This window comes from Lissotriton vulgaris, chromosome 7 (assembly GCF_964263255.1).
Source record: "Lissotriton vulgaris chromosome 7, aLisVul1.2, whole genome shotgun sequence".
Classification (NCBI taxonomy): Eukaryota; Metazoa; Chordata; class Amphibia; order Caudata; family Salamandridae; genus Lissotriton; species Lissotriton vulgaris.
The window spans coordinates 1,624,672,155-1,625,232,878 of NC_141695.1; the positions used below are offsets into that span (position 1 = coordinate 1,624,672,155).

The following is a 560,724-nucleotide window of genomic DNA, read 5'->3' on the forward strand; positions in this document are numbered from 1 at the left end:
GCCAACCACTTCAGGGGCCCTGGTGGTTTCCCGGTGGGGCGGCTCGTTGTGGAAGAGCAGCAGTGCTGTGGTTTGAGGCGCCTTACATGTCTCTAAACCAGTCGGCTCGCGCTGATGGGAGCTGTAGCAGGGTGGGCCAGCCCAGCCACAAGGGCAGTAACAGTGGTCGGGCCGGTCGTCAAGTGCAGTCAGTGGGGCGGGGGTAGATTACCAGGCCCCCGCCATGTCACAAACGCCGCCACCGCTGTCCACAGCGGTGTAGGTCATGGGCGTAGTAGCTCTGCGAGCTGTAGTGGTGCGGTCAACTCTGGTCCCGATGGGCCTCCTCTGATGCATGCTGGGGCTGCCGGTGAGGAAGGGGCGCCTGCTGTGGGGATCTGAACCCTCCAGTAGTGGGACAGACTCTTGGGGCAGCATGCGCTATCTCATCAAGAAGGGTGACTCGTGCAGCCAAGACTGCAGTGCTGTTGGCTGAGGCTTCTCTCCCACCTCTAGCCCCAGCGGCCCTACGCTGGAGGGAGCAGGGCAGGCCAGCTCGGCTGTGGGTGCGGTGATAGCTACCCGATGGCTGGGACTGGTTGTCAGGTGCTGCAAGTGTGGTGAGATGACAGGCTATCAAGTCCCCGCCATGCCACAAGTGCTGCTGCCGCCTTCCAGGGCCCGTCTCTTAGCGAAGCTCAAGAATCAAGTGGCCATCTCTGCACGTGGCCAGACCACACCCCTGCTTTGACACCTTTTCTGTTATGGTCTCTTGGCCCACCCACACAAATGGTGCACCGTTCTCATTGGTGGGCATATTCCAAAGTAGGGTGATAGAAAATGTGCGGCTTCCCCAGATTCCAGGACTTTTCAACACAAAAATGTGAGGAAAACATGTTTTAGTCAAAGTTTCAGGTTTTCAAGGGCTTCTGGGTAAAAAAAAACCTGGTGAGAGCCATGCAAGTCACCCCACCCTGGATTCCCCTAGGTGTTTAGTTTTCAAAACTGTGCAAGGTTGTTAGTGTTCCCTGAGTGCCAGCTGAGCTAGGGCCCAAAAACCACAGCTACCCACTTTGTAAAAAAAAGGGTCAGTTTTGAGTGGACAAATATAATGCATCCATGTTGCGTTTTGAGGGGATGGTAAAAACAATTGTTTCCTATTGCTTAAGTTCTATCTTCATATAGGTAGTTTGGAGAGACAAGATGTGCAAAGAAAAAGGCACCGATAATCAGTGCAATATGCAGTCCGTTGTTTTTAATGGCTCAGACCTCCATAGTGGTGTAGGACAGTTCTTCCTATAGTCAGGGCAACTCCTAGTCAGCTACCAGCTACCGATTCTCTATTGCTCGAAGTTAGACGATAAAGAGTGTCTACGCGGTGAGGGGGCTTAGTCTAATCCTTAATAACGTGTAACTTTTATCAATACTGCAGTATATTCCTGTGGAAAGTAAATTGAGAAAATTTAGATACCATACAACCATCAGGGCTTCTCGTATGGCCGTGTAAACTCCCCTCACTTCTTAAGAGTGTCCGCGGACACTCTTTATCGTCTAACTTCGAGCAATAGAGAATCGGTAGCTGGTAGCTAGTAGGTGGTAGCTGGTAACAATTGTTTTTACCATCCCCTGATATCTGGCAAATAAACTGTGAGAAAAAGGTCCTGAGGAAGGTGGCCTACAGCCGCCGAAACGCGCGTCGACCTGGTGCAGGGGCCTCAAATTGTTCTTTGAGACCCTAGAATTGGCATTTAGATCTTGCCAACTGTAACTCAGCTTTCTCCTTTTTCCTTGATAGTGTGGTTTGAATGAAGTATGAGTGTGAGAATGGTATGATTTTGAGTTTGCGTGTGTGGTATCAGGTGGTGTCTTTTTAAATAACTTGTGTCACATGTTTTTGTACATATTTATAGCTATTTTTGTGATATTTGTTTACATGTATTATAAAAAAAGATAAAATATTCTTCAAAAAAATGCATTCATGATGAAATAATTTTCTACAAATCTAATAATAAGAAATTATATAAACTGAGAATAAAAGAAATGTTGAAATAAATATTGTCTAGAATAACTTTGTCACCAAATTCTAACAAGTAGGATGTATACCAATGTTTGAAGTGTATGGCCATTGATGGAACAACCCTCCCATAGTGATGTTTTTCTTCTCCCCTCTGTTCCTTGGCCACAATTAAACTTGTTGAGGGGGTCCCATTGTACATGCTGCCCCTCCTGCGGAATCCACAAACCTCCAGCACCTTTATAATCCCCTTGAAAGGACCCAAATTTGGTGTGGAAACCTTTTGTGAAACAAAAAGATATGCAACCCGAAGCTCAAACTACCACAAATAGCAAACAAAGGGCTAAACAGTGGGGGGAAGCCCCCCCCCCCCCAGTTAAGGGTTAAAGGAACACGATCATACTGCTCTGCAGAATCATGCAAAACTGAACATGATTTGGTACACATTCACACCACAACATTAAAGATGGTGTGAGTTTGAGCCCATAGGCCCAAAAAACGGTATCAAAGTAATCAGTCTCCTTGCTATGTCACAGATGCCGGTGTGGAAAACACCACCAGCTGTGCTTCATAGGTAAAGGAACAGCCACAGTTGCAGGAATAATGTTCAGTGGAACTATACAGTACTAAACACTTCATCAGGATGGTGACATAATTCCATTTTTTGTTTACTAAAGAGATGCCCTTGACCGCCCTTTATATGAGTATTTAGGGGGTCATTAGGATCGCGGACGGACTTGAGTCCGTCCGCGACCCCAGAGCATGAGGGAACGTCCGCATGGGTTGCGGCGTTCCCTCTATGCAGATTAGGATGTGACCGCCAGGGTGGCGGTCACATCCTCTATTTTTAACATTGCTGCGGGTGGAGCTTCAAGCTGCACCCGCAGCAATGTTAAAAATGCATGCACAGCATTTGCGTGCACAAAGCGGCAGGCACCGCGCGGTGCCTGCTGCATTGTGCACGCAAATGCAGGGGGGTACCATAGGTACCCCCCATGTGCACCTCCACCCCCCACTACACCTAGGGGGCCCGCAACGGGCCCCTGCAGTGCAGTTACACATGCTTTTCCACGGCGGAAAAGCCGCCGCGGAAAAGCATGTTCCCAAGCACATCCTAATCTGGATGACGGTGTCTAAGAGACACCTTCACCATTTTAGTGCTTTTCCGCCGCGGTTGTAAGCCAGCCGCGGCGGAAAAGCTGCGGACCTAAACCATGACCCACCAGCCATCCTAATGTGGCGGTGGGTCCTGGTGGGTCCGCAGAGGATTTTCCGCATCCTCCGGGCCGGCGGTGGCTTCCGCCGGCCCGGAGGATGTGGAAAATCCTCCATCCTAATGACCCCCTTTGTGTCCATCAAGATGCCACGCATATGTGCCCTGGCATCTTTTGAACCTTGTTAACGGATTCACAAAATTACTGATGAGGTAGTAATTTGTGTATGTGGACGTCAATTAAAAAAATACAGGAGAAGATTTACAAGGACTGCCGGAAGCGCCAGGTAAGATGCCTCACACAAGTTTACCCTTGCGCCACCACAGATGCGCCGCATTTACAATGCGGCGCATCATAGCGCAAAGTTGAACAGATGCGTGACGCATCTGATGGCGTAAGGGCGGCGCATTGCTGGAGTCGTGCTGCAAGGGCGACGCAACTCCAGCAATGCTCAGGGGTTGCCCATACCTAACATGCTGCGTCACACCTTAAGCCTGCTTCAAGCAGGCGCAGGGTTTTGACGCAGTGGCATAAGAAAAGTGACTCAGTGAAATTTTGTAGATTTCACTGCATCACTTTTCCGAGGCTTTTTCCGACGGAACGCCCACCTTGCATACATTAAACCTGACGCAGGTTTAATGTGGCGCAAGGCTTTACAACGTGACACATCTCCCTAGATGAGTCACGTTGTAAGTAAGGCGCAACATGGCGCATGGTTTACACCGCCTCTGCGTCACAGAAGTGATGCAGCGGCAGCGTAAATGTGTCGCAAGGGGCTTGTAAATCTGCCCCACAGTTTTTGCTTTTGCATATAATATTTAACAATGCATAACAGTTTACACACCTAAAATGTTGTCTGCTGTGCATGTAGCTATACATGGATGAAACATGACCTGTAAAATCTGTGTCTGTGACCAATCCATCTTCAAATAAAGTAAATGGGTGTTTTCCTGAGATTCAGACCGATTGACAATCTTACCAGTGAAAACATATGGGCTTTATACTCTACAGTACCCACGTATGCTGAACCTTTGTCCTAATATAATGTCTCCTAGCACAGACAATGCCTGCCTATGTTATGACATCAGTAAGTTATCCAATGATCCCTTCACCTATTAGAACACAGTTTGCGACATATTCAAGAGGGGCACCCTGTGGGAAGGCTGATGACTTTTGCTCGGTTACACTGGTCCAGCTCCTGCTACTGTGGACTCAACCACACATAATCTTTGATGTTCTTGTGTGTGTGTGTAATAAATCCTTGTGTGCTATTCTGCATTTCTTTACAATTTTCCAGTGGCAATATGATTTGCCATTACAGTTTGACTTTTGTGAGAAAGATCAGTGACATCCAAAGTGATGTGAGGATTGTTCTTGGTCACTTGTTGCGACTAAGACTTGTGAAAATCCTAAAACAAAATGTAACTTTTGTGGTATAGCAAAGGAAAATGTTTCAATGTGTCATTAAGGGATGACTAGAGATATGTAGTACTTTTGTGGGGGTCAATATCATCATTGTATGATTTAGCACCCAGGACATATCCAGTTATCACCACCACTGTTTCTTTTTTGCTCATGAAGGCGCCCACACCTGGTTTAATGCTTTTGCTGGTACAATTTTGACAATTACTGATACATTAAAAACATTTGTAGCACAGCTGTCTGATGTCTCGGCCTGTAAAACTAGTATAACCAGTATGCATCGCTGCGTGCACTTACCTCCTTGAGTTATACACCCATTTGTCCTGTCATCCTTGCCCCCAGCCATCATGTAACAATGTGCACATGCACTCACTCACTCATTAATTAGTTGTGAATTCTGTCACTCACCCATTCACTCATCCATGCACTCATGCAGCTATCCAACCATTAACTCATTGTCAGGTTCATTCACTCACCCAGCTACACAACCACACACACAAGCACATCAGTCAATGAAGAAAGTCTTCGACTTCTAAAATAGCCAGACCTATTTACTTTGCTAATACTTGTGTGTGTGAGTAGCAAGGCCTAGTAGTCATGTACATTGAAAGTATTTTCCAGATACTGACCACACTGTTCATAAGTGCAGGCCTGTTCCCTTAGAGTTACCTCTTCTTTACCCACATTCCATAATATTTCACATAATAATTAAGACTGATATTAGGTGATCTTGCTATCCAACAAAAATCAAATATCAACACAAACACTGTTGGCCTTTCATTGTTTGTGTCTGCAGCCTTCAGATTGTTTTGTGAACTCGTTGATCTACCAGCAACCAGTGCAGCTCTCCTAAATATGTTTATATCTGGTCTCATACCCTTATCTTCAAGTACATGCTGCCCCCCCTGATGTTGCATGCTATCATTGATTTTTGTAGATGACATTTGTAAATTATTTTATAGTGGTCTAGAGGCACCCTCTAAATGCCTCTCATCAACTCCACTGGATAATACTTTTGGAGAAGTGAGAATATTTCCCTTAATTTTTCTTCAAATAGTAGAAGCACACTATGATCCAGTGGAAAACGTGGAGTAGAAGTTGGAAGCGGATTTGAAAACTTGAGTTTTTGCACGTTTATCTGATACTTTTCTAACACTGTAGCAAATTGGTTATTGCAAGAGACCGCGTGAACGGCTATTCATTAAATACTGAAGACTTATTGAACTAAAATAAAAGTCAAAAGACAATTTAGGGATAGAATACAAAAGTGATAATAAACAGAAACGTTTATGTGTTGGTGCTCAGAAATGGGGGGTGTGGTGACTGCCAGAGAAATTACTCCCCAGCAGTGGCATTGACGCAAATGTGGAGGCAGCTATTGGCCAAGTGAAATGGCTCTCCTTGCAAATCTTCAGAATTAGGGTGTTCATATTAGTAATGGAAATCCGTCATGAAAAGAGCTTTGTGTGTGAGAAAAAATTGGGAGTTTGAGCTGTCAGTGACTGCTACACTGGTGAAGATCTTACATTGCAATGCTATTGTTTTCCATCTGTAAATCACAAATGTTGGCTCCACCGGGGTCATGCAGGTGACTCCTTTCTCACTTTATTTTGGACAGTTTCTCTCCCCCATAAATGGGATAGAGTTCAGGGTTTACTCTCCCAAGCTCTACTGAAGGAGAAGACCTTGAAGAAAGCCATCCCACTGTGTGTCACCCTCAATCCTCTGAGTTGACGTCCTAGGGATTGGCTACTAAGTGTAAACCAAGACTTGGGGATCAAGATTAGCTTGTAACAAAAAAGTAACCTAGGAAGAAATGTTCTGGGAAATCTTATTTTTGGCTGCATGATTATCAGAGGCATAGGAGAGACACTGCGAATTATCAGTTTTAGTGTATTAAATTAGCATTGCAGTTAACACTAATTCACCAGATTTATTCTGGTGTGAAGTAGAGTGGGAAGAGGGGTGTTTCTTGCACATTGTATGGGCCCCTCATCCAGTGCCCATACGTGGAATAACCAACCTCCTCCAGTACATTTTACACAAAGACACTTCGGCTGTTAGCTGAGCAGAGGCAGATCTTTCATTTTGCCAGACCAGCAGAGATCATGTCAGTGAATGGGTAATGTCCTACTATTCACCTGTCTGGAACAGTTACTACTTAGACATAGATAACAGCCCCATAGAGCCATCCTGCCAACGTGCTTTTTGCCACCAGACATTGAAAGCCAATTCCTAGAAGCAGAGACTTGAAACTCGTTTTCCTAACACTGTGTGTAAGCAAGGTATCTTGCTTCCTGGTTTTCCCACATCTTGGAAGTTTCTTTAGCTTTCATCAGACTTCAGTATCCGATACCATTGGCTTGCAGGCTGGCTGAGCATGGCGATTCCTTAAAATGTGTTAATAGGGCTTCTTCCTAAGGTTAAATGGACGTCTCCATTGTGTCATCAGCAGCTAACACATCCTCCCCTGCCAAATGTGAGGGTAGCTCTCAAACTGTCTGATTTTCTGCAAGTTCACCAACTCTCTTGCACAAAATATAGAAGAGTGCATCTATAGTGTGTGAAAAATCAAGACACGAGATGGAGTTGTATACATTTATGGAGGAATCTTACCATATTACTAACACTGATGTGTCCATTGCAGTAAATTATTATCTTCAATTACAGGATAAATCAAATTAACAAGAAAGGTGTAATTCCATTCGTCTGAACCAGTGTTGCACCGTACTAACATGGCACTGTACATGTTGCTGAATACACACACACATGCACCGCTGGAGCATTGGTATTTTAGGCATCTTGAATCACCACACCACTTTTTGGTCAATTACTGTGATATTCATAGATATCGTTTTTTGATTTTCTCAATCACAGTTGCTTTTTGTGTGAATTATCTATTTTGATACTAGCAATATACTGAGATCTACCTCATACTGAAAACATTTGCCTGCCCAATATATCCCATACATTGGGCGAATTTGTTTTAATGCATTTGTGTGATTCAAACAGCATCGATGTCCCAACTCAGACACTTTCGTTGCAAGGGTGCCTGCATTGCAAGGATGCATGCCTGCTTTACAGGGATGATTGTTTTTGTGCAGGAAGGGACACCTTACTGCACAAAGACAATCACTGATGGCATTTTCTCCGTCCAGAATGCAGCATGCATAGAAAGAGGAAAAAAATTAAGAAATAAAATGATTTCTCCTCATTGTGCCACTCCTATGCCTCCCCTGGGGAGGCGTAGGATTCTCATGCATTCCCAGCTTTACAAAACATTGTACATCTGGGAATGTGTATGGGCCCATAGAAACAGCCATGGAACATCCCTTTCTTACAAAGTAATGCGTGAAAGGGGCCTATATTTACAATGCCATGAAAAGTCAGTCAGGGTGCCTTTACGTGGCATTGTAAATATGGGCAAGCATGTGACGCTGGCACTGCGTCAAAAAAAGTGATGCACCGGTGGCGCAATGGGCTTGTATATGAGGCCCTAAATGTGTATGATGCTTTTTTGGGATATGATTGAATGTGACACCAAGAAAAGGCATCAGTGATTGCTGTCTCAGATACTTTAGACATTGCTATGCAGCAAATTATACAGATTTAATGTGAAATGTCGTACCTGTGAAAAGTCCGCCACCAAATACCATACTTGTAAGTTTATGAAAAACAGAAAACAAGCCTGAAACAGATTTAGAAGCTTAATGTGTTTATCCCACCAGGTGATTTATTTCGTATCTCTTTAACTTTCCATTTATGGCAAAAGTGGAAATCAATGTCTTTGCACATGCAAAAGGCACAAGAAAGTGTTAAATTAAGTGAATAAATATGAAAACATTAAGACATCATGGTAAAGGATCTGTGAATTCGTGTCCTGATATTGTCACATAAAGACGCATGCTTAAAAGTAAGCCTCCTTTCTGAGCGACAGAAGAACAATTCTGTGAAATGCATATACATAGAAACGGCATACAAATAAATGAATAAGTTAACTCCTTAAAATGAAGTCTGTTCTCAATTGAATAGGCCTAATTTCCCTTATTAAAAAAGACGAAACCAAACAGAAGGCTAATACATTATAAAAACAGCTCATTATAAAATATTCAATTTAATGAAAATAATAGAAAAAGTGATTGTTGATGTGATAACACTATGCAAATTCAAATCTATTTTCAGCGACAATTAAGCCATTGTTGGTGTTCTCCACATGTCCACGAAATGTCCCGTTATTGTGCTCTCACTCTTTTTCTTTTAACAATATATAGTTTATTGGGACAGTCCAATAATAGAAGACCTTCAACCTGCCTTGCTGAAATACAGAATTTGAATACATCGGGCAGGAAGAATCATTACACTTACCTTGAAAATTATACTTATTGTGATCTTTTAAAGAAATACACTGATTTGCTATCTTGACAATATTTCAATTCAGATCAACTATTTCCCTCAATTTTTGTTGAATAGGATATTCATAATCAGAAAATAAAGCAGATCATTCACCAGTCAACTTTTTCTTTTACCTAAAAAAAAGGCGCTTACAATTTGATTATTTCTCCAGTTTAAGTCCTACTGCTATGTTGTGGAATGTTTACATTAACAATATAATTATTTGTATAATTTTAACTTTTGTTCAAATTTCATTACTGTCACTTGGCTTCATGATTTCACAGTACAGACACCAAACTAACATCAAACATCCGGCATTAGATGTATTTTTTCTTTAAATACCAATAGGCAAAGTATCCCATGCCTCCCAGCGATCCCATGAGGAAGGACGCTCCGAAGAAGGAGGGAGGTTTCCTCTTCACCATTCGGAAGGCATTAGGTAACACAGCTGAAAGAAGTGTGGTGTGTATGTCTCCCAACACTTTTCTGAATGCGTATCTTTTTTGTACTCTGTCGAAGAAGGACTGCAGGTTAGGTCTGCTTCCATCTTCCCAATACTTTTTAGAAAGTCCAAGGAATTTGAGTCGATGTAAAGTGGCTCCCAGTAGAATATCAGCTAGAGTAAAAACATGTCCACATAGCCATAGTTCACATTTTTGTCCTGCGGAATTAAAAGAGTAAAAGTTAAAAAGAAGCTCAAGCTGATATCAACATACAATCTCATTCATGAAATATGAAATTGTACTAACATAAAATGAAGTATGGTTGCTATAGGCACAGAATATCAACAGCACATCATCCAGAATGTCATGGCAAGACACCTCCTACATTTAAAGCCTCATCTCCTTTGTACTGAAGACCTTTCACCAGTTCCCTGTTGCCAAATAGTCCAGTTTCAAAGTTGTGTGCATTAGACATAAGGAAATAAATGAAACCGCTGAAGCTTAAGAGATACTCACAGAAAAGGATGTTGTGTCCCATACTGGCAAACAAAATAATCATTACGCCCTACAAGATAGAAATGCTGGTGGCACATCTTTCAATCTAACCTGCTAAATTATGGAAGCCTCTTTCAGCAAGATTACAAGCCACTGATAACCAGAAGCTGATAGAATCCTATTTCTAAAACGAATATTACTCAACACCTACAACTGAGCCAAAATGACAACCCTGCAAAATCAAACAGACAAGACACCAGCCAGAGCAGAAACAATTGAAATAACCATAATCATACAACAGTAGGCATAAGTAAATAACTAAAGGCTAGTCGCCAATGTCCTGAAGAGTACTGTTTGAGTCCAATAACATTTCTTGTGGTCCTTTGAGAAAATGTAAGATCCTAATTGTTATACATTTACACCCTGCGTTACCTGCACCATTAGTTGTAAATGAGGTTCTGCTAGAATATACTTGAGCTACATGGTGTACATAAATATTTTCTCCCTAAATCACAGTGTTAATTTTTTACTAAGCACAATTCCATGCTGAAGCATTAAACATCCATGTTCACTACACTATAACACTGCATCTTCAATTCTAAATAACAAATCCTTTCCCAAAAGTCCTAGTGCTAAAAAAACATCAACGACACAAAAATGTACTGTCCATACACAATGTAGTATACGTATGAATGACTGTTGGACCTGGACCTCTTGCCAGGGTCACGCCTTACCTCCTTCCTTTGCCGAACCCGAACCCGTTTTTGTTGACTTTTATGACTCTGTGCACTTTACTACTGCTAACCAGTGCTAATGTGCTTGCTAATGTGCTTTTGCTCTCTTGTTCAAACATGGTAAAATTGGCCTACACCTAATTGGCACATTTAATTTACTTATAGGTCCCTAGTAAATGGTACTACATGTACCCAGGGCCTGTAAATTAAATGCTATTAGTGGGCCTACAACACTCATTGTCCCACACACTAAAGTCGTCTTTTAAAGCACATCTCAGACCTGCCACTGCAGCCTGTAGTGCAGTTTTAAACTGCTATTTAAAAGTGTCAAAAAGCCTTTGCTATGCCTAACCTCTCTTTTTAATTCATCTAAGCAACCTCTAGGGTTTTCCCTAAAGGCTCATAGGGCAGTGTGTGTTGTATTTAAAAAGTAGGACATGTGTGTTTAAGTTTTTCATTTACTAACAGTGAAAAACACCTAAAGCAATTTGTCACTGTTGCACGGCCTGTCTTTCCAATTGATTAACACTGGGTTACCTTATTACATTTAATCAGTGATCATTTTGGATTGGAAGCAGATATAGATATGCTGTTTACACTCAAATGCATTGTTACACTCAAATGCATTGTAATTTAAACAATCCTCTTTAATGGAAACAATAGATTTTAAGTCACAGTTTTGAAAATGCCAGCTTTAGAAAGTTTGGTCCATAATGTAAATGATTGTCAGGTTAGGCAAACCAATCCCTGGTGGATGAATAAATGAATGATGAAAACAAGAAACATTTGTTATTAACGCATCATTTTGGAACATTTCTTAGTTTTTGAGGAGAAACTATATAGTTTCAAAGAATAAGTGAACCCATCCACCAGAGATTGGTTCGCCTAACCTGACAATCATTTACATTATGGTCCATGGCATCGCTAGTCACAGTGCTTAAGATGGAGTAGCACACAGTTGCCTCCTTCCAACTGCCCAGCTGACCTTCTTCAACTGGATCTGCCTGGACCTGCAATTGGACCTGTCTAAGCAGCACTGCTTGCCCCTGCCGGAGTGAGCTCCTGATGCCTAAGAGGTGCCTCCCTGGTCCTGGACCCTTGGCTGGCATCAGTGTGACCTCCTCCTAAAAAGGAAACATGACATCTTGATGTTTGGGCTCCTTGTGGCAGTAAACAAGCCACTTCACCCCAACACTCTGCCACCATTGATGACCGCCAATGCGAAGCCTGGTCTTCATGCTACATGAACTACACGCTGTGCGAGATCTGCACTACTCGCTACACCAATGACAGCCCAGGGTAACCTCCAAAGGGAGACTCTAGCAAAGACCATCTTTAACATCCGACAGGCTCCTCATGCTACAGTGACACTAGCCTGTGCTGCCCGACCTGCTCTTCGGGCTGTAGCAAAAAACATCCATGACACTCTCCCTGTTCATCTCACCCTCTTTTACTGCGAATGGATTTCTTCAAGCCAGACTTTGAGATCATAACTTTTTTAGCAGGACTAACCAGGTCCCTGTATCCGACATGTGCTCCATCACAGTCGTCCTGAACTTATAACTTTACTTGAGTCTAGCTTGAATAGATGAACGCAAGTGACATTATGTGCTTTTAAGCACTATTTTCCAAAAATCCTTTAACATTGCATGCTTCCAGTTCTACTGATTGGATCATCGTTGTTCTAGTATCATTTTAAATATTGAAATGTACTCTATTTTTCTAAATTGGTTTGTGTAAGGAAAGTATGTTTTTTTCATGAACATTCCCAATGTTTTGGATTGATGCTGCTGGTTTTTGCAACTCCGAGAGTGCAATGAGGCCTGTTAAACAGTCCTCAGTGCCAGTGCTCTGACCTTTTAAAGTACATGTGTGATTGGCTTACAATCAATTGCCATAAAGTAACTTACTTATAATTCCCTAGTATATGGTACCATGGGGGTACCCTCGCTCTGTAAGTTAAAGTATACAAAAGGGCCTGCAGCACTTATTGTGCCACCCTGAGTGTGACAAAGTAATGCGTGTCTCCCAGCCTGCCACTGCAGCATGGAAGAGCAATTTAAACCAATGGCAAAGCTCCAAACTCTCCCTTTAATATATATTTAGGAGTCACCCCTAAGGTTGGCCTGTTAAGTCCTAAGGCAGGGTTCTGAATATTAAAAAGTAGGACATGTATTTTATATGTCCTAGCAGTAAAACCCCTAAATAGTAATCTTTACTATGGAAAGACTAGTATCCCCATTTGCGAGAACAGGGTTAAAGGCTGACAAAACAGCTGGGCTGACGTCTGAGTGGGACAAATAAAGTTGGTACTTCAAGGTATCAATCATTGAATTAAACTCAACCTGATGCCCAAGTTGAATTTAGTGTAAATTTTGAGTATATTCAACTTTTAGAAAGTTGCCACTCTGTTGCCCAAATTTTCCAGTGGCCATTTGCAGATGCTGGCCACAGGATAGCTTTTCTACCCTCCTGGGAGAGATGTTAATGTCTCCTGAGAAAGGACACAATAGTGGTTTGCCATTAGAAGAGGTGTTACCTATCCCTGGCAGAAAGTTACACAGGGTGTTAGCCCAAAAGGCGAGCTTCCAAGGGGGAGCTACCTTTGAGGGACAAAAGGTGACCAAAATCGAGAGGTGCTTGTCTTTTCTTCTGGTGAACTGGCATCGAGGACAGAGGAAAAACCAGTTGCCGAACCAGTTTTCCCATGGGCGGGTGGCCTTCAGATAGCCACACCTCTAAGGTGGGCTACCCAGCTCCCCACACTAAGAGAAAGGTTCAGCCATGTTGGGAGTGGGCAGAACAATGCACTCTGGAATAGGTAGTTGCCACACACTGCATGACGTCATCAATATGCGGGAAGGGATCTGGTAGACCATTGGCTAGTGACCACTTGATCCCTCAAGGGCACTTTCTGGTATAAATATGGCATCCCTGGCACCCAGACCTCAGATCATGTCTGGACTGGGAAAGGACCGACAAAAGAGAGCCCTGCTGTTCCCAGTACCTGGCAGCAGATGCTACACCAGAATGCTAGACTACACTTGCTGCTTATTGAGATAGCAAAGAGAGGACTGTGCTGTGGTGCCTGGTTCATGGAAATATCACGCCTGAGCCCCGTACAAAAGAGGTGAACTCCAAGAGTCAGTTGGCTGACTTCCTGTTACAGCACCAGGGTAACAAAAGCTGAAGTAGCCTCTCTGAAAAGTCAGTAGCCACAATCGATTGATGGCAATGTGCAGCCTGGGAGACTGAGTCCAGATGCTGAAAAGTTGTACCCAAGTCTGCTGGACCTGGAATAAGTCATCCAAGTGCAACGTGGTCGCCCAACACAGACTCTAACCTTCACCAAAATGAACCACTAGTTTTACTGTGACCGGAGACCAGCAGTCCAGTGGCAACAGGACTTTTGCTGGACCAAAGAGGACTTCGAGGGACATCGACCCCTGTTGGCCAAAGTCACCACACCTGCACCGTGGACTGAGGAATATCCCCAGGAAGACCCCTGTTTACTGCTTAGCATCCTAAGCATCCTACAGCATCTTCAGCATCCTGTAACCCTTGCATCTGGAACACTACATGGAAGTCTATGGTGGTCCGGCCATAGATTTGGAACTGGGCTGGAGACTGCTTTGGTGGCAAGGTAACTGTCCTATACCTCATTATTGGCCTCTTTGACCTCCTCCTTGTTGAAGTTAGTCACCCAAAGCTGAGTAGCCAAACCCAACCTTACAATAGTTTTACAAAGTTTTCAAACTTTGTGTTTACCAATGGTTTTGGAATTTTTTCAGTGATTCACCATTTACATAAAATTCTATATCTTTGCAACCTGGTAGGTTTTATTTGTTTTGGTGTCAAACAATTCATAAAAATAAGATCTATTTTTATAATTTGTTGTCAAATTTCTTTTGTGTTGTGTGACTTTCTTATTTCATTGTTGTGGTGCTTCTAAATGCTTTACACATGTTTCTTTGTTTAAGCCACAGCTACCCAGGGTTGAGCTAATGGTTTCACAAGAGAGCCTGACTGGACCCAAGAGAGTTTTGTGAGTGTATTACAAATAAGACTAAGGGGCATATTTACAAAAAAAAGGGCAGAGGGCGTTTTAGCTCCAAAATTGCTATCACCGCACTCCGTCAATTTAGAAACGTAGGGATGCGTCCTATTTGCAATGATACAGCACACCACTGAGTTTATCTCTGTGCTGGGCCTAAATCCAGCTGCCTTGTGCTGACTCAAGCACCCTTGTACCATAGTGCAAGGGTGCCTACGTTGAGGGAATGATTGCTTATGTGCCGGAAGATGTCCTTCCTGCACATAACCAATCCAGAATGGCAATTTGCAACTCCTATCTGTGCTGCATTGTTCAGTGCACATAGAAGTTGCAAATCGTCATTTTTAAATGATTGTTTATGTGCAGGAAGGGACACCTTTCTGCACATAAACATCATTCATGGTAATTTGCTGTTTCTATGTGTGCTGCACACAAAGAAACAGAAAAAAACGAGGAGAAATAAAGCATTTATCCTCGTTTTGCCATTTTAAAACCAGGTTTTCGCTGGTCTTAATTTTGACGCTGCCTCCTATTTATGCCATTCTTGTAAATAGGGGGCAGCGTCAAAATCAATGGGTGCTGTGGCGGAACGACCACTGCAACACCCATTTCCCACGCCTTATTTACAAGGCGGCGTTAAGCCACGTTCAGTGGCTTAATCCTGCCTGATAAATAAGGCGAGCCCTAACGCCACAGGTACGTCGTAAAAAAAAAGATGTTCCTGTGACAATAGGCGCTTGTAAATATGCCCCTACATACTTTTTTTTACATATGTTTAATGATCTGTATTTTAAGGGGTTCTACTTCAAAACTGTGATGTTTGGGATGTAGTTCAGCCGACACAAACGTGATATTTATAGAATAAAAGAGCTAAGACAAAAGTTATTTTCCTTAAGAATGAGATAATGGACTAAGCACTTGCGTTCAACACATCTCTTAGAGCGTATTACCGAAGAGTTGAAAAACAGCCAACAAACATTAAGGCACCTTTGTTTAAAAACACTGTCTCCCGATAAAAAGAGGAGGGAGAGAAGGGAGGTGAAAACGGTGAGGACTTATGGGAGGACGTTGCAGAGAAGAATATAATGCTAGGTAAAGTGTGAGATATTTGTATTTTAAATTAAGCAAAAAATACAAGAATGTAATCTAATAATTTAAACAAGAAGAGGAAAAGTCAATATGAGTAGGCTTTAAAATGTGACTGTTGAGGTATTTGCTTTGCCAGTGCTGATATGTTTTGCTTTGCCAAAAAAAGAAAGCAATCCTAAATATTCACTTGTGTGTCACGTGGTTTGTGCATGCATTGCATGGGCGACCATCTTTGAATGTTTTTTCTTTCTTTTGCTTTATTAAATAACACTGTTCCAAGATGACACTGGAGCATCCTCATGTATGCACATGCATGAGCAGCCGTCCTGAAATGTTTTTCTTGTAAATAAAACGCATTGCAAAATGGCTATCCGTGTATGCACTGTTGTGATAAAGCAACAGTGGTGATTTTGCCAAGTTTAATTTAACATTCCAAAATGGCAAATGCCTATTTTAAACAGCAAATTTAAAAAAACTTTCCAGAGGAGTGCAAAATGAACGAAACAAGTGGTGCAGTCGCAGTGTGCGGTTGCCAGACCCTTGCAAAAATAATAAAAATTAGAAAAAAATAAAGCTGGGGTGGAAGGGGAGGGGTGAAGGAGCAACAGAGGAGCGGGGAAGGGATTGGCCAGATAATGTTGTACAGCGCCTGTGCAAAAACCATTTTTAAATTATAAAAATCTTTTTTTTAACAAATATTGCTGGGACTGGAAGAAGAAAGGCAAGGTAGAAGCAGATAAGTAGGTTGTGGGGCTGTTGATGAGGAGGCGGCCACAAGAGAGTGAGTGAGGAAGGCCATCGACTCCCATGATGTTCTAAAAACAAATTAAATCAATAGTTCCTTCAGGTTAGTCTGGAAGGATACAACTCGTTGATTCAAAATTATGATAAACAAGCTATTCTCACAGGCAGATCTTCAGCCAAAAATAGGGAAGAAAGCCATCGAATGAGGAGCATCAAACTGAGAAAGACAAGAAAGGTATCCAATTATAAGCAAGGAGCAGACAGAAAGGGGGATATTTACAAGGACTGTGCACCACTGGAGCGCTACTTTGCGTGGCTTAATGCGGCCTTGTAACTATTTGTTCCTTTTGATGCAGTTTTCTGCATTGAAGGGGCATTCAATGGGTGTTGCTGTGGGCGTTCCCAGCACCACCCATGGCTTTTTAACACTGCCCCAGATTAACAAGGAATTGTAAATTTAAGGCAGCACCAAAAACGTACACCATCCCAGGGAAGGCATAAGGGTGGCGCAATGAGGAGAAATACTTTTATTTCTCCTTGTTGTATGTGTGCTGCATCCACATAGAAGGAGCAGCACACCATTAATTATTATTTTTGTACAGGAAGGTATCCCTTCCTGCACAATAACAATCACCCTTACAATGCAGGTATCTTTGCACCATGGCGCAAGGGTGCTTATGTTGGCGCATGGCAGTCCATTGTGCACCAAGCCAGGGGAAAAGGACAGGAACGCGCCGTATCTCATAGATGCACACATTCCTTGTGGCGCTGCCCTTTGCCAAAACCTCGTAAATGAGGCCCAAAGTCCGCAGCTAATGCTGTATGTAAGAGAGACCTTAAAGTAGTTCCTGGAGTTCATCCATGGAAGTATTCAGCTCATCCAATCAAAACGATGCCAAAGAAGCTATGCTCCAGTAGCGGGACAAAAACATGAACAGACATTTATCAACATGCAAAAAAATAGAAATTCATTACATTTTTTTAAACCTGCTAGATGTATACTTAAATAATGACAATGAGACAGGAGCTGTTTGCCTCATGGGCTGGTCTAACAGTTGTTGCTGCTTCTTTTTGTCGTGATGTCACATGTGGCACACCAATCTCTTAGAGTACCTTGGTCCTGCACTATTCGAAGTGCCAACGATTAAAAAATTAAAAAACCACTGGAAAACCACTAGAGAACAGAGAGCATTTTGATATTATAGTTCTTAAACTCGCTTGAAATGAACCAAACAGAACATTATGATAAGGTCCTGGTGCTCAATTACATAATATACACAAGGGGGCGCTATTGTCATTTTTTTTACAGAAAATGCTTGCCTTTTTCCACCATTCTAAGAATTGTGCACAGGTTATGTTTGTGGGTTAGAGCAAGCCTGCACATCAGGAATGGGATTTTTTGCAACAGATTTTTAACAACCACTTTTGGTTTTTTTTGTAAGTAATAGTTGGCATACAAGCGCGTCTGAGAAAAATAGAGGTACAATGAATTTTCCAATGTTTAATTCTGAAAATCAGTAGTACGCGAACATCACATTTTTAATCAATTTCACGTTTAAATAGATTCAAACACTCTTTTGAACAGTATTAGGGGAGTAAAGTATACCTGCCCAAATTAGCACCGATACATTTTATCATCATCGATCGATACATTTTAGCATCGATACATTTTGAACACTTCGTAAATCAGTCAAACATTTCATCCTGTGGTGCATTTACATATGATGGTCTAAGGATAATGTCCACAAGGCGCCTAGCCTAGCAGCGGATGTCCTATTTTACTGCTTAAGACCATCTTCCTCCTTCCCTGCCCTCACAGTATGGGGTGTAGTGCCTTGCTATGGACACCTTCATTCCAAGCACAGAAAGAGACATACCTCTACTTCTAATTTAGGCACCACGAACTGCCCGCACCGAAACACTCCTGCTCGTCGTTTTCTGCTGCCCCTTTGCACAGACACCAATAACCCAGTTGATGCCAAGCTCTACATCAACCTTATGTTTGGTTTTCAGCCGCGGCGGCTGGCAACTAGTTAGGGGCATTCAATGGGTGTTGCTGTGGGCGTTCCCAGCACCTCCCATGGCTTTTTCACACTGCCCCAGATTTACAAGGAGTTGTAAATTTAAGGCAGCACCAAAAACGTACACCATCCCAGGGACGGCATAAGGGTGGCCCAATGAGGAGAAATACTTTTATTTCTCCTTGTTTTTTACTCTTTCTATGTGTGCTGCATCCACATAGAGGGAGCAACACGCCATTAATTATTATTTTTGTACAGGAAGGTATCCCTTCCTGCACAATAACAATCACCCTTACAATGCAGGTATCCTTGCACCATGGCGCAAGGGTGCTTATGTTGGCGCATGGCAGTCCATTGTGCACCAAGCCAGGGGAAAAGGACAGGAATGCGCCGTATCTCATAGATGCACACATTCCTTGTGGCGCTGCCCTTTGCCAAAACCTCGTAAATGAGGCCCAAAGTCCGCAGCTAATGCTGTATGTAAGAGAGACCTTAAAGTAGTTCCTGGAGTTCGTCCGTGGAAGTATCCAGCTCATCCAATCAAAACGATGCCAAAGAAGCTATGCTCCAGTAGCAGGACAAAAACATGAACAGACATTTATCAACATGCAAAAAAATAGAAATTCATTACATTTTTTTAAACCTGCTAGATGTATACTTAAATAATGACAATGAGACAGGAGCTGTTTGCCTCATGGGCTGGTCTAACAGTTGTTGCTGCTTCTTTTTGTCGTGATGTCACCTGTGGCACACCAATCTCTTAGAGTACCTTGGTCCTGCACTATTCGAAGTGCCAACAATTAAAAACAATTTAAAAACACTGGAAAACCACTAGAGAACAGAGAGCATTTTGATAATATATTTCTTAAACTCGCTTGAAATTAACCAAACAGAGCATTATGATAAGGTCCTGGTGCTCAATTACATGATATACACAAGGGGGCGCGAATGTCATTTTTTACAGAAAATGCTTGTCTTTTTCCACCATTTTATGAATTGTGCAAAGGTTATGTTTGTGGGTTAGAGCAAGGTGCACATCAGGAAGGAGCTTTTTTGCAACAGATTTTTAACAACCACTTTGCTTTTTTTTGTAAGTAATAGTTCGGCATACAAGGGCGTCTGAGAAAAAAAGAGGTACTGTGAATTTTCCAATGTTTAATTCCTAAAATCAGTAGTACGCGAACTTCACATTTTTAATCAATTTCACGTTTAAATAGTTTCAAACACTCTTTTGAACAGCATTAGGGGAGTAAAGTATACCATTTTATACATTTTATCATCATCGATCGATACATTTTGAACACTTTGTAAATCAGTCATACATTTCATCCTGTGGTGTATTTACATATGATGGTCTAAGGATAATGTCCACAAGGCGCCTAGCCTAGCAGCGGATGTCCTATTTTACTGCTTAAGACCATCTTCCTCCTTCCCTGCCCTCACTGTATGGGGTGTAGTGCCTTGCTACGGACACTTTCATTCCAAGCACAGAAAGAGACATACCTCTACTTCTAATTTAGGCACCACGAACTGCCCGCACCAAAACACTCCTGCTCGTCTTTTTCTGCTGGCCCTTTGCACAGACACCAATAACCCAGTTGATGCCAAGATCTACATCAACCTTATGTTTAGTTTTCAGCAGCGGCGGCTGGCAAGTAGTCAGAGTGACGTGAGGGGCGGGCAAATGTGTAATTGGTGAGTACATGCATGGAAGGTGAGTGGTAAGTGAAAATAAAAAGAAATAACAACTTACATTCTCACTCCATCTGTGTTCTGCTCTGTCACCAACGAATTGTTATGTTATGTTATGTTAATTCTGTTTATATAGCGCATGGCTACCCCAGAGGCGGGGCGTTCCAGCGCTTGGACATGCCAGAAGGTACAATAACGCAGCCAGTGAGAGTATGTTAAATGGAAGAAAACAACCAGGTTTTAATCTGTTTTCGGAAGAGCATGTGGTTAGTGGTGGCCCGAGCCCTTAGGGGGATCGAGTTCCAGAGCTTCGGGGCCAGATACCTGAAGGAGCGGCCACCGGCTCTACTCCTCCGGATCTTAATTGTGCGGGCAAGAGATAGATCCGCCGAGCGGAGGGCACGCGTGGGGGCATACAGGGAACAAAGTCCCTAACCAATCCTGATGGTGCTCTCACCAGCTTGAGAGCAGCGCCAGAGTCTTGCGCTTGATCTAGTCCAGCTGTCTTAAGCTAGCTAGGTTAGAGAAGTTTAGAATGTGCATGTCTGGCTGGCCGTCACAAGACTCCCGAATAAAAAAACATGCACACTTTAAATTGAAGTGCACAGCTCAATGTTGCCACTCAGCAGAAGTGGCCCCGCCCAGTCCTGACACTTGGTTCAGGACCTGAGGATAAATAATAAATAGGTAATAAATGTACTTTATTACCATTGTATTTTTTCATCTCTGGGGATTTTCAGAGAGGCATTTTTGGCAGTGGGGTGACGCTCCTCCACTCTCACGGAGGAGCTGCCCCTGGTTCTCAGTGACCCTCATGACATGACTTGTGGTGAAGGAGACCCAAGTGTGTTTTCCACCAGTTGGCGGTGAAGTGATGAAGCTTAAAGCCAGGCGAGTGCTGTAATCATCTCTTTCAAAAATGTGCCAGAAGCATGCATTATTTTATCTTGCAAGATGGCGTTGACCTGGCGAGTCTGGCGCTCAAGTTCTTCATCTGTAGACCAGTCATTAATACATTAGCACCAGCGTGGTTCTGGCTGTTGTACTATATTTTAAACAAGGTGGATAAGGACCTTGGGTGTCAGTTTTTTACAAAAACAATGGTCCTTAAAAGACACAGTAATGAGGTGATTAATATAGACTTGAGTCAGTGCTATATTGAAGATGTCCAGCCGGACAATCAATTTAATGAATTAATAAATGCAAAAGCAAATAGGAGCACAACAGTACAGTGGGACACAATCCTGCATCCTACACAAAACAATTACATTTAGACAGAAACATTTCAGGCAAAACAAGGGTAGCTTGTGGAAAATATGAATAATTAGGGCAAGCTTGGAAAAAACAGCTAGTGCACTTGTTTTATCACATTGGATTAGTGTGAATGCTGTTTAAAGAAGTCGACGACGTTTCGATCCTTTTAAAACAATACTAGGATCATCATCAGGATGAGTATAATACAAGCCTGAATTATATAATGCCTGTGGAGATATGGGAAATAAGGAAGGAAGGTAGAAGGGGAGAAACAATTAGAAGGTACATAGTAGGAGGGATAAAAGTGACAACCTGGTGCAAAGTACTGTGCATGCTAAGATTACCAACGCTGTTGTCAGACAAGTGCACGGAGAGCGAATATGGAACTTAAATGAGCGAGGGCAGTAGATCAAAGAACTCATGCATGGTGGTGCAAGGTCCTCCGTGAAAGAACCGGTGAAAAATGTATGCACTGATATTACAGTTGCCTCTGTGAAAACCAATACGTGAATTTATAATCGCTTGAAAAAAGCAAACATACAATTATGAGGCGAACTACAAATCCAACGTGCAAATAGGTATCCTGTCGCTGTGCCTGTGGAATTCCATGGATGGCTAAGTGAAAACCGAGCTGCGAATGCTAGGGTGAGCTGGCCGGAATGAAGTGTGGAGCATAGCAGGGCAGAGAGTGAGCGACGTGATGGCGGCAGTGAATATAAGGATAATTACGCTAACCTTGTAGACGTTGTTACGGGCGGAGTAACGGAGAGCGTGGAGGCTTGGATGGAGCCTAAAGGTGGCTGTGCATAGGCGACCTGGTGAGAGAAAATTGTGTGGGTGAGAGGGATAAAGGTTAAGGCGGTAGACGCCGGTAGCAAAAAGGTTGAGCCACTTACCTTGAGTGATTAGGTTGCAGCTTTTACAATGAGTCTATACTTTAAGGATACTTAGTATACGGTAAACGTCAAAGGCTGCGGCGAAGACTGGGTGGATAATGCACTTTCAGCCATGGGGAAGAAAGGAGTAAGGATCAAGACTTGCACAGCGATTATGCTCGGAGGTGTATGTGTGGAATGCATGCACGCTTACCGATCAAGGAAGATTCCGATCCATAGCTCGATGGCTGGGATACGGTGGGCTGATTACACGCTCGAGTTTATAGCGCTTACAGCCACACGTGATCCGAAGTGGTGTCACAGCGGCCATGTTGGGTGAGGGGTGTATTAAAAAGACACGGAAGAGAGACTATAGTTCAGTGATGCATGCTACGGCAATAGAGAAATGAAAATGGAAGAGAAGATAGATGATAGTTACAAAATGAAAAGGTGATACATTAAGCAATACATGCATCCGTTAATTAAAAGTGCATTAAAAACAGAAATACATGTTGTATACTTGTAATGGCATTTTTGTGTTTAAGAGAACATGATAGGTTATAAGAACTACAACAAATAAGGTATAACCATGAGGAACCATGAGTAGGGTGGTCCAATCTTCATATCTGTTCAATCCGTTCTTGATGCTATCAGTGTGGATAATCCGTTTCAGATCCTCTTTGTTTAAAAGTTGTGCAATGTCTGCACCTCTGGGTAGTGGTTTCACAACGCTGATAACTGTTCATTTAATGTCATCCTTGTGTGGCCGGCAAGATTGAAATGTTCTACCAGAGGAGCATTCTGGGTTTTACAGCGGACCCTGCTACAGTGTTGTCCGATGGGGGTCTTCACTTTCTGCATTGTTTGGCCAATGTAAACTTTAAGGCAAGGGCATTGAATCAGATAAATTACATTGCAAGTATTGCAGTTTGAAAATGACCGTGATTTAATTACTAAATGAACCAAATGGGATGTGGCTCTGCACTCATGTGTTTTCTGCTATACTGTTTAAATTTGTAATCTTTTTCAGCAGTGTGGTTGGTGCTTTATGTGAATCTCCCACTGAGCATTGGGGGTATGATACTGATTCTGATGCGTGTTTCTTGGGTCCCAAGATTCACAATCACATAAGCACTCAAAAAGGCTCCATTCATTCAATTTTCAAAAAAAGTGTTCATGTATTTTTTATGTGCTGTTTTCATTTATTTTTCATCAATGCGTCGTTATTAAATCATCATAACTTTCAAAATTTATTTTTTCAATCATTATGCCCAATGCATTTCGAGCTAACTGCTCTTCCTCAGGGGACTTTTTATCTGGGCGGTTCTTACAATGTCTCGTGCCCGAAACGTGTGCGCGTGAAACCCGCGACGCCTCAGTCTCTCTACGTTTGTTTTGGCATCAAAACATTGAATGAATGGAGCCTTTTCGAGTGCTTATGTGATTGTGAATCTTGGGACCCAAGAAACACGCATCAGAATCGTGATTTAATTACAACATTGTTAAAAGTAAGTTCCTTGCCTTCTATTGTGAAATCGCACACATTACTATTACCACATTTTGCATGTCCAATCAGTGGTTCAAGGCCCCAGTGTGCATCAAGAGTTGAGCCGGCTTGGGGTTAGGTAATGCTGCTCGTACTGGATGGTCTTTCAAGTTACGACTTTTGCGAAATGCAAAGAGAGGGCGTTCAATATTCAAGTCGCCAGCGTTAAGGGTAGCACAGTGTCTTAAAACGGACTTTGAATAGGATTTGATACTGGTAAGAATGTGGTCACGCAAACTATGCGGTTTGTGTTGGACTTGATTTTGGGAGATAGCAGAATTTCCATTGGGCAATACCATGCTTGCTTTTGGGCATTGTGTATGAGACGTTTAGGGTAACCTTGTGCCTTAAGCTTGTCGGATAAGGTAGAGGCCTCTTAAAAGTAATCTTTTGTAAAGCAATTACGCCTGATACGTAAAAATTGAGAGTATGGTAAAGAGTCACGTAGTGCTCGTGGGGGAGTGCTTTCGTAGTGAAGTAGCGTGTTTCTCTCTGTGGTTTTTCTGTATAACCTCGTGAGTAGTTCACCGTACGAATGGTAAATAGTGAGATCCAGGAAAGCGAATGAGGATTTGTCAAGGGACAAGGTGAATTTGAGTCCTAGGCAATTGTTATTTAACCAGTGTAGAAATTGGTTGTGTGTCCTCATTGTTGTGCCAGATCAAAAAGATATCATCTATGTACCGGCGCCATAATGTGACACTGGAAAAAAATGGGTTTGTGGGGGAGAGGATTACTGTCATCTCAAGGTAATCCATGAAAAGTATGGCTAAATTGGGGGCAAAAACGGCAATCATTGATGTTCCTTTGACCTGCAGGTAGTATTCGTTATCGAAGAAGAAAAATTTTCTTGTGAGGCAAAGTTCAAGTAGTTGGAGTATGAAGAGAGTAGGAACGGTATGAGGGTGAGGCCTGGAGTCAGGCACCCAATGGATAACGGTCATAGCCAAGACCTGCAGAATGTTGGTGTACAAAGATTCAACCTTCATTGTACACAACATGTCAGACATTGGGTCGAACGGGTGGTGTTCAACTAAGTTTATCATAGCCATGCTATCCCTTACATAGCATTCAGTTTTAGGTACAAAGTCCTTTATAGAATAGTTCACATATTGGCCTAAAGGTTCAAGTATAGAGCTGCACCCAGATACTATAGGGCGTCCCAGTGGACTTGTGAGATTTTTGTGTACTTTTGGGAGTGTAGATATCACCGGCATAAGTGGTGACTTTGTGTTTAAAAAGAGAAAATCTTTAGAAAGAAAACAATTTTTATTTATTTGTATGGCGGTTACCCGGTCTTGCATTACGTGAGAATGGATCAGTACTGCCCCTCCCCGCCTTTGAGACCTGGCGAGCGGGTTTACTAGCTAAATTTAACCTTGAGCTGGCGATATATAGGACTAAGGGGAGGAAGAAAAAGAGTATGGGGCTGAAAATATGAACACTGTTGATGGACTGGTATAAAGAGTGAAAAAACTTAGGAATCTGACTATGGTTCTGGATTATATCTAATTATGAATTCTATATGTTGTTTTATCTGCCAATGCCCGTATGCTTCAATTTTTTTGCTGTGTAGTATAACACAATGTATTGCTTTGTCTCTTGTACTTGCTTGTATAAAAACATAAAAGGTTCAATAAAAAAAAAAACGAGAAAATCCTTTTGGCTTTGAAAACCTTCTGATTTTCCTTCAGTAGTGATCTGTAGAACAAGGCTGTGCAGTTCCCTCGTTGGATTGGTGGGCAGTCTGCAGTAATGGTCAGTATTGGTGAGTTGGCATAGGATTTCTGCTTTTTTCTTGAAGGACAATCCCACCCCCATTGTCTGCAGATTTTATAATTAAGGAATCATTTCTTACTTTCTCGGAACTAATATCTAGATATAATCTCTCAAATCAGGACTATTTTAAATACTTACAGATTCATAGTTTTTTTAACTCCTTGTCATCTTTGGAAGTTTCTGGCATTGTTAGGATCCCCCTTATTGATGACCTCTTTACTAAAAAAAGGATTGGTCATTATTATAGAGCTCTTTTGACCACATGTCCTGATGACTTGGAGTTATATACAGCAAGATGGGCCGAGAAGCTAGGTACCGAAACTATCTGTCTGGAAGAATCAATTGCTTTGGCTAATACTATTTTGGTCACTGGTAGAGCCCGTACCCAGCACTACATGGCCCTATATGACCTATACTATACGCCCCTAAAAATCTCAAAATGGGCCGCGACGGTTGGTACAACATGTAATAGATGTGGTTGTCAAGCTGCAGACACGATACATATGTTTTTTGCATGTCCACTGTTAGCTCCTTTTTTAGAGGCAATTCAGACATTTCTTATTATAGTGCGTGGGTATTCATTCATTCTAACGGGGGAACATGTTTTAATTGGGGTAACCTCGGCTGTGTTACCAGAGGGAAAAAAAGCTCTTATATTTATATCCATGGCCATAACGAGGGCCTGTATCACTCAAGAGTGGATCAGTCCCTCTTCTCCCTCATTTGAAACATGGAGAGCACGCCTCCTAGCCACATATAATATGGAGGAAGCCATATATAGAACAAAAGGTAAAAGGAAAAGATGCCTTGGTATGAAAATCTGGGACCCTGTTCGGCAATGGATTCAGGGGGAGTTGATTTGATTTTTATAATCTGCCATTGTATATATTATATGATGCATTTTTTCTTTTCTTTTCCTTAATCCTGGAATATGCTCTTTTATTTTCTCAGTATCCCCTTTTTACTTCTCTTTTAGACTGTTTAAGCTTATTTATTTCTGTTTTTGATGTATTTGCTTTGCTGAATAAATCCTGTATGGCTTGCAAAAAAAGTGCAAAACAATAAAAAGATTTTTTTTAAAAAAAAGGAATCATTTCTTTTGAGGGTCTCAATGGCTTTCTTCTCTTCGAGGGATATATTATAGGGAATAAAACGTTTTTTGCTCTCAAGTAAAGTTAAATCCTTCAGTACCATTTTTTTCAAATGTAGCTATTTCTCCTGGGATCATATTGGCTGAGGGGGAGAAGGTGGATTGGGGACGGAAGGGAGTGTTAGAGATGGTGACAGGTGAAGGGTTCAACAAAAAATAAGTTGCAGACGTAAGCGTCTGAAGAATCTCAACAACTCAGTATGGAGTGCAAGACAATTGGGGTGAATGGTCTGAACAAAAGAAAAGCCTTTACTAAGGAGAGACAATTACGAATCTGCGAGGGTGTATTTAAACAGTATAACAAAGGGTATGATTTGTGTGTGCACAGAGTCATTACTGTCAATGTTTACCATTGGTAAAACTTCTGGTCTGTCTGCCGTTCACCTGGGGGATTGTACCATCGTTGAGCTTGTTTCAAGCGACCACGTTTTGGTGGCTCGCTTTGGCCCCTGCCTAAAAAATTGGGGCCGGGGTTGCGGTTGGAAGTGCTAGGTCCTTCACCTGAATCTGAGTTATCCGATTAGTCAACAGAGGTGTCAGAGAATCCTACTAAGTTGTTCTGTCTGTTGAAACGCCCCCAAGGTCTGGTGTTCTGCGGATTGGTGTATGTCCTATTTGTGTAAAAATCTTTTTGCAAGTATAGATATGTGCGTTCTACACTATAGGCTTTGATAGATTTCTTAACCTTAAGTGATTCCTTGTTCTGTTTAGTCTGTGAAAATCCTCCACTGTTTTTCGATTTTTTCAAGCAATTTCTTACCTTCAGTGACTAGATTCTTTAATCTGCTTTTCGATATCACTGATCTCTTAGGTAAGTATTTTAAGGGTTTTGGTTGCAGTGTCGATGCCTAGCACTACCCAGTGTCTGGAACAGGTGGTACCAATATAGCTAAAGTTGTTAATATATTTAGGATTGTCTGTAAAAATGCCTGGTATATTTCTTACTTGCAAGCCAACAGGGACTACATCCGCTTTTAAATATTCTGTTAGCATGCGAATCATTAGTTGGAGATGAACCTGTTTCTTCTTACATTTCTCTAGTTGGTCTGAGAGAGATATATTTGTATTAATGGGGGTGTCAGTTGAATCAGAAAATAGGGACGGACCCTCGAGTATTTTCTTAATATATTTGGCAGAATAAAATGGTGTGTGGTCTGACATAGCAGTTGCAAGGACAGGAGTTTTGAACAGTAACATCAAGAGCGTAGGTAAAGAGAAAGGGAGGCAGGAATGGCCGACTCACAAGGAGGGGGATAGGGAGCTGTTTTTTCCAAGCTTGCCCTAAATATTCATATTTTCCACAAGCTACCCTTGTCTCGCCTGAAATGTTTCTGTCTAAATGTAATTGTTTTGTGTTTGTGAAGGATGCAGGATTGTGTCCCACTGTATTTTTGTGCTCCTATTTGCTTTTGCATTTATTAATTCATTAAATTGATTGTCCGGCTGGACATCTTCATTATAGCACTGACTCAAGTCTATATCAATCACATCATGACTGGCGGTTGTGCTGACAGGTCTTCTTGGTTTTTCTTTAAGTTCTTTAGTGGAAGATCTTCTTTTAGGTACCATAATGTCAGCCAAAAGTGTTGGCACTATATCCAAAACTTCCTTAATTGACAATGTTTTTGGAATAAGTGATACTTGACTCAGGCTTCCTCCCTAACATTGTTTTTGCCTTTCACACACTACCTCTTCCCTTTCCCTGCATCTCCAAAGGAGGAATCGTGACACTTGCCATATGCTGCTAAGGTGCAGATCCACCTCTTTTCACCCGCTGCTGCCCTTTCGGTCATTTTTGGAGAAATTTTCTGCATTTTGAGGCACACATAGAAAAAGGAAAATGCCCAAGGGTATTGTTTTTGTGCAGTAAGGGGCCCCTTCCTGCACAAAAACAATTATGCTTACAAAGCAGGCACCCTTGCATCATGGTGCAAAAGTGCCTGTGTTGTAAATTTGTCCTGCACCTTGGACTCTTTCTGACCAGGGTCACCAACCTCTTAACTCTTGATTTTTTATACCTCGCGTTACTCACCCCACACCCACCAACGTGCACATTGCCACCTTCTAATCGATTTCATGCCTTTCCTTATGCAAGCTTCTGAGTGAACCAATCCCCCAACCTTATTATTTCTACCACAGAACACCCAGTAGTCCCTCTTTGTGAACTGGCAGCCTAAGTCTCAACTTAAACGCGCCTTGACACTCCCTTTTCAATACACACAAGACCACTACCCACATCCTTCACCCCACTTTGGCTTTAGCCTAGAACCAAGCTCATGGTCTCATAGGCCACCAAACATTTACCCATTCAGCTATTCTCTAATCTAAATAACTACTTCACTTTCTTCCCTGACTATAAAAGTCTGAATATCTACATGCAACATCTAATCTGAGCACATCTCAAGATACCTTGAGTATATCAACTAAATCATGCCTCCCCTCGTTGACAAAACCTCCTTTCAAACCTTCTAGAGCCTCATTGCTGAGGCCAAGTACCTGTGGTGAGAGCTGGGTTGATAGACCCAGTATTTTTGTTTCTATACCATACCATACCAAGCAGCATTGTTAAACTGGGTTATGGAGTTAAAGGCGGGAAGGGCGCGGCTTGGTGTGCACGACAATCTCAATGGATCTGGTTGAGGTGAAGTGATTAGGCTGTGGCTCTATTCTGATTTTGCTCAGTCAAGTATAGTGTTGAAGGTGCCCAGAGTGTGCTCATAGGTTTTGAGATGCTTGTCCGTGCAGGACTTCCTCAACTGATAAAATTCACATGTACCACAGACCTAAGTAAAAGGTTGGTGTATGTCTTCTGTGTCCCAATTTCCCACCAAAGGCTTGCTTATTAGATTGTATTATGTTTGTATTTATGCACTGCTTCTAATCCCATATTCTGCAGACGAATCCAGTGACTCAAACCACCTGCTCTGAGCAGGTTGTCAAGGTCCCCGTAGGCAGTCTGTGGCCATACTCAAAGTGAGGGCATTTTTGCTCTCTTCTAACATCTATTATTACTTCAATCATACATAAGCCATCCCAACCAGAACCCCTGCAAATCTGGTTTCTAAGCCCACCATCTCTGGTGGCTTTTGAGACACCCACAGGCAAAACACCATCAAAATGGAGACAAAGCAGTACAAAAAAAGCAAAGCAGCAGGCCTTTTCCATCTATTCACTCAGGAACGGGAACAGCATTCCTGTTTCAATCGGGACTACCCCAAATATTTTCCCTCCAATTTAGGAAGGGGTTTTTATCTGGTGACTCCCACACCCCTAGGTATCAACAGCAATGGAGCATGTCTTCTGCTTATCAGAGATTTCTCATTTTCTATATATTGGTGCTGCTCAGACTCATTAGTCATCTCACACCACGACCTCTGGGCATCCTTCAAGGTTCAGTCTGAGACCACTTCTCTCACCACCAGTTTGCACGGCAGCAACCCTTCATTGCCATCTTTCACCTGAATGCTGATGACAAATATAGCTTCTTTTTCCCATCCATCTCACATGAATCAGAGTATCCAACTAATTTATAGCCAAAAGGAACTTGGTATCCCTGTTCTTACTGATGTTACTCATTAAAACACTACTGTTGCCACACTACTCTTTCTAGACTTCCAAACCCTCTGATTGACACCCACGCCATGACCGACCAGAATACTACAGCTATTTCCTAGTTTGCCTGGCACAATATTCTTTTGCCCCACTGGACAAAAATAATACATGTTTCCACACAATCACTGCTTAACCTCCTCCTCTGACTATTCCACCAACAGGTAAACCTTGCTAGGTGCCAAATGCAATCAATGTTCAGATTCCTCACCACGCTTTTAAAGCCTTACAAGGACAACCTAGCATTTCTCCTTTCTGCCTCACTCAAACCCTTTCCTGATATTTCTCCTGACGTCATTGCCTTTCTGTCAGCCCTAGGTCAGCTGTTGCTAAACCGCACTTAGGGCTAGATGTAGGTAAATAGGTTTTACCGATTCTTAAATACCGAATTTTACCGATTCGGTATTTAAGAATCGGTAAAACCTATGTAGGTAAAAAATCGGTAAAAAATACCGATTCGGTAAGATTCGATATTTACCGAATCGGTAATTACCGAATCGGTATTTGCCATTGATTCCTATGGGCCTTGAAGCCCATAGGAATCAATAGCAAATACCGATTCGGTAATTACCGAATCGGTAAATTTACCAAATTGACAGGGGGAACAGGGTGTCAATTGGACACCCTGTTGCACCCCTGTTTCAGGCTTGTGTGCCATGTGACACACATGCATGCCCTTAGGGCATGTCTGTGTGCTACATGGCACAGGTGTACATGCACAGATGTGCATGTACACAGGAATTCGTTATTTACCATGTAATAGTATTACATGGTAAATACCGAATCCTGAATGGCCTGTAGCACTGTTTAAAGTGCTACCTACATAGCAAATTACAGATTTGGTATTTTTACCGATCGGTAATTTTACTGAATCGGTAAAATTTACAGAATCAGTAAATTTACAGATTCTGTAATTTTACCGATTCGGTAAAATTACCGATTCGGTACAATTACCGAATCTGTAAGTATTTCAAACCCCTACATACCAATGTCCAAATACCGGTCGGAAACGGCCGAAAATCGGTATTTTCGGCCGTTTGCGACCGGTATTTGGACACCTACATCTGGCCTATTATTCTCTATCCAGGTTTGGGTCCTTTGAACTACTGAGTCCCCTGCATTAGGGCAGCCTTCCCTTCGAACTCTGACTCAATCCCTCCCTTCTACACGCTCACAAAATAGGCCTGATTCCCCCATGATGACCCCACCCATTCTTGACTTCTAGCCCTTAGCACCATAGCATTAATATGTATATTGTAATGTCTACTCCATTGTTTGTGCTCTCACAGTATCCTCCATCAGCTTCTCAATTCCATTACATACTTTGCAGCATATGTCCTAACATACTGCTCGGACTAATTCCTAATACACAAATTAGTGGGCATTCGTAAAGCCAATAGGCAGGGCTACTGGGGTGATGTAATTCTGCGGCTGCTATGTTTTTCACATAATTATGGATTTTGCCGCATTTGCAACATAACACATCATGTACTGCATAATCTGCAGATTTTATCAAAAGAAAAATTAGTTTCTAGCTCAAACGGATCAAAAGTTACTAAAATCATGCTGACATATGTTGCCACCACTGGAAGACCCTACACAAAGGTTGACGAATCATCTTTCAGATGTTTATTACAGTATTTGTATATTAAACTGGTACTAAGAGGTGAAAACTTTGCCCAGACATTTTTCACTTGTTATAAAATTATAAAATTATGCAGTCATAACACCACAAAATGTGGCGCTATATGCCTCATATTTTGGCTTTTCTTGCCACATAATTTTCTAAGCCCTAACACATAGTTTGGCCCTTCCCTGCCACATAATTCCAGAGACATGAAAGGGGGATGCTGTTCCTTCCGGAGAAAGAAAGGATGTAATGCTGTCGGTCAGGACTAGGGACAAGATCAAAGGGATCGGGGTGGGGGGTAGATGTCCTCACAAACCCAGATGGGTCTCATGCTTCATCATTGGGCTGCTCCTCATTGGGCCGACACACTGCTCAATGGTCCCCTCAACGGGACTGTTCATTGGAGATCTCCTGATATTAGACGTAATGATCAGTGCTAGTAAAGATGTAAGTGTAGGGTGGTGTACTAGGTGATTTAAAATAGCCCAAGGGGTAACAAGGACTGTTTAAATAAAGTGATCCCCTTGACAGGGATAAAAACACAGGTGCTTACACAGGAGTCAATGTGCCTAGACAGTTTCAATATGAATGATTTGGGGTCAACATGTTTCATGCCCTATGTCCAAGTAGGATCTTTAGGCATTTCATCAAGACCTGGTTTTGACATCTACCCTACAACTGATTGGGAGCCAAGAGTGTGTTGGGAGGTCCCTTAGTGCACCCGCATTGGTTATCCCTTATTTTCAGCACTGTAGAAATTAGGAAGTCTCTGCTTTGCACTGTAATCCATTGTACATTTTCTTTCGTGCCATTATTACGGAAACACACTGCAATGTTGATGGTTATTCTTTGCTATCCAGGATTCTGTCTGTACATTCTCCAAGGCTGAAAACCCAACATCACATATTATTTTTATTTGGTCAGCATTGTCTCCCAGCCTTTCTTAGACTTAACACGTTAGCACCTCTTTGTAGCTTTCCACTGCACACAGTTTATTTTATAATCCAGAGCCTGTAGTGTTTAGCTCAGGGAGGGGAACAATCTTCAGACCCCTTAGGCTATTTTAAATCACCTAGTACACCACCCTACACTTACATCCTCACTTGCACTTATCAATCAATGTGGCTAATATCAGAAGATCTTCGATAAAGAGTCCCCTCGATGGGCCCGTTGGGCATTGCAGTGCCGGCCCAATGAGGAGCAGCCAAATGATGAAGCATGACACCCATCTGGGTGTCTGAGGGCATTCAGTTTCAATCACTCGGAGTTCCCCCATATACCTCTGATCAGGTCCCTAGTCCCGACTGTAGGAGAGTAGGGTCAGCTTCCTATGGTTACCCCCACTTTTTGCTGTGATTAACTGGTTTTTCGACTTTAGTATGGCTGTGGTCCTGCTAATCAGGCCAACAGCCTAGCTGTACTCTTTTTAAATTGATACCAGGTACTTTAGGTACATACCAGATTGGTTACTGGGTCACCCTTGTGAGCCCCTGTATATGGTTGTGAGCCCCTGTATATGGTACTCTAGGTACCATGGGGATAGGTGCACCCTAGGCCTACCAGGGGCTGCAGCATGTATTGTGCCACCCCTGGTTAGCCTTCCAAACTGACGCCACAGGTCTGTACTTACAGCCTGGGTAAGGTGGTGTAATCACCCCTTACTTAGATATAGTATACATATATCTACCTTATATATAGACACATAGTAACCTATAAGTCACTCCTATGGCAGGCCTTAACAATCCTGGAGGCAGAGTGCTTGGTTTTATGTGAGAGGGTGCCCTAGCATGAGCTGAGCCCCTTTGCAGCTTTCAGAACGCTCTCCTTATAGCAGTTCTATGATATAGCCATACCATATACTCTTAAGTGCATTATAATCCTCGTGGTTAATGCTAACTTTGGTTTGGCTTTATCAAAACATGTTGTGTAAGGTGTCAAACACTTTGGAATACTACCCCCCCCCCCCGCCAATTCTGGCGGCAGGGGTAGCATTCCAACCTTCTAGAGGGAGAAGACATGTAGTTACAGTTAAAGTTAAACAGAGCCCCATCATCACAAAATGGATGCTGCTGCCACAGACACGAGTCTGCCCTCCTGCTGCTGGATGAAACTCCAGCAGGGGAGGTCTGGTCAATAGTTTTCCTGGCACCTCCCCAGACAGGCTTTTAGTGTATTGGGGCAGGGAGGGCTGCATTCAGTGAATGCTTTCCAGACACTGCCTGGGGCACACAAGGTGCTCCATGCATTTCCCAATTCAAACCAGTTGCTGGGACACTCAGCCCCAGCTCTGGCGCGAAACTGGACAAAGGGGAAGGGGTGTAACCATCCCCTCCCCAGGTCCACCCATAGGAGGGACCTTAGAGTTAGCCCAACCCCTAAACTTACTATAAGTATAGAACCCCAGTCCCTAGGACTTTAGATTACCCTGGACGAAACTCTGCAACATATATCTTGGACCTTCGACATTCCAAATTGACTGGAAGACGGAGGAAATCTCCCTTGTGGTCAAGGAGTGACCACCCCGTTCAAACAGGCACCAACAACATCTTTACCAGTCTGCATTTTCAAGGCTCCCGCCGGATTCCGAAGAATCTGCGACACAGGACATGGACTTCCAGACATCTCTGATGCTGACCTGCGCTCCCAGCAAAGCTGAGACCTGTGGCAGACACGAGAGACATGGGACCAGAACTCCTGGACTTCATTTTCAAAAGGCAGCATAGGCGAGCTCATAGAGAACACCCAGAAGGCAGACCCCCTCTGAGGCTTCAGTGGTGCGCGTCTCGTGCTGCTCTGGCAAAGGAGTCGGGCTGAGGGGGTCGGCCTAGCCCCCCTCCCCCATCCCATGCTGCTGAGTATTCCGCTTCCTACCCCGATCTCACCTGGAGTCAGATGCCTGATAAGGAAAGCACTTGGCTGAGACGGCTCGTCGCCCAGGAACCGGTCTTCTAAATGGAAAGTGCGCACAAACTGAATTATTTTTTAAGAAATGCATGTCGCCTGCCTCTGAGGCGACCTACAGAGAAGTAAACAAGATCCTCTCCAGCGCCATCAGTCCTCATATTCTGACTTTATTAGCCTTCATTATATACATTATAAATTACAATAAATGAAAAAGGCTGCATGTCTCTCTCAAAGGCAGGCTGTCCTGGGGAGCGACTCAAGCGGTCGCTCATGCTGTCCCGTGCAGAGCGCACTCTACTGCTGTCCCCTGCAGTGGGCTGCCTGTGTGAATGCCCCCCATGAGGTGCTATTTATGCCACTGCTTGCCCCTCTCAATGGCTGGGTCTCCAGGAGCACTCCTCAGGCTGTCTTGGTGGTCTCTGTCTTTGCTCCAGTGGGCAGTCTCTGCTGAATTCCCTCATAGAGTTCGGATCAGCCTCTATTCCATACATAGGGCTGTCTCTGCAGTTATCCCATGCAGAGGGCTGTCTCTGCTGTTGTCCCATGCAGAGGGCGGTCTCTGCCGTTGTCCCATGCAGCGGGCTGTCTCTGCCGTTGTCTCATGCAGAGGGCTGCCTCAGCCCTTGCCCCATGCTGAGGGCTGTCTCACTCTCTGCCATTGTCCCGTACAAATGACGGTCTCTGCCATTCTCCCGTACATAGAGCTGTCTCTGTTGCCTATCTTTGACAAAGGCCATCCCTCCTGGGTAGCTTCTCAAGCTGTCTCTGCACTGCCCTGTGTGAGGAGTCTCCGCACTGGGCTCTTTGGGATGTCTCTCTAACTGTGCATTCTTTGGCGCTGTCTCTGCTGCTGCACGCGCCCCTCAGAGGCCTGGTCCCTGGGGGCTGCATGGGATTTGTATAAGTCTCTTCTTCCGTGCGTCTCCCATCCTCCAGCTCTCCTCCTGCCTCTTCCGCTTCTTCTCTAGTCATGGTTGGGACTGCTTGGAATGCCACTCACCAGGGTCGAATTGGGATCACAATTCGGCCCGGGTACTGACGAAAAAAGTGGCCCACATTCAAGAGGCGTGGCCCATATTTAAGGGGCGTGGCCCACATTCAAGGGGCGTGCCCTTTCATGAAACACCATTTGCACAGACAAGGAATGAAAGTGGGAGGATACTGTTCTTGCACACGAAACAGGGCCAAGGTGACAATGGCCTACATGCTGAGCAACTACAAAAAATAGCAAGGCCCCTTTTTGTCACAAAATGATTCCAGCCCTCCAGCACAGGAGCACCTGAAAAGAAGCAAAGCCCCTGCTATTACTAACCTACTCAGCCCTCCCCAGACATTCAGCTCAGGAGCACATGAACAGAGGTAAGGCCCCTGCAATTAGTAAATTAATCAACCCTCCAGGCCTTGGGGAAATGTCCTGGCAGGGGAGCACAAAACACAGCTTTCTGGGTCATCCAAGGTAGCCAGGTAGTCAGGGGGAGGCTGAGGTGAAGCTGGTGCATGGGAAGTGCCTTCCCAGTGTGTTCTGGCAGTTTGAGTGTTTACCATTTACTGCAGTATTACCCTTGTACCTGTGTATGGTACCCTTTTGTAACTTGCACAAGTCACTTTTCTCTTGTAACACACTGTTTGCTCCTCTCACTTTTGTTTGCTTTAGATACTTGCACAAGTGCCACCATTGCCTACGTAACGTTTGTTCTTGTGCTGGAGTGTCTGCCATTAATTGCAGTATTATACCTCTACTTGTATTTTGTACGCTTTTGTAACCTGCACACATGTCACTTTTTCCTCCTGTAATGTATCGTTTGCTCCTCTTGTATTTTGGTTGCTCACTATTGTCACTTTTGATTCATGTAACTTAACGTTTGCTTTTGTAATTTGTCCACTTATAATTTTCTCCTCATGTATTATTGCTGTTCCTAGTGTGAATCGCTCTGACACCTTCGGTAAAGTCCACGCTACATAAAATCGCATAAATAAATAAATAAAACAAAAAAATTCCAAACATCACCAGGCCCCCACAGCAAGACCCATTCTTCCTCGCCCACTATGCCCTGAATGTGAAGGGCTGTGGGCGAGGTGTTAAGACTAACACCGTTTTTGGGCTGCATGGGCCCCAGGGGGGCCGATGTGAAAATGGCTCAAGGGCCTGAGAAACACCTGGCCCCCAGGGAGGCCGATTATTGCAAACAATCACCCCTGCCCAGCCTCAGCTTGATTGCTTGGCAGGGTAGGGGTGAAGGAGAGCCCACAGCTGACAATCGCTGTCTGGCTGCACAGCGAGGCTGCTTTCATTTTCTCAGTCTCTGTCTCCGTGCACTCTGTGGGCCGGTTTTTTTCTCCCCTTTCCTAGTCCACTCTCTGTGGACTGGGACAGGGGAGAAAAAAATGGCCCACAGAGGGCACTGAGGCACCGGCCCTTCGGCCCATTCCCGAATGCCCGCCTTGCCAATCCGCCCCTGCCGCTCACAACTACGAGGCATCCTCCGAGCTCCTGTGGAGGAAAGATACACGAAGACGGTGTGGCAACGGGTGGGGGGGATAGGGGGAGGGAGGTTTGGCTGCAATCAACATTTAAGAGGCACATCTTCAAAGTGAAATATCTGCACAATTGCTAGATGAGTTCCGATGTGGTTTGCACAGTTTGACAGTGTAGGCTTCCTCCTTTATGGTCAGAGGCAAGCAGCCTTTCTAGTAGCGCTCAGAGCCCTCAAATTGTGTCCCTGACTTGGTAAAGAAGCTGGCAGTCAGACATTCCAGCCTGGTATTCAATAGATAATTCAGACGCACTGCAGTGGGCCTTCTTCCTTGGTCAAGAGCATCATGGCACACTGTCATGGGTTACTACCTAGTGTTTGATCCAGCCTGGCACACACAAATGTGAATTCCAGAAGCTTTATCTGGTTTGCGGTGTTGGTGCACTTCACTCAAGCTGCTCCAGCCACAGTCTTTTCATCTGTAGAACCAGCAGCAAGATGGTGAAGTTGGATGCGCCCTGACAGGGGATGTGAAACAAAGGCATACATTTGTGATTTTTAATTTACTCAGTAGGTGCTTTGGGCTATGACTGCCCTTCACACAAGGTGATTACATACAATTGCAAAATAAAAGGACAAACATCAGAATGAAAGAAGAAAGAAATGGTCGAAAATTAAGACCCCCTACAAAACAGAACATATCTGATGGAGTCCCTTTTATCTCTTAGTCCAATGGGTCAAGAATGAAAAAAATGGAACATTCTAGCTTTCTTTGGGGGACACTACAGGTCCTGTATTTCTTCGCACCTCCAATTTTCTATAGTTCTCAACTGTTTCACAATCAACTTCTGCAACGTCCTTCCTTTCTGTCAGCTTATTTTTCCTACTGTAACAAATTTTTTAATAAGCTTTTCTCTTTCATCCTGGCTTTGAACCACCAGACACTTTCCCAAACAAGCATTTGCAATGCAATAGGTCTTGTATTCACGCAAATTTAAGCTATTGTAAATGACAATGCCGTTTAGCTATATTTTAAAAACAAAAATAAAAACAAAAAAAAATAGCTCAAACTCTCGTAAATGCGAGACCTATTGCATTGCAATTGCTTGTTTACATTACAGCTGGCAATGGTACCTAATGCACAGAGGTGATCACAGCTGGCAATCTTGCATATGGGGGCAACTAATGTAATCTTGTCTGATGTGGTCACTTTTACAACACTAATAATATCAGTATCTCGCGATGTTTTCAACTGAACATAAGTAGCTCTTATTACACAGAAGGTTGGAGACTCCTGCACTATACAGACCCATGAGTAAAGAGCGTCGTCCAAAAGAAACTATACGCCAGCGCCATCTTTTCTATGCCACTGTGAAATGAACCGAAACTTTCAGCTTCCATAGTCGAGTAAGATGGGAATTGAAAGTTCAGTACGGCAAACGTTTCTCCCCTGCCAGAGACCCATGTGGTAAAGTCTGATTTAATATCATTGTTATGGTTGTAATATGTGGTTGACCAGAAACTGTGATAGGATTAAAATGCTGTAAAACGCGCATTAAAAGCCACCAGGGGGCGCACATGACTAGGACTGCAAACAACCACGGCTATAAAAGAGAACAGTCCCTCTTCAGATGTCGAAGTGAAACCGCCAAATATTGAAAACAAATTAAATCTTGCATTTAAATATCATGTCCGCGAAGTGATTTGGTGTGACCAGAAGCTCGTTCGAGAAACACCGGTGGAAAGGGTGAAATAACAGGGCAAACGAGTTGAAGATCTTGTGGCCTCCTCGGCGCTCATAAAAACAGGATAAGTGGAAATGTTATAAATTCTTAATGTTTTTTCAGGTCCAGTGATCAATGTGGTTAACTGAGTGTTGAAGTCAAATAAATTATTAGTATTGGGCGTGCCTCGGGCATGACAGAACTTTCAACATATCACGTCATGGCATTCTAAAGGCTTATGACAGCGGAGGTGGGCTTTCCGCAATTTTGGGAGGTGACACTGAATTAACTCCAGGGCTGGCTTTAGCAGTGGCGCCCCCGAGGGACATTCTTCTCAATGGATTCAATGGATTCCCTCACTCCCACCGTTCAACAGTGTCCCCCTATCGGTGTCCCCCTATCACTCACAGCCCCTCTCACGCATGTAGTTAATTTGTTTTATAGCGCTACTCATACCATTGGAGGGTGTCATAGCACATTATATGTAAATGTAAATTGATACTTATATAGCGCACTACTCACCCGCAAGGGTCTCAAGGCACTTGTACAAATACCGCTGTGGAACCCATCCTGGCTTTCCCTGTGAGGTGTCCACTCCTGGGCACCCCCAAGGTGGAGGCCAGGCATCCTTAGCGTTGTGGGAGCCGTTGTGGAGATTAAGCAAGCTATTGCCCAGAGTTGCAGAGTGGGGCTCCATGATTGGAATAGGCACTGGGGCGAGAATTATCTGGTCTGTGGAATTTTGAGCCCAAGACCCGCCGAGGCAGGGAATTGAACCCTGGTCCAGGGCCAGACCTTTGCATCAGGGTCTGCTGCTCTAACCATTGAGCCACACTTCTACACACACACACACACGAGTTATACAGAGATAATTAATCTTTCATGTGTGTACATCAACGTATAGGAAATGTTACATAAGACAACGAGGGCCACAATGTGTAGCAGTCACGCGCCGCCCATATTGGTAGGCAGTACACTTTAAGAGTGCTTGGTATCTAGAAGCACAAACTCAGGATTTAAATGTCACACGGTGATTGAGGTTGCATTTACTCATAAAGATGTATTTCTATCCCAGTAAACCCTTTTTTTTAGCAATGGAAGACTGGATTAATAGAACAAGGTTCTATAGCTTTGCTTTGCAGTTTTCTTGCAGCTCTTTGATGGCAGGTGTTGGCTCACTGAGTTATATAGCAGAAGGAATATAACTTATCAACAGCAAGTTACTAAAGCATCTTTGTGACAAAAGCAGTAATCCGCTGCCCCATCAAAATGAAATACAATTCCATGAGCTGCATGTTACACTTACTTTTAAACCTTGTAATATAAACCCACATGCTATTTTATGAAGAGTCAAAACCGCAACTAGATAAAACTAAGATTTCTCGAGCAGGTAAATTAATCACCCAAATCTCGACATTTTTATTGCTGCCTGAAAACGGCATCCAAAGAACTCAGCAACATGTACTTATATTCCCATAAAAGATTAAAAAATGCGGCGCCCCTTGAGCTCAGCGCATGGTGCAGTGGCACCGGTTACATTGCCCTAAGCCGGGCCCTGATAAACTATGCCATGAAAACTTCAATGGTAAATTCATACACGGCATTCAAGTGTAATACAAACAGGGTGGAACGTTTTAAAATCCCAGGGAAGAGGGCACAAACATTCCAATCTCACCGCCAAGGCAGAGTGCAAAATGGAACGATTACCCAGACCTTGGGCCCTACTGTTAAGCTGTGTGGGCCCGTTTTTGCTGTCGAACCGGTTGTAGATCCTCTTGTGAGGGGGGGGGGGGGGTTTGGAGCCTCCGGTAAGCTACAGCGGCCTACAGGGTTTTTGGGGCTGCCCTTCTTGTCAACTCGTCTTAGGTCCCTTGCATCCAAGTTTCCGATGAGTGGCGTCGTCAGGGTTTGGCAGGTGGTGGGTATAGATGAATTAATAGTACCGTTCCCTATGCTTGGGTTTCCTTCATATCCTAAGGACCTTTTGTTACCCACTAACTCTTGAAGCAGGTGGTTATTATCTATGGTGGTTTGCTGAAGCTTCTCTAGATTAGTACTGACCACTCTAAGTCTCTCTATGAGGGAAGGGTTAGCGACTTTACTAGCTGTTCCACTTGTCCGATCAAGCTGCCTTCTCCCTGAGGGTCTCAAGGCGCGGGGGGGAGGGCCGCTACTGATCGAACAGGAAGGTCTTTAGTATCCTACTGAAGGTCAACAGGTCTTGGGGGCGAGATGGGAGAAGGATCTCCCACCCGTGGTTGTTGTTCGGATGCGCGGGACGGTGTCGAGGTCGGCGGAGCGTAGCTGGCGGTTGGGGGTAGAAGGAGAGCCATCTGTTGAGGTAGGCTGGGCCGGTCTTGTGGACTGCCTTGTGTGCGTGGATGAGGAGCTTGAAGGATATCCTCATGTTGACCGGGAGTCAGTGTAGGTTTCTCAGGTGGGGGGTGATGTGGCTGTGCCGTGGTACATCGAGGATCAAATCAAATCAAGTCGTTGGCTAACAATGTCAGATTCCCCTTTTAAAACTCAAAACTCGTTCACAAAACAAAACTGTTCTCTCAGTTTTCCAAAATGAATGGGTTCTACTCGTTTACCATTACCTCTACGTCCCTCGTCCTCGACCCTGTCATCACTCATGAGGTATCCCACAAGACAGGAAACAAAACAGGAAACGCTTTTAGGCTCCACCCCCCCCTCCTGCCAGGTGCTATATTACTCCCAACCACTAGAAGCACATCCTGTTTTGTTTCCTGTCGGTGGTTTACTTGATGGGAGACGCTTGGGTGAGTGCCAGGCACTTACCTGCTTCCCTTGTCCTGTGGCTTCCTTCTCTGCTGGGCTCTGGGGGCTCCTGTGGACCGTTGTGGGATGCAGTAGAGTTGGGCTGCTGGGCTTCCCTGTCTCTTCCTGGTCTCAGGAGACCTGTTTTGCATGGCTCCACGGGTCTCCCTGTTGTTGCTTCCTGGTTTCATGCTACGAGGAGGTCCTCCGTTTCATCTGGAGGCCGGTGCTTCTGGGACTCGCGGGTGAATATGCCGGTCCTGCTGCAGGGAGGCGGTTGCTGTCATAGCCCTTGGCCGTGTCTTGGGCGCGCTTTGGATCGGTTTCCTCCTTCTGCGGCGTTCCTTGCATGCCTTTCCGACGGGCGCCTGGGTGGGCTCCGGCGCGCCTGTCGATGCAATGGGCACTCTTACTGCAGCGGGATGCCTTGGCGGCCCGCGCTTGCTTTTTCCGAGGCCGCTAGTTTCCTTGGGGTGACGCTCCTTCCTCTCCCGTCAGTTTCCTGCTATTCGCTACTTGCCTCCATTGTGATTGGCCGGCGGCTTGGTTTGTCTCCGCACGTTACCGGGTTCGTTTTTCCGGTTGCGGTTTTCGGACCTGGCCTTCCCTGGGAGTTTTCCAGTGTTTGGGATTGGTCGTTTTGAATTTGATTCGGCCTATTCGGATTGCCTTCCTCCATGGCGGCTGATTGGTTTGTTTGTTCCCTCTGTATATATTGGGCGGGGGTTTTTTGTAGTATTTCCTGCTCTGCTGCTGTTTTTTTGTGCATTATGGGCAAGCATCATCGCAAGAGGAAGCATTCTTCTCCTGTGCCTTCCTCTTCTCCTGAGGCAAGTGGGGACTCAGCTACACCTGGGAAGCATGCCAGGGTGGATGATGATCGGATTAAACGCCTTATCCTGGATACATTGTCTGATATAAAGGCGAGCAAGAGGGCTGTTGGAGGTCATTCTGGTGCTGCTGACCTTTACTCGGACATTTCCTCCTCTGATGATTCTGATGGATCTTCTCTCGCTGCTGCTGAGCTTCAGGGCAAATACATTTCCAGGGATCTCTGGCCTGATATCCTTTCCCATGTTCGGGTGAATATGGGGTTTTCTGATGCTTCTGCTCCCAGCACCTCTCAGGATACGGTCTTGCCGCAGTTTAGGAAGCCTGTTGCCTCTTCTCTGCCTGTGCACCCTTTTGTGATGGATGTCCTGCTGAAGGAATGGAAGGACCCGGATCACATCACCATGCCCAGGTTTATGTCCAAGCTTTATCCTTTGCAGGATATGGCGGACTCCTTGCCTGACTCTGTCCCAGTGGATTCCGTTGTGGCTAGTCTTGTGGGGCGTCCTTCCATGGCGGATGATAACATCCTGCGGGACGGTGTGGATAAAAAGATCGATTCCGCTTTGAAGAAGTCATATGCTGGCTCTCACCTTGCTATTTGATCCAGGATTTATGGGGCCTATGTTGCCCAGTCTTTGTTGTCTAATTTCAAGACCATATTTTCCACAATGCAGGAGGGGGGCAGCTGTCCAGACTTACTGGAGTCCATGGAGCGTCAAACTGAATTCCTATCGGACATCGCCTTTGATTCAGTGAGGGCTTCTGCTATGTCCTGTGGTTCTTCTATTGCTGCTTGTTGGACCCTGTTGCTCAGGGATTGGAAGACGGACGCGGCTCAATGTTCCATGGCTTTACGGTTGCCTTTTACTGGTACTCGTCTGTTTGGTGACTCTCTTGAGGATAAGCTGCATAAGGTCTTTAAGGAGCGCAAGCATTCCTTGTCCTTTCGTCAACTTCTGTCCCGTGGGGGTTCCTCTTTCTCCAGTGCCAGATCATTCCGCCAGCCTTCCAGGTTTCAGCAGTCTTCCTTCAGGAGTCAGCGTGGCGCTGGCCGGTCCTTTCCACGGAAGTTCCATAAGAAATCCCCGTGTGGTGCTGGGTCTGGCCTGCAAGGTTCCTGACTATGCCATCCGGGAGATTGGTCTCGCTGGTGGTCCACCTGTGGTTGGTGGGAGGCTTCGCCTGTTTCTTCCTACTTGACGTTTGACGACCTTGGACAAATGGGTGCTGGTTGTTTGGTCTCAGGGTTACCGGATCGAGTTCCTGTCCCCTACCCCCCCCCCCCTCCGGGGTGGTGGTGACTCCGACTCCTCGGGATGCCTCCCGCCGTCTGGCCTTGCTGGAGGGTGTTCGAATGTTGGTCAGCAAGCATGCGATTGTCCCTGTTCCACGGAGGGAACTGGGGATGGAAGTCTACTCAATCATCTTTGTGGTTCAGAAAATCACGGGGGGTTTCCGGGTGGTCATCAACCTTCGGGGTCTGAACTGGTTTGTGAAGAAGATCCCATTCAAGATGGAGACTCTCCAGAAGATGATTCCGCTGATCCAGTCAGGGTGGGTGTTCTCCACTCTCGACCTCCAGGATGCTTATCTTCACGTTCCCATGGCTGTGGGGGATCAGGGATTCCTGCGCTTCTGCCTGGAGGGTAAGCACAGGCAATTCTCCGTCCTTCCTTTTGGTCTCCGGTCTGCCCCCGGGGTGTTCACCAAGGTGGTGGCTCCCTTGGTGGCGCATCTCCATCTCCTGGGGGTATCAGTGTTCCCCTATCTGGACGACTGGATGGTCCAGGCCCGTTTCTGGAGATCATGTCTCGCCACCTTCTCTTGACCATGTCTACGCTCCGGGATCATGGGTTCTTGATAAACTTGCTGAAGTGTCAACTTGTGCCTGCCACCCGGAGATCCTTCATCGGGCCCGTGTTCGACTCGGTGCTGGACAAGGTGTTTCTGCCGGACTCCTGGATTCTACATCTCCAGTCGTTGTTGAGGAAGTTGTTGTCCCAAGCTGCGGCTCCCCTCCTACAGTGGCTGGAGGTTCAGAGTCACATGGCTGCGTCTGTCTTCATTGTCCCCTGGTCCAGGATTTATCTGCGTCCTCTGCTGTGGCATGTTCAGCGGTGGGTCCCCTTTCTTGTCTTGGACTATGCTGTTCCTGTGCCTGTATCTCTGGACATTGTAGCTGCTCTCCAATGGTGGCTGGATTCTTCCCACCTTCCCAAGGGGATGTGTACCCATCTGCCTCCCCCTCTGGTTTTGACCACGGATGCCAGCCAGCTGGGGTGCGACTTTGGATCATTGGACGGTGCAGGCCAGTTGGCTCCCGTCAAAGTCAAGCAGGTCGTCCAATTGGCGGGAGCAGTCTGCCGTGGAGAGGGCACTTCGCTTCTTCCGTCTTCATTTGAGGGGTTGCCATGTCTTGGTGAGATCGGACAACACAGTGATGGTGGCCTACATAAATCACCAGGGCGGGACCCACAGTTTTTCCCTGAATCTGGTGGCCTGCTCCATTTCGGATTGGGCGGAGCAGCATCTTCTGGCCCTCTCTGCTCAGCACATTCGGGGTGTGAACAACATGGTGGCGGATTCCTTGAGTCTGAGGTTTCCTTCGTCTCTGTCCCTGTGTCTGGCTCCCCGGACTTTTCGGTTGATTTGCCGGAGGTTCAGGACTCCGGATCTGGACCTATTTGCCTCCGGGTCCAATGCCCTGGTTCCCCTGTTCTGCTCCAGGTCTCTGGAGCAGGGCGCTTGGGGGGTGGATGCCATGTCTCTCCTGTGGCCTCCTTGGCTTATTTATGCCTTTCCTCCCTTTCCTCTGATTCCTGCCTTCTTGCTGAAGGTTCAGCGGGTGGGGGTTCAGGTGGTGGCTGTTCTCCCACACTGGCCGCGGAGATCTTGGTTTCCTCTGTTGCTGGGTCTGGCTGTGGGTCCTCCTTGGATTCTGCCCCGCTACCCCTCTCCTCTGAGATCCCGGTCTCCCTCCCTTCTGGTTCCTCTCACCTTGGCGGTCTGGAGGTTGAACGGTTGTCTCTTGGGGTCCGTGGTCTGCCCGACCACATTATATCTGTGATGCAGGCCTTTCGTAGGAAGTCTACTTTGGCTTCTTATTCCAAACACTGGACTTCTTTTTCTGGGTGGTGTTCCTCCCTTGCTCTGTCTCCTACCTCTTGCCCTGTGACTTCTGTTTTTCAGTTTGTTCTGGATGGCTTTCAGAAGCGCTTTGCTTTGTCTACCTTGCGGGGTCAATGGTCTGCTATCCGTGACTTCCGGGATCTGGATTCTTTTCAACCTTCGGATCGCTTATTGGTTTCTCGCCTCTTTCGGAGTTTCTCTCTCTCTTCTCCTTCTGTCCGGTCTCTGGTGCCCCCTTGGGATCTCTCCTTGGTGTTGGGTGTTTTGCAGTCCTCTTCATTTGAGCCTTTGGAGTCTGTGGACCTTAAGTTCCTGTCTTACAGGGTGGAGTTTCTGGTTGCTATTACTGCTGCGAGAAGGCTGGGGGAACTTACGGCCTTGCGTTGTTCTCCCCCATTTTTGCGGTTTCTGGATGACGCTGTGGTCCTCTCTTTGGATCCCGGTTTTCTCCCCAAGATCCGTTCTCGTTTTCATTTCTCTCAGGAACTGATTCTTCCTTCTTTGTGTCCTTCTCCTTCTTCTCCTTCTGAGGTCTTGCTTCATTGTTTGGATCTGAAAAGTGCCTTGTCTGGTTATGTTGCTAGGTCTGCAGAGTTTCGCTCCACTGACTCCCTCTTTGTGACCTTTGGTTTGGCTGGTCGAGGTAAGGCTGCCTCCCATCTTACTTAAGGTCGCTGGATTAAGGCGGTCATCTCTCTGGCTTATCTCTGTGCTGGTTTGCCTTGTCCTGCTGGGGTTCAGGCACGTTCCACTCGGGGCGTGTCTGCCTCTTGGGCTGCTTTTCATGGTGTTTCTCTTGATGAAATCTGTCTGGCTGGGAATCCACTTTTGTGAGGCACTACCGGTTGAATTGTGCCCTTTCTGACCGGACCATTTTTGGTTGTGGGGTGTTGCAAGCTGTGGGGGTTGCCCCCTCGCTCTGAGTCTGTGTGTTTATTAAACTTTCACTTGCTGCACTCCTTTGTGTCTGGTCTGTGTTTGCTGTATTGGGTATGCCAAAGGCTTTATTGGGCGTTGCTTTGGAATGCCTCATGAGTGATGACTGGCTCGAGGGACGTAGAGGTAATGCTATGATTACTTTCGGCAATCCCCATTACTCTTAGTCCTACTCGTCCTCGACCCAGTCATATTTCCCACCCTCCCTCCCTGTCCAGGCCTTTGTTGCTTGGTGTGTCAGGATCTGCTTCTAGTGGTTGGGAGTAATATAGCACCTGGCAGGCGGGGGGTGGAGCCTAAAAGCGTTTCCTGTTTTGTTTCCTGTCCTGTGGGATACCTCATGAGTGATGACTGGGTCGAGGACGAGTAGGACTAAGAGTAATGGGGATCACCGAAAGTAATCATAGCAACACCACCAGTTCTCTCAGATGGATAATTTCTTCCAGAGAACTAAGTGAAGATTCAAAGCGAGTACGAAATTGTCTTGGTCCAAAGTCCCCATATATGGAATGTAGAACTCAAACTCCTCGTAAAATATCACACCTACTCCCAACTTCCAAGAAATCATAACAGGAGCATGCTTGAATCCCATTTGTGCTATCTGAGCTTGTCTAGTGTGCCAGAATATAATTGTTTCTGGCTCAGGGAACTTTCCCAGACTGGATGAAAAAACACAGTCAAATTAGTTTGTTCTGAAAAACACAAATATCATCCTCAAGCTTCTCTCTAAACTCCACCCTTTTTCAAACTTTCCTCAATTGATATTTTCTGTGTATCCAACCAGCGAAATGGTTTTATTGATAAATAACAACTATTAACCAGCTATCAAACTGGATGTGATCCTAGGTGCAGCATTGAGAACGGCACGCTGAAGGTACTGGTTGACCTTCAGTGCATTTGTGTTGAGTGTCACTCCTATCTCCTCCTAGCCCTTGAACTTTGCACTACCTTTGAACTCCTAAGTCTAATGGAGGCTCTGTGGCCCAGGTTTGAATTAGTTCTCCTCCTTTCTGACCAATTGGCATTTCTAAATGATCTACAATGACATGTGGGAGAACCACAGAGATCAATTATAGGCCCAGAATGTTCAACATGTATCTTGGGACACCGATGGCGCTGCAGGCAGGATGTTGACTTGTCATCATTAATATGCTCAACTCTCCCTCCAGGACATTGTCAGTCCCCATGCCTGGCACTACAAGCCCAATCCTGGATGTCTCCTAACCTCCTGACGATTAATATGCAAGAGAGAGTGTCACTATTCATCACAACTAAAAACAGAAATATGTGATACCCGTCACTGATCAACAACAATGATGACTTTTCTTTTTTTTTCTCTAAGTGAAATCACTTTGTTGCATCCTTGACAGGACAATCGCTTTCATTAGTTATTTTGATTCCTTGAGTAAATCTGCAAAATTCGATCTGTGTTCTCTGAAGAGGATTAAACACCTCTTCTGACAGCCCTAATCAAGAACTATGAATCAAGCCCTTGGCATTGCACTCCTGGGGCCTCATTTATGAGGCTGTGCGTCACTTTTACGCCGCCGGTGCGTCACTTTTTGTGACGCACCAGCAGCGTGAAAAATGCACCTTGTTGCGCCATATTTACAAAGTGATGCATCTGGGTAGATTCGTCACTTTGTATACCCCTGCGCCACATTATACCTGCGCCAGGTATAATGTATGCAAGGGGGGCGTATTGACGCAAGGAAGGGTCGTAGAAGTGACGCAGTGAAATCTATGAGATTTCACTGCGTCACTTTTAGGACGCCGTTGCGTCAAAATCTTGCGCCTGCCTCACAGCAGGCATAAGACTGACGCAGGCCCTTTCACATGGGGCTTGTCCCATGTGAAAGGACGCGTTGCTGGAGTTGCGTCACTTTTGTAACACACTCCAGCAATGCGTCACTTTTGCGTTTACAGATACGTCAGAAATACTGACGTATCTGTAACTCTTTGCGACATGATGCGTCATACATTAAATATGACGCATCAGGAATGTCGCAAGGAGTGCGCACTGAGAAGTGACGCATCGCTGCTTTCACGCAGCGATGCGTCATTTCTCATAAATGATTCCCCTGGACTTTCTTTGTGCTTTTTCTGTTGGCTACCCCACAAACTGCCCACGACGGGTTCTTGCGCACCGCAGCCAGACTCACTTTCTCAAAAGGGAAATATGATCACATCTCACTAGTCTTGAAGCGTTTTTATTGGTTCCCCAGAATACAGTTTATATTATGCAGCTAAACAAACAAAGCTGTATATAAAAGCAATCTTCTGTAGGTAGTCACACCTTGAAACCTCAAGCAGTCCCGTTAGTGGTGTGAAGCCCACTTACCGTAGCTGCCTTTCCGTGTAACTTCAGACTCAAGGACACTACTTCCTTCTGAATCTTTTAAAAAATTCACTTAATCTATTATTTTATGCCTTTCCACTGCCACCCTCAGTCCTATTGTTATTTCATTGGTATAGGCTGAACTTTTGGTAGATATTTAATATCCTTTCTATTTTCTAAAGGTTATTCTGTAAAAGTAATGCAATCTGATATCTCACATTGTGTAGTACTATATTAACCAGTAAAATAATTAGAAAATTACTGATATTAAGTAGTAAAAGTGACAAGTGTATAGAAGGTCTAAATAGGATCAAAAATGTCAGTCTATTGTTAGAACTCCTTTTCAGTATTTATATGGGTGGGGACTCAATCACCTTCGGCTCTTTTCCATGATTTTTTCCTATTGTTTTTTTGGATATATTTTGCCTTGGATTGGAACCTACCCACCTAGGTGTGAGAATAATGAGTTTCCACAGTTTGCTGATGGGATGACCTTGGGCATATCAGTCATTTAGGAATAAGGACTTCTCCTTCCTCTTTTGAAATTCCTTAGATACACTATGACGACTAGAGACCTGTTGATCAAAAGGGATAGTTAAAGATGCCATGTGTCATGTTTTCTGGGCCCTCTACTTAAAAAAAAACCCTGCTTCTGAGGAAGAGATCATAAGAGATCAAAACTATAGAGCCATATGGTTTCAGTATTTCATCCTCTTCCACTGGAAGGTCACAGGTCATGTCACTGCTAGTGCTTCCTGTAATTAGTAGGTCCAGGGATGACGACGGCATCGGCATCCACTGCTCAGCTTGATGTTATCCTGCCTGGTACAAAAGGGGGTGGTGATGAACAGAGTGTCTGAATTGAGCAGACCACTCTTACCCAGTCCAAAGATCAGGGCTTGATCCATCACCGTTATTTATCTCACTGCCCCATCCCAGCTCAGAACCTGGCTATATGCAAATCAGTCTGTCCCTGGCCCAGTGCATCATGGGAACAGGGCAGACTAAACTACCAAGCCAATTCTTTACCAGAAAGGAGACAAGCTACCGGGGACCGGTTTCTGGCATTTCAGCCTCTTCGGCCCGGCTTGCTTGAATCCTGATGGAGCAGTGAGAAAGGGACTCATGTCTGAGTATACCCTGCCACACCTATAGTGGCCAAAATCGATTTACAAAAGGGGGTGGTGATGAACAGAGTGTCTGAATTGAGCAGACCACTCTTACCCAGTCCAAAGATCAGGGCTTGATCCATCACCGTTATTTATCTCACTGCCCCATCCCAGCTCAGAACCTGGCTATATGCAAATCAGTCTGTCCCTGGCCCAGTGCATCATGGGAACAGGGCAGACTAAACTACCAAGCCAATTCTTTACCAGAAAGGAGACAAGCTACCGGGGACCGGTTTCTGGCATTTCAGCCTCTTCGGCCCGGCTTGCTTGAATCCTGATGGAGCAGTGAGAAAGGGACTCATGTCTGAGTATACCCTGCCACACCTATAGTGGCCAAAATCGATTTACAAAAGGGGGTGGTGATGAACAGAGTGTCTGAATTGAGCAGACCACTCTTACCCAGTCTGGTTTGCCCTGTTCCCATCATGCACTGGGACAGGAACAGACTAATTTGCATACAGCCAGGTTCTGAAACTGGGATGGTGCAGTGAGCTAAAAAACGGTGTTGGATCTAGCCCTGATCTCTTGACTGGGTGAGAGCTTTCTGCTTAATTCAGAGACTCTGTCCCTCACCACCCCTTGTTGTAAATATTTTTGTCCACCCTAAGCGTGGAAGGGTATTCTCAGATGTGAGACCCTTGCTCATTGCACCATCAGGATTCAAGCAAACCGGGCCGAAGACGGCTGTAATGCCAGAAACCGGTCCCCGGGAGCTTGTTTCCTTCCCAGTGTAAGAATTGGCTTTTGTAGTTTGGTTTGCCCTGTTCCCATCATGCACTGGGACAGGAACAGACTAATTTGCATACAGCCAGGTTCTGAAACTGGGATGGTGCAGTGAGCTAAAAAACGGTGTTGGATCTAGCCCTGATCTCTTGACTGGGTGAGAGCTTTCTGCTTAATTCAGAGACTCTGTCCCTCACCACCCCTTGTTGTAAATATTTTTGTCCACCCTAAGCGTGGAAGGGTATTCTCAGATGTGAGACCCTTGCTCATTGCACCATCAGGATTCAAGCAAACCGGGCCGAAGACGGCTGTAATGCCAGAAACCGGTCCCCGGGAGCTTGTTTCCTTCCCAGTGTAAGAATTGGCTTTTGTAGTTTGGTTTGCCCTGTTCCCATCATGCACTGGGACAGGAACAGACTAATTTGCATACAGCCAGGTTCTGAAACTGGGATGGTGCAGTGAGCTAAAAAACGGTGTTGGATCTAGCCCTGATCTCTTGACTGGGTGAGAGCTTTCTGCTTAATTCAGAGACTCTGTCCCTCACCACCCCTTGTTGTAAATATATCCTGCCTGGTACAGCATAGGCATTGTCCCCAGCAGTAATACTGCCAATGTCAGTAAGTATGGCTGTGGTGCCTACTGTACTCACTCACACTCACCAATTACCATTCTGGGGTGCAGCGCACAGATTCTACTGGTGACGCCATGGGGCAAAACGTTGTGTTGGGCCACAGCCGCATCGAACATATTGAGGATAGCAGCAATGCAGGGCTGCCAGATATGCTACTCTGGCTACGCAACAAGTGGGAAGTCCACACTTACATTCATTTATTCTTCCTCAAGAGCCCTCCCTCCCAAGTTCCAAATGTGCTCTTGCAGCTTCCTTGCCTCAACTCCGTCATGAGCCAGCCCCCAGCTACAATTATCCAATGGGAGGTTTAGGCTCAGACAGTGGCAGTGGCAGGGTGCAGCAGACTAGGGAAATAGAATGCAAGCCATAGTTTGTCGATGACTTCTTCGATTTGTGATCAGCATGATGACATCATCACTAACATGGTGATACCCAATCATGCCTGCCTGGACAGGCATATGCAGCCTGCCTATGGACACTTACCAGCCAGTCACCATGCAATGTATGTTATTCTTTTTATTTTTAATTGAACAAATAATATTGAGACCACCACCTGAAGGTTCAGAAATTGTAGCCCCGGCCCTGTGAAAGAAGTGCAGGTGCTGAGCACCTGCTCAAATTAAGCACTAGGGCCTTCCATAGGGGTGTCTAATCTGTACAGAAATAGAAGGGTTAGGCCTGACCTGTGTAAACACTGGTCATGTCAGCATGGCAGTTAGCAACTGCACGCACGCACTGCGGTGGCAGGCCTAAGACACCATTTTAGGGCTACTCCTGTGGGTGGCACAATCAGTGCTGCAGACCCACTAGTAGCTTTTGAATCACCAGCCCTGGCACACTCAGTGCACTTTAATAGGGACTTCCTGGTAACACAAATAATTCCAATCATGGATAACCAGTCACAATAACAATTTATACAGAGAGCATGTGCACTTTAGCACTGATCAGCAGTGGTAAAGTGCCCAAAGTCCTATTGCCAAAAACCACAGGTCAGGAAAAACAAGGGAGGGAGAAGCAAAAAGTTTGGGGATAACCCTGCAAAAAGAGCCATTTCCAACAGCTGCCCGCCCTAGAAATGTGCCCAGTTTTCCTGGAGGTGTGCACTTCCTGCATATCTAATTTCCTGGCTAGTCTGGGTGCAAGGGCACCTGGGGCAAGGGGAGGGCTGTGTCCTCCTATTACCAGATGGGCTACACTGGGGAAGATTAGGAGAATGTAATGGGGTCCATCAAGTACAAGCCTCCTAAATGTTTGCCTTAACTCCATACTTCATTCACTGGTATTTACCCTTATTTAGAAGAAAGCTAATTTCAGAATATTCACTTTTAGCAGCATAAGATTTTTAGCATCTGCCTATTTCCATTCACCTATGAAGGTACTCGATTGAGGAAGGACTAACTATTAATGCTCAGCAAGGCATTCTGGATCTAATTCAACTCTGTACATTCCTGGCTAGGCTTCAACTAGAGGCACTGCAGAAATGAGAGGTATACCAGCAGCAATCCTTAATGAAACACTTGGGACCACAAGAAACCTCTTTCTGTACCTGGACTACTCAGTCTCTGTCACTTACATATTCCTCTGATGGCCCAACAGAGTAAGGGCAATCACTGGTTTGGCCATTTGGCCCCCGCCCGATTTAGAGTGGTAGGTCGAATGGGCAGTTTTTACTCTTCTTTACCAACATGAAAAAGGGTAAGGGACAGAAAAAACATTTAAATAGCCCCACACCATGGTAGAAAACTCCCATGGAGTGGGAGTCACTATTTTTTTGTTTTATCAAAAACAAAATCCCTCTGGGGATCATTTTCAAACTTTTAATACATTGACTGGTGCTGCCCTGATGGCGGCTACTGCTCATGTTTAGAGTGACTGCAGTGCTCCGGGACAACTCTAAATTTGCCCTCTTGAGGACCCTCCATAAGGTGGTATTAAAGTACTCCACCATACCATCCGACTTACGTCCACCCACCAAACTATAAATCAGCCCTGATTAAAGATCTCCAAATGCACTTGGCCCCACTAACCACAATAATCCATCTGCTGCCAGGCTAGTAGCATCTTCAAGGACATTTTATCACATTTCCACTTCCTAAGTACACTACATTGACTACACATGACAGCTAGAGTTATCTTCAAGGTCTGCTGCTTGACACACACAGCCCTACGTTGCAAAAATCCCTCATACTTTGCCACCCTTATACCCATGTCTGAAAGACAAAGAACCTTACGTAGCCACAGCAAACTCAAGTGGAATCTCTGAAATTCAGAAACCTCTTTGTACAAAAGCAGGTCATTTTCTTAAGTGGAAATTTCTGCCTAGAACTGTCTACCATCAAATGACAGAATGCAACCTTTTCTTAGTCACAAAACATCTGAAACCCCATTTATTCTGCCTCTTTCTTGGCGGATTCCCATCCCCTCATATGAATCCCATCTTCAAGTACACTCCTTTAAACCCTTACCCCATCACCCTCTATAAGAAGTGAACAAACCACTCTAAGAATTGAGCAAACCCTTCCTTTCACTGCATATCTTCTTCCCTTTAATTCTCCCTACATTAGCCAACCTCCCTCTCTGCTCTTATTTATATTTATATTGTTATTCTTTTAACCTTTGATTATTATTCTTTGTAATTTTCTGTTTAAATGTAAGGTGCCTAAATGAGAATTAGAGAGCTATATAAGAAAGCGTCTAAATAAACCAAAATAAATATTCAGCATACTTAACTTTCATTTAAAGATAGTCATTTGTTGCAGTAAGTGGCATAAAAGTTAAATGTCACATTTGGGCTGCAGTGTAGGTTTACACCACCCACATAATTGATCTTAAAAACATGACAACAAGCCTCCTGGTGCAGTCCTAAACTGCAATGATCAAAGTTTGAGTAAACTTATCAAAGGAAACTGATTCTGGCATATTCAAACTCCAACTTCTGACTATAGCTAGTTTATCTATATATAGTGTTGAGAAACCAGGAAGGTCTGGGTGTTTCATATACAAAAGTGAGACATGTCTAATATTTATATTTGTATGTCCCTGCAGGGATAAGCTATTCAAACACTTTTTTATCCCCAATGCTTTTTGTGTATCAAAGCTTATCTGGGAATAAATATTATATTCTTCAGAAGCCGATTTAAGAACCATTCTCGACATCATCTGCACACCAAACTATTATTTTTTTATAAAAATGTAATTCAGTGGAGACCAAAGATTTTTGTTAGATATGCTGCGAGGATGATTTTATTAGAGCTTGCTTTTTTACAATATTAATTGATTATATTCTGCTAGGCATTCATTTCTTTCTGGGAGATATCAATATGCCTGGCCTGCCAGCAGTCTTCTGGCACGAAACAATGAAAGAGACCCGGATAGCTGACAGTTTGACATGCGATAGGAAGAATGCCTCTGGTATGACGAAGTACATTGATATTAGGGCGTTCCCAATGAAACTTTGGTGGGGATTCGGAGGCTTCACAATGGCACATGAAACTGCTATCTTAGAATTCTGCCAGACTAGGGTATTCTTGGATAATTTAAAGTGAGGCAATAGCAAATAATTGCTAGAAGTTATCACCAATCAATGGTTGTGACAGAGGGTTTTCAACACCAGGTCCTCACTCCGCAACTTGCGTGGGAAGAACAGAAGAGGAATATCCATTCAAGAATCTGCCTGGAAGAAGATAGAGGTCTGGGCCTGCTCCCCATGCACCTACACACTAGAATTGCTTTTTAAGTAGTGTCAGACCTGCTGGCATCATGTGGTGCCAAGATATCAAAAATATTTGTGTGTGTTGTACATCTGATAATTGTGACAGGGATCATATACTTCTAACTGCCTTTTATTACAGGGATTCTGGACAAGTGTCTATCAAGCCCTCTACTGAAGCTTGGGATTAGATGTACCCATATCTCTTTAGCTAGCATGGCCACAATTAGAGTACAAAAAGGTTATCCATATAACCATCATTTTTTTCTAATTCGCTTTTTTGTGACGCTCTATACATGACATTAGGTGTAAATTTACAAAGTAACCTTGGATAAGGTTTCTTCACCCACAGTGATTCAAGGGTAGGATGCTATTCTCAGGATGTGGAGTCATATTTCACTATGACACACTAAAGCAGATATCAGGCACTCTGCGCTCCTGATCTTCATGAATAAATTCCAGGCTTTATTTTTATTTTGAACATATATTACGCTATATTTAATTTAATGTTTTCAAATGGTCTTCTGAATCTAAACATGTGAGTTTGTTTGGAGATTTTAAATATGGAATACTTTAATAGACTTGCATGCAATGATAGACTCACTAAGTTTGTGAAAAATAATTAGTTACAGTCGGGTACAAAAAACACAATTCAGCATAATGTTATGGTTTGACATGGGCCTGTTGTAGCCTGACTATAACATAACTGAAAATGCTCATCTTTGAAAGATAGAAAGAATGAAAATGCTGTCAACTTGGCATGAAAAGTGGAGCTAAATGACACACCCATTGCTAATTGAAGACATCAGAGGGATGACCTGCATCCTGCCTTCATCCCCTGCACAACCATTTATTTGCTGCTGATGATCTACAGGAAAGGCAAGCAGCACAAACTTCAGAAGATTAACAGAGCGCATGGGGCCATGTATACTTTCTGTATCTGGTGCTACCTTCATAATCTCTAGGACAACTGGTAGAAGAGGCATTGACAAGGGAAGCACAGTTCAACCACTGGAATCATCTGATGCCCCTGGGAACTTAAAATAAAGAGTGGTTGACTGCTGCATTTTAGCCTGATAGAGACCAGAGACACAATGAAGATGGCCTGCAGGAATCAGAGTTGATGGCTGGAGGTCGGTACAATTCTGTAAAACATTCTAAATTAAAAAAACGAAATGAAAACTATTCTTAACTCGTTAATTGCCGGTTTGGGTAGAGCAGCAGTTGGTGCAAAAGCTATCCCAGGGCCGTCCCTGATTTCACTGGTTTGGCAAATGGCACAAAAATGTTTGTACACACCATGCTGTCTAAACAAATACCCAATGTAGCCAAGGGGTACATTCATAGCTCTGGCTGAAGGTATTTGATGGTTTACCTCCCAAAAATGTAATGGTCATCACAAAAAATGCATTATTTCTCCCTACATCAACTAGAAAATTACTAGGCACAATAAGGACCATAAGAATATATTTCAACAAACACATCCACTGAATTTGTTGCCCATTAGACATTAGCCGGTGAAGGCTTTATCCCCATCACTCGAACATTTCAGTCTATCATAACAGTGGGTTTGAAGAAGACCTTCATTAACCCTTTCCATGCGTCCGCGATTCCCCTGGTGTGCTGTAAACAACACGAACAGGGGCGGGCCGTGACGAACCCCAGCCGTCATCAGCACACGAGCACCGTAGTGCATGACGGCTGGGGTTCGTCATCTGCATGGAAGGGGTTAAAAAGAGAAACGGAATCAATTTGTTACCTTCATACTTGACTCAGCATTGGGGTAATACCCAATTAAAACACAACAAACACACCTTTTTTACTACCAGTTAGGTTAGGAAGTATTAGGTTGACATTCACCACCCATTTATACATTGCTAAACTTGTGGGCTTATATTGTGATTAATTGTTTTAAAAAAAGGCAGTTTTACAACTTTTAACTACTGTATAAATTAATGGTTAGATATTTGTTACATTATGCGTTTGAACTCAACACTTGTTGAGGCAGGAAATATTAAACAACTAGAACAAGATACTAGGAGCAATATTCAACTAGATAGTCCACACCTGTGCTACATAGTTTTGAGCCATAATGTATTGTTTTTTTGTCACACATAGGCCCAATTCTAGATGCACCAGATAGATTTGGGGCTGGTCCTCAGAAATACCAACACCATGGGGGGATATATTTCCGATTCCAAGTAAATACCTATGATTCCAAGCTTCCCCTCAGATTTCTGTGCCTGCTAGTAATGACTAAAGATGTTTTTCCTGGTAAATTTGTGGAAGTGTGGTCTACTAAAATGGATCTGGAAAAATGTGCATGGGGCACACTTATTGCATCTAATTATTACCCCATTCAGGACTTGGAATTCCAGTCCTTCACATACATGATTTTGTGAAGGAGCAGAAATACTGTTCAATACATTGTAGCAGTTTATATTTTGAGACACTATATAAGAGTCAAAGGTGGTGTGCTATTGAGGTGGGGGTCAATAGGTAGATGTGGAAAAACTCACAGTTTCTTTATAGAGTAAGGCATGGCCCTCAGGATTTCATGTCTAACTTTTCAGGCTGTTGTTTACTGAGTATGAAGTTTGCCAGGGACACGATTGAGTTTTCCTATGTTCACCAAAATTCATGGTATTGTGATCAGTGTGTCTCTATTTAACGTATGTTGTGCATGCCAGCATATCTCTGCCGCTGTGTTCTTCTCAGGGAGTGTGTCCAAGTCTCTCTGTTCTAGAGTCTGTATTCATATCTTTATGTTCTGAGATTAAAATCCAGTGAGGTATAATTTATATATTGGTCAATTACATTTCTAAACTATTGACATTTGTTTTCCATATTACAAAACCAGTGAAAACAAATCATTCTTCAAATGAACATTGAGAGATCTAAAGTACTATGATGGATCTTAGAACAGGATTCAAAGATCTAGTCCTGAAAGGCTTCACTTCATTCCTATCCTATCCCAGAGAGATAAGTTACTGAAAATTAGAATACCCACACCAGGAGCCTCTCATATGTATTGTGGGGTCGCCAAAGGATCAATTATTTCCCCAACTATGTTAAACCAACCTTAAGCCACTCATCATTCTTTTACGGGAGTCAAAATTTAACATCCATCAGTATGTAGATGATACTCCGTTTTATCTAAAAACATCATTCATAAAGACTATCATCTGTATGGACCCCACGTTAAAACTGTTTGTTCTTGATTATCAGACAATCTCCTAATATTTGATCCATTGAAAGTAGAATCTTACTCATTACACCTAAGTTTGAACGTAGATTCAACCCAATCTTACTGAATTAACTGAGTGTGAGGACTTCTTCCAAACTCTGGGGTCAATTACGATCCCATTCGGAAGAGCTCCGAATTGAATTTTGGTTTGCCGAATCTGAATAAGAACCCTTGTTGCCGACTGAATCGTACACAGTTTCCAATGACCGATTATGATGCCCGGAAAGTAGTAGGGCTGTGCGAATCGGTTCTGAAAGGCATTCGGATAGGTTGAGTCTTTCTGAGCCGAATCATACAGCTCTATTGACTTGTTTTCTGAGCAAGCGAGTAAAGATGACTGATTTGGACAGCTGTTCCGAATCGGTTTCTTCTGAACTAAACGGCTGCCAGAATCTGTCTTCGGGGGCCTATACATGGACCCCTTCACCCGGGGCCTTCCAAATGGGGCCGGTGGGGGTACCCAAGGAAACCCCCCTTTCCAACCATGCACAGTGTGCCTGCCACAGAGTGCACAATTTTCACGATTTTCCCCAGCCACCCCTTTCTTCAATGGGAGCCTGTGTTCTCGTTAGGAACACAGGCTCTCCTTGAAGTCAATAGGAGTCTGACCGAATAGTCACATCCAAATCGCTCGGACTCCCCAGATCCAAGTCATCCGGAATGCATTCCGGGACCCATTCAATAAGAATGCTTTCGGAATGAGATTGTAATGTGCACATCTGTCTCCTAGAGTAAACTCACTAGGCTTCACCTTGGACAGCTCCGGATAGCCATCATCTAACATGATAAAAAAACTCATCAAGTCTGCAAATGTCTACCTCAATGCCCTGAAAAGAATCAGACACATCCTAATGGCCACGCAATTGAACACCATGGCTCATACTTTTTATCATCCACTGGACTTTGGCAATGTGGTTTTGGCAAGGCCTCTACCGATTGTCCCTAGCCCCCGGAAAGCCTTACTGGACTCAACAGTCAGACTTGTCACTGCCAAGAAGTAGTTCAGTCACAACAATCCAGTCTTGGACGATCTGCACTGGCTCCACTTCAAAGTGACGATTAAATTCTAAATCTGCGTCTCAACCTACAAATGTATCCTTGTAAAAAGGCCACTCTGCTTGGCCAACCTACTGACCGTTTCAAGATGTTAACTTCTTCTCGACACCCGAGTCCAGAACATCTCAAGTAATAAGTAAGTCTTCTCAGGGATCACCATTAATGTATGAAACCCTCTCTGAGGCCACCTTAGAACGAAGACCCCCCCACCAATACAAAAAGAGAGATCACAGCTCACTGTCCTCTCCTTCTGAAATCTCCTGAAGACACACCTTTTTTAGTGGCAGCCAGCCTCTCTCTGCCTTCAAAGTGATCAGCACACCATTTTACTAATGTATCCCTGTCTTGTTTCTCCTTACCTTTTCCAGAATCACTTTTTCTACCTCCCTTCACGGAATGTTGGGGCATATTATCAAGGGGGTTTATCTCTGCTTTTTTGGCTTTAAAAGCCAAGAAAGCGGAGGTAAAATTATCTCTCTATTACCTAGCTGTCGCTAACACCAGTTAGCGTAAGCTAGTAGGAGATAGCGACCATCTTGGGCCACACTTTGCATGTCAGTGATATTTATCACTAATGACATGCAAAGTGGGTGTGCCAAGATGTTAGCGACTGAAAACAGTCGCTAACATCGCTATCTCCTATTACCAACTTTTGGAGATATTTGCGCTAAGCGCGAATATCTCCAAAAGCTAACACCTGCCCTGAGCAGTTCTTAGCCATGTTATCCAATGGGAGGTGGATAACATGGCTAAGAGCATGAGCTCGGTAATGCATGAATATCGCTGACTTTTCAGCGATATTCATGCATTGCGGCGATTTTTATCGCATTTGCGATAAACCTTGGTAATACCAAGGTTTATTTGCGGTAAAAATCACCGCAGCTCAGCGATACATTTTTGTCTCTAACCAAGCAATAGCGATAAATATCGCTATTGATTGGTAATATGCCCCGTTGTCTTTTGTTTTACATACCTACTGTCGCTACTCCTACCTTGTACAATGTAAAGGTAATTTATGTTATGTTGCTGTAAAGCGCATTAACACCACTCAGTGCATTTGAACTATTGACACATTAAAATAAATAAATGTCATCCCACTCTATTTTTTTTTAAAAACAAGTATTAGAAATAAAACATAGTAAACGCTCAGCATCACATGAAGCACAATTTAGTTCAAAATACAGGATAATAAGCATCAACGTTAAAGTATTCATTTATAAATTCAAGAATGACTGAAAAGGAAAGAAATAAATAGGAAGAAAATGAAAAAAGTGTCTAGATAAAAGTAGATCTGAACAGTGGGTACCCTTTTGAATAAATAAAATCATTGCCTATACTATGGAGTCAGCCACAGCACCTCTATGTATTATTTTGAATCTAATTCAGGGAAATGAGAAATAACCTTATGTAGGAAGCAAAGAGAGTTTTGCTTTGCAAAAAGCAATAGTAATGAACTGGGCAGCTGAATGCAGTATTGAGCTGACGGCAGTGCGCTCCTTTCAGTAAACACAAGAGAAAATCTTTGCCAAGAGCATAATGAGGACTGCAGAGGTCAGATGAATTATTGATTATTCTCTTATGCTTAAATATTCACAAGGAGGAGAAGAGCTCTGATGGGAGAATGGCAGTAACCAAAAATGTTTGTTCGTGTGTGTAATTAAGTGTAATTGCAAATGTTGACCTGTAAAATAATACTAGATGTACATTTTGGGTCTCAAGGGTGACTCTGTGTTTGTAAGATACATAGTGGGTGACTCCGCTATCAACTGCGGGACCAGGTTGCTTCTGGTATCTGGTCTTCAGTTCCAGTGCATGGCTACACTTTCAGCAACGACCAGCACAGGGAGGATTTGTCTTCCGAAAAACTGTAAAAGGTCTATTCTGCTTTTGAACTTAAAAGAAATGTTATTGCTTTTCTTCAAGATAGTGACACAGGGTCAGATGTATCAAGATACCCTTTAGCGATTCTCAAATAGCGATTTTTTGCGAATCGCTATTTGAGAATTGCTAAATGGTATGTATCTAGAAAATCGCTATTTTTTAGCGATTTCTTAAAATTCCATAATTGTGATTAGCAAATTGCTAATCGCAATTAAGGAATAAGTTCCTATTCATTTCAATGGGCCAGGAGGCCCATAGGAATGAGTGGAAAGTTATTCTCAATGTTCGTTTCGCAATTTGCGAATCGCAAATTGAGAATAATTTCAAGGGTGCAAGGGTGTCTTAAGGACACCCTGCTGCACCCCTGAAATTTACATGTGTGCGCATATGGCGCACATACATGCCCTAAGGGCATGTATGAGCGTCACATGGCACCTTTACAAATGTCAAAAAGTGAATTTTGTAAAGAATTCGCAAATTACCACCAACTACAAGTTGGTGATAATTTGCGATTTCCTAGAGTGAAATCGCAAAACTTTCTTCTTTCTTACATGCCATTTAAGGAATCGCTTTTTGCGATTCCTTAAATGGTAGCGCAAAATTAAGGAATCGCAAATTTTGCGATTCCGTAATTTTGCGATGCGATTTTTTTTAATACATCGCATTTCCCGTTTTTTTAGTCGCAAACGCTGCTATTTTGCAATTCCCAGCATTTGCGACAAAAAAAAACGCTTGATACATCTGCCCCACAGTTTCGTTCTGATGCGGGACTCGGAAACATTTATGAACTTTTGGACTTCCAAGCTTTCACCAGTGGCGTAACGAACGTTGAGTGGGGCCCCCCTGCACTGTACACGGAGGGCCCCCCTCTCCGCATTTATTTGGGAGCTCTCAGGTCTGAGTACTGTGCTGAGGGGGCCTCCTGCAGCTCAGGGGTCTCCCCGCACCACGGGGGCTGCGGGGGCCTATGTTACACCCCTGGCTTTCACAGGACCAGTCCACTTGGTGTGTGCGACCTGAATTCCATTGGGGCCAGCCTCACATTGCAGCTAGGCCTCTGTCTGCAGAGACCATTGGTGCTTTGTGTGTATTGGTGCTAATTTCACTTAAAACTTTAACAACTCATGTCTTGGGTTCTCTGTATTTTACTTTTGTTGTTTTGGTGCAATTTTGTTATGAAATGTTAATGCATTTTGTTTTGACCTTATTAAGGTTTTGATACTGCATAAATACTTTAAACATTACCCTGATTTAAGCCCACCTGCTCTGTGCCATATCTATGAGGAGGTTAAGCTCAGGTAATTTAATGACTTTGAGAGTTCACCCTGACAAGAAATATTATTATTCTATCAGGTGGTTAGTCACCCGCCCTAAACAATTATCCCCATTCCTGCAATTACAATCCACCAGATATTTTAAAGATGCTTATCCTCCAGCAAATCATATAAAGGCTTCTGACATCAGCTCTACACAAGTCCACTAGCATCCAAATTGGACATGTCTGGAGATCAGGAGACACATGAGGGATACTTGGTTTACTTAACTGTTCCCAAGGCCACCACAAAGGGATGTATAGGAATCAGAGGTGCAGAAAGATGCACAGCACAAGTGTGGCAAGGAAGAGGGATGTTAGGTGTATCTCTGTACCATCAGGTGGCAGTGGGGAAATCTGAATAGCTGTTGAAGCTGCGTGTACAATGTAGGTCCTGCATGCATGTTTTGCTTTAGAGATGATGACTAGAATGAAAATCAAGCATGTCTTATTTGTTTAACAAGCATGTAGCTTGCTCTGAGGATGGGCAGTTGCTTCATAGTTAATGCCGATTCAAGAGTCTGTACTCTGTTCTTGACTACAATTGTGAAACAAATCATGGGTGTAATTGCATCTGGTTTTAAGCATATACAAGGCTAGAGCCTTCTACCAGTCACTTCCCTGCGCCATGAATTCACCTCATATACTTTGCTGTTTGGCTGTGTTACAGGTGATCTATTATGGCATATTTTATTGCCATTCACATTGACTCTTGAGTTGAATATAGGTAATTACAGATAACTTTCCAGAGAGTTAAGTCATGAACCTTGCCGAGGGAGTGATTCATTGGAGGCTAAATAAGCCAATTCGACTGCTGTCAGCCTTCACTGTGATGATCCTTACCTACATTGATGGCTACAATAGCTTCCTATCAAACCACCTCCAAAGGGTAGGTCATCTGCCGTCAATTATTTATTAGAAAGAGTTATCCAATATTGGATTCAGACCACATCTCTCTTGACAGTAGGCCTGCTAGTGATCTATTTCTAGAGAGAAGCCTCTGTGCAGTTTGGTCGTAGAATGTGTGATCTGGTGTGTCAGAGACATCACTGTGAGTCTCTAAAGTTCTTTCTTCCAGAGCCAGCTGGGGCTCTGCTGTTGGGATCACTATGGTTCCCATAACTCTAAATAAGGCAGTAGATTTACAGTTCGGTAGGAAAGGAGCACCGCCAATTATGGCAGTGTTCCAGTCACCCCAAACTGTAAAAAATACATTGCTAAAAGAATGCTACAGAAATGCAAAACCATGGCACATTCTTCTTTCATATCAGTAAATGTGGTTGACAAACCCACTTGCAACCCATCAACTCCCACTTAATTTAGAAATGTGCTGCTATTTGTTAACCAACAATGTGCAACGTTTCTATTATGCAAGTGCAGTCATGCAGAGGTCCCAATTATTGGCCGACCTGTAGTTTGCAGAATTCCCATTTTCCCATACCTACACACTGACATAGTGTTTTTCTCATGAACTGTTAGAAGGTTCAATAACTAATGAACCTGTTGTATGCAAATCCTTGCTTAGCTTTTTCCAGAGAGTGCCCTGGAACCATGCTCTGCAAGTACCTCGCTTGCATTTTGTATGTGTGATTTACTTGCTTAACTTTTTTTACAAGTACTATGAAACTCACAGACATTTAATATGTGAAGGGTGCCTTACTGAACCTTTTCTCACAAGTGACTAACACAAATTACACTTACATACAAAATACTTGTGAAAGTTCCACACAAGCCCAATTCACATGGAAGTCTGTGACCTTGGTGTAGTTTTCTTAGTTTTTCCAAGAAATACCTGACATTCACAAGAAAAAAATCTTATTGCCAGTCTCAAACCCCAAACTGAAACTGCCTAACTCACTAGTCTGAGGGTACTCTTTCCTGCATACGTGTCAAGCGCAGTGAATAATATTATGCCCATTTACAGATATGAAAGGTCAAGAGCAGGACTCTCAAGCCTTTTCATTGATAAGAGCTACTTATATTGAATGAGAATCATCCCAAGCTACTAATACTATTAGTGTTGCACACATCAGACAAGATTACATTAGCGGCCACTCCTGCAAGATTACCAGCCATGATCACTTCATTGCAGGATTGCCAGAAGTAAAGTAAAAACGAGCTTAGTCAACAATGGGAATCCAACACCCACAGCTGCAGTGTCTCTTGGCACCAATTAATAGTAATAAGTCTCCCAAGGTTGCATGGTTTATCATTCAAATATCAGCATTAAAAAAGATTTTTGAAATTGTGTTCTGAAAATGCACAAATTTTCATATCAAACACAAATCTTTAAATCTTGGTATAACAATATTAATTCAACCAAACAAAAGCTAATTTAGTAGGCTGTGCTGCTCACAAGAGAGCTAATCACAAGTAGCTGAAGAGCTACCAGTTTCTCACGAGCTATTCATTAGAGAAGTCAGCTCAAGAATGGTATTTATAGTACCAAAGTAATAATTTCCTGGAATCTGAAGAAATAAAACTTAATTAGTAGGACAGCACTTTTCAAAAAGGAGTGCAAAAAAAGAACCTGTACAATGTAATCTTTAATAAAATGTGATGTATTGAGCCATACAAAATAGTGTTTTTTGAGTTAAAAAATAATTATTCTCAAAATTGGTTGACCGTAATTTATGACCCAAATGCCAATTGTTGTAGATGTTCAGTTTGTCCAAATGCATGAATGTGGATGATCATCTTCAGGACAGAAATAAATTGCTGTTGAGCATCCACTTCAACTGAAAAGGCACATAGAGGACTCTGTTACCTTCACAGCCAACATAGCTCAACAAATCTAACTGCAAAGATGTGGAGTCTCTGATCGTGGCATGCCTTGTGATACTACTATCTAAATATCAGAGAATCAAAGTCACACTATGCTGTTGGATGATATTCAAGTCAAAGTATGTTAGCACCTAATGTATCCTGGAAGTTTCCAACCACAGCTGAATGAACATAATTAAGATGCACATGCACATCTAGTTTTTGCTAGAAAAATCATGTTACCTACCAAGTCATGGCTGGAAGTGTAAAGAATGGCCTTTCACCAAAGCAAACACTCCATATATAGTGCATTGTCTATTTTTATTGGATTACTGACTCCTGCAATATGCCTTGTTAATGTATAAACCTGGAACCACATCATAAATTCCTGCTTCTGATTTTTGCCTCCAGCTATTGTGAGAACTCCTAGACTTCAAGATTACATAACGTTAGCATTTGGCACACAGAATCATTAGGAAACTGGGAAGGGAGTTTGAAGCTGACCTTGAATTCAGTATTTAGAGAGTAAACATACCGAAGTTAGACCACTACTCAAAAAACCTTCCACGACCCCAGTGAACTCATTCCCAGAGAAGGTACTGGAAAAGATCACCAACAATCAACTCATGACTCACCTGGAACATAACTACTTACTTGACGCCTCCCAATCCAGCTTCTGCAGCAATCACAGCACCAAAGCTGCTCTGATCGCAGCCACCGATGACACCCAAACCCTATTTGACCAAGGAGAAACAGACCTCTTGGCAGCCTTTGACAACTTATCCCACCACACACTGATCACACTGATCAAAAGAATCCACCATATTGGCATTCAGGGGATGCGCTCAGATGGATCACCTCCTTCCTCACCGGAAGAACCCAGAGGATATACCTCTCACTTTTCACCTCTGAACCCAAGAGATCACGTGCAGTGTCCCCCAGGGCTCATCCCTCAGCCTCACGCTCTTAAACGCATGTATGACCAAGCTGGCCAACATTGTCAGATCCCATGATCTCAACATAAGTTGCTATGCAGATGACACCCAATTCATCCTCTCAATCACCAACGACCCCACAATCACCAGAACCAACTTCCACAGATGCATGACAAATGTCTCCAACTGGATGAAGAACAACTGCCTGCAACTGAACACAAACAAGATGGAAGCACTGATCTTTGGAAAAAGCAGCAACACATGGAACGACTCCTGGTGGACATCAGACCTAGGACCCACAGCCACTCCCTCCGACTACACCAGAAACCACTGAATCACCATTGACAACAAGCTCACCATGAAAACACAGATCAATGTCGTCTCCTCCACCTTTTTCCTCACTCTGCGCATGCTACATAAAATCTTCAAGTGGCTAACCCTACACACGAGATGCACCATGACACAGGCCCTCATCACCAGGTGATTACAGCTACACACTATGTAGGATTCACAGCAAGCAGAGACTTCAGTCCATACAGAATGCTGCAGCCAAACTCATCAATGGTCTTCCCCAATGAACCCACATCACACCCCAACTCAGGCAACTACACTGGCTCCCGTAAAGTGGAGATGCCAATTCAAGCTGCTAACCCACGCACACAAGGAGCTACACAACCAAGGACCCGCATACATTGACCACCTCCTGAACTTCGACAAACTGTTGAGAAGAGTAGACTACACCTCCCTTGCACTTGCCAATACTCCCTGCATCCAGGAGTGGAGGTCGCTCCTTCTCCCACATCACAGCAAAGATATGGAACAGCCTCTACACGCACCTTCGGACCATCACCTCACTTCCAGAATTCCGGTTGACCTTCAAGGCCTGGCTGTTCAAATAAGCCTCCCGGACCTGTAAGAACCTGGATACCCTATTGGTTGATTGCCCTGCTTTATAAATCACAATTGATTGATTGAGAGAGGATTCTTCTAAGTTATGTAGTAGGGTTTCAGGAATTTGCTCTGAATGTACGTTTTTCGTCCATGCCACCAGTGCTCTACATTCCAAACAATAGTCATTTTTACAATACACACTCTATGGCATGTGATCTGATCTTTAATTTAAAATTTTAGGTGTTATTTAATTGTTAAGCACAAACACCAAAATAAATTCTTGGTGCAATGGACCACACCCCAAAGAGAGAATCCTACTTGGAAAAAAGGATTCAATGCAGAAAAATTGCTGACCAGTTACTGATCCAACAAGGAGTTCAACAAGTCTGTATTCACTCTTTCAAACCTTTTCAATCCCAGGATCTTTATCAGTAGCTCTAACATCTGATATCACATTACACAGATGGTAGCCAGCACTATCTAAATATGTCCCGACCTAATGATAATAAATTCATGGCCACAGCTCTTGTTGACATTCATTTCCAGATGTCACTCCACCACCTAAAGTTCAGGTCACTCAAAATAAGGTTGCTCCTTTTATCTCTATCTACCTCCCTAGTCCAAATACATCCTTCCTAAACTAATTTATGTTGTTAAACTGTCACTATTATGTAGTCTCCCTAATCATTTGTTTTCGATTCATACAAAAAATATAACATAGAAACACACATCAATGCAATGGATGGCAGAGGAGGGAAACCTTTAACTCAGGCTCCTTCATAGAAGAAACCCTTTCTTCTCTGATCCAAATAAGCTAGTTATCCATTCACTTATTTTGTCTAGATTGGATCAAAACAGACAACGCTTTCCGGGAACTCACAAATAGAATCTACCTTCCCTTTAATTAGCCCTCCATGGAGTGGCAAGCTTGGTCAAAAAAGCAAGATGTTTCCAACACATTTTATTAAAAACATTAGGATCTAAGAAGACAAACCTCTAAAGCAATCCTTCTAGGTAAGCCACCACTGGTCATTGGGACACTTGTGCCCCATGATGTCTTTAAAAGGGAACTGAAAGACCTGTTACTTCATTGTCACTTTAAATGTAAAGGCTGTTCTCTCTTTGGTGCAACCTTCACAATTGATACTCTTCTATCTGAAAATGTTCTTATCACGCTGCAAGTGTTCACCTGCTATACAATATTAACCATTAATATGAACATATACATATGTTTGTGTGTATATATATATATATTTATATGATGTGCTACCATATTGGACATTGTATTATATTCTGCAGTACAAATTGGGGACACGTTCATTGCACAACGGCAGAGGGTGTTATTTCTGTGAAATATGAGTTTGATCCAATTAGTGGCTCAAATTTATTCTGATTTGATTCCCTCGAGGTGAATAGTTCCCATGCATGATTTTGCATTTAGGTAATGCTATCCCATGCGACTCTACAAATCTACACCAAAAGCACTGTTTTCATGATAACTGAACCAACATAATCAAGTAATATAAAAAATATATATATCTGGTAATGTGTAATATTAACTGCTAATAGCCTTCAAAAAGCTTTGATTGCTTTCACCGATTTTATGATGGCATTGGATCTTAAAGTAAATTTTAGCAAGTCTTTTACCATGGTGTGTGGCCCAAAACAAACAAAAACGAAAACATTTGTGGTAAAAGAAAAGATTGTAGGTAAGGTACATAACTTCACGTATTTGGGGAATGTTTTCAACAATAAATTGAATTGGGACTACCTGATTGCAGCGAGGGCCCTACATACTAGTAGAATTATAGAGGGTTTGTTCCGCTTTGCATGTAAGCTGGGACATGAGCCAGTTGCAGAAATACTTATTTTATATAAATCTTAATGCCGGTCAGTTACAACCTATGATGCAGGAGTATGGGGCAATCAAAAAGCAGCCAGCTACAAATCCTGGAAAATAAATTTCTAAAAAGATTACTGATGGTCCCTATCAGTTCGCTTACAAAATTATGCCACTCTGAATTGGGAGTGGATTATGTTGAAGATAGAATAACAATTGCCCCATTGATCTTATGGGGTAAAGTGTGGTCCTCAAAGGAATTGTAATTTACTAGAGCGATTATTAAGGATTGTATGAGTTTGGATAAGGCATTGTCTATCCCTTGGCTCTGTTAGGCTAAAAACGTATTTAATAACATTGGTCTGCGAAACTATTACGATAATCCAGAAAGTATACCATCTAATATGAAATTACCTATAAAAAATGAAATGCTTATTACAACAAAATAAGAATGTCCAAATTGGCAGACGAGTCCTTAATTTATCGGCAGCCAAGAGGTCTGGAATTCTACTTATACTTTACCACTCATACACAATCACGCTTCCTCCTGACTAGGTTTTGTTTCGGTAATCTGCACTTTCTTGTGGCTTTTCCTAAACAGGCAAGTTGGTGTGAGAGACTGACTCCCTGTGTATGTAATAACTCGGCCCGAAAAAAGCACAATGCACTTTATGCTCTTTTGTACATTATATAAAGACATAAGAGCTCGCTTTATTAGGCCAATCCTGAAGGAAATTTGTCCTTGTTCTCATCAAGAGGGCTTTAATTATTTATGATCTTTGCCATCTGCTGTAGTTTGCAGTGCTGTGCTTAATTTTATCAGAACTTCTCTATCAATTATGAAATGAACTGAATGAAATGAAATGAATGAAATGAAAAGACCATTTATATAGCGCAGTAGCTACCCTCAGGCGTCCTAGCACTGCAGACATCACGCTTATTGCAAAACAGTTGAGAGCTTTTCTGGTTTATTAAAAAGCAGGGTTTTAGGAGTTAATGGAAGGTGAATAGTTTGGGCTCCGATCTGAGTTGGAAAGGGAGGGAGTTCCAGAGCCTGGCCGAGTTCTAGGAGAACGAGCGGCCTCCACACCTGGCTCTCTTAGAAAATGTTATGAATTGTGTTAGTGAAACATGGCAGTGTGACTATAGGCTTTAAATCCATCCTGTATTTTTTGGAGGGACAGGGAATATGCTGAGTGTTTACAATCCTGTTCTAACTTTTTTAAATTGTGAATTTATATATTATCTACCCTACATTTGTCTAGAAAGTTTTAAAGATGTTTTATTTGCGATGTATACTTTTATGATTCAATGAATCAAATAAAGTTATTTTGATGATGATGGTGTAATATTTTCCCACAGCCACATCCCTGGGTTCATGACATTTTAGCCTCATTGCTATGATACAACCAGAACTCCTTGAATGCAAGATAGAACGATAACACAAGGCTGCCTGTTTTCTATCCTCTGCATATATATCTTATATTCAATACTGTACTACATTTTCTGTTTATTACACAAAACTGGTTTATGTAAAGTTCTCCGACACACTTTGGTACACTTAGCACAGAGCAGTTGCATGGCATATATTTAAGCTATACCAGATAAAATAAATATTGCCCATTTAAGCATATTATTTGGAACAGCTGTAGCAATGAAGGCAAAAGTCAGACATTTATGCATTGTGCATAAGCCACTTGCCATTTTATCATAATATTAAAGCTCCATGTTTTGGACCTTCTGTATTATCCTCATCTTGGATCAACACTGTTGATACTATGGACTTTTCCAATGAAATTGTGCTCTAGGTCTGTAAAACAGCATGGTATAAATGAGATATGCAGATGCTCAGAGTGTAATATGCTAATAAATATTATATTGGCGCATCAATATTAATGTGGGTGTAATTGTGTGTTTCAGCTACCCAGGTTTCTTGCCTTTAAATATGACTGTTGTTTCGTATGGAATGATAACAAATCAGAAATAATGAAACATGAAGGAGAAAAATATTCCAATCACAAAATGTACAGTTAACAATCATCAAAACTAGGTTTAAATTAACTTTGCAGATAACAACAACAACAATAAAACATACTATCTTTCAAATTAGCTTACCTTCGTACTCCAGTTTTCTCTTCTCCAGCTCAGCTTCAATTTGGTCTAATATCATGCCCAGTTCACCTAGGATTTTGGTTAAGTAGTTTACATTGTCATGCTCCAGGATCTTGTCCTAGGGAAAATGAGAAACAAAATGTCGACAAAGACATTATGTTTGGGGTAGATGTTGGAACAAAATCTTCTAGATAGAATTACAAACAATTTCTACAGATAAGTAAAAAGGGAGTAATCATGTCCGTAGCACTAGATGGGTTGCAGTTTAATGTATGGTAAAGAATTATGCAAAAGTGTACTACACAGAAAATTAAAGGTGGGCAAAGTTGCGAAGAATTTTCTCTTGCGACCTATGGTGAATGTTGTTAAAGTATAGACATTTCAGCATTCTTGTTAAAATCAATACAATGGTTTCGAAATCACAGAGTCTGAACAGCCACATTATTTCTTTGAATTCAGACTTAGAATCTTCAAATTTCATGTTTAATCAATGTCCAAAAGAAGTTACTAAATATAAAAAGTATAAAACTATATAGACAAGTCAAGAAAAACTAGTAGTATATATTTGTACAAATTACACTTATTCTTTACTTTTAGATAGTTACAGTGTGTGCCCATGTATGTCGGCTATCCTGGAATTGTTTAGAGATCTTTCAAAGATGACCACTTACTTATATAGCTGTGGATGGAGTGTTTGATTTGATTAGATTTGTGGTTTTGTATAGCGCTCGTATGCCCATGGGCGTCTTGCCGCTGTAGAGAAGACGTGTGTCCTAAACTGGTGACATTGGTTTATCGGGCCTTGAATAGCCATGTTTTAACCGCTTTTCTAAATGACATTAGGGAGGTACTGTTTTTGATTGCGAGAGGAAGTTGATTCCAGTCTTTGGCGGCATGTGGCAGGAAGCTTCTTCCTCCCCACCATGTTTGTTTGAACCTAGGGACTTGTAGCAGTTTTGCCTGGCTGGACCGTAGGTCTCTCATGGGGACGTATGGCTTGAGGTGTGTTCTAAGGAACTGAGGTCCCGATCCTTGTAGTGCTTTATATGTTAGACACAGTGATTTGAATCTAATTCGTTTTGCCAAGGGGAGCCAATGTAGCGTGTCTAGATGGTACAAGATGTGCTCTGATGTTTAGTAACAGTTGTGCTGCTGAGTTTTGCAGGCGTTGTAGTTAGGTCAGGTATTGGGCTTGCATCCCAGCATATAATGCATTGCCGTAATCAAGTCTTGATAAGGCTAATGTGGTCACCACTGTTTTTCGGGAGTCTATGGGGATGTATGGCAGCAGTTTTCTGATCATTTTTAGGATGAACCACATCGTAGATACTAGTTTGTTGGTTTGGGCTTCAAAGGTGAGTTTGTGATCTAGCAAGATGCCCAGATTTTTAACTTTGGCCACTGGTGAAGGGCAGTTGCCAAGATCTGCCGGCCACCATTCTGGGGACCAGATTTTTGTATTTGTTCCTAGTAGCATAACCTCACTCTTATCCCCATTTAATTTCAGGCAGTTTTGCTCCATCCACCGGCTTACTAATTTCATGCAATTGTTGAAGTTATTTGCCGTGGCTGAGGTGTCATTTTTTATAGAGACTACGATTTGCGTGTCGTCGGCGTACGACACTGGCAGAAAGCCACAAGCTCTGATGATTTCGGCTAGCGGTGTTACATATAGGTTAAAGAGCGTTGGGCTTAGCGAGGACCCCTGCGGGACTCCACATGGGGATTTGAAGGGTTTTGACTTTTTCTCGCCCAGTTCCACTGTGAAAGTTCTATTGTCCAGGAACGATGCTAACAGCTTTCTTGCCTCTTGGTGGACTCCTACTGCTGTTAGTCGGTCCAGGAGCGTGTCATGGTTCACCGTATCGAAGGCCGCTGATAGGTCTAATAATATCAAAGCAGCCTTCCCCCCGGCATCCAGCACGCTCCTGAGCTCTTCCACTGCCATTAGCAAAGCTGTTTCGGTGCCGTGACCTTCACGGAAGCCGTACTGTGAGGGGTCCAGTATGTTCGCCTCGGTAATAAATTGGGCAAGTTGTTTGTTTAACAGTTTCTCCGCTACCTTAGCACCAAAAGGAATTCTTGCTATTGGCCTGTAATTTCCAGGTTCTTCTTGATCTAGATTGGGCTTTTTCAGAAGGGGCAGGACTGGCGTAGATTTCCAAATAGCTGGATATGTGCCGGAGTTCAGTATGAGATCCATAAGGCTGATCATTTGCTCACTGTAGAGCTCTGGGAACAAGTGAAATATTTTCAGAGGGCATGGGTGTGGTGGTGTTAAGCTGTCTTTGAGTTTATATTTAAATAAGGAGAGGGGGTAGAAAAGTATGTAGAGCAGGGTACACAAACTAAGAGGGAGATAAAATAGTCCCTTGTGCACAGTAATGCAAGGTCCTAAAATCAGCAGTGGAAGGATAGAAACTCATTCAATTACAACATGATGTGACTAAAATATGCCATGGACATGACAAACAAGAATACAGAGGAAAATCATTGAATGAGTAGCAATGGACTGTGGTAGGCACCAAAGCCAGTGAATCATGAGCAAGCGGTAGACCCATAAGTAACTCTAACTACATTACAGATAAAATTGATCTGTTAACTACAGCCAGTTAAAGCAAGGTGACAGTATTCAGGTAAGGAACCTAAAAATGTCCTTTTGTTTAGAAACACAGATCAAGAAACAGGACCAGAGTGGATAGTTCTTCTTGAAAAAAAACATATTTAGTAGTGCTTAACCTCACTCTTAGTAACTAAAAATTAGTTGATAAAAAAATATCTAAAGAAGAAAGGAAAGGTCTATTCCACAACTTGGGAGTCGGTACCTTTTCAATGTTTGATTCCGGATTACGATTGCAAAACATTGATACATTGCACTACGAATCACAAGTTTAAAGAGACATGATTTGATAAGCATTTCTAAAACCCTTCAGATTCTTTAACTATTTATTGAATTGCAACATGGGTTTAATAGATAACAAAAAGGGATTTTATGGTTACAAACCCTGTGATTTTGTGAATTACAGACTTTGCCACCAAGATTGGCTTTGTACATCTGGCCCCATAATCGCAAACTATCCTTCTGACACACAAAAAAGGGTACACACAAACAAAGATCTGATTTTAAAGTAAAGATAAAATGTTTGAAGCAAAAATATCATTTACTGACTTAACCATATCGCATATTGGCGGTACTAGCAACCTCAATGCTATGCGCTAAAGGGAGGATTTCCTGTTCACCCTCATACTTCCATTGCAGTAGCGTAGTCGGATTAAAAAAAATAATGTTTACAAGGCATGTGTTCATAACAACCCATGATGTAAGGAAAGAGTAACTTTTAAAGTTACTAACGGTTCATGTTACATGTTTTACAAAAACGTACAAGTGGCAGATTCTGTTTAAACAAAATAAGGTTGAAGTTCACCGTTTCTTTGTGTGTGCACCCCTACTCAGGGATCCACTGCCCTCACAGTTGGGAGTAGTCCTTCACATGGTTTCTGGCTACTGAGTTGAAGCATGTCATGAATTATGGTGAAGCCAGCTTTTTTTATTAGGACGTCTGCTTTTGTTTGTAGCATCTTCAAATTGTTCTGATGGACTGATTAAAAAATAACTGAGTTTCAAATGCCCTCAATTATGATAAATGTGAAACCTGCAATGCAGGGGTTCAAGTGCTCTTCATCTTATATGTCTCCGGATTGCCAACTCACATGGTGCCATTGTGTGTCACACAATATTGACTCTCTTCCAGTGCCTAATTTGAACCGGTGGTTCCTGGTGCTGGCACCTGCACTTAATTGTCAGCACCTGCACTTATCGCAGTCTTCCACATGGTGCGGCTTTCTACCTGTTTTAGTTATGAGCTTAACAGCAGCTGTTTAATATTTCAATATACACGAACATTTTCTAATACATACAACCCAAGCCATTCTTATAGCTTGGTGGCTCGGAATAGTATGACTTGTTTCACTTGGTGGTGGTTAATAGTTGTGTTGGTACTGTCATTGGCAGTGTTGGTGGGGCCAATAAATGGTGAAAGTTACAGTGGCCTCCTGACGAGGGTTTAATACACTTATTTTTCACAAATTAAGCACTGTTCTTTTCACACAATCACCTCGCAGTGAGGAACCAAAATCAGACAGAGGTAAGGAAATGAGCTGGAAACTAGAGCCTGGGCGGAGTGCAACTTTGTAATCATTATCGATCCTTAAGTAATACATAAAGTGAGGACATTGCATCTCTTTAGAATATCGGATTAAACGCTTTAATCTACAGTTCTAAAAAACTATATATTAATAATTTATTAGAGATCTATAAACTACACTTAAATAATCCATATAAAAATCAACTACAAAAAGGTGTGCATATCTTCAGTATTATTCAATTCATTCGGTGTCTTACTGTCGAGTTCTAAAATAAATCTTGTTTCTAGCTGTCTCAACAGTCGCTCCCTATTTCCCCCTCTACGTAGGACTGGGATTGCGTCAATGACATAATATGCTAGGCATTTGACATCCTTATTGTGGGTTTCTTTAAAGTGTCGAGCGACAGGGTAGGACGTGTCACTATTTACGATTGCCATTAGGTGCTGTAGTATTCTGACATGCACCTGCAGCTTAGTACATCCCACATATCTAAGCCCACAGGTGCACGTCAGAACATAAACTGCATGGTCAGCAGTCCTGCAGTTATTGATACCTCTAATGGCGATCTCATTCTGCCTAAATTGAGTCATATAGCTAGTATTGTTGACTCCAAGCCTGCAGGCTCGACATGATGAACATTTATAGAAGCCCTGCCTAGGTTTTAACCAGGTGCCACTAGTGCCTAGCTCTGGACTGTTTGTGGCTAGTCTTGACCCCATGGAATGTGCTTTTCTGAATGTGACAACCAGGTTACTTGTGAGTTTAGTGCCAAGGACATTGTCTGTAATGACAATAGGCCATTTTTTCTTAATTATACCCCTTAGTTTCCTTTCTTGTAGACTGTATGTTGTTATCAGTCTTGGTGTCTTTTATTCTTCCTCAGCAGGATTTTCACCCTTCTCCTCTGTTTGTGAAAGCAGTGATATTCTTGTTTGCTTCTCAGCTTTATCTACTGCCTCAGTTAGTATCCTATCACTATAGCCTCTTCTTTTTAATCTTGTAGGGGCCTCTTGTTTGCTGCTCTCGAAATCCTTCGCTGAGCTGCAAATACAGTGCAATCTTAAATTGCCACTGTATGGGATTCTGCTGATAAGGGGCTTTGGGTGCACACTAGTTGCATGTTGTTAGAACTGGGGGTCTCTAGTTGGCAGAGGTAAGTGCCTTTGACCAAGTAGGGACCCTTGCTTCTAGTCAGGTTGAAGGAATAACCCTCTGAGATAACCCCTGCTCACCCTCTAGGTAGCATGGCGCGAGCAGTCTAGGCTAAACAGAGGCAATGTGGATAACATTTGCACTTAACACAACAATAATCTCCAATCCACCACAAACTGAGACCAAACAGGTAAGTATATTTTATAAAAATATATAACTTTATCTAGTTTCAGCAAGGTAAATCAAGCAGTTGCACGATAATCACTTCATTATAAAAATGTTGCACTTAATTCTTAATGGTTGCACTTATTAGGAAGTTCTTATGAAAAGAAAATAGTCTCTACTCTCTTTAACCAGTAGCTAAAAATAATGCCACTGATTTATCTTCACTCGGCTCAAAACGAGCAAATTGCGCAATGCCAGAATTATTCTCAGCCCGCAAAGCAATGGGCCTCAGGCGCTGTAAAACAATGTCAGCTTCCAAACTGCCAAAAGAATCAGCCCCTAGCGTCAGGGGCCCTATGCGCTACACGCGCGCCTCACCGGAATGCTGGGGGGACTCCCTTCCCCTCGTCCGGTACTTTGTCAGGCCTCAGACGCTCCCCGCCCTCCAGCGCTCACTCGCGCTCTGGCCCGGCCGGTCTCAGGCAGCTCTCCGCCCGCTCTCCGTCCTTCAGTGAGCAGCGGGGAGCAGAGACGGCAGGCCCGGGCTGGAAGCACTCGCTGGATTCCCTCGGCGAGGTCGGGTCAGTCTTCCCTGGTCCCAGCGGTGATCAGGCGGCACTCAAAGGGGTCCCGTTGGCAGAGACCAATCCTGTCGCGGCAAATGGGGCGAGCCTCCAGCAGCACCCGGGAGTCAGCCAATGGCAGTGCGGCTCCCGGGCAGGCAAACAATGACGCTCCGCTCCTTTGGCCAATCACGGCCCACAACGCTGATGACGCTGCGCCGCACGGGCCTATCCGTTGCGGCGTTGGTGAGGGGGCTCGTCTCCTCCACCCAATGGGAGCGCGGCTGCTTCGTTCTTCGGCTCCGCAGCTCCGATCAGGACGGCACTTCAGGGAGAGGTTTTCTGGCCCCGGGCAGAGGCGGTGATCAGGCGGCAGATGATTTTAGAGGGCGCGGGTCACGGACAGACCGCCCTCGTAGCCTCACAACCGCTCTTGAGTGGATTCTGCGAGGGGAGGCACCACAGACCTCCGACCCTCGCCGGGAATGGGCCGATGAGCACCACGATCCCTTCTTACACTCAGCAATCGAGCACCACACGCTCCAGGTCCACAACAGCACGATCTTGCAGTAATTCTGGGCAAAGCTTTAGGAACCTTTAACCCTGGGTTCCCATCAGGAGCTCTTCTCAGGCCCTTGGAGATTCAGTGGAGACACAGCACACAGCAAAGTCTCTGTAGTTTCAAGCAGGCAGGGTCCCAGCACACAGCGAAGTCCCTTTCTCCTCCTCAGATTCCAGTTAGACAGCAGAACAGGTCAGCCCTTAGAGCACACAGCAAGGCAACCTTCCTTCAGTTCTCCAGCAGTCCTTCTTCCAGCCGAGGTTCCTTCTTGCTTGTAGGATCTTAGAATCTCATCTTCTGTAGTCAGGGGTCCTTCCCTTATACCCCAAAAAGTCTTTGAAGTCCTTTGAAGTCTTTGTGCAAGGGGGCCCTGAGCACTGGAATCTTTCTGGTGTTCTTCTTCCTGTCAGCTTCAGGGCCAGAGGTGACAGTGGGCCGGCAGGGGAGTTAGCCAGCACGGTGGTCAGGCAGACACAGCCCGGCACTATCAGGCGCTTCTTCCCCCCCCTTCCCTGGCAACAGATGTTGCCTTTCACCCCTGGGCTGACTCCAACCCCCTCCGGGGCCCTGCAGTCCCTGTCACACAGGCAATCCACACACAGGCCCAGGCACACAGAAAGGTTTAGACAAAAGAACAGCCACTTTCTAAAAGTACTATTCTCAAACACAGAATTCAAAAATAACCCTTCCTAAAAGATGTGTTATTAAATTCTGAGTTCAGGGATATCTTTCACTTATGCTCCTTCTTGTTCCTATGGGAAGATAGGCTGGCATCCAATGGGACCAGCCTCCCCCATGTTACTCTATGGAGCAAGACAGCCCTACAGCAGTGAGCACACCAAATGGCTGCTGCTCTCTACCAGAGCATGTTACCTGCACTAGTACATGCTCTACCTTATCCATACACTGCACCCTGCCCAGGGGGGTACCTTGAGCCTTCCATAGGGGTGACTGATGTGCACAGACAGGGGAGGGTTAGGCCCAGCCAGTGGGGACACTGGCCAGGCGGACATGGCAGTCCGCTGACTGCACACAGGCCCTGCGCTGGCAGGCCTGAGACACCATTTTAGAGCTACTCATGTGGGTGGCGCAATCTGCGCTGCAGGCCCACTAGTAGCATCTGTCATCACCAGCCCTGGCACACACAGTGCACTTTACTAGGAACTTCATGGTGATACAAATATGCCAATCAGGTATATCCAATCAATATGACAATTTACAGAGGGAGCACTTACCCTCTGACACTGATCAGCAGTGGCAGAGGGTCCAAAGCATCTAAACCAGCAAAAACGAAATCCAGCACAGCATCAAAAATACATGAGTCAGAGGCAAAAAGATGGGGAAAAAACCACGCCAAGGATGTCAGGTCTAACACGTGTCCCCTCCAGCTGAAAGTGGGGAGAACTACCCAACCTCTTGGGAGTCCTCATCACTAAGGCGGAAGAATCTGGACAGACCATCAGCATTGGCGTGTTCTGTACCAGGGCGGTGCTCCACCGTGAAGTCCATCCCCTGTAGGGAAATGGACCACCTCAACAGTTTTGGATTCTCGCCCCTCATATGCATTAACCATCTGAGGGGCCTGTGGTCGGTCTGAACACGGAAGTGAATCCCAAACAGGTAGGGCCTCAGCTTCTTCAGAGCCCAGACCACAGCGAAAGCTTCCCTTTCGATTGCACTCCATCTCTGTTCCCTGAGCAGTAGCCTCCTACTAATGAAAGCCACTGGTTGGTCTCCACCCTCATCTTTGATCTGTGAGAGTACTGCTCCCACGCCTTGCTCTGAAGCGTCAGTTTGCACAATGAACTCACTTGAGAAGTCAGGTGCCTTAAGCACCGGTGCTGTGCACATGGCAGTTTTGAGGGTGTCAAAAGCAGTTTGACAGGCATCAGTCCAATTCACTTTTCTGGGCTGATTTCTAGATGTCAGCTCTGTCAAAGGGGCTACAATGGTGCCATAACCTTTGACAAACCGTCTGTAATACCCGGTGAGACCTAAAAAGGCTCTCACCTCAGTCTGGGTCTTGGGGGGTTCCCAAGCCAGAATGGTATCAATCTTCGCCTGTAGGGGCGCCACCTGGCCGCTCCCCACCTGGTGTCCCAAGTACACCACAGATCCCTGCCCTATCTGGCTCTTACTGGCCTTGATAGTGAGGCCTGCCTTCTGCAGAGCCTTCAACACTGCGCAGAGGTGTTGCAAGTGCTCCTCCGAAGTGGAGCTGAACACAGCAATGTCATCCAGGTATGCTGCGCTGAATTCCTCCAGCCCTGCTAATACCTGGTTGACCAGTCTCTGGAATGTGGCCGGGGAATTTTTCAACCCAAAGGGCATGACACAAAACTGGAAGTGCCCCTCTGGTGTTGAAAATGCTGATCTTTCCTTGGCCCCCTCAGTTAAGGCAATCTGCCAGTAACCTGAAGTCAGATCAAAGGTGCTCAGGTACCGGGCAGCTCCCAACTGATCCACCAGCTCATCAGCTCTGGGGATGAGGTGCGCGTCAGTCTTGGTGACCGCATTGAGCCCACGGTAGTCCACGCAGAAACAGAGTTCTGGGGGGCCACCAGGTGTAGCAACTTTCTTAGGCACTAAGACCACTGGGCTAGCCCAGGGGCTGCTGGAGGGCTCATTTACCCCTAGCGCTAACATCTTAGAAACCTCTTCTTTGATGCTAGCCCTGACCTTGTCAGCCACTCTGTAAAACTTCTGTTTCACAGGCAGGTTGTCTCCAGTGTCCACATCGTGGACGCACCAGTTGGTGACTCCTGGGGTCAGGGAGAATAGGGGGGCGAACTGACCCAAGACTTGGCGACAGTCCTTCTGCTGCTCTGGGGTCAGGGTGGGGGAGAGGACCACACCATCCACTGACCCATCTTGCTCCTTGACTGCCAGGAGGTCAGGGAGAGGATCACTATCCTCCTCCACTCCAGCATCTGTAGCCATGAGCATAGTCACTTCAGTCCTCTCAAAGTGGGGTTTGAGGCGGTTCACATGTAGCACTCTCAGGGGTTGCCTGGGAGTCTTCAGGGTAACCAAATAGGTAACCTCGCTCTTGCGCTCCACCACCTCATATGGCCCAGACCATTTGTCACGGAGCGCACAAGGCTCCACCGGCGCCATCACCCACACTTTCTGCCCAGGTTGGAACTCCACAAGAGAGGTGTTCTGGTCATACCACCTCTTCATTTCCTCCTGGCTAGCCTCCAGGTTCTCTTGAGCGAGCTTCCTGAAGCGCTTGGTCTGGTTGCGAATGGCCAGCACATAGCTGAACACATCCTGAGGGGTTTTCCCACGGGATTTCTCCCACCCCTCCTTCACCAGAGTAAGAGGCCCTCTGACAGGGTGGCCATATAGCAACTCAAAGGGACTGAACCCTAATGATTTCTGAGGCACCTCCCTGTAGGCAAACAACAGACATGGCAACAAGACATCCCATTTCCGCCTCATGGGCTCCTCTAGGCCCATAATCATGCCCTTCAAGGTGCGGTTGAATCTCTCAACCAACCCATTTCCTTGAGGGTGGTAAGGAGTGGTGAATTTGTATGTCACCCCACACTCCGCCCACAGGGACTTCATATACCTAGAAATGAAGTTTGTCCCCCTGTCCGAGACCACCTCCCTGGGAAATCCCACACGGGAAAAGATCCCCATCAGGGCACGGCCCACCACTGGGGCTGTGACTGTCCTGAGCGGGATGGCTTCCGGGTACCGAGTGGCATGGTCCACCAAGACCAGGATAAACCTGTTGCCTAGGGCTGTCTTGGGATCCAGGGGCCCCACGATGTCAATGCCCACCCGCTCGAAAGGGGTGCTCACCACGGGAAAGGGTTGGAGGGGTGCCACGCACCTCACTCCGCTCTTGCCACTGGCCTGACAAGTCTGACAAGACTTACAAAAGGCAGCAACGTGCTTCTTCATCTGGGGCCAGTAGAAATGGGTGACAAGCCTGTGATAGGTCTTGTCTTGCCCCAGATGTCCTGCGAGAGGCACGTCATGAGCCAGACCCAGTAGGAAGTTCCTGAAGCGCTCGGGCACTACCAGCACTCGGGCTGCACCGGGCTGAGCGAACTTAGGCTCACTATAAAGTAAGTCATCCTCCCGGTAGATCAAATGCTCCTTGGACCCCAGGCCTGCGGCCTGGTCGGCAGCCTGCTGCCGCATACCAACGAGAGAAGGGCACTCCTTCTGAGCCTGGCAGAATTCCTCCCTGGAGGGACCACCTTCTTGCTGCCACTGGGACAGCTCAGGCAATTCCTCTAGTTCGGCCACCTGCTCCCCTGTAGGTTCCAGGGCATCCCCCTCTGGGTCTGACTCCTCCTGGACCGTGGGAACAATGGGGGCCGGTTTCCCGCCCTCTACCCCTTCTTCTCTTGGCAGGTTCCTGGGCCATTGTTCCAGGCTCCAGCTCTGCTAGACCGCCCTCTCTGGCTGTCATTGCACGGGTGGACACACAGATCCACGCAGGCAAACCCAACATCTCCAAGTGAGTCCTGTGCTCCACCTCTTTCCATGGGGAGCTCTCTAGGTCATTACCTAATAGACAATCTACAGGCAAGGCATCACTTACAACAATTTCCAAAATACCGGAGACTCCTCCCCATTCAAATGGAACTTTTGCCAACTTGCAGTAGCGCACTGAACTGTCAGCTGCCACCACAGGCCGGAATACCTTGGGAACAATTTGCTCTTCAGACACCCACCGACACCTGACAGATGTCACGCTGGCCCCTGTGTCTCTCAGAGCCTCTACCTCCCGTCCATTGATGGTCACCTTCTGCCCGTATTTCTTAGTGTTTTGGGGCAGCAAAGTTTCCTGGGCCATCTCTTGGTCTCCTAGAGAGACATGGGTCATCAATGCTAACCCCTTCTCCCCGCTAGAAATCAAATCCCCTCCCAAAGCTACACTGGCTAACGCCGGTGCTGGAGCACCAGAGGGTGCTGGAGGTTTCTTTGGACATTTGGGGGCAATGTGCCCCACCTCCCTACACGAATAGCAAGTAGGCGGGGTCTTTTTGTCCTGTGTGCCTTTATGGGGCCAGGACTTCTTAGACTTGGGGTGTGTAGACACCTTCTCCTGGGAACCAGTTTGGGGCCCTTTAGAAGACTGCTTTTGATTACCCGTGTCCCCCCCACTCTTCTGCTGGGGACCCTGTCCACCCTTGGCTGGGGTACTTACCACCCCCTTGTGGACCCTGGTGCTAGTCCAGCGGTCCGACTCCTTAGCAAGCTCACTGGGATCAGTTAACTTGCTATCTAAAAGATGCTGGCGCAGCTCTGGAACACATAAACTACTTAAGTGCTCCCTACTAATCAAGTGACACAACCCCACATAATTAGTAACTTTGCTGCCCTTTATCCAACCTTCCAGTGCACGCTTGTACATACTCACACACTCCACCCAAGTACTTGAATCAAGCTTCTTGAAGTTCCTAAACTTCTGGCGGTACTGTTCTGCAGTGAGCCCATACCTGAGGCATAAAGCCTCCTTCATAGCGGGGTAGGATAAAGTACCTGCTACCTCTAAGGGTGCCAAGACATCCCTCCCAGAGGCCTCTAAAATGCTTCCATAATCCTGCCCCCCAATTCCTCTCAGGCACTTCATTCATCTTTAGGGCAAGTTCATACGATCTAAACCACGCATAAATATCCTCCCCCCTCTGATAATTCTGTACCAGATCTTTTGGTATGTATACCTTACCCGCCTGTACTGGTTGTGCGCTGCCACCATTAGGGCTGGACCCCCCTTGTCGGTTTTTAAAGTCCAGCTTCCTCATGTTCCTCTCATGAGCCCATTGGAGTTTCTTCTCCTCCAACGCCTTCTCAGCTTCAAGGCGCAGTCTCATCTCCTCTGCTTGGGGTTTGAGCTTAAAAAGCTCAATCTCATGGGTCCTAGCTCTCTGATTCTCCTCCACTTCCTCTGGAGAAATAATCCTACCGGAGTGGTTGCTGCCGGTCCTAGACCCTGGCCTCTTCACTGGCAAATCACTAGGCAGAAAAACATTCTCCTGTGCGCCACCCTCTCCAGTACCAGCTTCTGGATCACCATGCTTGCCTCCCACCAGGCCCTCAGAGCTTTCTGTAGCTCTTCCTTGTTTGCGCTGCCCTTCACTGGGCATCCAAGCTGTTTGCAGAATGCTTTCAGTTGCTCCTTGTTATAGATGAACAACTCCTGGATTTCAAATTCCCCTACCACTTCTATAGTCACGCTTGGCGCTTTCCGAGACATGATGCTTCCTGCCCTTTTCAACTAAAAAGGTTTCACTCCAAAAAGAAAAAATCTTGCGCAACCTGTGCTGCTAAACTAGACTAGTGATGTACAAGAAATCACTGCAGGTCAAGTGCAATTATTAGTTCAAAATCCCACCGCTGCCACCAATGTTAGAACTGGGGGTCTCTAGTTGGCAGAGGTAAGTGCCTTAGACCAAGTAGGGACCCTTGCTTCTAGTCAGGGTGAAGGAATAACCCTCTGAGATAACCCCTGCTCACCCTCTAGGTAGCATGGCGCGAGCAGTCTAGGCTAAACAGAGGCAATGTGGATAACATTTGCACTTAACACAACAATAATCCCCAATCCAGCACAAACTGAGACCACACAGGTAAGTATATTTTATAAAAATATATAACTTTATCTAGTTTCAGCAAGGTAAATCAAGCAATTGCACGATAATCACTTCATTATAAAAATGTTGCACTTAATTCTTAATGGTTGCACTTATTAGGAAGTTCTTATGAAAAGAAAATAGTCTCTACTCTCTTTAACCAGTAGCTAAAAATAATGCCACTGATTTATCTTCACTCGGCTCTCAAAACAAGCAAATTGCGCAATGCCAGAATTATTCTCAGCCCGCAAATCAATGGGCCTCAGGCGCTGTAAAACAATGTCAGCTTCCAAACTGCCAAAAGAATCAGCCCCTAGCGTCAGGGGCCCTATGCGCTACACCCGCGCCTCACCGGAATGCTGGGGGGACTCCCTTGCCCTCGTCCGGTACTTTGTCAGGCCTCAGACGCTCCCCGCCCTCCAGCGCTCACTCGCGCTCTGGCCCAGCCGGTCTCAGGCAGCTCTCCGCCCGCTCTCCGTCCTTCAGTGAGCAGCGGGGAGCAGAGACGGCAGGCCGGGGCTGGAAGCACTTGCTGGATTCCCTCGGCGAGGTCGGGTCAGTCTTCCCCGGTCCCGGCGGTGATCAGGCGGCACTCGAAGGGGTCCCGTTGGCAGAGACCAATCCTGTCGTGGCAAATGGGGCGAGCCTCCAGCAGCACCCGGGAGTCAGCCAATGGCAGTGCGGCTCCCGGGCAGGCAAACAATGACGCTCCGCTCCTTTGGCCAATCACGGCCCACAACGCTGATGACGCTGCACCGCATGGGCCTATCCCGTCGCGGCGTTGGTGAGGGGGCTCGGCTTCTCCACCCAATGGGAGAGCGCCGGCTTCGTTCTTCGGCCCCGCAGCTCCGATCAGGACGGCACTTCAGGGAGAGGTTTTCTGGCCCCGGGCAGCGGCGGTGATCAGGCGGCAGATGATTTTAGAGGGCGCGGGTCACGGACAGACCACCCTCGTAGCTTCACAACCGCTCTTGAGTGGATTCTGCGAGGGGAGGCACCACAGACCTCCGACCCTCGCTGGGAATGGGCCGATGAGCACCACGATCCCTTCTTACACTAAGCAATCGAGCACCACACGCTCCAGGTACACAACAGCACGATCTTGCAGTAATTCTGGGCAAAGCTTTAGGAACCTTTAACCCTGGGTTCCCATCAGGAGGCCAGCTCTTCTCAGGCCCTTGGAGAATCAGTGGAGACACAGCACACAGCAAAGTCTCTGTAGTTTCAAGCAGGCAGGGTCCCAGCACACAGCGAAGTCCCTTTCTCCTCCTCAGCTTCCAGTTAGACAGCAGAACAGGTCAGCCCTTAGAGCACACAACAAGGCAACCTTCCTTCAGTTCTCCAGCAGTCCTTCTTCCAGCCGAGGTTCCTTCTTGCTTGTAGGATCTTAGAATCTCATCTTCTGGAGTCAGGGGTCCTTCCCTTATACCCCAAAAAGTCTTTGAAGTCCTTTGAAGTCTTTGTGCAAGGAGGCCCTGAGCACTGGAATGTTTCTGGTGTTCTTCTTCCTGTCAGCTTCAGGGCCAGAGGTGACAGTGGGCCAGCAGGGGAGTTAGCCAGCACAGTGGTCAGCCCGGCACTATCAGGCGCTTCTTCCTCCCCCTTCCCTGGCAACAGATGTTGCCTTTCACCCCTGGGCTGACTCCGACCCCCTCCGGGGCCCTGCAGTCCCTGTCACACAGGCAATCCACACACAGGCCCAGGCACACAGAAAGGACAAAAGAACAGCCACTTTCTAAAAGTACTATTCTCAAACACAGAATTCAAAAATAACCCTTCCTAAAAGATGTGTTATTAAATTCTGAGTTCAGGGATATCTTTCACTTATGCTCCATCTTGTTCCTATGGGAAGATAGGCTGGGATCCAATGGGACCAGCCTCCCCTATGTTACTCTATGGAGCAAGACAGCCCTTCAGCAGTGAACACACCAAATGGCTGCTGCTCTCTACCAGAGCATGTTACCTGCACTGGTACATGCTCTACCTTATCCATACACTGCACCCTGCCCAGGGGGGTACATTGAGCCTTCCATAGGGGTGACTGATGTGCACAGACAGGGGAGGGTTAGGCCCAGCCAGTGGGGACACTGGCCAGGCGGACATGGCAGTCCGCTGACTGCACACAGGCCCTGCGCTGGCAGGCCTGAGACACCATTTTAGAGCTACTCATGTGGGTGGCGCAATCTGCGCTGCAGGCCCACTAGTAGCATCTGTCATCACCAGCCCTGGCACACACAGTGCACTTTACTAGGAACTTCATGGTGATACAAATATGCCAATCAGGTATATCCAATCAATATGACAATTTACAGAGGGAGCACTTACCCTCTGACACTGATCAGCAGTGGCAGAGGGTCCAAAGCATCTAAACCAGCAAAAACGAAATCCAGCACAGCATCAAAAATACATGAGTCAGAGGCAAAAAGATGGGGAAAAAACCACGCCAAGGATGTCAGGTCTAACACATGTAATGTTGCATTTCCTGCTGTCGGTTTCCTATATAAGGTGGTTGCCAATTTTCCTTCACTGATATATACACTTACATCTAAAAATTCAATTTTAGAATTACTTATTTGTGATGTGAAATTCTGATTCATTGAGGTGACATTAATTGTTTCAACAAAATGCCTCACAAAGTATATATGTCCATAGGGGAATCACTCAGCATCAATTATAAATCCAGATATTGTCACAATCGTGATCATTAATATATTTATACAGGGAAACACAAAGTTTGTAACTATGGTTATTTAATTCCAATAGTTCTTCTCAAATGTGAATTACGACATACATACATACTACTGGTATTTTACATTCATTTCAATGTAGTATCTTGAACACATCTTGCTTATAAATCATATGGAAAACAAAACACCATATGGCATGAAATCAAACAAAACATTGCATATAGTTCATGTTCTGCTTGGTGCTGCACCAGATTTACAAGGATCTGCAAATCTGAGGCAGTGTCAAAAATTAACGCCACTGAAAAACAGGCGTTAGATTTGCACAACAAGGAGAAATACTTTTCTCTTCATTTTCGCACTTTCTATGTGTGTGCACACGGAGAAGGAGCAAATCACCATCCTGCACATAAACAATCATCCCTGCAACACCATGGTGCCAAAGTGCCTGAGGTGCAGGGAATCATAATTGCCTTCTACCATGCCACAAGGGTGTCTGTGTTGGTACTAGACAGCTTTTTTTAGTACCAGTGCAAGCGAATACACTGGCGTGCGCCGTATTGTTGTGAATACGGCGCAACACCATGTTTTTTGAATGGTGCAGCGCAATGCTGCTAATTTGCTTGCAGCGCTGCACCATTTTTTTGTGAATATGCCCCCTAATGCTGGCTCTGAATTAAGTGCTATTGGAGCTCAGGCAACATGAGTGATGTGTTTTCTGGTTGAAGTGTGGCATCTGTATACAGCTTGAAGAATGGGTTTCAGGCTTTATTTAATTAGCTGAATTACTATAGTTCTTTATGATCAATCGCAACAAAATATTAATATGCATTTTTCAAATGCGATTGTTGCTTACATGTATACCTGTCACTAACTTTCATTAACTTTAATAATTGTGAAATATTACAAGCCCAATAGTATTCAGGTATTAACAAATCGTATGCTTGAATAGAAAGAGCTCCTGAATGCCTATTCCTCAACACCTAAGATCACAAACATCTGATACAATGTAGACAAGCATGTTTCTGAGGTTTTCTACAATGATTGCCATGGCTTTCGGCATTTCAGGAGATTCTTAAAAATCATAATTCAGAAATAAGCATAGCATTTTCGGTGCTTATTGCAAAAAAAACATTTTGATGCAGATTTACCACATTTCACACAACGCAGTGCAGCCGAAAATACTGTGCTGCCTGAACAGGTGTGAGGAGGAAAGGACAACATTTACTGAAATATGGCACTCTCCTCCCTTTCCCAGGTGCCAGAGCTGAAATCAGCTGCCGTGGGCCACGGAGACATCTTTGCACCACTGCGCGAGGGCGTCTCCGTGAGTCTAGCTGTTGTAACTTGTATTGTTACTTTGCATCCTTTCCCTTAGTTCCCTGTTCCCTGCTGCTCAGCCAGTATGAATGTGATATGTGTGGAATGCTTGATGAGGTAGTGGAAAGCTGGAGTGCTTGATATGGTTGACAGAGAGGTACAAAAGGGGGTGGTGATGGACGGAGCGTCTGAACCAATCAAACACTCACACCCAGTCAAAAGATCTGGGTTTAATCCATCACCGTTCTTTAGCCCACTCTGCCATCCCAGTTCAGACATGGCTATATGCAAATCAGTCTGACCCTGTGCCTCATGGGAACAGTCCAGCCCGAACTGCCAAGCCGTGTCTTCCCAGGACCGGAAACAAGCTTCCGAGGACCGGTTTCTGGCATTCCAGCCGTCTTCAGCCCGGTTTGCTTGAATCCAGTGGCAAAGTGAGCAAGGGACTCACGTCTGAGCATACCCTGCCACACTTATGGCGGCCAAAAGCGGTACAAAAGGGGGTGGTGATGGACGGAGCATCTGAATCAATCAAACACTCACACCCAGTCAAAAGATCTGGGTTTAATCCATCACCGTTCTTTAGCCCACTCTGCCACCCCAGTTCAGACATGGCTATATGCAAATTAGTCTGACCCTGTGCCTCATGGGAACAGTCCAGCCCGATCTGCCAAGCCATGTCTTCCCTGGACCAGAAACAAGCTTCTGAGGACCGGTTTCTGGCATTCCAGCCATCTTCAGCCCGGTTTGCTTGAATCCAGTAGCAAAGTGAGCAAGGGACTCACGTCTGAGCATACCCTGCCACACCTATGGCGGCCCCGTCATGAGCATGGAAAAGGTTAAGTAAATGACAGGAACTGTTGAACATCTTTTGTTTTAATGCCCAAATTACTCTAAGCAGCGTAAACGCTGGATTGTGCCCCTATGTCGTACTTTGGTGACATGCCAGTATTGGGTTGCTCTGAGAATATGCAGGTCAGCTACCAACCCTTTTATTGTATTTTCGATTGCCAAATGCTTACAGAGTATGTGACAGATTCGGCCTCAGATTATCTCCCAATCTGCTTTGATTGAATCAGAACAGACCTAATCGACTGTCCCACGGGTGGCGTCTGACAGGCTCTATCCAAGAGAAACCCAAGGCGAAAAAGAGTGAATGAAGCATCACCTGAAGATGGAATCGCCTTGTAGGACTGATTAATATTGTAGGCCGATGTATTGAAAGTACAGAATAAAAGGCAACTTCCCATTGAGAGATCCCTTTAACAGACAACATACACTTACCAAGCCCTTTATAATGTCATGCATATTCTGTTTCTATCGAAAATATATGGAATTTTATAGTTGAATTTTGGTCTGTGGTTTTATCAAATTTTAAAAACATTCAGGGCATATATACAAGGGGATTGCACCACCGTAGCATCAATTTTTCCGATGCTCTGGTGGCGCAATGCCCTGCACCATATTTACAAAGTGGCGTTAAGCTACATTGCATGGCGTAACTCTGCTTTGTAAATATTATACCCTTTCACGCAGGTATCTGCGTGACGGGGCGTGCAATGAGTGTTGCTTTGGGGTTCTACTGGTACACACTTAGGGGCCCATTATGATCGCGGACGGACTTGAGTCCGTCCGCGACCATAGAGGAGGAGGGAACTTCCGCATGGCCTGCGGAGTTCCCTCCTGTCCAATTAGGATGTGACCGCCAACCGCGGCGGAAAAGCAGCGGACTGAAACCAGGACCCACCAGCCATCCTAATGTGGCGGTGGGTCTTTGGTGGGTCCGCAGCAGATTTTCCGCATCCTCCGGGCCGACGGTGGCTTCCGCCGGCCCAGAGGATACGGAAAATCCGCAATCCTAATGAGCCCCATAGTTTTTTGATGCTGTCCTAGATTTATAACGATGTGTAAATCTAAGGCAGCGCCAAAGACAAATGCCACTGAAAAGCAGACATTAGAGTGGCGCAACGAGGAGGAATACATTTATTTATTCCTGTTTTGCTCTTTCTATGTGTGCTGCATTCTGCCACAGTGCAAGGCTGTCTGAGTTGCAGGGTATCATCCCTGCAATACCGGCACCCTGCACCACGGCGCAAGGGTGTCTGGGTTGGAGCTAGACAGCTTTTTTTTAACACCAACGCAAGGGTAAACACAGAGGTGTGCCGTATTCTTGTGAAAACGACGCCTCCCTGCGTTATTTAAATGAAGCTGCGTGGTGCTGCAAAATTGCTTGCAGCACTACGCCATTTCGTTGTGAATATGCCACACATTGTACTGTTTTTACGTGAAGGGCAGCACGATGGGACTTATTTACAAGCCCCCTGCGCCGCTGGTGCGTCACTTATTCCCCATTTTAAAAGTGACGCACCGGTGGCGCAAGAAGCTTTTAAATAAGCCTCCATGTATTTTATTTGTGCTGTTTTGTAAATACTTGCTGCTGTGTTTATGTGTATAGGTCTATGTACTGCATTTATGATCTTTGATTTTTAAGGCCTTTGACTGAAAAAAAGAGCTTGAAACTGGAGAGGGATTACAAAGCAAACTTTCCCAAATGAACAGAAATGACAGGCACATATGATGACAGTGCATTTTGGAGGTATTTACCCTTTGTGGAGATCTGGTGTTTCCTCCATTTTCCGCATATGTGTGCAATGTTGAAGTGTTACTTTAGAATGGATGGAAATTGTTATTTGTTGTAGGCCGTGTACAGTGTAGTCTACTGTTCTGTTCCAGTTTCCATTAGCAGCAACCTTGCATACCTAATGCTCAGGTTTCATATGGTTCATAGGGTTTACCTGCCTAATTTGATAATTGTTATATCTAAATTTATTGCAGGATTTTTGGACGAAAGATCCTCAACGTGTTTGTGGTCATTATCCAGGGCCGGCTTTAGGGCTGGGGTCGCCCCCGGTGTGAAAATCTTTTTTGCTGACCCCACCTATAACCTCCTTCTCAAATGACCATACTACCACCCATCAAAAGTGCCCCTATCTCTCCCTAGCCACTCTCTCACACAAGCACTGGCAAACCAATTGCTCTGGCCTTGGCTGCCAAACATTTGGCTTTCCACTGCTTATTTTGTTTGTTATGTTTTTTGCATGAAGGCACAATTGCATGAAAATAAACATTATCTATGAGACAAAATGTATATTATTATGTAAAAGGCCACATGCACCAGTAGTACCTGTCGTGTCTATGTCCAATGATGACAGACAAGTATATATATTTATAGGAGCTTTATTAAGTACCTCCTTCAGTGTCCCTGTCCCTACTCTAACTGACCCTATCCTGTCTACGCTCCTCCTCTTCCTCTCAACCCCAGCTAGCTCCACCCACCCAACTACTAGACTGCTGACTACATATCAGTACCTATCAATGATGGGAACTATTTAGGTTCACATTATGCTGTGACTGTTGCAGGAGGAATTTGTGAATGACAAAAGCAGATCAATTGATGAAGAGGGCTTACGAAATCCCCTGTAAGTATGTACAATCTTTTTTTTAAAACATTTTTTAAAAGGGTCTTGGCTAACTATCGCTACCCCTAAAAACGAATGAGTTAGGGGCAATATTTTCTAACAAGGAGTTCAGAACAGCACTGTAAAATCCGACTTCAAGTGTTTTATTTATTTTTAAATGATGTTATTACAAGTATTCCCAGCTCAATAGAATACACAATTCTCTTCAGAGACTTGAACAGACTTCTTAGGTTTGGCCATGTTGACATAAGTTTTACATCACTCGTGTAACTCCTGTATTGGGCTCCATTCTAACATCACCTTGGAACTCCACACATATTTATCAGTGTATCTTTTGTCATCTTAATTTCTATTTAGCGTTACACAAATATATGCTGACTAAAATTCCACAATAAGAGTGTGTATTCTTAATCTATATCAGACACTGAATTCTCTCGAGTTGCACTGCTGGTTTCCACGCGATACATATCTACTGATAATGCAAAATGTTAAACAATCACCAATATTTTTAAACAAGTTTTTTTAATCTTCAAGTTATTGCATCAATAACTTATTGTAAAATATGTGAAATGTGTTCTGACTGTAGCACAAAGAGATAGCAGTGATTCTCAGCCAGATTACAAAGTAGTGGTTCTCTACAGCATGTAGCAGATGGGTGTGGGCATGTGTTAGCACATGTTATTACTCATTGTTTACTCAAATGTTAAAATCAGATGCACCTAACACTGTCCGCTAACAGTGTTGTAGAGGGATGTTTTGTGCCTGTTATAACTTCCCATCTGTGGCATAGCTAGAGCTTTTGCTGCTCTTGGCAGTCCCTGAGGTAAGAGAGGGGTGGGGGGGGGGATGCAAAAGATGACGAGAAGAATTTTTTTTAAAAAAGAACATATACCTTGTGCTCGCCCCGCCCCCAAAAAAGAGCCGCCCGCTACACCACTGCTTCCCATCTCATAATGAGGACTTGTGTTCATTGAACTTATGAGTATATCGCTTTGGTGGAGCTCAGGAGCCGCAACAAACATAGCTAACAAACATGGCAAACATATTTGTATTTTAGACACAAGAAGTAGAAACTCTTACCATGAGCTTCTTCTGTTTTGAAAGATATGGCTCTTGAAGTTGGGGTTCTTCGTGGTCCAGCCTCAAAAGTTCTGTGGAAGCATTTTCTAAGTGCCCTGGGGAGAGAGTGAAAAAGGCTCTTAGCGTTCTGTAATTCAGTTTTGCATTCTGCAAGTAAACTATCTATAAATTATTTATTATTATATTTTTTAATATTTCTTTTTTTATTAAACAGTTAAATCAAAACACATCCATCAAGTACAAACAGGCTACTTCAGCGTCACAGCAATATTGTATAGTGTACAGAATACATTATAATTATTACATACATCAGATCAAAGGGTATCAACAGTGTCAGTGTCTACTCTGCACACTGACACTGTTAAGATAATGCAAGAGAGAAGTTGGTTCATCAAGGGCTCATCCGTGCTAAAATGTAAACCAGAGTTAGTATCTGAGCAGAGTCTATAAGAAGTACGAATCTCAGGGGAAGATATACGGGTGATATACGGGTGATATGGTTAAATGAGAAAATGGACAAATGGACAAATGGACAAATGGACAAAAGGGAATGAAATGGTTTTTTTTCCACGGGTAGAAATGGTTAAAGAGGCACTAAGGGCCAGATGTAGGTAGGCATTTACCGGTCGGTAACGGCCGAATTCGGCCGTTACCGACCGGTAAATGCAATTTGAGATGTAGGGCCCTGTATTTTACAGAATCGGTAAATTTACCGATCGGTAAATTTACCGATTCTGTAAAATACCGAATCTGTATTTTTTCCGATTCAGTAAAATTGATATGTAGGTGGGACTCTTCTGAGTCCCACAAGCATTACAGAATCGGTATTTTACCATCAAATACTATTTGATGGTAAAATACCGATTCTGGTGTGCATGCACATGTGTGCATGCACACCTGTGCCATATGACAGGCAGACCTGCCCCTAGGGCTTGTATGCCTGCCACATGGCACCCAATCCTGTTTAGGGGGTGCCAGGGGGTGTCAAAGTGACACCCCCTGCACCCTTGTGAAATTCGGTATTTACCGATTCGGTAAATACCGAATCGGTAAAGCCTATTGATTTCTATGGGCTTTGAAGCCCATAGGAATCAATAGGCTTTACCGATTCGGTATTTACCGAATCGGTAAATACCGAATTTTACCGATTCGGTAAAAGGGAACATCTGGATTCCCTACATACCAACCCCTCACATTTACCGAATCTTAATTACCGAATCGGTAAAATTCGGTAATTTTCGGTAATTAAGATTCGGTAAATGTTACTTACCTACATCTGGCCCTAAAAGAAGTAACTTAAGTAACTTAAGGGAAATAATTAATCCAAATGGCCTAATTTAATTTAAGTATACAGGTCGGCAAAGGGGAGTCGACAGCCAGACTCCATCACAGAGGTCAGCGGCCTGCTTGCTCTAACAGGTGGGCGGGGGGGTGGGGTGAGGGGGTGGGGGTGGGGGAAGGGGGGGGAGAAAAACGTAAAAAAACATCACATCAAGACAAGATAGAACAAGGGGATAATTATTTTTCAAAGGTCGTAAGAATTGTAGAAAAACTGTATGCTGAAATGAGGATAAAACAAAATCACCAATGCGGTTAGGCACATTGAATATATGTGGTTTAAATGATGGAAGGAAGCGAAGGGAGCTGAGGGAATATTTAAAAACAATCCGGGTTGATATGCTGTGTTTACAGGAGACCCATATAGAGGTGTCCCAGAAGGGCTTATTGGGTCAATTAGGTTTCCAATTGCTTGCATATACAACACAAGGGACGAGAACAAGGGGGGTGGCGGTATTGGCACGGCAAGGTATGGTTAATGTTAAAAGGCAAAAAGCTGATTCATATGGGCGATGGGTGTTGATGGAATGCCAGGTGAAGGGATTTAATTTTACTTTATGCACAGTGTATGCCCCGACAGTCGATGACCCTGAAATGCTTAACCTGATAAGTACACAATTGGCTAACTGGCCCCAACCTCTGGTGGTATGTGGAGATTTTAATATTAACGGTCTGAATGGCTTATGGAAACAAGACCCGAAAAAATTTGGGGGGAGGAAAAAGAGAAGCCATACGGCATTGATAAGGCTAATGGAAGACAATGGATTAATAGATATCTGGGAACAACAGCATAAGGTGGGGGGGGGGGGCAGCACGTATTTTTCCGCACCCCATAAAACATTAGCAAGACAGGATTATTTTTTGGTATCCACTATAATAGCAACCATGAGCAAAGTTAGTAAACTTCCCCGGGTCATTTCGGACCATAATCCATTGATTTTGGACATTGTAATTGCGTCACTGTGACGGGGTGCCCGAGGCGCCCCCTGGGGTTGATGTAACTTGTGCACCCCCCTTTCTGTTTCCGCAGCCCCGACTGGATTCGCCAGGCTGGCATCCCGTGGAGGAGCAGTACAGCGGTGAAGAAGAGGACCTGCTCGGCGGCCCCTTTAAGTGGTCTCCGTGTTCTGAGGGGGAGTGGCCCAACTCCGCTTCAAAAGAGGCAGGTGAGGCAGACCAGGTGTGTCTGTACACCGGCGGAGCTGTTTGCAAGAGGAGAGGCGCGGAGCGAAGGGAAGAAGAAGAAGAGGTCGAGTGGTGGGAGGACGACTCACCAGACTGGGGATTACAGCGACGGACCCAGCCAAGTGAGCCCACGGAGGAGGCAGTGACATACGAGGGATTCCCGCGGATGCAGGAGGATCCCCCGGACTACCGACAGAGAGCCAACGCGGAGGCAGAGCGAAGCTCGTCGGACATCAGCCGAGCAGAGGAGAGGCTCGAGGGCGAGCACGGAGAGGACGTCTCCCAGATCGAGGAACAACGAGCGGAGCTCCGCAGCGGCGACAGTCTTCCATCATCCACCGGAGGGGATCCAGAGGCCATAGCGGAGCCAGGAGGCCACCGACCCCGCCATCCGCCCAGCCACTCCCCCGGAGGGGCGTGGCTTCGCGAGGTACGTGAACGCATAGCGGGTTGGATCGGGAGACGGGTGAGGCGTTAGAACGCTTCACTCTTAGATAAGGGGAAGGGGACAGGGAGGAGTGTTCTCTTCTACCACTCGAGAATTCCACGAATACCCGGGAGACAAGTAGTTTAAACGTTGGGAGCACTACTTAGACTTCACCTCACGTCCCCCCCCCCTGGTGTGTGGGATTTGTACACTGAAAGGCCGTGACAGTAACGCGCTTTTCTTATTTCATTTGTATGTGTCCGGATTGAGTGGACGACACGACGGAGCCTGACGCGGTCGACCGAAGGCGGACATTAAAGAAGAGGAGGGCCGAGGGTGTCCTCTCCAAGAGCCGGACTGAAAGGAGCCGCTCCCCAAGGAAGCCACAGGGTAGACTCAGAAGTACCGACCAGCTATTGTCCACAATAAAACCTTTTCCTTTGATAACTAAGACCCGTCTCTTGCCTCTTCCTGCAGTCCCGCTTACAGTGGTGGAGAATGCGGGCAAAGTGACCATCTGCGACACCAAGATGGACGAAGTGGTGCAGTCTTTGGTAAAGGGGCAAGAGAGACTTGAGTGGGCCATTCAACAGCAGATTATTACGTCTGCAGCAGACAGAGAGGCCATGAAAAATGCTGTGGCCGCTAGAGCTATGGAGAACCCCGTTATCACGGGACCTGTCACTGCGTCCGCCACTAACCCCCATATCAGCGGGGTTTCCCTTCAAAAATACCAACCAGGCGAGGATCCGGACGCCTTCCTACTCAATTTTGAGAGGGCAGCCCGTGCCTATGGGTGGCCAGTGCCCAAGTGGCCTTTCTTCTTGGCACCCCTACTCGTGGGAGAAGCCCAGGCGGCCTATCAAGTGGCCAACCCCACGGGGGATACTTCCTATGATGACGTGAAAAGAATAATCTTAGATCACCTGGGTCTGGACCAGGAGGCCTACAGGATCCGGTTTCGTAAGGAGAGGGGAGCCCCCGGAGAGTCCCCTAAAACCTTGTTCGTGAGGCTCAAGATGGCAGCTGACAAGTGGCTGACCCCGACCGTAAGCACGAGAGAAGAGATCATGGACAGGATATACTTAGAGCAGTTCCTTGAGGCCCTGCCCTATGCCACCCAGAGGTGGCTGCGACAACACCACCACCTCACTACCGAGAAAGCGGTGGACATGGCGACGACCTTCTCTAGAGTCCAACCTAGGATCTCTCAAGGCTGGGAGACCGAGAAACATAAGTCTCTGCTGAAAACCGAAAGGAAACCAGTGAAACCTCCTGATATCCCAAGGACACGAACATGGAGAACAGAGGGGCCTCTGCCTACCGGGCCACAATGCTTCGAATGTGGCACCTGGGGACACATCGCCCGCCTTTGCCCCCGGAGGAAACCGCAAGATGAACCTATGGAGGTCGGGTATCTTCCCAAAGCGGTGATGTTCTCCAGCGAAATGGGTCAAGCTTTTAGGGTAAGTGTTGGGGTAAACGGCACCTCTCTCCAGGCCCTGTTAGACTCTGGCTGTCGTCAGTCAGTGGTACACGCCCGTCTGGTTCTACCCTCCCAGGTCCTCTTACAAACCCAGGTGAATATAAGATGTGTACACGGAGACGTCAAGTCCTATCCTGTGGCCATGCTGCCCCTAGAACCAGTAGGGAGGAGACCACATACGATAAGGGTGGGGGTATTGGACACTCTACCCGAGGACCTCATTATAGGGACCGATAACCCAGAGTTTCTAAAAATGTTTAAGCAGAGCCTAACTACAAGAGACCCCCCCCAGAATCAGAAAGAAAGGAGAGAAACGTCCCTGCCTTAATAACTGCCGAACCATGGGTACTCGACCGTAGTTTTCGGTTTTCTCAGTTAAATGACGCCACCCTCTCCAACGCGTGGGACTCGGCAGCGAGAGACCAGAACCAACTTCCCTTGCAATACCCCCGGTTTATTGTAAAAAACGACTTGTTATATAGGCAGGCCCAAAAGGATGACCCCGATCAGCTGCTAGTACCCCTATCCTTCCGAGAGCAGGTGTTGTTCTACTCACATGCCCATTTGGTAGCCGGACACATAGGGGCAGAGAAAACCACGCAAAACCTGCTACGCCACTTTTATTGGCCAGGGATTTACAAAGACACGGTGAAGTACTGTCAGGAGTGCGAGGTATGTCAGAAAAAGAATATGACCCGACCCCCGGCTGTTCCCCTACAACCCCTGCCAATAATAGGGACCCCTTTCGAGCGGATTGGCATGGACCTCATAGGACCTCTCCCCAAAACAAGGAAAGGGTATCAGTACGTATTAGTAATAGTGGACTATGCCACTCGATTCCCGGAAGCCTATCCATTGACGGTCACAACGACCAAACATATAGCCGACCGGATGATCGAAATGTTTTCAAGAGTAGGATTCCCAAAAGAGATCCTCACCGACCAGGGAACGCCCTTTGTATCAAGGCTCATGAGGGAGGTATGCCAGCTTCTAAGAATTCATCAGATCCGGACTGCGGTGTACCACCCCCAAACCGACGGCCTCGTCGAGCGCTACAACAGGACCCTGAAAACAACCCTAAGAAAGATGCTAGAAATCAACGGAGCAGAATGGGATCAAGTACTGCCTCTTGCTTTATATGTCCTAAGAGGTCAAAAACAGAGCAGTTTGGGGTTTTCATCGTTCGAGCTGTTATATGGACGACAACCCCGTTCCCTATTAGAAATGACCAAAGAAGCGTGGGAGAAAGAAACCCCCGACGAAACATTGAAAACCCTAGAATACGCCCGAAACCTCAGGTCCAAAATCGGAAAGTTAAGAGAACTTGCGTATGCCAATCTTGAGAAGAACCAACAGCGACAGAAAACGTTCTACGATAAAGGAAAAAAATGGAGAAGGATGTCAGTAGGTGATTGGGCTCTAGTACTCCTTCCATCCTCCTCACAAAAGTTTAAAGCAGAATGGGGAGGCCCTTTCAAAATCATAAGTACTATAGGTAACACCAGCTATAAACTACAACTCACCCAGAGAAAGACTCAAGTCTTCCATATCAACCTGTTAAAAAAATGGCTTGGTCCTCCTCCTACAGGGATACACTTAACAGAACACCTGCCCCTGCTGTCCTCCAGTACAATAGACCAACTCGTCATCAATGAAGACCTGATAGACAAAGACAGAACAGAACTGATGAACACCTTGAAAAAGAACGCAGGAGTCTTCTCAGATATTCCCGGAAGGACCACGCTAGCCACTCATCGGATATGTACCGAGCCTGGTAAAATCGTGAAAATCAGGCCATACAGAGTCCCTGAGGCCCGACGCCAAGGAATAAAACAGGAAATCCAGGAGATGTTAAAGTTGGGCGTAATCCGGCCCTCCAAGAGTAACGGGTCAAGCCCAATAGTGCTGATTCCAAAACCAGACGGATCAAGAAGATTCTGCATGGACTTTCGCTCTCTTAACGACATATCGAGCTTTGACGCTTATCCGATCCCCCGCATAGATGAGCTGATCGAGAAGTTAGGAGACGCCAAATACATCAGTACCATTGACCTGACCAAGGGTTACTGGCAGGTACCCCTCCATGAGGAAGACCGACACAAAACAGCCTTCTCGACCGAGGACGGTCACTATGAATTTACGGTCCTCCCCTTCGGTCTTCACGGTGCCCCTGCCACCTTTCAGAGATTGATGAATACAGTATTGAGAGAGTTGTCCAAGTTCACCTCAGCATACCTTGACGACATTGTTGTCTTTAGTCCCGACTGGGAAACCCACTTGGATCATCTCCAGAAGGTGTTGGATACACTGCAAGAAGCAGGGTTGAAAATAAATGCAAAGAAATCGCGAATGGCCTATCAAAAAGTAAAATATCTGGGCTATGTCTTAGGGCACGGGATGATTGAACCCCAGATAGAGAAAGTACGAGCCATAGCCGAGACCCCGTTTCCCAGAACTAGAAAAGATATGAGGGCGTTTTTGGGGTTGATTGGCTATTATCGGAGGTTCATTCCACGGTTCTCCCAGATATCGGCCCCCCTTTCTGACACCCTGAGAAACAGGATCCCAGAGAAAGCGCTACGCCTCCCCACAAGGGAGATGGAAGAGGCGTTCACCGCTCTGAAAAAGTGTATCACTTCCACCCCGGTTCTGACGTCCCCTGATTTCTCTAAACCTTTCTATTTGCACACAGATGCGTCGGAATATGGGATAGGGGCCGTGCTCTCCCAGAAATCCGAGGATGGGACGGACCATCCTATACTCTACGTTAGCCGTAAACTGTTTCCCCGTGAATTGAAGTATGCCACGGTGGAAAAGGAATGTTTGGCGGTTAGGTGGGCGGTGGACAAACTGTCATATTACCTGGAGGGTAGGCCGTTTACCCTGTACACTGACCATGCTCCCCTCCAGTGGATGGCCCGTAATAAAGCGAATAATGCCAGAGTAATGCGCTGGTTCCTGGCCCTGCAGCCTTACTCCTTTACTGTGGTCCATAAGCGTGGAACTGACAATGTCGGGGCTGACTTTCTTTCCCGCTATCCCCTTCCCGAACGGAAGTGTTCAAGGGGGGGGGAATGTGACGGGGTGCCCGAGGCGCCCCCTGGGGTTGATGTAACTTGTGCACCCCCCTTTCTGTTTCCGCAGCCCCGACTGGATTCGCCAGGCTGGCATCCCGTGGAGGAGCAGTACAGCGGTGAAGAAGAGGACCTGCTCGGCGGCCCCTTTAAGTGGTCTCCGTGTTCTGAGGGGGAGTGGCCCAACTCCGCTTCAAAAGAGGCAGGTGAGGCAGACCAGGTGTGTCTGTACACCGGCGGAGCTGTTTGCAAGAGGAGAGGCGCGGAGCGAAGGGAAGAAGAAGAAGAGGTCGAGTGGTGGGAGGACGACTCACCAGACTGGGGATTACAGCGACGGACCCAGCCAAGTGAGCCCACGGAGGAGGCAGTGACATACGAGGGATTCCCGCGGATGCAGGAGGATCCCCCGGACTACCGACAGAGAGCCAACGCGGAGGCAGAGCGAAGCTCGTCGGACATCAGCCGAGCAGAGGAGAGGCTCGAGGGCGAGCACGGAGAGGACGTCTCCCAGATCGAGGAACAACGAGCGGAGCTCCGCAGCGGCGACAGTCTTCCATCATCCACCGGAGGGGATCCAGAGGCCATAGCGGAGCCAGGAGGCCACCGACCCCGCCATCCGCCCAGCCACTCCCCCGGAGGGGCGTGGCTTCGCGAGGTACGTGAACGCATAGCGGGTTGGATCGGGAGACGGGTGAGGCGTTAGAACGCTTCACTCTTAGATAAGGGGAAGGGGACAGGGAGGAGTGTTCTCTTCTACCACTCGAGAATTCCACGAATACCCAGGAGACAAGTAGTTTAAACGTTGGGAGCACTACTTAGACTTCACCTCACGTCCCCCCCCCTGGTGTGTGGGATTTGTACACTGAAAGGCCGTGACAGTAACGTGCTTTTCTTATTTCATTTGTATGTGTCCGGATTGAGTGGACGACACGACGGAGCCTGACGCGGTCGACCGAAGGCGGACATTAAAGAAGAGGAGGGCCGAGGGTGTCCTCTCCAAGAGCCGGACTGAAAGGAGCCGCTCCCCAAGGAAGCCACAGGGTAGACTCAGAAGTACCGACCAGCTATTGTCCACAATAAAACCTTTTCCTTTGATAACTAAGACCCGTCTCTTGCCTCTTCCTGCAGTCCCGCTTACAGTCACAAAACAATCTAAGCTTTAACTGGACATTTGAGAGGGCACTATTACAAGATGTCAAATATATTGAATACATGAGAGGCTGGCTAAAAGAATTCTTTGAGGTCAATAGAGGAACAGCCTCCCCAGTTATAGTGTGGGACACTATGAAAGCAGGCATAAGGGGGGAGACACTCAGATATTCAATTAGACGAAACAAGGCTGAAAAGGAGGAGATGGCAGGAAGAATAGGAACTGTGGCTTACATTGAGGAAGAACTAGTTGGAGCTATAAGGTTTAAACAAGACACTGCTGTAATATCACAGAGATTAGCAATGGCTAAAGCAGCGGTGGGGGAGATACTTGCATCCAAGGCAGCAGGGAAGTATTTGGCCTGGAGAAAAGAACAGTACGAATACAGCGAACAGATCGGCCGCATATTGGCCGTGCGAACCAGACAGGAGACCACAAAGGGCGATATCGCAGAGGTAATGCTTCCGGATGGCAGCATGGTTACTGCACCAAGGGACATATGCGCCAGATTTCAAGAATTTTATCAATTACTATATAATCCTGATCAAGGTGTTGAGAAGTATGAGATTGAGGGATTTTTGGAAGGAGCTAATTTAGAACAACTAGGAGAGGCTGATAAAAGGGCTTTGGAAACGACAGTTAGTCGAGGGGAAATGCATAAAGCAATTATGGATCTTCCAGCAGGGAAAGCTGTTGGTCCCGACTCCATACCACTAGAATTCTATAAAATCTTTTTTCCTGAAATCGAAGAGGATTTTTATAATTTAGTAATTAATATACAAAAAGATATGCCTCCCCCAGAGTCATGGAGCAAAGCAACTATGATAGTGTTCATCAAAAAAAATAAACCACCAACTAATCCAGGGTCATATAGACCAATAAGTTTAATGAATAGTGATGCGAAAGTTTACTCGAAAATTATGGCAAATAGATTAGGGAAAGTAATAGGTAAGATAGTATCCCCTAGACAGCATGGGTTCATCCCTGGGAGAGGTACTACAGAACATATCAGGAGAGTTGTAACTCTGTTTGATGGAACGACAGCCTCACGAGATCCTATGTCATTAATATTATTAGATGCAGAAAAAGCATTTGATAGGGTCTCGTGGGGGTTCCTATGGGCAGCATTAGAGAAGGTAAATCTTGGGAGTGGTTTTATAAAGGCTATCAGGGCTCTATATGTCAATCCAAGAATTAAACTTAGGATTATGGGCGAATGGAGTAAAGAGATAATGATTGGACGGGGAACTAGACAGGGATGTCCCTGCTCTCCACTTCTCTTCGCCCTATATATAGATGCATTTATTAGGAAAATAGAACAGAACATAGATATACGGCCAATAGTCTTGAATGGACACGAAACAAAAATTCTGGGGTATGCGGACGATCTGGCGGTTACCTCTTGCGATCCCGAAACGGCATTACGGGCAATAGAAACAGAGGCAGCTATATATGGAAGATTATCAGGTTATAAGCTAAACGTAGATAAAACGCAAGTTGTAATAAATAATAAAGTAACATTGGCAGATCAAAGAGTCACGGAGACTGCAACATATTTAGGGGTCTCAATCTCCTCCGATATCACAACCATAGTAGAGAAGAATTTAGAACCTATAATACGCAAGGCTAAAATTGACTTTAACCGATTAAATAACTTGCATTTGACTACAATTGGCCGCTGCAACCTGATAAAAATGTCCTTTCTACCTAAAGTGCTGTATCTTTTTAGGTCCATTCCTCTACTATACGACAATAAATGGTTCAGAGAGCTAGAAGGGGTAACAAACAGGTTTATATGGGCAGGAGGAAGAACGCGACGTAGCCAGAAATTTTTGTCGTTGCCCCGAGAACGTGGTGGGTTGACACTCCCAGACTTCAAAACCTATTATTGGGCATCAGTTTTACAATTTATAAGAGGGATGCTGGGGGGACATATAACGGACAAATGGAGAGGGAGGGATATGATTCCGGATGCATATGAGCTTCTGGTCACGGATTCGGATAGCTGGCTGCTCAAATATGATGAGAAAAGTTATTACAAGAAGGTACGGTTTAAGACCCTGGGGGCTGCCATAACAATATGGTCTATCCTTAAAAAGAAGTTAAAAACTGGGCCGAATGAACTATTATACACCACTATATGGGAATCCATCGTTTCCAGGAATATTTCATGATTCCATAATGAAAGATTGGGACAGGCAAGGGGTAAAAATTTTAGGAGACCTTGTAGATCCGACAGGGGCAATTATCACGTATGAAAATGCGCAAAGGCTTTATAATTTAAGGCGAAGAGATTTTTATAAATATTTACAAATTAGGTCAGTCCTATCGAGAAAGAGGGGCGGAGAGGCAGACATGCAAAAAGTAGATTTGATGGAAGACTTGAGAAAAGAGTCAGGTTGCTCTATTTCGCAGCTGTATGTTGAAATATGTAAATTTAAGGAGGATGACTCTAAAAAAATGTTTGAGATATGGGGAACTAAATTAGGGCTGACTGGGAAGGAGGCCGAGAAGTCGTTAATAATGTCAAATAGGGTGCTGAGTACAACAAATTTGCAAACACAACAGTATAAAACATTGTATGAATTGTATTATACCCCCCATAGGGTGGCACAGTGGGGCGGAACAAGTGGGATTATTTGTCCAAGATGCCACTCTACCCAAGCTGATACGATTCACATGTTTGGTTCATGTCCCAGGTTAGATAGTTATAAACAAGATATGGAACAATTCTTTCAGAGAACACTGGGAATGAATATAACATTGTCAAACGAAGTTATGATTTTAGGAGTTGCTAAGGATGGCGTGGTTGTTCCCCATTATGAGTTTTTGTATATAGCCATGGTATTAAGCAGACTATGTATAGCATCGCTATGGAAAGATCCTAATCCACCGACTGTACATCAATGGGCTGCTAGGTTGTTGGCAATCTTTACCTTGGAACAGGCTCTATACGAAAAAAAGGGAAGGGTAAGAAGGGAGGCTGCGAGGCGAATGTGGGCTCCAATAATAACATGGAAGCAAAAGCTGGGGGAGTTATAAGCATACAGTAAAATAACTAATAATTTGTTTTGGGTACTAAATTGAATTTGTAAGATCTATTATGGATAGAATTTGTTAAATGCAAGTACGGATCTATAAACTTTTAAGTTAATAATGAATGTTATTTGATTTTCTTATCCCGGTGAAATACATAATGAAAATGTAATTGTAATCTTGATGATGATGAATAAAAAAAAAAAAAAAAGTGTCAGTGTCTAAGTGGCGACTTGGTGGGAGACAGATATCACCTCTATAGTGGTTCCAGGCACCCCATATTTTACTCAACTTCCTGGGGCATCCCCTTGCAATGAAGACTGACTTTTCTCTATACATACACCAGTCCAGATCTTTCTTCCATTTCTTCAATTGAGGCTGTTGATAGGCTCCCCACTTCTGTGCAATATTACGTTTTGCAATTATATATGCTAAAGTTGGCCATTGCCTGGTATACATATTAAGATTAGTAGGTTCCCAGATATTTAACAAACATCTAGGGGCTTCCGGTTGTAGATCTACTCCTAACACAGACCTCAAGATGCGGTGGATGTCAGTCCAGTATTGCTGTATCTGCTGACAATGCCATGGAATGTGAATGTACGTTCCAAGTTCTGCACACCCCCTCCTGCAAACACCACTTTCAGCTTGTCCCATACGTACAAGGCCAGGACCCATGACATATATCCTGTGTAATATTTTTATTTGTATTAGCTTCAACCTGGCTGGGATTGCTACTACTTATGGGGTGTATACCGCCTCCTGCCAGTCCTCATCATCAATTTCTAGGCCATCCCTGATCCACCGCTCTCTGAGGGCCAGTAACGGGTCTTCCATATTGTTGATTAATTTCCTATATATTAAGGAGATAGTTTTTTCTGGTAGGTGCCCATTGAGGACTCGGTCCTCCAGTGTGGGAGGTCTCCAGAAGCGCTATGCCACTTGGTACATGAGTAAGCAGGGCGTGACGGATCTGAAGGTAACGGAACTGCTCGGTGTCTACTAAATTGTATTGAGATTTTAGCGACGCAAATGATTGCACCGCTCGCTCCCCCCAGATGTCCTTAATTCAGGAGATCCCAATAAGATCCCACTTATCAAAACCCTTGGATTTCCAGAGGCTTCCTAATTTCTCCAAGTTGCACAATGGTGTGGCAAGCGTAAGTTTATTATCCCATTTTAAGTGTTTGGTGACGGTGTGCCATACTTGGACAACGTGCGCAGTCGGTCCAGTCAATGGGTACCTACGAGGCGTGGCGTATAACGCTCTGGTATAGTCACCTCCAGGAAGCTGCCATCTATCCATGGCATAGCCGGGATCACCCGGATGACCATATATCCTGTGGTTAATAGCTGCCAGGTGAGCCGCTCAGTAGTACTTGTTTTAGATCTGGAATTCCCACCATCATACCAATTAATCGTCAGATTAGAAAATGCTATTCGAGACCTGCCCTCCCATAAAAGCTGCCTCTGGATAGTTTAAATTTCTTTAAAGTAGGATGAGGGGACTGGATCCATTGTGTTCTGGAGTGTGTAGAGAAAGCGAGGCAGGGCCATCATTTTGAACAGGACCGCCCTTCCTAACATGGAAAGAGGGAGGGATCGCCAATGCGCCACATCAGTTCTAAGTTTCTGCATAGGTGGGTCCAAGTTATGTGTATAGCGTAGCTTCGTATCAAGTGTCACGTAGATTCCGAGATACCCGAATGCGTCAGACACAATCTGGAACTGACAACCATGCAGGATCACCGGCGGTTCACCCCTAAGGACATAAACCACTGATTTAAGCCAGTTCACAGTAAATCCGTAGTACCTGCCGAATATTTCCAGTACATCCAGGAGGCAGATCAGTGACCCTCTAGGATTAGTAAGATACAGCAGGACATCATCTGCATAGAGAGATATCTTGTCCTCCCAGTCCAGAGACCACCTCAATCCACGGATTGAGCTATCCTGCCGTATCCAGGCCACCAAGGGCTCTACTGCCAATGCAAAGAGGAGGGGAGACAAGGGGCAACCCTGCCTAGTTCCCCTACCAAGCTGAAAGTCTGAGGACCTGCGGTTGTTCACAACTACCCAAGCCATTGGGTCTGAATACAAGAGACAGACCCAACCTATGTATTCCTTTCCGAAGCCTAATTTGCCTAACACAGCAAACAGATATGGCCACTCCACCATATCAAACGCCATGGTGGCGTCCAATGATACAACGACTGCCGGCTCCAATATGGTGGGTACTCTACTCAGTACTCCATGCAGGCGACGTAAGTTAAGAGCTGTGTTCCGATGCGGCATGAAACCCGACTGGTCCGGGTGAACTAGAGTAGTGATTACTTTAATCAGGCGTGACACCAGCAATTTGGCCAGGACCTTAGGCTCCACATTCAAAAGTGATATCAGCCAATAGGAAGTGCAACTATTTCTGGGTTTGCCCTCCTTATGTAAACCCACTATATTAGCAACTCGCTGATTGTACGGAAGCAGACCCTTTTCCTTGCTCTCTGTCAACATTACTCGGAAATGAGGAGCGAGTTTATTAGAGTTTAATTTATACAATTCATGGGAATACCATTAGGCTCTGTTGCTTTATCTGAATTTAAACCTTGGACAGCCTGCGCCACTTCGTCATTGGTCAGAGTCTAGATAGCTCCTATTCTCTTCCGAAAGTGTAGAAAGTGTGATGTCTCCCAACATTTCTGCATTGTCCTCCTCCGTAAATCTACCGGTCGCACTATACACTGTACATATAGTGTTTGGCAAAGGTGTCAGCTATGACTTGTGGGTCCGTTACAGGACTGGAATCCTGCCCCAAAATATCAGGCACTATTCTTGATGCCCACTCACGTCTATCCAGCCACGCTATCAATTTCCCCGCCTTGTCCCCCAGCTCATAAATCTTGCTTTGGACCATTCAACTCTGCCCTGGCCCTATCTTCAGCTATGTTATGAAACTCAGCTTGTCACAATCTAAGAAGGTGAAGGCCCTCAGGGGAAACCGCCCGAGCCAGCTCTCCCTCCGACTTTATCACGTCCTCTTCCGCCCTTTCAAGATCTGCTTGTCTCTCTTTCTTTTTACTGGCTATTAGGGAGAGAGTGTCACCTTGGATAACCGTCTTATACGCTTCCCAGACTCAATCTTCAATGCTGCCCATTGAGAATACATGCCCCTGCAAATGGGCACCTATTGGTCCTGGGATGTAATTCTAATGGGACCCAAAATATCCAGGGCAATACCGACCGAAGGTCCTGTGACTGGTTTTTGTACCACCTGGGGGTGCACCCGATATTTCAACACGTTACCACTACTGGCACATTTCAAACAATTCCTCACCATCCTCTCAACTAACAAGTTCATCCCTGGCTACCTGTATCCTTCTCACACCCTTTCTTTGAAATACCCATATGACTTTCATGAGCATTACTTATCAATCTCTCTCTCAAGCTACACGGGGACACCAATTGGCTACCCCTCATAACCAATCCATTGACTAAAATGAGATCTTCTTTGACTTGCCAAAAGGCCCTAAGCTCTCCTCAACCCTTTTTAGGTCAACCTTCTAACATAATTTTCTGCAGAATTCAAACTCCCTCTAAGTATTTCCTCTATTCGTCCTCCTGAATAATGCCCTCCGTGATAGAGCATACATTGTCCTCCTCATTATACACCTCACCTCCCAAAAACTCCTCACAGCTTCTATCGTTATCAGATTGGGTCTGGCACAATCTAGAAAAGCAATCAGTTTCAGAGCTGCTCACACCTGGACCATATAACAACACAAATGCAAATTCCTGTAGTGCAACAACCCACTTGCATATCCTGCCAGATGCACAGTCAGTCTCTTTCTTCATGAAAACTTCCTTAAAGGTTTATTATTGGTTTTAATTTCACGTCCCCATAAAAACGTTATAAGCTTGCCTACTGCCCAGAATACAGCCAGGGCTTCCTTTTCTATGATGTAATAATTAAGTTACGTCCTTCTAAATCCCTGAGAGATAAACAGAATGGTTGTCATTTTATCTTTGATCCATTGTGCTTTACACTCATGAGTTCGGAGCTCATCCTTGTCGCCAGTGTAAGATGCTCAGTAATAACAAGTAGGTAGACAGGTGGAAACTTGAGAAGGTTCAGTCTGTTGTTCGACGCAATACAAAGGACACATCCATCAACCCTCAGCCAGAGCTTAGCCTCATAGAACCTCCCACTCCGTTCCACTGACCTCATCACATTCCTCTCCAGCTGACCCCTAAAATTCCAGAATACCACACATTGTTTGGTTGCAAGGAGGTTTATTGTATTAGTTTTGTGCAAACCTTGGTCAAATACATAACTGTTAGTGATTGAAAAATAGCACCAGAGGCCTTAGGAGGGTGGGGGGACTGAACGTTTGACTGAGATTCGGCACTGCCCAACCAAACTCTCCCCAGATGAAAAATAGTTTCGAAGACTGGAAGTTTGACTCGCCCTTGACAACTTCACCTGAGCAACAAGGAAAGCTTATGAGAAATGTGTACAGGTGCGGTATGTAATACCATTTTTAAACAATTGAGTCCAAAAAAAGTAAAAGAAATTAAGGACTACACCAATTTATATAAAAGATAATATTATAGTAAGACATTTGATATGAAAATGGAGATGGAAAAATGTGGTTCCATGTGTCAAAGGTTAAAGGCAAAAAGCAAAATACCCTTCATAGATACCAGACACCTAAGCAAGTATCCAATAATAGAGTCTTAAATCAAATGTGCTGTTGGAGAAAACCCACAACCCAAGATTGGCCTCTCAATGCAAGTAGCAGGTCCAGAAGTTTTTGAGCAGTTGTTTTCCGTTAGTGCTGGCTAAAATAGCAATCATGGCACATATATAAAGTAGTCAAGTAACTCTATTAAGAGACTTCACAATGATCACTATGACCCTGGAACAAGAGAACAATTTCAGTTTTAGAGGTAGGGCTGCATGACACACAAGTGTCCTCTGCCGGGCAAATTAAACCATTACCTAGCCGTTCAGTGCATTTATTCACAATGACATTGTTAGCACAATATGTAACTAGAATCTCAGTATGTATAAAAAGTGTAACCTAAAAGTAATCTCGTCTGTCTAAATTTGTAGGATCTCTCTAAATGGCACAGTAGCTCCCCTGTATGAGCGTATAAAGAGCTGTCTAACCTGAGGGATAGCTGTGCTGTCTGAGATTTGTGAGATCTGTTTTACTTTTTAGGTTTCGCCTGGTCGAAAGCTGCGCACCGCGCAGCTTTTCAGCGCAGGCGAAATCTAATGAGAACAGTATGTGGCTTGGTCACCGCCTCTCTGTTCCATTGGCTAGCTCCATAAATGGAGGCTAGCCATTGGAACAGAGATCTGTCCGTCATAGCCGGAGCAGATACGTGGGCGTTCCGGCGATTTTTAGGCTTTTCGCAACGCCATGAAGACGTGTCCACTGTGGGCGTGTTTTTTTGTTTTTTTTCTAAAAGGAAGTCCTCTAAAAGGACATGCTTTTTTCTGTAACTAGAAGCCCCTACTTCCCGTACTTACAATTCGAATCTATACTGGACTTCCCACAGAACTTTACTGAGATCCCTGTACTTATGACTTGCATGCTTTGCTGATGAATTTATTGACGGCATAATTCCTGTGTTATGCCTGTTAATCCTTTTATAACCCTTTGAAACTTTGATTTGTGTCGCTCATTTTTTTTACTAAGAATGTTACTGTTCTGATTATTGATTTCGAGCCCATAGAATAAACTGGAGATAGGGCCAATCGGAAAGCACCAAAATCCTTATTGGGACTCAACCGCTCCCGATCCCAGCCCTCCGCGTGCTCTTGGTATGATTATGAGAGACTTGTTTGCGCATTGACCCTACCACTTATTTATTTATTTTACAAATTAAAGCACTGTGGGTCAGATGCGAGTCGGTGGTTACTCCTAGGTTTCCCACTTACCTTTGATCATACGTATATACATTATTTACTGGAACCTCTGTAAATAACAAGAAGAGGAGATGAGTTGGAAGGACCGAAAGAGGCGCCTTTACCTTTAACTACAGATGAATCAACACACGCTGCTGGTAGAAAATGCAGACTTCTCTAGCGTTAACTACAGATGAAGCAAAACACACGCTGGTAGAAAATGCAGACGTCTTTAGCATTAACTACAGATGAATAAACACACACACTGGTAGAAAATGCGGGCGTCTTTAGCGGTAATTACACATGAAGTAGCAGCAGCATACACACTGAAAGAAAATGTAGTCTTTGGCGAAAACGAGGGTGAGCGACAACGCAAATGATTTTCTATTATCAAATAAGACAACGTCCTATACAACCCCTGCATAAAGGAAGGGAATCTTGTCACTTGACGCGCACGGAGTCTGTGGTAGCGCAATACTGCCCCCACGCGGAGAACGACGAGAGAGAACAATTACACCTTCCCTCTCGAGTGAAAGACAGTATAGTACATACATTTTTAGGTTTCGCCTGGCCGAAAGTGCTAGGGAGCGCTAGGGAGTGCAGAGTGACTAGGGAGTGCTAGGGAGTGCAGAGTGACTGCAGAGTGCTAGGGAGTGCAGAGTGACTAGGGAGTGCTAGGGAGTGCAGAGTGACTAGGGAGAGCTAGGGAGTGCAGAGTGACTGCAGAGTGCTAGGGACTGCAGAGTGACTGCAGAGTGCTCGGGAGTGCACAGTGACTGCAGAGTGCTAGGGAGTGCTAGGGAGTGCAGAGTGACTAGGGAGTGCTAGAGAGTGCAGAGTGACTGCAGAGTGCTAGGGAGTGCAGAGTGACTAGGGAGTGCTAGGGAGTGCAGAGTGACTAGGGAGTGCTAGGGATTGCAGAGTGACTAGGGAGTGCTAGGGAGTGCAGAGTGACTAGGGAGTGCTAGGGAGTGCAGAGTGACTGCAGAGTGCTAGGGAGTGCTAGGGAGTGCAGAGTGGCTAGGGAGTGCTAGAGAGTGCAGAGTGACTGCAGAGTGCTAGGGAGTGCATAGTGACTAGGGAGTGCTAGGGAGTGCAGAGTGACTAGGGAGTGCTAGGGAGGGCAGAGTGACTGCAGAGTGACTAGGGAGTGCAGAGTGACTGCAGAGTGACTGCAGAGTGCTAGGGAGTGCTAGGGAGTGCAGAGTGACTGCAGAGTGCTAGGGAGTGCAGAGTGACTGCAGAGTGCTAGGGAGTGCAGAGTGACTGCAGAGTGCTAGGGAGTGCAGAGTGACTAGGGAGCGCAGAGTGACTGCAGAGTGCTAGGGAGTGCTAGGGAGTGCAGAGTGACTAGGGAGTGCTAGGGAGTGCAGAGTGACTGCAGAGTGCTAGGGAGTGCTAGGGAGTGCAGAGTGACTAGGGAGTGCTAGGGAGTGCAGAGTGACTAGGGAGTGCTAGGGAGTGCAGAGTGATTAGGGAGCGCTAGGCAGTGCAGAGTGACTAGGGAGTGCTAGGGAGTGCTAGGGAGTGCAGAGTGACTGCAGGGTGTTAGGGAGTGCTAGGGAGTGTAGAGTGACTAGGGAGTGCAGAGTGACTAGGGAGTGCAGAGTGCTAGGGAGCGCAGAGTGCAAGGGAGTGCAGAGTGCAAGGGAGTGTTAGGGAGTGCTAGGGAGTGCTAGGGAGTGCAGAGTGCTAGGGAGTGCAGAGTGACTAGGGAGTGCAGACTGACTAGGGAGTCCTAGGGAGTGCAGAGTGACTAGGGAGTGCTAGGGAGTGGAGAGTGACTAGGGAGTGCTAGGGAGTGGAGAGTGACTGCAGAGTGCTAGGGAGTGCTAGGGACTGCAGAGTGACTGCTAGGGAGTGCAGAGTGACTGCAGAATCCTAGGGAGTGCTAGGGAGTGCAGAGTGACTAGGGAATGCAGAGTGACTAGGGAGTGCTAGGGAGTGCAGAGTGACTAGGGACTGCTAGGGAGTGCTAGGGAGTGCAGAGTGCAAGGGAGTGCAGAGTGCAAGGGAGTGCGAGGGAGTGCAGAGTGACTAGGGAGTGCAGAGTGACTAGGGAGTGCATAGTGACTAGGGAGTGCTAGGGAGTGCAGAGTGACTAGGGAGTGCTAGGGAGTGCAGAGTGATAGGGAGTGCAGAGTGCTAGGGAGTGCAGAGTGACTAGGGAGGGCTAGGGAGTGCTAGGGAGTGCAGAGTGACTAGGGAGTGCTAGGGAGTGCAATGGAGTGCTAGGGACTGCAGAGTGACTGCAGAGGCTAATGGCAATGTAAATGGCAATGCCATTTATTTATCTGTTTTCAAAACCAACACATAAATAAAAATTTTGTTATTTACAATGCCAATAGCTCTAACTTTTCCAAAGGCTAAACCATTGCATTGTAAATGCTTGTTATTTTCTGATACTGCGTTTCTCAAAATAGACTGCTAGTTGTAGTGTTGCAGGCCTGAATAGGATGGAAGATAGAACTCATGAAGCCATTGAAGGTTGAACTTGCAAGCGTCATCCTAATGATAACTTGTTATGGTTAGAATGAAAGCGAGTTGGATATTGGCTGTGGGGTGCCCTACAATTAAGGTACTTCAGAACCAACATTAAGGCGGTGTAACAATTTCTGAAGGTAAATTAAGAAAATATAAAATGGATACCATTGATTATAAATTGAACAAAGTGTATACCTGGGATAAGATTTATGCACGACGTAGGTTTGACCAGAAGACAACTACAACATCTTCTGAAGAATGCATGCCACGGATAAAGACGCAGCTTCCAATGGGGTACCAATACGAACAGGTACCACTGAATCATATCAATTTGGACCAACAACTGAATCTGGGGAATTGGTTCAATCTACAACATCAGTATCTTTTTTGTCACAGGTTCTGGATCAAGGACAACCACCAGTTTCAGAGCGGATAAAGACACAGCTTCCAATAGGGCACCAATACGAACAGGTACCACTGAATCGGAATAATTTGGACCAATAACTGAATCTGGGGTAATTGGTTCATCTATGACATCAGTATCTTTTTTGTCACAGGCTCTGCACAAGAAAACACGCACAGAGTTATTAAAAAAAACAACATTCTAAGGACAGCACAACAGTGTTTGTATCTACTTTCACCACATGTTCTCAAGCAATTAAAAAAATAATTAACACCAGATGGGAACTATTGGAGAATGAACCAGATTTTAATGGCCTATTTACAAATAAACCATTACATGCCTACACAAGAGGCAAGAATTTACATGAACTATTGGCAACAGCAGACATGAAACTAAATCAGGAAGAAAAGAAAGGGGCAAACACATGTTTTAATTGTATACATTGTAATATGTAATTACAGGCAATATCTTGACTCATCCTATTTCAGGAAGAAGTATACAACTTGGACACACAACTGACTGCAACTCACACAATGTCATTTACTGCATTAAATGCCCGTGTGGCAAGGCGTATGTGAGGAAAACAGAATGGAAAATGAAAGTAAGACTCACTGAGCATAAAAGTACCATTAGGACAAAAAACAAAACATCCAGCTTATCTGTCCACTGACAAGAAGCTAATCATTCCATATCTCAACTGAGATACCAAATTATTCAAATGATAGTGGCAGTACCTGGAATTGATAATAGCAGGAGATTGTTACAACGAGACGTCTACTGGTTTAAGATATTGGATACATTGTTACCAAAAGGCAATGATGTCAAATCATGACCAAAAAGTTTCAAAAAAATGAATTAAATAAAAAGTATTATTCAAATGTAGCAAAAAAGCAAAGATTTTTATAACATAAGCACAAAAACATGTTTCAATTTCAATTTTGATTGTGAACAGTGCGCATTGCAATCAAGTCTATGCACTTGTTATAACCAGTAACAATTTATGTACCATATGTCTTCACATGGAAGCCAGTATTTAGAACAAGCAACCTTAACACCAGTCATACTACATAACTGGTAATCCGCTGCATAAACTGCCTTTACGGAGCATGTTGAGTAAAATAAATTAAGTGGCAGGTAGGGACGAAGCAAGATGTATGTGTTTCAGTTCAGTTCATCAATTGTATCTGAAAGTTAGAGACAAAGTACACAAAAACAGTAATTCAATAAAAATAGTTAAACAGGCATATGCTTCTGATAGTAACAGCTCATTCAAGAAAGCATTCTACTCTATAGCAAACGTCCTCGTTAGGTAACAATTGCAAAAATCAAAGTGCTACTCTGCATCGGATACATTCATATTCATATTGTACTCTGAACAGCAGAAAATTTGACGAAAAATATAAAATGCAAGGTCGTTTGGGCGGAAATACCATGTATGTATTTATAATACATGGGGATCAGTAATACCATTATACAAGCTGTCTCTAACTTTAATATTACAGTGAAGTTGTGACGTCTTTAACCACCTGTAATAGAAAAACTGCATATTCTATTACATAACTTATTTCTGGTGAGTTGTGAAGTCATAATACCTGCAGCCAGAGCCAGCTTCAAAGGTGAAAAGGTAGGTCACAGAGAATCATAACTGCTGTGGTTTAACCATTTTGGATCTTATGATTTGTTGATATAAAATGAAGAATGATCAACAAAAAGGAAACATTTATGGCAACATGTTTCATTTTTGCTAGCTCTGGGTCATTAAGCGAAAGATCGAATCTCTCTGCATAAACTACTTATTCGGAGCTACAATATTTCTTAATGTGATGTAGTTTACACTGATTCTAATATTAGTTTTTAAAATATATCACTAATTGCTTTTTGGGATGTTAAGTTTCGCACTACAGGTTCAGGTTCTAATCTTCTATGTTTGCAACCATAACTTTATACGAAAGAGCATGATGTCAATTATTTAAGCAGTTTAGAGATATGAGTTGGTACGTCCATCTATTATACGGAATAAAATACCATCTGCCATGAATTAAAAGGATTTGTTTCAATCACCTTAAAGTTCCAAGAACCATTATAGGAACTCAGCCTTCAATCTTGTTCCTGTATATGATCAGAGAACTCATTGGTGACTTGCAAAATTCTTATAATATATGGCAGGGTCGACATTATCCCATACACATTTTATTGTCATTTATAGTAAAAACAGCTTGAAATAACAGAGAGCTGTGCAAGCGATGATGTTTTGTACTTTGAGCCTTGCACTTTTTGAAAAAAGGCCCTGTCAAATCACATTCCAAGATTATGTGGACTGCTTATAAAACGTTTGACTTTTTGGTTAATTTCTTTGTAAATCGGACTTTGGAAGTCTAGATTTGAAGTAATTTTTCCAAAATTTTATTTTCATTTACAAGCTCCCCATAAGAAAACCGGAAAATAGAGGATTTTTTTTCTGGCTGAAAATCTGTTTTGTTTTCTATACACATTATTAAGGTAATACTAAAAATTACATCATTTGGCAGAATGTTTTCAAAATGCTATGGTGTTTCAAAACCACATCAATGAGGGTGGGGTGGTTAGGGGTAAGCTAAGTAAGTTTGCTTCCCTTGGGTATTTACATACATTCTCTCCAGTGCTTAATTTGCAAAAACATAAGTGCCATGGCCGTCATCAGGAGGACACCACAGCTTGCACTTCCCATCGCCCATGCCAGCCCTACCAATGACAGTACCAGCACAAATACTGACCATCACACTACTACAAGTGTGACATTTCAAACTGTTAATTGTTTTTAATGTAGACTGAATTAATAAACAACAGTCTTTCTACTCATCTTTTAACTGCAAAAACAGCCCCACATTGTTGCAGCTGTCATAAGTGCTGGTGTTGGCAATTATTTGCCGGAGCCGAGCACGGAAAACAACTGGCTCAAATTAAGCACTGGTTCCTGGTTTAAAGTTTTCTGGCCACCTCTGGAATTATTTCATTAAGGAGGCAATTAGGAGCAGGACTTCAAGTCCCAGGGTTACTTCTTCCCGGCAGGAGTCAGGGGAACATGTTTGCCACCAACTGACTGTTCATAAGGAGACAGACCCAGGACGTGCATCCTGTGGCAAAAACCTGGCCCAGAGCCGGCCTCTCTTCGCCCAGAGGTTGTTGGGTTGGGCCACCTCTCTTGAACCAAGGTCTTGTGTGACGCTAAGGCTTTTGCTGCGCTCATCCTGATGGTCAAATCACGGTTAACTACATGTGATGCGTTCACTGCTTAGCATGTATGTTCCTGTGTACAATATTGAACTGAGAAGTCTGGTCTAATTAAGTCATAGAATGGTTTTACTCTTTCTGCGTAATCTAAAATGTATGTTCTGCCAGCATTTAGGAATCCTAAAATGGATTGTAAGTTTTCCAGAGTCTCAGAGGTTGGAGCAGCACACATTTTTCTAATAAATTAGCTGCAAGGCATTTTCCCTTACTTGAAAGCTCATATCCTAAAAAGAGGATGTTGAGATGGGCAATTTATGATTTTTTAAAGTTAAATCTGTAACCCTCAGATGTGAACCAGAGAATTATGTTGTTCATTCTGGTCAAATGATCCAATAATTCATTGTCCGTTAGGTAGATATCATCTACATAGGGCAATGCTCCTCATCAAAGTTTTGAAGCAACTATGTTACCCTTGATGAGAACAGCCCCGGGCTATTCTTATACCTTGGGGCAGTCAACAGAATTGACCCTGAGAGCCGAGGATTGAGAATGCTGTCAAATATCTGCTTTCAGCTGCCATATTTTGGCAGAAGAATCCATTTGAGATATCCAGTGTTGTTTTGTCCTTTTTCCGCACAATGTTATTCATTATTGTGGCACTGTGTGCATTCTGTACTGTAAATATTTTTGTGCATTTGTTTAAATGCCTGTAGTCTAAAACTAGACAATATGAATTGTCAGGTTTTGATACGGAAAACAAATAATTTTTCCTTGGGGAGGTGCATTCTCTATTACAACTTGGTATTCAAGTTGATCCAAGATCTCCCTGAATTGTTTTTTTGCCTCATATTTTATCGGGTATTGTCTTTGTGGAGTTGGAGTATTTTTTACTGGGATTTCATGGTGAGGTGACTCAGCATCCCACCCTACATGATTGCGGTATAATGCAGGCCCTAATGCTGCCACCCACTCCTGACTGTATGAGTATTTTAGTGATTCTGGAACGAGGTCGGAGAAGGCTAGTAAAATTACCATTTCTCCCTTCGGGCAGTCCATAGCAAATTCCGAAGGCCAATCTTTTTCTGCTAAAGAATAACGTATCCAAAGGACAGGTTCTCCCAAAAGAGACATTTAACTTTCCTGGGTTTGTCCCTCTCCATCTGGAATGTTATTTCATATAACTTGTGTGGGACACTTACCCTAGTATCAGGTGTTTCCACCATGATATATATTCATTCAACACCACTGTCACAAGAAATTCCATCAGGTTCTGGCAAGGTATTGTTACTTCCGCTGCACTGTCTAGCATCATCGGAGCCCACTCCCCGTTCAGAAGTTGAGCCTTCAGTAGCCTAGTCATTTCTTATTTGAAAGCTTGCTACCTCCTTCTCTATAAATTGAAGTTTTAATTTTGGTTTATCTTCTGTTTTGATATTAAGGTCTGAACTCCGATGCATGCCTCTTGACTTTGTTTGCTCTTCTGATCTATGTTCTGACTGTCCTTCCCTCTCTGAGTTTTTTTGATGTACCCTGAAAGGAACTAGAGGAACGTGCATCAGTATCCTGATGCCCATCAGGTTTTTTAATGTTATCATGATTCCTAAGGTTATACCTCCTTTCGGAGGGCTCCTGTTGCGGGGACCCACCCCGTGATTGTGATCTATCCTCTCTATTTGTTGTTTTTATTATCCCATTTCTTTTTTGATGAATCAGCTGCTTGCTTGATGTTATCCTTTTCAGGGCTACTGTAGGAAGGTGGCTACCTGACTATGGTTACCCCAGATTTTTTGCCTTGTGTTTAGCTGGTTTTCGACTTAGTTGGCCTGGTTCCCTGCTAATCAGGGCCCCAGGCTATCTGCTCTCTCTGTAAAATGGATTCCATGTACCCTAGGTGCATAACTAGATTGGCTTGGGTCACCTTATCAGCCCCTGTACAGAGCACTATAGGTGCCCAGGGCATAGGTGCATCCAAGGCCTACCAGGGGCTGCAGCATATCTTTTGCCACCCCTGGCTGGCTATCTAAAATTGACACAACTGGCTGATCACTCAGCTGGGGCAAGGTGGTGTAATCACCCCTTGCTTAGATATAGTATGCCTATATCTAAACCTATCTGGACACATATAAACCTGTGAGCCACTCCTATGGCAGGCCTTAACAATCCTGAAGGCAGAGTGCGTGGTTTAATGTGAGATGGTGCTTTAGCATGAGCTGAGCCTGTCTGCAGCTGTCGGGACCAATTCCCTTAGCTGTTCCGGGATAATGCCAAACCATATACTATTAAGTGCATTATAATCCTCGCGGTTATATGTCAACTTTGGTTTGGCTTTATCAAAACATGTCGTGTAAGGTGTCATACGAATTGGAATACTACCCCCTCGCCAGTCCTGGCGACGGGGGTAGCATTCCACCCCTCTAGAGGGGACAACATGTTACTTTTGCTAAAACGCGGTTGATTTTTAAAAGAGCCTCAGATCCACAAAATGGATGCTTCTGCCACAGACACATGTCTGACCTCCTGCTGCTGACCGAAACTCAGCAGAGGAGGCCTGGACAAAGGCTTTCCTGTCACAGGGAGGTGTCACACCACCCCAGACAGGAGATAGTGGATTGTAGCAGGGAGGTTTGAAAGAAACCAGACAGTGCCTGGGGAGCACAAGGCTTCCCCTTGCATAATCCGGTCAAACCGGTTCTGGGGCATCCCAGCCCCAGCTCCAGTGTGACCTGGACAAAGGAAAGGGGGTGTAACCGCCCCCCTTCCTGGTCCCACCCATAGGGAGGGACCTAGCAGGAGATCCACCCCTCAGATTGGAATAAGAGTGGGAGCAGTGCCAATGCAACTCAGATCATCCTGAAGAAACATAAGAAACGAATTCTGGACCCTTCGACATTCTACTCAACATAGAAGACTGAAGAATCTCCCTTGTGGTCAAGGAGTGACCACCCTGTGCATACAGGCACCATCCAGCCCTCGACCCTTGCTTTGTTGCAGTTCCCGCCGGAACTTAAGCGACAGAGATCAACGAGATCAAACTTGCCTGCCTTCTCCCAGCCCGATCCACAGTCCCTGCAGAGCTGAGACCCGTGGAGGCGACCGGAAGCGTGGGGCACGCCATCTTGAAAAGGCCACGAGACGCTGACCGTGCAGCCCATGAGTGACCCTCGAAGCTGTACACCGGGGTTTGAGAAGCCCCCACCCCGAGCTACACTTGCACCAAAGCTACCCCCTCCACACTCGACGAGTGCTGCGTGGGGCCCTTCTGCTTGTGTTGGCTCGACGCATTGGCCCGGTCACTTGCCAGCTGGCTTGTGGCCCCTGTGCTGCCGAAAACTTGAAAACGACTTGCTTTCCTGGTTGCTCCAGGTCTGCACCAGCTCCTGTGAAAAGGAGCCCCCACTCTGACCCTCCCGGTCTGAGTGAGAAGCAATCTCCCGGTTCCGCGTGGATTGCTTTTGCCAAGTGCTGTTTGCTGCAATCTTGAAGCCGACTGTGCTGACGGCGAGAGCCTACATGGGACAGATCGTGACCTGCTCCTGGATGTCGCAGATGCCCCAGAGCCCACGTGACAGCGGAGAGAAGCCTCTCGACAACCATCTGATTGCGCCCGACATTGCCTGGTTCCGTCCTGGTTCCACCTTGGTCACTGCTGAGTGACCCAGACTCTGTCCCCTCTGCTTTCAGATACATCTCGACTTCGATCCGCCCTTGGATCACACCGGACACTTCTGCTTCCCATCGCCTGCAGCTTCTTCAGCTCCAAGCACCAAGAGCCTGCGTGTCAAAACCCGACGCCACTTCGACCCTGTGCACCCACTTCCTGTGGGTGAGGTAACATTGCAACGCCGGTGTTCCTACACTGGTACACACCTCTAGGGTCTGTGTCTTAAGTTTTGTGCCTCTAGGTTCAGCGGAAGTATCCTTAAACTCACTTTGTGTAACTTTTACGCACCATTGACATTGCATTGGTGCAAGCCGCACTTTCCGTGCTGCACCCGAATTCCGTGGGCTACTCCCGACTTCAGCATTGCTAGTCCTGACTGCTCCCAGCGATTCTCTAGGCCCTAGGCCTAACCACTGTTCGATTGGTATCTCTTATACCACTTTTTTAGTATATGGTTTGAGTGGCCACCGGCCCTCATCCAAAATTGTGCAACTTTGTATGTTATACTGTGCTTTTGATTTAACGCTTGTGCCCCTTTCCTCATAAAGAGTACTGGGGATTAATTTAGAAATAAACACATATATTTTTATAATATATACTTGTGTGGTGTCCTTTCATTTGATTACAGGATTGTATGTGGTAAAACAGCTCGCTTAACACGACCTCTTAAGTTAAGCCTTTAAGGCTGCTTAGTCCATGCTACCACTAGGATAGCTTGTCTAACAAGGTTGACTTACAACCAGACATCTTTGGGGTTTGTTTGGACTGATACCAAGTGGTTCCAGAATTGGAAACACTACATATCAGGCCAACTTCTCACATTGGTGTGCAGCGGTGCGGATTTGAGCTTGCTGTTTGTTTTACCATTGCAATCTTTATATCAAATTGAAAGATCACATCAAGTACCTTAGGTACATATAAATCAAAAGCTTAGCATATTAAGTTCTACTGAACTTAGTAGTTGTAGATCAAAGGGATTAGCACACCCTGACTACAACTCACTAGCAAGGTACAGTAGGAAAACACTTAGTGTAGGTAAGTGCACCACTTGCACCTCACTAGCAGTCATGTCTGACACAGGAAGAGCTTCAGGCTCTGCCCCTGTGACAGTTGACCTTACCAAGGCAACTTCCAGCTATGACAACCTTAGCCACAAAGACTTGAGTGCCTTGTGCACTTCAAGGGGGCTAAAAAGGGGCAGAGCCCCCACCATCCCTTCCCTGATAGCCATCCTGAGAAAGGATGACTTAGATAAGGTGAGTCAGACTCCCTTAGAGTCAGGAGAAGGACAGAACTCCCCTGAGAATGAGGATCTTCCAGAAGATGAGGAGGAGGAAGAGGAAGAGGAAGGCTCAGATGTAGAGGAGCCTGAAGATCAGGATCAGAGGGTGACCCAGGTACAGGTTGGCAGGCTTAACCAGGCCAATCTAGACCTACATGGGGGTGGAGAGGGCCAGCACCTCCCCAGATCCCATAACCTAATTCTCCCAGGCAACAGAAGGGTGAGATCTCCATCAGGGGACTCTCATGTTTCTAGTGTCTCAAGAGAATCTCAAAGGGGAATGACTTCCCCCCAGAGGAAAGAGCATAGGGCCAGGATGAGGGCTGTCCAACTCCAAATAGAAAGGGAAGAGGTAGCCTTGGCTCAAGCTAAACTTGCTTTAGCAAGAGAAAGAAAATTGTGTGGCTTAGATGCCACTGGTGGCAGCAATATTCCTAAAGAGAAACCCAGGTCCTATGATAGTAGAAACCTGACAAAGATTGTACCCCCCTACAAGGAAGGGGATGACATCCACAAATGGAAGACTGCTCTGGAGAGAGCCTGCATGGTACAGCAGGTTCCTGAGGAACAGTGGGCAGCAATCTTATGGTACTCCTTTTCAGAGAAAGAGAGAGATAGGCTCCTCACTGTCAGACATGAGGATGCCAACAATTACAAAGTCCTGAAGAGTGTTCTAATAGATGGGTTTGGCTTAACCACTGAACAATACAGGTTAAAGTTCAGAGACACCCAGAAGACACAGACTCAGGACTGGACTGATTTTGTTGATTGTGCAACTAAGGCTCTGGAGGGTTGGCTAAATGGCAGCAAAGTACATGACTTCACAGGATTGTATAATTTGATTATGAGGGAGCAGATCCTAAGTAATTGTCAGAAACAGCTCTTACACCAGCACCTGGTGGACTCAGATTTGACCTCTCCCCAAGAATTGGGAAAGAGGGCAGATAAATGGGTCAGAACCAGGATTAGGCCTAAGAATCAGGACAGTAACCAGAAGAAGGAGTCTACCAAGCCTCAAGATAAGGGTGGGGATAAAAGTAAAGAAAAGACTTCCCCAGGGCCCCAAAACTCCAAGAATGGGGGTGGGTCCCAAGACACTTCATCAACTGAGAAAAAGCCTTATTGTCATGCCTGTAAACAGGTTGGGCATTACAAAACAGACAGCTGTTGTCCCAAGAATGGCAATAAAGAAAACATACCTCCAAAGCCAGCTCCAACACCTCCTGTTACTGTCAGCAGTAATCCCCCAGGAGATGGGAGCACACCCAGGAATCTGGGTGGGTTTACTTTTGGAGCCCAGGAGGACCCTGGCCTATCCAGGTCCCCATCCCCAAATGATCTTGTTTATGAGACTGGCATGGGGTTTCCCAACTTCTCTGATTGCCCAAATACCTTGAGCAAATATAGACAAGAACCCATCATCAATGGTTTGAAAGTTGAAGCCTTTAGAGACACAGGGGCTAGCATCACCATGGTGGCTGACTGTATAGTCCCCTCTAAGCAACTTTTACCTGGTGCCACATACCAGGTAACAAACATTGATGGCATCCAAACAAATCATCCCATGGCAGTAGTAAGTCTCAGCTGGGGAGGTGTCATTGGCCCAATGAGAGTGGCAGTGTCACCAAACTTGCCTGTAGACTGTCTACTGGGTAATGATTTAGAAATCTCAGCCTGGGCTGAGGTTGAACAGGAAATCCATTCTAGAATGGTAAACTCCAATGGAAAGGTTAGTGGGGCTGTAATAGCTACAGCCCCAACCCAAGATGCCCTTCCTGAAAAGGTTGGTAGGGCTGAGCAACTCTCTGCCCCATCTGTAACAGAAGCTCTTCCAAAACAGAATAGCAAAGCTGTTATGATAACAGCAGAAACCCAAACTGAGTCTCCTCCTGAAAAGGTTGGTGGGGCTGTGATGGCCACAGCCCAAACTCAAACAGATACGGTTGTTGTGAAGCCTGAAATGATGGATCACTCCACCCAAACTGAGAGCATGGAGGAGGAGGAGAAATCTTCCCCTCACCAGACATTTGGACAGGATCAGCCTCCTCAGGGAACTGATCTTACCCCTGATGAAGGAACTGCCCCAGAGGTTGTTAGGCCTGGCCTGACAGAGCCTCTGATGGCAGTGGACCCTTCTCAGGTGGGACCCAGTCTGGAGCAGGTAACCTGCCCCTCTCTACCTTGCCTTAGTCAGCCCAGGGCTGCAGAGGACAAGAAGGACAGTGAGACCGAGAGGGCCCCCTGTCAAATAAAGCACCCCCATCAACAGATTAGGGGCACCAAAACTAGTAGCCCTAGTAAGGTGAAAACTTTAAAAACTCCTGAGGGAGCCCCCTTAAAAACAGTTAGGGACCTCCCACAGATGGATTCTGTTGGGCACAGCCAAACCTGGGACCCCAAGGGCCCAAACCTGAACTGTCCCTCCAGCAAGCCAAACAGAGGGACCCAGCCTCCAGCTTTAGGTAGCCAGAGGTTGACCCTGAGAGCTCAGTGCAACTCAGTTGAAGAAAGAAAGGCACACATGGTGGAAGATAATTGGAGGACGTTGAGCCCAAAATTAGTGGAGCCTCACTTCAATACTCCATATCCAAACCAGCCTTTAACTTTGCATAAACACACCCAAGGTAGTGATTCCCTATGGTGGAGACCCTCTAATACCCCTAGGGTGAGGGACTGCTTAGTGGACCATGAGACAGGGGGTACCCATGCTAGTGCAGGTACTTCCTTATATGGCCACTCAGGCAATATAGGCTTACCTGGCCAAGGATAGCCTTATCTCCTTTCGTTTGGGGGGGGGGGGGGGGTTGTGTAGGAAGGTGGCTACCTGACTATGGTTACCCCAGATTTTTTGCCTTGTGTTTAGCTGGTTTTCGACTTAGTTGGCCTGGTTCCCTGCTAATCAGGGCCCCAGGCTATCTGCTCTCTCTGTAAAATGGATTCCAAGTACCCTAGGTGCATAACTAGATTGGCTTGGGTCACCTTATCAGCCCCTGTACAGAGCACTATAGGTGCCCAGGGCATAGGTGCATCCAAGGCCTACCAGGGGCTGCAGCATATCTTTTGCCACCCCTGGCTGGCTATCTAAAATTGACACAACTGGCTGATCACTCAGCTGGGGCAAGGTGGTGTAATCACCCCTTGCTTAGATATAGTATGCCTATATCTAAACCTATCTGGACACATATAAACCTGTGAGCCACTCCTATGGCAGGCCTTAACAATCCTGAAGGCAGAGTGCGTGGTTTAATGTGAGATGGTGCTTTAGCATGAGCTGAGCCTGTCTGCAGCTGTCGGGACCAATTCCCTTAGCTGTTCCGGGATAATGCCAAACCATATACTATTAAGTGCATTATAATCCTCGCGGTTATATGTCAACTTTGGTTTGGCTTTATCAAAACATGTCGTGTAAGGTGTCATACGAATTGGAATACTACCCCCTCGCCAGTCCTGGCGACGGGGGTAGCATTCCACCCCTCTAGAGGGGACAACATGTTACTTTTGCTAAAACGCGGTTGATTTTTAAAAGAGCCTCAGATCCACAAAATGGATGCTTCTGCCACAGACACATGTCTGACCTCCTGCTGCTGACCGACACTCAGCAGAGCAGGCCTGGACAAAGGCTTTCCTGTCACAGGGAGGTGTCACACCACCCCAGACAGGAGATAGTGGATTGTAGCAGGGAGGTTTGAAAGAAACCAGACAGTGCCTGGGGAGCACAAGGCTTCCCCTTGCATAATCCGGTCAAACCGGTTCTGGGGCATCCCAGCCCCAGCTCCAGTGTGACCTGGACAAAGGAAAGGGGGTGTAACCGCCCCCCTTCCTGGTCCCACCCATAGGGAGGGACCTAGCAGGAGATCCACCCCTCAGATTGGAATAAGAGTGGGAGCAGTGCCAATGCAACTCAGATCATCCTGAAGAAACATAAGAAACGAATTCTGGACCCTTCGACATTCTACTCAACATAGAAGACTGAAGAATCTCCCTTGTGGTCAAGGAGTGACCACCCTGTGCATACAGGCACCATCCAGCCCTCGACCCTTGCTTTGTTGCAGTTCCCGCCGGAACTCAAGCAACAGAGATCAACGAGATCAAGCTTGCCTGCCTTCTCCCAGCTCGATCCACAGTCCCTGCAGAGCTGAGACCTGTGGAGGCGACCGGAAGCGTGGGGCACGCCATCTTGAAAAGGCCACGAGACGCTGACCGTGCAGCCCACGAGTGACCCTCGAATCTGTACACCGGGGTTTGAGAAGCCCCCATCCCGAGCTACACTTGCACCAAAGCTACCCCCTCCACACTCGACGAGTGCTGCGTGGGGCCCTTCTGCTTGTGTTGGCTCGACGCGTTGGCCCGGTCACTTGCCAGCTGGCTTGTGGCCCCTGTGCCGACGAAAACTTGAAAACGACTTGCTTTCCTGGTTGATCCAGGTCTGCACCAGCTCCTGTGAAAAGGAGCCCCCACTCTGACCCTCCCGGTCTGAGTGAGAAGCAATCTCCCGGTTCCGCGTGGATTGCTTTTGCCAAGTGCTGTTTGCTGCAATCTTGAAGCCGACGGTGCTGACGGCGAGAGCCTACGTGGGACAGATCGTGACCTGCTCCTGTACGTCGCAGATGCCCCAGACCCCACGTGACAGCAGAGAGAAGCCTCTTGACAACCATCTGATTGCGCCCGACATTGCCTGGTTCCGTCCTGGTTCCACCCTGGTCACTGCTGAGTGACCCAGACTCTGTCCCCTCTGCTTTCAGATACATCTCGACTTCGATCCGCCCTTGGATCACACCGGACACTTCTGCTTCCCATCGCCTGCAGCTTCTTCAGCTCCAAGCACCAAGAGCCTGCGTGTCAAAACCCGACGCCACTTCGACCCTGTGCACCCACTTCCTGTGGGTGAGGTAACATTGCAACGCCGGTGTTCCTACACTGGTACACACCTCTAGGGTCTGTGTCTTAAGTTTTGTGCCTCTAGGTTCAGCGGAAGTATCCTTAAACTCACTTTGTGTAACTTTTACGCACCATTGACATTGCATTGGTGCAAGCCGCACTTTCCGTGCTGCACCCGAATTCCGTGGGCTACTCCCGACTTCAGCATTGCTAGTCCTGACTGCTCCCAGCGATTCTCTAGGCCCTAGGCCTAACCACTGTTCGATTGGTATCTCTTATACCACTTTTTTAGTATATGGTTTGAGTGGCCACCGGCCCTCATCCAAAATTGTGCAACTTTGTATGTTATACTGTGCTTTGAATTTAACGCTTGTGCCCCTTTCCTCATAAAGAGTACTGGGGATTAATTTAGAAATAAACACATATATTTTTATAATATATACTTGTGTGGTGTCCTTTCATTTGATTACAGGATTGTATGTGGTAAAACAGCTCGCTTAACACGACCTCTTAAGTTAAGCCTTTAAGGCTGCTTAGTCCATGCTACCACTAGGATAGCTTGTCTAACAAGGTTGACTTACAACCAGACATCTTTGGGGTTTGTTTGGACTGATACCAAGTGGTTCCAGAATTGGAAACACTACATATCAGGCCAACTTCTCACAGCTACCCAATACTCGTGGTTTTGTAGCACTGGCTCCCAAATTATCTCTACCTAATTTGACGTATGTGTCTTCGATGATTCTTGGTAATTCTTATTCCCATTGTACAGGACTGCCTTCCCTCAGGCTTTGGCGTATAGCCACTGCTGCTGCCTCCCCTTTTATGTTTGCTAACATAATTGTAGATACCTGGGACAAATTGCCTAATAATTTCATCCCCAAGTTAAGAGCAGGTTCTGCTCCATACTCATTCTGTATCTGTCTCAATAAGTCTGGTATCACTGCTTTTGAAGGGATACCCTGAGTTTTGATATAGATGGCAGCACAAACTGTACCCCAAGAGGTACAATCTTCTATCAGAGGAGTTTCCCCATTGGCAAGCATATTCTCAGTATTCTGTGTTTTTCTTGTGGGCCTGTGTGTGGAAACACTGCCTCTAAATGTGTTATTTTTTGTGCTATCCAGAAGGGCATTGCTCACGTTTAGTGGGCATTGATCCCATAACCGCGTTCAACATTTTGGGGGAGATTATAGTTACAGTTCCTGAAGTTGACCTGCTGGTGTAATTTTAGTCAGTTGAAGTGTGAGTGTTCTCATAACAAACCTTATCAAGTTTCTGTAAAGTCTTATTATTTCTTTGTGAAGTGGACATAAGTCTGCAATTGGCAATGGGTCAATTTCTGGATGCGGTGTGTAAGGTGCTAGGACTGGCCAAGTCGCTCCGTTTCTGCTCAGCGGACCGAGTCTTACTTTATCTGTGGTGTGTGGGAGGGTGCCTTTAAACCAGTTTATGTGCTCCTGGTAACTGAGCAGACCTTCAATGTCCTTATTTGACAATATTTCTCTGGTGTTTCATCCAGAGTGTAACAATCAAATGCGTTTGTTCATGCATCTGCAGGTGGGAATTTAATCCATGAATAGAATACCTCCGTTCTGAATGACTCTTGTGCCTTAATTACAAATGTTACAGTCCCACCTAATGACTCCAAACTCTGCTAGTTTTCAATTAAGTGCATTTCTGACATTTTCCGAAATGTTTATTGCACCTTCCTGCTCCCCCTCCCCTGCTGCATTCGCATGTAGTGCTGTGTTTTCTTCATCTGATATTGTTGAAAGAGTTTCACGGAAACTGAGATAAGGTTTTATGCACAATAGGGAGTTTATAATCCTTCAAGATTGAATAAACCTACAGCCAATACATAGGGTATGCCTACTTAGCTGCAGCAGATTTTACCTTCCCACCCCAGAAGTCTCTGGGCATATGTAACTAGGGGTCTCGGAGACAGCACAACTGAACTATTCAGATTTGACTGTTAAATAAGAACCAAACCAATGTTGGTGGCACAATGTTGTGTAGTTCCTACAAATCTATAAAGGATCTGCATGTTTAGACAACATAAATAAAGGGATTGGTGTCCAGACTGATTCCAGGCACCCCCAAAGAATATGTTAGCCGGTTAGTTCAGCTAGCTCACAGTGGCACTATGAGCCCCTCTTACCAAGGAGCGAATACCTTCTGGCAAATATCGACCATGACAACCCTGACCCCTCAGGGATCTTGGAAACAGTGCAGTACTTTTGTCTCACAGAGATACAAAAAATAAACGGTGGGTACGTTTTTCAAAAAGCATTTTTTGAACCAGCTTTATTCTATTGTAAAATATGAATGCTGCAACAACCATAAGACAGAAACAGATAGATATGGTTATAAGCATAAATGGAGTAAAGAAAAGGTAGAATTCTATCATAGTGCTAAAACAATGAACATATTCAGCATTAGGGCCAGATGTAGGAACCCTAATACCGGTCGGTAACGGCCGAAATTACCGAATTTCGGCCATTATTGACCGGTATTAAACATTTGAGATGTCGGTGGCTACATTTCAGATTCGGTAATTTACGGAGTCGGTATTTAAGAATTCGGTAAATTACTGAATTCTTAAATACCGATTCAGTAAATTACTGAATCTGAAATGTAGGAAGCACTCAAGTGAGTGCTTTTCACCTGTAAGGATTCGTTATTTACCACCACTATAAGTTGGTGGTAAATAACGAAAACCGTTAAAAAAGCAATTTTGTGCTTTTTTAACAGTGTCATGTGGCAGACATACATGCCCATAGGGCATGTATGTGTGCCACATATGCACCCATGCACTATTCAGGGCTGCCACCCTTGTAGCACTTTCTCCCTTACCGATTCGGTATTTACAGAATCGGTATCCCGCATTCATTCCTATGGGCCTGGAGGCCCATAGGAATGAATGTGGAAAACCGATTAGGTAAATACCGAATTGGTATTTACCGAATTTTACAGATTCGGAAAAAATTACCGAAATAATACCTACATGCCATTTACCCATTCTAAAATACAGAATCAGTAAAATTCAGTATTTTAGAATCGGTAAATGGTATTTACCTACATCTGGCCCTTAGATACAGGACAGGAATAATGCATACTCCTACTATGCAAACCCTAACTAGATGTACTTAGATGTACCTAGCATGCATTTAGGTGTAGAGCCCAGAATCCCCTTAGGATAAAGACAACCCCATTACCTGATGTGAGAGAATGAAGGACCCTGTCTTGGTCGCAAGATGGACACCCCGCAAGGGATGTCAGACCACTGCATGCTGGCGTGTCTGCATGCAGGAAACTCAGCGAGTCGTGACAGCGTGTCAGCATGGAAGTCTTTTTCTCCTTTGGTTTGCCTAGCGAAGATGTAGTGCTTATATACCCAAAAGGTACCATTAGGGGTTCTACCTAGAAGTGCACTGGGGGCATGTTGGGCATGGATACCAATATAGGTGGCCCTTATACAGAGTTTTTTTGCAGAAGATCTTAATTATGCTGTGATACGGAGAATCTTCATGCATAATATACGAGGCTAGATTTAGGAGAAAACCACACAACAGTCATGTAGCACCTAACTAGGGTAAAAGGTCAATGTCAGACCTGTTATGTAGAACAATGGTAGGACAGATGTAGTTAAAAGGTTGTGTAACTACCTAGGCCGATATTGGGGTACATTGGGGTTCATAACAGTGGTGCACTGTCCCTCTAGCTGCTCTGTGATTTGGGAAGGACTTTGGACTGCATTGTCATTCTCAGCTAACTGAGGTACTGTCACCTTTACATTTTCTTATGGAAATTAAGTTGTCACCCACTAGGTAATCTCTATTCCTGCAATTTTAAGCATTATTGCCCAAAAGTTATTTTACATAAAGGATCTTTAGTGTTGTATTGTTTTTGGTGGATGACATGAAAGACATTCAAGGACATAACTATGGCCAGGACTCCCCTTACTCCTATTCTAAGCTGCCTGATGTAAGTATCATGACCTAATGATTTTACTTTGACTAGGGAGGTGTCTCCTAAAACTGCAAGTGATTAATTTCTGCTGGTTTCTTTTACTTTTCCAATGTTTTTTTAACTTGCTATCTTGTGAGGGGTATACTTTTGTACCATAGGTTGTGGGGGGTGCAGAGATTAGCTGGGGTCTATAGGAGATTATTGTACCCTATGGGTTCTCTTTAGGCATTGGCAGGATTGTTATTGCACTTATTTTTATTTAACTGTCAGCTATGGACGAGCAGAAGGCTGCTGATGTTGTCCCCATCCTCGACAAATCCAAAGAGTGTACCAGGAAAGCAAGAGATTCAAGTACCCTTAACCAAATTAATGGATTGTGGAGGTTGAGGAGAAATTGAATCCACCCACACCAATCCTGACCCAGGGTCCTGGGACGAGCGCAAAAAACAACATTACCTGATGTTGTTGGAGAGAAGCCTGACAAGATATGGTCAAGCAAAAGCAAACCTCCTGCAAGATCGGCGTCTGCCCAAATCGCAGCCACAGAAAGGGGCAATCTTTTTTATTTGTTTTTTATTTTTGGAAGACCTTTATTGATGATGCACCATACACATAGCCAATACAAAACGCCCGAAGGCTCACAGAAGATTAACATAACAATAAGGCAGTGCACGAAGGATCTATTACAGGAGTAATGAGGTCTAATTTTCAAAGATAAGTTCTGAAGGATAAACGGCGGCAGGATGTCAGAAAGCAGCACAATGGTTGTGGCGGAAAAGGATCAGGAGAGATATACATACATTGCACTAAAAATGCCGGAACCATAACTGTCCAAATTAAGGAAAAACGTTTAAACCCAGAAGAAAAAGGAAAAAGAATAGAAGGCCCATAGAACAAAAGAAAAAGAAACAAAAGCCCCACCTCCCACCCCCCACCCTGCACCCCTGCAGCTGGCTATGGCCTACCCCCCCATAGCAGTGTGCCTGTCGCCCCACTTAAAAGGAGTCCCGAAATATAGAAGTAAGAAAAGGGTTCTAACCTATAACTATAATGAATAAAGAGAGGTGGAGGAGGAGCCCGCTACCAGTCCCCCGGCGCCATCTTTCCACAGGTCAAGCAGTTCAATAATAGCCCAGGATATATTGTCCAGTGAAAGAACAGCAGTACAAGCATACAATGTTGAAAAGCGCGAAGTCGGCACATTGCGTTACCCAAAAAAAAAAAAAAAAAACAACATGTTCCACATCCAATTCGGTCTGCAGCAAGGAAACCATCAGTCAACAATAAAAAGCGATCATCCCTGTCCCGTCTTCACCCTCCCCTCCCTGCCAACAAAGGTAACCCAGAAAGGTGCGAGCAGTAATCCAAAGGGGGCACATTGTTTCCCACACTCAACCAGAGCAAGAACACTGAAGTCCAACGATCCCGCAAAAGAGTACACAACCCCCCTAGGAAACTGCAAGGCCAAGCAAGGGAGGAGAGTCTCGATGTCCAGCTCCTTTTGGAGCGATCTCTGGGTATCAAGGGGCGAGACGCGGGGAGAAGACTCCCGTCGTAATCGCAAGCCACGGGTCGCGCTTCGGTCCAGGCAGACGTCGTTCATTACAAAGGCAGCCTCGGAACCTGGAGTCCCAAGGCAATCACTGTTGGGCGAGGCCGCCATTTTGTAATAGTCAGACTCGGGGTGAAAAGCAGCACTGTGGTCCGGCAAGTCCGCCATGTTCGAGCACCCCGGTGCAATCATTATACCTTCAACCTTGCTGATCAGGGTTTGCCCAGAGAATGTCATTTCTTGACGGAAGGAGACAATGGCCGCCAATAGATCACCGTAGCCTTGATTACATCCACGCATCCCCCTGCTCGCCACATCCGTGGCCGCTCCACGGCCCGACTCCCCAAGATTGTGCGCCATTACTCACTGCACGTGGAAGCCCTCCAAGCCAGGGGCAGGCTGCTCGCAGTACGCAGTAGGTCTATGCCCAGATAAGAGTGGTAAACAGACCCAGGAAGCAGCTGTAGACATTATCCCGCAAGCCAGTCGTTCTGCTTGAAGTCGGTGGGGTAGATAGATCGGAGACCTCCCGCTAGCAGCGGGGCAGCATTGGGGCAAACAGTCGGCAATTAACGATAAGGGTTCCCGCAGTCATAAAATTGCTCCAGACACAGGCGCCGGGCACAATCAACCCTGTACCTGTAGTCCGATGAAGCGGGCGGTCCAGAAACGGCCTTGATTCCCTCAATTGGCCCGACCGGTGAAGCACAGCTGCCGACGCCCGGTGTTATTCACTCCACAGCCGGCTCCGGCATCCACTCGAGGCCCCAGTCTCAGGGCCGCCGCGGGTCTCGAACTTCAATCGAGCATTTCTCCCGGTTGCAGAGGAGCGCGGTCTTCAGGATTTCCCCACAAGCCGTCGGGACATTACGGCTACTGCATCGTGCCGACTGAGCGCAGGATCATCGGCAGGATAGGCGCGAAGAAAGAGATGGTCCGCGGAGCCGAGGGACTACACGTCCGACCCGGTCGCCATCTTGGCTCCTCCTCCGAAAGGGGCATTCTTGAAGGCGCTCCCTTGGTGTATTACCCCTCTCCACTTAAACCTGAAGTGGGTTGCTCCACTAGGTTTACCCCATAGATGAAAATTGGTATGGGAGGATCACTACCGCATGTTGTGGGGGCAAGGAGGTTAATTTCACCACCCAATCCCATGATGCAACAACCATTTCGTATGAAATTGTACTAGCTCTGCTTGGTCAAATCCTTGGAATGGAAATTGAACACTTCTACGCAAATGATAGCACAGGCTATCAAGTCACAGGGTAGCCTAGCCAGATCTTTTCAATCCTTGTTCCTTGCCCCCCATTCCATGAAATTCCTCGGCAGCCTAGTTCAAAGGAACCTCTGGGCATTGGTAGGTCATTGCCAGTTCATCCCATTTATTTATCTCATACTACTAGGTACCAGGGCAGACAATGGGGTTTAGGCACTGGGCAGGATTACACATGTGAACCCAATTTTTCTGATTCCTACAGTGCAGTGTGTCCTAGCAGAACTATTGCTCATGGATTCTGTGAAAGTCTTTCAGTGGGTATGGCTTGGCCCACTGACAAGGGATATTTGTGGTTTTACCTATAACCAAAGCCACATTTAAACCAGTCCCAGCAAGGGCTATTATAGCTTCAAATTGATTAGCTTTCCAAAACTGAAAAAGGAATGTTTTGAGAGCAGGGAGTCCTTACATAACAATGAAGTACATTGCTTAAGGGGCAACTACAAATGTAAGTCGATCATTCGGCAAGCTATCTTGAGGGTCTGCAGAAACTCTCCTGAGCTTGAGCCATGCAACATCATTGAAGTTTCAGTGGCTTCCAGGGAAATCCTAGATTGTCTACTGGCAAAAGAAGCATGCGATATTCATACCACAGGTACAGAGCTTCAACTTGCCTTTTTCGAATAGCAAAGGGCGCAGTGGTTACCCAAGACTGGGGGGTGAATCTATGAGGGAGCGGTCTTTGAGCGGCGTTGATTGACTGTGATCTACACTTATGATACCTCTGTGCCTGTGTCTAATAAAGTTGACTTTGAAGCTCAGATACCGCAGATAGAAGTAGAGGTAGATGCTGCTCTAGGGTTTTAGGATCACCTGTTGGGTGATGTGTTGGAGCATCCCAAAACTGTAGATCCTTTCCTGGAATCTTGCTGCGTTACTCAGCAAGTTGGCTGGCCCATTATGGGGTGATTATGTTGACTCCTTTCATCTTTGCCTCTTTCAGGAAACCTGGGACTTAAAGCCACGAAATAAATCAGGTTTTGTTACTTTTTCAGTGGATGCGCTCCCATCCCTGTCTGGTTGTCCCTCTGGGGGCCTCCTGATATAGACCAAAATCTCTCTCAATCACGTAACTGAGCAATAGACCGTTGAGTCGCCGTATGTCTTAGGGCTAACTGAAAGAGTCAACAATGGGTTCATTATCAACATGTATAACATATGCACCCATAATGTGGCCTACAATAGTGCTTTGTGAACACTAAGCCCCTTAGATAATCATTTGGACTCCCTGCTTTATAATCCCAAGCTCATTCTTGGGGGCGACTTCAATACCACCTATGAGCCATTGGACAATATTATGCCATTCAAGTATTAAATGCCCCTCCCTAAAATCCTATTCTGCTGTGGCCACGCAACTAGCTCTGTTTACTTTTGCTCATAGGGTACAGGCATGTAATGGTAGATCAGACTCTGATGTGGGTAGGGCTTGTACGTATTGTAGATATTCATCATAGAGCAGAATTGTTTACATATTGTTATCCCTCAGCCTATGGAACTGGCTGGTTGATTTATGTGATACCTATAAAATACAGTTACTATAACCCACTGCATCTAACCCTTACACAGGGGCTGTTGATTTTTCTGACCAGATTAGACTGCCTGAGGATGTAAATGTTGGGAACTCTAGGAGGGTCCTCAAGTGGTTAAAAATGTCTTCTTGCCCTATGCAGCTTGCCTCAATTTACAATCTCTTAGGCACAGTTCTTTAACCATATGAGGATGCTGACTTGTATGCAATTTCTATTCTTACTATCCATTAATATCTCTTTGGCTCCCTAAGTCATCTCCTTGAGGTTGAGGTGAGCACTTACAAGCCAAAAGGAGTCGCCACTGAGTCAGCTTCTTGGTTTACTAAGAGTTTTAGATGGACTAAAGCTCGTCTGTTAACAGCTATTAGATCCTTAAGCCCTCTGAAAATTTGTGAGGCCACACATCATTATAAAGAGGTGCTAGAGGCTAATAAAAATAGCTGGGATGAGCAAAATTGGCAGGATTTGTTAGAGGCTTTCAAAAGGAAAGATGCTTCTTCCTTTTGGCATAGATTTGCCCACGGTTCTTGATGATAGTAATTCAACTGTCCATCATATCCAACAGCAGGTATGTGTCCAACATTTTGCCAATCTTTACACTATCCCCCACCCAGGCCAGTTGACTTCTAGCACAGATCTATGTTTCCACGTTAATAGAGATCTTATGGTGCCTGGGCCTGATTTTTTCTCTTTAGAAGGTGCCAAAGAAGTGATTCTGTCTCTAAAGTCCGGGAAAGCTCTCGGACTTGATCTTATTCCACTCCAAAATTGAGATATGGTCCCTGTATATAAATATTCGTTCTAATTCCATCATATCAGGTGCTCCTTGCCTTGATTCTTGGAGAGGAGCTTGGAATTTACCAATTCTTTAAGAAGGGGACTCTGATTCGATTCTTGTAATTATAGGCCCATTAGTCTTATCGACATACTTCAGAAGGTGCTTTGTCGTCAGGTCTTAGCTAATCTTCAGGGGTGGGTTATTGACAAAGATGTTCCTTTTCCCTTGTAGGACAGGTTTAGATCTACGGTGGGAACAGTAGATCCAATTTTTAGATTAATGTTGATACTCTGGAATCCAGATGGATCCAAGCGGATCCTCTATATGTAGCCTTCATTGACCAGAGACCTGCATTCGACGAGGTTCAAAGAGTTTGTGTCTTGGATTCTCTCAGGTCAATGGGGGCTCCTTCCCTGGGAGAGATTCTAACAAGCCTTCATTAGAGTAATTATGCCTGAGTACAGTGGGGGGATGGCACGCTAACAGAGAGAATTAGTGTTATACTTGGGATATACCAAGGTTGGTCCATGCACCAATGCTGTTCTCCCTGTATTTTTTTCTGTAATGTATTTCTTATTTTGTAAAACGTAACAGTCACTGACATGGCAGCATTTAAGACATTATATCACAATTAAAACATTGCAGTACTTGTACAACAAACGTTTCATTTCTATTCAGCCATCTATAATTACTCATTCCATCGTCTCTTGTTCATCTCCATCTCACTAGTAGGTGAGGTACACAGTTCACCACAATATATGTTCCACTTGCCCCACTTTTTATCCTATTTCTTGGGAGATCCTATGGATTTAAATACCTCTTTTTCCGCAATCATGCATTTATCTAGTTCCCTTGTCCAGCTTCCCGAGGAAGGCACCCCAGCCGCACCCTAGTGCATTGCTATTGTGCATTTCAACAAAATATAGTCCAATGTGACCCATTGCTGTTCTACCCCCATAAGGTCTGTCGCCTCCCATATGTTAAGGAGCCCCAATTGTTGTGTCAATTTGATCTCGCTATCCATGGCTCTTTGCATATATTGTGTGGCTCTTTTCCATTAGGCCCGTATACTGGAGCACTCCCATATAATATGATAGAAGGTTGGTTCATCGTGACAATGGCGGAGGCACAGAGCATCTTCTCTGCGCCTTATCTTTGCTAGAGTGACCCCTATAAAATAGCTTCTGTGTGGCATTTTATGTTGGATGAGGCAAAGTTTAAGCGGGATGGCCGCCTCCCTTGGGCACATCAATGCTGTTTGCCAATTATCATCCTCTATTGGTCCGACATAATTTTGCCACTTTTCTCAAAGGGTTTAGAATGGATCGGACAGGTTATTGCATAATTTCTGATATATTATTGATATGGCCTTTTTCATCAAGGGTTCAGAAAGTATATTGTCCTCCAGGAAGGATGAATCCAGTATATCCTTATTGGCCGGGAGTGCTGCTTTAAGGGCATGATGGATCTGTTAATATCAGAATACCGCTCCCTGAACCAGATCATATTATTTTCTTAATTCTGCAAATGTTAGTATTTCCCCCTTTTTTCCATAAATGGACAACTTTAGAGATACCTTTGTTGTCCCATCTATCAAATCCAGGTTGGTTACACAGTGTTCCCAGTTTTCCAGTTGACCACAACGGAGTGACTCAAATCAGGACATCTAGCCAGTCGAGTCTCCTATGTGCCTGACGCCAGATGTCCAGAGTGTGAGCCGATCTTGATCCAGAAGATAAGCAGGGTCTAACGGGGAGTGGTATATCCATTGGTTCAACACTACCAGCTGTGAAGCCCAGTAATATAGACGCATATCTGGGAGTGCAATACCTCCATCAAACGACCCTCTGGTTAACTTATGCAGAGCGATAAGGGGCGTTTTTCCATCCCATAGGAAGGTCCTGACTTCACTCTGAATATTCCTAAAGTAAGACTCTGGGACTTTGTTCGGACAGCTTTGAAGGATATATAAAAATCGGGGGTGTGCCAGCATCTTAAAAAGGGCTGCTCTGCCCAGTAGGGAGAGGGGCAGAGTCCTCCAATATTTGACATCATTTCGTAGCCTACCCAGAGGCACCGCTAAATTTGGAGTATAGAGGACATTAGAGTCAGGAGTTATAAAAATCCCAAGATATCTGAATCCATCCACAGCCATCTCCACTTCACATCCCAGTGGGAATCTTGGGGTCAGTCCCTGGAAGCAAAGATCCTTAACTTAGACAAGTTGATCGAATATCTCCAGTATTTGCCAAAATTAGTAAAAATATTTAAAATTCTATGCACCGAATTGTGCAGCGACGCAAGATACAGCTGAATATCATCAGCATAAAGGGCTATCCTGTCTTCCTGGTTCTACGCCTATTTTCAGCACTCTCAGTAGCGCATCCTATCTGACCCACATCGCCAATAGCTCTAGCATCAGCGAGAAAATCAATAGGGACAGGGGGCATCCCTGTCTAGTGCCTCTTCTTAAAGAAAACACCCTGTACAAACAATTGTTAACTTTGACCTGGCCTTTAAGATCTGTATAAAGAAGCTTGACCCATCCCCAAAATTTTGAGCCAAACCCTAAGCACTACAGCATCTTCTTCTATAAATTGTTTACGACCTAAAACATTATGGAGCCTAATCTCACTGACGACACCTGCTTACGCTGCCACTTAGCCCCTGCTCACACAGTGACCTGTGGGCACCGCACTCCGCATCGCCTCACTTCACGATGCCGCCTTGGTATCGACCGCGATGCTCCACACCGAAATTGACACCGCTGCTTGCACCTTGGTTCCAGGGCACCCCTCGTAAGGTTACACAACGCACCGCCCTCATCCCGCACCGCAGCCATGGCCCGACGCCGATGCTATTGACTCCAGTTTGTGAGCCGTCGACAGCGCTTTAGCAACGGCGACGCCGCTGCTTGCACCGTGACCTGCCAGCACTGTGACAAGCAATGCATTCACTTCGCAACGCGAACCTGGTCTCACCTACGCCGCCACTGAGCCGCTGCTCGCACTGTGACCTGAGGGCACCACACGCAGCACCGCACGCCGCACCGCTACACTTCGCATCGCAGCACCCGATGCTAGCGCTCTTGACTTCAACCGCAAGGAGTTCGATCTGCAATGAGTGTGACTTCAAGGGCCCGATGACTCCTGCACCTACCTCTGGAAGCAACGCCTGAGGACACCGTGCCTTTGGGAGCTCAACAAGAGGTTGCCGACACCCTGCATCTCTAAAGGTACTGTTTAGCGGGTCTTCCCAACACCATAGCTGGACCGCGACGCTGCAGTTAGCCAGAACTGTTTGGACTTGTTTGCTCATGACGCCGTGATAGCCCCGGACGGAGCTATCGACATCAAGGAACTGTTTTTCAAGGTTATTTTGACAACTGAAGATTTGTGAATACTGTATTGTGTATTTTTATCATTTTTTGTCTTGTCTTAAGTATATAAAAAAAAAAAAAATCTAAACTGGTGTGGTGTCCTTTTGTAGTGCTTACACTGTATTTCTGTTATTTATGTGCAAATGCTTTACACACTGTCTCTAAGATAAGCCTGACTACTTGTGCCAAGATACCAAGGGGGTGAGCACGGGTTATTTTAGGAGTGTAACACCCTTATCCTGACTAGGAAGAAGGGTCCCTTCTTCAACAAAGGTGCAAGCCCTTGCCAACTAGAGACCCTCATTTCTAACACCCCTCAATGACTAGCATACCCATTGGAAGGTCCAGCTGAATCTTACCTAAATTAGCCAGCGCCTCTTTACCCAGTGCTGGTGGGATATATAGTGAGATAATGTTAAGTGGCTTTCCTTCTCAGCTTGCCTCTAAAACTGTGAATCTACCCTGGGGGCCCGCCCATGTATGTAGTGGAGTCAAGGTTCCTTCTCACTAAGATACCTGTGCCTCTGGATCCCGAGGTGAATCCAGCATGGACAAGAAGTTTATACCCCCATTGGGTCAAAGCTTTGCATTTGTTCCCCACCAGGTGTGTTTCCTGCAACAGGACTAAATCAGGAGCCTGTTGTTTGGAGTATTACAGCACTATCCCCCTTTTTATTTTATCCCCCATCCCATTAACATTCCATGTAAGAACAGACAGTGATGTCTTTACAAGGTTCTTTGCCATGTTATCTGTGCAGGGGATATGTATGAGTTCCAGAGCAGACAGTCCAGTATAAGTTCTATTTGTGGAATCGGGTGACAGGTGACTGCGCCAGTAACCAGAGGGCACTACACACCTCGGTGGTTCGAAATGGACATGGAAAAACATTGTCAATAACTGGTGCATGATGATGAAAGAGGATTGGAGAGAACACGTACAAGAATACCCCGAGTTTGAGACTGCTTACTAAGAGATTGCGATTTGAGTAAGAAAAGGAGCCGGAAACTGTGATGCGGAGGTGCTCTAGAATCACCTGATTACTGGAAGAGATGATGCCAAGATTCTGAAAAGAAAAAGGGCCACGAGGAGTCATTTGAAGTGTTGTTGAAGAGATAAACTCCCACAAGAGCAAATGTTGCCCTGAAGAAGTCCCATCAGAAAATAAAAAGGGACGAAATGTGTAGGCTGTTGCACATTTGGCTGTTACACATTTTTGGAATTGTTCATCTATAATGCTATGAAATAAAAAAATTAAAAGAAGTTGAAAAAGAAGATGTTTTAGAGATTAACTTTTGTGATGTATGGTGTCTTCTACTGTTGTTTTAGAAGTTGTAAACTATGAAAGGAATTCTTAAATGAATGTAGAGATCCTATTGTGCTCCTCAAACATTTGTTATTGTATGTCCAGGGCAAGCGTTACTGGGGCCGTCCCTTTTCTTACTATACAAGACAGTAGGTGGTGCTTATAGACACATAGCATAAAGGAAGATGGGGACCTTCATGGTTTGTGAGTGAAGATAGAGTGTGCAGCTGATTCCTTGGAGTCATATAGAGTGACATGAATACAAAAAACATAACAAGACCCCCATCCCTTCAACCGCCTGCCCCCATGTCAGTTGATTTTAAACTACCTACTCCCCAACAAGGCAGAGTGCCTGTTGCCCCCCATCTATTTTGGAAGGTGCCTGGCCAGCAGCCTCCCATTCCCCCTGCCTAAATCTGAGTATTTTGATAGGTATGATCTGATAAGACCCAGCCAGAGATGAACCCTGAAACATTAATATTGCACTTATGAAGCCCCCCCATTCTCTGGACCCAGTCATGTGAGTCTATTTAGTGAGGCCCTCCAGGTGGAGACCCCCTGTTCATTCCACCATAGTCACTACTCATTGCAACCAGACCCACTTATCTGTAGTTTGTGCTCTTCGTCTTCAGGCAGAGTCCTGTGTCTCTTTGTTTTAGCTCCTTGAAACTTGGTCTACTCCTCCACCAGCTGAATCACCACGTGTCCCATTGGATGGCTCTGTTCTACTACCTCTTAGCCCAGCATTACTCTCTCTGTTGGGTTCTCCCACTCAATGCCATCCCTCCAGCCAGTCCCATACTTCCTCTGGGGAAGAACCATGTTTTACCATCCGCTTTGATGCGTAGTTTAGCTGGAAAAATCATTGTGTATTTTATGTATTACATGTCTTTTTCTCTCAGAGCTCTTTTGATCTCAAGGGAACTGCACCTCTGATTTTGGACTTTCGTGGTGACATCTGGAAAGAAGGTTATCTCACTGTTCTCCATTTTGACTGGTGGGTTGTTATGTGCAGCTTGAAGTATTGCATCCCGGTCTCGAAAGTTAAAGACTCTGGCAAATATAGTGGGGGGGAGGGCTCCTGGCTTTCGCCGCCCCCCAGGGACTCGATGAGCCAGTTCAATGGAAAACTAGTTGGAGAGTCTCTTTGGTTGCAAATATTTCGTAACTAGATACTCAACAAAGAGGTCGGTAGCCGTACCCTCCGCACGTTCTAGGACCCCCAAGAAGCGCACGTTGCTTTGCTGTGCCCTGCCTTAGTAGTCATCCAACTGCGCTTCCATTTTGACCTTGATTTCCCATAGTTGTTGGACTCGTTTTTTAAGTTGGGAGGTATCCTTGGTGAGCTTTGTAGTAACATCTTCCACTTCCTTAACTCGGGTGTCCATCTTCCGGAGATCCGCTCGGATAAGTGAGACTTCAATATTCACAGATTCCAACCGGGACTCCAGGGAAGTGCGCACTCCAGTGATAGCAGCCATAATATCTTGGAGCATTCAGTCCTGTTGAGCTGGGGGGGACTGTGTCTTGTCCTGGACCATCGATTGGGAGACTTCCTGGTCATCTTCATTTTTATTCCATGCGTATTTTTCCAATTTGGTTTTGCAACGTTGTCTTGGCACCTTTCCCACCTGCCATTCTCCAAACATTGCCTGCTAGATGATATATGGGGTAGTGAAGATCTGACACGGTAGTCCCCGCTGCCTGCCTAGGTGACGTTCACTGGCTTCCCGTCAACAAGAGAATAACATTCCGTCTCCTCACCCACGCACACAAGGCCCTCTACAAACTAGGACCCGAATGCCTCAACACTCGACTATCCTTCTACACACCCACCCGCCAACTAAGATCCTCCAATCAAGGCCTCGCCGCAGTTCCGCGTATCCAAAGATCCACCATGGGAGGCAGATCCTTCTCCTACTTGGCGGCCAAACCTGGAACTCACTCCCCACTCACCTCCGCCTTACACAGAACCACATCTCCTTCAGAAAAGAACTTAAAACCTGGTTATTCGATAAATAATGAACCCCCTCCCCAAGCGCCTTGAGACCCTCTGGGTGAGTAGTGCGCTATATAAATCCTTGAACTTGAACTTGAACTTGAACTCCAGTGGCCTGTCGGGTTTCCCGCTGTGAGTACAACCAGGTGACTCAATATAGTAGGAGATAGATTACAGGTGGGGATTAACCGCAATAGTTATCCATACTGGCCTTAAATCAGTTCCACATTGGCTCCCCCCAACGCCTCTTTCCTCCATGTACAGGCGGAGCACTGTTCTCTGGCTGGTGCAGCGCAACAGAGGTCTCTTCACCACTGTTTTGTGGGCACTCTCACTCCCTGAGTTTTGTGTGGACTCACAGGGTGCAGTTTCCAGTGCCTTGATCTGTCTTCACTATGTGAGTGGTGCTACACAGCCGGGTGGGGGTCATATATCTCCCCTCGTATGCCAAATCTCAGCCTCAGATGTGGGTATCAGGCCGGTGAGTAAGCTACTCTCCACACAGAATGCAGAGTCCACCCCTCGCCACTCACGGGAGCAACCGGCCCGTTGGTTCCCTCCGATGGTAATTGCCGTAATTCACAGGGCTGAGACAGCCGCTCCTCTCCGGCCTTACATATGTGCTCTGGCAGCCTGCATGTAATTTTTGTGCCAGTGGCTCCGCCCGGGGTCCCCAAGCATCGCTTGTTACTCACCGCAACAATGATCCGCTGGAGTTTCCGCTGGGTCTTCTTCCCCATGCAGTAATCAATACTTTCAGCCGCTGTTGTGCTCCGGGCCACCCGGCATCCCCGCTCTCTCTCGTGGGAGGAAGGAGTCAGTGCGCGATACTCCTGTCTCCCGGCGCAATTTTCCATGGATCACCACAGCTTCATCCCCGCCATCTTGTTTCTTCTTGCGGCGGCCCGTGCCCTTGGCTCTTTCATCGCCTCACCGCACCTCCAGGTGACTAATTAAATGATTTATCGATGCCCAGTGCTACCGAGGCTGGGGTCTAACAATAGACAGGTTGCCATGATGGATATGTAGCAGGATTAATGTCGGATCACCGGCGAGGGCTCTGGAGCCGCGCTAGTGTGTGGCCATCTTCATCGGCCGCTAGCCATGCCCCCTCTCCCTGTATTATAAAGGCACATTCTACCACCTACACAATTGTATTTACTATGCCCCCAACCTTCGTGGTGCCTCTATATCCAGGCTGTTGTTTGCTAACAACACACTGCTTATCTCAAGAACCCCTGTTGGAATCCAGAATCTATTGAATAAATTCCAGAATTCCTGCAATCTTAGGGGGTTAGAGATTAATGTCAAGTAAACTAAATTTATGACTTTAAGGCTGCATAGATAATTTCACAGAAATCTGACACTTGTAGCTACAGTACTTGAGGAAGTCAACCATTTTGATTATGTGGGTATCATAATTAGCAGTTCCCTGTCATGGTCCGCCCACATTAACCGCATCGCTGCGGCGGCTTTTCCCGCTGTGTGCGGCAATTTTCAAAAAGCTGCGTTAGATGACGAGCTCAGCACACGACCACCGTGGCTGATGACGAGCTGAGCTCGTCATCAGCAGCAAAGGGGTTAAGGAATGCAAGGCTACTATATTGCACAAATTATCTGCCATTGGAAGGATGCACAAGGCCACTACCAAGAGAGCAGTTTCTCTCGCACTTGAAGTATACAAGGCCGCTGCCCGGTCAGCTGCACTATATGGAGGCGAGGTTTGGGGTATGGCTTCTTTAGATTCTCTTATAGCTAAATAAAAATATTTTATAAGATCATTATTTTCTCTTCCTAAATCTACACCACTCATACCAGTATATTTTGATTTATCTTTATATCACATTGGTGACCTGGCAAATTTGAGATCCTTAGTCTTTTGGGTTAGGTTTTGGTCTACCCAATAACTGGAATTATATAGACAATGCCTTTGCAAACTTGTCCTGCTGGATAGGTTTCTGACTATTCCTTGGCCATATCATATTAAAAAATTGAATTCATAATTTGGACCTGGAAGCCTTGTGGATTAAATCCTTTGTTATTAACTCTTCATCGAAGGTGCTTTTGAAGAAATCATGTTTGGGCACATAAAAACAGAATACATGCGGAACTGTGATAGAGACATCCTCACTAGCAGGTTTTTGACTTTAAACCTGCTCTACATTTTGAACTTTATCTAGATGAGGTCGCTCCAAGGAGGGCCAAAACACTTGTTATCAAATTTAGGGTTGGCACTTTATCATGGAACAGTTACACCTCCAAATGGAACAATGGAAGCTCGATAAAAAACTGTGTACTATATTCTTGAATTCAGTGGAAACCATAGAACATGCTTTGTTCAGTTGTCCGCTATACTCTTGTGCTAGAGATTAAATGACTGAAACCTTATTCCTGGAATATGAATTTCCAGCATTATATATTGGATCTGAATTCTCAGTTCGGATACGAGCAGGGCAACTGTCTTCTGCTAGAGCAGATTTCTACTCGCAGCGGGAGTGACCAGGAAATTATTAGACCTCCTGCTATTGTACAAATCTGTTCTAGTATGCAGTAGTATTAAGTTAATTTGCAGCTAGTAATTTTGGGTGTTGCAATACCTCATGCAATACTACCATATTTACCATTATAGAAGGGCCTCATTTTTAGTTGACTAGCAATTGGATGTTGACTTACTGGTGCCTGAGATACTGATTGTAGACAGCATCTCTACTCCAATTACCCTTCATTCTTGGTTACTGGCCTTGGAATAGGGAATAACATTCTGTTCCTAGAAATAGTTCACTCAGTCTTGCTTGCAGAACCAGATTCTGGGTTTGTTGCTGAGCACATTTGTTTTTACTGTGTCTTCCAAGCCTGGTATAATGGCCGGGCTGTACCTGCATAGGGGGTGCCTCATCTGGAACAAAGGCCTAACCTTCTGCAGGCCCCCTTAAATCTATGCCTAGGTTCAGAAACTAGTGCAAATTAGATGCCCCAGCTCTGAACACATTACTTCGTAGTTCCAAACCAGATTTAATACAGAAGGTTGAAGTTGATCAGCCTCTAATAGACAGCTGTATTGGAAAGGCCCTGGAGTCAACTCTCCCTTTAACAGCTAAGGCCACTATGAAGCTGTATCTGCTGGCCCCTTGGTTTAATAATTTGCTGCACCTAGAAAGAAAACGTTGTAAGTTCCTCAAAAGACATTGGAGGAAAACGTATGAGCCGGGGGCCAAAACCAAATACAAAACTACTATTAATACATGTCATGCTCTTTGTAGAGCAGCACATGCATCCTACTACTCAGATACAATTTCTAAGGCTCAGAACTGTCCTAAGACACTTTTCAAGGTGGTCAAGGAGGTGTCTGATCCTAGTAAGTTGTTCCCTACACCCCTTTTGTCTCAGTTGCAATGTACAGAACTTGCTCTGTTCTTTGTGACCAAGGTAGCCACTATCCAATCCCAATTATCAGCTAATACTAGGACAGGTTTACAAGGGTAGGACTCTGATAGCTCAATACAGCTGTCTCCTCCATCAAACTTGCATCCCTTCCACCACATTCAAGGCTTGGTTCAAAAAATGGAAACATGGCCTCAGCTCGGCTCTTCTGTTTTTTTTTCTCCATTCTATGGTCTATTAAATCAGGGTCTTCTCTATACCCAATTCACCTAGCTAAGCTAGGGCTTCTCGATCCTGATTTGTTAGAAGTAGTTCCAGATTTGCTCAACTGCTCACTTCATGAAGGCTACGTTTCACAGCCTAGGAAACATGCCATGGTCCACCCTCTTTTAAAGAAACCCAATCTTGACCCTACTAACTGGGATAACTTTAGACCCATCTCCTTATTGCGCCTCTTTAACAACATTTTAGAGAAGCATATAAATGTATGCTTCACCACTTTTGTGGAAGCCCAGCAACTTCTCCACCCCACTTAATCTGGGTTTAGATCGGGACACAGTACGAAGGCCGTCCTCCCGGGAGCCACAGAACACCTAAAATGTCTCTTGGATGAGGGCAGTGCTGCCACTCTGATTCTGTTGGATCTCAGCATGGCCTTAAATACTGTGGGGCAGATTTACAAGCTCCTTGCGCCGTTTTTACGCTGCTGTTGCGTCACTTTTATGATGCTTGGTAGTTTGGTTTGCCCTGTTCCCATCATGCACTGGGACAGGAACAGACTAATTTGCATGTAGCCAGGTTCTGAGCTGGGATGGTGCAGTGAGCTAAAAAAACGGTGATGGATCAAGCCCTGATCTTTGGACTGGGTAAGAGTGGTCTGCTTAATTCAGACACTCTGTTCATCACCACCCCATTTTCTGAATCATTTTGTCCACCATAAGCGTGGAAGGGTATACTCAGATGTGAGTCCCTTGCTCATTGCACCATCAGGATTCAAGCAAGCCGGGCCGACGACGGCTGAAATGCCAGAAACCGGTCCCCGGTAGCTTGTTTCCTTCCCAGTATAAGAATTGGCTTGGTAGTTTGGTTTGCCCTGTTCCCATCATGCACTGGGACAGGAACAGACTAATTTGCATGTAGCCAGGTTCTGAGCTGGGATGGTGCAGTGAGCTAAAAAAACGGTGATGGATCAAGCCCTGATCTTTGGACTGGGTAAGAGTGGTCTGCTTAATTCAGACACTCTGTTCATCACCACCCCATTTTCTGAATCATTTTGTCCACCATAAGCGTGGAAGGGTATACTCAGATGTGAGTCCCTTGCTCATTGCACCATCAGGATTCAAGCAAGCCGGGCCGACGACGGCTGAAATGCCAGAAACCGGTCCCCGGTAGCTTGTTTCCTTCCCAGTATAAGAATTGGCTTGGTAGTTTGGTTTGCCCTGTTCCCATCATGCACTGGGACAGGAACAGACTAATTTGCATGTAGCCAGGTTCTGAGCTGGGATGGTGCAGTGAGCTAAAAAACGGTGATGGATCAAGCCCTGATCTTTGGACTGGGTAAGAGTGGTCTGCTTAATTCAGACACTCTGTTCATCACCACCCCCTTTTCTGAATCATTTTGTCCACCATAAGCGTGGAAGGGTATACTCAGATGTGAGTCCCTTGCTCATTGCACCATCAGGATTCAAGCAAGCCGGGCCGACGACGGCTGAAATGCCAGAAACCGGTCCCCGGTAGCTTGTTTCCTTCCCAGTATAAGAATTGGCTTGGTAGTTTGGTTTGCCCTGTTCCCATCATGCACTGGGACAGGAACAGACTAATTTGCATGTAGCCAGGTTCTGAGCTGGGATGGTGAAGTGAGCTAAAAAACGGTGATGGATCAAGCCCTGATCTTTGGACTGGGTAAGAGTGGTCTGCTTAATTCAGACACTCTGTTCATCACCACCCCCTTTTCTGAATCATTTTGTCCACCATAAGCGTGGAAGGGTATACTCAGATGTGAGTCCCTTGCTCATTGCACCATCAGGATTCAAGCAAGCCGGGCCGACGACGGCTGAAATGCCAGAAACCGGTCCCCGGTAGCTTGTTTCCTTCCCAGTATAAGAATTGGCTTGGTAGTTTGGTTTGCCCTGTTCCCATCATGCACTGGGACAGGAACAGACTAATTTGCATGTAGCCATGTTCTGAGCTGGGATGGTGCAGTGAGCTAAAAAACGGTGATGGATCAAGCCCTGATCTTTGGACTGGGTAAGAGTGGTCTGCTTAATTCAGACACTCTGTTCATCACCACCCCCTTTTCTGAATCATTTTGTCCACCATAAGCGTGGAAGGGTATACTCAGATGTGAGTCCCTTGCTCATTGCACCATCAGGATTCAAGCAAGCCGGGCCGACGACGGCTGAAATGCCAGAAACCGGTCCCCGGTAGCTTGTTTCCTTCCCAGTATAAGAATTGGCTTGGTAGTTTGGTTTGCCCTGTTCCCATCATGCACTGGGACAGGAACAGACTAATTTGCATGTAGCCAGGTTCTGAGCTGGGATGGTGCAGTGAGCTAAAAAACGGTGATGAATCAAGCCCTGATCTTTGGACTGGGTAAGAGTGGTCTGCTTAATTCAGACACTCTGTTCATCACCACCCCCTTTTCTGAATCATTTTGTCCACCATAAGCGTGGAAGGGTATACTCAGATGTGAGTCCGTTGCTCATTGCACCATCAGGATTCAAGCAAGCCGGGCCGACGACGGCTGAAATGCCAGAAACCGGTCCCCGGTAGCTCGTTTCCTTCCCAGTATAAGAATTGGCTTGGTAGTTTGGTTTGCCCTGTTCCCATCATGCACTGGGACAGGAACAGACTAATTTGCATGTAGCCAGGTTCTGAGCTGGGATGGTGCAGTGAGCTAAAAAACGGTGATGGATCAAGCCCTGATCTTTGGACTGGGTAAGAGTGGTCTGCTTAATTCAGACACTCTGTTCATCACCACCCCCTTTTCTGAATCATTTTGTCCACCACAAGCGTGGAAGGGTATACTCAGATGTGAGTCCCTTGCTCATTGCACCATCAGGATTCAAGCAAGCCGGGCCGACGACGGCTGAAATGCCAGAAACTGGTCCCCGGTAGCTTGTTTCCTTCCCAGTATAAGAATTGGCTTGGTAGTTTGGTTTGCCCTGTTCCCATCATGCACTGGGACAGGAACAGACTAATTTGCATGTAGCCAGGTTCTGAGCTGGGATGGTGCAGTGAGCTAAAAAACGGTGATGGATCAAGCCCTGATCTTTGGACTGGGTAAGAGTGGTCTGCTTAATTCAGACACTCTGTTCATCACCACCCCCTTTTCTGAATCATTTTGTCCACCATAAGCGTGGAAGGGTATACTCAGATGTGAGTCCCTTGCTCATTGCACCATCAGGATTCAAGCAAGCCGGGCCGACGACGGCTGAAATGCCAGAAACCGGTCCCCGGTAGCTTGTTTCCTTCCCAGTATAAGAATTGGCTTGGTAGTTTGGTTTGCCCTGTTCCCATCATGCACTGGGACAGGAACAGACTAATTTGCATGTAGCCAGGTTCTGAGCTGGGATGGTGCAGTGAGCTAAAAAACGGTGATGGATCAAGCCCTGATCTTTGGACTGGGTAAGAGTGGTCTGCTTAATTCAGACACTCTGTTCATCACAACCCCCTTATCACCACCCCCTTTTCTGAATCATTTTGTCCACCATAAGCGTGGAAGGGTATACTCAGATGTGAGTCCCTTGCTCATTGCACAATCAGGATTCAAGCAAGCCGGGCCGACGACGGCTGAAATGCCAGAAACCGGTCCCCGGTAGCTTGTTTCCTTCCCAGTATAAGAATTGGCTTGGTAGTTTGGTTTGCCCTGTTCCCATCATGCACTGGGACAGGAACAGACTAATTTGCATGTAGCCAGGTTCTGAGCTGGGATGGTGCAGTGAGCTAAAAAACGGTGATGGATCAAGCCCTGATCTTTGGACTGGGTAAGAGTGGTCTGCTTAATTCAGACACTCTGTTCATCACCACCCCCTTTTCTGAATCATTTTGTCCACCATAAGCGCGGAAGGGTATACTCAGATTTGAGTCCCTTGCTCATTGCACCATCAGGATTCAAGCAAGCCGGGCCGACGACGGCTGAAATGCCAGAAACCGGTCCCCGGTAGCTTGTTTCCTTCCCAGTATAAGAATTGGCTTGGTAGTTTGGTTTGCCCTGTTCCCATCATGCACTGGGACAGGAACAGACTAATTTGCATGTAGCCAGGTTCTGAGCTGGGATGGTGCAGTGAGCTAAAAAACGGTGATGGATCAAGCCCTGATCTTTGGACTGGGTAAGAGTGGTCTGCTTAATTCAGACACTCTGTTCATCACCACCCCCTTTTCTGAATCACTTTTATGATGCAGCTGCGGCGCAAAAGATGCGCCATGGTGCGGGGTATTTACAACGTGACGTATCTCCCAGATGCATCACGTTTTAAAGCCCTGCGCCAGAAGAGGCGTACCATCGCAGGGGGAGGCGTTCCGGCGCAGGAACGCCTCCCAAAAGTGGCTGAGTGAAGCACTTTTGGGCCCATGCTGCATCAAAACCCTGCGCCTGCTTGAAGCAGGCGTAGATTGATGCAGCATTGTGCACATAGGGCCCCCCTGATCATTGCTGGAGCTGCGTCGTGCTTGCGACGTAACTCCAGCAATGCGCCGCTTTTACGGCACAGATGCGTGACGCATCTGTGCCGTTTTTGCCCCATGGTGCGCCGCATTGTAAATGCGGTGCATCAAGGGTGGCGGAGCTGAGGCGCACAATTACTGGTGCATCCCTGCCGATATGCAGGGATGCGCCAGTAATTGTAAATCTGCCCCTGTGTTCATTCAATCCTTGTGGACAGACTGAGGTGAGCTGGCCTTGAGGGAACAGCCCTAGCTTGGATGACTTGTTTCTTGAAAGACAGATCATTTCAGGTCTTTTCCCCTGATACCAGGTCTGAAACTCAGAGAAGAAGGAGAGATGTGGCGAATCTACCAGGGCAGCTGACTCCGGAGCGTGGGGCTCACAGTTCAGTTCTCAGTGCCAGAGGCAGTGCAGGTCAGCATGTGTAAGTCAAGGCAATAGCTCACTTAATCTCCCTGAGAGCGCCTTGAGATTAGTTTGCGCTTTACAAACACTGGGTTATTTACTTAAACTCATGCCCTGAACTCAGGTGTACCCCAAGGCTCTGCACTGAGACCTTTGTTGTTTAATCTTAACGTGAGCCCTCTTGCAGCCTTGGTGAAGAGCTGAGGTCTGACACTATTTTCCTATGCTGACGACACTCAAAATATTTCTCTCTGTTGCATCCTTAGGGGCATAACCCAGAGTCTCTCAACCTCAGTCTAAGATGGATTTCCTCCTGGATGGAAGGCAACTTGCTCAAACTTAAGGGAGATGATAAAATCGAGGTTATGTATGTATATATGTATTTATTTCTTATATAGCGCACACCTTTCACCCTACGGGTATCTTGGCGCTCAGCATTCTACACATGGCCTTCATTGCAGCGGCATGGTCAAAGACAGAAAAATAGAATTAACAGCCTTTAGGAAACAGCCAAGTTTTTAGGCTTTTCCTGAAGATAGTCAGGGTGTTGGATTGCCTGATACAAAGAGGCAGCTCGTTCCAAAGACGAGCCGCTGCCACACTAAAAGCCCGGCCGCCCATCCTAGACCGTTTAAATCTGGATGTTGCCCCTAAATTTAGAGAGGAGGAATGGAGTATCCTCTTAGGCTTATACCAATTAAACTTGTTTGATAATGGTATTGGGCCTAGATCGTGTAGTCCATTGAACACTGTGCAAAAAGATTTAAAATGGACTCTTTCGCGAATTGGCAACTAGTGTAGCTCTTTCAGTGCCAAGGAAGTAGAGGTTGGACGCTCCCTATTCAAGGCCATTTTGGCTGCTGTAGACTGGACTATTTGTAGGCTTTGAATAATGTATTGCGGAGCTCCCAAATACAGGGCATTACAATAGTCCAGTCTACTATGTATCAAGCTTCTAACCACCAAGGGACGAGTCTCATTTGGAAGGAATGGTAGCACGTGCCGAAGCATTCGGAGGAGAATCATACAGACGCTAATTGTCTTATTGGCTTGGGCCTTCATCTGGAGATTATCTTCAACCATAACCCCCAAATTTCGCACCACCCTGACCGGGGTGAGTTATGGTTCTGGGCAGGAACCCACAGCTGTGGGACCCTGAGCACACTGGCCTGACTCATTGGGGACCCTTCCAAAGTTAAAAGTTTAGGTTTCTGGTTAAATGAAACTCTGTCTATGCATCCACAAGCTGCTAAAGTTGCTTCCACCTGTTTTGCCATAATGAAGTGGGTTAGGAATATCTTCTGGATTATTCTCCATTCAGCACAGAGAGCCCTGATTCTTTCAAGAATGGACTATCTTCAGGTCGTGCAGAATTCCTCTGCTGGACTTTTTTCCTGGCTCCCGAAACATGCCTCGGCCCCTGCTATCCTGCTTGAGCTCCGTTGACTGCCAATTGAAAAAAAGAGTGCAATTCAAAGCCCTTTGTTTCACGTTTGAAGCCAGGGCTGGATGTAGTTGGAGATATGTACAGGAGCTGGTTTCCTACTATCAACCCTTCCTGAAGCTGAGATCAGTGAGGCAGGGCTTTTATTCTGTGCCTAGAATCCACCTAACTCATTCCAGAGGCCGTTCATTTGCATACCTGGGTCCTGAGCTTTGGAACGCCCTACCACAATTCCTAAGACACTGCACCTTTCTACTGCTGTTCCGTAAACATTCTAATTCTGATGACTCAGCAGCACCTGTGCCTATGCTGATGGGTAGCTGTGCACTTTATAAATGAAATTAACATAACATTACAGGATGGCACATCCGACTCACATGTTCGTACAGGGATCGATACTTTGATTATTAATGGTCTCAAAACCACTGCTAGCGCCTGTTAGCTATAATGAAATACTATTTAGACTGACTGATGGCATTGGTTTGGCAGGATAATATATTAAAATAAAAAGGCTGCAGATAAAAAAGAAATCATTACAGCCATTTCCAGGCAATGATCCCAAGCACATCACACATATCTCTTCAACAAAATCTTCGGGTGATGGACGGGGTCAAGAACAAGGGAATATATCCACTGGTGCGTTTTCTGCCATTTGCAGAATGTATTGTGAACGTTGCTAAGCAACACCATCAATTGTCCATGGGTTTTGTGCCGTGAATTAACTTCTGAGATGCAACATGATTTTCTTTCTCTATTGATGGTATTCCAATAGCCCCTTTCACGATGTTATCTAAATCCCACCCCATAAAACAAAAAACATAAGAAATAGAAAAACATTCCTCCTAATCCAAACTGACAAACCTTCCTTGCAGAATAACTTTGATAGGAAAGCTGAGTTTCTAATGACTTGTTACTAAAATAAGATACACACGTCTGTTAGCTAAAGAACTAAAAATATCCATTAATTTGTAAATTAGATAAGTATTCAGAAAACATCACAAAAACAGTAAACATTAGTCAATAGCAGCTGCAATCATAGGTTTATCTATTTCAGGTAGCGTATAACATAAAATAAGGCAGCAAATTGACTGTTGCCCATAAAAAGGCATAATGATTAGGGCTCCCGGTTTCATGGTATTTATTTTTTCAACATTTCTGTCTGTATTTATCCATATTTATTTTTTGCTAATTTTATTTGTATTTATCCATATTTATTTTGGGTTTTGTGAAAAAAATCAATCTGAAATGAGTATATTTCTACATTTATTTGACCGATAACTATGCACTCATGCATATAAAGGGATATAATCACACTCAGATTATAAAATATGCTCTTATTAAAAAAATGCACATTTTAATATCAAGGTTGTGCATATCTATTGCTGTTTAAGGCTCTTTACTAAAATGCCTATATTTTTTTAACCCCCTTACCTTTCGATCAACAGAGCTATTGCCTGGTAGTCATGATTGACAGCATTTAGAATTGCTAAAAAAAACTGTCAATTTCCGTTTTATCCAAATTTAAAAATAAATACAGACAGGAAAATTAAAAAAATTCTGTCTGTATTTATCTGTAAAAATGGAAAACAGGGAGCCCTAATAATAATTAAAGAAATAGCCCATCATTATATGTAGTGTATAGAACCCCTATATTTGTGACTGCTTGTTTCCTCTGAGCAGAAGAATTCGTTTCAAAAGAGGTTCAGATGTCAGAAAAGTGATGGCTAATCAATTGCCCTTGAGTATCCTCTCGAGAATCCTCCAAAGGGCCGCTGCTCCACCAGCAGGGAAAGAAAGCTGAATCCAGTGATTGGTACAGTGCGTCACGTGCCTGTGAGACCCACAAGTGACCTTTTAGATCCGATGAAGCAGAGGTCACAGAAAAGCAATGATTACTACGGTTAGCGCAGAGGTCTAGAATCAATAGCGCACATTTTCAGTTGCGATCAGGTGATGTTATTAAATGTAATAACCACTGTAGATAGATTAATTTGTGATTTATTAAGCTCCATATACCAATTTCAAGCCGATTCAAAATGGAATGTATATGCTTTTGACGTTATTGTCACTAACTTCTCATACAAATCGGCAGTCGGTTCTCTGAATGAAAATACAATCCTGAAGAGAAAATAGATTTTTAAAAATTTGTAATTAAAGGAGGTCGGATGTATAAACACAAACACTGCCCATCAAAGCCAATGAAAACTACAGACCCAATTCACAAAAAAACAATAGGAAAAGTATGTGCAGAGATCACCTCCGGACGATATGTTTTTCATGATTGTTGAAATTCACACACATTCCCAAGAATACATCTGGAAAGCAGCATCAGGCACAGGCTGCCGGGGTAAACCTGGGAAGGTCATGTGACCATTCCAGAGGGATCCTACATCCACTGTGCACTGTTCTCCATAGCTCAAAAGTCTGCACAGACTGGAAATAGGGTTTCCTGTGCAAATGCATTTTTTTTTGGCCAGCAGGTAACATATTTTTCCACCTCCTCTAGCAAATCTGGGTGTGACCCTTTTCCTGGAATTCATTTTTAACCATTTCCATAGTTTGGAAATGCTCTCAAATGTACTAGTTTATGGGCATTCCCAAGCTTCCAAGGCAAACCATTCCTTGGAATGCTCACTTCACACCAATTGAATGGGATTTTTGGCTGCAGAGATCACCACAATATTCCAGGGAGAGGCACTAGATGGGATGGCTATTGGAAGTGATTTCCATGTAAAAGGTCAAAGAATGCAGCCAGGTATAACTCTGGATGTCATGTGGATTGTTTTGGGCAGAGATAGGAAGTACTGAATGATGGATTTTACATTGTGGGTGGTGATATATTGTGTTAGTAGAGCAGGGAGGTAGTCTGTGGGTTTGACCATTAACCACTATATAGACCAGTGCTAAGAACTTTTTTAGAGCCCTATTACACACTAGAATGCGAGCCAGCCAGCCATTTGATGATAATGAAAAGTAGACTAACAAATTGATCAGCTATTAGCTGTGTGAAACGGGGTGCAAGAGCAGACCTTTTGGTACTGTGCACCATTGGCAGCGGTAGTGATGAACCATTACAACTGCACGGAGAGAGAAAAGAGACCACAAAAGAGCGCCATTCCTAGGTTACTCTGCTTGCGATGGGTGCAGACAAGGATGTTGAAGAGCAATAGTTTATGACTTCAGGGTTAATAGAAACAGAGACCACACTGAAGTGAGTGCAAGACCATAACACCAGAACATCTTAACTTGACCTCCTGCCATTGTAATACATTTTTGAATAAATAGACCAGACCTTTGATATCTGACGTTTACCTGCACACCAACCAAGTTTACAGCAGTTATCATTAACATGTCACCAAAACCAGATCAAGCCTACAGGGCTGAGTGTAAGCTTCCCCCCAAGGCAACCATCCGTCACACAGTCATAACATTGCAAATGTAAACAAAGTTATAAATGGCATAGCAAAATAAAAGTACTTCTAACAGGGCTTAAGAAGGAGTCTCACAATGCAAATCTTCCATACCCAGTTTGTCAGAGTTGGTAACCAATACCAGAATCTTACTTACTAAAATAATCTGTGAGATTTTATGTCACAAAAACCTATATGTAGGCTTTAATTTGGAGTAATACCAATTCTCCCTTAACCCGTTAACCGCAGCGGTAATTCCGCTGTGGTGCGGGCGTTTTCGTGCGTGGGTGGAATGCCGTCGGCCATTGGCCGACGGCAGCAGGGAAAGGGTTAAATGGCTATAGGCTTTTAACATATGTTATTCACAATCAATATGCCAGGACTACTGCCTTTATCATAAATGTTCATAGTAAATAATCAGGATTATAGCCTTTACCATTGGCTTGTCACCATAACCAACTCAAGACCACGCTACTGAGCATAAGCCTTTCACACTGAAAACATAAGGCATCCAATCATAACACCTCAAATATTTACAAAGTTGCAGTTGTCAAAGTGAAATACTACCTCACTACAATTCTCCTAAAAAAGGCTTACAGGGATAATTGCAGTGAATATCTTCCATTCTCACAATTTTATTGGGTGGGTCACCAACACCAAAACCTGTGTCCACTACTGTAATCTGTTAGATTCCATGTACCACAGTAACTGCTTACAGCTTTTGCACAGTGTAATAACAACACATCCTTAAAAGCCTATTGTCTTTAACTCCGGCTTTTCCTAATAAATTGGCTTTGTCTTAATATGTCCTAAAAAACAAATCAAGCATATGAAATCTTGCATGACTTTACCCAATGACACCTATACTATGTACCACTGGCTGTACACCTTACTCAATACTAAATATACTGTCAATCAACATGCATACAGTAATATAATAAAAAATGTGTAGAAAAATATAGCTTGCAAAATAAACACACAACTCCTCTCAACAGAGCCTACCAAGAATCATCACAGTGAAACCATCAGGGCTTGTCCGAGTGGGTGGCCAACGCCCAAACCCTTACCTACTACAGCAATCTGTGAGATTTCAAGTAACAAAATACCTGTTTGTAGCATACTATGTGGTAACACTCAACTCTTGAACGCTTACAGGCTTTAACAAATGCTTTTCACAGTTAGTAAGCTAGACCAGTGGCATTGTCATAATGTTTCATTATAAGCAGACCTGATATATGGTGTCGGATATAATGTTTCCGAGTGACGTGATCTCTGGTGGACAGCAAGAACAGTCTGTAATCTGACCAAAAAATGATATTCCATTTTTGCACAGGTCAGTGAATGCCAATGTATATGCAAAATAGCACTGGCATTAGTGCAGTCTATGCAATCTGAAAATGTTAGTGCAAAAATTGCACTCACCTTGCTCAATTGATATAAATCCTCACACCTTTTTTAAAGGCTGTCTTCTCCAAATCCTAACTATGCTCATTACTTATGAAGGTGAGAACTAATTAACCCTGGCATTCAGGAACATTGTATCAATCACAGCCGAGAGAAGACAGCGAGGGACTGGAATAGCGCAATTTAGTATTTTTTTTAAAGGCATTTCCTGCCTTTACTTTTTAATGTTCCATCTCAGCTGTTTCCAGAACTGCAGACTACACGGAAATGCTGAGCAAGACTCACAACCAGTAACTGAAACCTCGGCCGGGGTCAACTTTACCACCTACGTTTATCAAACCACAGGAACACGTGTATCTAATATTCAGAAGAAGGAAAAAAGGAACCTAAATGAGATAGATTGTGTACCCAGTGGTAGCGGGATCTCTAATTTCGTTTTTGTTTTTTCTTTGATAGACACAAAACTGGCTCAACTTGCGAGCAAAAAAAATATGGCACAAAAAACATTCCGTAGAAATTAAAATCTAAGATTTCTACCACAATTGCCATCCTTTATGCATCTTCTGTAAAATGTATTTACGCTGAATCAGGGTACAAAGAACTAGGGGCCAGATATACAACCCTTCCAATATGGGGGTCGCAAATTGCAATTTTTGGCGGCTCGCGATTTGCAACTCGCAAAACAGAATGCATTAATGTGCCTCAGACACATTTAACAATTCCAATGGGGTCGCAAATGACGTGCCTCATCAATTTTCAAGAGGCAGAATGCAATTTGCGACCCTTTGGGAATAGCTTACAATTACTGAGATGGTGGCCCGCTGAGGACAGCAGACCACCATGTCTGTGTTTGGCTTTTAACCCCTTCGCCGCGGGGCTAATTCCCCCGTGGTGCGGGGGGAGGGGGGGCCGGGCACGGCGCCGCGGTGCTGATGACGAGCCCAGGCTCGTCATGCAGCACGGTGCTCGTGTGCTCATGACGAGCCTGGACTCGTCATGAACCCGCCCGCGCAATGGAACGCTCAGCACAGCGGGGGAATTAGCCCCGCGTGTGAGCGTTCCACGGCTCATGACGAGCCCAGGCTCGTCATGAGCACACGAGCACCGTGCTGCATGACGAGCCTGGGCTCGTCATCAGCCCTGAAGGGGTTAAAATAAAGAAACGTTTATTTTTTTCAAATGCAGCCAGTTTCCCTTAAAGAAAAACGGATGCATTTGAAAGAAACATATTAAACGTTTTATTTTTATTTTTTAAGGACATGCATTGGTCCATGCTCTCAAAATGTTTCCGCATGCATTCACAAACGGGGAAGAGGTCCCCTGGGGACCCCTTCCTGTTTGCGACTGGCTTACCACCTACTTCAAGCAGGTGGTGACTGCCATTGTTTTGGGACCGCATTTGCAGTTGCAATACTATGGTACATACCAATACGACTCACTATTAGGAAGGGATGGCCTTGGCACACCCCTTCCTAATACCAACTCGCAAAACCTATTTTGCAAGTCGTTAATAGTTTACCGACTTGCAAAATAGGGTTTGTACATGCTAGAATCCTTTTTAGCGGTCACAAAAGGCCAGATTTTCCATTTGCAACTCGTAAAAACAGTGATATGGTTAACCAAACTCCAACAAGCACACCCAATGTATGTTTCAACAGTTCATAGCAAAATCTTGAAACAACACCTTGCATGCTACCATTTTATTATCAGTAGACAGTAACAGAAGACAAGGTTAAAGCTGCTAGAAGCCTTACCTTCCATTGCTGTGCTGTGCTGGAGTGGGTAAATTTGGTTTCCATTCTCCCTTCACCCTAACAAACTGCATCCTATGCTAGAAACCCTGCATATACATCAACATATATATGCTTTAGCTCTGTACTCGTTATGGTGATCTGACATGCACATAACCCTAAGAAATAATATGTACCACAATAACTAATCTCATGGATGTTTATGAAGTCATCAGTTTAGCTTGGCTTTGGATAGCTTCTTGGCTCATCTCATTTTTGCATGATGAATCAGAAGACGATTTTGAGCCAGAGCACCACTGGTTTTTAACGTTATTGATGCTACATGTGTTTGCAAGCTACTCACATTCGATCTATGCTCCTCTCCCCGATCTCATGCTACCAAAAAGTACATACTCTGTTTTTTAGCACTCTGATAAGAAGTTTCCTATGTCAAAGAATAAAGTTTTAAAGTTTGCTGTCAGCTCAATTTCTGTCTTTACTCACACTCCCCACACATCCATTCTAAGTGATTTTTTCGTTCACACCATTTACTGAATCTTCAGTTTTCTATGCTAGGCCAGATGTACACAGCCCTTTTGCGGTTGCAAGCCCTGCAGTTCCCAAAATCCAATGGTTTGCCACCAGTGGCAGCTCCTCTGCTAGCGTCGCCCCACAGGAAAAATAAAATGATAAAACAATGTTATCAACATTTTCTTTTTTATTATTGGCTCTTTAAAGGTGCGGTTGGGGCTGTGCTGCCCGCAGAGCAGGGAAGGAGTGGTAGGCACTTTCCAAGTATGCATGACGGTTTGGCAGGCCGTCTCGGTCCAGCCAAACAGTCATGCCCATTTGGCATATTCTCCACCGGCTGTAATACACAGCCTGGGTAGAGAACATGCTCAGCCTCTCGGTCCCATCTGAGCGTCGAACCACGGAGCTCAGACCAATCACAATGCTGCAGTAAGGCAGCGTCGTGATTCGTCAGGGGAGTCTGGGAGCCTGGGTGCTTCCTATTTCATTCTTTTTTTAACACCCCCCTGCCTCACCACTACTCTCCGATAGCAGCCGCTACTGTTTGTCACTACAAAAGGTTTTCTTACAGTACAAAAGCCATTTTATAAGTCCGAAAACACTTCCCACTTATAAAACTGATTTTGTGATCCTTTTTTAATTGCAAATAGGTGGAGACTGAAAGTGGTGCCCTCCTCCTACATCTGATTCAGAAGAGAAGTTACCAATGTTTGTGACCACAATTGCTTTTGCAAACCATTGATGAGCTACTGACCCCATAGTTGGGGTGGTGATCTACAGACCTCCTAGTTGGGGTAACTGATTTGCAGATCATGTCGACGGGCATTGTGAATCATGTCAACAACAGAGAATTACTGCCTGCTCCTCCCCTAATTTGTCCCCGAACACTTTTTAAAGAAGCACTTATGCTTTTAATTCACACAAGCTGGTTGCTCTAAAGAATTGTTACTCACTTTGGAAAGGAAATGCAGTGGATCGCAAATTTTCACCTGTCTAATTTTTCTTAAGCAGGTTGTTTTGCAGCACCCGAGAATGTAACATTTGCATTGCAACATAACTGTCAATAGGTTGCAGTGCAAATTACAGTCTCATTTTCGATCAGTTGTACAAATTGCACATCACATGAATGATGCATCTGGTCCTATGGTCTTTGTAGTCTGATGAATATTTGCCTATTTTTTATCATTTTTATTTTTCTAGTCATACTATTGACCATCCTAAAATTTGAACTAATTTACACCCCTGCTCAATATGTACCTCAACTTGATTGGTTGTCTTCACCTCCAAAGGTTTACACTTTTGATCAGTTTCATGAAAATCCCACATTTCTTTCTATATTTCCCCACCCTGGGCTCTTTCTTTGATGATCCTACATTTAGACCTAATGTCTATATTATGGTTTCTTAATTTTTCTCCTTAATTTCTGTATTTATGATTTACAAATCTATTGTTTTGTTTCTTGTTAATCTATTAGGCTCAAATAACACTTGTCTTTATGAAGTAGAAATCTAGTGTGGGTTCCCAAATATTTTTATAAAAGAGACACTTGTTTAGTTCACTTATTACGACAACCTTCTTCCATCACAGTCACTTGCCCATCAACTCAACAGGTAAATAATATATTCTGTTTTTACTTTCTTTTCACTATCATTTTGATTATTGTTCTGCTACAGCATCCTTCACAAACGTCATATATTACTTTGCCTTCTGTTACATTCAACACGTTTGGAAAGCATTTCGCTCACTAGCCCAATTTTTAAATTCCCATGTTTTCATGTCCGCTTAAGATCCCTTTTTTATCTTTGCTTAGTTAATTTTATTTAATTCCTCATTCTCTCGCTCATACAATTGAAGTGGGTTGTACTTTGTTATCAGAAACTCCAAATCATTTTGTGTTAAAGAAGTAAATAAATCCACATACAAAAGGAAAGTACATTCCAGTTAAACACTTTTTTCTGTTTTTAAGTGCATGATACAATGAGTACCAAAGTGAAAAAACACAACTGTAATGTGAAAGCAGAGTAAATTTCACTAAGCCAAAAACACAATACTCTTAAGCCTTTAGTTAAACATTAGGTTCAGCTATCAATAATTGTTTCACCCTCCTGTATGAACAAACAAGAGCCCTTCACTACTGGTAAAAGTGCATTTCACCCCATCTCACTAATGAAATGGCTTTCTATAAATAAAAATATTTGTGATGCAGTCCTTGCTCCCTGATGTCTGAACATTTAAAGTTCAATTTCTCACAACTAGATTTACACAATATAAATACTCACACTGCATATAATGATATAATGGTTGCAGTTTTGCAGAGGAATTTGCAACTTGCAGAAAACAAAAACATTTATGTGAACTACATATACTGTCAAATCTTAAAGACTATATACTAAATAAACAAGTACCTGATTCACCCTTACGAAAGACTGCGCTGCATAAACTGACAAGCTTTACAAAAGCAACAAACCAAACCACAATGTATTAAAATAATATTGTGACTCAAAAATATTGCTGTGACTTAGAAAGTACATGTTGTTATTTTTGCTAATCGTAAGGAAAAGGGGGCAACGTGCAGATTTTCATTCTTCGGCAGATATAAGGGCTGCAGACATTCAACACCATATAATATAGTTTCACTAGTACACGTCTATGTTGCCTGCACAGAAAGGCTTCTTTTCTTTATATGATACTCGAATGTGATAACTTATAATTGTCAATTACTCCTATTTTGTACTATTGCTCTTTGTTCTATTTTATAACTAAATTGTATACATTTTCCTACTTATCCTCATTAAAAATATAAATTCTGCTGTGCTTTTGAAGGAGACTTTAATGACTCTCCTTGCTAGTTCTTTCACATATACTTCATCAGTGTTCTGAATTGTTTCCAGGGATGTGTCTGTTCTTCACAAGTGATGGACACAAGTATTGAAAAGTGATTAAAATATGTGCATATTTGTTAGCTGCCTTTAGACTTCCTTCATTTGTTATTAGCATTATCCATATTGCCTTAATTAATCAAGGCAGAAATAGGAATGGCATTGAAGGCCCTTCAGCAAGCTAAGAGTGCCAAATAACACATTGATTCATACCTAAGAATGCCTTAGGCCATAAAGCATCTGTAGTACAGAGGACGGGACATCCGCCATGTTTGTGATTGAGTATCATATCCACCAAACCTATCATAGTCAATAAAAACATCAGAATTTAACACTCCATTTTGATAATTTCATCACTGCCATATTGGTGACCAGCAAAAATATATTTGACAAAATTATACTTTATGGTAATACTATCACACTGCATATTGTGATGGCTATGTGCACTGCTGTTCTTAATAAATAATTTAGAAATAGATAAAGCAACTTTCTCCTTTAAAAGTTGGCAGATATATTTACGGAAAAATTAGCAACAAAATTACTCCAGTGTCACTGGTGTATGATATCCAACTCGTAGCCCTTCTCCTGCACCTCCACCAGTGTCCATTTCCGGAATTAATTAGTCTCTACAGGGAGGAGAAGGTCTATTGTAGTGAAAGCTACCTATATGGTGAAAAGAAGCAATCCTTTTTCCTCTGATATCCTCCTGACTGCACTTTTCCTTCAATAATACTGGTGGGGAGTGTCTGAGGAGTGAATGAGATGAAAATAACAATGTGGTACAGTTTTGTATGATTGCTATTGGATACTTTAGGTATCAGCAGCGAATATTTATTTCTTTGCTGCTCTAACTATATAAATGGGAAATCAAGTATGTTACTTTCCATGATACTTCTGTTTCATGGGAGGAGACTGAAAAGGCTGAAGTACCAGAGGTAATTTTACCTGAGTTTTAAAAGTTTTCTCCTCCTCTTTCTTCTCTCTCTGAATCAGCCCCTGTAAGGGCCATCCAAGAAGTTGAAGACATCACATTTATTGTCCATGAATGTGATCTTGTAGGCTTTAGCTGATTAAATAATTTTGCTCATTAGCAACTTTCACCACTCAGTCATACAACCTCTGCATGAACACGACCTGTACATTTCTGTCTCAAGATTAAACTTAGTAAAAAAAAAAAAGCATGTGTCCTGTTGATAATATTTGCTATGCTTATGGCACCATCTTGCTGACTACAATTTCAAATGGAACTGAACTTACATATTTTACTTTGGTAGCCTAGTTTCAAGATTCAGCACCTCCTGCTACACTGTAATCCAGATAAGAGATTTTTGGTAACATCAAAGTGTCATTACTATTCCCTTCAAACGTTCCTACTAGGAAAGGTTGGACACTTTTAAGATGAAAATCACACCTCATAGACCATGCCCATGTTCCTTCTCCCTTAACCCCTTCATTCTTCAGTTATTAAAACCTTTTAGTAGATGTGTTTTATGCAGCACCCCAAAGGAACAAACACCACCATGGGTCAAGCTGGAGGTCTTTTTACTGATCCACTGCAACTCACAATATACTCTACCGCATAAAACCAGATACCTGATTTCAATCTCACTATCTCTCTAAGCACTATCAAAAAGGAGTTAAATATTAAATCAACATAGCTTAGCAATAAACTCAAAACACCCATGTCCCCACGTTTTCTGGTAGACTTAAAAAAAGACAAGCATATCTTCCACTTATCAACTTAGTAAGGTGACATGATTATTACAAAGTCGTGAATACCAAAAATGTTTTGCATAAAGCAACAAGGAAAACTATATTTTGTAACTGTATCAAAAACCTTCATATGTTAATGGACTCACTCACATTCAGGAATAATTAACTACACAATCTTGCCCAAATCAACCAACCTCCTCCCAAGCTGCACCCAGATCTACAGCCAACTACAAATGCATCAGAAGCAAAGTAGCACAGCACGTATCCCTGTCCGGGAGAGAGCTAGCAGATGCTCTCCAGCAGAATTGATCAAACCATTGATTTATATCACACAGGACTTTATAGCCCCCAAATTATCTTCACAAAGATGACCACTCATGTTGACACAGCCAAGTGGGCAACTCCACTATTGAACAAATTTTGCCTCTCGGTCGAAAAATTCAGTAACACAGGAACAAGGTCTTAAGAGTTGGTACCAATTTTGTCTCACCTGTACACACCCTCTTTCTGAAGTAACTTGTTTTCTTTCATCTCTTAAGCCAGTTCCATGACTGGATAAAATATGTAATTGAATTACTCAATTTGTTACCACTAATTGCTCTTTGCTCTACAAACAAATCCCTGTGAACTGGAGAGTCACCAACACACCAGCTCCCTCTCATAAGTGCATCTGCAGCATGCACAGAAGTATAGGTAAGCTTGCAAATAAGAACACATCACAAACTCCTTTAAAGCTAATATGATCACCAACATTGGGCTTCCTGAACAAAGTGCCCCCTTTATTTAACCGCATCATTGCTACAGCTATTTCCCGTGCTGCGCTGCAATTTAAAAAATCCCTTGTTATGTGACAAGGTCAACTCGTCAAACGCACAGCGCATGTAACACCCATGACGAGTTGACCTAGTCACAAGCATCAAAGGGGTTAAATAAGAAGGAACTCTATAGAAATCCAGGAGCCACTCTGAGGCTGATGACAACTACCCTCCAGCATGTGGCTCCTAGGTCATCTTCTGTAGCAATGTTAATTTCTAGATTTATCGTTTATTTAACATAAGCCTAACATGATTCTCCGTTTATCTCTAAACTGTATACACAATGTAAGACTTCACTTTTGCTCCCCCTCTTTCGACCACCCTTTTTTAGCTATCTATTTTAGTGCTTCATCCGACACTATTTGATAACCACCCACAACTGAACAGCTGCACTCAATGTTACTACATGTAATGTTCCACTGCTTTTAAAGCCCCTTCTCTTCCCTCCATTTTGTCCAATGCATCCTCTGGTACGCCTACTTACTTTAAAATGTATGTTATGTAAAAAATCAATACATGTGATTTAAATCACAGTGTTCCAGTACCACAAATCCATTCAGTCTTATTTACTTTTGAGGATGATCATCAGCAACACGATACTGAGGTATGTAGATGTAGTATCCTGGCTTTAATGTTATTCATGTCACCTCATGCTCTGCCAGTGGAATGTTCCAAGGATGATGTATTACAGAATGTTGGGAGTCAGAAGTCACAGTTGAGAAGGGCTGAGCAGCTTGCTGGCTGCTCCTGGTGGAATCTATATTGGACTTAACTACATGTCCTGTAACTAACAACAAATAAACATCTGAACATCCTCTACACGTCTGGACTTCGTTACTACAGTAGACTTATCAATTGTCCCTTAGATTTCTGTTTATAACTATTTTGGACAGTCTTCCAACCTTTTTAGATTAAAAAATCTAATTACTAAACTTAAGAATACATTTAGTTTATATCAGTTATCAATCACTGTTCATTAACATGCTGAGGACTTCAATGATGCAATGAGGTTAAGGCAGGCAAAAGTAATTTTTTTGTCACTGTCTATGATTCAGTGAGGATACAATATACGGTTTTTAGTTAAAAGCTCTAGTGAAAATCTCACTCATATTATCTAAGACATTATTCGATTTGGGCCATACTCCTGCCTTCGCATTAACTGGGAAATTTCTGAGGTGTTCCCTCTTACAAAGAGCATTCAAAGGGCTGATCTTGTATTCACTCTGAAATGGAGTGAGGACTTGGTTTACTATGTAGGTATTCGTGGCAGCCGAGATCATGAATCCATCCTAAAAGATAATTGTGAATCAGAAATAGACAGGCTGATGGAACACCGAGCTTTGGATTCTACTTCCACAATCCCTGGCAGGGAGTATACTCCTAATAAAGATGATCCTCCTCCCTAAACTTCTATGTTAGACCTGTCAGCCTTATGGTGGTCTTCCCCCAAACTTTCTGCCTTACTCCTCCTTATTTTCCTGATCTCGTTTTTCTTGGCCTCAGGACTTTGTGCCCTTTAACAATGCTAACAAGTGCTAAAGTGCCGGTGCTCACTCCTTAAAACATTATAACGTTGGCTTATTCACAATTGCCATATTGAATTTGCTTGTAACACCCTATTAAAGTGGTACTACATGTACCCAGGGCCTGTAAATTAAAAGCTACAAGTGGGCTTGCAGGACTTGTTGTGTCAACCGTTAAGTAGCCTTGCAAACCTGTGTCAGGCCTCCAATTGCAGCCTATTGTGTTAAACTGCCTGACATAATCATTTTTTTACCAGGCCTAGACCCTTACTTTTTAATACATATACCTCAACCCTAGGATACGCCCTATGTAGCCACAGGGCAGGGTGCACTGGTTTTAAAAAGTAGGACATGTTCTTTTGAGTTTTACATGTCCTGATAGTGAAAAACTCTTACATTTGTTGTTCTCTATTGTAAAGCCTACCATTCCCTCGCAGCTTCTCGGAACCGACAGTCTGTGATGCATCTCCAACCAGGACCTCAGCTGCACGACACATCCTCGATGTGGGTCCTTGCATCGCTCTGCAACTATGATTTAAGGAACTCTTGTTCAGTGGGCCTAACTTGGTCCCTGTATCTGGCCTGTGCTCCATTACAGTTAGCCTAAACTTGTAACTTTGTCCCGCTGCTGTGTGACCAGTTAACTACAGTTGTCACTTTTCTTCTATTTGGCGCTATTTTCACTGAAATCTTAAAAATCGTATATCTCTATTTCTCAGTTTCAGTTTTTAACGTCTTTATTTCGAATTTTCTTCATAAAAGACAAAATATTTACATGTAATCAATGTAACATAGTCATAAACATTTATAAATAAACCAAAAAAGAAAAAAGAACAAGGAAAAATGAAAAATTAGTTAAGAAACCACAATTAAATATGCATATAAAGACGACTGAAGAAGTAATTAAAACATTTGATTATAAAACACAACGACAATACTGGTCAAGGTATGATAAATTAACATACTCATTGGATTTTTCAGGTTAAAGTACTGCGCACTGACTTAATCCTTATTAACCAAGCCCACCCAAGGAATTTGGCTAATCCGATGGATAGCCATTCAGAGGTGTTAGTTCTTAAAATAAACAAAGCTTCATTGCTCACCCTGGTCTTTAATCTATTGCAAATAGGCTTTAACCACTTGTGACGTGGTTCATGGTAAGCAGTACATACAAACAAAAAGTGACCTATTGTTTCTTTATGTTCAGTACAACAGGGACAGGAGGATGACTCCGACTTCTGCCAGCCACTAGTAAAGGCCCTTAGTGGCAGTGTACCTAGACGAAACTGGTGGTAAAGTTTCCTGTCTAAAGTTTTAAGGATTACATCCCAATAGGTCTCAGTGTGAGGAACTGCTTTGTGAAGCAGAAACATGCCAGTCAGGTTCGGTTTTTCCGAAAGAGCAACGTGTTCTTCTTTTACCATGGACCAAAAGAGAAGTTTAAAATCTTTCTTTGAAGGAAAAATATGGGAGCCCGGATCGGACCATAACAGGGGAAGGCCCATTCCGATGAGAGTATTTCTGATTAACTTAAACCATGGTATTTCACCTGCCCCCAGTTGCTTTCTAACATCCTGTAGTTCTTGGGCAAACATGGCAAGTTCCGGGGTAGACCATATGCGTCTCCATAACGCCACCATCCTGTACTGAGCTTGGTTTTTTATAGAATAAAGGCCCATATCCATCAAGAGTGGTAAAGCTGGTGTTGAGGGAGGTAGACTGACTAAATTACGAAGGAATTTGTTCTGGATCCTGTCAAGGACAGCCAGGTCCACACAACCCCATATGTCAGCCCCATATAATATTGCTGATCTAATTTTTGCACTATAGATTTTAAGTGCGGGCAATACTGTTTTGGTCAAAGAACACCGCTGCTCCTTCACTAAACAACCGGACAGGCGAGCAAATTTCAGACTGAGCGCCGCTATTTGCTCTTTCCAGCGTAGCCTGTAATCCATTGTCACACCAAGGTATGTCATTACTTCAACCTATTCCAGACTAGACCCATTCATCGTAACATGGCCCCTCAATGGTTTTTTCTTTGTCAGGACCATGAACTTGGTCTTGTTAATATTGATTTCTAAATCATTCTCATTACAGAAGTCTACGAATTTATTTATAGCTGCCTGTAGTCCCTTCTGTGTTTTAGCCAGTATGAGTGTGTCATCTGCGAAAATTAAAAGGGGAAATTTGGTCCCACCCAGTGTTGGAGCGTCGGTAGGGATAGCTGAGAGGAACTTAACCACCTGATTAATAAAGAGTATGAAAAGAGTGGGGACCAGGACACAGCCCTGTCTCACTCCGCGAGTCACGGGGAAGGATTCTGTAACCTGGCCCTGGCGACCCCATCTGACTCTAGCAAAGTTTCCTTCGTGCAATCTGATGGTAAGTTCAAGTAGCGCAGGTGGAACACCCATCCTTCTCAGAGCAGCCCACATCTTTCCTCTGGGGACCAAATCAAATGCTGATTTGAGATCTACAAATGCAGCGAATATTGTGCCACCCCCCAGGAGCACAGTTTTCCAGTAAATCATCACAAATCTTAATATCTGGTCTACTGTACTAATGTTTGCCCTAAAGCCAGCCTGCAATGGAGACAAAATATCAGCTTCTGTCATCCATGTATCGATTTTCCCTAGTAGCATTCTAGCCACTACCTTTTGTAAGGCATCGATAAGACTGATGGGACGATAGTTTCCTGCATCAGTTTTATCCCCTTTTTTATACACGGGCAAGATCTCTGCCCCTTTCCACGAATTTGGGATACTGGACCCTCTTGCTATCGCATTCGCTAGGGTAGTTATGTATGGGACCCAGTGCACTTGGTCATGCTTAAAAAGGTCCGCTGGGACACAGTCCATGCCGGGGGCTTTGCCGTTCTGTACTTGTTTTAGAGCAGTAACAGCTTCTATTTCAGTAAAGACAATGCGATCAAGCAAAGGCACCGCAGTCTGCACACTGGCATCTTCCCTGATAAGGGAGATCCGTTCCGTGTTACTAAACTGCGCCGCATAGTGCTTGACCCATTGTTCGGCAGGGACGTGGTTAACAGGAACTTTCTGATCCCCAGAACCTCCCCATCTCACAACCTCCCAGAATTTTTGTTGGTTAGATGAGGTACTTGCTTGGTATAAATCTAACCAACGCTGTTCGTCCCAGTTATTTTTAGCTTCTTTAAGTACTTTCTTATAGTTAACCCTAGCTAACCTTATGTCCATGGCTGACTTGGATTTAATTGCAGCTATCAAGGAACTATGGGCAAGGCGACAGGTTTCATTATACCATTTATTCCTTTGTGCTGGGCCATTTTTTCTTCCCTTTACAGGTTTGTTAAAAAAAGATTTAATTTTATTAAAAAGGGAGTCATGGATCGTCCCTATTTGTTCTAGTGATGTGCCATCATTAAATATAGGTGCCATCAGGTTAGTGGCAGCTAGGACCTCCGCTGCAACCCTTTCTATAGTGGTAGGGTTGTCTAAAAACCTAGCCCAGCGTACCCTTCTGCAATCATTTGTAAGAACGGCCTCAGCTGTAGCGATAGAAGTTGCTGAGTCCGTACTGAGACCCTCATTCATTAATAATTTTATTGCCAGGGGATTGTGATCACTTTCTGGTCTTGTGACTACTTCCATATCCTCCAAGATTTTCCAGAACTCTATCCTGATTAAGAAATAGTCAATACGGCTTGAATGCAGTGAGTTGTCAAAAGTGACCTTACCCATCAAGTCTGATTTAGTTCTACCGTTGGCAGCTCGCAGATCCCATTCAAGACAAAGGCCTAACCACTGCATAGCGGCCTCTGTAACTTTTTTAACTGGGGGGATGGATAAGTGTGGGATGTTCCAAATTAAATCAATTTCCCCATATCCATCATTATCAAGACTGGGAAATGGTTCGAAAGAGCAATTAAAATCTCCTGCCACCATAACACACTTGTCTCTGCTGATTTTGTTCAACAAGGAATCTAAGTCACTCGCCGCTCTCGCGGGCTTCCCACCAGGTTGCCCTCTTGCGTATATATTTATCAGGAAAAGATCCGGGTTGTTTTTACCAGAAAGTTTCAAGGCTAATATGTCGTTACTAGAGGTGGGAACGTCTGTAATTTTAAATGCCAAGGATTGTCTAATCCAGATGACAAGACCTCCCGAAGGACGTCCTTTAGGACCTTTACAGGCTGGTTTATAATAATTAAGTTAACCAGCCCGATAAATAGCATCAGTGGACCAGCTTTCGTGCAAAATAATTACATCACAGGTATCCACATAGGAGCCCCAATCATCCTCAGACATTTTCCCTTTTAGTCCCGCTATGTTCCATGACAAAACAGCAAGGGTATGGGTAGATTCCATTGGCAGATTAATAGGAGATTTCACAGTCTTCTCAGTGATCGGGGGTCTAGGAGTTTGATTTAGGAATATTTCCCTTCCTACCTCCCCCTGAAAGTTTCCGCTGGTCCCTGGAGCTATCTCTACCCTGGGAGATGAAGAATAATCAATAGAGCAATTCCCTGCAGCTTCAGTCAGCCCCGAAGCCGATGGTTGTTTATCAAGTCAATCCACGCCTTCCAGACCGGACAGGGGAGCAAACCGGTTCGTGAGGCGTGGATGAAACAATGGGTAAATTGGGGTATCAAAAGGAAATCTCCCTCTTTGCCTGTCTCTTCTGGGATATTGAAACGGAGTTTGGGGTCTATTTGCATATAAAGCTGGGTAAAAATAATTCAACAATAATGTTTGCACATCCCCAACTCTTCCGAATCTTGGTTCCCTGCTGATGAATTCTGCCACCCATGGCTCTCTAAAACTTATTACCACACAATCCCCCTCAAGATCTTTCTTGCCATAGCCAACCCAGTCCACCCTCCTTACATTAAGGATTTCTGGATTTACGTTGGGTGGGAGCGGGCGATTTTTAATAAGCCAGAAAGTTACCTTATTATATAGGTCCATGTGTGTTTCTCTCTTACCATCATCAAGAGGAGCCACGCCGGTTAAGATGATAGTATAAGGCTGTGACTCTGGTGGGAGATTCACACATTGTTTCCTCGGGATAGGTTTGGGATTGGGCCGGGTGCTTTGGTTATGACTGCTTGGGGGAATGGGGTTTTTTTTGGCCTGGGGTTGCTTTACAGCCTTATGCTTGGGAACGTCCTCAGTGGTAGCTGTTTTCTTAGAAGCAGATACAGTTGTTTTCTGCTGAACGTTAGTCACAGAGGGCCCCGCTTTTGTGCTAGTACCCCCTGCTTTATTATTCACCAAAGTGGTCTTCGGAAGGGACGGGGCAGGGGGGGTCAATCCTTTAGTAGTTAAGCTGGCAAGGATTCTATTTGAAGTTGCTATATTATCTTTCACCATCGTATCTAGAGAGTCCATTTTAGTATTTAGAAGTCTTGTTCTTTCGAATAGCGGTAAAAGTAAGGATTTAAGTAACAGCTCTATCTTAGCCAGAAATAATCCTTCTGCTATGCTAATTGTGGTATTGTGTTCTTCTGGTTGGATAACCGCATTAGCATTAAGCAACTGTATAGGGGAATCAATAGTATTTCCTAAACCCTCAGTGTGTTCCTCTGAGTCAGGTGAATCTATCCTTTTACGTTTCCCAGGATTCTGCATGGGTGAAAATTGTAAAAGAGAAGGGAAATTCACTTGCTCATTACTTATGTTGAGATTTGGAGAATCCGAGAGACCTGATTTCTCTCCAGACCGGTCTAGGGAAATAGTCCCACCATTTAGCAAATTATCATGTGCAGTATTATATCGATTTTCTTGACCAGACTCCACTAACTCCACAGTTTGGGTCTCAGAAATAGTTACTAGCCCTAGATCAGCATTAGCATCATCGCTATCTATATTTAACACGGAGAGTGGGACAGGGGAGACAGCCTCATTAATTCTCCCAAGAGAGGATCGCTTGCCTGTGATTATATCTAGCGAGAGCCGTTTTTCGGCTAGAGCGATCTCCTTCTCCAATATGGCTGTAGAACGTTTAAAAAACTGATCGATTGTCCCAGTGAAAGTACCATTGGAGGTGGAGACCTGAACTTGTCTTTCTTTACCTGACCTTAAAGTCATCTTTAAATATACAAATAAGACGATTAGCACCAACCTCAATCGTACAGTACAGTCAATAAAGTGCGAATATGCCAAATGTATTCTAACAACTACAAAGGCACAGCCCAGACCATGGTCAAGCACAATGGTTAAAATGCAATCAAATAAAACATCAATTAAATGATACCATGAGGTAAAGTAGTAATGGGAAGAAAATGTTAGGGGGATGGCCCAGCCCGGCCCCAATCGGCCCCGGACGGCCACAGACGGTCCCGCCCTTGTCCCGGGCTTCTCCCGGGAACGCTCCCGCACGCTCCCGCTAGCGGGTACTGGCCTTCCTTCATTTAGATAGACCGTTGATTTGCAGGCTGGGCGTGGTGGACAGGGAGAGCGGCCAGGTGTTGGTGGGCGGGCGCGGTGTGCAGAGGCTTCTGGTCCTAGAAGTCCTGCTCCGCGCGCTCGCAGCCCTGGTCCAGTTCACGCTACACAGTCCTGCTCCCTGCTATCACAGAAGCGCAGCGGGACCCGCGAAGCGGGTTCCGCAAGTTGTTAGCTAGAAATAAGGGTCCAGAAATGCCCTCGAACCTCGGCAGCAACAGTCTCCGGATTTAGGCGTCCCACGGCGGTTTCTCCACTCTGCCCTTTAGAAGAGTTGCAGGCGGGGCGTGGTGGACAGGGAGAGCGGCCAGGTGTTGGTGGGCGGGCAAGGTTACAGCAAGCCGTGGTGTCATGCTAGGGAGTGTGGGGTCCGTTCTGCACTATGGGCTATTCCTCTCTATGTATAATGTAAATGAATGTAGACCACAGATGGACCAGAGACCACTGTAGGATGACAATGCTGTACTGTCTGTGAAAGAGTAATGTGTCCACAACCGATATGACTTATGGTGTGTGTCATACTAGACGATTAGAAGCTTAAAGGTTTGGAACACCTCTGGGTGCAGGCTTGTCACAGTGTTCCTCAGACTGAACTGACTTGCGGGCACTACAGTTATGTTAAAGAAGGGTTGGGGTGGTGTTAACTGAGCTACAGGACTTGGCTTTAAGGGGCAGATGTTTCTTGTAGAAGGCAAAACTAAGTGATATAACTGTGTTTACATTTTTTTTAATGTAATATAGTGCTACACCAACTACTTTTGTCCTTTTGTTTCCTACTCTCCAGCCCTGGCTGGCAGTGGGAGTACCTGCAGAGTGGTGACGTGGGGAGAAGGAGGGGCAGGGTGGGGGGTAGTAATGTATGTATTACGGAGCTTCCCAGGTAAGTAAATATTTAAATAAATAAAACAAATATCGTTGAGTGCACTGCATCCCCAAATGCGATGCAGTGCGCGCAACGAAATTTGTTTTATTTATTTAAATGTTTACTTTCCTGTAAAACTCCATAATCCATACATTACTACCCCCCACTCTGCCCCTCCTCCTCCCCACGTCACCGCCGTGCATGTACTCCCCCAGCCGGCCGTGGCTGCTACTCTCTACTCATGTAAAGCGCTCTGATACCCGCAAGGGTCATGTTCGCGCTATATAAAACCTTCAAAATAAAATAAATAAAATAAAGAGTTTGATCTTGTCTCTCGTGTTGTTGTTAACTCGTTTTTGTTAATATGCTAAACCTTAATGAAAAGATTCTAAAATTAATATGATTCGAGGACAGGGCAGTGGAAAGTTTTGAGATGTCACGTAATGCAAAGTAATTGGAGGGTGCAGTCAAGGGCACGGCGGTCACTGATGGAGGCTGTGCCAATGTATGCCAATGCATTTATTTATTTATTTATTTATTTATTTATATTCTTATATAGCTCCTGAATCAATCCCGGCAGGGATATCTCTGCGCTAGCGCTCCTAGTGGAAAGGCTCAAGCATGATCATGTACTGTTAGCAAGTGTTTCTTAAGACTGAGTAAATAAATAAGTTTTAAGATTTTTCCTGAAGGATTCTAGATTGGTGATTTGCCTCAGTGTGGGGGGAAGTGAGTTCCATAAAACTGGGCCTTTGTAGGAAAGGGCACGGCCACCTTGTCTAGTTCTTCTAAATCTTGGGACCTGAAGTCATTGGTGACTGCTGGAACGTAAGAGGCGTCCTGGAGTGTATGGTACAAACTTTTCCTTCAAGTATCTGGGTCCCAAGCCAAACAGACATTTATGTATTGTACAACACGTCTTAAATTCTATACGTTGCCTTATTGGCAACCAGTGAAGCTGGTGTAGAAGAGGACGAGAGGGGGTTCTGGGTTGAGCATTGAGGACCAGCCTCGCCGCAGTATTCTGGATCATTTGCAATTTTTTTAGTTGTTCCTCATTGGCTGCAATCAGCAGTAGTCCATCCTACTAATTACTAATCTCTGGACTAATGTTTTCCTATAGTTATCGGGCAAGAATGGAAAAACACGCCGTAACATCCCGATAACGCGGAAACATGCTCCTGTAACTTGATTGATTTGTTCTTTAGGCAGGAGTGTTTGATCCAGACGTACTCCAAGATTTTTGACAACTTGTTTCGGGCTAGGGACAGGTCCCAACTCCAAGGGCCACCAATCTGGGGACCATAGGAGGCAAGGGGCTTCATTTACATAAGGAGCATTCATCAGACTTTACATCAACGCAAAGCCTGCAGTATAATCATTTCAATGTGGCAACCCCTCTGCCCACTAGGTAAGGCTGCTGAACTGAATGAAACCCCCTTCAGGTATCTGGGTAAGGTCAGGCATGTCCAGTGACGGAATGGTCAGGCATGTCAAGGGCAGGCATGTCCAGTAGAGACAAAAGAGGGCAGGAGAAGGGGCTTCACAACAGACCATGCAGTGCATTGCGGTACATTCTGCTGACAAGCTGCAACTTCTGATAGGAAATTAAGGCAGAAGTCTCACCCCTTAACAGTGAAGGACTGATTAAGTACACGCGGGTTATCAATTTATAAATACCCATTAGTTGTACTGTTTTGTGCATGCATTTATTTGAAGTGCAGTCAGTTTAATTAAACCCAGTATACACCGTTGCTTTTAGATTACATTTATTCCACAATAAATCTTCTGACATTTTTTGTGCTACACGTTTCACTGATTTCTCTCTCTGGTCCATTAATGCTAATAACTTTCTGATTCCCAGAAATGCAGTATGTCATTTTTATGGGACATTAACTTCAGTCCAGCCCTCAAAACATGTGCACCCCAGTGACCCCTGTGAAATTAAATAGGTATTTGCAGCGCAATGTAGGACAACACATTTTAAATGTAGCCTCTCTCGGACAATGGCTTAATACAGAAACCTATAGGGCCAGATTCCAAAATCTGACAAAGCTTTTTGTGTCAACACTAACTTTGTTATCTTCTGCAAGGAGTGAGCAGTGTTTACATGCACGTGTGATTGAAAGGACCAGTTTTTCTTCACAGAAACGGACCATTCGTCTTTCCCGTGACACAGATCCCTGTGGGGTTGCATTTTAACTTCCTTGATAGGTAATCGATACAGCACACAGCTGTTTCGAGAATACAATGAAATAGAAATGGGCGTCCAGCCAACTGAAATGAAACAGGTGGACAGCGAGTTTTCAGGGCGGGGACAGGAGAGAGAAAATACACCATCCCCAGCTTTACATCTCGGGAGGGAAGGGTGCAGGAGTTTGTGAAAAAGACATACTGCCTAATTCATCAAAGACCCGTTTTGCGAGTCTTTAATAGCGATTCATAAGGAATCGCTATTACAGACTCCCAAAACGGGATTCATGTAGGAATCGCAAAATAAAATGCGATTCCTACACATTCCTTATTTGCGATTAGCAATTTGCTAATCGCAAATAAGGATGCGATTTCAAGGGTGCTAGGGGTGTCCAAAGGACACCCTGTAGCACCCCTGAAATGTAATCTGCATTGGTGTTGCGCACACACATGTCCAAAGGACATGTGTGTGTGCAACATGCAACTTAGAGAAATGCATTTAAAAGCATTTTTCGAAGTTTTCGCTATTTACCACGAGGTTTGACCTCGCGGTAAATAGCGGCTCGAAATTGCGAATTCACAATTTATAAATGGTTAATGAATTGCATTTAAGGAATCTCAAATAGAGATTCCTTAAATGTAATTCCTTGCAATTTAGCGAAATCGCATTACCGATTTTTGCATTTGGGATGATGAATCCCAAATGCAAAAATTGCGCTCGCAAAGGGCCAGATTCTGAGAATCTGCAGCCTGATTCATCAACGGGCCGTTTTGCGAGCCCCTAATAGCGAATCATAGCGATTCGCTATTAAGGACTCGCAAAACGGTAATCATGTAGGAATCGCATAATAAAATGTGATTCCTACTGATTCCTTATTTGCGATTAGCAAATTGCTAATCGCAAATAAGGAATAACTCGCCATTCATTCCTATGGGCCAAAAGGCCCATAGGAATGAATGGGGAGTATTCCTTATTTGCGATTAGCAATTAGCTAATCGCAAATAAGATTGCGATTTGAAGGGTGCCAGGGGTGTCCACAGGACACCCTGTAGCACCCCTCAAATGAAATTTCACACAGGTGTTGCACACACACATGTCCAAAGGACATGTGTGTGTGTAACATGCAACTCAGAAAAATGCATTTAAATGCATTTTTCTGAGTTTTCGCAATTTACCGCGAGGTCTGACCTCGCGGTAAATTGCGGCAAGAAATTGCGAATTCGCAAATTTAAATTGGATGTTGAATTGCATTTAAGGAATCTCTAATAGAGATTCCTTAAATGTAATTCCTCGCACATTTGCGACATCGCAATTAGCGATTTTTGCATTTGGGATGCTGAATCCCAAATGCAAAAATCGCTCTCGCAAAGGGCCGGATTCTCAGAATCTGGCCCCTTGCGAGCGCAATTTATGTTCATGAATCGGGCGGCTGGCCCTTTGCGAGCGCAATTAAGCTTCATGAATCTGACTGATAGAAAGAGGGAGTGAGAGAGAACCCAGTAGAGTGCAAGAGATATGGAGGATAGAATGAGGTAGACCGAGAAAGATCGAGAGAGAGACGGGGAAAGAGAATTGGACATAAACAGAGAAAAAGAAAGAGACATAAACCGAAATAGCGACCGAGGAAAAGCCTTAAACTTGGGGCCATATGCACAACATTTTGTCGATTCGGTAATCCGTCGCAAAGTGGTTACCAGTTGCAAAAACATTATTTTGCTAAGTAAGCAGTGCATTTGCAACCGTACATTTTGTGATGCAATTGAATACGATTCGGTATTTTATCGATTCTAAAAAGCAATTTGCTATTATGCAGCTAGCGAATCATTATTCTTTTATTTTTTTTATATCTTTCTTTTTTGCATTTTTGCCATTACAACCTAATTCATATAAACAACAAGAGTTGCATGGAGGACAAGTACATGATATATAGTCAGACAGCAGAAGTCCACGTGTAGAGGGCTATACATAGGAGCTGAAACACTTGATTACACAAAATACACAAAAGCACTTTGTCATCACCACTTCTAAAATGTAGTCAATTCCTATGTGTTGACCACTAGGCCCTGATACATGTCATGGTTCAGGTCGAGTGTAAATGTTATTGAGAGATCTGTAGCATTGTCCACCAAGTGCAAACCATAGTAGCTTATCCCGCTACCCCACACCTTTCGTAATTTTCGGGGGCAGCCCCTGTTAATGTATGTGACCTTTTCCACCACTATATTGAGGTCCATCCCTCTCCTCTATTCTTGAAGAGTTGGGACTTCCACTGCCCCCCATCGCCTTGCCAAATCCTGCTTAGCAACAATGAGGCCCAAAGCACTAAAGAGAAGCCAGGGCACCAGAGCATCTCCATTGGTTGGATGCCCAAAATTGCATAATTGGCCCTACCAGGAGCAGGACCTCCAGGATGACACTACATTCTTCTAAGTTCTCAGTCCACTACACCCCATAGTGTATGCATGAAGTCACCCTAGCGTACGGACATCTAAGGCACATTGTAGTCGCTGCTCTGCCCATTGTGTGGAGTTTATCCCTGTCATAGTATACCCAATGTAGGATTTTATTCTGAATGAGGCACAGTCGGGACCTAATGGCCACCTCCCTAGGGTGCATAAACACCGCCTCCTAGTCAATGTCTTCCAGATCTCCTACGTTTTGTTCCCAACGCTCCCTGAGTTTGTCCAGATTATCAAGCATATTATTGTTCAGAGTATTGTAGGTGAGTGACACCACGCCCCTTGGGAGTTCTTCCTGTAGCAGTCTTCCTTCTAGAGGTGCAAAGTCTGGTATCTTAGCACCTGCCAGCCCCTCCGCGTGCCACGCATGTCACAATTGTGCATACTTGAAGAACTGGGACTTGTGCAGATTATATTTGTGACAAAGAGTTGCCATGGGTTTAAGCTCCCCCCTCTCCAGGACATCTCCAATAGTGGAGAGGCCAATCAAGTCCCAGACCCCAAAACCCTTAAAGTTCCCTATCTTGCACAACCAGATCCCATTCCACAGTGGTGTTGCCTTGTGGATTTTACCGGCTCATCCAAGAGTTCTCGTCGCCCACAGAAGGATGTAATAACAGCAGATTTCTAGTGATAAATATTTGCACCACATGCAAAGGAGGCAGTGGCCACTGATTGACAGACCTGAACATTTACCAGCATTTCCTTTTTTATTTCTTTGCTTTATTCTTTCCTTTTTTCTCTCCATCTTTCTTTCCTTTATTTCTTCTTGAATTCCTTTAATTTGCTAATTCTTTCTTTTTCCTTCCACCGACCTTCCACCCATCTCTCAATTCTTCTTTCCAATATTTAATTCTATTTTCAGTTTTCCTTTCTTTCCCTCCTCCCGTTTCTATTTCTTTGTTTGTTCCTGCCATCCCCTTTTCCATGTTTCATTCTTTTCTTCCCCTCCCATTCTTTTTCTCTTTCTGTCCTTCTCTCTTTTTTCCATTCTTCGTGTGTGCCCATATTCCATTCAACTTCCTTTTAACTTTTCTTCTTTCTGTTATATGCATTTTCTTATATTCCTTCAGGTTATTTTATTGTGTTTACCTCTAACCTGTTTTTTCTTTTCTATTCAAATCGTTACTCGTCCATTCTGTCCCTATTTTAAGCTTTTTTTAGCTCTTCCGCCCCTTCCCCATGCCACAGTTGAACCACTGTATTATACAGGACTTTCCTTCTGCCTTGCAATGGCCTGCAAGCCAGAGAGGAAAGTTAAGACTGGCCATATAACAATATAATCTGTCCCAGGCACTCCCCGCCTAAACTGGCATAGCGGGGGTGGGGATGGGGGGGGGGGGGGGTGAAGGGGGCTGCTTATGCAACGACGGGCCTTGCAGTGAAATGTATCTACTGGGAGAGAATATTTCCACTATTTTTGATTCAAAGTCACGACTGGCAGTTGTGAAATGTGCATGACAATCAAAATTATAAGCGCTCATTTGCAAACGCAAAATAAAGGGCAAGTTTAAAGTGCATCCGTGGGCCCCAACACACTCTTAAAAAGATTTGTTGTACTTTCTTTAGTTCCAAATGCTGGAGTCTACAGTGAATATTGTGATTTGTTTGCAAAACACAGTCAGAATTTATCAGTTCATTTAATCATGACGGCGGTTTTTTACAATGACCTTATAATCCTCGTTAGGAATGGCTCCATCAAGTGTAGTTTAATTTGGGGGGACAATAGAATCTGTTTGAGAAGAAAAAATCCAGTGAAGTCTAAACGCCAAAATTACTTCAATTGATTTCCTTTTCTCACTGAAAAGTACAAAACTTCAGATCAAAATGGAGCATAATGGGCAACAGATTTAAGTCTCAGTTGAGGACTGTGCAGGAGAATTCTGAACAAGTGTTTATCATTAAAAATAAAAAAAATTGCTCTCCCTTCATAGGCTGACTGCTGCAATATGTCAGTAAAGACAAGAGTGACAGTGCAATCAGCCAATGACTGAAGAATGTGGATTCATGACACAATGGCTGATGGAGTGACCTTTTGCTCCTCTTTGTATTGAGCAAGTTAACTGCTAAAACTGTCTCTAGGCAGACATAAAAAATATGTAATGCTGTCTTGAGTATTATCAATGGGTTGAAAGTAAACGGTGAAGAATTTACAATACGTTTTCGTAATTGGTCTCTTGACTGTGTATGTGAGCTAGGGGCATTAAAACTGCCCATTCATTAATGGCCTGGAACCCCCCCTAAGTTTTATGTCTTTGCTTTATAGAAGGTACAGCCTATGACGCCTGCTGCGGCTGTTAATTATTTTAATGATGATGAAGCCTTGTGCTATCTGACTGGCAGTTTAGTTAAGTATAAACAAGGTTAAACATTTTTAGAAGCTATCTTTACAATTGTTTCCAAAAAGAAAATGACACTAGTTCAAAAAAGTGTGCTACATTATTTCTGCATGTTATGACAAGTGTTGGGACAGGGTTAATCTTCTGTTCCAAACCAGTAATCACGATTTCCTCAGATAGTGGTGGCCCACATTAATCTAAATAAGTGTACAAGTAAAGTGCTACTGAATTTGGGAAACTATAATGTGAAAAGTACTTATGCCTTGCTCAGGTTCAAAAAGGTCTTTTACAAAAAAGCATCATGCTTCGTTTAGCACCAATGCTCAACATCCGGACCAGATGCAATTGGGACATTTTGTACTGACTGGGTCATTTTTCCCCCGCATTTGCATCAATTGACTGGTGCAAAAATGTTTTAGCCATTGTAAGTGTAGCTCTGCCAGTCCTGCAAATCATCCTGCAGCCATCAGGAACAGCCTCAACCATCAGATACCTATTCTCAAATCATAAGGAAATATCTAATTTTTGTGAAGTCATGAGGTACTCAGTTTCAAGTCATCCCCAGGTCATCAGACACAAGTTGCTAAGCTTTGCTGATGATTTCAAGAGCTTGATGATGCCAGATGATGAGAAAATGACTTCTAAGGTAGTTGGGTGATGATCAGATGACTCTGGGATGACTTCTAAAGTAATTATGTTTGTCCTGGGTAACTAGTACAATGAATATAATCTGGTTCCTGCTTCAGAGCATCTGCCTGCAACTTGAGAATTATGGGACCAAATGCTTGCCTGGGCAATAACAACTGAGTTTGAGTATTGAGTCAACTGCTTACTTGCAAGGGGGTGTGTTGTGCAAGAACCGATGAATACATTTAAGCACAAGTCTGATTTATCACTCTGATGCCTTCGTATAATGGACAAACTATCCCTCTTTGTAAGGAAGATCCTTCAGCAATGAACTCTTCTCTCTTTGTCTTCTGTTTGGTGGCATGTACTTTGAGTGTTTTTGTTATCTTTTACTTTTCGAGAAAATACGGAAGGTGCACTCGTTGCGAAGTCAAAACGCACAAATCAAAGTCTGTTCCAAAATTGCTTCTTTTTATTTGAATTAATCTTTAAAACTGGCACACAGACGGCAGGTGTGGGAAGTGATTGCACCACTTTCAAATTCATTGTACATGTGGACTGGATGTGCAGGACCTTGGTCTGCCGTTTGCTTTACCCTTTACTTTTGTTAACCTTTAGCTGAACTGGTCGTGTTTTGAGTTCTCTCAAAGGTGTGGTAGGTGGAGAAGTGTGGCTCAGGGGTTAGAGGCGGCAAACCCGGAAGCTGAGATCGGTCCTGGACCAGGGTTCAATTCCCCGCCTCGGCGGGTCTTGGGCTCAAAAATTCCACGGACTCGATAATTCTCGTTCCGGTGCCTACTCGACTCACGGGTTCACACTCTGCGACTCTGGGCAATAGCTTGCTTAATCTCCACTACGGCCCCTCGCGGCGGGATGCCTGGCTTTCACCTTGTGGATACCCTGCTGGGGTTATCTCACAGGGGAATACCAGGACAGGTTCCCAAGGCAAGCGCCTTGATGCCTTCGGGTGATACGTGCGCTATATAAATCGCAATACATTTACATTTACATTTACAAATAGGTTTGCTTGTTGATTACTTGATATGTTATGTTATGAGTTTTTCTATAGCGCACAGCTGCCCCAGCAAAGGGGTGTCCGGCGCTGCAAGATCGAAGTAGCACACACAGCCGCAAGGTCGTCACAAACCCAATAGACTACACTGAGGGGAAAAGGAAGGTTTAATGGCTTTCCTGAAAGTGAGCAGGCCGTCCATACCATGAATATGAACAGGCAGAGAGTTCCATAATTTGGCGGCTAGATAGCGAAACGAGTGCCCTCCTGCCCGGCAGAGTTTGACCTGTGGGACAGTCACCAGGTGCAGCCCCAGCGAGCGCAGCTGTCGGGGGGGGAACATACGGGGTCAAAAGATCACCCTGAAAGGCCGGACTGGCAGTTTTTAAGATCTTAAAAGATAAACATAGAGCTTTGAACTGGATCCGCTTCTCAATCGGAAGCCAGTGCAGCCCTTGAATAGTGGCCCCCACATGGCAGGAGCGGGAAAGACCTACCAGAATTCTAGCTGCGGAGTTTTGTACTCGTTGTAGCTGACAATTCTCTGCTTTATTTGCCCCTAGGAGCAGGGAGCTGGCATAGTCCAAGCGAGATAGTATGGTAGTCTGCACAATTAACTGTCGTACCGCTGGGTCAAAAAATTTCAGGAGAGGTTTAAGACCCCTTAGCAGGCCTACACAGGTAGCAGCATCCCTCGTTGTGTGGGTCTGGAAACTAAGGGTAGAATCCATCCAGACCCCGAGATTCTTTACCACTGTCTTAGGCATGTGCATAGTGTTGCAATCAAGAAGAGCCAAGTAGATACTTGCATGAAGTTTATTCAAGGAGACAGCTTGTACAACCACCACAAACAGGTACCAGGTATAACTGAAGTACAGTAGAACATTACTCACCTAAGAATGTCAGAGTAGAAAGAACCAAAACAATTCTAAATGGAACATGGGAGGTAGAGCAGGAGATACATGGGAGAAAGAACAGGAGATGGGATACTACACACCTTCCCCCCTAAAAAAAACAAAAAAAACAGTGGAAAAGAAAAAAAAACTAATGAAAGTAATCACGCAACTTTACAGGAGTGTGTTTAACTCGTACACTTTTCCTTTGAAGGGAATCACCATTAGGAACATCAGGAGACTGTATGGGAACATTTTCATTAACAGAATTACTAACATGCTTAGTACTAGGCTGTTCATTATTCTGATTACAATTGTCAGACACTGGAGAATTACAATTGTCAGACACGGGAATGGAACAATCAACGCTCTGACTTTCACAATCAAAAGTGTTAAACAAAGGAGAATAAGATGCATCACTATGTTCAACAGAAACATTGAGCTTATCAGTGGAATGGTCATTGATAGAAGGTTAAGCAGGGCAGAGTTTAGTGTGAGGAAGGAGATTTAAACTCTTACATAGAGAAATCCTTCTAAAGTTCCATATTTTGCCATCCTGAACCATCACGGCCTTTGAAAATACTTCAATAACCTTGCAAGGGTCTGACCACTTGTTCCACTTATGGTCAAAAACTCTGCCAAACTTGACACGTACAAAATCGCCCACCTTGACCTTCTGGCCAGAACTTTTAGCAGACAGGAAATTAGCTTTAATTTTCTCTTGATATTTCAGAACCCTGTACTTAACACTGTCAGAATCCACTGAAGATTCGCAGGGAAACTTAACTTTCATCCACCAAGGAAGGAGTTTGGATCCAGGTTTCCTGCCTCTAAGCAATTCAAAAGGTGAAAAACCTGTAACAGAGTTGGGTGAAGTGCGATAAGACAGTAAGGTGGAACGTAAAGCTTTCCTCCAATCTAAGTTGCTCTTAACAGCAAGCTGGATGGACTCTTTGAAGACTCTGTTGAAGCGTTCTGTTTGACCATTGGCTTGGGGATTGTAGTTGGACACCCTTTTGTGCACAATGCCACACCTCTGGACAAAAGACAAGAATTCTTTGCTAATAAATTGCGGACCATTGTCCGACACAATTTCAGCAGGGATGCCTTCTCTACAAAAAACCTCATCTAAAAACTGAACAATTTGAGTAGACCCAACCTTGTCAACAATTTTTAATTCTGGCCATTTAGAAAAATAATCAATGAGGACCAAACCAAACACATTTTGGTGGGAAGATAAATTAAGAGGTCCAATTATGTCAATACCCAACTTCTTCCAGGGACAAGAAACAAATTCAATAGGTGAAATGTCAACAGCCAATGGTTTGACAGTCTTATCACTTTTACCACAAGGAGAACATGAACTAACCCATTTGTCAACCATTTTAAATTTCGCGAATGCGCCGCTTAGTACTAGACATGCCCATATGTCCTTCATGAGCCATGGAAATAATTCTTTCTCTCAAAGAAATAGGAGGAATGATTTTATCACCTCGGAGGATGAAACCTTGGTCAAACATAAGTTCATCCTGTACCTTGAAAAAGGAAAGGATGTCCCCAGACAAATATCGTTCTTGAGGCCAACTATACTGCAAGTACCTAGTTAACAAAGGCAAATTAGGGTCACTCGCCATCGCTTCTCTCCACTCAGTTTCAGAAATACTACCAGAAGATCACTATTCCAGGAAAACTTAGCATCTTTCTTTAATAACAACCTGAGAGGATGTACTTTTGAGGCATAATCCTGAACAAATTTACTATAAAACTCAGTGAGGCCTAAAAAAGAGACTAGCTGATCTTTGTTCAAGGGTGAAGGAGCTTTAGATATACTTTTAAAATGGTTAAGTTTAGGTTTAATACCCAGAGCCGAAATTTCGTGACCAAGGTACTCGACTTTACTTTGTCTGAATTTGCATTTGGATAGTTTAAGTGTCAACCCATATTCTTGAACACTTTTTAAAACTTTTACCAGATTTCTATCATGTTCCTCAAAATTTTTCCCATGTATTAAGATGTCATCCTGAAAGGCAATTGCACCCTCACACCCTTCTAGCACTGTTTTCATAAGGCGTTGGAATACAGATGCCGCACTGGCTAGACCGAAGGGCATTCGACAATACTGAAACAAGCCCTCAGGTGTAATGAAAGTGGTCAGAAATTTCGAATCTTCATGCAAAATTACTTGATGGTAAGCGCTGGTCAAATCTAGGGTGGAAAAAACGCAGGCACCCGAAAGGGTAGAAATGAGCTCATGTATGTGGGGTAGGGGATGTCTGTCAATCCAGATCTCCTTGTTCAGACTGCGGAGGTCTACACACAGACGAAGTTCGCCATTACTCTTAAGGGACAAAACAACTGGCGAAACCCATGGGGATGACTCAACTGGTTCAATGATTTTTTTGGAAACTAGATCTGATAAAATTACCTTCAGTTTGTCACGGTACGCTAAGGGTACATTTCTGACTCTATGTCGGACAGGGATTGCTGACTCTTTAAGTATGATACGGTGTTTGAAATTGGCAAAAAAAAACAAATTATCATTAAAAAGGCAGGGGAAATCCTTTTTTAATTGAAGAACAAAATCATTTTCTGGTGGCACCACATATACAGGAGGAGAAGCATTAGGGTCAAGTTTGATTCCTAAATCATATTGATGAGGCCAGCATAAAATAGATGCCCCTTTAGTGGAAACGTAAACCTTCCCTCTAGTAGTTCTATCTTTAAACCTAATGTCCGCCCACATGTAACCTTCAAGGTCTATTTTCTTCCCAGTGTACCCTCCAGGATGTATATCAGGTGGTAAAAGTTTTGTTGAGCTCCAAAATGTATCAAAAATATTTTTGCCAATTATGGTGTACCAGGCACAGGAGTCAATGAGCATAGATATTTCTACATCATTAATAAAGATAATATCACTGGGAAAACTTTTGCATTCAGTATCACCAACACACAACATGGTGTTAATTTCAGACGGTTGTTCACAGTCATCATAATCATCATACGACAGAAAATTGACTTTCTGTGAAGACTTACACATTTTGCTAAAATGGCCTGGCTTTTTACATTTGATACAGATCTTGTTCCAGGCTGGACAGCCTCTATAGTTTCCCACATGATCATTAGCACCACATCTATAGCATATTATTTGAGATTTCTTAGGAAGAGGTTTATTGTCTCTACCAAAATTATCTTTTCTAGTAGGGGTGAATACAGGTTTCCTGTAATTGGAAGAATTCCTTACTAAGGAAACTTCAGGAATAATTACTTTAGACTTAGCTTCATGCCCTCTTATTTCATTTACAAACAATTCAGATTGCTCAATGCCCTTAGCAATGTTTAATACAGCACTAAGGGAAGACTCAGTGCCCATCCACAAACGTTCTTGTATCTTTTTGCTCTTGGTACGCATCATGATTTGATCCCTCAAAACCTGGTCAAAATTTATGGTTTCGAAAGAACAAGAACCAGCTAAAGTACGTAGAGCAGCAACGTAAGTTTCAATGGATTCATCTTCTTTTTGTACCCTAGAATACAACTTAAATCTTTCCATAACAGTGTTGATTTTTCTTCCAAATCTGGTACTTAGTTGCTTAATAACGACCTCAAAAACATTTAAATCACCTCCACCTACATTTTCAATAGGCGGTAAACTTTCTAATTCTTTGAGACCAGCGCCACCTAGACAATTTTTTAACAAGGCAAGTTTCCTTTTAGGAGAACACCCATCCTCCTCTACCACATCTACATAAGCTAGAAAAGTTGGGTACCAAAGGTCCCATTCCACTTTAGGATCACCAGCAGAAGGTAAAAAATGAGCTGGTGAAGTAATGTTATTAGACATTTTGAAGTAAATACAAATAAAATAAGGAGGAGGGAAAAAAAATAAAAGTAGTCACCGTTGTCTAGTTGGTTTTGTTGTCAGCAGCACAGTTGTTCAGTCGATTTCATTGTAGAAAGTTGATAAGTAGAGAATGTAGAATGTTTTCTCTGTATTTGTAATATACACGGGAAAAAGTTAATAAACATAAAAACGAGGTAAGTATATAAATAATGAAAATAGAAGATAAATGAATACGGAGGAAAAATTATCGAGTAAACGAAGTTTAAAACGGAGTTCCGATTATGTTCGTTGCTATGGGAACCCAAGATGGCTGCTGGAACGCAACGCTGTGCGTGAAGACGTGTTGACAAACACGTGGTGACGTAGGAGTGCGCTGAAGCAAAGTGCGCGATGAAATGATGACGCGCAGAATCTAGGCGCGTAATGAAGAGCTTCTAACAACAAACAACGCTCACGCGAGCTGGAAGATACAGTAAGTTAATCTTTTTTTTAAAAGATGCTTCTTTACGACAAATGCCAAACAACGAAGATACATATATTGAAAGGCAAAGGTAAAACGGATTTCACACGGAGAGGTCTACGAAGAACATGTAGAGTAGATACTAGGAGATTTCCAGGAGTTAAAGAAGGGTCGAAAAAGAAAAACGGCCGCAGGTGCAATCAAAGCACGTAAAATGGTAGGAACTGCCGCTGGTGTTACAACATAACACATATAAAGAAATAAAAATACCTTAAATAGGTCCTTACTGGAAACGGTGAACGCTGTATCCAAACTTCATTTTTTTTTTTTTTTTTAAATTGTAGAAGAAGAAATGGGTCCTTTTCTAGCTTCAGGCTTTAGTATCCCGATCGTCGCCAAATTATGTTGCAATCAAGAAGAGCCAAGTAGATACTTGCATGAAGTTTATTCAAGGAGACAGCTTGTACAACCACCACAAACAGGTACCAGGTATAACTGAAGTACAGTAGAACCTTACTCACCTAAGAATGTCAGAGTAGAAAGAACCAAAACAATTCTAAATGGAACATGGGAGGTAGAGCAGGAGATACATGGGAGAAAGAACAGGAGAAGGGATACTACACATAGCTCCAAGGAGCGATGGCCACCAGTGTTCGTTCCAATGAGCAGCATTCTTTCCCACCAGTAGAACCTCGGTTTTGCTTGCATTTAGTTGCAAACAGTTATTAGCCATCCACTGAGCCACCGCCGTCATCCCGTCTCTGAATCTAGTGGCCGTTGTAGATGGCCCCTCAGCTAAGGTGACAACAAGATGTGTGATGTCAGCATAGGACACCATCGTAAGGTCCCACTTTTTGGCGACAGCAGCCAGAGGCTGTACATAAAGATTAAACTGCGACGGGCTCAATGCTGACCCCTTTGGAAACCCCTGTCCGATGGAATGGGATTGGGAGAGGAACGTTACCAATGTTACCAGCCTTGGCAGAACATTTTGCTGGGCACAGTTCAAAAACGACATGTGGGGCCCACGAATGCAAGATGGCGGCAGCATATAGTTCAAGGTATACAAAAATGTCGTCCAGAAAATATGGACGCTACACGTTCTGGTGCCATCACTGTATCATTAATAAATAAAAAAATATATCAAGCTTGTTTGAGACATAATGCCTTTGTGCCTCTCCCACTCCCTTTGTGAGGAACCTGCATAAATATTATACACAACCCCAGTGAAATGAGCAGATTAAGTAAGGTTTCAGCCGGTACTCCGCAGTTTTCAGCCAACATTCACACCAAGTAACGAGTGAAAACGCTTTTTGTTAGATAGACCCCAGTTGGAGCAAATGTGATGTTTTCACTAATTGGTCGAAACTAAAGCAGGTTCAAAATTGGGGCTTAGCAGCACACAGTGACACATATTCTCACCGTTTTCATGAAAATATCACAACAGGGTTTAATCCATTTTATACTACATATGTGTTGTAACTCACTCTCTTAAAAATGAAAAAAATCTTTCGCCTTTTATACTACCTATGTGTCACCTGTCCAGCTTCCCTCCATGGCCCAGATTACAGTCTAACCGGAAAAGGTGCAATATTTATCGAGTAAGATAAATTGCATCAAGTTACGATTACTGCCCTGGAAATGGGGCATATAATGTGGATTTTCTTGCTTACTGCAGCAAAATCTGAATGTCCCGTTATTTATCAGCTATTTTTCCACCAGTAAATTTCGGCTGGTGTTACTTGGTGAAATGTATTTGGGGTGCACCGGGATTGTGGTAATAGGGGTTACTCACGGGCCGCAATTAATAGGGGCAACCGCAGCCGTGGCCTAAGTCTTTCCTATTGCCATGTTCATTTTAACGTGGACCATAAAAAGTGAAAAAGACTGCATGGATGGCTTGCCCTATTTACCCTATTTTAAGTTATTTTTAATGGACATAAACAGTATTTTTTAATTATTCTATTTTACAAACGAGTGTTTTCTGTGTTTTCCTTTCAGAATAGGGATACACTATGAACACTTCAATATAAAAAAATTAAAAGAATGATACGGTGAAAGAGCACATAAGAAACATTTTATCCAAAAGCAGTAATAGCCGAATTCTATGGTTCGATTCAGTCGAGTTTTGTTCCATTCATAGTCATATCGGTGGCTGTCATCAGTAAGGTGGTGGCTGCTGCTATTGATCAGAGCAGTCGTTAGCTAATTATTCCCAACTATGCTAATCAATAACTAATTACTGTTTGTGAACAATTGTTCCATCTCTGCTGACATATTGTGCAGTAGTTTGAAGTAACATCTGCAAATGTTTGATAAGGTGTCAAATTACTTCATACGCATGGTGCTCGAATCACAATGTTGGGAAATGAAGGAAGTGACTATATAGTATATGTTTGAACTATATTACTGCTTGTTTCTCTCGACGGTCACTGTTCTTAATGTATAAGAGGAGTCCATCTAACAAGACTACTTGAATATCTACATACGATTGACAGAGAAATAGAAAATATACAGATAGCTCTGTTTTTCGATAGTCCTCTCCTTTTGTTAGATTATCTAAATCTCTAAAACATTCTTGACTTTCTAATCTTAGACAGAGGAAGTCATCTGAGTATGGATTAAGGTAGGTGTTTTGGGGCCTCTGTATCAATTTTATGTAGACTGCGACGTCTTGCTTGTGCAAGCTTCAGTTTCACACAGCACTGATGCCATGGACAGATGCTGCAGCTCAATGGATGCTGTACTTCACTCAGCATAGAGAGTCCAACAGGCAAGAGGGTAACATAGGCCCCTCCCTGTTTTGCCACCACCTCCAGCCCCTGTGGCACATGGGAGCCCCAACCCTCCATAGAGCACCCAACCACCCATTGGGAGCCCCATTCAGCCCAAGACCAATTATTATCTGTGACATATGGAGACTCTGGCCTCTCATCACATTCTGCAGGGAAGCCCCATCATTTTGTGTTACGTCACTGTCAACAGGCAGCAGTACTGTGGTTAAGGAAGAAGTAGGTACAGCTTCAATAGGATGCGTTCGTCCTTGCTTGTTATTAGGCGTATCATGAAGTGGGGACAAGCACAGCTTAGACTACATGCACATGAAGCCACCACTCAGGATGCCATATGTACCGGACAATTGCTAATGCACATTAGTCACTGCTAAGCTAATGCAACAACTCAAGTGGTTGGTGTGTGGCGGGACTTTCAAGGCTCATCATTTTACAGCCTTTTATGTAGTGATCGCAGCGTGTACAGGAAAGAAGACGAGCCATAACTCACCAACTTTTGACCCAGAGGCACCACAACATGTAGATGTAGCTCTGCAACTAGTGGTCCAGTCACTGTAGAAGCTGTAGGGAAATATTGTGAGATCAGTTGCTTCTGAGCTGAATCTCAATGAAGTGCAGGAAAAATTGCTCAGTGGGAAGTAGGATGTTAAGGAGCTAAATGCAGACAGTAAACCAGCCAGCAAAAAAAAAAAAAAAAATAGGAGTGACCGTCCAAAACTAGGGATTTTCTCCCAAGTTGCAAAATTGATTTTTTAATTTTCTACCACAGAAGGCTGCTTCTCTTTAAACATGTTTGACCTCATGATGGTCCCATCCAAGAAATCTTTAGGGATCAAAACATCAACAAAAAACTCTCCATGGACTGTCTCTTTCATCTCTCATTGGGATTGTGAACATATAATTCTGATATTTCTCTGGCGCTTGGAGATTTGCTATGACCGCTCATTGCAGGAATTGAGGTTTTTAACAGATGCCACTGGCTCATACGGTTTTCATGATTTCCAGTTTCAGTACTGCGCCGTTACACTTGTGTTCACATTTTGTATCATCCTGTACTGAAGAACTGTATGGAGTAGCAAAAATAGATTTTTGACATTTTCTACTACAATCAGTTTCCTGCTTGAAAAGGAGCTGAATTGGAGACCGCCCAATTTCCTAAAGAGGAATACACTCTAAACTCATGTTTGTGTAGCTCTGCCATAAAAGGCCTGATTGCCTACTAGCCTTCTCTCGAAAAAAGACACTACATTTACACTTCCTACAACCTAAATAAAAGTATACATATGGAAAAATGATGCTAATTCAATACATACAAAGATTATATATGGATATTGTTTGAAATGGGCAACCATTTGGGAATTGTTTTAAATGCAAGCCCAGTCTATGCTTGGCTCCAGTATATTCTGGTTCAAATAATCTGTCACATGAGCCAATGTTACATTTTCAAGTTGTTTACCTGTATAAACGAATGTATGAGTATTTGCATGCTCTTTTAATCCTACTTATACTATATGTGAAACTGGTTCTTAATTGGTGTGCTCCATAGTGGATCATCATTTTCAGAAAGTAAGAGCTGCATTTTTCCTAATGGTGCCCCTTTCCACTATTGAAGGTAGGGTGAATGTACATAACATTGGAAAAAGATTGGAAGAACTGCAAAGAGTTTGTGGTTCCTTCTCATCTCTGGAGCAGCAGCATCTTGAACACTTGTTGTGTTATTGGGGTGGCTGTCACTGTTTAGTTTGCTGTATGAGTATTACATTTGAACTGCCACCTCTATACCATTGCCAATACTTGGCACATCTATAAATATATTAATCTGTACTGATGCTTTCATGTCCTTCCTCTTTTGGTGGTATTCACATTTTCTACTTTTAGGACGGTTCTGTTGTTTTTCTGTTAGTTTGTTACATGATACACATTAAGTTTCATGTTTTAAATATGAACCTGAAGCAGCAGATGAGCAACTACAGAAACTTGCTGGGGCCATTATTATCTCAAATGTGGACATTTTGAAAAACAAGCTGTTCCAGCAGGAGATGGTGCTTATCCAAGGCCAATTTATTTTCCCAGTCTCTTACATTGACAGTTTTCGAAACAGAGAAAGTGATTGCTTGTATGCCACTCTGGTCCTTTCGCTGGAGAACAGCCCCTCTTTCTATTGAAATGCAGCTGTTAACATTAGGTCTAATTATGGCATCCACGTTTTTTCTTCCTTTAAAGAATTTGTTTTTTCTGGCCAGATCAACACTCTTTGTACTTTACTCAGGTTATTTTGATCATTCTTTTTAAATTGTAACACCCATTGTAACCTTCAGTGACCTGTGTGGAGTGCATGGTCTCTGTAAATGTCTTTTTCTTTTCCCTTATCTGTTTGAGTTGCTAAATTTCTTGTGGGTTGTTTTGATCTCCATTACCCCCTTTGATCTGCAAGATGCAATGGGAATATGTCACACTTACTGCAAATACCCGTAAATGAGACAAGAAAAGTGTGATAACATAATGACACCTTTAGCGCTCCCAAGTCTGGCAAGTCCTTTCTTGAGTACCTAACCTATTTCCAGGTGTTTTCTTTGCATTCTGGGACTTGTAGTTAGTCTTATTGTATTATACTATTCGGACGACAAGTCCCACACTGCAAGAAAAAAATGATGACTTACACTTGGCTTGATCTGGGAAACTTGAGAGGGATATATGACGGTACAACGCGTACCGTCACAACGCATACCTTTACCACGCGGCCGTGACAACGCAAGTCGTTACCACGACTTGCGTTGGGGGCGCGGATTTCGAATAGTATAATTTACTATTCTAACACCAGTCCCCGTGGACCCTAGGGAAGGTGTTAGGATAGTAAATTAACTATTTTTAAACCTTGAGCGCCCTCCAGCGCAAGTCGTGGTAACGACTTGCGTTGTCACGGCCGCGTGGTAAAGGTACCGCGTTGTAAAAACATCGTTGTAAACGATGTTTACCCCTGAGAGGTCTGCAAGCTTGTGTTTTGCTTTAAGGTCAAGGTTTATGCTGCTGCTTCCCTTCTACCTTCCTCACTCATCCATACTGACTTGCAAAGTTAGAAGCAATTTCAATGACAAGCTAACTACAGTTATCTTCAGAGGGATGGTTATAAAAGTTTGTTGATAGAAACACTGATAACTTTGAATTAAACTTTCCTAACAGAGCTCTGTCCAGATGCAAACTCCAAGGAATACTGCAGACTTAGCAGAGGAACACTGTACGTCGGCATATCGCCTTACTGTTAGACTGGGGAAATCAATAGTTCTCTTTTCTTGTAGTATGGAACTTTTTTGATAAACATATTCTTTGTCTTGATTTTGAATGTGTATTTCCCTTTCCCTTTATTCTCGACTCAACTGAAATAGACATTTACTGACTCTATGGTTTATCCAAGATTGCATTTTAATCAAACACCCAAAAATTAAAACGAAAACATATTCATATTTAATCCTCACAAAGGGGTGTGCAAAAACATGTGTATCCCTCAATGAGACCTCCATCTTATGCATCTTCCACTCAGAACCTCTTTGCAACTCGCACAGAGTAGCATCCCCTCTTTGGGAGAAGGGGAATTGGATATCGCTTAGCTATTCTAACATTGCTGGTGTCTCTAGTGCCAGAATGACTGGGTACCACACCATTAGGTATCACCACGTATACAGGTTATGAGAGGGGAGGTTATATACTCAAGAATCCAATGGGATAAATGTTAGTACAATCTGATTAGCTATGTTGTTACGAGTGGCACTCATCATGGCGTATGTGGAAGCAGTATGCAGCTGGAGGGGCATTTGTTGAGTGGGTATAGATGTATTTCTCCACTGATATGGCAGAAGAGCGTCACACCACTGCTTTTAAGTAGTGCACTACAAAGGAAACATGAAATGATAATACTTTTGAGTTACTATAATTGTATGTTATCTTATCTTTTCCTGTTGGGCTGCTCTGCTCTCGGAGCAGGGCAGGGGAGGAGTGGATTGTCCACTCCTAAGTGCGCAATGACTGTTTGGTTGGCCACCCAAAACAGTCATGTGCACTCTCCCCGTTCTCCATACAGCTGCATTATGGCCTGCATGAAGAACAAGCCTAGTCCCCCATTCCCTGGTTGAGCGTTGAATCAGGATGCTCAAAACGAATCACAATGCTGCATTGCAGCGTTGTGATTGGTCAGGGGAGCCTTTTCTGTGCTTCCTGTGCCTCAGAGAGCAGGAGCAGAGATGTGGGACCGGCATGGCAAGGAAAGAGTTTCTTCTATTATTATTTTTTTTTTTTACCGTCCCCGCAAGACCTGACCCACTCCACCACCAGCGAACTATGCCGGCCGCCACTGATAGCTCCATAACCCAGTAAATCCAGGGTCAAATTAGCCAGAATAAAGAAAATATTATTTCTTGTGCTACCCAGAGTTTCGTAGAAAACAGCAAAAATTGCTTAATGGAGCCTTAGTATGGAAAACTGTAAATATGTACCAGGAAATAATGGAAACTTTCAAAGTGCCAGATATCTATTATTCAATGCAAAACTGGGCTAACTATGAATCGTGATTTTGGCAGATAATGTACACTGTAGGCACTAGGGAAACTTGCCAAATTTAATTGGAGAATTAAGAAAAAATCAAGATGATCACTGTGCCATTCTGGATAATAGTCAAGTGTTCTAACTGACTGTTACAGAAAACTCTAAAGTGCTAGATGGAGGAATACAGAAACTTACAACATATGCTTATTTAGAAACATTCAAAAATCTCAAAATATTTACTGCGCCAGTGCGGAGGTCCATGTGTGAAGTGTTTTCCCCCGTTTATTTCCCATTTTGGAGCTTGGGGATGTTACCTCTGTTTTGGAAGAAGGCTGCAACCATAAGCTTTCTTTTATAAAGTTATGTGCCTTGATTCTCCCAGGGCATATCCTGGAACTATGGGCCTTACTTTATGTCATAGTCTGAGGTTGACACTGTTGAATAGTGACATAAAAAATTGCCAGTCCACAATACCAGTTAGTCAAGGTAAGTGTTGAACTATCAAGTATAGTATTTTTCTGCATAATTCAATGCATAATATGGAAACTTCCAATGTGTGATATAACAAAGGTATTCAGGAAAAAGCAAAGTGTAGTAAGACCTTAGTCTAAAGTTGTCATGTATCCTACTAAGATTTTGTAGAGCTAAATTCCTAGTGTGCCTTGAAATACACAATCTTCTTTGGAACCTCCCTAAATATTCTTGGATACAATCTCAACCCATGTAATGTTGTCTATATAACCTAACGCATTTTGATCAGTTACTAGCCTAAGGGCCAGATGTAGGTCGCCCAATACCGGTCAGTAACGTCCGAAATCACCGTATTTCGGCCGTTACCGACCGGTATTGGGAATTTCTAATGTAGGAGCCCAAAAAATACTGATTCGGTAAATACGAATCGGTAAATACCGAATCGGATATTACCGATTCGGTATTTACCGAATCGGTAGATGATATGTGTGAGAAGTTGGCCTGATATATGATGCTCAATAGTTCTAGTGATCACCTTGTATCAGTCCAAACAACCCTTATGGTGATTGGTTGTAAGTCAACCTTATAGACCAGCTATCCTAATGGTAGCATGGACAAAGCAGTCTTAGGGTAAACTCTTTTGGCATGTGAAGCCAGCTGTTTTACCACATATAACCCCTTGAATACCAAGTGAAAGGACACCACACAGGTTGTTATAAAAATAAACAATATATTTATTAACTAACATACACCTCTGAACTCTTTATGAGGTCAGAGGGCTAAGCACATGACAATCTCTTAGTAAAAATACGTTTAAGTTGCACAAATTACAATGGTGCTCTAGGGGCACGACAAACCATATACTAAGTAAGTGGAATGTGAAAGTCGATAAAGGAATGGAGCTGTCCAGAGGCTGTAGGATCATTGGGAGCACGCTATACTTACTCTAGGTAGGTAATCGGAGGCCCACGGAACCCTTGTGCAGAGTGTGAACTCCCACGCGAGATGCGTAACAGTGTCTATGGACAGTACAGTTCAAGAAAAAGGTGAGTACGGACAATCCTGACTAGGTAGAACTAAAACGACTGTGGAACTGGACACTAGGAGAGTCAAGCAACCCTTGAGCACCGAAATGCTCGTGTTACCTCACCCAAAGGCTGCGGGTGCATAGGTGCCAAGTTGTGTCGGGTTCCGGCGTTGAAGTCTATGGAGCCTGGAAGAAAAGATGCTGCAGGCGATCAGGAGGAAGATGTCCGGTGTGATCCAAGGGTGGATCAGTGAAGAGAAGAACCTGAAAGCAGAGGGGACAATGTTCAAACTCACTAGCCAGTGACTGGAGTGGAACCAGGAGTGGAACCAGATGTCGTTGTCGCGATCAGGTGAGGGTGGACACTTGTCTCTGCAGCCACGTGGACCAGGTGGTGTCTTCGACGACCAGGATGGAGGCACGAGCTTTCCCACGCAGGCTCTCGCTATCGGCGGTGCCGGCTTTGGATTCGGAGTCAACAGGCCTTGGCAAAGGCAACCCACGCGGTGAGTGGAACCTGAGTCTGGAGTGGACCAGGAGGGTCCGGGGTGCTCCTCTTTTGGAAGGGAGCAAGGACCAGTCTGGAGCAACCAGACCAGCAATGAAGATTTCAAGGTTCGTCGTCTAGGAGGTCACTAGCCAGCCGGCAAGTGACCATACAACGCGTCGAGCAGAAAACAGGCAGAAGGGCCCCACACAGATCTCGTGGATGCTGGAGGGCTGGTCTTCGGTGCAGGAGCTGCTCAGGGTCGGGGCTTCTCAATCCCCAAAGCACTTGGACAAGGTGACCTCAGAAGTCATGCTGGAGCGAAGTGCCGCTTCTTTCAAGATGGCCGGTCCCACGTGTCTCGTCGCACCCACGGATCTCAGCTGTGCTGCAGATGTAGGTAGAGGTCGGAGAGGTCTGGGAATCTGGGTCTCGTTGGGCTCTGAAGTCTGGATCCTGGAGGGAAGACGACAAAGGGAAGCGGTTGGACGCTGATGGTGCCTGCTTGTGCAGGGTGGACACTCCTTGCCCACAAGTGAGATTTCTTCAGTCTTCTGTGGAGCAGAACGTCGAAGTCCAGAGTTTCTTCTTGTAAAGTTGTTCAGGATAATCTAATCTGGAATGGGACCAGCTCCTACCTTTATCCGGCTAAAGGGGGCTGCACTACGACTAGGTCCCTCCTCTGGGTGGGACCAGGAAGGGGGGTGGTTACACCCCCTATCCTTTGTCCGGTCTTGCGCCAGAGCTGGGGCTGGAGAGCCCCAGGAAATGGTTTAGACCGGTGTATGCACAGGGACACCTTGTGTGCCCCAGGCATGTCTCATTCCTTTCAGCCCTGTCCTACCTAATATACAAAATCCTGTCTGGGGTGGTGCTAGCACCTCCCACGGCAGGAAACCCTTTGTCCAAGCCTCCCTCGCTGTAAGGACTCCCAGCAGCAGGAGGTTAGACTTGTGTCTGTGGTGGCAGCATCCATTTTGTGATGCTGAGGCTCGAGTTAACTTTACCCGGGGTTCACAGTTACATACATGTCGTGTTCTTCTAGAAGGGTGGAATGCTACCCCGTCGCCAGAATTGGTGAGGGGGTAGTATTCCAATTTGTATGACACCTTACTCGACATGTTTTGATAATGCTACACCAACGTTGGCAATAACCGCAAGGATTATAATGCACTTAAGAGTATATGGTATAGCGTTATCATGGAAACAGCTAAAGGACTTGGTTCCGAAAACTGCAGACAGGCTCAGCTCATGCTAGAGCACCATCTCACATAATTCCAGGCACTCTGCCTTCTGTATTGATAAGGCCTGCCATAGGAGTGACTGATAGGAGGATATGTGCCATTTTAGGGTTAGATATAGGGATACTATATCTACAGAAAAGGGTGATTACACCACCTTGCCCCAGCTGATTGATCATCCAGTTGTGTCAGATTTGGATGGCCAGCCAGGGGTGGCATAATACATGCTGCAGCCCCTGGTAGGCCCTGGGTGCACCTATGCCCTGGGTACCTAAGGTACTCTGTACAGGGGCTGATAAGGTGACTCAGTATCCAATTAAATATGTACCTAGAGTACATGGAATCCATTTTATAGAGAGAGCAGTGAGCCTGGGGACCTGAAGAGCAGGGCCCCAGGTCAACTAAGTCGAAAAACCAGAAAAACACCGGGCAAAAAGTTGGGGGCAACCATAGTCAGATATCCACCTTCCAACAATATGTAGCAAGCACATCTAAGAGTGCTCATGTGTATTAAGGATTCGGTATTAACCACCAACTAATAGTTGGTGGTAAATGTCGAAAACCTTAAAAAAAGCAATTTTGTGCTTTTTTCAACTGTGCCATGTGGCAGACATACATGCCCTTAGGGACTATAGGGACTATACAGGGGTGCAACAGGGTGTCAATGTGACACCCAGCCACCCTTGTAAGTCTACCTCCTATAACCGATTCGGTATTTACCGAATCGGTAATTATCATTCATTCCTATGGGCCTCCAGGCCCATCGGAATGAATGGGGAATACCGAATCGGTAAATACCGAATCGGTATTTACCGAATGTTACCGATTCGGGAAAATTTACCGAATCATTAGCTACATATCATTTACCGATTCTAAAATACAGTATCGGTAAAATTCTGTATTTTAGAATCGGTAAATGATATTTACCTACATCCAGCCCTAAGTGTCTTATTACGACTTTGGCATTCTTCCAATGGGACCGGCACCAAAGCAGTCCCAGGAAGACCTCCAAGGCCATGGAGAGCACACATCCTGGATTATAAGTGCAATCCAGGGTCAACGGGCAGTGCTGCGGCTGTCTCATGGTGGCGGCTGTGTTAGGCTCATAGGAGAGTCTAACCAGCATAACGCCGCCGTGAGAGTGGCTGCAACACGTTCCTGCACGGTGTAGAATGTACCATGTCATGCATGCTACACCATTCAGGAACAAGGGTGCAATTTCATGGGGGCATAACATGCGTCCCCCCACATGCATATCCCCACAGGCCCAGAATCGGCTGTGGTCCCTGCTAGTGCCCCCTTACCTGCATGCCCCCCACACTTTTCATGTCGGGGTTCCTGCCATTAAAAGGGTTGTGGATATGCAGATCAGAATATGCTCGGTGATTTTAATTGGCACCACTAGCATATTCAGGCTGTTGTCAGACCGCTGCTGCAGCAGGATCCTTTATCCCGGTGGGGGCGGCGTTCTCGTGGTGATTCCATTGTCACACTTCTTATACAGCGGTCGGACCACCAGGGTGGTCGGGTTCGGACTGCCACTGCAAGCGTACTCGTAATAAGTGGCTAAATATTTCAAATGTTATGGAATGTTATGGTATGTCAATTTCTTTAGCTCACTAATCACCCATGAGTGTATGCAGGCACTTCACACCATTTCCTCTATACAGGAGTTCCCAAGAAAAATAAACTACCACCATGTAAAGTGATCTTTCAGTTCTATCAAGGCATGGCCAATGCTGATGCATAATATATATGGAACATAAATTGTCACTAAAGATACATACAGTTCCCTGCTGTTGAACCACAAAAACTCTATTGCAATTTAGAAAAGTTTATATCTATAGCACGTCCTTAATGCTGTTAAACATGCGCTGTTTGTCACCAATTTCCCAATTAGTAGGGGAGAAAGCCACCTAATCCCTTGCAGATAGCTTTTTAAATCTTTCAAATATTTTCAAAACTATATGCAAAACAAGCTCCAACAAATCACATACATAAAAGCGAATAAACAAACATGTCTTGCAATTGTACGTCAGTCCAATTTCTATGAATAATAAAGATCAAGTAGAGTTAAAGCTTTGGTTAATCCTGCTGTTTTCATATAAAGTGGTACATGCAGCTCTATCTTTAGAAAATTCATTCTCAGCATACAATTAAAAGTTCTACCAATTTTGACCAGTTTTTGTGGCTAAATATATTGTAAAATTCGAATTTTTCTTTATTTGTAAAAATAGTTTCTTTATTCTAGTCCTCACCCACAGTACCCAAGTATTTAAATTTGATGACATTTTGGTTAATAGTCTGTGGCTTACACTGGGCTCTGTAATGCACAATTTGTCTGAACTCTAAATGTCCCCCCAAATTATTTTAATACACCTAATCCATATGTATTAATTTTCAATAGTATGTTAACTTTGATACTGGTTTCAATTGTTTTGCAAACATTTCTATGCTGACATGGTCCATAATGATTCTGATGATGCTCAGTATTCTGATTGGCCCACGAACATTGTTCAATGGTTACAAACGTTTTGGGACCCACAGAATTAGGTTTATAACAGTTCCATGATTTGAAGACAGTTTCACTATACCATATAGCTGGTAACTGAGAATTATTTTGTGCTGGGCGCTGTACCTCAAGCCTGATCCTGTTTTCATAATAGCCTGGTACCTTCCAACACAGTCCATGGTGTGCAAAAATTTGGCATAACTGTTTTGAGTTTTTTAAGGTTGGACTTGGTGAGTGCCCATTTCTTCCAATTGTGGGTAAGACTTAAAATTGTTTTTTTATAGTTTTTGTGTCTTGTCATTGGTTTCTTTTTTAGGCGTATCTTGCCCACATTGCAACTGTCAATCTGGGATTTTACCAGTGTTCTGTTAAGTTCTGTTCAGTGGTCTCTTTGAAAGAGAGGTAGGATTTTGCAAACAAGTGTTGCTTTTCTACAGTGTTTATTTAAAGGATGAATGTCAATCTTGAATCAAAACTCATTTTGAAATTATTGATGTCTCGGATAGGGGTTGGGATGACCCCAGAGCAGGAGGCCATGTAGCTTGTAGATTGTAATAATGTTATATGTACCTCTGGAGCTTAGTGACCTCAAGCTTTATTTTGCCCAACACTCATCAGTGACTAGAACCTCTCTAAAAATTGAAATCTGAAGTTCATAATTCTGTAAGTATTTAAAAATGCAAGCAATTTACCATATAGGATGTTTTATGCAGGGGATTTTTGCAAGCTTGGGGACCTTGAGACAAGTTGACGGAGGCCTAACCGACAGACAATGGGGGCCCAGATGTAGCTGCCTCCCTGGTTGCTATTAGGAGATGCCTGTGGGATATGCGGCACAGACTGGACAAATTCACGCTACAGGAGTACAGAAAGGGGTTACACCAGGAGGGGGAAAGGCCTGTTAGATGGCTGGCCTGGCTATTTAGAAGGGAGATGGATAGGCCCCCTATTATCACATTCTGCCGTCGCGATGGGACCATGGCCAACATGCAGTGATTTGTCAATAAGGTATTGTGGGTCTAGCTGCAGATGATGTAACTGTGGCTGACTACCAGGTGGGTGTGGACCTTCCTTTGTTGTCACCCCTATTACGGGATCGACTAGAGTCAGACATCTCCCTAAAGGAAGTGAGACAGGATGAGACAGGAGGTTGCTACGAATGAATAGCCGGAAGTCACCCAGATAGGAAGGCTTTCCAGTTGAATTTTACCACCCATATACAGTGCGCTTACCTTGTCTGCTGCTGGAATCACCATGTTGAATGTGGACATTAAAGTGGTATGTAAAATACTGGCAGAAGGACTGACAGGCGCAATGGGAGCACTGGTCAATGAGGACCAGTGTAGCTTCATACCGGGACGTAGTATGTTCCTTAAATTGAGTAGGCTTGCCCACTTCCTGCACCTTACCCGCGGTAGGTGTCTGTTGATATAACCAAGGCATTTGACACAGTGGAGTGGGGATACTTACAGCACATACTCGAAAAGATGGGCTTTGGACCCCACTTCCGTCAATGGGTTTACACCGAACCCAGAGCAGGGGTGCAGGGAAGGTCTGATGTCTGATACGTGGGCTGTGCGGAGGGGCACACAGCAGGGATGCCCACTCTTGCCACTACTCTTTGTCTTGGTGAAGGAGCTGCTAGCGGCTTTGCTCCTCCGAACTGATATAAGTATAAGAGTGAGGGATGTGATGCACCTCATCTTGTTATATGCGGACAGTGTTCTGTTCTACTTGCAGAATCCACAGGAGGAGGTACCATGGCATCTGGCACATTTGGAGACGTTTGGGATTGTAGTGCGACTCCATAGTAATAGGAGTAAATCTCTGTTGTTTCCACTGGGGACATTGGGAGGGGTCCTGAACACAGATTTGGCAGCAAAGTTGGAGCTGCACTAGGAGACAGCTACCTTCTAATAACTTGGCGTCATGGTGGTCCAGAATGAGGCTGTCCAGCAGCAGTGTTGCAGTGAACCTTTAGTGAATGTACTGTCTAAATCCGTCCATTTCGGGAACACTTTGCCGCTCTCCATGGTGGAGAGAGTTGCTGTGGTGAAAATGGTGCTTGTCCCCAAGAACTACTTTGTCATACAGAACGTCTTCTATATGTTCCCATGTACTCTGTTTAAGACAGTTGACAGCTTGCTGATATCCCTTGGGTGGGCTGGAGGGAAGAATTGTATGGTACTCCCCCAACTCAAGCCCGACAGGTCAGGGTTTGGAATGGGTCTACCAGATTTGGAGCTTTATTAATACGCATCCAAACTACAACATGCAGCTCAGTGGGCATCTGAAGATGATTACTGGGAGAAGAGACTATTTTGTAGCACCTATGATGAGTAATCCCTGTGGGAACAGCTTATGCGCAGGTCTCGTGTGCCGCCTGGCACACCATACCTGGTCTGACAAGTGGCAGAGATCTGGGAATACATAGTCACAAGAGTATTTAAGTAACCACTTATGTCTAGTTAAGAGAACTATATGGACATAACTCCTGTTTAAACTCATCGCAGATGATTTGTCCATGATGAGGTGGAGAGAAGGGGGCTGCAAAACAATGGGGGACTTATACCCCGGGGAGATGTTTCTTATACTTGCAGACGTGCGGGAGGTGTTTGCCTTGGGGAGCAATTTGTGCTCTACGCTAAGTTGGCACACACAGCACAACAGATTTGGGCCAAATTCCCAACCACCCCTCAGGTGATGGGCACACTGCAGTTAATACTGACTGTCTGGTTGGCTAGACATTTAGTAACACATCTCTGCAAAACACTCAAAGCAAACAGAGCTCAGATGGAACCGGTGGCATGGTGGGCGGGGGGGGGGAACCGTCAGAGCCGTTGATTGACTCGGACTGGAACACAACATGTGAACTGGTAAAGACGGTTTCTTGCAATGGCAGATTTAAACTGACTCACTTAAACTTACTGTACAATACGTATCTTACGCCGATTAAAATTAGCAAGATGTACACTTGGGGAAGGGGGAGGACTTGCTCTTGGTGTGGGAGTGAGGCTGCCAATTTCATGCATATGGCATGGGACTCCCCAAGGGTCCAGGAGTACTACCAGTGGGTGGTGGCAAAGCTATTGGGATTGTCGACTATTGTGTTAGAGGAGACGCCCCAAGTTTGCCTGCTTGGCATTATCAGAAGACCCAGGTGAGGAAAGATACACTGGAAATTCCTACAAAAGACCTTGGTGCTGGCCAAGAGGAGAATACCCATCATGTGGATGGGTACTAGAACCTCCGCGTCACACTGTGGCATAGAGATTTATTTATAAAGTTTTATATAGCGCAAACTTGATCACGAAGGATATCAGAGCGCTTTACAATTTGAGGGAAACGAAGGTAACAGATCAAAACATGAGTCAAATGGGGAATCTAATAGGCATTGAATCAAATAGTGCACATATAACAGATCATTTATAAACCTGGGTGAACGAAAAAATGGGCTTGACGATGGAGCATAATGACATAAGGGGAGCAAAAACAATAGTCATATACAGGAATAATAACCAATACTATAGTATGTCCGATGCGATTAGAGCTAACAATTGCCTCTCATGTTAAGGTAAGAACTTATTCAGGAGGAATCTTTTTGCTTCCAGTTTGAATGCAACCTTGTAGAGGAATGGGCTGTTGCATAGGAGGTCCATATGAAACTTAACTGCAGGGATGACAAATTACAGGAGGACTTGGATACCTGTGCCACACTACTGGAGATTGTGCATGGTAAACAGGGTGGGATCAAAACACAGACCACACAGTCGCAGTGAGCTGATACACAGAGACACGATGTATGGAGTCCGAGATTGTTATCATGTGCTTTTGAGTCATGGTGATCAGGACAGCCGTAGAGAAAAGCTTGTTGTCAACTACACAGATTGGGCGAGTGGTTAGATAGGGCAGGGTTACACAAGGGCTAATCTTTCCGAGCAGAAATACAGCACTACGGAACTCTTCTGGGCTGGTGATGAGCCTGGTGGGGGGTATGGGACTGCTTTTCTCGTCATGTATAATTGATAACATTACATTGCTATATAGCCTTTACCAAGTTATGTTTGATGGTGTTCATTTTACAGCTACTACTGTTTACTTACAGGTAACCAATGCATGTTTGTACACGTCATTAATGTGCTATTTTGTATTGCCCTTGTTCCAGGCAAGTGCCTAATAAACAGAATTTCAACAAAAACAAATACCAACACGGAATTAAGATAGAATTAGACTTATTAAATTGCTTTTGGGTTTCAAGCTGGTAATTATTAAATTGGCATATATTCTCAAAAATGTATTTTATGACCGAAAATGATAAATAATAATGCATCTCATATGTAGTTCTTCGACAGTCAGCTTTTTTTCTTTTAATGACCTAAAGGATGAATTATTTCTCTGATCTGGAGTTATTGCTTCATCTTTCAATTATTCGTTTAAAAAATGCTTTCAAAACTTAATCCTTGCACCCCTTTCTCCGTTGTGCAAAATTTGCTCATTTTGGTACTGCATTTTAATTTTCTTTGAATTTTTACACCAAAGATCTCTCTTTGTGGAACATATTTGATGTGAATAGTTTTCATCCTGAGTGTTGTATCTTACTGTGTGACTTTGATACAAATGTATCTCACCAGATTTTAGGATAGTTTAGTCTCTTGGGTGTATTTATGCTATATTCAATGACAAAACATATTGCATTTAATGCCTGTAACATTTATATTAAGACATAAAAATGCATCCTCCACATTCTCCCTCCTGTTTACCCTTTGAGTTTAGGAACATTGTAAATTCCTCTAACCACATTGACCTGAAGTCCCTGATTATTTTTTTGGTACTGTCATCAACCCCTTTTAAACAAGTGCTATTATGATTTCCTAACATAATAATCTGTTAACAAATCCATCCAGAGACTATGTCTAAGTAACCTTACCTGAATTAACAACCACAAATCTGTGCAGTCAAATATTAAGCTATGTTCTGATCAGAGGACCCAATTAAAAATGTGTTAATATCCCCCAAAAAGAGATTGCAACATCTATATTGACAAAAGCAAGTTTAATATTAACATTATTAAACCCTCAGGATATATTTCAAACTATACTGTACAAGACATTTTGAAGAAGCAACTGTAACCTTTGCACATTTAATCACTTTGCAGCACAGAAGTTAACAAATACCATAAGCAATAAAGCCAAGTTTGCACTCTTGATGATTAGTGTGCTTCAATACCTTAATACATGCTTCTTTGGTTACAGCATAATCTTTTTAATGCAGAAATATTCAAGACATCATGTTTAAAGAACACTTGAAAAAAAAGTTAAAATACAGGGCAAGATCTCCTCCTTTATTTCGGCAGCTAAAGGGATCAGGTTGTCCCGGAAGAAACTAAGGCGGAAATTGTCACACGGGGGTATGGAACTACCAGATCTTCAGTTGTACTGCTGGGCATATCAATTAAAGAATTGTAGGATTCTACTTCCGAGGCCAGATAGTTCCTTGATCGGTAACAGGTTTAAAGCTATGCTGTTGGCCCTGGACGAGGTAGGCTTCATGCACAAATCTGGCGCTTCTAAATTCTAGTTCAACCTTTAGAAGAGGCGGGTGTTACACACTGGAGGGACATTTTGGACAGTAAAAAATGCTTTTCCTGGGATTTCTGGAGGATACTTACTAGCGGACCTCTATGTAGATTTATGTACTACCAAATTTCATCTTGGTGTAAGAGCCAACATTGTTTTTTTTCTAAGGATAATTACATGGAAAATGAATGATAAGATCCGACTGTGAAAAAGAAGGAAGTAGGACAGTGGTATCACTATCATCTTGCTGCAGCGGACAGGAAGATGGAACGTCCATACCTGGTCTGGGAGAGGTGCTTGCCGAGCGGGGAGCTGAAAAATCTTTGGCAAGTACCCTTAGACTTATTATACCCAGTGATAAAATCTGCCTCACTTAGGAGAAATCACGTCTTTACACTTCACATGATATATTTGTCCCCACTCAAACTCTCCAACATGAAGGGCAATGGAGATTCAAGGTGTGTGAGATGTGGCACCTGAAGGCGGATGACATACACGTATTCGTGGCCTGCCCCGTGATTCAAGAATTTTGGGGAAACGTTGGTAAGACCATGTCCGAAGTCCTGGGTACGGAGATTCAGGTAAGCCCCTCTCTGATCCTTTTTTGGTATTGTATAGAAGCCAAAGGGATGTTGAGTATTTTGGGGTTACAGAATAAATTGTTTTTTTTACTTGGTCCTTTTGGCAAGGAGGGAGATTTGTAAGTTATGGCGCCAGGCGGTATCTCCAACATGGAGATCTTGGTGGAATGCAGTAAGATACTTTAGAGATTTGGACCAAAAGGGAAATGTATATAGAGACAGAACAGATATTGGGTTATTTTGGAATTTGTTAAATCTTTTAGATTCTGATAAAATTATTTTATGGTGTCCAATGATTATACCTCTTGGTCAGCTCATGATGTGTGGTGCGGCTGGGCTTCGCAAGAACATCAGCTGAGACTGGATCCCTATGGTATGAGCAACAGGTGAGGACTAAACTGAGAGGTTGCTTCATCTACGGAGGTCATATGAGGATGAAAAAAAAAAATAATAGAATACAATACAACCTCCAACCAAATAACTTATGATCAATAGTCAATTTCATTTACAATAATGAGTGGTCTTCAAACTTTTTTTAAGGCCGGCATTCCTCATGCAAAATGATTTGGTCAGGGCACCGCAAAATGAATCAAACCTACTGTTATTTTCCATATGGGTCCCCTAATATAGGCCTGTGTAATATCATACACCTTCACCTACATTACCTCCCCTACACTAAACAGTAACAAGCCTTTTAGGATTGAACCTTTAACTTGTTCTAGTCCTGGGTGCAGAAGGAGGGTTTTCCCTGAACAATAGCGTTCTATAACTTCATCAATATACTCACATAGTATGAATGAATATTCATAAGGGTTCTTGGAAACCAGGCAGGGGCTCCACCACCTACATAATATCTACGTTCAAGGTTCATCCCATAAGTCATCCTCAAATCCAACAATAGCTAATACAAGAAACAAGGGACAAAGGAGCCCTAGACAATTTATATATGAATACAGTACATCTTGCTAGTGTGAGCTAGAGGGAACAGAGACTTCCAGGCTGACACACTGAGCAGAGACGCTGAGGCTCCTGCATGCAGGCGCTCCAGCTGACAGTGGTCTGACACATCCCTCGCGGGGTGTCCAACTCGAGACCAGGACGGGGACCACACTCTCTCACTTCAGGTAATGGGGTTTGACTAAAACCTAGAAGGATTCTTGGCTTCAATCCTACTCATATGCTAGGTACACTTAGGTACATCTAGACAGCATCGTAGGAGTATGCGCTTTCTTTTATCATGCAATTAATATTCATGGGTGTATTCATTATTATTGAAAGATGGTAGAGCTGTACTATCCATTTATATTCACTGAACTGCTGATCATATATATCTGCTACTGTCTATTGGTTGTTGCAGCACATCTATTTTACACTAGAAGAACAACTGTGCAATAAATTCTTATTGTAACACACCCAAATGTTTCTTCTGTGTGAGCTCTCTGAGCACGAGTGACTGAGTGAAAAGTAGTACATTGTTTCCACAATTCTGAGGGATCAGGGTTGTCATGTTCTGAGGTTGCCAGAAACTATTCTCTCCCCGATAAGATGAGTTTCTAGGGGCACTGTGAGGTAGCTAATGAAAACAGGCTAACATTCTCGGTGGGGGTGCTCGGAACCAGTCTGCCACCAAACCCACAGTTTATGTTATCTGAACACGCACATTCTGTATAGGAATATATAGAAACTACACGACATGACGTGGGGGGTGCTAGTGAGAAGCACTGCTCCTGCTTTTGTTACAAGGAGCTGATATTGCAGCACTGTTGCAAAACTGGCCCCCAGTGACAAAACTGGCCCGCATGGGTATAAAACCAGCCCCACCCCTTCGGCCCACCAGGTAAATACCCGGTGCCCGCTACGGCCAGTCTGGCCTTGATTGCAAGTAGCATTTAATTATCATAAGCTTGCCCATTATAGTGCCTCTTCTGCTACTACTCCATTTTTGCCTACTACAGGAATACCATAAATGGCATGACATGGTCTGTATGATCTGTGATGAATTTAAGGGCTTCATTTAGAGTTTGGCTCATGAGATACTCTGTCGTAAACATCGTGGATCTCCCATTCGCTGTACTACAGCAAACAGCCTGTAGCATTTATAATATTGTGGACAGGATATATGTCACTTTTTGACAAAGTACCCCCTCCGCTAAATTCTAAATAAGACCCTAAGTCTTTTCATGTCTCTGGATAGTTACCCCTTAGTGCTACTAGGTATGGTAGCTTTCAGGAAATTACCTATATGTTAGGAAATAGCTGAATCCATCAACTAGGATTACATTGTTACCTGAGTACTTCTACTGTAAAGGAAGTATGGTGAAGTATCTTTTAGGTGCAGCGTTGACAAAGTCCACCTTATATACGATTGCTGGCTTGTTATTTTTAACAAACCAACGACAAAAAGCTGTTCCCTGTTAGTCTTTCTTTGCATACAAGGACTATATGGAGTGTCTATGATGAATAAAGAATGCTGCCTCATGGCTCTCAGCAGCCCCCCATTTCATTTTCTGCTCCTTTTGAACCATGTTTCTTAGCTGTGTCTGTGTACATTTCCATCTCTGCCCCTTTAAATGCCGGTCTCTTCTTTGGCACACCACACCTGAGTCTGTGCTCCTTTCTGCACCCTCACCTCCATGGTCTATCCTCCACACCGTTCTCGCCAGTGCCCTGTTACTCTTCCCCCTCTCCCTAGGTATTCCTGTGTTTATTTTCACTGCCTACATCAGAACAAAATGAGACACAAAGCAACAAAGGTCTGAAGCTTGCAGCTACATTTCGGAATTGCCTTGTGCCTGCTAAAGAGTGCGTGGAAGAATGATGTTTACAGGCTTAGTTCTGGCAGCTCCTCTGCTCCCTCTCCTTTCACCCCTGACTATATCTGATTAGGTTTTCTCACGACATAATGTCCTCTGTCTCCTTATACATATAAGTCTTTATTCTATAGCTTGTTTAGTCACCTGAGACGTACCATCTACTTCCCACATTTATAAGGATGTAGGGTTTTTCTAGAAAGTTATTGGGAACTGGCATCAGGAAACATATTTTAAATCCCTACACCTTTGCAGCAGTGTGTTCACCTGGACAAATCGCTATGATCTCTATGCCTTTGTTATGTTTTTTGCCAAAGTTGGTAATCCATAGATAAAGACTTAAAACTTGCACCGGGCTATGCTTTGTGAACAAACCATTCTGGTTCAGAGGTAAATTGTTCATATGAAGATTTCAAAATAACATTGTAGTTGTAAAATGACTCTTATACGCCACACAGACTTTTGCCCTGCTGTCAAAGGAAGGATTTGCTGCTGCTCAAGGGAAGGGTTTGCCTGCAACTCGCGGAACCCGCTTCGCGGGTCCCGCTTCGCCGACGCTGCCCATTCAAGTGTTGGCCCCTGCTGGGTGAGTGGGTGAGTGACAGGGCTGCGAGCGCTGGGACCGGGACTCGCTCTCCCAGGAGTCCCGGTAATCCCGAGGCCAAGTCACCTGGGCCGCTCTCCCTGACCGCCCCGCCCCGCATAATTGCTGAAAAGGACTCCGCCGAGCTTCCAAACGGGACGCCACACAGACTTTTGCCCTGCTGTCAAAGGAAGGATTTGCTGCTGCTCAAGGGAAGGATTTGCCTGCAACTCGCGGAACCCGCTTCGCGGGTCCCGCTTCGCCGACACTGCCCATTCAAGTGTTGGCCCCTGCTGGGTGAGTGGGTGAGTGACAGGGCTGCGAGCGCTGGGACCGGGACTCGCTCTCCCAGGAGTCCCGGTAATCCCGAGGCCAAGTCACCTGGCCCGCTCTCCCTGACCGCCCCGCCCCGCATAATTACATCTACAGACGCCTATAAGAAGCGGCGAACCACGCTGCGCGGGAGCGCGCGGGAGCACCCGGGGCTAAGCCCGGGCAAAGGGCGGGCCCTCTGTGGCCCTCAGAGGCCCGAGGAGGCCGGGCTGGGCCACAAATCTTGGCTGGGTACATATAGCTGTCAAACCTCATTCTATTTAGAACATACGGGTTATGTCCTGCTGTGAAACCAGAAGCATGGCCGCTGCAGGAGTAAAAAAACTTACAGGGACCCTGGATGATTTCATCACCCGTACACACGCATTAATTGACGAAGGGATAATACTTATGGACAGGAGAGTCTCCCAAGACCTGGCCATGGCCAAGCGTTTCTCCCTTGGCCTTATTGCTCAGGCTCAGACACCAAAAAATGACCCCCGGACAGATATTCAGGTCCTAGTACATAATCCAGGAGGTGACGGGGACTTGGATGCCTCAAATTTTGTTCAGGATTTGGAGGCCTCACCTAACCTTAACATCTTGACTGAGAGTGGAACGCAACTCAGCGAGTCAAATATCGGTAACTCTATAGTCACCACAAAAGAAAGGGGACGGTTAGAAGAGGCAATCCCCAAGCAAAAACGTAAAGCCATCAAATCATCTATCTCGAAAGGAAAGAAGGCCATTACTCTGCCTAACCTCCCCAATACGGAAAAACCGCTAGTCGCTCCACCTAGCCCCACAGAGGGTTCACTTCCCAATAAGCCTGGGTTACTACTGAGCCTCCCAGATGATACCATATAATCGATCAAAGTCTGGAAGAAATTTTGGAAGTTAGTGGAGCCATAGGTAATTCATTAATAACACCACCTCAGGAGGAGTCTGGTACAAGCATAAATAACATCGCAATCTTTAATATGCTAAATACATTGCTAGAACCCATAGAGGTAAGATTACGCTGCCTGGAAACGGTCTTAAAAAATATACATAAGGACAGTGCCCCCAGCTTCACTTTAAATAATAAACCCACCCAGGTCACTAATCTAACCAAATCCGTAAAGACCCCGGCGGTTGCCAACAAAGTGTTGGAGACCAATAAAATGACGGCTAAGAATCTCAGCAATACTCCAAATCAGGCTGGCCCTAAATCTAAACCCCCTGTAGCAGACCAAACTAAGAAAACAGACTCAGCACAGATTCCATCCAAAAACAATTCAACCCCCCAGGCTACATCCAGTGATGGTTTATCTCAGGCCCCAAAACTTGACACACACGATAAAGCCAAGGGCATGGCTCGCAGAAATATTCACCTCCCCCCGGATGCCGGGCCCTTCGTGGTCATCCTCACTGGAGTCACTGAAATTTCCTCATTAGAAGAAGAATCATACCAGGCTCTCAAAAATAAAGTATGTCACTGGCTAGCTAATAATTATCCCCTTCCGCCAAACATACCATGCAACATCCTAATGATAGAGAGGGCTCCTTGGGTAGGTGGCAACAGAAAAAATCTGCCAGGGGATTGTGTGGTGGTCACTTTCGAGAACCCGGAGGTTGTAGACTTTATCTGCAGTAGTGGGGCCCCCAGGTATCAGGCGAGTACGGTGACTGCTAGACCTCTCTCGTATTTTTATCTCCCCCACAACCAAGCGGACAAACGCTGGAGCTGGCTTAAAGGTCCATATGACCGCATACCCAGACAGAGATCTAACTTTCCCTGGGATACACAACCCCCTGTCAGGGAGGAGGGTTGGGACGGGGGTTGGAACTTGGTGAGGAGTAGAGGAGGTAGACAACGGCAAGGTGGCCCCTCTTACGGTCCCCATCTCATCCAACCCTATCCATACTACCAGCCGTTAAATGGTCCACCTAACCCCTTGCACTTCCCTATAGCGAATCGCTTTGATTGTCTGTCAACCACAGATTGGGTGGATTGACGAGTACAGGGCTCCCCAGGGGGACGGAGCACCCGGACTAGTTCAATCTCTTCGCGTAAGGATGTTGCAACGGTGGACTCGACCATAGACAATTCATCTTTTACACCCGGAAACAGCTTGGTGGAGAGTGAGAGGCGGGGCGTGGTTATGCCCATTGCCCCTAACATAGACTTAGTACTATGTAAATTCCTTACCTGGAATGTGGCGGGTTTAAATGCAAAGGCTTCAGACCCTATTTGGCAAGGATTTATTAAACAATATCATATCCTTGGAATCCAAGAAACATGGGATACCACATCTAGTTTCTCTTTGAATGGTTTCTGTAGCTTTTCCATAACTGCAGCACCAGGAGCTAGAGGGAGAGCAAAGGGCGGTCTACTCACACTGTGCTCCCTGGAACTGGCAGGGGTTTTAAAAAAATTAGATACAGCGCCAACTAACACGCTAGCGGTGGAGTGGACCCTACCTGATTCAAAGACTTTTTTACTGATTAATTTCTATAATTCTAAGGAGTCCTCCACCGTGAACGAACATTTGATTTCTTTGCTAAATTTTCTGTCAGTCTATAGACTTGATTGCGCTACCGCCCCAGAGCTGGTAATCCTGGGGGATTTTAGCATTCACCCCTGTGAGGGTGGTTGCTATAACGATAAATTTGGGGGCATACCGACTAAAGCCATTCCCCACTTTGAGCACACAAACGAGGGCGAGTATCTTGAGACCCTTTTAGCCAACTTAAACCTCTATGAACTTGACCAAAATATCAATGAGCCTAGAGCCCCAACCTTCGTAGGGAGAGACGCTAACACCGTCATAGACTACATTTTTGTCTCAAACGGGGCACTGGCAAGGGCACGTGAGTACAGGGTGGTCACTGTTATTTCCAGTGATCATTATCCTGTCCTCCTGACTTTGGACATAGACTGTTTTCGGTCTGGGAGACCGATAGGCGTGGCAGCTCCAAAGGACCTGAAGTCTAAAGATCAGGGAAGGCGCCTAAAATGGGAGACGATTGTCCCTGATCAATTCTTTCATTCCCTTGCCCAAGAGTCTGAGGCTAATATGGCAGTGTGTTTAGACTCAACCGCCCGGGGCCCCGATGTCCTGGCTGCATATGAGGAGATCTGTGCAAGAATCGCCAAGAACCTGGTGCGAGGGTCAGTCGGGCAAAGGAACACGAAGACCCACAAATGGTTTAACAATGAATGCTCGCAAAAACATAGTGCCCTGATGAAAGCCATAAAACAAAAACCCAGAGATAGACTATTAGTGGCCAATTCAAGGAAGGAATATAAATCTGCAGTTCTTAATCGTAAAACCCGAATTAAGGCGGAAGCTTGGGAGAGCCTCTTATCCACGGATGTGTTGAGAGACAGCAAAAAGTTTTGGGCCATTGTAAATCAGCCCTTTTTTTCTGACAACGAGAAATCGGATTTAGACTGTGTCATAGAGGACAATAGATGGTTAGCACATTTTGAAAAAATCTATGAATCTACAGCTCCTGCTTCACCTGCCAATGTCCATGATTCATCCAACTTGGTTATGGAGTTTAACACCATGGAGGTTGAAAGGGCGATAAGAGACACAAGCAAGCACAAAGCCCCGGGACCTGATGGGGTCCCTGCAGATCTCTACATCCAGTACCCACAATTCTGGTCAAAGGTTTTAACCAACGTTTTTAATGCAATACCCGTAGCTGGCTTCCCATCTTCCTGGTCCACCTCTATAATTGTGCCTATATTTAAGAAAGGGAACAGGGGTGACCCGGCATGCTACAGACCAATCTCCCTGTTGGACTCTGCCGTTAAGATCCTAGGCAGAGTCATCCTGCAAAGACTGAGGGATTGGTTGGAGGAGAGCAGGACCCTTTCAGACTTGCAGTATGGCTTTAGAGCACATAGAGGAACGATGGACCAATGTTTAAACCTTCATCTTATTATTAGCAAATACACCGTGGTGAAGGGGGGGCTTCTTTATTTGGGGTTTATGGATTTATCTTCCGCTTTTGATTTGGGCAATCGCTCCAAACTGTGGATTATTTTGCGTAACCTGGGCTTGGACACTACTTTGGTTAATTTTTTGCACGACCTCCATTTAAATTTGTTTGCGTCTGTTAGGGTAACGAGGGAAGGAAGGTGCACAGCAAAGTTCAGATCAGGAAGAGGGGTCAGACAAGGCTGCATCCTGGTCCCCCTCCTTTTTACACTGTATATCAATTCCTTGGGGAAATCTCTGAACTCAGCCACCATGGACATGCCGCGTATTGGGGGGGGGTACCTATTCTGGTCCTCCTATACGCGGACGACGCTGTCCTTATAGCTCGGACTGGCACAGGCCTGCAAAGACTCTTGGACCATTTTGGCCTTTTCATGGAAGCCCTCGACCTAAAAATTAATATTGCTAAATCCCATGTCATGGTCGTAGGCTCACGAAAGAAGCACACGAAGATTAGATCCTTTAGCTGTAATAACTCGCTAATACAGAGGGTCCCTTCCTTTTGTTATTTGGGCGTCACCTTTGACGAGAGAGGAACCTGGAAGGCCCAAATGAAACTTAAGGAGAATGGAGTCATCAGATCCACTACAGCACTTCTGAGTTTTTCCAAAAGACTGGGCTCGAGACCCATGGAAGCCATGACCAGGATCTACAGAGCTAAATGCGTGGCAATCGCATCCTATGGGGCAGATATATGGGGCTACGTTCCAACCCCAGGCATACAAATTGCTGAAAACAATTTTATACGAGCTTTGTTGTCACTCCCGAAATCTTCCCCCACACATTCAATTCACAATGAAATAGGCATGGGATATGTCTCTGATCTCTTAAAAATGTCCCCAGTGTTATGCTGGATTAAAACCTGGACCAATGAGGAAATCAGTTTGAATCATTGCATCCTTAAAGATTGTATGTCTCTGGACAAAGCTCACAATATACCGTGGCTGGCGTATGTTAGAGCGGCATGCGCAAGGCTAGGGCGCCCGGAGATGTACTCTCTTCCACAAAATCTTAAAAAAGAGGATGTAAAGTGGGTGAAGAAGCACTTTCAAATTTTGATGGAAACAGAAAGGGAAACGGTTGAACTTTGTAAGCCTACGGTGAGATTACTTTTTCAACTTTCCACATCTACAGCTATGGAACCTTATTTAAAATATGTCACTAAGCCTTATCATCGCTTCCTGCTCGGATGTACCATGTTACAACGCATACTATTACAACTACCTACCGTTACAACGCGACCATTACAACACATACAATTACAACACATAGCGCTTTGAGGTGCTGGATAGTGGTAAGTATAATTTACTATCCTAACTCCAGTCCCCGTGGACCCTAGGGAAGGTGTTGGATAGTAAATTATACTTATTCCCTATCCTAGAGCGCCCCCCAGCGCAATGCGTTGTAATGGTATGCGTTGTAAAAGTCGCGTTGTAATGGTAGTGCGGAGTAAAAGATGCGTTGTAACGGGTGTATACCTTCCTGCTCATAAGGTTCAGGTTCAACCTGATCCATCTTGTCCTTGACTCGTATACAGAATGGGGCACCCCTGAAAATTTCCCCCCCTGTACCTGTGATTGTTTTTCCACACAGGACACTTTGCACCTAGTCATGTTCTGCGAGCACTACCTGGTGCCTCAGAAAAAATTTCTTGTTCCTATTCTGAAACACTTGAATTTTGTCCAGGTACGGCCAGCTTTATTACATCTTCAGATGTTGAACTCGGTGCGGGTTACATACGGCGTAGCTTGTTTTTTGGTTGCAGCCGCCAGAAGTAACAAACTAAGAGCCGCCGCATTAACTAATCTCCAAACTTAACTAATCTCCAAATCTGACTTTTGTATAAACTTTGGTGAGAATGTTTCATACATGCTGATATAGGTGTTCCCCACATTTATCGACTCTTCTTAGAAAAAGAACGCCTTTTTTCTGTGCTTTATGAAGGAGTAGCAATCAATTTTCTATACCTGTTTAATTGTACTTTTTAACTTGATTTTATGTAACATGTACTGCTTTTATGGTTTTAATTAACCGAATAAAGTTTCTTGACTGACTGACTGACTGACTGACTGACTGACTCTTATAATTAGATATCATATTTTTTTGGTTTGCTATATCACCTATCTGCACTCCCTCATCTTCCATTTTGAAAGGGAGCCCCGCAGCACTAGTTGATTTGCGACCCAACCAAAACCCATTGGTTAATTGGTAGCTGCTAAAATGGCAGTGCCAAACTGAAACACCTGAGCATACGGGTACGCCCACTGCCTGGCCAATGAGCTCTTAAGTAGCCTCATCACCGGCTGCTTTCCATAACACTTGTCTATGTATATAGACATATCTGTAATCACTAGTATATGCAGTAGACCTTTGTACTCTCTACCATTCCTATGTGACTCTTAGAATATATCCCTCCGTATCCCTTCCCTATGTGTATAGAGATAACTCTAATCACTAGTATATGCAGTAGACCGCTGTGCTCTCTACCATTCCTATCTGACTCCTACAGTACATCCAGTCGTAGCCCTTCCCTATGTATATAGAAAACTCTAATCACCAGTCTCTTCTTTCTGTGGCTTTACATCTTGTACATTTGCAATTTTTTTCTTTTTTTATCTTTTATGTAACACATGTAATCCTTAGTCCTTATGTTTTGAAACTGGTTCTTATGTAAAGCGCTCTGACACCTTCGGGTAAAGTTTGCGCTATATAAAATCGCATTAAATAAAAATATATATATATTTTTTTAATCTGCAGCATGCAGAGATACTTTCATAGAGAACATGAAGATTTTGCCTCAAACCCACAGAGAGGACACTGACAATACTTGCCAGATGCTAAAGAAGGATCAGCAATCGCTGTATACACTGGAAGAATTCCCTCCTTATGGTCTGGCTTGACAGCTGCAGCTGTCGCCAGGTAATTATGAGAGAATCGCCAATAGAAGGACTTTGGCTCTACCCACATGTTGGGAGTCATGTTTGTGATTGTGGAAACGTTGTGTACTTCCTCAGAAATTGTGCTTGTCTATATTACTCTCACCCCTCTGCCTGACTCTTCTTATAACAGTCAAACACACCACTGATAAGAATGGAATTGTTTACTAGCCTCACACGCTGCATCCACTTCCAGTGAGCAGCAAAGGCACTAAAACTGAAACCGTTGCCGTTCATACATTAGAAAGAGCTCAGTTTAGGGCATAGTGAGGAAGGTGATAGGTGTGTTTGTGAGTTCTGCTCCTTGACTTTTTATCGCTTTAATCCACTACAGTCACTCCCTGCCCTTTTATCTCACTGGTCCAGGTTCTGGCTTTCTCTTTTTGTGACGGTTTTGTGTTCTTTCTCTTTCCCTGTCTTTTCCGAAATGTGTGTTTTTCCCTCTCTTGAACTCTGTAAACCTCTGATACAGAAAAAAAACACCATCTCAAATTAAGGACTGCCTTCCTTTTTGTAAGTACTGAAATACATTGCAATATGTCAAATGTCCTGGCTTTGAAATGAAAGATCAATTTCTACACACTATAAAACAAATATATGCTGTGTTTGTTTTGGCCCACTGGGGCTTGGATGTGCCAAGTGGCGGCTCCTCCACGAAGGCAGAGGAGCAATGCCCCACTGCTCTCAGAGCAGGAAAAATACAATTATAATAACGTTGCTATTATCATTTTATTTTTCGTGGGTTCGGGGCTGGCTTAGGGCGGGGCAGGACTGGTGGCACAGGGGGAGGAGTGGTCTGCACACTCCAAGAACGCATGACGGTTTGGCCGGCCGTCTTGGGCTGGCCAAACAGTCATGCGCCCTTTGCATGTTCCTCACTAGGCTGTAACACAGAGCCTGGTGAGGAACATGCCCAGGCTCCCACTGCCTGTCTGAGCGCCGAACCACAGCGCTCAGACCAATTACAACGCTGCAACGGAGTTCCTTTCATATAAGAGGTCAACCCTCCTTGAATAAGCACTTGTAAAGTCTTCTTTTTGTCTGTGCATGCTGCATGGTTAGATGTTATTTGGGTTTCCTTAACTTTATTGACATGAGAGTCAAATGCACATATGATGTGCATACATTATATAAATCAACATGGTCGTAAGGCTGATCTATTAATTCTTCCTACATTTTCTGAATTGCATCCACATGGCCTAAATCTTATTTAAAAAACTCAGTACTTAGACCATAATGGGACTGAATGATCGACCAATTCCTAATAATGAGATTCTTAGAGTCGCAAACTTCATGAAGCTTGCTCATTTATTAACCGCATCGATGCGGTGCAGATTTCCGCTGTGCGCTAACGCTAAACGGAAACCTATGCGCTCCTGACGAGCTCAGCTCGTCATGAGCGTACGAGAGGTGTACCTCATGACGAGCTGAGCTCGTCATGAGCGTCGAAGGGGTTAACATTGCCCATTGTAAGTAATGACACTCACCATCTATGCAAAAACAGTAATGCTGCGGAGTTGGAGCTATCCGTTAATTATTGTGATACCTCTTTCACTGCATTCCCACCACCTAGTGAGTGAGCTTTGGTTGCTACCGGCGCTATCGCTACCGCTGTGAAGTCTAGGAAACATAGACTCTAAAAAGAGTGCTTGTATTGCACTTTTTGACCTGAGGCAAAACTTGTACTCTATTCAGCGAGACTAACTTGGTTATGGTGGCAAGTCAATGATCATGGCTATAAGCCTATTCTGTTTATTACAAAATGGTACGAAAAAGGCAGTAGGACTGACCCGTTTGTGTGAAAAGCACAAATTAACATCAATCAATGTAAGAGTGGGTTGTTATTACTCTGTATGAAAGCCTGCATGGAATCTCACAGATTACTGTAGCGGGCAGGGCTTTTGATTGCCACCTATTACAAACGGTGGCTATACAAGGTTTGCTGCGTGTGAATCCTTGCTTGGCCGTTTTAGGAGAGATAGTATTTTACTTAGCCAACTGTAATTTTGTATACCTTTGTAATTTCATGAGATTATGCCTGATGGTTTCCTGGTGGGAGAGTTTAAGTTCAAAACAGTAGGCCTCAGTTTGGTTAGAGAGACAAGCTATAGGCCTGATTGGTGCACTGTGAACAGTTATGCCCTCTATCATAGGTCTGATCGGCTTAATATGAAAAGTTCCACACCTTTTCTTAGGTTTGCTAAATATTCGATATAAGAATGTATTATAAGTTATTCTATCATTCATTTAATCATAGTCACAGATGGCTGAGCAACTGAATAGTAATTCAGATATATTGCTAATGGCAGCTAAGCTCACGCTCCTACACATTAACCCCATTTAAATATCTCAGTGGTGGAATACCAAGATAAAACACCCCCATTAAGAATTTTTTGAAAGAAGTGACACACAAGCAAATGTTTCAAGGATGAAGCAAATTGAACCTTCTCACGAGAAGCATATTTTCCCAGTGGCGTGCAAGAAGTAGACCAGATGACTCGAAACAGTGTTTTTTTTAATTATTTATATATTAAGTGCCATCAGGGTTTGATGAATATATTAAGCCTGCGCCCAGGAGCATATTGGTTCTGAAGTGCAACTTTGCTTTTAGCCAAATCTTTGTAAACCAATAACACCACTTATACACAGCAAGAAAGACCACTACATGGGTGATGGCAATCATTGCATATTTATTATCAAATGCCTTTGTAATATTCAACATTATTTCCAATAGGTTAGCAATATACAAGTATATGGAGATGCCACTGCCATTAGCACTCACTCAACAATTTCATCACAAGTTCTACTGTTTTGAACTTAAACTCGCACACCATTGTGCTAGACACATCTACACATGGACAACCTCAGACAACATATTTGACAGAACTCTTCATTATCATTCATGCAAAAAATCACAAAAGCCATGTAGGAGAAACAAACAATATTGACATGCACATTACATCCCTGAACCACTGGAAAAAACAGCATTATTATAGTACATCCTTGCAAGAAAACATTGCGTCATCGTAATTACTAATCAGTTCATGATGCACAGATATGTGACAAATCAATGGACAATTGATTATCCAATTCAAAGAAAAAAATGGAAAAGTAACGCTCATCAATACAAATTAAACATTATGAAGATCTTCCAAGGTCAAACTAATTTTACGTTCAAAATAACATAGAGAAACAAATGATAAAGGACTACTGCACTAAACAACCTCCACTAACCTTGCACAACCAAACACTAAAAAACAGACACAATAATGTGTAGGCATTTTTCAGATCTGCACAAAAGGGTGCCTATAGCAGATGTCCTGCATGGTCACTCCGTGTTTTTGCTGCTAATAGGGCTCTCTGCACAGTGACACAGCTATTGAGAGGTTCAGTAAGCCTGCTCTGGCCATAAAATGGTATTGGACAGTATTGGTAGAAATGATTCCACCCAATTAGTCTGTTTAACTGTCCTGTATGACCATCAGTGCTTAATTTGTGCCGGTGCTTTCCGGTGCTTAGCACCGGCACTTATTTATCAGGGCCGGGTCTACGGCTGGACAACGTGTGGAGTGTCAGCCAATATAAACAACTGTTGAAACTCTTGTCTTTTTGGTGAAGAGCTGAACAGAAAATGAATCAATGCCTTCCGTCTGTTTTGCCGGTGGGCGGACCAGTATTTGGGCTGGATTTGGTCCCGTGCAGCTGCCGGAGCATGTGTAACCTTAGTGACACAGATCCTTATCACAGTGTTAACACTGCTCCGACCTCTTCTAAGATGCATTGAACCTGCTTCAGTGCACTCGTGTGATTTTTCAAAGGTGCAGCCTTTGCAGAAAGTCAGTGCAGGATATTGCTTTCATTTTATAAATGTTGTCAGGGGCAAGCAGAGCCGGCGTTTTCACACACTTCCCTTACTTTACGGGAGGGTTGATGCCCGGACAATACTATTTCAGCAGAGGCACCTCTTCCTAACAAAACGCATCAATTACCCGGACTGTTTTTGTGGCATTGAAGGCTTTCTTAATTAGACGAAGAAGTTATTTCAACTTGCGCCGCCAAACCTGCTTTCTGTTACAGCTCCCCGGGCCACGGCAGGTCCCACATGGACACACTGTTGCGGAAGAGCCATGGAGGAGCCTTCCGGTCGGCGCGCATTCTGAGGCATGGTGTTGAATTTCCTGCCTGCCAGTGGGGCCCCAAAGCACACAGGAAATCAATCCTTGGCCTGCTGCAAGGCCTTGAGTTAAAGCAGGAAGCCGGTGTTTTAAGGATTGACCACTTGCTCACCACTTTCTGACCTGGACCTGTGCTGTTGCTGTGCGTGCCCTGCCAAGGCAGAGCCCAATTTATGCCCTGGACTCACCACGCTAGCGTGAGACTCCTGTTGGGAGAAGGTGGCACAGGCTGAGGCTGAACTGCAGCATGGTTCGCTGTCTGACTGTGAACAAGAGACAGGCTAGTGATCCACGCAGAGCCACACCTGCATCTCCTCTGGTAGATCATTCTGACAGCTATAAAGAGATTCAGGTAAGTCAGATATTCATTTATTAATCTGTTACTGCTCACTTTTAAAACGTTTGTGTTACCAGAATGGAGTGGGGACTCCAGCACGGAATAAGCCTTGAAAATGGGCGCACTAACTTGTCAGTCTGTGCTGTAAATAAAGGGCCTTCTAAGGTGGAAGTTTTGCCTTAACTAGCAGATTTGCTGATTTATTAGTGAAAAGTGTTTAATATCCGTGCTTGACAGTTGCACTATGAAGCAGCAGCCTTTATTTTCCCAGTGCAGTGAAACTTGCTAAGTTAGAGGTAAGTCAGGTGATTAATGTTGCCCCTCGATAGAGGTCAGACTTTTGTCTGCTGGCAGTTTTCACTCTGACCATAAAGCAGCGCAGAGGGTTAATATGCCTACTGCAAAGAAAGTCAACCGCCATATTGTATTGTATTGAACTGCAGTATTGTATGTGGATAACTCAGTGAGTTGCTGCATTTATCACAGAGAACTTTGTTACATATGTTTCAGCCGCTAACTGGAGTGGAGGTTGGGGTGGAGGGAGCTGATTATTTAAAAATTAAATAATAACTATTTAAAAATTAAATAATAGCTTTAAATGCACCTGCTGCAGAGTTCTATTTTCTTCTTGCTCAAATGAGTGTGATTTCTGCCTATTTCCATAGACTTCATTGTATGATTTTGGTTGCAAGAAAATGCCACACAGTTAGTCGTTGAATGACTCTCATAAATCCACTGAATCTATGACAATCTCACACATAGGCAATCTGTACATTAGCAGCTATACTCAAATGAGTGCGATTTTTATATATATATATATGATTCCCTCGTCTTTTTTGCTCACAAGAAAGTGCCACTCATATTTGTTGGAATGGCAGCTATGCATGTCGTCTTGAGGCACGCATGCACGCGCTACACACTAGCCAGCAGTCCGGCACAATTATCTGAAGTAGCAGCATGCCGTGCAGCGTGCAGCAGCAAGCCTGTTGAAAAAGGCAGTAATCAAGTAATAACTAACCCTGCTTTTACCTGAGCGTGCCACGTAGGTCATTGAACGGTGGAATCTGCTTGTTCTTAAATGTTTTCTGACCGTAGTTTTTTCACTCACGGGCACCTGAAATGCGGCATCTGTTTGTTTTGCAATGTTCAGTGTCTGCCATGTCTGTACAAGTCAATGAAAGGTTTGATTGGTTTGTCCTGAAAGTTTTGGTGTGCAACTGGCGCTCGGTGATGCAAGTTCGTTTTGCACAGTGTGACTGTCATAAGGCCAATTAGTAGCAAAGACAAAGTATTTAAGTGGTCTAATGCTGGAGCGAGATATTGCATTTATGTGCAAATTAATGGTTTCCGGCAGTCAGGCCACAAGCCTGATAAAGAGAGATATAAAAAGAGCGATGGGAAGTGTAGGGTGGGGACAGGTCCTCGCACTTCCCTGGTGCAAGCTCCTCGTGGTACCCTCAGGTGCCAGCTTGTCACACTGCTTATCAATGCCAGACAAGGGATTATCTAGAAAATTAAAACACCTCCCTCTTTGACCATCCCTGTAAAGCGCCGATGAGCAAAGAGGGACCCCACCATCCTTGAGGTTTTCAGGGGAGTTTGTGCTTAAGAAACCTTTTGTCATAGTTAATGATAAAATCGGGTTTTAAAGAAATTCTCCAAACAAAAAATGGCTTCTGAATGCTTTCTCATAAAAAAATACAAAACTTACTTCCAGTTTGCTGAGACTGACAGTTGGGGTTTTCTTCCTTTTGTCACCCTTTCTACACTTTTCCTTTCGTTAAGGTTTTTATCCTTTTCTCACCTCTATACTTTTTGTTTCCTTTTTGAAAATGCCAGCCTTTGTGACCGCAAAACTCTTTCAAAATCAGCCTTATGTGTGTAAATCTAAAGTCTGTAGTGCTAATAAAATCGAATGCTGACAGTATAACACCTGATGTTGCTTGCATTTGTTTGAAAGAGATATGCAATTACGTCATCCAGGTGTTGGATATGTCAGCACAGACAAGCTTGAGGTAACATAGAATGTTGTGACAACTAACTTTCTCAACTAGGATGGCACTGAAGCCTTACTGGACAATCTATGCCACAATGCATCACTGTTTTCTGCGAGTTGGTACCAACCGAAACAAGAACCACGAAATTTGGCATTAAATCCACAAAAAATGGTTCCATGTGGTGCCTGTGGACGTAAAACAAACCAGTCTCAACCTGTAATGCAAGTTGTACAAGACTATTTTGACTGAAGTTAGTCCCTCTCTAAAAGATACCTGTAGGGCCTCCATAGTGCCATAAGGAGAGCCAAAAAGTCTTAATTTACTAAATTCATATAGCTGGTCTGACTGAATAAGAGAGATCTTCAGCATCTTTCAAGAACTGTCTAACCCAGATACCCAGAAGAACAACCCCTGCGCATTACAACAATATTGTGACAAAACTCCTGGATTCCTTTTGTTAAAAATTAGCACCATCAGTGACTTCAGCATTACTGCCCTCTACCATCTGCCTGGCACTCTTTCTCCTTCACAGTTTTCATCCTTTCTCTGCCTCTGTCTATCTGTGCTATATTGCTATTGCTTCACTTGTAGCACTTAACCTTCCCTGTTAGCTCTGGCATGGCATTTTAATGGCATTTTATTTAGGACCGTAGGCATAAACAATAGGAAGATGGGAGCCCAAAAGGTAGTAATCATACCTAGGTGTCCCCTTTAAGTGCATTAGTCATTTCAGCCAATTTATTCCAAAATTGTGCTTTAAGTGCACTTTTTGATTTAATTTTTCTCAAAAAGTTCTCGGGCTGGGGGAACATACTATCAAACCCTTACTTAAGGAAGGCTCAGTTGCTGAAAATTCAGATGTGGTATTACATCTGGCTTTCAGCAGTGGCAGTTGAGGATGTGGGTGGAGACATGTGGGTGGAGCCAGTGAAGGAAGTGGGTGGAGCCGGGGGAAAGGGGTGTGGTCTCCTAAAAAATTTGAGCACCTGCACTTAATATTTTACAAATTAAGCACTGATGACCATTGTAGATTGTGCAGAAAATGCACCTCTGATGAGGAAGTTAAACGTCATATCTGGTCTGCAGTGTGTACCTATAACAGCAACTTCTGCCAGGAGCATCAGTGTGCTCTGGAAGAGCTTCAGTTTAAATACACTATTGTGACACATGGTGGGAAAGTGCAATTGCAATGTTGGAAAGGCCTAATTAATATATGCATACGCGTTCCATAAAGCATGCCTTCTAAACCCACACTGCAGTGAGCTAATGCAAGAAAACACACAATGCATATTGGGGTTAGTATGTTCTCATAGTGAAATAACGCTGTTTTCACTGTATAGGGTTTGTTAGGCGTTTCCCTGAATAGGCCTATTTCATATCTCTGTTTCAGAAAATGGTAAATAAATGTGTCTCAGTTATTTCCTACTGAATTATCAAAATTGGATTTAATGGAGCAATCAAAGTTTTGATAACAAGTTGAAAGCAATTTTATGAATGTTTCTTTAGGCTACCAGAGCCAGAACTTGTTTATAACAAGTTCTGCCACTTACCAAACCTTCAGAGCTAGAATACTCAACCTTGGCTTGGGAAAATAACAATCCTGGGTCAACTGCCTCTGAGCTCAGGAAGAGGAGTGTAGTGTTAATTGCAGACAGGACTATACATGTTGGTAGAATAAAAGGCAGCTTTAGAGCTACATCTTTTGATTTGGGGATGCCACAAAAAGGCTTCTTCTATTATTCGGGCCCTCCTCGAAAGCCTGACTCCAGTTATGGTAAAGGAGAGAACTTATTTGACTCTGTTACATGGGAGGAGAGGACATCTAAATAAGGAGAGATGACAAGGAGCTAAAAATACTTCTGGCTGGTGGCTGAAGGGTTCTGCCAATTTGACACACATTATTCTGGGTAATTTTACAGTAAGACAAAGATAAAGTGAAGCGAAAGGAGGTGGGAAAACAGTTAAGATTTCGTAGCAGAATTTCTCCAATCACTGGGTAGTGCTGATGATAAATCTGACACCTCCACCAGTATCTCATTCCTGTGCCTGGGAAGATTCCAGCTGAAAAAAGGCCCAGCTAAAAGAAAGATGACTCCTGACTCCTGCTGTAAGAAAATGATTCTCTCAAGGACTGCTGACGCCTGCTGTCACTATCGGACTTGAACAGGTCTCCAAGTATCATGTGGTTGGCCGCCTATTTACCTCTTCAGGAGCACAAAAAGCAGACAGCCTCTTAACTCCAAGTGGTACCAGCTGACCACAGAGGACAGGTCACTGCGGGAGACCTGCTGTAGAGTGAGTCATGGTGCCCAGAATCCCGCTCTGAGCAAAACTGCAAACAGTTGGAAACTAAGGACATCCTTATGATGCCGGTCAGACGAGCTTTCGACCGGCATCATGACCCCCAGGCACATAGAGGAGGCCCAGGGGGGACGGGGGCCCTGCTAAGGGCCCCCAAAGTCCCTTTCTGTCTGCTTTTTTATGGCAGTCGTACCATCATAGACAGGCAGACAGACAGGGATATTGTAATCCCTACGGCTGTGCCTGAGCAGACATCACCCCTATTGTAGGGATTACTGTCCGTCCGAAGGTTCGACGGGCTGTTTAAGCCCGTTGGAAAGTGTCGGACGGTTCCTCCGCCTGCTGCCTCCAACCGCACACGCTGTAATGCGGTGCTAGAACCGCAGCAGCAGATGTCGGGCAGACTGCCACAGACAAGTTGTCGGATGGCCATCCACCCGACATCCGAATAAGGCCCTAAGTCTAAAGCTAACATCTTTGGCGAGGTTACCCTGCTTGGTGGATCCAACATGTGTTACATCAGTCAGTCTGAAATCAGGTCCCAGTCATCCTCGAAATGTTATGTTGAATGGTATTTTTCCTATGGCATTTTTTCCTTAAACCTTTAAAATATCATGTCCCCAGTTCCACATCACCAATTTTAATGATCTTGGTGTCTTATTACTCATTAAAATGTTCTCTAGTCTTCTAAATGTGTTTGGGTGTTTTAATTTGCTGTGTCGTTTACTATGAAACTGTTGTTACTGCCTGAATTTAACATAAATTACTCTATGAATTTGCTCCTGGTTGTTCCATAGCGCCAGGGATTGAGACACGATTCACTCAGAACTGTGTTTTAACCTATTCAGATTGTGTATATTAAGTGCTTAATTTGAGGAAGTGGTTTTAGGTGCTCGGCACCTGCACATAATTGTGGACACCGGCGCTTGAAATAGTCTGCCACAATGTGGCGCTGTGTGGCTAATTTCGACATACCATAAAAACACGTAATTATTAATTCAATATACATTAATTTTTTATTTAAATTTGTTTTTATTGTTGCAGAAAAAAAGGTACACCAGTACAGAGTAAACAATCCGCCGACGTGGCCTCAACATTCAGCCACGAACAGCCATGTGTGCAACATTTTCTCGTTTTATAGAACTGGTACACATAAGCATGACATCGGGTAATCAGTGCATTATACGCGTGTGAGGGCGCCTGCAGGCTGGGAAGCGATGGGACGGTACCGCCGTGGGGGCTGTGAATAAGGAGAGGCGGGCGCTCGCTTGCCACAGAGGCGCAGGATCTGGGTCTGTACTGTGCATATAATAGTGTCACCAGTAAACAGAGGGGTAACGGAACTGTGGGAGGGAAGCATGTAGGCGCTAGCAGGGTCCAAACAGGGAGATATCGGCAGCAGGGTGTAGGGGGGGAGGTAAAGGGGGGGGGAATCGGCAGGGGGGGTCTGCTGTATCTCGGCCAGCGGGGTGGGGGTCAAGTGGCCGGACGTACGAGAGGCCGCTCAAGATGCGGGGGTTATCGGGGTTCGACCCTGGGGTGGCTCACATCAGATAAAGGCTACCAGTCTTCCCGGGTGGGGGGAGGGGAAGGGTCAGGCTGGTCTCCCGCCTGCGTGGACTGCCGGAAGTTGTGAAGGAGCATGGCCCATTCCATGGAGATGGGAATTTTACGCGCACCCTTGGCTTCTTCTTCTCTTAAGGCGTCTTCCTCCGCTGCCGCCCATTTGCTAACCGCCCCTTTCCACTGTGCTATGGGGGGGCCCTCTGGGGATCGCCAGCGCATGGTTATACATCTATTGGCTAATAGGAGCGCCAAGGGCACGAAGCGTCTATGGACAGGTTCCTGCTTTGAGATGTGGAGGATGCCTAGTGCACTGGACTCCCAGGTGGCTAGTGTAGTAAGGCCCGTGAGTTCCAGTAGTGTGTTGTGTACTGCCCGCCAGAAGGGTTGGAGGTCGGGACAGTCCCAAAACATATGACGGAAATTTGCAGCAGGGGAGCAGCATCTGGGACATAGGAATGGTGTGGAGGGGTAGAACTTCTGTAATCGCGCTGGGGTGAGATATGCCCTGTGCAGTATGTAATACTGAATATTTTTGAAGCGGGCGTTCCTAGAGACGCGTTTAGGGGCCTCGAGCGCTTTGGTCCATTCTGAGTCGTGTAGAGCGCGGCCTATGTCCTCCTCCCAGGCGGCTCGCAGGGTTGTCAGGGGAGCGTATGAGAGTTCTCGGATGGATTTGTATAACCATGTGACCAGGTGGCGACCCACCCCCATATGTAGGATAGTATGTATTACTGGATGCGTGTCTGGCTCGCCAGTTTGGAGATTGAAGTGGGGCCGGTATCCATGGAGCAGTTGTCTGTACCTTAGGAACTGACCCGGGGGGAGCCCATATTCCGCGATCAAGCGGTCAAGCGGCTTCAGCTGTCCCTCCTCGAAGAGTGATTCCAGGTCTGTGATGCCACAGTTGGACCAATCGGCGAGCAGTGGAGCCGTGAAGTAGGAATCCTGCCTGGGGCTGCCTATTAATGGTAGCAGCGGGGAGTATGGGGGCCTATCAGGGGACAGCCGGTGAACCCGCATCATGCATCGGCGCGCTATCGCCACATGGAGGGGATATGTTCGCCGTGGTCTGGTGCCCGGGAGGAGTAGACGAGTGAGCTCCGGAGTTGCGATTCTGCTAGTAGGGGTAACCGTCTCCTGAGGGTAGCGGTCCGCCGTCCAGTAGGACAGCCACTGGAGCTGTGCCGCGAGAAAATATGCCTCGAAGGATGGTGCTCCGAGTCCCCCCTGTGTCGTGGGGAGTTGAAGAGTTTTCAGAGCGACCCTGTGGCGGCCTGCTCCCCAAATAAGAGTTCCTAAGAGGGAATCAACATCGCGAAAGAAGGATCTGGGCGGTATCACCGGCAGGTTTGTAAAGTGATAAAGGAGCCGGGGAAGCATCACCATTTTAGCGAGGGCTATCCGTCCTATCGGGGCTAGCGGTAGTTTATTCCAGAAGGCGACCGTCGGGCGTAGGCTAGCTAGCACCTTGCGGTGATTGCCTTCGAAGATGTCTGCTGGAGAATGGTACAAGCGCACGCCGAGGTATCGGGGAGCTTCCGCTGACCATGAGAGCTTATGTAGACCGAGTTCGACGTCTCGGGGGGGTAGGTCAGGGTGTAGAGGGTAGACTGTGGACTTGTCCCAATTTACTTGTAGGCCGGAGGCCGCTGCAAATTCCGCTAATGCGGCTCCTATGGGGGTCAGGTCCGATTCTATGTCTCGGACATATATAAGAAGATCATCCGCGTACATGGACACACAATGGGTTCCGTCTGCGAGTGGTACGCCCCAGTCCACACCTTCCTGACGCAGTCGAACCGCCAGCGGCTCGACTGCCAGTGCGAATAGGAGGGGCGACAAGGGGCATCCTTGTCTTGTGCCCCGTCGAACTTCAAACGCCGGTGAGATGCGTTTCCCGATACGAACTCGAGTGGTGAGGTCGGTGTATAGGAGGCGGGTATATGCCATGAGGGTCGGGCCGATATTAAGGCGGTGCAGGACTGAGAACAGGTAGGGCCAGGTGAGAGTGTCGAACGCCTTCTCTAGGTCCATAATGAGGCAGGCGGCGCGGGGAAATCTGTCACGTACTTGATCTTGGATATGGAAGACCCGGCGGAGGTTCTGGGAGGTATTTCTCCCTGGGACGAAGCCGCATTGGTCGGGGTGGACCAGTGGGCGTATGATTTGTGCATATCGATCGGCCAGGATCTTCCCTAGGATCTTACAATCTGCTGACAGGAGTGTGATGGGCCGGTATGACCCCATGTGGAGCGGATCCCTGTGATGCTTAAGAAAGGTGACAATCACGGACTCCCGTAGCGACTGGGGCAACCTCCCCAAATGAAGTGATGCCCCGAACATCCGTGACAGGCGGGGGACCACCAGGGAAGAGAATGTTGAGTAGTATTCTAGTGGGAAGCCGTCCAGTCCCGGTGCTTTATTCCGGGACATGGCGGGCATCGCTCGGGTGATGTCAGAGGGAATTATTTTGGCGTCCAGTGTGCGCTTGTCATCATCCGATATCGTGGGCAGTGTCAGAGGGTCCAAAAAGTGGTCCGCGGGAAATGGGGAGCAGTAAGCCGGGGCCTCGTACACTCGCGTATAATGGCGTTGGAATGCCAGGAGAATCTCGGCTTGTGATTGCACTAACACACCCTCCGGGTTGATGATGTCTGTGATCGGCTTGATTTCAGTTTCCTGCCTCGCCATCCAGGCCAGAAGCGCCCCGGTTTTGTCTCTGTCTTTGTGTACCCTAGAGGCGTATGCCCTAAAATTGTACTTCCGGAGGTCAGCGCAGGCAGTCTGATATTCCGTTTTAGCCTCCGCCGTGAGCACGGCGTGTTCCTCCGAGTCGTCAGGTCGTTTGGTGAGGGCAGCTAAAGCTCGTTCCGTCGTTAAGAGCGTCCGTTCCAAGGCGCGGCGGACCCCCACTATCTGTTTGATGCATTCTCCCCTCGCCACCACCTTATACGCGTCCCATTCCACCAGTACCGATGACGCAGTGTTCTCGTTGTGTGTAAAGTAATCGCGTATGCTGGATGCGTGTGTATCCCTGAAAACCGGGTCCGTTAGACAGTCTCTAGGGAGGCGCCAGGTGGGGACCGGTGGATGCGGGGGGCGCCAGGTAAGACGTATAATGTGGGCGTCATGATCTGAGAGGATCCGGCCCAGATAATCCGTAGATGTAATCTTAGGAAGGATCTGAGCAGAGCAAAGGAAACGGTCCAGGCGGACCCGGAGGTTGTGTGGAATCGAGTGGAAGGAGTAGATGCGATCTAGTGGGTGGAGGTGTCGCCATGCGTCTGTGAGCGCCCAGTGTGCGGTCCATGTTCTAAAGAGGGCCGCCTGCCGGGGGGGCCGGGGAGTGTGTGGGGGGAGGGTGTGAGCGGTCCAGTGAGGGGTCTAGTGTGCAGTTAAAGTCGCCTCCCAATACCCACGGGACTGTGGTGAACTGGGCTAGTACGCTCGTAAGGTGATCCCAGAATTGGTCCTGATCCGTATTGGGGGCGTAAATGCTGCCTAGGAGTACCCCCTGCCCATCAAGAATGCCCTCCAGAAGTGCGTATCTGCCCATCCTGTCCACTATGCGCCGGAGCGCTCGGAAGGGGGTACCTGGCCTCACCCAGATTAATGCGCCGCGCGCGAATGCCGAATATTGTGTGGCACAAATGGTCCCTCGCCATTTGGCTTGTAGGCGATTGAGTTCAGTGGCGTTAATGTGCGTCTCTTGTAGAAACGCTATATTGGCTGCCATGCGCCGTATGTAGGAGTATACAGAGTAGCGTTTGCTGGGTGTGTGTAGGCCCCGCACGTTTAGTGTAAGAATATTAATGTCTGAGTGGGGGACTACCATTATTAGGGTGGTGTGGTTGGGGGAGGGGCTCCTCTACCATTCCTGTGGGCCGCCCGTGTATGTGCATCGTATGTGGTCCTGCGCGCCAAGCTTCCTCAAACGTGGGGGGGGGACTGGGGGAGTTAACAACAACTAGAACTTTGGGTGGGCAACTGTCCCAATTCTGAGGATACGTCACTGGGGGTGGCATATCCAAACTAGTGTCCCACTAGGGGAGAAAACCAACAGAAATTCGCGGGGGTGGCAGCATGTGTCGCTGCTGGGCCTGTACGCGGGTCGGGCTCTAGCAGGAGAAGTGTGTATCGCTCGCTGGAGCTCGCAGTTATCCGGTAGAGCAGTCTAGGCTTCTAGACGTCGCGCATTACAACAGGCAATCATGAAAAGGATATGTCAGTTGACAGTTCAGTTGTTCACGAAGAGGTGGTAGGCTGGCTGGCTAGGGCAGCGTCCAATGTGTGTGTCACAACAAGGGGGGAAGAGATTGGGCCAAATCCTGACATAGTTCCATCACTGTCCCGGTCTTTCTCTGGGGTGAACAGGTGCGGTTGACCTTCCAGGTCCGAAGCTGGGGGTGACAAATGTAGTCCGGTGGCCGCCCGTATAGCGTCTCGTCGTTCCTGCATGATTTGTGTGAGATCGGGTGAGCCCGCCTGGGAGGACGCCCGACTCTTGGAGTGGCTAGCTCGCGAGCGGCTTGCACCCCGTCTCCTTGATCGTCCGGAGTCATTGTTGCGTTTCTTCTGGGGTCCTGGTTTAGGGATCAGTGGGCAATGAAATTCGGTCCAGTCCTGCGCGTCCGCTGCCGTGTCGAAGAAGAGAGCTTTCCCTTTGTGGATCACTTTAAGGCGGGCAGGGAACAGCAGGGAATATTGAAGATCATTCGCGCGGAGGCGCCTTTTGACTTCCAGAAACGTGGAACGTCGCTGTTGGATCTCTCGGGCATAGTCTGGGAACACCATAACATGTTGGTCTTCAACCTGCAGGGGACCCGCCGTCCGGGCCGCGCGGAGGACCGCATCCCGGTCTCGGAAGTGCAGGAACTTGGCTAGCATGGTGTATTGGGCCGTGGGGGGAGACCAGGCTTGGGAGCCCGGGCTGGGACCCTGTGAGCCCTTTCGATGGAGAAGTACGGCGACCGGTCGCAGTCTGGGGTAAACGATTTAGTCCAGGATTCCATGTAGGCCAGGGGGTCCGAGTTTTCAATCCCCTCCGGCAGGCCCAGTACGCGAATGTTACAGCGCCTCGAGCGTCCCTCCAAATCCACTGTGCGTTCTTCCAGGGTCGTCACGCGGCGCAGGATCTCCTGCATATCTGCATATCTGCTTCCTGTGATTTCACCGCTGGTTGCATTTCAGTCACGATCCGTTCACCCTCCTTCACTCTGTCCGCCAGTTTACGGTGTTCATCTCGAATCAGGCTAATGTCTGTCGTCAAGGTGCCCAATCTCTCTTCCATCGAGAGGCGGGACATTTCTATTGCCGCCAGCACTTGATCCAGCTTTGCTGATAGCGTAGGGTCGGTTTGCGACGCATTAGTCTGCGTCCATGCCCTCGTCTGCGGCATCTTCTCGACAGCTGTTTCCGGGACTGCTTGGGTGGCCCTCGGTTTCCCCATGGGTGCTGCTAGATGGGAGAGGGGGTCCCCCCTGTGGTCGTCGTGTGTCTCGAGGGCGGTAGGTCGTCGCCACACAGTAACACCGGATGAGTGGTAGTTGAGTGCCGGTCAGGTCCTCCGGCCCCCGCCGGGTGTAATGCGAGGCTCGTTCCACCTCGAGGGGCCTCTGCCAGGGGTGCCAGGGGCGGTGCGCGGTTGCCGGGGTCGGCGATTCCGTTCGTGTGGGGGGCCTCTCCTCTCTGCGTGGAGGGGCCCGCGTTGACTGGCAGGGCAGGGTCAGGAGGCGTGGGCTGGTGTCGACTGTAGTGTAGGTAGGGCGCTCCTATCCACAGAGCGATCGTCCTCGGCGTCAGGTCCCTATGGGCGCCATGTTAGGGTCAGGCACAGTTAGTGGAGGTGGCCGCGTTCCGGACACCCTGGTCGGGTGGCGGTGTGTCCAGTGGCTCCCCACAATGGTGGACGTGAGATGGAGGTCACCGGGACGCCGGCAGGAGGTCCTCGGGGGGGGGGGGAAGCCAGGACGGCACTCACCGTCCTCGATCGTGACGGCGGGTTTCTGTAGTGTCCAGCTCCGTGTAAGCGGCGCGCTTCTTGTATTCCGCAATGGCAAGCTGTCCGGTCTCGCGGGGCTCGATCAGGCTCCTGGTAGTGAGCCGGCGTCAAGGTGCCGGGGTCCCGGGGTGGCTGCCGCCATCTTGCGAGCCGGGGCTCCGGGATGGAGGAGGGCGCCGTGTGGCAGCGCAGCTTCTGTGGGATGACGGCCCAAGGGGCCGAGGTCGGGGTGTCACAGTCAAGACCCCCGGGGGGGGGGGGATGGGGAGATCTCCACTCACCGCTCACAACGATGGTGCCAGGTGTCTGGGGTGGTCGACTCCGTGACAATGGTGTGCTCGCTGGCTCCCTGCGATCCGTGGTGGCAGGTAGACCGAGTCCGGGGAGCCGATCAGGCTTCTGGTGGAGATGCAGCCTCGGTGGATCGGAGCCCCGGGGCGGCGGCCGCCATCTTGTGCGTCGGGGCTCCGGAGCGCAGAGAGACGCTGTGCACCGTGTATCCCGGTGGGCTAACGTCGGCTCTCTCGCAGGCTCACTGCAGGCGTCGCTGGTTATGGCTTCTGGGGTCGCCCTCTAGGAAGCTGGATTTCGGCGATTCACGGGTCCGCATGGCTTAGTAGCGCCCGCCATTTCCCAGGGTAGGCGTCCCTCGGTCTTGGCAGGAAGCAGTCTGGCTCGCGCCGTTCGCCCACAGTAGCTGCTGGTCACTCAAGGGGTGCCCCAGTGTGCAGGGGTATCCCGGGTGTGAATTCGGGTATGTTGAGGCTCCTTGCGATCCAGGAACTGGGCAAGATGCTAGCCCGATCGCGGAGCCTCAGCAGGACACAGCCGCCATCGTGGCTTGCTAAGCCACGCCCCCCAATTCAATATACATTAATAATGGCAATTACCTGCAGCCCAAGCCATTCTTATGGCTTTGGAAACCTGAAACACTCCGAACTGTCACACTTGTAGGTGTGTGAAGGTCAGTAATTGTGTTGTTACTATCATTGGCAGCCTAGCAGGGCAATGTGTGGTGCAAGCTGCAGTGGCCTCCTGACGACAGCCTAGGCACTTATTTTTTTTACAAAGTAAGGACTGTGTATTTTAAATTGGTACATATCACCCCTCTTCCCAATTAATAATCCCATTTCTGACAGAGCCAGTTCAGAATACGCTACAATATCACAATGATGGTGGAAAGTACTATACCAAGGCTGGTAACACAAAATGTGGCAATTAATGTAACACAATTGCTTACAGAAATGTGTTTCCCAATTTTTGTCAATACTTCACTCTCCTTTTTTTGTAGGTTGGCATATGAAGAAGAGATGACTTACTACTTAGAAATTAAGGAATAGGCTGACCACTCTGACTCTAACCTACTGAAATACTTGTGCATTTCTGAAATGCCAGCATTCACCATGACATTTCACACCTCTTCCTGTTTATTAAATTGGATTATGCAGGCCTGCTTCCTGCAAACATGGGAAATGAGATCTGAAACGATGTGCTCCTGGATGACCTTTCAAACCAGAGTCTCCAGGGAAGAATAATGCAGGCGGTGCAGGCAGAAAAGTGTGCCATTGCATTAACTGAATATGAAAGGAATGACAGCAGCTAGACGCAGAACAGCAAAATGTGTGCTTGAGCCTGTCAGGGAAAGTGTTCATTTGATATTAAGTTTGGAAATCTCGCCATGTCTAGTCAATAATATAGAAAATAAGAGGTGTTTTGTCATTTACATCAGTGTACATGTTTATATATTTAGTTTAAATGAGTATGAATGTGGAAACACTATACATTTTCAATTTTTTTAAGTCAAATCAATCTCCATACTCGGTACTTGATTTTTATGTTCCTGAAATGTATGTGGAGAGGGACAAATCCACTGAATAGTCTCCATATGTGTGTTCTAGTTTGGCTGCCAACATTATAAATGTATTCTCTAAATATACTGGTAAAGAAAACTAATATTCATACAATATTTTGTCCTGAGTAAGTACCTGCGTTGGAGTGACAGCAGTGCTACATAAACCACCCTAAACAAGTAAACAGAAAAGAAGTTGTGTTGATTGAATATTTTAGAGAGATTAGACAAAGCTTTGATCCTTCTCTTTAGGTGAGATCTAATATTACATGTTACTCCTTAGCTCTTTTTCTTACCGACAGTGACCTCGGTTATGGGGTGAGTAGTACCCATGTGTGTTTAGTCTGCACTTGTGGATACCATTTATTAGCGGTAAATCCTGGCTGGGTCCCACCATGATTACAGTTTTTTTCTGGGTCCCACCATGGGAAACATCCTTTACAACGCAACTTTTACCACGCAGTGCCTTTACCACGAAACTTTTACAACGCAAACCATTACAACGCATTGTGCTGGGGGGCGCTCTAGGATAGGGAATAAGTTTAATTTACTATCCAACACCTTCCCTAGTGTCCACGGGGACTGGAGTTGGAATAGTAAATTAAACTATTTACTATCCAGCACCCCAAAGTGCTATGCGTTGTAAAGGTTTTCGTTGTAAAACCGCGTTGTAAAGGCATGCGTGGTAAAAGCATGCGTTGTAATGTCATACATCCTCCCACCATATCAGATTTACTGATCGTAAATTCCTCATACAATGTTTACACATGCTTTTTTTTCAATTAGATAATACTGGCCAGTATTGACACACATGGAAACTGCGCATGCAGAGAAAATGCCAATGCCAGGATATGATATTTAAATATGGAATTATGCAGTTTTTGGTTGCTTTCTTTGTGCTCCCTTTGCAGCATTGAAGTGCAGCTATTGCCTTTCATTGAAGAGAAGCACCATTTTGCAAAGTCTACTTCCTGCTGCTCCACTAAGGCGGCCATATTTGGCATCCAACATGCAGATCATTACTTGGAAAACAACAGCCGTTTAGGCAAGAACATCTCTAAACTATTGACCATGACCTCAGAGCTTCTGAGAAAGGTAAAATGTAGTGAGGCAAAAATGCAAGTACTTACAGAAGAAGTGTTTAAGGAGACCCAAGGCAAATCAAGCATTTAATTCAGAAAACCAATGCCAATGTGAGTACTAGAACATGGCAGAACATTACTCAAAAATGTAACTCTGTGTCTTGCGACCTCAGGACTGTGAAGGACTATAAAAAATGTTTCAGACATTAAGCGGCATCCAACCGCGGTCCGTGCAGGTAACAGCGGTGGGGCCGCGTTGGGGGGATTTCTAGGGACAATTCAGAGGGAACATTATTTAGCTATTTAATTTTGCCTCAGCATCGTCCCTCAAAATCCACCCCCAACGCCGCCCCACCGATGTTCCCTGCATGGACCGTGGCTGGCGATATCTGAGAGATTTACTGTCATAACACAGATGTTAATGGTTGGCCACAGAAGGAGTAAGTACCAGCAGCACAACTTTAGCCAACCCCATGGGAACAACAAACCAGGAGCATCATTAATTTAGCAAGAAAACAGTAAATACACGAAGCAGCAGAAGCTAGTGCAGTTGAGGAACATGGTGGGTGTCTCACATATGCTTCTCGTACTTATGCGCACGTACTTTATACATATTACTGTTTGCAATGTGCTTAAAGTCAAGAGGAATTACATTGATACATGCCCACTTATCAGAAATATTTGTCATTCAAAATTGACATGTTGTTATATATAAGGTTTGTAACATAACATAGGAGTTTAGCTGGTTGTTAATTCACATTTTTTACAATCTCTGTCCTTAATGTCACACAATAAGGAAGTGTATATTCATATAGAAGGGCCATCATGATAAAAATAATTTAATACAAATATCATTCTATGCTTATTTTTATGAAATGTAATTAAGGCTTCATCATGTTGATGGAGCAGTCATTCAAACTTTCACATCATTTACAGGAGTCATCGTGACGGTGGTTCCTGTACATGAGGACATCTCTAAATTTGGCTGGCGGGTACTCCCTAAGGGTAACAAATTACTTTACACGATCCTCATGATGAATTCCTATCCGCCGACGTCAAAATCAGGCCCTCAATGAATGATATAACTTGTTGAGGTAAATCCACAATTATGTGTTATTGTATGTTCTATGTGCAGTGCACTTTTTAACACCTTGGCTGCTAGGCGTTTTCCCCCCCTGTGCTGAAAATTGCACTTCTGCTGCTTTCATGACGAGCTCAGCTCGTCATCAGCACAGCTCAACTGTGCATCATGACGAGCTGAGCTCGTCATCAGCATCGAAAGGGTTAAAAATAATGTTTTACATTTGCATACAAAAGTAATTTTTTATACTTGTAGGTGGCACAGTGCAAACATCAAGTAAGAGCCCTCTACTGGCCAGTTGGAGACAAAAGTGGATGGCAATTGTAAAAACCGATGCTACTGGTCAGTCCACCACCATAACAGTGACAACCACGCTGATTGGTGGAATCACTACCACTGTAATAACAAAGATTATAACCAAACCAACGGCACTTTGGTGCTCAAATAAGCATCGAGAATTAAAACAAAGTTGCCGTAGGCAGGAGAGAAGTTGGAGAAATAGTTACAATCTAATGGAAAAGAGAAAATATAAAAAACTCTTGCAAGAGTATGAACCCACACTTATCGAAGAGGAAACTAGGTATTTTACTGATAAGATTAACTCAGCCGAAAAGTCTACCAAAGAGCTCTTTAAAACTGTCAAAAAGCTCTCAAGCCCTACTTCCCTTGCTTCGGCTTTACCTAGCCAAGTACTATATGACAGTTTGGCCAGTTTCTCTGGAAACAAGGTAGAGGCAGTTTATAATGATTTTAAATTGAACATTAGTAGTCACCCATCCTTTACCAGCAAGGACACTTTCAAGTTTAATAAACAGGAGTTCAGTGAGTTTTCTTTTCTTACTGAAGAAAGGGGGATCAAACTTATTGCTCTTACTAAATCAGGCTCACCCTCAGATCCTGACTTATGCCAGATGAGAGACGGTACTTCGGCCCGTCTCTCCCTTCCTTTTTAGCAGTTTGAAGCAGTTTTCGCGCAAATACAGTGGCTACCAAATGATTTTCGTTGCCTACTAGGCCAAGACCTTCTTGACCCTCCAAGGTGGTGACTCAGACTTCCACCTCCCCGAGGCAAGCATACTTTGGGCCGCTCTAGTGCTGTCAACTAGAGGCAACCCCCCATCCGTCTCCCATCCTAAGGAAGACCCGTTGTGACCACCTACTGGGGCACCGCTAGGGTCGAAACGTAGACGTACTTCAAAACTTCAGAGATTACAGGACTCCTTCAGACTAAGGATAGGACTCACTGTATTATCAAACCTCTGACTCTCCAATCTGTATATATGCCAATACTGTACATATGCCTACACTGTATATATTGTTCACAATATGAGCACTCCGATCACTTGTGTCACTTCATTTGTCACTCATGTGTATATTTTGTGTTGACAGCTTTCACTTGTTTTTGTTAACTTTGGATATCATTGAATGATGCAATTCAGATAAAAAGTAACAATTTAAGAAGAGGTTGTGTTTGACTTTCTTGCTACTCATTTTGAGCATCTATGATTAACGCTTCTTACCCAACAGAACCATTTTGTTTATATATACACCCTCAGATCCCTGCCCGCCAAAACGTTTAAAAGATCTAGGAGAGACATTTGCTCCGGTTTTGACAAAACGAATGAACAACGTTATTACTACTGTGCAGGACTCCAATGAATGGGAAAAGTCTTCAATACTCTCCTTTTTAAAAAGGTGGCCAAAATGCTTGAATGGCACTTTAGCAATGTCCTTTCTGAACTCCTCAATATGCATGAACTCTTGGATGAAGCACAACATGACTTTAAATCTGACCATAGTACAGAAACGGCTTTGGTGGTCACTTCAAAAGAGATCAGGACCATTTTAGACAAAGACAGGAAGGTAGCTGTGCGTCTTCCCGATTTGACTGTGGGATTCTATACAGTGAGTCATGAGGGCCTCATCGATTAGCCCACATTGGGATTTGTGGCACAGCTCTTGATCTTCTGGCTTCCTTCCTTTCAAATAGGGAACGGACAATTTGTCTGGGTGACTTTAAATCTAAACATTTTCTGTTTCTCTGCAGCATGCCACAGGGCTTTTCCTTGAGCCCTACGCTGTTTAATATGTATGTTACCCTGTTAGTTAAGCTTATTAAATCCTTTGGATTCTCTGTATTTGCTTATGCTGATGATACTCAAATTATTGCCCCCATTTTGAACAACGGTGCAGAGGTTGCCAGGCGGTTTAACAATTGTATGTGTGAGGTGGCCAAATGGATGAGGCTTGACTGTCTTAATCTAAATTCAGACAAAAATGGAGGTTTCACTTTTTGGCACAGACACTCTGTTTTGGAATTCCTCCTGGTAGATGTCTTGTCTTGGAACTCTCCTGAGACCAGCGCCTATTGCTAAGAACTTATAGTTATTGTTTGAAGTTAATCTGTCCTGCTTCCTCATCATAAAAATGCTAGGGGACATTTTCCTCTTTATCCCGTTTGAGCTGCAAACACTAGTAGTCATTGCTCTGGTTTTGGCTAAACTTGACTACGGCAATACTCTGTATCAGGGTCTTCACTCAGGCACTTTGGACAGACTAATGGCTGTGCAGAATGCGGCTGTTTGGCTTTTAAAGAACATTCCTGTATTTCAATCAGTGTCACATGTGCTGAAGGAACTTCATTGGCTCCCGATCAAGAAATGGGTGACCTTTAAAGCACTGTGTTAGGCCCATATATCTCTCTGAATGGTCGGTCCAAAAGCTTTGAAAAGGAGTTTTAAGTGGTATGTAACCAGAAGACATCTGCCCTCCTCTGCTTCCAGAGCCTTGGTGGTACCCACTGGGGCAAAAACGTCTCATGGAGAGGCAGAGAGTTTGTTTTCAACTTGTAAACACACTCCCCCTGGAACTTACACTCTGGCTGAATTTATCACCTTTAGAACGCAACTTAAACTGTGGGTTTTTTCAGCACCTCTTTAATGTTGGTTCTGTTTGTGGTACTTCTGCATGCTCCGCTGTCAGCGCCAAGACACCTTTTGCGATTTGTCATACTGAATAAAACCCTATCAATCAATACCAACACCATTGCCACTGTAACAAACTCAGTTTCTGTGTATTCCCAAGGCTGCTCAGAGAGTGGAGTACCTACCAATGTAATCACCCGCCCAATTGTATTAAAAACCATTCCACAATCAAAAGCAGAAATAGCCTAGCAAGAGCAGAATGAGAAGGAAGAGGATGATATACCAATGCCTGGAATACTGCATGATGTTTTTTCTGGTAGTCCAAGTGCACAGGATGACACTCAACCACTGACCACAGTTCCATATGCGACTGATGGTAGCAGCAGCAACACCTATAGCACAAACTTTAGAACTATTACCCTGATAAATTTCCGCAAAGGGGCTGATCATGGTCAGCTGCAGAACAATTAGAGAGAATCCACAAGGGCTATAGCAGGGATTGCAAATCAATTCCAAAATCTGATCAGATCCAGGCATAGTGTATTTCGATCAACCATGTTTCATCGCAACCAGCTGTACTGTGATTTGGATGCATCACAATGGGAATGCTCGGGGACGTAGGAGAAAAATAGCTAACAAATGTGCAAAATGCCACATACCCATGCAATTTGAGAATTTTCCACAATGCTAGCAGATGGTCATGTGGCTATTTTAGTTGTACTAAAGGCAGATACCTGTGCCCTACAACAGGGACAATTATGCCATCTGCTGCTGCCCAGCTCTCTAGTGCATCCATCAATAACCAGTAGCAGCAGCCATTCTCCACCTCTATCGCTTCAATCTCACTGTTCCCAAAATGTATCCCCAGTGAAAGAGATGTAATAGTACTGCCCAGATCCACTATCCTGTATCAACTTAAGCCAAAAAGTGTGCATCTTAGTTAATCAAAAATGATGAAATAATATTACTTTGTTTATGATGAAAAATATATTTCAGTAAGGATTCTAGTTTATGTTTGAGCAAGATAGCGGATGTTTGGGAGAATAGAGGTTCGTTGGTGAGGATATTTGAGCATTATAATCTTTGTTACATTGAAAGGGTAGTGGTAGAGAGGAGGAATTAATTACTTTAGTATTGCGTGTTCATAACTGTAATAGCAAAACAAACTTGAATATTTTTTAATAGGTTCTGAGACTCTTGTGTTTTGCCATGTTTTGAATTGTTGTTGTGGCTGTTTCTGTAAGAAAGTAGATTTTTTTCTAAATTAATGTTTTGTACAGGATATTTTAAGTACGTTTTGATAACTTAAATATGTAATATCCCTAAAAATCTATTGGGATTTTCAACAAATACCATGTACTCTGGACATGAGACCTTATTTTGTGCTAATACCTTATGTGTAATTTGTTACCATGCAAATCCTAAATTGACTTTGCAATTTGTTTCTGCATGTGAATTTACAGAATGGAACATTTTCAGTTTTACACATCTGATTTTTCCACATACAAATGTACCACAAGGTAAATCCACAAGTGCTAAAAAACTGCAAGCAGAAATATTGAAATTGCCTGGTTAAAATTAACACATGAAACCATGTAAAATGTTTGCTCCTCGAAACTCACAATCAGAGTCTAAGTAAATGAAGTTCAGTGTCTTTTTTGTCAACTGAACATTCTTGTGGTTTCCTTAAACTTTTCTTTCCATTATTCCAATATACACTAAATCTTCCAAATAGCAATCACTGAGAAAGCCTATATGTCTGTCTAGCAAATCCGAACACAGGCATGAACAAAAGGGCAGACTATTTGCACCTTGTCTCTGTGCAAACTGCCTCTTTTTGTGCCTCCTATGTCTGTCTCTTATTCCCAGCGCCTGTAGTGCTGCATGCCACTTCACTACTTAGGAATAAAAAAATATCAGTACTGCTAGATTAAGATATAGAAATCTGTGGGCTATCAACCAACAATCTAAAAAACATTCTTTCAAAGTAAACCTTTTCAAACACAACTATCTTGTGATAGAGTCATGGATAGGAAAATATTCTGTAGTATATTGAAGTAGCATTAGTGACCTTGAGAATTTATGGTGACTACATCTTTCGAGGCACTTGATCTAGTCTAAGTGGCTGCAAACAATTTTAGGGTGAAACTTATGTTACTTTTTCAAATGTCATCACCCCCTAATAGGCTGCTTGACAGACAAAACAAAAGGAAAGAGTTTCTATAATGTGTGTGAACTTTAAATTGTTCCTGGCTAGAAATGTGATTGTCCCTATGCTTCTAGTACTCTTGTACAAATTGCAGAAAATTACAAAAGACTGTAACAAACTGTCTCTTGCAAAGATAAAGCATCTGGATATCAAAATACATTTTCAATAGTGTTTTAGTACAAAACTAAGATGAGACCATAAATGACAAAGATACAACTATATTGCACACTCTTTCATTGTGGAAAATTACTTCCCTTGCATATGTCTCGCAGGCATTCGTAGCAACACTGAATTGGAAAACTCAGTCATAGAAAAAAAATGCCAGCACTGTTGTAACACAAAACTACTACAATAATGCCAAACTTTGTTGAGTGGTCAATGAAGTTCCAGGATCAGATACACAACAGGGTAAGTCTCAAGCTTGTTGGATGAGGGTCATCCATCAAAGAGGTTTGAGTCCATCGTGTTAAAGTGCATTGATGTCAGTGTCCTGCTAAATATGGTGGACTGGTCATCCACTGCTGTTTGACCAAAAGCTAAATAATCCTGGGCCCATAAAGACCTGCTGGGACCTTTTCAATCCAACAGGAACAAACCAGTGTGTGCATTTATGTCATATTCTCTACTACTTCTGTCTGTCAGTTTTATGGGTGACATCCTATTGACTCAATCTTATATACTCTCACCTTGATAGCTTTCCAATACAAGCATACATTTTGATCATTTACATGTAACATAAACTTTAAATGGCACAAAACATGAATTCCAAAATATTTTTCTACTTAAAGAATTCCTCTCAACTGCCTGTGATGAATGGAGCTCACTCTCTAGTCATGGCATGCCTGCATCGTGAAACAAAGCTTGCTTGCACATCACACTTACGGCGGATCTCAGCAGTGGCATACTTTGGAATCATAGAGTCTAAGGTGAGTTCCGGATGTAGAATGCAGCCGTGAGTGTAAGCATCCATTGGGAGGGTGTCCAGCAACTCCCTGTACTGTAACACCCTGGGGTGCATGATGCTTCCTTCTTCTGGTATCAACTGTGGAATTAGTTCTGAAAAGGAAAGAGACAGATTGTTTAAAACTGGCTAAATTTGCAGTATGCTTGCCAATGAAAACAAATGTACCTCAATAAAACATGTAATTGGAAGCACATGTTCTAATAAACCTGCATTCACTCAGTTATAACTGCAATCAAAAAAGCCTATCTAGAAAAATCACTTGTTAATGACTCACCTATTTCTCAATAATAAATAAGTCAAAAGGTCTTTATTTCGATATATATCATAAAAAACAATATACAGCAAGCATAAAATACATTTCATAAAAAGATTAAGACAATAAATACAATACACGTTAAAACCTGGGTAAAACAGCATTAAATTGGACAGAAAAAGACCATGACTACGACATACGACAATACACAATTACAAAACAGATGACGTAAAAGCTATGACTCCGTGACTAAGGTTACGGGAACGTATAGACCAGGCCCAGCTAATAAACTTTGCCACACGGATGACAATAAAGGCAGTAGTGTCCATTTTCAAAATCCTACTGGCAGCCATAGCAGATCTAGTGCCCAACGAACAACATACTGGTCTTAACCAGACTCTTCTGGGTAATGAATACATTGGACAGCAGAATAGTAGATGTTCAATATTTTCTATTACCGTTACACAAAAAGGACATTTGTCACTACTTTCTGGGTTCCAAGAGTGTGTTAGCCCACGCACAGGTAGTGAGCCCACTCTCAGTTGATGATACAATTACCTATTTCATATTATGATCACTTTACAAGAGGTGAAATTGGTGCCATACTTACAAAGCAAATGTGATCATATTTTTTTTATTTCACAGATTTATCCTCTTGTGTTCTATCCACCAGTGTCTGCATCTTAAGAGAAGTTTCACTGCTGGGCAGCTCATGTAAGAGGCTCTTGGCTGGTTGGACATGAATGTGTGCATAAGTGTGGGAACTTGTGAGCTGGCTGAGCCAGTGAGACTACCATCTAACTCAGACCAGTATCTGCGCACAGGTACCCTTTTGCAGAGGGGACTGCTCATTGATCGGTGCTGACCTGTACATGCATTACACTATGAGTGGCATCCATAGTGAATGTATAAATCTCTAGTGGTTTACCGAAAAGTGTGTGTGCTTCACTGTGTTGTACACTATGGGCAAAAAACTACAGTTTTGCTATAGTTAGGCCTAGAGACTATTTTGATGCACCAATCATATGGTAGATCAGGTTCCCAAATTCAGATTTGACAATAATTTCCACGTATCTGCCCCATTCTGACCATTCAGGATTTATAATTGTCATCTGATTCAGCTTATAATTAAATTCTTGCCTTTAAATCACCCTGCTCGACCAGGGTAATTACTCTGCTGAGGGTAGCTTGTCCTCTGAAGCCAGTCACAGAAAGCGGTCCCCTTTAATGTTTTGAAGGTAAGGGACAAGAAATATATGACAGTTAGGGGTACATCAATCCATCAATCAGGAGTTTGTATGGGGCGGCTACCCACCTGTGAGGGTCTCAAGGAGGTGGGAGTGGTGAAGGCGAATTGCACGTAGTGGTGGTCGGTCCAGAGGAGTTTGGTGGTGTGGCTGTAGGTGAATGAATGGATGAATGATGAATGAAAATCTTATAAAGCGCATGAATACCCAAAGGCGTCTTGGCGATGAGTGAATCAGAAGAGAGCATAGGAGGGCCAAGCCCTGAGGGATCATTGGTTAAACAACCACGTTTTAAGATTATTCCTGAATGCTAAAAGTCTGGGTGCAGCTTTAAGTTCTGGAGGCAGATGATTCCACAATAAGGCTGTGGTTCTTAAGAAACTTCGGCCGTGACCTGCCTGAAGGTACTGACCATCAGCAGATTCGCTGTACTTGACCAAAGAGTTCTGCTGGGGGTATACCATATCAGATTTGCCCTCAAATAAGCAGGTGCATTTCCCTTGATTGATTTGTATGCTAGGCAAAGAGGCTCAAAGGAAATGCGGTGGTAGACTGGAAGCCAGTGCAATTGTCTGATAGCATCCCTTGCGGATTGAAATTTGGGAATTTTGAGTAGAAACAGAGGAGCAACATTTTCGATGGTCCGAAGTTTTCAAATTGGATAACCTCAGTTTTCGTAGAATTCAACAATTGCTGGCCATGCAGCTATTCACTGAACTCATATATTCATTAAAAGTATCACCAGCCCCACTCTTGCCCTTTGCCATTGATACAATAATTTGAGTATTGTCTGCATATGATGCCAGGGACAGCCCAAAAGATCTAATCAGGGTGGCCAGTGGGGTAACATAGAGATTAAATGAGGTTGAAGAAAGGGAAGATCCCTGAGGTACCCCACATGGCAGATAGAAGGTTTCTGAAATGAAAATCCTATTTGACACCACTTTATTGCGTTCTGGCAGGTAAGTTTTGATAAACATCAATGCTGAATCGTGAAAGCCCACATTCTGCAGACGTCAATAAGTACCTCATGGTTGACCGTATCGAAGGCCGCAGATAGATCAAGCAGAATCATTACTGAGTTGCCTCCAATATCCAAGGATGATCTAATTTCCTCCGTAGTTGTAAGCTGCGCAGATTCGTTGCTGCGTGTCTTCTAGAAGATGGATAACCGCCAGATGGGAGGAAAGTTGGGTGTTCATCATTTTTTCTGCTAACTTAGCCGGAAAGGGAAGCAGAGCAATTGGGTGATAACTAATAGGTTCAAAGGGATCCAGAGTGGGTTTTTCTCGGATGGGGAAGTACAGATGCAGCTTTCTAAACAGTCGGAAAAAACGCCTGTTTTAAGCATAGTAGAAAAGATGGCTGAAAGATGACGAGATATAACTTCAGGAATCAGGTGGATCACCCTGGGAGGACATTGATCGTTAGGGATCCCGACTTAGTCGAAGGTATGAATGCAGCAACGTACACTGGAGAGGGCACAGCAAATTGTCCAAAGCTCATGGGCTTAGGGCTTGAATGAGTGAAAGACAGTAAAATGTCATTATTGTTTAAATTATTAAAAATCTCAAGGACTTTCACCTGAAAAGTCCTAACTAAAGATTACAAAACGCCTCATTCGTGGTAGCTGTATTGGCTCCTTTCAAGACGGTCATTTATTTATTACATGAAAAAGGGATTTAGATGTATTAGTGGCTGACTTTATATGTGCTGTGCAGTATTCAGTTTTAGCTTTTAGGATAGATTCTTTGTATCCACTAAGACAGGTTTTGTATTTTATATTTAGCTCTCTCCTCACTGCAGTAATAAGTTCGCTATTTGCGTTCCTGTCAGTGAACCATGGCTAAGAAGGCTTTCTGTGATTAGTCTTCGAACATCTGGCCGGAGCAACCTCATTTAAGGTTGAGAGAAGCCAATTGTCATAGCCCTCTGCCATCCGATCTGCACTAGTTTCCTGAATGTCAAGAAAATGAGTCAGTAGGGAGTCAAGATTAGAGGCTTGGATTTTGTTCCAGGTCCGGGATTTAAGGTAGGGTTTCAGTGTCCTGGGGGGGAGTTAACAGAGCATCTGAGATCCCATACTACAGCAAGATGATCTGTCCAGGTAAGTGGTAGGGTACATGAAAAACTGATGTTGGGATTATTAGTGAATATTCCGTCCAATAAGTGGTCATTCTACTATTTGGACCAGGCCTAGTCCTGACATTGTGTCTGTCAGGAGTTCTGTATCAGTGTCAAATTGTTTTTCCAGATGGTAGTTAAAATCTCTGAGAACGGTGAAATCCTTTTTTAGTAAGTAGGATTCCAGAACTAAGCTGATAGCACCAACAAATTGTGCTTTTGTCCCTGGTGGCCGATAGCAGGCCATTAGAGGTTTGAGTAGTAGATACTTTGATGTTGAATATGATCGCTTCTGTGCCTTCAAAACAAACTGATGTGAAAGCAGTTTGCAGCTGCTCCCGGTGAAAAATGGCAAGCCCTACTCCCCTCCTGACAGGTCTGTCGAGGTGAAACACCTTATATCCTGATGGTGTAGCCGCGATAAATTCAGGGCCTGAACACTCATCTACCCAAGTTTCTGTTACATAGAGCAGGTCAAGGCACTGATTAATAATCTGTTCTGCGACCTCAAAATGATGCTTAACTAGTGATCTCGTATTGATGAGGGCACAGCGCAATGTTAAGCCCTCAGTGCATGGGGAAGTATCAATGGCAGAGGCCTTGCCGGTGATGCTTGTCCTGATAATTGCCCCCTACAAAAAATGTTGTTACAGACGGGATATACCCTCACTGCTGACTGTAGCAGGTCCATGGGACTGATCAGGTGACAGGCGAGGCTATCGGTAATAGAGTTAAGGTTTAACAAGCCTTCACGAGAATACCTCATCTGCTGTATGATCATGATCCACCGGGATCAAGGGAATGGGTCCTGGGCCGGGTCCAGGCGCAGACGGAAGCAGACAGGCTTGCATCTGGTGCGCCAGTGGCGTACCCCCTGTGCGCGTCTGCTGCATGTCAGGGCTATCGTGCCTTTAAATCCCCGGCGGAGGCGGTGCCAAGTAACAACTGCACCGTTAACCTCCCACAATGGAACTGTAACAGTGAGGGCTGAAGGAATCGGCCTTCAGCCCTCCCTCCACCCAAACGACGCGACTAGTGCTGCGTTGGACCAGAGAGGTAATGTACCATCGATATTACATGCACCGCAGCAGCAGTAAGAACAAGCTCAATTAAGTGTATAAACAACTCAAGTCACCGAATTGACATCAGTGTGAGAAAGTAAATGTAACAATTAATAAGTTAAATAGCAGCTAGCATTAGAATGCACAACAAATTAAAAGTTTTAAAGAGTTCTGGCTGAAGAGGGAAAGGAAACTTCGTAAACAGCTTGACTCAACTGCTCGTCGGCGCCATTGTGCATTTAAATCCCCAGCTGAGGCGGTGCCAAGCAACAACTGCACTGTTAACCTCCAAAATGGTGACTGTAACTGTGAGGCCTAAAGGAATTGGCCGTCTGCCCTTCCTCCACTCAAATGGCATGGCTAGCGCTGTGGTAGGCTGTGGTGGACAAGGGAGGTAACAGACCGGCTGATATAACACTCGCACCGCAGCAGCGGTAAGTATGAGCACTATTAAGTGTGCAAACAACTCAAGTCACTGAATTGACACCACTGTGAGAAAGTAAATATAATAATGAATAAGTTAAAAAGTAGCTAGCATTAGAACGCACAACAATTTAAAAGTTTAAAAGACTGCTGGCAGAAGAGGGAAAGGACACCTCGTTAGCAGCTTGATGTTTCCGCAGGTGATGTTTCCGCTGGCGCAGAAGATGAGGTTGAGTGTGTGTCCGGGTGTGTGGGTAGGAGTGGTAACTAGCTGCTTGAGCCCAATATTGGCGAGGTTCTCCAGAAGGGACGCGGTGTTCTGATCACTGGGGTTATCCAGGTGGCAGTTGAGGTTGCCTAGTAGGATGCAATCAGTGGATGCAAGAGACAGGTGTGCGATTAGGTCTACGATGGCATCGGTGAAGGGCGGGTAGGGGCTGCGGGCCTGTAGACGAGAGTGCAATGAAGGGTGTTGTTGGAGTTGTCTGTATCTGGAAGTGGACATGTTCCATGGTTGTCATTGGGTCGTTCAAGTTAGCGGTCAGGCAGAGGGGTGTTCCTATGGATGATGGGGATGCCTTCTCCTGGTCGGACGACGCAGTAGCCATAGGGGATGGCGGTGGCGATGTCATGGTCAATAATTCCATGAGGAAGGCAATGTCAGGAGAGATGGCAATGAGGAGGTCCCAGAATTCCGAGACATGTTGATGGAGGGAGCGCGTGTTGAGGAGGATGCAGCTGAGCCAGTAAGATGCGCTGTTGTTTGTCTGGGAAGCGAGAGGAGCTGGTGTGTTGAGGTGGGTGAGGGTGGAGCTGCAATTCCGGGAGGAGAGGGGTCCTTGGGTGTCCTTCGGCCATGCAAGGTGGCAGGCAACGTGGTGTCCTGTGTTGAGGGTGAGGAGGGTGCTGGATTCGTATTGGTGAGGGGTCTGAGAACCAGGGTCTGTGGTGCTGGGCACAGTTCAGGCGTGGACAGGTGCAGACGGCCTGCTTTTGGTGCGCCTTTGGCGTACCAGCAGCTCGGCTCCTGTGTACGCCTGCTGCTTGACTGCCATTAAGTAGTTTGCAGGGGCTGGATAGCTAGGAGGCAGGAAACGCGGAAAGGGGTCACTGGAGGGGGGCAGGTCCACGGGGAATCACAAGGGCGGGGAAAAGAGTGAAGAAAAAGAAAAAGGGACAGAAAAAATACGAAAGGAAAGGGTAGAAAAATTAAAGAAGCAGAAAAAGCAGAAAAAAGAGAGACAGAAGGGCAGCCCAACTGCAGGGCAGTGATGCCCGACAACTGGACCCCCAGGGTCTCAAACTCATGACCAGAGGGTCAGCAGCAGCAACGGGGGCAACAGCAACTACCAGGTGAAGCTGTGCAGTGAAGGAAGCAGTCCACCAGTAAGGTCAGCATCAGAAGTCCACTAGTAAGGTCAGCTGTGTGCCTTAGGCTACCAGAGAAGGTCTTTCAATTGATCGATTGAATGCACCATCCTGAAAATTCCCACAATGCTGCTTAGGAGAGTTGGGGTGAAGAGATGATATGTCACCTTAGGATTTGTCAGAATGACCTACTTTTTCAAACTTTCAACCCCTGCTGCTGACCAAGCGAGAGTTTGAGAACAGATTGACCTGGGAGAAATAATGCCAGAGGAATGCCCAACTGGAGGAGAGAAAGCACCTAAGCCCTACTGCAGATTTGGACTCAGTTGGCACCCATGGACTAGGATTTGTTTCTTGAGGACCAAAGAAACTTCCCTGCTACACCCTCCGGTGAACAGTAGAGCATGGGCATGCTAGGGAGGCCCATGGTGGGTTCTCTTGGCTCTCTTGTGGACTTGTCCTACAGGAGTGGGAATTCTAAAAGGAGAGGGCCCCTGATTTCTGCTGACACCTCCCTGCAATTGGCCAAAGGAGGCAGTGGGACATGCCTTGGGTTGCTGGGGTGTTGCTGATGAAGACCCCAGGACTAGGAGAAGTGCCAGGTGCTCAGGCAGGAGACAGGTTCTGTGTGAAGAGGGAGAGCAGTAAAAAATCATGTTCACACAAAATTGCAAAATTTAAAGGCAAGGAGGCCTATAGAAACCACTCCTCATGGCTAGAGTGCATCACCAGAAGCAACACATAACTTCTCAGATGAAAAATGACCCACAAAGTCTGAGAAACCCAAAGAAGTGTGAACCGTATTCAACTGGAACACAAATACAGCCTCCCTCCCAAAACTCCAAAAGCTCCATAGGCATGACCAAGGCCAAAGAATGAGAAGCATTCTTTGGAGTTGCATGTATGCAACTCTACCCCCAACCCCCATCATTATTTGATTATTCCCAGTGGCTCTATCTCCCCAGAGACAGATGCAGAGAAGCAATGGAAAAAACACAACAAAGAAAAAGGCATTTTCCCTTACATGGGCCAGCCCGCTCCTTAGCCATGCACAGTCTCAGGCAAAAGCTTAGATGTTCTGTTTCTGTGGTGCTGTTGAGTAGACAAGTGTCAAAACAACAGGTGATGGACAGAATGCTCACTCTTCTACTGGATTCAACATAGCCTGGCTGATGAGGATTATGAATCCGAAACCGGTCCCAGGATGCTTGTTTCTGGTCCAGGGAAGACATGGCTTGGCAGTTCGGGCTGTTCCCATGAGGCCCAGGGTCAGACTGATTTGCATATGGCCATGTCTGAACTGGGGTGGTGGAGTGAGCTAAAGAATGGTGGTGGATTAATCCCAGATCAGTTGACTGGGGGTGAGTGTTTGATTTGCTCACATGCTCCGTCCATCATCCCCTTTGGTATCGCTTTGTTCGCCCTAAGCTGGCAGGGTATGCCCAGGCGTGGGACCCTTGCTCACTCTACCACTGGATTCAAGATAGCCTGGCTGGTGAGGATTATGAATCCGAAACCAGTCCCAGTTGACTGGGGGTGAGTGTTTGATTTGCTCAAATGCTCCATCCATCATCCCCTTTGGTATTGCGTTGAGTAGACAAGGGCACAACCAATGTTTTACCAAGTGTTGTGAAGGCAGCCAGAAGTGCAGTTTTTCTCAAAGAAGTGTGCCCAAAAGTTCCCAAAATGATGGCCTAAGATTTCCGGGAGTTTGAAGTAGTGACGTCAGGAGTTAACAGGTCAGTTAACAGTAAATCATTAGATGTAATAATTAATGTCCCGTAATGAAATTGAATTGAAAGGATTCTTGTATAGCACATGGCTACCCGGAGGCATCCCAGCGCTTGCAGCTACGAAAAGAGGAGGTGAAGAAGGACAGGTCAGGTATCATTATTTTGTAGGGAAGAACCAAGTTTTTAATTTCTTACGGAAGGAAAGATGGTAACACAGTTTCATCCTTAGTGGTTTTAATGCAGTTAGATTATTATAGCATGTTTCAATGGACGTCATTTAAGGGTCACCAGAGGTCACTGCTGCAACCTCTGGCCTGCCCCCAACGACTCATGGCACTGGCCTCAGAGGGGAAAAATCAGTGCCAATAAGAAAAGAAAAGGTCCTCCATGTTTTCAGATTATTTTTAATTACGCTAACAGTGAATAATTGTATATTATTCACTATTAGTATAATAAAAACTGGAGAATCAGGTGAGTAAAACATTATTTTATATGTATATTGTTTGTGAGCTTGTAGGTGAAAGTGTGCTTGTGTGAGGGAGGAAACATTTATGTGCAAGCGTGTGTTTATGTGAGCATGTGTGTTTGAGTGAAAGTGGCAATCAATCAAGGAATGACAATAAATTAAATTAAATGTCAGTAAGTATGAGTGAGTCATGGTGAGTGAGAATGATGGTGTGAGGGTGAGTAATTCGGCAGGAGGGTGAGTCGCTGTGAGTAATTCGCTATAGGAATGAGTGACAATGTGTTGGTGTAAGATTGAATGCAAGAGAGTGAGAATGGTTGAGTAACAGTGAGTAGGTGAGAATGAGTGTGAATTAGCGTGAGTGAGAATGTGGTATGCTTGTGAGTCTGCTTTTCACCTATGCAAATTTCTAGTGTTGGAATACTGGTGGCGATTCGTAACAGACAAGGACCTGGCATACTGGAGATAATATATGATATATAATACATCAATGTCAAAAGGTTGCATGGGCATACTGGAGGTATTTCTTGGTATGGGACACCCGTGGCAAAATGCCATAGAATAAAGGATGACAGCTGTGGAATATAGGAGGGGGCCAAAATTACAAAATACTGGCCCTTTTCTGAAAGATGTGAATGTTACCATGAGAGTCACCATGGTACATGGATAAGATTAATAGCAAAATTCCAGAACTGGTATATTATATGTCATTGTTGGCATAAGGTGGCAACACTGGCTTAAAGGGGGCACTAATGGCAAAATGTTGGCCCTGGCACAATGAAGGTTATACTTGGCATATGGGAGCACCCATAGCAAATTTTATTTAAAAAGGGTATGAACTCATGTGTTACGTCACGTTTAAATGACTTGGCACGCCATGTAAGGACTTATATATTTAATGGGTGCCCTTTCATAGTCCAGTGTTTTCTAGCAGAATCATGTGAAGCATTTGCTTTGAAATGCAATATTTGACTCTTTTTTACATTTTCTTGTAGGGGGGAACCCCTTGCCTATGAACCCATTCAAAAGAGCTCTGGTTAATTCGCTTTGCTGAGTACAATTTAGGGAAAGTATTGTATTACATACACCCAATCACTTTCAAAGGTTATATCAGCACTCTTATATAGGTGGATCCAAAAGATACATTTGTGTTGTATTTTAATATTAATGAAAGTTATAGTGTAACTTCAGTGATGCCATTTATTATGATGTCACCTGGTTTAAGGTCATGTCACATCACTTCCTGGGAGGATTCAGGGTCAAAGGTCAGTTGATGTCACTTCCTTGAAGTGAATAAGGTCAAAGGGCGTGTGATGTCACTTTCTCTCCCCCTGGATTTGGTGAATCGATGTCCACGTCTCAGACACTATCTTGTGAGACTGGATGGGCTGTATTGGTACAAAGGATTGGGTCTTGAGTTATTTTTCCTCCTTTTTGGAGGAAATTGTGCAAGTTGTTCCTTTAGCTCCATTACTAAATCTGATAATAAGTGACCTGCATTTACTATGGTATCTAATTAGACAGAAGATTGAATTAGCAGATTTTATCATAAGATTAATTCACTGAATACTCAAAATGCCTATAATACATTTTAAATCTTCCATAATCAGCCAAACTCTAAAGCACACAGGGTATTTCCCCTTTCTTGTGCACTTGCAAACTCATTGAACATGTGTGCCGTGAGAACTCTATAATCTACTCACAAAGGATCCCTCTTTTTTGGAATATGCTTGTGACTGTCTCGGCATCAACAAAAAAACCTGCGTCTTTCAGCAACCTAAGGATAGCAGCAGAAATACTTGGCCAAATTTACTAATACATATTTCCTGGAAGGTTGAAAATCAGACTCAATAAATCATACGTGTGCATTCGATTTTTTTTCTCCATATACAAAATAGGATCAATTCAGTTTTACACAATTGGGAGTCACTTATTTCTTTTTTTATGGACCTTGTTGTATGAATGTTTCCAGGTTGAATTTATTGTACCAATTTGTTCATAGGAACAGGCTTGCAACCTGTCCAAGTAGGGACCCTTCTTTCTAATCCAGGTTAGGGGATTACACAGCTAAAATAACCCCTGCTCACTCCCTTGGTAGCTTGGCACAAGCAGTCAGGCTTATCTGAGAGGTAAAGGGTAAAGAGCTTGTACATACCCACATAGTAACACAGTGAAAACAGTACAAATCGACAACACACCAGTTTAGAAAAATAACTAATCTTTATTTGAATAAAACAAGAAAAAAACGACAAAAATCCATCATACAGAACAAAAGATATCACTTGTAAAAGGTTCAACAGGTCGCTCCATAGAAAACAAAGGATGTGTCACTTTTTAGCGCAAAGTACCTGGGATGTGTCAAAATCAAAGACGAAAACAGGCACAAGGGAGATGAGGCGCCGGAAAACAAAGTGATGCGTCGATTCCTTACTCCCAGGGGAGGTGAATCGTTAAATCCTTACTGCCAGAGGAGATGATGCTTTGATTCCTTGGTGTGGTGCAGTGGAGTTGATGCACAGAGTCCTTGCTGTCAGGGGAGGTGATGCGTCCATTCCTTACTGTGAGGGGAGGTGATGTGCCGAAATCCTGGCACGCAGCCTCGGTTTCTCACTACTGGGTAACATCGATGAAGAACTTGGTGCACAGATGCAATGTGTGGAAAATCGGTATGCGCTAGGGTCGATGCGGCGGCAGCAAAACAGGCACAGCACCGATTTTCCAAGCCGCGAGCAGATGATGTGTCAATTTTTTCAGCTGCACAGCAAGCCTTGCGTAGGAGAGTCAGAGTGCGTATCTCAGACGTCGGAGATATGGTGCCCAAGACTTAGGATGTAGCAATCTTTCAGCCACACAGCAGGCACTGCACCAATTTTTCAGCCGCACCACGACAATGTGTTGGTTTTTTAACCGCATGGCGGTGCTGTATCAGAAAAACGGGACTCTGCTGGAACACACCGCGAACGAAAGGTACGATCCATCAGGGAAGCAAAAAATACCGCTACTGATGTCTGTATCCACAAAAAGCAAACCCTGAAATGCTCTCTCTCCCTTGGTTCCTCCAGGCGCGCTGTGAACCTTCAAATCAATCAAACAGAATTCAAACCACAGTGGTTGAGATCAACTAAACCGGTAAGATCCGCAATTCCCCAAACAACAAAAGCGCGGTCTACCACAATACAAAATAGGTCACTGACACAATTTCTCATCCTGTTTTGTTTTAGAACTAAAGAGAAAGATTAACACCTTCAAGTGAGTATGTCTCCAAGCATGTTTGACAGTGAGCGTTGTCATTTTGACTTATTTCAATAGCGTGCACATTTGTTATATAGGTGGTCCCGCTCCGCGGACGGTGACGAACTTATGAGGCACATCCTACTGACATTTAGAGAGGTAAGAAGCAGAGAAGTGAGTGTTGAGCCCAAAGCAGCTAATAGAGGTTCCCCCTGTTTCTCATTTACAGTCTATGGTCCTGACAAGAACCCCATACTTAAGGAGTTCGAAACGCGTAGACCTTCTCAGATAACGTTCTCACGTTGAAACCATAAGAAAATTGAACAACTCTTTGACTACAGGGATTTATATTTACAAATGAGATTCTATGGTTTCTGATTCATGAAGTGTATATAAATTGCAAAAAAGGATATGTTGTTTTAGACTGTTAGGTGAATGAATGTTTTGAGTATGAATGAAATGTCCTTTTGTATGAATGAGTATGAATGAGATTTAATGAGAAAAGTACTTTCATGTTCGTTTTTGTAATGTGCTTCACTAAAATGTTTTGTTGAAATACAGAAATGGTACAAAAAGTATAAGAAAAGAAGAAAAAGTGTAAATAAAATGCAAATTGGAAGTGATTAACTCTATGATTAGAATCTTCTTTGCATATTGTTTGATTCATATGTATATAAGAGAATAAGTCCTCAGAATTGTTTGGCAGTACTGGCATTTATTTTTGTGATACTATTAAGGCAGGGTTTGGCCTTACTGCTTGGGAACCCATACCCAGTGGAGATCAGTAATTGTATTGGCAGGCAGTTGCCTGTGTGGTAGCCCCTTCTTCACGGAAGTGTGGTGACTTGGTCATTGTTGAATTGTATATTCTCGCTGGAGAATTAGGAACTTGGTCCTGCGTCGGTTTTCCTTCGTTGAGTCATTGTTTTTGTTGAGTGTTTGTGAGTGAGCGTGTACAGAGTGCCAGGAAAGTATGTCAGAGAATGAAACTTTTGCCTATAGTGAGGATCATATAAAAAAGCTGCTAGCGGATCCACCGCTCTTTGCATCAGCCTCTTTAAGTGTGCCAGCACAAAACCAAAACGAAACGGAAAAACTCCTGAGACTAAGGAAAAAACAGATACAAACAGACATACATGGCCATTTCCTACTCCAACATTTGAGAGCAGGAACCATCCCAGGAGGCCTACAGATAAAAAATATACCTGTAATTTTTACGGAAGACCCCATTTACAAAAAGGGATATAGTTTCATAGAAACAAAATGCAGTCGGGACCTAATGGTCCTGACAATTGAAACAACTCAAAGGTTATCTAAGGTCCAATTGGAGGAAATAGAAAAGTTACAAACAAGTATTACCACCAATGAACTGATATCTGATGCTAAAGGATTATTGGACAAAGTTGAAAAAGAAATCAGTGAATTTAACGATTACACCATCAACCAAAAAACAAATCAATTTGAAAAAGATCAAAAAAGTTTTAATATAGAGAAGGTGTATCCGTATCTCCAACAAGATTTCTATTCACGACCGGACTCTCGCAGATATCTGCAAGAGAATCAAGGAAGATCATTCCAAAAATACATCACCTTTTCCGATACCTCATCGTCAGGTAGTAACTGTGAAGGAGAGAATGCAGAGCCTAGAAGAACAACCAACAGAAGAGGCTCCTTCCAACAAAATCAACAGGGCCCTAATAATTTTTTAGGGAGAGGTCAGACAAAACCAAGAGGAAAACCAAGATATACACAGCCATGGGAGATGTCGACCCGACGTCAGAACTACAAGAACTGACACCTTCACTAATTTTCAACATTTCAAATAAAGTTTTGACAAAGGACGAAGAAAACATACTTCAAAAGGGCCTTACTTTTGTTCCTTCCAAAAGGACTGATTTTGTGAAACTTAAAAGGGAAACTATAGAATTTTTTCGCAAAATAAGGTTGAAAACCTATTTTTCAGAAAACCCCACCAATACCAACATGGAAACGACTGGACTACACAACAAATCCACTTTTTGCCCTCCAAACCACAAAGTACCAAAGGAATTACTAACATTTGAGAGAACCATCCTTTCAGCAATTGGTGAAATGGAGAAAAAGACCAAGTGGTCAAATATAACACTACGAAACCTGAGTCTGCAGCATTAACACACTTATCGAAAGACACTTCTGTAATAATCAAACAAGCAGACAAAGGGGGATCAATTGTGATATGGGACCGTCAATTATACGTCAACGAAGTCAAGAAACAACTGAGCGACACCAATTGCTATCGCAAGCTGAATAAAGACCCGACAATGGAATTAAAACATCAATTGCATTCCATCATCGATGAAGCTTTCCAAAACGGATTCCTTGGAAAAAAGGAATTTGAATATCTGAAAATAAAACACCCGAGAATTCCACTCTTTTACGTACTACCGAAAGTGCATAAAAATGCCAACTCTCCACCCGGACGACACATAGTGTCCGGATGTGAGTCCCTTATGTAACCAATTTCCAAATTTGTGGACTTCTTTTTGAAGCCATTCATCCCTGAAGTAAAATCTTACATTAGAGACACAACCGACTTCATCAACAAATTACAGGATGTGAAATTTGATAAAAGGTGTGATTGGTTGGTTACAATGGATATAACATCCCTATATACCCAAATACCGCAAGATGAAGGAATACAGGTTCTTAAATATTTTTTGGAAACCAGAGAAAAACCAGAACAGGTCCCGACAGAATTCATCATACAGCTGGCCCAGTTTGCACTCAAATATAACTACTTTTTCTTTGACGGTGATTTTTATTTTCAGATAGGAGGAGTGGCTATGGGCTGTCCATTCGCCCCGGAATTAGCCATCCTCTTCATGTCAATCTATGAGGACAAATTCATTTACCAAGACAACCCCTTTGGGCATTCAATCAATCATTGGTGTCGTTTCATTGACGACGTGTTCTTTGTGTGGTCTGGCTCCGAAGAGGAACTAAAGCTTTTCAATCAGTGGCTTAACAATAGAACACAAGAGATCAAGTTTAGTCTCATATACTCAAAAGACAAAATTCCATTCTTGGATGTTGAAGTATACCCTTCGGATGAAGGAGATTTGATTACAACCTTACACAAAAAAGAAACCGACCGGAATAAATTGTTACACTTTACCAGTAACCATCCCCGAAGTTTAAAGGAAAATTTGCCATATGGGCAATACCTTAGGATCCGGAGAAATTGCCAAGACCGGCAAGAGTATGATAAACATGCTGAAAAATTAACCAACAATCTCATCGATCGCGGATACCCCAAAAAACTTCTACACCGTTCTAAGAAACGGGCATGGTGGACTCCACGGGAACATCTGTTGGAGAAAAAAGCGAAAAAGAAAGTGGACCGAATAGTTTTGGTCACCACATACTGCCCAAATTCCAACATGCTAAAAAAAGTGGTGAACAACAACTGGCACTTGGTCAAAAATCTAAGTGAGGAACTGAACAAACCCCCACTTTTCGCTTTCAAAAAAGAATCGAGCCTAGCCAATAAATTGGTGAGAGCTGCACTCCCAACTAAACCACCCACTAATTTGAGGAGCATGATGGGCTTACCCCCAGTTATGGGACACCATAAATGTGGAGGATGCAATTGTTGTGAGTCCACCGAAGAAGGATCAACATTCAAGTACAATGGAATAACATGGAAACATGAGATGTTTACAAATTGTAAAACACGATCTGTTATCTATGGAATTAGGTGTCCATGCAACCTCCTATATATTGGGAAAACCAACCAGGAGGTCCGTTTAAGAATCCAGCAACATAAATCAAGGATAAAACGTAAGGTACCTAATGCCCCATTAGTCAACCATTGGCAAATGAAGAATCATGGAGACAATGAACTACGATGGACTGTAATAACAAAAGTGGAAAAAGATCCGAGAGGAGGGGACTTGGATGCCAAATTATCAAAAAAAGAAGCATCAATGATTGTAAGGTTTAATACAGCCACAAACGGACTAAATGAACTCTCTGAGATGTTTAAGTTATAACTATCACAAAGACAGAATCCAGCATATGACTCATGTACCGGTTCCATATCCAAGATGGCCCCCGATGAAGGAACGATATAATATCTCATCAGAAATAGCATGTCGAACAATTCACAAACCAACTGCATGACCACCTTGCATCATAAGGAATCATAAGTTGAGACCACAAGCGTCAAGTGCACACATGTTAATCACATTATCAAGAGAAAATGACTAGACAAAGATGGCGACCGCAGTACACAACGAAGTCATGTGACTTCAGAAACAGGAACTAATAGCGCTACAGAGCAATGCATCCCCGAGCGTGAGACGGGACTCTGCCAGAACACACCGCGAACAAAAGGTACGATCCATCAGGGAAGCAAAAAAGTACCGCTACTGATGTCTGTATCCACAAAAAGCAAACCCTGAAATGCTCTCTCCCTTGGTTCCTCCAGGCGCGCTGTGAACCTTCAATTCAATTGAACAGAATTCAAACCACAGTGGTTGCGATCAACTAAACCGGTAAGATCCGCAATTCCCCAAACAACAAAAGCACGGTCTACCACAATACAAAATAGGTCACTGACACAATTTCTCATCCTGTTTTGTTTTAGAACTAAAGAGAAAGATTAACACCTTCAAGTGAGTATGTCTCCAAGCATGTTTGACAGTGAGTGTTGTCATTTTGACTTATTTCAATAGCGTGCACATTTGTTATATAGGTGGTCCCGCTCCGCGGACGGTGACGAACTTATGAGGCACATCCTACTGACATTTAGAGAGGTAAGAAGCAGAGAAGTGGGTGTTGAGCCCAAAGCAGCTTATATATTTTAAGACCACGCACTAATAGAGGTTCCCCCTGTTTCTCATTTACAGTCTATGGTCCTGACGAGAACCCCATACTTAAGGAGTTCGAAACGCGTAGACCTTCTCAGATAACGTTCTCACGTTGAAACCATAAGAAAATTGAACAACTCTTTGACTACAGGGATTTATATTTACAAATGAGATTCTATCGTTTCTGATTCATGAAGTGTATATAAATTGTAAAAAAGTATATGTTGTTTTAGACTGTTAGGTGAATGAATGTTTTGAGTATGAATGAAATGCCCTTTTTTATGAATGAGTATGAATGAGATTTAATGAGAAAAGTACTTTCATGTTCGTTTTTGTAATGTGCTTCACTAAAATGTTTTGTTGAAATACAGAAATGGTACAAAAAGTATAAGAAAAGAAGAAAAAGTGTAAATAAAATGCAAATTGGAAGTGATTAACTCTATGATTAGAATCTTCTTTGCATATTGTTTGGTTCATATGTATATAAGAGAATAAGTCCTCAGAATTGTTTGGCAGTACTGGCATTTATTTTTGTGATAGTATCAGAAAAACAGGCACTGGAAGTTGATGCATGGATTTTCATTTTTCTTTGCAGCAAAACTACCTCTAAGAGCCCAGAACTAGATTTGGCAACACTTAGAAGGTCCGAACTTCCACACAGGAGTTCAGGGGCTGCAGGTAAAGTCTTTGATGGGGCTGAGACATTTTAACAGGAGGGAAGCCCTTGGAGAACCTTGGTAAGCAGAATACAAGAAAGCAAAGGCTGGTCCTTTCACTGCCGAAGACAGAAGCAGCAAGCGACAGGCCAAAATAACACAGCAACAAGCAGATTGGCAGTTCCCCTCCTACAGCTTCTCCAGCTGTTCTTCTTTGCAGAACCTCCTCTTAGTCCAGACATGTTTTAAAAATGTGGGGTCACAGCTCCAGTACTTATACCAGTTTCTGCCTTTGAAGTAGGCAAACTTCAAAGAAGAGTCTTTGTAGTGCACAGGTGCCTGCCTTGCCCTGTCCTGGCTCCAGACACACTACAGAGTGGTGTATACATCTTTGTGTGAGGACAGGCACAGCCCTACTCAGGTGTCAGTTACAACTCCTCCCACAACTCTAGCTCAGGGAGGCCCATCAGCCTGGTGATGGACAATCAGGATATGCTGGGCACACCTCAGCACCCTTTGTGTGACTGTCTAGAGTGAATGCAAAAACAGCCCACTGTCAGTCTAAACCAAACATGGATTCCATAGACAGGCAAAGACACCGGATGGTAAAGCAAGAAAATGCCCACTTTCTAACAGGGGCATTTTCAAACACACAATTTAAAAACCAACTGCACAGAAACATGTATTTTTCAATTGGGAATTCCGGGAGCCCAAACTCAAAATCTTTATCTCTTCCGAATAGGAAGTTAAACTTGTAGGATATTACAAGCCAGCTTCAATGATAACCTATGGGAGAGATAGACCTTGCAATAGTGAAAAACTAAATTTGCAGTATTTCACTATCAGGACATGTAAAACACACTAGTACTTGTCCCACCTTTTAAACACACTGCACCCTGCCCATGGGGTTACCTTGGGCCTAACGTAGGGCTGCCTTACATGGAGAATAAAGGGAAGGGTTGGGCCTGGAAAGCGGGTAAGCTTGCCAGGTCGACATGGTAAATTAAAGCTAAACTCACAGACACTGCAGTGGCAGGCCTGACACATGTTTGCACAGTCCCTGTGCACACACGGTGCACTTTACTAGGGATTTACCAGTAAATCAAATATGCAAGATATGAATAAGCAATCACAATCATAGTTTACACAGGGAGCACTTGCACTTTAGCACTGATCAGTAGTGGTAAACTGCCCAGAGTTCTAATCCCAGCAAAAACGAAATGCAGCACACAGTCAAAAACAGGAGGTCAGACACAAAAAAGACAGGGGAAAAACACTCTAAACTTGCCAGATCTAACAGGAACTAAAGTTATATTTAATGGAAGAATCATAGTGCCAGTTTTGTATGTTACCCTTGAAAGAGGTTCATCATTTCGCAGTATAGTCAATAGTTCCACATTGGTTTCCAGTACACCAGGAAAGGCTGCCAATTGAGGGAGGGATTATATGGCTCGAATACATCATCTTGTGAGGGTAAAGAAATTAATGAACACTCGTCTTTTGTTTTATATCTAAAAAAGATGAGTGATCTGGTGCATCGACCTCTGATTGCAAACCAACATTGAGTATTGATGCATTAAGAATGGTGATATTTCATCTTACTATCTGGGGCACATCATGATTAGGTACATATCAGGAGCACAATTTCTTTTTACAATGAAGCACACCCTTATCTCTAGGCACCTGGTGCAGACAAGGGCAGTGTCCATGATTACAGAAAAATGTGCTGTCCCCAGCACAGGTGCAACCTCTGAGAGTTTACACCTGTGCAGTATAGTGAAATACAGAGATGTGGTTTAAAACTGCAGCTGCTTCCCTCAATAGAAGAAGGACAGCCTCATTTGTGGTTGGGGGCATGAATTCACCAGCAGCATGTGCAGTGTGCAGACTCACAAGCCTGTGGGGGAATGACTGGGGTGGGATTCCGGGAGTCTTGTGCCATCTCCCAAAGGAGATACACCATTTTCCTGTGTGGTACATAATCAGTGCATATCTGATGGGGAGTTTGTCTTTGCACCCACATCTGTAAATGCAATAGACCAAATGAGGAAATGCCCTCCCGGTATCTCAATGGCGCCTCTAATGCATGGAGGTGAAGCATATTACATAAGGAGAAGGGAGCATGCAAGAAACTACAGGCTTGGGGCAGAATGAGTAGGCACAACATGTGCTGGACCCCTGGTGCATTGGTATCCATGTTTAGTCTTCATGATACTAGATAATCACATCCTCTGGTTATAAACTCATGGGACGCATCATCTTCCTATGTGCTTGTTTCAGGCTGAGATTCGAATTTTGTGCTTGGAAAAAGCTTAACACTTAAAACGTGTCTTTAGTAGTAAGAGCCCCCATTCTAGAATATGTTTTAGGTTTAGCTGTTAACTGCTCATGAAAGTTCCGGAGTTCGATGACCAGACACTGGTAATCGAAGAATAGCTGAACCAGCGAATAGCCCTCAACTGCACTTCACAAATCACTGACTCTGCAAAATCACTGGGCATAACTCTTGACAAGAAGCTCACCATGCAGAAGCAAATCACCAAATGAGTATTTTAGGAACATTTAAACCTTTCCTCCCTCTCAATGACTTCAAGCATGCAGTGCAAGTCCTAGTGATTCCCAGGTTGGATTAAGGCATTACAACACTATCTGGACTACACAGGTCCAAACATGCTCTTCTAAGGGCCTCGCTCAATACTGCTGCTAGTCTCATCACTGGCTCAAATACATACAACCACGTCACCCCGGATCTCAAATCCCTTAACTGGCTCCTTTACGAAGCAAGAATCCAGCTAAAAGTTGCATCATGACTCCATCACAATACCCCAGACTATCTCGCTCAGAAGCTTGAGTTCTCTGGCGGTTCCAGAACATTCAGAAGCTCCAACACCTTTCTTCTGAAACCGAAAAGATTGCACAAGAAGAAAGCCTGCAACCGCGCCTTCTCTGGGATTGCCCCAAGAATCTGGAACTCCCTTCCTCCCGAAATCAAAGCGAATTCCTCATTCATATCATTCAAGAAAGAAGTAAAGAAACTCCTCATGAACAAACTTCTTCCCTATATCCCATGATTCTAGTCTCTTCAGGCGCTCACATGATTACTTATCTCAGGCTACTTATTTGTGCTTTTCCATGCAGTAACGTCTTTACTCTCCTGCTCTTCCATACTGCCTGGTACATGCAGTGGTCTGAACTATGACAATATGTTATTTTTAATGACGGAACTATGACACTCGCTTGTTGGTGAATTTTGAATTTTTACTGAATGCGATATTACTGTTTTTTACTACTCTGCTCGCAGTAACTCTGTAAAGCGCTATGATACCCGCATGGGTCATGTTTGCGCTGTATAAACCTATTAAAATAATAAATAGATTAGGTGTGTCATGAAAAAATAAATGTGATTCAGAAACATATTTCTCTTGAGTAAAAATGCATGTCATTTTTAACCCCTTCGCTGCTGGCCCGTTTCCGCCGCTGTGCGGTAAACAAATGAACAGGGGCGGGCCATGACGAACCCCAGCCGTCATCAGCACACGAGCACCGTAGTGCATGACGGCTGGGGTTCGTCATCAGCATACAAGGGGTTAAATAAATGAGTAAGTGAAACGTTAACCTAGAGTAAGATATGACAACTTACAGAAAATATTTAGTGCTCCAGGTCTGCAAATGTAGGTTTAATATAAGCCAAAGAAAGGAGTAAAAGCCAGTTGTTCATAGAAATCATTTTGAATCACAGCTTTAGTGGCCATGAATTCAGTATGCCTTCTCAATAGTGCTTAAATTCTCCAAGGGCGCATGCCATTGAAAGTTATTTTCACATCCTGAGAAGACAGGACAGAGTTCTTGGGGTTCTCAGTCATCTCCATGCATATAAGTTTTACTTTAATTGAAGCTGGCGTAGTAGTCTTAATGATGGATGCATTGAGTGCTTAAGATACTCAGACAATGAGAGTGTGGATAGATGCTTATCCAACCACTTTATTCATCACCAGCTGTACATGTGTCTGTTCTGAGCGTTGTGTCTGTTATGGCCAAGGTGCTAGAAGCTGTCTATTCACTGCTCTCATCAATCATCGGCTAAATGTCTTCATGCGCAATCCTGTCAAACCTGCAGGAGCATCTGTGTTTAATAGTAACATTGATCAATGTCTATCTCTTGGACAGTCATGTCTGCAATAAAGTGGTTTAGAAATGCGTTGGTTCTTCTGTATTGTTCGAGTCTAGCCCAGAGCTAAAGCACAATTTTAATAAAACTCACATATAATATAGCGCCTATTCACAAAGGCATTTTGGAGTACTCTAAGGGGTACTCCAGCATTACGTTTTTATGTCCTCTTACATGCCTTTGTGAAGTAAACCTATCTCAATGGTAGTAAAATGGAAGTATTCAGGGAATATTCATTTGTAAAAATACAAAGCACTGTGCGCTCTTTGAACTTTTACTAATAGGGATTTGGACGTTTTGAGGCCAATCCAAAAATGGATGTAGGAGTATATAAGAGCACTCCTGTAGTAGTACTTCCTTTACTCATAAATGCCTTTGTGAAGTATTTTGCATTTAGTTAGGGGCAGAAGCATGTAGAACCTTGTGTAACTAAGAATTTAACAAGGCATCTTTGCTGAATGGGTAATCAGCTGAGAGATTCAAGATATCATTAAATGTCGATTTAAGCCAAGAATTAGCTGTACACCTGCATTCTGAATGCCCTGAAGTTTTTCCTGATGGCTTGCTCCATCTGCACTCTGGTATTCATGCATTTTAGCCAAAGGAAAGCTCGGCTGTAAACAGCTTGAGTGTAAATGGCGTTTGGCCTACAAATCAGAGGACCTGACCACCACCAGGCTGTTCCAGAAATCTTATCATAATTTGATTAGGGAGGCCAAGAAAGCCTACTTCCCCAGTCAAGTAGGGGAGAGGAGTTGGCCTAACGGCTAGGGCGGTCGACCTCCAATCTGGGGAGCTAGGTTCGAGTCTCGGCAATGACGCTGAACATCCATTGATTCTGGGCAATTCACTTATTCTCCCCATGCCTAACAAAAAGTAAACGAATGTGTGTTCTCATGTAATGTAACCGGTGCTATGTAAAGCGCTCTGATACCCGATTCGGGTCAAGTTTGCATTATATAATACTATGCAAAAAAAAAAAGTGGAGCAGGCTAACTTCGACCCAAAAAAGATCTTTCAAATCTCCAAATCATTTTTGCAGCCCAGAGCTCTGAGAGATTCCCCCTTACTGGCATTTTGTGATAAGGTCTCCATCTTCTTTGAGTAAAAGATATTAATACTGCAATGTAGTTTCAAAGTACCCTGCCTACACCTAGCCACTTACATTGAGAAGCATCTCATCCCATGTTAGCCTCTTTTCAGGCGATTTCGTGATCACAATCACGTCAAGCCATTCTTTCATGCAAGTCTGTGTCTCACAGAGACCCCTGCCTGTCAGATCTGCTACATAAGGCCATTGACACGTGAATCCAGTGATCAAACAGCAATTAAACCCATCTCTTTCCATGGCCGAAGTCCCAAATTCTTGGACAGTGGTAGTGGTTAAACCACTGCTAAAAATCCCTTGGCTGACCCTTCAATTCTGGCCATCTTCAGACCTATTTAGTGCTTCCAGCATTGGACAAAACCTTGAAGAAAATCATGAACGGCCAACTAATTTCCTATCTTAAAAGCTCCAAAATACTACACACCTTCCAATCTGGCTACAGACCTAAGCATTCCACAGAGCCCTCCATATTGGAAGTCTCTGAAACCATCAAGATGATGCAGGACTCTGGTAAAAACACAGTTTTGATCCTACTGGATCTTTTAGTAGCATTTGATACCATCGCCCATTCGATTCTTCTTCAGCATCTTCTTCAGACTGGCATACCGCACAACACCCTGGCCTAGTTCATTTTTTCTGGCTGATAGGAAACAACTGGTAGCTTTTGGACAGAATTCCTCAGACGAGAGATTAGTGGCTTTTGGTGTCCCACAAGGCTCATCACGTAGACCTGCCTTCTTTAATATCTATATGTCCCCTCTGATACCTTGATAGCTTCCTATGGAATACAGCCACTTCTTATGCGGATGACAGACTATTGATCCTATCCCTCAATAAGGATTCTTTTGGGTCCAAGCTCAACTTTAAGGACTGCTTTGCTAATATTTTCTGTTGGATGGATTAAATCCGTTTAAAATTCAACACTGATAAAACTGAAATTCCCCTGTTTGGAAAAGCAAATCTGTTTTCCCCTTCGTAGTGGTAGCTGAACTCTGTGCCCCCACCCTGTGCAACAGTTTAAGTGACAAAAAACATGGGAGTCAAATTTGACAATGCTCTTTCCTTCCACCCTCAAGTTCTATCAGTGGTCGGAATGGAGTTTTTGATGATTAAATCTCTAAAAATATTCTTTGACCTCCTCCACTAGCAGTAAGGAATACTTTCGCCTTTGCCTTAATAACATCTAGGTTTGATCACTGCAATAGTCCTTACACAGGGAGGTAAAAGCAGTTGCTCCACAAACTCCAGATGGTCCAACACTTGGTGCATAAACTCCCCAGAGTTTCACCTCCCAAGCACTCAGAAGGCTCTACTCGCCACCGGCTAATAAGGGGGTCTTATTTAAAATCCCTGTCCTGGTCTTCAGAGCATTTCATGCTACACACCCCAAATATCTTACTGCCTGGTTCTGTCACCATAGAATTCAGAGGATGCTGAGATCATCTAATGTCAATCTCCTAAAACCACCACCTTTCAGACCTAAATCCCAGGTTGGCAAGACCTTTATGGTTTAGGTGCTAAATCGCAAAATCAACTTCCAGGTTCGCTTTTGTTTATGGAAAATAAAGCCAGTTTCAAGAAGAGTCAGAAGCCTTGGCTTGTTCTTGCAGTGAAAGTTCTTTGCTTTCCGTTAATATAGTTGGGAGGGACGTCCTCTCTGTTCTCTTTTCTGCCGTCTAGCTCATGGTTTTATTTTTTTGGGTTGTTTCCTTGTTGTACAGATGTATAGTTGCAGTTGGTGTTCTGAGCTAGTGCCAGGATGCTCTTGTCTGAGTGAACTAGCGCTCTATAAATGCCATATTTTTTATTCATTCATATACAATGAACTATGAAAGTCCAGGTGTGAAAGAATTAGTGCCTCTGACACATGTTCATCAAATGTGTGAGAAGGAACTGAATTATTTTCTTGGGTTACTTAAGCAAAAAAGATCATGTTCCTGGAACTTGGCACTTTGTCCCTTGAATTATAGTAATGAGCTAAAAAAAACAACTAAGACACGGCCCTCCAAAAAGAAATAAAAATAGCTCAAGGCCCAGTCTTCATACCAATGCAAACCATACACTCTAAAAAGATAGTGTCTGAGACATGGACGTCGATTCACCAAATCCAGGGGTAGTGAAAGTGACATTGCACAACCATTGACCTTATTTGCTTGAAAGTAGTGACAATATATGACCTTTGACCCTGAATCTTCCCAGGAAGTGATGTGAGGACTTTAACCCAGATGACATCACAATAAATGACAACATTGAAATAACATTATAACATTACAACTGTCATTAATGTAACATACAACACAAATGCCCCTTTTGGATCCACCTACATAACCTTTGAAAGTGGTGGGGTGTATGTAAAACAAAATTTGACACAAATTGTACTGAGCAAAGTGAATTAATCAGAGCTCTTTTGAATCGTAGGTAAGGGGTTCTCCCATCCGGAATAATTTTTATAAATGCGTTAAATAGTGCATTTTAAATCATGCATTTCACATAAATCTGCTAAAAAGCCACGGGCTACGAAAGGACACTCGTTAAGTTCTTTCATGGTATGCCAAACCAATGAAACCTGACATACCGCAGGAGTTGACCCCCATTTTTCATCATCATCGTTAATGCATCTGATTATTCATACTTGCAGCTTCTTCAAAGGTAGCTGTTAAAACCATTAAAAAATTTTTTTTTTTACAAATAACAGCCAATACTTGCTGTCTCTTTCTCTCTCATATAATGGAGTGCTAATGATACATAAATCGAATTATTTAAATTTGATTCGTAATCCTTCCTGTGCTCAAATGATAACGTGCTTGTGAATGCATGGCTTTGAAGTCTGATATACATTTTTAATCTTTCAAATGTAATTAATTGAAAGGATTAGGTTAATATATGAAAATACAATTTTGTAGCAGTACTTCATTATCTAACAAAAGCAAATGCAAATCCCCCAAACCTTTGCATTTCAAGCAAGCAGATTCCAGGCTTCATTTAAAATGTTATGTTATGTTATGTTATAATATGTTATGGTACATAGATTTATTGTGCGCCAACTCCCCAAGGAACATTTGGAGGCAACACCAACCACTGACCATACTAGTAGAATGAACAGGACTGTTAGAGGAGCAGATTAAACACCAGGGGCTAGACTAAAACAGCCATGTTTTAAGTAACTTTTTTAAAGCAGATATATTTGGAGTTCTATGGATATCAGCAGGAAGATTGTTCCAGTGTTGGCCAGCTAGATGAGAAGACAAACTGCTTTGGCTCCTAGGTACCTAGGGGTTGAGCAAGAGGTTCAGATCTGAGAGCCTTAGCTGATTTTAGTATTGGGGCCACCAGTATTGAGAGGTTTGTGAACATGGTACAAGTTGGAATAGACGTGGATCTAAGCATTAAGTGGCATACCAGTCAAGCGCAGTATTTTGGATGGTTTGTTAAATAGATAGTCATTAATGTTTACATACAGAGCATTGCCATAATCCAGGCAGCCTGTGATAAGGGACTTAGTGATCGTTTTACTACATTGTAGAGGTGCACAGGTAACATTTTATGTAACATTCACTGGCTACCATAGCAGGACCCACAAACTGTGAAAATCTGTTCTTTTATGGTTAGGGTGTTATCACTCAAAATGCCCAGATTTTTAACAACCTCTTGCTCAGCCTCCAAATTGCCAGGTGGAATTTGCTTTCCCGAACAATATGATCTTGCCATTATTACCATTCAATTTTGAAACAATTTTCTCTCATCCATGTGGCCACTGAGCTGAGACACTCACAGAACACTCCTAGGGATCTCCAAGCTGTCCATAATAGAGATACCAAGCTGAGTGTCATCAGCATAGGAAAGGATTTCAAATCCGAAAGCTACGACAATGGAGGCTGAAGGGGCCATGTAGATTCAAAAAGGGGGTGGTGATGAACAGAGTGTCTGAATTAAGCAGACCACTCTTACCCAGTCAAGAGATCAGGGCTTGATCCATCACCGTTATTTAGCTCACTGCATCACCCCAGTTCAGAACCTGGCTATATGCAAATTAGTCTGACCCAGTGCCTCATGGGAACAGGGCAGACCAAACTACCAAGCCAATTCTTCACCGGAAAGGAGACAAGCTTCCGGGGACCGGTTTCTGGCATTTCAGCCGTCGTCGGCCCGGCTTGCTTGAATCCTGGTGGTGCAGTGAGCAAGGGACTCATGTCGGAGTATACCCTGCCACACTTGTGGTGGCCAAAAACGATTCAAAAAGGGGGTGGTGATAAACAGAGTGTCTGAATTAAGCAGACCACTCTTACCCAGTCAAGAGATCGGGGCTTGATCCATCACCGTTATTTAGCTCACTGCATCACCCCAGTTCAGCACCTGGCTATATGCAAATTAGTCTGACCCAGTGCCTCATGGGAACAGGGCAGACCAAACTACCAAGCCAATTCTTCACCGGAAAGGAGACAAGCTTCCGGGGATCGGTTTCTGGCATTTCAGCCGTCGTCGGCCCGGTTTGCTTGAATCCTGGTGGTGCAGTGAGCAAGGGACTCATGTCTGAGTATACCCTGCCACACTTGTGGTGGCCAAAAACGATTCAAAAAGGGGGTGGTGATGAACAGAGTGTCTGAATTAAGCAGACCACTCTTACCCAGTCAAGAGATCAGGGCTTGATCCATCACCGTTATTTAGCTCACTGCATCACCCCAGTTCAGAACCTGGCTATATGCAAATTAGTCTGACCCAGTGCCTCATGGGAACAGGGCAGACCAAACTACCAAGCCAATTCTTCACCGGAAAGGAGACAAGCTTCCGGGGACCGGTTTCTGGCATTTCAGCCGTCGTCGGCCCGGCTTGCTTGAATCCTGGTGGTGCAGAGAGTATACCCTAAGCGTGGAAGGGTATACTCAGATTTATTTATTTTATTTATTATTTTTTTGCATTTATAATGCGCACAGATACCCACAAAGGGTTTCCCGGCGCCAGATGTGAGTCCCTTGCTCATTGCACCATCAGGATTCAAGCAAGCCGGGCCGACGACGGCTGAAATGCCAGAAACCGGTCCCCGGAAGCTTTTTTTCATTCCCAGTGTAAGAATTGGCTTGGTAGTTTGGTTTGCTCTGTTCCCATCATGCACTGGGACAGGAACAGGCTAATTTGCATATAGCCAGGTTCTGAACTGGGATGGTGCAGTGAGCTAAAAAACGGTGTTGGATCTAGCCCTGATCTCTTGACTGGGTGAGAGTATTCTGCTTAATTCAGAAACTCTGTCCATCACCACCCCTTGTTGTTAAAATTTTGTCCGCCCTAAGCGTGGAAGGGTATACTCAGATGTGAGTCCCTTGCTCATTGCACCATCAGGATTCAAGCAAACCGGGCCGACGACGGCTGAAATGCCAGAAACTGGTCCCCGGAAGCTTGTTTCCTTCCCAGTGTAAGAATTGGCTTGGTAGTTTGGTTTGCCCTGTTCCCATCATGCACTGGGACAGGAACAGACTAATTTGCATATAGCCTGGTTCTGAACTGGGATGGTGCAGTGAGATAAAAAAACGGTGTTGGATCTAGCCCTGATCTCTTGACTGGGTGAGAGTATTCTGCTTAATTCATAAACTCTGTCCATCACCACCCCTTGTTGTTAAAAAAATTTTGTCCACCCTAAGCGTGGAAGGGTATATTCAGATGTGAGTCCATTGCTCATTGCACCATCAGGATTCAAGCAAGCCGGGCCGACGACGGCTGAAATGCCAGAAACCGGTCCCCGGAAGCTTGTTTCCTTCCCAGTGTAAGAATTGGCTTGGTAGTTTGGTTTGCCCTGTTCCCATCATGCACTGGGACAGGAACAGACTAATTTGCATATAGCCAGGTTCTGAACCGGGATGGTGCAGTGAGCTAAAAAACGGTGTTGGATCTAGCCCTGATCTCTTGACTGGGTGAGAGTATTCTGCTTAATTCAGAAACTCTGTCCATCACCACCCCTTGTTGTTAAAATAAAAAAAAAAAGAAGGGGCCATGTAGACATTGAAAAATGTAAGTTTGACAGATGAGCTCTGAATGAGCTCGTTTATAGCAAGATTCAATCCAACTATAATTATATAGTATATTGTAGAATATGTGTACATTTTATTCCTTCAAATGCATACTGACTTCAGGTCTGCTCTTTTGCATTTTGCACCTTAGCTAATCAATGTATTGTAAGGATGAATTCACTTTTTAGCAACACAAAATAGTTTACTTTTTAGCAACACAAATTCTTAAAAATTGTCATTTTGTAATTCCTGGATATCCAATCATCATATATCAGGTAAACATCCAAATGCTTCACCTACCCTGGAGCTATTTCCAGGCAGCCACTTTAAGTGTTGAATACATAAATATGCTGTAAGAGGAAACACATCTATAGTCCTAATATCATTATTAGTTACATTAAAAAGCCTTAACTGTTCATAGGAGATATTATCATTGAAGTACGAGAAAGACAATCAGCGTTTCATAAAGGAGTGTACTTAGTGAGCTACAAATACAGCATAAAGCTAAAGAATAATGATGCAGAGATGTGTAGCATGTCATGTGTGGAATTCACTAAAACATCTGTGGAATAAAATTATCTTCAGTGTTACCCTGAATATAATTTAAGTGCAAGAACATTGTTTGGGCACACTCTATCACTCAAGTTTTTTCAAGTGCAGTTTTCATCAGACCTTAGCCTGCTCAGTAGAAGATTCACATCAGGAGGCTTATTATGGGTTATCTAATTGCAATATATTATGAATCGTCATTGAGCTTGGAAGAGAGATGGTTCTACAACTGATTGCCTAAAGATGAGCGTCTCCACCTCCTAATGGTGGGCATACAAAAGGGAGGGTGACTTTATCATTTTCCTTAAGTGGTCCTCTGGCCTGCCCTTCAATTGCAGGTACATTTCTTGTCAGCACTTACAGATAATGTCAGAGTATTTTTGTTCCAAATGGGCATCTACAGTGTGGCAATAAAGATGATAATAAACGTCTAACATATAATAATTCCTTCTCAAGCCATAAATCAGCTAAATCCATGTAGTCTACTCTATTTGCACCAGGCACATATAGTCTTTGACAGTGTTCAAATAGAGGGCATGACTAGGGCTCCTTTAATATTAGATCAGAGTTCCAGCTGATATTGGTTAGTCAAAGACCTTTAACCTAATGCACTTGACTATCACAATTAACGGGAAAATATGTCTCTAATCTTGTGTTTAGGTACGAATGTTTGAATGAAAAGTTCATAGAGCTATTTTATCTATTTTTTAAAAAAAAATCTTTATTGATATTTTTGTCAGCAGATAATCAAAGAAAATAAAAAAAAGACAATCCATCTCAAAAATAAAACTATACCCATGATCCCCGCTCTCTTATATAAACATTATTTAATTACACACATTAAATCATAAATTCATATATTGAATCCAATTTGTCAAGGGAGACCACAGTTTTTGTCCCATTAGTTTTTTCTCCTTCCTTTTGATTTGTATACCACAATCTCCAAATGATATGTAGAGAGTAATCTAGTTTGCCAATTGCTAAAGACTGGTGGATCTATATCAAGCCACTGAGATGTTATACAGAGTCGAAAAAAAGACAGAAATAAATAAAAATCCTTCCTCTGCTACAGTCCTAGAATTAGTTGATCTTTCCTGTAAGCCTAAAATAACAAGTTCTGCCGAAAGTTGAATCTGAATCCTTAAACTAACATTCATCAAATGTTCGACATCCTTAATAAATTTGCTTAGTTTGGGAAAATGGAAAAACATATGAACAGCGTCCGCCGCAATTAGCCCACATCGATTACACATGTTCCCTCTTGTGGAATTCCACTTTGCTAATTTTGCGGGGGAACAATATAGATCAAATATGGACATACAATGTTGACTCTTTAACGAGCCACTGATTAAGACTTTAGTAGATAATTCAGTTATTCTGTCCATATCTACTTTGTCCACTCCCAATTTATTTTGCCATTTGTCCTCCCAAATCATCAGGTCATCTGCAAGATTTACAACCAATAATTGATAAATGGGACCAATTCTAGATCTTGCGCGAATTGCTTCAAGACCTTAACTTTGGTAAGTGAGATTTGATCCTGAGTTATTTTCTGCTCTAAAAAACTATGCAACTGGAGACATTTGAAGAATTCTATCCGAGCTAAACCGAATTTCTGCTGCAGAAAAGAGAAAGAAGCAATCTGATTCCCTTGGAATAAATCTCCCAATTGGTGTATGCCTATGCAGTGCCATCTAACAGCGACCTGATCTCTAAACACATCTGGTAGTATGAGGCAATTTAATAATGGAGTATAATAGTTTAGATTTGAGTACAGGCCAATTCTCTTTTGTATTTTCCTCCAGATTTCAAAAGCCTTCGAAAAGATTTCAAATTTAGTTTTTTATAATAACTCGGCTCGATTATATGCACAAAACATTGTCGGGCCTCCTCGCCCAATACTATCTCATATATTCAGGGACTAACCGACTCATCCATTCTTACATCCTGCAAAAGCAAAACACCCATATGTTGCTGAAGAGCTGTCCAATAGTATAAACGAAAATTAGGTACCCCCACCCTCCTCTAGCCCTAGGTAAAGTACACCATTTAATGGCTCTCCTAGACAAACCATAGCTCCAAAGGAACCTAGAACAAATTCTATCAATTCAAACAAAGAAAGATGTAGGAAAGAGCAAGGGGATCGTGCGAAATAAATACAAAAATTTGGGAAAGATTTGCATTTTTAAGACATTACTGCGCCCATAGAGAGACAGATGTAAATTATTCAGCCGTTCTAACGTCTTATTTACTGAGGCTGTAATTTGGTCAAGATTCAGCCGGACAATATCATCTATTTTTGCGGTAATTTTGATGCCCAAATATGTAGCTTCTGATTCAAAATTCATATCATTTGGGCGCCCCGCTTCTGAATGAAGTAACTGAGTCTTAGTAATGTTTAATTTATACCCAGAGTGCTCCTCAAATTTATCAGCTGCTTCCACCATCTTTGGTAAAGCAGTTTTAATATCCGAAGTTGAAATTGCAATATCATCTGCATATGCAAATACCTTATATATACGCTATATCATGTATCCAGACTGGTTCAATTCCAACATTGTTTTCTAAATTTTTTAAAAAGGGCTCGATATACCGAGCGAATAACAAGGGGGAACAGGGACACCCTTGTCTCGTCCCCCTTGTTATTGCTATGTTTCCAGAGAGCTTACCCGAGATGCGAATTGAGGCCTTAGGCTGAATATACAGAGCTTGAATTGCCTTGAGAAATTCCATCGGGAATCCCTTCCAAGCCAGGACTGACCATAAAAACCTCGAGGAAACCCTGTCAAATGCTTTTTCTGCATCTAACAGGGCTACCGCGACAGGGGAGTTAGTAGCTTGTGACCAGTCCAGCAAGGAGATGATTCTTTTAATATGGTCATCTGTATCTCGCTTTATAATAAACCTGTGTAGTCTTTTAAATACTAAGCTAGGCATAAGATCATTAGCCTATTAGCTAATATCTTTGAATAGATCTTACTATCAGCTTTTAAAAGAGAAATCGGTCTTTACGACCCCATATCAATATCCTTCTTACTTTTTAAAAAAAAATTACTATAATTGCTTCAGACCATGAGTCTGGAGGGTTGACCGAAAAAGATTGTTAACAAATTTCTATCAGCTCTTTTTTTAGTAGTTTTCTAAAGGTGTGATAAAACTCAAGTGGTATACTATCAGGACCCATAGCCTTACCAGTAGCTAAGTTTAATAAAGCTATTTCCAGTTCTTCCCAAGTTATAAGAGCAGACAGCAGCGGTTTTTGCATATCCGTAAATACACCAGTCTCCAAATCTCGCAAATATCTATCTTCTCCATAGCTTAGTGCTGCTTCCGCTGGTTCACTATATAAATCTTGAAAAAAACCTTTGAAAGACGCTTAAAACACCTTCTTTAGTTTCTTGCATCACACCGTTTATGTCCAGAATCTTGGAAATATCATTAAAGGCTGCTTTCTGCCTAAGCCTTTTGGCCAGGATTCTCCCGTTTTTTTCACTAAATTCATAAGATTCCTCCTTATGTTGGATATATTTTAACGCGATTTGATCAGCGATATTAGCATATACCGTAGCTCTTTTTATAGTAAGATCTCTTTGGGCCACAACAACATCCTGACCAAGTCTAATAATCTCAGCTAAATTTTGTTCAGCTAACAAGACCATTTTAGAGTCCATCCTATGTTTAACCAATCATTTTTTATGACGTGCATTCGAAAAACGAAGGGTTTCTCCCTTAATTTTCGCTTTAAACGTATCCCAAACTATCTTATTAGGGGCAGGTCCTTTATTAAATTCACCTTAGCCATAAATTTACAATAATCTTCATCCAATAGCAGAGTTCTTTCAAAAGACCAGTCCAGGTTTCCCTCTCCTATCTGTGAACCTAAAGTAAGATCAAGTATTAAAGGATTGTGATTAAGCATGGGCGAATTTTGCGAATCTGGCATTCGCGAATTTTGCGAATTTGCGAACTCGCAATCCGCAAAATCCGCGAATTCTCGTGATTTTTTTTTGTGTGTTCGCAAGGATTTCTGCCAGTTCGCAAGGATTTCTGCCAGTTCGCGAGGGTTTTGTACCAGTTCGCAATTGCGAACTTACATGTCGGCTCGCAACGGTCACGATTATGTTGTTTCTACGTCTGGTTCATCATCACAGGTTCCCAGAACCCTCTGTTTCACCCCTGCCCCCCTCTGTTTTACCCATGCCATCCTCTGGTGCATCAATGCCACCCTCTGGTTCATCATCACTGTAGATTATGGGGGGAAAAGCAAGCACACCTGCCTGCTTCAACTGACATGAATTAATTTGGGGTTGATTTATTAATGTGTCACTGTTTTAAAATTCCAGTCTGGCACCTGCTTCCTTATCTGTAATTTGCTTTCTGTTGCAGTGCAATTTTTTTTTCCAGGACCTTTGTGGCCTACTTGTAGCTATTCTATGAGCCTGCTGTGAGGGTCAGAGCAGGGTTATATAATTGTTGCAACTAGCAACTGAACTCTGGAGGGGCCCTTGTCAGGAAGCACTACAGGGAATGGTTACTAATGATGAGTTTGAACTTTTGAACCTGCTGAATGCTTTTTTTGTGTTCGCAAGGATTTCTGACAGTTCGCAAGGATTTCTGCCAGTTCGTGAGGATTTTGTGTAAGTTCGCAATTGCGAACTTACACCGCACGCAGCAAAAAGTCCACTGCGTGCGAATTTGCGGATTTTGCGGGAAATTCGCGGATCTCGCGGATTGCGAATTTGCCGAAAATCCGCAAAATCCGCGAGCGTAATGGATTTTCCGCCCATGCTTAATTGTGATCAGATATGAGTTTGGGCAAGATCTCTAAATTGACTTTTCCTATAAGTTGAGACGAAATAAAAAAGTAGTCTAGATGGACAAATTTGCTGTGCGGTGAAGAAAAAAGGTATAACCTGGCTTATCTCCATATAATACATTCCAAACATCATAAAGCCCATGACACCCTGAGGAGGAACGCTGACACAGGGACCATAAGGCCCTCGTGCTCCTGGAATTGTCGGCCGTGTTCGACACGGTTGACCACAACATCCTCCTTCACCGTGTCGAGCGGGCAGGCATCCAGGGTCCTGCCCTCAAATGGACTCAGTCCTTTCTGACCGGCAGAATAAAAGCTGTCCGCTTGGGCCCCTATACAGCGCCCAAAACCCCCACGACCTGTGGAGTCCCTCAGGGCTCTTCCCTGTCACCCCTATTATTCAACCTCTACCTCCGGCCCCTGATTCACTCGCTCTAGAGCTGGGACATCACAGTGTATAACTACGCTGACGACCTGCAGATCATCTTCCCACTCAACTCTTCGGACGCCCTGAACAACTTACAATCCGCCATGATACACATCCAGGAGTGGATGAACCACAACCAACTAAAATTAAATCCTGGAAAAACTGAGCTCCTCCTCCCAGGTTCCAGCCCCTCCCACTGGGGTCCACAGTTCTGGCCTAACAAACTAGGCCCCCCTCCGGTCCCTGTAAAATCAGTAAAAAGTCTTGGTGTGACCATTGACGCCGAACTCTCCCTCAGATCTCACGTGGGCGTTGTGATATCCTCGTGTACGTTCCAGCTTCGTAAAATCTGCAAAGTCAGTCACCTACTACCACCAGCTGCTCTGGTCCAGGTCATCATCTCCCTGGTACTATCCCGCCTGGACTTCTCCAAATCCCTGTACTACGGACTACCAAACTCATTGCTAAATCGCCTTCAGGTCGTGCAGAACCAAGCTGCCCGTCTCATCTACAAAATTCCCAAATGGCAGTCGGCCAAACCTCTGCTACACAAACTGCACTGGCTACCCATAGAACAAAGGGCGGCCTTTCAGCTGGGCTGCCTTACGTTCAAATCCCTTCACTGTTCCAGGCCCGCCTTCCTGACAACACTGATCATACCACACCGTCCAACGCGCAATCATCGTTCAGCTCACCTCAACCTGCTTACTATTCCCAAAACCAAAACCAACAAATTCGGTGCCCGTCGGTTTGCCCACCTTGCCCCCAAATTGTGGAATCCCCTTCCCCTGACCATTAAATCCAGTAGCTTCATTTCATTTCCGAAAACTGGTCAAAACCTCCCTTTTTCCCCCACCCGGCTAAACTCTGCTTCCTCTGATCCCAATCTCACCTCTGCCTTACAGCGCCAGGAAACCCACGGTGTCAGTGCGCTCTACAAATTCCACTTAACATAACATAACATAACATAACATGATCTAAAGTTAGTTCTAGTAGAGCAGTAAATATCTGCTGCTTTCTACCAGTGTACAACATGTTCTTTCTGATGTCCAAGTTGGCCTCCAAATAAATATTGAAATCACCACACATAACCACTAGTTGGGGCCATTGGGCTAGTTCTATATTTAAAAATTTCAAGAGCTCAGAGTCGTCCAAATTCGGACCATATATGGTACACAATGTCACTCTTTGCTGACCAATCCTAAATTCACTCTTTGCTTATGATCATCTCTTAAGAGCCATAGGAAGAAAGTGAACTCAGGGACATACAACAATGTAACAAATGGGGAAACAAGGAAGAAATACATAATGTAGTGCACAAATGCCACAGCCTTTCAGGGGGAATCATTACATTGTTATGTCATTTTCAAAATGAACAGTTTGGACAGATCTTTGGTTAGAGAATAAAAGTGTTGGGGAAAGTGGATACTACTAACGGTGAGGTATGAGCAAAGCATGCATTGATTTGGCAACGGAATTAAAATAACTGAATGAAAGTTCATTGTCTGTGGCTGTATATGATATTTTTTGTAATATCGGGTCCAGTGATATTTGGCCTCAGTGTTTTGCACTGGGCAGAATGGCATGGGCAAGAAAATAACTCAGGACGCGCTGCAACTACAGCTATTCTAAAGGAAAAAACAGAGCTAGAAGTGACACCATGCAAGGGGGAAGTGCATCACGGTGTATGGAAATTTTCAAGTTACACATGGGAAAAAATAGACATGCACTCAGTGTCACGATAGGGCTGGAAAGAAACAGTGGCAAATAATCTAGAACATCATAAAATGAAGACCAGGAAGTCGCTTCTCAGCGGTCAGACTTGGGTGGGGAATACACAGCATCCGTTTTGAGACACATCTTTGGACAGATGCTCCGGAGTAAATTACAGCACATCTTGTGTTACATTGTTAAGCCATCCTTTAGCTAGTTTTGTTTAATGGGCAAGAAGACTACTGCAGTTGGAGCATTGGTCTTAAGAGCCTATATTGCTGGAGGGCCTTTTGATCTTTGTTCTGTCAGATGTATGCAACCAGTATCCAACCCATGCTACCACCACAGCCTCTCCAGAAGGCCTCTTTAGTAACAAGATTTGCAACTAGACCAGTAGTAAAGGGAATCATAATGATCATTGTAGTAACTGGGACCTGGAAGGGGTGTACTATGGTGAGAACCCAGACTGGGGCCATTACACAGAACTCTTTATCTCAGTCACTTGCCTCAGGGCCCCAGAGTTTGCCACCCTGAAGTTACCTCACACAGCTCTCTTCTTTCTCCCCAGAAGCTCATTGTTGCTGGTCAAAGATAGTCAAATGCACAGTTCACCCACAGGCATTCAAACAGACAAAGCAAGAGACATTATAATAGGGTAATCAGTGGCTAAGCATGTGTGTACTTGGGGGACAAAGCTCAATGACCACAGAAAGAGATATGTGATAAGGAAAGGATACAAATGAAAATGAGCAAGAACAATGGGCTTCAATGTGTCATAATGTTGACACAGATGAACAGCTTTCAAGATATCAGTGTGATGCCATATGATGTTAAGCGACCAATGAGTTTACCTTGCACGGTTCTGATCTCAAGTGAAGCACTTTCTCCATCCAGAGCTCAGTTTCTCTGGGGTTGCACCATCCAGTGCCTGCCTGCATGACAAGGCAGGCTCCAGCCAGAATCCAAGGTGAGCTAGAAGTAAGCCCTGCCCTGAGAAGACACTCTACCACCAGTCCCTACCTCATGACCTTACCTCCTCTTTTTGCCTTTGGGGTTGAGCTGAGATCAGTTGCCTAGAAACTCCAAAACCTCATATGTTGGAAAAGGGAGCAGCCAACACAAGCAGACAACACTCCTGTAGTAACTTCTGCATCAACTATGGAACTGATAGTTCAACCAACTCATCAGGAACTGTTTTTTGCAGACTCAATTGTTACAGCAGATGCAGGTATACTACACTCCTATTGCCAATCACCCTCCCCGGTTGAACCATGAGATATTTTGGAGTGAAGACATTCCTAAAAATTGGGAATTGTCATGGGATTTGGATGTGGCCAAGCTCATTCCATCAGTAATTCCCCATTTTGCAGGGCGCATTCAGGGTACCACTTGTAACTGCCAGATAATTCAGTATCTTAAAATTATGAGATCAGTATAATGCAAGATTGCTGCAGTCCTTGGTTTGTAGGCCTAAATTTATTTTATGCTTCAGTATCCTGTAAATTTGCAGGTTTTGTCTGCTCAGAAGTGGCACACCAAATTGACACTATATTGCGAGTGCAATACATATTTACCATCATTGATCCACTGAAATGTGAATGGGAGCATGATCTTTTCACATTAACCATAAGGGAAGAACAATTCATCGATAGGAATCTTAATCACCTCAGTTATTTTGAAAATTATGAATAAGTGTACCAGAATGTATAGCCTTCCAATGAAAAAAAAGGTAAAAGACAAAGACAAAAAAGGGAATACGTATGTATTCGGATAATCATTTGTATAGGGAAAATGAGTACAATTTGGTAACAAAAATATTCTGGAATGTAGCTTCAAGGAAATTGTGAGATGGTCCTCCCCAAAAACAGTGTGGGACAACCATCACTGCAACCTGGGGCCCTTCAGCAGTTGGGCCTCCAGATCAGACAGAGGTTTACACTTGCGAAGGCAAAAGATACTCCACTGATATAAGCCTGGCTCATTCGCAAAATTAAACAGGGAGCAGTTTGTTCACAGCAGTCCTCTTCCTCGTCTTAACTCTAAACCAAGCTCTAAGTCTCAAGTTTTAAGCTTATATTTAGTATTGCTGCTCAACTTGAGCAACATGACGATTTTCCAATCATTGGCATGTCAGATGCATTCATCAAACTTATATCCAGAAGTACTGAAGAAATGGACGGTGCACCACAGAGCGAAATTCAAAAAACTTACAACATCTCCAACAATTGAATCCTTTATTTTTTCAATCTTTAAAAAGCCTCAGATTGAAAAAATTAAGGATTCAATTGTTGGAGATGTTGGAAGTTTTTTGAATTTCGCTCTATGGTGCACCGTCCATTTCTTCAAAACTTCGGGTATCTGTTGATCAGTGGAGTGGACGTGTGGCAAGCTTCGGACGTGTTTTTGCACACAACAAGGACAAATATATTAACTGTGAAACTGAGGGGCCTAACCAGGGTCAGCCACACTGTTTGCTTCTAAGAATATATCCAGAAGTACTCCTTTTGGTAATTCACTGGGATATTCATACTCCACAGCCTTCTTTCGTTGAAAAGGTTCATTTTGATCTCCAGGATCACAAAAGCAACATACAATATACAAGGACAAATATAGATACATTCACTTACAATATACATTGACAATGCAATCAGTTTTTCTCCTGTACAACCCCATATTAGGACCAAACATGCCTGCCAATTGTGGATCAGTTTCAAGTTTAGACAATTATTATGAAGTGTCAGCGCAAGTGCAATCAATTTCAAGTTCAGTTACTGTAGAGTGGAAGTGCAAGCACAAGCTATGACATCCTACAATCAAATGCAGATACACACATTATAAAACATGCATAAAAAACATATTACTGTTAAAATAATAAAAAAAGCTTCTTAATAATAAAACAGATGTGGGGCAAGGTATGTCGTTTATTAAATATAGAAAGTTAAAAAGAAAGTGCGGGGAAATAGTATACAGGAGTCCTAAGTACAGTATGTATATCAATATACAAATAGGTTTTCTTCTGAGATTATAGATAAAAGGGTGAAAGAAATATTACACCTCTTACATGTAGAAGGAACACTTAGCCAGTAACTTGTAGACACTTTGGGCCTGATTACGATGTGTGTCGGAAAGCGTCTGACCACAGGTCGGAGGCTTTCCGACTCACATCGTCGGTTTCACTTTAGACCACCACATTACAATGCCATCAATTGAAAGAGAAACTGGCCGGTCACTCAGGCTGAATTCCAATGGCCTCAAGGTGCCCATCGGCCAGTCGGAACGGCCACGTAATCCCTTAATGATGGCTTTCTAACATGGAAAGCCTGTCGGAAAGTGACTTTTGGGGCCCCTAGCCCCCTTCTCCCTGCGGCTTCAGGTTGTGGGCAGAGGGGGCACCTATGGTGCCCCCCTGTCAATCCCTGCCCCATGTGGCAGGCATCTAGCAGGGCCCCATATCCCTGTGGCCTCCGGTTGGGGCTGGTTGAGCACCTATGGTGCCCCCTGTTAATCCCTGCTTGTGCTACAGTTGATTTAGGGCCACAGCACAAGCTCCCATAGAGAAATGGGAGTGCGCAACCGCATCATGTGCGGTCGCATTGTAATAGTGGTGTGATGTTGGAACCGGTGACCGGAGGTTGGTCGGTCCCGAGACCCCAACGGTGTCGGGTGGACGTAAGTCCACCAAACATCATAATCAGCTCTTTAGTGCGCCAAATCCAAGCAGACATTAGAAATTATTTGGCAATAGCAAACATTATAACTAGCTTTATGTTTGTGACAAGTATTCTGAAGGCCTCCAAGTACTTTCTAGTTCCTAGGGACCTACAGATGGGCAATATCCATTTGTTTCATTGGGAGGTGTACGGTAAACAAAAGAAGAGTACGTATGTGAGTGGGCATCTCCAGGGCTCCCGTACACTCTGGACATAGATCATCTTTGTCTGCTACATTCGCCCACTTGCTACAAAAAACCTTTGATGGTAGCGACTTATGTCTAAACTGTATATACAGTTTGTGTGTCATCATTGGCACTATTTCATCTATATGAGCTCATAGCAAGGGAGGGGTTTGTAATACGTGTTCTACCTGTGTTTCTAGTGACCCTTTGGAGTGCCATGAATTCCCTGTGCTTTTTAGGCTGGCTTTGGAGACAGCGATCAGGTTGTCTGCGTTTAGCCAAAAACTGTCCAAACCCAGTCTACTCAAAAGGTTTTTCACAAATGTCAGCCATGGGATTTTGGTGGCCTACCCTGGCACCAGAAGCTTCCTTAGACACTCCTGGTAGGGTTCAAGGGCTGGAGAAAACCAGAACCTATGTCAATACATCAAGATTCTACATTCAGCCTTTTTTCTTAATTTCTTTTGTGCCAGATCAAGGTAGACTGGAACCAATGGGATACTCTTTGGGAGGCCCAGTAAAGATTTTAAGAGCTTGTGCTCAGCTATTTCTAATAATATGGTGTTTGTACAGCCCCAAATTTCTGAACCATATATAACCACTCCTAGAACCTTCACATCATAAATCTCTAGGGCCAGGGCAAAACCGCTTTGTGAAGGTATTCTTTTGGATTTTCACAGCCAGCGTAATTTCTCATTTGAATTGCAATTCTAAAATGTAGAAGAGTTCCCTGGAAAAGGATGAGGAAGCAAGAGGTACAGTAGCTAGAGACATCATGAATTTGAGCTTTATAATTTTTGGCCACTAATGAACTGCCTCTCAAATTATCTGGGATCATAATTTATTTTCATTCTTGTCTGAAGCTGAGGGGGTTAAAATCAACTGACATGGTGTTTTTAGAACATATCTGGTTGGCTTCTCAATTGCAGCGCTCATTACCTAAGTCAGTTCTGTAACTAGTAGAAAAGCTGCAATGGTTTATGAATATATGCTCAGTGTGATAAAGGGCATTTTGAAACCTGCATGGTAGGTCTGCCTATGGTATATGAAGAGGTGCCGTCATTTACTGATCAGATTAAGTGGTGAGGGAGAATGCAGACACATACAACAGTCTAATAGGTTGATTTAGTCCCCAATGATCAAGGTGTTAGTGAGAGGCAAACAGATAATTAAATATTTGGAAGACAAATGACTAGTGATTTAAGATGATTTAGAACAAGACAATGATGAACAGACATACAACTCTAGATTTTTGCTTCCTTGATTGCTCTTTCTTCATCTAGAGACTTGACTCTCCAGCAATCCATTTAAATGATTTCCCTGATGCAACTTTACTGAATTCATTTTTGGCCCTTTTTTGAAAAATATATTATTTTTCTTCATCTGAAACTGGAGAATGGAATCAACACTATGAATGAATTTATATTAGTGTATTTGACTATGCGTGGATCACTTTAAATGTGATTATATTTTCCAAGAAGAGTCACATAATTTAATTGTGATTAGCCCATGTTTTTCTCCTAATCTTGGAGTAAAACTGTCAAACTCTAAGTTTTTGTGGAGGACCAAAATGCTAATTGATAATAACCCAGTTTTAAATGCCACCATGTGCATTTAGCGGTAGGTATGTCTACACAGGGCTGTTCCTAATAATTATAATTTATGTGAGTTACTTATGCAGCATGTGAGTAAGTTATGCTGAATGTGAGTAATTTATTCATTATTAGAATGTGAAATGGAAGTGAGTCAAGACCTGGAACGTGGGCTTCATGAGGCAAATCCCACTACGTAATTTTGCTGATTCACTAACCAGAAGACAGTGGTTTGCCCTGTTTATCCCAGATACATGCAGCACCCTTTCCAACCTTGCAGTTTTCAGTAATTGCCTAGGGCAAAGTGGAAATAAAGAAACCTGTTCATTTGTATTACTGAAGAACATTTCCTCTACTGATGCTTAGTACCTTTTTGAAAGGCAGGAGTATTTCCACGTTTTTTCCTGCTAGCAAGTGGCCCTGAGGAAGTTCCCAATTCAGGACTTGCTACAGTGCCTTCAGGAATTTCTAAATTTCTTTAACCCAGTTCACATTAATTTTCCTGCAAAATGTACGCAATGCGCAAATTACTGATGATGCAGATGGAAGTGTTTTTGAACCCTACTCCCCGGTTCCACAACTGAACTTTTTATAACTTGTTGCAAACTCATTTGCTCTTGTAGAAACTTACACTTAAATATTGGTTTTGTTTTGTGTATCTGGCCCATCCTATTTGTGTCCTTTGGGGTTCCTTTGACATATCTTTATACCTTGCTATCTTTAATTGGTTTGATTGTACAATCCGTGATATTCAAAGTCAGAGATACTTTTCAAGATGGATGATTTAATTGAAAACTTATATACGCGTATTTTCAGTCTCAACCATTTTCTATGTTTTTCCATTGCTTGCCATTACTCATCAGCATCAATCAAACCTGGGTGCTATGCTCAAAATGCTTCAGACATTCCAACAATTGCTGAAGCATCAAATTTTTAAATCGTGTACATTGTGTTTCTGTTCTTGGTACAGCAGCATTTGAATACATGTATACATTAATAAGATCTTCTACGGATACAACGAAATCTGAGAGAGACAGAATATAGCCCTCCTGGAATCTGATTGATGAATGAAAAGTGATGGGTTTATTTGTTATAAAACGTGACTTTAAATATTATTAGAAGGTTACGCATATGCAGAAAGATAATTTTCTAAAGGGGCAGTAGACTCATCCATTACCATGGAGTAAACAATAAAATAATTGTCTTTTTATATATTTAGCTCATATGGTGCTAAGTTAAAAATGGAAAAAACCAAAGAGATAACATGAAGTGGTCTTCAAGCATGTTCTATCTACGTGGTGTAAATTAAATTATACAATATTTGTTGTCATATGTATAAAATAGTGATCTGGGCTCTAATAAAGCATGTTATGTACTAAAATGATCGAACAGTAACATTTTATGATTTTTTTCTAAATAGTTAGAACTGGAGAATATCACCATGGTCATTTTCTAATTTTCCCCCTCTGACAAAGAAATTTTGCAGTCAAATTTAAGAATTTTTCCAATCCTGTAAAGAAAAAGTCACAGTACCATACCTACGTCATCCACACTCATAAAGAGCTTTGAACCTTAGCTAGAATATGGTCATTCACAATAACACACCTGCTTCTTTCTATATCAAACAATAATAAATATGAACAGTTTGCCTGTTTGTTCAACATCCTGCGATTGCAGGGGGCCTGAAAAGGGGCAATAAGGACAAAGCTGTTAAAGTTTTGATGTTATGATTAGCAGTAACAATTACTCCTTATATCAATTGTTCAAAATATGTCTTGAAACAAAACTTCATTTTTTTCCTTTAGCTTGAGTCAAAAGTGATCATACAGAAAGAGTGAACCAAAAAAATCTGCAAAAATCTGAAGGCAATATTTCTATTAAGAAAGCCGACATATAGAATTACAGCCAACTACAGAGGGCTATACATGCTGTAAAAGACCTTTACCATATTTATATATGGCTATAATGAAGGAGTCATTAACAAATGTCATAGCTGAGCCTGAAGGTCTGTAATGCTATTGGAAAATTCCATCTACTGAGGGACGAATGTTCTAAACTAGGCAGATAGAAACAAAAAGGCCAACATTGGAATGTAGGAGTAGAAGGCATGTTCTGGCCTTTATCAGCCCTCTGCCAATCTATTGTCTTCAATGGAGTTGACAACATTCCAATGGTCTAACATTGCATTATAGGACCCTGCCAAGGGCTTTACCAGTCATTAAAAAGCCTCTACCTAAGTAATAGGTCAGATGACCCTGACCTGTACCAGCCATTATTATCCCTCTACCATTCCATTGTCTTCAAAGAAACTGTCAACCATACAGTGTTCTGATATTACATAAGCCCATGTAAAATATGAGAGGCATGGGTAAGACGGTAAACAGGGTGTTCTACCATTGCCATTAGTGGTAGATTAAGCCAGTTAGAGGCATGGAAGGAAGGGTTTGCTGTGGTCATGGAAATGAGCAAACCTTTTACCATGGTCACTTTAAACCAGTTCTGGAAGCAGCTCCTTTCACCATGTGTTGATGACTGCCTGCCTAGGTGGGCACACGTTTTCCCAGGGAGCAGCTAAGATTTGCCTGTGGCAAAGTAGGCCTCTTTGAAGTTACATTCCTGGGTACAGCCCAGATGATAATCCTGCCAGAGTAACAGAACACCTCCCCACACCCAAAGACTTTGTTTCCGTTCTGGGAGCCATTTCACACCTTATCAAAAGGCTTAGGGGCCGATTAGGATGGCGGTTAATCCGCATCCCCTGGGCCGGCGGAAGCCACCGCCGGCCTGGAGGATGCGGATTAACCGCCGCAGCCACATACAACACCCACCGCCAGATTAGGATGGCGGTGGGATTGCGGTTGGACCAGCGGCGGACGGCAGGTCCGTCTGCCGCTGATCCGCGAGGTGGGGAGGGCTATTTGGTGACGGTGTCTGCAAGACACCGTCAGCCAAATTAGGATATTCAGGGAGACATGCTTTTCCGCGGCGGCTTTTCCGCCGTGGAAAAGCATGTGAACTTTGGCTTTTGGGGGCCCGTTGCAGGCCCCAGGGTGTCGGGGTGGGGGGTGCACATGGAGGGTACCTATGGTACCCCCCAACATTTACATGCACAAAGCAGCAGGCACTGCGCGGTGCCTTCCACTTTGTGCATGCAAATGTAATACATGGATTTTTAACATTGCGGCGGGTGCTGCTCGAAGCAGCACCCGTCGCAATGTTATAAATACAGGATGTGACCGCCAGGGTGGCGGTCACATCGTAATTTGCACGGAGGGACCGCCGCTGCCCCTGCGGACGGTCCCTCCACCTCTGGGGTGGCGGACGGACGCAGGTCCGTCAGCCATCCTAATCTGCCCCTTATTCAGGTCCTGGTGACATTTGGAAACTCATGTAAATTGGCTTCTAACAGCTTTAAGCAGGGAAAAGGTAACTTTCCGAAAGTACCATTGTCAAAATATGTATTACAAATCTGACTTTACCAATGAATTGGGCTTTTAATAAATATTTGAAAAGGTCCAATAATTAACTTGTAGCTGTTTACAAGGTGGAGATACCATTTTTAAGTTTAATATTGTATCCAAATGCTTTCCTGTAGAACCGCTAAGCCTGCTATAGTGAAACCAGCTTTGGGGCCTTGTCACTGTAGGGACATGGTTAAATGTAGACTTTTGCCTGTCTTTTTATGAAATATCATGCACCCTCCCTTATGGGCATTATATCTACTTAGGGGTGACATTAAAATTTAAAAGAGGGTATTTAGGCCTGTCAAAAGAGGTTGGTTTCATAGGTTTAATTTGAAGTTATGAAACTGCACAGGCAGGGCACAGTGGTAGGCCTCCAGTCATGTTTGAACTCTTAATGTAGTGGGTGGCATAATGGGTGCTGTAGTCCACTTGTGACATTTACCGCACATGCCCTGGGTACACTTTGTACCACATACTAGGGATGTATAGGGAAGTTAATTGTTCCAACTAAGAGTATAGTTTGTTTCAACATGTTGTAGGCACCAGAGCACATACACTGGGGCCTAGTTAGCAGAGTGCTACTGCAAAGAGTTAAAAAAAAGGCAACAGCATCAGACAAAATCTAGGGGTGATCTTTCAAAAAGAGTCATTTTCCTATAGTATTTAACCAAAACTAGGATAAAAAGATTTATATTTGGCATCAAGGTAAAATCACACTTAAGCAATATTGTGACTATTAGGGAAGTTATATCACTATTTAAAGCAGTTGTTACATTTAATTCATGAGGCAGTAAAAAATGATTTTCTCATGTCATGTTTGCAGTATTGTTGCAAGAACCATCTTTGCACTGTAGTAATAAATTGGCAAAGGCATATTTATTAGTACAGTTGATCTATATAACATATTTTTACTGCGGTGGCATAAATATATTTTTTACTACTATTAAGCATTTAATTTTTATAATTTTTGTAATTAATTTTATTTCTAGGTTTCATGTACCCTAAAGAACAGGTTGACCTTTGTTAGCCTTTTTACATCTCCAAAGGGTTCACACACAAAGACCTGATTCTGCAAAACTGAAAGAGATGACCAAAGAGCCCTTTCCTAGGGTCCACTGACCCAGGAGGAGGGTTTGTGAACCTCACACTCTCACTGGAAGGTTCATGGACCCTGGTCCAGTGTCTCCAAAGCCTATGGCAACATTTCATTTTTTATGTATATATTTTATAAGTAGAGGTTCCTTTGAGACCCTCAAGATCAATGAAGAAATGTACGGTTCATGGGGTCGAAATTTGAAAAAAGATTAGCAAATGGCGCATTTTAAATCACATTTTAATAACATTTAGTGAGAAGGCAAATATGTACATGTAGTCTTGAAATATTTTAACACAATGAAATTATACAGTGCAAATTGCAAATTATACAGTGTGACTTCTGTCCCTTTAAAGCGTGTGCTTGTCCAGTGTCTTTGCCTGTGTGCTGCAATGACTTCGGGAGAAAATGCTCTAACCAGGCACGAGGAAGCACCCACAGTAGCTGGCTGCAATCAGCCATATAGAAATATGTTCAGACAGGGCTTTAAATTGAATGAAAAAGTGGGTGTTTCTAAAAGAGGTGTGGATTAAATATGTAAACAAAATTTCTGTGATTCCCATATTGTGCCACCTGACTGGTATTTTGGTTTCTCTCTGAGATTTCTGTTATTGCATCCAGATATACAACACAGCAACTGACTGACATACCTCAAAACACTGCCAGGACTATTGGCTTTGTCAATGGTTGGTAGCTGTTTAAGATAATGTGTCACAACAATGACTTTGTTGTAAATAATTATTATAAAAAATTGTTCAATTCTGAAATTCGGAGACTGTGAATTAAATATTATTAAGGCCTGTGGATCGAATATTGGTCTTCAGTTTTGTGCACTTTGCGTAAAACAGCTGTGCCATTTTTTTCTACAGCTCATCCATCTTCATATTTTAAATCTCATCTCTTACCACTTCAGCAACCTCATTTTTCTCTCTCCTAAATGCACTTCCTTGGATCCCCTTCACTTAACCTCCCCCAAACATACACTGCACTCCCTCACATGGAAGCACTATATTTTCTCTTACTTTCAACTAGTCAATATTTTGACAACTGTCTATCCCCTTCACGCACATTAACACAGAAGTTCAATTGCAACTGGAATGCATGACCATTCCTCTGTGTGCTCTGCAGAGAGGCCAACCCACTGCCAGGTACTATGAGAAACTCACACTGCCTTCAGCTCAGCGCAGGAGCACAGTGAGAATCTCACACTGCCTTCAGCCTAAATGTAGGAACTCTCTTTTACTGCCAGTCATAAACACCCGGGCTGACGCAGTTTAAAGTTTGCACTATACAAGAGTAATAAGATGCACACAAAAATAGATACAGAAACGAAATTGCTGGCATGCATTACCTTAACATTTTTTACCTTCATTGTTAAGGAATCAAACTGTATTTTGGGCATTAATGTTAGGGGCATGAATATAGGGCCCTACAGGGACCCATTTTGAAATCTGTTTTAATGCCATATCACAGAGCGAGAGCCCCAGGATTACACAAACACAAACATCTAGCATGCTACAGCATCTGTCTTTAAAATCAAACATGTCCAGACTGGGAATAAAACATTCTACAACCATTGCGCCAATCAATCTAAATTAATCAGGACCTTAATAACCACCAACTAAAGTCATATTCTAAGCCTTCATACTCATAGAAGTTAATGGTTTATTATATTTTTTTTTATTCCAGGAATCAGGACACTCTATGCACATATTTCTCCCTTTGTGTTTGACTTCCTCTAAAGCTGAGGATATTTGGATCAACTTTGTCATAGAGCAAAAGCCCTCCATGAGTTTAGGATCAGCTTCGCTGGGGAACAAATACAGCAGCTCCACTTTTAAAGATGCTAGTGCCCTACATCCACAGTCTGGGGTGTCACAGTGGGAAAGGTCAGCATGACCAGGCATCTCAGACCAATATACCTAATACAAGTTTAGCATTAACACCATTACGGAGGACAAGACGCCAAATATCACTTACCGCACTTGGATCCAGTACTACTTTGTAATGAATGGGAAAGAGTGAGATATATGCCTGTGATTGACGGCTGGATTCATTCAGGGATGCAGCCCGCAATGCCCCAAACTGTGATGTTGGCAGTGTCACTGGTCTACAGTTGATATCACCTTAGACTCCTATGGTACTGAAGTGCTTTAGAAACATAAGCCCTGTGTTGTGTATCACACTGCAGAAAGTTGATTTACTGCCTGGCTCCCTGCTCCTTGTTCAGAGCGAGGTGGGGCACGCAGCCTGGGTTAAGTAGTATAGACTCTATACTACTTCTGGGATCCGATCTCTAAATACATCGATGTATTTATTAATTTAGCAGAAAAGATGTAGGAATTTCAGAGGGGCACAGTCCCAGCCCAAGATAAAGCTTCATATAGTGAGTGTCTGCAAAGTATTGTGAAAATCTGTAAAACAGCATCAAAGTTATTGGCTGATCACTGATGTGTTGGCCCTCCCTTTAACTTCCTTTCAGCCTGTCAAATTACATGCAGATTCATAAAAAAGCACCAAAGATGTTAGCACTGGAAAACCTTTCTTTGACCTCCCCTTTTTAAAAATCTTTTCCCCCTTAATGAGTTTGCACAAAATGTGCTGTGTCGACAGGAGACTAAACATAAAATATATCTTCCTAATTCCATATGGATTCATCAAATGATGCAGTAGTTATTAGCAAATTAACACTTTTTTAAACCCTCTTTTTAATTGTACCCCACTGACAAATGTGTGCCACATTTCTCGCAAATTAATTTAATGGTGCTAACTTTATAGGCAAATCAAAAACACTTTTCAACTATTAAGATTTCAGTAACTTCTTAAGCTTTTCAACTCATCCAGACACTTTTTTGTAATGCTAATTTCATGAAAAATACTACATACTTTTGCATTAAACGAAGCGAAGACATTTCCCTAAGTAAAGTTCTAGTTTCACGCCAAGTTTATATTATTTCTGTTCCGCTTCTTTCTATATCAGAGAGCAAATATTCCTATTGGAATTTTATTGGAGTTTAAAAGGAAAAATGCTGCTTTTTTTACTACTGTTTTATATTGTTCCCTTTCACAAATCTGCATGAAACTTGGCATGCTAAAATCAAGCGATATAAACTTTTAATTGGAATTTTACACCTGAAACTACTGGTTCTGCAACTTAAATATCGTTTTATTGCATCACTCACACCTCTAATGTTACTGTATTGATTTATTTGCTTGAGTATAATATATAGTATGGATATTACATACAATTAGGTGGTTTGAATGCGTGTTTGCAGCTCTATCTCCAAGGTAACCACAGTTTTTGGATTATTTGGGTTGCTCATGTTTTCTATCACAAGGAAGTAAAACATGCTTTTCCCAATGGCAATGCCGAACTAGCTGCTATGTAAATGTAAATGTATGTATACTTGTAAAGCGCACTATCACCTTTCAGGCATCCTGGCGCTGTATACCGCTGTGGAACCCTTCCTGGCTTTCCCTGTGAGATGCCCCCTACTGGGCACCCCCAAGGTGAAGCCAGGCTTCCCAGCGCTTTCGGGGCCGTTGTGGAGATTAAGTAAGCTATTGCCCAGAGTTGCAAAGTGGGACCCATGATTAGAGTAGGCACTGAGGCGAAAATTATCGAGTCCGTGGACATTGAGCCCAAGACACTGCCGCGCCGGGAATTGAACCCTGGTCCCGGGTCAGACCTCTGCATCAGGGTCTGCCGCTTCTAACCAGTGAGCCACACTTCTCCCCCTATGTTATAACCATAGCATGTATTAATATGCAAACCTTGACAGTCATTTTATAAAAGTGCAAATGAGCACCTTCATTATATGGGCCATTTAATAACTCCAAAAACGGGTAAAGTGCATTATCTCATGCGTCTGTAAACATAATTGGAGTAAGGTCCACAGAACTCATGGCGTCTCAGAAATATAATATGCATTGTATATTATAATATATCAGGAGGAGTTAACAGATCCAGAAACTCAACCCACTCATTTAGTGAGGGGTCTAGAGTGAACTCACTTTAATAAATACCAAAAGGGCCATGTAAATCACCTGTCACTCAGAAAGATCTACGCAAATCAATCTTCAGACTCCTAATTATAAAGTACATAAGGATGATGGGCTTCTATTAAAGCTTTATAAAAAGAAAACCAACACCGAAAATTATAAATTATCAAGATTTGTGTTCTAAAAATTAAAATACAGAATATCTGGGGACACTCTTACACCACTACTTCCTAAAAACAAATAAAGATTATAAACTCTAATTCTCTTATTGATCAATTTCCTTGAAGAAGCGTTGATGGAAATACAACCAATAATTTAACTTTATTTTTACTGCCGGTAGTGTCTTCATACCAACATTTGGGTTCTATACCAAATCATTTCATCTTGAAAAAAATACATTAGGAAGGTCACACCAATTTCTCACTGCTAACACTTCATCACAAAATCTAATAACATACACTGATGGCATCCATCTTTTTTAAATTGCCCCTGTCAAATCTAGTACCACTATTAAGAAGGCAGCAGAACAACTGCACAAACTCTACGAGTACCAGTTAAACAGCACCGCAACTCAATTTCTAGCATGTTGCATGAATTTGTACCTGAATACAAGCAGCACACAGTAGAATATCTGAGACGGAATATGCACTCTAATCTGTTGAGTATGAGCAATCTGCATTGACCCCCGCGTTTTACAAAAAAAATGAACAAACTGATAATCTGCATCTTTCTTCGATTATACATAAAACACTATTAAAAATTAATTTATTCGTATTTGTCTTTATTTTTGAGTGCCACCGTGTGCTATAATTCACTGCATTTAAACACTCAAAACTAATATAACATTGTTTTCTCCTCGAGCAGGAAGAATTCAGTGAGCAAACAAATGGATCAGAACGGCGCTACAAGAATCAGGGCTCTGGACAACATAGATTCCATATGTATTTCAAGTCAGTTACTTCTCTTCATGGGGAAATAAATGCCCAATCCATGAGCAAGGGTTGTAGTGGCTTCATTTTTCATTCTTTCACACGCTTTTTTTAAAGATAACTTAATTAGGAAAATCTTTATTTTTAATTGTAATCGCTCCACATTCATTAAGCAAGTACAAGTCAAGGTGAAATTAATCACCTTGCATATCATATGTCCATAATAAACCTAAGCAATATTTGGAATACCTTTCTTCTCTCTGATGTTTTTCCTCAAATAGTACTTAAATGCCATTGAAACCCATTTGATCCTGAGGTTGGACAACAACCCCATAGTGACCCAAGATCTTGGAAACATGTCATAGTAAATTGGATACATTCAAATATCACTACAGCAAGATGAAATGGTATTGAAGTACACCTGAAACCAGTATGTATCTATGTGTATGTATTTGGTATTCCTTTAGAGGTAATCAAAATGCGACCACGTGTCGCACAGGTTTAAAGACAAACATAAAGTCAGCAAGTGATAGGAGAGGTGGCTGGGTGGTGTACGAGTCATTTTGTGCTGATGATGGAGCTGGTGCTTTCTATACTTGGCTCAACAGAAGAACCCTTTGCAGGGAATATACTATTTTTCTTTTCCATGCAAGTATTGGAAAATTTGCCATCAGAGTGCTCGAAAATCATTACCTCCTATAAAGTTCTTCTCCACATAGTCAATGATCTGGTTGTAGTCGCTGATGATATTATCCTCATGGATGAGCACGGGCACCTCTTCACCGAGGTTAAGCCGCATAAACCAAGGCTCCTTGTGCTCTGATAGTGGCATGCTGACATCACGCTCATTGCAGGGGAGCCCCTTCTCTGAAATAACCAGACGGATCTGGAAAAAATCGTAGAAAGATCAGGTTTTTGTGAGCAGAATGAGAAAATGCTTAAAGAGCATACATTGGCACAGGCTTTTAAATGTACAGAAGTAGTTAGCCAAGGGAGAGAAGTGGAGAGGAGAGGAGAGGAGGAGGAGGTGGAGGTGGAGGAGGAGGAGGAGGCGGAGGCAGAATAGAGAGGAGAGGAGAGGAGAGGAGAGAGGAGAAGAGAAGAGAGGAGGAGGAGGAGAGAGAGAGAGAGAGAGAGAGAGAGAGAGAGAGAGAGAGAGACCACACGTTCCAAATGTGTCGATTTTAATTGAAGTTTCAAATAAACTGCACTTTCCCTTCACTTGCTAAAGGGGATGTTCATTTAATAGTTCTTCGCTATCAATTATCCCATTAAAAACGTTATGTCAAAATTAAGGTACCTGTACTATCCAATTTTCCTACTATGACACATTCCTTCAAATTCTCTAGAATTTAATAAAACTGATCTCACGATAAAACACATTACGCCTTAAAGAGATGTAAATGATTAGAAATACAATTACATCATAATTATTCTTTGATGACAGGTCCCAAACAGTACAGCGGAGTCAGAATGCCTGACGGTGCTTGCAGGGACATGTCCAACAATCAATGATAACTTGACAGTGGAATGCGCTCCGTTGCTGACAAATAGAACAGGAGCATTTCAGAACAGTAAGTAACTTAAATATTAACTGGGTGTCGATAAGATGACTGGTACAGAAATCTGCTGTTAATTCCTTTAAAAAATCTGAATGTAAGCCACAATGACGAAGTGATAAGCTACATTGAATTCTTATCAGTGTATTACAGTACAACAATGTGTAAAAGAATGAAATTAAATTAAACCTACATTTTTGTTGTAAATTGTTCGAATTAAAGGAAATGACGGGCGGGTAGTATGGATCGGCAAGTGGCAAGTGCTGATCCCCAAATGCAAATTCGACAAATTTTGCTCTAAATGCGCATTTGTCTTGAAAATTTTCCACAAAAGAGAAATCCAATGATTCTTGGGAAAAGCAAAGACCACTCATGACAAAAGAAACTGATCCGTAAGAAATCAATTTATTAGAAAAGCAATACATTATTAACAAAACCGAATCTACTTGTGAAAAATCATTTCTGGATAAAAAAGAAGTAATTTGCAAATTTAAAAGTGGAATAAACAACGCTCCACTTGGCAGTAGCAGATCAATATTCATTAACTTGTTTTTGAATCCCATTCACTGTACTAGGGGTATGACCATGTCTTGGGTCGTCAGCCCTTTACAGGAACACATCTCTGTCTCATTTTTGAAGAACATTATCTCTGATGAAAACTTGATGAAGACTGGAAATTTAAAACAATGGTTGGATGAAAATGGCTGACCGTCTCAACACTTTTTTCCTCAATTCCTTTTGCACTTCGTGCATTTTTCTTATCTATTTAATGGTTGCACTTTGCCTTTAATATCTGATTATATAATCTAATGTGATTGGTTGGCGCATAATAGAGTGTGGTACATCCACTGGGCTGAGCTGCACTTGACTCTCACGGAAAACTGACTTCAATCTCCTCAAAGACTGGATTTACCAATTGCACATCTTCTTTGGTCTAACGTGCTGACACTCGGTGACAGCGTCCTGCAGCAGCACATGGAAAAATATAGTTCTCCTTAAGTTGGCGGGAACGTTTTAATTTAGTATGGCATCTTTTGCAGCACGTGATTTGTGATGCCAGCACCATGAACCCAGTTCTGTAGGATGGTCAGTTGTGAACCAAATAAAAGACATCAAACAAATGTAATAATTCATTATGTACGAAGTGAGCATGACTAATACATCACTATTCAGTTATCTAGTAAGGTCAAGCAAGTTTTCTTTGTAGGTGTGACATCAGACAAAGCAATGCACACTGAGCAATCAAAAACAAGACGCATTATTCAAATCACTTACAACTATCAGGTGTTTATGCGATGGAGTTTTGAATCCATAAGGAATCTGTGTTGTGCCTCACACATTTGCCAGTGGCTCCATATCCTTAAAAGCTGTGACTGCACTTCCTTGATTTAACTATTAACTTTAGCACTTACTGCAGAGAATGGGAACAAGTCATGTTCTTTGTAATTGAACACTTTGGATCTAGTGATATTTAAACTGGATGGCGAGAGGGCCAGGAATCTGCTGACCTAGACTTACCTTTATCTTGGCCTCATTGCCTGACCTTGATTTCTAGCTACACAATAAAATTTAGGAGCAGATTTAAAGTTCCTGAATTCCTCCACCTTGACACTGCCCACAATAACTGCTGAAATTAATGGACTGTTAAAATATTAACTGCAAAGCCCTTTGATTTGCACTGATGTGTAATGCACAAACATGTACAAACATGTGAAGCACAGATCTGCGTAGATGTTTACAAAGTACTCCCGCGGAGTCCAAATCCATACCAAGTAGAATTTGCTATAATAAATGTATTTGCTTGATTCTTATACTTTTTCTCAGATACATTCAAGATAGATAAATCAGAAGGGATTTCTAGTAGATGTTTTTATCTCTTAGCAACCTGGGTTCTGTCAGCCTTCCAGCAAAGATTCTCTTGAGAGGATAGGAGTGAATTTTCAAGACGCCATCACCACGTTAGAGGTAAGTCAGCATTTCCAGGGCTCTCTTAGCATCATACCTTGGATATCAAATGAAGAATTCATATAGCAGGCACTCACAAATAAAAGCACTTTGATATACAAAAGATTTATTATTGCTGGTAGCAAAGCAGTACCCGATTAGAGCCAGCACATGCAGAAAACATTTTTTAATACTCAATATATTATAAATTAAGTGTATGTAGACAAATATCTGGAAGTTTTTGCCCAAGAATCTTAGCAAAGCACGTGATCATCACACATTTAAGTTGAAAAGTCAACATATTAAAATAGTGACAATTATGAAAAAATAAGAAAGCGCTCAAGAATGTTTTTGGCCCTGAAAATTTGAAGCTGGAAAAGTATTTAATCCAAAAGAACAGGCAAAATAAGGATTTCAGAGCAAGTCACGCCGACTATGTTGGCAGACCTCCAAAAAAAGAAGTTAACATGCACTGATACTATGAACCGCATTAGGAGGGATGTTTGAGGTTTGACAACCCCCCAATAGATACATTGTTGACGTGGTAGTTGGGTCTGGGGGCCGTGAGTCAAGTCTGCTATGTCTGTGTCTGTTTTTCTTGCCATCCTGATTTCACTACGATGTAAGATATTTTAACTTGTGATTTGTTTTGGTTCATATACCTAGGCCCAGATTTACACAGAATTAGCATTTTGGTTGCATCACTTTTTTGATGCAGTCCCAACACAAAATTCTTTATTGGTATTAACAAAGCCAAAATTCCAATTTGCCTGGCTTTTTAACACAAAGCAATGCAATGCAGCACACTGTGCTTCCTTGTGTTACTTCGCATCAGGTTCCATGAGTGGCTAGGGGTGAATCCAGTGCATCCACTTATGGATTCTGACTTGGAACCATATTTACATAGGACTGGACTTACAAAGATTTTGGGTCTGTGTTGCATCACTTTTTTGACATTTACAAAGTCATGCAAATGTCAATTTACATGGCTTTGTAAGAAAAAGTAACACAATGCAGAGCATTGTGCTGACATGCATTATTTTACGTCAGGTAGGTGTTACATGGGTGGTGCGTGGGCCTTCCTATGTATCCACCCAAGGATCCTGATGCAAACCCATAGCTACATAAAATTGTTGACAAGGGTTGGTGCCAAAATGGTGTACCATCCTGAGGCAGGCATAACAAGGTGAAATACTTTTATTTCTTCTCTTATTTCCTCCTTGCCCATGTGCTGTATTTTGCAGCATACATACAAAGAGAATAAGCCTCCAAGGATAGTTTTTGTGCAGTAAGTTGCTGATTCCTGCACAAAAACTATCCTGACCATAATGCAAACACCCTTGCACTATAACACTAGGGTGTTTGCGTTTGCACTAGGCAGCCCAAAGAGTGCAAGTGCTGGGGAAAGCAGAATTGTATAATTTATTTGAAGAGATGGGGCAGTCTGCTCTCCTCAGGTGACAAAACGCAGTGCCACAACTTTACTTCTCTGTAAATAATGCATTAATAGCTGGTTTTAAAAAAGTAACAAATCGACACCCTTAGAAGTACTCCTTGAATGGATGCAAATGTAATACATGTTAGAATTCACAAATATTCTCAGTAGTAGGCTTGAAAATGAACACCAGTCCAAGGTTTCCGGGTACAATACTGGCAATTAAACACCCAAAAGGTGATGGGATGAATGCTTGCATATAGTTTAACCACTGGTAATCCCTTGGGGTAGAAATCCAAACTACTAAAAAAAAACCTAATGGCCCCACACCAATTTTCTCCCATGGTGTGGAGGTTATTATTCTATTTTCACTGTTCCTCATCGCCAGGATATACCTGGTGGTGATGGTCAGTTAAAAAAGCCATCTGACCTTATACTCTAATGAAGGCGGTCAGTTGAATGGTTTATTCTTGATGGCACTGACTCCGACGAGTCACCAATGGAAGTTTGACCCTGACAGAGTAAAGCTTACTCTTTCAGGGTAAAAGGTGCAGTCCACCCAGCTCAAAATTGGCCAGGCGAACCTTTAGTTTGGGAGACAGGACACTCAATCACAGTTGCAATATAGTATCTGACTGCCAACCTCTAAATCGGCCCCAAAAGCCTACTGAATGTAAATCAGTACTGACCCCACTCCTCATGGCAACACTCCAAACTGTATCTTTGTCACCTCACACATTCATCCTGTGGCCCACTGCTTTTTTTTAGATGGGACAGTTGAGATTCACAACCCCTGAAACTCACTGACCAAGCTACACCCCTGCACCTCTAAAACGCTAAGTGATGAAGCACCCCCATCTATGTTACACTGTTGCACTTACCTCTGTGCTCTGCTCAGTTTACCAACTTCTGCTTTCCTTCTGCACATCATCATGTGCTTATTTACTGCACAGCTTCTGTACTCTCAAACTGGACATCATCCTGTGCCCTGAATGAAATGGGCTTTGTGTGTCTGGCTGCCTGTGTGCATGCCTGCCTGTGTATCTGCTCTGCTGTGTCCATAGATGCCTGAATGTTAGTTGCCCTGGGTATTTGGTTGGCTGCATTTCTATATATCAGCTTGGATGTGAATGGGTTCTCGTAAGCATGTTGGGCTGGGCACTTGTATGTGTGTTCCATGTATGCAAGTGTGCTCAAATATTATGTGCCTTACTACATGTACTATAAAGATGACAACTCTATTAGTTTTGTCAGTGCTTGATGCCCATTCTTCCCACTCTTGGATTTTTTAAGAGGTCCTGTCCTCCACATATTAAAGATGATTTTATTTGATTTTTGTATGCTATCTTTGTCTCCTGCACCCGGTAGTTATATTCGAAAGTCTGTTCCAATTTTAGTAGCTATGAATCATGTACAGTTAAATGCATTAAGTGAATCCAAAAGTTCGCAGCAGTTGGGTGGATGTGTAGAATTCCATAATCAACTAGGTCTTGCTACTTATACACTGTACATAGATCTTCAACATTTTTCCAAGAAAACGAGCAAGCTGCACTTCATGACACTATTGTCTCTTGGGTACATTGATTAAGACTGAAAGTAAGAGCACAAAAACATTCAATGATGTATTTAGCCGTATCTCAGGGTCACACAAATAGCACTGACACAATCAGAAAAAGCCTCATGGTATTGAATTACAATTTCTTTTTAAATAGTGGGACCATTTTTTCAGTTCTGAATGATCTCGGCTAGCATAAGGAACCTACTTCTAATCCAGTTACTGAAGCAATGGCAAACTATCTTTAAAATGTATGCCTAGAACAAATGGTATTAGCCCGAGGTATTGAGTGGTTCACAATCTGAATGTTGTTTTTAAGAATCTCAACTTACTATAGTCTATATCCCCTCTCTCCCTTCTATGGTCTGATCTTTTCAAAGTCCCTTTTCCTATATCAGGGATGCAGCAGGGTAGGACCAAAAACCTACCTCTTAAAACAGTGGCACTCTTTAGCTAAAATTAGGCAGGATTTGATTAAGTCCTTGCACATCTCTCCCCACGATTTACCACCAACCTAGAGGAGGCAGTAGTAATTGTCCATTCTCAGCTCTCAACCAAATTGCACCATTGAAGATGACCAGTCCTTGAAAGAGGACACACACAGCCCCATGAAGAGCGTTCTACTCTCAAGAAATTAGATTAGGTCTGGAGATCTTCCTACTGCCCATCGACCAAGGAAAACTATAGGATCAGTAAATTGTTTGGTCAACTAGAGCCTCCTATTTTACAAATACAATTGAATCAGAGAAAAATTCCACTATAGAGGTCTTTTCTATAGTCAATAGTCCTGTAAATCCAGGCATTGGTAAAAGTCATATAATCCTCAGGATCTAAATGATAGTATGGCCATTTTATTCCCCAAAAAAGTTTCACAAAATCCTGCCAAATTTCTCTCTATCTAATACCACAGAATATTTTGACACTTCTTACTTGAGCAAAGAGATATGGAACCCAATGTATCTAATTTCAAACAAACATCCACTAATGAGACAAAAGACCTCTGTACATCCATCAAGTCGGGCTCTCCCTTCAACCTCTACTCTCCATCTCTCATAATGTTCATAGGGAACTATTTTGCAGATCCACTGACAAAACTGTTCAATTTATCCTTAACCCTGAGCACAGGATCTTTAATTTGGAAACATGCCTCAATTGTATTATTCCTAAAAAACACCGCAGACGAAAACGTCCTGGCCAATCACACATCAATCTCAATTCTACCTTTTCTAGCAAAGCAAAACTCATAGAGGAACATGTTAACACTCACCTTACTAGTTATTTGGAGAACAATAATTTGCTGCACAGTACTTAATCAGGTTTTAGGCCACACTTCAGTACGGAGACTGTACTCCAGGCCTTGGGAGATGATCTGGGATTTATATTAGATCAAGGAGGAGCAGAAGCGCTGACCCTCCTTCATCTCTCTACAGCTTTTGAAAAGTCTCACACAGCATAAGGCTTCAATAGTTGGCCGACACGGGAAAAAGCAATTCAGGATTCAATTAGCTTCTTAGGAGGCTGGGCACAGTGTATACAAACATATAAATCATCTATTTTCACGTCTATATGTGTAGTGCCAAAGGCCTTTTCCTTGAGCCCTACTTTATTTAATATCTAAGTCGCTCAGCTCTCACAGGAAAGCATCTCTTGCTACATGTTGGCATGGCCAAATGGTTGCAAAATAATTCCCTCAAACTAATCTCAGAAAAAACAGAGATACTAATATTTGGTGCACTGCCTTCCATCTAGTCCTCAGCCTGGTCGCTGACTGATCTTGGAGAGACCCTGAATCCCACTACATGTACTTTAAACCTTAGAATTCTCTTCGGTGACCATCTATCCTTTACAATGCAAATCCTTAAAATAGCTTTCTTATACTTTGTAACAAGACACACTCTTTTCAAAATTCTCCCTTACATCCCACTCTCATCCAACTGTAATTCAGGCTCTCATTATGTCTGCCACGATTATAGTAATTCACTCTATTTAGGACTACCTGAATACCTCACGAATACATTAAGGGTAGTAAATGATGCTCTGACAGATTGTACTGAATATTCGAAGGCAAGAATAAGTGTGTAAACTTCTTAAATCCCTATACTGGCTCCCTATCTGGTAATGCTGCACATTGAAAGCTGTATGTGTAGTTCATAGACTATCCCATAATCAAGGTTCTTCTTACCTCAGGAACAGGCTAACTTCTTACCTTCCAAATTGTCCTCTAAGTTCAGATTCCTCGCAACTCTTCCAGGTCCAACACACAGTATCAAACGGGCCCGAATGGGTGGCTGACTATTTTTATTTTTCATTGCCAAGCATTGGAATGCCATGTCAAGTTCAAAAAGTATTGTAGCTTCCCTTTGCAGGTTTAAAAACTCCCCAAAACTTGGTTGTTTAATGCTAAATTACATCCACAACAGCTTTCCTCTCTCTGAATGTTACAGATACTTAGAACCAGGATGCTTAGTTTTTGGGTAACAGGGCAGTCAAGAAATACCCTCCATTAATTAATTCACATACAAACAAGAAGCCCAACCTAACTTGATGTACACATCATAATTTAACAACATTTCTGTTTTAAGAATATTGCTAATGTAATGTCCAAATTTATACATGAACTTTGATGTAATTTATCAAATTTAAAATAAAGCAACAGATAATTCATAAAGATATGTACAAAATGAGAAAATCAAATGAATTGCCCAAAAAACTCAGAAATGCACAATATCTTTAAAAATGATGCAACTTTGGAAATAGTCTAAAAATGTTGCACCAATATTAGCTGAATTACATTAGCATCTTCATAGGCATAAATGTGGAAATCAGCGAGGACCCCTCCAAAGCCTAAATCAGCTTTTGAAGCGGCAACACCGATGCAGCCAAATAGATGAGAGACAGCTGCCTCTACCTAAACTCTGACAAAACAGAAGTACCGATCTTCAAAAAAGACACCTCTGCCTGGGACGACAACTGGTAGCAAACAGAACTTGGACCAACACCTACACCAACAGACCATGCACACAACTTTGTCATCATCCTCGACAGCCAACTAACCATGAAACTGCAAGTAAACAGAGTTGCCTCCTCCCGCTTCCATACCCTGCCCATGCTCTACCGAATCTTCAGATGGATCCCAATCAACACCAGAAAGACCGTCACACAAGCCTTCATCATTAGCCGCCTCGTCTATGGCAACGCTCTCTATGGTAGAACTTCCCCCCAGCTCCTCAAAAGTCCCAAGACCATACAGAACATTGCAGTTAGACTTCTCTTGGACTTCCCCAAATGGAGCCACATGACACATCACCTCAGAAACCTCCACTGGCTAGCCATCCGGAAGAGAGGACAATTTAGGATCCTCACACATGCATACAAGGCTCCACACAACCAAGGACTTTCCTACATCAACCAATGGCTGAACTTCTACCTACCTACAAGACACCTGCGCTCTGCCTTACTTGCCCTTGGACACCACAGCATTCATCGCAGCCACAGCGGGGGCCGTGCCTTCTCCTATAGCACCTCCAAGACCTGGAACAACCTGCCCCTCTACCTCCGAACAGTACAGTTGCTGGCAGACTTCAGAAAGCTACTCTTTGATGGAGACGCGGCAACCTCAGCACCTAGGGGTGACAGTGCTGCACTATACAAATACAGATTGATTGATTAATTGAAGGCGAAGATTTCTATACAATATTTTGCTTATGGAATAGCAGTAAAAATGTATCTGCAAACCTTCTAATAGTTAGTGAACAGCAAATTACAAAAGACTATAGCAAATGTGAGGTGACTTCTGCAAGTATAATTATCAAGTACAAATTATTATTTACATAAGGATAATAATTAAAACGAGCAACATACGATATAAGTACAGGGTAAAAACAATTAAATCAATAAGTCGCACCATCCCGTTGAAACACTTAGATCAATACTATTAAGTTTGAAGTGGGGATCCAGGGTGCCATGGAGATCACCCAGTGATATAGTCCACCCTGTAGTTCAAAAAGAAAAAGAATAACACACTGAGGTGAGGCATATGCACCTCCTATCTGACCCAAACTCTCGGAAAAGTACATGGGAGCATCCTCAGGACAGAGTATCCAATTTTATATTTATGTAGACCCTTGTCAAATACATATACCTACAATAAAGTAATTACAATAAACAAGTAGGCTAAAAACTCTTGAATGTAAAAGATAATGACGTACACCACTGGAGACACCAAGATGTGGATCAAAAGCACTCAATACAGAAAGAGACCAAATCAGTGCAAAACATTCACGCAAAAGCACCAAAAAGAAGAGCCAATGGTAAATCTGATAACCGATTGCCAAAGAAAGAAGCTAAACAATCAATAAATTGCTCATAACGAGTATCCAAAAAAGGAGTGGTGAAGTGAGTCCAAAGCAGGGCTCTGGATCCCACCAATGTTGCTCAGAGTGCGTGAATTAAGTTTTCCTACAGAGAAATCGGTAGGACACATTTAACGCCAAACAAAGTGATCCAAAGAAGGAACCACTATCAAATGCCCAAAGGGAGCCAAGAGAAAAAATACTCACATTAGATATTAAACCAACCCAAAATTAACTAAATAATTGAAGCAAAAGTCACCAAAGAGTCAAGGCACAAATGAATATCTAGAGAAACCGGAAAAATAACTCAGGTGGGTAATGCTTATCAACATCAGAATGCCACTCCTCCATATCACAGGGACATGACGAGAGGTACAAGCATCACATGGCTTAGCCCGATGTCCTGCATGTGTGGGGAAAATGACTCGATATGCGCATGCCGATGGAGCTCCATGTTGAGCATAAAACTCTTAATTATTGGTGGACTTATTGAAGCAATTATAACCAAAGAACACCGACTACAATATAAAAGCATGTAAATAGAACAAGAGTTTTAAACATAGTGCTACATGAACTCGGGTACTACAATCAGCTTGAAACTCAACACATCTAGCAGCCATATTGGAGTGGTTATAACCAAATGGCAACACCTGCAATCTAAGAACACGTAAATAAAGCAAAACATATTGCACCTCGTGCAATATGCACTCAGAAGGACAAACATATTGTGCCTACTCAGTAAAATGTGACAATCAGTAAGTGAATGCCAATCAGGCGCTGTGATCAGCAAGAATCACAACATATTTTAGCTGCCATATTGCACCAGAATAGCCTGTTGAGTACAACCGCATCAAAGAACAGCTGAAATCAGACATTGTACTACAGAAACGAGGCACAATTCAACTAGAACCACATTTTCCAAAACATCAGGCCGGTCACATGGACACACATTAATAGAACAGGAGCAATTAGTGTAACACAGCAATGCAAAAATGCATAGAAGAAGGGGGTCACATAAAAAGGGGGTCATTTAGACATAAGAGGCAAACAGAGAGAACTGTACCAGTAAGTAGCACAACCCGGGCAAGCCCCCTTCATAGATACTTCAAGGAGGTAACATAGCTAAAGGTTGCTATTCAATTTGTTGATTCAAGTCCTTAGAAACAGAGTCAAAGTGCCAAATCCATCTATTTTATTTTTGTATGAGTACATTATCCACATCCTCTTCTCATATCAGTGGCATTATGGTGTAATATCTGATAGTGGTCCACCCAAGTTGCACTCTGTACATCACAATGGATCCTTGATTGGTATTGAAGCATTCGGCGCCTAACCTCTTGGGTTGTTTTTCCAATGTATTTTAAACTGCAAGGGCATTCAATACTGTATATCACATTTTTTGACGTACAATTGGGGTGATAATTAAATATCCAATCTTTACCATTGACACAGCAACTTTTGGTAGTAGAACTAAAATTACATGCAGTACAGCTGCCACATTTATAATGACCTACTACTGGGAACAAGCCCCTTAGCTATGTTAGAGTTGTTTTTTTCGGGGTCCTTATAGGCTTTGCCCATGTGTTTGTAGGCAAACAACATTTCTCTAATGAGAAATTGGATGACTCAAGTAAATGCCAATTCTTTAAGATGTTTTTTTCATCTTATTATTTTCTGTACCAAATGTGGTAACACACACAAACCTAGGATTAGTGGTATTTCTTTTTTTTTTGTTTAGCAGTCCTTCTCTGTTGTTGCACCACTCCCTTTACAAGAACTGTCTAACTAGTCTAGGTGAATAGCCTCTTGCATTTACTTTTAAAGATAATATTTTAGCTTCTGCAAAATAGTTCTCTTTTTTAGTGCAGTTGTGTATCATTCTTAAAAATTGGCCAAATGGCAGGTTGTCCCTCATGTTTCTAGAGTGATGGCTATCATATTTCAATATTGTGCTCCTTACAGTGGATTTTGCATATAGGCTTACAGCAAGGGAATAATAGTCTGTTTTAATCAGTAATATGAAAGTCACTGTGATCTATTGAACATTTCAAATGCATGCTTTGATTATTGAGCCAATTGTGAAATGATATGAGTTCTGGGAGGGAATCGCACCATATAACAAAGATGTTGTCAATGAATCATAAACATTTCCAAATATGGGATACGAAAGGGTTAGTATCTGAATAGATTGTTTGTTCCTCAAAGTGTGACACATACAAATTGGCTTTGTATGGTCAAAAACTGCTCAGAAAGCCACTCCTTTAAATTGAGGAAAGCCATTCGTGAAAATAAAGTAATTTTGGCTTAATTCAATGGAGGCACAGTCAACAATTAATTATGACCGCACTTTGTGTGGTTGATTATGAGCTTCCAAAACAGTGTGGATGGCATCTACAGCATCTTGCTGTGAACTGTCTGTATAGAGACTTTCTATATCCATAGTAACCAGTAACTCTTCTGTGGAATCAAACTTTTCAGACTCAAGTTGGTTAATGACTGCTCTGCTATCTTAAGTATATGATTTGGTTAGGGGAAAAATGGCTTTAGAAAACATTCAACATACTCAATTAACCCCTTCCCTGCTGATGACGAGCTGAGCTCGTCATCAGCCACGGGTGGCGTGTGCTGATGACGAGCTGAGCTCGTCATGTAACGCAGCTTTTTTTAAAAAGCAGCACAGCGCAAAAATCGCCGCAGCAGCGATGCGGTTAAGGGTTGTAATAGAGTTACAACCAGACACAACTGAACAGCCAGGAGGCTTCTCATTACTCTTTAGTAACATATAAATCATATAAAGTTCTGGGATAGAGAAGTCAGTTTTATTAAAATAAACAAACTGTTTTGCACTAAGCCAAGATTTGTTCAAACCTTATGTAGTGAGTTTGTGGATCTTCTCATGGATACATATAATAGCGTCACTTTAGAGTCTTTTAGCTACAAGTCTGTTCCACTAGCCTAAAAAGTCAAAGTGCAACCTCACAAACACACTCAGCGCTTTCCTAATTGGGCACAAAATGGAGCTCTTTCTAATGTGCAAATGGTAACGGTTTTAGTTTGAGTGCTTTCGCTAGTCACTGGAAGTGGATTGAGAGTCAGAGACTAGTAAATAACCCCATCCTTGTCAGTTGCGCGTTTGACTGCTTATAAGAAGAGTCAGACAGATGGGTGAGCGAAATAGAGACAATCACTCTGTCTGAGGAAGTATACAAAGTTTGCAGAATCAAATCACGTAAACATAACTCCCAACAGGGGAGCAGGGCCAACAAACCTCTCTTTGTGATTCTCACATGTCTGGTGACAACTGAACTGTCAAACCAGACCATAAAGAGGGAATTCATACAATGTATACAGCGATTGCTGATCCTTCTATAGCATCTGCCAAGTATTGCCAGAGTCAACTGTGCAGGTATGGGGCAAAATCCCCATGCTCTTTACTAAAGTTTCTCTACATGCTACAGAATGACAAGTGATATCTAAAACAGCCTGTGATGATGCCACTTAAGAGCTCATTGGCCAGGCATCGAACTTACCCTCAAACTTAGATATCTCACTCTGATGCCACCATTATGGGAGCTACCAAATGACCAATGGGTTTTGGTTGGTTGGCAAATCAACATGTGCTGTGGGGTTCCTTTTTAAAGTGGAAGACAAGGGAGTGTAGATAGGAGATACACCACGTTAGATCTGTCAGCCTTAGGGTGGTCTTCCCCCAGACCCCAAGATTTTGGCTGACCTTTAAATTCTGTGCCCTTTACTACTGCTAACAATTGCTAAAGTGCTTCTGCTGTCTCCTCTAAACAGTTTATGATTGGCTTACAACCAAATGGCATATTTAATTTAGTTTTTCGTCCTCGTAAAATGGAGCTAAATGTGCAGAACTTAAATTAAATGCTACAAATGGGCCTGCATCACTGATTGAGCCACCCACTTAAGTAGAACTTTAAACATGGCTCAGGCCTGTTACTGCAGCCTGGGTCCCTCCAATGGCTAGTATGGCGTGACACGACAACTCAGCAGAGCTAACATCCGGATGAAATTTCAAGATATCAAAATAATCATTCCATTAAACCTGATGTGTTGCCCAAGTCAAATTTAATTTTACCTTCTTTACAAATAGCAACTTTAGAAGGTCACCACTTCATTGACCAAGTTTTCCATTAGCAATTTGCTGTTGTTAACAGCTGTTGCACTTGAGACAGCCTGCTGCCCTCCCGAGGTAGAGGAGAGCTGAACTCTCAGGAAGGGGAATAAAAGACTTGCCAAGGGAAGAGGTGCGATCTCTTCCAGGCAGGATGGCCAGAGTGGATGTGAGCCTAGGCAGCGAGCTTCAAAGGGGAAGCCCCTTTTGAAGGCATAATTCAATCACACTATGAAGCAGCTGCTCTTTTGTTTAGGCAGATAGGCTGGCATCTCAAGCAGGGGGGTAAGCCCATGTGAAACTGGTTTTCCAAGGGGAGTGTAGCCACCTGGGGCCCAATTCACAGAACTAACTTAAGACAAAATCCTAAACTTACTACTTTTGGTATTCACAGAAGTTAGGATTTTGTCTTAAAACAGACTTAAGACAGAATCCTAACTTAAATCTGTCTTAAGTCTGTCTTAAGTCTGTCTTAAGACAAAATCCTAACTTCTGTGAATACCAAAAGTAGTAAGTTTAGGATTTTGCCTTAAGTTAGTTCTGTGAATCAGCCCCCTGGTAGCCACACCTATGGGTTTTGCTAGGGAGCTCCGAACATCAACGGAATAGTCTCACCATATTGGGAGTGGGCAGAATAGTGCACTTTGGTCTATTTATATAATTAGACGTCCATGCATGGCCTGCAAGGTCAGTGGAAAAGAAAACCTCTACTTCCCTGGTCAAGAATGCTGGACATATTATGAGATCCACATGGTGAGATTATGCAGAGTGGGTGCCATTTTGGTTTGTAAATCCTGGGTTTGGGTCCTGCTCCAGAATCGTTTTTATTTTTCATTAGCAATACCCTGAAGCAGGGGATCTGAATGAAAATGTGGCCTGTTGCTGTGGGAATTTGCAATGCAAATAACCTCTATGCAGTGGGGCACAGTGCAGGGAGGTTAATCGCATTGTTTCTTGTTTGGGACCAGCAAGAATTTCCTTACTGCCCCAGGAACAATGTTTATTGAAGGTGTCCAGTGGTGGCAACCTGGTGTTTGCTTCTCCTCTAAAGGAGAAGGGTGAACTGTAAGGTGGGAATCCCACTGACAGAAGGTGGGGCTCGAATCAGCGGGGCTCTTGCTCCATCAAACTCTAAGTGAGGCCCACTGTGTCTGGCGCAGCAGTGTTCAAAAACCTCAATAGTCAAGGAGTTAAAAAATGTAACACAAATTTTGGAATACTCCATCCGAAGTCTGTGTAGCACTCAATGCTTGTGATAACATTAGTGGCATAAAATGCATGATATCCACATCTATGGAAAATATAGACGTATTGTTCAAATTTGTTTTAATGAATTTCACACTTTTTCGCTTTATACTTAAAAGTAAATAGGCAGATGCTGAATTGCTTGATAAAATGAATAAATACAACACTCTAATTAGAAAAAAAAAACATATTCTCGGGCACTAAAAACACAGTTTGAAATTTAAAAAAAAAAACTAAGAAAGACATCAATACCAGAGAACTAATGGTCCTAACTATCGCTATAATTTGACAGACTGAATTGATGTGCTCAGTGATTGTATTCTATAATGTACAAAATGGCTGACATTGATAGACTGTATTTACAAGACAGAATGAATTACAGCTCTATGATCTGGTTAATTTAAGGTCGGTGACAAATAATCAAAGGGCCTGCAGGGTCTGAAACAACTCCATGACAAATTGATCTCATCTTACCTGTGTCACTGAAGCACAGTATTGATTGAAAGACTGTACAGATAAAAACATTGTTTTGTGTGAATGAAGGTATAATGACGTATTGAACATGATGTTGTGTGTAAAGGTGTGCTTGAGTATGTGTGAGTGTGAGCATGCATCTTTACTCTACAGATGGGGCCCTTTTGATTCTATAGTTAAGAATGACACAAAGCACAATAGAAAAAGCAATTTTTACATCATTAGTAACATTGCATTACTTCAACAAATCTGATCAAAACTTCGCAATATTACGCAGCCTTTAGGAGTCTCACTTTGATAATGTCAATTATAGTTAAGATTCATAGTGGGAGCAGAGAGCAACATTAAATAGGGGACCTAAAAGAGCGGTTTCTACTGTTTGAATAGGAAATCCTATGTGGACATTTCGATGCAACAATATTTTTTAAAATAAGAAACTTTGGGCCAGATGTAGGTGAAATAGATTTACCGATTTTTAATTACCGAATTTTACCGATTCGGTAATTAAAAATCGGTAAATCTATGTGGTGGACATGTAGTTATTCCAGATGTGCTGGAATATCGAATCGGATGATTTCGGTATTTACCGATTCGGTAAATACCGAATCGGTAATGTCCATTCACTCCTATGGGCTTTGAAGCCCATAGGAATGAATGGGCATTACAGATTCGGTATTTACCGAATCAGTAAATACCGATTTTCACAAGGGTGCAGGGGGTGTCACTTTGACACCCTCTGGCACCCCCGAAACAGGCTCGGTGCCATGTGGCAGGCATACATGCCCTAAGGGCAGGTCTGCCTGTCACATGGCATAGGTGTGCATGCACACATGTGCATGCACACCAGAATCGGTATTTTACCATCAAATTGGATTTGATGGTAAAACACCGATTCAGTAAGGTCTCTGGGACTCTGATGAGTCCCACCTACATCTGGGTGGCTCACAATCGGTAAATTTACCGATTTTTTATTTTACCGAATCGGTAAAATTACCGAATCGGTAATTTTACCGATTCGGTAAAATAATGCCCCCTACATACCTATCACCTATTTACCGATCGGTAACGGCCAAAAATACCGATTTTCGGCTGTTACCGACCGACCTACATCTGGCCCAAAATCCACAAAATTTGGAAGGCAAATGGTGCTTTTAAGGATCTTCCTTATTTGATGCCTTTTACAGGTTTAGTGAATTTCGGTCCATCCTTTAAAAAAAAAAATCTCTATCAGCTTGACCAAATCTGGAAAGTTTTAAAAGCACAGTAAAGTCCTTTGGCTATTTTTCCTAATGCTCTATACACAATAAATCTGATTAGCCGGAAACCCTCTGATAATGCATAAGACAGCTACCTTGCTATCCTCGCATTTGATTATCAATATCTAAATGTTCAGGGATTCAAGCATGGAAAACAGAGAAAAAGTTTTGTTGGTCTCTGAAAAAATACCACTGAAAATTGTACATATGGAGCAGCGGGTTCTTTCTATAAGAAACAAAAGGCCCATATACGTAATAACATGCATTCCATAAATTTAGGATTGCAATACCTGTCTGACTGGTAATAACACACTTCAATGATCCTAGTTTAAAATAAAATACACAATGAACAAATTATACAATCAATTAAGTAGGGATAATATTGTTCAAAGAAGGTGCACTGGAAATATAAAATGTTTTATGTATACAAATATAGAGCATGTCTGGGACCAAGTGTTATCATACACTTAGCACCAAATTAGCACCAGGTGATAATTTTGCAACTTTTTCCAAGATATATTTTACTGACTACAAATTCTTGAGCATTTGTAAGTCATCATTTCTGACTCCTTCGCCCTTCACTTTTAACAGCGTGATGACAACACTAATCTTTTTCAGTGGTCATTGTGAAAGTATTCGCTATCTGCTTCGCACATCTGACCCCTGATCAGTACATGATCATTTGAGATACTGCATAATGCCTTAAATATGAATATAAATAAGAAAAATTTAAGAAGGCTACCAAAATATCAGAGAATGAAGTTCTCAGGGTAATTGCATCAACGCAATTGAGATGGTATCATTTAAAAATAAGCGGTCTAGTACATGGGCAATTATGCGATTATGTGCTTGCATTGAAATGAATGCGATTTTCAGTATATTAAAATTGTATGTGCAGTATGCTTTATGAGTGCCCACACTCACTCAAGCATAAGCATCCAAGCAGCTCGTTAAAGAAAGTGGTAAAACTAACTCAGAATCACAGAAATGCAAACATTGCAGTGGAAAGGAGAACCAAATGAAAATATAACTGTGGATCCAAATGTGCTACCACGGAACTAACAGCAATTAAATAATCAAATGTCAGAGATCAGGGTTTCTGTAATGACATGGGCGGCTCCTCCGCTAAGGCCGGGATGCCGCCCCACTGCTTAAAGGCAGAAAATGAAAACTAAAATTATAATAAAACATTTTTATTATCATTCTATTTTTCATTTGCTTGGCTGAGTTTGCTGGGTCTGCCAAGTTTGGGGTGGAGAGGGGGCCAGGTCGCAGCATCACCAGCAAGGGGAGGAGGAGTACTGGACACTAAAAGAAAAAGAATAACACACTGAGGTGAGGGATATGCACCTCCTATCTGTCCCAAACTGTCTGAAAAGTACATGGGAGCATCCTCAGGACAGAGTGTCAAATTTTATATTTATGTAGACCCTTGTCAAATACATAAACCTACAATAAAATAATTACAATAAACAAGTAGGCTAAAAACTCTTGAATGTAAAAGATAATGACGTACACCACCGGAGACACCAAGATGTGGATCAAAAGCACTCAATACAGAAAGAGACCAAATCAGTGCAAAATATTCACTCAAAAGCACCAAAAAGAAGAGCCAATGGTAAATCTGATAACCGATTGCCAAAGAAAGAAGCTAAACAATCAATAAATTGCTCATAACGAGTATCCAAAAAAGGAGTAGTGAAGTGAGTCCAAAGCAGGGCTCTGGGTCCCACCAATGTTGCTCAGAGTGCGTGAATTAAGTTTTCCTAGAGAGAACTTGGTAGGACACATTTAACCCCAAACAAAGTGATCCAAAAAAGGAACCACTATCAAATGCCCAAAGGGACCCAAGAGAAAATATACTCACATTAGATATTAAACCAACCCAAAATTAACTAAATAATTGAAGCAAAAGTCACTAAAGAGTCAAGGCACAAATGAATATCTAGAGAAACCGGAAAAATAACTCAGGTGGGTAATGCTTATTAACATCAGAATGCCACTCCTCCTGCCACTCCTCCACATCACAGGGACATGAGGAGAGGCACAAGCGTCACATGGCTTAGCCAGATGTGCTGCATGTGTGGGGAAAATGACTAGATATGCGCATGCCGATGGAGCTCCATGTTGAGCATAAAACTCTTAATTATTGGTGGACTTATTGAAGCAATTATAACCAAAGAACACCGACTGGAATATAAAAGCATGTAAATAGAACAAGAGTTTTAAACATAGTGCTACATGAACTTGGGTACTACAATCAGCTTGAAACTCCACACATCTAGCAGCCATATTGGAGTGGTTATAGCCAAATGGCAACACCTGCAATCTAAGAACACGTCAATAAAGCAAAACATATTGCACCTCGTGCAATATGCACTCAGAAGGACAAACATATTGTGCCTACTCAGTAAAATGTGACAATCAGTAAGTGAATGCCAATCAGGCGCTGTGATCAGCAAGAATCACAACATATTTTAGCTGCCATATTGCACCAGAATAGCCTGTTGAGTACAACCGCATCAAAGAACAGCTGAAATCAGACGTTGTACTACAGAAACGAGGCACAATTCAACTAGAACCACATTTTCCAAAACATCAGGCCGGTCACTTGGAGCCACATTAATAGAACAGGAGCAATTAGTGTAACACAGCAATGCAAAAATGCATAGAAGAAGGGGTCATATAAAAAGGGGGTCATTTAGAAATAAGAGGCAAACAGAGAGAACTGTACCAGTAAGTAGCACAACCCGGGCAAGCCCCTTCAGAGATACTTCAAGGAGGTAACATAGCTAAAGGTTGCCATTCAATTTGTTGATTCAAGCCCTTAGAAACAGAGTCAAAGTGCCAAATCCATCTGTTTTATTTTTTTATGAGTACATGATCCACATCCTGGCTCCCGGTGGTACCAGTGAAAACATCCAGAACAAACCATCTCATATCAGTGGCATTATGGTGTAATGTCTGATAGTGGTCCACCAAAGGTGCACTCTGTACATGACAATGGATCCTTGATTGGTATTGAAGGATTCGGCGCCTAACCTCTTGGGTTGTTTTTCCAATGTATTTTAAACTGCAAGGGCATTCAATACGCTATATGACTTTTTTTGACGTACAATTGGAGTGATAATTAAATATCTAATCTTTACCATTGACACAACAACTTTTGATAGTAGAAATAAACGGCCAGATTCATCAAGCTGGAAACGGCTCGTAAAGGGCCAGATTCTGAGAATCTGGCCCTTTGCGAGTGCTATTTTTGCATTTGGGATTCATCATCCCAAATGCAAAAATTGCATTTTTAGAATCGCATATTTGCGAATAATTGCATTTAAGGAATCTCAATTAGAGATTCCTTAAATGCAATTAAAGAAGCATTTAAAAATTGCGAAATCGCTATTTTTGGCCGCTATTTACTGCGAAGTCTAACTTCGAGGTAAATAGCAAAAACGTAGAAAAATGCACTTTAGTGCATTTTTCTAAGTTGTATGTTACACACACACATGTCCTTTGGACATGTGTGTGCGCAACATCAGTCTAAAATTACATTTCAGGGGTGCTACAGGGTGTCCTTTGGACACCCCTGGCACCCTTGAAATCGCATCCCTATTTGCAATTAGCAAATTGCTAATCGCAAATAAGGAATGAATGGGGAGTTATTCCTTATTTGCGATTAGCAATTTGATAATCGCAAATAAGGAAGCTGTAGGAATCGCAATTTTTTTAGCGATTCCTACATGAATCCCGTTTAGCAAGTCCTTAATAGCGATTCCTTAATAATCGCTATTAAGGACTCGCCAAACGGGACAATGATGAATCTAGCTGAAAATTACATTCAGTACAGCTGCCACATTCATAGAGAAGTCAGTTTTATTAAAATAAGCAAACACTTTTGCACTAAGCCAAGATTTGTTCAAGCCTTGTGTAGTGAGTTTGTGGATCTTCTCATGGATACATATAATAGCGTCGCTTTAGAGTCTTTTAGCTACAAGTCTGTTCCACTAGCCTAAAAAGGCAAAGTGCAACCTCACAAACACACTCAGCGCTTTCCTCATTGGGCGCAAAATGGATCTCTTTCTAATGTACAAACGGTAACGGTTTTAGTTTGAGCGCTTTGGCTAGTCACTGGAAGTGGATTGAGTGTCAGAGACTAGTAAATAACCCCATCCTTGCCAGTTGCGCGTTTGACTGCTTATAAGAAGAGTCAGACAGATGGGTGAGCGAAATAGAGACAATCACTCTTTCTGAGGATGTATACAAAGTTTGCAAAATCAAATCACGTAAACATGGCTCCCAACAGGTTAGCAGGGCCAACAAACCTCTCTTTGTGATTCTCACATGTCTGGTGACAGCTGAACTGTCAAACCAGACCATAAAGAGGGAATTCCTACAATGTATATAGCGATTGGTGATCTTTCTATAGCATCTGCCAAGTATTGTCGGTGTCAACTGTGCAGGTATGGGGCTAAATTCCCATGCACTTTACTAAAGTTTCTCTGCATGCTGCAGAATGACAAGTGATATCGAAAACAGCCTGTGATGATGTCACTTAAGAGCTCATTGGCCAGGCATTGAACTTACCCTTAAACTTAGATATCTCACTCTGATGGCACCATTATGGGAGCTACCAAATGACCAAAGGGTTTTGGTTGGTTGGAAAATCAACATGTGGTGTGGGGTTCCTTTTCAAAGTGGAAGACAAGAGAGTGTAGATAAGAAATACACCACGTTAGACCTGTTAGCCTCAGGGTGGTCTTCCCCCAGACCCCAAGATTTTAGCTGACCTTTAAATTCTGTGCCCTTTACTACTGCTAACAATTGCTAAAGTGCTTCTGCTGTCTCCTCTAAACATTTTATGATTGACTTACAACCAAATGGCATTTTTAATTTAGTTTTTCGTCCTCGTAAAATGGCGCTAAATGTGCAGAAATTAAATTAAATACTACAAATGGGCCTGCATCACTGATTGAGGCACCCACTTAAGTAGAACTTTAAAAATGGCTCAGGCCTGTTATTCCAGCCTGGGACCCTCCAATGGCTAGTATGGAGTGACACGACAACTCAGCAGAGCTAACATCCGGATGAAATTTCAAGATGTCAAAATAATCATTCCATTAAACCTGATGTGTTGCCCAAGTCAAATTTAATTTACCTTCTTTACAAATAGCAACTTTAGGAGGTCACCACTTCTTTGCCCAAGTTTTCCATTAGCAATTTTCTGTTGTTAACAGCTGTTGCACTTGAGACAGCCTGCTGCCCTCCCAAGATAGAGGAGAGCTGAATTCTCAGGAAGGGGAATAAAAGACTTGCCAAGGGAAGAGGTGTGATCTCTTCCAGGCAGGATGGCCAGAGTGGATGTGAGCCTAGGCAGCGAGCTTCAAAGGGGAAGCCCCTTTTGAAGGCATATGTCAATCACACTATGAAGCAGCTGCTCTTTTGTTTAGGCAGATAGGCTGGCATCTCAGGCAGGGGGGTAAGCCCATGTGAAAATGGTTTTCCAAGGGGAGTGTAGCCACCTGGTAGCCACACCTATGCGTTTTGCTAGGGAGCTCCGACCATCAAAGGAATAGTCTCACCATATTGGGAGTGGGCAGAATAGTGCACTTTGGTCTATTTATATTTTTAGACGTCCATGCATGGCCTGCAAGGTCAGTGGAAAGGAAAACCTCCACTTCCCTGGTCAAGAATGCTGGACATATTATGAGATCCACATGGTGAGATTATGGCTTTTTATGCATTTGCTGATGCAGTGGTTGCACAGAAAATAGAGTATGCTGAGTGGGTGCCATTTTCGTTTGGGTCCTGCTCCAGAATCGTTTTTATTTTTCACTAGCAATACCCTGAAGCAGGGGATCTGAATGAAAATTTGGCCTGTTGCTGTGGGAATTTGCAATGCAAATAACCTCCATGCAGTGGTGCACACTGCAGGGAGGTTAATCGCATTGTTTCTTGTTTGGGACCAGCAAGAATTTCCTTACTGCCCCAGGAACAATGTTTATTGAAGGTTTCCAGTGGTAGCTACCTGGTGCTTGCTTCTCCTCTAAAGGAGAAGGGTGAACCGTAAGGTGGGAACCCCACTTACTGAAGGTGGGGCTCGAATCAGCGGGGCTCTTGCTCCATCAAACTCTAAGGGGTCCATTAGGATGGCGGACGGATCGCCACCACCATGCAGGCGGTGGCGATCCGTCCGCCATCCCTGCCCGTCCGCCACCTTTCTTCCCCCCATCATATTACGATGGCGGGGGGATCGTGGCGGAGGAGAAGACCGTCTGCCGCTTTTCCGCTGTGGTCGGCTTTCGTCCGCGGCGGGAAAGGCCTGATATGGTGTTGGTGTCTATCAGACACCGCCAGCCATATTAGGATAGCCTGGGAGGAATGCCTTTCCGTGGCGGCAATGCCGCCATGAAAAGGCATATGGTTCCTGCTTTGGGGGCCCGTTGCGGGCCCCCAGGGTGAAGGGGGTGGGGGAATGCACATGGGGCGTACCTATGGTACCCTCCTGCGTTCCACAGCACAACATGGCAGGCACCGCGTGATGCCTGTCATGTTGTGCTGTGAAATGCACAACAAGCATGTTTCACATTGCGGCGGCCGGTGCTTTAAGCACCGTCCGCAGCAATGTAAAAAATGCGGGAGGCACCCTAATTGGGGGCACGGTTCCTCCGCCCTTGTGGCGGATGGTACCGGCCCCCAACAGGATGGTGGACGGACTTAGTCCGTCCGCCATCCTAATGGACCCCTAAGTGAGGCCCACTGTGTCTGGCGCAGCAGTGTTCAAAAACCTCAACAGTCAGGGAGTTCAAAAAATGTAACACAAATTTTGGAATACCACATCCAAAGTCTGAGTAGCACTCAATGCTAGTGATAACATTAGTGGCATAAAATGCATGATATCCACATCTATGGAAAATATAGACGTATTGTTCAAAGTTGTTTTAATGGAGTTCACACTTTTTCGCATTATACTTAAAAGTAAATAGGCAGATGCTGAATTGCTTGATACAATGAATAAATACAACATTCTAATTAGAAAAAAAACAAACACATATTCTCGGGCACTAAAAACACAGTTTGAAATTAAAAAAAAAAAACTAAGAAAGACATCAATACCAGAGAACTAATGGTCCTAACTATCGCTATAATTTGACAGACTGAATTGATGTGCTCAGTGATTGTATTCTATAATGTACAAAATGGCTGACATTGATAGACTGTATTTACAAGACAGAATGAATTACAGCTCTATGATCTGGTTAATTTAAGGTCGGTGACAAATAATCAAAGGGCCTGCAGGGTCTGAAACAGCTCCATGACAAATTGATATCGTCTTACCTGTGCCACTGAAGCACAGTATTGATTGAAAGACTGTACAGATAAAAACATTGTTTTGTGTGAATGAAGGTATAATTATGTAATGCACATGATGTTGTGTGTAAAAGTGTGCTTGAGTATGTGTGAGTGTGAGCATGCATCTTTACTCAGATGGGGCCCTTTTGATTCTATAGTTAAGAATGACACAAAACACAATAGAAAAAGCCATTTTTACATCATTAGTAACATTGCATTACTTCAACGAATCTGATCAAAACTTCGCAATAGTACGCAGCCTTTAGAAGTCTCACTTTGATAATGTCAATTATAGTTAAGATTCATAGTGGGAGCAGAGAGCAACATTAAATAGGGGACCTAAAAGAGCGGTTTATACAGTTTGAATAGGAAATATTTTTTAAAATAAGAAACAAAATCCACAAAATTTGGAAGGCAAATGGTGCTTTTAGGGATCTTCCTTATTTGATGCCTTTTACAGGTTTAGTGAATTTCGGTCCATCCTTTAAAAAAAAAATCTCTATCAGCTTGACCAAATCTGGCAAGTTTTAAAAGCACAGTAAAGTCATTTGGCTATTTTTCCTAATGCTCTATACACAATACATCTGATTAGCCGGAAGCCCTCTGATAATGCATAAGACAGATATCTTGCTATCCTCGCATTTGATTATTAATATCTAAATGTTCAGGGATTCAAGCATGGAAAATAGAGAAAATGTTTTGTTGGTCTCTGAAAAAATACCACTGAAAATTGTACATATGGAGCAGCGGGTTCTTTCTGTAAGAAACAAAAGGCCCATGTACGTAATAACATATGCATTCCATAAATTTAGGATTGCAATACCTGTCTGACTGGTAATAACACACTTCAGTGATCCTAGTTTAAAATAACATACACAATGAACAAATCATACAATCAATTAAGTAGGGATAATATTGTTCAAAAAAGATGCACTGAAATATAAAATGTTTTATGTATACAAATATAGTGCATGCCTGGGTCCAAGGGTTATCATACACTTAGCACCAAATTTGCACCAGGTGATAATTTTGCAACTTTTTCCAAGACTTATTTTACTGACTACAAATTCTGGCGCATTTGTAAGTCAACATTTCTGACTCCTCAGCCCTACACTTTTAACAGCGTGATGCCAACACTAATCTTTTTCAGTGGTCATTGTGAAAGTATTCGCTATCTGCTTCGCACATCTGACCCCTGATCAATACATGATCATTTGAGATACTGCATAATGCCTTAAATATGAATATAAATAAGAAAAATTTAAGAAGGCTACCAAAATATCAGAGATTGAAGTTCTCAGGGTAATTGCATCAACGCAATTGAGATGTTATCATTTTAAAAATAAGCGGTCTAGTACATGGGCGATTATGCGATTATGTGCTTGCATTGAAATCAATGCGATTTTCAGTATATTAAAATTGTATGTGCAGTATGCTTTATGAGTGCCCACACTCACTCAAGCATAATCATCCAAGCAGCTGTTTCAAGAAAGTGGTAAAACTAACTCAGAATCACAGAAATGCAGACATTGCAGTGGAGAGGAGAACCAAATGAAACTATAACTGTGGATCGAATGTGCTACCATGGAACAAACAGCAATTAAATCAAATGTCAGAAATCAGGGTTTCCTCCGCTAAACCAGGGATGTCGCCCCACTGCTTAAAGGCAGAAAATGAAAACTACAATTATAATAAAAGATTTTTATTATCATTTTATTTTTCATTGACTTGGCTGAGTTTGCTGGGTCTGCCAAGTTTGGGGTGGGCAGGGGGCCAGGTCGCAGCATCACCAGCAGGGGGAGGAGGAGGAGTATTGGACACTGAAAGTGTGCACGTTGGCCGCTCAAATCAACATGCGCACTTGGATATCTACAGGCTATTCCTCAGGAACACAGGCTCCCAGTCCCTGCTGGAGCGTGAAACCGGGCCGATCTGCCCAATCAGAGTGCTTCACTCATGCTGCGAGTAATAGCATGAGAGAAGCACCGGGATTGCGTGGTGAGCTGGGCGCCTGTGCTTATGGGAACTGCAGTACCAGGAGAGAGGGGCAGTGTGGTGGGAGGCGTGGTGCGGGAGCAGAAGGTAAGTGTATATTAATTAATTTTGTAATCATTTTCCCCTGCGCTTCTCCTGTGCTGCCCCAGCACTGCCCCACCACTGCCCCACCACTAGATTGTGCAGCTGCCGCAACTGTGTAACGTCCACTGAATATGCAAAATAGAAAATATGTTCAGTGGGAATATGTCAGCTCAAAAACAGATATTTTCAGGGACAATTTTTATATGACAAACACACTGTTAAGTTTAGTGGACAGGTGCCCCAAATAATTGTATTTGTTCCAGTTAAAATTAAATGTGCTTGTAAAGTGAAACTTTTCCGTGCGTTTAATTTTATTGACATCTTTTTTGTGGCAATGTGTAAATTGTATTAAGGACTTGGTACTTGACAGAATGTCATTAAACTGTAAAAAATTGGATTCAGTGCAGGTGTAAAAGTTTTAATATTGAGCTATAAAATCACTGGAACAATGTCACGGTAGTGGCAGTAAATGCGATAATCTGCAAATTAACAATTATTGAAAATGCTCGGTGACTATTCTGCAGTTTTTACTCTAACAACACAGGTGTGTTCCTACAGAAAGAGTGTCACAAAAGAGTCCCTCCCAAATTCTCTTTAAGATGGGGATTTTTTTAATGGGCACACTCCTAGATTGCCCATTATCCAATTTCGCTACACAAAAATGTAATATAGAAACAAAGCAACAACTTCATAAAGAAGCGAGTTTTAAGGTGAAAAATGTGCCACCACCAAAAGACACTTGCAAAATATTTCGATTACACCAGAGTAATTTCTGTTGTTCTGCATAACTGTTTGAGATTACCATTAATTACGCAATTACTCTTGCTTGCGTACTTAAGAGTAGTTATGGGGAAAAATCCTACTGCAAGAGCACATTTAGCAAGCGTGAGTGTGTGTTCATTTTTTGAATTTGTGTTCTGTTGCATTTAGAGCTTTTTCTTAACACAAAATGCATTCTTACACACATTTTGCACGTGAGGGTGCATTTTCCACTACGAAAATAGTGCTAAATGCTGGTAGTAAATTGGGGGAAACATTCTACTACAAGAGCACATTTAGTACTATTCGTGTTCTGTTGCATCTAGTGTTATTTCATAGCACAACATCCTCGCATCTATTTTGAAAGCAAGGGGTCTTTTTTGCACTAAGAAATAGCACTAGAGGCAAGATGGCATCCGCTCATCTGGACGTGTGAGCTGACTGCTCCCGGACGCTCACCACCACCACTTGCTATTGCATTGTATCCTGAATGAAACGGAGGAAGGGAAAAAATCTAGAACTTACAGGACAGCTTCCTGATTGTGCGGTGCCCATGGCATACTGATCTTGATGGTGGCAACAGTGTTACTGGGGCTGCATCGACTTCACGGCTGCTGGTGGGGTCCTGCTTGGATCCGGCATCTGCACTGCTCCACAGCTCTCCTGGGCTACAGCGGCCGGAGAGCTGAGGACTTGTTCGGTCAGGTCATGCCTCCAAAAACCACAACGCCGGTGGACAACGCGGGTACTGGACCTGGGGGACTGAAGGCTGGGATTAATGCTGCAAGTGCTATGAGCAGGGCAAAACTGTCAGAAAGGAATCCACAATGAGGAAGGAGGAAAAGATTGTGGAGAACCCGGGTAAGCACACTATCCCGCTACTGTTCTCGACTTCTGCTGGTAAAGATAAGGGGAAAGGTAGTCAGCCCCTCCCCCCCCTCCCAAAGGGACCTCAACTGCTTCCACATTAGGATACCAGGACTCTACTAATTACATGGGTGAAGACGGTGGGAAAGGGCAAGCTATTTCAAATGATGGGGGACAAACCACTGTAGGACCCCCGCTGAGACTAGAGCCGGCCCAAGTGACGGATGCATGTCAAGATGCAAATATGAATGTCCCTGCTACACAGTAAGATTTAAATTAAGACAATTTTGAGCAAAATGGCATGGCCCCAGAAAGTGATGTTTCTAGGTTGAAGTCCTCACTGAAGGAGATAGAAACAGGGAATTATTTATATTCACTTTCTGACCATTCAAACTACTCTAGTGATGATCTTGACTCTATACCTATGGCCTTAACTTTGGCTGCTGTGCAGGAGAATGGTGGCAGCGATCTCAGCAGTACGCATTTGGAGGATACTGTTGGTATATCTGATGGAAGCCCTATGACAGTTTGTAAAAAAATTGGTTCTAGACCTGGTGTGACTCAAATAAGCAGTGGCCAGAGCAGCAATGCCTTACAGTGGGATTGTTCCTACTGGACCGATTTGAGCAGGGTTAATGTGGATAATGTGGATAACCCAGGGACCTCTATGGAAACATCACTACATCCTCCGGATGAAGTATCGCTAACCTTGATCTACCAGACTATGATGTCACACAGAGAGGAAGCGGGGTTCGGGGGGACGGTGGGAGGTGGCGGGGTAAAAAAGAATAAATAATCCACAGTATCTTTGAAGATTTGAGAATTTCGAGAATTTTTAAAATATATTCTTTTGGATTTAAGCAAGTGTCCGCAGTGATGCGGTCTTTATTGCTAAGTTAGGACTTTTAATTTGTACATTAAATGTATGCGGATTGAACAATAATAATAAGAGGAAAAGAGTAGCCGCAGAACTCCGGGTGATGCAGCCTGATGTAGTGTGTCTGCAGGAGACACATGTTGCATGGGGAAAACGAAGCATCTTATCAGAAGTGGGCTATGTATTACTAGCAGCTTCAAAACAATCAACAATGACTGGAGGGGTGGCGATCCTAGCCCGAGCAGAAATCCTAACAACAGGTTGTATATTGGTGGATCTTCAGAGACGTTGGGCTATATTAGAATGTGGGCTGGGGGGAGTGAAACTCACACTGTGTACTGTATATGGCTCGAACCTTGATGAGGCTCTTATTCTTGAATATTTAAATGAAGAATTGGCACTATGGCGTACTCTTTTATTGCTGTGTGGCTATTTCAATATTAATTTAAGTAGGATGGGCTTTTAATCTAGTGGTTAGAGTTATAAAGGCAGGAAATCTAGGGTGTTTAGGGCTCTTTATCATCTGTTAAATGATCATGGCCAGTCGGATGTTTGGGGTAGTCTATACCTGCATGACCCAGGATATACATTTTATTCCTATGCGCATAATAAGCTGGTGCGACTGGACTATGTTTTTGCATCCCTTCAACTTCTTACAGGAGTTAAAATACAAGTATACCCAAGGATCACTTCGGATCATGCACCAGTAGTGCTAGATATCCCGGCACTTGGCACATGTATAATCTCAAGAGACTTTACTTTTGATAGGAAACATCTATTGGACAGGGCTTTTATTGAACATATGCAGGGCTAGATAAAAGATTTCTTTCAGAACAACAGGCACTCCACGATATGCGGGGTCGTATGGGATGCATTTGAAGCCTGCTTTAGAGGTGAAATTCTGAGTTTTAGACTGCATAAACAGAAACAGGCCAGATTGGCATTGCAGGAGTAATATAACGAACTTAAAGCAGCAGAAGAGAATTTGGCAGGTGGGATAGGGGCTGTTAGCAACAATATTACAGCGCTGCAATCCAGTCTGGCTAGAAGCAAAGCTAAAATAAATTTAGTATGGAGTAGAGAAACTGCATTAAAATTTCAGACTTTCAGAAAAGAATGCTATGAATATGGGGAGGCCGCAGGGCGATATTTAGCCCAGAAGCTACGCATGAAGGAAGTGGGACAAAGAATTACCGGAATGCAGAATGCTTTGGAGGACATAGTACATGACACACATGAGATTCTGTGGGTTTTCTTTGATTTTTATAAAGATCTGTACACAGGGCAGGAAACGGGGCAATATCATATGGACCAAGGACTCCCATGTTCACTGTGAGAACAACTAGACCAGGAGGAGGCTGATAGTTTGGATAGCCCTATAACTATTGAGGAATTAGAGCAAGCGATAAACAGCTTAGCGACTGGAAAAGCCGCAGGTTCAGACAAACTGCCGCTGGAAATCTATAAAACTTTTTTTCAAGACCTTAAGACCAATATGCTTGCGACTTTTCATGCAGCACACGCAGGGGAGGCGCCGCAATCCTGGGATGAGGCCAACATTATTATTTTTAAAAAGAAAGATAAACCATCTGATCTACCAGGGTCCTATCTCACTGGTCAACTGTGTTGGTAAAATCAAATTCTTGCCAATTGTTATCTCCCCATTAGTCTCTCCAAGACAACATGGCTTCATTCCCAGAAGAGGGACAGTGAATCATATCAATAGAGTAGTGACATTACTTGATATTGCTCATGTAGATTCTAGGGACTTGGGACTGATTTTACTCGATGCTGAAAAAGCATCTGATCGCGTGGCTTGGGACTTCCTTTGGGAAGTCTTAAAGCGAATGGAGTTTGTCCAGGGTTTTTTTTACAGTCGATTTGAGTTCTTTATCAATCACCCACAGCAAAGATATACTCAATGGGGTGTTTTTTCTGAGGCAATTCCGATCTCCAGAGGTAAACGAAAAGGATGTGCTTGATCCCCTCTTTTGTTTGTGCTTTACATCAACCCTTTTATAAATATGTTAGAGCGGAGCACCCAAATTATACATTTTAGAGTACATCTGGATTGCTTTTGTGTTTTGGCATACGCCGATGATATCGCAATCGTAACAGCTAATCCGGTCTTGGCGTTACTTGAAATCGAATGACTGGCACGGGAGATTGGCATCGTTTCAGGGTACAAGTTTAATTTATCAAAAACTCAGATCCTTTGTAAGACTCAAAGGCTGATTAAGACCCTAGAATAGTCACAGAAATCATGTACTTGGTTATTAAGATCCAAACCTCTTTAAAAGATTTAATTGGGGGGATATTATAGGTAAAGTGAAATTATCAATTGAGAGATAGGAAAGCCTGCATCTTTTTTTTGGTTGGCAGATCTAATGTACTTAAGATGAACATACTGCCCAGGGCCATGTACTTTTTTAGAGCTGTTCCATTAGAAATACCTTAAGGACTACTCCAATACTTACAGTCATTGTGTGCTAGATATATGTGGGTACCTGGGATTGATTATATGGGGGTTTGATACCATTGGGTAACCAAGGGAAGGAGGTGTAAAATGCTTGCGTTGTATAGCTTAGCTATTTTTGAGGCACAACACTTTGGGCTGCACCAATAGTATATATGATGGATTTACATTAATGGTTATACAGGAAAATAAATTGAATTGGTACTGTGTTTAACTGTGAATATATGTTTAAATGTATTTTTGATACAGTGGACTTTTAATTTAAAAAAAAGAAAAAAAATAGGAATAGCGCCAAATGCAGAATTACTCTTCTCCTTAATTCAAGCTTAATCTCATGGATTTCTTAGGTAATGCTAAGTAATTACGCTAAACAGCATTATGTAAGTTATGCCCACCTCTACAACTAACACGTTTTTTAAACTCATCAAGTTGTAAATTGTCTATAGATTAAAATGGTCATAAAAGTTTGTGAATTACACTAAAGGTTTTCATTTTGCCAACAGCAGAGTTCATAAAGTTCAGAGGTACATTCTATACTCAATACCACTGTCATCATAGAGTAGCAGTGTAGAGCTCGGTTGTATGACGTTACCCCGCATGCTTTTTACCCAGCAGTTTTTACTCCGCAAAATCTTTTACAACGCAGGGCTTTACAACGCACTCCCTTACAGCGCATTCCCCATTACAACGCAATTACTGTAACTCCAGGGGGGCGTTACTTTGGGGAATGTCTTGTAACAGTTTGCGGTGTAAAGCCCCGCGTTGTAAAAATATTTGCGGAGTAAAAAATGTGGGGTAAAGACATGCGGAGTACAAAGTGCGGGGTAAAGATTGTTTCCAGCAGAGCTCACTAATGAGTTACTCAACAAAGATACACATCAACATTTAACACACAAACACACACACGTTAGCCACATACCTACACAAAATACTACCTGGTGCATTTGGTCTTACAAGTCCTTTGCTGTGCATTGAGACCATTACAAAACATTAGAAAAGAGAAGACTAAATAGAGAGATACCCTAAAGGCGGTGTTGTGTAGTAGTTGTGTGGACACCGTCAAGAAGGGGATGTTTTGTTCTAGCATCATATGTGGAATAGAAAAAAATAACTAAAAGGCCAGGCCTGTACCAAAACCTACCGTGCACGGCCAAAGGCAGTGCGCAGCAGGGGTTGAATGCCCACCGAGTGTTAAGTGCAGGGCCTCGTCGGAGCAGCAGGGCCCGGCCGAAGGCTGTTATCAGTAGGTGCTGGACACTCACAATGGTTACAAACATGGCCTGGCCAGCTGTCAAATTCGGCTGCATATGGTCAACGTTCATGTGTAGCATGGGTTTCACACCTGTGGCAGGAGGGGTGCAGGGCATCAGGCCTTGTGCCCAAATCTGAAGCATACATTCAAATGTTTTGCATAGGAGGGTTTGCATATATCTGTTGAAATGTGTCTAAATGGTATTCTAACAACGAAATCTAGGTATTCCAAGTTATTTGTCTCTGAAATTGTATACACACAGGGTTCAGGGAGTGCTGGGTAATGATCCTTGTATTGTTTCCCATTCTTGGGAAAATTACAAGACCAAATCCACATTTTTTACCACCTGTTTGGGGGACGCAGTCAATTGATGCAAGTTCTTCTTTTCTCCTGTAATGCAGGTGAGGAGGCTGGATGGTGGTGGGAGGCAAAGAAAGTTAATGGAAGCGCTGGCAGAGTATTTTCAGCTCCCCTATTGTGCTAGCGACAACTGGAGGGGACCGGCACTGCTGCTGGCTGCATCTAAATAACTTTGCATCCAGATTTGGGTCTAGTGTTTCTGAGCCCTAGCTAAATTGTTCAAGTATTTTCAGACTCTGTATTCCCAGGCCAAGAAACACTAGACTATTCAGAATGATCAAAAGTGGATTTCTACGGGGTAAACCGTACACGGCCACTCATAATGAAGGTGTTAAAAGGCATGTAGTGTTCAAGAAAGAGTTTATGATAAGTCTATCATATCTTGGCTTTCTGAGGACATTTTTACTTTTTTCTTTCCACCCCCCACCACCTACCCTAACTTGGTGCCTCCCACCCTCCCCCCTCCCATTCCCTGGAAAACCCTTGCGATATCTAACCGGTACGATGTCCGGTTGATAGCGCCCCTCCGTGAACTCCTGGAGAGATGCCCCACCAATATAAGTGTGAAAAAATGAAAGAAACTAATCTAAAAGCGACACTCAGTTAATTGCATTGCTTATTATATCATTAAGGGAGTTAACTTTACTCTATGAGCATAGGAACTCAACGAAGTCATGGAGTGGCCATAGACACCGGCTCTTTTTAATGAATCTTATAGTTAAGATTTCTTATTACTTCCCATCTGCATCAAGAGCTCATCAGCTGCTTGCACTGTTCTGATATTGGTCATCTTATTGTTATACATTATTTTCATGCCAGCTGGGAATGTTAATTGAGCTGAGGCACCCGCTGCTCTATAAGCTTCCAGGCGCCTCCCGAACTCCCATTGCTTCTCCAAAGTAATTCTTGAGAGATCCGACCTTATTAAGAATGTAAACCCTTTTGCAACCAGGGATTTTTGCTTTAGCGCAAGATTAAGTATTTGTTCTTTCAGTACGTATGTATGAAAATTTACTAAGATTTTGCGGGGTTTAGATCACTGGGGGTTACGATTAAAGGGATCCCTGTGAACTCTTTGGATGTCCAATGCTAGCTCTTCTAATGAGAGGTCTAAATTCAGGGACTCTTTCAACAAACCCGTTATAAACTGTTTTAAGTCAGAGCCCTCTGAGCCTTCGGGCACATTCAAAATTCGGAGATTTCCCCTCCTTGCATTGTTTTAGACAACATTGGGTCGGTCTAGTCTTATCTACTTATTTCTCTTTTGTTGGACTTGTACGCCTAAGATGATTAACATAAAATACCTCTCCTGGAACATTAATGGCCTGCGTACCAAACCAAGGGCAAACAAAATCATGCGATATTTACGGGATCTGGATGCGCAGGTCACTATTCTCCAGGAGACTCATTTAACACACTCAGAGATTATGGATTTAATTAAAAGAAATAGGTGGATAGACTTTGCGGTCTCAACTACTCAGGCCAGTAATACTAGAGGGGTTTCTATAATTTTCAAGAAAGGAGCTAAAGCTAGGCTGCTATCTCAACAGGTCGACCCAGGTGGTAGATGGGCCATAGCCTCTGTGGTAATAGCCGGCTCCCAAACCACAGTTTTGGGCTACTATGGGCCGAACCAGGATGATCCTACTACATTTGAGACTATGTTTTCACATTTGCTCTCCTTTTCTGAGCCAACCATCATAGCTGGTGATTTTAACATTGTCCTAGACCCAGTTTTGGATAAATCCCCCAATAGTCGATCCTTAGCTTTGTCAAAATCTAGGTCAGAGTTACAATCTGCAATGAAAACATATGGTTACATTGACATATGGAGGGAAAGGTCCGGGGACCAGCAAGGAGTGTCTTTCCGGAATTATAAATATAAACATCAGTCAAGGATTGACTTTATTTTAATTAGCCGGAGGTTGGCTGAACACGTAAGATCCATATCATATCTTGGCTTTCTGAGGACATTTTTACTTTTTTCTTTCCACCCCCCACCACCTACCCTAACTTGGTGCCTCCCACCCTCCCCCCTCCCATTCCCTGGAAAACCCTTGCGATATCTAACCGGTACGATGTCCGGTTGATAGCGCCCCTCCGTGAACTCCTGGAGAGATGCCCCACCAATATAAGTGTGAAAAAATGAAAGAAACTAATCTAAAAGCGACACTCAGTTAATTGCATTGCTTATTATATCATTAAGGGAGTTACCTTTACTCTATGAGCATAGGAACTCAACGAAGTCATGGAGTGGCCATAGACACCGGCTCTTTTTAATGAATCTTATAGTTAAGATTTCTTATTACTTCCCATCTGCATCAAGAGCTCATCAGCTGCTTGCACTGTTCTGATATTGGTCATCTTATTGTTATACATTATTTTCATGCCAGCTGGGAATGTTAATTGAGCTGAGGCACCCGCTGCTCTATAAGCTTCCAGGCGCCTCCCGAACTCCCATTGCTTCTCCAAAGTAATTCTTGAGAGATCCGACCTTATTAAGAATGTAAACCCTTTTGCAACCAGGGATTTTTGCTTTAGCGCAAGATTAAGTATTTGTTCTTTCAGTACGTATGTATGAAAATTTACTAAGATTTTGCGGGGTTTAGATCACTGGGGGTTACGTTTAAAGGGATCCCTGTGAACTCTTTGGATGTCCAATGCTAGCTCTTCTAATGAGAGGTCTAAATTCAGGGACTCTTTCAACAAACCCGTTATAAACTGTTTTAAGTCAGAGCCCTCTGAGCCTTCGGGTACATTCAAAATTCGGAGATTTCCCCTCCTTGCATTGTTTTAGACAACATTGGGTCGGTCTAGTCTTATCTACTTATTTCTCTTTTGTTGGACTTGTACGCCTAAGATGATTAACATAAAATACCTCTCCTGGAACATTAATGGCCTGCGTACCAAACCAAGGGCAAACAAAATCATGCGATATTTACGGGATCTGGATGCGCAGGTCACTATTCTCCAGGAGACTCATTTAACACACTCAGAGATTATGGATTTAATTAAAAGAAATAGGTGGATAGACTTTGCGGTCTCAACTACTCAGGCCAGTAATACTAGAGGGGTTTCTATAATTTTCAAGAAAGGAGCTAAATCTAGGCTGCTATCTCAACAGGTCGACCCAGGTGGTAGATGGGCCATAGCCTCTGTGGTAATAGCCGGCTCCCAAACCACAGTTTTGGGCTACTATGGGCCGAACCAGGATGATCCTACTACATTGGAGACTATGTTTTCACATTTGCTCTCCTTTTCTGAGCCAACCATCATAGCTGGTGATTTTAACATTGTCCTAGACCCAGTTTTGGATAAATCCCCCAATAGTCGATCCTTAGCTTTGTCAAAATCTAGGTCAGAGTTACAATCTGCAATGAAAACATATGGTTACATTGACATATGGAGGGAAAGGTCCGGGGACCAGCAAGGAGTGTCTTTCCGGAATTATAAATATAAACATCAGTCAAGGATTGACTTTATTTTAATTAGCCGGAGGTTGGCTGAACACGTAAGATCCATTGAAAACTTACCTTTGCACCTTTCAGATCACCCTGCAATACTGATGGACCTAACCTATGTAACAGAGAGATTGCCTTCTAGATGGTCCTTTGATCGATCACTTCTTTCTTCACCTGAAGATACAATATATCTTAGTAGAGAAGCACACAACTTTTTTCTGATCAACAACGACTCAGCAACCACAAGGATCATCTGGGACTCGTTCAAAGCATTTGTAAGGGGACTCATACCAGGGAAAGTGTCATACAAAAGGAAGCAATATAAGGAACAAATTTTGTCCATAGAGGAAAAGATAATAAATCTCCAATGTCTTATAGACAGTAGTACTGGGGTAGATGAGTCCATCATAAATAATTATAGAAAAGAAATGGCGACCTTGAAAGCCAATCTGGGTTCAGTATTGAATCTTAGATTGCAGCAGAGATGGGAAGCAAGCAAATTAGCCCATTTTGAGTACAGCGAAGGGGCAGGTAAAATGCTTGCCTGGAAGACTAAATCAGACCAGGTCCGGAACAACATTGCAAATATCAAGGTGGGCAACGATTCCTTTACATCGGACGTTCAAATCAGAAAGGCCTTTAAGGAATTTTTTGAGTCTATCTATAAGGAGGACATTTTAACCCGTCTTGAGGAGGTCAACGATTGGCTAAGACATATGAATCTCCCCAGTCTTACACATGATCAGTCTCAAATTTTGGAGGCTACTATTACTGAAGGAGAAGTTAGGGCCGCTATGAAAAAAAGCAAGAAGGGAAAGGCAGCGGGGCTCGATGGGCTACCTTCAGAAATTTACAGAACCTTAGAAGATAAGATAGCCCCTTTCCTTACTAAGATGTTCAATCAGATCCTTCTGGAAGGCCAGACTCCCCCGTCATCATGGGACAACGCATCAATCACACTCATATTGAAACCTGGGAAGCCTAAGGATGCCTGTGAATCATACAGGCCAATATCAATCTTAAATGTGGATTATAAGATCTTCACCACAATTTTAGCCTCAAGGTTGGCTTTGGTAGCCCCGTCAGTCCTCCATGTAGATCAAAAGGGATTTGTAAAGGCCCGACAGCTATATGAACTGACATACGACTTAATAGGGGCAATAGATATCGCGGTGTCACAGAATTTGCCATTGACTGCTCTCACTCTGGACGCAGCCAAGGCCTTCGACAGGGTTAATTGGGTTTACCTGTCGGAGGCCTTGGCCAAATTTGGAGTGGGGAAGCGATTCTGTCGTGTAGTTAGTCTATTGTATGCCAGTCCATCGGCGAGCCTATTAATCAACGGAGAGTTGTCAGACCCTTTTAATATAACTAGAGGGACTCGGCAGGGTTGCCCGCTTTCCCCCCTTCTGTTTGACTTTTATATTGAACCTCTCGCACAACAACTGAGGAGAGAGAATGCCATCATTCCTTTTTTTCACAGAGGGTGGGAAAAGAAGGTGGCATTATATGCTGATGACCTGCTTGTTCTTACATCAGACATAACAACGGCACTCCCTGTCATATTTGAAATTGCCCAGGGGTTTGGAAAGATATCAGGGTACCAGATCAATAAATTAAAAATAGAGTGGCTGGTCTGGAATGATGACCCGAGTTTATTGGAAATACAGGCGGGTTAATCATTGCGCTATCTGGGATTAAATATCATAAAAGATATTAATAAGCTTGCTACTGTAAATCTTAAAGCAATCACTAAAGAGTGTAGGAAATTAATGCATGCATGGTCCCACCTTCAATTATCCTTGATTGGGGGGATTAATCTCGTAAAAATGTCCATTCTGCCTAAACTCTCATTTCTTTTTAATACTATTCCCCTTTATTTTGATCAGACTCATATAACTAAAATACAGTCAGATATCACTTCTTTTATCTGGAACAAAAAACTACCAAGAATAGCTTGGAAAAAGCTTAGACGGCGATGAGAGAAGGGGGGATTAGCTGCACCAGATTTAAAACTATATTTGTGGGCTTTTCAGCTATCACACATGCTAATGCTTCTAAAAAATCCAACTGACTATGGGGTAGGATTGATGTTTTCGGCCATGTTGGAAGGGGAAGGCCTCAGCCAGTCGGGATACTTATTCAAATTTGGCAACCCGAAATTCTTTAAAAAGATCAAATTGAAGGTCCTGCTTGGCTTGGCGAAAACCTGGTCTGAAGTAATAAAATCAATTAAACAGGGGTATTACTGCGATAAAACACCGCTTTGGGGGTTACCTGATAGTCCAGCCTGGTTGGAAGATACTCTAGCCACTCCCCTGAGAGAGGCAGGTCTTAAAGAATGGGGGGATCTCTTTTATGAGGGGGACCTGCTTTCATGGGAGTATTTACAAAATAAAATAGGTCCAACCCTTTCGAGGTTTAAGTACATACAAATGAGCAGTTGGACGCAGGCATATAAAGATCCACCTACAAAAAGAAACAGGTTTCCTCTTGGAGGGCATAGTCAATTAATAACCAATCTGGTAAGTATCCCTCCAACCAAAAGTGAGATTTCACAATGGTATAAACTCCTACTTGATGAATCTGATGGTGAATTTAAGTTACCAACTCAACTTTGCGGTGACTTAATAACGAGTCAAGACATACAAGAATTCTGGTCTACCTCATTTGAGTTTTTAAAAAGTCTGGTGAAACCCTCATGGCTTCGCAGAAACCATCTTTTTACCCTTCATAGGGCGTATTACTCTCCCCAAAGACTATCCAAATTTGCCTCAGGAAATTCAGTGGCATGTGCAAAGTGCGGGCTGATCGCAGCTTCAGATATTCACGTTTTTTGAATGTCCCCGGATTGCAGCATTTTGGGACGCCATAGGTAAGACTCGTACGGCATTGTTAGGTATCCCAATTATTACGGATTTACCGTTAGTGATCTTTGGAGTCCTGAGGACATCTCAAAACACAGCCAAAAGCCTGGTGTTTTACACAGTCCTATTGGCAAGGAGGGAGATCTGTAGGCGGTGGAAGGATCCTCTCCCTCCTTCCCATGGGGATTGGTTGACATCCAGTCTACAGACGGCACGTATGGATCTAGCCAGACCAGGAAATCAAAGTAAAAGGGCCTTTTGGCATCTGCTTGTATGGGCACAATAAAGATCCGGGTTTTTTTTTTTTTTTTTCCCCCGGGTCCAATGATTACACTACTATGGTGCCAAAATCTAGAAGCTATCCGGTCATAGCCCGGCCCAGGCCCTGCAGTAGGCCTCCCCGTTGGTAGCCAAAATGGATATTAAGCTAACGACAGTTGCGGGATTTATGGCCTTCCTCCTCCAAATGATCCCTCCCAGTTATAATACTGTGTCAACTGTATCTAAGCTTATTCTATATGGCTTTCTTAAACCATGGTGGATATGAGGACAAAAAAAAAAAAGAAAGAGTTTGTGATGAAATTAAACCACAGACATAAGCTCAGTAAGTGAACACATTCAAATATGAGACAAAGGAAGTTCTGTATAGTAGAAAAAGATTAACTCATCATACATAGGGAATTAATTAAATCAATGATGGTAACAGTGCAAAAAAAGACTGACTAGACTATGCATAGTAATTCCCAAATCTTGATACCAATATATAGAGATTGTTCCTTGAGTATTTTTCAGATGCTCAAGAAAAAGGATCTCAAAGAGAATAATTTATTATTGCACAGACAAAGGGCCCTATTACGAGTTTGGAAGTCCAACTGCCATAGAACTGCATCCGCCCCTGCCAGAAGCCCACAGAGCTGGTGGTCCAAAGACCGCCATATTAGGAGTTGACCACAGGGCCAGCGGTCTGGAGGCAAGGATCTTGCAACAATCATGAGTTCTTTCACAAATAAAGTAATGCCTGTATGTGCATTTTGACTGCAGATGTGTCGGATGAACACATATGCATGATATATGTGGAAAAATACCATATACCGATTACTCTGGTTCAGCCAATGTTTGGGAGGTCATGGCAATGGTTATATGGTACGAAAAGGACTTAACTGTAGATCATGTCAAACAAGATCGTAATCCTCGGAGGGAAGATCCTGCTGTGAAGGGGGGACCAGGGGAATGGGACCAATGTCAGAATTTTCCTAGAAGACACACCCCAACCCATTTGTCACCACCACCTTGAAGCAAGTGGTCGAACTGCTGCGGTCTGCTCTTGGAACAGGCCACTCGTAATACGGACAGCAGTGCAGCCCCCCTGTACTGCCCTATGGTGGCTGCCTTCCCCCAATCCCAAACCCAGCGGTCGATGGTCTCTTGGCAGTCTCTGCAGTCCAGCAGGGGTCTTCACAAAGGCGATCCGCCCAATTCGTAATACGGTGGTTGGAGCGCCGATCTCTTAACACTCGGACCCCCACCACCAAAACGGCAGTCCATGGGACCGTCAAACTCATAATAAGAAAGTGTTGGAATTATTGGCCCATTCCTTAGTTAACATAAAAAGTAAAAGATAGCCAAGAGCCTGTCAGAGCTATCTTAGGTGCATTATGACACAAGTGATATTTAGATACGTGGAAATGTATTTAGATTAAACACTTCTCTCTTTAACATCATGTGCATGCAAATAATTTATTGAACCCATAATTGCCATTTCACTCTCTAACGAAAAATAATTATTTGATCATTATCTGACAGATTTATTAGGACTGCTGTTTGAGGACTTTGATATAAGGTTGGAGACACATTTTTAGAAAGAACATCAATGTACTGTAAACTCTTCAGTCAGCAGAAACGGTTGTGGCTTTCTTTCAGATAATTGTAAAATACACAGTAAGACCAATCAGGTATGTCCTCTTGCCTCATTACTTTGTATACTTAGCCTCAAGGCACAGAGTTAGTAGGCACATGCAATGCATTCCATCATAATTAGAGAAAGTTGAAGCTGTGATATATTGGAACTGTGTGGCCACCTTGATCTTTGTGATAGATTCATTTCCATACTAAGTTGGATATGAAATCAATTCCACAACTTTTCACTTTCCAATGCATATTTTTCTGGGAAGATACATTCACGTGGTTTACTAAAAATATAAAGCAACTAGGTACTACTGTGGGCACGGGGGACCCCACAATGTTGACACCCAAAATATACATCAATCAGAATGCCCATTATTCGATGGATCGGAGATGGTGTTAGACCTCAATTCCATGTGATAATGTGTCCGCACATCAAGGCTCCTTCAAACACATCATAATGTCAATAAATACAATCAATTAAGTAAAAGGGCGCACTCAATATCTGTGTTCTAGATTATTGGAGTAGTTAAAGGGTTTTATTACAAAATTCAACAGTAGGGCGATACAAAGTCAATGCCATGAGGCTCTTAGCGAACAGGCCGATAATGAGAGATGCCAAATCAAACATTATTCTAAGTTGCAAGTGGGCAGCAAAATCGCAAGAGAAACAGTTAGCATCCATAGTAGAACAGGTAAGTCTCTCGCTCACCCCCAAAATCGAGGGCTTTATACATTACTTTTGCATAAAAAATTAACAGAACTGCAGAATCACTGCAGTGTGAGCAAATGTATCATTTAATCAACAAATCAGCGCACAGACTTAATAAATGTCACATTGCCTTAGCACTTAAGCACTGTCCCTCTACATGACTAACTTTTCTGGCCCTTATACAGACCCTCCAGCATTTCGCAATTTCGCGATTCATGAAAAAATTGCGAAATCAGCTGGGTAGCACGATGGCCGCGACATTTGCTATTTCGGCCAAAAAAAAGTTCTCCCGGCAGGTATGAAAAAAATGGTGGCTTCTTATTGACTGTACGCAAACACGTCACTACGTGTCTCCGTACAGCCTTAAAATAGAATAGCAGCCAGACTAATTTCCTTCCATGCATTTAGGGACAAGGACGCACACTGGCTAGGCTAGGCCCCCTCCGAAGAGCGCATGCTGTGTGGAACCGAGTCATCAAACAGAAAGAGGGCAGCACACTCGGCACCCCTCCCCTTGAGTTGGAGTGTCTAGGCTTGCACTGTGCTTCGCGCAGGACACAAAGAACAGTTTTCAATTGTTAACAATTTGACCGACAGAAACCACATCTACAGACGCACTAAGGACGACTTGACGAACTTTTATTCAGGTTACCCTAAACTAAACTAATAGGGAAAGTAGTATTGCGAAACCAAGAAGCAGATTGTGCATAAAAACCTTCATTCTTGAAATCACCTGTACAACATGTGACAGAATAACCGTATGGTGCTCCTGAAGGGTTCCGTAGAGACGGGAAAACGATGGAAGAGTCCTAAAAGTTTCAGCGTGACAGCGGCTCCTAATGCAGGCTGTAATAGTGCCAACATGTCAGCTGCTGGTAGCTTCCACTCGAGTGGGCAGAGAAAGCACTCGTTTGTCATCAGTTGCTGTACACAAATAGCCACAGAACGTAGGGCAGTGCAGTGCAGCAAAGCACAATTCACAATGTGTGAGCAGTGCCGACATGTCACCACTCAAACTTCATCATACAAGGTTTGGTTAAAAGGAGGAGCCTTCTACTTCGATGACATCATCAGCCGTTCATACTGTTTTGAGATATAAAGGTGAAACCTCATTTTATTACTCCAGTAACTGTTACCACAGATCGAGCCAACGCCTGCTCATGACACTTAATAAATAAGATTGTACTATTTGAATAATTTCCAATTTAATAACATGGTCATCTACATCCCACATTTAGATGCCATTTAATTGGTGTAATGTAATTTTAAATGTCTTAAAAATGTTTTATTGCCTGTTTGTTCGCATGGTTTTTGGTTTGCTTAAGGCTTGAGCAAACCGCAGATGGCATGCTATATTTGGCTGAAGAATGCCATATTGTACAGAACCCCCAGGATATTGCAGCATGGATTCGCAAATTTAGCGGCACAAATATGGAAATTTAGACCTGTAATCAGAGCCCACGCTGTGTCGTGTAGGCACGAGGCGGTAGCTTCAAAGGACAGGTGTTCTCTGTCCTCAAGACAGTAGAGACAACATGGCAGCTGCTCTGTCAGTCGCCTCTCATTGGTTGCACTGGCATGGGGTGCCTGCCGTCCCATATAGGTATGACTGTCACCTGGCCAGTACTTTACCAGCCTACCCATTATTTCTTTTTCAAGACGAGTGAAACAAAATAGAGAAATCCAGGGAGATCAGGTATTTTCTTTCTCCCTTGAAATATGAATTGAAACTGCAAATATAATAGGGAATCAATCTAAAAGTATTTTAGAACAACAGGGAAACCCCTATTTTTATTTTTTGGTCTTGCTTACAGACAGCTTTAGCGAGACCCTCCAGCATTTCGCGATTCACAAAAAAATTGCGAATTCAGCTGGGTAGCGCAATAGCTGCGATATGTACTATTTCGGTTGCAAAAAAGGTCTCCCAGCAGGCACGAGGTTAGGATTGGAGCTGTGCTACCGCAGAGCTGCAGAACTTTAAACATGCCTATATCAAAGTGAAATACTCTGCTAAAACAGTTTTCATTGATTTAAGGCTGAAAAGGAATGATTATGAGTAAAATAAAGTGCAGCAAAAATGCCGCAAAATTTCCATATTTGTGTTGCTAAATTTCCATATTTGTGCCGCTAAATTTGCGAATCCATGCCTCAATATCCTGGGGGGTCTGCTTATATGCTTTGGAGATGCCTGAAAATACTGCTTGAAAATACTAGGTACATAAATAATAGTGTTTTATATGAATGAATAGGCCATAGTGATTTAGTGGTGAGATCTTAAAGAAATAGTTGGAGTTTTGTGAATGAGCCTGGGAAAGTCAATCGAAGACAGCATTAACAATGACAATGGTAATAAACAAATCATACTTTACTTGACTAGTCAAGTCAAAACATCTTTATTCGGTAGAAAGCAGGCCATAAAAGCAGTTTAAAATACATACAGCGAAGATAAAATGAGCACCAGCAATGGTTAATATACATAATAAATAGTCTAAAACGTACATGGAGTTACTCAAAGTGCATGGTGCTTCTTGAGTGTACAGCTGCCTGAAGAGACAAACTTACACTGCAACAAGTTTCTTTGTCAATTAATTCTTGCAAACACCTAAAAGTTTCATAGCATTTTCGATAATCTCTGAGCCTTAAAAAAAAGGCTCTAATTATATTCTCGTATATAATTGGTAATGCCACAGATGTAAGAAAAGTGAATCATAGTTTGCTTAGATGCAATATTGCAAGGACAAACTCATGAGCTAAGGTTGTCCTGGAAACCCGGGGGAAGGAATGGGAATATGACAAGGTCCCTGCTCTAAATCAAAATAAAAGCAAGCGCACCCAACTCCCGTAATTCATCAGGAATCAGTTGTCACAGCCCCAAAATTAACAAATCCGTAATCTCCATTGCTGGGTTTCTGTGATTCCTCTTGCAGCCTAATATCTTGCTTTTTTTCTGGTAACAGGGCCTGTGCTTTCTTTCTGCTGGGTAGAGCACCTATTGCTGACTCAGAAACAGCAAACCTTACACCAATCCCTTCCAGTGATTCTTTTACATAGGACAGACAGGGGATAAATCCCCTTAATCACGGTCCATGCAGTCGAAAAGTATCTTTCTAGTGAGCTAGGCTTCCTCATTGCTCATAATAGAAATCTACAGCAAGCCAGGACGGATATGTATTAGATCACATACCTATTTTATTGATAATTTCCTATGGCAAACAATGTGTGGGGTAGACACTGGCACCATTATTAAGCACCTGTAGAAACGATTTTTTTCTGTTTGCCGTGGCTGCGGGTCGCTACTGTCCCATATTCCCACCCCAAAGGTACACACTGAGCTGAATATGTTTGTAGCAGTGGGACAAGGGCCCTCCCACCTGGTGGTGAGGATAAGCTAAGGAGGGAGCCTACTACCCTTGGCAATTTCATTCTATTTTGCCCTGTTTACAGCACCCATAAACTAGAGGCACTAAACAGAATCCCTAGATATGAAAATGTGCTGGTGTGCAGCAACACATTTGGCCCTAGCATGATAGGAGAGGAACGTATACACTTTGGCCCACATGACATAGTAAACGATTTGGCAAAATTAGTCCTTATATCTAATTTCGCCTTAAAATTCACAAAGGAATTGATTAAGAAGCGTAAGTCTTCTGAATCAAAACTTTGGGGGTGCCGGCCATTAAAACAGCATCTTCCGCATATGAAAGTCCAGGACTGGGTGCGCCGTTTAACATGGGGACTTCGGTTGTTCTATTTATAAGCTCTGAACAAGGACTATTTATACAGAAAATGAATAACAAAGGGGCAAGCACACACCCTTGACGCACACCCTGTTCAACATTAAAAACGTCAGATACGGTTTAAGACATGGTAAAAGAATATACAATGCTGTATGTGAAGTTATATTGATGACATATTATTGCATTGAATGTAAGTAATTAATGTATGTCTGCGACTTGGTTGTTTTGCTATCAATAAAAAAAAATATAAAAAAATAAAGTCATATACTTCCAAATCATTACCAAACCTGACATATGCTTTTGTCTAATGGTGCAAATATATTGACCCCTTCGCTGCTGATGACGAGCTCAGCTCGTCATCAGCCACGGTGATCGTGTGCGGATGACGAGCTGAGTTCGTCATCTAACGCGGTTTTTCGAAAAAAGCCGCACAGCGGAAAAATAACCGCCGCAGCGATGCGGTTAAAGCGCGTACCGGTATTGGATCGATTCCCAATTCGATTAAAATTTTCCATAGCTTTGTCCTGTTTACAAAGTAGAAGGCTGTCGACGAGTCCATAAAAGCAAGGTACAGTTTAGATCGCTTTGCCACAATGTATTTGACTATAATAAGGTATGAATTCAGTCATGGTTCCACTGTACCTATTCCATTAGGAAAACCCAGCTGACACTCATTCAATACATTATTTTCATTAACTCATGTCAGTATCCTACTGCACAAGACTCTTCCAAAGATCTTAGCAGGGATGTCTATCAAGGAGAAAGGGCAATCATTCGTATGCTCAGTGTGACACCCCTTTTTAAAAATAGGCACTATAATTGAAAGATCTCAGGATTTAGGAATTGTGTGATATCTCATTGAATTAAAGATGTTTCTCAATAAAAATGCCCCTAAAATCGTCTCACACAATTAAATTAATGGAAACACCATCAGAGCCGGGGGCTTTAACACCCTTACTCTCCTGGATGGCTGTCAGACGTCCAACAAAGATACAAATAGAAAAGTTGAAGTATCAAGTTTAACAATGTCAGTGTTGGTTTGGTTACTGGCAGCATAGATGGCTTTAAAATGTGCCGCACAATCCTCTCCCTCTATGTGGCAGCTGATGGTGGTACCAGTTTGGTCTATTGCCCTCATGAGTGACACATCTCCAAAATGCCTTGCTATCCTTGGTCTGTGTGTACATGTATAATTAAGTGTGAAGTGACATTATGTATGTGGTTAATGATACATAAAAATATGAACACACAAAATCTTCAACACTACCTTAAACAGAGGTCTACAAAATGTGATATGCAACAGTGTATGTCCTCAAAGAGATTAAGGGCATTCAACTTTGAGATGTTAGAGAAGTCGCAAGTACCCATGTGGCAAAGGGTAAAATTGATTAAAATAGGCATACAGTGCTATACACAAACATACATTTCATCTGTTAGTAATTTAGACATGTAACTTTACTTTTACACTTTTGAGTAACTTTACTACTTTTGGCAATTCACAAGAGCTGAGTGTAAAGTTACTCAAAAGTGTAGACATACACGTCTCCATCTCTTGGGAAAACAGGGTGGGTCTAACTTAGGAGTGTAAGTTACTGCTAAAAAAAACAGTAGTATGTCTAGCACCACACATGGCCAAACACTGGTACTGCAATTCCCTCTCATAGAAAATAATGGAGGCAGGGAGTTAAATGTAAACTCCACAGTGAATAATGTAATCTAAATTAAAATATTTAAAATTATAAACAATTATAATTTAATGGTAAAAATAAAAATAATGGCCAGATGTTTAATTCTATTTTAAAATATTTAATAACATTTTATGAAAACATAAATGAGATAATAAATGTTATTAACAATTAATAACATTATTTTAAATTAATTTTATACATCAGTTTTAATAATTGCCAATGCATGATAAATATCATTGATTTATTTAATATAGGTGGGAATGTATTTTATAAACTAAACTCAAGAAAGATAACTTTAATGTAATTTAATATATTTACATCAATAAAATATTGATTTAAAATGTATTAGTGCGTTAGCATTTTTTTGTTTATGTCTTCATTTACAATAAAGAAAAAAATTAATTACATTAATATTTAATATACAAATATTTTTAGATATGTTTCCCAGTTTAATAAACATTTTTAAAGATCTCCAAGTAAAGTATGGGGGAGAAGTAAAACATTTAATTTCATCCTGGCATTACAGTGAAAGAGAAACTGTTCTGCTTAATCTGCCTCCTCCCTCTGCCAAACTGAGGTTGGAAGCAAGCCCTATCAACCATAGAAGTGTTAACTTTTACACTATTGCGTGGTTGGTAGGACTTGCTACACTCCTTAGTGAGACGAGCGATGGAGCCAGTGTAGCAACTTATCTTTCACAGCAGTGCAGTGAAAGTAGCAGGAGATCCTCGGTTTATGGAGCTAATGTTCCTTTGCGGTTGTTAGTTAGATGGGCTGTTTTCTAATATTCTTAATGCCCACAGCTGCATGGCATTAATAGCTAATTAGTCAACTAACCCCTTTATGCACCCTCTCCTGCAGGTCAGACCCATAACTGCGGCAGGATAATTAATGAGTGAGTGAGTAATAAACAGTCAAAAATGCATAACAATATTTTTGGAGGATTTCCATTGAATGGACATTTCTGGACAGATTTCTGACAGGACAAAATATTTTTGTGTAGTAAATAGGGACTGAATTTGATTAGCAAGGCAAAGGAGGCAACACTAAATACTAAAGCTGGAGGTTTGTGGCGGTCTAATGTGCAACACTACACATCAGCTGCCACTGGAAGGTATATACTGCCTAAAAGCAAGAGTGGTGCTATTATTGCTGTGCATATAAATGTGGGTTGTGGGAGTATAAGGGAATTTCTCACTACTTAATAGGAAAATTCCAGAAGCATAAAATATATCTATTTCTTAATATAGATGAAGAGTTGTGGAACAGGCCACTCAGTGGGAGTAGATCTTAATCAGCAAATAAAGGCTCTTACATTGGGAAAGAAGAAACAAAGGGACTATTTACTCATTTTTGGTGTATTGCAGCTCAGCAACCAAAGTTGCTGTGCCCCTAGGGCACCCAGTGTGTAATGGGACATGAGGGGACCCTGCAGTCCCAGCCGGCTCCTGGCCTCCTGCGGGAGCCAGCATTGCTCTGACAGACAGGAGGCTGCTGAAAGGCAGCTGCCTGTCTGTCAGAGCAATGTTTTCATCTGTATCCCTGCACGCATATTTGCTTGCAGGGAAACAGATGATACTGGTCCCGAGGGCCAGGGGGCCGCGGGGTGTGACGAATCTTAACAACATTTTTAAAACTAATATGCTGCTTACTTCAGCTGCAATCTTAAAAGTTTCGGTGTGGTCCGTCAAGTGGGGGCTGAGAAAAAAGGGCGATCCCAAAACATGTTTCCCTTTTTAATTCCAATAGACCGTTTAGCCCGCCTGTAGCCCGAAATGTTGGACAGAATTACACCAAATTTGGCAGAACGCTAGCTTTTGGTCCACAGATCGTGCTTGTTGGTGTAAATCTGTTCAGTAGTTTTTGAGCTATTAAGGGAGAAACAAGTTTGGGGATGTGGATCCTCTGCAAGTCCAACAGCCCCCCTGCTGACAACTGAATGGCTGCTAACACTTCAACCAGGAAGTGTTGACAGCCATCTTGGAACTCGGCTTAAAGGTAAGTCCCACAAAAAAACCTAAAAAATAAAGAAAAGGGGAAAGAGTAGGAATTCCCTACCCCTGCTAAAGGGCAATTTTTTTTCAATTATACCGTAAAATTGTAAGTGGATCTACTGTGAATTTGAAAAAAAAAAGCAGCGTAGGCTCTTGAGCTTCGATGTATGGAAGCCCAAGCATGGGCCATGTTTTGGGGGCATAAGTGCATTATTCAAATGAAGGTGGGGGCGAATGAAGCCCCCTTCCTAGGCCTTATAAATGCCCTGGGGACCGCCTCCTCCCCAGGGCACTGCTTTTTAATTATGTGGGGCCCACCTAGATGTCCCCCCAAAGCCCATGGAAACTGCCACCTTCCCGGGGTAAAAAGGATCAAATTAATGCCGGGGACTACACAGCTCCCCCGCAGACCCAGGGACTGCTACCTCCATGGGGTTCAAATAAATGAATGTTGGGGGTTTGTGGAGGACCCACGGGGAGCACCAACTCCCCGGTGCTAAAATACACATTGTAGCGGGGCCTTGCGGTCCCCTCATGGAGCCATAGATGGCCCTGGGGACCGCCACCAGGGCCATCTATGGCTCCTTGTACCTCTCGAGGTGCCCACCCTTGGGAGGTAGCTGACAGCTCCCATCAAGCAAAAGGAAACATAAGTCTGTTTTCTGCAAGTGGGAGGTGTCATACAGCTCTCACTTGCAGAAAGCGGACTATTCATCTGTTTCCATGCACGCAAATATGCGTGCAGGGAAACAGATAAAAATATTGCTCCCACAAGCAGGGAGCTGCTATTTAAAGCAGCTCCCTGTTTGTGAGAGCAATGCTGGGTCCAGTGGGAGACAGGCAGCCAACAGGAACCGCAGGGGCATTCAAGCCCCCCGCTGTCACCAAGGCAGGCAACTGGGTCCCCTGGGAGGCCTCCAGTGCACCCAGGATTACAAGGCTGGGCCCCAGAGAATGGTGTCCCTGGGGCTGAAATTGGCCCGTGGAAGGAGAACGTGCAATCATAGTCAGAGCAGGACTGTATTACAAATATGCCTGTTGTAAACAACTGTTTTACAAACATTCCTGCTACAACATTATTTATCAGCATATCACAGTCATTTGTTATATGGATAGCCCAGAGTGTTACTGATTTTGTTACAGTCATGTTTTCTTACTTCTGGTTCTCCTGCAGCAGCAACTGAGGTGCAATTTGCCCCTATTAACTTATATGTTTAAGGGCACTTGTTGTACAATAACGTATTTGTCCAGCCGCTTTCAATCAATATAAGAAAAAATCAAAGTTAACTGATGATTAATACTGCTCCTGCAGAGAGATTGTACTTTTTATTGCCCATAAATTAGCATAAATGGTTAATGTGCCTGCTGCAGTGATCAGGTATTTTCCATCAGATTCAAAATCTTCTTATAGTTTCGCATTGCTCAATTTAATGTTTCATATTTATCTGTTTAATGGACAACATTACTTTCTGAAACTAGTCTGGTGCGTAAGGAAAGTTATAAGGTAAGGAATCTGCAGCTACATGTCTCAATCAGGTGGTCAAGTTACTTACAGTTGGTACCTCCTTATCTGGTAGAGACATAGTTTATCTGTGGATTCCTTACCACTAAGACACTCTCACAACCACTCACAGATGCACAGAGGCACTTCTACACACACACACCCTTGTGCACACAGATACAGTCACTCATGCACCAACCCAGGGAACCATACAGTCACCCACACACCCACTCACCTATCTATACAGCCACTCTGAAAGGTTGCAGGCTTCAGTTAGGAAATAAAAATGAAACAACCTTACAAATTCACTGACAAAAACAAAGATTACAGGGATGTTATAGTTAGGAAATAGAATTTAAAAATCTTAAAAACTCCCTGGAACAACCAAAGGTTACAGGGATGTTATAGTTAGGAAAAATAATAACAAAATTCTTCTTTCACTTGTACAAACCCATAGAAATTCAGCAGTTATAGTTACCTGAGCTAACTATAACGTATGCCCCCACAATGCACTGCTTATAACCTCACCTACAACATCACTTATGACATGGTCAGTGACATTACTGATGACATCACTGATGACATCTTAAATGACATCACTGATGACATCACTGGTAGCATCATCCGGAGAGTGTTCCATATATATACCAAGCTACTATGAAAGTTAAAATAGTCTACTTTGTGTCCTACTAATGAGTGATACTATTTATAACATATATTATGTGAGAGGCTGTTTGACTGTGTGTATCCATGTGTTACTGGGTGTCCCGTGGCATAAAACTACCTTGTGTGTGTGGGTGTGCTCCTTTTGAAAGGGAAGCATGTGGTAGCCCACAGTCAAGTCAAAAAACGGCTGAAGTTGACAGTGGGTGGAAGAAACATGTGAATGACACAACAACAGACTAATGGATGACGTTTGGCTGAAACAAAATAATACACATAAGTAAAATCAAAAGGTCAAACTAACACCTGACATAAACAAGCTAATCAATCTGGTATTGGCTGGCAGCCTCTTGCCTTTGCTAATGCTGTTTTGTAATGTTTTTAAAATCTTTATTACCAACCGATAGGGTTGAAAAGATATATAAAAATAGAGAGGCCTACAAAAACAGATGGAGAGTCTTATAAAGACAGACCGTCATAGAGTTCTGGATAGATAGATAGATAGATAGATAGATAGATAGATAGATAGATAGATAGATAGATAGATAGATAGATAGATAGATAGATAGATTTGCATAAGATAGATACAGAGAGATAGCTATATCAAACCTAGAAAAATCTACTCTGCCACTCGGTATGGGGAGTCAGTTTCTATTAGGACATGCTATTTTTAGGGTCTACTTGCCCATTCTGGTGAGAAAGGTAGACAACTTTAAAACTTGTTTTTATCTTGTCACATTTGCTATGTGTAGAAAGACAGTGGTCAAATGACAGCTTATATCGTCTTTCAAGTTGTTGTTTATGTTATCCTGGAGATTTGTTTACTTTTCTCTCTCTAGCTACAAAGTTAAAGGATTCTGTAAAGTGAACTGTCTGACAATGCGGCTTGCGTACAGGGAGTATAATATGATAGGATGTAATAGTTTTCCTAATACACACCACTTACATACCTTGAAATTAAACTTTAGAAATATTTCAAAATATATTGCTAGTTAGGAAAGCACTTTTATTTGTAATTCTGGTGTGTGATGGAAACATAGATTTTAATATAATTAAAACAACACTTTACTTGGTGATGAGCATATAATGAATATTTGCTATAACCTGATGTCCATACATTATCGTTTGTACTTTTTTTGTACAGCGGACATGCTGAACTAACTTATTTGAAGACATTCTCATTTGTGATAATAAAGGCAAAGGCAACTCAGTGAAATGAAATATTTGTATAGGATCACACAATTTGAGAACAGCATTACAATTAGGTTAAGTAGATTATGCAAGTCACTAGACTTACAGGTTTTGTAAAATTGTTATGACTTTTCGAGACCTGTAGATAGATAGATAGATGATAGATAGATAGATAGATAGATAGATAGATAGATAGATAGATAGATAGATATTGCAAAGAATAGATAGATATAGCAAAGAATAGAGATAGATAGACAGATAGATAGATAGATAGATAGATAGATAGATAGATAGATAGATAGATAGATAGATAGACAGATAGATAGATAGATAGATAGATAGATAGATAGATAGATAGATAGATAGATAGATAGATAGATAGATAGATAGATAGATAGATTCAAATAGTAACTAGCAATGAGCACTGAAAGCAAACTAGAAAGACATACAAGCAGTACATACAGACTAAATTGATTTTCAGCTATAGCTGTAGCCCTCAATTAAAACACATACAGGAGTGCAGTTATGAATGCATTTCATTGAGTGCATTCTAAAAAGAAGGTTCATTAATAAAGAATAGATTCAAATGGACACAATGTGGTATACTCTGATACAGCAACAATCATATAAACAAAGGTAGCTCCATATTAAATGTATAATATAATTAGCTGGAGATAGGAAGTGATAAAAATGGAATATGTGCTAGGCTAAGAGTAGGTAGAAAGCCTCCTGCTATCACATCAGGCTCCAAACACAAAGGCAACACTAAAGTAATAATTAAGTACAATCAGAAACACTGACCCTGAAGGGAACTACCTTTTGTGTGGCTGTGCTCCTTGTGAAAGAGCAAAATACAGTCACTCCGCGTGGAGTAAACCAGTGGCTAAAAGTAGGCTGACCCACTGCACCCTTCTGTATGCTGTGGTAGGAGTAAGCTAAATATGAACGACACAACAGCAGATTAATGGATGAAGAGTGTTGGATGAAAGCCCCTTTAAGTAAGTATATTATACATATAATATTTGTAGAATTAAAAGCTCTCAGCTAGTGCAAGATTTAAAAAGGGCACTATTGCTTCTACAGTGATATCACTAAAGCTGGCTCAATAAGGAAAGTGAAGTAAAAGCAGGGTTTAAAAGCAATGTTAACAGCTTATCCTTTGCATTTCACATAGACATCATTGAATAAGTCCAAACATCCTGCAGGAGTTTGACTACGTATTTTGTCTTCTGCTCCAACAGTCTTTTGTAGCTTGCGGCATGATTTCTGACCGAATGAACAGAAAGAGAGAAGGGCTATAATTCTGACCTTGGTGAAAATGCATGATTGCGAAGTTTATTTCTGCAATCTGGGCTGGCTGGTCGATGACATCCAGATTATTGCTTAGGCATCTCTTAGACTCTGTGTTCCCTGTACGGATATCCATTTGTCTGGTTTCCTATTTTTAAAACAGAGCAGACTAAAGCATCAGCAATTTCTGCTGCTTTCCTGTATCTTCCCTTCTGACTCTGTCTTGTTTTCTGTTTTGTAGGTTAATCTTAGCTTTGTTGAGTTCGCCTTCTGTATTACATGTCCCCTTTCAGTCTTTGTGCCTAGTCCCTCCCTTCTAGTTCCTTGCTTTTTTCAGTCTGATTCATTTAAGTGACTGTACTCTCTGTGTATTGTCAAGTCCTTGACTAGTTACGTTCCTTGCTTGTTCATTGCTGCAGCATTCCTTTTGTATTTCTATTGCATGTTCTACTGTAGCACTGCACTGGGGTCTGTCAGAGTTACCTCAGCCAATAACTGTCAGCTCTTGTTGTAGCAGAACTATTCCTGGCTCACCATAAGTATTGCTATTTCTTTTTTTATGGTATCATTTCTGTGAAAGATTCTGTCCTTATGCACTGTTTCTACACCAGACGTCTGGAGGCTAGAGCAGCAGTTCTTAACCCTTTGACTGCTGTGGACCCCCCAGTGAATCACAAATGGAAACCAGGTACCACTACCCAGTGCTTAATTTGAGCTGGTGGTTTCCAGTGCTCGGCACCAGTACTTATTTATTTATTTATTTATTTATTTTAAAGAGGTTTATATAGCGCTGGCTAGACCTGAAGGTATCAGAGCGCTTTACATAAGGTTCCACCTAGTTGCAAACCTACATCAGTTACATATAACCAACGATACCAGTAAAAACATTTAAGGAGCATAGAAGAAAAGGAAAATGGAGTGAGAAGGGTAAGGAGGTATGGGAGAAAGGGGTAGGGTATAGATACAACGGAGAGAGGAATGGAAAGTCTGCCTAAGGTCTAGCTGGGTAGGTGACGGCTGAGGGGGAATCCGCAGCCCCTCTCCTCTTCAGCTATCAGGTAGCTCCACCGGGCATCAGTCAGATAGCTAGGTCTCAACAGAAAAACATTAAAGGGATAAAAGGCCAGAAGAAGGGAGCGTAGACGAGAGGGGGTAGGATGAAGGGGTAGGAGAGGGATACGACAGAGAGACGAAAAAACGTCTGCCCAATGTCCAGCTGGGTAGGTGATGGCCGAAGGGGGATCCACAGCCCGTCTCCTCTTCAGCTAACAAGTAGCTCCACGGGGCATCGGTCAAATGGCAGAGTCTCCACAGACTAGGGAAAGTTCGAAGGGTACATGTCCTAGAGGGAGAGCCGGATCAAGCTCAGGTGAGGGATTTGGTTAAGATCAGGTTGATGACCAGTTCTGTTGTCCAGGAGTGATGGAACATCGTGGAGAGACCAACTGAGGCAGCCATCTTGAGGTCAGGCAGGCGGGTTGTGACCTTGGTGTTTAGTTCAGTTGGTCCCCAAAATTCTAATTGACTCAAAAGCATAGGGGGAGCAATCTATGCAGTGAAGCGGCAGGAGGACAGGGCCAGTACCCGCATGTCTTCAGAGGGGGTCGGAGGTGCCTCAAGAGTCATTCTCACATAGACAGGGAGCAAATCTGGGACATCCTTATAGGTCTGGACAGGAGATACAATTTCAGTTCTATTATGTGGCATTTACGCCGTAGCTGCAAAGCGGGGGGGATCCTGTATGGTGTTGCTAAAACCCCAGGCGCCAATCTACTGCATGGGCCATTTTGGAACCAAGCGTATTTCTTAAGAGGCACTTCATACAAACATATATATCATTTCGCCACTAAGGGGTCGATTAGGATCGCGGACGGACTTGCGTCCGTCCGCGACCCCAGAGCAGGAGGGAACCTCCGCATGGCATGCGGAGTTCCCTCCTGTGCAATTAGGATGTGACCGCAAGGTTTGCGGTCACATCCTCTATTTTTAACATTGCGGCGGGTGGAGCTTCAAGCTGCACCCGCTGCAATGTTAAAAATGCACGCATTGCATTTGCATGCAGTAAGAGGCAGGCACCGCGCGGTGCCTGCCGCTTTCTTCATGCAAATGCAGGGGGGTACCATAGGTACCCCCCATGTGCACCCCCCACCCCCCCTTCACCTAGGGGGCCCGCAACGGGCCCCCGCAGTGAAGTTCCGTATGCTTTTCCACGGCGGAAAACCCGCCGCAGAAAAGCATAATTTAAAGGCCATCCTAATATGGTGGACGGTGTCTGGAAGACACTGTCACCATATTAGAGCTTTTCCGCCGCGGTTGTAAGCCGACCGCGGCGGAAAAGCTGCGGACAGAAACCAGGACCCACCAGCCATCCTAATGTGGCGGTGGGTCTTTGGTCAGTCCGCTGCCGTTTTTCCGCATCCTCGGGGCCGGCGGTGGCTTCCGCCGGCCCCGAGGATGCGGAAAAACCGCAATCATAATGATCCCTTTAGTTTGGGGATCGTCTTCCGCTGAGGCGCCACCAGGAAGGGCCTCAGCTGCGAGTTCCGGAGGGGTTTAATGCTGACTTTTGTGGAAGACATCACTGCTTCAGTGGAGTGCTGGATGTGATGACAGTCCACCACATGGTGGCTCTGTCTGTCTAATTTTGAGATGAACACCACAACAGTGTTTAATAATTAAATTTACATAAAAAATAACAATTCAGACTATTTATTTTTTAATGACACATTTTATTGGGTTTCCTGTTTGAAACATACAAAAGTACAGAGATAGCTGAATATTCATAAGACTCACATCCCCCCAACCTACCAAGTACAAAAGAGGAAATTAGAGTAGATATATCACTTGCAGTTATGGGCCACCCTTCGCTCTGATGTCACTTGATCAAAAGCCATACTTATAAATTTCTCTGCCCAGGCTCTGCCCCAAGGATCATTCTGGTCAATAGCTATTCCTCTGTATTGCTCACAGGCCTTCCATGTCTTCGTGTATTTTTTAGGTCAACCCCATGCCACATATATTGGCCTCTTGGAGCCCATACAGAGTCCATACCTCTTCCCATTCCTCCAATATAGGCGGGTCTTTGTGTTTCAAGCGATGCTTTATATCTCTTTTTGCCACCACTAGGCCCATCCATTGTAGGACCAGCTTATATCTATTGGAGTCAAGCTCCTCAGCCACATGCAGAAAGGCCATCTTAGGTTTTGGTTAAGCATGAGCGAATTTTGCGAATCTGGCGTTCGCGAATTTTACGAATTTGCGAACTCGCAATCCGCAAAATCCACGAATTCTCGCGGATTTTTTTTTTGTGTTCGCAAGGATTTCTGCCAGTTCGCAAGGGTTTTGTACCAGTTTGCAACTGCGAACTTACATGTCGGCTCGCAACGGTCGCGATTATGTTGTTTCTACGTCTGGTTCATCATCACAAGTTCCCAGCACCCTCTGTTTCACCCCTGCCACCCTCTGTTTCACCCATGCCACCCTCTGTTTCACCCATGCCACCCTCTGGTTCATCATCACTGTAGATTATGGGGGGAAAAAGCAAGCACACCTGCCCTGCTTCAACTGACATGAATTAATTTGGGGTTGATTTATTAATGTGTCACTGTTTTAAAATTCCATTCTGGCACCTGCTTCCTTATCTGTAATTTGCTTTCTGTTGCAGTGCATTTTTTTTTCCAGGACCTTTGTGGCCTACTTGTAGCTATTCTATAAGCCTGCTGTGAGGGTCAGAGCAGGGTCATACAATTGTTGCAACTAGCAACTGAACTCTGGAGGGGCCCCAGTCAGGAAGCACTACAGGGAATGGTTACTAATGATGAGTTTGAACTTTTGAACCTGCTGAATGCTTTCACTTTTGCAGAACTCGTTTTTTTGCAGAACAGCATTACAGCAACTGTAATGCCCCAAACAAGCTTACTTGTGAAAGTTGATTTCTAATCCAAAAGTGATCCAAAGAAAGTCAAAAGGCCTCAAATCCAAATAAGTGCAGGCAAATGTCAACCTGAGGAGTTATTCTGATAAAAATCATAGTTTTCAGAAGGTCTATGCTGGTTGCTAGTGGATTTCTTGTGCAGAATTGCAATTTTTGTAATTTCGCGAGTGCGAGATTGTTGCACCTACATGTTCGCAATTGCGAACTTACACCGCACGGCGCAAAATTGTATCACCAAGAAAAAAAAATCCGCTGCGTGCGAATTTGCGGATTTTTGGTAAATTCGCGAGCGTTCGTGGATTGCGAATTTACCGAAAATCCGCAAAATTCGCGAGCGGAACGGATTTTCCGCCCATGCTTAGTTCTGGTTTGAGCGACCACCCCAAAACTTACCCCAGACAGGCCAGCACTGTTTCCCAATAAGAACGGAGACAAGCACAACTCACTACTATATGTTACATATCACCCTCAGCCACTGAACAGAGAAGGCAGGCCGGGGTTGGGCCCTGCCCTCATCTTCCACAGCCGCCACTTGGTAAAGTATAACCTGTGCAGGTATTTTAGTTGGATAAGGGTAGCAGTTACCAATTCTGTTGAAGCCCCTCTAGCTTCCCCTCGCCCTTCCTTCTCCAGAGGACCCAAGTTCTGTTTCGTGGTGTGTTGAGGTTAACAAAGAAGTCTCCTCCATTGGAAAAGTGTGCTGTATAATTGAACGATCTTGTAGTCGTCTATCTCCCCCATGAGGAGTTAAGCCTCCAGTGGATTAAAATCTGGAAGGTCGTCTAATGCTTCTACATAGGGCATGAGTGCATGCCACAGCAGGAGGAAGCAAATAATTGTCTGCAATGTACTTGGTATTCCCGTTTGAGATCGTGATATGGTTTACATATTGACCCCAACATTACATCGCCCAAGGTTGAGATACCTATAAGATCTCATTTGTGGAACACCTCCAAATCTGTTACTTGTGCCAACCTCGTTTCTTCCCATGGTGATGTCTCTTTAGTTAAGTGATCCTCCCACCCTAGCATCTTAATTGTGTTCTTCCAGACTTTAAACACTACTCTAGTTGCAGGGGAAGGTAGGTGGTTTAGATGGCCCCTGTAGAGCACATGGGTAACTGATGTAAATTCATACTATTTCACACCATTCTTATAATCTGAATTGCTACACATGTAGGTGAGTGATAGCTAGTAGTTGGGTTGTTTCTATTACTGACAGGGGCAACTAGTGGTGCAGGCTACAGTAGCCTCTTGAGTAGTAAACTGGACCTTACTTTTTTACACTGCCTCAGCCTGAGCAGTTTCTTCGATAATACAGAAATACCTGTACATCCAAAAATTACACAAATTAAGAAATATGTTATTTCAATCCCAAACAAAAAAAATGCATGAATTGAAATCTTAACTTTTGGAGCTTTTCAAAATGTAGTTTTACTTCTAAATGATGATGTGATTTGTTATACTTCATCACATCACTTTGCCTGTTTTGCTCCTAATGCATACTCTCTTTCTGTCAGTACATACCAGACCTTCAACTGAGGCCACTCATCATCCATACTAGATTATATTTGCTGTATTTGCACTGCTATGACTAATCAAGGTAAGGATGCCAAGCCAACTTGTTTTTTATCCTCCACTTTCAAACTCCTCATTTACAGAGCGGGTTAAAATGCTCAATTTTCAATTTCTTTTTTTATCTGTGTAGCCTTTATTAATCCATTAATATTAATGATTTATAAACAGTCATGGACCCTCTGATTATGGGCTGTGGACCCTGGGGAGTCCACTAATCCTCGTAAAGAACCACTGCCTTCCAGTAAACACTAGGGTAACAGTCTTCCCTACTTGCAACATTGTCATCATCTACCAAAACTTCGAATGCCAACACTCTGCTGCACACAGCATCAACCAGTTCACACCCACAAACACTAACTTCAAACACCTTCTCACCCACTGGGAACTCCTCACCACACAAGACACTCTCCATCATGAACTCCGGGCACTCTGGAGCACCCGCGGATCAATGCGCCCACCACGTCTTCAACCTTCAAAGCAGGACAATTGACAATGAGCTCAAGAAGGTCCTAAACATCCGCCTGCTTCCACACCCTTAGCATGCTCTGCAAGATCTTTAGGTGACTCCCGCTAAACACCAGAAAGACCATCACACAGGCCCTTATCACCTGCAGACTGGACTATGGAAACACACTCTTCGCAAGGATCACTGCATGCCTCCTGAAGAGACTGCAGAAAATACAGAATTCAGTGCCAAGACTCGTACTCGACCACCCCAGATGGATGCACATCACCCCCCATCTCAAGAAGCTACACTGGCTCCCGATTCAGATGGGATGCCAGTTCAAGATGCTGATACACGCCTACAAGACCCTGCACAATGAAGCACTAGCATACATCAACAAATGCCTGACCTTCCACCAACTGACCAGACACCTTCAATCAGCCTCCCTCTCCCTCTTAGTCACTCCAAGGAATCTTCTAGCACCAAGTAGGATAGGTTTTGAACAACCTCCCCCTGCACCTCAGGACCACACAGTCACTCCAACAATTCAGAAGAGAACTTAAGACTGGGATGTTGAAATAATCAGACCCCCCACGCAGCAGCATACAGCTCCAGTGCCTCAAGACTCTCATGGGTGATTTGCCACGCTCTATAAATATCTGATTGATTGATTGATTGATTGTGATGCTGGTAAATGCCCAGCATAGAGACCCTGTTTCCTTAGCAGTGTAATTCTGTAAAATAATGGTGTTTTCAAATTAGTTCATACCTTTAATTACTGTAAGTGTGATCCAACAGAGTGTCTCTGCCTACACACTACTCAAATACGGTTGGTGCTGCTAGAATGTCAACACACCACCCACACTCTTTAAGAAAACATAGAAGGTAAATTGTGCTTGGGGTGTGCGATGTTTTCATAACTTTGGGAGTATACATATGTGGGAAACACTTTCTAAAAGCCAGAGAAAGCAGTTCGATCTCTTATATTCAAAGGCAAAATATTCTGTCAATCCTTAAATAATATACAGAATATACATATTTGGACCATATACAATATGAACAACGCAACAAATTCATGGCTTTCAGTTATGCAACCAATGTGTAAATGGAGCCCATATTTTCAACAGCCTCTCTCGCCTCCTCTTCCCTCCTCTTTGAAACACAGCTGACTCCAAATTATGACGAGCAAGAATCCTTGCCCCCCAGTTAATGAACGTTTGGGGAATAGGGTTAATCCATTCAGAAGCAGTTTCATGGGCTGATCTGGTAAATAAGCAATCATTTTCACACCCTGGTATAACTTACTCAGCCGAAATAATCATAGGAATCTTGAGGACACTAGTAATGAAGAGTGGAACATCTTAAAAAAACAAAGCCAATTTCGGACATGTAAAAAACATATGAACATCATTATCAGCTAATTGGCCACATCTTGGACATCCATGGCCCCTTGTACCACTTCATTTAGAGATCTTAGCCGGAGTGAAATAAAGGTCGAAAAGGGCCATATAACTTTGGGAGCGTAAGCTCCCAGAGATTAATACTGAATTAGCCAACTCCAATATTGATGGGATATCAATGCCACTCTTACCTAGCTTAATATCCCGTCTAGTATTTTGAGAAGAAAGATCGTCTGGTAAACCTGTTATTAAACTCTGATACAAATCCCCAATGCGCGCCTTTCTCAAAATAAGTTCCAAAAGTGCAAGAAGTGCAGAAGGAGTGCTTAACAAAGTTTGTCCATATAACTACGTATCTGTAGATACTTAAAAAGATCATGTGTACCTAAGCCAAATTTTTCTTTTAAAAATGAGAAAGGAGCAATAATACCGCCGTGAGCATAATCCCCCAAAATACAAATACCATGTGTTTTCCACCTAATGGTGACAAAATCTTGGAAAATAGAAGGCAGTAGCCTACCAGCCGCCAAAGGTGTATAGTAATTATGGTTTGAAATTGCCCATTTCCGTCGTATTTTCCTCCAAACAGAATACATTGTTTGAATCACCTTAAATTTGGTCTTTTTGTAGAAACTGGGTTCCAGGACTGAAAGGAGGACCCCTTTAGTTCTGAGTCAGGTGAAATGACAGGGAAAAAATGAGGAAAAAAGTATTGTCAAAAGTGTTTAATTAAAAGAGAGAATGTCACTCAAAAGAAAATTGTTTGTGAGATTTCAAATATGAGAACTAAGCTTGGTCACCCCATCCCCATTGTCAAACAATTGGATTAATGTCCAACTCCCTCCCTCCTCTCATCAGTCATAATTTCCCTTAAGCAAACTTTAAAATGTTCTGCCTTGTGTGCTCCACACTCTGCTGTATTCTGGAAAGGGGGCTGCAAATTTTTTACTTTGCCCTAACAGTTGGGGAAACACTACCTTTCTTGAAGATGTTTGAATTTTACTGACTTGTGACTTGGAGAAGGTAAACATGTTAACCGTGCTCATCCTTTTAGGCAAGACATCCGACTGTGGGGAACTGGCTCTTAGTATCCTCTACTACTATCCAGAGCTATCCATGGCGACATTTGGGGCAGTCGGCTGTATAGCAAAATCTTTTATCTTCCAATCAAAATTCTAACCAATTTTAGTTCTCCCATAGACAGCGCATGCGCTGTCGCTTGAAGACCTTTTGTTTTCTTACAGTGGACTCAGAGACCGCCCACCGTTTACCATTGATTGACTTCAGTGTCACTCTCATTTCCTTGCTTCTTAGTGGTCAGCTGCCGTAGGCTTCCTGGCTCTTTGTGTGTTGTCCCTCCCCTTGAGCATGGACACATAACTTAAGTTCTTCCACTGTTAATTTTTTATGTGATACTTTGTTGTTTTTAAGCATTCTACAAGAGTGCATCTTTTGAGCTGTCTCCCGCGTGTACTTGCCTCTGCCTCCATGTCCCTCCTGCTCATATGCCGTCTGATATCCATCTTTTTGCCTTTTGGCCCTCCTTCTCACCCTCCGTGGTCGTCAGCTTCACCCCAACATCTACCTTCCACCTTTTATTGTCCAAGTGCTTGCTCCCAACCCCTTCCTCCGTGTTGCTTCCCCCCACCATCGTCCCCCTGTATTGCATCCTGCCCCCTTCCTTTGTGTTGCCTCCACCTTCATCCCTCCCTGCATTTTGCCTCTGCTTCCCACCCTATTGGCCACATCATAATGCTTTTTTCCCACACACACACCCTTTTCGGTGTTCCCCCCACACCTGTCCCTGCCTCTTTTCTGCCGCCCTCCAGTCCACACTGCCAGCAAGTTTTTTTTTAAAGCACTATTGCAGCCTTTGCTGGCTGCATCAAGGCAGTTTATCTTTTTTTTTTACCTTCAGCCATGCTGCACCATGAGTGTGCTGCTGAACAACATGGCTAAAAACATTGACAGAGCCAATTGCTCTCTCGTAGGCGTGACCTATTAGCTTTGCCAGTGCTTGTATAACTTTTCCAATATGTCACGTCAGAAAACTAGTGAAGTATAAAAAATATGTGAAATGAGTTACACAATATGATTTTCGTTTTGATACATTGTGCCCTAAACTGAAAGAAATTGAAATTTTATCATTTATATGAATATATCCTTTTGTTTACCTGCTATATGCTTTGCAGTTATCCTACAAAAATCCAGTGAGTTGGCTTGAGGGGTTAACCCACTGATACATATAATGCCGTAGTATGACAATTTATAGTACATTTTACTTCAGTCTCTTTAGTTGATAGAATATACAAATATGCAACAAAAAGTTTGTAAAGTTAGGTTGGATAGTGTGAGAGGCTAACTAACTTATATATGTGATTTTGTAACTTAAAAATGCACAGTGCACTTTATACATGTTAGATTGTATTTTTTAGATGTTTTATTGAACTTTGTGTTTTTATAGAATATAATGTTTACTGATAATGTGCTTATGAATTACTGTATGCTGTCCGTCTGAACCTTTTTGATAAGAAATACCATTTGTCAATTTGTATGTTTAAAAGTATACTTTTATTATTCTTTTTGAATCGAATAAGGTCTCAAATGATGATGATGATGATGAGTTACACTGTGCTTCTCAGCTTTAAACAATTCTACTTTTAAAGTAAGTTCAGGTGACAGCATAAATGCCAAGATTTTAGAACGGGAAAGTGGGAGATTCTGATTAACAAATAGGGGGAATGCGTATTTGTCAGTGACTTGTATCACAAAAGAAGTGATTTTTAGTTGGGAGACAGCTAAAATAAAGCCTCTTTTGGCTTAAAAACATGAGAATCCATCCTGAGTTGGGTCTGTTGGCATGTAAGCAACAAGTTTGGAACTGAAATATCCAGATTTAGATCCTAGTGTTGCCTTGTGATTAGCTATAGTATGAGCAACTAAATTACATTTAGTAATCACGATCAATTGTTTCTCCGTAATCTATTATTCTCCAGTAAACATCTGTCAACTGTTTTGTGCAACGTGATTTATCACCACTTTTTCAACACACGTTGCAATGGAAATCCTTGCAGGTGCACCTCAATAAAATGCCTTCATATTGTACTTCGAGGGTTACAACATATTTAGGTGATCAAGAACAGGTTATAGTACTGGATGGCCGAATGCACCTGAGAAAGCCATGCTAAAGATCATCTAGATGTTTGCCACCTGTCAACTTCCACTCTTGCTGAAGTTTGGAAAATACTTCTGAGGCCTGCTATGCCCGAAAATATAGCACCTCTTTTCCCATGGTTGGTCACTTTAAATGGTGTGTATGTATGTGCCATAAAGAGTAAAGTGATGAAAGTAATACTTCAATTAATCTCTGCCCAAGTCATCATCAGTGGCTGAGATTAAATCAAGCATTCTTCCCATCACTTTGTGTTTGTTGCAGTAGATGCCCAAAGTGTGATTGGTATTTTCAGACATGGTCCCATGCTCGCTGTGCCTGAGGACTCAAGCTCAGTCACAAGGATGATGTAGGTCGAAACCAGCTTGGGTTTTTTCTGTTCCGATCTGGAGAGGACCTCGTTTGGCTGTACGGATTACCCCTATTGGAGCAGGACCAAGATAGATTTGTATATGGTTGGTCTCTCCCTAAGGTGGCCAAGTTGCCGAAAAATGATGCACTGAAATTTAGACTGAGTGACCTGCGGCTAATTAATTGAAGCATTAATTTCATCACTATGGGTCAGATGTAGAAAGGATTTTCTGGGTGCAAATGGCCTGATTTAAAGAATCGGGCAGCTTGTGACCAGAATTATTTTTTTCTGATGTACAAACTCCAGTGATTCAGTAACTTGTTATCGAATCAAATTTTACATTTGTGATTCAGTATTTGGAAGGGGCATGTTTAGGGCGTTCCTTACAAATACCGTATCAACATGGTATGTATTACCATTTGAAACTGAATTCCAGTCAGAAAACAGTAATGCTTTACCACCTATTCACAAAGGAGAAGGGGTCCCTTGGGGACCCCTTCCCCATTTGAGAATGTGAAGACTAATATTTTTAAAGAGCAGGCAGTGGTCCCATGTACCACTGCCTGCTCAAAAAAATGTAACTAGCAAGTTTCATTTTTTCTTTTTAAATGCATCCATTTTTCCTTTAAGGAAAACACACTGCTTTATTAAAAAAAAGACTGCTTTATTAAAAAGAAGTCACAGACATGGTGGTTTACTGACCTCAGTGGGCCACCATCCTTGTGATGGCTGCTAGTTCTAATGGGTCGCAAATTGCGACCTACCCCATTAATATGCATGAAGTAGGTTTATTTGCGATCCACTAGGAATCACTCATGAAACTCAAAAGAGTTTCATACATTAGGAGGAATACTGATTTCCTAATTGCAATGCGGACAGATTCGCAACTTGGAAATCAGTATTCCTAATGTTAGTTCATGTGGCCCTTTGTTCTTTGTAGTAGTGAAAATATGTGCCCCACCAACCAAAAAATACCACAGTGAAAATCCATCATCTCAAGATATGAACAACCACAAAAGGTATTTTCTCTGATTTGCTTCCATTCTGAGAACATCCTCAGCAACATTCTGGCTACAAATTAACTTTACAGATCTGGTGAAGCCAACCTCTTGTGGGGAATACACAGGGAGTGGGCTTAGGCCATCCCTTCCAATCATTGGCTTCCTTGCGGGAGCACTTTTCTGCCATTAGCTTGAGATATTGTCAATCACTTCCTTGATCATCCCATAAGAGTATTTTAATGTCACGTTTGTCTAACCATTTTCATTGAAAGACAGAAAGATCTTGCGGTGCCGTTTCAACCATATTTAGGGACTGATTATGGGCAAATGGGATTCTCAGTCACAAATGTCTGCCGTAGTAAAGCTCCATAGGATATAATGGAGTTGTAATACGGCGAACAGGATATCTGTCACGTTTGTGATGAAGTAACCCATCTGCCAAGATCGTAACCAGGCCCTTAGCCACTGGACCACTGGTAAGATTCAAAACTCCCAACTGCTTCCCTGATACTGCTTTTGGTCAGCTGATGAAATACAAATTCAGCGTGCATGGCAATTTTGGAAAAAACAACAGGTCTAATTCTATTATAATAAAAAATGCTAGCCATATGTCTTGGCTTTTAATGCTCTTTGATTTTGGAGACTCCAGAGTACACGGTATGTAAATTGTGTCCTGGCTTCATGTACCATGTGTGCTGCTTTTGTAATAGGGGACATATATGTAATTGACATGGGCAAAAATGGAGGAGAATAGTTGTGTAAGTATTGAATAAAAGATACTGCATAGATACGAATCATTTTACTAGTGAAATTGAGCTGTTAACAAAAAAAACTTTGTCCATGAATAACTTTGTAAAATCTGTTTGCAATAGTTTATTTGCTGCTCATGTAATACAAAAAAAGACAAGTCTGGTTTTGCAATATATGATGCACCAGTATGCACCCTTTAAAAGTGACTGAAATGTGTTTACTCTGTTTCTCAGCAAAAAACGGTGTAAATTCAGGTAGCTTTTATTATATGCCCTAACACATTGGTGCAAAATGGCTTTGTTTTATTTTAATGTTATATGTGCATTTATTCCCTTAAGGCTTGACTTTAGGAAAGCCTTAGACTTGTAACATGCAACAGCTCAGATTGCCAAACTGCAAATAGTGCAAACCGTAGCAGTTCGCTTTGTTTTTAGTCTGAATAAAAATATGACCTTTCTCCAACTCCACGGTGTAAATATCACTGGCTGCCAAATTCGCAGTCTATCTTTTCCAAAACAATCTGTCTGAGGAATAGTTAGTGGTTTATCGAGTTGGTTTTCCTTTTCTCTTAGAAAAGGAAAGTCTTACTGTCTTTCAGGAGCCACGCCTTGAAGGTCATCATCTATGTCTTAGTGCAAGTCTACCCTCGGAAAATAGCAAACTCAAACTCCAATTACAGAAAAGATACTGTGATCCCCAGAGAAATGCATCACCAGCCAAATGTACTTTTAAACAGTAATACAGGTCTTTGCAATTATTTGCTGGAGAAACCTGATTCTGGGAGCACTGAGGAAGCATGACATTTCTAACTCCCAAAGTCAAAATCAGAAAAAAAGAAGTCGAGCTGAAAAAATTGTTTTCTCTAAATAAAGTGATGTTCTGCTCACCAGTGGGAACTAGCTGGCTGTTCATACCACTAGATAATAATATGCTGCTGCTTCGAATTACCATTGACATTTTTTTTTAACAAAACCGATAATGGCGGAGAGAGTGTTTAGGTTAGAGGTCGTTTTATGCAATATCCGGAGACATAGGCCCGGAAGGGAATGCAAAATGACGTGTGATTCACTTTCTCTGAATCTATGTGCCTGATTAAATGACATCACTGAGGACTATGGAGGCAACTCAAAAATGCAATTCAGACTGGTATCTAAGGGAGGCTAGCAAAGAAATGCCAATGATGTCTGTCCTTTTTCACTTAGACAACTGTGCAAGGGGCCACGATGCTAGAATGCAGGTCCTAGTGGCAGGTGCAGTTTTTACGGGCTATCCCACAGTTTACAACCATTGGTTGCTGGGGTCCCGGTTGCGTCATCTGGGCAGTTGGCAGGCGCACTAGGTCAGGTTACATAGGATGCAATCCTATCACTGGATTAGATTGCTGCCCCTGGAGACCGCCAAAGTCTCCAGCCTGTTATTTTTGGGCCCGGATTGTATCCTTGCCTGGATTGTGTTCTTTGGCTCACCATTTGAATGCATCCCCACTGCTCCTGCTGGGGCTGCATTGCGTCACTCATCAGGATTGCCCATTCCTTAAAATCAAACCTTCCCTGGTGCACCAATAGCTGTGATGGTATGAACTGCAGGAAGCTTCACCTTGTTTTAGACTCCAGGGATCCAGCCAATTGCTGTTGTCAGATGCCGGGGACCGGAGGTGCCAATTTGAGGAGTCAGGTAAGGTCAGTGGTCATGGCTGTGAGCTCAGTTCTCTCCAGTTGAATAAGCAGGGGGCTCCTGGCAAGGGGCAGTCAGGTGCCTATGCCCTCGGCTGCAGCAGGTGTGGGTAGGTCTTGTCCTTGCTTAGGGTTATACACGTTTTTTGGTGTAGGGAACATCAATCACTGGAACCATAGGAGGCAATGTTTGCTAAGAATTAATTAAACACTTTGAGCTTTATTACGATGTTGGGCGGAACACCGTTGCAGAATTGGGACGACCAACCTCCGCCAGCGAGGTAGGTACCACAGCGATCTTATTCCAAGCCAGGTACAAAGGTGAGGAGAAAGCCCAATCCAATAGTACTCCCTATCAGGTGTTTTCTTCCATAGATCAGTTAGCCCTTCGTCTGTCAGAGCACACAAAGGCAAAAAACAATAGTGACACATATGTAGATGTGTTTGATCTCACTGTGGCAAAATCAATGAAGGAGGATACCAAGGAAAACAAAGACTTATAAATGGAATAAGCCAAATGTTAAATAAACTATAATGAGTTGAATCAAGGATTTCACCATATACCAGTAGGTATTTCTTCCAAAATTTCCTGAGTGGGGCCCACTGACTTCTTACTATATGAACAAGATTGTGGGCACATATGAAGAGTTTGGCGGTCCTGTTGGAGGGAATATGAAAAGGCATTTCGGTTAAAGAAATCTACAAACTCTGAGATGTTTTGGGATCAGACAGACATCAATGCATGGTTACATTGTATGATGTTGAAGAAGCCTGAGAGCAAAAGCCAGATGTCCTTTGAGCCAGTGACTAGTGAGGGTGAGCAAAAAGTGGCATTTGGGTTCCATGCTGATGATGGCCCCCAGCCGTCATGCATCACGGTGGGCGTGTGCTGATGACTGCTGGGGCCGTCATGAACCCGCCCACTCTTTAAAATGGCCGCACAGGTGCAGAATCGTGGCCGCGCCCAAGGGGTTAATAAGAAGGCATGTACCAGAGCTCAAGAGTCCTTCAAGTTTAAATTCAGCTGTTCCTTTTGTGGAACAGCCGGGCATCCAGAGTTCAAATAGTTTAAGAAAAATGTTAGCAGAAGTGACAACTTCCAGCCATCTACGTTTCATAGTCCATCTCCCATGTCATTAATAGTTTCGAGCCCTCGGCTAAACACTTATTCCCGTAAAGAAATGGCTCACCAATTGTATTGTGACTATCTCTATGTTTTCAGAATACCTGCTTCAGGTATGCAAAGGCCCCAAAATCTACAAAAAAAGAAACAATCCTTAGTTCTACATCAGGAAGTGGCAATGAAAAAGATTGTAAAGGAAGTAGAATTGGGAAGAATAGCAGGACCATTTGAGTGCTAAATTTGTCTGGTGTCCTTCAAGCTGGGCTTTCTGGCTCCTACCGGTCTACTGGCATGATTACAACTTATTGGGTTTCCAGTTTCATGAGCAGTTTCATTATGACAAATGGATGCCCAATGGTTGTTCAGTCTCTAACCCTTATTTTGAGGAATCTGTTTTGAGTGTCTGAGTCCACCTCAACCAGTCACTACCTGAATGGTTTTCTATTTCTAAGGCTAGTGGCTCCGATTGCTGTGCCAAGTCACTTGCTACTTTCAAAGGACTAATGTAAGACATTGGAATTCCCTTGGCTCACGAAAAGATTGCATGGCTGGCTATGTCCTTAGTTTTCTTAGGGAGTGAAATTGATTCTGTGAAGGAGGAGTGCAGACTAGTAGTAGGTAAAGTGAACACCTTAAAATCATTGGGTTATGTTGACCGGCTCAGAAGGCTAACTTGCACCAGTTGCTGGTATTGGTGGGACAGGAATAGCTCAATTTTGCTCTACAAATAATACCAATCTCATGCTCCATAGCCCAGCCCAGGTTTGACCAGAGAGGAAAACACCACAGGACTTGCCAGTCAGAAAATCTGAACGAGGGCTTGAAGATATGGTTGTTGGTTCCAAGACATTTTAATGGCTCTAGAGTATGGCCGGCCCTCTTACAGCCAAGTCAAGATTTTGGTTATGTACAGATTTGGATAGCAGTGCAGGCTTCAGCACCATCAGGAGTGGCTCGCCCACTGCTCTGCGAGCAGTGTGAAAAGGAAAAATAAAATGACAATTACGCAACGCTATTGTCATTTGATTTTTTCCTTACTGAGGAAGGTTTGTAGGGCGGGGTTCGGCTGTAGTCACAGCCAGCAGGGGAGGAGTGGTTGAGGCACCATGATGGTTTAGATGGCCATCTAGGGCTGGCCAAACAGTCATGCGCACTGTGCATATTGTCCACTGGCTGGATTGTATGACCATTTGTGGCGAACATGCACAGGCTCATAGTCCCCATCATGACCCAACCACGGCTCACGGGAGACTGTGTGTGCTTCCTGCTTATAGCAGGAAGAAGAAGAGAACGGAGGTGACGGCCGGCAGTCAGATAAGTAATTTGGTTTATATTTGTAGTCCCCCTGCATTTTTTGGTGCTAGACGCCACTGAGCGCCAAGTAGTGTGCTCAGCCCTGTCCTCAGTTTTGGTTTGGTAAGGATTTAGTGAAGAACATCACCTTCCTGAAAATATTACCTCTTGTTGTAGCCTTGCACTTTTGGGCTGACTAATTTCGTGATCGGTAAGTGTGCGTTCTGGTGGGATAACAAGACAGTGGTTGAATACATTAACTTCCAGCACAAACACATGCAAAAAGTTGTCATTTTGTTGAAAAAAGTTTAAGCATAGCATGCATATGGTATCTTGAATAACACAGCTGATGCATTGTCTCATTTTAAGTTACAGGATTTCCAGCACTTTCACCCAGAGGCAGAGACAGAACCCACACAGTTCCTGGAGAAACAATGGAACCTTGGAACCCAATTCTATCTGCTCTAATTTTGGCCAGCCTCACACCTAAGGCAATGATGGCATATGAGAAGGCTTTTTCAATTGTATTACTTATACCACAACACCACAGGCAATCCTAAGGCACAGCTGTTTTCCTTAAGGTTTCAAAGAACACATGTAGCACAGCGAAAATAAATAGCATTTGCTAGGCGGCAGGTATCTGCTGTGAAATTATTTGCAAATTTAGCCGTGATGCCAACCATTCACAGCCCTTTTTGATTAGGAGAGTGCTGAAGGGTTGGGAAAGGTTGAAGTGGTCAACTCCTGATCATCAGTGCCCCATTGATTTGGGTAAGCTAACTAGAATAATATGATTCCTTTGCTTTGTATGCGGGTCAGAATATGAAGCAACACTATTTGCTGAAGTCTCCTCCCTAGCATATTATGGGGCCTTTGGGGTCTACAAAATCATGGCAAGGTCAAAACATGATATCCACGGGGGATTGTACACATCGCAGGTTAGGTGGCGAATGGCGATATGATAGACACAGTACCCTCTCTAAGATGGATCAGATGGGGATAGGGCATGAGGAAATACTGAGCAGAGTGTGTGGGTTTGCAGGGTGTCTTGTGACTGCAGTGAACCACTTTTTGCAGATACATGCCCTGGTGGCTGCCAACTACCTACTGGTCCATAACACAGCAGTTCCACTTACTAAATAAAAGTTCGCCAAAGTCTTGCTCAAAGTCCTTCAGGTGGAAGGCATCCACAGTAATTTCATCTCACATTCCTTTAGGATAAGGACAGTGACATCTGCAGTAGGGGTAAGAATTAACTCTGAAATGGTCAAGAGAATTGACAGGAGGAGATCAGACTCCTGTAAACGCTATGTGCATCTGAATATGATATAGAGACAGGTTGCTCTCAATCAGCTTTTAGGAATGTCATATATTTTGTCTCTTGCCAGTTTTCCATTAGGTCACATGGCTCCTGCCAGTCTGTGGATTCTCAGTCATTCTTTTGGGCGGCACACAAAGGCAACCTTCAACAAAAGTTTGTTTCACAGGCAAGCAGCATCCACAGGTCTCCAGGTTATCAGACGCAGTCTTTGCCTGGATAGCCTCTGCCAACCAATTGAGGAGGTGGCACCACGGGGACTGCTGCCGCCGTCACTCATCATTCTTTATGTAACAGAAACAATTTGGTGACATTGGCCAGAAGAGTCTTGTTTGAGAACTTAATGTTTGAAGTCTCAGTGATGCCCATGCTCGGTCATTGCAAGGTCACACATCCATCTGAGGGGGGTTGGTGGCTTGGCCAGTCCTGGAATGGCATTGACGAATCTGCCAAGTGTTTGAAAACCTGGATGAAAAGGTTGCCTAACATAGTGCTCCTGAGGATGACTCCTCATAGTTGTCTGTGGGGAGGATCACTGTTTCACAGACTTGGGGCGCATCTGTCAGCTAAGGGTAATGAGTTGCTTGTTGAGAACTTTGTGGCTTTTGCAAAACTGCATTTCAGACAACACTAGGCAGTGGAGGCTTGGGGAGGCCAGGACGGTTAGGAAACTGCCCAGGCCAGTAGCGGCGAAGGAGCCATGTTTGGGCACAAACCAGGTAAACAAAATTGGCATCATGATGATACGTACAGGCAAATTCAGAATAGAATCGTTGTTAAGCCTTTAGCTAAAGCTGGGCCGGGGTACTACGGACCTTAAAGAGAGGTTGCTGTTATCCACTACAGAAATTGTCTGTACCCTTCCAGGGTACTACATTACATGCCCATTGAGATGGTGGCTGGCTGTGCCAGGAGACTTGGGTTCAGATAAAAATACTTAAAATCAGCCTCGGCCCGTGGAGGAAGTTGCGGTGGGGCACAAAGGCGGGGCGGGGGAGGGGCAGGGTAGGGGGGGTGCTAAAATCCGGAAGATGGATAATTGGAGGTAAGTAAACAATGTAATGAATTTCGTAGCGCGCCCTGCATGGCATTTTGCAATGCAGGGCGCGCTACGAAATGTGTTTTATTAATTACATTGTACTCTTATCTCCAATTATCCATCTTCCGGATTTTAGCACCCCCCACCCTGCCCCTCCCCGCCCCGCCTTTGTGCCCCACTGCAACTCCCTCCACGGGCCGCGGCTGCTTAAAATATGACATTGACAAGTATATTTTAATACAGATATTTCCGGAGAGGACTGTTCGCCATACACTGTACACAGGATAGCAAGGGGAGAACCGACGACATGACACATTTCTGTGCCATTGTGATAGAGAGCCACAGGATCTGAGAGTGTTTGATCAGAATATCATATACAGGATGAATATAATGTCCTAAATATAGTATACAAAAATATCTTTCTGTTGGGTATATATTTTCTCATTTTAACTTCCACATAGCGATATTTTTGTCGAAGATATTTCGGACCCAAGAGTTATGTCAGTGGCTATTCAGACAATGCTATTCTGGTACCACACTAATTTGAGCATGCCTGGGAATGGCTGGTGATGGGTGAGCTGAGAGCTTATTAGGCAGCAGTCTTTGGAAGGGAAACCGTTTTATTCTGAGAATCAAGGCAACATAGCTAGGATTTGGGACTTGATGAAGGTCTATATGACAGGATCATTTGCAGAGTCATACCCAATGTTGCTTATCACTGCTGCATTTCATTTTACACATGCTCATATCATCTTTCCTTGTTCTGTGTTTTGTTTTGCTTTCTTGGACAACTTTTTCCTTACCTAAAGCATCACTTTTCCATGTGTCAATAACTCAAATGTCCTGTTTTATTTGCTTTATCATAGTGAACAAAAGCAATTTAGACTGTAAGGTATATAATGGAGTGGAAACTTTTCACCTTAAAATGGATTGCATCAGAACTAGTCTACAGGGGTTAAGTGTGAATATGTGGCACTATACATATCCAAATAAAAGTTAACGTAAACACAGACTGCTTTCAGTAGTAAATATATGTTTTATGTGGTTTTAATCACCACTCTACCAATTATATCCTTACACAGGCTGCCCGTCACTTGCAGGATTTAAGGTCAATATTCCCTTTTATCAATACTTGACTGCTTGTTAGGGGTTTGCTAGCCTGAGGAATGATTCACCTTTCATCTGCCACTTTTACCTGCAGCAAGGGAAACAGTTCATATCAGGTGCTGCTAAGGAGGTGTTTGTGGCAAGGACATTTTTCTGTCCAATGATGGAGGAAATACATAAATAGGCAAATCTGTCTTTTTGGGATTTGCTTTTATGTAAGTCATAAAGAAAATGCCTTGTTGATAGTGAACGCTACTTCTTTTCAGTAGTCACATCCCCCATCCCTCCAATGCTAGTAATAATACAAAGATCACTAATAGGTCCAGTCAAGTCACAGTAATTTGATCCTTGCTCAACACTTGGTAGCTTAGCAAACAAGCAATCAGGCTTAATTTAGGAGACAGAAATATGTAAAGCATTGAGCACCACCAAATAAAAAATCCAACACTAATTCATAAAAATAGAGAATATATTTACCTACAAAACAACACCAAATTGACAACAATCCAATATAGGGAACCGTTGATATGAATTTTTAAAAGTTTAAATAAACATTGTGTATTCTAGTGCCAAAAACCTTAAAGCGCCACTCGCAGCTATCTGGTTGTGCTGACCCGGGACAAAGTCACAGTTTTAAGCTGACTGCATTAGAATGTGGATCAGATAGGCTGAAGGTCAGGTCCCTGTCAAACAATTATCTTTGGGCTTAGTCTTGTTCTTGGAGGTTTTCTTTCGACAATGAGTCCATTGGTTCATCGGATCTGGAGGCCAATTTGATAATGACCGCCTGCTGCAGCGCGATGCCTAGCTCAGGCTAAATGTTCAGAGACTCTGGATTGCCTCTTGGGGGCTAGAACTCAATTTCCCACAATGTATCTGCACAGTCCAGTAAAATGTCTGTTGCCACTGGTCAGCTCTCTTTTGGCTTTGCAGGTGACGGTCTTCCAGCACTCTTGTACCTCTTGCTGATAAGAGAGTCCACTCCTTTCTCTTAGAGTCAGGCACAGTCATTTCTTGGTTGAGCCTTGAAAGCGCAGCAGGTTCAGTCTTTCAATGTGCAGGCCTTCTATGGTGCAGTTCAGGGGTCCGGCAGGGCAGTCCTTCTTCTTCTGTTGTTCCAGGCAGTTATCCTGCAGCTCTTCCATATTTATCCTCGATTCTTGGCTGGAAGGAGGGGGGGGCACCCTACCCAATAGGGGTAAAGCTACCTCGCTCTTTTATGCTCACTTCCTGCGACATGGATCATATTTTTGACCCACAATGCACTATTCTCCAAACAATCAAAATGAAGAAAACCTCTCCTTGGTGTGTGCGTCTGTGTAACCCAACCAAATGATTTGGTTAACAACTGATTACACTCCCCTTCCAGCCACTCTCCTAATCTAATTAGAGGGTTTCCACCTGGCTGGGGTTCAAGGAAGTGGGAGCTGGCCTGGATCCTATGAAATCCATTCTCCTGCTTTTGAAGTCCAACTTATCTCCCAGCCTCGTTCCTTGCCCTGGCTTCTCCAAGGAGTGAATCTCCTCTCACCAAATGGCTGTATTGTTGCAGCCACAGGTCTCTTCACACCTACTCAACGAGCAGCTTGGCTCAGGCTGTCAAACTCTGACCAATCAGAAAAGGCTTCTAAAAGCCAGTTTAAGGTAACTTTGGGATAGTAAGTTCTAAAACTACTTGTTTTGGCAGGCTTGGCTTTGAATTGACTCCAGATACCACAGCAGTGCACACTTAAGTGCATTAAGTCCACTGGGGTCTCTAAAGCTATATTACCTACCATATACTAGGGACTTACAGGTTAGGTTGTCTTTTCTAATTAGATTTATACCATATATATCTTTATGCCATGCGCCCTGGCCTTCTCTACCCAAGTTTTTCTGGTTAAACCAAACTGTCGTGATTATAACCCACTAGTCCTATCGTTGACTACTGAGGTAAAACCTACAAACATGAATAAACAAAAATATGACATTGTAATGAGTAGAAAGGGATTATCAGTGAAATGGGCTAAGGTAATCTCTGACCTTTTTTTAAGCAATTAGTTTGTGATTATTCACCTTTCATTGCATCTGTTTTATGGAAGCTCCTATAGGTCAGGACCTACATCTGGGCTTTGAAAAATTATGTAGTGCCATATCCAGAAACTTTACTATGAATATTCTTAAAGGGGAAAAACCTCTGTTCAGGTGGTTTAATTCTGAATGTGTGGCAGCTCACAAAAAATTAAAAAACCTTTTGCAAACAACTCTGCGACCGGTGTAGTGACTCACCTACAGGTCCAGACTATGATCCAAAAGCAGCACTGGCAAAAATGTTGAAACAAGTAACACATTGAAATAGTGGACAAGCTTCACAAGGAAACCTGACCTTGTGAAATAAGAAATGATAAAGCATAATTTTGAAAACAATTAGGACAAAAGTGAACATTACACCACATTTTTAGACATATGTTGAATGAAAATCTCTCAAATTGTCAGCTTTTTATATTTGTGCAAGGTCATACACATTTTAAATCACTCTTTTACTCATGTTGGATAAACCACATTTCAAATATGAAATAACAAAATACAGTATGATAAATGCTAAGAATTCCACTGCTAATATTTCAGGAGCTATAAGCACGTCTTACTCATATTGGTTCTGTTTCTCCCTCCAGACCTTTATTCGAACTCTGTAGGCCTACAACACTATCTGAATTTTATGGTATAGTAATCAAAGTAACTTCTAAATTGTATGTTATGGTGGCCAAAGGAACTTCTAATCAATGCCTTGCAATGTGCCCTCATAAGAATCTTCTGAAAATCTCATGGCTTTCTGTGACTGCGACAAATTTGGCAGCAGTTCTACTCTTTGGAATAGTCGCTGAACAATTGAGCTCAGATGGGCTACTGAACCTGTAAATCCTGCCAGAGCTTCTGTGAAATTAATAGAATTGGCATAGCTACCACAGCAGCCATGTTCTGTAGACTGTCCTGGCTTGGCTCACATGTCTGCTTCCAAGCCCCTATCAACTTTTTTGCAGCACACCCTGCCTGCGAATATACAGGGCCGGACTGGGAACCAAAACTGGCCCCGGCAAAGTGCTCGGCCGCCCCCCCCCCCCCACTCGGAGGGGTTGGAGGGGGCGCCGAGCTATTTGACGGGGCCGGTTTTCGGCCGATTTTGTTACAGGGCTGATTTTGCAGCTATGCTGCAAAAACGGCCCTGTAACAAAAACGGCCCCCAGGGGCCCAAAACCGGCCCCCACCCGTGCGGCGCACCGGGGGATTGCCCGGTACCCGCAACAGCCAGCCCGGGCCCTTTAATATAGGCTGGCTGGTGGCAGTGTAGCTGATTTTTACCACACTTGTGCAAACAAGAGTAATAAACCCCTTTGACCCCCACACATACCACTCCCATTCCTCTCTCCCCTGACATAACAACTCCCACCCACAACCCCTCTAACCTAGATCAGCACCAGAACGACACGCATAACGACAAATCCCACCCTTTGTCCCCCCCCACTCTCAATCCCCACTACCACCCGCTAATTAACCACGCAGAGCACACCACACCTATTATGATAACTCCCCTTCCCCACGACAGGACCATCCCCAACCCCATCTCCCCCCCACTCTCAGCCCTCACTACCCTTCAGGCTCCCCATCACCACCAACATACACTCCACTTCCACCCCGCTCTCTCCGCCCGCTACCAATGCCCTCCTATACGCCACCAACCTCCTCCGTACCTCATCCACTCCCATCGCCCCATACCCTCTCTCCTCCCTAACACCATCCCGTACGCCGACACCACGGAGCCCTGCGTGAACACCAACCCACCCCCCCACTCGCACGATAATCCCTAGGACAGCCACTCACCCATGACTCCCACCCCCAGCACTCACACTTATCCCACGCTGGACAAGATTATGTCCTCCCTCCTCCAGCTCAAAGAAGACATTCACACCATCAAAGAAGACATTCACACCATCAAAGAGCTACTCATCGCACCCCCCCAGACACACCTCACTCACCACCACCCCCCCTCTCAACTTGCCCTACACCCGTCCTGATGACGCTTCCAAGCTACATCCATCACACAGGACCGCGATCCACGCCCACAATCGCAACAACCGCACCCGTCGCCCACACTGGACAGCGATCCCTGCCCACAATCGCAACAACCGCCCCCGTCGCACATGCAAGCCTCTTTCGGATCTCCACACTCTCACCCTCCTCCGCTACTACGACCCAGCTGCCCTAAACCACCCAACCGCCTCGCACCTCCCCATTCCCACGATACCCTCAAATCCCCATAGACCCTTCACACTAAACAACAGAATCTCCGTCTCGAATAACCTTAGAATAGTCCCCCTCTCTCTAGTACCCTCTACCTCCCCTGACACACCCCGTCTCAAATGCACTCTCCTAAACTGCAGATCGGCCTCTGGACACTTCTCCGCCATCGCTGACCTAATCCTAACATCGGACCTTGACCTAATCATCTTGACTGAAACCTAGCTAACCGAATCGTCTACACCTATAATGGACATTCTGGTTCCCCCCAACTACCACATCATTAGGCTTGACAGGTCTGGCAAGATAGGTGGTGGAATCGCATGCATATACAGGAACAGCCTTTCTGTTCTGAAAGTCTCCGCATCGTCCCTACCCTTCCCAACTTCCTACGAATACATCTGCTTCGATATTATCAGTGAGGGCAAACCGATATGCTCTCTTCACGGCATCTACCACCCACCCAGAGACAACCTCTCCTTCGTCCAACAAATCATGGACATGATTTCAACCAACGCCGGACGACAGCTCACCCAAATATACCTTGGTGACTTCAACCTCCACTGGAACGATCACAATGATGCGGTGGTAAATAGTCTTAAAAACTTCCTCGACGCCCTGGACCTCACCCAAATATGCAACAGCCCGACCCACGAGAAAGGCTCTATCCTCGACCTTATCATCGCCAAAGAGGACGCTATCCAACTTGAGTCTATCCAACCATGTAACTGGTCAGACCATCATATTGTCACATTCTTCATCAATGAAAAAGTCAGACTCAACACGGGTCAATCCTCCAGACCTAAAGTCTGGAAAAGAGATCTGAAAAAACTCAACCCATACTCCCTACCCCCGAACAGCCGTGACCTCCTGCTCCCTCCTACGGGCGCTACAGATGTCCAATCCTTGACTGACCACTATCTCAACGCCATGACCTCAATAATTAATGAGGCTGCTCCCATGCAGCTAAAAAGAGTCTCCGCTAAAATCTCCAATCCATGGTACGACGGGAGTCTCAATGAAGATAGACGAGCCATGCGAATGGCAGAGCGCACCTGGAGAACAGCTCCCTCTGCACTGCACCTGAAAATCCTGAAGAAAAAGAGAAACGCCTACTTCAGGAAAATAAAGCGCTCAAAGCAAACTTCTTCAGCCTCCAGCTCGACCAAGCAAAAAACCGTCCAAGAAAACTGTTTGAGCTAATCTGAACACAAGCCAAGGAACAACCCCAACCTCTAAGTACTTTATGCGAAGCACCCTCCTGTGAAGACTTCGCCTCTTTCTTTACCCAAAAAACTGACAACATAAAGAGTGATCTCCGCACTGACGCAAGCCTCTTCGCCACACCCAACTGCATTACACCCACCGAACCAAAAAACAATGCTACATGGTCTTCCTTTGACACCTACTCCGAAGAAGAAATAGGCAAACTGCTCAGTACCTTGAAACCTTCCAATCACCTCACGGATCCCCTCCCTGCTAACGCTGTCAAAGATTTCACCCCATTGCTCCTTCCACTCTGGACTAAAATTATCAATAGCTCGCTCCAACAAGGAACCATCCCAGACTCCCTCAAAGTTGGACAAGTCACACCTCTACTAAAGAAACCTACCGCCAACCCATCCGACCTAAACAACTACCGTCCCATTACCAATATTCCCACTCTCGCCAAACTATTGGAAAAATGCGCACAACTACAACTGACTAAAAACATTGATCAGTTTGATCTCCTCAACCCTCATCAATCAGGCTTCCGAGCAGGACACAGTACTGAAACTGCTATGACTCACATAATTGACGACGCCCTTCAAATCCTAGATCAAAATGATACCTGCCTCCTCATCCTTCTTGATCTCTCTTCAGCATTCGACACTGTTAAACATGAGAATTTACTCGAACTTTTGAACACAAGAATGGGTATATCTGGGACTGTTCTCAAGTGGTTCACCTCCTTTTTACACAGCAGGTCGCAGAAATTCAAGAGTAACAACCTGATGTCCTCGCCAATACCTGTTTCGTTAGGCGTCCCCCAAGGATCCTCCCTATCACCAACTTTGTTCAACCTAGTTATGGAACCTCTCACCACCTTGCTACAAGCATCCAATGTACTTTTTCACATGTACGCAGATGACACCCAACTATATCTCAAATTACAATCCCCCAATGACATTTTACTCCTGAACTCAACGATCAGAAACACCCAATCCTGGCTTGCCGATAATCATCTCAAACTCAATGCTCTGAAAACAGAGTTCCTTCTGATCTCACCTCCCGCGAAGATCTCTACCACTCAAACCTGGCTTAAACAGCTAACCACACTCAATGTCCAACCCACCATAGTGGATTCAGCAAAATCTCTAGGCATAACTCTCGACTCCAATCTCAACATGCAGCATCATATCAGCAAGGCTACTAAGGGAGCGAACTTCCAAATCAATACCCTGAGGAAACTTAAACCCTTCCTGCCAGCCAAAGACTTCCAAACTGCAGTACAAGCACTAGTAATCCCGCAAATTGAATACGGCAGCATCGCCCTCTGCGGTCTCCCGCTAACGACTACTGCACCCTTAAGAGCTTCTCTAAACGCTGCAGCGAGACTCATCACTGGGTCAAAAAAACACTCGCATATCTCCCCTGACTTGAAATCCTTGAACTGGCTGCCTTTTGAAGCCAGAATACATCTGAAAATAGCCTGCATGACACACAAGGCTGTACACCTGAGCTCTCCCGACACCTCACTCAGAAGCTGTCAATCTCTGGCGGCTCTAGAAACACTAGAGGCACAAACAATCTTCTGCTAAAACCTCGAAGATTCCGGAAGGAAAAAACTTATAAACGCTCTTTCTCAGGAATGGCACCCAGGATCTGGAACTCACTCCCTCCTGAAACCAGGCTCATCTCCTCCATCACACTTTTTAAGAAAGAAGTAAAAGCTATTCTCATGGCCAAATACACTTGACCTATTAATGTGGATCTGTAAAGACTCTGCACCAATCTGTATTATTCTGCTCGATCCCTACGACTATGTGTTTTACCTGTATTATTGACTTACCTGACTATCTATGCACACATTTATCTGTAATACTTGCATTATTGTTGTACCTGTTCGACTTTACTCCCTAATGACCTGCTTTTCACTCTTTTGTTGGTGTTCCCTGCTTTGTAAAGCGCTCTGATATCTGCAAAGATCTTGTTCGCGCTATATAAAACTTTCAAAATAAATAAATAAATAAATAAAAGTAGCTGCACATTAAATGAAGGAGGCAGATTATAATGTCTGCACCTGCTTTGCTCACTGGTTCCACCTTTTTAATGACTTGATGTCAGAATATCGGACATTGAAATATCATCTGCTGTGCATATCTTGTCCTAAATATCATTTATAAAAATATCATCCTATTGGGTGTAGATGGCCTATTAACTACAATGGTGCAATATTTTTGTAGATGATTTTTATGTCATACGATATTCTAACAAAACTATCATGGTGCAAATTAAATATGTGCCTTCAAGTTTTCTAACCCCTAAGAGGCTAGGTTCCAGGCCTCCAATCAGCCGGCAGAAACCAAGCATCCCGGGTAACAAGTCCGTTGTGATCACCGATAGGCACTTCTTGCCTTAAGGAGCAGTCTCACAGAGGAGTGAAAAGATATATTTTCAAGTTTTTTTCTGATGGACAAATTATCTGTCCTTTTTATCAGCTGCAGATTTATGTAGTTTGTGGTTAGAATTGTAATTGGCAGACTACAGAAGCCATCCTCGAGTACACTGTCTTCAGTTGTCACCACATCTCTTCAGGCATTTTAAGAGAAGAACCCATAAAGATGAAATTCACGTATTTTTTAATCTGAAAACACCTTCCAGTTGGGTTAAGGGGAGTGGCGTCTTGTCCTTTTTTGAAAGAAAAAAAAATATCACCATTCACTATAACTTTCCCTTTCCCATGCAGACCACCTGGCAGCCCAATCTTAGGACCAGTGCCTAGAGTCCCAAGCAGGAGCATAATGTGCTATGTATGTGTAGTGTTGCAGTTTTAGTAGCAATAGCCAATAGTGCACTCACAGTGTAATTGGGGTGAATTATGTAATTCCAGATGGCAGTCTGGGTGCAGTGTTGAGTATTATTGTTTTACCACTACAGATTTTTCATCTAAGTGGATTTTCGGGTTGTGCGGTTGACAAATTTGATATGGGATTTAGAAATCCTGAAAGAGAGTAAATGGCAAAAGTTGTATGGGTGGCCCAGTTTTCACAGATTTAACGAGAAGACATTTTAAAAACTGAGGATCCAAGCAACTGGACATAACCAGATTTTAAAACATATTTCTGGGCAAAGATTGGGCAACACATGTGTCCTCTTTTATTAGGTGGGATTCAAACAATCAATTTATATATCAGATTGTTATTGGTAATGATGCAAATGTATGTTTAAAGGTTTATTGATATCAGGAAAATTTAGGATGAATGGTGTAAAGCATATAAAATTCTTCCTATTCATTCATATATCCTCTGAGAAAGAATCCATCTTTCTATTTTTCACGATGCTATAATTGATACATGGCATCATCAGGGATTACATTTTTTCAGTCAACAGTATGATGGAGGGACCATTCATATGTAATCTCAGATATTATTGGAATTTAGTTTATCAAATAAATGTATTAAATACCTTCAAATATGCTATTATACAAATAACTATGTAACCCACAATATTAATTTTGAGGATTCAACAATATTAACGTTGCTTTACTTTGACAAAGAATTTATATAATTCATAAAACTAATGCAGCTATGAATAGCTACGTGCTAGATGACCTAGCAACCCTAGCTGATAAATGTACTAATACATTAGGAATACCAATACAATCAGAGGATATAGAATACGCTTTAATTAAAAGTAATTCCTTAGTCATATCTGTCAACTTGAAACTTCAACAAAAAATGTATGCTGTTTCATACACCTGATAAAATATTAAAATGAGAAGCCTCTAACAATCTTCCTAATACAAAGTGTCCAAGATGCAGACTAATAGCAGCTGATATTCTACATATGTTTGCCAGCTGCCCACAATTTGGCCAGTTTTGGACTGGTATAATGAAATTCTTAGCAGAACACCTTCATATCGAAATAGAGTATTCACTAATATTACGTTGACTTCCCAAGACACCCTTTTCAAACATCTAACACCAATTATCACTATTGTCATTATTTCTGCCTAATTATGTATCACATGACAATGGAGTTGCATATTATTTACAACCTACATTCAATGAGTGATAGATATTGTTGTCTCAAGTTTACGAAATGGAGTCTGCTATCTCAACTCAATTAACAAAGGGAGGAGGGGTAATCAGTGGCTGAATAAAATTTGATCACTATTATTCTAAAAATTATATTGGGTATCACACAGTTGGTGGATATTTTTCTATCTATGCAGATATCTGGCATCTGATATTTAGGATATCATTCTCCCCTAATTTTTATATTAAGCTAATGGAATGTACAGCATTGGGCATTCTAATTACTAAGTTCTTTCAATTTAAAAAAGGACACATATGGCTATCCACTTGTCAATGGAGAAAGTATATTTTTTCACTGGTTGGTATTAATCATGTTTATTGGTGAAGCACAATTAGAAGCTTGTTGCCATTTGCTTTAAGAGTGTGTAGCACTAGTAGTCAAAGCAGAACAGGAGACAGAGAGATATTTGAGAACTCTGCAAGGAATTTGAGTGCTTCAAACACAAATGTGTCTAATTTGTGTTCATGTTATTTGCTGTCTTGGAACAAAGTTACAAAGGGGAAAAGAGAGACTGCTGCTCTGACTGCTTCAGAGAAGTAGTGGTCTTGCGACCTTTATTAAATTCTGCACTTAGGTTGAATCATCTCATGATGCATGCATCTCCAATGTCATCACATTCACAGTCAGCTCTAGTTCCACCACCAAATTAGAAAGCAAATATCATTTGTATTACTTGGTCTAATAACAGACTTTTGTGACCTAATATTTCCCCACAAATATGTTGTCCTGAATATACTTTTCAAAAATATCGAATCACTGGAGTTAATAATGCAAAATCTACATCCAATGGTACATCACTTTTGTAAACTATATTTAGATCAGAATATGTATGTCAGGCAATATTTTTGTTATTGATGTTCTGTCATACAACTATGTTAGACCCTACAGCCTTAGGGTGGTCTTCCCCTAAACATTTTGCCTTCCTCCTCCATTTCTGCTGTTTCATATTTGTTGGCCTTAGGACTTTACCACTTCTAACCAGGGCTAAAGTGTGTGTGCTCTCTCGTCTAAACATGTTGAAATTGATTTACACCCAATTGACACATTTAATTTACTTGTAAGTCCCAAGAAAAGTAGTACTTCATGTACCCAGGGCCTGTAAATTAAATGCTAGAAGTGGGTTTGCAGTAATTATTGTGCCACTCATTTAAGTACCCTTTCAACACGTCTCAGGCCTGCCACTACAGCCTGTATGTGTAGTTTTAAACTGCCATTTAGACCTGGCAAAAGTTTTTTTTTACCAGGCCTGAAATGTCCTTTTAATACATATAAGTCACTCCTAGGGTAGGCACTAAGTAGCACACAGGGAGGGTACTGTGTATTTAAAATGATAAACATGTACTTTTAACTTTTACATGTCCCAGTAGTAAAAACCTCCTAAATTCATTTTCTCTACAGCAAGGCCTGCATCTGCCATAGAATAAAATTGGGTTAACTTATTACATTTGATAAGTAATAACTTTCAATTGGGAACAGGAAGGAATAACTTGTTTGGTGTCTAAAGAATTGTAATTTAAAGTCCTCTTTATTTATAAAGTCGAATTTTAAGTCACAGTCCTGAAAATTACACTTTTAGAAAGTTGGTATGTTCGTGCCCCAACCGTTTGGTACCTACAGTCTCTATCCTGGGTCATGCAACTATGTGTAGCTGACAGTTGCTTTTTGGGTATTGCTCACATACAATGAGACAAAGAGTAATAGGTGTTGGCAGGATGGACCATCTCTGCCTTGATGAGGGGGAGGACCTGTCACTGACAAATCTTGCACATTACAAAGGCTCTGCCTGGGCACACACACCCAAAAGTTTGATACTAGTCGTTTGCGACCCCAGACAAGCTGGGACCAGTTATAAATATTGAACCCTCAGGCCCAACCCTGCTACTCTGCTGCCTGAAGAAAGGCCTGAACCTGCATCTTGAACCCAGGACTACCACAGTGACTCTAAGGTATAGTTGCCAGGCCTTCTAATCAGAGCCTCAGGGACAGAAGAGGCTCCAACCTTCTTGAGCCCAGCACCTGGGCTCTACTTACTGTGAGTCTCTCCCCCCAAGTGGCACCACCTCATCCCTGGACCCTTGGAAGTGATCCTGAAGGAGCTCTACCAGCCCAGCTCCTGTCCTGTGGGCAGAACAAACACAGCATGATGCATTTCCACACAGCTGCCTCAGAAGGCCAGAACACGATGCATCCCCGTCTATGGACTTCGCATCGCAGCTCACTGTCTCATGAGACAGGCCTTCAATGCAGGACTTTGCACTGCAAGCCAATCATTGGCGTTATCCTGAACTACGATGCAGAACTTTGCAGCACAGCCCCACAGCTTCTTTGGAAACACTGGTGTGTGGTGCATCTTTGGCACAGGTGAGCATCATGAGCCCCTCATCAATGCCATCCTCAATGATGAGGCAGTGCTCTGCATCACAGCCTCACAGCACACCAGAACTGACACTGCATCTTCGACGTGGGCTCTCACAAAGCTTTGCAACCAGGATTTAAGGTACTGTGATCAGCAGGCCTAACTTGGGGAGTCATTAGGATAGTAGGCGGATCGCCACCGCCCGTATGGCGGTGGCAGTCCGCCCACTAAAAACCTCCGCCCGCCTCTAATTTCCCCCCACCACATTACCATGGCGAGGGGGACCCCGGCGGACGGAAAGACCGTCCGCCGGTTTTCCACCCGGTCGTAGAGTCGACCGGGCTGAAAAGCTGCTAACATGGTGGCGGTGTCTGGGAGACACCGCCATCCATATTAGTCTGTCTGCGGGTGTCGTGTTCTATCTAGGACCCCGATCAATATTGTGACCTTATGCCCCTATACGGCTATAATCCATTCATACCCCTATAATGGCATAAACGATCAGAGCCATATTTCAGCCATATTTCAGAAACTCGCCTCTGCACCTCATTACAGTACATGACACAGCAGAAGCCACTATCTTAGATTCCTAGATTACACTCCGAGTTCTTCAACAAGATAAAACCCCCAGCAACCTGGGAAAGCCCCGCTTGCTATGTTTTGATTAGTAATAGAACTCTAATGAGCACTGTAAGAACGACCGGTTCTTGTGACATCTTTATTGACGTCTTATGTCCACAAACTTACGTCCAACAAGGCACCTTTCAGGTATAAATATTACCAACGTTGCCTTAAGCAACAGCGATGGTGTGGTGAATACAGGAGCCGAAAAGGTGTCCCTTGCAGAGCCCAGCAGATGCTAGAAGCCCACGGACGTTGCCCCTCCTCCTCCTTGACGCGCTGAGAGAGACGCTGTCTTTTCTCCTGCCGAGAAAATCCAGCTCCGGCGTTTCCAGCCTACCCTTGCGGGTAAACTGGGAGATCGAGTCCTGGAAGGAGATACAAGACCTCCAACATTCTATTCCAGAGGTATGGTGTTGACTAAACCCTTAGAGAGAATTCTTGAAGCAAATCCTTGGCAACACCAACTTAACTTAAACTGCTACTTACTCCCTCCCAAGTATTAGGCTTAGGTCAGGTACACTGGGGTAGGCATAGTTAGAAGCACCAGTTGAGGACGTTAGCCTAATGTATATATCAATGTATATATTTTATTCATTTTAACCATTGTATGGCTAAGAAACCATATCAATGCTTTTACAGTATTATTTCGCAATCCTCCTTTTACTGTACGCACTTTTTATAATAACAAGTCTTGCAATTGTGGCAATTCATTTCTCTTGCATGAGAAGAAAGACTGTTCAATAAATAATACCTTTTATTGAAAACGCCTGTCTCTCTATTCTCTGCATCTTGGTGAAAGTAATTCTTGCACAACTGACTGAGTAAAATAACTGTCTATTACTTCACACAACTCTAGATATTGACTCTTATTCTAAGGAGCAAAGTTGTCATGTTTATGCGGTTGTTGGAAAACTGAATCCCTTCTTGTCTGTGCTTGGGAAGCTGATCACTTCCTATTCAGTCAAAGAAAGTTTCCAGTGACCTCTGAGCTAGTTGGTACAAACCCAATTAAGTTTAGCATAGTCAGTAGAGACCTGGAAGACCGCACTTCTACGTCTAAACTGCTGTTTATGTTATTCCAATGCGCAGGGCCTATAGGGAAAATAGGAACTACACTACACGGGGACATGCTTTTCCGTGGCCAGGCAGTTCACGTAATTGGGGGCCTGTAGTGGGCCCCCAGAGATTCTGGGGTGTGGGGTGTGCATGGAAGTGCACAACAGGCCTTCTTGGCATTGCAGCGGACGGTGCAGAAAGCACCGCCCGCCGCAATGTCAAGAGTGCAGGATGCGCCCGCCAGTCGCAGGCACATCCTAATTTCTCCAACGGGACCCCCGAACCAATGGCGGGCGGTCCCATTCCACGGAAGGATGGTTGGCGGACAAAGTCTGCCCGCCATCCTAATGACACCCTTAGTCTCTGGATCTGTCATGTGCTCCATCAGGCCTGAACTTCTGAGTTTTTCTCTGTCCGGAACGATCAGAAACCAGCAGTTGTCGCCTTCTGCTTCCAGGCACTATTTAAAATTGCATATCTCTGGATCTACTGATTGGATTTTTTTGTTTAGGTCTCCAATAATTTATTAAAATGAAGTTTGTTTTTCTAAATTGGTATGGGGTGTTTCTTGTGTTGTGGTTTCACTTTATTACTGTTTGAATTGTTCATAAATACTTAACATATTGCTTCTAAGTTAAGCCTGACTGACAAACTACCAGAGGGTTAAGCACAGGTTAATTTGGAGTTTGCTGGTGTTTCACCCTGACAGAGATTGAGGTTGCTGCTTGGATAGGGTTTCACCCCCTCAACCAGTAACCAATTTCCAACAAACCCTTTACTTCATATTTTAAATATGGGTGGGACATTAGATATAGCTCTCCATACAACTGGTTTTAAAACTGATTTGAAGGGCAATGGGATGTTTCCTTCTAGGATATCTGCTAGCTCTTTAAGGAATTAGCAGGATGATGTCACTAGGTTACATGGAATGATAAAGCTTCTGAATAGTTCCTTAGTGGCAGTAGCAAAAAGGCTGGTGACCCTTACCACGAATTTAGCAACGTTTGGGTATTTTTGGATAGTTTGAGATTGGTAGGTTCTGTGAAGTCTTTTGCAGTCTGAATCTAGCCATGATCAACATGGATATAACACCAAAATGGAAGGTGACTTCCACAGTCAGAAATCAGACTTTGGGAAAGGATTGGTGTTTGACTCCTGAAATGTATATCCACACGGCCCATGGCTGTCTGAGCAAGCACCAAAAGATTTAGGGTCCATGGCAGTTTTACTTCAGCACATCTGATGATGCTTGAGGGAGGAGTGTTATTGTCATGTTTCTGAACTACTGTCTACTCGAGGATGGATAGTACTGTGTACTAGGCTTTAGATCTTACCTTGTATTATCATTTGCAAGGTCCAATGATGTAAAGACCATGTCTGTGTTTAGCATGTTAATTTTGAACTGCACTGTATCTCTGTGAAAATGGCAATGCATTTCTTTATAATAGAAATGGTTTTATCGCATTAAAGAGGGGCAAACTTTTTGTAGTTATTGAGGTTTGATGTTGTGGAGAATGTTATCAATGTTGGTCAGCTCTTCTGCACTGATGTTTCAGCAAAGGAACTTGTGAGTTTTTATTGCATGTGGATGCTTTGTGAAATGCCTGCGACTTCCTCAAAGCTTGGTCGGTCACTAAAGTATCTGGTAATCAAGAGAGAATGGACACTGGTATCTGCAGAAACCATTAGTTTTTAGGTTTTGCCTGCGGTTTGCGCACGTAGTGCGCAAGCGCTAAAAAACCTCTTGAGTTCAATATCGGCTTGATGACCCGCCTCTGTCTCTCATTGGCTAGCTCCATAAATGGAGGCTAGCCATTGGGAGACAGAGGCTGTCAATCGCGCTTTCTCCAGAAAACGCGATTCGGGGGCGTTTTGCGGTGTTTTTTAAGCCCCGCCCCTTTGTCCCAGGCCGCGCTGTGATTGGGACCTGACTTGTTGCCGTCTGGAGCTCATCTGCGTTCCGAGAGGGGAAAAAACGACAACAGGAGGATTTGTCGTTGGCCAGGCTTGTTCTAAATAGTTACTGAAGCTGATAGAGGTAAAATGTTAGTGTTTAAACCAACGTAATCTTATGATTGGTAATTTTCTCCGTCAAAAAGTGCACCTTAAAATGCCTGAGAGGATTTATAAATCGGGTTTGATTATTTAAATTAAATTTAACTGTGTGCGAAGACTTGCAGCAGCACATTTTGCCAGAAGTAGCAGGAAAGCTTTCTGACAAGCTTTGTTTTCCGTACCGAGCAGCGAGAGATTAAAGATTTAACCAGGCTCTGAGGCGTCGAGAGCGACGATGCACCTGAAGCGTGCGGTGCGTCCTCCTCTCCTGAAGGAGGCAATACTGTTGTGTGGCCGCTCTGGCTTCTGTCAAGTCTCGCTGGCACCCATGTGCGTCTATCTGGCTCTGCACGACTGCCGGCTTCTTAGGCTGTGAGCGCCTTTGCACTTCGTTGGTTACCCGACGTGGAATGTTTGAAGAGATCGTCTAAGCCGCTCGCACCTCACCGGTCTCGCACTGTGTGGGCCAACCCCGGGGCACCGCACCTCATCGGCCTCAGACTCTCTCCCTGATAACTAACAGGCTCGGCGACTCAGCCGTGAACGCTACTCCTGCCCACTACACTACTAGTTGACATGCTAGGCGTTTCTTCCCAGTCTTCTGATATTTGCCTCTCAACGTGAAGCCCACCCCTAACGGAACCGCAACTTTACCACACTTCACTGCATACTAACTTTATCCGTGGGGCAGGTAGAGGGTTAACTAACTGATTGGCAACTATCTCTTCCTCGCAGAAGTGCCTTACCCTCTGACAAAAACTCTTTTCGCTACCCCCCTGATCTTCAACATACTTGTTATTTTCCCGTTGCTCTGTCGTCCCCCCGATGATGGCGCAAAATACTGGAGTCCATCCTCAGCAGCCTCATGCAGCCTGACAACGTGGTTATCCAACAGGTACCAGCCTCTGGAGGGAGAGGGCTGTGGGTGGCCCTTTAGGGAAGATGTTGCTGGGTTGAAGCTTTTACTTTTCTACAAGTTGGCGTACAGTAGGGGGTGGGCTGGAGACGGGCTTGTCTGTACGTGGCATTTCAAATGTCAGCATTTATCAGCTATGTAAATTTTCAGAAACAACAACGTACTCCTTTTGAACACTCACCCATTTGGAAAGGAAATTTACCATTTGCTTTAATAAACAATGGGCATCGAGACACGACTTGCGCACCTCAAGCTTTTTGAATGTTCCCATTAAAAAAGGAACTCAAATTCTCCCTATCTTAAATACGCTTTGGTAAAAGTTGAGATCGCTGCTTCCGTCCCATGTGTTGACTTTATTCATTCTTGTTAACGACATTTTTATTTTACTTGCACTGTTGGCTATTTGCTGCTGATTTAGTTAGATATTTTTATCCTTGCTCACACTAGCAGTTAGCTCCCTGTTTTCCTGGTGGTAATAGGTTGTTTGGGCGATGTTTACTAACTAAAACTCACTTCTTGCGCCCCTTTAAAATGCTCTAATGCCTCTGGGCTAAGTCTGCGTTGTATAAAAACTGTAAAACTAAATAAGCATTGGCAATGCCAATAGACCTGGCATATGAATGAAAGTGCATTTTGTGTCATTGATGGGTTAAGGCACTCAATTCATTGTACATTAATTCTGTCACTTTCTTTGCACTCATGCATCCATTCTTTAATCAACTGGCTCGTTATTGCATTCACCCTCTGACACCACTACAATAAAATACATACAAACTCAATAATATGCATGATAAAATAAAAAAATAAAAGTCCTAAAACTAAAAACACTTTGGCATCTAAAAAAGTGGGTATTTGCTCTCAGTAACAAAACTAAACAAAGTAAAGATATTGTAAATAGTCTATTGTTTTAAAATTAAACTATGGTTGCCACATTTAGCATGGTGAGCATAGGACCCTCGTATGGGCATACCCTTGCCAAGGCTATGCACGGACATGGGTTCCTTGCTCACTGGAACCAAGCTGCACCTGATTGAAAAGGCCCAATGGTAAAAAAAACACCGTCTTGGATTGCTTGTGTTCTGGTTCGTAGAGGATCTGGCTTGGCAGTTCTGGCTGGACTGTTCCTAATGTAGCAGAGTTGAGAAAGATTTGTGAATGGCTGGGTCTAATCTGGCGGGAGTGGTATTGTAGGCAAAGGTACACTGGGTTGGAGTGCTACAATGAACGATTGCCAGCGGTTAGACGTTTTACAAGTATCCTACCATCACCTTTTGTGTGTTGGATGTCCAGGGCAAGAGATTAAATCATTTGATCAAACAAGATTTGTAAAATGCTGCTATTCACTTGGAAGAGTATTGAGGTGCTGAGAGCCAAGTTGCTTGGGTGGGATCAGTTGATCAACCAAATCTTGTTTCCATCCGAATACCTGAAGAGAAGGTGATATATGGAGGTGGCGGCTGTTTCAGGACATGGCTAGGTAGGAGATGGAGAGTCCTCCACTGTTTTAGCAGATGCTGGGGGAGTGAGCGAGGGAGAGTGTCTGGAGGGTTTGTGGAAGCTCTGGCGGTGGGTTAGCATTTTGAATTGGCGTAGCTTGTGGATGGGAAGCCATTGGTTTTTTTTAGGTGAGGGGTGATCTCACTTTCATTGTGTACTCGGATGTGATTTCGGACTGCAGTTCTTCACCATGGGGTGGTGCACCGGCTCTGAAGAGCTCAAGCCTGATGGAAACATTTTGAGGGGGGGGGGGGTCATTGATGAGCGCGAGCTACACAGACAATAACTATTTAAATGTGCCTGAGCAGGGAGGGGGCGAATTCCAATGGAGGGGGCTGGGCGATGAATTACTGAGCACAAAGAGGCACTTGGTTGGCCAGGGGTGATATTTGTATGTGTAAAGGGTAATTAACAGGTTTGCCAGGGGGCGGGAGAGCGGGGGTGAAGGCAGCGTTGCAAAATCGGAGGAAGTCACGAATCGGCCCCGTTTGAAGCTTCGAGCACAATCACCGCAGGGGGGGAAGAGACGTTGACCTTTGACACCTGTATGCAAGGTCTCTCCTTAAGGAAGTCGGCGCAGGGGAGAGACCAGATAAAGGGTAACCGTGTGATCTTGTCCACTGTTGCCACCCAGGGCTAATGGTGACATCTTAAACCACAAGGTCAAAGGTCGAGCAGTTTGTAAATACAGAAGGTAGCCCAGGACAATATTACACTTTACCCATTATTTGCATATTTTATTTTGCTTTCTTTTGGGTAGTTAAACCGAAGAAGTGATCGTCTTCAAAGTGCAGTTAACAATGGGCACTGTTTAGAATTGGAATATTCCGGTTTTGTTTGCCTTTCGTGAATGAATTGTTGCTAAAACAATGGACGCCAGGTTTATGCGATTCTGTGGTTGCTGCGTTTACAACATACTTGACGGTTGCTGCATTTGCCACATAATATGCCTAATTTGGAGATTTAAAAATCTGCTGCTTCTAGTTGAAATGGATGGATATGACACTGCCAGAGAAAGTGCTGCATAATGTACACGTGTTCCTGCATTATGCTGGTGGAGTGTGTCGTTATGTCCCTGTGATGTGTGGCGGGTGTTCTAGTGGCACACTTTCAGTGGGTGTATGTCGCGACTATCGGGGATTGGCGGATATACCCTGCCCTGAGTATGTTACTTAAACTGAGCCCACGTGAGTTTGTGTGTGTGGGGGGGGGGTGTAGTATATGATATTCCCTTGCGTCGTTGTGTGTGGAGGAGAGTTATGATCTGCCCCCCCCCCCCAAGCCATGCGACATCATATCGTCCCGAGGGGTGTGGGTGGGTGTGGAGGTATTGTGTGCAGTGTGATCCTTTGGTGCTGGGTGAGTTCTGTCATCGCTCCCATCAGTGTAGTGAACACAGTGCTGCTCTGAGGGTTGTGTGCGTTTGGGGGGTAAAGAGAGAGAGGTACACGCTGGGACTCCTTAAAGCTGAGTGTGTATGTGATGTGTTACCCTTGGGTGACTCATACCACACCGCTCTGAGTTGTGTGTGTTGTACCCCTCAGAGGCCTCGTAATATCGCATCATGTGTGCCGCGGGTATGTTGGACTTTCCTCTGAGCAGTGCACAGCATCGCCCTGACAGAGGTGTGTAATAACATTATATAGTGCCTCTCGTTATTGAAGTCTCTGTCGCCTTTACATTTAATGCAATGCCTTTCCGTGTGAGTTAAACAACGGGTTGAGGCAGGAAAGCATCCAAGGGTTCCTAAGCCTTAGGTTTGCAATTATCTTTCATTCAGTTTTTGCTTTGGACTGGGGACGCAGTTCCTTTCCTCGCACTGAAAGCAATCTCAGCAGCCAGTTGCAGTGGGTTCAAGGGAAATAGAAGTAACGCTTTTCAAAGACCTACTTTCTTCGACTGTTTGTTTTAAGAATGCTCCAACTTAACAAGTAAAAGGGAGTGAAGAGGTGTCAAATTCTATGTTGACTTCCCTGTAAAGGAACTGGTGACTTAGAGCGTCTGATGATGTTCAGCATCGGTATTTGAGCCACGTGGTTCTCAATCCACAACTGTAAAGCCACAAGCTATCTATCACTCCAGCTGGGAAGCCAATTTCTGTATGGGCATACTGCACCTGACTGCAGATGCCACTAGGGTCATTCTGCCAGTCTTTGGTGCAGCTATTAATTAAAAACCTTTTGGTTTCTAATCTCAGATTCAGCATTTGACCAGCACTGTGTGATTTTGAGCAATTTAATGTGTGCTTCTATTATTACCAGCGTAAAATTGAAGCATGCTGTATACCAGCAACAAGGGTCTTGATGTACTTCAAGCAATAAGGGCCGCTCTGGGTGTGTGTTGCTGGCTTGTGTGTGTGTGGCTCTGGGTGTGGGTGTGTGGTAGTAATTGCTGTCTGCTGAGCTCGTCTGTAGGGTACAATAGGTCTCGCATTTGCAAGAGATTAAGCTATTGGCATTGTAAATGACAATGCCATTTATTTATCTGTTTTCAAAACCAACACATAAATAAAAATGTTGTCATTTACAATGCCAATAGGTCTAACTTTTCCAAAGGCGAAACCGTTGCATTGTAAATGCTTGTTTTTTTTTATCGAAAACCCTCATAGACTTCCTGAAAATTGTCAAAGCGGTATATCTTTTTTCCGCCCCATCAGGAGTCTTGGCATAGTCATTGGGTCTACGATTGACGTGCAAGATGCCTGCCTCACCCGAGGCTACTTCTGGTGTATGCAGAAGTGTCCAGAAATGAAAAAGGGGAAGTTAAAAAAGAAATGACTAGAAAAAATGGAAAACTTTAATGACATGGAAATTCCAGCTTATCATTGCTGTAACTCACACAGAAGGTGTGTGTGTTTGACATATATATATACTTTGTTTTTGTTTGTCCTTGTTATTGTCCTGACGAAAGCTCCCCTGACCCCTGTGGGCCCCGAGAGCTGAAACATGTCGACACCTTTGGAATGATATAGTAGCTCTATAACCCAGCTACTCACATATCACTAAGATTTTTTATTAAGAGTGACTAGTTCTTTGCACTCATTAAAGTTTTCCATTTTTTCTAGTCATTTCTTTTTTAACTTCCCCTTTTTCATTTCTGGACACTTCTGCATACACCAGAAGTAGTCTCTGGTGAGGCAGGCATCTTGCACGTCAATCGTAGACCCAATGACTATGCCAAGACTCCTGATGGGGCGGAAAAAAGATATACCGCTTTGACAATTTTCAGGAAGTCTATGAGGGTTTTCGATAAAAAAACTAAAAAAAAAACTAATGGTTTCTGCAGATACCAGTGTCCATTCTCTCTTGATTACCAGAAACTTATAAATAGGGGAAACGAATGGACCCTACTTTTTTCCTCTTCCCTCCTTTTCATTTTTGATATTTAAGCAGCGCACAGCTGCAGGGATCATTGCAGAACTAGTCATTTCCGACTAGATTCTTGATTCTCAGAGAGAGGAACTATGGAGAACAACATTGGTCTGAGTTTCACAGGGAGTGACATAGACGAGATACTAGCAGGCCATTCCTTATTACAAAATCAAGAACTTGCTGAAGCAATTGCACAGACGGATGAGTGGGATACCCTGACCAATAAAAAACGTGAACAAATTCGGACAGCAATACATGGAATTATTATGACCGAATATTTAAGGTCTAAATCTGCTCCAAAAGGCTTATGGGTCACAAATGCACCAAGAATCTTTTTACATGACCTCATCTTTCGACGTGACTGGTCTTCCATTTCATGGAAATGTACACTAGACTATTTAGTCCTAATAGTCAAAACAGCAAAGAGATTATCGGACGCTCTGTTAATAGAAATACAAGAGTGTGAGAATGAACTGAAGAAAAATATCAATCCGCAAGTGTACAAAAAACGTCTAGACGAAATCACAAAAGAAATGGATGACATTCAAGAATATTTGACACAGAACAAACTCCAAAAACTGTCAAGAGAGCTGAAAAAATTCAGCCAAGAGAAAATGCATCCCTACTCGAAGGAGGATTTTGTCAGTACCAACTTTGGATCAGATGGAGATTCCGCTGGAGGGACCTCATCTGATGGTTCTGAAGCGAGTTTTGATGGGTCAACATCTAGAAGGGGTCGTAACAACTTTAGATCTCAACGCCCTCGACGAGGCAATAGATGGCAAAGACCACCTTTCTACCATGGCAATCCAATGCCATACTACCCTCCTTACATGCCCCCCTTTACGGGCTGGATGAATCCTTTTCATCCCAATGTTAATCAACATCATCAGATGGAAAACCACCATATGACAGAGAATGTGATCCAACATCAAACACAGCCTTTTTTAGGGACGGGCCAAAATCTTTCAAGAGGAAAAAAGAAAAATCTCAGGTGGCAAGACCAACAGCCCAGTGTGCAGACAAGGAGCATGGCCTCAGCACAACCAGGACCGAGCAAGAAGACTCACTGATAGTGAATTTGACCACAATAACCCTGACTGAAGACCAGAAGAATGTCCTCAATAAAGGACTTGGTTTCGTCCCAACACCGACCACGGACCGATTCAACTTGAAATGTGAAGTATCAGAATTTTGTAGGACTCTGAAGTTAAAAGCCTTCTTCAGCAATTCCCCTGACCAATTGACGGGGGGTGATACCAATCTAAGACGAAAATCTAAATTCTGCCCACCATCTACTGCAGTGCCCATTGAAGTTCAAGCCTTTGAACAAGCGATAATGAAAGGGATCGACAACAGGGACCACAAAAAAAACTTATCAGAACATGACTAACAAAGAAAAATTAGCCTTATCTGAACTGAGAGACAATGAAAATATTGTAATCAAACCCGCAGATAAGGGTGGCGGGGTGGGGATCCTTACAAAAGAAGGATACAACGAACAGTGTCTGGCATTACTGTCTAATGAAACTTTCTACAAACAATTGGATACTGATCCGACTGAAAGGCTAACCAACATGATTGCAGTAATGATTCATGAGGCCGAAACAAATAGATGGATCTCAAAAAAAGAGGCAGAATGTTTAACACCGAAGGGACCTAAAACCCCTTTTTTCTACTCACTACCCAAAACTCATAAGAATAAAACTCCCCCACCTGGTCGCCCGATAGTATCGGGTATTGGATCTCTGTTGGAACCACTGTCGAAGTTTGCTGACGAATATTTAAAACCACTGGTTCAAAAAACGTCCACATATTTAAAGGACACCAGAGACCTTCTTAACCAAATTACAGATGTAGAATTCAATCAGAATACCATGCTACTGGTAGGGCTGGATGTAGAATCCCTCTACACCAGCCTACCACAAGAAGACACTCTCAAAATGCTGGAGGATCTCCTCTTCATGCAAGAATGGACATATAAGACCCCCAGGCACTTCATACTTGAATGCTGCAGATTGGCGTTACAAGAGAACTATTTCGAGTACAATGGCCAACTATTTCTACAATGCCATGGTACCTCTATGGGCAGTGCATTCGCGCCTTCGGTTGCAGGACTCTATGTGAGCCGCTTAGAACAAAACTGTATTCTCAATAACACTAACCCCTACGTTTCCAGTATAAAATACTGGAAACGTTATATTGATGACGTTCTACTCATATGGGATACACAATTTGACCTTACCGTTTTCATGGAATGGCTAAGTGACAGAGACCCTTGGTTGAAATTCACCTTTACATCACACAGCCAAACAATTGATTTCTTGGACCTGACCATTTTCGCTGAAAATGGTAAACTGGAAACAAGGACATTTATGAAACCGACAGCTAAGAACTGCTTACTGTCTTATTACAGCTATCATCCTCGTCCCCTACGGGATAATCTCCCATATAGTCAATTTCTGAGACACAAGCGGAACTGCAGCAAAAAGGAAGATTATAAACAACAAGCGAAAGTATTGTGCCAAAAGCTAAAGAAGAGGAATTATACACCGGCAATAATATCTAAATGTGAAAAACGGGCCAAACATCAGCCTAGAGACTGCCTCTTACAAAGTACGACCAGAGAACCAGTTAAAGATTTGGTCACATGTGTTACCACTTTCTGTCCTGCTACTTATGATGTCCAGAGACTCATAAAGAAGAATTGGCAGATATTAACCTCAGGAACCCTTAATTGGCCCAAGCCTAGGTTTGCAAATAGGAGAACAAAGAATATCAAAGATGTTCTTGTCCATACAAGACCAAAGAAAATACCACATAAAACAACTGTGAGAGATGTACATATGATGCCAGTCACCGGACATTACCCTTGTGGCACGTGTGGAGTCTGCAAATTTACCACATGTACAAAGACCTTACAATTGAATGACAACTTACTGTGGACACAAAGAAGCCATACAAATTGCAACTCAACACATGTGATATATCTAATCACATGCCCATGTCAGAAACAATATGTTGGCATGACCTGCCGTAAAGTCAAACTCCGGATAGGAGAACATCGGAGTAATGTCAGGTTGAAAAAAAGTACAACAAAACTATGTACACATTTTGTAGAGGCTGGTCACACATGTGACGATTTGAAATGGACAATACTGGAAATGCTACAATTTAAAGACCATAACGCTGAACAGATTCTTTTTAATAAAGAACAAAGATGGGTCGACCGTTTGAAAACTGATGAAGTAGGAATGAATGACCATATCCCATGGCACCAATTGTATTGACATTTGAGAAGTGATGTAGACTGCATTTAATTCTGTCTTTTAAGGTCAGTACCAAGACTACACAAGATGAGAATATGTAACTATTTGCCTGTCTGGCGCCTTTACGTAATTATCCACTCGCAAGACAGCTGAAAGTCACTACTAAATGCTGCTTACAAACTGACAATTTATTCTCAGCTCTCTAACAGTTTTTTAAAAATAAATTGCCCATAGCGTTATGATATTGATTAGCTCCCTTCAGACAATATCATTATAAAACGCCCCTTTGGGATGGTTTCGGCAAATCAGTTTGTCTACCCTGATTTCCCTGCAATTGGTTCACCATCATACGTGTGAAATACTAGTCCCCTTTTAGTGTCGTTGGCCACGATAAAAGATTAGTGACCTTAGACCCGCCCATAACCGGGGGCAGAGTCAGCACAAGGCGCTAGAGACGCGCCGCATGGGTAAGAATGGCGTTTTCATCGTTCTCAACAAGACCCCAGGTAAGACAAGCCCTTGTGACTAACTAGAGACGCCTCTGTCTTCCACTTAGTAAAAAACCAGCTGCGACCCTGACTCTCCGCTGAAGTCCGAATGAGGATTGGAAAAGGTAACACTTTGGGTCTTGCATGGGGCGTAACGCATTATTCATTATTCTTTTGCCGATTATTGAGCACAAGTACTTAATACATTATTACGAGTGTTTATAACGATCGAATCCACCGAGGGTACAACCAAGGGTTTAGATAACATATAGTGTTATTTTTGTCTGAACTGTGAACAAGATTACATACGCGAGATGGGCAGTTAATGCATGTGAGCCTTGTGATTGAACAGTTTAGCCTGGAATTTGTAAACAGTGTCTTAACATACTCCTGAGCCCTCTTGGCTCTACCAGCAGGACTTAGTATGCCAATTTGTGGTAGAAATGACACCCACATTGCAGATACGATTTCCATCAGAATCAAGTTTCTCGGTGTCTTACTGATTTGACTATTTATGACTCAGAGCTTTAAGGTTAGAATCAGCCAATTGCCAAGTCTGTTGTCCACATTACATCATGGACGTTTTTTAAAAGAGCACTCCCTTACCAGACCTCCTTGTTTCTCCTATTCCCTCTTGCTTGTAGAGTTATCCTACAAATATGGTTAGTCTTTACCTGCATTAAATAAATGCTTTATTATTATTTGCCTTTGCTTGCTAAACCCTACCATTGCACCAACTGACACAAGATTCTGTTGGCTTTTTTCACAGCTTGGAAATTCCAGCTTATCATTGCTGTAACTCACACAGAAGGTGTGTGTGTTTGACATATATATATACTTTGTTTTTGTTTGTCCTTGTTATTGTCCTGACGAAAGCTCCCCTGACCCCTGTGGGCCCCGAGAGCTGAAACATGTCGACACCTTTGGAATGATATAGTAGCTCTATAACCCAGCTACTCACATATCACTAAGATTTTTTATTAAGAGTGACTAGTTCTTTGCACTCATTAAAGTTTTCCATTTTTTCTAGTCATTTCTTTTTTAACTTCCCCTTTTTCATTTCTGGACACTTCTGCATACACCAGAAGTAGCCTCGGGTGAGGCAGGCATCTTGCACGTCAATCGTAGACCCAATGACTATGCCAAGACTCCTGATGGGGCGGAAAAAAGATATACCGCTTTGACAATTTTCAGGAAGTCTATGAGGATTTTCGATAAAAAAAAAAAAACTAATGGTTTCTGCAGATACCAGTGTCCATTCTCTCTTGATTACCAGAAACGTATAAATAGGGGAAACGAATGGACCCTACTTTTTTCCTCTTCCCTCCTTTTCATTTTCGGTCACTAAAGTAGTTATTGGGTTGAAGTATTGTGCAGCAGGAAGGTGATTTTGCTATGGCAATGTGCTTTAAAATAGAGGCACAAACAAGTAGATTTACATTCAATTCTATTGTGTGGTTTTGGGGATACTAGTTTATTTAAGGTTGGTAAAAAATAACTTTGATTGTGGTATGTCCATTGACGTAAATTGTGTCTACGACATTTATAATCATGTTTCGTTGGACAACAAGCTGAAAGTTGTCCTAGATGAAAGGTAACACTGGTAGTTTGGGCGGAATGATACAACAGTTACAGAATTAGGCAATGATCCTTTTATAAGTTGGTTGCTGAATGGGAGGAATCTATTGGTTTTGATTGACCGAAAAGGCATATAATCTAGGAAAGTAAGAGGGAGTTCGGCTTTTGAGCTTGTCAGTCTCTTACAGACTAGTAAGAGCTGATTAAATAAGCTTTGAAAGCCACAACAAGTTGCTGTAATGAAGTTTATGAGTATTTACTTATTGCCTTTTTAAAATTTGCACAACCAATTGGAGTTGAGAGTGGTTGTCTATGTGTAGTCCATAGGTAAAAACAAATGTGGATGGTTGTTATTGAGACTCAATATCGGTGACTCTGTGTAATGGAATTGTTATTTACTATTTTTTTTTGCAGTTTTATATAGCACAACTCTACCTGAAGGTATTGGAGCTCTTTACATGAGCACTAGTTACATTACATAAGGACACATTCATTTTTGGTAGGCACTCGGAGATTAAGGGCCTTATTACGAATTTGGCGCTCCTGAGGACTGCCATATCAGCGGTGGTGGTGTAAGCATGGAGAGTTCAGCATACCACATCCTCTTAGGGATTTTAAGTGTATGGTTTTTATGTTGGTGCATTTATCGGCGGAAATCTAATCAGGGCCACTGGAATAAAACAACTGTGCTGTGGCTGTGTTTTTCGCTTATTTGTACATTTGCATAACCTGCAAATGTTAACAACAATTTTTTGTTTCTAACTCAAATGTTGCCATGCAGTAGAAGACCCTTTGCAAAGGTTGACTGTTCACCTGTTGCTTATTTCTATATTTTGATGTTAAACTGGTACTAATGAGGAGAAGCCAATGTCCAGACAGTGTTAACAAGTGTAAAAATGGGTAAATAGTATGAGAAAATGGGATCAGCAGACCACCGTGTCTGTCATTGCCTTTTAAATAAAGCAAAAACATTTTTTTAACTGTAGTCCTTTTTCCTTAAAGGAAAACGGATGCCTTTAAAGAAGAAAAATGTCATTTATTAAGAGTAGACAGAGGTCCATGGGACGACTGCCTTTTCTTAAAAAATGTTGGCTCCACATTCACAAAGGGGAAGGGGTGCGAAAGGGTAACCCCCTCCTTCACAGAGTCGATAAAATCTGAATGTTTTGCGACCGCATTTCAGGTACATAGTTCCCACTGCAACTAGCTAATAGGAAGGGACACCCTCAACACACCCCTTCCTAATATTGACTCGCAATCGCTGTTTTGCGAGTTGGTAATAGGTTACCGACTTTTAAAATAGGGTTTATACATGTGAAAAGGTTCTTTAGCAGTTGCAAAATGCCCAGTTCTCCATTTGTGACTGCTAAAACCTGTCGAATATGTGGCCCTAAATTCTTATTCCCATTAATTTGGCATTTTGCTTTCAGGACAGACCCAACTATTGCTAAGGTGAAATTTTGAAAAGTTCATGTGAAGTAATAAATTCAGTCTGAAAAGAGTTGATTTTCTACTCACACTACACATTTTATGCTCTGCGTGCCCTGGTTTAAGTTCCGCAATAATATCAGCTTTAACCTGATGCCTCTTTCATGAATAAGTGTTATATTTTGCGACAAAAAATACTTGACTAACATCGTGCTGTCGCAGAGACACATTTAAGTTCAATATTGAGGTTAGCCAGGCTCAGGGGCAGAGGGCTTCATTTTTCTTTTGCCACTTTTAGGATCTATAAAATGATTAACATTCAAAAGGTCATTCATTATACTGCTATGTCAACTGCATTTTGTAATAACCTTGCATCTTGCATTTGACAAACGAAAATGTGACAGAGAATCAATTTAGTTATAATCCGAGCGCATATTTGTTTGCCATTACTGTCGTTTTATTCCAACAGTGTTTCCTGGGAGAGTTTTACGTCTGCGTCTGGTGTTATGCACCGATTGGGCTGTTGATCATGTCTCTGGTACTCGGCTGGCAGAGACACCGTTTCCCTGGATTGCTTTTCCTGGGAGAGCAAACTAAACGTCGGCCGTGTAAATTATTTCAGTTGAATTACAGCATAATGTGACACATGGAATGTGATTCATTACACCACAGAGCGGCCAGCAGAATAACACCTGCCTCTATGCACCCATCTTTTACAAAAATAATAAAGTGTTGTACCAGTTGGTAGCATCAGGGATTTGATAGTATAATTTATCACGTTTTTAACGAATAGCTTTGTGTAAAGTGAATTATTTTTAATAGCAGTCAGTTTACAGTAATTATGGAGACACATTTGCTAATATGTTTTCATTTGCCCCTGACATATTATCACCAACTACAGAGCACGCATTTTTTCTTTGTTAAATGAATTTAGCAACAAACGCCAACAAGAGAAGAAAGGAAGACAGGTAATAAACCAACACAAGGGATTTTTTTTATATAATTTATTTTGAGAAAGTGAGGTCCTGAGGTACTACCATGTTACTGGGTGATTTTTGGGTCTGGTCTCAGAGACAGCTTTAGATGTCTCGCCTGATTAGTGTTTTTAGGTCTGTGCCTTCCTTATGTGATCACAGAAAAAGAGCATTAGGAAGAGGTACTGAAAGAGAGGCATAGGCTATGCCCACAAGTTGCTCTACCTATTACAAGCTTGTGACTTAAGAGAGGTGTGTACTTCCATTAATAAAGGATGCTTGTATAGCACTGTTTGCCTTGTGGGGTAGCTTACCCTTAATAGAGTTGGTCTGAGTTGGTTATGTTGACAAGTCAATAGAGTGGACCCGATCGGGTCATTACCAACATTTCTATCAGATACTATAGCTCTGATGTGTTTTTTATCAAAAATTATGACAAAAGCACTTGACTTGACTTAGGTGTTGTGAAAAGCACATGCTAAAGTCAATAGGCCTGTAAGAGTGGATTGTTATTAATTCCTGATTAAAGTTACTGTATGCTTGACAGTTGTTGTTTGTTTGGGAAGGTTTATGCTCAAAGCAGTATGTCTGGATTGGTTATGATGACAGGTCAACAATAAAGGCTGCATACAAGATTGGTTCTTTTGGAAATGTTATGTCAGATCTCAAGGGTCAACAAAGGTTGTAGGTCTGACTTATTTATATGTTAAAGTCAATAGACATATATGGGTGGGTTATTTGAGCACTGTGTTGAAGTCTGTAAACAGATTTTTTCACTAGAATCTCACAAATGACCATAGTAGGCATGCATTTTGGTGGTGTGTACCCCTCTGACAAACAAGAAGATTTCACACTGAGATAAAACATGCTAGTCCCTGTAAGAATGTATTTTATATTGTTTTGCCAAATTAAATTTTGTGCATATGTTTTAATTTTGAGACTGTATGACTGATGATTAACTTGCGGGAAAGATTATGCTCAATACAATACACCTTAGTTGCTCATAGTGTCAAACAAATATGGCTGATTGACTCATTGGTAAATGTAATGTCGGATGTCATAGGTCTGACCTGTTTATTATGAAAAGTGACGACAAAGACATGAGGCCTAACTTATGTGTTCATTGTGGAAAGCTTATGTTAAGCGCTATAGGTCTCAAAGGGTGAATTGTTATTACATTGTGGTAGAGCCTGCATACAGACATTTTGCCACTTAGGCACTAAGAGATTACCGTAATAGGTGACAGTTTAGGTGGTAGTAACCCCTCCATTTTATATGATTTTTTTAAAGTCTGGCTTGACACTGTAGCAATTGCCCAAAGCTTACATGCTCCCCCCAAATATATTTTTTAAGATGTAGTATTGTATTAAGAAACAGATGTTGCGTCCGCCCAATGTTAACCTTCTGTACATGTATTTGATTGGACACTAGTTGTGTTGGAAGTAGGTAGAAGTAGTTGTGTTGCTCATAACTGACAGAAAACATGCTAATGCAGACCCCATACCAAATAAAGGAGAAATGCTTTGTATGATGCAAACCCATGACCAAAAAGGCATATTAGGTTGCGGACTCTGAAACAAACGTCATACAAAGGGTTTTCCATTGCAAATTCATTGACAAATGCAAAAGGAAAGAGTTTGCACTTTGAATTTTGACAAATACAATAGGAATGGATTTTACAATGCAATCTCTCTAACAAATGGAATAGTAAGGAACATTACATTGTAAACTATGTAAACTATCTGCCACATGGAATAGGAAGGGGCCTGATAACTATGTGTCTTTTAGGCCTGGTCGCAGAAAAATGCTTGGTGTTTAATGTAAATGTATTTATCGGGTATTCCTAAAATGTTTGGTGCATCTCTCTAGGCAGAGACCATGGTCCTGCTTCTGTTCATGCTAAAGTAAAAAATCATCGTGTTTAGTTTGTTCTTAACTGTAGTGATAAATGCAGTAAACTAGCCATTTTAAAATGTAAAATGTGGGCCTTACCTTGTTGATTGTGAAAAGCTTTAAGGTTTGCAAAATGCCCATTTAAAGATAAGGCTGTTTTTTATGGTTCGGGCCTGCTGGTGCACCAAATGTGATGCAGTGCACGCAACAAAATTCGTTTTATGGCGGGCATTGATGTATTAAGTGTTAGTTTTGTGTATTGTTGAGTTCTGAGTTTCTAGCTCATAGAACCTCCCTGAGTTGAGCCCAACATTGCTCTGCCTTGCTACCCTGAGAGTCAAGTGCTAACAGGGCTACTTGGTCCCCACTTTGAGGGTTCGTAGGAAGGAGGCTACATGACACCAAACAATAGTGATTTACATTGTGATCTCTGAAAATTGCAATAGGAAGGGGTTTTACTTTGTGAACTATATTTAAAGTACATTCGGAAGGGCTTTGCATCGTAAAATCTGTGACAAATGCAATTTGAAAGTGTTTTACCTTGTGAATTCTATGCAAAATACAAAGGAATGGGAGTTATACTGTGGACTTTCTAAAAGATAAAACAGGAATGGGTATTACATTGTGAACTCTCTGACAAATGCTATAGATAGAGTTTATAAAATGTGCAATCTCAGATCAGTTCAATTGAAAGTGGTTTTAATTGTAAACTACAAGACATACACCAGTTACTTCATGAATTTTAAAGTGATTCTGTTAAATCCCAGTTGGACTTAGTCCACAGGTTACCAGTAAATAAATGTACCTTGGTTGGGACACTTTGCCTGGTGCTCAGGGCATTTGGTCTAAGTAACTCATGCTGTTCCTATCTTCTATTACAGCTAAGCAGAGGAATGTTCTTAGCTCTTCTTGTTTAACCTTCCAGGAAACCAGATGTAAAAGATTTCCAGTACACCAGAGGTAAACGACTGTGCTCGTGTGAGTTTAAGGTGAATGTGTGCTTCTGTGTGTTCATGGAGAAGTTCATGAAAGCCAGCCCTATTGGCATTGCACCATCACACCAGCTTGTTTTTATTATGTGGTGTCTCTTTACGGTGGGCATGCTGTGGCATCATATTCACTGGGCAATGTGTACGCAGTAAAACTAGCTGTGAGATTTGACACCCACCCATATATGAAATGCTGTCTAAAAATGTGTGTGTGTGTGTGCTCTCACTTGGTATCTAGTGCCCAATCACACAAGGTGTGGCCGTGTCATCTCACCCGGTGTCCAGAATGGCATATCATACAGTATCTCTTGTCTCATCTTACAGAGTGCAGGGTGACATCTCACAATTTGCTTGTAGCGTTCTGATTGGTCAAATGCCGGGCAATCAGATTATTTGAAAACAGTAAAACCATGGATGATTGGCCCAGGCCCTAATCAAAAGTCATATCAAACAATGCACCCAGTGTTATCTTGCACTCTATGCGGTGCCATTTTACACTGTCACAATTGTACCGTTTCTACAATGTCATCAGACACCCTGCATGTACATTTAGTGGTTTCATGTTGCTTCCACTTGTGTAGACCCAGATACCCTGGAACAAAATGGGCAGAGGTTTGTGTGTCCTTCTTGAATGTGCCCGAAGCATCTAGTTAAACAAAGCCATTCATCACAGCAAAATCAATAAAGCCTCACTGCAGCAGCCACCGAGACTGCCTAGGGGCTATGTGCCACGTCACCCGAATGTAAAGGCAGACATTGGAAACGTGCTGGCAAAAGCTAAGATAATCTGTTCACAGTACAAATGATATGACCTCAGTAACTGACATTAGGGGGAAAGCCTTGTGCAACAAAAACGTGTCCTCAACTGATGAACACACAGGACTGACTACACCAGAAAAAGAGATGCCACAGAAATGTGTACAGGTATGGCACATTATAGGTAATACAATGGAAAAAACAACCTAGGCGGAAGTCTTAACTTGCCTACACAATGGTCACAAGACAAAAACTAGAAAAGGACAGTTTCCAAAAAATTACGTTTTTATATTGAACAAATTTATTATTAAATGAGACAATTTAAAAATACATATATCAAAAGACAAAATAAAATTACATTTCAAAAGTTTAAATCACAGTAAAAAACATTAATGATTCCTTTCACAATGAGAAGAAAGTGGTGTGTCAAGTTGTGTGTCGACGCGTTTTCATCAGCCGCCTTTTTAGAGAACCAAACAATAGTGAATTACACAATTAGGTAAGATTCTCCCTTACTCTGCTTGCATGGGATCTTATTTTACCAACACAGAAAATACTGAACAGTGTTCTCTATATATGTCTCTGGCACAGGTGCTGTCTCTTATATATGAAGCCTTTTTCTAAATTCGTCATTTTCCGTGGAGGCGATGCAACATTGTTTTTAATACCAGGTAAATTGGCCGCTTAAACCAGGCAAACGTGTTTAAACTGAGAAATAGTAAAGCAGCGAGGCATCCTTAGATTATTTTTCTTTTCTTATATCCCCAACAGGCGTACCCTTTTATCCTGCATTGAGCCAAAGAGTGGAATATATATCGATATCAGCTCCACATATGAATTGAATATTGGTTAGATTAGGTACGTTATTTTTGGACACAATTCTGTTTCTTCCATATAATCAAATAAGTATAGAGAATTACATGAACTCTTTTGTCTTAATAACAAACATTACAGAATTCCGTCGCCATTCCGTCGCCAATGCCATGTGAACCCTCTAATCTCCTAAAGATCTGAATAGAACAAATATAAATCAGTTCTACAGGCTGGCTCCAGCTGTAGGTAAGCAGAATAAGTCTATAATGATCCCAACATCAGATTCTAGGCATTAATACATCATGTGGAAAACAAATAAATAGAACCATGAAAATTCTTTGAATTAATAAGGTTAGCCTTCTCATATATAAATGATAACCTGTAATAAAATAATAGGACCTTAATGTTATAAATATGAGGCTCCAAGAGTTTAATCATTTCATCACAACTTCTACCCTTTTTACCTTCAGCTTTTACTATCATCTCATATATCTCCATCACCTTTTCTGGTTATTTATAGTTTAATCCTATTTTGAACGGTCTCTGAATTATATAAGGTACATAATATAAGGTACAAAGTAGAAGATGCCTTTTCAATGCTTGCTTAACTACATATAATGTATTGTCATGTTTATCTTTAGTTAGTAAGGCATTATTAGCATGGTATTTTCAATTTATGTAGTTTTTTCGCAAACGAAAAGATTTTGTTCATATTCGATTCTTGCTTTGGGTAGTAACGATATATATGAATTTATTGATTTGTAACATAAGTTCTTCATGCATTTTATATTTCTTGTTCTCATTATTGGTGCATTGAGACCATCTACAATAACAATATCAAGAAGATTTCTGTTCACTGCAATAATGTATTGCTGCAGTCCTTAAATTTCCTTTATCATCGGATAGTATTGTTTATTGTTGTCAATATGAATTACGTGAGCTACAGTAGAGGCTACTATTGATTTTTGCTCTTATTCTCTGAGCATAAATATTGCCTAAAATAACAGGACAAAACTTTTTTTGCACAGTTTCCTTCTTTTCAACCAAAAGTATGTATTTTATATAAAATAGTTGAATGTGAACTTTTAAGATTTATATAAAGCTAGAAATTTGGTTAATATTGTACTAAAACATGTTTTTATTTTTAGAAAGTTGTCCACTGTCTTGAGAAAGGCGCTGGTCGCCGAAACGCGTCGACACACAACTTGACACACCACTTTCTTCTCATTGTGAAAGGAATCATTAATGTTTTTTACTGTGATTTAAACTTTTGAAATGTAATTTTATTTTGTCTTTCGATATATGTATTTTTAAATTGTCTCATTTAATAATAAATTTGTTCAATATAAAAACGTAATTCTTTGGAAACTGTCCTTTTCTAGTTTTTGTCTTGTGACCATTGTGTAGGCAAGTTAAGACTTCCGCCTGGGTTGTTTTTTCCATTGTGTATTTTTCCCTGACCTAGGGGTGCATGTTTCTATTTGTTTATACAGGGAACCCTTGTTTGATACAAGACATTATAGGTAATATCAGGCAGAAATGATAAGTAAGTAAAAATAATCCAATTGTTTAAACCAGAAACTGTATTGACGTGCAAACCGAAACCAAATCAACACACAGGAAATTGCATATTTCCCTTGACCTTGAACTAGGTTACAAATTAATTAGAATGTTCTAAACACACTGGGGCATCCATGCTATTCCTGCCTAGCGTTCTGATTGTCATTGGAAGGAGCAATTTTTTAAAACACAATGCAATAGGTGCTAAGTTTGCTAACGTGTTTTGAATGGACCACAAGACACCATAAAGCTTTTTTTCACCACATCACAAATAAGCTGTTCTCTAAATAAATAGAGAAAATATATACACAACACGAAAAATATAGTATTTCTCTATGGCTTTTCAACAAAATGAATCTCACTAGAGCTGTCAGAAGCACACGATACAGAAACTTGCAACCCCAAAACTTTTAAAGAAAGTGACCAGTTTTCAGTGACTAATCAGTAACCGAGGAAGATTTATAGAAAAAAATTACGAAACCAATAAGAGATCTCACATAAACAATGGCCATGTTTCACACAATACAAAACTCACTTCATAAAGAGACAATATTGGAATATTAAAGCCTACAAAGAAAGGTAGAGCTATTAATGAATGCCAGAAGAGTAGGATTTACAGATCTTTAGAAAACTGTAACAGCATAGTACCCAATTCTTATGCTGACTGAGTAACATTACTCACAAACTAAACGGCAGAAACTAAGGACCTTACTCACAAAGGGAAACTTATACTTTTGGTGTAGGTTTGCTCTTTTTTGTTTGCTATTTACAAACTATGACTGTAGTTTTACATGTAGTATCTGCACAACTGTAGAGAACTCCCCACATTAAAAGACAGGACAGTCTCTGAAGTCGTAAAAATACCACATGTAAAACTACACTTATACTTTGTAACTAGCAAAGGATTTGTAAACTTACACCAAAAGTGTAAGTGTACCTTGGTGAATAAGGCCCTAAGAGCAGTGCTTACAATTTTTGTAGCTTAACACTGCTTTGTAAATATAGTTACCTTTCTAGCAGTGATCTGTGTGAAAGGGGCATGCAATGGGTGTTGCTGTGGGCATTCCACCGCAACATCCATCGCTTTTTGATGGTTCCCCAGATTTATAAGGATGTGTAAATCTGAGGCAGCAATAGCAGGCGTTAGAATGGCACAACGAAGAAATATACCATTATTTCTCTTTGTTTTTGCTTTTTGTATGTCTTCTGCATGCCATTAATAGTTGTTTATGTGCAGGAAGGGACACGTTTCTTCACATGATAATCATCCCCCAAACCCAGGCACTCTTGCACTATGGTGTCTGTGTTGGCGCCTGGCAGCTATTTTTCACACCAGCTCTGGGGAAAGCACAGGGGTGCACAGTATAGTTCTAAATAAGGTACATCCATGCGTTTTGGAAATGGTGGAGTGAGGCGCTGTGAAATTTTCTGCAGTGCCACACTCCACCATTTTAATTGTAAATATGCCCCATAGTGTTATACAACACAGGGCCTTGTTATGAGTTGATTCCTTCCCTGCATGGGGAATAAAGCCTGCTCTGCCCTGCAGCCAACCACTCACCACAGCCGAAAGGAAAGCTTCCCTCACACATTTACCACCAGCTCCAATCGGTTGGTAAATGTGTGTAGATTTGATCCCATTATGTCCCCTGTAATGAGGGAACCCAGTTCGGAACTGAACCCGCTATTCCCAGGTCAGTGTGTTGAAACAGCTTGCCATTCTCTGATAGAGGTGCATCAATAGAGTCCAGAATCAGAGAATCAGGAATTCCTCCACTTATATCCAAAAAATCGTAATAAAAGACCAACTGTCCTTTCTGTTGGATCGCACAGTTGTGCATTGTGTTTGTGCAGTGCAGTCAAGGAAAGCACATGATATTATAATTAAATTCGTTGGTGCATAGTTACCAATAATATTCACTGGAAATATTCGCAGGGTAAAAAAATGTGTGGCAATATCAACTGATAGATTCATCCCAGGGGTAGGTTTTGAGAAATGTCAGCTATTATGCTAACCTCGCATATAAATAGACATTAACTCGTTATTTCTGCAAAACAGAGTCCCTTAACATTAGTCAAAGGCCATGTGCAACCCTTTGAAAATGGTTCAATAAATAATTACCACTAATGTGCTATTTCTTTTTTTTTTAATCTTTCTTTTTTGGTTTCATAATATAACAGGACCTCTTTAACAGTTTAAATTAACTAGTCCGGGTGTACACCAGGTGGTTCAAGAATACAAATTATGCCATGGCATATCACAGTAAGGAAGAGTAAAACAAGACACTAATATATACTGTCTCAACTGCTAATAATTGAAATACCCTTGTATCTAAGACCCTCCCTCGTCGCCAGCACAGACCTACTTCAAGCACACTTATTGTGTAATCATCCTCATCATGTTTGATTGCTATAATTGTCCTACTATTTTACAGGGCTAGACTTAACAATCTGGTTCAATAAGGCAGTCTCAAAAGCACAAAGCATATTTGTTAGAAATTGGGTCTCTGCTTGGCTAGGGTTTGCACCTAAACCCCTGCTCACCTCTTTGGTAGCTTGGCAGAGCAGTCAAGCTTATCCCACAGGCAATGTGTAAAGCGTTTGCACAACACACACACACACGAGTGACACACTAGGCACACCACAAAAAGAGACTCCACACAAGGTTATGTAAAAATATCCTTTGTATTTTATATAAAACTAATTAGACCACCATCACACAAATCCCTCCACCAACCATGCGATTTTCATAACCTCACATAGATCATAAATCACTTTGCCACAAGCAAATGGTCATAGCATCACAGTTAGTGCACACGTTAAATACTTATAGGTTGGACACGTCATACAAATACCATCTCTGTACATAATAAGCAGATCCCGAAATGATACTTGTTATCCTGTCATTACAGGGCCTAAAGCAAAATAAATCATGACATCAGGGCATAAACTGCAGGTTGGGTTAGAGCAAGTCCACATAAATAACCAGGTAACATCACAACTGTGCAGCCTGTTGTAATAAAACACCTCATCACCCAATACGATCATAAATCATAAACACATGAAGCGTGTGATAAGTAAAACACATATTCACCAAGACACATCACTGCACTTCAGTCACCAAATATCTATACAGCACAGCACTTCTGTGCTTCTAATCCCCATAATACAGTAATGAACACAAGGCTACCGGGCACAGCAGCACCGGCGCGCCTAATATAGGTAATGTGGGAATGAAGGCAATTGCATGTGAATCATAAAGTCCTAAATCTAGTTCCAAAACCACCAGAGAATGGTCAGAAACCCCACCCTGTATGATTGATTGTACAGTCCCTCATCAAATCTAGCGCTCGGTGGTTGACACAGTAATAGTCAATTCTGGAATATGATCCATGTCCACAGGAGAGGAAGGTGTTAGATGCCACACGTGCCAGGGATCTATCAGACCATGGTCTTTTAAGTAGGTCTCCAAACACCGCTCTTTTACGGAAAGTTTGCTTTGTCAAGTGGGCAAGATCTGTCAATGTGTGGGTCCCATGCCAAGTTCCAGTATCCACCCACTACAATTATGGATTGGCTGAATGCCATAAAAAGCCTTGAGAGATTTGGAAAGAAGGCCTTCCGATTAGACTTTGTAGCATATATGGACCCCACTATTAATGCATTATCCCCAGTTGTCAACCTCATATAAACATATGTACCCATCGGGTCAGTTCACATTTAATGTAATTATATTGTAGAGATTTTCTAAGCAAGATCCCCACACCACACCCCTCTGTGAAGACAGGGGAGGGGCAGTTGAGGAGGTGGAGCCGCTGCTACTTATCACTTTATCGAACCCAATCCCTTCTCATTTTGTCTGATTAAGTGTGTGAAAGGTGCGTCTCTTGAAGTAGGGTTATGTCTGGTGACTTAGTGGTAAGTTATTAAGTGTCTTTTTCCGATTATTGTAGTGTGCCAAGCCCTTAACTTTGAGGGAGAGTATACGAAGATGTTTGAGTCTTGTCTGCCCTGGCATGGTGTTAGTGGCTCAGTTTTGGCAGTTAGATTTAAGGATAAGACAAACTTTTACCAGAAGAAAAGGGAGGGGAGAACAGTAATAATTTTGAACTACAAGTGCTTATGGATTAAGTCCTGTCCGCAAGGAATCCAGAAAATAGTACTTAGTATTTGTGCGGAGTTGGTGGACCTCAGTGAGAAGGCCTCTAAGTGATAAATGAAAAAGATTAAACAAAAATATAAACAAAACAAAACAAAACAATACTATTTAACGTGCAATACACTTTCAAATAATTCAATACAATATAATAGACTGCTATACGCTTCTTAATACGGGTGAGTTATCTCCCCTCAACCCCCAGCACCCTGCAGTCTTATATGCTTGAAAGGGAGAGATGTTCTTATGAGAAATAAACAGCAATTATACGTTGAGACGAAGGGACCAGAGGAGGCCCTGTCGAAATGCTAAGTTCAGACTGCAGTGCAGATCCAGGCAACCAGGATAAAAAGAAAGAAGGAAAGATGAGGAGAGAGCATGAAAGGGATCCCAAACTCACTTGTTTTGTAATCCAGTATGATAAACTGGGCAGGTCTTACCCAGCACTATCACCATACAAGTCCCTCTTATTCACCTTCAGATGGACTTGCGGTACTACTCAGGATTTCAGTGGAGTCCGTGAGTTATCTCAGCCCCTGCTAGTCTTTTATGGGATTCTCAGCTAGATTCATCAAAGGCCCGTTTTGCGAGTCAGTAATAGCGATTATTAAGGAATCGCTATTACCGACTTGCAAAACGGGATTCATGTCCAAATTGCAATTTATTTAGCGATTCCTACAGCTTCTTTATTTGCGATTAGCTAATTGCTAATCACAAATAAGGAATAACTCCCCATTCCAAGGGTGCAGGGGTGTGCAAAGGACACCCTGTAGCACCCCTGAAATGTAATCTACATTGGTGTTGCGCACACACATGTCCAAAGGACATGTGTGTGTGTAACATGCAACTTAGAAAAATGCATTTAAATGCATTTTTCTAAGTTTTCGCTATTTACCACGAGGTTTGACCTCGCGGTAAATAGCGGCCCAAAATTGTGATTTCGCAATTTTAAAATGGTTCATGAATTGCATTTAAGGAATCTCAAATAGAGATTCCTTAAATGCAATTCCTCGCAAATGTGCGAATTCTTTAATAGCGATTTTTGCATTTGGGAGGATGAATCCCAAATGTAAAAATTGCGCTGGCAAAGGGCCAGATTCTCAGAATCTGGCCCTTTGCAAGCCGATTTTCTTTTCATGAATCTGGCCGTCTGTCTTGTCCCTGTCTTCCCATTGATTCAGCAACGATTCTAGTCTGTGATACTCAGAAAGGAAGTCCTCAGTGATGTCACCTGTTATTGATAGACCAGTCAATGGTCTTGATTGAGGGAAAGTGTCAGGTACACTCTTTGGAGAATAGGTATCCATATCTGGCGCCTTTAATGCATCCAGAAACTGTTCATGCTCTGCCAGATCTGTAAACTCCCTATGAGTGCCATTGATAGTAAGTAACATGTAGATTATGTATGAATGACCTGTCACTGCTTATGCTTTCCGAGAATTTATGAGTCAGAGAGCCTGGATACCCTAATGGGTGATAACTGTGCTATATAAATCCTGATTGATTGATTAAAAGAGAGGATTTATTATCTTATGTATTTGAACATGAAGCAAATGAGATAACCATCGCTTATTTCACTTCTTCAGAAGATGAAGGGCATTGTTCATCCAGTAGTACCAGCATATTTATTGGCAGGAATATTGTTGAATTACCCTTTCCGTGAAGGGATGAAGTGTGTTTGGATGCAAACCTGCAAAACCAAAGTTTGAGGTTTTCTGCATAGTTGATGGTCACTCATTGATGAAATATTGACAGTTTCTAACTGGTGTAAGCAATGCTCCATGGAAAACCCCTTCCGGGGTAACTGATACTGCTTTGGAGAGACACAAAATGACGACAGTTAATTTTTAACAGGCTCAATGTCAAGGGCATTTAGTGACTGATCAAGGAGCAGATAACTTTGACTTAATAAATGGACCAGAAGCCCGCAGCGGTATTCACACAAGAGACACAACTGAGTACTCTCTGTTAGGATATGTCCAAACTCAAGAGAATACAGATGGAGTAGCCGAATGACACCACATATTCCATTAGGAGAAGAGTGATGCTGGTGGCTCTAATCCACATATCCGCTCAGTCCTTCTTGGTACTCTCTCAAAGTGAAAGTCAGAGTAGATTTATCATCATTTTGGGTCTATGAGCAGTACAGATTTAACAATTCATAATCAGTGTTCCTCAAACAAGCTGGTATTTTGATGCAGGAGCCCTATGATTAGCAGTGTAGATTACTTTGTTCACAGGGCAGCTGCATTGGTTAAGGAATTCTAGGAACTCAAGGTGCTGCGGACATATATGTCTCAACAAAATGGGATACAGAGACTGCCCACATCAGGGGCTTCAGAAAAATCGAGGATGGACCTGCACGCTGCAATATTGATGCTGAACACACAATACAAACAAGCCAGTCTCCTGCAGTGAATGTCAATGGTTCTTAGAAATTTTAAAAAGCGTTGCAACCAGAAAGTTGACATGCCCACAGTGATGGTGTGTATGAATTAACCACATCGCTGCGGCGGCTTTTCCCGTTGTGTGCAGTTATTTTCAAAATACCGCGTTACATGACGAGCTCGGCTCGTCATCAGCATACGAGCGCCGTAGCTGATGACGAGCTGAGCTCGTCATCAGCATCGAAGGTGTTAAGGATAGAAACACAAAAGACCAGATTTATCATGCGAAGAGCAATAGGAGCTCACAGTGAAAACCTTATTCAATGTCACCAAACTGTTGTCCATCCCCTTGATAAACACCTCTGAATGCAAGAGTAGATAAGTATTACTCATCTAGACCTTTGTCGATGTACAAATGCCAAATTTCTGTCTTTCAGTTTGAAAAAAGATAATGTCATCATTTTAGAAAACCTCAAATTATGGTGTAAAAGTCTCATGGTGTCACACTTCAATATAAAGAGGCCCTTCAATTTAAACCTCGAATTCATCAAGCCAACGTGTGAAAGGTCACTTCCTAGATCCTTTTCTTCTAATTGTAATTATTGGTGGACTACAATGCCATCCTAATATGGACACCTATTGTTGCTATTTATCACGCGAATGAACAAAGTTCTGCCACAGATAAGAGGAATTTGAAAAAGAGGCCCCCAGACCGCAGTTAGGTTACTCAATTAAATACTGCTAGAGATATGTATTCTAAGGCAGCCACACAGTATTATGCAATGCAAAAAAACAAATCTTAGTTTGCTCCTGAACTAGCAAGTTTAAGGCTCCACACTTGGTATTAAGAGATGCAATGGAGAAAATCTTATGATTTCAATTGGACATATGAATTTATATTAGATCAGTAGGCTTTATAAAGGGCAGATCAAAGAGGCAAAGAAAGCATATCACAACAAGAATATTCTGCAGGTTCCTAACCTGGTTAAAGAACTATTTTGCATCGTAAGCACATTCCAATCTCCCACCTATTTGACCAGTGACATAATTCTGTTTGAAGAACTTTCTAAAAACCTACCAACTTTCTTTCAATATATAATTTTAAAAATTTGGAAATCAATCATTTCCAAATCAATCTCAAGACACCTCCTTGCAAGGCAGACCCTGAGCATTTCCCAGTATCAATGGATGAATACCTTTGAACCAATTACTAAAGATCAGTAAGGAAGCTACATGTGATAGTTGTCCATTTAGCTTGATGTTAGATCTCTGGCTAATATATTTTTAGTAATTTGATTTTAATTTAACTTTGGGCCTTTTATAATGATTCATTTCATTAACATCTGATGTCTTCTCTGAAGCTTGAATGTTGGCAGTTGTTAATCCCCTTCTGACAAAAACTTTGCTTTAGGCAAATATCTCTTATACCTTATTGGTCTAAATTATTGGACAAATTGGTATTTGCGCAGCTTCAAACTTATATTGAGCGGGACAATATATTGGATTTTTTTTAGGCAGGCTTGGCAAATTGGTGGTTGTTTTAGTCATCGATGATCTACGGAGGCTGGTGGAAAAAAGGCTAAATAAGGATCTCAGTTTTAATAGCTCTCGCCGGGACCTTAAATACTTCTTACCATACCATACTGTTCACAGACTCAGGTATCTCTGGGAGACCACTTGAATGGATGTCAACCTACAGGTCTGGCTAAAAGTAAATACTCATGCTATCATCCTTTAAATCTAAGCCCAAAGCTCTCAATTGTGGTGTCCTGCAGGGTTTAATGTTTTCCCTTCTCTTTAAAATCTATATGAGCCTGGTAGTACTTTTCTTCGACCACACGGGTGTGTGATTTTACATGTATGTTGACAACACCCAATTGATCTTTGCTTCCAGGGTCCTCCAACTTTCGCAATATGGAATATAGCAAAACCTTGGTGCACTGGTGGATGTTGGAGAACTTTATGACGCTAAACCTTTCAAAAATGGAAGTACTAACCTCTCCGGTGGAATATTTTCACCTGAGATTCTTGCTTGACTGACTACCATGGGTTCTTGTCCCTCTCTGTTCCCAGTAAGTTGGAATCTGGAAATCATGCTCAACTCCAACTTGTAACTTTAATTACTTGTAGTGAAGCTGGCGAGTGTCAATGTACAGTGTTGTTGTCAATTATGTGATTTTAGATGTCCTTAGGGATATTATCAATGCAGTCAATTAACTGCGGGCAGGCAATCACAACGTGTGGTTGAGCACCTGGATCCCCAAATCTGCCACGGCTCCTCCGCCGTGAAAAATATACATTGTTTTGATGCTGTAATTGCTCAAACACAACTGAGTACATTTACACCAAATCACAAAAAGAACTCTTTCTAGACCAAGATTTAGTTTTCCGTCAAATTTGATATAAATCAGTTTGGCTGTTGGGCTGTAGCTGTGTCTAAAGTTGCTACGCAAAAATGAATTAGGAAAATGTGTTTTGGGCCCCCCTTTATAGTCAGTCCCTGCTTGACAGATAACCCCAAAACTTTCTGTGCACAAAGTAGGCAGAAAGTAGCACTTTTTTGGAAACTTTTGTAAAGATTTATCAAACGATGCTAAAGGTATTAGTAGCACAAAGAAAGGCATTTTCTATGGAAACTAGATCCTAACTAAAACCACTGATACTCACACACAAATATATATATGTAATTGCTCAAACACAACTGAGTACATTTACACCAAATCACAAAAAGAACTCTTTCTAGACCAAGATTTAGTTTTCCGTCAAATTTGATATAAATCAGTTTGGCTGTTGGGCTGTAGCTGTGTCTAAAGTTGCTACGCAAAAATGAATTAGGAAAATGTGTTTTGGGCCCCCCTTTATAGTCAGTCCCTGCTTGACAGATAACCCCAAAACTTTCTGTGCACAAAGTAGGCAGAAAGTAGCACTTTTTTGGAAACTTTTGTAAAGATTTATCAAACGATGCTAAAGGTATTAGTAGCACAAAGAAAGGCATTTTCTATGGAAACTAGATCCTAACTAAAACCACTGATACTCACACACAATATATATATATATATATATATATATATATATATATATATATATATATATATATATATATATATATATATATATATATATATATATATATATATATATATATATATGAAAAGCGACATCTTTTGTTGTTTTTGAATTAAAAGAATTTACTTCAAATCTCATGGTGCTGGTGCCTGCTTTCAGAATCAGAAAGGAGAGGGGCAGGAGTGTAACTGATATATTTATCACAAAAGAACCATCAATTACTTCTCACTCCGTAAGGAACAAGACACTCACTTGGGAATGCGTGCGGTAATGGCAAGAGCTTTACTTCATCACTTGCCTTGATCACACACACACACATATATATATATTTATTTATCATCAAGGGACATACATGTGTACATGTAGAACTAGGTATAGAAACTCTATACTTACTTACCTGTTGATATTTTGATATTTTGTTCTCAATATTTTCATAAAATTATATTCTTCTTCGATATTCAGGGGCACAGCAGACTGAACCATTGCAGTGGTGTGAGGGAAAGTTAGAAGATGCTTCATGAGCAGGCTACACACCTGATCAAATGTTCTCTTCTCTCTGTCTGAATGCTGGTCAAACAAACAGGGTGACACTGCGCTGATTAGATAGTGTAAAGTAAACAGCTAGAGCTGAATACTCCACATAGGCTTTGAAGAACTCCTGATTATATTCGAGGCCTGGGGATCAGTCAGCAAAGAAAGCCAATTTGTCTGTGTCTTTGCAGCCCCTGTCTGCTTCAAAGCTCTTGCGTGTTTTTTCAGTGCTCCTTTGACAAATGGTGCCTGTTTAAGGATGTTTCTGCCCTAGGCAATGTAAATCTGATGCCACTCTGCATCCCTGTCAATGAGATCACCCTGCATGCAGGGAGAATCAGATTCTCCCTAGCTAATTGGGTCAAGGACCGAAATGGGAAAGGAAAAGCAGCCCTGGCCAAAATGCTCCAACCAGTCACGCTCCCTCGTCTCTTTCCATCCATTCATTCTCTGATGCTCCCTCTCCTTCTCTTTTCTCTCTTTCTCTTCTCCCTCTTTTATAGTTTTCTCCCTACCTTCCCCCTCCCTCCCCGCTCCTTTTGCCTGCTGCAATTACCCTTAGGTAGTTAGGAAAAGTGAAGAGTCACCAGGAGCGGCCCTGGACTTTCAAACCCGGCCTCTAAGGACTCCAAACCACCGGGGAAATGCCCGGTGGAACAGATGCCTTTTCAAGCCTAGTGGGGTCCTTGATGATCATCAAGTCGTGCTTGTAGTAGAACTGGGCCTTCGTTTCGTTGGTGCATATCTTAGCTCAGGCATGGTTTATGCACATAAAAGTCCTGAGTTTGGAACTTAGTAAAGGGTTTAGCAAGAACACTTCGAAATTGTTAGAAGCATCAAGGACGTGTAGCTCTTTAATGAATATGATAGTTTTAAACTTTAAGAAGTGTTTTAGAGTAAACAGAAAAAAGGCATTAATTCACCCTATTCTAATTGATATACATGTAAGCAGTGTACACACTAATGCGGACGCGCGTAATGTTGCAGAAGTGTGGCTCACTGGTTAGAGGAGGCAGACCCTGATGCAGAGGTCAGACCCGGGACCAGGGTTCAATTCCCGACGCGGCAGGGTCTTGAGCTCAAAATGTCCACGGACTCGATAATTCTCGCCTCGGTGCCTACTCGAATCATGGGTTCACACTCTGCAACTCTGGGCAATAGCTTGCTTAATCTCCACTACGGCCGACCGCGATGGGATGCCTGGTCTTCACCTTGGGGATGCCCAGTAGGGGTTATCTTGCAGGGAAAGCCAGGACAGGTTCCCAAAGCAAGCGCTAAGAGTCCTGTTGGTGATTTGGCGCTATATAAATCAAAATTAACATAACATAACATAACACATGGCGTGGGTCAGTGGGCATTGCTGGGCAGAGTTCCAGGAAATTCACTGACAATAACGTGAAAACCTATCTAGTCTTACCCTTATAACTTTTTCACGAATATTTTAGAGAGCAATTCCTTCTCTTCTATTTTACATCTGACTGACAACTGAAAGGTTTGGGTGTGGGTGAAGCAGTAAATGTTGTATTTTTATGCCACTGTAACCTTTAAGTGAACAACGCGTTTCTTTAAATATGTGGAACCTTCGCTAGGTGATGCACAGCTCACGGAAAATTGCAACTGAGGAATTGTTGGATGATCGCACTGTGGGGTTCAGCTTTGTTATCTTGTTATCTTATCTAAGTTAACATTATCATTATACTGCAGGTGCAGCTTCTTCACTGGTGACAAGTGTTATTGGCTGCTGGACCCTGTCTACAGCAGGCACTTTGATGGTGTGTGAGAGATTTACCTTTTAAATACAACACTGAAGCAGACCGTAAAGAAAACTAACAAAAAGCCTGAAGCTAGCCAATTCAGCATTAAAGCAAGCGATTACTGGTATTATGAAATCTGCAGTTGCTCCTCCATTGTTTCTGCAACATCCTGGTCAGCCCATGATCCCATGGGATCATGGGCTGGTTGCTCCTGGATCTCTCGGCCGCCTTTGACATGGTCGATCATACCATCTTGATCGACCGTGTCAAGAGCGCTGGCCTCCGGGTATCCTCCTTGGCCTGGATCTCCTCATTTTTGGAGAACCGTCAGCAGGCCGTCCAGTTGGCCGGCTTTTCTGCTGCCGCTTGCCCTATCACCTGTGGTGTCCCCCAAGGTTCTTCTCTTTCTCCCCTCCTTTTCAATCTGTATATTTTCCCTCTCATCTTTGCCCTTCAAAAATTGGACGTCACAGTATTTAACTATGCTGATGACCTCCAACTCATTTTTAATATCTCCTCTTCTCCTTCTTCTGTCTCAAATTTTCAATCAGTCATGACCTTCATCAGCGACTGGATGAATTCCAACCACCTTAAACTCAATCCTGACAAGACTGAGCTTGTACTCACTGGTGGTGTCTCCAGTCCCTGGTCCCCCACATTCTGGCCCCTTTCTCTTGGTCCCCCTCCCCCTCCCTCCCCCTCAGCCTCTGTTAAAAGCCTTGGTATTAGAGTCAGCAGTGACCTCTCCATGCACAACCAAGTCAGTGCGGTAGTCTCATCTTGTTTTCTTAACCTACGCATTATACGTAAAATTTCCCGTTTTTTTTCCAATGAGGCACTTAAACTAATCTTGCTAGCCATGGTTATATCACGCCTGGATTACGGAAATGCTCTGTATGTCGGAATTCCGGCGTACGAGATTTGCCGTCTCCAGCTAATCCAGAACCAGGCTGCAAGGTTGGTTTATAAATTCTCCAAACACTACCATATCACCCCGCTTCTAAAAACTTTACACTGGTTACCACTCACTGAACGTTCCTTTTTTAAATTCGGCTGTCTGATTTTCAAGGCTCCTGCTTTTGTATCCGCCAAACTCAAGACTTATGTCCCCACCCGTGACCTTTGGTCTTCCTCTAAACACCTCTTGTGCATCCCCCGTTGTAGAAGGAAGAAACATGGCGGTATGAGTTTCTCCTTCTTGGCCCCTTCTTTTTGGAATTCTCTACCCCTCAGCATTAGGACCACAGCTCTTTACATGGACTTCCGCAGGGCTCTGAAGACCTGGCTCTTCTTGCAAGCTTTTGCTGAGTAGGCAACTTTCCACTCACTCCTGTCTTCAGCGCCAAGAAACCGCTTGGTCTACGAGCGCTCTATAAGTCTTTTAACTTCAACTTCAACTTCAATTGGTGGTGATGCTCTTGCCTCAATGAGAACATTTGCCTTACATAACGTCAATTTAGGCATCGAAAACAGGAAGATTTTAAGAAGTCTACATCTCTACGTGTGCGGGATGACGATGATCAAGACACCTAGGAAAAGGCTATTAGCGCTTTAAATATGCATTACAGCAAGAAATGTAATGTAGTGGAGTGGCATACGTTTTTAGGTCTCAGCTACACAGTGCACATGCGCTGCATAGGAGGACCTTTAGCCGTCTTTCTGCTCTTTTTCGAAACACATACTCGTGCTTGTGGTGGCATCCACCTTGCGGGAGTGAGCAGGGGCGCGCCACAAGCACGAGTATGTGATTCCAAAAAGAGCAGACTGTGTGCACACGCACACACATACACACCACTCCTGGGCCAGCAAACACATGATTGCAGTGCCAGCAGTGTGTTTTTGTTTTCCTGTGACAAGCACTAGTGTGGCGTGTGCTTCAAAATATCAGCATTCATTAGGTATTCACTGGTGCACAGCTCTCTCTTGCTTTTTTTTATTAGCCATTCACTCTGTCTATTTTTTTTTTTAATTCTCCCACAGGGCAAGGCAACATTAGCTTTTACTTTCTGTGCTTTCACTTTCTCATGCTTTTTTAGTAATTTTTTTATTACCCTCCTTATTCATTCTATTTGGCTCGCAATTTTCTTTTATTGTGACAAGCACACGTGTGGCGTGTGCTTTAAAATATCAGCATTAGTTATTCACTCATGCACGGCTCTCTCCCAGGATTGATCAGATAAGAGTTTAACATGTTTTAGCAGGTGCGTTGTAATTGTTTTATCTAAAACGCTCTTCTGGTCTTTCACAACACCATGCATGCATTGCACTAAATACTAACTCATTTTAAGATGGCTGACACTTTTCCCAGAAGTATCACATGACCCACCTAACTTTCCTCTATAATACGCCCCTTCACCTAATCACCTCCAGCTCAATCTGCAAATGTGGCACGGCTGCATGACTAACATGTTGCATCTGAAACATGCTGGTTACTCTCCCTCTGGCTCTAGCGAACAGAGGCCTCCACCAAACTGACCCAGAAGTAAGTTGTTTATTCGCCTCTAACCCACACAGCCATGTTTTACGGTCACATCATGATTAAGATGCATTCAACGGACGGGGAAATCCCTTTAACCAGGAAGTGCAAGCCTACAGTGGTGGTAACTCTATGGCTTTTCTGCCCAACAGCATTAACCCCTTTAGCCAGGAAGAGCTTGCCTCCATAGCGGTGGTAACTTTATGGCTTCAACTATTGCCGCTCTTTGTCTCTCCAAGTAGCAGTGATCCAGCACCTCAATGATTTTCATTTGCAATGCAGATACTAATTCTTGGCACTGCTCGAACGCTCCGATTTGTTTAGCATCTGTCTGCGCTGTCCTTCTGTGAGACTACATTACAAAGTGCTTGCTCTTTGGCATAACTCTCCCAGCACCCCTGCAGGGTCCCAATGTCTTATTTATTTAATTGCAGGCAACACAGTGGACGTTTCAGTTTGCCTTTTGACCCAGCGCTTGCATCAACTTTAAACTGCACTGCAGACGTAATTTCTCGCTACTACTTTAGCGCCCAGATATTCTATCTTTATTTATTGCATCAATTCCTGAGACACAGCATAAAGTGCACTTTGTCAGTTCCTCCCAGCACTGCTGTATGCTCACTATTTCCAATTATCTTGCAGGCATCACAGCAGTTGCAAGAGCTCACTCCCTGTGATCCCCTGGCACGCACACGGAGTACTTAGCCTCTGAGCAGACGAAAGACTTCGCCGCTACCCCCTTGTGCTCAGTATTCACACACCATACATTGTCAGACTTTTGGCAAGTTCCAGCCAGCGGCAAAGACCGGTCCATGTTGTTTATTCCTGAGGTCCATCTTCCCACAGCTGGTAGGTCGCCACCCGTGCGACCAGTTTGCCCCATGCAGCGCACTCTGCAGCTCATCCCATTGACAGCTGCCCGGCTTCTTCCTGAGGAGACAAACATATCTGCCCCTATCCCTCATAAGTCCACAGGCTTTGTTCGCCCTTTTTTTCCTCCAATACCTGCCTTGGGTGAATCAGGAATGAGAAACAATGTTTCATCTACCCCTGGATACCTCTACTCCCCAGTACTTCCACACCAACTGGCGTACAAGGTGACTTTTCCGAACAAACCACGCTCACTTGAGCACACTCAATACATTTTTCACAATGCACTCACCTTTATGTAAAATGAGCATGCAACCTGTTGACCATAAAAGTCATAGGCTCTTGTAGGAAGTAGTTTTTTCCCTTCTGCCCTAGTAATGTTTTACTCACTAAACGCTGGACCATAGCCAATAGGTCTCACTTTTGGGACAATATCCTTGGTGCAACAACATTAACTGTTGCATGGTTAAACACTTATAAGGTCCCAAAGGCGAGACCTATTGGCAATGCCAATGCTTGTTTCTCTAGGTGTCAGTTTCCAAGTAAAAACCTGGAACAATACGTGGGATGTATACGTGTATTAGCAGCATCATGCAAATTCGAGGATTTGCATGATGAAATTATAAGTGACCAATTAATTAACAGAAAGAGTAATCTTAAAATTCAGGAAACGTTGTTGAGCGTAAATTAACCTAGGTCAGAGAACAAAACGTCTTCCAAGGAAGATTGTTGTGAGGCAGGCGTGCAAGATGTGAACATTGTTGCTAGGAAGAAAACTAAGTTGGACAATTTCGTGGAAAGGAACAAAATTCAGGGCCTCATTTATTAAAAGTGACGCATCGCTGCATGAAAACAGCGATGCGTAACTTTTCATTGCACCCTCCTTGTGACATGATGGATGCGTCATATTTACTGTATGATGCATCATGCCGCAAGGAATGACGGAAACGTCAGTTTTACTGACTTATCTGTCGGCGCAAAAATTAAGCATTGTTGGAGTTGTGCCGGAAGCGTGACGCAACTCCAGCAATGCAGGGGGAGGGCTATGGATATAGCACTGCATCACCCTTACGCCTGCCATGAGGCATAAGTTTTTTATGCATTTGCATCTTAGCATCACTTCTACTAGGCTTACTTGCGTGGGGACGCCTCTCATACATTATACCTGACACAGGTATAATGTAGCGCAGGGGTTTACAAAGAGACGCATCTGCTTAGATGCGTCACTTTGTAAATAGGGCGATACTGGGGGCATGTTTTACACCACTGATGTGTCACAAAAGTGACACAAGGGCAGCGCAAACTGTTGCAAGGCCTCATAAATAACGCCTTCAATGTTTTAGATGTGGAAGCTTTAAACGTGTGGCCAAACACGAAGATTGCACTGCCATGAAGGCAAATTGCTAGTGTTGTAGATGTCATGGGCATTTTCTCATGTGTGTGCAATCCCAATCTTGATGATAAAAAAACTGACATTAGGAAAAAGAAAGGGAAAATTGTCCAAATGATTACTGAAATCTCTTCTGATGAAGACGAGGTCTTGATAGTGAGTGAGTCTAATGGCCGAAAGAATGAGATGGAATGCGAGGTGATGCTGCATCACATACTGAATGTTAAAAACGTTTATAACCCGCCTACATGTAAGGTAACTATTGCAGGAGTGTGTGTAGACATGTGGGCTGAGTCATGCTCACCTTATGTTATAATAAACAAAGATGCTTATAATCTTTTATCTGATGTGAAATTAGAACATACTCAAAATGGCCCAGTGCATTATTGTGGAACAAAATTACCTATGCTAGGTTGGTTTGAGTCCGTATTGAGTTTCAAGAGTAAAGAAATTACAAGCTATGTTTACGTGGTGGAGAAAGGCATGTTATTCCTAGCTTGGAAGGAACAAAGAAAATTGAGAATTACACTCAATAGAAAGTAATGGCAATAGATGATTCTGATGTAGAAAGGTGGAGAGAAGAGTTTCCAGGAGTATTTCAAGAAAGATTGGACAAATTAATAGGAGTTTTGCACCTCACCGTCTTAAAAGAAGGGTATTTTCCTAAAGGTCATAGGGTAAGAGGGGTTCCATTAGCTATGAAGGAGGTGTTGACCATAGAACTTGATTAACTTTGTTCAGATGGGATCTGTGAACGCATAGAGGCATCAGATTGGCTGAGCCCTATTGTTTTGGCACAAAAATCGAATGGGAAAATTTGCATGTGTGCTGATTTGAGTGATTTGAATAACTGTATCTGTGTAGATCGTCACGCTCTGTCTAACATCAGTCTCATGCTGTCAAAAGTCACAGAGGGTCACCAACCCTTGTAATAAAGGACGCCGCTGGTGCTTTGTGACCCTCTGTGACTCTCTTCCGTTGCTTGCTGGTCGGATTCCACCTGGGAAGTACCTGGTCCAGTGCATTCACGAGGTGGATTAGTGTCCTTGTGCCATGATGAAATTGCCACAAAGCAATCGGCAATGAAACATGTTGGCTGTTCAGGTTAAGATGGTCTAAACATGATACTGTTGTTTTAAACGAGTACAGACACTATTAAAATTAAAGATAGGTGTGATATGTTTCCGTAAGTCAGTTTTAACCTTGTAGGAGAGTATGTTCAACCTCCTTTGTATAACGTGGCTCTGGAGTTTTCAGTGTTTTAGATTGATATCACTTTATTTTGACACACATTTCCACAAACTACACATAATTGGGGGTTTGGCCATGTTTTTTTGTATCAGGAAAATGCCAACAATGACATAGTGAGCTAACACGTGAGTACCTACCAGTAGCTACCATTGTTCCTAATTAGTAATTAGGACTAGAACAGACACACAAAAATTGCAGCCAATTTCTGCGGCCACATAATGTTCGGGCCATAAGACACGAATTTATGTGAATTGAATTCCATACATGTATTCATTTACACTATGGTATGTGTAAGGTCTGCATGCATAAATCTTATACTTTTAGAATTACCACCATGTGTAGGCATAGCATAACCTATGTAGGTTAAAATATAGACCTTTGTTTTGTTTATAAATTGGGGTCACTGCAATGACAGCGAGGAAACGTATTTTGAGTAAACACACTATAATTCAGCCTACTATAAATAACAATAATAATATTAAATGTTTTCCTTCTACTAAAAGATGGGATATTGGTAAAGCATAATGTTCAACAATGTATTCTTTATTTATTCACTTTGTTTTATTTTAATGGTCTGGCTGAACATTTCAGCTGTCCTCAATTATGTGTGCATCACTGGAGAGGGGCTTTGGCTTTGCCCATATGTTGGGAGCTTGGAGTACATGTTGCGATTGGGCTGAAGTTGTATGCTTCCACAAAAAATGTCCTTGCCTACCAGGCAGCTGTGATCATTTTGTTTATTTATCCAGCTTGCTGAGCTTGAACTTTCAGGGGCACACACATGGCACTGCAATGTTGTAAAATGGTCTCAAATAAATAGATATTGTGCTTGTTTTTCTCTGGTTGAACCACAGATGGGAGGAGAACAGTATTCTACATACATTTTTTGAGTCTTGCTTAAGAATGCAACTCTCATCTGACCTTTTAACCTACTTCAATATTATTCTACAGTTATTTTCTTCAACATACATACATATTTATCCCCATGCTATTTCCTTAGAATGCTTCCCATTACTGTACAACATTATACAACATTCCTTTAAAGCTAGAGCCATTGCAATGCTTGTTATGTTTTATGTAGCGCAGGCGTGGCATAAAAGGGCTTTGAAGCACTTTACTAAGCTGGAAGTTACAGATAACTATGGAAAACCCCATCCCTACTTGGTTACAAAATAATAAATAGTAACATACCTGGGACTATACACAGACATTCAAGTAAAAATGAAAAAGCGGGTGATAGGACGCTGCTGAATTCGAAAAGAAATTATTTAAAACATATAACTGACTCCAGATATCAAGAATTGCTGTTTCAAAGTGTGCTTTAAATATTTAACTCACATTTATTCTTCCCAGCTGTCATTGGATTTATGGTAAAACAAAGCCCAGATTGGGGGCACTTGTACCTCTGAGACTGATTCAGCCACTCTTGCCAGCATGCAGAGCCAGCACCGGTTCCATCTGTCAGGGCTGGTGCCACCCTAGCCACCAGTTTCCACCACTATTCAGAAAGTCATTTGACTTTTTATTTGGCTAGCAGTTCCAGTCTGCGATGCCAGTTCCTCCATGCCATCCCACAACTTTCGTGTCAGAGCAAGACTGTACCCTTCACTGTTGCCACCAGACAGTGTTGAAAACAGCAACCAGAGCCAGGAGGCAGAATTTTTTTTTACTTTTTTATTTTGCAGATTTATATAGCGCCAGGGCTTTAAGTGGGATGAAAAAACTCAAAGGAGCGTGGCAAATGTAATTAAGGGCGTGGCTTAAAAACACGTAAGCTAAAAATTCTGTGCTTAGCATAGTGTGCTGCCGGACTTGTATATTGCTGTTTCTGTTATTGCATCCATATATATGATACAACGAGTAACATACCTACAACAAGGCAGGACTATTGGCTTTGTCAATGGTTGTTAGTTGCATGTGACACCACAGCAATGTTGCTGCTCCTGATTTTCAAAAAGAGGAGGGAAATCCAGAGAGAAAATTACTCTCCTAAAAGAATTTCCCTTTGCCTACAACGCTCACCTGACATGACGTCATGCCCTCACTTCTCCACTAGTGAGAAGTGAGCAGTGTGAGCACGCAGACATTGATGTGCCTGCTGTCATTACAGTCCGGGGAAAAAAACTGATGACCTGTGCCAAGGCACAAAACAGAGCCCGATAGAGACCTGTTTCGAGGCCCCCTTTAAAACACTGCCGTGCTCAGACCCGACCCACTTAAAGCCTTGTATTGCGTGAACTCAACCCGAAGGTATTGGAGCTCTTTACATGAGCACCAGTTACGTTTACATAAGGAATTATTCTTTTTAAATTTTTGTTGTTGGTAGGCCCAGGGAGATTAAGTAATTTGCCTAGAATCAAAGGATGCTGAACCGTCGCTGGGACTCGAACCTGGTTCTCTCTATAATATACTGTAGATGTATTTAAATAGTGCTGCTTATCATCCATGAGGGTATCCAGGATGTCCAGGGCGCAGGGAGATTAAGTGATTATCTCAGAATCACAGGATGTTGGGCCGACGCCGAGACTCGAACCCGGGTCCCATGTTCCAGTTCTGTCCACTGCACCACATCCTCTCCTATTTCTAGCACTCTGGCCATGCATAGCAGCCCATTAGCAGTCATTGCTGCTGACAGCCAGGAGCCTCGCCATTCTTTCCTGCAGCAGTATCTCCTGTTCAGTATGTTTTCGCCCACACAATGCCCCATGTTTGGCGCACTGAACAGGGTCATATCGACAGAGAAATCAAAAAAAGTGGAGTGGCAAGCAGTACTACTTCAAGGGAACCCACATTTCATGAAACAGTCTGTGCAGCACTTAGTAAACTGCACATCTAAAGCCACGGTGCCTAGAGGCAATAATGTGTAGAACAAGGCAGTGGAGAAAGTACAGGGGCTAGGGGCTAGTTCGAGGCCTAGATGAGTAGGATGCTGCCTAATAGATGGTACTTGAGTTACTGGGTCTGGCGGCACCTGTTGATGAAGAAAGGTCAGGCTCATGGTTGTAATTAAGGTGTACAGGTTACATTTTTTTTTACAATTTCTTATGTTTTTGTTTAAAATGGTAAACTCAGAAACATTAAACTCATCCGCATCAGACAGCAATTCCGCGTAATACATTTCATATGGTAAATGCAGCGGGCATTTACCTTCTCATGTTATGGGACTGAGATCCCACCTAGGGAATCACATTTTTTATATTTATTTGGCCAGCCTCTTGCCTTTTTTATTCAGCAGTTTTTTCACTTCTTCAGCGGTGTGAGGTGCCCCTTTAGGGGAAGATTTACTAGCCCCTAGCGCAGCCGCGGCCGGCAGTGAGAGGAAATGCAGGGCGGTGACGTGGGGAGAGGCAGGGTGGGGGGTAGTAATGTATGGATTACGGAGTTTTACAGGTAAGTAAACATTTAAATAAATAAAACGAATTTCGTTGAGTACAATGCATCCCAAAATACGATGCAGTGCGCGCAACGAAATTCGTTTTATTTATTTAAATGTTTACCTACCTGTAAAACTCCGTAATCCATACATTACTACCCCCCACCCTGCCCCTCCCCCTCCCCACGTCACCGCCCTGCATTTCCTCCCACTGCCGGCCGCGGCTGCCCTAGCGCCACCAGTGCGTCACTTTTTTTGACGCACCAATGGCGCATTTTACTGCCCCATATTTACAAGGACCGAAAAAGCCTTCCTGTGTGGTGCAGCAGCCAGGGCAGCTGACTTCGGAGCACGGGGTTCGCGGTTTGATCCCCGGCTTCCGCAGCAGCTCAGCTCAGCACCATGTGACTCCGGGCAATAGCTCACTTAATTTCCTCGACGGCCCCCAGTGCCTTGAGACCTGTAGGGGTTAGTAGTTCACGCTTTACAAATACATATTTATATTTCCTTGTAAATACGGCCCCTTTACACGCAACACTTTGTGTTGCTGTGGGTGTTCCCGCACAACATCCATGGAACCTAACTCATTTCTAGATTTACGACGAATTGTAAACCGGGAAATGCATTAGGATGCTATGCCACCCTATGGGTGGCGTAGCGAGGCGCAACGAGGAGAAATGTTTTAATTTCGTCTCGTTTTTTCCTCTTTCAATGCGTGCTGCTTTCTACAGCACGCATTGAAATAGGAAAAGGCCTGTAGGGATTGTTTTTGTACAGGAAGGTGCCCCTTCCTGCACAAAAACAATCTCCTGATAACCCAGGCATCCTTGCACCATGGTGCAAGGGTGCCTGCGCCGGCGCATGGCAGCTGTTTGTGCGCCAGCGAAGGGGAGAGCACAGGAATGCGACATACTATTGAAAATATGTTGCATTCCTATACTTTGAAAGGGCCGCAGCGTGGCTCAGCCAAAGGGCTTGCGGTGCTGCGCTGCGGCACTTTCTTGTAGATGTGCCCCCTACTGTCACTGTCAGCAGCGATTGTGCACTTCTTGACCTACCAAAGCTTTCCACAATACCAAGCCCACTGCTTTAACGTCCAGGCAGTGCCATCTTAACGCATAGGCGCGCTGGGCAGTTGACGTGGGCCCTACGTGCATAGGGGACCCATGCAGACCAGAATTTAACACTAATTTTCCGTTAAACATTTTTATTGCTGTGTGTGGTTGTATAGGCAGGGCCCAGAGCACTGCTTTGCCTGGGGCCTATAATGCTGCTAAGACGGCCCTGCGTCCAAGCCGAGTGGTTGTTGTCAAGAACGTAACATGCACAGGAGTAGTGAAAGCAGGTATACCTGTGCGATCAGTAGCATAACGCAAAATGATGGGGCCCCTCTGCTAAATGTGTTGAGGGGCCCCCAGTCTCCCATAGCTCACAGATATTCAATGGTCCGAATGGGACCCCATTTAAGGACCAGGGGCACCTGAAGTGTTGGGGAAACCCTGCACCACAAGGGTTGCAGGGTCCTGCCTTATGCCCCTGTGTGCGGATTACATTCTTGACAGCACAGCATTTTTTGCCACTTCTAAAACGTTAGTGGAACCAGCCAGACACTGTTCTCTAAAGAACACTACATCATGACAAGTAACAGTCACTGGCTACTCAAAGAACTGAGCTTCCACATCAAACACACCTTTGCCTCCGACTCTGTAGAGCACTGTACTTTCATTTGGCTAGGTTTGCGCTATACAAATACCACATACATGTATACATACATGGAGTAAGCCGACTCTGTCTGGGCTTGGGGGAATGTCGACATGATGTAGTATTTCTAGATAACAAACCTATAAGACGAAATTGTGCTCTGTGCAAAGTAAGGAGAAGGGATGGAGCTTGAGTGGAAAAACAGCTGGAAACTGTGTATAGAATATGAAAATGGAGGGTGTCCAGGGTAGTTCTCACAGAAGGGCAAGATTAAAGAGACCTACAGGGCCGCTCTGCCCGTCATGCATTTCCCCGCTACCCTGCAGGCTAGGAGCCTGCTTTCTGAGCTGGAAGAAGGGGAAACTGGGGAAGGCTTGGGCCCTGTCACTGACCAGCCTGGGCCACTCTTACTTGAAACAACAAAACAAGGGCCGGACAGTATTGAATTTGCGACAGAGTACACAGACCTAGTGTAATAAATCACTGGGTTGGACAACAATTTGTATTGACTGACTTATTTTTTATATAAAAGTTTTTTTGCAAGAAATTTTTAGGCATCAAAAGATACACCACAACATTCATAAATATACAAGAACAAATTCAATGGACTAAACAAAAATTGTCAAAACAGTGCAAAAAACAAAGGAATTGTCATACATAAATAACATGGACAACTGTGAAAAGGCCTCAAATTAGTCACTTTACAGAGGCTCCAATCCTGGATACAAAATAGACAAGGGGAATGTTATGTTTAAAAAGAAAACCTCCTTGTGACAACCATCACGAGATACACAATAGATACCACATCAGGTGCTAAGGCTAGGAACAACATAGGAACAGTTAAACAATTCCAAAGTGGGTTTTGGTTGAATCCTAGCGTGCCCTAATAATTTTGTATCTCGGAGGTGAAAACGTCGACGCGTTTCGAACCCAATATCATTCGACGGGTTCTCCTCAGGACAGGGACTGGGGGGTCGTTGTCACTTATTAGTGAGATGGAGGGGTCACTCCCTTGACAGAGGGCGGAGTTGCCGCTGAACAAGGACGAGGTGCCGGCCGTGATCTATTTCTCGGTGTGTAGATCTGGAATCTTTTTTAACGTGGCGATTTGTTCAAATTAAGCGCGTGGGAGGCGGCAGCCGCCGCACGGGCTGGCGTGTTCTTGGCAGAGAATACGAGCTGCAACGGTCCGGCACACAATGACTTCTGAGAGACAGCTTGTTCTCTCAGAAGTCATTGTGTGCCGGACCGTTGCAGCTCGTATTCTCTGCCGAGAACACGCCAGCCCGTGCGGCGGCTGCCGCCTCCCACGCGCTTAATTTGAACAAATCGCCACGTTAAAAAAGATTCCAGATCTACACACCGAGAAATAGATCACGGCCGGCACCTCGTCCTTGTTCAGCGGCAACTCCGCCCTCTGTCAAGGGAGTGACCCCTCCATCTCACTAATAAGTGACAACGACCCCCCAGTCCCTGTCCTGAGGAGAACCCGTCGAATGATATTGGGTTCGAAACGCGTCAACGTTTTCACCTCCGAGATACAAAATTATTAGGGCACGCTAGGATTCAACCAAAACCCACTTTGGAATTGTTTAACTGTTCCTATGTTGTTCCTAGCCTTAGCACCTGATGTGGTATCTATTGTGTATCTCGTGATGGTTGTCACAAGGAGGTTTTCTTTTTAAACATAACATTCCCCTTGTCTATTTTGTATCCAGGATTGGAGCCTCTGTAAAGTGACTAATTTGAGGCCTTTTCACAGTTGTCCATGTTATTTATGTATGACAATTCCTTTGTTTTTTGCACTGTTTTGACAATTTTTGTTTAGTCCATTGAATTTGTTCTTGTATATTTATGAATGTTGTGGTGTATCTTTTGATGCCTAAAAATTTCTTGCAAAAAAACTTTTATATAAAAAATAAGTCAGTCAATACAAATGGTTGTCCAACCCAGTGATTTATTACACTAGGTCTGTGTACTCTGTCGCGAATTCAATACTGTCCGGCCCTTGTTTTGTTGTTCTGAGCTGGAAGGGCATTCAGCAGTGCTTAATTTGTAACAAAAAATAAGTGCCAGGGCTCTTGTCAGGAGGCCACTGCAGCTTGCACCACACATTGCCTCTGTCATGTTGCAATTGATTGTAGCAACACAATTACTAACCCTCACGCTCCTACAAGTGTGACAACTAGGACCATTTCAAGACCACAGAGCTATAATAATGGCTTCGCCGGCAGGTAATAGTCACTTAATGTAAATTGAATGAATATTTAACTGTTATTGTGGTCCTCTCCAAATTAGATAGACAGCACCACCTTGTGGCAAACTGTCACAAGCGCCAGTGTTGACCATTAAGGGCCTGTGCTGAGCACCAGAAACCACAGACTCAAATTAAGCACTAGCATCACGAACCCCAACACTTATGAACCTTTAGGGGGGGGGGGTGCCCACTAGGTTGTGTGCTCTCATAAAACCTCTAAATCTGTTTTTATGTTTACTGTGATTTTGTTTGGTGACACTAGCGGAAAATGCATGATGGAGCTATGGGTGAGGGGAACCAAAGCGCACAAGAGAGCACAAAAGGAAAGAAAGAAGGAACGGAGGGATTGATAGAGAGATGGGTGAATGGAGAGATACATGGATGGATTGGAAGCTGGAGAAATGGATGGATGATTTGGAGACAGAGGTTGAGGAAGGAATGAAGGGATGGGGATGAGAGGTGGCTGGATGGATGAAATGATTGAGGGAAGGATGCAAAGATAGAAGGATGAATTGAAGTAAAGATGATGGATGAATGGGGGAGTAAGGATGGTGGTTGAATGAGAGAAATAAAGAGGATGGATTGACAAGAGAAGTAGGGACAGATGGAGAGTCCTTGACACAAAGGTCCTTGACAAGAGGGCTGAGTGCTATTAGGCACCAGGGAGCTCTCTCGTGCAGGACCCCCATTATTCCTTTAGTAAAATGTATTTACTGATGCGTAATTGAAACCCATGCTCATTAGAGGGAAAATAAGGTGTTTTCTCTATCGCTGAGCACGTTTTCTTTTTATACCTGGAAGCAGTTTCTTGCAGTACCTACAAATGCGAAATTAGCGTCCAGAGGACCCACATTAAGCGTCTTCCCCAGGCCTCACAAGGAAAAGCCTGGCGTTAGGAAGGGAACCTTAAAATAAATGTAGATTCTAAAATAAAAGTAATGTAGTAGGTGTAGTTTCCAATTTTACCCATGTCATCAGGAACCCTTTACCCAGGCCTTGTGGTCAACAAACTTTGCATGTTGCAATTTCTTTAGCTTTTTTTTACATTGCGAAAAAGGAAACTACAAATCCCAGAATGCAAAGAGCTGTTAATTTAACTATCAGAACTGGAAAACGAGATGCCACCTAGCAACAAACCCCGCATTAGGCTTCTAGTCTCTATTCCCAAATTGCGTTATTATTTTCAAGGGTCTCTTTACACATATAAAGGGCAGAGCTATCCTGAAAGGGGTGGAGCTTGAATGGAGCGAATCAGGTCTTCTTATGTTAGTTAACTCTTTACTGGCCAGCACTGGGAAAGTGAATTTTCCAAAGCCCAGTAGGCTGTAGAAAACAAGGAGCCCGTGCACCTGCCTTATGTGGGCTCGTAATAAACCTAATAGCTTTACAGAAGAAACAAGCCGCTGGCGCGCAGATGTGGCCTAATGCACAGCGTGTGGCCAAGCGAGTAAATCCGGGCTAACTGCAGAATCCAGCTAATAAGAGGAGGAAGGGGGTGGGGGTTGTTCAGGGAATAATCCGTAGCCACGCTGCTGCAGAGCGTCTTCTCTGGCCGTGTGGTGCTGCTCACGCACAGTATGAGGATGCTCTGCTCACGGAGCCACCAGCCCTGCACGACAGGCTGCATTACCCCCCTGACAAAAAAGGGCCAACCTGGTTTACGCTTAACGAGCCACGTTCTCAACAATTGCTAGCGTAAGCAAAACGCCGTAACATGGGGTTTATGAGAGAGAGGGAAAACGAGGGGCGTGGGCCCCTGCGCGTGCGTGCGCGAGTCGGGGCGGCGGGGGACACCGTATCAACACATAAATAAAACAACTGCATCCTGACGAGTGTTCGTAAGAAGATGCGCTTTGCTTTAAAATGCAACCATTTACAATTGTTTAACTAAATATTTAATTGAACACCAGAGGCACGCTCGTGCATTAAAAGGGCACTCGGAAATCTCGCTGGCTGGACGGCAGGTTTTTTGCTGCAGTGTACTGTTAAAACCCGGCCTCTCTTGGTCGCAGTGCCGGCATGCAACCCCCCCATCCTCCACACACATATACACACACCCCTGTACCACTCTGTCAACATTGGTAAAATACGCACGGAAGCATACATGTATCACGTGCCTCCTTCCCCTCCTCTTAACGAGTCTCGTGTGTGCATTATTCCTCGTAGATATCACAAATGCCGACGCACACGGCGTTTCCGGTAGAGTCATTGCAGACACACATTAGTGGTCTCGAAATACCACAAAAGAGATACGTGTTTTTAAAATGAAACTCAAGCCGCAACCGCTATAAAGACAATTATTCCGAAAAAAAGGAATTAAGACACAGTGCTGCATTGCAAAGCAAAACCACAGCATCCTTGAACAAACCTGGAGGAAAACACACACACCGTATAATCCTTTCAAATTAAAAACATGTTTTTGTTTCCTGTACGCAAGACTCTGCCACTGAAGCTGCAATACATGCCCTCCCCGGCATCCCTGCAGCAAGCACCTCAATGACAGAAAACATATACAAACAGGCAGTGCACATCCGTTTGTACCATGGGTAGGAATTACCTTTTGAGAGCTGAACGACTGTGTCCAGTGGTACAGGACCAGCCTGTCTTTGGGTCTGAGGCTGGGGTCCATGGTTTCGGGGGTCTCCTCGTCGTCTGTGCATTTCCCTGCCTCGTTCTCCGAGGATGAGATGGGCCACCAGCTGCAGTTGGTGGGAGTAACATTGTTGGGAGTCGCCATGACAGCCTGGCTTGGAAGAAAGGAAGGCGAGGGGAGCAGCTGCACCGACGGAGAATCACATGGCCACACAGAAACATCATCACTGCCGGAGAGACGGGGCCACATTACTCATCACATATTCAGATGGGAATCTCGGCTCAGTCACAGCAGACACTTTGTGTGTGTAAATGTATATGTGCATTAAAAAAAAAGAAATATAACCAGAGCTATAAAAGTGTGTGTGTGTGTGTGTATATATATATATATATATATATATATATATATATATATATATATATATATATATATATATATATATATATATATATATATATATATATATACATATATACATATATATGTATACACACATATATAAATAAAAAAAATGTGTGTGTGTATATATATATATATATATATATATATATATATATATATATATATACATACACACACATATATTCACTGAAAAAAAACTAAAGGTTACGGGTTATGTGGACATTAGGTTCAGATTTTACACGCACAAAACCATAGAAATTCCGCAGTTATAGTTGCTTGAGTTAGCTTTAATTTATGCCCACCCCCACAATGTACTGCTTATGACCTCACATATTACATCACTCATGACATGGTCAGTAAGATCACTCTTGATGTCACTGATGACATCTCAAATGACCATCTAGTTAGTGTGAGTGTTTCATGAGAGTTTCTGACACTGTAAGATATGTACTGAGGCACTGCATAAGTTAAATTACCATTTTATCTTTACTACTGAATGTAGGTATTTCTATCATTTTTAAGGCGGTGTACCATTTATGAGTGAACTAGCCTCTACGCTGACACGCCCCCTGCTCATGCATGTGTATTGTAGTGCTTTGCAACAGTTTAAGCTGCTCATTGAGACTTCACTCAACAGTGATGGTTCAGTATAGTTGTAGTTTAGACCTCGCTCCTTTGTGATGAATGCGTGCAGTTGTAGTTTGCAATAAGTTCATCTGTTCATGAAGACCTCTCTCTAGGGTGATGGCTCAATGTAGTAGTGGTTTGCAACACTGACTTCTCTGCTGACACCTTTCTCCAGAATGAAGAATAATTTCGCTTGTGGTTTGTGACACAGTGAGTGGCCTGTCCGCTAAGACCTTTCTACTGGGTGTGTGTTGTAGTAGTTTGTGTAAAATGAATGTCTACACTAAAACCTCTTTCCAGATTGATGAATGGTGTTGTGGTTTGTGGTAGACTACCCTGTAAGGTTAGATGTCTTACTTTGGTCATTAGTGGTTAGAGTAGTGGTTTAGAAGGGATGGGACTATCCACTGAGAACTTTCTCCTGGGTGATAATAATCCAGGCCCTGATTATGTCCAGGCTAGACTACTTTAATGTGTTATATCTAGGAATCTCACCGGGTAGATTGGCAAAACTTCAGAGAGTTCAGAACGCAGCAGCCCGTCTGCTGCTTAATATCCTGAGGCGGACATCCATTGGGACAACTCTTGCCAAGTTACACTGCCTTCTAGTGAGGAAGAGAGTGTCTTTTAAAGCAATGTGTATCTTCCAAAAAATCTCGAACAGGAAGGGACCCCGCTACTTACGTCCCCTGATAAAGTTCTATCACCCTAATAGAAGCCACAGATCTGCTGGGATCTCCGTTACTTCTGTGCCTAGAGTGAAAAAAGTCAGTATGGGCGGCTGGTCTTTTGGCCTTCTGTCCTCTAAACTGTGGAATATCATCCCTTTATATCTGAGACAGGAGAGGTCTGAAGCAGTAGTCCAGAAGAAGCTTAAGACTTAGCTTTTTACACAACCAAAGGTTAGTCTAGCTTTTTAGTTAGAGCCTGTTTTGATATTCTTGGTCGTACTGGGGGTAGCGCAGGTGCACTCCAAATGGAGTAACCAGGCGCTGGATAAATCATATTTTTATTATTATTATAAGTGAGTGTAGTAGTTGATAAGGTTACAGGGAGGTTTCTGCTGTTCATTTCTCACCTGTCTCCTTCCTTTTCTTATTTTAAAAAAAATTAGATGGTATTTTATGAAGCATATTGAAGTTTACTTTGCTGGAAAATGTAATCAGTGATGTAATGAGTGATGTCACTGACATGTCATGAGTGATATGATATGTGAGGTCATAAGCAGTGCATTGCGGGGGCCGTAAGTTATAGCTGCCTCTGGTATGTATAACTGCTGAATATCTATGATTTTGTGTCTGTAAAATCTGAACATAATTATAACATCCTTGCAACTTTCAGTTTTTTCAGAGAATTTTTGAGGGTTTTTACATACGATTATCTACCTATAATGTCCCTGTAACCTATGGCTTTTTCAGTGAATTTATATGTTTTTTATTGATACTTCCTATTTATAATATTCCTGTAACCTTTATTTTTTTAGTGAATTTCTCTGTTTTCGAAAATATTAATCGTACTATAATTTGACCCATATGTTCACTTTATTAATATACAGTTTCACAAGTTTATAAATACATTCTATTCACACACTCATTCTTAAAATATTTAAAAACTAAAGATAAAAAAATTAAGGTAAGGTAACTCATGTAGCCTTTCTATAAACACAATGCATCAAGTCTCTTTTTTAAAATGCATTACATGGATCTGTGGATCAATTCCCAAACAAAAGCTCACATTCAATACTAAAACAATACTAAAACAACAGCACATTTAATACAAACATATGCCACTGCAATTTCTATAGTGTATTACTGCATCTGTGTGAGGGCTGTGAGTGACTGTATGACTGTGTGAGTGGCTGTGTGGTTCTGTGAGTGGGTATGTGAGGGTTTTGTCAATCTGTGAGTGGGTGGGTGAGTGGTTCTGTGAGTGGGTGTGTGAGTGGTTTTGTGGGTGTGTTTGTGACTGTATGGGTGTGTGAGTAGTTGTGTGGGTCTGTCAGTGGGTATGTGAGTGGTTATGTGGGTCTGTGAGTGTGTGTGTGTTTTTTGGGTCTGAGTGGGTGTGTGAGTAGCTGCGTCGGTCTGTGAGTGGGTGTATTAGTGGTTGTGTGAGAGGTGTGTAACTGGGTTTGTGGGTAAGTGAGTGGATGTGTTTGGCTGTGTGAGTGGCTGTATTGGTGTGAGTCATGTGGGTGCATAAGTGGGTGTGTGAGTGGATGAGTGAGTGGCTGTATGTATGTGTGGGTGAGTGGTTGTGTGGGACTGCAAGTGGGTATGTGAGTAGGTATGTGATGGCTATGTAGGTCTATGAGTGGATGTGTAACTGGATTAGTGGGTCTGTGAGTGGATGTATGTGGCTGTGTGAGTGACTGTATGGGTGTGTGAGTTATGTGGGTGCATACGTGGGTCTGTAAGTAGATTGAGTGATTTTGTGGGTTTGTGAGTGGCTGTGTTAGCAAATGCATGTGTGTGAGTGAGTGTGTGAGTGGCTGTGTGGGTCTGTGAGAGGGTGTATGAGTGGATGTATGAGTTTGTGAGTGGATGTGTGATTGTTTGGGTGTATAAAGGGTGTTTAAATGCATGTTTGAGTGGGTGGGTGTGTGAATGGTTTTGTGGGTCTGTGAGTGGGTGTGTGAGTGGCTGTATGGGCGTATGAGTAGTTGTGTGGGTGTCTCTGTCTATCTTGGCATGGATGGCAATGTTCTGATCATATGCGTAAAGCTCTTGATAGAAAAGCAGACAGATGAGCCAATTTAAAGGGTCACTGGTGTTGTAGGGTGTTCTATACAGGAGCTGCTCTCCACCTAAACTTGGGACCTACCCAGAGTTCTCTGCTCCTTTTTTGCATAATTTATGCATCACTCTATACCTGAAAGGGAATTGTTTTGGCACATATATATATATAATATATATATATAGTCACTGAAAAAAAACATAGGTTTCAGGGGCGTTATAGTTAGTTGGACATTTCACTCGTACAAAACCAGAGAAATTCAGCCATTTTAGTTAGTTGAGCTAACTATAACTCACACCCTCGCAATGCACGGCTGATGACGTCACATATTACATCATTCATGACATGGTAAGTGACATCCCTGATGACATCTCAAATGACATCACTGATGGCATCATCCAGTGACTGTGTGTTTCTTTAAAGTTTAAATATGTTTTATATATATATATATACACCGGCGATGCAGGGTGTTTCTTTTTTTTTTTTTTTTTTTTTGTCCTCATCTCACCTTCAAGCATTGTGCAAAATGTTATGGCCGTAATTCTGGACCTGAGCTCCCTCCGGCCAGTGGCTGATGCTTTGGTCCCCTGACCAACTCTTTCGTATTAGAGTTTTTACGGTGTAATCATAGGACTGATGGCCTTAAGATTTTCAGTGTCTATACCGTCTCAGATCTCTACCTATTATGCGGAGTGGTTGCCATATACTGTTTTGAGCCTTATCGGCATTAGCCGTATCAAGGCGACCCATCACAAATGCAGAATTTAGCCAATCTTCCAACCTTGGGGGATTTGGGTCTTTCCATTTCAAGCAGATTTCCTTGCGCGCTAATAGAATCAAGCAAGCACAGTAGTAGTCCTTGGTCCTGATGCAGGGTGTTTCAAAATAAATATTTCTGGCACAAAGAAATTTTTGGGTCTGCTATTTTTCTATCTTTGTATACTGGATGTTTTGAGGAAAACTACTATATATATATATATATATATATATATATATATATATATATATATATATATATATATATATATATATATATATATATATATATATATATATATATATATATATATATATATATATATATATATATATATTCCAAATCCTGTTGTAAACGCCACGTCTTGAATCACGCGCAGGAGTCAAACAGGACACAGACCCAAAATTCGTGCTGGTTAGTTATTTATTTTTCCAAGTGTCTGAGACGCGTTTCGCGGCGCGAACGCCGCTTGTTCACTCGTTCACTTCATATATATATATAGCGCTCAGAAAATCCCTCTCAAATATGGAAGGAAACAGCACTCTGGCAGGTACAGTATCACAGCGATTTATTGTGACAGCAAACAAACGTTTCGGTGATAGCCTTCATCAGTGTTGTTACCAAAACCAAAAGATTCTGATTTTAAATACACACCAGGTAGATTAAGGTAAACACCAACAAGGGACTAGCCCCACAGACGCCAACATGGGCGCCATCTTTAAACATGTTTCCATTAATAGAGGATAATATAGAATGTCAGCGTAAATCCTGATATTTACAAGACAAAAAAGGTGGGGCTTTGAACAATAGCGCCGTGGATTGGCTAATGTCCCTATACAGATGTATACCAAACAATCATTGTCTACAAGTGGTGTGTTAATCAGAAATACAAAAGAGAAGAGGAATGTTCAAGTTATTACATGTCAAACAAATCGTTGTAAATAGCGGTATAGCCATTAAGTGGCAGAAACTACCAAGTCTCCTGTAATGGGTGGTGAGGTTCAACCCACCTGAGGGTGGCAGTTCATGATTACCCACATATATATTGAATTTCATAAAGATGTCATCATACTTATATAGCAAATAGATCCTGAAAAGCAGTAACGTATATTCAATATTCAATCCATCGGAACATCAGAAAAACCAAATTGATACTTGTAAAGAACTTTCGAGAAATTAAAGCTATTTGTCACAGATCTCATATACATATCATAATTAAGGAAAAAGCATGTATTCAAATTCATAATGGTACTCAGATAATTGCACATGGCAGATAGTGTTAGGAAGAGGCAGGAAGAGGCAATGCTGGTACTCACTTCTACTATACGGATTATGACCTCATCCCTGTTAATCACCCCTCTATTTTCCAAGGTGTACTGTCATAGCCTCCCCACCATTCATGCCTTTGGGGTGCTTAGTGGACAGATCAATTATGTATCTTGATTTGAGGCGTCGTAGCCTCCTAAGTCTGTCTCCTCCTCGTGGATTTTGCGGAACGTGATCTAATCCAAAGAATCTCAGTTTACTTCTATCTTTGTTGTGGTATTCCGCAAAATGCCGGGCCACTGGGTACGAGGGATCTACTCTATCAATCGCCCTTAAGTGCTCCAGCACTCTCAGCTTCAACTGGTTAATAGTGCTGCCGATGTAGCATAGACCGCACGGACATATTAGACAGTACACTGTATAAACAGTACTACACGTAATGAACTTATGAATTTTATTGGTTCTGCCAGCATCCGGATGTCATAATGTAGCACCTGGCGGCTATTGGCACACGCCTTGCATTTTCCAAAAGGAAAGAACCCGCTCATTTCCCTAAGGGTGTTGGGTTGCATAATAGGAGCTTCTAAGTGGCTGTGTACCAACTTGTCTCCCAGGGACCTAGCCTTTCTAAAGGTCACTAAAGGGTATGGTGGTAGATCTTCTTTTAACACCTCATCTGTGAGCAAAATATGCCAGTTCTTGCGCATTATTGATTTAAGTTTGTTAGTGCCTGAGGAGTAAGGAGTTATCATCCTAAAAGTGTCCTTTATGGTAGTATTCAACCCTTTCTGTTTCTTTTTGATCAGATCCTCCCTTGAGATCTTTTTGACTTTATTTAGTGCACTTTTTAGGAGTGATTCCTCATACCCTCTCATTCGGAAGCGGTCTAGGCAGTCCGAGGCAGCCGCCTCGAATTCCCGGTCTTGAGTACTATTCCTCTTTATTCTCAAGAGTTCCCCATAGGGTATGCTCTTGATAAGTTTTGGTGGATGTTCACTATTAGCAAAGAGGATAGAATTACCCGCTGTTTCCTTGCGATACAGTGCGGTATGGACATGACCATTTTCAACGTACACCCGGAGGTCCAAATAGTTGGCTGCCACCCCGCTAATTGTCCCCGATAGGTGCACGTTGTAGATGTTATCATTCAGAGAATCGATGTATTTCTCTGCCATGTCACTGGTACCCTGCCACACGATGAACAAGTCATCAATGTAGCGGTACCAGTGTACCACCTTACCGCTCTCCTGTCCTTCCTTCCAGCTCCTGGGCACCCGCTCCTCCCACCAGCCAACGAATAAATTTGCATAGCTGGGGGCGAAGCAGGTGCCCATCGCTGTCCCAGAGATTTGCCTATAGAATCTATCCTCGAACAAAAAAATTTTGTGAGTTAGGCAAAAATGCACAAATTCAATTAGCATGATGTTGTGTTGAGCAAAGCGAATTCGGCGTTTGCCCAGATAGTATTCAATGGCAGCCAGTCCATGATTGTGATCAATGATAGTGTAGAGGCTGGTGATGTCCATCACCAGAAATAGATAGTCTGATTTCCACTCCATCGTAGACACTTTACTCAAAAAGTCTTTGGTGTCTTGAATGTATGACTTCAAGTCTAACACGAGAGGAAAGATGTAGTTATCCACAAATTTGGACATATTTTCTGTCAGCCCATCAATGGAAGCCACAATGGGACGGCCTGGTGGAGTGGCACTGTTTTTATGCAGCTTGGGCAGATGGTAAAAAGTTGGTATTATGGGGTTATTGCTACGCAGAAAAATGTGTTAATCTTTTCCCAGCATTGAGCAGTTGTACCATTTCAGAACCAAGTCATCATACTCCCTGATGCTAGAATCATAAGCATTCCTGGTGGTGATCATGTAATACTTTGCATCAGAAAGTTGCCTCATAGCTTCACCATGATAGTACTCTCTTGTCATTAGAACGACATTCCCCCCCTTGTCCGAGGGTTTAATGATGATTTTCTTGTCGTTAACAAGCTCTTGTAAGGCTTTTTTTCTGGGGTTCTGTGATGTTACATTGCTTTGTGTTGGTACTTTTCCTCTACTTCACTAATTCCATAGTTATAGCCTTCGAGAAGGCATCAATGGCATCCCACGGTGACTGGGGAATGAAGGTAGACAGGGGTTTAAAATGGCTTTCATCCCTCTCTTGTTCAATCCCCTGTAATGAAGCCCTCTGCACCATATCTATTCCTGTGACATCCTCAGGTTATAAATCGCCTCTAAGGACATCCAAGGCTTCAATGCAAGACATGTCATTGCCTACCAAGGCATCTGTGGCTGTCAATCTTGTCCCATGTTTCGGTTGTCCCTTAATGTGCGGTCTTAACTTGAAATGTTTATGCAATTTCAGTTTTCTGGTGAACCGAAAATGATCGATTTTAGTCTGCGTGAATTCCAGATATATATATATATATATATATATATATATATGAGGTACGTTCAGTTCTCAGCAGATGTAGCGCAGCGCAGTTAGCCACACCGACAAGCAGGAACAGGCGAGACCCAGAAGTGGTGCAATACGATTTTATTTAAAGTTTAGCCCAGCACCAATCCGCCATGACGCGTTTCGGGTAGAGATACCCTTGTTCACATGACAACGTCACGAGGGATGACCACCCCTTTTAAAGTGCAAGTAGTGCCATCACATGTCATAGAAAGCGAAAACATACTCAGCTTTCAGAAAAAACTACAAACATTTGTAGAATTACTGCATAAATGCAAGTTTGCACAGAGAAAACATACATTTTTTGTGTGTATGTGCAATGGAATTTCGACATAAAACTCATGGCATTTGGCTAATAGTTAAAACTTCATAATACACAAAAGATTTAAAAGCCAATAAATAATTATAAATAATTATAATACCATTAAAATTCTCTACAAGAGGTACTCGCTTGTATATGTTCTTCAAGCATAAAATGAATAATGAGTACACAACACTTTTATAAAACGGGCCAAAATGTCATGGATACCCTTAAAGTGCAAAATTGATAAGAGGTTATACTGCCCAAGTGGGCTATCATATACGAAATTCCACAATCATCAATTATTTGTGCAAAATACGCAATAATTCATGCTTCTACATGTAGATGGCTGTAAAATGCTCCATTAAAGTGAAAAGTGCAATAAGAAAAGATAAATCATTGTTCTTAAATAATGTTAAAAAAATAGGTCAAAAGACGAGGTTCCAGGGTTCATATTGTTTACATGGCTAAATGATTTCTGGTTGTTAGTTGATATCACAGGACTAAACCATGTTCATTAAGGACAATGTGCAAATTACAAGACAGCAAGGATATTCAAAAGTTATAAATAAGTATAACAATCCTCTCCCATATTGAGACCCTGAGGTGCTTTGGTATCGAGGGATATTATGTAGCGGGTCTCTAACTTTCTTAGTAAAGCCTCTCTATCGCCACCTCTTCTTTGGGGGGGATGCAATCTATAACAAAGTATCTCAGAGCAGAGGCATCTTTCCCATGCATTAACTCAAAATGCCTAGCTACAGGATATGTAGGATCAGCATGTGCTATTGCACGCAGATGTTGTAAGATCCGCTTATGAACCTGCGGTCTTGTGCTGCCTACATATCTGTATATATATATATATATATATATATATATATATATATATATATATATATATATATATATATATATATATATATATATATATATATATATATATATATACATACATACACCATGGTGTATTGAAGAATGAGTGGGTTTATGACTGTCCGAATGGATGATTTAGTAGGTGTGTGATTGACTGCATATGTGAGTGATTAAACTTGTCTTACTGAATGCATAGGTTAGTGACTCAACTGTGTGAATATCAGTATCAGTCTGTCTGTTGGTGTGTAAGCAGTTGCATGGGTTGCTGAGTTGCTACATGAGTATCTACATAGGTTATTGATTTCTTGTCTGAGTATCTGCTTGGGTGCCTGAGTGTCTGTGTGGGTGGGTGGGGTATGTGTGACTCACTGCATGGATGTGTGAGTGGGTGATTCACTGGGTGTATGGGTTCAAGAGTGCGTCTGTAAGGGGCTGTATGGGTGGGTGAGTGTGTGTATGGGTGTGTTTGTGAGTGAATGGATGATACATGTGTAAATAACTACATATGTGAACGGCAGTATATGTGAGTGTTAGAGTATATAAAGGACAATATGTGAAAATGAGTGATTGTGAGAGTGGCTGTATGGATGAGTGTTTGCTTGTATCAGTGTTTGTAAAAGAGAGTAAGTATGTGTTAGTATCTGTAAAAATAAGTGAGGTGGTGTGTGTATAACTGTATAGGTGAGTAAATGGGAGTGTGATTGATTCTTTGCATGACTGACTAGTTGTGTGAGTAACTCTATGGCTGAGTGGTGGTGTATGAGAGTCTGTATAGGTGTATGAGTGCAAATGATAGTGCTTTATTAATGAGTGCCTGCCTGCATGTATGAGTGACTGTATTGGTGAACAAGTAGATATGTTTGTAGACCTAGGAATCAGTGAGTGGGTATGTAGTAACTGGTATTGGTATGCCTATGGTTTCGAAAATGGTAGTCTGTATTTTCAAGTGGGTTTATCTACGGTTATATTAGGGTGTGAGGAGGTGCATCAGATTGTCACGTGGATGGTGTCATCAGTAATGTCATCAGTGATGAGATGAGATGTCATCAGTGATGTCACTGACCATGTCATGAATGATGTAATATGTGACATCATCAGCAGTGCATTGCGGGGGCGTGAGTTATAGTTAGCTCAACTAACTATAACAGCCGAATTTCTCTGGTTTTGTACAAGTGAAATGTCCAACTAACTATAACGTCACTGAAACCTATGGTTTTTTCAGTGAATTTCTATGTTTTTTTAAATGCTAATTTCTAATTATAACGTCCCTGAAACCTATGTTTTTTTCAGTGAATTTCAAAGGTTTTTTAAATGCTAATTTCTAACTATAACTTCTCTGAAACCTGTTTTTTCAGTAAATTTCAAAGGTTTTTTAAATGCTAATTTCTAACTATTCCTACAGACATAGGACATGTGCAGAAAGAGGAAGAAACATGCGGAAAAAAAGCAAAAGAAATGCAGGAAGACTCAACAGTAGTCCAGAAATATGAAGAAAGGATCAGAAAGAAGCAAGAGATATGCACAAAGAACCAACAGAGGTGCAGAAAGAGGCATTGTTGCAAAGTCATCCGGTGCCCACAACGTTTTGCTGACTGGTACTGGTGGTAACTGACTCTGACTAACCAGGCCCGGAGCCAGTGCTATCCTGAAAGACACTTAGAATACAGTGAACACACCTACATACACTAGGGTACACTATAGATTGGGATACTCCTATGATTGGCATGAATTCCCCTGTAAGGCAATAGTACATAATAGAGCAGGGGGATTAAAACTATCTCTAAGTCAGAGGTGCAGAAAGAGGCAAGATAAGTACAGAAATTAGCAACAGAGGTGTAGAAAGAAGCAAGAGAAGTGCAGAAAGAGGCAATATAATTACTGAAAGAAGCAACAGAGGTGTAGAAAGAAACAAAAGAATCGACAGAAAGAGACAAGTGAGGTTCAAAAAGAAGCAAGAGCAATGCAGAAAGAACCACCAGAGGTGTAAAAAGAGGCAAGAGGGGTGCAGAAAAAGGTAGGAGGGATGCATGAAGAGGCAAGAGAGCTACAGAAAGAGACAGGAAGGGTGTAGAAAGAAGGAAGAGAAGTGCAGGTTGAGGCAAGTGAGGTACAGAAAAAGCAAGAGCAGTGCAGAAAGAACCAGCAGAGGTGCCGAAAGAGGTGTGAATGGTACAGATAGATTAAGAGAAGTACAGAAAGAGGCAACAGCGGTACAGAAAGAGGCAAGCGAGGTGTAGAAACAAGCATGAATGGTGCAGAAAGAGGCAAGAGAGGTGCAGAAAGAGGCAAGAGAGGTGCAAAAAGAGTAAATAGGGGTGCAGAAAGGGGCAATAGATCAGCAGAAGAAAGCAACAGAGGTGCTGAAAGAGGCAAGAGAGGTGCAGAAAGAAGCAAGAGAAGTGCAGAAAGAACCAAGAGACATGCAGAAAGAAGCAACAGAGGTGCCGAAAAAGGCAAGAGAGGTGCAGAAAGTAGCAAGTGAAGTGCAGAAAGAGGCTACAGAGGTACCGAAAGACGCAAGAGAGGTGCAGAAACAAGCCAGAGAAGTGCAGAAGGAGGCAAGAGAATTACTGAAAGAAGCAACAGAGGTTTAGAAAGAAGCAAGAGAAGTGCAGAAAGAGGCAAGTGAAGTGCAGAAAGAAGCAAGAGCAGTGCAGAAAGAACCACAAGAGGTGCAAAAAGAGCCAAGAGGTATGCAGAAAAAGGTAGGAGGGGTGCACAAAGAGGCAAGAGAAGTGCAGAAAGAAGTAACAGAGGAGCTGAAAGAGGCATGAAAGGTGCAGAAAGAGGCAAGAGAGTTGCACGAAGAGGGAAGAGGGGTGCAGAAAGAGGCTACAGGGATGCAGAAAGAAGCACGTGAGGTACAAAAAGAGGCAAGAGGAGTTCAGAAAGAGGCAAGAGAGGTACAGGAACCGACAAGAGAAATGCAGAAAGAGTCAAGAGAATTGCTGAAAGAAGCAACAAAGGTGTATAAAGAAGCAAGAGAAGTGCAGAAAGAGGCAAGTGAGATGCAGAAATAGGCAAGAAAGGTACAGAGAGAGGGAAAACAAATGCAGAAAGAGGCAAGAGGAGGACCGAAAAAAGCAAGACAGGTGTAGAAAGAAGCTTGGGAAGTGCAGAATGAAGTAACAGGAGTGCAGAAAGAGGCACGAAAAGTGCAGAAAGAAGCAACAGAGGTGCAGAAGGAGGCAAGAGAACTACAGAAAGAGGCAAGAGAGTTGTGGAAACAGGCAAAAGAGGTACAGAAAGATGGAACAGAGGTGCAGACAGACGCAAGAGAGGTGCAAAACAGGTAATAGGTGTGCAGAAAGAGGCAAGAGGGGTGCAGAAATGTGCAAGAGAAGTGCAGAAAGAAGAAAGAGCAGTTCAAAATAACCAACAGAGGTGCAAAAAGAGGCAAGTGAGGTACAGAAGGAGGCTAGAGAACTGCAGAAAGATGCAAGAGAGTTGCAGAAACAGACAAAAGGGGTGCAGAAAAGAGGAAGCAGGTAGGCAGACTGAGGCAAGAGAGGTGTAGAAAGAGGCAATGGGGTGCAAAAAGAGGCAAGGGAGGTACAGAAATAATCAATATAAGTGCCGAAAGAAGCAACAGAATGCAGAAAGAAGGAATATGGGTGGAAAGAGTCAAAGGGGTACAGAAAGAAGCAAGTCAGGTGCAGAACGAAAGAAAAGAAGTGCAGAAAGAAGGAGCAGAGGTGCAAAAAGAGGCAAAAAAGGTGTAGAAAAACATAAGAGGGGTACAGAAAAAGGCATAAAGAGGCAACAAATACAGAAAGAGGCAATGGAGGCGCAGAGAGAGGCGCAGAAGGAAGCAAGAGTGGCTTGCACACCATTAGTACCAATTTAACACCCACATTTAGCAATAAGTAACAGGTGACCATTCTAGGTTTGCAAAGGGCCTTCCAACACCCTGTAACACTTGTTGCATTTTTGGTAACGTTTGAGCCGTTTAAGCTAGAAACAAGGCTTTTTTTGTTCAAATCTACAGATCAGGGAGTAGATGATGAATTATGTGGCTAATGCGGAATATGTAGATTTGTGCGAAAGTCGGTGCAGCCAAACAGTTGCATAATTCCAGTGGCTCTGCTCATACCTCTGACTAGGTCCATAAGTGCTCCTCAGTGATTCCTTCTTTTTTTGTTTCATTGAGTTCATAGTTGAGCTTCTATGGAAACGAGGAAGACTAAACCTGACATTACCACTCCACAACACAGACTACCATACCACATAATTACTCTCCATAACACATAATCCCACTCTACATAATTCCTGTTAACTAAATACCACATACTTTCTATCCACATAATTTCACTGCACTATTTACCACACAATTCCACTACACATAAAGTACATCGACTCCGCTCCCAAAAATATTACAAAACTTTTACATTTACTTTGCCAATAGCTCTAACTCTCGCAAATGTGAAACCTATAACATTGCAAACACATGCCTTTTTCAGCTCCTCTGTTACTTCTTTCTGCACTTCTCTTCCTTCTTTCTGCACCCTTCCTCCCTCTTTTTGTACCTCTCTTGCCTCTTTGTGAACCCTCCTACCTTTTTCTGCATACCTCTTGCCTCTTTTTGCACCTCTTGTTGTTCTTTCTGCACTGCTCTTGCTTCTTTAAATAGTAGTCGCGTTTGCAGAGTAGTGGAGAAAGGGTGCTGGACCTCCAACCAGCGATCAGGAATTCTGCTGCGTATGACTTACAGGAGGTACCAGGAGGGCTTCTTGGCCCCCAAAGTTCATCAGGAGTAAATTGGACTTCTTCCTCCATCCCATAGCTTGCCAGGAGGCGTGTGTGCAGAGTGGTGGAGAAAGGGGATTACAATCTCTTGACTGAAATGTTGAAGAAATGTAATTTAAATGAAACAGCGATTGGTTATCATAAATATGTATATATTGTAAATTTAAACATGCAAAAGAAACGACCCAAACATATAATATGACTGTGCTTTCAGAAAACTATATATCCCAGAATGCATCAAACTGGGTATAGAATGTAACACTATAAAGGGTGAAAGAGAAAAGGGACTCACGTAACCGTGACAAAGGCCATCTCTTGGCTGAAACGTTGGTGGTGGTGATGGTGGTGCTCACTATGCTTTAATAAAAGCAATTAAAACTACAACTTCTGAAGTGCCATGGAATTCTTGTTTTGGGATATATATATATATATATATATATATATATTAGTTCAAGGGTTGCTGCTGCTTTAAAGGATCACACGGCTGCAGGCACGTTTTGACACTTGTATTTATTGCTCCCGAGGTTGGCAAAGAATCCGTCATATATAATAGCTTGTCCCAACGCGTTTCAGTGCTTCCTGCACTTTCATCAGGGGAAGAATGGCCAGGCGGATATTCATTGGCAGTTTCCGTCGTCTTTTAGTAAGAAAAATGCGGAAATGTACTTGGTAGTACAGGGTCCCTTGCACAGCATTTTGGGATCTGTAGTGTTGCCAAGAAGTTCGTCACCTTGGTAGGTTCCGCCGAGACATTCACAATGTTCAAGTGGTAGCGCCCTATTTTCGGCACGCCACCTGTTAAGGTGCTTCAGTGCACCCCGGTTTTCCTTGCTGACTCGGTTCTTCCATGCTCCTGCAGCCGCCTTCAGTAATCAGGAAAGTCCTGTACTTGGCTCCTCCACCGACGGCTCCCTCCTCCTTCCCGAGGCGGTGCTTCCTTCCACGACGCAGCTGTCGTCAAAAATGTTTTAGTTCAAGGGTTGCTGCTGCTTTAAAGGATCACACGGCTGCAGGCAAGTTTTGACACTTGTATTTATTGCTCCCGAGGTTGGCAAAGAATCCGTCATATATAATAGCTTGTCCCAACGCGTTTCAGTGCTTCCTGCACTTTCATCAGGGGAAGAATGGCCAGGCGGATATTCATTGGCAGTTTCCGTCGTCTTTTAGTAAGAAAAATGCGGAAATGTACTTGGTAGTACAGGGTCCCTTGCACAGCATTTTGGGATCTGTAGTGTTGCCAAGAAGTTCGTCACCTTGGTAGGTTCCGCCGAGACATTCACAATGTTCAAATGGTAGCGCCCTATTTTCGGCATGCCATGGAATTCTTGTTTTGGGATATATATATATATATATATATATATATATATATATATATATATATATATATATATATATATATATATATATATATATATATATATATCATCACACAATTCCTGACAATGTTACCAGGAAAAAACGGCCAGCACACAGATGATGTGATCTGTTTTCTTTATTCCGTTTCCGAACCCCCCTACACCCCTGACATATATATATATATATATATATATATATATATATACAAATGAAAATCTCAAAACCATCAGCGGGTCCTCTGCAGAAACCATACACCGACACTGCTGGCTCAGGTATAGTTCAATTTTATTCCTTTAAGTACTGTGCTGTTGTAACTCGTTTCAACAGGATCCCCTGCCTTGCTCACACTAGGAGCTCAAACTCTCTTCTCCCTTTATAGGGAGTACTGGGTCACATGATGTCATAGACAGAACCAGCATACTACAAACAGCATACTACAAAGTCACAAAGTGCATCACTGCATAAAATCAACAATTCAATTGCGTTACTGTTTTCTTATTCAAGCCTTTCATAAGTTATATTTTTTTATATTTGCATGTGTTTTTTCAATTTTTATATTTCTTATTTCATTATCATCATATTCCTAATATCAGTTGCTCATGTCCTAGCTCGACACATCTATTGCACTGCATCTGCACAAAGAGTCCATGATCAAAATGCTATTGCACATCAAAGCTCAATATTATACTTACATAAAACATTCTATCAAATATTATTGACAATTATTTTAAATATTGTTGACAATTATTTTAAAGATAATGATCTTACACAAGTGTGAAAATTAGAGAAGTTTATAAATCTATCTGCTAGCCCGTGGGCCGCAAGTGGATTATCTAAAAGTTGATAGAGTTATTTCATTCTGTCCACCTAGGCATTCAGAAAAACTTTCCTGATCACCCAAAACATAGATTGTGCCTCACAAAATAAAGTGCAAGTGCATATTAATCCAAAAAGGAGTATAGATTGGACCCTGCAATTTGAGATATCGGGCTAGTGAAGCAAGGTACAAATGCTATGACAGATTCCTTAAAGGTTATTGAATTAACCACTGATAGAGTGCTATTTGCAACAAATGTTAGTGCCAAAGGGCCCGATGCAGGTCGCCAATTACCGGTCGGTAACGGCCGAATTCGGCCGTTACTGACCGGTATTTGGGAATTGACACGCAGGTGGCATTTAATTTACATAATCGGTATATTTACCGATTCAGTAAATTTACCGATTGAATCGGTAAATTTACCGAATCGGTAAATACAGATGTAGGTGGCACTGGAAACACTGCCACAGGCCATTACCGATTCGTTATTTACCATGTAATACTATTACATGGTAAATAACAAATTGCAGTGTACATGCACATCTGTGCATGTACACCTGTGCCATGTGGCACACAGACATGCCCTAAGGGCATGTATGTGTGTCACATGGCACACAAGCCAGTAACAGGGGTGCAACAGGGTGTCAAAGTGACACCCTGTCCCCCTTGTAAAATTGGAAATTTTACCGATTCGGTAATTACCGAATCGGTATTTGCTATTGAATCCTGTGGGCTTCAAGGCCCATAGGAATCAATGGTAAATACTGATTCGGTAATTACCGAATCGGTAATTACCAAATCTTATCGATTCGGTATTTTAATGAATTTTTTACCTACATAGCAATTACCAAATAGTAAATACCGAATCGGTAAAATTCGGTATTTACCATTCGGTAATTTGCTATTACCTACATCTAGGCCTAAATGTCTTAAAAATAGCACGTTAAACCTTCCAGCTTAACATCCACTATGTTTGATCTTTATGTCAAAACGGCAATCCTATGCTAAATTCGCATGCTTTCGTGTGCAAAACATAGAGCCATGGACAGTGCTTGTGCTTAGTGCAAGGATTGTAGATACCCCTTAGTAAATTAGTGCAAAATATGTTGTAAACTAGTACACTGTAAACTTGCTGCATCTAGCCCATTCATGTTGTTTCAATTCTTCAACATTTCAAAAGTCTTAATAAAGTGCAGGTGCAACACTCTAAAAAATCATTTTACAATAACAACAGAGTTTAGGGTTTTACATTGTGTCACCCAATTCTACGCTCAAATTTAAAATATCTCACTAATTTCATTATACTAAATTCAGGATATTATTCACTTCTTTAGACATTTTCTTTCTTATTATCCTGAGTAAGCATGAGCGAATTTTGCGGATCTCGCGTTCGCGAATTTTGCGGATTTGCGGATTCGCAATCCGCAAAATCCGCGAATTCCCGCGAATTTGCGGATTTTTTTTTGTGTTCGCCCGTGTTTCTGCCAGTTCGCGAGGGTTTTGTACACTTTCGCAAATTGCGAACTTACCTGTCGGGTCGCAAGTTTCGCGAACTTGTTGTTTCTACGTGTCCAGCCTGTTTGGGACACTCTTCTTCATCACTGCCACTCTCTGTCACCACTGCCACTCTCTGACTACTCATGCCACCCTCTGGCCCACCCATGCCACCCTCTGTTTCATCACCACACCCTCTGGTTGTCCAGTGTACATTATTTTCGGCAAAGCAAATCACACCTTCCCTGCCTCAAGTGACCTGAATTAATTTGGGGCTGATTAATGTGTCACAGAATATTTTTTTAGCTGGCACCTGCTTCCTTAGTGCGCCCTGATTAGTGATCTTTTGCACTTGCTAAGTGCTTTCATTGTTGCAAAATTAGTTACAACACCTGCCCTGCCCCAACTGACAATAATGAATTAGGGGCTGATTAATGGATTTTAACTTCCAGCCTGGCTCCTGCTTGTCTCCCTTAGCTGTAATTCAGGACCTTTGTGGCATATGTGTAACTATTCTGAGGTTCAGAGCAGGGTCACATAATAGTTTCAACTGGCAACTGAACTCTGGAGGGGCCCCTCAGGAAGCACTACAGGAAATGGCTACTAATGATGAGCCTGAACTTTTGAACCTGGTAAGTAGTTACTTTCAGTTTTGCTAAGATCGTATTTCTGCAATTTTGCACTTATTCGCGGGGAGCGAACTCACGCGAACAGTGCGAGCAGTGCGAGCAAAATCCGCTGCTCGCGGATTTGCGGATTTTGCGGGAGATTCGCAAATCTCGCGGATTGCGGATTTCCCGAAAATCCGCAAAATCCGCGAGCGGAACGGATTTTCCGCCCATGCCTAATCCTGAGCAACTGATAAAAAGCTTTTTCTAACATCTGATGAATACCATAACTGAGAGACAGCGGGGGAGTGTCCTTTCTATCTTACTTCCGACAGATGAACATGTAAATCCACATCCGAATTGAGGCCCTGGGGAATCTTAGTATCAAGTGTCAATATATGTCTTCAATCCAGCTGCCTCAGTTTTTTCTCCCTGTTGCACAAAAAAGAGTATTTATAAACACATACATTTATATTACCTTAATAAACATCAGTTGAAGGGGCGTTATGGTCAAGGTACCCTAAAACCCCTTACAGTTGCCCCGTTATGGTTCGGTTTGCAACCATAACAAACCTTGTATTGTAACCTCGTACTGATCATGACCTCAATTAAGACATTATCGATGACATAATTTTACACTACATATGTAAAAGGCTTTTACAGTTTCAAGTAAAGTGCATAGCATATCTTAACCCCTTTGGTGCTCATGACGAGCTGAGCTCTCACAAAAGCATAAAAAGCGTCTTAAAGCTTTTATTATTTTCTTCTTCAAAATAAACTGACAAAATTAAGACAGGCCTACTCACAACCTGGTGTATGTAGTACATTTAGAACTACTATAATAAGTACTTTAACATGCTATTCTTTGGGAGATCCTCACATTTGGTAGTAAATGGGGACTGGACAAGGCGGGAGGGGCTGGAAAAAGGGGCATACTTACTAATAAATGAGAATGGTTTAAGGACAAGTAAGGAGCGATTTAAGAAGGATTAGGGAGGGGTTTAAAAAGTTCCATGCATCTACCTGCAAAAGAGCAATCCCATTGCTAGTCACAAACAGTGCTTCCAAAGTTGCCATCTTCAAAAAGGGATCCAAAACAGTAGTAAGTTACTCCAGCTGAGAGCTGGAGTAAGTCCAGCACCACACATTGCAAGCTACAGGCACTGAATCTTTGTCCCATTGAAAAAACAATGGTAGGGATTTATAATAAAAAAATACTGGAAATAATGTGAAATACATTTCTTAAAATAGTTAAAAATGTAAACAAATATAAAGTAATATTACAAAAATCAAAAAGAAATCATTTTTATTTAATTATAAATATTTTAGCAACATTTTTAAATTTATAAATGAAAAAATGTACTTTACATTAATTCTATACTTCACGTTAAATAATTATTCATGGAAAATAATACTTTTTTTAACTTTAGGTAGGAAGTAATTTTTTAAAAATTAAATTCTGGAAAAATAATTGTAATCAATTGCGTATATTCAAATTAATTAAATATTTAATTGAAACTTAAGCTATTGGTGTTGTAACATTTTTAAACTTGTTTTACATTATTTGTTTAATTAATTTTCATTAATATTTAACCTTAACATGCAAATATACTTTTCTTTGGTTAAATAAACTTTTTAACTTTTCCCCAGACTTCAGCATAGGGAGACTCCACAGCCTAGGTGAAGATCTCCTTATGGTAAAAATATAGGGAAAAATAAAAACAACGTTTACTAAACTTTATAATATTAGAAAAAATACCTTAATGTTAAATACTAATGCAAATTAATTTTATATATTTATTTTAAAAGTAGAACAAAAGACAAAATCCTACAGCACTAGTAATTTAATTTTAAATAAAATCTTCAAGTAACTCAAATATTTATAAATAAATTTGTTATTTATTTTAATTCAAAAATTACATTCTCCTACAGTAAAAAACATAAATATAATAATTAAACATGATAAATGATACAAATTGATGTATAGAATTAATTTAAAGTAGTTTAATTATATTTAACAAAAATAACATTATATTAATTTATACATTTGAAAAAAGTTCTTAAAATATTTTATTATGAAATAACAAAAATGCTTTACTTTTATATAGTTTTTATAAACATCAAATATGTTTATTTATGTTTTAAACAATTTTAAGTATTTTAATTTAATTTAACATTATTTCCTAAGGGGTTTTATTTAAAGTCCTGGTTTCCATTATTTTCTATGTATGTTTGCAGTATGAATGGTTGGCCATGTGTAATGCTGGACTTACCTGTTTCTTCTGGCTGTAGTGAGTTAATTTAGTTACTTTGGCCTCGCCCCCTTTTTCAGGGGGTGAGGATGTGCAAGTCTACACTTCTGAGTAGCGTGACACTCTTTTTTGTTTGTGTGGCGAGCCAAAAGTAGTGTAAATTATTCTCAAGAGTTAGCGGCTGATATCTACTTTGGCGGTGCTGCACCAGCTGTCTGCCGGCACAGCACCGCCAAAGCTGTGCAAAGACTGCCTGATTATGAGTTCAACTCCTGCTGGCGGACGGTCCTTTTGCCTTTCCCACAGCAGTGCTCTGGAAAAGGGCACCTCAATGGGAACAGCAAAAATGTTCCAGCACGACATGGACTGTGAAGTCTATGCTGTGCTGGAACTGGGATTGCAAGCAGACGGGGGGGGCACCTGCAACGCACCACTGAATGCATCCCCATGGCAGGGGGGGGCATGGGGGCCCTGTAGGGCCCACTTTGTTTCCCCACTGCCAGCCTTTTTGTGGTGGGCTGACTGCCATAAAAAGGTTGGCAGTGGAGGAATCCGAAATATGCTCAGTGAGACAGCGCCAGCCCCGCTCTGCATATTGCATTGCCCCTCCGCCGCGCCACCACCAGGGAACTGTAGTTCCTTGGCGCAGCTGACGGTCCACTGCTGGAATGACTCAGACAGTCGTAATCCAGCAGTCGGGCCACTACTACCGCAAGTCTGGTGGTTCATGGACCTAAGTTCATGTGACAATAGCCCGTTAGTGTGTTAAACTTTCCACATGCATTGAATTGGTCCCAGGTGAAATTACCACGAAGAGAAAAACAAAAGTTCATACTTGTATCCTAATTACGATAAAGCAATACTCACAATTATTTAACCAACATTTAAAAAACATTGGTGACACCAAAAAGGTCTTTCTTTCGTATATGTTAAATTACCTCTTCATTGATCAATATATGTGTGTGGTTAGCTGTGTGGATGGGTGAAAGCAAAAATAAATCAGTGGGTTGAAGGATGGATGGATGAATAGTTTAGGGGACACATGAGTGAACGTTTAGGTTATTGGATCAATGGAAAAATGAGAAAGTGAATCATTAAATGGGGAGCTAAAAAATACCTTTTCCGACACCGCCAAGAGTCAAGAAGTGCAGCAGGGCCATTTTCACGAGCCAGCACCACCGGACGCCACCAACACCTGCGCCGCAGCCCCGGGACTGCAATTCCCGGAATCCTCAGCGGCGGCGCGCACAAGTGACGCACCAGGAGGCGCATTTAATCGCTAGGACACCGGCGGAGCGGGGGGAGATAAAACCTACCTTTGCCGAAACCGCCAAGAGTCAAGAAGTGCAGCGAGGCAATTTTTCACGGGCCAGCACCACCGGACGCCACCAACACCTGCGCCGCCGCCCCAGGACTGCAATTCCCGGTATCCTCAGCGGCGGCGCGCACAAGTTACATGCCAGGAGGCGCATTTAAACGCTAGGACATCAGCGTCGCGGGACGCGCCGGGCAAAGCCCGGGCCAAGGCCGGGCCCATTTAAGCCCGTTCAAGAACGGACAAGGACGGGACGGGCCATCCCCTTAATATTTCTACCAACAGGTCCATGAAACTGAGGTCAGTGATTAATTGTAAATTGATTTATTCTGTACCGGTCTGTCTGACGCACTTTGGGTCCCATTCAATCGCATAAAGTTTTACATATCAGCTCATAATGGCTACATCATCACCCCCAGCAGGAAATGGGAGAAGAAGTACCGGGGAGTCTTTAATGGGCACTTTGGATAATTTCTTGATACACGTATCAAGTGCCTTGGCTAAAGACATTGAATTGACTGAAAAAAGACTGTCTATGGACAATCTGTCAGATAACTTTTCAGACAAAAGGTCATCCATTGGAAGTATTGCAAGGGCAAAATCTCCAGTTGCTCAGGGGTCAGACCACCAGGACATAAAGATTTCTAGTGAAGGGGAGGAGGACAGTTATATTTTACAGCCAGCAGAGTCCTTTGCATGTCGGAACACCACAGAAAACGCAACAAAAACTGGGACACAGAAGAACAAACCCAAGAGGAAGCCCCCCTCATCCAATATAAAGACAAGGTCAACCACCAAAACAGGGGCGACACAGTTACCGCAAGGCCCTATAGCGCTTAAAAGGAAAAGAACAGGGGTACAAATGCAAGCTGCAGAGAGAGAGGCAAAAAAAGCCAAGGATGTTGCTTACATAGAGAACCCCGTAGTCAGTACCGCGCCCTCATGAACTGGCCCCAATAAATGAAGGAGCCAATCCACTGATAAATAAGGAAGGGGCAGTAGGGGGTGAATCACCTTCTTTTTGGAAAATCCTGGAAAATACTATTAAAAAGACAATCAAACCGATTCACGATAGACTGGGCAGGATCGAATCAAGACTGGGGTGTGTGGAACTCTTGCTTGCATCAATACAAACAAGGGGTCATCAGGGCAGCGACCAACATGGCAAGGATACAAAAGCACCAGCAGAAAATATTGAGGGTAACACCACTAAAAACAATATTAATGTTTTAGCGAGTTCCAATGCTGCTTTAGTAGGCTGTCAACCACCCATAGTAAATAGGCAAGGGACAGTCGAGGGTCCATCGTCTAGCTCAGTAGGGGAAGGGGGAACAAAACAAAGAAGTATGGATGTTGCTGGGGGGTCTAGCAATCATGTAGCTCAACTATCTGTGGTACAACCCCAGTCTGTGTTTAAGCCAACCATAAATCACCCGGTAACTACATTGCAAATGATAGATTTACCCCCAGACTCAGCACCCTACGTGGTAATTCTAGTAGGGGTACCATCACTTGAGCAGGGGAAGAGGGAAACATATAGAGAGCTATAAAACAAGTGCATTTATTGGCTTAACGAAAATCGCCTTTTGCCACTCTATATGAGTTCTGAGATACTGTTTGCCAGGCGGGTCAATTGGGTGGGAAGGCGGGCAAAGACAGGAGAAGGGGATTGTATCATCATTAATTTCAGGGATCCACGATGTGCAGAATATATTTGTAATTGGGTACAGAAAGAACAAACGGGTCGAATTCAACCACTGCCCCTAATGTATTTTTATGCCCCAGTACAGATTAGACAGTGGGGTAACCCAAATAACCCAATTAGGAATAACGGACAGAATTTTCTTGCATCGCAGAACATAAGGTTAGAGAATAGGTTTGAAGCATTCTCCGGGTTGTCCGAGTGTGATTGACAACAAAACCAGAAAGGTGGACAATGTGAGGGTAGTTCCCCACCAATCCTAATTCCCATAGTAGAACCATGTCATAGATCCTTGCCGATTAAAGAACCACTAACAATAAACCAGTGGAATACACTGGATCTACTGTCTTGAAACCTGGCGGGCTTATCAGCCAAATTCCAAAACAAGAAATGGTTGGAGTATGTAAATAAATGTAACGTAATCTGTGCCCAAGAGACCTGGGCAGTGAATCCAACCAATTTTAACATGGAAGATTATAAAATGTTCAGTATCCCAGCAGTTAGATCCTATGTAGGAAGAGCGAGAGGAGGGCTTGTGGTGTGGGTCCGCTTGACTAATAAAGGTATATGGAAGGATTTGCATTGGAAGTCTAACTGTATGCTGGCGGTACAGTTGAAAACTAAGGAACTCAATCTAATTGTCGTTAATTTTTATAACGTGGGCGGGGGTAGAGCAGAGGAATTGAAGAAATGTCTAGGCACCCAGATGGAGGAAATGACAGACATCCTAGCCCCACGAATTTTAATTGCAGGGGATTTTAATTGCCACTTATGCCTCAATTTAATACCCTTCACGGAGAATTGGTCCTCTTGCAACATGGAGGAGGGTGCCCATTTTGAGCACACTACAGAAGGGGTCAAACTAAATACAATGATGTCAAACTTGGAGTTGGCACACTCAATGGATTTATTACCCTTTAATTTTGAAAGTGGAGTTAATCCCACATTTAAAGGGAGAGGGTGCGGCTCCTATATAGATTTTGTATTAGTGTCGCCTTCAATAAAGCTAAGATTACTAGAATTTAACATCGAGTGTAGTGGCTTTAGTGATCACAACCCCGTCACCCTGGTAATGGTATTAGCAAGAGGGGAAAAGGAAATAAGAAGGAGACTAACAGATGTCAGGGAGACGGTAACTGATCAGGGTAGATATTTAAAGTGGGCCACATTGGACGGGGCAACTTTTTATAAATCACTAGTGAACAAGGGCACAGAATATTTGGAATTGTATTTTAATCTGGACGTAAATGGGACTCCGGTAGTTGAGGCGTTTGAAAATTTAGGACGGTTAATAGATAGTCTACTACATACAAAGGGTAAGGGTAAAGTAGTATTTAAACATAAATGATTTGATAGAGGATGCTCCCAAGCACAGACTAAGGTCAGAGCATCACTCAAACATAAACCAAGAGACGGATTAATGATTATGCGCTGTAGATCACGCTACAAACAAGAAGTTAAGCGTCGAAAAAATGCTCTCCAAACGGAGACCTGGGAAGGTCTGAGAGAGGCATCAGAAAAAAGGGACCTTTCAATGTTTTGGTCCATAATAAATAGACCCTGCTTTCAAGAAGGAGACAGACCCTATATAGCATTTAATGTATTGCCTGAGCAGTGGGTGGCCCACTTTTCTGGGCCATACAACCAAAGCACCCAGGATGATGGAGAGCAGGATGTGGGTAGGGAGACAAGTATAGAAATGAATACCTTCTCCCTACAGGAGATTGAGGGGAACATTAAGGGCCTCACTCGTAACAAGGCACCGGGGCCAGACGGGATACCGCCGGACCTTTTCTTAAGTAATATAGAACTGTGGGGCCCAATATTGACCAGAGTTATTATTGCCGCCATAGTTTCAAGTCTTCCTCGCTCTTGGTCGATTGCCATAATTGTTCCTATTTTCAAAACAGGTAATAGGGACAATCCACAATGTTATAGGCCCATCTCCTTGATAGATGTAACTGTAAAGGTAGTGGGCAGGGCCATCCTGAATCGCCTTATGTGCTGGGAAGAGGAGAACTGTATTCTGCAGAAGTACAATATGGCTTTAGGGCCGGCAGATCTACCACTGACCAGTGTTTAAATCTATATTTATTGGTCACAAAATATACAGTGGCAAGCAATGAAAAAGTGTACCTAGCCTTTATGGATCTGGCGGCAGCTTTCGATTGTGTAAATCGCTCGAAGCTGTGGGCCATACTCTTGGGTTTAGGTGTTGACGTTGGCCTCATTCACATCCTGGAACCCTCCACCATAATACAACGGCAAAAGTGAGGTCTAACCCAGAGGGGGGCTTGGCTGAATCCTTTAAATGTACAAGCGGGGTAAGACAAGGATGTATTTGAGCACCCTTTCTGTTTTCCATATATATAAACGGGCTTGAAAAATTCCTAACTAGTTTACAAGTGGACTCCCCAAGGATAGGAGATAGATCAGTGCCGGTCCTCCTCTACGCGGACGACGCGGTCCTGCTGGCACGTACGCCATTGGGTCTGCAGTGTCTAATTGATGGGTTCATTGAGTTCATGAACGGCCTGGATCTATCCGCCAACCTGACAAAATCATATGTTATGGAGGTGGGCTCTAAATGTAAGGGGAAAGACTTTAACTATAGAATAGGTTCAACGATCTTGGAAAAAGTCCAGTCCTTTTTATATTTGGGAATTTTATTTGATAGGAACTTAACTTTTTAACCTCTGATTGAGGGACACAGAAATCAATTAGTAGCAAGCTCTGGCATGATCATGAACTTTGGTCGTCGCTTAGTACGCTGGTCCCCTGAGCAAATGATGACCCTTTACAATTCTGTCTCTGTCTCGAAAGCGATATATGGGGCAGAGCTGTGGGGAATAGGGAATATAGATAAACTGCAAAGACAGGAAAATAAGTACCTGAAGAGGCTTCTTAAAGTTCCAGAGGGATCGTCGTCCTATATAGTACATGAGGAACTAGGCTGGAAATTTCTGGAAGGCAGAGCACAAATAAGGCCTGTGGTGGCCTGGTTAAAAATATGGGCCAGTCAGGAAGCCTCACTGACCCAACAAATAATTTCAGATTGCTTGGGTAGGGAGAAAGGTAGCTCAATTCCCTGGCTAAAATACGTGAAAGAGCTTCTAGAGGGAATCGGCTGTGGAACTCTATTTTCAAACCCACAAATTATTACGAAACGGGATCAAGCGATAGTAAGTGAAAAGCTTTTCAAAATCAAAGAGGCAACACGGGAATCCCATTCAAAGAAACTGCAGACACTCCAGGCATATCTGCTAGGGAAATCTTGCAGGGGGCCGGAGCCATATCCTGCTCTTTTATATAACCCACATGATAGGTTTTTAATAACACGTTTTAGACTCGACATGATTCACCATGTGCTATCAAACCCCTCAGGGTTTACTGAGTCGGTTGAGTCAAAGGGACCCTGCGGCTGCGATCAACGATCTCCGCAAGATTCCCTTTGTTTTGTATTATTATGCCCATTTTATTTAATGCCCAGGCGCCGTTTTTTTTAAGAGGAATTTTAAAGAAAGCTAATTTTAGATCCGCAAGAGACGCGCTGGTCTTTTTAAAAGTATCAAAAGATCCCCTGACTTTATTGTGTGTTACTAACTTTTTAAGAACTTCCGCTAGATTGAGGTACAGTATTGAAATTTGACGACTGGTATTGAATTGAGAGGAGGGAAAAATTGTTTTGCTTCCAAACTGTCTTTATTATTTATGTGAATCTTTGTGTCGCTGACTGTGATTTTCTTTTTTATGGTATCACTGGATGAGAGGTCGGCACATTTTATGAATTGTATTTTTAATGTTGTACTTTTATGGTGTTAACTAAATGCCGAATAACGTTATAAAAGAAAGAATGGTTGAATGGTTTTGTGAATTTATATCTATAAGTCTGATGAATAGATGAATATGTGAGCATGCCTTTGTGGTTTCTTCTGCCTGTCACAGCCCAGAAACGGCTTTGCACAGTCACTCAGAAGTCCTGACTGCATAGCATTGTTTTCCTCATCACTCAGTAATCCTTAGGGTATATTGATATGTGCATCATGACTTATTTACTGTGTATTCATGTTAAGATGTGCACCAATGGTTGTTCTTTTATGCATGCTCAGATCTGCCCCTTTACTTTCTAAACATTAGCACATTTTCCTACTTGTACCATCACTCGTTAGTCCTCACCCCATGCAGGGCAGCACCATTGTCTGCAGGACCATAACCAGCAGGGAGCTCCATAAAAAACCACGGCTCAGGCAAATCTACCAGAGCTGAGCTCTTGCAGGTTGGTCATTGGTGTGTGTTGCATGTCACTAGCCCGATGCTCAAACGTGACTCGAGCCCCAGTGTTTGCAGCACCATGGCTGCCATGTTTTATTTATATATATATGCACTTAGTGGCCTTTAATCTGTATTAGACATTCTCTAGAAAAGAAATTGTAGAGCATATGCTAGAGACAGGACAGGGGTGAGAGACAGGGTAAGGTCACTAGCAATGTAGTGTGTATTATTCAGGCTCCGCTGTTCAAGGGTAGCTCCTAGCCAACGCTTGCCTTGCTTCTGTTCCTGACTGTAAAGAGATATGTACGGTAATTTTGGGTGGTGGGTACCGAGAAGCCTGGTGGCTGCTGCAAGGGATGTGACGTGCTCTGCGTGATAGACATGCAGCCCAGCAAGTAGCAGAGAAGCTAACAGATGCTTCAAAAGAAGAGTTTGTCCCAGAGCAAAGACTGTCCCAGGAGCAAAGCTGGATCTGAGCTACCCAGAGGCAACTGCAAGGGATGGCAAGCAAACTGCATGTTAAAACAGTGGCCAGGTGAGCGGCAGGGAACCTGTTGGGTGCTCTGAATTGAGGAACAAGGTGGCACAAAAGAAGGGCACACACAGTCAGGCACAGAAAATGTAAACGAGATAAATAAAAAATATGCTTATCACTGAGCGGGAAAGCAAAAGACGCACAGGTGATGGATGGAACATTCACCCCAGTCATCACTGAATGGGAGGGAGTGATCTCACTGTATTTCAAGGTGCATCGCCTCATCTAAGATTGATGCAACATCACATTCACATGAAGGCTATCTTAGAAGAGAAGATTCCATTTTAAGCAGATGAGAGTGTTGCATGCCCCTTCACCGATGAATAGCATAGTATTTTCCTGTGCCTCATTGAGTGAAGCAAAGAATTCAAACAATAAAAATAATATTGTGCTTCCAAAGTTATGTCAAACATAACATCAAAAGCAGCAAACACAAACTATTCAAACACAACTGTTGGAAATATAGAAAACATTAGAAAACTCATGCTACCTATAGGATGGGTAGGCTTACAGTGTAGTATTACCACAATACCCCAAAGATGGTCCTTGGATTCATGCTAATAAATCCTCGGATCAGCCCTGTTTGAGTGGCAAATAGCGGTCAGGATCTACTAGAGGAGCATGTGCATTTCAGAGTATCAAATGGATGATAAGTAATTGACATGACTCGAGAGACATCTGACACCAATTTACAAAAATTGTGTATTTTTCTCTTAATTTAGACACAAAAATAAACAGAATATCTTACATATAACCGGAGTTATAGATTTCTGAAGCAATATTAAATCCATGCATAAAAATACATGAAAAAATACCATTGTGGTCAAAGGCAAAAACCATTCGTGACAATCTGTCACTTGCAGGTTGAGTTACGTGGAACACTTACAGGGTTAAGGTCATGCAGGCCCCAGCACCAGGCCACGACAATTTCCCTAGCTTTAGGAGTCCGGGGGCAGAGTTGTACTGGCTGTCCTAGGTGATGAACGTGAGCAGCCCTGGTGCTGATTTTACCACTACACAGTGCTGCAAGAAGCAGTATGCAAAAACACAACAGATGCACAAATGCTGACATTGAATGATGGTTGCATTATGTTCCCTGTAGATGCAGCATCAAGTGGGAGAGTTGGTTACTGGATTTGTGACCATCAAGCTTTGGCACGGGTAAGAGCAGTGACAAGGTGCTGGAACTTCACTGGGTCTGGGGGAGTGAGGTAGCAGCCTCAATCTTCTTGAGAGGTGAGGCTACAACTCCCACAATGTACTAGACCACCTGGATTTGGGTGATCCAACAGAATGCCCGATAGCCAGCGATTCTTTGGATCCAGGGAGTGTTTTTATCTGTCGTTTGTAGGGGGCAGGTGTTACTACTCCAGGGGAGACTGAAGGTGCTTCTGGTTTCCGCAGAGATCCCTCTCTTTAAGGGTGCTGAGTTTTAGTAAAGGATGAGGGCTGTTCACTCACTTCCAAGTCTGTTGCCTCATAGACAAAGTATCCCTCTTTTGCTTTGGTGCTGTGGGCAAAATACGGTTGTCCGTGACACAGGTTATCCTCTTGGTCCTTCCTTTATACAAGTTGCTCGGATCCAAGATTCTGGCTTCCAAGGGGGTCCCTTAAATCCTAGATTTAGGAGAGTTAGGGGCTTGGAAGCTAGTAGCCAATGGGATGCAATTCCTGCAGGTAATCCATGGCTGAAGTGACGACCTTTACCCAGAAGCCACTATTGCTGCCCTTCTAAAGATGGCTGAATTCTATATTAGGTGTGCAGATAAGGGTGCTCACCATGAAGGTGTGGCTAGCCTTCCTGAAGTTGTGCACCTGCTGCATACCTAATTTCTTGCCTTGCCCGGGTGCAAGCACACCTGGGGCAAGGGGAGGGCTATGTCCTCCTCAGGGGGACAGCCTGATGCATATCAAAGGTGGTAAAGCCTTTGAAGCTCATCGCTCTGATGTGTTGCTTTACTAGCCTGTTCGGGAGGAGGGAGGTGGAACCTCCTTTCTGCCCAACCTTTGTTCCTGACTCCTGGCAGTGATCACACTGCCTGGCAGCTTCCAAGGCTGGATCGTGGTTGATATGCATCAGGGCTGACTTCAAGAGGAGAAAAGAGCCCTGCCCCAGGCTCATTTGCACCCAGACAGGACAGAAATTAGTTAGTCAAGGAGGCTTAAATCCCCAGAAGACGAGACACACCTCCAGGGTGAGCAGCCTTGTTTGTACTATTAAATTAAATTTCTCCCTTATTTAGGAGTGGCAGCATAAATGGTTCTGGGTAGATTAGCTGCAGGGACAAGTAGCTCATTGGCTACTTGCTCCCACAACCCTAATGCACCTAAATCTACGATTTAATGGACACCCCGGACACCAGAGCCTCAGTACTGATCCAACTTGCATCAAAAAGGACACAGAAGTGACATTTGTCATAGACAACTGGACTTGCACAAACAAAGAGAAGGATACTCTGGACCTGTGGCAACACTTCTTGGAACTGTATGAATGAGGCTCGTCCTAGGCTAAAGGTTGGTTCCGGCAGACTGAGGGACCCCTATGAGAACCAGAAGCAGACTCAGACTCCCTTGTATTAGTGGGACTAGCTCCCTACAGGCTGCAGGTAAAATAATGCATAAAATATGCTCATCTAGTAAAGCTTGAGTGCTTTTCGCTACACTACCAGCGACCTAACGATTTATTAGTGTGAATACAAGGATCATCTTTGTGGTATCATGATGTTATTACATTGTGAGGTCTAACCCACATATCACATATTACTCCGCCTTCTTAGAGTAGATATTACTTGAGGGACGATTGCGTATTTAGAATACATGTGTACGTCAACATGTATATGAATTTATGTATTAATATGTGTTTGTAAATAATTGTGCTTCTTTTGATTCTTTAGAATATACAGTCTTCAAAAAATATTCTGGGTTATGGTGCGGAAAGAGGGAAGTTGTGAGAAGAGTTAGTAGTGGTGTTGTAAATAAGCCAACATTTGGTATTAGAGAATGCGAGAGATAAAGAAAATGTTAACTGTTACTCTCTATTTTTATTTTTCCAGAAGCAGCAACTTGTAAAATAAGGTGATAAAAAAAGCTGCCATAAAGTTAAAAAAAATGAAGCTACGGCGGAGTTAAGTCCTTGTAAATATGCCCCCCGAGAGGGATAAAATAGAGTAAGAGTGTACATTTTCTGTGTTTTTCTAGAACAACTAATACTTAATAGGTTTGAACCCATTCACATCTTGGGTGGACATCCTGCCTGGACTTCAGACTCTTCATATGTTTATTTTCTTTCTTCCTTTTTCCACTTTCCCCTGAAGGCTGTTGTGACTTGGAGAGTGACAAATTCCTCCAGTGATAACAAAGCTTGAGAGGCATAGGAAATAACTACAAGACTCTACACATCCATTTAATTGTAGGTTGCATATATCCGTGATAGTTTGTGACACCAGGGACCACTAGTAACGACCTAAAATTCTGCCTCGTGCTTCAGAAAAGATGTGATTCTGAATCCAAGGGCATCTAGTAATCAGCGACTTAACATATTGGAAACTGATTACAACAAGGACAGTTGTCTGAATCCAGGACCTCTAGTCCATTGGACAGCACCTTGTTTAAGAAATTCTTTCTTTTTGACTTCAGGGACTTTGTGTCAGACACCAAGGAACTATAATAACTGCCGAAAATGATGCAGCTTGCTACAGTAAGAACTTATGTGTGCTTGGAAAGCTGCAATATTATGTATTAACAAATCTGGTCTTGCTTTTATTTTCGGTTGCAAACCAAACTATTGACTAGGTTAATGTTTGTTTAAAAACATCAGACCTATTTGCTTTCCAGTGCTTGTAATATTAGTATTTGCCTACAGACACTTTGCTGCTCTTAATTTTTAGTTGTGCAAATATGTTTCACTTTTTTTTACCCACTTATTATATTATTAATTGTCAATGAAAAAAAGAAAACACTTTAATGTAAAGGGTTGCTATTAGATATTTCGATGTGTAACTAATTACATATTTAAATAGAAGACAGTGGTTTAATCATGCATATTTTACAAAGACAAAAAGCAGCTGAGGAAATGGAAAATTTTCTATTTTGTACTTTAGGGAAGGATATCTATTATTAAGATGAATATTTTGCTGAGATAACTTTTTCCATCCAAATAAACACCACCATTTATGTCAAGGCATCAATTATACTAAAGTTTGAAGCATTATTTCTATTTAGTTTGGCAAAGAAAAACTATGCTGATACCCTATTCACCCTTTAATAAGGTGTTCCATGGTCAGTTTTTTATTATTCATGAATGCATTTTTTTATTTTACTAGTACTGAAGGTTCTTTTTATGTACTCGCCTCTCATCTCATTGCATCCACCTATTTTGTGCAGCGCTTGTTTGCTCTGTTGCTAGGTATGCACTAGGTAAGTGCACTTCAATACATGCCTACAATAGTGATAAAGAGGGGCCAATGTACCTTCAAGGGATCGATGAACCAATACAGAGGTAATTGTTTCTTTAAGCGAGTAAGATGGAAAAGTATCAGTTGCAACATCTCACAGCACTGATTTCAAACAGGGTGCAGATTCAGATCGTTGTATAACATCTATGTATAAAACGGAATTCTGAGTTTTGTGGTAATTATCAATCCACTATTTTACCCATACATATTTCAGCTAGTCAGACCTGCTGTAATGTATTGGTGTGGGGGCAAAATAAAAAAAAAAACAGGAAAGACAACTGGAATGTGATGTATTAAACACAGTGGCAGCTGGTGAGATTTGAAACTGGTGTGGCATAAAAGTTCACAATGAGTGCCCTGTGGCGAGCGAGTGAGTCCGACTGCCTTAAGGAGGGAACGAGGGGGGGGGGGGGGGAATTCGCCACTCAGGAACATTTTGAAAAAAGAGTAAGCAGATGGTGCATTTTCAATCAAAATTGAGAAAGCAAGAAGGTTAATAAAGCAATTGTGAAAGTGTAGTTATGGCATCAATAAAGAGAATTCATATGATAATGATGTAGGTAGAGAGGGCCACGTGACCTGGGGCTGCAATTGGTACTGGGCGCTTAGGGGTGATTTTATCTGTCCATATCAAGGTGTGTAGGAAAGTAGTATCTGCTTTCATGGTTACCCCCACTTTTTGCCTGTGCTAAGCGGTTACTGACTAGTCTGACCCGGATCGTGGTAATTAGGACCCCAGTCTATCTTCTTTATCCCTAAATTGTTATGTTTAGTACTTAGGTACACCCCATATTGGATATAGGGGTACCCTTATAAGTCCTTAGTATATGGTGCCCATGTACCCAGGGCATAGATACCCCAGAGGACTCCCATTGGCTGGAGCATGTCTTATGCCACCCATGAGAGACCGTTCAAAATGGAACTGCAGGCCTGCCATTGCAGCCTGTGTAAGTTGGTGCTAGCACACTTACTAAAGATATTGGTTTCCTATATCTAGGGTCACTGCACTTAAAACCTATTAGTCACCCCTCTAACAGGCCTTTGCAATACTGAAGGCAGCCTGTTATGTTATGTTATCAGATACTTGTAGAGCGCACGGTCACCAGAGGTTTCATGGAGCTAATCATGCTTTAAGTTGTCGCGTAAGACCCAATTAATAGGCTAGCCCAAACAGCCAGGTTTTAAGTGCCTTTCTAAAGCCAAGTAAATTATTGCAGCTTCTCATTCTTAACGGAAGGGAATTCCAGAAAGTGGGTGCCAGATAGGAGAATCTGCACCCTCAGATGTGTTCAAATTTTGCGTGGTTCTAAGTGAGAGGGTGCCCCTGCATGAACAGGACACCCCTGTAGCCTACAGAGTTCATTCTCCTGGGTTGGCCATATACTATATAGAGGGGCACCGTGTAATTACGCGATGCCCATCTCGAAAACAGCTGCAACAAATCCTATCATGTTTTGTATCAAATATGTGGGAATCATACCCCCACACCGTAAATGGTGTGGGAGGTATGATTCCAAGCACTGGAAGAGCCTTCCGTTAGGCTCTCAGTGTTCCTGGTGCCACCCTTCTAGACCCGGACAGCACCTGCCAAGCTTGCACAGGGGAAGGTAGAACAAGAGGCTTCCTGTCCCAGGGCAGAATTACCTCCTCCCAGACAGGATTTAGTGTATTAGGACCGGGGGTGCCCTTGCCAGCGCCACTAAGTCTGGATGAGGGGCACATTTGGTGTCCCTGTGCATAGTCCAGTTTAAACCAGACCTTGGAGTCGTTGGCTCCCCCTCTGGCATGAAGCTGGACAAAGGAAATGAGAGTAACCTCCTCCTATCCAGACCCTCCCCCGGGAGGAGCCCCTGAAACTTCCCAATCCTTTCTGTAGGTGCTTAAGGGCTTACCTGGTTGCAGGTCTCTAGATTCGTCGTAGCATAAGACTCAGATCAGACACCACTTCTACTTCTACAGTCTGTGCTTGCTAGACTTCGCTAGATTTAGTTTGGGGTTGACTTCATCTCCCTTCCAGTCTGTTGCATCATCTGTGCCTGTGCATCATACAGCAACCTTCCAAGGCCTGTGAAGCATCAAAGACACTTGAAGAAATCTCTCTTGGAGTGACTCCCCTACGTTCATAGGTACCGCATCTAAGTTGACCGGTCAGCAGATCCTGAGCTCTTACAGACTCCGTGGGCTGTGCAACACAGGTGGTAGTTTGTCAGAGCTCCCGAGGCCTGCCCTGCCCTCTCACCAAGTTTGAGACCAGTATCCCTCCTGGGGGTTGCAATAACAGAACCCCTGTGCACTGCTTCTAACTTGCAGTTGCCAAGGCTTGTTGGCTTTCTTCCAGGAAGATATTCGGGCTCCAAGTAACCCCAACCTCAAGCACCTCCAGTGACCAGAATATTCAGCCACACCACATTGTGTGTATCGTGGCCTGCATCTTTTGGTGAGCTGCTTGAGGTCCTCTCACGACTTCAGTCCCTCCGGCCTAAGGGTCCATTTGAGGGTCACCTTTGCATGCATTGGGCTCCTCTGATTTCTCGGGGCCTGCCCTGACTCATCTGCTTGTGGTGAGTCCCCAGGAACTTTCTGGTCCCAACATTCCTCCTTCTTTGAGTCCTACATTGGTTGTATTTGCTAAGGCTTGTTGGTGCTCCTGCCGGACACCGACCCCTCAGCACTCAACATCCTTCGCTGGACAGCTGGTGCAAAGCTCCTGGTCCTCCTCAGCATTGCCTGGTCATCACAGCTGCAAATTCACGTTCATCGTCACCCATCCTGCAACACCTGTCATCGGAGGACATTCGTCTACCAAGTCTCCTGGTCACTCCTGAGTGGCATAGACTCAGTCCCCTCTGCTTGCAGGTACCCCTCCTCAAAAATCCATCCTCAGATTCCACCTGACACTTTCTCCTTCCTCCACAGTGGCACTTTCCTGAAGTTGGGTTCGACTGCAGTTTCCAAAATCACTTCACACATATGCACCCGGTTTCCCTTGTGTAGGTAACATGCGTACTAGGGTATCCACGGGTGGGGGTGGCTCTCCAACCTTCTATCTTCCACAGGGTTTCTACAGGGTCCACTTACACTTAGAGTTGTATGGAGGACGCAGTTGTGTCTCCACAGTGCACATGTTCTTAGTGGGGTCCCTATCTACTTGCCTTGGGTGGTTCTGTGGGCCCCCAGCAATTCTTCGTCCTCGCTACATTGTCTTGACCCGAGTTGTGGTTCTTATACCACTTTCTTAGTATATGGTTTGGTCCCCCCGGGGTCCACTGTGCATTCTGTTCTATTTACTGTTTATTTGCTAAAGTATTGTGTGCATTGTGTTTATCTCTGTGTTGGAGATATTTGAACATGCTAGAAAGTATTATATAATAAATACATATTTTTATAAATACTTGAGGTGGTTCTTTTCACGTACTAAGCTCTGCAGACAGGGTGGACGCTCCTTTAAGGTCCTGGGAGCTAAGCTTTGGAACTCCCTACCTCCGCACATCCGCGCCCTTTCCAATCTGATTGCTTTCCGAAAAGCACTCAAAACCCATCTTTTCACTGTCATCTAATCCCTCTGCTGGTTCCCCCCCCCCCTCAGGCACTGGTTAGGTTCAGCGCCGGGACGCTCCGTTGCTGGGGCAGCTGTTTGCGCTTAACAAATAAATAACATAACATAACATAACATAATCTATACTATAATATTGCATTCTGGTAAAAACAAGCTGCTTTACACTCCTTCTGGACTAAGCCTGAAGGCTGCTCTCCACAGCTACCACTTAGAGAGCTTTCTAAGGTTGCCTAAGACCTTTTAAATCACCTTAAGGGTTGTATGGACTGGGGCAAGGTGTCCCCTTACATAAGTGTACATCATATACCAGGCTAGCTTCTCATAGGGGGTCTAGAGAAGGAAGGGGGAAAAGAGAATGAACACCTAAAAATACTGAGACAACCATTTAAAAATGTTAGATGTGTGAAGTAGCAAAGCAGATGCCCTTCTGTAGAAATAGTTAATTCTCTGCCATTTTAAAGGTGTAGCTTAATTTTTGTACGTTTAGAGATGGGGACCTACCCCACAACTCTTCCTCAACTCCAGAACTCTTTTATAATCTCAAAAGAGTGCAAACATCATCTCATCTATGATGATGGGTAAAGAACAGACAACATGCGCCTACAGGCAGAAACATATACAAAAGCATGCTAATACAAGCACATTACACACACAAATGCAGAATCATACAAATACAATTGCATACACATATCCACACAAACTCAAATTCTCAGACACACACACAACCACACAATCAAGGACATATCCCTAACAGTAGTGTACAGTGCAGTTCCAACCAAAACAGCAGAGCACCTAAAATTCCACAGTCAATGTAATTACACACCACTAAGAGCCTCAGAGTTGCATCAAAACTGCATCAGAAATTACATCAGGACAGAACTAGGATTTGAAGTTGTGCCCTGCAGGTTGCACAAGGAAGTTGGTAACATTTTTCTTAATAGGAATTGTGGCTTGCTGGTTACAAGTAATGAGTTAGCGCATTAACCCTCCAAGTTATTTTTTGATGCTGCAAACCTATAGATCACAGCAGTATTATAGCCTGGGGCCGACTAATTAGTAATAGCACTACACGTAGCTTAGCTGATAGCACTGTGTACTTGTCTACACTGTGAAATAATTGCAAATAGCATCTTGCACAGTGCCAATTATTATAAAATAAGTATCTCTATCTTTATATGCTAAAGAGCATATAGTACTTTCACAAAAGTGAAACTGAAAAATTAGTAAACAGTGAGAGAGGTGATGATTTTGGGATCCTCCCTAACCTAGGGAGAGAACTAAGCAGATGCCTTGAATACAACAAGCATTTACAATGCAATGGTTTTGCCTTTGTTAAAGTTAGAGCTATTGGCATTGCTCTTGACATTATTTTTATTTATGTTTTTTTAACATAAATAAATGGCATTGTCATTTACAATGCCACTAGCTTTATCTATCGCAAATGACACACACAAACACACACAGAGCCGCCCCACACACACCCCCACACAGAGCCCCGCACACACAGCCCCCCACACACACAGCCACACAGAGCCCCCCACACACACAGCCACACAGAGCCCTCCACACACACAGCCACACAAAGCTTCCTACACACACAGCCACACAGAGCCCTCCACACACACCAACACAGCACAAGCAGGCAACAGGGGCAGACGGAGGCACAAGCAGGCAACAGGGGCAGACGGAGGCACAAGCAGGCAACAGGGGCACACAGAGGCACAAGCAGGCAACAGGGGCCCACAGAGGCACAAGCAGGCAACAGGGGCCCACAGAGGCACAAGCAGGCAACAGGGGCACACAGAGGCACAAGCAGACAACAGGGGCACACAGAGGCACAAGCGGGCAACAGGGGCACAAGGAGGCACAAGCGGGCAACAGGGGCACAAGCAGGCAACAGGGGCACGAAAACGGAGGCACAAGCAGGCAACAGGGGCAGGTGGAGAAAACACAATTTTCAACAGCCCACTTGGCTCTGCAACAGTTGCCTTTGAAAAGCAATACGGCGTAATGGGCATGATCAAATCCCGTCCCCTGCATAAAAAAAAACAACAGCCTGAGGCGACTGCTAACACAGATGTAGTACAAGGCATTACACGGCAAGGGTGCTGCTGCCGGCAATTATCCTGGTATTTAAACAAATCTCTCTCTCTCACACACAGAGCCGCCCCACACACACCCCCACACAGAGCCCCGCACACACAGCCACACAGAGCCCCCCACACACACAGCCACACAGAGCCCTCCACACTCACAGCCACACAAAGCTTCCTACACACACAGCCACACAGAGCCCTCCACACACACCAACACATCACAAGCAGGCAACAGGGGCAGACGGAGGCACAAGCAGGCAACAGGGGCAGACGGAGGCACAAGCAGGCAACAGGGGCACACAGAGGCACAAGCAGGCAACAGGGGCACACAGAGGCACAAGCAGGCAACAGGGGCACACAGAGGCACAAGCAGGCAACAGGGGCACACAGAGGCACAAGCAGGCAACAGGGGCACACAGAGGCACAAGCAGGCAACAGGGGCACACAGAGGCACAAGCAGAGCACAAGCAGGCAATGTCTACACGAGGCTGGAAAAAATAATTACAAATAATTTACATACAGGCAAATTTAAAATAAAGACATTTTTGATGGGAAGTTGCTGCCTTCGTGAATAACTGCGATTCCTGCTTTCAAGTGCATGAAACACTTATACTTCCAAAATGGCTTTCTCGTCTGGGTAGGTGCAGAATAATGTGCGCCTATGCATGCCTTTATCGTCCCTTTTCTATATCTATGCTTACTGTACTGAACTGTACAGTACAGCTGCAGCTCCATCCGGGTAATTTTCTTCCCCTGGGCAGCAAACGAAACGGCGGCAGCAGAGGCTACATCCAGGTACTCGCTGGCTACAGGTTAGTGCACCGAGTGGGTCCATGCTGGTGCTTCAGCCCGCGAGACGCTCTTCCGTAGTCACTACCAGAGCTAAATACATATAAGGTCCCAAATGCGAGACCAATTGCATTGCAAATGCTTGTTTTCCCCTTCCATTAAGTACTCCACCCCTGGCGCACAGTGTGAAAGGCTGTTAGAGCCATAACAAACATGACCCCATGCACATGAAGTCAGGCCAGCGACCTAGCCTCGGAGGCAGAATGACAATAGTCTGCTCTCCCACTGTCACAGCATGAGGTGTGCCTGCCTCCCTCCGCGTGTCTTCAAGGGGCTGCTGATGGGAAGCCATTAGCGTCTACTTATCAGTAACCAGGATCAAGTCCCAGCGTCAGTTCGACATCCTGTGATTCTGGGGAAATCACTTAATTTACATGAACCAACAAAAAAATATGACCCTCTGTAATGCTATCTGGTGCTCCGATAAAGCGCTCCAATGCCTCTGGGTCTGGCACATGCTATATAAAACTGCATGTAAGGAAAGCACTATTGTTTATTTCTTTTTGCATTTACTCATTAGCATCATTCCCTTTCTCAGAAAGCTCTCATGATGCTAGCCACAAGAACACTGGAGGGCCTCCCTGAAGCACTGAAAAAAATGAATATCATAAACCCCCATGGTGAGTGTAAAGGCAGTTTAGGTCTGTGCAAGATCATGTGCCCCAGTAAACATTCATCAAAATATCCTCAGCAAACGTATGGATAAAAAACACAATTAAAAGCGAGTTCCTAGTGTTTTTGATAACTCTGTGCTTCTAACGTTTATTTTTTTCTCTTTGGAATTTTAATTTCCTATTTAATTACTGGCCCTATAAGCTTCAAATTACTTTTTTTGTATGCGTTTTTATATAGCGCTGACTTTACCCGAAGATGTCAGAGCGCTTCACAATAGGAACAGTAAATGATACATGAGGAGAGAATTACATGAAAACAAATTACACAAAAGCAAACGTTAAGTTACATGAGGCAAAAGTGACAATTGTGAGCAAACAAAATACAAGAGGTAGCGAACGGTACATTACAGGAGGAGAAAGTGGCATGTGTGCAAGTTACAAAAGCGTACAAAGTACAAGTAGAGGTATAATACTGCAAAACATGGCAGACACTCAAGCACAAGAACAAACGTTACGTATGCAATGGTGGCATTTGTCATCGTTGCTATCTGCGAATGTGGGCCGCTTTTTTGGGCTGCCCGGGCCGATTGCGACCCCAGTGCAACCCTGAGAAGTAGTCAGGGGGGCGCCAGCGCGCGGGTGTCACTGGGGGGTGGGCAGGTTGCGGTGCCGGATTGGAAGGTGGAAAGGTCTTTCGGTGGCAGTGTTTGCCGAGGTTATTTGTGTAGGAGTGCTTGCGTGCGGATGGCGTCGTTTTGGAGAGGCGGTGTGGGAGTGCCAGTGTGCGGGTATGGTGGCATTGGAGTGTCGCAGCAGACCCTGGCATCAGTGTGGGGCATCAGTGTGGCTGCTCGAGTGTGCGGAGGGGGGAGGGCAGGGGGTCACTCGGCCTGTGGTGGTCGGGTCCTGCTCAGTGTTCTCCGGTATGTGCCTCCGCTTCCTCCCTCGTCCAGGGTTCAGAGGGCACGGTACATCGAGTGCCGCCGCATTCCTTCCCCTGGCACCGCCCCACGGCTCCGCGGCTCCCCCGACATTCCACACTGAAGGCTTCCCAGGTGCCTGCCGCCCACCGGCACTGGGAGAGGCGCGGGCAGGGGATGAGCGCGCGGAGCAGTGCCTAGCTACCCCGGGAGCAGTACACGGGAGACCCGCCCAGGGGCACGAACGAGAGTCGGTGACTGGCGCGTCCAGGGCCATCTAGAGGCGCAGCACTGAGGAACATCACCCTGAGGTAGTGCTGGAAGGCAGCAGGCCCAGAGGCGCTACATACATTCATTATTCCAGGCACCTAGGGGTGAACCCGAGGTAGGCCGAAGGGAAACAACTAGGTGCAGCACTCTGCGGCGTGTGCATCACCAGGAGACGTCTCCTAAAGACAGAGGGAATGAAATCCAGGTGCATCTGTCGGGGCAGTACCAGCAAGCACCGCTAAATATCCAAACATGCTACTACTCAGCAGCAGGACACAGTGGTAACACCTACGGGTACTAGAGGCACCCGGGATGAGCGTTAAGATTCATATAGGCACCTTTAACGTGCAAGCTTCCAAGGGGGAGCACCCATGAGTGCCACTAGGGTGACCGACTCCCTCTGGGTCCTCAGGGACTCTGTCTCCAGTCCTGAACTTTTCACCGATAAATCACAGTTTTAGGTGTGTTAGACTAATTAGCTCAATATGGGCAATTCAAGACTACAACCCCCAGAATGCAGTAGGTTATCACAGGAAAGTCAAGGGCTTGAAACAGTTTCCGCGAGGGAGGCGGTTGTCCCAGGCATCTCAGGGCTGCAGCAGCACCGTAGAGCAGCAACCGCAGGCAGCAGCCAGGGACGTGAGGCATGGCCGATGTTACACTTGGGGGAAATGCAGCTAACAAACAGAAGCAGTGAAGTGGGGCCAGTAGGAACGTGTGCTCAGGACTGCAGGCAGGAAGCACAATTCAGAGCAGCGGCAGGAATTGTACTCGCAGAGGCAAGCGGGTTTATTTCTGTCGTTGCAATCGTATATTTGGCGTTTTTGAGGAAAACAGACTAGGTAAGAGCTCGAGTTTTAATCTCCAACCCATTGCCTAATATACTATCCATTAAACTATCGGTGTATTAGTTTCTTATATGACTTTTTACAGTAGTAACTGCACCGGGACAATATTTTTTTTAACCGCACATACCTATCTGCAACTTCTGCTGAGGGTCCCGGCCAGGCGAGCTCCGTATACTCTTGCCGTCTTCCTTCTTCCCCCGGGCTGCGGGGGGCGGGCACTTCCGGCCGGCCGCGCTAGGATTGGCCGGCCGGCCAGTCACGGGGCAGGAGAGACGCAGAAGTGCCGGCAATGCCGGACCAGACACGGGGGCGTTCCCGGCGTCCCGTGACGTCGGCAAAAGCCAAAGAATCTCGGGAACGCCCCGTGTCTGGTCCGGCATTGACGGACAGGCCCCTCGTCCAATGGCAAGGCTCCGTTTACGGAGCCAGCCAATCAATGACGAGGGCCGAACCAAAGCCACACTACTGTTCTCATCAGGTTTTCGCCTGCGCCGAAAAAGATGCGCAGAGCGCATCTTTTTGGCGAGGCAAAACCTAAAAAGCACATCTTATTGAACGAATCGATGGTGGTCCCATCCTCTAAGGACCACCCCAAGCACAGTTATTGGCAAAAAACCAATCCCAACCAAAGGCCCTGCAAAGCATCATGGGACGAGATTAGCAGTGGGCATTATAGTATCCAATATCAAAATAATTCTACAAAGAGCTGCAGTTCAACTAGTTGTTACTAGATGTCCCTCGCGAGTCAAATGCAAATGCTTGATGAAAGGGCTTCAATGCTTTTGCATTTGACTCTTAAGGGACATATAGCAACGACTAGTGGAACTGCAGCTTGATGTAAGAATAATTTAAATGACTTGAAGTTAAGTTTTTCTTCCTTTTGGACTACAGAGACCAGTGACATATCAAAATGGGGTGCAACTTGTGCGAGAAAATCAAATCTGCAAGTTCCAAAAATATATCTGTACATCGAATGCTTCATGCAGAATTGTCATATTTCTCTGGCTCAGCTCAGCATCAGAGCCCAGGACTTTTGTCACCCTTCTGCACCAGATTGATTACATTTCTCTCCAGCAGTAGGAACAAAGGCTTGCCCACAAAAAGGGAATAATTAACAGTGCTTCACTCTGCTCCTGAGGAGGAAAGGGGAAAGGATGAATGATCTGCATCAAGCAATCAGCTGTCACACTGAGCCAGGGATGGGCCAGCCCAATTCCACTGAACAAAGGACGGAGCCTCTAGAGCCAACACAAGAGAAGGCTTCCCTTTGAAGATTTGGTGAGAAAAACCCTGACAGCGATGTCAGCGAGGGGTGGAGCTGAGGACCCCAGAGGAGATGTGGCTGTGAAGCCTGGATGATGCCATCTTGAACTGTCCCAGCATGCTGTGCAGGAGTGTTGAGATAGGGGTGGAAAGATGACATGGCACCCGAGGATTGGCCAAGGGTGCCTGACTTATGGAACCTTCTACTGCTCTTTAAAAACTCTTGCAGAAAAAGTGAGACTCTCTCTTGATTGGTGTTCTTCTGCGCTTTTCTGCTGGATATTGAGTCTGCCATGGACCAATGGTAAGAGGAACCCCCTGGTGCCCAACAAAGAATGAAGGACTCTGCCCAGTTGACCCTAGACCACTGGGTCTCTCCAAGGGCCAGAGAGGCTGGCCCCCTTACACTTCCTGAGGACTAGTTGGGGGAAAGCCCTGGACTTCTGCACCCAGAGACCATGAACAGGAGGAAGTCTGACATAGGGAGCCAGGAATACCAGCTCCCTGTGGATTACACTCTTTTAAAGTTGGGGAGGTCTGCTGAAACTGCCCCTGGTGGCTAGGGCTCACCACCAGGAGTAATGTGAGTTCATGATCACCCAGATCAGCCCAATGGGGCCCGAGTTATGGCATTCAGAAGATTGGCCTCTTTCTGTATGGAGCGTGTGGGGCGCCACCGTCTTTTCCACAAATTACCCCCAGAGTGGGCCAATGCCCTGGGTGGGTGCACAAAGATTCTGTCCAATTTTGCCTGGGAGGGGGCATGCATGGGGCCCCTTCTCAGACCCTATCACACCCTTCTCTTATGTGTAATTACCAAGGAGGGGTACGGGACCCCAACCCTGATCTTCGAAGACCAGAATTGAAGGGGTAGCGCCATCACACAGCCACCCCTCCCTTCAGGAGCGAGTATCTACCCCACTCCCCGTGCCCATGACAGAGTGAGCGGGCGGCCACCATGAGCCAGCAGGAGTAGGCAGGAAAAGAGAAGTTGCGGGCTCTTGCTGCTGTACACAGAGGTGCAGGCCACGTGGGAGCCATCAGGGAAGTGAGGGAGTGGGTTTCCTCTTCTGTCTCTAACAATTGGAGGCATGGGGTGCCCAGGTGGGACGAGGCACCCACACACAAAAAAAGAAAAAGGTGGAAAAGCCACACAGTGTGAAGCCATGCTGAAAGGAAAGATGTAGAGGCACTCTCCGGCGCAGCGAGAGATCCTCTCTTCTCATATTCACCACACCAGTTGGGAGTCCCCATAGTGCCTTGCAGGGCTTCAGAATTTGGAGTGCAGCAGTTCCCTCCCTGAAGTGTTTTACAAGGGACTGATCCTATGTTTGCGGGGTCGTAGAAACCTGGATCACTCTGGAATTTTTAATAATTTTTCAAAACACTCCCAGGGCTGGAGCTTTTGCCCTACAGCTGGGGTTGCATCACCCTCAAGGAGCTGGTACTATGACTGCATTTATTGTGGCCTAAAGATGTTATAGAAGGTATGTGTTGTACAGGGCCCTCTAGGGGCTAAGTCTATGGTTGCATATTATGGAGATCAGAAAGTTATGCTCTCTTGAGGCTATGTTTATTATTGCATTGTCGTGGTTGGAGAGCATATACAAAGCACACAGACACATGTTTTGCTCATTTTAAAATGTTTGAATGCTATAATAATGTTGACAAGGATAATGGATTACAGTGAATAGTCTGTATTAACAGAATTAGGTGCGTTTACACATGATTATTATCGATTGTACTAATGTACAAAATGATGTCTCTAACATGTAGTTTGCTGCTCTTGACCTTCTGACCAAGCCAGTAGACTTACCTTATATGTTCGTAGGACCCCCTTTAGGGGGTCAAAGGTGATTATGTGATGTCCTCTATGTTATTTTCCATCTGAAAATGAATATATTTGTCAAATTATTGCATGGTATTTAGTAGTGTGGTTGTGCGTAAAATAAATGTACTTTTCATTTTTCCAAAGAAATGCACTGACTGGACAATCATTTATTGAGTGTTATTAATGTGTGCCAGTCAACAGTAATTACTAGCCGACATCACCTCCTCTGAGAAGGCCTTGGACTGTTTTGTCTCATTACCCCGAGACAGCCAAGCAGTACAATGGGGTGCTTGGTTCCCACCAAGGGGAAATTGTGAACCTATTACTTGAGCAGACCACACAATGAATACCCTAATTTCCTACAACAACTAAATCACTTGACAAGACAAACAAACACATTCCTAAAATTTCAAGACGTTTTTTCTGCTAAAGGCTAATTAGAGGGATCCCCAGGAAGATGGCAATTTTGACAAACAATCTCATAATTTATAAACATATTTCTTGGTGCCACTTTAGGACCAATCATCCCCATCTTTAGCAGAACCTGGGATTTAATGAGATTATTAATTGACCATGGTATTTCCATCACCAAATGGAACAAACCAAAATTATTTATGACATTCAAATGCATTTACATTTGAAAATGTGACACCACACCTCCACAATATAAGTTATTTTACTTGCAGCTTTCTTTCAGTTTATAAGCCAAGCACATATAGATCCTGTCCAAAATTCCAGGACACATATAGTAGCCCTGTACCATGTTTTTACGTCCCAAACAGTATTCACAAACAAATCTGTATTGTTTTTTCGAGACAGAATGGCAAGAAAATTGCTACATTAAGTGTTGTGGTTCTTAGAGTCAAGACGTGAACTTTATCTTAACTCTTTCGCTGCGGCGGCTATTCCGCCGCAGCGCTAACGGTCGTGGGTAGCGCGCGGGTGAGCTGCGCGGGTGACAGAACCGTTCCGTCACGGCTCGCGGGTGAGCTGTGCTCATGACAAAACGGTTCCGTCACGGCCCCGCCCGCTCAATTAAACGCGCCGCGCAGGCGCGAAATCAGCGCCGCGCAAGCGCCGCGGCCGGGCCGTGACGGAACCGTTCCGTCATGAGCACAGCTCACCCGCGAGCCGTGACGGAACGGTTCTGTCAATAGCCTCGAAGAGGTTAACATGATTGTAAATGGGCATACTTTGTTGTAGACATTATACATTTCAAAGCTTCCAGCCATTGGACAAATGTGAGAATCTCATGAGCTTAATAATGGCAGGTGGAGATAAAGATTGTATAACTTCGTAATCATCTAGCTATAGAGTCTGGGAAGAACTGAATGTGAGGCTTGTCACCTCATTAAAAGCAAGACTTGGCAAAAACAGTAGGTGTGGGTTTAATGTGTTAAGACGTGCAAACACAGTATTATAATAGCACATTATTCTCAGACACATATAAGAAACGAACAGCATACACATGGAAAACAGAGATGTGCACACAGGGAAGGGACGCAAGGGAGTTAGCAGGGTTGATGCAAGGGTAAACAAGCAGCAATAAGCTGGCAATGAGGGCTGTTGACTTAAAATAGTACCTCACGCACTTCAATGCAAACACAGGCGGCACAAAGTTACAACCAAATAGTCAGTGATTTTAGGTGAGCAAGATATACTCCAATGGGCTGAGACGAGACATGAGTGACAAAGTTTCAATCAAATGGCTGAAAGAGGCTGGCCTACATATGCAAATAGCTGAAGGAAGCAGTACTAAAGCCACTGTAAGTAAGAAACACTAATTGTGCTTGACTAGTGTCAAGCACTACGAGCCGCTGCATCTTTGTTGGGAGGACCATGATTTAAAGTCGTGGTTGATCCACATGCTTTAAAGTCTGAACATTAGAAACATAAACCATCGCATAGTGCGTAGGAACAATTACAAACAATAAAATATATCTAAAAAGTATTTGTTTTTTTACGATGTAACAAGTGGTACGCAGATAAACTGAATGGTTGTAGCCAGAGATTTCAGATCTAAAATCAGCCTCAGATAATGGGTACAATCATATGAAATGTAAACACGTTTTTGTTACATAATCAATCAATAAGGAATTACCACATCCAAATAAATTAACAAGCATAATAGAAGAGGAAGAATTTCGGGCACATGCATCAAAATGAGCATTAGCGGATCTGTATTTGCAAAAAATAAGGAATCGCTAATAAAGAAAGCCAAAAACTATAGCAACATCAAAAAATTGCAAATATGCATAGCGATTTCCACTTACAGAATCGCTAATAGCGAAATCGCTATTAGAGACTCGCAAATAGTGAAATCGCTATTTGCAAGTTACTGTTTGATGCATTTTGATGACATCACAATCAGGAACTGATGCATCCCATTCTGAATTCAGTGCACTGAGAGAGACGGAGGAGTAGGCAGACTGCAGAAGCACAGCCAAAGGAAAAATTTGAGAATTCTGAAAAACTGTTCTGGGACATCAGCATGGCTTCAGGATCAAGTGGGGAGAAGGCTGCAACTCGCAAAAGGAAGCTGAAATACAGTGAAAAAGAAATGGAAATACTCATAGAGGAGGTTGTGAAGAGGCATGACAAGGTATTTGGAAAGCTGTCACTTAGGGTCCTTGAGTCAGAGAAGCGCAAAATATGGCTCAGAATACAATCAAGAGTTAACACAGTGGGCGTCACTCACCGCACAATAGAAGACCTACGCAAAAGATGGTATGACATGTGCAGCCGTGCAAAGGAGAGGGTTGCTGCCAGCCTTGGGGAGGCATGGAAGACTGGAGGAGGGCCACAGACAGAACCTGGGAATACACCCCTGGAGGACCTAGTGGAGTCCACACTTCAACCTGAAGCTGTAGTTCGAGTAACTGAGTTGGACACCTCTGCACTGGCAAGTACTTCCCAAGGTAAGATGCATGCAATAGTCAATTTAATGCTGAATGCCACCAATGTACACTAAAGCCATATAAGGTGTAGTGTTCAGAATCAAAATCCAGTCCACATTTTACTTGCTACACCCAAATGCATTATGGGATTAAGAGGCAGCAAAACCTATAGTAAAGGCATGCAGGGAGGAAAACATCATTTTATCTTACAAGCAAATCAAGAAAGTAAAAGATATAGACACTATGTGTCAGAAAGTAATTTAATCAAACAAAACAAATGCATATTGTGACACACATGTTTTAAATAAATGAACTAAAATTGCACTGTTTCACATCACAGACGCAGCTGCACAGGAGACAGATGACAGTGAATGTGGAGACACCCAGGAGACTCAGGAACAGTCATGAGTGGAGACACATGTGGTCCTACAAACACCAAACCCTGAACCCACAGGAGGCAGGACCACAGTCCCACCACTACCTGCCATGGGAGTAGAGGAGGAGACCCAACATGATCCCCAGACATCCCAGCCTGGGCGTACACCTGCAACAACATCCCAATCACAGGTGCTGCGCGGCAATGCCCAAACAGGGAGGCGAAGGTCAAGGCCACGGATGGGAACAGCTGAGGATGATAGTCCAAATCTCAGGGGTGGCCTGGAGTGCCAAATGCTGAGGGTGCAGCGGCTGCAAGCAAAGAACGTGAGATTTATGCAGGCACAACTTTGCACTATGTCAAACAACATGGCAGACATGAGGGACTGCTTGAAGGAGCTGACTACAGCAGTGGTGGAAGGACATAGACAGTCTAATGACGCCATACAGGAGCTATGCAGGGTGATGCAGGAGGACCAGGTGTCCCAAAGAAGAAGGCATCGGCAATTCCTATGGGGCTTAAATGGCTACACCAGAGCCATTACCCGGCTGAGCACTGACACAGCTGTGCTGTCCCGTTGTTCTGTGGCCATGCAGCTCAAAATAAGCCATTGCTTTGGGGATGCGGTCAGGGGACTTGTCCAGGTAACAAATGCAGTTGAGCAATTTCAGACTGCTTCTTCTGGGGGCAGCAATGAATTGGTAGGAGGGGACAGTGAGGAGGTGTCCAGCCTCAGTAGTCTATCTGCACCAGTGACCACATGCAGGAGGCGCACTACTCGGAGTACCCCAGCTTCTGAAGTCTCGACATGGGATGTGACAGAGCCCACAGAAAGGCGTCTGGGTGTGCGTTCACAAAAAAAAGTAGTGTAGCTTTTGATGAACAATCACAATATGGTGATGTAACCATGATCATGACAATTGTTGAGACTGATATTCAGGTGCAATGATAATCTAGCATATTTTATTAATCAGTCTATTAGTTAGCACCTGGTATGTGTGCATCAAACTACCACATTTATTCATTAAAATCAACTACAACAGTTAAACTATGCAGTGTCTTGTCTCATCATTACCAACCTTAGAACTAATGCTGTTATTTCTGCACGTCTCCATCTCCCTTCTGCTAATCTTGCACCAGCTGCTGCTTGTGGGGGTTGCCCTGGATGGTTGTCTTCCTCAGGCTCACTGTCAGACAGTTCCAGGGGTATGCTTCTCCTTATTGCGATGTGTGCAACATGGCACATGTGGCCACAATTCTGAAGCAGGTATCTGAGCGGTACTGCAATGCCCCACCAGTCTTGTGGAGGCAGCAGAACCAACTTTTCAGCAGCCCAAAGGTACGCTCTATGATGGTCCATGTGGAGATGTGTGCTGCATTGTACCGCTGCTCACTTGGGGTACTTGGGTTGAGGTATGGTGTCAGGATGTAGGAGCGCACAGCGTATGCGCTGTCACCTACAGGGTAGTAAACAACAGGTTACTGACTGATCTGCATCACATTTGCACAGAGTATGCAAGACATGGTAAGATATGTTTACCTAGCAGATATCCTTCGCCAAATTCACCCCCAAAGGAGACGAGTGTGTTTGCCACTGTGTCGAAATATGTAGTAGTTATGTGGGCTGCTAGGGAATTGTGCCACTATGTCTGTTATGATGTTTTGTGCATTGCATACAACTTGAATATTCAGTGAATGGTAGGATTTTCTGTTTCTATATATGTACTCATTCACTGATGGTGGACAAATGGCGACATGCGTTCCATCAATGCAAACTATTACGTGGGGGAACCAGGCTATTTGATCGAAGTCTAGTTTTGTTTGATGCAGTTCTTGTGGCGTTGAGGGAAAGCTAATGTGGTGGTGTATCCTGCTCAATATTGCATCAAGGAATGCATTGAAAAAGCGTGATAGGGAACTTTGTGACACCCCTCCAGCTACAGACACTACACCCTGGAAGCTACCTGACGCTAGTAGGCGCAGGGAACATAGGACCTGCACATGGGTGGGTATGGCATGTGTCCTGCAAGTCTGATGCTGCAGTATGAGATCTAATTCTGCTATGAGGTCATAGATCATGTCTGCATTTAATCTACATTTGTCATAGATCTCACCCTCTGTCTGCCCCAACAAAGTAATGCGCACTCTAAAAATGCGCTCCTGTATCCTCCTTCTTCTCTGTGCTTTAGCTCGTAGCCTCATCCTACTTGCCATGACGTAGAGCTTTGCCATTGTGAAACATTCTGAGGCATTCCTGGGCCTGTCTATATACTTCGCTAATGCTTCCCACCTGTTTCAAGTGTTTTAATCTGTTTATCACCTTCCTTGAAAATTGTTTAATTTGCGGTAGCGAAATTGCGATTTTCATCAAAATCGCTATTTGCTATTTTTCATGCATTTGTTTGTGATTACTGATTTTCGAATCGCAATTGTAAATTCGCAAAATTGGAAATCGCTGAAAGCGATTCCTTATTTTTTACGATTTTCTTTGGTTTTCAGTAAATTGTATTGATGCATTGCTTAGGGCTAATTTGCATGCGCAAAGGGCCTTTTTTAGCGAATCGCAAATTTTGTGCACGCAAAAGAGCTTGATGCATGTGGGCCTTAATTTTCATGAAATGTGGCAATTGCCTAATTTCCTATAAACTAGTCAAATTATATATACATATAAATGTGTTATTTTGAATCAAGTAATAAAGAAAAAGGTAAGAAAAGTGATCTTGAGTGCAGCATGTCTCCAAATAATCAGGTTGTGAAGCAGTACATAGGGCCTGATTACGATTGCGGTTTTCCCGCATCCTCTGGGCCGGCGGAAGCCACCGCCGGCCCGGAGGATGCGGGAAAACCGCTGCGGACTGAAAAAGACCCCCCGCCAGATTAGGATGGCTGGGGGATCGTTTTTCAGTCCGCAGCTTTTCCGCCGCGGTCGCGTTCCGACCTTGGCGGAAAAGCTTTAACATGGCTGGCGGTGTCTATCAGACACCGCCAGCCATATTAGGATGTCTGCGGAAAGATGCCTTTACACGGCGGCATTTCCGCCGAGTAAAGGCATACGGATTTGTGTTTGGGGGCCCGTTGCGGGCCCCCAGGGGTGAAGGGGGGGGGGGTGCGCATGGGGGGTACCTATGGTACCCCCCTGCATTTGCCTGCACAAAGCGGCAGGCACCGCGAGGTGCCTGCCGCTTTGTGCATGCAAATGCACAACTTACATTTTTATGATTGCGGCGGGTGCTGCTTCAAGCAGCACCCTCCGCAATGATAAAAATACAGGATGTGACCGCCAGGGTGGCGGTCACATCCTAATTTGCACGGAGGGACCGCCGCAACCCCTGCGGACGGTCCCTCCTACTCTATGGTGGCGGACGGACTCAGGTCCGTCCGCCATCATAATCGGCCCCTAAATGCCAATACTAAGATAAGACTTTTGAATGGTAAACAGGATATCAGTTGCATTGCGCCAACAGGATACCACAAATTATCAACATACAAATTGTATGGTAATTAATTAGAAGAAGATCTAAATAAGAAAAAAGATGTTTTATTCGTTTTCATAAATCACATAGTCAATATTCAACGGGTATACTCTATAAGAGAGCTAGAGCCTAGATGACAGGCTTATTACTGGAATAGAAATATTTAAAATATTGGCCTAAACCATGCATGAGGTTCTCTTTATTGAATGATTGCAAAACAGATATTGACATTCTACAGAAGGAGTGCTTAGTCAAAGGGCACAAAAGGACAGGGGGCTAGGCGGTGTAGCGGGCAAGGGAAAAGATTCAGATGAGAGGGGACAGGAGCAAAGGAAGTAAGACAAAGAAAGAAAGAGTGCTAAATGGGAACCGATAGATAGGAGACAAGGAAAAAGCAGAGTTACAGAAATACGTTGGGGGGGGGCGAGACAGGGAGACGGGGAGAAAAACTATGCCCAAAGTCCAGGTGGGTAGGTGACGGTCAGGGGATGAACCAAGGCCGATCTCCTCAATAGCTGAACAAAGCAGCTCCTCCAGGTGTCGGACATAGTGCTCGGACTCCGCTGTCAAGATGGAGATCAGGAGAACTCAGAGATTATCAGATTGGGGGGAGAAACCATGATCCAAATTAATTCCAGAGGCCATCTTGAGGTCAGGCACAGTCCTGGTAGGATTATGTAAGGAAGATTTCAGCTGGGGGGGAAAGTCACAACTGGCAGCCATGTTAGGGTCAGGCGCCCATCAGCCTCAGCTGCGACCCTGTTGGATTGTGAACTAGTATCACTTACTAAGGGCTCTTGGAAAGCAAGACACTTGATAGGGATCACACGCCAGGCTTATTACCGAGAGCATCTCCACAGTGGAGCCACCATCTCAGGTATCAGTGAACAGGTCAGTCCAGGCAGATCAGATTTGGTTTGGCTGGCCGTAGAAGGTCAGCCAAACCGTCATGCGCACTTAGCTTTTCTCCACCTAGCTGTGCTGTATAGCTGGGCGAAGGAACCAACACAGGCTCCCAGTCTATGTCTGAGTGCTGAACCAAGGCGCTCAGACCATTCCCAGCATGTGAGCACCGCTGGGAGCTAGGAGCCTGCGCAGTGTGCACCAGGTTCCTGACAAGGACGCGAGGATTGGGAGCAAGGCAGTGGCCGTCGGAGCAGGTAAGTACAATTTTATTTTTTTAATTGTCTTTTTTGTGTTCCTCCTCCACCCACCCCACCTCTTCACAGTGCAAGCAGCCGCTCCTAAGTACTACCCCTTTCAGCACTTTACTCTGAGTGGCAGCAGGTCAAGCAATCCAAGGCTGTTCGAGGGGGCTGTAGGTGTGAGGCATACACAGGCTCAAAGTACACACAAGACGGCAATAAGAGGATTGTCCAGCCAAATACTTTTTTTTTTTTTTTTTAATGGGGTATTTTAATTTGATCACTAATCAGTCTCTAATCTTGGAAATGCTTTTGAGTAAACATAATCATAATATTAACATGCCTTTTCATACTTTTGTTTTCCTTGCGCATTTTCCCCAAGAAAGGTAATGAAGCTACACGATTTGTGCAATCAGTGATTCATGATAACTTGAATAATTAAAAGTATAGGTAAGAAACATTTTGCATCTTCAGAGAAAATAGGCTCTTTTAAGTATCAAAACAACTTTTTTTAAAACGCATCTACTCACTTGTAATGCATAAGTGCTTTTCTATTATTATTTAGACTACAGACAACAAAATAGTGTACTACAATATATTTACAGTGTCTTGCATATGTAATGATGATCCAGAGAGGTGGGCCTTGCCTCACATAGCCTCCTTATAAGGTGCCTGGGTTGGTACATCTACACTTCGGAGATATTGAAGCTGGAGGTACTAGTAACGCTGGGGAACATAGTGGGGATTACAGGTGGAACACTGAGGATTCCCTGAGAAATGAGAAATACGGAATTACAGGGGAAATCGAAAATTCTGCACTCAATTATTCTAGTGGTTACCCATCTTGCTTGCACTTTCCTGCAGAGATTCTGGCTAAAGCAAACAAGTCTGCTGTGTCCCTGTGAATCTGATAATTCCAATTAGGACCTGGAATCTTCAGAAATCACACACAGGAAAGCTTCCCTTTAGGTGTGTTATCCTTAAACAGCACAGCGGCATCTCCAACCGCAATATCCTTTTCAACTGAGTGTTCCCACATTCCACACCCTACAACCTTCAAATCCCCAGATTACAATTCCATCACATTACATCATTACATTTCTCCTCCCTCCCACTTTTGAAGAAAAGAAAAGAAGAAAAAAAAGGAAAAGAAAGAAAATGAGATAAAAAAATTAAACGGTCATTTAGCAATGGTCTGTTAAGTTAGTTAATTTCTAAGAATTTTGCTTAGATCTTCTATTCAATTGCTCCAATGTTGACTGTCCAATTGTATATGTCCTTGTCCTTCAGAACTTGAATTACATTTTTTGAAAAACGTTTTGTTCCTTGTTATTACTTGACTTTCATGTTTAGCTGTAATTGCTGTTACATGAATTTGAGTTACTTCCAATTGAGATGGATGAAATTTACTTTGTGATTTTGTTTTACTAAAACCAGATCTCCTATGTTATAATACTCATTTGGAAAATTAGTTTTGTTATTAGCTTAATACATCATTTTCCTTTTTGCTTCTGCATCTTTTTCCATTATTTCAGTATGGTCTTTTGGAGAGACAGATGGAAGATGTGGCAAACGTGTTTGTCTCAACTGACCAAACATTAACTCAGAAGGACATTTACCCATAGAACCATGAGGAGTATTTCTATAGTACTGTAAAACTTGACACAATGCTTGATTTATTGAAATCTGTGACGGCTTTGCTCTTTGTATAGCTTTTTTGATAGTGGCAATAAATCTCTCTACCAATACTATTTGCTTGTGGCCACATTGGTGTAATTCTTCTGAGTTATTCCCAAAAGATTCATGAATTTCTTGAATTAATTTGCATTGAATGTTGGTCCATTGTCTGTTTTTAGCATAACTGGTATTCCCCAGGTCAAGAAAATATCATCAAGAACAGTAAGCACTTGTTGTAGATGTTAACAATATTACTTTTACAATTGGAAACCAAGAGTGCTCATCAATCAATACTAGCAAATAATGCCCTGAATCTAATGGTCCATAAAAATCTGCTGCTACACTAGACCATACAGCAGCAGGCAATTTGGACATATGTAGTTCTTCCAATACTTTTTCCTTTGTAATGCATTGACATAAATGTCATGTTTTATTACTTCTTCTACCTGGCTATCTAATCGTAGTAACCACAATTTTTCTCTTATTAGATTTTTTGTTGCTGACATGCCTCTGTGACTTTCATGAAACAAATCAATTGCACATTGTTGCAAACTTTCTGGAATTAGTAACTTATTTCCTCTTAAAAGTATTCCTGAGGAAGCAATCGCTAATTCCGAATGTATATTCTTAAATGCTAGACTATCGATTTCTTTTATAATCACTTGAAATCGTGTTCCACTGTTAATTAGTCCACATTTATTCTCAAGGATAATTCTCTTCACTTCTCCAAGTGTTTCGTCTTTATTGGTCATTTCAACGCACTCCCTTTCTGAAATAATTCCTAGTACTGTAGACCTAATAATGAAACATATATATTCTCCTGCTTCCAAAGGTTCTTTTGTCTGTGTTTCAACAGGGTGCCGAAACAGATAATCTGCTGGTTTGAAATATTTTACATGTTTGTGAATAATCTTAAAATCATAATCCATTAAACGCATTCCCCATGTCTCAATGGTTGGTGGCATTTTAATTTTTGGGTTCCCATAAATTACATATAGCGCTTTATGATCTGTTATTATCATAAACGGTTTGCCAAATATAAAATCATGATAATATTCACAGACCCATACAACTGCCAGACTTTCTTTTTCCAGTTGTGAATATCTTGCTCCATATCAGTTAAAGTTTTACTAGCATGCAAAATTACCTATCAAGGAGTTTCACTCCCAGGTTTATGCTATACTAATATTGCACCAAGCCCTACCAGACTGGCATCCACAACTAGTTCTGTGCACAGCTGTGGATCAAAATATTTTAAATTAGCTGCAGTTGATATGTCTTGTTTTATTTGCTTGAATGCTTGTTCACAGTTCAGATCCTATTTGAACGCTTTACCTTTCTTCATTAGTTCCCTAAAGTGGAACACTTATGGTAACATAGGGGGGCAATACAATGGAGGGCGGACCGCCCGCCATCGGGTGGGGATCAAGACCACCCGCCATGCATGCTGTGGTCCCGCACTACAAATTAGGATGCGACCACCACCATTGTGGTCGCATCTTGCCATTTAACATTGTGGTGGGTGCTGCTGACTGCAGCACCCGCCGAAATGCCAAAAAAGCAGGTTGTGCATTTCACTGCACTACATGGCAGGTGCCACACAGTGCCTGCCACTTAGTGCTGTGAAATGTAGGGGAGAACAATTGGTAGCCCCGAGTGCACCCACACCTCCCCCCAACACAAGGGGGGCCCGCAACGGGCCCCCAAAACAAATCCCCGCCAGCCTTTCCATGGAAAGGCCATGGCGTCCTTTGTGTCCACCAAGGTCGCAGTCTGGATTCCTCCGCCGTCGTAATGTGGCGGGGGAGGAGTCGGGGTCCAGTGGCGGAAGGCCCATCACTGCACGGCTTGCATTGTCTGGCCTTCCGCCGTCATAATGACCCCCATAGTCTTTTATATATTGTGAACAATAACTTGCCATCTCCAAAAATGAACGCAGTTCTTATATATCTCTAGGAACAGCTATTAAGTTTAAAGATGACACTTTTTTAGGATCAGGTCTCATACCTTTCTGAGAGAATATGTGTCCATAAAACATTAATTCAGATTTCTTTATGTGACATTTTCCAAGGTTGAGTGTTAAACCAGCTACTACAAGTTGTTGACGAACTTCATTTAAAGCATGATCATATTTTTCTTTATTTTTTGCAAATATCAAAATAGTGTCACTATAATTCATAGCATTTTTAACTGGTCTTATTATATTTTTTATAGTTTCCTGAAATTTTTTAGGAGCTGAGCATATCCACTAATATAATCTTTTGTATCTAAAAAGACCTAAATGTTTTGAGAATGTTATTATGTAACAAGATTATCCTCTATTTCCAACTGATGGTATCCTTTATACAAGTCTAACTTTGGGAACACAGTAGCACCAGGGATATTACTTATCATGTCATTCAAATGTGGATCGAGGTGCCTCTCTCTTTCAATTGCTGGGTTGGCAACTCTCATATCCGCACAAATTCTTCTGTCTTCTGTATCCTTTTTTGGGACTGCTACGATTGGAGATATCCATGGTGTTAGCCCAGATACTGATTCAATAACATCTTGTTGAAGAAGCAATTTTATTTCCTTCTCCACATTTGTTTGTAGATGTACTTGAACTCTCATATGAGTTTGTGCAACAGGTTTTACAGCTTCATCAATATTTAATGTTATTGTTTTATATTTCAATTTTCCTATACCAGGGAATAACTGTGTGTACTATTTTATAATAGGATGATCCGTTGTAATATTGCAAGTCATTGCTAGCAGACCCATAACCTGGGCTGGGATTGGTGTCAGTACAACGCGGATTTTTACAACGCATTCCGTTACAACGGAATTTTTACAACGCAGGATCCATTACATCGGATGCCATTACAACGCATGGCATTACATAGCAGATGCTATTACAACGCATGGCATTACATCGTAAGTATAGGTGAGTATACCTTTTTTTTAAAAATGTTATTAAGTTAATTTAATTAATTTAATTTAATTAATTTAATTAAAATACATTTTAAAATAGCCATTAATTTAATTTAATAATATAATATCTATTTAATAAATGTAATTTAAATAAAAAAAGGAAATAATTTAATTTAATTAAAATAATGAAATGTATTTAAAGTACATATTTTTATAATTGAAAATAAATTAAATTAATTGAAATAATGTATTTAATTTAATTAATTTAATTTAAAAATGTAATTAATGTAATAAAATTAATTTAATTTATTAAATATATTTTAATTAATTTAAAAATGGTAAATATAATTTAATTATCCCAAAACACAAACCTACCCCTGAACCCTACAATACCCCTGTACCCCAAAACCCAAACCCTGCCCTAAAACCTAAAAACACCCCTGTACCCCAAAACCCAAACCCTGCCCTAAAACCTAAAAACACCCCTGTACCCAAAACCCAAACCCTGCCCTAAAACCTAAAAACACCCCTGTACCCCAAAACCCAAAACCCTGCCCTAAAACCTAAAAAGACCCCTGTACCCCAAAACCCAAACCCTGCCCTAAAACCTAAAAACACCCCTGTACTCCAAAACCCAAAACCCTGCCCTAAAACCTAAAAACACCCCTGTACCCCAAAACCCTGCCCTAAAACCTAAAAACATCCCTGTACCCCAAAACCCAAACCCTACCATAAAACCTAAAAACACCCCTGTACCCCAAAACCCAAACCCTGCCCTAAAACCTAAAAACACCCCTGTACCCCAAAACCCAAACCCTACCCTAAAACCTAAAAACACCCCTGTACCCCAAAACCCAAACCCTGCCCTAAAACCTAAAAACACCCCTGTACCCCAAAACCCAAACCCTGCCCTAAAACCTAAAAACACCCCTGTACCCTAAAACCCAAACCCTGCCCTAAAACCTAAAAACACCCCTGTACCCCAAAACCCAAACCCTGCCCTAAAACCTAAAAACACCCCTGTACCCCAAAACCCAAACCCTGCCCTAAAACCTAAAAACACCCCTGTAACCCAAAACCCAAACCCTGCCCTAAAACCTAAAAACACCCCTGTACCCCAAAACCCAAACCCTGCCCTAAAACCTAAAAACACCCCTGTACCCCAAAACCCAAACCCTGCCCTAAAACCTAAAAACACCCCTGTACCCCAAAACCCAAACCCTGCCCTAAAACCTAAAAACACCCCTTTACCCCAAAACCCAAACCCTGCCCTAAAACCTAAAAACACCCATGTACCCCAAAACCCAAACCCTGCCCTAAAACCTAAAAACACCCCTGTACCCCAAAACCCAAACCCTGCCCTAAAACCTAAAAACACCCATGTACCCCAAAATTACTTAAATTAATATATTTAATTTATAATATTTAAAAACATAAATAAATATTTTTATTTATAATTAATAATAATTAAATCAATTATATAATATTAAATAAAATAAAAAAAATTATATACTTACCAATACTTACGATGTAATGGTATGCGTTGTAATAGCATCTGCTATGTAATGCCATGCGTTGTAATGGCATCCGATGTAATGGATCCTGCGTTGTAATAGCTGCGTTGTAACAGCATTACGACGTAAAATTTGCGTTGTAAGTGTTACATACCCCTGGGCTGTGATGTTGCTCAACAAGCAAGGTCCAGGAACTTCACCTTCTAGGACATTCATTTTTTCTCTCCAAACTTTCTCTCCATATTGTTGAGTTTCCTCAAACATCGAACAGGATGTTTTGCTCCCAATTGAAAAACACTTACACGAGATGGAGTTAGAGATGGCAGTTTCTCCATGTTTTGAAATGCAGTAACTCACATTATATTGCAAGTTGCACCACTGTGTAACACAAAAGGAACTTTTTGAGAACCGACTGTGATATCTACAGATTTTGTTTTTTTAAATTTCTTCTATTCTGGGCATGTTAATTTGGATGAATCTATTTTCTTCAGACATCATATATAATCTTTCAGATTGTTCAGGTTCTTCATCCTCATAATTATGTTCAATGCTTTGCATTCGTCTTAAATGTTTAACATTACCTACTACTTTTTTTATATTCAGGGTATGTTTGCTTTTTCCAATGTTATTTTTTGCTCCAGGTCGCCCTCTTATCATTTTTTTAAATTTGCATACACTTGTAAAATGATAAAACTGTCCACATTCTCTGCATTGTTGACCTAGCGCTGGACACATTTTTGAATGAGGGAACGAAAATCCACACCTGTAATACAATCTTTTTTCTTTATTGTGCATCTCTGTATTTTCAATACTGGCATCTTTCTTTGATATTTGCCAAACGTGTTCTACAGTTTTAATTTTGCCCTGTTCCATATCAACAGCATGCTTTTGTGCTCCGTTTCAGCCATGAATAATATTGTTTGTAGATTATATGTTTTATCTAACAGCTTTTTCCTTAATTGAACAGAACACCCTTGAATTATCCTTAGTCTTATTGCTTTTTCGTAATAAAATTTTTCAAATTCATAAAAAGTAACTAACTTCCTTAGTCTTGTCAGAAATTCATAAATAGATTCATCTTCATTCAGGAAAGCTACACTAAAATTATATCTTTCAAAATCAAGATTTCTTTGTGGATCACATTTGTTATTTAAACATTGAATGAGCCCTTTATATGTTGTTCTTTCTTGTTCTGGGAAGGTAACAATTAAATATTCAACATCATCACCTACTAAATTAAGTGAAAGGTTTTTCACCTGTTTATCTGTATGCTTTCCACATGTAGCACTTAGAAAATGTTCAAACCTTCTTACCCATGTTCAGTTAACAAAAAGGGTTAAGGTCTTCTAAAAATTGAACTGGAGACAGTTTCTGAGTTTTTCTCTCCATTATATATTTCTGTATCAGTGTTGACAATTTTTTCACTGCTTGATTCTCTGTTAGACGTTATTTTGAAGAGAGAAAAAAAATGACAATATATAATTAAAATAATATGAATTCAACTTTGTTATAGTTTCTCCTTTCTTTTCTGTCTTTTGTTGTTTAATTTCACTTTAAATACATTTTGCCTGCCTTTGAAATGACCACCAAAAACAAAGAAATCCTTCAGGCTAACATTTGCATGATTTTAAGATGGCCACCGTATTAGCGTGAGTAGCGTATTTTTCACACTATTCAAGTCCTTTAGGCTGGCATTCGCCTGTCTTAAAGATGGTCGCCATGTTAGAGTGAGCAGAGTCTTTTATGTTACTCATATACTAACATGCATCACGTGCTGCCTAATTCACGGAGTATTGGAGTGCACAGACACGGCTTGCCCAGTTGTGAATGAAATTGACTTTATTTTGATAGTTGGGCTTTTGAGGCTCACACACACATTGCACGCCGTACCTGTCCCAGCACAATTACTCCCTGTTACTCACTGTGCTCTACTGCAGATCATTCGTCTCCAGAAGGCAGAAGCTGTCCTTTCTTCAATTCGGATCATGTGCAAGAAGCAAAGTAGGTGTATATCCAATCGCGTGAATGTTTCAGTTTGTCGCCAAATGTAATCTTCACAAATCATACACAAGAAAGCTTCTCTTTAGGTTTATTATCCTTAAACAGCGCAGCAATATCTAAACCCGCTATATCCTTTTCAGCCGTGCGTTCACCTTCCAATCCCCAGATTACAATTTCATCACATCGCATCACATTACAGGACCCTTCTAAATTAAGTGGCCGCTCATGAGGGCCATCGAGTAAGGAATGGGATGAAAAAGGGGATGAAGAGATAATGGATCTGCCCCTATGTGTGTGCAAGGAAGCTGTGTTTGGGAGGTCGTAGCAAAAGGATCACTTGGGAGTTCAAAGGAGTTTGACTGCATGCCCCTCACTCCTGATACACCTGTTGCTGCCATCCACTGTCACTGTTGCCCTTCTTCCTTCCTAGTGTAACATCTAAATGGACTAGCGGAACTCACCACCATTTGAAGAAGTTGCTTTAACAGGATTAGAGCAATGAGCTAAGAGGTTTGATTATTTAAAACCTGAAAATGAATCTAGGAGAAGATATTAACTGTGCATGGAGTGGGAGGGGAAGGGATTTTAGTTGATTGAAAGCCTGAACATAAACTTAGAATTCATCACTTTAAAACAGTATGTGTTAGAAATGGAGGTCTCTAGTTGACAGATGTAGGTACCTTTGTCCAAATAGGGACCCTTGCTTTTAGTGAGAGTAAGGGGCATACACACTTTAGATAACCCCTGCTCACCCCCTGGGTAGCTTGGCACGAGCAGACAGACTTATCCCAAAGGCAATGTGTAAAGTATTTGTACTCAAAACACACAGTAATACAGGGATAACACCACCATTTTACACAACACCAGTTTAGAAAAATAAAGTATCTTTATCTAAACTCAACAAGACCAAAACGACAAAAATCCATCATAAATGTAATAAGAATATGACTTTAAAAAGGTTTCAAACAACTTGATTGATAGAAAACTGTGGATGCGTGATTTCTCTCAAAGTAGCTGCCATTGTGATAAAATTCACAAGGCCAAACATCGGCAGAGATGGGAACCGACGAAAAACAAAGATGCGTCCGTTCCTGAGACCATGGGGAGGTGATGCGACAGTTCGGTTGCAAGCAGGAGAAGTGATGTGTTGAATCTGGTCTGTAGGGTGAAATGATGCACGATTCTGAGATGGTCCTGGTCTGTGGGTGATGCGTTGGGAGAACTTGCCGCACAGGTATGTTGCATGGAAATACCGGATCCGTCGGCGAACGGTGCAGTGGCGTCATGCAGCGCTGTGTCGGTTTTTTCAGCTGCGATCCCTCTATGTGATGGTTCTTGCAGCGGTGACAGGCGCTGCATCGGTTTTGGCTGTGGGGTGGTGATGCTTGTAGATTCTTGTTGCACAGCTGCAAGAAGAGTGATGGGTTGATTTTCTTGTAGTTCCATTTCTTTTCCAGCTCACAAAAGCAGAAACAAGCTCCAGAGTACCAACACAGTCACTTGCACATCTTGGCAGGTCAGAATTCGAGCAAGGAAGTTCAGGGGAGCTGGGGGTGACGTCTTTGTGCGCCTCAGACTTCACAACTTGAGGCCAGCACACACAGGCCCTTGGAGATCTTCCTTAAGCAGGGGACACAGCACACAGCAAAGTCCTTATCCTTTCCTTGGCAGAATCAGCTACTGCAGGACAACCCCCAGACAGCACACCGCAAAGGGGCAGTACTTCTTCGATTTCTCCAGCTCTTCTCCTTGGCAAAGGTTCCTCTTGAATTCCAGAAATGGGGTTTTATGTTCAATACCTATACCCCAAAATGTCTTTTTTCTCCTTGTGCAAGTGTCTGTGAGCCCAGTCCAAACTAGTTCGGTCCTCACTGGTGCTGTATGACCACAGTGGGTGGACACAGCATCATGCAAGGGAGACACTCCATATTCAGGTGGAAGAAAATCTCCTCCCACTACTCTAAATTTCGCCAAGGTCTTTTCAGCCAAACGCTGAGACATCCAGGAAGAGCCAGGCACATCTCAATCCCCTGCCCCCAGTGGCTGTCTACCATGAATGCACACCCCCAGCCACTGTCACTCCAAAACCAGACAGTCAATATACAAACAGGGAGAGGCACACAGAATGGTTAAACAAGAAAATGCCTAAAAGGTGGCATTTTCAAATACAATTTAAAAACCATCTTTACTAAAAAATGTGTTATCAAATTCTGAGTTCAGACAGCCTAAACTTTATTTCTCCATCTTGTACCAATGGGAAGTTAGACTTGTAAGATGTTACAAAGCATTTCCCAGTCTATCATATTGGGCAAGATAGCCTTTTAATAGGGAAAAATTAAATTGACAGAATTTCACTATCAGGACATGTTACACACACCAGTACATGTCCTACCGTTCACATACACTGCACCCTGCCCATGGGGGTACCTTGTGCCTACCATAGGGGTGTCATACATGTAAAAAAGGGAAGGTTAGGACCTGGCAAGTGGGTACACTTGTCAAGTCAACGTGGCAGTTAAAAACTGTGCACAGACACTGCAGTGGCAGGTCTGAGATACCTTTTCAAGGCTACCCATGTGCGTGGCACAATCAGTGCTGTAGGCCCACTAGTAGCATTTGAGTTACAGGCCCTGACACACTTCAGTGCACTTTACGATGGACTTACCAGTAAATTAAATATGCCAATCAGGGAGAACTAATTGTAACAACAATTTACACAGGGAGCACTTGCACTTTGACTCTGATCTGCAGTGGCAAAGTGCCCAAAGCATCTAAGCCAGCACAACCGAAATCCAACACGGCATCAGAAATAAAGGAGGTAGAGGCAAAAAGTCAGGGGAAACCACGCCAAAGACGCCAAGTCTAACAGTATGTTTTCATAAAGTTAAGGTTGCATTCACATGATGCGGACACAAACATTACAAAAGAACATAACACGCATTGGCAAAGCTAATAGATCTCACCATTGAGAGCTATTGGCTTTGTCAATATTTTCTTTTAGCGATGTTGCACATCCTTTAGCTTATGTGCCCTTTATTCTTTGATATTTAGAGACTACTAGAAACTGATCTCAGGGATCGTTTCTTAACTGAATACGTTACCTTATAAATGTGTGATTAAACAATTTAGTCAGCATGCACATAGATTCAGTGACAGCATGATGGTGCACTACTTCACTGCAAATAATGAAAAAGATTAAAAGAATAACACATGAACCTAAGTCAAATGTGTTGATTGCATCCCCGGAACTGCACCTTGCCAACTATAGGGTTACTACTGAAAGGGAGGTAGTAACATCACCTGTACCTATATGGCTTATACTGATAAACACAAACGACTGGGGGTTTTCTGTTCTTTCTTCCCCCAATGATATACTGGTGCACAAATAATATGTACAAACTGCATGTACAATATTAGTTTCATATGGATTTCCACACAGTTACTCACTAATTTGAAACATGCACAAGTCACTAAAGTGACTTTGATAATATCTTGAAAGCGAAATTGTTCTAAATACCATTGCATGCACAAACAAGTATTTGTTTATATATTCCCTTAACTCTGAAGAAGTCGCGGGGTAATCCCTTGTAACAGCGACAAAACACGTGTTGGCTAAGAAGGCTTAAGATTCTGAATTAAAGAGATCGGAAAATACAAGAAAAGCATAATTGTGATATATCTTTGCAACCTTATGTGTTTATTTCTAAACGTGTGCAGAGGATTTGTATATACAGTAAAGTGACCACACACTTGGGGATTTGGTGGGTTTTTCCTACCTTATGCACCGTGCCAGATTCCCTGCCATAACTGATATATACTTGTGATAGACCTTAGAGCGCCATATGCCTATTACTTACCACCGTTTTGTATATCTTCTGGTATGCTGTATTTTCACAAGATATGCCAGCAGCAAGATTGTTGGGAAATCTGAAGTTCACCCCCTGCCCCCCAATCTTACTGACCAAGCTAAGCCCCTGGCTGGGAGCAAGAACATGAACAACAGAGAGAGGTTCTGTGAGCAAGCAGATGAACAAGGGAAGGTAAAAGGGAGGGGTGTGTGCAAGCAGGCAGCCAAAGGAGGGTGGAGAGGATGTAGGCATAGTGAAGAGGGATGAGGAAACAATATGAAGAATGTGCACATGGGGGAAAACGAAGGAAGCGGGCATGGAGGGAATTGATGGTAGCAAGGTAGGCGAAGGATGCAGGAAGGAGTGGGACGGATGGCAACAAACAAGACGAAGAAAGAGCCCTTGGGAGAGACACACAAAGAAAAGAATCCGAGGAAGGCTGGCATGCAGAGTACAGATGAAAGCAAGCTACTGAAAGGCCAATGTCTATGGGGGGAAATAAATAAAAGAGTATGAAGTAAGTAGGCATGGAGGAGAGGGATTGGGACAAGCAACAGTAAGTAAGCATACTCAGGTACTTGGTAGATGAAGGCAGAAGTACACGGGTGAGAGACGGCAATATGAGCGTATATGGGTGATAAAGGCATATAGGTGAGAGTGATCGATACAGCGCGTGAAAGGAGCGCCTGAGGTAGACATCTCACAAGCATGGAGTGTTTCAACAAAAAATAAAAAAGTAGCTCCCACAATGAAAGCTGTTGAAAGACAGCAGTACTTTGACCATGCTAGAAGGGAGGATTAAGCACAAGTAGAGGACATTAAGCCCGCCTGAATCAGAACTAAGAAAGTGAGAGTGACAGTGAAGCCAACAAATTGTAAGCAATGGGCGGGCTCTAAGCCCACTGTAAACTAACAAAATCTCAACATGCGTTGTCTCTGGAAAGACCTACAAATGATGACAAGGGACCTGAGCATTGTAATCGATCACTGAAATAAAACATTTTACTTGGTAGTTCGTGTTTTAGCTTAAGTGTGGAACGTCTCCTACTAAAGAAAATGGAACTGCTGCCATCATGTGGTTTACGTTGAAATTGCGTCTTCCTCTGAGCGATTTCTTAAAGACCACCTTGTGGATGTTCATCAGTGCTTTGGGTGGTTCTCCCTTAAACATGTGCCCTTCGCTGATGGCCAGAATGATGGCCTGGCACCCTGTTACTCCCCTCTCTCAGAGGCTACTGTACTCTTGAGATGAACTCCGAGCTCTTAGAACCTACCCACAGTCCTCTAGTGAGCCAGGGCAAGTGGTTCCCAGTTGAGCCGCCTTGATGCTGCAAGACGTGCAATTTGCACTTCGTCTGCCAGCACCTATCACCAGGCTGATTTCCCAGACCTCGCTCTACTATGGAGTTTGGGCTTTATAGCATAAACTTCCACTCCCTGGTTAAATACCACGCTGATATCTTTGGCCTTATTCAGGACAAGGCTCTTGATGTCCTGTTTCTTACTGAAACCTGGCTCAGCCAGTTCAGGGTAGCAGAAACTGCCTTAGTACTCCCTCCCGGCTACCAGCCGAAAAGCATCAGCATGACTAGCGGCAGAAGGGGTGGCATTGCTGTGATCTATTGTGAAAAGTAGGGTTGTATCCTATCCCACTGCTCCACTTCAGACTGCGTAAGTGCTCTTTTTAAAAGTTCCCCGACCTGTAACTTTACTCTCTCAGAACTTCTCATTTATCACCCTCCCGGCCATTGCAAAGACTTCAGGGAGGTGCTGATTAATTTTATCGTCCCATTGACTATTGAATCAGCTAAGTTACACATTTTGGAAGACCTCATTCTTTACTTAGATGCCACTTATGAATTTTTTAGACCATCTCTCGGGTCTCAAATTGGTGCCGGGCAACACACACTGATGGTCACCTTATAGACCTGGATTTCTCTAACCACAGCACCCCTTCGGCCGCAACCCCCTCTTCCTATGCTATGGAGTGACCATTTTGTGATTCCCCATACCCTCTGCCTGCCTTGACATACATTGACAATCACCTGGCCCGGATTATGAAACATCCCTGCCATAAACTTGATCCCCATAAATTTGGTGATTTCATTCAGGCTAACCAGTCTCAGTTTGCCTCTAATATTGAGGCAGCTAACAGCACTCTGCAATCTTGGCTTACCTCAGCCTTAGATGCTTACATTCCTGCTAGTCAGAATGGCAGCAGAAAGAAACAGGCTGCTCCCTGGTTTAATGAGGCCTTTACTATGGCCAAAGAGATCTGCATGGCCCTTTAATGTTCCTTGAAGAAAACGTATGACCCCCTGCAAAAAAAATAGAGAGCAACCATTAAATATTACCACAAACTGATTTTGACAGCTAAGACTGATTATTTTGATAGTAAAATTAGGAATAATAAGAAACGCACCAAGGAAAGTTTTACATTTATGAATAATCTTATAAAACCAGCGCGCTCCACCGACACCTCTGGGACACATTGTGAGAAGTTAGCAGAATACGTTACTGGCAAAATAGAGGACATCTACCGACATTTCCCCTCGGATGCCCCTGTGACGAAGCTAGATGTTATAGCATTGCCAGTTGTTAGTAGCCTTATGCCGGCATTTGATTAGCTTCCTCCCTTGAGTCTGCCTGAACTGCTTACCCTCTTTAGGCAAGTAAAATCTGTCTAGCCTGCAGACCCGCTCAAACTTGATTTGTTTCTCAAATTTCATGACCTTCCCCTCCCACCTTGCCTGCAAGTGATTATTCATTCATTGTTATCAACTTGTGTGCCCAGCTTAGAAGCATGCCAAGGTCATATCCCTTATGAATAAACCTTCCTTGGATGCCTCCAAGCCAGAAAACGTTAGTCCTATATCTCTCCTCCCTTTTCTTCTGAAAGTTACAAAGAGACATGCTAATAATGCTATGCTGAACAAGTTTCTGGATGATAACCACATCTTGGATATTTCCCCAAATGGCTTAAGGCCAGGGCACAGTTCGGAATCTGTGCTTCTCGCAGTCACTGAACAATTCCACAGTGCCGTGGATGAAGGACGGTCCTCAGCCCTGATCTTATTGCATTTGACACTGCTTTTGATACAGAATCTCTTCAAATCTTACTACAGCACTTGCAAAGCATTCGTATTGGTGGGTGGCATTGTCCTAGTTTGCGTCTCTTCTATTTAAATGCTCTTTCCAGGTCAGTTCACTCACCCACCCACAGCTCTCAATCGCACATTGTACCCCTGTCGTTCCCCAGACTCTTCATTGAGCCCCACCGTGTTCAATATCTATAGCGAACCACTGGCACAGGTCATCAAATGCACAGGGAATGCACTTGGATGGTATACTGACGACACTCAGCTGGTGCTCTTCTTTACAGATAATCCTATGCTTGACAGGTCTAATTTTCAATGAGGACTGTTATCTGTCACAGAATGGATGAATGCCAACTGCCTCTGATGGAATGTAAGTCCCAAGGCCTCTATAAAATAATCTAGGAGTTGTCACGGACAGCACCTTGGCTTTTGAAGTTCAAGCTAAATCAGTAGCAGGCACCTGTTTAGAGTTTTTTTGAAGCCTCAAACCCATTCTTGGCCTCTTTGACTCTAGCACCCGACAAACTATCATCCAGGCAGTAATACTGTCATGGTTAGACTATTGTAACATCTTATACCTAGGCACCAACAAGTCAGTTGTCCGAAGACTACAGCTTGCCCAAAATGTGGCAGCCAGGCTGCTCTTTTGTCTCCCAAAATGTTGCTCTGTCTCTGGTCTTCTTTACAAACTGCATTGGCTCCCTGTGGAAAAAGTGTATCCACTTTAAAACCTTGTGTGTTGCTCCTAAAGTTCTGTACTCCCAGAGAGCCCACATTTTGTCCAATCTTTTATAGCAGTACCAACCCCCCTGCCTTCTTCGTCCAGCATATATTGATTTAGCCACTGCCCCACAATTTAGGAGAACCAGAGCTGGAGGCCACTCATTTCGTTTCAAAGCCCCTTTTTTGTGTCATTCGCTTCCTCGTCCTATCAGAAACATTGAGAATAATCTGCACTTCAGGAAATCCCTGAAAACATGGCTTTTTTCCATCTACTGTCTGTCCTTTTGTGTTAGGCGGCTGGTTACAGCTTATCCATCTTCGAGGTCTAGTGCTGGGAAGCCCCATTTTTTGGGCAGCTATGCCCTTAATAAATCCCCTTAACATAATATAACATGGACCATTCTTCAACAACATCTGACTACAATTTGTGGATTAGGGTAAACCAGATACCTAGCCTGGCTCAGCTCGAGGTCCTTATCGAATCTCAAGCACAAAACCGGCCAAGTTCTCACAGGAGCCCCACAGTGTTCAATATCTATAGCGAACCACTGGCACAGGTCATCAAATGCACAGGGAAAACACTTGGATGGTATGCTGACGACACTCAGTTGGTGCTCTTCTTTACAGATAATCCTATGCTTGACAGGTCTAATTTTCAATGAGGACTGTTATCTGTCACAGAATGGATGAATGCCAACTGCCTCTGACGGAATGTAAGTCCCAAGGCCTCTATAAAATAATCTAGGAGTTGTCATGAACAGCACCTTGGCTTTTGAAGGTCAAGCTAAATCAGTAGCAGGCACCTGTTTAGAGTTTTTTTGAAGCCTCAAACCCATTCTTGGCCTCTTTGACTCTAGCACCCGACAAGCTATCATCCAGGCAGTAATACTGTCATGGTTAGACTATTGTAACATCTTATACCTGGGCACCAACAAGTCAGTTGTCCGAAGACTACAGCTTGCCCAAAATGTGGCAGCCAGGCTGCTCTTTTGTCTCCCAAAATGTTGCTCTGTCTCTGGTCTTCTTTACAAACTGCATTGGCTCCCTGTGGAAAAAGTGTATCCACTTTAAAACCTTGTGTGTTGCTCCTAAAGTTCTGTACTCCCAGAGAGCCCACATTTTAGCCAATCTTTTTTTGCAGTACCAACCCCCCTGCCTTCTTCGTTAAGCATATATTGATTTAGCCACTGCGCCACAATTTAGGAGAACCAGAGCTGGAGGCCACTCATTTCGTTTCAAAGCCCCTTTTTGTGTCATTCGCTTCCTCTTCCTATCAGAAACATTGAGAATAATCTGCACTTCAGGAAATCCCTGAAAACATGGCTTTTTTCCATGTACTGTATGTCCTTTTGTGTTAGGCCGCTGGTTACAGCTTATCCATCTTCGAGGTCTAGTGCTGGGAAGCCCCATTTTTTGGGCAGCTATGCCCTTAATAAATCCCCTTAACATAATATAACATGGACCATTCTTCAACAACATCTGACTACAATTTGTGGATTAGGGTAAGCCAGATACCTAGCCTGGCTCAGCTCGAGGTCCTTATCGAATCTCAAGCACAAAACCGGCCAAGTTCTCACAGGAGACCAGGTGACTTAGCGACAACAAATGCCCCCATGTAACTTTGGGAATCACATTTTAATCTTGGCCTTGATGTGCATCCTGTGAATCTTGGTAAATTCCCGGTGTCATAAAGAAAAATTGGAATTTAGTCTGTGACTGTTGTAAAGTGCTTGTATGTCTGTGGGCAAAGTTCACACTCTGTGAAACTGCTCAAAATAAAGTGTGGATTCTGCCTGTTACCCACACTTTGACCTCATCATTCTAAAATTAATGACAATATATTACCTTTGATATCAGAAAGATTGCTTGAATTGCACATTGTATAAACGGAAAATCCAGGATTATTTCTGGCTTTGCTTTTTCTTTACCAAATTGTGTGATCCGAGGCAAATACTTTGTCGCCAAATGTTAGTTTTGTTCGTTACCACATATCAAAGAACCTTCACATATATGAGGTCCCAATGTGCACTGTACAAGCCTCTCTTGTGTTTGATTTAATAAACTATAAGGTTGCTCTGTGTATAATAGGAATACATAATAATATTAATAATAGTAGCAAGATAATAAAAATCTAAGCCATATAGAGGTACAGGTGATCACTGGCTACACTCTTATTTCACTAATGGCATTGTCATCAAGGCAAGGCAGAAATTTTTCTCAGTTTCTGTTTAAATCCTTCTGCATTTAAAGAAGCATGCTTTTTCGAGTTTGAAGATACTTTATCATATTCTAACATGATGTTTGTTGCAAGATTTACATGCCCAACGTTATCCAGGTTTGGCTTGTGCACGGGCTCTTACAGCTAGAGCCGAACATTGGCTTGGCTCTGGTTTAGCTCTCCTTTTTAATTTGTTGGCTCTCTCAACTCCAGTAGTTATATGCTACTGACTTCTCCACATATATTTAGTGGAAAAGAAACAACTGTAGTTTAATTGTTCAGTAGAAATCGTTTCTCGGACTTAATACCTATCATTTTAATATTAATAACAAATTCTCAGAGATTCCATTTTGATAGAAATTTCAGAGATGATGTCAACAAGTGTTTTGCAATAGCTTCCTTGGAGAGCTCTTGCCTTTCAAAATTACAATTTATCGTATTCATTTATATATAATTCTGTGAATAGCAATAGAAAAAGAGTGATAAAAGAAAATAAAAATTAGCAATATTCAAAACACTTTTAGAAATATTGCAATCAGCATTGTTTGGCCATATGATTTCTTGCAAGCATGGGTAATTCTCAACGTATTATGTGCAATAATGGTTTGGTAAAGATAGTGATTCACTGGTTGATACTTTATACCTGTTTGAAAGGGTAGAGACTTAACAACATATATATTAAAACGTTTTAAGACACTACAGTTCAATCTGTACATTGAAGATGATGAAGATAATCACAGTGTAACACCATTCAAATCCATGGTTTAGTAAATTCATGATAACTTCTGTAGTTCAACAGTACACTTCAAAAATAAACAGGGATCTGTGTCACCCTTATAATTTTGAACTATCCTGTAGTAATAAAGAGGTAAATGTTTACGATTGTATTGGACAGAACATACTCCATGTATATTAATTTCTGGAAACCAGAATTATAAAGTAACACTATTTATCAATAACATATTTAGATAAGTAGGAGCTCTTAAACAATACATTTGGTGTGCAAGATTATCCCTGTTATAACACAGTATGTCAGCCGTTAGAACTGAAGATTTTTAATTGGTAGGAAAAAAAAAAAGACGTTGAGAAAACAGAACATTGAACTCATTTGCAGAAAGAAGCATCTTTGGAGTACGAACATAGGGCCTGATTTAGGGTTTGGCAGACAGTACTCCATCAGCCAGGATGGCGGAGGACAATGCATCTACCACCCTGGTGGAATATCGTCCGCGTCCTCAGTGGTCTTATCTGTATATGCAAATGAACTGCCATCACAGCACTTCCTTTTAAAGTACCAAAGATTTTTCTTTTCAGAAACAAACTCACAAAGCAGGAGTTTGTTTCTGAAAAATAAAAAAACTAATGACCCCCACAACTCGGGAGTTTCCTTTGGGGTGGAGTCATTATTGTTTTTATCTTTCCTTCATCCCTAGTCTTTTTCTGGCAGTGACGGACTGAAAAAAAGCATTATACCATCTACCCTAAATAGGGTGGGCAGTATAATATCTTTCATACGACTGTCACTACTCAGGCTTTTGGAGTAAGCTTTCCATTGACAAAGTCAATGGCAGCTTCATTCACAGTAACTTTATGGTCCACCCATCTCTAAATGATTTGGCAGGACTAAGTATTTGGCATGCAGAGTATCCTGTCCATCAAACTCTAAATCAGACTCAAAGACTGAGATTGGAAACACAGCCCAGCGAAGCTAGGGTACGCTCAAAGAGAGAACACACATCACAATACACAATACAGTTGGTAGATGTGATGAAGATGGTGTTTAATTCAAAAGAAAGTGTATAACGTGCAGAGATCCTAAGTAACTTGTGCCTGTTTATTCCCTTTGTATTGAACACATGCAGTAGAAAAGATGAATAGATGAAGTGGTGGTTGCCAAACTATGTTGCAGTCATTTCTCTCTTTCACCAGTCATCTTTCCCTAGACCTTCTAAAGCTCCCTTGTGTTGTTCCTGGGTAGGCAAAAATAATAATGGAAGGTGTTTGCAGGCAGCCCGGTGGCAGTGGGCTGGCTTGCGGACATTGAGAGGGCTGAGAGAGACAGAGAGCTTCTCTTACGCATTTCCTTCATTTCGCCCCGTTGATTGCGAGCGGTGGCGTTTTTATGTAACGCTTTGTTTTTAAATTGCATTCTCACCCTACCTTTTGTTATGCAGGTCACTAACTTTGTTCTTTAGTTCCAGAGGTGAGCTGCTGGCTGGGGGCTGATTGTTATCGCGGGTTCCCAGCGGCAGCGGGCGCCATCTTTGCTTGGGCTTACCCTCAGCATAGTGTATCCCTGACACTCCACCCTCGTTCCGCCCCTATTTAGGAGCGTGATTCGCCCCTCGCTTAGTGTTTGCAGGCAGCCCGGTGGCAGTGGGCTGGCTTGCGGACATTGAGAGGGCTGAGAGAGAGAGAGAGCTTCTCTTACGCAGTTCCTTCATTTCGCCCCGCTGATTGCGAGCGGTGGCGTTTTTATGTAACGCATTGCTTTTAAATTGCTTTCTCACCCTACCTTTTGTTATGCAGGTCACTAACTTTGTTCTTTAGTTCCAGAGGTGAGCTGCTGGCTGGGGGCTGATTGTTATCGCGGGTTCCCAGCGGCAGCGGCGCCATCTTTGCTTGGGCTTACCCTCAGCATAGTGTATCCCTGACACTCCACCCTCGTTCCGCCCCTATTTAGGAGCATGATTCGCCCCTCGCTTAGTGTTTGCAGGCAGCCCGGTGGCAGTGGGCTGGCTTGCGGACATTGAGAGGGCTGAGAGAGAGAGAGAGCTTCTCTTACGCATTTCCTTCATTTCGCCCCGCTGATTGCGAGCGGTGGCGTTTTTATGTAACGCATTGTTTTTAAATTGCATTCTCACCCTACCTTTTGTTATGCAGGTCACTAACTTTGTTCTTTAGTTGGGGGGCGGAGCTAGCCGGCGTCAATGGCGGACGCGTAAGAGCGGAGCTCCGAGCCAGCGCCGACACCTATCCGGCATAGATCCTCTAAAAGCAGTGCCACACACCAATATTCAGCGGACGTCGTCCCCACTATCCCTAACGGACCTCCGGCTGCAATTTGGGCGGAATTCGGGCTAGGGAAGCCCTACTTTGCCAGACTACCCTACTGACGCCGGACCAGGCCCGAATCCCCGGCCTTTCCTAACTGGCGAGGCCGAGCGACGTCACCCGACGTGCGGCAGAGGCGAGCGGACGGCTGGGGGTCGGACGACGCTCACCGGAGGCTGGCCCACCGAAAGCCCCACGCCCTGGAACCACGCACCGGAGGTGCTGACTCACACCCGTGAGCCGGTGGGAGCGACGAGGGAGGCACCGGTGCGCCTGCAGGGCCGGTTGCGGACCACGTGGTGACCACAGTGCACCCCAGAGATAGGATTGGCCTGGGCCCCAGACAGACTTCCATCCCCACACCTGAATTGAGCTGGGCTTGTTGAGGGAGCGAGCAGCCTCCAGAGAGCTGGGGACTCCCCCCGCGAGGACGGACTTCTGCTGCTGCCCTGGGCCATACTGGAGGTACTGGAGGGCGACCTACCGGCCATACCTGAGGACATCCACGAGCGTCAGTGGCAGCACCGGGCCCCAGCAGGCCGCACTCCTTACGCAGCCCTGCCTACAGCACCACTGCAGCCACTCACTGCCATCGAGGGTGCACGCACGGAGCTCTGGCACACAGTGAGGCCCCCGTCAGAGAGGGCCACTGCCTCCCCAAAAACTTCACGATGGTCAAGGGAGACCGGACGCAAACGAAGCTGACATTCGAGCAGCGTAGGCGGAAGGAACCAGAACAACCGGCAGCCCAGTCTCCGAACGCGGCTAGTGACCAGAGTCCCTCACTGTGCGCCGAGATAAAAGAGATGCTTACCACTATGGAGAAGGGGCTGCAGGAGGGTATGTCGGCCATTGGAAGCAAGATTGATGCGCTGGCATATCGGATGGACCGGATGACAGAAAGAGTGGACAAGCACGCGGAGAGACTGGACATGGCAGAGCGCCGACTCACTGAGGCGGAGGAGGCACAGACCGAGTGGGACTCTGACCGTAAACAATTTGGTAGATTACTTCAGGTCATCCAGGAGAAGTCGGAGGACTTGGAGGCGCGTTCCCGGCGCTCCAACATCCGCGTCACGGGTGTGGCCGAGTCGACCCAAACGGGCAAAATGGAACTGTTTATTGAAAAACTCCTGAAGACGTTGCTAGGGGACGACACCTTCTCGCCAATGTTTATAGTGGAACGCGCCCATCGCACCCTCGGCCCGAGGCCTCCCCCGGGCGCCAACCCGAGGCCGATTATAGCGAAATTGTTAAATTACAGGGATAGAGACGCTGCCCTCAGAGCGGCCCGTGAAAAGGGCAAACTACAGTACGAAGGAATGGACGTATCGCTATACCCTGACTTCACTTCGAAGGTCCAGGAGGAGAGACGGAGATTTGTTCCATACAAACAGCAACTCAGAGACCTGGGCCTGGACTACGCCATGCTCTACCCCGCGAGACTACGCATCAACAGGCAGGGGCACTCGCATTTCTTCACGGATCCCAAAGAACTGCAGAAATCCTTGAAGGTTTGGATGAAAGACACCCGGGGGAGTCCGAGTCCACACACGGCGGAGCGGAACAGTAATGGGGACCTCGAGGAACAAGACTGAGGAACAGAGGGCGGCATGCAGTGCAATGGCTTTCACCGGTTGCTTCAGCACCCCCGATTCCCCTCGTTGGACTGAAGGGAGATAGCCGCTCGGAGCGCACTGCCGCAGGCCCTGGACTACTACACGTTGAACTGTGGGTGAGATTTGTGTGTTTTGTACTGGGACCTCCGGGGGGTTGCGCTTGTACTACTGGAACTGCCCTAGGCAGGACTTGGCTCCCGAATGCGAGACACAGGAGGGTACTGGAGAATCTGGGTGTGGGGGGGAGGAGGGGTGAAAACTCGCACACATTGGTGAAATGTGGAGCTTCGAAGACACTGCTGGAACTTGTTAACGTGGCGCTGGCGGAGGGGCAAGCGGAAGGACACTGTTTGATAGTCCTAGTAGGGAAGAGGACGACAAAAGGACTACACAGGCTACCTCTGCCCCTGCGCATACTGCGGTTACGGCTCGGATCGAGCTGGTATGGGGATTTGTTGCATGGGCTGGAGTGTGGGTGGGGGGAGGGGCACTGGAACTTCGGTCACACCAGGTTGGGGGTTGGGTGACTGTGGGAGGCGGGGGGAAGCGAGAGTTGGAGGACTCGGTCACACCAGGTTGGGGTTGGTTGACTGTGGGTGGGGAGGGAGATGGGGGTTATGGGTTCAGAACTGTTCGGGGGGGGGGTCCAAACTGTGCTCTGAAATGTTGCGCACCTCGGAGGGCGTAGGCGGATGCTGTGGACGGAGGGGGGTGAAGTATGGTAGGGCTTTGACACTGATATGCTTCTTTAGGGACAATGGTTGATGCTTCGCATGATGACTTACTGAGTGACACAGAGACTCTCAAGGCTGTTACATGGAACGTTAGGGGGCTAAATGATTACCGAAAACTCCACAAGGTGCTGCAGTACCTACTCCGACACCACATAGACCTGGCGCTTTTGCAGGAAACTCACTTGCCCGACACCAGCAAGATGCTCGCGCACAGGGGGCTCCAGGGCAACGCCACTTACGCGGGCTTCACCACACACGCAAGGGGGGTCCTTACGTGGGTCAACCCGAAATCCAAGTTGTCTCTCACACTACTGAAAGCAGACCCGGAGGGAAGGTTTGTGTTGAGCAGGTGCGTAGGTAAGGGACACGACATACTAATCATGAATATCTATGGCCCGAACTACGACTCCCCTGACTTCTATGCGGCAGTGGCGGACCACTGCGCTGCATGCCCCGCTGATAGAATGCTTTGGGGGGGGGACTTCAACTTCACATTTAATGCAGAGATGGATAGGTCGGCGGGCCCCCCCCCGGCGCCCGGCGGCGGCCGCTCTGCAGATGCAGGCTGAAATGTTGCGTCTAGGGCTGGTAGACGTTTGGAGAGATAGGCACAAAGACAAGGGGGGATACACACACTACTCTGCGTACCATGACATCCATACCAGGATAGATTACTGGCTATCCACACACACGCTGCTCCCCATGGTTAGGGGCTGCAGGGTGCTCCCCCGCACCCTGTCGGACCACTCCCCAGTAGTTCTAGTACTGACCACTCCCAAGCAGAGGATCCCTCCGTTCACGTGGCGCTTCCCGCCATACTCACTACTAGATGAGGCGTTTAGGGCTGACCTGGGGGAGGACATAGATACCTATTTTGCCACTAACGTAGGCTCAGTGGACAGTTTTGGTACAGTCTGGGAGGCATTCAAAGTATACGTTAGGGGGGTAGTCATGGCAAAACACTCCAGTGTCCTCAAAGCGATTAGGAACAGGCTTAAGTATCTTGAGGGGCAGATCGCGGACTGTGAACGCCGCCAGCTACTGGACCCGACGCCACTCGGGAATGAGTCCTTGCAGGGCCTACTGAAAGAGTTTCAGGAGGAGGCGGATAGAGAGGTTAGACATCTAGGTAAGTATGCGACAGCGCGCTCTTATGGAGAAGGAGAACGGCCTGGAGCACTGCTGGCTAGGATAATGAAGGGCACTAGGCGCAGGCAGACAATCCCGGAACTGCAAACCCCGGGGGGGGAGAGAGTCAATACGGAGGATGACATTCTAGCGGAATTTCGGAGATTCTATGAGGATCTGTACACTACCAAGATCACTGGGGTGGAAGACCAAATTGATAACTATCTAGACTACATTAAGATGCCGTTCCTCGAGAACTGGCAGAGGGAATTCCTGATGTCCCCTATACTCCGTGAGGAGATATCGGATGCGCTAGACACCATGAGGTCCGAAAGTGCGCCCGGGATTGACGGACTGACGGTGGCATTCTATAAGGCATACAAGGACAAGCTGTTGCCTTACCTCTCCACTCTCTTTGACGAGATATGCGAGTACGGCGCTATGCCGCCCTCGATGAGAGAGGCGCTCATCGTCACAATCTTGAAGCCGGGCAAGCCTCCTGATCTTCCAGGTTCGTACCGCCCCCTTTCCCTTCTGAATGTGGACGCTAAGCTTTACGCTAAGGTCCTGGCGACCAGACTGGCACTGGTAGCACCGGAGTTGGTAGCCCCGGAACAGGCAGGGTTTATCCCAGCTAGGAACCTCACTTACAACATCCGTACTGTCATGGGAGCCATGCAGCACACTAGGCATGATACTAAAGCCATGGCGGTCTTCCTCGATATGGAGAAGGCCTTTGACTCTGTGGAGTGGCCCTTCATGCGTAGGGTGCTGAAGAAGCTGGGACTGGGGGAGCTATTCCTCCAACTCCTGGGCGCGCTCTACCATATGCCTACGGCGAGGATCAGGCTGGGGGACGCGGTCTCGGAGCCGATCGCCATTAGCAGAGGCACGAGACAGGGGTGCCCCCTCTCCCCGCTACTATATGCACTGGTGGCGGAACCACTGGCGTGCGCAATGCGGGAATACCACTCTTATGAAGCCATCAGCTACCCCACTTACAAGATTGGCATATCCACGTACGCGGACGACACTCTGTTGTACATCAGAGACCCAGCCAATAACTTGTCCTCGGTCTTGAGGGAGGTGGTGAGGTTTGGCGCACTCTCGGGACTAAAGGTCAACTGGCCAAAATCAGTGGCCTTCCCGCTGACCCCTATCACCGAGCCTTTTGAGATGGATTACCCGCTCCAATGGTCCACAGAACCGGTGAGATATTTGGGCATCATGCTCCATACAGATCCTGATGTGATGATAAGGGAGAACTACGGGGTTGCCTACAGTAAACTTGTGGACGACGTGGAGCTTTGGATCAAGCTTCCGCTGTCGCTGATGGGCAGAATAGCTATGATGAAAATGGTAATCCTCCTGAGATTTCTGTTTCTCTTCAATAACCTCCCGATGGTCCTTTCGAAGGCTTTCTTCGCGACCATGAACAAATTACTAGTGAGACTGGCGTGGGCCGGAAAGCAACCTAGAGTGCAATGGAAGGTGTTACAATTGCCATACGAGCAGGGAGGTCTGGCTGCTCCAGACCTGGAGCGCTACTACAGGATTGCGCAGGCCTCCCATCTCCACACCTGGATTCATGGAGACCGGGACATCCCGCATGTGATCCTGGAACGACTGTTCGCGGATCCCACCCCACTCCCAGCGACCATCTGCGGACCCAAGGACCGCAGGGTGGGAGTACTGGACTCTCTCCTGTCCACTAACCATGCCTGGCATTCTATATTGCAGCGGCAGGACAAAGTACTGATGTACGCATCCAACATGCCGATACAATGGGCGCTATGGCTCCCAACATTGGCGGAGCCTGGTGTGTACAAGGCCCTCAACGAATTAGGCGCACGCACCTTGGGTGACCTCTTTGTGCAAGGGAAGGTGAAGACGTGGGAACAGCTCGCGCACGGGGGGAAGCGTGCCTCAGTGCTTCAACGCTTCCAGTATCATAGGGCGAGAGGCGCGCTGCTGGAGCTATTGGGCCCCGACCTGGAAGAACCCCCTGAAGTCCCGGAACTGGTATACATCATAGATACTGAGAACCCGAAGAAACTGATTTCTAGACTTTATAGGATAGGTCATGAGCACACTGCACTACACTACACTAGAGCGCGACTAGCCTGGCAGACTGATCTAGAGACTCCAATTGACGACGGCATGTGGGGGTACTGCTGCGCGGCCTCCAGGCGCATTTCCCTGAACGGGCGGCACCGCTTGATCCACTTTAAATTCTTGCAGCGGGTGTACCACACGCCGGAGCGACTGCACAGGTACGGCCTACGGGACACGCCACGCTGTGAGAGATGTCGTGCTCCAGTGGCGGACTTCCTGCATTTAGCCTGGTGGTGCCCAGGAGTTCAGAAGTTCTGGGCCTGCGTTTTTGCAGAGCTTAGCAATATAGTGGAGTTGGACTTGACACTAAACCCGGCCCTCGCGCTGATGGGATACACAAAGGAGATACCTGTCACGGTGAGGAAGCTGGTGAGCATGGGCATGCTCCTTGCGAAAAGAGTAGTGGCACTGTGCTGGATGAGGGGGCCCCTTCCTACACTGAAGAGGTGGTCTAGCGACATGAAATACTGCAACACTCAGGCAGACGCATACAGCGAGCTCCTCCCGCCCCGTAGCCGCCCCAAAAACTTCTGGGGGCTATACCAGACTTACCTCACCTCCAGAATAGACGAGGATGCATCCACTGAGGGGGAGGGGGAAGACCAAGACAGTGACCCACACATAGAGCCCGGATAGAGCTGCGCACTACACTATAGTATGTCAATGGGTGGGAGACGCTATCACACCCCTACCTATGCGAGACACTGGGAGGCACCCTCTAGGGTGCTGGGAGGTAACGCGTGGCGCGAGCCATAGCCCGTCACCGGGACGCGCACTACCAAACACGAGAAGCACAAGCATGGGACCAGTTGTGGGGTGGGGGGGTTCATGGGATGGGGTTTTGGTTGGGAGAAAATGATAAAAATGTACAGTTTTGTTTGTATACACGCAATGCACACTGTAACGCAGACAGGACTAGCGGGCGGGGGTTGCCCTGCTTGATCCGTATTGCTACTGAGACCTAAACCTTGATCTATAGGTCCTGCTGCTTGCTAGATGTAAGTGTCATGATTGTGACGAGGCAGACCACTGCCGGCCCGTGATGGGTTGTAGGCGAAGGGCTCCTCGTACATTGCAATGTGCTGTTATTTTTGCATGATAAACAAATAAAAAAAAAAAAAAAAAAAAAAAAAAACTTTGTTCTTTAGTTCCAGAGGTGAGCTGCTGGCTGGGGGCTGATTGTTATCGCGGGTTCCCAGCGGCAGCGGGCGCCATCTTTGCTTGGGCTTACCTTCAGCATAGTGTATCCCTGACACTCCACCCTCGTTCCGCCCCTATTTAAACGGCTACTATGTGTCAGCGCAGCGGACGAGCGCAGCGGGCGCGACATAGGCGCGCCGGAGTTGCACCTGAGTTAAGCCCGTCTGCGCCCATCCGCGGCCGACTGGGGCATGGGGCATGTCACTCTGCCTCTCTCCTCACTTATCCCCGTTCATCCCTTATCTCATTTCACGATCCTGCACCTCCCCCTCCTGAGTCCTACCCCAGGCTTGCACTATTCGGCCTGCTTATGGCCAGACAAACTTTCCCTGAGATTACGTCCCTATCACCTACCTCCAGGCCTCCTGCCCTGGGTCCCAAGATCTGTATTTCTCCATTGGTAAGAGCCCCTAATCCTCCTTTATCTGTGATGTACCTCAACACCCGGTCTCTGGTCAGCCACCAGTCAGACATTTTCTATCTCCTGGGTTCGGAACAGCCTGACATCCTGTCGACTCTTCTCCTGATATCCTGGCAGCCATCCCCTCGGGATGTTATATATCGCAAGTTAACCGCCCCTCTGGCAAAGCTGGTGGCGGGGTTGCAGCCATCATTAGGCACTCCATTCGTTTCTCCCCAGTGCCCACTCCTAGCATCCCTATGACTGACTGCCTCGTACTCAGATTGGAGCAGCCTGGGTCTTCACTCATATGTGTTTTAATTTATCGCCCCCCCCCAATCTATGCCTAGTTTCTCAGCCCAGTTCGGCGACCTTATCTCCCAGCTCACCATCAACAACGCTAACGTTTTGGTCCTGGGCGACTTCAATTACTGGCCGTCGGACACCCATGAAACCTCTGACTCATTGGCCTTTTCAGATCTCATGTTGGGTTTAAACTGTATCCAACATATACACTCACCCACGCATGTTAAAGGCTATATTTTGGACCAGGTTTGGACCTCTTCCCTAGACATCTCTGCACCCCTCATTCTCCCTTGCCTCTGGTCAGACCACTTTTTAATCACTTTTACTTTAGCCATGCCCTCCCCCGTCACTACCGTTCGAGAATCCAACTTCTTGGCACGCAATTGGAACAAGGCCGATCTCAATAAATTCACTTCCTTCTTAGTTCATCTGCCCCACTCACTACGGGACCTACTATTTCCACTGATTCTCTGTCAGAGAACCTCACCCAATGGCTTATCTCCGCTGCTGACTCGGTGGCACCTTTAAAACCTGTCAAGACGAGGCGCAGTCATGACGCCCAAAGGTGGTTCACCGAGGATCTCAGAGCATTAAAACTCAGTCTCCGTCAGGCAGAAAGGCGCTGGCGTCGGGGATACTCCCCCGAGACAAAAGAGATTTTTTCCTCTCGGCTGAGAGAGTATAAGTCAGCAATAACTCTGGCTAAATCTCGCTATTTCTCTAATAAAATCCTGGACTCCTCAAACAAGTCCAAAGACATATTTTCAATTATTGAGGAATTGTCCAACCCGGCGAGAGTTACCATTGCTCCCCTCCCTTCCCAGTCCTTGTGTGACTCCCTGAACCAATTTTTTGTGGACAAGATCATTAAGATTAAAACTAGCATTTCTACCCAAGCCTCACCCATCCCCCCCGCCCAGTGCCCCCTGCCATTCCAATACTCACACCTTAACCCAGATCCCCCCTATCTCAAAGGTCAATTTTCTTTCACTTCTGCATAAAGTCTCCTCTGGCTCCCCTAGCGATTGCTGCCCCCCCTCGGCCCTTCGGGAAGCCTTCACTTCCTGTCCTGAACCCCCCCTAGCCCTCTTAAACAACTCTTTGACTACTGGGGAGGTTCCTGGATCCTTCAAACGGGCCGAGGTGGTTGCCATTTTGAAAAAACCTTCGGCAGACCCGTCCATCATGAGCAACTATCGCCCAATTTCCCTCCTCCCTTTCCTCAGCAAAGTTCTGGAGTCGCATGTCACTCAAACCCTCAGCACCTTTGTGGAAGACTCGTGTGTCTTGGACCCCCAGCAGGCTGGGTTTAGACCTGCGCATTCCACAGAAGCAGTTATTCTTTCTGTGATGGACGAATTGCGCAGGGGGGCCGACTCTAACACCTGTCAAGCCCTGGTCCTCCTGGACCTGTCGGCCGCCTTTGACACGGTCGACCATGACATCTTGGTCGACCGTGTCAGAGAGGCTGGCATCCAGGGCACCGCCCTGGACTGGGTTCGGTCCTTCTTGACTCAACGCCATCAAGCAGTCAGGCTGTCCCAGTTCTCTGCTACTCAAGTCGAGCTGACTTGTGGTGTCCCACAGGGTTCTTCCTTATCCCCCCTCCTTTTTAATTTGTACCTGGCCCCGCTAATCCGTTCCCTCCGTAGGTTTAATGTCGCCGCGTTCAATTACGCGGATGACATCCAACTGGTTTTTACCATCGACTCCTCTGATGAATCTATCACCACTTTTCAAAACACCCTCTCTTTCATCAGTAATTGGATGGGCTCAAACCACCTGAAGCTCAACCCCGACAAGACCGAGCTGGTTCTTGTCGGGGGATCCTCCAATCCCTGGCACCCCTCCTTCTGGCCTGCAAGCCTTGGCAGTCCTCCCTGCCCTGTCAATTCAGCCAAAAGTCTGGGAGTCGTCATTAGCAGTGACCTTTGACCTCTCTATGACGCCCCAGATAAGCGCCGTAGTATCCTCAAGCCACTTCCAACTCAGGAAAATACGTAAAATCTCTCGCCTACTCACCACCGATGCCCTCATTCTGGCCTTGCTTGTGTTAGTCATGTCTAGGCTTGACTACGCAAATGCACTATATGTAGGCATTCCTGCTTATCAACTCAGGAGACTCCAGTTGATCCAAAATCAGGCCGCCCACCTGATTCACCACCAACCCAGAGATCAACATGTTCGTCCCCTTTTAAAAAGTCTCCATTGGCTTCCGGTATCTGCCCGCTGTAAATTCAAGCTTGGCTGCATTATGTCTAAATCTCTTGCAGGTCACAGCCCCCTTTTCATCTCTTCCCTGCTCCACCCGTATGCCCCTCTTCGAACCCTTCGGTCATCCCAGATGGCCCTGTTATCAGTTCCCAGATTCAAGAGGAAGAAACATGGTGGTCTTAGGTTTTCATTTTTAGCCCCGTCCTTTTGGAATTCCCTACCCCTTCCTCTTAGGTTGCCCTCTCCTTACTCCAAGTTTAGATCCTCCCTTAAAACGTTCCTCTTCACTGAGTCTTATAATTAGCTGCTATTTTTTTTCTGTCTCTCTTCCCTGCTCCCTCAGCAAAGCGCCAAGGAACCTAATGGTGTTAGTTGCGCTCAAAAAGTTTATTTAACATAACATAACATAACAAGTTGGAAGCAGTTACCACATGGCATCCATGGGGTAAACATCCTTTACCCCGCATGATACTCCGCATGCCATTACCCCGCCTTTTTTACACCTAAATATCTTTATCAATGCAGGGCTTTACACTGCAAACTATTACAACACATTCCCCAAAGTAACGCCCCGTGGAGTTAGAATAGTAAATTGCGTTGTAATGGGGAATGCGTTTTAATGGACTGTGTTGTAAAAGATTTTGCGGTGTAAAAACTGCAGGGTAATGGCACCCGGAGTAAAAGTGTGCGGGGTAAAGTGTCCTATTCCCATGGACTTGGTTGGACAATAAAAGTTTCAGCAGTGAAGTGTTTCATCCACTTAAGTAACAAGGCTATAGGTCTTTCTATGAATTCTATAAATGTATTTGAATCAATACTACTCTTTTCTAGTTGATCCTGGAGTTAATCTGGCCAATGGAGTCCAATACGAAAATTGACTGGAGATGGGTTCTTAGGACTCAAAAGAACACATTGGTACTGCATTAATTTTGCGAGGAGGCTGCCCCAACTAAATAGTACTTTGTAAGATCGCTCTCACCCCTGCAGTACAGGACGCCTTGGAGGGGGCTTCTCAGGACTCAAAATCGCACATCGAAATGCAGCACCTTTATGAGAAGGGGGCCTGCTAAATGTTGCTTTATACATGTGGTCTCATCCCTGCAGCATGGGACACTTTGAAGGGGGATTCTCAGGACTTGGTCATGGCATAATTCAAATTAGCTTGTAACATGGTTTGCCGAACGGGCACACCCATCCTTGTCCTTTGTCTGGATCAGCCTTGAGAATGAAACATCACAGAAGATGTTATTACAATACAAAGCAGATAAGCAAACCGGAGGACATCTTAAAACCTGGAAAATCCGTGTGGCTTGGCACCAGCCTGCAGTGGCCATCCCCTTCTGACACTACTGGCCTGTGGGAACCGGGCCTCCCATGGCTTTGTCTGACTCTCAAAGGGAGTTAAGGGAGCTGTTCAGCCCCAGACTCCACCTCAGTCCAATACCATCCTTCCTCTGTTAGGTAAGATGTACAGAGATCTGGGCCTAAATCCATCGTTTTTTTTCTCACCATGCCATTCCAGTTTGGACCCAGCCATATGCAAATCAGTCTTGACCCTGCGCCCAATGGGAACAGTCCGGCCCGAACTGCCAGGCCAGGTCCTCCCTGGACTCGAAACAAGCATCCTAGGACTGGAATTGGGATTTCAGCCCTCATGAGCCATGATAGCTTGACTCTAGTGGCATGGAGCTCAAGGGACCCACGTCTGGGCATACTCGTCCCACTCGGGGTGACAAATGCAAAAAGAACAATTGATGGACAGAATGCAGAACAATGTCATACATTCAGCCCAGTACAGAGATCTGAGCCTAAATCAATCAACTTTTTTGCTTGTCATGCCATTTCAGTTTGGACCCAGCCATATGCAATTCAGTCTTGACCCTGCGTCCAGTGGGAACAGTCCAGCCCGAGCTGCCAGGCCAGGACCTCTCTGGACTGGAAACAAGCATCCTAGGACCAGTTTCGGGCTTTCAGCCCTCATCAGACAGGATAGTTTGACTCCAGTGGCATGGAGAGCAAGGGACTCACGTCTGGGCATACCAGTCCCACTGGGGTGACAAATGCAAAAAGAACAATTGATGGACAGAATGCAGAATAATGTTATACATTCACACCAGTACAGGGATCTGGGCCTAAATCCATTGTTTTTTTGCTCACCATGCCATTCCAGTTTGGATGCAGCCTTATGCAGATCTGTCTTGGCCCTGCACCCAGTGGGAACAGTCCAGCCCGAACTGCCAGGCCAGGTCCTCCAAGTTCACACTTGGCAGGCGTCTGGAGACAGAACTGAGAATGCCACGAGGCTCACCCCGGCCTTACAGCGTAAGTGAAAAAATGATGTGTGGTTGTCTTTCACCGGCAGTTCGAGGGCCTTCCACTTTTCCTACACATCTCATGTCTCTTCACAGTGCCTAGAGTTAAGCTCTTCTTTTCTCACTGATTATGCCAATCTCATTCCTTTGGCTAAGATTTCACTAGGTAGAAGGTAGGGACTGCCGGAATCTCATTCATCCATTCATGCACATTACTAATCAAATGACGAGGCAATTGGCTACTCTTGTAGCACCATTCGATAGCTCATTCTGGTGGAAAACAGTCGGAACAATGTTGGCAGAGCCACGTATGTTCCAAATATGCATGCCCTACCATGCTCGCCTTAACCACACATATGCGTGGTTAAGGCAGTGCACAGTCTAGCTGCTGCCTGCAGCTCGGCAGAAGTAAGAAGACGCCAGGATGAGAGTACGCATTAAGGTAAGTGGGGCTGGGTGCTGGGTTGGATGGGGGTAGTTTGCATGGGTTGGGGTGGTCGGGGTAGTTTTCAGGGCTGGGGAGGGTCGGGTAGTTTTCAGGGTTGTGCAAGGGTCGGTGTTTGTCTCAGAGCTTGGGGAGGAACATGATGGTTTTCAGGGCTGGGGAAGGGGGTCGGTATAATTTTCAGGGCTGGGGAAGGGGTTTGGGTAGTTTTCAGGGCTTTGGGAGGGTCCAGGTAGTTTTCAGGGATGGAGAAGGGGGTCGGGCTATTTTCAGGGCTGGGGAGGAGGGTCGGGTCATTTTCAGGGCTGGGAAGGGGGTCGGGATAGTTTTCAGGGCTGGAGAGTGTTGGGGTCGTTTTCAGGATTGTGGGAGGGACGGGGTAGTTTTCAGGGCTGGGAAGGGTCGGGTAGTTTTTTTAATTAGGGGTTAGGGTACTAGGCTTTAGGGCAGTGGAAAGGGATGGGGTCGTTTTAGAACAGCATGGTGTTGTAGGGGGTTGGGGGCCAGGGTTTTATACCCCAAAGGGAGGGGAATGGGTAATGCTTAGGGTAGGGTGTGGTCATTTTTTAAGGGCTCAGGTGGGGGTCGGGTACTTTTTAAAAATAGGGGTTAGGGTTATAGGCTTAAGGGCAGGAATAGGGTGGGGTAGCTTTATGCAGAACGCAGGGGTTTGAGGCATTCTGGAAGCGTATATTAAGGGTTAGGGACAGTGTGGCTGGTGGGAGGGGGGGTTAGGTATTTGGACCACAGGGCATATATGCAGGAACTCCTTGTCTTTTGAGGCTCCATAGAATGTGGTAGCGAATGACAGAGTCAAATGCTTTTGAAATATCTATGAACATGATTGCAAGCAAGTGTTTATTCTTACTTATCCCTTTCATGACACTCTGTATAAGACAGCCTCTGACTTTCATGAAGCCTTTTGGTCTTCTATTCAAGTCTACGAAAGTAGTGAGTCTGTTAATAAGTATTTTTTATTAGTATTTTCATGAATGTTGTAACAGTTGTATTCAGTCTCCAATTGCTTATTTTGTTTAGCTAATTTACGGGTATTTTTCTGGAAATTAACATCGATCATTTTATTTTTTTATACATTCTGGGACTATTCTAATTTCTAACCAAGTTGATAGTATTGTGGCCAGTAAACTTGGTTCTTTCCTGTGAACATTGAACAGATCATTTACATCAACATTGTAAAGGGCCCACTACTTTTTTTAGGTTAGCTTCCTCAAATGTATCTGTTATTTCAAGAACTGCGATTTCTTTACACAGATGTTCATCATCCTATTCTTCTGGGATTCTGTCATTTGGGAAGAATTTTGTGTTTTTCTTGTTTTCTTTTTCAATAATTTATTTGCAATATTGATAAATATCATCAGCACCGATCTAGCAAGTGCCATTTTATTTCCTATCAGTGACTATTCTGGCAATTTTCTTTTTATGTTTCTTAAACATTGCCTTATATTCTCTAAAGCTGCCCTTTGATTTTGCACCTGTTTCTTATGGGTTATATTCAGCTTTAGATTTTTCTTATCTTTCTTGGTATGTGTATTGGAACTGAAATATTTTGATTCTCATCTTGAACAGTGTTCATAGGTTTGGAATCATCTTCTTTAGGTATATTGTTTTGATTTGGTTGGCTGAGTTTGGATGGATATCGCTGGTATTTTCTGAGATATAGATCACAACTTCTTCCAACAAGCCAATACCAGCTTCATGATCCTGCAGATTTTGGGGATATTTTTTAACTTCTTGTAACCTGTCCTCCAAGTCATGAAAGTTTGTGACTTTAGGTCCCCGTTTTATATGTACAAAGTCTTTACCCCTTTCTTTTATTGTTCCCTCTTATATTTCTGGTTCATCATTAGTGTCACTTTCAATATTAGTGAGTGCTTGATGCATAGCATTAAAAAAAGCCTTTCTCTCTTATATCCAGTCTTTTCTGTGCAAATAGTTTTCTATTTTTTTTTCAAAGTGTGGAACTATAAGTACAGTTATATTCTTTTTGTTTTCATATACTTTTTACAATTCAGTTAGCAAAAATACTTAATCTTTTAACCACAGTTTTGAAGATTAGCTGCTTGCTAGACCTGTGAGTCCGACACTATCTCGTACTTCTGGGTTTTGCATGCTGCAACATTCCAATTTTTGCTGTGAGTCTCGAACCACAAAAGCGACATAGGAATTATAGTTCTACGTTAGTTCTCCTTCCATTTCATTTGTAATAGTAACATGCAATGTTATAAAATCAGCTTCTTTGTCTCATCTTATGAAATGCATTTTTAGGTAGAATTTCTTATGCCTGTAGCAGATATCTTTGAAGGTTCCTGTTAGAAATGGGAGTCTCTAGTTGGCAAAGGTTTGCAACTTTCTCCAAGTAGGGACCCTTCTTCCTAGTCAGGGTAAGAGGGATACACTTCTAAAATAACCCCTGCTCACCCCCTTGGTAGCTACGCTCGAGCAGACAGGCTTATCTCAGCTTGTAAAGCATTTGTTCATGCATACAGTAACAGAGGGAAAACACTACAAATGGACACCATACCAGTATAAAAAAAACGTTATTTAAACCATACACAACACCAGAAACTTCAAACATCTACATACAATTGTGTAAAAATAGTTACTGTGCAAGATAACCTTTAAATTGCAGGAATAACGTGCAAAACATAGTTGTTCTGACTCGCTAGCTCCTTTGGGGGCTACAGTGATACTGAATACAACAGAGTCTATCAATTCCAGCCAACAGTGTCAGTACGGGTTAGCAAAAGCGTTGAAAGCTCGGAGACAGTACCTTTCTTGTTGCGGCCGACGCAATGGTACAGGCCTGTCAGGGGCAACCGACGCGGTTGCTATGTGAGATGGAAGCGTTGCCGCGGTGGTGTCCTCATGTCTCTGTACAGGCAGTGGCTCATTGATGGAGTCAGTGAGACCAAGGCTTGCGTTGCCGGGTGGGGCGATGCTCGAAACGGTGCTGGCAGGTCACGGTGTGGCGACTTAACTGGTTGATGTCGGAGTCGGACAGCAACGGAGTCGGTGACATTGGTGCAGCGTGTAGCGAAGCAGTGTGGAGTGCGATGCCCACAGGAAGTGGTGCAAGCAGCAGCTCGTTGACGGAGTCGGTGACACCAGGGGTGCGTTGCGAAGTGAGGTGGTTCTCTCTGCGGTGCCTTCAGGACAAGGAGTCTGCGATGGACTTGGTGATGGAGCCGGTCGCCCTTTTCTTCTGCAGTGACTGGAACCAGCAAAACCTGGGACAGTGCCCAGAGGGATGGTAAGGTCTTTGCTGTTCCTGAGACCTTTTGAACAGGGGGCAAGCTCCACTTCAAGCCCTTGGAGATACTTTCTCAAGCAGGATGCACACACAGTTCCTCTCTTTGGCAGAAACAGCCACTGTAGGCCAACCCCAGACAGCACACCGCAAAGGGGCAATACTCCTCCTCCAGTTTTTCCATCTCTTCTCCTTAGCAGATGTTCCTCTTGAAATCCAAAAGTGATCTAAAGTTCTGGGGTCTTGACCCCAATATTGATACAGCAAAATCTCTGAAGGCAGAGAATGTCTGTGCCCAGTCAAAACCAGTTTTGTCCTCACTGGTGCAGCTTCCTGGCAGGAGGTGGAGAAAGCATTGTGAAAGGCAGACCAGGCCCATTCAGGGGAAAGAAAATCTCCTCCCCCTGCTCTAAATGCAGCCCAGGTCTATTCAGCCCAGCCCTTACTCATCCAGACTCTCTAGAGCCACTGCACCTCCCCAGCCCCTGTCACACTAAAACCAGACAGTCATTAAACATCCTGGCAGTAGCACACTAGATCGCTAAGCAAGAAAATACCTACTTTCTAAAAGTGGTATTTTCAAACACAGATTGTAAAAATCACCCTCACTAAAATATGCATCTTAACATTCTGAGTTCAGGCATATCAAACGTTATTTTCCTATCTTGTTCCCTTGGGTAGTTATGCTTATAAAATGTTATAAGCAAACTCCCCGTTCTTTCATATGGAAACAGATTGCCTTGCAATAGTGAAAAACGAAATAGGCAGTATTTCACTATCGGGACATGCCACACACACAGGGCATGTCCTACCTTTCACATACACTGCACGCTCCCCACAGGGGTAACTTGGGCCTATCTTAGGGGTGACTCACATGTAAGAAAAGGGAAGGTTAGGGCCTGGCAAGTGGGTGTACTTGCCAGGTTGACGTGGCAGTACCAGACTGCACACAGGATCTTCAATGGCAGGCCTGAGGTACACTTACAGGCTGCTTATAACGGTGGCACAATCAGTGCTACAGCTCACCAGCAGCATTTGACCTACAGGCCCTGGGCACACAGAGTGCACTGTACTAGGGACTGACTACTAAATCAAATATACCAATCATGGAATCACTAATCCATAACAGTCATTTACAAAGGGAGCACTTGCACTTTGGCACTGAACAGCAGTGGCAAAGTGCCCAAAGCATCTAGACCAGCAACACCGAAGTCCAACACACATCAAAAACACAGGAGGCAAAGGCAAAAATACAGGGGAAACCCACGCCAATTGTGCTAGGACTAACAGTTCCCATTAGATCTCTGCAAAGATTTCAATTGTTTTTTTCACTGGGATATTACAAATACTTGACTTCCTTGGAGTTTTTTCATGTCAATGAGTTTGTTAGTGATTTCATAACCATCTGGAAGTTTTTCAAGTCTTGTTACATCTGTTACACTTTTCATTGATGAATCTACAAATTTGATGCTGTTATTATGGAATGTGAACAAGGCAACATAGCCTGATTCATTTCGCTGTTATTCATTGTGTTGTTGGAGCTGGATATAAAGTTCACAAAATGAGCAAGGAGGTTAATGATTTGAGGAAAAGACAGCACCTATTCACCATCTTAATGGGATTTTTGTTATCCAGGACCTACCCTATCTCGAATTGGAAGATATTCACAATTTCTCATTATCATGGTCAGAACCATGATAGATACATTACTTGGCATATCTCTATACACTTCTCCTTAAAGAGATTAGTGGTATACAGATAGTTACCAGTGGTACCACTGGGAGGTAAAGGTCACTGCAATGGAAAAGTAGTTAAGAGAGTCTTAGTTATCCGTGTCATTTAGCTGCACTTCATTACATTTCTTCACTTTGTTATTCAGAGCAATTGGCAGAAATCACACTGCTACAGCACTCACATCAGGCCTTCACAATGATATGTTTCAATTAAACAGATGGATTCTCCTGGCCACCAGTTCTAAATCAGCTGCTAGGCCCCGACTGAGGAAGAACTCTGGTCCTGCACCCCCAGTAGGGCAAGGGGAGAGGTGACAAATGCAGCTAGAGTGTTCCACATGAAAAGCTCCACTTACATCCAGAGTTGCCCCAGCCTCAGCAGGTGATGCCTCATCTAGCCACTGAGCGTGCCCAGCCCAGCTTCGCACCCCAGTCTAGCTTCCCCCCCCCAGACCATTGGGCCCAGCCCTTAGAGCTAATCCATATCTCAAAGTCATGGATCTTACTTACATACTTCCCTAACATACATTGTTTCAACATGCCAGAGGCTGTTCACCTTGGAGACCTGCTGCAGATATGAGTACGACCCAGCACCAGATTTTCACCATCTCTCCTGGATTTTCTTGGACCAGCGTGAGCTCACTGGATGCAACTGGGACAGCAATGTTTTCCAAGGCGAATCCATTCCAGGGATCCCTGCCCTTCAATAAATAAAAAATAATTCTCTCTGGGGCTCCAGCTGGCATCTCTGAGATTGTTTGCTTTACCGAACTGGATGCCTTGAGGGTGCCAGTCTCCACCATTCCAACTTCTGGGATTTGAACTCGACTCCCTTTTGATTGCATGTCCCTTCTGAAAGGCGCTCACCCATCTCTTAGGACCAACTGACCCATGTTCGACTGCTTATCACAATGAACTCTTCTCCACTTTGGCCTGCAGTTCTCTTATTAGAATATTTGCTACCACCATCATGATATCCACCTATGGTGGCTCACCATGGGCCTTAGGCTTCCATGTGCAACACCGCAGCCCTCCTACACATCACAGCTTAGCCTCCACGCCTCTGAGCAGAGGTGATGACCAGGTGTGGGCCTGTGCTTCAGCACCATGTACTTTTAGGGCTAGTTGATTCCTTAGCAGATTCTGACTTTCACCTCCACCATCCTGCCATTTATGTCAACTGACACCTTTTCTGGCATCTGATGAGCGTTAGCACTGGGCGCTCTAACTCAGCGTTCAGTTCATCCTGCAGCACCAAATCTGCTTACCAAAAGTGGCCCACTAGGCACTTGCATTAGATATAAGGATCCATGCCAGCGAGCAGGACTTCCAATCCATTTTAATCTTGAGAGTAAGTTGAGTTTCTTTTAGCCCCAAGACCTCTAATCATTAACTTTACTAAACTCAGGGTTTTCAAGCACCAGCTATCCTGAGGGAACCGTATACTAGATGATTCAATTAGTCTGTGCCTGTATAATCAGGTTAGATGACCGATTTGCACATCAGGACAGCTACGGACGTCCATCAGACTTTTCTCTGACTTTACCCTTCCCAAGCATACTTCACTGTCTTTCGGATCATATAATATGCACTCATGCTCCACCTCCCTGACAAAGTGGATAAGATGGGCATGTGGTGTGCCACTGCAACTCCGCAGTGGAATCTCACCTCAGCCGCATGCGCCGGCTGTCACCTTGATTGTGCTACAGGGTTTCAATCAGTTCTCCTACTCACCCACATGCTACACTTCTTGGTCCATGTTTTAAGATGGGTAAGGTGAGTAACTAACATCACCACAGACCCCTGGCGCCCAGCATTGGCCTCCCCTTCCGGCGGTGCAACACCTCGGGGTGCAATGAGCACAGTTTACCCCAGTCGACATTTGCAGTGGGCCGCATTCCCCTTCCCTGCTGCGGTGTACCACAAGAGGGACTGGGACACTTGCCGGGGGAGGGCATGGAGGCAATCAATCTCATTGCTGCCCCACATAAATGGTAAAGCTGATGCTAAGGGGCTGTAACACTCTCAATTGGAGCTGAGAGCCATCTACCACTCCAAAGTTTTCCCAGCTGACCCAGAGCCAGTCACAGCACACCGCCACAGAGGAAATGTGCCCTGATGTGGCCAGGTACACCCAGGCGGAACTCCCATGGAGGGGATCTGCCCTCCTGGGTGACTGACCTTCTCACCTTGTTGAATCCTCTAGACGGACAGCAGAGATGCACCCATTTACCTCTTGATGGTTTTACACCCTTTTGACCCCTCCCTTTAAAGTTCTTTTCAACTTTCCCTTACGGTACATGCTGGCTCTTGGTGTTGCGCCCATATTAAGTCTTAGACAGAGTTTACCACCCAATTTGGAATCCATTTCCATGCAACCTGACACCAAAAATGCCTGATCTGGTATGCCAAGAGCCGCTAAGGCCTAACAACGTCCATACCCTATGCCTTGACAAGCAAGACCTGGGCCCCCTGAGCAAAGGCAGAGAGACAGTCTTCCATGCGCCGTATTTTCAGTGCCCGCACTCTAGGTGGGGATTTGGTGCTGGGCTCTTCACTCGCCATTGATGGGGGAATCATGGTTAGTTTCTTTTCCTCCACTTAGGAAGGTGCAGCAGGTTACAACGTTTCATCTGAGAATATAGTCAGATGCCAAAGCTTGGGGGAAGTCAGACCAATTCCCAGGGTTACAGAATGGAGGGGACCCTCTCTCACGCAGGGAGATAATGCAGCACACCCTTTCCCATATTGGAGACTAAAGCCCACAGGGGCCAGAATGTAAACCAGCACTCATGAACAGGCAGGGAGCCTTCCCAGCCTCAGCCACAGCTGCAAAAATGGGCTTCTAAGGAGGTGCATGCAGGCTGCTGCGGGACACCACAGACAACCATGTGCAGCATGGAGCCAGGCACCCAGGGTTTTTCAGACTCTAATCGACTGCCACCCAACCACCCCACTAAGGTGGGGAGGGCCACGTGCTCCGGCCGTGTTCCTCCATGGTGGGGCCAGGGGCCGGCCCCTGTGACATGCGCTCAGAGGTCTGACCTGAGGACGAAAGGGTCAGAGCTGACTGTGACAACCACAGCTGGCTGGGAGAATCCCAGGACAATTGACACTAAAGGAACCCTCAGACAGGCGTAGCACCTTGAGGAGCAGAGGGCTGCAAGGTGCATTTAAACTGTCACTAATCAATGTGTCCTGCAATTCACACTAATTCTCGCAGACAGATGCGTTCTTCAGCAATGCAAAAGCCGAGTGATCCACCGCCAGGAGTTACAGGCATCTTTCGCAACATTTGCCCACCTTGTTCAATAAAGGTGAGAGGAAGTCAGCGCCAGTGTTGCAAATGGGTTCCGCCCATTTAGTTTACCCATTTTATTTGCTTTTTGCTTACCCTGGTTTTAGCTTGTTATGCTGAGTGAGTCTTACTACTTACTACCTGAGGTACGGTAACTGCATGGTAATTTGACTGTACTTTACCACTAGTGTTGCCTTTTAAGATAAGGACTCTGCATTACAGCTAGGGTAAGGCTGGCCTGGCTACCACACTGGCTACCACACTGGTGACAATGTGTGGACACACATGAGCACACGGGTGCATGCAGCAGGTGAGAGACTACAGTTATTTGAGGCCTGGTAGCTGCACACAGGGACTGCCTGTGGCAGGTTTAAACTGCTAATCTAATCTGTCAAAGTAACCCCGTTTGACAGGCCTACACCTTCCTTTTAATTTTTAATAAGTCACTCAAAAACTAAATTTCTTTGCTGCAAGGCTGGCTGCTGTCATGGGGAATCATTGGGCTACATAGTAACATTTATTTATTTAATGCTAAATTTGGATTGGTAGCACCTAGAAAATACATCTTCCACTTATTTTAATAGTAATTTAAAATTGTATTTTATGGTAAAGTTGGATAGATAGATAGATATATTTACTTGCACAATTAATTAAAATCATTGCAATTCGTACAAAAAGAAAAAAAAAGACATTTTCAGCTCTCAATTTAAAAGAAGAAAGAGAAACACAAGTTGATTAATGAGACAGCAAGGGTTCATGAGTGGTATATGCTGGTAGAATTGAATTAATCTTAGACATAAATTTTACAAAACGGGCGGACATTTGAGCTGATTCCCCCTTCATACACTCCACTAAGGCTTCGTGGCAGGTCTGCACATTAAGAATTCTCCAGATGGGGCGCAGCCAATACGTTCGAAGGGGGAGTAGAGTGCTTTAGATACACAGGACGTGTGTTAAATTTTCTTCCCCGTTGGTGCAGTAGCGGCACTGGGAGGACATGTCTGCTTTGTACCTCCTTCCATAATTGTACCCCACCAGGGGGATTAGCCCAAAACGCAGTCTCATTAACTGATGTTTCACTAATGGCTTCATGGAGGATGACAGGTAGTGTGGTAGGGTTTTAAGATCGTAGCGTTTTGATGCCCAGCTGCCATGTTATAGTTTTTTCACAGATATTGCATCCTGTTCCATGGACAGTATTTTTGCCTGTTTGGTCAGGGCTTTGGCAGCAGCCCCTATGGGTAGTGAGCTTGCCCATAGATTGTGGGCTTCTAAAGCGTCCAAGCAGAATGTTAAGAATGTATTCCAAGAAGTGCTGGGTTTATTTAACAATGACCAGGCACAACTCTTTAATGTGGAAGCTTGGGCCACTTTTGTTTTTGCACAGTAGGCAACGAATCGTGCTTTCATAGCCCAATTTTGGGAGAACAAGCAGAACTCCAAGCAGATTTGGGCATGAGAGGTCGAATTGGGTAGGTGAAACACTCTACGAAAACAGGCTGATTGCATTCTGTCCAGCCAGTTGAACATTTTATCTTTAAAAGTAGTGGCGCCGAAGGCTATTGAAGATAGCAATTTGGCATCTATCACTCTAATTAATGGAGTGAAGTCAGGAGAATGGAGAGCTTTCTTAGTTCGTAGGAAGGCCCTCTCAAGGCTACGGGCCACACTTTGCATTGCGGCAATTTGCGGACCCAAGCTCCCTCTGTGGTCTATCCAGACTCCAAGATATTTGTAAGTTGTGACTACCTCAATAGATTTCCCAGTGATGTACCAGGGGCGCTGTCTTGCTCGGCTTCTTGAGACTATCATCACATTGGTTTTAGAGATATTAATCTTCAGCACATTGGTTTCACAATATGTTGCCAAGGATTCAAAAATGCATTGAAGGCCCACCTGTGTTTGGTCAAGTAGAATTGTATCATCTGCGTATTGCATTGACTGGATTTTAACAGATACGATTCTTGGTGGGAAAGCATGAGAGCGGGCCAGCCACTCCGGTAAATCTGCAAGGTATAAATTAAAAAGTAAGGGGGGCAAAATACATCCCTGCTTTAGGCCTTTGTTGGTCATTATTTTATTGGTTGTAGACCAACCAGCAAAGACTTTTATTTTGACCCAGGTATCAGAGTACAAGGCGATAAGGGCATTCAAAAGAGTCGGCGGAATGCCATATTTAAGCAATTTCTCCCAGAGCCTGGGGCGTGCAACGTTGTCGAATGCCTTTTGGAAATCAATAAATCCCAGGAACAACGATTTTCCCTTTGATGCAAGTGTAACCTCGATTATATGGGCTAAGCAATTCAGATTGTCCCCAATGTGGCAGCCCTTTTGAAAGCCAGTTTGCGTGAAAGGTATCAATTCATGGTCTTCCGCCCAGCTGGTTAGTTCTTGTAATAAAACGCTTGCGTAGGCCTTTCCATCAACATCGAGGAGTGCAATCATCCGGTAGTTATCAGGATTAGATCCCTGACCTTTTTTGTGGATAGGGACGAGGAGGGAACCTCGCCAAGAATCAGAGATGGGACCACCCATTCTACATGTCTCGAATAAGGGGGCCAGGAGCACTGCCCACTTGCGAGTTGAAGCTTTCTATATCTTTGTTGGTAACCCATTTGCGCCGGGGCACCTCCTTGACGCATTCGTTTTACAATGAGGGCAACTTGACTTGGAGTAATCTTAGTAATTGGTGACATTCCAGGGAGAGAACTGAGAGAGATGGAGCTATGATGATTGCACCAATTATATTTGTCAAGTTCGACGTAAAGAGTTTCAATGTGGGCCTCCCATTCATTGGGGGAGACATTCATTAAGGTGGATGGTTGGCCTGGGCTGGCAGCCTTATTTACCAAGTTCCAAAATCTCTTTTGATTTTAAGATTTCATGGGCAAGTGTCCAGCGCTGTTCTTCTTTTATCCTTTTGTCTTTAAACCTTTATTTCCTATACTCTTTACAGGTGGTCAAAATCTTCTTTCGTAAGGATTTGCAGTCCAATTTGGTATGTGTTCTTTTACGCAATAAGGTATTTAATTTATGTTTAACACTCAGCATGGTGTACCTGAGGTCACTGAGGTGGGGTAAAGGTGAAGGATAATTGTTTGAGTCTTTAACACTTTTAACAGTTAGATTTTTTTAAGGTCCTCCGCTACCTGTTCCCACAGTGGTGGGGTTAGCCAGCTGCTAGGGTCTTGATTCAAGTTGACCACCTTATCTTCAATTGCCTCTTGTTGGTCCAGTGTCCAGTGTCATTTTCTAATTGGCTCCAATGTTGAGTCTTTGCCAATCAGGTGGATTTTTGGCCGTAACTTAGGATTTGATAGAACTTTGCATGTTAAGAGGGCATGATCACTTTCCAATGAAGGGGTTACCACAAATTCCTGGACAAATTGGAAGTGGGCGACAGAGATCCATATGTAGTCCAAAGTAGCCATTCTAAAGGGAGATACATAGGTATAAGCAGCGGGTGAGTCTGACTCCAATCTGACGTTTAGGATACGGGCCCTAGTTGGTTTAAACTTGTGCCACCTTTGTCCCTTGATTATCCTTCCGTTGGTACTGCCATTTTATATCTGGGATTGCCCACACCAGTGAAATTAAAAGGGAGGGGTCCAGGCTTTTCTCCATTAAGTTGGCATTAAAGTCTCCCATTATTAGCCACATATCATTCGGGAAGTGATCAAAAAGATCTTTCATGATGGGAAGAATTTTGTTCAAGGTTATCTCTCGCTTTATTTTAGAGGGATGTAGATAGATACAGCCAAGGATAATAGTATGTTGTTTAGTGTTGGCTTTTTCCAACGGTTGTAGCTCAATATTAATGAAACTGTAGTCACCTTGCCCTTCATAAATCATGGAGACCTTTAGGGCCAGGTTGTTCTTAAGAGCAATGAATACGCCTCCTGACGCATGACCACCCACTTGAGATGCGATTGCACGAGATTCATAGACAGTGTAATCTTCCCAGATGATACTTTGCAAGGACCAGGTTGGATTTAAATTATTATTATTTTAAAAAATGCCACATTTTTCAAACCTGGCATTTTCCTTCCCAAAGTTTCTGGTGCCTTCCTTGGAGTTTCCACCTGTCTGGACTGGTGATGGCTCTCCCATTTGAAAATGTATATCGGAGATAGATGGTGCACACCAAAGGCCTGGGTGGATCTTCTGGACAGTATGGCTGGGGAGGAGTAGTGCCCTGCCCTGATTATACTTCAAAAGTACTTTCCTTAGCACAAAGATACCTCACAACAGTCTTTTGTTTTATTATCCAGGCTGGAGCCAAACCAAGGGAAGAGGGTAAAACTGACCAGAATTCGTTTTAGGGTTAGACAAAGGAGTGTCTCCACCCACAGGCTGGACTGCACATAAAAGTGGCATCCCCAGAAATTGAAGGAGAGCAAGACATTGGACCTGGACTGTGACTGAGGCAACGCCATGGAAAGCTGAAAGGCAAGCCCCTGATGCCTTAGTGGACTGAGGAATATTGAGTCTCACCAGGGCCAATGATGCTGGTCCCCTTACACCATCTGAGGACCAGTTGGGGTAAGACTCGGACTCCACAGACCCCCAGGTGCCCTGCAAGATTGCTAGGAGGCCGTGGTGTCTATGAAGGGCACAGCAGAGGAGAAGGCTGGCACAGGGAGCCAGCGAAACCAGCCCCGACAGATTGTGCCACTGTTGAGGCCAAGAGGCCTGCTGAAAATGCTCCTGGTGGCTAGAGCTCTCCACCAGCAGAAAACTGAGCCCAAGATCTTTGCAATCGCCCCCAAGGAGCATTTGACGTCCCCCCAGGAGGAACGAAGCATGTGGTGCTTCAGGCGACTTCTTAAAATTCTCCACGGGGGAGCCAGTGTCGGGGTCAGCACAAAATTACTTGAATTTGTTTTTCCAATGAGTGGCGTGCGTGTGCCCCCATCCCCAGACTCTCACTTGATCAGTGGATCCCATCCCCTGGGCCAGGGTGCACAAAGGGTGGGCAAGCGACACCACCCTTAGACCCCATAGGCAATGACCAGGTCCGGGACCCACACCTGGGTCCCAGGAGGAACATAGACTGCTGATGCTGAGAACGGGAGCCAGGAAGAAAGGCAGCTCCCACCCAATGGATGCAGAAGAAGCTACTGCCGGCTACCACTCCATGCTGGAAGGCGCCTGTGAAGCTAGCAGGGCTGAACAAGAGTGAACTTCCTGCTCTGCCCTAACATGAAAATGGGCTGGGAGACCAGGATGTCTCTGTTGGGACTGGAGCACCTCTTTTAAAATGATAAAAAGGTAAAACAAGAAGCCCGGTTCGAGGCCCTGCTTGAAATCAACCAGCAGAAGCTGCTAATATAATATTCACGGCTCCCTCACTGGGAACACCTCATAAGGCCTTACTAGAGGCTGATTCGCCTACTTTCCTGCCTTCTGGCGAGCCCCAAGGAAAGTAGAGACACTAGCAATGCAACCTATGTGCTGTGGGGGCTGCATGGATTGTTACAGCCCCCCCCATCTAGGAATGGTTAGGAAAATGGTCTTTTGTTTCATAGGTCCAAAAATGCCTTACCTGGGGAGACTTTTTTCATAATTTCAAGGCATTTCTGGGGCTTGACCTTTCTACTGCCAGGAAGCATAGGAACCTTTAGTGGTTGTTTCTATGACTGCATGACATGTGGCCTAAAGATGTAACCAAAAGACTCAGACAGGTTATGCTGACTGTAATGCTTTATTGGCAAAGATAGAATTTTTTCTAAACATTGCAATGAACTATTGACAATAATGATTGCATTTAAGCATGGTTACTGAGTTTAGTAATGATGGTAGTTTTTTAACATGTGATTATTGGTCTTATAATGTGATGACGCTTTGACACAGTTAATAGGCTTGCTTTTTATTGCCTTATATAGTGATGTGATGACCCCTAGACAAAGCCAATGGGCCTATTTTATTTGAAATGAGACCCCCCAATATATTGTGATGTTTTATCCGGTATGTGTGGTGGTATTATGATTTTGGAGATCATAATCCATTAGCGGTCAAATGTGATTTCAGAATGTCAACAAAGATGTTACAACCTGCCTGATGTTTATATTTGCCAATCAATGAGTAGTGCTTAGTCGTGTGTGGATAATTATAAAGTGCTTTCCTTTTACAAGGAAAAAGCATTAACTGGGCAATCATTTATTGCGGGTTATTATTGCATTAGATCAGAGGGGGAGAGAGAAGATGAGATCCATTCAGCTTCCATGCAGTGATCAATAATCAAAAGGGAATTTTAATTCACTTCACCTTAGCAATTTTTCATCTCTGATCACTACTGCATTACCAGTTGGTCTACCTCCAGGTGGAGGATAGCATACCCACAACAAAACCCAATGATGATGCTGTCACGTTACAAATAGGCGGAGAATAATGATATACCACCCGCCCAACTATGTACGTGAATGAGGGGTTTTTCAAAAAGGGACACAACACATGACCCTGGTTACACAGGTATAAGTGATCCATTCTCTTTTGATTATTGGCTATTATTGCATGCCAACAGACAGAGATTACTAGCCCTCACCACATCCCCTGAGTAGGCCTTGGACTGCTCTTCTTCACTACCCTGAGATACTCAAGAGCTACAATGGGGTGCTTGGTTCCCAGCGAGGAGATAATTGTGGACATGTTACTTATGCAGGGCTCAAATTCTGTCCAACTAATAACCCATTTTTTTACAGCCAGCATTCCACTGCCCATGCCGTGAGGCAGCCCAGCACTCAATCAGGCACAGACCCCAGGCCCCAGTGTCTGTACCTTTCACCCACCAGAGTACAACCCATTACTGAACACTAAGTGACAGAGGGAGACTTTTGAAAGAATGTATTCGACTTCTTGGAGCCCTGAATGGGCATGAAGCTTCAAATGAGCCCTCAATTGGACTTCAAATGCAGCTCGGAATTCTGAACACAGAATAATGTGATGGAAGTAATGTTTTTTGTTTATTTAAGTACAAAATGTTGCCAGTGACATTGGCATGGCACATTTTGCACCAGCCATGTAGGCGTGGTAAATGACCACTAAATATAATTTCACACAGCCCCAGTGGAGTTCAAAGCAGTGTTTGGCTGGCTGTCTATGATAGGGAGCATTTATGTCTGGAAGTAACTCAGATTAGGTAGTGACAAGGTTCTCTGAGCTGGCACACCCATGTCTGTCCATTGGCTGGATCTGTCTTGAGAATGGTGATTTTGTGCGAACAGGAAGCTGACAAGCAAACTGGTGAAAATATTGAAACATGGCAAACCCTTGTGGGTGGGGCACCACCTTGCCCTGGTGGGCCCTTCTGGCTGACACCACAGCCTGTAGAGACTGGGTCTCCCATGCTAAAGACATGGATTTGCCCGCATTTCTCTGGAGATGTCCAGAGCTGTTCAGCCCGCAGGAGCCCCAGCCTCCACCTCCGCTGTCTGACACTGCCAAGCCTCAGGTAGGAAAGGTGACCCTGACCGGTGCTGGAGCCCTGAACTTGAGGACCCAGGTCTCCCAGGCAAACAACATGGATTTGCCCCCCTCTCATGGGAGATTACTGAAACTGTTCAGCCTAGATGAGCCCCAGACTCCTCCTTGGTGTCATGCTACCCTGCAACAGGATCTGCCCAGAGGCCGGCCCTTCACAGGGAACCCATCTCTGATCCACAACCCAGAAGAAGTTGAAAGCCCACCCCAGTCTGCAGGGACTGTCTCCCCAGTGTATCGGCTAAGGGTACCCCGGGTCTGTGCCATTCTGGCATCTGAAACTGGGAGGTTTAAGACTCTAACCACTGCCCTTTCACTTAGGCTTGCCGGGGAAGCCATTTTTACTCAACTATTAATCCCCACACAAGTCATAAATGTTGTGCTGGCTGGCCAACCAGATCACCTAGTCAGCCAGCCATCGAATGCTTATCTCGTTGGTCAGCCTAGTGACTAAATGGTTTGCGCCGTCCTGGCAACCAGAGTACCCAGGCAGAAGCCGATGACGTAGTCAGTGCTCAGGAAACTCCTTCGTAGAGCCACCCACCAGCTTCTTGCCTCTAGGCAACTCCACTGCTGCCTGCTCTGGCTATCTGGTCACCCTGCTGACCTGCAAGATATTGTGCCCCAAACCCTCGCAGGTCACCCTCCTTCCAGGACTGCATTAAATAATTCCTTGAAGTTGGACAGCATAGGATGGCTACTATATGCACAATAGATACCAGCTCTTATGGACAGGTTTGCTACTGCACATGCCTTCTTCAGAGCAGAATCTGTTTTATAATCAGTATGATCCCTCGCCATATTTTGCTCAGCCATGGATTTTCTAATTGATTTCTTCCAACTGATAAAGCTTAGATATAAAGTATGGAACTATGATTTTATTCCGTTCCTTCGCTTCCCCTAAACTATTAGATTACATGTTGGTTACTGGGTAACCAGGTGTTTGCATCTTAGTAAATTGTCCTAACACGGGTTCAGAAAAAGTAGGGGACATTTCTTCAGAAGGGAAAAACATATTTTGACATATCCTGGCAAGTATCTCAGGAAGCAAATCTTCATCAATGTATTTCACTTCACATAGGCTGTGGGGGACAACATCCTGCCCCTCACTATCAAAGTAGGACTTCTGAATTTCCTTGATTTACGCTTCTTAAAAGTGCTCATGTTGCATACCAGCTAGTGTCCAAAAGAACACTCCTAACCTTGTGCTCAAAAGACTCATTCACCTCATATGCTCTAGATCTCTAACATCTCTTTATAGGAGGGGAAAGGGATCTTTAATGGGAACCTGAAACAAAGAAAGAGGACTGCTACACATATCTGGATTTGCTAGTGTGCTTGCCCATCTTTAAGATACATGTATGTATGTATTGGCATACTTCATAGCGCTATGTCTGTCACCCAACGGGCATCCTGGCGCTTAAACTATGATCTTCCATACAAGATGTTATCCGCTACTGTCCCACTTACTCTGCTCTGGGAAAGAGGTGAGTTTTTAAGGCTTTCTTGAAGGAAGTAATATCTCCTGTGGTTCTCAACCCCAGCGGCAAGGAGTTCCACAGTCTTGCTGCAGTACACCTAAAGTATCGGCCTCCCATCCGGGATCTCAGAATCTTGGGAACTGATACCAAGCAGGCTGAGGCCGAGCGGAGAGATCTGGAAGGAATATACCAGGAGAACAAGTCTTGCAATGGTGCCGGTCCCTGGCCATGAAGGGCCCTAAACACCAGGCAGAGGGCTTTAAAATCAATCCGTTGGGAGATCGGCAACCAATGCAGATTCTTTAGTGCCTTTGCAGATGAATCAGAGCGACGACGCGAAAGAGCCAATTTAGCAGCAAAGTTCTGCACGTGTTGCAATTTCCCCACCAGAGTCGTTGGTGCCCCCAAAAGTAGTGCGTTGCAGTAATCGAGTCTACTCAAGACTATGCTCCGCACTACCTCTGGCCTGGCCTGCACGGGGAGCAGAGGTAAGATTTTCCGCAGTGTGCGGAGCAGGGCCATACAGGTGCCCACCATTTTATTCACGGCCACGTCCAGCTGAAGGTTGGATCCAAACATCACCCCCAGGTTCCGAACAGAATCAGCCGGCGCACTAGTGCCCTGAAAGGAAGGGGGCCAAAAGTCCTGTGGAGGAGGCCTTGGAATACGATCCGTTGAACAGTGCAACACCTCGGTTTTGGAGCTGTTGAATTGCAGCGAATTCTGACACAGCCATTCCGCCGTAGATATCATGCAGCGGTGAAAGGTTTCTTGTGACACGGCCTCCTTGCCCTCAAACGAGAAGACACGCTGGGTATCGTCAGCGTAATTGGTGACTGCTATGCCAAAAGATTTTATTAACTTGACCAGGGGGCCGAGGTAGAGATTGAAAAGAATTGGGCTGATGACCGACCCCTGGGGTACACCCTGACCAACCCCTCTGATGTTAGATTTGAAGGGTGGCAGGGCCACCACCTGGTGTCTGTGACTAAGGTACAACACCAGCCACTCAAGGGCTAGGCCAGACACCCCCGCCTCCTCCAGCCTCCTGATCAAGATCGCATGGCTGACCGTGTCGAACGCGGCCGACATGTCGAGAAGCACTATAAAGGCTGCTCGACCTTGATCGGCAAGAGATACATACAGACACTGCCTCTCTAAAAGTTCATTAAACTTACCTGTCAGCATGCTCTTTAATAAAAAGAAGAAAAGAGTGCACTGGAAAGTGAAAGTACACAAATGAGTGATATACATTTATAACCGTGCATGCTCTAAGAGTAGCGACTATGACCCTCTTATATGTGCAGTAGCAGTATATAGTAAAAAGTACCTGTCACACTTCCTTCCAATGCATGACTAGCAAGAGCGCTGCATCCATAACTCACTGGTGAGGTCTCTCACTATCAATGCTCCCAAAGCTTTTTTAGGTCTCGCCTAGACGAAGCAAAAGCGAAAGCTTTTGCGTCTAGGGCGAGACAGCTTATGTTGTTACTTTTGGGGGAATGTGGACAGAGGAGATTTCACCTCGGGAGCGCGCACGTCGCCGTGCCTCTCATTCCCATTCGCAAACAAAGCCACACTCACGCATGTGCACATACACAGGCACACACACACACACTGCATACACACACGCACCCCCCCTTAAACAGACACACACACACACACACTGCATACATACACGCAACCCCCCTTTAACAGACGCACGCACGCACAGACACACTCGAACAGACACACGCAGACAAACGGGCGTACACCCCCACCCTCACCCCCACTCACCGGGCTCCTCTCCCCTTAGGCATGTTCGGCCCTTTCGATGTTCTTCACGATGGGAGCTGGCAGCCGATTCACGACGGGACTGGAGCTGGCGGACCTGGTAAAGCGGGTGCTGCCCGCGCATGCACGGCATTTCTAACAGGGGCCGGGGCTCTCAGAATGAAAGTTAGAAATGCAGCGCATGCGCGGGCAGCCCCCGCCCTCCCAGGTTTCGCGGGCAAATGCTTGTTTCACAATGCCGACAGCTTTTTTCAAAATGTGCATCAGGTGGGCTCTCTACCTCGTCCTCAGACCCCAGGCGGCGGCGCATCCTCCTGTTGCCATCTTCCTCGGGCGCCGCCTGAGCCGTCCAACGTGTTGCCATTACTTCATGATGTCGAAATAACCAGCGGGGCCAATCCAGCGGGGAAAGGCCACATTGGCAAAGCGGGGGTGAGAGGCTGGCGGCTGAAAAACAAAAACCTCATCGGGTAACCCAGTGGGGCCAAGCGTTTCCTTTATTTCTCAAACCGCACACACAATTAATGTTCGCCTGGCTGGCAGTCCGGTGTCTGTGAGGATTATTGCGGCTGAATAGGATTGTGCACAGTGTGGTCTGAAGGAGTACACCGTACATGGGAACAGAGCGTTTTGCTTCGAGGTGATGACCTATCCGAAGACCAAGCATGCGCCATAAGAGGAGTCGTTAAATAGTTTAGCTGTGAGTACTGAGCATTCGGCGCTTGGCATTTTTAAATTAGTATAAGTGGATGAAGTGCTCCTCACGCAAGCGCAAGATCTTTAAAGAATGTATGCCACATTTCTTACAAATTCTGAATATACTGGCCTATCTTATGCGCCTGTGCGTACGGCAACGTGCTGGTACACACTTCATATGCGGGTTATTAAATTGCTTTGGAACATATACAGGTTTTTATTAGTGCATTTCAAACGCACCTATGAAAAGAGTGCTTCTTTCGTACACCATGGCGCATCTCGGGAAGGACTTCTTCCGAGTCTTCACTTTTTGTTTGAAACATAGCTGAGAACTCAGCTCTAACATGCGCTATGCTTATGAGAAAATTTGTGAGGCTTTTCTTAAAAAGAGACTTTATGGGTCTTTTGAACAATAGTCGGCCCAGCAGGGGAGTTACTTACCTACTATTTAACTTATTTTCATACTAAACATTAATTAAAGCACCAAATACCGCTTATGGCTGGCTGAAAAGCGAGCCTTTTTTGCATGCAGCACAATTACAACACAAACCCATATACAGCTAACATCTAAAAAGCTTTTGGCAGCCGACTGTGAAGGCCAGAAATACAACAGTCCGAACACAACTGATTGTAAACATCAAGGGGCCTTCATGCTGAGCTCAAAGACCTCATGAATCAGTTGCTTATCTCCGGGAAGCTCATTCCTAAGCAGCCCTCTAGGCAGAGACAGGAAGGCAGGATTACGGTTCCAGCAGGAGATAAGCATTTATCATGCAATAGGTCTCGCATTTACGCAATGTTAAGCAATTGGCATTGTAAATGGCAATGCCATTTATTTACGTTTTAAAAACAAAAATAAAAGGCATTGCCATTTGCAATGTCAATAGCTCAAACTTGCGTAAATGCGAGACCTATTGCATTGCAAATGCTTGTTTTTAAAGTCCCTTCTAAAAAAACACACCTTAAAATGGCCTTACTTGTTCGTAGATGGGCCCAGGGATCAGCGCACACTACCTGACCCTCTGCTGCTGTTTCTGTGCAGCACAATCTTACCATCTCCATCAAACCCAGATCAGGCTGCTCCCAAGCTGGGTCTAAGTGCAAGCCCAGCAGAGTTCCCAACTCATACCTCCTAATCTCAGCCATGGGACATGACAAAAACAGGAAGGATTACGGTATGATAAGACTTTTATTAACCCTTGTGTCAGTGAGAGGTAGTGCGTAACATGACACACCTGTGATGTCACATTGCTAGCATGCATGCATACATGCAAATTGTCATCGGGTACGGTGTTAGAAGATATCATTAACAAGCTTTGACATAGCCAATAGGTCTCGCCTATGGGACTTTATAAGTGTTTAGCCATGCAACAGTTGATGTTGTTGCACCAAGTATATTGTGCTGCATAACTAAATACTTATATGGTCCCAAAGGCGAGACCTATTGGCTATGCCAATGCTTGTTTTAAGAGCTGAATTGAGATTCATCTTTCAGTAGTCTCTGCTTAAATTAAACCTATAATTATATTCTCGTTGTTAATAGATGATGCATTTTACTCTGTGATGTACTAGCATAATATTGAATCCAGAATAAAAGTAGAATGTTTTTGTAAATAAGAGTCTAGATTGTTTCATGAAATTGCTATTGTGTGTTGATGATGTGTTGTTAAAACGTTTTATTATATTGTTTCATAGTTTAGCTAATCGGTTTACACTACCTGTATTAACAAATGAAGAAATAAAAATTAAGGTTGTAATATAGAAGAGTCTGGGAATTAAAAAGAAAAGTACTCATAATTTGAAAATAGAAGTCGCAATGGCCTGATGCAGCCTCTAGTCCAACAGTGTTTTAAAAGAGCCGTCACTGACCAGCTCTCAGTACTGGGGCTTATGTTTTGGGGCCATTCAGAATTCAGGGACTTCTTGTCAATGACGAGTTCTCTAATTCGTGCACAAACTATAAGGTTCAAAGATGTAGCCCTAGTTTACAAATGCTGCTTCCACTACACTACACCCGCCAGGCTGCAACTACAGCCTACCAGTCATTCAACGTATGAATATTCACGCCGAGTGAGTTCCAGGACTTTTGGTTGGATCATGTGGTGTCTGTTCAGACCATTTCGAATTGGTACCCCTGCCGCTCCCCTGAAAATGAGCATGTGCCTGGATCACTGCCACTTACGAAGGTCTCTCATAAGACCTTCGTCAGGGATAACTAAAAAGACAGAAACAGACATTTCAAACTGTAGTTCAGAACCAAATATGTATAATATGCATTATGCCTTTAGATTAACTCAATTTCAGTCGTTCACCAAATCTCTGTGAAAACATGCCCAATAATGTTTACTCCTCTCTGCGCGTGCTTTGAAAGTGCTTAAACCTGTGATAGCAAAACGAAAATGATGTCCATTAAAACACAAAATAAATGTCACAAAATATTATGGGCTTGGGAAAGGCAGAGAGAGTGTCATTAGGACTCGGGCGGGTAGCAGGGAGTTGGGAAAGATTTGAGTTTGGAGAAAGGCAAGGATTATGCGCACATATTAGGTAATGTTTTTCATGACATTTATTTTGTGTTTTAATGGACATCATTTTCGTTTTGCTATCACAAGTTTAAGCACTTTCAAAGCACACGCAGAGAGGAGTAAACATTATTGGGCATGTTTTCACAGAGATTTGGGCTGGGTGCAACGACTGAAATTGAGTTAATCTAAAGGCATAATGCATATTACACATATTTGGTTCTGAACTACAGTGTGGAATGTCTGTGTCCGTCTTTTTAGTTACCCCTGACGAAGGTCTTATGAGAGACCGAAATGGATTGAATGGAATTTTATGCGGTTCTAGAGTATAAACTATGTACCTCTACATGCTTTAGTTGAGGCCCGGATAGGCACGCTGAATGCACTTGAAGATAACATAATAAAAGACCTTTGAGAAATGGGCTGTCCTCGCAGTGATTTTGGTATGTCTTTGTGCGACTACACTAAATGTTTGGATTAACAATGGACTACGTATTGGAGTACTAAAAGTTTAATATGGAGAATGATATATTGGCTAAACGAATTAAGGTCAATCCCGGATTTCTAGCAGTGCGAAGGGGTGGCGCGCAATGCATGTTAACTCATGTGAGACATCGCTCACAGGTGTTTCGTTCACAGGTGTTGACTACCCCAGTTATTGACTGTTACTCATTCTTGTGGGAAATCGCTTACAGGTTTTGTCAGTGGGATGAGTTGTTGTATGTGGATGTGTGGAACAGGAGCCCATACTAGTATCGATGCCCAGGCTGCTGGCGCAAGTCGCCTCTTAGTTCCCATTCTGAATAGTTACCAAATAAAGAGACGGGCGCTGGGAGCAGGAATCACAAGAACAGAGTTTATTTCTCATGAGGAGAGCCTGTCATTTCAGACACGAAACAAGATGTCATCGGGAGGTGCTCTAACAAGTGAGCTGAGACTCCGTCTTTTATACTTTACAAAACACTTGGCATTACAATCACGATATTGTGAAACAAGGAAAAGACATCCCCATAATCCTCGTGTCAATCCTACCCCACATGTGTTCACAATAGGGACCCTTGACCTGCTGATAAGAGGGGAGGGCAATCACGCAGCTGAGTGTTCCGTCAACTGTTTAGGATGTGTGCGCCTGATCATAGCCCAGGGGGGTGGGGTGGCCAGGATCAATAGTGGGTCCTTTGAAGAGGAGTGACTCCATACAATAAGCAGTAAACAGCATCTCCTGGCTTAGGCGATGACCTCAGACATGTGTGGACAGTCAATCGCGGAGGGAGGGTTTACTAACAGAGGGGTTATTCATGAAAGGAGAGGAGGTGCTGGTCAGGCGCGGCCGTGACTCCCAAGGACAGGGTCTTGCAGAAGAAGAAGGTTTATGACTTGCCCATGTGAGGAGAAGGGAGGGGGAGCCAGGGTGGACACAGGGACAGAGTCGCATAGAGAGAGAGAGATCTTATGACCCGTACATGAGAGAGCGGGGGCAGTCAGGTGCAGCTGGGGAGGGCTATGTCAGCTAAGGCGAAGGATGCCTCTTCAAGAGGGAATGGGGGGGGGGTTTTGCGTGGGTCAAGCAGAAGGGCTGCCTTTCAGGGCAGGGTCGCGCAGAGGGAGAGGGTTTCATGGTTTATGCATGTGAGAGAGAGGGGGGGGGTTTCAAATACACGCAGAAGGGAAGCCGGTGATTCTAATCTTAGGCGGGCAAAAGGCCAGGGTGCCTAAAATGGCTGTCATGTACACATGGGTACAGGCCTTTGCTGGCAGAGGGATGCAGTCAATGCTTTACGGTATTCATGGTGCGCGCAGGGAGAGGAGTGGGAAAAGGGAAATGAACGTTGCTTATGTACATCAATATTTCTAATTTTCTACAGTCGCCCCTTTTTACATAGCAAAGTTCATTTTCGTAATCGATGAGGGTACATATAAACAGGTGCGGTCGAAGAATTAGCATTTGTCAATACTAACATATGGCATATAATCATGGACAGTTGATGTGTTTGGCAGAATGCAGCACATAGGAGATTGCATTTGTCAAGTTCCTATCGCTTCAAAGCACTACATAGCATAAATGTTTCTGACTTAAAAAATGTGACCAATGAACATTTTGACCAAGTAGTCTGAGGGTGGAATTCAGTTCAATACACAAGATCTCTTCGTCACAGTGTCTTTTTGTAGTGAGCCATCACTGGTAGGCTCTAGTCCGTGTACCTTTGTTGGCGCTGTTGAGCACCGGCGGTGGAGCTATAGGTCCAGCTCGGTTCTATCCTTACGCGTTGCAGGGTGCGGTCAGTCCTCTGCTGTTAGACCACAGTCCTGTTCCCTAAACAATCCGTTTGGCGGCGCCTTATGCTCGGCACCTATATTTTCGTGGCAACACCCTATTCCCATTTGAATGCAGTTCTTCCTTTTGGCACAAAGTCACGTGGAAAAGAGGGTGTGTGTGGTTCAAATAGTCGATAGGAGAGAGAGTGGAGTTGGGTCAGGGTTCCTGGGACACACAAAAGGGACCAAGGGAGCAAAGCATAACAGGCAGGCAGGCCCATCAATCGGGCCCAAAGAAGGGGGACGGAGACTCCAGGCACACGTGGGTTAGCAGGCGGAGGGCTTCAGGGCAGCCCGTCAAGTTTCATTTTCCACGTTTGGAATTGCTGTCTCGTCCCGTATCTAGTTGCTCTGCAGCTCCACCTTTGGTCGAGGTCACACGTGTCCCAAGATCTGCAGCCAGGCTGTACGTCACGTCCGACCCTTCTCCTCCGGTGATCGTGAATCTTTGAATAGGTACAAAACAAGTTTTTTTTTTTTTTTTAGAGAACTGGCAGAAGAAGACATCTATGCATGTGAATTCCTCCCTCAATTCCACGCATTTGGGAGATACGCTCATCGGTCACAGTCAAAGGTCTATTACCAAGCAGTGCATATGTCAGCATTTCTACTGAGTTCATGCCAAGTTTATTCATCATCCTATTTATAACTCAAGTGAGGATAAATAAGATTCCCATCAACTGTGCATTTCATCATATTCAACATTTCGGAGCATTTCCCCTCAAGGCTGGCTAACCTTTTCAAACAGGGCGGGGGTGCCATCATCGAGTGTCAGGTAAAACAGTGTCTTCTCGAGGGACAACAGTTACCCATGGTCATCATGTTTATATCCGGGACAACAGCTGGGGTCTATCAAATGGGGCGGGGATGCTTCGGGCGCTCGTGCTTGGGTGCAAAAGGGGGTGGGGCAATCTGGGCATTGGGGGTCAATCTAGACGTTGGCGTTCGTCTCTAATGAACAGAAATAAGGTGCCACTGACATACAGTTGCCCTGTAAATGGCCAGATTGGGGGACCTTAGTCGTCTTACCTGTCCTTTCCTTCTCAGCCAATTCGAGTTCATTCATTTTGCAGAAAGGAGAGGTAGTAATATGGCGAGATACAAGCATTTTAGTTTCGGTCAATTTTGCTGAACACCTTCGCGTTCAATAAGTATCCAATCAGACTGGTGCCAGCGAGGCACGGTTTTACCATAAAAAGGAAGAGGAAATAGGGAGACTCTCATAGAGAGTGAGAGTCGTCCGCAATCTAAACGAGCCATTTGGTACACGTATGACATGTAGAGAGAGAGAGATAGAGACAGACAGACAGAGACAGAGACAGACAGATATAGGAAAAAGGGAGAAAGATAGAGAAAGAGAGAGACGTGTACAAAAATGGGTCATTTAGTGCGTTCACAACACAGAACAACAGGGGGTCAGGTAACGGAGAGACGCAACGGAGGGAGAACATAAACCCCTACAGTACACACACACACACTCAGACGAAGGAAGACAGTACATGTATTACATATATATAAGACATTCACGACAAAACAGAAAACAATTGTTGGCCAACAAGATCTACTTTTATATCCTACGTATCTTTACTATCCTATTTATCTACGTGCTTAGCTCTTTTTACCCTTCCCTCCTTTTCCCTCTCGCTTGTTATCTCTGTGAATGTTCTCAAGTGCCAATACTTACACCTCGGTTAGTTGATCAGAAATTAACCTGGTCGCGCTATTTACCCATGGTTGGATCTTAAACCATTTTTCAGTTTCTTCCTTTGGTGGGAGGTTCTCCAGGCTGGGGCAACGGCAAGTATGGATCGGGAGAACAGTCGGACAGCTTGGCTGTATCTATAAGAGTGTGAGAAGGGGGGCAGTGCATTTTGAACATCAGCAACATTTCTAACTTCCCAGACGGGTGGTGCCGTGGTAACCCTTACCCACACACTTTTCTTTGTCCTTTCCCTACCTAGTCAAACATCTAGTTACATTATCTAACGTGTTATTTCTGGTCAATTTTCGTCATACAGTACCCGTCAAGTTTCTATGTCAGTCCATCCTCCCAGTCGCTATGTTCTAAGGAGGAACAGTCATGTTTAAGTCTACGTCTTTTAAAAAAACTTATCGTCATAAGGACTATGCACATATTCCCTCCTTCCCTTTTCGTCGGTGGTTCGACCATCGCTCTCCCACACTTCAGCCGACGTTCTGACGTGACCTGCAGAAGGGAGGAGAAAGAAGGGGTGGGGGGGCAGCATTCAAAGCACATCAGCATGCAGTAGTCCGAAAATGTTTTTACCTACCACATACTCGACCTATCTCCACGTACTGCATTTCTTTACCATCTCGGCGTTTAAGCCCAGAGGGACCAGTAATGTCAGATAGATAATCATTGACGATCCGCGTATCTACACGAGTTACTTGGTCGCAACCCCTTTTGTTGGGTGCAAGGGTGGCGGTCAGGTGGCATTTCTGTGGTGTCGTTTTAAGGGCGTCTAAAACACTTTTCCGGCTGCCTGTGACACATAATGTAGCTGCTAAATATCTGGTCCTTTTTAACCTTCAGCTTTCATCATACTTATTCTTCGCTCACAGTAGCAAAACATCCAAAACTCATTAATGCAACCGCTACAACTATGCTTTCTTTTTCAAAATACTTTTAATAAAAAGTGTTGATGTATAAATACAGGCCTACAACCCAGTGGACCGGCCACGGAGCAGGTTGAAACTGTACATAAGAAGAACGAAGTTGGTGGCAGTTCATTGCATAAAGTGCAGCAGTGCAATAAAATCGTATTAAACTTCCCTACAGAGCAAGCATGATGCATGTCAAGAATTCAGTTTTTCAATTGATTCATTAATTCATTATCCAAATGCTCATTCACTGTCTAAATTACACCAATTCATTTTCCAAATCATAATTAGTACCTACCCTAAGTCAGTTCATTGTCCGAACATATGATCAATATCTGTATTGCTTTCTTCTCTAAGCACATAATCACTATCCATCTTATCAACTTTCATTGTCCAAAAATGCACACGTATCTCAGAGCATCAAGATTCAAGCAATCCGGGTGAACAGGGAGTTTGAAAGTTTTGTTTCGTGTATCGGCGCCATTTTGGGCGAGGTCAGGCAGGTTCCAGCATAGTCAGAATGTCTCCAACGACTCGTGGTTGGACCAGAACCTTCCGTTGGTAGTTCAAAAAGTTTTGCGCAATGTGGTAACAGTCTAACAATATGGACCATCAATCAAAGAGTGGGGAGGGCGGCAACAATTTTCCTACCGGGTCACTCTGGTGTTCCACCGGAACTGAACAAGTCTGTGCCGTGGCTGTATTTTAGCCATTTCCAAACCGAGGCTGGCGTCGGCAGGAGTGCGTCGATGTCGCGGTTCCCAGTGAGGGGGACGGGGCGCCCATGCGGAGGGATCGGGGTGCCCCCCGGCTCTCATAGAATCTTCAAAGTTGAGGAGAGAAGGCATGGGGCGTGTGCCCGTCCTGGGCAAAAGACCGCTTTTCGATGTGGACCCTCTTTAAGCAAAGAGCGTTGGGGTGCCGCTGGAAGCCTCCACCTGGAGGGAGGTGGGGGAGGCTCGTTTGCGCCGCCTCCCCCTTCCAGCGACCCCGCGCCGTTCCCCGGCTCCACCGCTTCGGTATTGGCCGTGCCGGCTATTGAAGATGGGGGGGGGGGGTCGGTGGCTGAGGCAAGACATCCCCCCCTTGACATGTGGCGGGACTACCTGCAACTGTCCAGGCGTTGCCGTGTGGCTGGACTACCTGTCACTCTCAGGCGCTGACATGTGGCGGGACTACCTGTAATTTTCAGGCGTGGTCATGTGGCGGGACCACCTGCAACTCTCAGGGTTGTCCGACCTTGTCTTGGCTCCGGTCCTCGTCGATGGCCAGATCAGGCAAGAGAGGGGGTGGGGGGTGGTCGGTGGCTGAGGCAAGACAGCTCCCCCCCCTTGTGGCCTGCAGGGCAGCAGAAGAGGGGAAAGGGAGAGACCTCCACGATTCCTCGGGCCGTCCACCCTACAGCCTCCCCTTCCGACTGCGGCCAGGCGAGCCCCGCATGCCTCGAGGCCTCGCCTTCCGGATGGGCGTAACCGCGGACCTGTTGCACTTCGGGAGCTTCCGGAATGGGGGTAGGTGCCTATTGATTTTGTATCTATTTCATGTGACCGTTATTTGGGCGTGGTGGGCAATGAGGCAGACATGTTTGGGGCAGGAATAGGCAACGGAACCTAGCTACCTCGTGGCTGCCTTGGTGTCAAGCTTGTCTTCCCTCGCCATTTTTATGTTTCTTATTGCGGGTTATTTCTTACGTTTTTTATTTTATTTTTAGCGAAGTTGATAACTCATCAGTGGCCTACTGATTTCGCTCAACTCTTTTTCTTGTATTTTTATGCCATAACCTATTATAAGCTATAGCAACTAGTCCACACTTAATGAACATGTCCTTATTAGGTGTGCCCTCCAGTGGAGCTGGATGGTTCATCTCTAATAAGCGGTCCGGGCTAAACAGGCTACCAATCAGTGGGGAGAAGATAGGCATGACGGATTACAACGGGGACAAAAGTCTGCACTACCTATCTTATCACGGCGGGCAAAGACTAGACAGAATATTTCTATTCTCCGTTGTTTGCAGGCGGTGAATACCTCAAAAGAACCAATACCGAACACTTAATGTACGGTCAATCAAACAATCAGTGGGGAGAATAAGTGGGTGCGAAAAGGTTTGCGTTACCCACTCTTTCTCTACCTGCAAAGAGAGACCTTGTTCTTCCCTGTTTGTAGACAAAGAATCTCCAGACAATAATCCACGAACGACAGTTCGGGAAACAGTGGGGGAGGAAGATAGGCACGACGGATTACAACGGGGACAAAAGTCTGCGTTACCTATCCTTCACTGTTTGCAAAGAGAGAGCCTGTTGTTTCTCCGTTTGCAGACGGTGAATCTCCAGAGGGTTCAACAAAGCGTAATACTAGTATTATCCAAAACAATCATTTCACAATTTGTCGCATTTACGCGACCTTACCCGGACCGGACCGTGTGGGCAGTTCTTCGCCTTCCTCCTTCCAGCGCCCGATCGTTCTCTTACTCCATGATTTTACCGCAGCAGTCCTGTGGGATTCCAGTCAGGACAGTAGGTCACTCGAGAGAGGTCCGTTCAGAATCGGTGAAGTTCATTCAATCGGCAGCCGGGCGAGGGCCCTCTCAAGGCAGGTATACTCCGATCATTTAGATGTTCACCTCATCGTCTGGATCTCTCTTACTGGACCTTATGTCACTGATGGACCCCGCGTTGGGACGCCAATTGTGGAACAGGAGCCCATACTAGTATCGATGCCCAGGCTGCTGGCGCAAGTCGCCTCTTAGTTCCCATTCTGAATAGTTACCAAATAAAGAGACGGGCGCTGGGAGCAGGAATCACAAGAACAGAGTTTATTTCTCATGAGGAGAGCCTGTCATTTCAGACACGAAACAAGATGTCATCGGGAGGTGCTCTAACAAGTGAGCTGAGACTCCGTCTTTTATACTTTACAAAACACTTGGCATTACAATCACGATATTGTGAAACAAGGAAAAGACATCCCCATAATCCTCGTGTCAATCCTACCCCACATGTGTTCACGATAGGGACCCTTGACCTGCTGATAAGAGGGGAGGGCAATCACGCAGCTGAGTGTTCCGTCAACTGTTTAGGATGTGTGCGCCTGATCATAGCCCAGGGGGGTGGGGTGGCCAGGATCAATAGTGGGTCCTTTGAAGAGGAGTGACTCCATACAATAAGCAGTAAACAGCATCTCCTGGCTTAGGCGATGACCTCAGACATGTGTGGACAGTCAATCGCGGAGGGAGGGTTTACTAACAGAGGGGTTATTCATGAAAGGAGAGGAGGTGCTGGTCAGGCGCGGCCGTGACTCCCAAGGACAGGGTCTTGCAGAAGAAGAAGGTTTATGACTTGCCCATGTGAGGAGAAGGGAGGGGGAGCCAGGGTGGACACAGGGACAGAGTCGCATAGAGAGAGAGAGATCTTATGACCCGTACATGAGAGAGCGGGGGCAGTCAGGTGCAGCTGGGGAGGGCTATGTCAGCTAAGGCGAAGGATGCCTCTTCAAGAGGGAATGGGGGGGGGGGGTTTGCGTGGGTCAAGCAGAAGGGCTGCCTTTCAGGGCAGGGTCGCGCAGAGGGAGAGGGTTTCATGGTTTATGCATGTGAGAGAGAGGGGGGGTTTCAAATACACGCAGAAGGGAAGCCGGTGATTCTAATCTTAGGCGGGCAAAAGGCCAGGGTGCCTAAAATGGCTGTCATGTACACATGGGTACAGGCCTTTGCTGGCAGAGGGATGCAGTCAATGCTTTACGGTATTCATGGTGCGCGCAGGGAGAGGAGTGGGAAAAGGGAAATGAACGTTGCTTATGTACATCAATATTTCTAATTTTCTACAGATGGTAGTCTTACATAACTGTTGTGTTTCAACAATATGTTGACGATTGTTTTATTGTTGTTTCACTGATTTTACATTACAGGTTACAGCCGGGGTGCACAAGTTGAGAGTGTGCCTTGTGTACTGCCTTTCACGCTGTTCGGGTGAGAGATCGCTCACCATATATATATATTTGTTACATTAAATAGTTTTGCTAATTATTCCAGATTCTTTACAGTCTATTTCTTACAGTAATGCCACAGTCTACCCTATTTATATAGGAAGTGCTTTCATGTTCAGAAGTTTAAGGGTACTGTTACCATATCTACATTGGGAGATTTTAGTGCCCTTACATGAGGGTGATTCAGAAAAGGGGGTGGTGATGAACAGAGTGTCTGAATTAAGCAGACCACTCTTACCCAGTCCAAAGATCAGGGCTTGATCCATCACCGTTTTTTAGCTCACTGCACCATCCCAGCTCAGAACTTGGCTATATGCAAATTAGTCTGACCCTGGCCCAGTGCATCATGGGAACAGGGCAGACCAAACTACCAAGCCAATTCTTATACTGGGAAGGAAACAAGCTACCGGGGACCGGTTTCTGGCATTTCAGCCGTCTTCGGCCCGGCTTGCTTGAATCCTGATGGTGCAATGAGCTAGGGACTCACATCTGAGTATACCCTTCCACGCTTATGGTGGACAAAAATGATTCAGAAAAGGGGGTGGTGATGAACAGAGTGTCTGAATTAAGCAGACCACTCTTACCCAGTCCGAAGATCAGGGCTTGATCCATCACCGTTTTTTAGCTCACTGCACCATTCCAGCTCAGAACTTGGCTATATGCAAATTAGTCTGACCCTGGCCCAGTGCATCATGGGAACAGGGCAGACCAAACTACCAAGGCAATTCTTATACTGGGAAGGAAACAAGCTACCGGGGACCGGTTTCTGGCATTTCAGCCGTCTTCGGCCCGGCTTGCTTGAATCCTGATGGTGCAATGAGCTAGGGACTCACATCTGAGTATACCCTTCCACGCTTATGGTGGACAAAAATGATTCAGAAGAGGGGGTGGTGATGAACAGAGTGTCTGAATTAAGCAGACCACTCTTACCCAGTCCAAAGATCAGGGCTTGATCCATCACCGTTTTTTAGCTCACTGCACCATCCCAGCTCAGAACTTGGCTATATGCAAATTAGTCTGACCCTGGCCCAGTGCATCATGGGAACAGGGCAGACCAAACTACCAAGCCAATTCTTATACTGGGAAGGAAACAAGCTACCGGGGACCGGTTTCTGGCATTTCATGTTCATCACCACCCCCTTTTCTGAATCTTACATGAGGGTGGGCTCTAAGGCTGCAAGGAGACACTTTTCTTGCGTGTGTAAGACACCTTGTGCCGCACGATCAATATTGAAGCAGGGTTGGGTTCCCGGTGTGCATAAGACACCTTGTGCCACATATTATTTGTTTGTTGCAGGGGTGTGTCCCCTGTGTGCGTAAGACACCTTGTGCTGCACGTTTTTTATGTTGCAGGGTTTTGTCCTTGTGTGCCTCCTCACACGGAGAGCATATACGTTTTTCACAAGTTGTCCCTTGTTAATGGTGGGGGCAGGACATTGGGTTTTAGTCGCTTTAGTCCACATGACTTGTCTCTCTACATGGAGAATACATTCAAAAAATTGTCGTCCCTTGTTTAACCTGGGGCCAGGATATTGGGTTTTAGTCCCTTTGGTCCACATTACTAGTCTCCTTACATGGAGAACTTACATATTGACATCTATTTTTGGTTATTAGAGGAGGGGATGGGTATTCTTATCCATCTTTCCTTCTTGTCTTTAGTTCCTTGCCCTCTCGTGATGCGGTGTTCCCGTCATCCCTGGGTTTGGGCTTTTGATTCTCACTGTATTAGTTCCTATCCTTTTCGTAATGCCGGTGGTATTTCCCTCATCCTTGGGTTGTGGACTGTTTACGAGTACTTTCATGTTTATAGTTTTATTGTTTTGCTTTTGTTATTCTTCTGTTCATAGGGAAGAGATATGTAGTATTCTTGCATTATGTTTCATTCCCTATGTTATCCAGTTCCTAGCTGCTCAGCCTGTGTGTGTGTACTCTGTATCGAATGTTGGTGAATGGACCTTGAGTGGAATATTTGGGTGACTTGATGAGGATGACAGTTGGTGGATGGGGTTGAGCAGCAAGCAGGCTGCTCCTGTTGGGCTGCCCTTCAGCACTTATACATCTGCTGATGGATATTTATACTATTTGTGTACTTACCTGAATACACCTACTTGGATTACATCTTACCAGCGTGGTCTTGATTACTACACTCTCCACTAAGCAAGAAACCAAACAGATCAATTAAGATGAAACTGTATGTGGCATCAAAGACCCAACTCCACGTGACTGGCCACTGTTTAGTTTCAACTGAGGAAAACATGTTGGTATTGTGGATTCTTGAGTCGCCCTCTGAATGACTGTCCAGTAAGAGGCAAAACCTGTTCCAATTGGCAACGCCTTAACCACTAGCCAAAGGTCTGCAGTGGGGGCTGCCACACTATGGCTACGCTAGCGAAGGGAAATATGTGGCACCAACAAGTGTGCACCATCACTGATGCTGAGAACCCGGCGACACCTTCAGGGAGCCTACCCACACCCAATGATCTCCAAGACAATGATGAAGAAGATGAGTTCTCCCTCATCTCATGCATGCTAGGATGCCAAGACAAACTAAAATAATCACTCCCTCATGTGCCAAATCAAAATGGGGGAAACACTACTAACCTCACTGATCGGCACCAGAGCTTGAGTCAATGTAATAAAAAAGAGACAGTTCCAACAACTAAAGCCTCTGCTCACGCTCCTACCCATGACAGTAAAGATCGTTGCCTACAGTGGGACGACTCTGCTCCCACTGGAAAGAAATGTTCAAGTGCACCATCACCCATTGCAAGTTAAAGTGTGAAACAAGGTTCTTTGTTGCCATAAAAGAAATAGAATTGTTGCACACTTTGCAGCAGCTGTCAGCATGCAGAGCACAATAGGAAAACTTACTAACTTACAACACCTTTTTAAATGGCTTGGCAGCCAACAGGCTCCCCCAGTCTCCCTGTAAATAGACAAGGCTAATAAATGTGTCACTCTTCCATACTGACAAATCCCTTTCCACCTTCATCCGTTGGTGGGTGCATTACTACAAAAACTAGAACAGAGGTCATTGAAAAGGTCTCATCCCTGGAAATTGCCAACAGGCCTAGGGGACCTGACAATATTTGCATCTGCATCGACATGCGTCTGTCAATCAAATCCATCAGAAGGGGACAGCACATAGCCCCGATCATAGGTGATCTCATCAATAATCTAAATGAAGCCCGCTGGTTTTCCAAGCTGGATCTGGATACCACCAGCTGGAGCTTCAAGAAGATTGCCACTATATAAAAACCTCATCAACTAATGTCAGCCTCCAAAGATACCGTTGCCTCTATTTTGGCATTTGCTTAGCAGCGAAGGTTTAGCAACATGAAATGTCATTTAAGATGTCCTGGTGGGGCTGGAAGACATTACCAATGTCAGCGGTGAGATTCTGATTCATGCCACCACCGTCTTAGACATATGTCAATTTTTACAGCAAGAAATGGAATTCTACAGTTACGTCTTCTCTAGAAAAAAGATCCAGCTAGATCCAGCAAACGGAGCAGACATCAGAGATGCTGAATACCCTCAATAACCCTTGGAAATTAAAAGGTTCTGGGCTTAGCTAAGTACTGCAGGAGGTTTATCCCAATCGTGGTGACCCCGGCAGTACCGTTGCAGAACCTGAAGAAATCATCGACACAATGGGCCTGGGAACAAACAAAAGAAACAGCATTCCAATACATCATAAACACACTGCTGCATGATACTGTAATGTCATACTTTGACTCTGTCACACAATCGAAACGTATTTTCGATGCCAGCCCAATTGGACTTTGCACAGTCCTAATGCAACAAGGGATTGAAGAGAAGTGGACAGTGATTGCCTTCACAAGCAGGGCACTCACAGACACAGAGCAGAGGTATGCCTACATCTAAAAAAGAAGCACTTGCAATCAACTGGGGTTGCACCCACTTTCATCTATATCTATATGGACAAACTTTCAAAGTCACCACAGACCATAAGCTCCTGACACCATTATTTGTGAGCACAGCACCACTCCCCCCACCTTGCAGTGAATAGTGGGTGCCTCAACTTCAAAAGAACTAATTCAAGTTGAGGTACAAACCCGGCTGCACCAGTCCGACGTGTCATCTTTCAAGGCACACCAGAACATGGCAGTCCAATTACACCAGATGCTGCTGCAGGGGCCCCTGGAAAGTCAGACTTACGCACATTGCTGGCTCCACAAAATCAGGACCCTGTCTCCAGCAAGCATGCACTACAATTATAGCCAACGATTGGAGGTACTTCCTCCAGAAAGTCAGCGAATGGAAGCAGACGTGACCTGAAAGCATCGTGGCATGAGCGAGACGATCTTACTGATACGGAGAGTGGGATTCTTAGGCAAGGTTAGCAGCTTGTCATCCTATGGCAGTTGTGACAATGGATACTGAAACAGGCTCATAATAATAAACATTGAGGCGTGACAAAAAACGAAGCCCAGCTGAGGAGCAAAGTCTGCTTCACAGCCTTGGACACCAGTCTTGATGAGATGGTTTCCAGATGCTATTAGAGCCAAACCAACAGGGCACTTGACCGACCGGTGCTGATAATAACAGAAAGTCACATTGACACCCCATGCATGGCTGTGAGCATAGGCTTTGGATCCACACCAGATTGTCGCCATATGCTGTCATTATCGGACACATACTCAAAGTTCACTGTTGTCGAGGTAGAGACCAGCTCCAATTCAGAACAAATGAGGAGCCGAATAGACACGATCTTCGCTATATTCAGACTTTCGAAGACAATAAAAAGTGATAATGTGTGGCCATTTCAAGGGAATGACTTCAGATAGTATCTTGAGTCCCTGAGTGTCACTCACAGGAAAATAATGCCCCTGTGGCCTCAGGCTAACGTGAAAGTTGAGGGGCTCATGAAAACTTAACATTAGGGCATCAGGTTTGGCATTGAACAACATGAAGACATTGAAGAAGTGATACACAATTTTCTCAATGCCAACAGAAAGACAAGTCACAGTACCACCAACCGGTCTCCAGCGGATGTTATGTTTGGATGAGCCACAAGGGATGTCATCCCACATGCAGAATCATGGACCCCAGTGCCACTGGACGTACATGCCAGCTAGCAGGAGTGAACAAGAAATTACACCCATGACACCAAAACACGAAGGTCAAGGGATTCAGATATCATCATTGGTGATTGTGTCCTGGTGCGGAACAGGTAAATGGAGGAAAATTCAGCCTTCACTTTGAGAAACACCCCCTCACAGTAACGAGCCTGTGTGGAACTATGGTGACAGCCCGAAGGAGCAGTGATAAGGTCAATCAAAACGTATCTTCTTTTCATAAGAGGTGCAACCGCCAACTAGAAGGTTGTAGCAGGTCATGGCACAATGACACCAATGAGGATCAGCTAAGCAAGTGACCACCCTGGCCCCCAGAGGCTCCAACAAACAATAGTTTTGCCACGCCACACACTGGTCAATTTTCCAGGTCCCTGGAGAGAATTGGGATGCCTTTTATACACCTGGCTTAATTCCCAGGACTTACAAACCAGAACACGCTGTAGCAGAACTCAACAGGATCCCAATCCATGGAAGAGAAAGAGAAAGAGAGAACTTCAAAATGCAGGAAGGGGCATACAGGCTCCCTATTTGAACCAACAATCACAAAAAGGTATCAACTGCCAAGTGTACAGATTCACTTCACAAAATAAGCCAGATAGTGATGAAAAAATGAAGAAAAAAAATCTTTCACTAGCAAGGCTTTTTTGTGAAGTGAATTAACACATTTGGCAGGGGATACCCATTTGTGATTGTTAATTCCCAAGACACCCATAAGACCTACTACCTCAGATTCAAAGACAGAGGAAGTTTGATGTTTATGAGTGTTAGAACTGCAAGTTTATGAACTGTGGCAGAATTGTTCAAGTCACCTGTTGAGTGACCACCTGATAGCCATTGCGTAAGTTTTGGTTCAAAGAAATTTGGAGAGGAATGTAGTGCGGCACATAACATTCCTATGACGCCACACCACTAGCATGCACACATGTATCCTGACACTAGGTGCAGGGTCAAGAGATGTTCATTATGTTATGTTATGTTAAGACATTTATAAAGCGCCTGGTTACTGTCAAGGATTGTCCCCGCACCTAGAGAAACAGCACTAAAATCCAAGTATCTGTCAGTCAAGTTCTGCTCCAAGGGCTAGTCAGTCCTATGTTATTTGCCTGAATAGCCAGGTCTTGAGATTTTTCTGAACCGTACTTTTGATGCCTCTGATCTCCGGTCCTGGGGCATAGATTTTCATAGTTTGGCTACCAGGACTCTAAAAAACTGTCCCTCTGAACACTCTTGGGACCACAGTCAGCGCCACCTCGTGTGACCTAAGGTGTCAGAAGGAGTGTAAACTTGAATCAGAGGAAACATGTATCTTGGGCATCTCTGATTGAGCATCTGATGTGCAAAGCAGAGTGCTTTAAAGGAGACTCTGTAACTGATGGGGAGCCAATGAAGTTTGGCAAGTCCTGTGCTTATGGAGGACTGTTTTGGAATTCTTAAAAGCAGCCGAGCTGCAGTGTTTTGTACCCTTTGAAGCATCCCCAGCCCGACTGTGGAGATCCCTAAGTAGAGTACATTACAGTAATCTAAACGGGATACCAGCAGAGCCTGAATAACCATTTTCTTAGCTGATTCCGGTAGGGTTCCCAGAATATTTCATACCATCTTTAACACACCAAAGCAGGTACCAACCATAGCCAAGATCTGTTTCTCAAAGGATAGCACTGCATCAAAGGTGACGCCCAGGTTTTTAACTTTAAGGTTGGAGACCGGAGTGTGGCCCAGTTCACAAAGCCACCAAGCAGAAGACCATATCAAGGGCAGTTTCCCGAACACCAGGACCTCTGTCTTGTCTGCATTCAATCTAAGACATCCATGCTGCAAGGTTCACCAGACAGGAATTAAAATTTTCTGTGGCCCTCCTGTTATCTTGCGCCAGTGCAGTGGTGGCTGGTGACATTTGAAAGTGGTGAGGCGTAGCACACGTACCCGAACAAACACCCCCCCCCCCTCCCCCCCCCTTGAAAAAATTGTCTTTATGTATGAACTGGCTTGACCGTTCATGCTGGACTGTTTGGAGCAGGGTGAAGACTGGTTTGCGTATAGCTGGGTCCAAATTAAGGTGACATGGTTTGCACTGTGCACAAAAGCAACGAATTGGAATGCAGCCTGTGTAATCACCTGATGAATTCAAGAATTCCATCCATCACTTTTTTTTTTCCTTTAGGATGTTTATTGAGGTCAGCTTACTTGAATTCGCCACTGACTCAGTGACACCACAGACCAAATGTTGTGGCCCCTGGGAAAACGTTTGCTAGTACCCATGGTTCGTAACAACGAATTATTCCCAGAGGGTCCAGCTTCCCACAAGCAATAAGGGTAACATCCACAATTAAAGCGTCACCCCGTAGGAAACATCTGTTCTACATTTATGCAAATGATCTACTCGAAGTCAAGATAATTTCCAAGTTACTGGCTTGTGGGGGTTTATTTCACCAGCATTGGGGGCAGACACGAATTGCGAGACACACATGTCTGCCATGCTCGCAAGTTGAAGCCTTCCTCAGATCAGGAGGAAGTACATCTGGTTTCTTTGTCCAGGGTACATCCCCCTTCCCTCCCCCCTGGTGTGAGGGGGCAGTATCTCTAAAGCAATAACAGTGATTTTCACCTATTATTCTTGCGACTTGGCAAGTTGCCAGAAAGCGGATGGGCTAAACAGTCAGTACAGTTCCGATCAGAACTGTACAACTAGCGCTGCGATGCCATATTAATGGGCAACTGTGCGATATATAAATGGCAAACAACAAAATGCAGCATCTCAGAATGAATGTTGTTGTACATCCGCGCTGAGAGTTGTCTCTGCTGGGCGCTCCAAATTTTGGCTAAATGGGGAACTGAGGTACAGCTGAGGGTGTGCCACAGATCACACAATCTGTTTAATAGTAGCTAGGCATCCAAATGCTGCTGTGCTCATTCCTCCCAGCACTGAGGGAGTCTTCGACGGAAGATCCAGGATTGGCTGTGGAGCAGCGTAACTCCCTGCCCCATTCGGAGACCGGGGGCTGCGGCATGAGGCAACCCTCGGTCTCCCAAGGGGGAGGCTACTGCGCATGTTCGGGCTGGTCAGAAAAATGACCAGCCCGAAAGCAAACATGCGCGCCAGCGCCAGTAGCACTGCTGAGCAGCGTGAGCACGCACGCTCACAACAACCCGTTATCTGGTGCGGCCGGTGAAGTTTCTGATGGCGGTGCGCATTGGTTGGTGGGGCAACGCCCGAACGCCCCAATGGACGCACCGCCGCTGCGCCAGTGTGATAATCAGCGGAGTATCGTCAGCATAAGACACGATCCTCACAACGTGGCATTCAATCACGTCTGCAAGGGATGGAGATAAAGGTTAACCAGGCTTGGGCTTAAGGCCGACCCCTGTGGCACGCCCTGCTGTAAGGGGATCATTTCCAAGGTGTCAGCTTCTGAAACACCTGCAACGAGCAGTTGTGCAAGAAATCTCCAAACCATTCCAAGGCTCTTCACCCTCTACTCTGCAGCCACAGCAGTTCTGGAAGCAGGCCGTGCTATATGGTGTCAAAAGCTGCACTTATGTCTAACAAGACTAATGCAGCAGTCTTACCTTCATGAGCCAACATACGAAGCGTCTCTGATGCTAATAGGAGGACAGATTCTGTGCTGTACTACGGCCTAAAACCAGATTGCGTCTCATGAAGGAGTTCATTTTCATCAATGATAAGAGAGGCACATCACAAGAAGAGAAGTCGAAGCAAGAAAAGGAGAAAGTGTCACTCATAGTCGGTGAATGTCACTCCTAAGTACAATGAAATTAAGAAAATGTCACACATAAGAAAACTGAAACCTTGGCAACTATCATGTACAATGTTTCATGAGCAAACGTGGTTGCTACTGGTTGCATGGAAATACCTTCCGACGTGGTTCTTAACGCATTTTTAAATTCTCCATTTTACATGGTCTTACGACGTTGGGTTGGTGTATTGATGAGTTTAATCAAACAATAAACTATTGAACTCTTTACAAAATATTTACCGTTCTACGTAATTTTTAGTGCGCTGAGAGTTTACTGGTCATGCATTGATGTCCATGTAAAACTGCAAAACAATCATAATAAAAACCCAAAGCATTGGAGGAGCGTTATTTTGATACCATTGAATAACGTTGTACTATACGAACAGACCTAGACGTCACTGCATCAGCTGACTTCTAGAAGGTGCCACCACTACGCAGAAGAGCTATTTCTGGCCATGACAACAGCGCGAGTATTCGAAACGGAAAGAGGTCTTACACCTCCAAGCTTTCGCTTCAACGACAACAAGCCAGTCTTATGGAAAGAGAAAAAACATAAACAACGTACTTTCTTTGAAACTTGCTGTGGTCAGTACTTCAGCGTTGCTGCCATATTGGAAGAGAAGGTGCCGGAGAGGAACTACTATATTCCAAATTTTTTGATCTCCAATCGCCTTACTTGTCTGAACCTTTTAAAAAAATTGTTTACTCTCTGACAAATAATTTTAATGTTTTCTCTTAAGCATATTACAATTGTAAAAATGCTAATGCAAGTATCGAACGAAAGA

At 43.6% G+C, this 560,724-nt stretch overlaps 1 protein-coding gene and 2 pseudogenes across 1 annotated transcript; all 3 read right to left on the bottom strand.

The window, feature by feature from the left end:
* Positions 1–8,336: 8,336 nt before the first annotated feature.
* GDAP1L1 (ganglioside induced differentiation associated protein 1 like 1) lies at positions 8,337–433,454 on the bottom strand. The gene is made up of 6 exons (XM_086932567.1): positions 433,245–433,454; positions 295,805–295,997; positions 243,863–244,036; positions 93,273–93,367; positions 71,529–71,643; positions 8,337–9,682 (listed from the first exon to the last, which is right to left on the bottom strand). Exons 1-6 carry the CDS (start codon positions 433,422–433,424, stop codon positions 9,339–9,341), a joined length of 1,101 nt encoding a protein of 366 aa, XP_086788693.1. The 5' UTR covers positions 433,425–433,454; the 3' UTR covers positions 8,337–9,338.
* A 92,002-nt stretch (positions 433,455–525,456) lies between these two features.
* LOC147706131 (28S ribosomal RNA) lies at positions 525,457–527,536 on the bottom strand (annotated as a pseudogene).
* Positions 527,537–528,038: 502 nt separating this feature from the next.
* Positions 528,039–528,192, bottom strand: LOC147706132 (5.8S ribosomal RNA; annotated as a pseudogene).
* Between the last annotated feature and the right edge of the window lie 32,532 nt (positions 528,193–560,724).

Excerpts from the sequence above, each read along its gene's own strand:
- GDAP1L1 (XM_086932567.1), bottom strand. The coding sequence starts at position 433,424 with ATGGCGACTCCCAACAATGTTACTCCCACCAACTGCAGCTGGTGGCCC. Across the intron at positions 93,368-243,862 it reads TGCCACTGCTGAGATCCGCC|GGCACTTAGAAAATGCTTCC; the intron begins GTAAGTGTGATG and ends CTCTCTCCCCAG. Across the intron at positions 9,683-71,528 it reads GAGAAAACTGGAGTACGAAG|GACAAAAATGTGAACTATGG; the intron begins GTAAGCTAATTT and ends TTAATTCCGCAG.